A 539,966-nucleotide genomic window follows, 5' to 3' on the forward strand; every position below is an offset into this window, starting at 1 on the left:
AGTGAGAGCAAGTTTGACCAATTGCGTGGAAGAGTTTCTGAATGTCTCATGTGTCAGAGTAAATGAGACTCAGTTTCTCAAATTCCTGTTTTACTGTGCATGGTACCCTGGCACCTCAGGGTCTGATTCTGGGATTTATGACAAAACTCAATGGCAGGCTCATGCTTTCCTCTCTAGGAATCTATCTCTTGAGATTTGTCTGCCCCATTGAAGTCAGTATGACCTACTCCTTGATTAGTATGCATAGGCAGTTTGGTTTTTTGTATCCGGTAGCAAGCAAACCCAGTATGAAATTCTTTCACTGCTGTTTACTCCTACCAATGAGTGCCATATAGATTGCCTATAGATCCATCCTTGTTTCAGAAATCTATTAATGTTGGTTATTTCAATATATTTCCGGTACAGAAATGTAATAAATGAAATGAGCTTCGGCTTTTGGTCAGTATAGAAATGTAATAAATGAAATATTACTTAATGGATTTAATGCTGATCTCAGTGACCATGATGTCAATTAGATCTCTTTCTCCCAGTTTTTTTAATCACACTCTGGGGCTGATTATAACGCTGCAAGTCATTTGTATTGTCCTCCTGGGCTGTTTTTCCAGTCTGATAGAGGCAAGGTATGAGGCTTAATGGCAAAAATTTGCATAAATGCCAGGTTAATTGTCATTAACTATCATATCCTTCTGCTCTTAGATTTATCAGAAAATGTTAGCCAAAGAATTCTAAGAGTTTATGCTTTTTGTAGCTCCTAATTACAAATTCAGTGCTTGAAGAGGATTATCCTTAATATCCAACAGCAGTATTGTTATTGCACTATGTGCATGTGTGTATGGAGTGAGAGAGAGAAAGAGAGAGAGATTTGGTCACTGTTTCATAAAGACTAACTATATGATGGGTGGAATCTGGTGGATCCATCATATTTATTGCACAAGATGATACCAATCCCTTTCTGGCTGTTTTTTAAAAAATGCTTTTCTCTGGGGTGCTTAATTTTGACTGCCTAATTGACAGCTGGGAAAAATACTACCCTATCAAACGATGGAGCAGTAGGTCATTTTCTTCTCTCTGAATGATAAACTGTTGTCAACATGCATCTTCTCAATAAAGACTAAGTGGACTGTGTATTGGCTTGTCTTCCAGTTTCTATCGCAAGGCTGATCCTGCACGAGTCTGTTCTGCAAAGTGTTTGACCTTAAGAATCAGTTGAGAGGCAAACACTTGGCAGCCTTTGGGGAGGGAATGACATTGACAAGTCATAAGAGGACATTTGATCATCATTTGCTTTGACATAAAGAGCACGAATGAATGAATGATTGATTAATCAATGGACTTACTGAAGAGTCCATTTCCAACCTTACCTTCAACCTGAAGACATATTTTTTTTAATGTAAGTATTTATTTCGTAGTAATTATTAAAAGCTTTCCTGTTCAAACCAGAGTTGATAAATTGATTCTTATTTCTAATGTATTTCCTAATGTAGTCAATATGGCATCACCTGGTGACAAAAAGGGAGTTTTATCAGCAGACTCCAGGGAACCCCAAGATTTGCTGAAGTACAAAGAATCTTTGGAAAAGTATCCCCAACCTGCCCCCAAAGGGGTGAGCATGTTCAGTGGGGGGCATGGAATGCTGACTGGTTGTTGAGGGGGCAGGGTGGGGATGAGAGGGGAATGTAATGTCATCCTGATCAGCAGTACTTCATTTAGTTGCAGGTCTGACTTGTAGTATAAAAATTGTAAAGGGGTGAATTAAATACAAGAAAAGAATGCCAGCTATTGGAGTGCAACAGATTTAAGAAGTAATGACATTGCAGCACTGTGAAGTCATGAGCAGAGAAGTAAAGTCATGGCACAGGGTTATTTTTAAATTGTTCTAAATTGTCAGGGATTGAAATGGATTCCATTTCAGTGAATAATTTCCAATTATCATGACTAACCTAAGTCTCACTCATTTTAATGGGTCTACTCTATGTAGGACTAACATTGGATACTACCATTAGTTTAAACCCAAACCTATGGCCAAAGACATATCTTTCTTAAAGGCCTCCAGAATTCAAGACCACACTTGGTGGCTTCTATTGAATAAGAAACTCTGAAGTATACAAGAGTGTTTTTTTTCCTGGTGTGGTAGTTTATTTGCAAAACATATTCCCATTTCTGCTTCTTTGGACAATACCAGGAACAGGCTATGTAGTAGAAGGTGTAAGGAGAGGTAGGGCGCTTGTGGCCCTCCAGATGTTTTGGCCTACAGTTCCCATAATCAGAGCTGATGGGAGTCAAAGGCCAAAACATCTGGAAGGCCCCAAATTGTACAACCCTAGAGGATTGAGGATTGTGAAGGGAGATCTGAGTTCCATTTCCCTTCATCATGGAACTCACTGGATTGCTTTGGCCCTCAAACCAAATTTGAATGTAGAAAGCAAAACTGATAGATTGTATTTTGTATATTGTATTTGTGTTTTTAAATTGTTGGTTGTTTTATTATGCTCTTCATGGTTTTAATTTTTGTGAACCGCCCAGAGAGCTTCGGCTATTGGGCAGTATAGAAATGAAATGAAATAAATAAATAAATTGGTCCAACCAGGCAAAGGGATTTGAGTGATTATCCCTCAGAAGTCTAGCTTTCAATTCCTATGTATTCAACCATGTTGCCAACTCTTCTTTTCTTATAGGCTCTTCCTCCTTTAACAGCTGCCTGGCCCGCAGGTTCAACATGGTCTTCTCCGTGTTGGGAATAGACATTCCTATTGAATTTGGCCAGTGCAGATGGGTAGACATTTCTTTTGATTTGTTTTTTATGAGAACATGTCAAAATTCTCTAATTTCTTCATAAATAGAACAGAAAGAACTTAAGACTTTAAATTTTTTAATGTAACAAGAAAGCGAAACGGAGAGATTTCTTTCATCCCTACCTGCCACCACTTTTCATATACCTACTATAACTAATGTGAAATCCAGAGCTCTTTGAAGAAAGCAATGAGATCAACAAAGTAAGTAATGATGGAAAACATTTTAAATAGGTAGCATTGACCCTTTTTTTCTAACAGAATTCTTGGTCTTTTCACAACAGGATGACAGGAGGCAGAAATTCAACAGAAAGTGTTTTCTGACACTATGTTTCATTTCCATGTGGAGTAGCATCCTGTTGAATTTCTCTACGCAACAGTTAAAGATACAGGAGCCACAAAGGTGGCAACCCTATAAGCAGGGGGCTGTCTAAATGCTCGGAAAGCCCCAAGGTGGGTGTGGTGGCGCTGCGTTGATTACACAACAAAACACACTACACGCTAAAGCTGCGGAGAATAAAAGCCGGGGATTTACCCCAACTTTTTTCTCCAAAGTGAGGAGAGTATGATGTATCCGCCATCTACATCAACCTGGACTCACGGCAGAGGAGGTGCTGGGTGGATGGCGACCCCTGATTGGTCACTGTCCGCCCAGACAGAGGGAATGGGGTGGGCCTAGCAAACCTAATGGCCACTGGAAAGCCTGCATTGCCTCCCCCAGTGGGGATTACTCATCACCACCACCCATCAGCAAAGTTTGGCTGCAGAGTGTCCAAATAGCTATGCTGATTATGAACCATGGTTTAAACACTTTAGCCAACCAAGACACAGAGCAGTACATAGAGTTTATCTCAGAGAAAAAGTAGATTGAAAAGGGCTTTCCCACCTATTTTCATGTATATTTATCCACCTTTCCTTGCATTCTAACCCATCATATCCTGTACTGTCATGAAGAGAGTTCATTCCTTGCTGACAAAGGCAGCATGAGTCAGTGGCGGGGGGGGGGGGGGCTGAATAGGGAGGCAAGCATTCATTTTTTGCAACCTCAGGTCTTCTTGCTTGTCCCCATCTGTCCCATGACTATAATGAGGCCTGATTAAATTTTCCCTTGAAATCTTGCTGCTTGAAAGAGCAGGCTGAAGAATGCTTGCCAGGGAACAGATCTTCTTGTGAACAAGTACCTCAGCCTCTGTTCCTAAATCACTGTTTTCTCTCTCTCTCTCTCTCTCTCTCTCTCTCTCTCTCTCTCTCTCTCTCTCTCTCTCTCTCTGTGTGTGTGTGTTTTGAAGAGGGACAAAGAGAGATGAGGGAGGCTATAAAGGGAAAAAGCAAAACAAAAAGCATTTTAAAATATGACAGTGATGGTACAGGCTCAGCAGAGAGGACTCTGTAGTTCAAAGCTTGGCAATAAGAGAACAAGAATTGCACCTCTTCTTACTAGTCTGCTTCTGTAGCCATTTGCTTCTCTTCCTAATTTATAATTAAATGCTTTGCCCTAGAAACAATTCCTCGGACAGCTGGGCTTCTAGGTGCTCCTCCAGGAGCCCAGGCTAGCTAGATTAAGAGTTTGTTCTCCTGAGAGGAAAGGATTGGCTTTAACTGCCCTAGAGAGAACCCTCTCTTGCGCCGTTTTCACAATGGAGTGGCTGCACGGGTTGCTTCCCAACAGCCTCTTATCTGTTCCTCTTTTTTTGAGTTTACACATAAAAGCCCTGTGAGCAGCCAGGCTCTATTGATTCAGTACCTCCCCGGGGATGCATAATTTCTTGCATTTTAATATCTATTAACACTGAGATGAAACCAGTTCTGGAAGGAGCTGGCTGCTGAGATTGTGTGGGGCTGACACTGGATTCTTAAAAAGACAGAATATATAAAGGAGGTGGGGTGCCATGGCAGGATTGTGAATCTACGGCTTCTGAGGCCTCCAAAGTGTTCAGAAGACACCTTAAACTATGGCTTTAACAGGAATTAGCTGTTGTTGCTTTCAGCTTCTATTTATTTATTTGTTTGCTATTTTTAATAACTTATTACATTTATATCCCATTTTTCCCTCTTGCAAGGAGCCCAAGGTAGCTTACACGATCCTCCTCTACTCCATTTTATATTCACAGCAACCCTGTGAGGTAGGGTAGGCTGAGAGTCAGTGACTAGCCCAAAGTCATCCAGTGAGTTTCATGGCTGAGGGGGACTAGAACCAAGATCTTCCGAGTTACTCTAGCTGCTACACCACACTGGCTTTTATCACAGGTTCATCTGCGTACAGCCATCAGCAGGTGTCATTTTCCATGACCTTGAGATAAATATGATTGCTTGCTAATGTTTGCAATCAAGCTCCTTAAAAGCTGGTAAAAAAATGACGGCCCTATTAAAATGTTAAAAATAAGACCTGCTGGATTACTGTATTTCTTCGATTCTAAGATGCCATCGATTGTAAGACGCACACTAATTTCAGTACCACCAACAGAAAAAAAGCTTTGATTCTAAGAAATAATAAACACACCCGCGATTCTAAGACGCACCCCGTTTTTAGAGATGTTTATATGGGGGTGGGGTGGGGGTGGAAGTGCGTCTTAGAATCAAAGAAATGCGGTAGATACCCTTCCTCAAAATAGTCACAGCAAGATGGATTGAAGGTAGACTGGTTAACAGGCTAGAGTAATTGGCCATGTTCAGAAGACACCTTAAACCATGGCTTTAACCATGGTGAATAAGGCTTTTTGACATTCACTGTGGTTAAAGCCATGGTTTAATGTGTCTTCTGAACACAGCCATTGTGTTGGATAGAGTGTGGTACTACAAGTGATGATGACCTGCTTTCAAATCATCCCCACTCAGCCATGATGCTAGCTGGGTGGCATTTGTGTACTTCTGGTTGAAGTTGAAGTACACAGGCTCTTAGGGAAGCCGTATGGTTCTGCGTCATGCTGTCTTTCAAAAAATCTTTAAAGATAGTATGTCAGTGATACTTTGTAGGTCAGAATTGTATCATACACTTTCAAGTTAATTTGTTGTCCAGCTCTTCACGTTTGAATTCATGTGTCTGTCCTGCCTTGGCCTAGGAAATTCAATCCCTGATCTGAACACAAGATCTTCCCTCCTCCGTCGCGGACTATAAGGTAGGTCTAACTAAGGCCTATAATGCATAAAACATAAATAAATGCCGTTTCAGTGCTACTAAACTGAAATGCCTTGTACATGACAAAATCCTTTCTATATCTGCTAGTTTCATACAATTCAGCAGCAAAACCATCATACTCGCTTTTGGATTGTGTGAGTGTATGTATGTCTAAATCAGTACTGATCAGTGTTTGGATTTTGTTTTTGATGGTATTGCTATAATTTTGTTTTTTCTGTCTCTAAGCTGCCCTTCAAAGTTTTTTTTTTGGGGGGGGAAGAGTAGTGTATAAATAATATTTTAAATAAATGAATAGACAAAGTAATTATTGGATCTGTCCATTTATTAAAAGTGTTACATTTTAAATCACTTTTACTTTTTGTTCAGACCATTGTCATCAGAGGGCACTTTTCAAGATGTTTGCCAAGGTGGCCAGAGGAAAGACATGAGCTAGGAGGGAACCTTGTTATGATACATTGGGAATCTGTAACAATATATCTATCTTACATGCTGTAGGTCTCAGTAAAAATATGGAGACCTTGTTGAGGGAGATCCCATTTCCACCCATGCAAAACACCCTGGGAGTAGGCATTCCTAAAATCTCCTCTTTGGAAAAAAAAAGTTTTCCCTCTGCCATCTTTTCCACTTGCCTGTCATGTTGCAGACGGCAACCAATCAGGGGTCACTGTGAGTAGGCAGTGCAGTGTTTCCATGGTAACCACCCGAGAGCAGCCAAATGGGTACTGGAGCACTACTGGAGGGGGGGGGGAAGGCTGGGGGCACCATTTCATAGGCTGGTATTTGGAATGGCCACGCTATGGCCCCTTTACAAAGATGTGGTTGAGCTTCTCCTTCTCTTCAACAATGTGGCAGCAACATCTTCCACCTCAGTCACTTCCACCTGAAAGGCAGCAGCCATTTCATCTCTTGCCAGTTTCAGAAAGGAATAGTCTGTAGCTAGGGAGCTGAGTCCCCCAGAGGTCAGAGCCTATACCAAAGGAAATGGAACATTAGTTGGGCGCCCGCCAAGCCCTTAGGGAAAGAAGCCTCCTCAGCAGTCTCCAGTACAGCTAGATGACTAGTTGCTCTGATTCAGGTCTCAAGGGCACCTAAACATCTGGCTCTCTATGCTGTGTCTGCCATTCTTCATGTTTAAGAGCTAAAGGCTAACGTACACACTGTGTTAAATATGTAGCATGTAGGTAACCCTAACTTTTTGTTTTATTTTAGTGTAAACATCCCAGGCCCTGATCTGGATTGGAAGTGCTGCACGCAGTCGGAGGGGGTTAAAACTTTCCATCCAGCTGCTTCCCTCAACTCCCCCCTCTGTGGGGGCTAAAAAGGGGGGAAAGCCCTCAATGGAGGGTTTTTCCCTTTCTTTAGCCCCCACACGGAAATGGCTGGGTAGGGAGGTTTGGCCCCATAACCCACATGTGAAGGGCCTGTTTTACAAAAGTTTTACTTTTGTTTTTACACAAAAGTAAAACAAAAAGATAGGATCACTTACATGCTATACATTTAGTGTAGCATGTAATTTAGCTCTGAGCCTTCTTCACCTTCTCAGACATGCTGTCTTCCTTTTTCAAGGCTGCTGGGGAAATAGGAGCAGAGCTCTAAGCAAAATATGTCCTCCAAAATGGAGGTTCTTTACCACAAGTCCTGCCTCAAGCCAACAAATGGCACCAGGAGATAAAAAGAGCCTCACAGGAGTGCATAGCATGAAGAAGGATGCCATAGCAAAAAAAAGGGGGGAAGGGGAGAAATGATTAAATTACAACACAAATGTTGGCAGCTCAATAAAGGGCCAATTTATATAATCAGGAGTATCAAGTGGTAAAAGTTTTCATGTACCACTTCATAATGAAAGAGAACGTCGTCCAAAAATGAGGAAGGGCACACACACACACTTTAGGTATTGAATAATAGCTTTCAGCAGCAAAGCCAGACTACAGTCCTCGTCTCTGACAAGCGTGTAAGAGAGAGCATGGTGAGCAGGTAAGCGTTTAAACATGCAGCCTCTACCCCCAAGTGGTAATATCCAGAAAAGGCTCTATTCTGCTGATTGTATAAATTCGCCCTAAGATGTGTCTGGAAAGGATCAGAGAGGAGTTCAAGTTTCCCTTGCACATTGAAATCCAGAGCACCAGAGTATTACGTGAGTAGGTCCCTTCACTGCTTCCCTCCTGTATCCCTGGTGACAACCCAATATCCGTAACTGGTTTCTGCTCTCACTCATGCTGATAAAATGCCTTTCATCTCATCACTGGCCTTGGCTCCCTCACCCGCCAGGCTGGCAGCATTCTAGATTCTATCAAAAATTCATGAAATTGACCAAGTAATTTGAAGAGAAATGGCTTTGTGAAGCGGCTCTCCCCACTTCAATTTCATTTTACTGTTTCATTTAACTGATTCTTAAGCATGTTTACTTGGGAGTAGGTGCCAGTGAACGCAATGGGGTTTACTTATGATTGCACATGTAGAGGATTGCATGGTTAACCTCTGATTCCGCACTCCCCGCCCCACAAAATATTTCCCTGCTTTCAAATAAAGCATCATTGCTGTTTTGCAAGGCAGTCTTATTGATTTTGCTATTTCAGCCAAAAAACAGTGAAATGAAACCGCCTGTTTCAAAGCTAGTGAAATGGCGTTGAAATTATCATTGCCATTTCGAGCCATACCTACAGCATTCATCATCTAGGGATGTCTAAGAATTTAGTTTCTTTTCTCAAAGCATCTAAACATGTTGCAAGCAAGAGCATTTGGGGTGAGGGGAGGGGACGTTTAAAAAAATCCTGAAATATTTGCTCATGTTTGAAATGCATATTTTCTTAAACAAATTACACATTTTTGCTCTTTCATCCATGGGGGAAGAGCACACTTTTGAAAAAATATGCTGAGAAACACATTTGAACAAACCAAAAAACAGGTCAAAAATGGGACTGGGGCCAAAATGAGCTTCAAAGAGAATTTCGGAGAATTTCAGTGAGATTGAAAAATGCTGGTTTCCCCATCCCTATCTCCATCCCAGTCTGCCCCTGGTCCTTGTCTTCCCTTTTCCCTTTCTCCAGCTGCAAACATTTCTAGTCAAATGTTTGCTGACAGCTGTACCTCCTGGATAAGCTGGACAGTGGCTGGGGTAGAGGCTTCCATGTTCCTTAGTGTGTTTCCTTTGTTACTGCTTGTAGACTGTGGAACGTCATCATTATCAGCCTCTTGTGAGGCAATGGCCTTCTTCTTGGGAAGCTTTATAGGAAGAAGAACAGATATATCTGAGTGGAGGCCCTTCGGCATCAGCGGCCAACATTTTTATTACCCAGAGTGCAACAGGCCCTGCCAATGGCAATATGTGCCCTTTATTCCCCACTGTGACCATATTTACAGGAAGACTGCTATCCCCATTAAACTTGTGGCACAATTTACAGATGAAGATACCTTCAGTGCCTACATTTTAAGAATTAATATAAAGTTCATATCATTTTACCATATGTATGTGTAAAATAATACTTGGATACTTTGACATGTCATAGAGTTCTTGCTTGTATTATGTTTTGTCTTCCATGCACTGATAAAATATCAGACTGCGGTGCAGAACATCTTTAAGCCTGAGAGCAGAATTCAATTTTGGAGATGCTCTCGGGGGGCTGTATTCCAGTCATGGGTGGGTCCAAAGGCAAAGGGTGCGGAACCGAAATACAAAAGAACACCAAAGCTCTTACTGCAAGTCACGGAGCTTGGGGAGAGGCATTCCAGCCTTTTAGAATGTGGGAAAAACTGCATGAAAGCCAGGAAACCACCACATGACTGGTGTGGGCCCAAGGGAAGGGTGTGTATCGTTCTGGGGCACCCCAGAGGGCTGCACTGGAACCCCAGGAGGGTTCCTGTCCTAATATATTAGAAGAGATAAGCCAAAAAGACGGCATTCCCTGCCTCTGGAGGTCAGGCAGGCACCAACTTTGTATTCCTTTCAGCGCCTCCTGAATACATCATTATTCCAGAAAGCCTTTCCTTAATGACCAGTCATGGTTCATTGTACATTTTGCTGCTTTTAAAATCTATTTTAAAGTGTTTTATTCTGTTTTTATTTTATTTTATCTTGTATGCTGCTCTGAAATTTTCAGTGGGGAGCGGTATATAAATATTGTAAATAAAATAAATAAAAAATAAATAAAACGCTTATCCTCTACGGGAGCTGGTCTGGTGCAACTGCAACATCAAATGTATGTTTGATGCAAGCCATCTGTGAGGATGTGGGAGAGGGCTCGTTCCCTTGCATAGAGAGCCCTACTATTGGGGTGGTGTTTGACTGACCACTCGTTCTGTTGGGACTTGGGACCTTTATTTTTCTCAGGCTGCTGCATGGACTGGATACAAATGATGAGGCAGAGCTCTAGGGTGGATGTCTTTGGTGGCAGACGTCACTTCCAATCTGTCCCTCTTCTTTGGAATTGCCGTTCTTTGTTCACTCACTTTTACGGAGAATCTGGGTGACATCATTGACACATTGCATTCCATCTTTCCTCAATGGCTTTTTCAGATCTGATTTGTGGCAATTTTTGAAATCTCAAATGCAAAGTCAGCCTGTTCAGTGTGAGTGGGCAAAGCACTATTGAAGGTTTTCGGGCCTCCTGTCACTTCAGTTGAGCATTTCTTGCTTCTGATCTTTTACTGCTCCATGTTGAGTATAGCTGATGAACAGCCTATTAATTGCCCATAGAATAGTCTCTCTTAACTACCCTTTATTGTCAGATCCTGTTCTCATGTGGGATTTTTCCCATTGTTTTTCTTTTAATTTTTATGTAGTGTAATAGTGCCATATTGCTATATAAAAATTAAAATATAATAGGAGAAAATCAGTCATTTAAGTCCTGCCCATAGGAACAGAAACTGAAATTAATGGGCAATTAACTATGCATACTTCCCCAGGAGTAGCCCCAATAAGCATAATAGAGTTTACTTCTGAGTAGATATACATAGGATTGCAGTGCAAAAGACTATTTAAGGAGCAAATAGCTTATTCATTACTCAACAGGAAGCAATAAAATACACTGAACATGTAAACTAGAAGCTTTTAATTAATGTTGGAAGAAATGTCTGCTGAAAAAAACTTGTAAATAAACTTGATAGAATGATCTTGGTCATGGGGAAGAATATTGGTGGATAATATGGCAATAAAGTGCTGCATAGAACTTCCATTTTAATTATTTTCCAGCTGACTGTGGAAAAATAATGCCTCTGCCATGGAAGCAACCCATACATACATTTTGGCCTTAGACATTTTGGCCTTAGAATTTAAAGGGGGGCACTGAAAGCACAACTTGGGCTGAGGTCTCCTTCTCAGACAGTCTAGTGTAGATAAACTAAAGCAATAGGGTTCAATTCACATTTACCTGCAGAATGGAAAATTGTTGTTCTGAACAGCTCTTGACACCTTGTGCTGACACCTCGCTCATTTTCTCGTGTTGCTTTTCAGGCTGAATAGAGCATTTGTAGGCTGGGGAGAAGGAAAGTGACATGATGAATCACTGAGATATTTATATTTTGCAGGTGCTTAAAGGCTGACACTGCTAGAGCTCTCACGAAACTACAAAATGGTTAAGAGAGCAATCCTGGCACCACGATCCAACTCAAGGCCACTCCCTCTTGCAGCTGGTGCAAAGGGAACTGTGCTGGCTGCCTCCCCAAGGTTGGAAACTCAAGTTCGAGGATGTTGACAAGGTGCTTGGACAGGTTTGCGCAACCACCTCGGTACTGGATCCTTGCCCCTCTTGGCTAATAAAAGCTAGCAGGGATGGAACAGCCGGCTGGGCCAAGTAAATGATTAATGCCTTTCTGAGAGAGGGAGTGGTCTCAGGCTATCTGAAAAAGGCGGTAGTGAGACCACTCCTGAAGAAAACTTCCTTGGACCCAGAAAATCTTAGTAACTACAGGCCAGTGGCAAATGTTCCATTCCTGGGCAAGGTCCTTGAGCGGGTGGTTGTGGGCTAGCTCCAGACACTCTTGGATGAGACTGATTATCTGGATCCATTTCAGTTGGGTTTCAGGCCTGGTTTTGGCACAGAAACAGCCTTGGTCGCCCTGTATGATGACCTATATCGGGAGAAAGACAGGGGGAGTGTGACTCTGTTGATTCTCCTTGTTCTCTCAGTGGCTTTTGATACCATCGATCATGGTATCCTTTTGGAACGTCTGGCTGAGTTGGGAGTGAGAGGCACTGCATTGCAGTGGTTCCGCTCCTACTTGGTGGGTCGGCTCCAGAAGGTGGTGCTTGGGGAACATTGCTCGGCTCCGTGGACTCTCCAGTATGGGGTTCCGCAGGGGTCAGTCTTGTCCCCCATGCTATTTAACATGTACATGAAACCATTGGGTGCAGTCATCCGGAGTTTTGGAGGGCATTGTCATCAGTATGCTGATGACACGCAGATCTACTTCTCCTTTTCATCTTCATCAGGTGGGGCTGTGGATGTGCTGAACCGGTGCCTGGCTGCGACAATGGACTAGATGAGGGCTAATAAACTGAAGCTCAATCCAGACAAGACTGAGATGCTGTTGGTGGGTGATTTTTCTGACTGGATGGGGGGTGTTCAACCAGTTCTGGATGGGGTTGCACTCCCCCTGAAGGAGCAGGTTCGTAGCTTGGGGGTTCTCCTAGAACCATCTTTGTCACTTGAGGCTCAGGTGACCTCGGTAGCACGGAGTGCTTTCTACCAACTCCGGTTGGTGGCCCAGCTATGCCCCTATCTGGACAGGGATAACCTAGCTGCAGTTTTCCATACTCTGGTAACCTCCAAATTAGATTTCTGCAATGCCCTCTAAATGGGGCAGCCTTTGAAGACGGTTCGGAAGCTGCAGCTTGTGCAAAATACAGCGGCCAGATTGATAACTGGAACAAATATAACACAAATTCTGGCCCACTTGCATTGACTGCCTATATGTTTCCGAGCCCAATTCAAGGTGCTGGTTTTAACCTATAAAGCCCTACATGGCTTGGGACCGCAATACCTGATGGAACGCCTCTCCCAACAGGAACCTACCCATACACTGCACTCAACATCTAAGGTCCTCCTCCGAGTGCCTACTCCAAGGGAAGCTCGGAGGATGGCAACAAGGGAGAGGGCCTTTTCAGTGGTGGCCACCCAACTGTGGAGTGATCTCCCTGATGAGGCTCGCCTGGCGCCAGGTCAAGACTTTCCTTTTCTCCCAGGCATTTAACACCATTTAACAATGCTAAGTTTGTTTTTTAAGGACCCACAGAACTGTTGTTTTTAAATGGATACTGTTGTTTTTATACTGTTCTTATGTTTAAAATTTTGTATACTTTTAATGTTTACTGTTTTTAACTTTTGTAAACCGCCCAGAGAGCTTCGGATATGGTGCGGTATATAAATGTAACAAATAAATAAATAAATAAATAAATAAAAGGGGGGTTTCATCGGGTGGGGATGGGAGGAGACCGGAGAGGCCAGGATATGAGTTATCCTGAGCCTCCAACCTCCTTCCCTCCCACTCCAAAGTGCCCTCACAAAGCAGACTGAAAAGCCTTTCCATCGAAAATAGAGGATGGGGAGCCAAAGATAACTTGTGCTGTTCCTTCTGCTCTGCTGGCTTCAGACTGGTAGGGGCATAGGAAACTTGGAAACCTTTGAGTGTGGGGACTTCCAAGTAGTGGGAGAGCAATTGGTAGGGTTGCACCATAAGGTAATGATTTTAATAAACTGAAGTCTGTTGATCAAGGAATATACAAACATTTGAGTAACAAAACCCTTTCATCAGGGCAGCAGTTAACCCCACCCCACTCCACCCCCAAACACATCAGCTTGATAGGTATGGTGAGATGAGAGTCTTGCATTGGAAATTCCTCTCTTGTTGCTAGCATTATGTCTTTCAGTGGCAGAGGCAGATTGGAACCTACCTAGGACAGATGACTGATGACTTGGCTGTAGCATCTTCTCTCCATCCAGTTCATTCTCATATGACATCCTAGGGAACAAAGCACTGGTGGTAAATCCCAAGAAAATATGCTATCTCAAATAACTATTTGTCCTCTAGACTCAAACTACGGTTTTCAGCAAATAGCAATCCTAGGTTATTGCCCAGAACATTGTTCTCCATCATTTTCTTTTCCATTTCCCCATCTGCTCTTCCCGAGTGTGTGTGTGTGTGCGTGTGCGTGTGTGTGCGTGCGCGTGCGTGCGTGCGTACGTACGTGCAGTAAAATAGATGTAATTATGCAGTCCTCACAAGGTTGATCCATGTGCGGCATTTATGCATTTCCTACAGCAATATCACTAGCACATAGGAAAAGTGCAAGACTGAGGTGACCTTCAGTTTCCTCTAGACGTAATTTGGACAAAACTGAAGTAATAATTGAAAAATCCTGTGACTTGAAGGTAATAGTGATGGACTCCCATTATCGTTGTGACTGTCTTCACCCTGATCATGCAGGCTAGAAGTTTTGAGTGGTTCACTTGCATCCTTTTCTGCACTTGAATGTTCAATGGCCAGAAGTGTTTTCTACCAGCTCTTCTTGAAAGAAAATCTGTTGTCTGTTCTTTCCCATTCAAAGATCCAGCAGCCATCATTTATCCATTTGTATTTTCAAAACTAGACTAGCATCATGTACCCATTCCATGGGCCTTCTCTTTATGGTGGTTTAGAAGTTTCAGCTGGTACTGTGTGTGACCTCCGGCCATGATGGGGTGAGGCACTGGGAACACGGCATTATGCTAATGCTTTGGTGCCTGCACTGGCTCCCTATCATTTGGGCCCTGCTCAAGCTGAGGGTTGATACCTACAAAATTCTAAAACGCTTGGGGCACAACGTATCTCCATCCATATGTCCCACTGCATTCCAAAAAGAGTATAAGGTTACCATCCATACGGCAAGCTAGGACATATGGGTGCCCAACACTTCTGGAATTCCCTTCCCAAAAAGCCGAAGTTCAGCACCTTTCAAAAGCGATTGAGACTTCATTCATTTTTTCTTTGGCAGGCTTTTAGTGAATAGCAGAGCAATGACTGGCGAGGAAAGTGGAGTTTTAATGAGTGGTGGGCAGATAATGCCCTCCCACATCCCCAGCCCCATCCACATGCTACAAGGAAAGTGTTTTCCGTAACATTCGCAGGGAGGTGAACAGGGTTTTAAATTTTTGGAGGTAGGCAAGGGGCTTCCCAGTAAAGGGGGGGGCACTAACATATATATTTTCAATACCTTTCTTCCCTTTGACAGAAATTTGCTTTCTCTCGCACTGTTTATAACAACCCTATTTCACGATGTAGTGTTGTTCTAGATGCATTTGGGGGGGAAATGGCAGTCACCACTACTGCCATTGCTCTTTCCCCAACATTGCATCCAGAAAGATGCTACATCATGACATAGCAAGGCACTGTAGGAGAACATGGTGGCCCAGCTCACTCTCTGCCACTGATCGTGGCCATTTCAAGCAGACAGGAAAATTTCTGTAAAGGAAATAAAGTGTTTGGTTTAAAAACAAAATGCTGCCATCCTTGCCTTTACTGGTAACCCCCCTTCCTCCAAAAAATGTTAAAACATTCACCTGCCTCCCTAAAGAATAATTAATTAGATCACTCCAACTCCCATCCCCAAAACAGCCCAAAGCTTCCACACAAAAGTTTTATAACAGCTCTTATTTTAATTAGCTCAGAATTCAGAAATTTTGCTCAGTCCATTCCCCAGCAGCACTCTCATCATCCATGCTGGAATCAGTCCTCTGAAAGGAATCCTGCCCTCCATTTTGTTGACAGTGATCGTTCTGTTCCCATTCCTGGATCCCGCCATGGACTTTACCGTGCTGTTGCGTTGTTGTTGGCATTGCTGTTGCTGTTGCTCACATTGGTGCCTCCTGTTGGTGGGAAGTCATCAAGGAATACAGGGGAATCTAGCTCTTCGCTTCCCATCTCGGTGAATTGCAGAGGCCTCTGGCTGGCCATATGGGGTGGTAGGGGGCTGCTGGGTTCCATGAAGGTGTCGACCTGTCCAAACAAACCCCCTGTCCTCTGAGTTCAAGGGGGAGAGAGAGGAGGCTGTTACATTGGATTATTATTATTATTATTATTATTATTATTATTATTATTATTATTATTGCTTGGGTGGAGGGAGAAGCTCTTGTTTAGCCTTCCCCAACCTGCAACTCCCAGAATCCTCCAGCCAGCCAGAAGCAAGAAGTTTCAGGGGGCAATTGTTGAAATGAGAACGGGACTGGCGGAGATGTCCCAAATGCCCCCCCCCTTCTGCAAATGCTTTTTCTAAAGGAAGAGATGTGGTTAGTTCTAAACACATTGGCTTAAGATGTTTTTAATGTAACATATGATTTGGCTGTTAAACACATTGATTTTTCATGTGAAGGTGGGAGGAGTCAGTCTCCACAGTATATAGTTAAAATATTTACAAGAAAGGTTGCCATTGTTGCCATGTTGATCCCAAAGACAAACTGTGACAAACTCCTACTTCAGGTATAGATTCACAGTGCCCTGAGCGCCTGGTCGGCAGGCACCCTGCTGGGAAACATGAATAGTTTTATCTAGCCTTATTTCACTTCTTTGTCCTCAAAAATGCAAACAAAACATTAATCCCTTTTTGTGAATATATTCAAACTACTTTGACTTTTGAGATGTAAGTTACAGTCATTAAGAAGGTGGGTCCAACCACTAGGTCATTTCCTAGCTAGACTACTGACAGCAGAAGTGAAGGCTATCACATTATTGGACAGACCAACTACCAGTCTCTGCTAAAGGACTAAGTTTTACTGAGCTGAGATCCCCATGAAAAGAAAGACTACCCAAATCTTGCTAGAGCATCCTATATACCAGTGGTTCCCAAACTTTTTCAGGTAACCGCCCCTTTGGTTCCAAAAACTCATGCCCAGCAGTGCCCCTGACTCTACCCTACAAAAATCATTATTCAGAATAGCAGTTTTCAACGACCCACTAAGGAAGATAATCACAATAAAATTCAAAACAGTAACAATTAATTGAATATTTATTCAAAATCCAATTACCTCTTTTTAGTTTATTCAATTAAACTTGATCCAGTGATATCATCTTTTCAAAGTTTGATAGTCATTTAGCAAGAATATTAAATATCACATTTAATAACTAAGGTAGAGTACCTCACTATTCTGTAAATTCTTAATGTGATGGATAGGCTTGATGAAGCGATACCAGTTTCCCAATGTCTGGTTTAAAGTCACTTAACCTGAATCTTAAATCACCACGTTTAGTAATCTGGAGTCGATTTCTTTGCTTGGAGAGAAGTAGGCAGACCACACTAAAACCACATTCCACCAAATATGATGTTAGAAATACAACCAGGAGCTTCTGAACCACTCTCCATAGTGCAGAATAGCAATTCACCGTTAAAAGGACTCTCTTTTGAAACAGTATTAATATGTGTGTGGATTCTTCCCCTATATGGCTTGGGACCAAACTACCTTCTTCCATAAAAATGTCCCTGGGTTTTAAGATCTTCTGGAGAGGTGCTTCTCGGAAAAGACTACCTCGAGTGCCCCCCTGCCGCTCCTTTGCCTCTTAACGCCCCCCTATGAAATCCCACCGCCCCGGTACCGGCCCCTTTGGGAACCACTGCTATCTACCATCTAACAGAAAGCCAGATGCTCTCTCTCTCTCTCTCTCTCTCCATTTCTATACCTGCCTTTTCCCCCAGGATCATCCCAAGATCATTCTTGTGCACCCAAATGCCGCACAGGGGATCCTGGGAGCAGGCAGAGACGATCCCTCCATTTCCCTGGGATAATCCTTAGGTGTAGAAAGGGCCTCTCTCTCTCTTACCATCCTCCCTGCAATAAGCTCATCATATGCTCTGGAACCCAAGGTTCTACTGAAGTAGGTAAAGTGACAGATAAGTTAGAGTGACATATCACTCTAACTTATCTGTCACTTTACACACACACACACACACACATATGTGTGTGTGTGTGTGTGTGTGTAAATATATATATATATTTGGAATTACGTGTATATGTGCGGTTGTTGCCTTCCCTATTTCCCCCCTTGTTTCTCTCCCCCACCCCCACAAATAAATTCCTTTTTACATTTGGACATTTGGCTGTGTTGTTTTGAAAGGGATTCCTCACTGAACTCCCCATGTGCATGACTGCACAATTACAAAACTACCACTTGTGTTTAAGGACTTTTAAAAGGTTTTTCTTAAATACACCATTTCTGGGCTTTGAGAAGGAAAGTCCAATGCACATTTATTTCTTTTTCGTTCCTAGCCTGAGGGTGAAGGAAGGGGTCCTTGACAATAGGGCTCAGAAACTTCACAAATATCTGGACAGACTGGGGTGTGTCAGGAGGTTAATCCTGACTGGTTACAGCCTTTCATTCTTTTCCTGGGGATCCCGTTTAAAGAAGGAGTCCACCAGGAAGAAAAGTTATCCCCCTTCCAAGTCTTGAAACACAAAAGATAAGAATATCCAATGGTATTCTTATCCAAACTAAGACAGGGGAGCAAGTTTCACAGAACTTGTGACTTGCAGTTATGCAGCACTCAAAGGCTTGCCATGATGGATGGATTAATATTTATTTATTTATTTATTTATTTATTTATTACATTTTTATACTGCCCAATAGCTGAAGCTCTCTGAGCAGTTCACAAAAATTAAAACCATAATAAAACTACCAACAGGTTAAAAACACGAACATAAAATACAGTATCAAAAGCACAACCAGGATAAAACCACACAGCAAAATTGATATAAGATTAAAGTACAGAGTTAGAACAGTAAAATTTAAATTTAATTTAAAATTAAGTGTTAAAATACTGGGAGAATAAAAAGGTCTTCAGCTGGCGACGAAAAGAGTACAGTGTAGGCACCAGGCGGACCTCTTTGGGGAGCTCATTCCACAGACGGGGTGCCACAGCGGAGAAAGCCCTCCTCCTAGTAGCCACCTGCCTCACTTCCTTTGGCAGGGGCTTTTATTAAAGAATACTTTAATAAAAGTATTCTTCAAGCCATTTCATATCCTATCAGTCTTTTTGATATCCAGTGTAGTATAATGACTAGAGCAGACATCCCCAATCTAGTGCCCTCCAGACTTCAATTCCTATCAGCCCCAGCCAGCATGGCCAATGGTCAGGAATGCTAGAAGATGTAATCCAAAACATCTGGAGGGCACTGTGATGGAACCACTCTGCTTAGCTCAGCGATTCCCTGGCCGGAGAAGGGGGGTCTGACTCAGCCAGCCCAAACGCACACCCCTTCACTGCCGATTGTTAACCCTTTAAAGTCTAGGTTCTCAAGGAAATGACACCACACTCCGGAGATAGGGACCAAACACTTTTATTCTTCACACTACACACTTCTGTAAGGGTCCACACATTAAGGTAAACATGTAAGAGGTTTGGGGGGGGGGGAAACACAGACAAAGGAATAACACACTCAGGACAACAGGGACTAATACCTCACCCTCACCCTTTACACGCTCAAGCCAATTGAATTCACACTTACTCCCCACTTAACCACCCACCAGCCGTAACTCCGGCAAGGTCTCTTGCCCACTTGTACCCAAACCTATTCTAAAACATAACAAACATTTAGCACTGCGACTCAACCTCTTCGTTGCTCACTCTGACTCAGCTTTAAGCCACTCAAACTAAGACTCTTTCCCTCAGCGGCCATGTGGAGCTTCCGCCATCCAGCCGTCCCAGCCTGGATGCTCTAACTCACCATGCACACACTGGACTCCTGACACCCACAGGAAAGAGACCGGACCCTTAAGTGCCCAAGCTTTTTATCCCTTTCTGGGACCCCCTTGTCACCAGACCCACCCGGAACAATAGAAACCCCATTGCAACCCTCACCTCTCCCAAAGGGAGGGGGGAATGCTCCCAGACATTGCACAGCTGCAGCTTGTTACTCTTCCCCTGGTACCAGCCCGGGGAGGCGTCATCAGATGCCGGGCGCTTCTCGCCCAGCGTGGCCTTGGCATTTCACTTGCTACTCCCTTTTCGGACACAAAGAAACCCCTATTCCTCTCCCTTGGACGAAGCAAAAATGTTCTCTTAAAGGAACCATGGGCTCAGCCCATGACAGGCACCAGATTGGCAAAAGCTGAACTAGAGTGTTGGTTGTTGACTAGGGAGAGCCAGGCTGAAATTCCCATACTGCCCTGAAACTCACTTGGTCAGTCACTCTCTCTCTCTCAGGCTAACTTACCTCACAGGGTTGTTGTGAGAATAAAAGAGAGGGGTATAAATAAATGAATAAAATAAATTAAAAAAATAGAAAATAATTCAAGCATGGGCATGAATAACAATGGTTAGCTTTGTGCTGAGATCCTTGAACACTTACAAGAAGACTGGGAAATTTCCACAAGTTAGTCTGGAAAACTGGACATGGCTAGCAGTTAGCCCAAGACAAAACAGCTGCTCTGTGCTGGACCTGGAAGCAGAGTCTTCCCCAACAACCCTAACACCCGTGCCAGCAGCCTCCCCTGCAGGGCTGTTAAAAGGCAACACAAGATTTCAGGCTAGATGTTGATGTTGTAATTTTAGATTTGCATCTATGTCATAGTTTAGATACAAGGTATACTACCTCAGGGTAAGAGGTTAGACTTATTTATTTATTTATTTATGGCATTTTCATAAGAACATAAGAGCCATGCTGGATCAGACCAAGGGTCCATCTAGTCCAGCATTCTGTTCATACAGTGGCCAACCAGCTGTTGACCGGGAACCCACAAGCAGGGCATGAATCATAGAATCATAGAATAGCAGAGTTGGAAGGGGCCTACAAGGCCATCGAGTTCAACCCCTTGCTCAATGCAGGAATCCACCCTAAAGCATCCCCGAAAGATGCTTGTCCAGCTGCCTCTTGAAGGCCTTTAGTGTGGGAGAGCCCACAACCTCCCTAGGTAACTGATTCCATTGTCGCACTGCTCTAACAGTCAGGAAGTTTTTCCTGATGTCCAGCTGGAATCTGGCTTCCTTTAACTTGAGCCCATTTTTCCGTGTCCTGCTCTCTGGGAGGATCGAGAAGAGATCTTGGCCCTCCTTTGTGTGACAACTTTTTAAGTATTTGAAGAGTGCTATCATGTCTCCCCTCAATCTTCTCTTCTCCAGGCTAAACATGCCCAGTTCTTTCAGTCTCTCCTCATAGGGCTTTGTTTCCAGACCCCTGATCATCCTGGTTGCCCTCCTCTGAACACGCTCCAGCTTGTCTGCGTCCTTCTTGAATTGTGGAGCCCAGAACTGGACGCAATACTCTAGATGAGGCCTAACCAGGGCCTAATAGAGAGGAACCAGTACCTCATGTGATTTGGAAGCTATACTTCTATTAATGCAGCCCAAAATAGCATTTGCCTTTCTTGCAGCCATATCGCACTGTTGGCTCATATTCAGCTTGCAATCTACAACAATTCCAAGATCCTTTTCGTTTGTAGTATTGCTGAGCCAAGTATCCCCTATCTTGTAACTGTGCCTTTGGTTTCTATTTCCTGAATGTAGAACTTGGCATTTATCCCTATTAAATTTCATCCTGTTGTTTTCAGCCCAGCACTCCAGCCTATCAAGATCACTTTGAAGTTTGAGTGCAACTTCACCCACCCACCCATGTTCCCCAGCAACTGGTGTATATAGGCTTAGTGCCTCTGATACTGGAGGTAGCACATAGCCATCAGGACTAGTAGCTACTGATAGCCTTCTTCTCCAGAAATTTGTTAAACCCCGTTTTAAAGCCATCCAAATTGGTGGCCATCACTACACCTTTATACTACCCATCAAGCAAGTTTTTCCATGGCTTACAAAACTTATAAATCAATAAAATACAAAATGAAATAAAATAACATCAAAAATAGATTTCAATCAACATTAATACAACCATCTCATTCTAAATGGGCTTATGAAGAGCTCATTCAGAAATCTTGTGAATCTTCTCCCAGACTGCAAATTCTGCATCTTATACAACAACAGCAGTTCAGAACAGTAATGATAGCACCTCTAGGTTGACTTTAAAACTGTTCTAGGATTTTTTCCTCTTCATCACATTTTAGTGTGACCAGAAATGAAACTCATGAAGGCTCAATACAGAGAAGATGTGTCTTTGTTCTCAGTGGGTCCCATTGACTTCTACAGGGCAAAGATAAAGCTCTGCAAAGAGAGACATGTGTATTTGTATGTGTGTGCGTGCACTTTGAGGGACGGATGCATAAGATGGCTTAATTATCGCCTGACCCACACTTAGAGGGATGCACTTGAATGTTGTGTGAAGATCACTTAGCTCAGAAAAGATCCTTATAATTTAGAAGCTTTTCTCCTCAATAATAATGAGTATTTTGCTCATAGGTATATAAAAGACAATGTTCAGGTACATAAAAGGGTGCCACAGGGAAGATGGTTAAGAACAATTTTCCATGGCCACAAAAATTAGGAACTGAAAGAATGGTTATAAGTGAGCTACTTAGATTATGATTAAATATAAGGAAAAAACTTCCTGACAGTAAGATCTGTACAACAGTGGAACAGTCTACCTACAGAGGTTGTGGGTTCTCCATCTCTGGAGGCTTTTAAGAAGAGGCTGGACAGTTACCTCTCACGGATGGTTTAACTGGTTTTCCTGTGCAATGCAGAGGGTTGGACTAGATGATCCTTGTGGTCCCTTCCAACTCCACAATTCTATGTTTCTATAACCACTAACACTAACTTAGAAATATTAAGCAGGAGAACTCAGAGCTCATTCTGCTCTTTAACATTTGGCCCATTGCTACCAAGAAAACAATATTGTGCTGTTAGTGATGAGGAAACATACTTCCATGTGAGGGAAGCATGCGGGGGGTGGAGGATGGTGTCATTTTGTGCAAGAGCAGTGCAAGTGAGGCACAGGCATGATACTGCTCAAGTTTGCTCCTGAGAGCCAGGGGACATTAAGTGTAGGTGATCTCATTGTTCATACTCACCCTGTAGATGCCTTCCTCCATTGCTGCCTCCACCATGGCTCTCTCAAGCTCTTCCTCTGCTGTCAGATCCCCAGAGATGGCTCTTTTGATCTCAGGAGCAGCTTCCTCTTCAATGGTCCTCAGGCCAGCCTGGAAGTAACATTGGTGGGGACCATTCACACCAGGTTGGGAAAGGAATGGAGTAGAAGAGAGGGAGCAAGGGGGTGAATCAACCCACCTGATCCCCTTTCACTGAAATAAACTTGGGGGGTTTAGGTTCATATTTTTAAACACTGCACAGACATCACCCTGCCAGCTTCCCACAAAAGATAAAGCAGTGCTTACACTGACCAGACTAAAAGCTCCATCACACCGGGGGTTAACACGCTCCCCACCTTCACTTCTCCGCCCCTGTTTTCCTTACTCTTTTCAAAAGAGGAAGTACCCAATGAGCACGAGGCCCATTGAGTCCACTGTTCTAATGGCGCTGCTTCTCCTGCACACAGCAGGAGAGAGCAGCAATTCCATGTTTAAAAATACATCAGACTTAACGAGGTTCTTTTTGTTGCACAAGGAAGGCCAGAAGGGGTGGAAGGCGCATGGGAGGCAGACAACATCTTGTGAGGGACCTGAGCAAGCTCCATGAGTGCCCAGTAATGAGCGTGCAATAAAATGCTCGTCGGATGGAGCTTTAATATAAAGCATCATCACACAGGGGAAAATCATGTTTGCTTACCATTGCTTCTCCGCCCGCACGTTTGTCCCTCATTACTTCCTCTTTTGAAAGAGGAAGTAAACAACCTGCACATGGCCCATTCAGGGGCTGTTTTGATCTTGCTGCTTCTCCTGCACACAGCAGGAGAAAGCGACAACTTCTGTCTTTATTTTAAGTTTAAAACAAAGGATTTTTTTGTGGCACGAAGAAGGCCAGAAGGGATGGAAGGCGCATGGTAGGCAGATAACGTTGTGTGAGGGACCTGAGCAAACTCCTTGAGTGCCCAGTAACGAGCATGCAATAATACACTTGTCTGATGGAGCTCATAGGAACAAGGAGCGTTTCTGGACTGTCAGCTTCTTGCTCTTCTGCTGTAAGCTACGTTCAGCATTGCAACAGACTTGCCATACTTCAGGGGGTATAGCCCTTTTTTGTGTTTATATATCCTACTATGTTTTATCCACATGAGTGTGACATAGCTGTATGGGTGGGGTGGACCCATCCTGTGAGCATGCTGCTTTAACAACATTTAATTTTTTTTCCAATCACTTTTTAAATTTGTGCTAAAACATTTTTTTAGGCAAGTAATTGCTATTGTGTGGTTACTTTAATCATTTTTTTAATGCAGGCTAAAAAAGTGTTTTAGCAAAAATTTAAAGAATGGAAGGGCCCAGGGAAATAAACATGCTGCCAAAATGGCAATGGCCAGAAAGGTAAATTCCTGACTTGCTATGAATGAGGAATTATAAGAACATAAGAAGAGCCCTGCTGGATCAGACTGAGGGCCCATCTAGACCAGCACTCTGTTCACACAGTGGCCAACCAGCTGTTGACCAAAAGACCACAAGCATGACAAGGTGTAATAGCACCCTCTCACCCATGTTCCCCAGCAGCTGGTGCACACAGGTTTACTGCCTTGGATAGTGGAGGTAGTACATAATCATCAGGGCTAGTAGCCATTGATAGCCTTCCCCTACCAGAATCATAGTTTTAGCACAAATTTAATCAATTGCTAAACATAAGAAATACTGGATTATTTTGTTGGCTTGCTTTCATCCCCTTTTGCTTCAATGTGGATAGGAAAAAAACACCTTCCGATTTCTTATGGTTGAGGGAAACATGAAGGATTCCTCAGCCCCATTTCCCTTTTACCTGGATTTCTATGGCATTCTTCTTAGGACGGTATCCATAATACTCTTCCTGACGCTTCATGAATTTTCTGAAGTGCTCCTGGATGAGGAAGGTAGCGTAGAACTTGCCGACAGTTACCTCATCATCTAGAGAAGGACACACAAGTGAGAGATTGGCCTGGTTCAGACAACACACTAAACTATGCTGTTTAACCACAAAATGGAACCATTCTGTGGTTAAGCAGCATAGTTTAGTGTGTTTTTCTGAACCAGGCCAGTATGTTTGCTCAAGAACAATACCTGGGCAGCCTGCACATCCCAGGCTGCTTGAGAACATGCAAAGCAAATTTGTGATAGGTGGCCTACACAAGCATTATAAAGGGGAATGATCAGAAATTTTCTCTCGGTTGCCAAATGGTGGACTTACCTCCAATTGGTGGAATGACTTGATCCAAGAGTTTCATGCTGGTTCTCTTCCAGATTTTTTTGATAATCATCCGCAGCTCTTCATTGGCTTGCTCAAAGTTACCTACAAAACCACAAACCAGTCATATGAAATTGTCTTATATGGGGTTGGATCATTGGTCCACCTTATCCAGTATTGTCTGCTCTGACTGGCAGCGGCTTTCTATAGCCTCAAGCAGACATATTTCCTAGCCTGCTACAAAACCAGGGATTGAACCTGAGGTCTTCTTCATGCAAACATCTGCTCCAGCACTGAGCTGTGGTCCCTCCCTTCCTGACTTATTATGTCAACAAATCACCCATGGTAATTTATCCCTGTCCTCCTTGTCTTCCATCAGCAACTAATCATGCCTGAATAATCAATGCTATATTAATTAATTTAAATTAAAATCTCATCTTACAATAAAATGTCATCATTTTCTTCATTTCCCCTTCTTTTCATATAGCATGGTGTGACATTGCTATTAACAGGGGTCATGTGTTACCCTCCAGTGGCACATTTAATGAGGGCATATTTAAACAGAGCAACAACCATATGAAGGCCACTGAAAAGGACTTGCCGATGTAGGTAGGCACTCCAGCTAGCTGGTGTCACATTTAAGAGGCTCTTGTCACCATTTACGGGCCATATGTAAGTGTAGCATTCACCACAGATGTCTGGTGTGCAAATACTGTGTGCCCATGAGCTGTCAGATGCAGGGGGAAGGGGATAAAAGTTAGGGTTTGTATGCATGGGCTGGTATGTGTGGTTGAAATGTAACACTGGTTTTGTTGTTGGTTAAGAACGTAAGAGCCATGCTGGATCAGATCATGGGTCCATCTAGTCCAGCACTCTGCTTACACAGTGGCCGACCAGGGACCCACAAGCAGGAAACAAGGGGGATCTACACTATTGCTTTTAAAGCACTTTAAAGCACTCTGAAAACGTTTTGAAACCTGTATATGCAGTGTGTCCTGGGCCCCAACAGTTGTCAAAACTGTTATAAAGCGCTTTAAAGCAGTAGTGTAGATCCCCCCGAGGTGTAACAACACTTTCAACCCATGTTCCCCAGCAATGGGTGCACATAGGCTTACTGCCTATATACACCAGTTCTCTAGATTTATTAAGTTCTCTAGATTTATTAAATTATTCATTGAATTTTGTTGGAATTATTGCTTCCTCTGTTGTTCTTCATTTGTTTCATTTAGTTGTTTTTATTAGGATTGTGGTTTTTTTCCTCTCATTCTTCGTGTTGACTGTTTTTAAATACTGTGTACTGTTGGCCACCCACAGTACAACAATATATCCATCCTTATCTTATTTATTTATTTATTTATTACATTTACATACCACCACACAGCCGAAGCTCTCTGGGCGGTTTGGAGACAGCTCAAGGTGACCAACATTGTCCAATATTTACACAATGGGCTGGTTCATCTATAACATCAAGCTGCTGAGGGTTAAATTACCCACAGGGCTTGTTGTTGCAGTGCTTGGCCACCATTTCAAAAATACAATCTGTTGCAGGGACGCACCATTGCTTGTTGTTATGTGCAAACCCAACCAGGGTAGGTTGTTGTTAAGAAACCACCCTCAACTCTAAAACAGACCATGAGTTCTTTTCTTAGCCACCCAACAACCTACCCTGGCCAGGTTTGCACATAATAACAAGCCACAGTGCTCCATTTACGTGAGAATCAGATCGACATTTACTACATCTCCTATCATTCCTAAGCAACATGGCCAATGGCTGAGGAAAGTGGCCTTTGTGGATACGTATTTTCACCTTTATCAGCCCTCAGGTAGATGACATCCTCAGCATTTGCCTTTTGCAAAGCTCAGGCTCTTTAAAGCACCAGCATGCCAGAAACTGCATCTTGGCATGGCTCCATGCTGAAGCTACTTACGCTAATAAACAACAGATGAGGACCTGACCTGTTGAGGTCTTGTGATTAAATGCACTGGAAAGACATTAGTTACTGTTGATTTATCGCATCTTCTGTTGGGCCTGTGTAATCGTGCAGTAATGGATTTTGAGGTCAGTAGAGCTTCTGCTGGCATATAAGGTGACTAATGCGCTTTAGGACTCAGAAGATGAATAATAGCAGCTATGAAGGAACACAATGGAGTTATTCAGGACGTAGCCATTGGTAGGTTTCATCTCTCACCTTCTGTCTTGATCTTGAGAGCAGTTCTCACCAGAGCAAAGAGTGTAGCATTGAAGGTGACAGTACCATCACTATTCAGGGGCATATTCATGCCCACCAGGCGCTGCAAAACAAACACAGTTACACATGACAAAGACAACACAATATATCTATATCTACCTATCTACCTATTTAGGGTGGACAACCTTTTTTCTGTCAAGGGCTGCATTCCCTGATGAGTAATAGATTGGGGTGGCGCATGTCAGTGGTGGATGGGGCCAAAGGCAAAAGTGGATGGGGCCAAAGGCACCCCCCTTTTCCTTTCTGCCACCCCCTTTTCTCTCCCTCCCTCTTCCTTCCCATGCAGCAGGCTGCCATAGAAGGGACAGAGTGCTCTTGCCAGATTGCATGCAGAGGACTTCTGAAATTGGGCCAAAGGTCCCATGCAGCCCTAGGCCCACCCCAATCTATACACACAGACACTTAGACACACTTCCAGAGCACGCCCAGGCACCCCACCCATGATAGCCATTACAACATCTTGCCCTTTATTTGACACCGGATATTCATTTGACCCCACTGAGCACCAGCCCTTAATTCCTACACCTTTTCAAAAATTAATGTTGTCCATTGCAATGGTGACTGTGGTGCCGTTTTGCCTAGGGGACAGGAATGAAGGTTCAAGAATTCAGCCCTAGTTAGGATCAATAAAGAAACATTTCCTGATGACTTTTACCTTGCAAGCCACACGGTGAGGACAAAACTTCCCGAAGCCCAAGGGAGGCTGGATTCGTCGCAACAGAGTCACCACATCTAGATGTTTGATGCGGCCCCTGAGGAACAGAAAGAGGCAGTCATGGTTTATCCATCCGGTGCAGACATAGAACTTCAGTCCCTAACTCTAACAGCTGGAGACCACAGTCCAGCAGTCTATTTGGCCCATTCTTTATCTCAATGAATGTATCCATAACACTTGCTCATGTCCTTGATGTGGTGGTGTAGTGTACAATAAGAATAGATAAATCTGCCAATTTGGGAAAAATGAGAAACTGAGAGAGAAAAATATCTTTAGTTGTTGTTGTTGTTGTTGTTGTTATTATTATTATTATTATTATTATTATTATTATTTATATAGCACCATCAATGTACATGGTGCTGTATAGAGTAAAACAGTAAATAGCAAGACCCTGCCGCATAGGCTTACATTCTAATAAAATCATAATAAAACAATAAGGAAGGGAAGAGAATGCAAACAGGCACAGGGTAGGGTAAACAGGCACTGGGTAGGGTAAAGTCAGAACAAAATCAAGTTTTAAAAGCTTTAGGAAAAAGAAATTTTTTTAGCTGAGCTTTAAAAGCTGCGGTTGAACTTGTAGTTCTAAAATGTTCTGGAAGAGCGTTCCAGGCATAAGGGGCAGCAGAAGAAAATGGACGAAGCCGAGCAAGGGAAGTAGAGACCCTTGGGCAGGCGAGAAACATGGCATCAGAGGAGCGGAAGAGCTCGAGCGGGGCAATAGTGTGAGATGAGAGAGGAGAGATAGGAAGGAGCTAGACAGTGAAAAGCTTTGAAGGTCAACAGGAGAAGTTTATATTGGATTCTGAAGTGAATTGGAAGCCAATGAAGAGATTTCAGAAGTTCAGTTCATCCTGAAGTTTGAGAATTCTTTTTTGAGTTTGCAAGAAAATGTGTGAGCATTTTGTGTGCATTTTCCCCAATACACACATTTTTGTAGAGAGTTTTGCCTAACATACACATTTCTGCAAGCAATTTGCCTTAATATAATTCATTTGAATGTTGTTTTCACTAGTATACATATCACTGTCTGGACTTTCCTCTAATATATGTTTTCTTTTTGAATCAGAGAAGTGCAAATTTAGAAAGATAGCAGAATTTCCGTTCACATATCGGTTCAAAAGTGCGAAAACTGAGCAAACTCCTCTCCCCCCACCCTCATCACTGGTGTAGAACTAAAAGTGAAGAAGCAAGTACTTTTTGCCTTCCAGCACACCAAAAATGGGAAGTTATCTACGCACAATGTGGAGGTCTTAACTCCCTCCAAGCCTTGTGGATAGGTGAGGACCCACATGGGCTGAAAACTTTGCAAATGTAGCCATGATACGTGCATGTGTGAAACTATGTAGGCAGAACTACATGAGTCAGTCTCCCTGCCTCATACATTGCACTGTGACAAAACACATGTTTGTTGCCATGGTCAATGTAGACACATGCATGATACACACATGCGAACACAGATATTTGCTTTTATGTTACACTGCATTATGTCAGCCCAAACTGTGAAGTGGGTCTCAGTTCCTTTTTTATATAAAAGTTCAGCCCTCACAAGGGACTATATTTAAAAAAGAAAGGAATATTGAACACATGATACAGCAAATGGCTGCTAGACATGTGCTCAGATAAACAGATCATGCTGAGTCTGTGGAAGTCTCTTCCCACACCGGAGAGAGCACCAAATTTAATCTTGGCTGTTGTGTCTTCAGAAGTGTTAGCCATTCTAAATGTATCTTGGGAGCAAAATATTAGATGTACCATAAGTGAGCATGTGGATCTCTGTCCCTTTTTTACAGGCAGCTCTTTACAATTATAGCTAGCAGCAACCACAGTAAGAGCAGGAAAAATAGCCCTCTGATATCCCTATTTTATACTTTCAAATACATCTATGGGAATTCCAAGTAAGCATCTTAGGGCAAAATCCAGCACCAGCCCTACTTAGAGTAGACCTATTGAAATTAATGGGACTTAAGTTGGTCATGGACTCGAAGTAGGACGGATGTTGGATTTTGCCCTTAGGATCATAGTTTTATATTCAGAATGAAACATCTGATAAAATTGGGGGGGAAGAAGAATTCCTCTTCTGTAGATCAGCCTTCACCATCCTCGTGCCCTCCATATCTTTTGGACTACAGCTCCCATCAGACCCAGTCAGTATGGCTAATGGTCAGGGATGATGGGAGATCATCCAAAACATCAGGAGGGCACCAGGTTGATGAAGGCTGCTGTATATATATAGATGTGATTTTATTCTCAAACCTCTTCCAAGCACTAACTCCACACAATATTTCTCGGAAGTAACACTGAGCTTGCTTTTCATTGTCAGTGGAGTCATTAATAAAAATTACAAGCTTCATAACAGATAGGTTCTCACTTGGCTTCAGGATCATATTCTGCCCAGATTCTTTTGAATTCATCCAGGTGATGTGGACCCAATATGGACCAATCCCGTGTGAGGTAGTCAAAGTTATCCATGATGACAGCGACAAAGAGATTGATAATCTAAGGAGAGATGTATTGACACAACGTCAGTGAAAGATGGCAGAGGACAGTGGCGCTGACGCTTCCACTGGAGCGAAGTCTGCTGATGGCCTGCACACAGGGCCAGCACTACCATTAGGCCAACTAGGCAGCCGCCTAGGGCGCAGACCTCAGAGGGGTGCAGCACTGCCCTTTAAGGGCCACAGTTTTATACAAATTAGCTGTTTTAAGAAAAAACATAATAAAAGGAAAATATAAGGGTTCAGAAACTCTTCTTGAACAGCTGAATCTAAGTTGGCAATTTTTGAGGTGGGGTGCAAGTGGCTCGCCTTGCCTAGGATGCAAAATCGTCTGGCACCAGCCCTGTCTGCACACAATCCATATGCAACTCAAGGAAGCATAATCAAAGGGTGGTTTATTTGGCATCAAGTTTTCATGGCAGCAAACTCTTCCCTGTGCTTTAAAAACCAGCTGTCTGATCTCGGACATTAAGGCAAACTGTTCAGCAATTCTACTATCCATATTTCTTTTTAAATGGTTTTAAAAGTGCAGGCAATAGTCAAAGTGGGAGGTGAAGCATGTCACAGGCATTCTACAAGGTTCTTCGGAATGGCCTCTGTTTGCCCTTCCAAAGACAATCTATTCATCTTGATGCCTATTGCCTAACTATCCATGGTTCAAAGGCCTGAACGAATTGCATGGGAAAGTTTGCATTTCAGGGAACTTGAGGGTCATGAACAGTGAACTTCCTAAACTCTGGAGACTGAAGATTAGCAGCTCCTAATATCAATTTATGGAATCCTCTTAACAACCTTTCATCAGTGAGAATGAAAAGACTTACATGAAGGGGCAAACCTAGGGCTGTAGAAAAGCAATAGCTTTAAACAAAAAAGAGAATTGGAAGTGGTTTGAGAAAGGCACATTTCTTCTGTCCCAGCCTGGATCTACACTATTGCTTTAAAATGGTTTATAACAGTAGTGACAACTGTTGGGGCCCAGGACACACACCATATATACATTTGAAAGACCATATTCTCCCTTATAAGCCTGCCCATACTTTAAGATCTTCTGGAGAAGCCCTTCTTTCAGTCCCACCATCTTCACAGGCGTGCTTAGTGGGAACATGGGAGAGGGCCTTCTCGGTGGCTGCTCCAGTACTTTAGAACTCTCTTCCTGGGGAAGCTAGGCTGGCTCCCTCCTTGATGGGCTTTCGGAAGCAGGCTAAAACGTGTTTGTTCCAGCAGGGCTTTGGAGAGTAATTTGGTCCTCCATCTATGTTAATGACTTATAATTTTGTTGTGTATTTTATTTTATTTTTTCATTTCTTTTCCTATGTTTTAAAATGTATGTTTTAAACTTTGTAATACCACCTTGAGGCCCAGTATTGGGCAAAAGGCGGGATACTACTACTACTATAGTTTTCAAACCGTTTTCAAAATGTCATATCCTGCTTGGGGTAGATCTTGCCATACTGCCACCTTTGGTCAAAGAGGTTTTTGAAACAGTACAAAATCCTGCAAAATCCATTTGACCAGAGATGATTGTGGGATGAAAGCACGCATCATAAGCATCAATTCCCTCTTTTGAACCAGCTTCAATGATTTCAAAAACAACAACACGGCCCTCTGTTTCTAGACCTTAGACTTGGTTTGGGACAGTAGTTTAAACTGCTCCATTCTGAAGTTCCAAGGATCAACAAATTCATCAAGTTCTTTGTGAAGGATAGAAATGAAGCCTTAGAACAAATGTAATTTACATTTCCTTCTCATGCTTCTAAAGATGTTTTTTTGTAGAGAGGTGCCTGGACCAACTGATATGGGGAGCCAAAGTGTGGAAGAGGATGAGCACCCTTATCCCATGCACTCATTTTATTGTGAATGAGGTGAAAAGCCAAACGAACTCCCCATCACCTATAGTTTGGCCCGTGAGGAAAATGCTGATGCTGCCACATTTATTAATATGCTGTTGATGTATATTCATTGTCCAGGAAATAAGCATAAGATAGCAGAGCAAAGAAGAACATACCAGGAATGCACAGAGCATGTAGAAGCTGATGAAGTAGAAATAAGCAAAGCCTGTGCCACAAGTGTATTCTTCCCCAGGAGCATAGTCAGATTTGGGGTCACATAACTTGCCATAGCTAGCTGCCAGCAAGATCTCCTGCCAGGCCTCACCTGTAGCACACCTAGAGAAAGGGGTAAAAGTGAAACAGGGCTGCATTTCCGGAATGCATTAAGTAGATGAGAGGACATATCATGATTTGGAAAGGGGATGGAGGCCAGCAGTCTTTGGAATCTAGTCCCGTATATTGTCAAATGACAATTATGCCCTGCCCTCGTCTGCAGTTTTGGAATTGCTTATATTAAAAAGAAAAACTACAAATGAGTATCTATTCTGGCATGTAGCAGAGTGAGTGAAATCTGAAGGGCCACAAAACACTAGATTTGTTCCAAAGCCTAATTAATCTCCAGGCAGATGGTGTGTTGGCAAATGTATTTATTTCTTTAATGTATTTCTAACCTGTTCTCTATCACTAGATCTTAGGGTGGGTACAATAATAAAAACTATTCATCATAAAACCCAGAATAATATAAAATCAGCATGAAAAACCCAAGCAACCAAACCAAAACTGAGCAACAGTCCATAAGGTCCAAGGCTTGGGTAAATAGCCAGGTCTTAAGTTGGCACAGAAATGAAGCCAGCATTGATGCCAGTTGGGCCTCCAAGGGAGGGCATTCCAAAACCGTGGGGTGCCACAGCTGAGAAGGCTCTCTCTTGCAGTACAGCTCCTAATGGTGGGGCACAGAGAAGAACTTCCTCGGCAGGTGTTAATACTCAGGCAAATGTATACAGGGAGATGTGCTACCTCAAACAGTGAAGTCCCAGACTGTTTAGGTCTTTAAGCACAGCCTGTGCCAATAGACGCAACCTCTGTGTCATCCTTAAGGGCAGCCCCAAGCAGAGCACATGGCAGTAAACTAAACAAGGGTCAGACAAGCTTGTGGTTTCCCACTTCTTTTTTTACACAGATCTTGACGGAAATCATGATGTCTGCAAAATTATTTTTTATGCAAATTGCTCTATTTATGGCCATGCTTTTGAGCAAATTGCGATTTCCATAAATATTCCCAGCCGTGAATTTGCACAAATCACAGCTAATGGACCAAAATGGGGGGCAGGGGAATGTGAGCTCTTGCTTGGCACCTGCAGACCGTCTGCTGGCTTGCCCAGCAGGCACACTGGGGTCGGGCATCTGGCGGGCCAAAGGTCAAACAGGGCTCAAGGGAATTCATCCATCCTAATCCAAGTCAGCACCTGAACAGCAGGCCGAGCCGGCTCACAAGCCCACCTGGTCACAGACTTCCCCCACTATGGTGAGATGCATGGCATTTCTATTTAAATGACAAGATTTCTACATTTACTTCTAAATATAAATATGAGCATATGTAAATTGTACAGAAGTTCATGTCGTCTTTTTTAGGATCCTTTCACTTTTTTGTGTGCTGTAGTCAGAATTTTGGAAAGGCCTGAAATGATGCCAACCTGAATAGCAGCAGCACTGCTTGCGGGAAGGTCTGAAAGTTGTTGTTCCGATTTATTTGGGTTCCATCCACCAGAGCAACTTTCCCAAACATCTGTAAATCAAAAAGGTTGTTCATCATTGGCTGGAATTCAACTTGGTTGGAGGCATCAATTCCTATTGCGTGTTTCTCTGATGAATCTGTGCTTTTTGGACCAATTTCCATCATCATCGTCATCGTCATCATCATCATCATTATTATTATCCCCTTTTTTCTTGTTAAGGAACCCAAGGTGGCGTACATAATCCTCCTCTCCATTTTATCCTCACAACAACAACCCTGTGAGGTAGATTGGGCTGAGAGTCTGTGATTGGCCCAAAGTCACCCAGTGGAATTCCATGGCTGAGTGGGGACTAGAACCTGGGGGGGAATCCGCACATCGTTCTCAGGGCGCTTGCATCCGCCCCCAGTGCACCCCGAAAACGATTGTGTAACTTGCCTGTAAAAGAGCCGAGGAAGAAGCGTCCTTGCCGCCGCCACCACCCAACTCCCTCCTCGCCGGCTGGGACGGAGAGCTCGGGGGAAGAAGGCGGGGTGGAGAGCTTCTTCCGCTCTCAACCCCGCCTTCTTCAGCCGAGCTCTCCTCGCCAGTCGGCGAGGAGGTCTGTGGGTGGCGGCGGTGGCAGCAAAGACGTCTCTTCCTTGGCTCTTCCAAAGGCAAGTTATACAATCACTTTCACGCCGCACTGGGGTCGCTTAGAAGAGGTCTCGGTATGACGTGCGGATTCCCCCTGGATCTCCCGACTCCCAGTCCAACACTTTAGCCACTACACCACACTGGCTGTTTGTTATAGTCTTCATTTTACAACAGCTGTTTAGTTTGGGTGCTTCCAGTCCAAACAGACAGCTCTTAGCACTACCAATCAAAAGGCATTGTGCAGCTACTCCTTCTGTCCTCCTAAACAGATTGTTTGTGGTAAGCAAAAAGACAGAAGAGGTGGGAAAACACAGGGACCTTGAAAATGGAAGATGATGAAGTCTGGACCCCTGTAAAATTCCATGTTTGAGGCAGGGCAATTGCACAATAAAAGCCTCATCAGGAAGCACCCATTATCTCTGATTCTTTGGGGTTCCCTCCCATCCCTGGAAAGGAAGTGAAATGAATGTGATTGCAATCCCTAATCTTACTAGAGAGAGATTAAGTCCCATTGATGTCACAAGAACAGCCCTGCTGAAGCAGGCACAGGAACCATCTGGATAGGGACCTTAGTGTGTAGGTGGGGGTGGGACTTTAACCCCTCCCCCCCCCACTGTGGTCCCAAGCCAGATTAGGGCACCCTCACCTGCAATTTACATTGCCAAAAAAGGATCACTTTTGAGCCAATATAAATAACAGATGTGGGTAGATGGAGGGGTGTGATCTAGATTGGGGTTGTAATGGAGGGGGGAGGATTATGCCACCTAACACAACACACACACACACACCCTTTGCTAGGATCTCAATCTGGATTGGATCACCTACACTTACTATGGAGTAAAAAAGAAGAAGAGAAGTTACATGATACACTGAAGTAATGTGTAGTTAGTGTCCAGGGGGGGATCTACACTACTGCTTTAAAGCGCTTTATTACAGTTTTGACAACTGTTGGAGCCCAGGACACACTGCATATACAGTTTTCAAAACGTTTTCAAAGTGCTTTAAAAGCAGTAGTGTAGATCCCCTCCCCCCAGTTGCTTGGAGTACTCTGCATTCTGTATGGGAGCACAGCATTCATCCTGTAATTGCCCCAGCCACTCACCCAGTGAGCCACCTGCAATTTACATTGCCAAAAGTAGCTTTAACCCTTTGCCCACCACTGTGGTCCTGAGCCAGATCGGGGAGGGGGAGGCATATTGCTAAGGGGATTGCGTTTTGGCAATATAAATTGCAGGTGCAGGACCCTGATCTAGATTGGGACTGTAGTGGGAGTAAAGGTATAAACCCCCCACTATTACCACCACTTCATTGTAGGGTCCTCATCTAGACTGGATCCCCTGTACTGTGCTTATTTCAGAGTTTTGTTTAAAAATAAGTGGTGGGGAGAGACATAGCATCTTGCTACATCTTTAAAGTCAAGTGCAGTTTGGTCCTGAGATGAGAAGGACAAGAAATCTAAGAGCAACCAAGCAAGCAGGGCTTCCAAGGAAGGGAATGACAGTACCACCTCTGACCCTTCTCCAAGGGTCTCCAAAGGCCCTTTTTAATATATAACTAGGATCTTGGTCGCACCTCCACTGAGGGAATACACTTGCATCCTTACCTGCATCCCAATCACGGCATAGATAAAAAATAACATCACAATCAGCAAGGCCACATGAGGAAGTGCCTATGGGGCAAAGCATAAAAGAATCCAAAGGTCATACATATTACACAACACCAGTAATGTAATGATACAGAAAGTGTTGATCACAATGTTTGTCTCCACTTCACCCAATCCCATCCTACTGCTAGGACCTTCCCTTTGCCCAGAGCCTGACTCATCTAGCCTTCCAGCCAAATGGGATGTATTTACCTGGAAGGACTTGATAAAGGTCCAGAGCAAATTCCTAATGCCTTCTCCTCGGCTCAACAGTTTTACCAGCCGTAGGACTCGGAAAAGCCGAAAGAAAGTGATAGAGATCCGACCAGTTTCATCAGGATCTATGGTAGGAAGCTGTGGAAAGAGCACATCTCTTAGGCAATGAGTGAGAATGAATCAGGTGAAGGAAGCAGATGTTATTTACCCATGAATCTGTTGAGTTAATCAAGCTTGTCTATATATAAGATGACAGCTACTATCCATGATTTAACTATAGATGAGGGGGCTGACCTGGTGTGCATTACTAAGACTTGGATAGATGGGGTGGAATGTGTTGACCTTCCTTAGTTCTGCCTACCTTGTGTCTACGTGCAGCACCAACGTAGACATGAGGGACAGAGATGGGCAAGATTGATCTATAAGGAGTCACTCTCCCTCTTCAGGATTTCTGTCCAGCAGAGCACCTGAATAGGGTGTTTGTACCTGATGTTAACCACAAAGGACAGATCTATAGTTTGGTTGATATACCAACCATCCCATTATCCAGCTCTGTCTGAGCTGATGGAGATGGTCTAGGACTTAGCTGGAGGAATACCTACTAATCTGCCCACATATTGAGGTCATCTAGGGGGCTCTCCTCCAGGTGTTCCCACCATCCAATGTAAGGCAGGTGGTGCCCCATTTATGGAATTCCCTCCTCAAAGAGCCCCACCTACTATGTACATTATTATTTTTTCCTTGCCAGGCAAATTCCTTTTATAATTCTCCAAGGCTTTTAAATGATCCCCCCCATTTTAAATATATTGTTACATTTTATTTGTGTTTTATCTTGTTTTTGGTAACACCCTGAAAGCTCTGCTGAAGGGCAGCATATACATATTGTAAATAAAAAAATAAAAAAATACCTGTGCTATGTCCTCTCCAGCACTGCTTGCTCCCTGGAGTGCCAGCGGCTTGGTCTGTAAATATATCCCATGGCAATAAGCACAGCAATGGTTCAACACAGGTAGACCTAGGGTCTTAGGGCCAACAGCATGCTAAACTAAGGGATTTGATAAAACTACATAGGTGATTACATGCTGAATAGAAGGTATGGAATACATGAAGAAGATTCATGCCACCACCATTATACTCAGGTTTCTAACAGAAAGATGAATCTCCTGGTTTTACACCTAGGAATTCCTCCCTGGACTAACACTATGTTACTTCTAGAACTGTTGGACTGCCAGCTTTATTGAAACAAAGCATGAGTCTGAACCATTGGGAGTCATTGGTTCAGCATGGCATGAAGGAAAGGAGAAGAAGGATCAAAGGATAGCACCTTTTGTACCTCTTAAATCAGGAATTGGGTGGCATTGGAGTATGTGGTGCCAACACAGATCTTATCTATACTAAAAGTGCAAACTGGATTGAAACAGCTATAGCTACAATGACCCCTCCTAAGGAATCTTAGGAGCTTTGTGTGGGTATGAAGAATAACTCTAAGAATAAGGGCTAGTTAGGAGAGTGCATTCATTGTGGGGAAGCCATGACAGTTAAACACTCATGTGGGTAAGTCATGGCTGTTCGTAGTGCCAATCCTAAGACTGTGCAGATGTTGGCACAGTGATTCAAGAAGCAACTACATCAGTGCATATTCAATGCACAATCAGTCCCACGACACATTAGTACAACAATCCTCATGGGCCAGTTGTGCAACAGCACACATCCAGTGCCGAACTGATCCATGGATCTTCAGTGTTCAGCTTTATATCTGGTGGCTGCAGGATCTTCAGCATTTGCTGTATCTTCTTCTAGAATAAAAGTTGCGTGAAATGGGTCTGCTGGCACAACCAGCAGTGGAAGTTAGACGCTCCATACCCTAGACTCAGGGTGATACAGCTTGCTGCACATCAGAAAGCAAAACTGACAATTGCACTGACATTGCTGTCCCTACCATCTGTTTTGTAGGATTGTTCTTTTGGTACAACCACAAAAGCGTCACCAAAGCAGTATTAGAAATTTCACATAGAAAGCTGAAAGCTAGAAGTTGTTAGCTCTATGCAACAGTGAAATTCGCAGGCCCTAAAGAATATATAAGAATGTGATGTATTCTTGCTAACCATCTACACATAATATTCCAACCTCTTTTATTTCCGGACTGCCTTCCATCTTTGTTGGACGTTGGGTGGGAAGACCGGTGAAGGATTGCTTCCAAATCTTTTCTTTTCTTTTAAGCATTGCAATGAACTCCTGGCCTTTTGTCAGGAGGACAATATCATTTTCATACCAGGTCTATCTGAAATCTAGTGTCAGAAGACTTGAGGGGCTAGATAATGCTACAATCACAGGCCACTCCTTGGCAAATGAACTGCAAATGCCCTTATCAAACTGCTGTGTGGGATAGTGAGAGAGAACTAAGAGCTTCTTTCTCATGGCTGATATCTTTGGGTGCTTCTTGTGTTCTGGTTCAGTACTCGCGCAATGAATCAGCACGGCAGAAGTACTACAAAGCAAGCGCCCTGAAAAAGCGGGCAACACCGTTGTGTGTGCTAACCCTACAATGTACACTGCACTCTACTGCTCCTGTAAATCAACCACACCCACCTCATGATGGGAATGGTGGTACAGCGCATGCAGACGAGACATTTGCCTAATATTGTCCATTGTTCTTAACAAAACGATCCTACAGACGTTGTTTCTGAGCCTGTGGTTGAGCTGGCACTGCCCTGGAACAAACCATCCCAAATTGGGACTTTCCTGTTAAAAAGGAATTATGTTGTGTAAAAGCTAATACTTTGGAGACCTTAGAGACCCGCACCACAATTGCAGGTCACAAGGGGAGGAAGTTGTGCCGACACAGGTATTAAGATCCTAATATGGACAAAGAACTTTTTCTTGCTCTTTAAGCTGTAGCTCTAGGATTCTGATGTAAAAACCAGTCTTTAAAAAAGTGAGCAATTGATTACATCTTGGCTGCCTTCCCCTGAAGCAAGGTATGTGTCTTTACTGAAAGTCTGCAATTGGACCACAACCACACAGGGGTTTTAAAAAGTGTTCAGGTGTAAATTCAATGCATTCCCTATAATCTACACACACACACACACACACACACACACACACACACAGAGGTGCTGGGATTGCACTAATTTCCAATCTGTTCCTGGCAGTTCACATCATGGGAAGTTATCAATGACTGTTTGAGTGAGGGGATATCTACATTACAGACAATGGATTAAAAGTGATTGCCTCTTCCCCCAAGGAACTATAATTCTGTGAGAGGGATCAGGGATCTCTAACAGAATTCTGAACACCCCCAAACTACAAATCCCAGAATTCTTTGAGGGAAGCCACGGCCATTAAATTTATTTGAAACCAATAGATGCATGCAGTGTAGATATGCCCTAGCTTTCCAATGTTAAGGTAGGAAGCAAGATACCGTATTTATTAGAGGACTCTTCCAATGGGATTTCTTTACTTCTGGGTAAATACTGCTAAAATAAGACTTCAAGAAGCCGCAGTATGGACATGCCTTTAGGCTTGCTCCTGCCCAGCACCAGCATTCTCTTCAGAGGCTCACACACCTTTCTCTCCCCCTGCTCCATGACAGTATCTCTGAAGACTCACTTTTGGCATCAGTCTCATGCAATCTACACTAACACTGCAGGACACGGCAATAAGGAATAGTCTAGGAAGGGAAAAAAGGGGGAAATGAAAGAAAAATGTGTCCACAACAAGCTCATGCAGCTGATATTTACAATGCCATTACAGCCACCGCTTAGGCAGTACAATCCACCTCTGGAAGCAAGAATGGTCTGTCAAGAGAATAAGAGAGTCAGCTAAGGAATCCCATAACTACAGTACAAAAGTAGAGACATGGGAGACAGAGAGAGTTGGAGAGAGACTATGGATGGACTGGAGGATTGGGAGGAGTCGTGTTTCACAGAAAGGGAGGTCATGGAAGATGCTATTAGAACTACGACGAGGAAGACAGGCAGAAAGGAGGAAGGGATAAAGGAGGAATAATGCACAAAATAATGGCAATTGGACAGAATATGGACCCATGTCCAGAAGACTGACTTAAAGCGAAGAGTACTGAACTAAGGACTACTATGACTTGAACAGAGCCTGGGGTTTTCCCATTAGAACTGGAATTTTACAAAGGAGCCCAGAGAAGTCAAGAGTTTGAGTTGACACTATCTTGCAATAATAAGCTCTGGGCACAGAAGCCTCCTTGACCATTTTTAAAAGACCCATATATTCCAAGATTAGATGCCTATATTGGATTTTGATGCATGGTCAACTATAGCTAGATGGTCAAGAGACAACTAGTGAGCCATGTTGTGTGTGTTTGTGTGTGTGTGTGTGTCTGTGGCACCTCCATAAGAGATTAGGATTATTCATATGTCCTTGCCCACTAAGAGCTCCTCCTATGACATTTTATGGTTACATAATCAGGAGGGCTTGGCTCTTGGAGTGCTTCCTATCTTGCTGAGTTCTGAAAAATTTAGCACTTTCTTTTGTATAAGGAAATAACCCAAAGATCAGACAGATCAACCTGGCGGGAGATAGTCTTTTACAGAATTTAACAAGGTGGCTCATGCCAAGAAAAAATGTTATTATCCATTAAGGTTTATTGCAATTAATTTTAAATGCATTCATAGAGAACATACTAATCTCCAAATGCAGACATTTTAAAATCCTGGGGCCCCATATTCAAATTTGTGTTTTATACCTGCTGGTCATACTGAATCCTGCCTCAAAGAAAAGAATGTGTGCATTTGCTGGATCACTGCTCTAATCTGTTCTTCCCCGTTTTTTTGGCTACAACCCCTGTTTGGACAATGTGTTTCCATTACACAAACATATGATTGATCCCTATGGAAGGCCCACACATAATGCTACTGTACTTATAATGCTTGGCGTTATTTGTTTTTGGACATGAGACCATCAGAAAGAACATCTGTTAGCTCATCTAAACAACTCACTGAGCAGGGAGTTTATTAAACATCAATATACAAATAATGAAACAAATGGACTAGGAGGAAGGAGAAAGGAAGAAAAGACAGGGAAAACAGAAAGGGGCATAATGACAAGGTTTGCAAATCAAAAATATAATGTCATAAGATGGAAGAACAGTGGCACTAAAATGGATTTTTAATGGAATCAAAACAGGGCTAAGTGATCCTGCCAGCACCACAGGATGATGAGAAAAGGGTATTTGATGAGAACCATGGTCCAAGCATTAGCCCTTTTGCAACCCACAGGTATTCAACAGGAAGCAGCTTTCCGGCGTGGCAGAAAAAGAGCCCTGTGAAAGAACTATTCCTGCCTCCGACAGTGAACAAAACAACTGGTTCCAAAGCAAGGGAAGCAGAATACTTACCAGGAAGTCCCCATGACCCCAGTTTACATTCTTGAATTTCATCTAACTTGATCCATAACCATTTTGCACCCAGTCTTTTAGCCATGTTTAAAGAGAGTATTACGGTCGAAGATTTAGTGTAAACTTAGTGTATAAAATCTTGGGAGGCCCCTAGTAGGTCAAGAAGGACACCATCTGTCCCCCTCCCCAAGAAGAGAAAAAACAAAGACAATCAGCTGTGTCTTGATGGCTAAATCTTTGGAATACCTCTGGGCCCTTAGCCTAGGAAACAATTCCTAAAACAGGTTAATCTTTTTGCTGGTGATTTCTAAGATTCTGGCAGGGGCTGATAAGGCATGTTAAGTCCATAAAGAAGCACACCAGGTGTTTCTAGTCAGACAATGCTCAATATGAGAGTGTGATGATTTTGGTAGAGCTTCTTAATAATATGGCGTTAGGCATGGACACTACAGATGAATACTAGATTTTGTATATCCCTGAGCTGTTTATACATATTTCTGAAGCTGTTTATAGAAATAGAAGCATTAGCAGCCCTCTGAGCATAAGAAGGCACATGAATTCAGTAATATCTGCTCATGTGATTTTTTTTAAATAAGCCCATACAATGCAAAGTATGCATGTGCTATGGTGTATATCATAGCATCCATGCCCACATATACGAAAGCACAGCTTGTAAATGCCAGTGTTGCCATAAAGACAGTCACATTAGAAGCACACATAGTAAACACATACTTGAAACACAGTTGCCATGGACAGCAAGGCAGAAATTTTGCAAGTACCATGAGGCAAACCAGCTCAAGGTTGATTTTATAGCAAAATTTGCCGCTATATATTAATTGCCAAGCGTGCATGTTTAGAGAGCACACAGAGATTATGGGACAGGTGAAATGTCTTGAGTATGATGCCATATCAGTCCATTAGTTATGATCAAGGACAGGTCACCTTATGGTGCTTCTTGGGATAGACGCCCAAGGGTGACAGAACATACTAAGCTCATCCAATTCTGTCTGTGGGATGGATGGCTACAATTCCCTCAGCTCAAGGATCACAGGCCTTCTTATCTTCTTCAGCAGGAAACTGAAGTTGAGCAATGGCTGCTGTGAATCAGACGTTCTGTCTGGACATGCAGGGATTCACATCTTCTGTGGAAACTTGGGAGGCTGATGCTGTAGTTGGGAGCCACTGTTTCCCCCACCCCCTGTCCTTCCATTTCATGGTTGTCCTGTCTGAAATACTCCCAGTCCCCAAACCTTCCTCCGATGCTGGTTGTCTTCATTACACTTACATCAATCTGACTCAGGATGACATCAATGATGCTGCCGATGACAATGAGGAAATCAAAGACATTCCAAGGGTCCCCAAAGTAGCCCTGGAAAAGAAATAAGAAATTGGACTCCAAAGAAATGCGATTAGGCAACAAAAGTTAGTGCCTTTCTGGCATCTACCCAACCCAAGAACTGATGCTGAAACCTTTGGCTTGTGTGCAACCCCCATCACCTCTATTCCCCATCTGTCTGTTTGGAGCATCGTGGCTGAAGAGTGTTACAGTAAGCAAAATGGCAGGCCAGCTTCCTAAAGGGGGGCTTATGTGTTCCCTCCCCACCCACTCACCTTAGCCTTGAAGGCTATAAGTTTAAGGATCATCTCCACTGTAAAGAGGATGGTGAAGACCACATTGAGGACATCTGACACCTGGTTCATTGTCTCCGATTGATTATAATGCTGTAGACATGGTTGAAAAATAGGTGATTTATTGGTTTCAGTTAAAAAGAAAACCCTTCATAAAGGGAGAAATGGCTGCATTTACAGAGCTCAATCAGGGAAGAAGACAGAGCTGCACATACAGAACACAGGTTCTTAACAATGGGCATCTTTACATTAAGGGGAAATCACGGTGCTTACCCAGGGCATTTGTTATGGGCTGCGTTACACAGACAGAGAGGGCTGACCACATGGTTTGAATTGAATACTTCTCTTCTAGGCATGCTCTGTTCATTTCCATTGAGAAAGTGCTAGTGGCAGAAAAATCCACTTTTTTCCAGCTATTACTACTTTAAAAGTGGTTCTTTTCATGACGGAATTTCCAACAGATGTCGCTGGAGATGTCCTGGTCATTCATGATGTCATTTAAAAGACTCGTGAACTTTTGCGAGTGGCCAATCACGAGTGTGCAATAAATCACTCGTTTAGAGGAGCCCAATGAGTGAGCTGAGTTAATACAAAGTTCCTCTTATCCAACATACCTCCTCTGGCAATGCCTCTTATTGGGCATTTGTATATCTATACTTGGGATCCCTGTAACAGTAGACACCAAGCCTGTTCAATTATATGAAATTGTAATGTACAACTGTGGAATGATATTTCTAAACACAAGATCAGCAACTGCTCACTAGAGGAACACTGCCTTGCTACTCTTCTTCCACAAGCAGGCTTGCCTCAGGATCCCATTACTACTATTACCAGCAACACCATGCCACAGCTGGGCAGGAGTTCTACTCATCCATACCTGCATGCCCAAGCAGATGGTGTTCAATGTGATCAGGAAGAACATGAGATACTCAAAGTAGGAGGAGGTCACCACGTACCATATCTGGTACTGGTAGGGGTTCTTGGGAATGTAGCATCTCAGAGGACGTGCTTTCAGTGCATACTGGACACATTGGCGCTGGAGCAAGAGGAAATACAAGGTTTGTGAATGGGGCTAAAAAAGATAGGCAATGCCATTCATACTCAGATGACGACTTATAGCAAAAATGATTAGGTTCTCCCATTAATGAGGTATTTGATCCTTCATCTCCAGGAGTTCACCAGCAATGCCAAATGTTTCATGTGGCCTGTTCTCTTCAGAAACAACAGTTCAAACAGATTGCTATCCAAGCTATAGGACTGTGGGTTTGTAAGGAATCATTGACCATCAGAATTTTCTTTGCAAGGCAGCTTTTCCTGGAATGGCAAAGTAAAGGAACTGGGCTGGAACAAGCAGTGACACCAAAGGCAGAGGGGTGGGTGTCACCAGGGGCGTTGCTAGGCATGAGGCCATGGGACCCCAGCTCCACATCTATTTCCTGGGACCCCAGATCTATTCCACAGAGCCCTGAGTATCCATTGGTGCCAATGGAAGGGTTTTTTCTCAGCTTAATTGCCATGCAGGGGGTCATTTCAAGAGGAATTACAGCTGGGGAGGGAAGGGTCAGCTCTCTGCTTCCTGCATGCTGAAACACACCTCACCCCATTCCCCTCCCTTCCCCTGCATAGCAATTAAGCATTGGTTTGGGATGATCCCGGTCAGGGTGCAAATTGATATTTTATTTGAGATGATTTGGATGAGAAACTCATTGACTGGCTTTGCTTCCTGTGAAATGTAAATATATCTTCATAATTATTTCTAAATGTGCACATACAGCTATAAATGAGCATGTGCAGATTTTAAACAGATTTGTGTCCTTTGATCCTGGGACCTGCATCTTTTAAGTGCTTAGCAACACCCCTGGGTATCACCCAGTCTTCCTTTCTATTCCAGTACAAAAAGTTGTAGATTACTCAATGCTACTAGATTCTATAATAATGTCTTGCCATCAGAGAGTTCCAAAGTCATTTCATAGTTCAACAGACTGCCAGATACAGAGTTGTTACCACTCCTGTATGAATATTCCAGCTCCACTATACTTAGAATGCAAACATCAGTGCCTGATTTTGATCCAGGCCCAATCCATGGCTTCCTGGCCTAGAATCCCAGAATGATCCCTTGTTTTTCTGATACAATTCATAGAACCTTGGCTTGCAATACCTAGAACTGGCTCAGCACATGCCATCCCTGCTCATTTGCCAGATGTACTATACCTGGTTCTTGTCCAGCTCACAGTTTTTGTACTCTGTTTCGCCCTGCTCCTGGAAGGTCACAATGATAAAACCTACGAAGATGTTCATCATGAAAAAGGCTATGAGGATGAGATAGATGATGAAGAAAATGGCGATGCCCATGCGATAATTGTATATGGGGCCCATGTCTTCAGTGTGGGTGTCAATTGCTTTGTACAACAGCCTAGAAGGGACAGCACAGCCGTCAGGATTAATGAGCAAAGGGGCTTTGAAAAACTGGGCTGGGAAGTACTTTGCACACTGCAGCCGTAGAAGGGCTTTCAGGTGAACCACTGTCCACCAGGACTCCTATGACAGGGGCTGCCCACTCTCAATGGCTTCTCAAAATTATCCATTTATAACTATCTAAATAAACTCATTTGCTGCATGAGTCCCAGGTATCTTTTTCTCAAAATAGCACTGTGGGAATTATCATCCTGCCCCCATATTTGTCAAACCACAATACGTGGCTGCAGAGGAAAAAAGTATATATATATATATATATATATATATATATATATCTCACCCTAAGAACCTCCTCACTTGTGATATCAACTGCAATGCTTTCACGAATGCTCTGTGCAATTGTGGTGTGCATATTGCCTATAAAGGGTACAGAACTGTTTTTCAACCTGAGGGCAGAATTCCATTTTGGAGAAACTCTCATGAGCCACACTTCCAGAGGTGGGTGGAGCTGATGGGAAACAGGGCTGGTCCAAACTACCAAAAAATACCAGCATACCTTAGCTTAAATCTCTTCCTGCCAATAAACTGGGAGGGTCTATAGCTAAGTGTGACAGAGCGCATGCTTTGCATATAGAAGGCCCCAAGTTTGATCCTCGGCTTCTCTGGGTAGGGCAAGGAAAGAATCTCACTTGCAATCCTTGAGAGCTGCTGCCAGTCAGTGCCGACAACATTGGGCTGGATGGGCCAATGGCCTGACTCAGTTTAAGGCAGCTTCCTACGTAACTAAGCCTCAGGAGAGGCATTTCAGCCTTTTAGAACGGGGCAAACCCTGCACAAAAACTGGGAAACCACCGAACAATAGGTGGTTGGGAGAAATGGGTTGGGGGCAGAAGGAAGGAGTATGGCCTTCTGGGAAACTACAGAGGGCCAGCTTTGGCCCCGGGACTAGGGTTCTACACCCTTAGCCTATAACATCGTTAGTGAAATGCATGAAAACAGCCCCTTCTGGGCCATTTTGCTTATGCAACATAGCTAAGCTAGTTAGTGAGAGTGGCGTACCAGCGAGTCCCTCTAAATATTCCTAGCAGCCCACCTTGCACCCTTCCCTCGTACTGGATTCTGCACTCACTTAGGCCATCCTTCAAAAGTGGATACAGTGAAGAGAGACATCATGGCCGAAAAGACATTGTCAAAGTGGAACTCATTGTGAAACCACATCCGTTCTTCGACCTCAACTTGCGTTGGATCAGCATCAATGTATGTGAAGAAGTGTCCCCTGGGGTGTTAGTTACAGACAAAGAGTAATGTTAGTTACAGACAAAGAGCCTACATCTTTCATGCATTTATACTACATTACAATGCAGTCCTATGTATGGCTACTTGGAAGCATGTTCCATTGAGTTCCATGGCTACTTAATGTCAAGGAAGTGTGTATAGGGTTACAGCCTTAATTTCATTCAGGCTGAGTCAGTCACTTGCTCCTGATTTCACTACAGTGAAAAAGAAATTTGCTCCAGATGAGTTACTTTTGACTGATAAAAAAACAAATGAAAGTTCATGGTTTTCTGTATATCTGGTACATTATTCCTGGAGATAATTTTTAACAAGCAACACAAAAATAGATTTTACTAGGTCAAAAATTACAAAAGATTTCATAAAATCACCCATTGGACAATGGAAACCAATTGCCTATGGAAGCTATTAAACTTCCTTCTTAGGCGTTTTTTAAGGAAAGTCTAAGGCCATAGCTAGATGGGGCTTTATTCCGGGGTGATCCCCGGGATCATCCCTGTGCATCCACATGATGCACAGGGGATCCTGGGATCAGGGAGGGGTGATCCCTCCCTTGCCCCAGGATCTTGCCCTCTCCTTTGGCCCCGGTTTTTCTGCGGTCCCAGGCTGAGCCTGAGGCCACGAAACATGTGGCTGGGTGCAGCAGGTTGACCCAGCTCCACGTGATTCCTCACGGGGCGCAGGGCTCCTCAGGAGCGCTGCGTCCATCAGGGTAGGGTGGGGGGAGTGGGGAAAGTAATTTAAATTTAAAAAATAACATACCTTTTGCGCACAAGAGTTCGTGCACTGAAGGCCCTTTAATAAAAAAAAATGGCGGGTGCGATGCCTCTTCTTCTGAAGTCGTCACGTATAAACAGAGGAGGGATCTCACATTAAACCCAACATGAGATCTTCCCCTTCCATCACGGGATAATAGGTAGGTCTAGCTAAGGCCTAAGTTAGCATTTGTTTAGGCTTAGGAAATAAAATTCCTGCCTGGGGTATATAGTATATTATCCTAGAACTTACCCTTATAGCTTTGTGATAAGAACCACCAAGGCTTTTGATTTATGGTTTATAATTAGTGTTGTTGTTATTAAAGATGGATGTCGGTTGAGCTGTCACCTAAGGGGGGAGCTGGAGGAATGTTTATCGCATCTTAAAATCCAAACCGCAAAGCAAAAGAAGACCCGAACCAGACTAGTAATCTCATCTCCTAAGAGCACATGCACAAATCAAACCGCCCTGGGTTTTGAAAGGAAGTGTTGTTGTGCACAGTGGCACCATCTTGAGTTTGAAGGGTTGCATATGAAATCTTCAGGACCCAGTTTTTAACCATCTTCTCCATGGCCAAACTAAAAGTTAAACAAAATGTGTAGCTCCAAAAGAAAATGGCAGGTGCCTCTTATGCTGTAGCATCTAGTAGAATTTACTTCATGTTATGTAGTCATTTTTGCCCCCACCAACATTGCCGATTGTGGAAACTAATGATGTGGAGGAATGAGGTAACACAGAATATAAAGACATCACACCATGAGATATGTTCAACTAGATGTTCTGGAGGAGATGGGCAGTGCCGACCCCAGATTTTCAAGGGTCTTTAGGCAAGACACCCTCAATGAGTCTCCCTATTCACTGCCATTATCACCAGCTGCTCTTTCTCTTTCTCTTCTTTCTCATCATTGCTACCACTTGCTTGCTTGACAGGCCGAGGGCCAGTGAGCAAGTAGGCAGGGGCATCTACTGCCCCTCCTTCTCACCACCACCATTACCTTGGCCAGAGCAAGAGGCAGGTGAACAAGGAGGTTGCAATAGCGAAGAGGAGGAGCAACTCCTGCATTGGAGATCCTTGGCAGGGGTCCAACCATCCCTACCCTTGATGGGGAAGCAAAATCTGTGGTTGCCGTTACCAGCCGGAGCCATACATTTATTGCAATAACTAGTCTGGCCCTCAGCTTTCCCTCTTCTGCAGTCCAGATTATACTGGTTTGAACTGAGAAGGATATGATCTAGGACCAAAGGGTGGCCTACCTGCATTCAGATTCGGTGATCTTGGTTGAATCTGTACAGCTGTAGAACTTCCCCTACATTTAAACAGAGATCAAAAGAATGATTGGTTTCATTGCTCAGGAACTGTGGGGGGGGGTTGTGTTGTTGTTGTTGTTGTTTGTTTGTTTGCTTTTTTCCTAACTGAGATCTCAGCTCTATGACAAGTGTGAAAAATGAGCCTCCAGTTACACAAAACCCAAGTACAGGGAGTACTCACAGTTGGACAAGGGGAAGCAGCAATTCCTGATGGAGAGTTTAGCATCCTTGCCCTTGTGGCTGACGTGCATGACCAGCAAACCATACAGAAGTAGTCTGGGGAGGGGCTAAGGCCTTGCCAGTTTGATTTATCCACTGACTGAAAGGAAAGCTCTCTACAATGACATTATTGTGTTAGCTCCCTCGATGCATGCATTTGCAGGCTATTATTAACTGCCCTTGAGTGCCTTCAACTTAATTTTTCCTATACAGATGGTTTATGCATTCCCTATATAGACCAGAACTATCCTGCCCAAACCAAAACTATCCTTCATACCCAAGTCCACCATCTAAATAGATAGCCTGGGGCCTTTCTTAACCATCAGCATCAGCAGAGGTGCCTAGAAAGCTGCCTTTAAGAATTTCTGTCCAGGGGATTCACAGCATATGTGGATCACTGGTCTAAGCAGAGATAAGGAAGATGAAGTAGCAGAATGGGAAGGGTCCAACCAGCTTCTACACAGCTGGAGATAAGGAGAGGCTTATTTTCAATTCAATTTTTGTTCATTCCAAATGCTAGGGGAAGTGGAGAAAACCTGCTCCCTTCTGTCTCCCCATCCTCTAGCAATCAAGGCTCCAAGCGCTAACCTTCATGCTACAACAGTTGGCATGTATGAAAAGGAAGCATGTTGCAAATCTCAGCCTAGTGAGTAAGTTTGGAAATCATGGCTATAGACCATCACCTGGGCAACATTACATAATTTATGATTGTCTGGACTTGCTTGTCAACTGATAGATTTGAGGGGAGGGAAAGATTCTGGACATCCTTCTCTTTAAGTACAAGGGAATCCTCTCTTGAGACACTGTGATGTTCTGTTACTTCTCTCTTAATGTAAGTGTTGATTACATGATGAAAGTATTAATCTAGATTGCTGGGGTGATTTCAAGGAGAAGGGAGAACCCCAGGGTAATTAGGAACTCTTGAGTTGTTTCTGTTTCATCTTAGGATGTATAACTTTGTATACATTAGCTTTGTAAAGGTCACACATTGCACAAATGCAATTTTAGATTACTCAGGAAACCCTGAACCACAGATCTCTAAAAACAAGCACAACTATCCTGGTTTATGCAAACAAGCTCTTAATTGCAAACTTTTGGAATACGACAGGATAGATTTTAATTGGATCTAGGAAAGATTTTTACCTTGAAGAGCTGCACCCCAATGCAGGCGAACATGAACTGCAGCAAGAAGGTGACCAGCACAATGTTGCCGATGGTCTTGATGGCCACAAAAACACACTGGACCACATGCTAAAGAGAGAGAAAGGGAGACAGATGGATGGATGGATTTCATCTGTCCATCATTCACTGTGATTTTCTAGATTTTCTAATATTCCAATGCCTAATAATCAGCAAAATATAAGAATAAGTAGAGACTGCTTTGCCTATTTCATTGATATGTTTCAAGGCATGCTACTGGCTTAGATCACCTTATTCCTGGGTGATCCAGTAGAGGAACATTCCCATGACCATGCTCACCTTCAGCCCCTTTGCTCTGTTAATGGCCCTCAGTGGTCGCAGTACTCTGAGCACCCTTAGGATTTTCACCACTGAGATGGCACTGGACCTGTTGCAAGAAAGAAGAAATGCACTTCAGTGTGACCTCAAACCTTTGTGCCTATGATACACAGCTTCAGTCCAGTCCACAAAGGCACTATGAGCTTTTCTACACAAAGCTGTTAATTGCTGTATTTACTTTTGGTTTTGTTGCAGAATTGAGATTTGAACTCTACACAAAGAGCTTTCCCACTACATAACCCTTGGCTGGTGCTGTGCTATAGTAGGATATTGTGATTCCACAAGGAAATACCTTTTCTTTCTCTTTCAGAAATAATACTCCATTTCCCCCACTCTAAAAAAAGACCCAGAAAAACGCAAGTTTTATTTCAGAGCATAGAATTTGCATCAAACACATGTAATAAGGCAGTAGCAAAATGAGAAGTAAGACTTGTATAGTCCAAATGACAATCCCTATGCTATCGGCCTAACCATACGTCAAGAGAAAATGAGGTTTGGAAGATACCAGGTATCCGAACTCTTATCCCTAATATTGACAGCAGCAGACACAACCAGACACAGTAAATATCAGAACCTAAACACCTTGGAAGGAGCTTTGTGCGAAAAGGCAGAACTGCACAGCTCCTGAAATCCAAGATTTCATTGTAGGAGCTGGTTGTACCTCCAATTTCCATCTTCATCTCTTTTTGGGGGGAGGGAAGGAGAATCGTTATCTGATTCTCAATATTTTGATTGACAATAATGTGGGCTATGACTCTTATCTGCTGGTTTGGAAGCTTCAGTCTTTCCCACCCTATACCTCATAGTCTATGGGTACAAGGTGCCATCAACTTCTCTGTAAAATAACTACCTCATATTTCATCAGAAATAAATATATCTTTCTTATATTCAGAGTACCCCTTACTCTATAGCAGGGATGTTGAACCTGCTCAGCTTGAGGGCTGAATTCAATTCTGGAGAAGCTCTCTGGGGCAGCATTCCAGTGGTGGGTAGGACCGAAGGGAGAGGGTAAAAAAGACCAGCATATTTTATCTTAAAGCTCTTACTGCCAGGAACTAAGCCTTAAGAGTTGCATTTCAACCTTTAGAATGGGGAAAACTGAACAAAAACCAGGAAACAATTGGTAGTTGGAGGGAAAGGGATGTGGGCTTTGGGGAATCCCAGAGGGTCATGTTGGGACTCCAGACACAGAGGATTGATATGCTGAAGTCCTACAGCTGCTGCCAATGGCGAATGACAAGTCCCATCTTGCTCCCTTCAGAGATGGCACTGTTGCAGACATCAGCTCATACTTTTCAAGAAAACCAGGAATAAGCCACTGGAAGGCCTTTCCCTCTGTTCCATGCTTACTCAATCCCCATGGAGATGAGGGAGACAGCAACCACAAGCAAGTCCAGGATGTTGAAATAGTTGCGGCAGAAGGACCCCTTATGAAGGAAAGCACCGTAAGTAGTCATCTGTGGGGAGCAGAAGACTTGATTAGTTTATGGCAGATCCAGTTCTGTATCCCCCTGTTTCTAGGAAGAGGGTGCTTCTTTCAGTGGGTCAAATTCTGAAGACCATTTGGACATGTTAGAAGCAGATGTCTGGGAAGCAGAAGTTCACCATAAGCATAGATAGTTGGCAAGCCTGAATTTGGGACTATTGACTATCTGTACTGGTGGTTAACTATTCAAGTGACTGAATCATCACAAGCAAAAAAAGAGGCACTATATGCACAATAATCCCCATTTTTACATCCCAAATGGTAGCGTGAATTGGTTCTGTCTCCGTCTGTGAGGTTGTCTATGTCAAGCCCTATATCTAGTCCCTTAAGTCTGCTTCTTTTTCCACGTGTCCCTCTGTAAGTTTCTATGTCTCTTTGCCTTTGATTACCACACAGGCAATTTGCAATCTGTGTCCTCAATGTGTCTGTATTTCTGATTCTGACTACCTCCCTTTGTGTACATATATGTCTGTATACTTGAAAACAAAAGTAAATAGAGAGCCATGACTATTTTCTTTATTTACTTACTTATGTATAGTCCACCCTATAATCAACTGTTAATCTGCTGTATGTACTTTCGGTTTCATCACACATTTCAAATCTGAGCACTACACGAGTGATTCCTTTCCTGCTTTCCCCTACATAACCTCTAGGTAGCACTGTGGTATAGCAGAATAGCACAATACACAAGAGGAAATTGTGCTGCGTTTTGCTTTTCCAATAAAATGCTGTATTTTCCCTGTTCTAAAAAAATACTAGCTGAAAGTGCTGGTTAGACACAGAAGCGAAATTAGATGGTCATGATGTCATCTAAAGAACCCCAAAAGCAACTGTGAGTAGGGAATGATGAGCATATGATAAATGCCTCATGTAGAAAAACCCTATAACAAAAAAGTTCTCAGGGAAGTTTGCAGTGTAAAAAAATAAAAATTCAAAATTTAATAACTTGAGATGCTATATAGAAACTTCATCCAAATGGGTTGTACTACAACTCCTACCATCCCCAGCCAGCATAGCCAATAGTGGTATTTGTAGTCCAACACATCTGGGCAACACCAAGTTGGAGAAGGCTGCTATACAGGGACTACTGTGGGCTTTCATGTTATTCATGGCCTCATGTGGAAGCACCTAAACCCCTTAATCTAATACCATTCCTGAAAGAGGCAGATAAATGAGCACGTCCAGTCCAATGAAGAGGCACTTCATGTGAGAAAGGGTGTAACTCACCTTTAGAACGATTTCCACTGTGAATACAGATGTGAAGCCAATGTCAAAATACCCTAGAATCTGAAGACAAAACCCACAAAGAAACAGGGTGTTATTATTATCAGTACAATTCAGTCGCGACTCTCCCAAGCACTCATTCCAAACTCAAGAAAGGAATGTGTGTACATATACATACACACACCCCTCTTTAAAACAATTTTGTTGAATTCTGGAATGAGAAATATAGGAGAAACCATTATCCCAATCAGAAAAGGAAAGGAAAGGAACCTCTCGTGCAAAGCACTTGAGTCATTACTGACTCCTAGAGGGACGCCTGCTTTCGCTGACATTTTCTTGGCAGACTTTGTAGCGGGATGGTTTGCCATTGCCTTCCCCAGTCGTGGTTACCTTTTCCCCAGCTAGCTGGGTACTCATTTTACCGACCTCGGAAGCATGGAAGGCTGAGTCAACCTGAGCTGGCTGCCTGAGAACCAGCTTCCGCTGGGATCGGACTCAGGGGAGAGTTTTGGCTGCAGTAACTGCCGCTTACCACTCTGCGCCACACGAGGCTCTTATTGCTTGAGGCTCTCAATCAAGGTTAATGGAAACTCCTAATTATTCACATTTATTTTGTGGTCTCCATGTAGCTCCTATCAAATCAGTATAATAAACCTATATGGATAGTACTCTGATTTCTATGAACAACTGATTACACAAGTGTTTTGCTTATCCATAGGACATTGAGATAGAGACATTGTATTGCAAAGGTTCGACTAAAGTAAGCCTTTGTGCTTTTCCTACATTATGCACATAATTTGTAATTATGTTTACAGTGCAAGCCTATTCATGCCTACTCAGAAATGACCCACTGATTTCAAAGGAACTCACTCCCAGGTGAAGTGATTATAATAAGACTGCAGTGTTAACCATACATTCATTATTACTGCACATATTCATATCTGTAATTCCAACTGTTCTGAGTGTCTTCTCTTTAAGAAATAAGAGACCTAATAGAGTGTGGGGCAGGGGTTTCTTAGTGGTAGCACCAATGACCTCCCTAAAGAAGCTTACCAGGCAACCTCCTTGTTGAGCTTTAGGCACACCCTCTAAACCTTTTTCTTTACTCAGGCATTTTACGCTCTTATCTGGACAGAGATAGCCTACCTACAGTTATCCATTCTCTGATAACCTCTCACCTGGATTGCTGCAATGCATCATACCTGGGGCTGCCTCTGAAAACATTCTAAAACAGGGCAGAGAGATGGTTAATGGCAACTGGCCAACATGATCATATTATGCCAGTACTTTTCCAGCTATACAAATCAAAAAGGGCAAAGTTGCCAATAACAGTATCGGTGCAAACACTCCATGTGGGAGAGACCTACGACTCAGCACTAAACCAGTTAGTTACAAAATGTATAACAATTAGAGGTACAATTCTGCCCATTGGTTCATAATTAGTCAGGATTTCAACCGTTGGACAGGATTTCAAAGCAACTATATCAGTTCTTCTGGTCTATTTCAAAACAACTAAATTAGTTATTATGGAACCCCGGTGTGTTTCCTTTTTGACTCAATGGCCCTGTTCAGATAACACACAATGCCATAGTGGCTCAGCATTTTGAACTAAAACATTATGGCTTAGTGTGTGGTGTGAACCATTCCTAACCATGTTGGCTACGAAACCAAAGTTTACACACACTCACTAACGATTTGCTGCAAAAGGGTTAGCTGCCTAACCATGGCTTAGTGTGTCCTCTGAACAGGGTCTATAAAGTCTTCAGAAGATACTCTTGTAGACCTAACATGTTCAGTAATAATTTACAATAATTGATGATGTTGCAAAATAATAATTACACTTCCTGAACAGACAATTTCTTACAGTGGTATACTGGTCAGATAAAAGCAGACTAGCATCCTTTATTAGTGGGTTAAGGGTGAGGTAATCCTCTGATTTTTTTGGCTCATCCTTCCAAAAAAGTGTAGATACTCTCAAGACTTAGGCCTTAGCTAGACCTAAGGTTTATCCCGGGATCGTCCCGGGGTCGTCTCTGTTCATGTAAATGACAGGGGATCTCGGGAGCAAGCAGGGACTAACAAGGATCACAATAGGTGCCATTCTGGCCTCCAAGCTTCCCCTGACTAGGAATCAAAGGCCTAAGTCACCGAACAAACAGCAGATGCTGCCACAGTTTACTGGGTTGTTGATTACGGTTATATTACACCTCAAGTGTCATTGTAGGCAGAAAGGTAATTACATATTATAACAAAAAATGAAATGTTCATTCTGTCAATGAAATATGCTTGTGGATAATTTTAAAATTAATGGGATTTATGTGTAATTTTTTTTTTAAAAAATAAAAACACTACAGGCTTTATGTATCTTTTCATGTTTAAGGTACAGCCATTGGCAGTATAAGAAGTAGCAGTAGCTTCTTATATGTTCAGGGACGGTTCACACTTGTAAACCAGTCACTTATTTTCATCTATTGCCTCTTAGCACTGCCTTTGGCAAGTTGCTCCAATTCATAGTGAGCAGCTTTTACCAAAAATAAGAGGCAACTACAGTGCATGCAGGCTTTTCATGGGTCAATCCGGATCATCCGCTGTTACAATGCTAATAGCACAACCACTACTCTCTAGTCACCTCATTCCTGAAGGATTCTGCCTGTATTGGATCCTCAGCTGCCAGTGAAATGCTGCTGAGCAGGATGAAGAGGAGGATGAAGTTGGTGAACCAGGTAGCATTGACAATTCGGTGGCATAGTACACGAATCCTGAAGAAGACAAGGGAGGGAGAGAAAGAGAGGCAGGCAAGCTCATATTTTGCTTAAGGAAAATAATTCACAGTCCAAAAGGTACCTGAATACAAGCTGGAATATGGGCTAGATAACACCAGGTAAGGTATGTATTCTAGGAAGGGAGAAAGAACGCATCTGTTTACTATGTGCTCCAGGTCGCTTATGCTATTTATTTATTACATTTGAACCTGCTCTTCCTCGAAGGGGTTCAGACTGGCAGACGTGGGACTCCCAGCTGGTTTCCCATTCATGTGTTGGCCAGGCCCAGGCCAGAGATGAGATCACAATAGGTGCCATTCTGGCCTCCAAGCTTCCCCTGACTAGGAATCAAAGTAGTGTTGTCGTAGTAAAAGTGCTTGGGCCAGATCTACACCAAGAGGGATATAACACTATGAAAGCGGTTTGAAAACGTTGTATGGAATGTGAAATGGGCCCCAACAGTTGTCAGTGCCCTTCAATACTGCTATAAAGCAGTAGAGTAGTTCCTGCCCTGATAAACTGTACTACTAATAGGGGGTTATTTGCCACTAATAGGAGGTTATTTACCGAGACTTCCATGTTATAAATTCTGCAGTTTCCCAACTTTTAGCTTTTACCATGCAAGCTGCCATTAGCATAAACACAATTAATTCCTTAGATATCACTTTTGCATTTTGTTGCAGCCATCAATACATTTTGACAAGTTTTGCAACAAAGACCTTTGTTGAGGTGTTTGAGGGCTTTGATCTTTGTTCATATCCAGTTAATTCAGTGCAGAATCAGTACTCTGAATACAGTAAATCCCATCTCCCATTTCCTCAATCCCACAGTGGGTCTTGAACTGGTGACATGAGGTATATCAGCTGGAAATTTAGTCAGTGTGCCACTATCTGGCAGTGGCCAGTGGGGAAGACTGCAAAGAGATCAGCACACCAGCAAGAAAACCTCTTCACACCCAAAGGTTGGAGCTGGTGAGGTGGTAATCCACGATCCAATAAAACTGGTCCAGGTCAGGCTTTGAGTCTGACATTACTTGGGTGCTGTATTCTAAGAGCTCCAAGTGGGTCAAGTACTGGTACACTTCTTTTCATCAACAGAGTACTGTGATGGGAGGTCACTCCAGTATCAGAGTCAGTAAGCCTATATACACCAGTTGGTGGGGAACATGGGTGGAAGGGCACTGTTGCACCTGTGTCCTGCTTGTGGGTTCTTGGTTAACAGCTGGTTGGCCACTGTGTGAACATCCAGCATGGCTCTTCTTATGTTCTTACATTCCTGTGACATTCCTGTCCCCCTCACAGCCCTTATTCCAGAGCCCATTTGGAATAAGGGTCGTCTACCAATTCTTGACACACATCAAAAGATCAAGATTCCAGCCCAAGACAAAAGGACAGGAATTGCTATCTTCTAGCACTTTCACTGCCACACACCTGCGCTTTAATGGAAACAGTGATGGTTTGATAATTATTCAGGCAAAGTATGAAGACCAAGAGGTTTGTCTGAAGATGGAATGTCTACTGATTCCATCTCTGAGGTTGGAAAGGCATGGTCAGATAGGAATCGATGTCTGGTGGCCACCATTCCCTGTTAGATCTCACAGTGGATCCTTGGTGTCTTTGGGCTTATAGTCAGTTCAGAACTCTATTCTGGTTCTGTCATGTGTGGCTAGGTAAAAGACAGAGAAGCTAGGCCTACTTGTTGGTTGGGCTAAAGATGAAGAATGAACTGGCTTCCGGCATGGGTACAGCCTTCTCCTTCAGCTGCAGCTCTGCTAGGGGACGTGGCCTAGGGCTCAGCGGGATTTCAGGCTCATCTTCCTCATCATCACCTGCAAGGAGCACAGTCAGTTACTGAAAACCTTCATATACACCCAGAAACCTCCCAATGGGTTTAAACTTTACTGGTAGCCACCATTGCCAGCCAGTGGTGATGTCTTCAGTGCTCCAACCACCTTGGTGCCATTCAAATTGAGACCACCTTGCTCCGGGAGAAGAGGATTAAAGTTTTTCCCCGCCACCAGTCCCCCCCCCCCAAATTACTCCACACAACCTACAAGGAATTTTTTAAAAAGTGGGTGGAGTCTTCATTGGTGTCAATGGAGCCTCCCCCCCTTTTTTAATCTCCTGCAAGGGGGGATTTTTGGAAGGAAAAAGTTATGTGGAGGGAAGGTTTAATCCTCTTCTCCCAGAGTGTGGTGTTCCAAATCCAAATTGGGGCTGTGGATGCTTACACTAGAATAAAACGATAAGCCTCAGTTACACACTACATAATTGGCTGTTAGTTTCAGGTCCCAGCAGGAGCCATGAAGACTTACCACTACATGAGCTTATATACTTAGGGAATGATACAAACACTATTATTTTCCTTTTTTCAATATTTGTTCCAGACCTTTGCTTTTTACTCTTACCAATGAGAGTAAGTATAAATTGTAATGTCTCCATTATTTTCCCCCACTTGGAGAGACTCTGAACTTGCATATGTAATGATTTCATCCCCAAATTATAGCTAATAAGGGACAAACTGAAAGCAATGGTAAATGGGTGTAAGCATTAAATGCACTCCAATTTGTTTCTTTAAACAAAAGTTTGGGCAGGGTTGAGGGGCAGTGGTATCATGGCTGAGATTGTGGCATGCATGGGCAGAGGCTCTTGCCTCCATGCCATGGTCCCAATGAAAATCACCCCACCACTGAGCTGCTATTCCAGCATGGGAGGAAAGTTTCCATTCCCTCCCCAGGTGAATTGCAGATAGGATATGCAGAGGGGGGTGTTAAAGCTGCTCTCCCTGCATTCTGCAATCCCAATCTTGATTCTACCCCTATTTAAAAATTATAATAATCAGGCGCATTAAATGTTTACATAAGTTTAACATGACATCTAGGTTGACCTTAAACCCTGTGTTTTTGGATACAGCCAGGTGGGTCAGAAGAAGAGGGCCGCATGTGGCTTGCAGGCCGTGTGTTGCTCACTCCTGCCGGAGAACATACACACACTTCCCTGTAGCTGTGCAATGCTATAAAAGAACCTTCACCAACCTGGCACAGCCAATAGCCATGCTGGTTGGGGATGATGGGAGTTGTAATATAACACATTTGGAAGGCGCCAGTTTGGGGGAAAGCTGGACCTTGTGGCTTCTTTCTTCTGTTCCTTACAGAAACTCCACCATAAAATACACCTTGAACAGATTCAATAGGAGAAGCCTATCGAAAGCAACAGTGCAGCATCAGACATCCCCGCATAGGCAATTATTCCTGGCTATGTTAGAGAGCCTGATGTCCGCTGCACATAGAGCAACACATATCTACTCGAAAATGACCCCCAAACATGAAGTGTCTCAAAGCTATGATGACACAGTGTGAGTCACTTCAGCCCAGAATTCAATTCTCTTTTTAGGAATGGAGGAGACAAACCGAGCTGAAACTTCCTTACCTGGGAAGTCAGCAGAGGGATAAGGATCCTTGATCTCATTGACATTTGATTCAAACTCATCCACTTTCAACTGAACAGAAGAAAGAAAAATGAAAGAAAGGTCAGTGTTGCAGACCTGACCTCTCACCTTCACCTCACTGCTGAGGAACTAAAGTACAGAGCAGGGAAGAAAAGGGAATGGCCGCTGAGTGGGAAAGAAAAATGCATACAATAGCAATGGCCTGTAGGGCTATTCCACACACTACACATTTCCTGCACAGAAAGCACTTACATGTGTGGGAAGCCATTGTTTAGGCACAGTTTAGGCACGAGCTTCCTTGACTCCAGTCAAGGAAGCTCGTAGTCTTGGCTTTATATTTGATTCCTCGCTCTTCTTTATTCCTCATATTGAGGCAGTAGCTAAATCCTGTCGTTTTTTCCTGTATAATATTGCCAGGATTCGATCGTTTTTGTCTATGTCTTCTGCCAAGACTCTTGTTCATGCATTGGTTATTTCTCGGTTGGACTACTGCAACCTTCTTCTCACTGGCCTTCCTTCTTCTCACATCAGTCCGTTGGTTTCTGTTCACCACTCTGCTGCTAAGATCATCTTCTTGGCTCGCCGCTCTGACCATGTTACTCCACTTCTGAAATCTCTTCATTGGCTTCCAATTCACTTCAGAATCCAATATAAACTTCTCCTGTTGACCTACAAAGCTTTTCACTGTCTAGCTCCTTCCTATCTCTCCTCTCTCATCTCACACTATTGCCCCGCTCGTGCTCTTCGCTCCTCTGATGCCATGTTTCTCGCCTGCCCAAGGGTCTCTACTTCCCTTGCTTGGCTTCGTCCATTTTCTTCTGCTGCCCCTTATGCCTGGAATGCTCTTCCAGAACATTTGAGAACTACAAGTTCAACCGCAGCTTTTAAAGCTCAGCGAAAAACTTTTCTTTTTCCTAAAGCTTTTAAAACTTGATTTTGTTCTGACTTTATACTGTTAGTTTTACCCTACGCTGTGCCTGTTTGCATTCTCTTCCCCTCCTTATTGTTTCATTATGATTTTATTAGAATGTAAGCCTATGCGGCAGGGTCTTGCTATTTACTGTTCTACTCTATACAGCACCATGTACATTGATGGTGCTATATAAATAAATAAATAATAATAATAATAACAGTTCATGTGTCACTACAAGCCAGGTTTTTTAAAAAACAAAACAACAAACCATAAATCTTCTCTGGAGCAAACTAGAACAGAATTCTATTGAAAGAAGACTTATGTTTTTGATCCAGTCCCTGTGCTACAATACATCTGGCCAGGTTCGATGCAGTATGGAAGGACATTTCACCAAGGAGATTGTCTCCTCACAAGGTCTTAGACAAGGATGTGTTCTTGCCCCCACCTTATTTAATCTATATCTGGCAGACCTCCCCTCTATGCTGGCATTGTTACCATCTCACCCACCTAAGACCGGTCCAACAAAAGTCTCTATTCTCTTTTATGATGATGATGCCATTCAGATTTCTCAGACTCGTTTGGATTAGTGAGCGGCTTTGCTGAACACTGTAAAAATAATCCGTTAACAATGAACTACTCAAAAACTAAAGTACTGGTCTTTTCTAGGAGGAAGGTAAGATTCCCTTGGTCTATGGGGAAAAACAGAATTGACCAAGTTGATTCATACAAATACCTGGGCGCATGGTCCCATGAAGCTCTCAGTTGGAGAGTGCATGAAAAATATGCCAAGGCCAAAGCCGAACAAAATGTGGGTGCACTAACCCGGTTCTTCTTCATGAAGGGTAGCAGCTACCGGAGTCTTTAAAGCCAAAATTGTGACTCAGGTTCTTTTGGGGGCTCCAATCTGGTTCCCCCATTCTAAGAGCTCTCTTGAAGGAATTCAATACCTTTTCCTCAGGTTAATAATTGCCAATGGTAGGACACACATTCCCAGGTGTGTCTCTAGAGCTGCCCTTAATCTGGAGGCTGGGCTAAACTTGCTAAAATGCGTAGTGTGGATATATTCGATACACTTTTGGCTCCGTTGCTGCCTTGTGCTTACTCCCAACTCTTTGGTCTCCAAGGTATTGTCAGATTCCTTTGAATCTCCTTGGACAAAAGCTGTGGTGCAAAAAGTCACCTTGGTAGACCTTTCTCCCTCCCACTTGCTATTCATGGACATAGAAAGTGCCAAATTGACTGTTAAACAGAGATTACTGTACATAGACTACCAGGAGCTCCAGGGAGCTGCATGGGGCCATGTTCCCATCAGTCACTGGGTCTACCAAGCCATTCCTGCAAAGACAGAATGCCATACTTGGGATGGCTAACTATCCCTAAATATAGGAAGGCATTCTCCTTAGCAAGGTTCAATGTTCTCCCCTCCAAGCTATAAGAGGGCAGATTCAAGAAAATCGCATTGAATAATAGATGCTGCCCCTGTAATAACGCTGAGGTGGAGTCCATCTTGCATGTTCTATTCTACTGAAGTTATTATCAAGAGGCCAGGAAAGACCTAATATGTCCTATTATACAATTTTTCCCTGGTTGTTCTCCCAAGTCTCTTATGATTATTTTACTCCAGGGTACCAATAAGCCTATTACTGAGCAAGTGGCCAAATTTCTGAATCTGACTATTCTCATAGCCAGGATGTTTGATCATTTTTAAAAATCTACTGAGTAGCATTTTTGAAGATTTTTGTATCCTTTCTTTTTACCGTCATGTATTTTTATTAACATGTGTGTACCTACATGCTATAATTAATAATGGTCTGTTGACTGCAAATAAAGGTTGATTGAAACAAACCTGAATTGTTGTGAACGAGCCAATGAGTGAGCATGCCAGTGCATACTAAACAACCCAGTGCATACTAAACAGCCCCCTTTATTCAGAAGTTCTATAGGTTTCATTTATACAGCCGTAAGATGGTGCTGTATTCTGTCTCTTTTTACAGCGCGTTTCCTCTTTTCATGGTGAAACAGGGGTCTTTTTGTTACTACTTTTTTCATTTTCAATTAAACCTCAGAAAGAATGAGAGAGGCACTGGAGGTTTGCAGTGTCATATAATTGATCAGGAAACTTCTGTGAGTGGCCAGTCATGAACGTGCTATAAATAGCTCGTTTAGAGGATCCCTAAGGCTCTTACTGTCAGTAAGAGATAGTAAGGAGAGACATTTCAACCTTTAAGTATGGGGAAAACTGCTCAAAAGCCAGGAAACCAATAAACCATTGGTTTTGTTGGAGAAAGGGTGTGTGGCCATCTGGGGAATCCTGGAGGGCCAGACTTTCGACACACACAGAGGGCTGAGTTGGCCTCTGCAAGAATCTTGTGTGTTGCTGGTGTAACCCCTATAGACTAGATGGTTTAATTCCTTGGGCGGAGTCTTCACTCAGAGGGCTAAGAGAAGAAACAATAAAGAGAGAACCTGTTCAGACAACATGCTAAGCCATGGTTAGGTTGCTAACCCTTTTGCAGCAAATGGTTACTGAATATTTTTAAACCATGGTTATGTATCTACCATGGTAAAGAATGGTTCATATGACTTGCTAAGCCATAATGTTTAGCTCAAAATGCTTAGCCACTGTGACTTAGTGTGTCATCTGAACAGGGTCAGAGTCAATTTGTTCTGTTGGGAAGCTGAATTATGGAGAAGTAATTTATGATTTATGCTTCTTATCACCTTGTATAAGGTAAAGTGAACTGATATTTGTATACAGCAGAATTGCAAGGGAATGAGGAATATTTTTTGTATCTTTGATATTTGTTATAATGATATTATTATTGTTGCAGGGTTAGTATTTTGAATTGTAATGTATAAGCTACAAATTGTGGAAAGCCCTGTGATCTAAAGTTAAGGACGCTACAGAAGAGACTACTGAAGTATCCAGCATCTTGTGAAACCAAAGACACTTTGAGACTGGCCTACTGCAAAGTATCAAGCAAGAATGCCATATTTTTGTTTGGACTCAGAGGGACTAATTGTTGCACTTATTTGTATTGGGAAATTGGTGCACATTTTCTATAATTTAACTCTTACTAAAGACATGTTTGTTCAGTTATATCTTTTCAAGTTTTATTCTGATTAAGCCCCATTGGACGCACACAAGTAGAGGTTATACTGGCTGCCTGAAGGAGCACTGAACTTTGAGACATCTGTCAAAGTGTCTAATGCTGTACCTTAATCTATGTGCAATATTTGTAAATAAGGGTGCAATGTGATGCACAATTTCCAGCATTCACCGGCCAGCCATACTGGGAGTTGTAGGCCTTTTTTCTATCTGAACATGCATAGGATTGTGCCTTAAATATTACAGAATGGCAGTAAGGTTCCAGTGACCTCATTCTAAATGAAAGCTGGGTACTTGGTTGCCCCTGGAAGTTCTCACCGCCCATAGAATTGGAGTGCATGTAAAGGTACTGATTGTTCTTATGGAATGTTTATTTTTACAATTTTAATTGTACTGTGAGCTGATTTTGTGAAGGTGTTTTGCCTTTGAAAAGTAGGGTATAAATATCTAAACAGTTCCCCCCCCCAAAAGCATGGCACTGGTTGCTGTCACCCTTGGCTGACCTTGGCGGTGGTGGGGATTCCTTCTCCCTTGGCTTTCTGTTCCAGCTTCTTAGCCAGCAACTGTTTTTCCTCTTCAGATTTCTCGGGATAACCTCTAGAGAGAAGAACCAAGAAAGCAAGAGGAGAGGGAAGTGAAGCGAAGGGGGAGGCATTTATTTATTTATTGCATTTCTATACCACCCAATAGCCGGAGCTCTCTGAATGCAGGGAAAATGCAGTGAGAGCAAGGCATCCGTTCTCAGCTCCCACAGAGAGGACCAGAGCCCAGAGGGAGCTTGGGTCATGGCCAGCAGAAAGCAGAACTGACCTTGCCATTTTCTTTCTCTTCCTCTCTTCAGCTTTGTCTTTCTGGGCAGAAGTCAATGTTTCAGCTTCAGCAAGGTTGTCCACAGCAATCGCCAAGAAGACATTGAGCAAGATATCTGTGATGATGGGACAAGGGCTAAGGAATCTTACAATGTGGATTTAGGTTAACATAGAGCTGATGGATTGAGCTCAGACCCTTCTTGAGAGGGCTCTCTCCTGATAATAGGTACACCCTAAGTGCAGCTTCTCACATCGGTTGATTGGTCAGATTAGAACAAAATCAGGGTTTGGATCCAGGATCTGCCTTCTGTGAGAAGAAAGAACCTTCTGCAAGAGAAAAGTCCCTCCGCCCAACTTTTGGGGATCCCCCCCACACTACAGCTCACCCCATTCAGCAAAGTCTTCTGACTCCCTTTCAGCAGGTTGTAGTGGGCTTCTGAGGGAAGGAGGGGCTTAGTCCAGCATAAATCTGGATCCAACCCAAGAAGTGTAGGAAATAGAGAGAACAACTGGGATTCCCCATGCCAAAAATTTAAATTCTGATGTGCAGATTGTACAGCTGGCTGGCACAGGTCCTCCTGGTCCTACCTTCCCACTCACATATCCAACTCATCGACAATGTGGACAGATAAGGGATTTGATTCGGATGTTGTCAGCAATACATGTGGCAGGATACCTCCAGATGAGGTTTTTGTCATGCAGTAGCCCAGCCTCATCCACAGAAATTTACAGAAAGTCCAGAAGATATGTCTTCAACCTGTAACCCCATCCCATGTTTCCTACCACTTGTTCCATCTTTTTTTTTCTACAAAAATAAATTAAGGAGGAAAAGATGGAATATCTGCTTCCTAATGAGGCTTTCATTGCACCATTGTCCTGCCCAGTTCACAGAATTTTAAGGCGCATGTGTGTGTCCAAATGATATCATCTTCTACTTGTAACCCTCCCATATTTTCCCACCATTTTTCCCATTGTTTGTCCTATAACATAAAATCTGTTACGGAAGGAAAGATGGAATAGCTGCACAATACTTTATAATTGGTAGCACTGGGAGCCTTTTGTCTGGAAGCATCCTTGGGCTATGGAGTAAGAAAAGCACCGGATGTTCATCTGATGGTCAAACTTGCCATGCAGAATGCAAGGGAATTATTAGGGTCCAGTGGAGAAGAGCTTTCCACCTAACAGAGCAGTGATACTTGAATGCTGGTTAAAGAAAGGATACAGTTCCCACAGACAAAGAGAATAATGAAATAAATGCAGACCAACATGCCAGGGTAGGTTGGCCCTCCATAAGCCATAATCCCATTGTACATAATAGAAGTCCAGTCTTCCCCAGTCAGGACCTAGAAGGAGGCAATAGATTTTGTAAGCACCAGGATACACTGAGCATGGACACTGCATTAGGCCTTCAAACTTATCAGAAAACCTAAGAGTCACAGTCTCTCAAATCTTATTGTGCCAAAAAGAAAGCCCTGTACATTCCCAGAGCTCAGAAATATCCCAGGAATCATGATTACTATTTCTCTGTGTCACCCATTTACTCCTAGAACATAGCCTTGAAGGCAAAAGTCTTTACCTACAGAATCCTGCCCACAACTGGGTAATGTACCCCAATGAGTTGTACCTGGAAGACGCTGATGAGAGCCTGGGGGAAATTATCAAAGGTGCTACGCCGTACCACGTCATCATCAAAGTCAAACTTCCCTCCAAAAAGCTGCATCCCTAACAGGCCAAAGATGACAATGAAGAGGAAGAGGAGGGTGAGGAGGGAGATAATGGAGCGCACTGAGTTCAGCAGAGATGCCACTAAGTTGTTTAGAGAGGTCCAGTACCTAGAAAGAGGGAGAGAAAGAAGATAATTTTCCTATTCTGTTCACAACTTAGTGAAGATGTCAAGATACATGCATACGTTGAAGCCAAGCTTTGAAGTATCACTTACTAGCTAAAAGAAGAGAATATGTATCATTTGAATGAGTAACTTGCTATTACTACAGCTGCCATTCTTGTTTTGTTAATACAAGAAGTAGAAACTAGTTCCAACATGATGGCTGCCATTGTGAATAGAGTGGAGAATGTGTAGCCACATCCAAGATGGCAACAGCCATAGGACATACCGCTGACTCTATCCAGTACAGCTGCTCAGTATGTTCAGTGGCATTCTGCAGGGTGAACACTATGCTATGTGGCTTCCTGGGTAGCCATATCATCTGTTCATCCATCCAGCCTATCTTCCAATCTACTTGCCTAGTACAGGCCTATGACTAGTTGTCAGGATGGGAGACTAGAAGAGCCATATTCAAACATCAGTTTAGCCAAGGAATAGTTGCACTGATTTTAACAAATCACCCAGCTACAGATGTGCTGATTTTATTTATTTATTTATTTATTTATTTATTTATTTATTTGACTTGCACCAAAATGGCCCTCAAGACAGCATACAATTACTAACAAAGCTTGATAAAAACTATAATGACAAATACATTAAACACAATAAAGACAATTAAAAACACAACTGGTAATGAGCAAAACGAGCCTCCAAACCAAAAGCCATGCTTACACATGAAAGGTCCTCTTGAATAAAGCAGTCTTTGCCTGCTGACAGAAGGACAGTGGAGAAGGAACAAACCTAGCCTCCTTTGGCAGGGAGTCCCACAGTCAGGGAGCTGCCACCAAGAAGGCCCACCAAGTTGTCATGCGTCTTCTAGTCGCCATCATTTGGAAGTAGCTACACCTACTGAACTTTAGACAAGTTACCAGACATTGTACCAAGACAAGTAAGGGATTTGTAAAAGTTCAGGATGATTTTAGAGGACTGGGTCAAAATGGACAGGTACCAAATCAAGTCACAATCTTCAGCATGCTTACCAGGAAGTAAAACTCAGAGGGCAATGTGTGCTTCTTTTAAATAGACATGGATAAGAACAAACTATAAGTTCCAAATCCTGAAAGAATGTTAGCTTTACTTACTCTCAGCCTCAGTAATGAGAGCCAAAATAGAAATTACCTTAAAACTGGGTCTAGCAGCTATATTCTTTTCCATGTTTATTCTAGAGCAGGTGCAGGGGCTTTGATCTGAATCTTAAAATCCTCCCTAACCCACTTGCTAGGGTCCCAATCCAGATTGAATTTGATTTCATTTGTTGATTCAACCATCGTGGTCATATCAACCACAAATGCATGCACCAAAAATACATAAATACTGGTATACATACACGAACTCTGCAATACAAAACAGTTAAAATGATTTTTAAAAGCCATTAACAAAGGTTTACATTAAAAGATTCCCATAGGCATAAAATAATAATTAAAAAACCTACAGTTAGATTAAAACTTTCAGGTTAAATTACATCATATTGGCCTCCACAAATCTTCTTCTCCACTTTTGATCAGCCATTGTGAACCTCGCAACTCTATTTGTCACAAATTTGTCAACATCAGAGAGCAGGGATATAACTTTAGTTTGATCATCTGCCTCTGATATATCCCTTAACAGCTTCGAAATAAATACAGGGAACGATCTAATGAGTAATGATAGAAATCCTCTGTTACGTGAGCACTACATATACAGAGCCTCTGTTCAACTGGGATTTTACAACAGCATCCCTCTAGATATTGTGAAGGCATCATTTGAAAACACAGTGCCAGGAATGTCTTTCTAAATGAGAGGACTGATAAGTCATGTAAATAATTCCCAAGCCCATGAGTTAATTTTAGGAGATTCAACTGTGGGGAAAACAATGATTTCTGAATTACCTTTAGGTCTTGTTGGGAAGAGACACACATACACACCCGCCCTTTATTCTTTATATGTCTCCAAATCTGATCTAGGGTCCATTTCTTCAGAACCTGGAGTATTAAATGAAAAGCTAACATTTGCTGTTCACAATTTGCTACTCAAATACTCTGCCTATAATCCAGATTGAGGGTCATGCATCTACTCTAGAATAAAAATGAAAAAAGGCACAGATGACTAGATATAGATTTAAAGCAATGTCTGTTTTGGCCCAGACCTACTTACATCATGAGAAATGATGACTGCAAAACAGGTCACATGCTTTGTAAATGGTTGGTGTTGTGTCTGTGCAACCTGAACTTGGAGTGAAATATGACTGATGGGAATAGCACAGAGACTTCAGAAACGCTACTATTGTGAGCAACCTTTTCAACAGTATCCTGTTTCTCTCCTAAGGAACACTCACTTAGTTATCTTGAAGAGCCTCAGCAGACGAATGCACCGCAAAACAGAGATGCCCAGGGGTGTCATGGAGGTAATCTCCACCAGTATGAGCTCTAGGATGCCGGTGCACACCACGAGGCAATCAAAGCGGTTGAAGAGGGACATGAAGTACTGACGGAGGCCCAGGGCATACATCTTCAGAATCATCTCAACTGTAAAAAGGGCCAGAAGCACCCGGTTGGCAATGTCTGTAAGCAGAAAAAACAGACCAGTGGTGAGTGGACCAGATCCCCTCTGAAACGGCTACCCAAGAGCCTAATTCCTCTTCAGACAGACAGAGGGGGGTGGAGAAGAGAGGGAGGCCAGTGGAAGAGTCCACCGGTATTTACTTCATAATACACAGCTCTCCTCTCTGCTAGGAAGCAGCCCTTCCAGCCCTCAGCTAACAATGATTTGGATGGGAAGAATGATGGAGATGTGAGCTGCTTAGTCCTTTCCCTTTCTATTTCCTGCCATTTGTCTGCTCAATGTTGTCCCCTCCCTCCCTCCAGCTGCTTTCTTGCTTCTCTTTCATTCCCGATAGTATATTTCAAGGCTGCTTTTCAATGAGAAAAAAAGACAAAGGTTCAAAAGCATGCAATGTACATGTAAGATAGTTTGGCCCTAAGCATAAGAGGTTGAACCTATGGAGTGAAAGGATTATTTTCAAGGAAAAAACAGCAGTGGGAGATGGGCAGGAAGTAAGTCAAACTTGGTATAGGGATAGGTTTGTCGGAGGAACCCAGTTGGGGGATGGGATGGAAGTGGGTTTTCATCAGCTTGGTCCCAACGACTCTCTTTCGTCTTCCGCCAGTTGGTCCAACTCAGTCCTCCTCCTCCTCCTCCTCCTCCTCCTCCTCATTATTATTATTATTATTATTATTATTATTATTATTATTATTAGAAACAGACATTTGCAAAAATTGTGGCCACAACTTGTATAATTTGTGCAAATTTCAGCCAAAATTTGCACAAATTACGCAAATTGCATCCACAAACTGCTCAATTGTTTATTTCCATCTTTTTAATATATATATATATATATATATATATATATGTAAAAAGTCCCAAGAATTTAAGGAAAATATGTGGCTCAGCTCACAAAAACCAAGGCAAGCTGGGCACACCATGGAATCCGGGCAGCCCCAAAAGGGCCGGATTTCCCAGCAACAAATGTCCCTATAAAGGGATACCATTGGGATGGGGCTTGTAGGTGTTCTACTTCATAGAGGACAATCCTCTATTTAGTAGAGCACGCAGAGGACAGTCCTCTGTTTGAAGGTGTCCTCTCTTTGCAGAGCTGATCAGTCCAAGTCTGGTTTAAAACTAAAGAATCGTAAGGAGGGAGAAGCAGCAGAGACCTTGAAGTTGCCCATCCATAGTTAGCACCCGGAGTGTTGTCTCCTTCATTGTGGTGGGGTATATTGCATTTCTTTTTAAATTCTATCAATTATTTCTAAATTTTCACCTATACACATAAATTTGCATATGTAAATCTTATGCAAATTGACACCCCCTTTTGTGGTGTTGCAATTCCTCTTTTGGGGTGTTGCGTAACTGACCACCCTAAGTGTAGGTGGGGCTAGGGCTCTGAAAAGAAAAGGGAAGATCATCATAACGTCAAGCAAGGAAGTTTAGGACGGGCAGCATCGGAGCCCCACACCTGACTCATCAGAAACTGGGAGGTTCCCAGAAATGGTGCGCCCCGCTCACCTTGGGCATGGGTCAGCCAGTCAGGTTGATGGTGATGCTCGGAAGCTATTGAGAAGGTGTTCAGGGCGACAATCAGGATCACTAACCAGTAGAAAAACTTGGACTTCACCACTTCACGGCATTTCCTGCGGAAAAGACGGTTCCACCGCCGCCAGTGCCGGCTAGAGATAAAGGAGGCAAGGGGAGTTAAAACAGGGACAGTGGCAGATCAATTCCCTAGGCCAGCCTTAGGGGACACAACTCTCCTTAGGGCTCCAACTTCTCTAGCAGAATTTCACAGCACTTTTGAAAAGCATCACTCTCACCAGTATGGCGAGGATTATGCACCAAAGCAGGCCTGCAAAACATAAAGCCATCGAGACGATCGCAACCCTTTCCAGAACTATTTGCAGCTCCAAAGAGGTTTCCAAATACTTATTGTTTGCATTTCTTTATTGACAATATCTAAGACAACCTTCTCCAACTGGGGGATGCTGGGTGTTGTAGTCCAATGCATCTCGTGGGCATCGGATTGGGGAAGGTTGATCTAAGGCCTGCCGAAGCTGCCAGGGGTGGGGATGGGAGGAAATTCCAGCAACCCCTCCCTCTGGATTTAGAGGGCGGGTGCCATTTTTTCCATCTTGTTGCAGCTGGCTAGCCATGTTGCACAGCCCACCTGTGTCTAGGATTTCCTCATGGCCAAACTACACGATACTTTAAAGACACAGCTAGAAATAACATCCCACCACTACCCTTTCACACTAAAGGAAGCACAGGGATGGTAGGAGGCTTTCACTCTTTGCCTCACCCTGCAGCCTGAATCCAGATCACGGGCCCCACACCTGCAATTTGCATTGGTAAAGAGTGATAGATTAAAACCAATGTGGAACAGTTGGGGGAATGTAAGTCTTGTGTGCTGTCGCCAGTGGACACAGCAAAGAGGAGTGGAGATGGAGAGAAGGGGTCAAAACCAGAGCATTTTTTAATGTCCTCCTCTCCATTTTCTCCTCAACAACAGGCCATGGGTTGTTTCCCCCTCCAATGAGCCATGTCACCTGGATTCGAAGGACCCAACAAGCCATCTCCAGGTGGGTAATTAGAAATCACGCCTTGCACATGCAAGCCGAGGATTAAACAAACCATTAGTGATTGTGTGAACCAGGTCAGTGACTAGCCCAAAGGCCAGGCCACACTCACCCATTGAGCTTCATGGCCAAGTGGGGACTAGAACCCAGATCTCCCGAGTCCCAGCCCAACACTCTAACCACTACACCATACTGGAAGGAAAGGGGGGAACTATGAGGTGGGGATACAGGGATACTTGTGATGGGGGACAGAGAACTTCTATGAGGTGCAGTAAGTTAAAAGAGAAGAACCTGAGGGGTGCAGAGAGACCTGTGGGCTGGGGCTAAGTGAGAAAAGGGGGCATTGAGAGATGGTGGTGCTGCGGGACCTGTGATGGCACAGAAAATAGGAAGTGGTAAAGAGAGTGGAGAGAAAAAGGGAACAGTAATGGAGAGGTGTGGTGCAGAGAGACTGAGGTCAGAGTGCGCTACAGGGCAGAGAGGGAAAAGGGTTTTCCATAGAGAGACCTGGGGTCGTTCAGAAATAGAAAAGAGAGCATGCACTTAAGTACAGAAAGAAGGGTGGGGATTTTAAAAATGGAAAAGTCCTCAAAATGTTTTTTTGAAAAAATTGAAAAACATTTCCAAAGATTCCCTTTTAATTTTTTTTTTGTAAAAGTGGCACTCAGAGGGCTTGGCTAGATGAGGGAGTTTGAGGAGGAGGATCTCGCGATTTTATGATAATGAGATCGTCCCCCTCGTCTACACGTAGCGCATGATGCCGCGGGAGGAAAAGGAGGTCGCGCCCGCCATTTTGGATTATTTTTAAAAAGGAAAATGAGTGCACGAGCGCTCGACAAATTGTAAGGCTTTTTTTTAAAAAAAAAAAAACACCTCACGCTCCCCCTTCCCCACCCCCGATGGGCACAAAGCTCCTGAGGAGCTCTGTGCCCTGTTCCTGGATCCTCACATTTACTCGTGAGGAGCCGGGACAAAACCGCGACGGCAGGCCACGTGTCCTGCAGTTTGGGATCATCCCAAGACCGTGGGAAAAATCGGAATGAAAGGGTAGGGCGATATACTGGGCCAAGGAAGGGTCATTCCTCCCTGCTCCCTGGATGCCCTGTGTATCATGTGGATGCACAGGGATGATCCCAGGATGATCCCCAAGATATCACCCCATCTAGACATGCCCAGAGTTATTTGATTTGTGCACTCCTGCACTGCAGGACCTGAGCATGTTGGATTGGCATGCATGCTACTTACAAGAACAGAATCCATTTATTCATGCCCTCTATCTCATACAGGCTCTCCGTCTCTGAACCGCCTTCATCTGACGGCATTAGCCCTGAGGAAGATGGGGAAAGGTAAGAAACATATTGTGTTAGGTAACAGAAGTTCCAACAAGTTTTATTTGTTGCCATCGGAGGATGGCAACAAGGGAGAGGGCCTTTTCAGTGGTGGCCCCCCGACTGTGGAATGATCTCCCCGATGAGGCTCGCCTGGCGCCAACATTGTTATCTTTTCGGCGCCAGGTCAAGACTTTTCTCTTCTCCCAGGCATTTTTAACAGCATTTTAACAGCATTTAACAACGTTAAGTTTGTTTTTAATGGACCCCACAATTGTTGTTTTTAAATGGATACTGTTGTTTTTATACTGTTTTTATGTGTGTGTGTGTGTGTGTGTGTGTGTGTGTGTGTGTGTGTGTGTGTGTTTTTAAATTGTATACTTTTAATGTTTACTATTTTTAAATGTTGTAAACCGCCCAAAGAGCTTCGGCTGTGGGGCGGTATATAAATGTAATTAAATAAATAAATAAATATTTACAAAACTAGAAATGTATGCAGTCACTGCTGCACAGCTCTGCAACGTTGTCTGGTCTAGGCTCAGACAGCTCTCCTTCCTTCCCACTTCCTGTTCTTGTCCTCTCAGATTACATCTCCCAGCAAGCAGTGCACTAAGCCCTGTTGATTCCAGGCAATATTGTATCCAAAACCACCACAAAAGCCCCCAAACAATAAAAAAAATCAACATATCTGGAAGGCAGATCTAGCAGTTTGCAGACATACCAATCTCAAGAAATCCCTTTTTAGAACATTCCCATTTGTGTTTCCCCCCCACAAATACACAGATGTTCCCCCAAACAAGAAGAGGTCTTATTGCATCTTAAATCTAACAAATCTATTATGGCCTAAGCTTTCATGGACTGAAGTCCACTTCATCAGGTGTTCCCACGAAACCAAACACAAATAAAACAAACAAACAAAAACCATACACAGAGAAAAGAAGAGATCACCATGCTAGCTGGTAGCAAGACAAGTGATAAATGATCGAGCCAATGGTCCAGATATCCAACACAAGACCCAGCCAAGGAAATACATAGAATCCAGTGAAGGCTAGGCAGGAGATTAAAAGATGGGTGGAAATGAATAAGCAGGATTTCCCCTCTGTTTTAGACCATCAATGGAGGTTGGTGGCTTCAATTTCAGTGAGGCTGTGAATCCGTTCTGTGTTTCAGTCAGAACTCTAAAGGGGATTGGGTTCAGCACCTTGGATAGCTCCTTTAGAGTTTTGACAGGAACCTATTATTATTATTATTATTATTATTATTATTATTATTATTATTATTTATATAGCACCATTAATGTACATGGTGCTGTACAGAGTAAAACAATAAATAGCAGGACCCTGCCGCATAGGCTTACATTCCAATAAAATCACAATAAAGCAATAAGGAGGGGAAGAGAATGCACCAAACAGGCAGTATAAAAGTCAGAACAATTCAAGTTTTAAAAGCTTTAGGAAAAAGAAAAGTTTTTAGCTGAGCTTTAAAAGCTGCGATTGAACTTGTAGTTCTCAAATGTTCTGGAAGAGCGTTCCAGGCGTAAGGGGCAGCCGAAGAAAATGGACGAAGCCGAGCAAGGGAAGTGGAGACCCTTGGGCAGGCGAGAAGCATGGCATCAGAGGAGCGAAGAGCACGAGCGGAGCAATAGTGTGAGATGAGAGAGGAGAGATAGGAAGGAGCTAGACAGTGAAAAGCTTTGTAGGTCAACAGGAGAAGTTTATATTGGATTCTGAAGTGAATTGGAAGCCAATGAAGAGATTTCAGAAGTGGAGTAACATGGTCAGAGCGGCGAACCAAGAAGATGATCTTAGCAGCAGAGTGGTGAACAGAAACCAACGGACTGATGTGAGAAGATTCACAGCCCCACTGAAATCGGAGCCACCAATCTCCACTGTAGAACATCTCATGTAAGCCATTAAGCTCCTGGAAAACATCAAAATGGTTGTGTTCGTCCTCAATGGACAAATATGATTATAGGCTTCTGGGAATGGGAAAATGCAGTCAAAGGGAAGAGAAGAGGTGACACCATTCATGCAATTAGCTTCATTTATTTGTTTTAAGTATTTCATCCTCAGCCAAAAAGGCTCCCAAAGCAGCTTACAGTAAAGCAAAGCAATCTCTACCTGCAGGCTTGTAATCTAAAAATACATGACACCCAAGGAAAAAGGAATGGGGAGGGAAGAGGAAAAAAATAAGAAGTCTTTCAGCAGGCCTGGTGGAATGGCCGTGCTCTCCCTCTCATTTCCCTCTGTCCAGCATGCTGGAATGGCGGCTGGTGGCAATAGTGAAGGGAGGAGGACAGTGAACTGCTGTTCAAAATTAAATTGCAGGTATGGGGTGGGGCAGATCTGGATTGGGCCCCTGCACCTGCTCTTTGTATTCCAGTGCATTTTCCCGATGCAAAGAGAAAGTGCAGGGCCCCCGGTCTGGATTGGGACCACAGTGAAGCAAAAGTTGAAGTCGACACCCCACCCCTAGGCTGGATTAAAAGCCATTTGCACAATTGCTAATTGCCTGGATGGTGTTACGTCTAATTTGGCCCTTAGTCAAAATGGCCTGTTCAGGAAACCGCCTCGGTTCAAACTTGCAGCAGGTTCTGTCCCATCACATCTTCCCTGTAACCACATTCCCTTCAATTCGCCAGGCAGCACTGCTTGATAAATGTAGTACCTTCCCCACGTCTCCTGTCACTGTCCATGACTTCAGCATGGGTGATCCAGTCCATGTAACCTTTCATGTCCTCCTCCAGTTGCTGCTTCTCCCTCAGTTTCTGGAAAGTACCCCGTGATTTGGCTTTCTCACGCTCTTTGCTGAACTCCCTGGGGGGAAAAAGTGAGACCTGGTATAACCTAGCAATTAAGCACATGAGCAAAGGCCAGGCAGTTCCCAGTTCAAGTCTCAGCTTGGCAGTGGCAAGCTACCAGCTCTTAGCTTCAAACATACACCCCTTCTTTAACCTAGACATAACAAAACTGTTTTATATTTCATGGTTGTTCACAGATTTACTGAGATAATACACATGAAAATGCTTGGGTACCAAGAGCCTTCTACGCAAGTCTTTGATTGTGTGCTCATGATTCCTCTCTCACGGAAGTTTGAGGGTCCTTTACACAATGTGTGTCATCCTCCAGAACCTCTCCCATGCTTTGCAACCATTATTGCAGGGTTTTTTTTTACTAATGAGGAAAGTCAAGGGTTTTCTCAATGGCATTACAGAAGCCTCATGTATTTGCACAATTCTGCTATACCACTGCGCCACCTAGTGGTTGTGTTTTCTTTCTCTGCCAACATACAGAATGGCAGAGAAAGAAAACACAGGAAAAATACTTGTGTAAAGGAGCCGACCTTAACCCCACTAAGAATCTCATTAAATGTGCTGGTTAAAAGCCTCATGAAGAAGACCCCCACATTAGAATGGATGCAACTGATTTTATCCACAATCTATTCCTTAAAATAGTTACTGGGTGCTCTAAGAGCCTTAGTGGGGTGAAGTAAGCTGACCTAATACCCTCACTATCCACAAAAGCTTGGTGTGATGAGAATGAGCAGACACAATACAGCCATTTCCACAGCTCCATAGTCCTGCCACTATTATGTGAGCAAATCTGGAATTCCCAATTTTCTTATCATCATGTTGTTGTTGTTGTTGTCCCAAGCCTTTGTATGGTGTGTGTGTATGTTTGTGCGTGCGCGCACACACACAGAGATTAATATTAATAGAGCTGTGGCCTCTAAAAAATTTCCACCCTATTTGTGGGAAGAGAAATTGGGGGGGGGGGGGACAAATTCATTGAATTTGAGGAGAAATTCTCCAACAATTTCTCACAGGTAGGCTTCACCATTGGCAAGGGTTGAAGAACAGCTCCATTCTTTCTTTCTTTTTGCACTGCCATTGCAAGTGGACACAGCATCAACTGTGTTGGCAGCCTGGCCCCTGTTTTACATCCTCCACAATGCCCCATATACCTAGCATCACTCCAGGGCACTGAGGGGAGAGAATGCAGCCACCACAAAAATAATGGTGGAGAAAATGTGGAGAAAAATCTGAAAAGTGTCCTTTTATTTCTAGGAGGTAAGAAAAGAAAAATCTCAGGAATTTCCTGAAAGTTTTCTTTCCCAATGAAAGGGCCTTCCATTTTTCTGCCTCATTCTCAGGGCAGTTTATAATTTATTTTGAATCTGTGTTTGTGGCTGAGGGTACTGTCTGTATTTTTCTTTCTATTACACATCTCGCCATTGCTCTACAGTCTTCCAGGCTGCCTGCATTTCCTGATCTGAAAAGGCCTTATGGGAGGAATAAATCCATGCTGCCTTTCCCTGGGCGGGAAGTGCAGGAAGCCAAGGAGGCTACAGGCCGTCAGAGAGGTGATTGTACAATGAAAGACAGGACACTCACACACATTCCTCAGTCATCTCGTAAGTAAGGTAAGCACAAGAACTCTGAATCAAACCCAGGAGAAATTCTCCTAAATTTCTTCTCCTTTGAATTTCTTTTAGAAAGTAATTTATTTTCTCTCAAATTGAATGAAAATGGTCAAAATTCTCGTAGGAGAATTTTGACCACTACATGGTCAAATTTCTCGTAGGAGACTGGCACAGCACTAAATATTAAGCCCTAAATTGTCTGCCTCCTCCAGAAGAATTGCTTGATCTGATTATCATATTAGTTATTGGCAGGCAACAAATAAATGGCTATGTGGAGATGGAGAAGAAACTAAGGTCTTCCATGCCAGTGCAACATCATCACTTGTGCTGCAGCTTTGCTAAATGTTCCCAGACATTCAGTGATGTTGCAATCAGAACAACAGGGCATTGCTTGAGTGGAAGCTGAAGAGGTGGTGCAACAAGAACAAAGTTGCACAAAATGTGTTCCCCTGTCTATGATATTCTTAAAGTCCTTCATCCCCAGGTATTCTATTGTACCATCAAGGCCAGCAACAGGAATCAGGAGCATCAGAACACGGGAGAAGGGAAGGAACTTTTCCTGTTTTATTTCAACACCATAAAGAAGCACCCAAGATCATCTCCTCTTTCAAGGACTTGATGATTCTGAAGTCCCATTCAGGACAGACTCCCATGCCATTGGTGCTGAGACAGTGGCTTAGTTCGGACAACTCATTAGTCAATGGTGGTTTTAGAACTCCACAGTGGAGTTATTCCACCACCACTGAAAAATGTGTTGTCTGGCAGGAAAATTCCATGCAACGGTGGAGTTTCCCTCCCCCCCGAAAACACTCCACATAGAATATCCATGCTGTGCAGAGGAGAGTTCCTGCACAACCATTGTGTTGCACGTTGTGTGGTGGGCTCTGTGGAGTTCACCATTGCATTGAGTTGGCTTTTTCCACTGGCAACAGAGTTCCCTAGCAAGAGTGGTGAAAGGAGCAACTGATGCTGTAGGAGAGCCACCAGGATTTTTTTTTTTGCCGCAATGGGTGATGGGATACCATAGGGAGGACCGGGGGAGAAGAGAGGGCAGAGGAACTGTCAATCAAACAACACAGTGGATTTTACTGAACTCCATGGCAGCCCACAGTTACACAACGGTGGCGTTAGAACATGTTGCGTGGGGAGTGCCCCCTAAAACCTCAACCATTGAGTGGAATTTTCACACTGAGCCAGTAGATAAGATCCCCCATGTTCAGAGTTGCTTACCCACTGAGCACACCCAGGATCAGGTTAAGGATAAAAAATGACCCAAGTAAGATGAGGCTGACAAAGTAGATCCAGGGCCATTCGTTCCCAATGGCATCGTTGACCTAAGGCAGAGCAGAAATGCAACAATAAGTTTTTACAAGCTGACCAGTAAACATGTTAGAACAATGTTCTTCACCCAGGGACGAGATCCAAACAGCCCCTAAGCACGACTCCACACATCCAGCGACAGAGGGTTCAAAAGCGCTTTATTGATTAGTAATCAAGGTCTGGTCTCTTCAAAGGTGAGCAATAAGATCGAGAATAGGAAATTCAGCACAGCATTTCAAGCATGAAAGGGGCAGGGCTCAGTAGCAGCAGGAGCCAATCAGAACGTAACACTGGGGCATAGCAATCCCTTTGCCCCACAGCAAGCTGGAGCCGAAGCTCTTGTTTATGTTAGATAAGACAGATGCAAGGATGCACTCAAGGAGATATTCTCGCGTACGTGACACTTCGCTTACTGTATAATGGCTACTTCACAGCTTCCTTTAGAAAATGGAGGCATCTATGCTAACATACATGGCACTCTGGGAAATCACCACTGTGGGAGTTCAGTTTTCTCTGGGGGAAGGGAGTAGACATAGCTGGGAGTACACCCTAGCTCATCCATCAGACCACCACCACCCCCTATAAAATTGGGAGACCTGGTGGGCAACTGACTAAAGGTGAGAACCTCCTGGACCCTTTCTAGATTTTCTGCAATATTTACTTTGTCATTTCTAGTTCGAGTCACTGCTGATTTCAAAAGGTAGGCATATTGTTGTTTATATAAAGTGAGAGTGTCCGAGGTTCAACTGATCTCATACCTTTTGGTGTTCTTAGAATTGGAACCCACACCTTAAGCATCTTCTGGGATGTGATGCGTACCCTGAGCTTTAGGCTCTCTGACTAGTGGAAGGTTCTTCCCATGGGATGACCTGTTCACTGGAACAACAGTCCCATTCTGTAGTGAGTGACACAGTGATTCAAGGGTACTTCATGACCACATGCCCATAGCTTCACATCCTTGCATTTGCCACATGGCCAATGAGCCCTACAGTACTTTCCCCTGCCACCCCATGCTCCACCTACCCAGTAGAGGACTTCCGTCCACCCTTCCATGGAGATACACTGATAGACAGTCAGCATCGCAAACCCAAAGTTATCAAAGTGGGTGATGCCGTTGTTGGGTCCTGGCCACTTGCCCTTGCATTCAGAGCCAGGGATAGTGCAGTGGCGCCCATGACCTGCGATCGTACATGGAGATGGCTTTTCATTTTCCACAGTGGCCAAGATGTCTGAGGAAGAAAACAAAGAGTCAAATGTGTAACTCTGCAAAAGATGGTGAGTGCCTATACTCTTATCTGTATATCTTAGCATGTACCCCGGTCTTACTGAAGCAGAGTTTCAGGGATCCAGACAGGCTTCACACCTGCATCCAGCCCCTGTTTCTGCCAGAGCACCAGAGGCACATAGTTTGCTCCATGGACATGCCTCAGAGTGACATCCCAAGTATCTCTGGAACCTCTTATTGACTATGAGCAAATCAACCACGTCCCCTACCTGTCCCATTGTAGTAGCAGGTCTTGTGCATCTTGCCTTTGAAGAGCTCCTGCCCTACAATGGCATAGATAATGAGCATGAAGACAACAAGCACAGCAATGTGGAGCAACGGCAACATGGCCTTCATGATAGAGTTCAGTACCACCTGCAGACCTGCAATAGGGTGGAAGGAAACAAGTTATCCACATTGTCTTTATCCTTTAAAAATACATTTTAATCACTATCATACACTATCATCTGATCTGATCTGATCTATGATTTAACCTTTTTAAAGCTCATGGGCATTGCTCTGCATTTCCCAGGAGAGAAGTGATGATGTCTAGTACAAGATCACACAAAAACACAAGTTGTGGGGCTATGGTCAGAGCAACAGACAAACAGAACTGGGGGAGGTCTCTTACTGCATCACCCTTTGTCTAGCATGGTTACTGGGTCACCAGATGGTGGCTGAATACAAGTCCCATCATCCCCAGCAAGTTTGGCCAATGGTTGGAGATGAAGGCGGTTGTAGTACAGCCACATCTGGAGACCAAAGGTTGGACAGCACTGCTCTAGCAACATGGCTGCTATTTTCTTCCAGGAAGTACTGCAGGGGCGGGCAACTTGTGGCCCTCTCAATGCTTTGGCCTGGAACACCCCATCAGCCCTAACCCATTGTGAGGGATGATGGAAGTTGAAGGACAAAACTCCTGAAGGGCCACAAGTTACCCACCCCTCTGCCAGAGGAAGACAAGAACAGCCTGATCTCACCTACAACATGTCCTGAACGCGTTGCGTTGGTCATGGGACTACTGCACCTGAAGTCGAGGAAGGAAAGAACAGAATGCTGCAACACCCACCGCCTCCCACTCACTTTTAATTGAAGTCAAATAAAACGGACAAAGTTGGTGTCATGGAAGTGAATTGAAACAGACATTCTTGAAGCCACCGTCAGTGTTCTCTGTGAGTTAACAAGTTCAAATGCTAGTGTTTGTCAACCCCCGCCCCCGCTTTTCCTCAAAGAGCTCCATGTAACAAAACCCTCCATTTTTACTTCTTATTTCTCTGATCATCTATGGATGTAGAGGCTGATGGGAATTGTGTCCCATCAGCTCAGCTCTAGCCTTTTACGTCCATCAATCCCTAAGAAAGTTGTACCCACTTGGTACTCCTGACACCAGGCGTAAGGGCCGCAGCACTCGGAAAGCTCTCAGGGCTTTGACGTCAAAGCCACCCTGACCGCTAAGAAGTGCTTTGTCCATTAAGCTGATTCTCTCCAGGATCACTGTGAAGACTCTGCAAAAGAAATGGCAAGCAAAAAGAGGCAGGTGAGAAGAGCAGAGTAGCAGAGGCAAAGACAGAGCTAAAGCAAAGGTTTGCCACCTTTCCTCTGCACCTTGCAGAAGAAATGGAGCTTGGCTCCTATGGCTCCTTTGGGGGCAGTGTACATCTTATGGCTGCTATGTGGGGGCTACTTTAAATTAGTTCACTCCGATTAAACAAATTGTCATCACATCCAACAAGAATGCTTTTGTGGTCAAATGGCTAAAATAGCCTGATTCGCCCAGTGAGATGCTGCACGACAACAGCTCACCACATGATAACCAAGCCCATGTGCAGGTGGAGTGATTTAATGTGTCCTCCATGTGACAATGACTATTAAGAGAAAGGATGACAGACAAGAGCAGCTTTCCACTATGGCTAACGCCACCATATTTCAGTGCAATGTTGACTGGCTGATGCAGAAAATGAACTGCTCCTCCCTTCTTAGCAGTACATGGATCTGGAATTTATTGGGGGGATGTACGCAGTAGGCAAAAGTTGGAGCAGTGATTCCCAACATTGGCCCACCAGATTACCACTCCCATCATCCCCAGCCCATGTGCCCAATGATCAGGAATGATAGGAGTTATAGCCCAACAATATTTGGGGACCCAAGGCTGAGAACTGCTGCATTGGAGTAAACAGATGTTTCCACGGCTCCTCACTGCTAACTCATAAGGTCAGTGAATTTCCAGTGATAACTTCCCTGGGTGTGAAAAGTCAGCGAATGACTCCACTCCATCTCATCCCAGGTAATTGGTTCCTTCTGAGATAGCTGATCGTTGGGACCAGATCCAAAGTAGAATGGGCCTTAAGACTGTCAGCAGCAGCACAGATCATTCTGTGCCAGACAATCATAGAATAGCAGAGTTGGAAGGGGCCTACAAGGCCATCGAGTCCAACCCCCTGCTCAATGCAGGAATCCACCCTAAAGCATCCCTGACAGATGGTTGTACAGCTGCCTCTTGAAGGCCTCTAGTGTGGGAGAGCCCACAACCTCACCAGGCAACTGATTCCATTGTTGTACTGCTCTAACAGTCAGGAAGTTTTTCCTGATGTCCAGCTGGAATCTGGCTTCCTTCAACTTGAGCCTGCTATTCCATGTCCTGCACTCTGGGAGGATCGAGAAGAGATCCTGGCCCTCCTCTGTGTGACAACCTTTTAAGTATTTGAAGAGTACTCTCGTGTCTCCACTCAGTCTTCTCTTCTCCAGGCTAAACATGCCCAGTTCTTTCAGTCTCTCTTCATAGGGCTTTGTTTCCAAACCCCTGATCATCCTGGTTGCCTTCCTCTGAACACGCTCCAGCTTGTCTGCATCCTTCTTGAATTGTGGAGCCCAGAACTGGACGCAATACTCTAGATGAGACCTAACCAGGGCCGAATAGAGAGGAACCAGTACCTCACGTGATTTGGAAGCTATACTTCTATTAATGCAGCCCAAAATAGCATTTGCCTTTCTTGCAGCCATATCTCACTGTTGGCTCATATTCAGCTTGCGATCTACAACAATTCCAAGATCCTTCTCGTTTGTAGTATTGCTGAGCCAAGTATCCCCCATCTTGTAACTGTGCCTTTGGTTTCTATTTCCTAAATGTAGAACTTGGCATTTATCCCTATTAAATTTCATTCTGTTGTTTTCAGCCCAGCACTCCAGCCTATCAAGGTCACTTTGAAGTTTGTTTCTGTCTTCCAGGGTATTAGCTATCCCACCCAATTTTGTGTCATCTGCAAATTTGATAAGCGTTCCCTGCACCTCCTCGTCCAAATCATTAATAAAAATGTTGAAGAGCACTGGGCCCAGGACTGAGCCCTGCGGTACCCCACTCGTTGCCTCTCCCCAGTTTGAGAAGGTTCCATTGATAAGTACTCTTTGAATCCGATTCTGTAGCCAACTGTGAATCCACCTAATAGTTGTTCCATCTAGCCCACTTTTAGTTAGTTTGTTAATCAGAATGTCATGTGGTACTTTGTCAAAAGCTTTGCTGAAGTCAAGATATATGACGTCCACAGCGTTCCCACGGTCCACAAGGGAGGTTACCCGATCAAAAAATGAGATCAAATTAGTCTGACAGGACTTGTTCTTGACAAATCCATGTTGGCTTCTAGTGATCACTGCATTGATTTCAAGATGTTTACAAATTGACTTCTTTATAATCTGCTCCAGAATTTTCCCAGGGATGGATGTCAGACTGACTGTTGTCTGTAGTTCCCAGGTTCCTCCTTTTTGCCCTTTTTGAAGATAGGGACAACGTTAGCCCTCCTCCAGTCGTCCAGCACCTCGTCCGGCAATCTTAAGGTGCACTCATGAACAGAAGCCCTACTTATTTTCTCCACACATGGAGAATAGAGAAATATTGGTGTGAACTAAGCATCAGATGACATTTCTGGGACGCCAGCTGCACCTTTTTCAGTTGCTATGAACACAAGAATAGCTCTAGCTGCCTCTATAGGGGTTCTCACTATTTTTTCTTCAGGAAGTTATATCCATGATCACATGGAGAAAATAGGGACTGATTTGCACTTCATGCAGCAAATGTGTATACTTTGGTGGCTGCTACAAACACTGTGTGAAATGGAGACATGTCTCTTCAAGCATTCAGGCCACAGCTCCCTGACACACATGTTTACAGGCACATGTCTTTCCTCCACACTTCATGATGTTTGTCACAGCAAACCCAGCATACATGCAGGAGACATAACTGCTACATAATGGGCTGGTTCACATGATCAAATAAGTTATGGTGCAGCCATTATGAATATTCAAGCTATGGGCACAGCTTGTTGTGTCCTCCCAACCTTGGTGGCAGGGGTTGTGCCCATGGCCTGTTCTAGGGTTATGAGAGGGTTGATTTATTGTAATGCACTTTGTACACTACTTTAAAAATTAAACGATAACTAAAAGCTGCAAACAAGCAAATGCTGCAAACAGGCAAGCTGCAATGCTGAGCATGTGCAGAGAGGCTGGTGCAGAGGGGCATCAGGGGAATAAAGTGCCTGTTCCCCCTATGTTGATCATACATTACAATCCTATACCTCTCTATTCAGAGTAAGCTCAGTTGAGTTTAATGCATCTTACTCCTAGGTAAGTGTGTAAAGGATGGCAGACTCCAGGTCCATTAGGAGTGCAATCGTATGCGTGTTTAGACAGAAAAAGTCCTACAACTCCCAGCATTCCCCAGCCAGCCATGATGGCTGGGGAATGCTGTGAGTTGTAGGACTTTTTCTATCTAAACATGCATGTGATTGCAACTTAACATTCATTCCAATGGAATGTAGACTATTTCTTGCCGAAACCCACCCACTCCATCACACACAAGGAAAAATAAAACAGTTCCTCTACCCCAAAAAGACTATTGTAAAATCCAGCACATTCCAGCCATTCCGGAGGTAGGCATCTGCATGGAATAGAAATCCATAGGCAATTATCTTTAGCATCGCCTCAATGGCAAATACTAGAAGAAAGAAGTACTCTAGCTTCTCCTGTAAGACATAGAAGAGAGAGGGGAAAGATATGCCAATGTTAGTGATAACGGTTTCAGTCATATCCCCAAGTTGCATAGAAATGTTGTTGAAAAATCCAAATTCATAGGAGATGTTCTTCTAAAGGTTAATGACCACCACCAGAAAGAATTTCTAGATTCTTTCCCTAAGGCTCAGTTCACATACGACTTTCTGTTGCTTTCTCCATGTCATGTAAGTATAGGCACACAGATTGTAGCCACAACTATGCACTATTAAGTACATTTCAGAAGCTTTCACTTCCACTTTCCCTTAATCACAGCATGTCATGTTGTCCAGATTGACAAACTGTGGTTATAGTTGAACAAACCAACTTGAAACCATGGATTTTGAATCTGGTTTGCTTAACAACCATAGTTAACATTAACCACAGTTTAGGGTTCAGATGATGTGCTAAACTGTGGTTAATGAAAAGCAGACGCAAAAGCTTCCAAACTCTTGCAGGGAGGGATGTGTGCATAAACCCAAGGCTCATTCACATCATGTTAAATTATGGTTTAGTGTGACCATATGATAAAGATGAACAGATTTATTGCAACATAAACTTTTGGGGACTAGATAAGATCATGAAGCTTATTCAACAACTTCCTTATTAATCTGCTTTGATTAATATGCAGTCAGATCATACAATGTCATTCCAGTTATATAGCCAATCATACAACAAGAGTACAGTTGCATATATGCATGGTAACCAATTATACACAACTACACACCTATAGTGTCATTAGCGTGTAAATCCAATTAGCAATGAAACTGTGATTATACATCAACCTTAAATTAAAATTGAGTAAGAGAGACTGACCTTACTGAACTGTGAAAGGTATTATATTTTACTGACCAAAATTAATTTCATAGAGCAGGGAATCTTGTTATGAAATATTGGAATAGCAAACATTCATACAAATCCACACTAATTAATCATGGTACTAGGCTTGGGCTGGCCTTTCCTTCATGCTACCTATATGCAGACTCTAGAACAACGGTCCTCAAACTGGTCTGCGAGATCCATTTAGAGGGTCTGCAGAAAGGTTGCAGAACAGTCAAGGGATATTTGTACTTGGCTTTGTACTTGAGTTATTTTTTTCTGACAATGGAGAGCAAGGCTCTTTCGACTAGGACTGGATTATCAAACAGGCTAAGAAGGTCCTGGCCTAAGGCCCGTGACTTCAATGATATAGTGTTGGTGAAGTCTGCTAATTTCCCCCAAAACATTTATCAGTTAAAGAGGCCCTTCTAAAAAGGCTCATGATTTTCATAATACATCACCGGTTTTGATTATGATACTGGTGCTGAAGGTTGTTATTATTATTATTATTATTATTATTATTATTATTATTATTATTATTATTATTATTATTTCCTTGTTGTTTGAATGACAAAGGTTTGTTTTAAAACACACATATGTTAATCACCTCATCATTGCAATTATGTCAGTGTTATCACCCAACAACATTTTGTGAATTGCAACTGTTAAAGTAATTAGCACTGACTGTACTATCTGTATTTCATTTCCCTCTAACAATAAAGTTTACATCTCTCCTCTTCCCCACCCCACGCATATAAATCTGCTAGTTTGAGATTCATGCATCTGAGGAGGTGGACAAAAGTTGATGGTGGAATAAATTTGTTTAAGGTACCACAAGACATTTTGTGTTTGTTTATGAATTTTGTAGAACAAAAAAATCTTATTAAGCGGTTGCCTAAGATCTCAGTAATTTTCAAGTGATCTGTGGAGGGTGGGGGTTTGAAAATTGCTGCTCTAGGACAGTAGAAATGTAAATATTCAGGTTAGGTTAGAAGCCATACTAGGGTAAGCAGAAAAACTTCTTGCAAAACTACTGGCTGAGGAGACAAGTTTATACATAACGATCAACTATGGGTTAATTAATCAATCAATCAATTAACCCATGATTGGTCAGGGCTCCTGCTTACTCACTGCTTCCACTTTGCATCCAGTTTAACAAACAACCCAGGAATACCAGGAATTCACTGCAACGTGTGAATGCAGAGCTCTGGGTTGCTGAGGAGGAAACAACCCAGAGTTTTAACCCTACAACAAACCATGGAATGAACTCTGGGTTTTTTTCTCCTTCAACAATGTAGAATGCCAGGATTTGGCATTTCAGCAAACAACCCAGAAATGCTCAGTTGTTGGTGAATGTGGATGCAAAGCAGAAGCAGTGGACTGGAGGCGGTGCACTCACTTAATCCGGTCTAGCCCCAACAATCTATGTGTTACCATTATGAATTCTCATTACCAAGGTGTTAGACCAAACACACTAGATCAGATGCTGGGCTAAAGTCTCCCAGGAGAGCACCACTGGGTGGCTACTAATGAAGCATTTGGTCACACACACCCTTCCAAGCTGGATGCTCATCTGTGAGGCTTTCCTTTGAGAATGAGAGCTATAGGGCCCCAGGCCTCGTAATGGTAACCAAATAGAACTGTGACATGCAAAATGTCCATGGAAAAGGGGATGGTCCTTGCCCACTTTGCTGATGTACCCAAGTGGGAGATTAATAACAGTATAAGAAAAGGTATTAATATCCTATAGAAGGCAGAAGTTATGCTTAAAGAAAAAGTGTCAGTTATAGAGATTTTTTTTTCATTTTCATTTCATATGTTACATTTCTTTACCACCCAATAGACAAAGTTCTCTGGGCAGTTTACAAAGATTAAAAGCCATTAAAATACATTATACATAGTATAAAAATCATTTATATACAAACATATAAACAGAGAGGACACACATATATATCTGAAACAATTTTAAACCATCAGCGCTAAGAAAAATCCAGAATCTGATGAAAACCTCATCATATGCTGCTAAATGCCTGAGAGAAGGGGAAGATCTTAACCTGGCACCAAAGAAATTAACAATGTTGGTGCCAGGTAGGCCTCATTGGGGAGGTCGTTCCATAATTGAGGGGCCACCACCAAAAAGACCCTCTCCGTTTTTGCCGCCTTTTGCATTTCCCTCGGAGGAGGGCCTTAGATGATGAACGTAGATAAATTTTATTTATTTATTTATTACATTTTTATACTGCCCAATAGCCAAAGCTCTCTGGGCGGTTCACAAAAATTAAAACCATAATAAAACAACCTACAAGTTAAAAACACAAATACAAAATACAGTATAAAAAGCACAACCAGGATAAAACCACGCAGCAAAATTGATGTAAGATGGAGATGAATACCAGAATGGTCTAGAATAGACAGGGTTTGTTTTTCAAAATGATTGTGGTTTATTTTAGTTACAGTATTTGCTTTTAGTGTGCAGGAAGATTGAAAAGAAACAGAGGAGGCAGAACTGCACTTGTTGATGGAACTCTTTCCATGCTTGGCATCACAGCTACTTTAGGATCTGCTTCCTTTACTACATTCTCTATGAGATGGATCTACACTGACAGGTTTTACTCATTGGGAATTCTTAGGTATGTGGGTACAGACTTTCCAGCTGTACATTCTATCTAGGATTGTCTAAAAACCATTCTCTTTCTTGCCTGCCTACCATTTTCTGGTTCTTTGCCCAAATGTTGAAGGGGGGCAAGCCAAGATTTCTCCCCTCATTTTTCCTCTTAGGCCTTAAAAGATAGAATATTTTAGAGGTAACACATCTTGGCTCCATCTCCAGGCATTTCTTGGGCTTTCAAATGAATAAATTCTGAGGAACTAATATGAATTCCGCTTCGTGTTTTTGTAGGGCAACCAATAGACTATTACTTTTGAGTGTACTGTCCCACCCCGCAATAAAACTAAGTTGAACCAGCTTGTATTCCTGCCAGTATTTTGTGGCCTGGGAAACATAATCTAACAAGGGCAAAGTGAGAAGGAAGCGCTTTAAGCACCCTTGAGGCAAAGAAGCCGCTGACTAGGTTTAAGCCTAGTCCTTTACCGGCTGCTTAGCGCTGCAGCTGAATCAACGGACAGCATGGCTGCCTTCGGCCGTCACACAGCTTAGAATAGTTACTGTGGCTGTATTTTTCTTCCCGCCTCCCCCATCTCTCCCCACACCAGTTCATATCAGAGGCTGCTGTTGCCTCCTTCTCTCTTACAGCTGCAACTGTCCGTCACCCTAATTTCCCTTCAGGATTGCCAGGGCCCCATCCCTGTCAGGCTTTGCATGTTTCAGAATGAAGCAGATGGAGTTTAGGTAGGGTGACCATATGAAAAGGAGGACAGGGCCCCTGTATCTTTAACAGTTGTATTGAAAAGGGAATTTCAGCAGGTGTCATTTGTATATATGGGGAACCTGGTGAAATTTCCTCTTCATCACAACAGTGAAAGCTGCAGGAGCCCTGCCCTCGTTTACATCTGGTCACTCTAGTATAGTTCCTGCAGCTTTAACTGTTTTGATGAAGAGGGAATTTCACCAGGTTCTCCATATATACAAATGACACCTGCTGAAATTCCCTTTTCTATGCAACTGTTAGAGATACAGGAGCCCTGTCCTCTTTTTCATATGGTCACCCTAGTTTAGAGGTGTTTGTCTTAATTTATATATTTTGCACTCATTCCCAGTCAAATGTACTTTAAGTGGCCTTAAGTTATAGGTGTGCATAGTTCCAGTACTTGTTAACCTTTGCTTAGGGTGACCATATGAAAAGGAGGACAGGGCTCCTGTATCTTTAACTGTGCATAGAAAAGGGAATTTCAGCAGGTGTCAATGTATATATGGAGAACCTGCTGAAATTCCCTCTACATCACAACAGTTAAAGCTGCAGGAGCTGTACTAGAGTGACCAGATTTAAAAGAAGGCAGGGCACCTGCAGCTTTAACTGTTGTGATGAAGAGGAAATTTCACCAGGTTCCCCATATATTCAAATGACACCTGCTGAAATTCCCTTTTCAATACAAAGAGACATGATTTGGCTGAAATTGACGACACTCAGGGATGGAACTTGTGGATTTCATTATGGGCTTCCTCCTATTTTTCTTGTCTTCTCCAGTTTGAAATGGCTTCCTAAATAATTAGAACTCCTAAATGCCATTCAGCACAAGAGTCATGTGTGTGTGTTTTTAAAGAGTTTTCTTGAGGCAACGCTCCTTGTAACTCAGCGGGTCTTAATTTGGCCCTCCTGGCTGATTTTCTGGGAAGATTGTCAACATGCATCTTGGATAGGTCTCCTGTGCCTTTAATAGCTTGCATAGCATGGGGTAGTTGGACAGATGCAGCATTGCTGGTCACTGGAGCATAGACTGCTCAACACTTCCCTGCTTCCGAACTTTTAAAGAAACAGTAGCCTTGTGCTGGATGGCTTATAGCAACTCCTGTTATACAGAAAGCCGTCCCACGCATGGGGGAAAAAGTGCTAGTCAGAATACCTGTGAAATTTGCCCAGAAGGGGCTGAATTTTCCATGTAATCAGGAGCAGCACTGAGGAAGGATCCAGGCCCACCCACCCAGAAGAAGCATTTCTGACACCAATGTTGTACTCTTCTCAGTGCCAGATTAAAATCTCTTTATTCACCCAGGCATTTTAAATTTCCGGTGGTCTTTTTTTAAATTGGTTGAACTAGTTTTTATGTTTCTCAAGCCCTGTCTTCACAGCACTGAGCTGGTGCCGCTTCCTCCAAAACCCCACAGTTTTACTCACTCAGGGTCGCGTCCAGTAATCCCAATGTCAAGGAGGGAGTGCAGGGTTTCCAGGGGGTCAGCTGGGTACCAGAGCCACCCCCACCCACCCTCTTCCTGATGGAAGGTGACCAATTGCTGGTCACCTTACACCACAACCACCTTCTGGATTTGCCCTGGGAACGAGGTCAGATGGTGGAAGAGCCATACTGACCTTGTTCCCAATGAAAAAGTCAGGGTAAGGACTTTTTCAGCTTTGCGAAGAAACCCTGCAGTGGCTGTAAAGCTGTGTCTGCATCACATAACTGACACAGTGTAGACTCACAACCACCGCAGGGATTTCCCCGCATATAGACAGCCCCTCATTTTTACTGTACTGATGTTTAGATTTTATGGCTTAGATCCAATTCTGTCAACTGGCTGATGGAATTGCTTCTGTCAGCAGAACCGGAAGGTGTGCAATTCCCCCTCCCTCGCGTAGACCTGGGCACCCTCAAAATCCTCTCCGGAGGGCTGGGAAGCTCTTCAAAGCAGATATCTGGGCAGCACAGAGGGTGCTGGGGGTGGGGAGAACCGAGGGAGAAGGCCTGTTGCCCTAGTGGACTTTTGGTAGCACGATGTTAGATTAAACCCCATATGGTTTCATTGTTATGAATTGTTGGATTTTACATACACCTCCCCCAAATCATCTTTAGGTTTAAGGTTCTGTCTATATTTTTTCTAAACAAATAAAATTGATCCAAATGCATCTGTGCCCACCAAGCCACTCAAATGTTTGAGATTTCATATGTTAAAGCACAGGGCCTGGGGCCAATCTTTCTAATGCTACTTTGACAGTGCTTCAGCAATTATTATAAAACTACTTTGGAGCATCCGTCTCTGTTAAGTAAGTGGTTGCATGAGACAGAGACAGGGCTGGGCAGAGGGGGAGGGGCAGTGGGGTCAGTTGGCATGGGCCTACGATTTTGAGGGGGCCTACTCCGAGTCCCCCTGGTAGAGGCAAAGGGGGACCCTTTGGTAAAGATTTGTTACAAAGTAGCTCTCCTGTAAGTGAGCAGTACTGACTCCATTTTGAGACAGCCAAAAAGCCAAGTTGTCTTCATCCCCAGCTCCAGCAGAGACGAGACAAAAGCACGTAAAGCATTTCTGAATATGAAGAAGCGATGTCTTACATACATCTTGAATAAAAGTGCTTGCCATTGCCTTTTCTATAAATCATTCTAATTCATATGTATTTAGAAATGATTACAAATACTTAATGAGCAGTTTGAAATGGGGCCTGCATTTCCCATCTGGCCCGGGCCTATTACCAGCTTTGCCCGGCCCTGAACAGGGATAGGGTCACTCTGTTAAACACTCCGACAGGACAGGAGCAAGAAAGGGGGGAGGTTTCTTACCAGTCTAGAATTCACTTTGTTGGTGTCATCTTCAGGCATGGGCAGGTAGATAGCCAGTGCCACACAATTGGCAAAGATGGTTAGCAGGATGACAGTTTCGAAGGGCCTGAGGATTCTTGTTAAAGAAAAGCTGATTATGCCTGGGTATTTGTGGCATGAACCAAAATATTTAAAAACTGTTTAAAAAACATGCATAATAACAAATACTACTTATTGAGGATTCTGGAACAGATGATCTCATACTAGAAGACAGAGGCAGAGGATGCTAAGAATGTGGTGCTTCCAGATGCCAACGTCCTGCCTCATTCACAGAATTTTACTGGGGGTCCAGAAGTCATTGTCTTCCACTCATAACCCTCCAATGGTTTCCCACCTCCTCTTCCATCTTTTTCCTTGATTCAGAAAATCCATGAAGAACAAAAAAGATGGAATAGCAGCACAATGCCTTCTAATCCGTAGTGACACAATCCCCCATCTGGAAGACCCTATAACTATCCTTATAATGCTGTTTAGGGTGCAGTCCCATCGAGATGGCTGTAAGCCTCTGAACTCAGAGGCTGATGGCCATCCAGTGCAGAGCAGGAGGAGTGGCAGAGGCAATCTCCGCCTCCGCACCCCTCCTGCTCTGCATTTTGGCTAGATTGCTTTTTTTGCCCATCTACCTGGGACTCCATGGAGTGGGAAGGAGGCTGAGGAGGCCTGAAGATAGGGCACAAGCCAACATCCCCAGCCCTCTCCCCACTTCACCCACCAACATGCCCCCTTTCCCTCCTCTCCAAGGTCGCTTTTGTGACCTCGGAGAGGCAGTCAGTGCAGTTTTCTCGGTGCCAGCTGCAAGGTGCAGGGGGGAGGGAGCTCAAATCCCTGGCTCCGAGGTTGGAGCACTCCCTCTAACCTCGGATCCAGGAATTCGAACTATCAAATGCCTCCCCCCACAGACTCTATCTAGGGGCCATAGGATAGCTTCTTCCATCATTACAATATTTTGGATTAAAAAATCTTCTCCTTTTGGTGCTTAAGCAATCTCTAAAATTACACATTATTCACCCTCACCATGGGCATGTATACATGAAGGGTTTGCCCCAGTGTGGCTTCGCAGTACATGATGCTGCCACCATTGTGAAACCATCCCGGGGCAAACCCTGGAAACTCCACTCTAAAAAAGTCGGATAGCTACCATGACTTTTTTTGGCAGCGGAGCCCATGGCACCCCCTGATTGGTCACCATGGGTGGCCCCACGCCTCTGGAGAAGTAAAAGATAAATAAAAGGGAGGAGGAGAGGAATGGGGCTGTTCCTCCCTCTTTTAATTTTTTATTATTATCTGTATCTCCACAACTGCGCAGATACAGAAAATAAAAAGAAATGGGGGGAGGGGAAGGAACGGGCAGCCAGAGGGAGGAAGGGAGAGGTGATTCACTTGGAGTTCCTGCCCTCGCGTCCTCCCTCTGGCTGCCCGTTCCTCCCCCTATTTCTTATTTTTATTATCTGTGTCTGCACAGCTACGGAGATACAGATAATAAATTAAAAAATGGGGGAGGAACAGCCCAGTTCCTCCCCTCCCCCCTGTTTTTTTTTAACTTTTAAAGACTGGAAAATTTTACACTTGCGTTCCTTCCTGTGCAGTTGTTGGGAAGGAACACTAGTGCAGGTGCAAGGTGCCTTGGGGCGCCAAAGCACCACCGTAAAGATGGGGGGCATATCCTGGTGAATTCTTCTTACTCCTGAGAACTCTGGTATGCAATTATCTACTGTGACACTGGGATCAGATGCATTAGTAGGGCAAAGCTCTGTATGGGTACTTTCTCAGCTCTGCCAAAAGCACCACTTGGACATGAGAACCTAATTTCTGGCTGCAACACAATTTACAAGGTGCTCAGAGAGTTGGGGGCATGTGAGGTTCTTTGAGATGTAACTTGATGCAAAGGGCTCTCTCACACACACACATACACATACACATATATACACACACCCTGTCCTGTTCCTTGTTTGTAATGGCATATCCCTTGACCTTCGCAATGATGAATGCCTTTTCTCCCCACCTCTCACCCCAAAGGCATAAGTACCCACTCAGTCCTCTCACACTCAGAAAGTTCTTAACTTGTCCCGCCCTGCTGTACGTTCTATCCATACAATAGGGCAAGCACAAAACAAAAGCTAATGAAATGAACCCAAACTTCAATGCCATTTTTGAGAGTGGAATGTGAGGTTTGGTGGTTGAAATGGAGCAACAAGGAATTCGTGGAGGGGACTGATCTGAGCATCTCTAAATTGTTATAACATAAGATAAACAGGACCACAGCCTTTATTGGACATTATTTATTCACCTTTTTCTGTAAAATGGTACATAAACTAGGGATGTGCAAAACTCCCAAGGGGAATTCTGCCCCCAAAATGTGTTTACCTTCTCTAGAGCCATGGAGTATTATCCAATGCTACTCCTACACAGAGTAGACCCATTGCTGTGAATGGGCCTAGGTCTACCATTGGCTATTCCCCATGGATTCTAAAGAAAGCCTGCCTCACGTGTCAACTTCTGTCTGCTCCCATTTGTGCTAATATTTCTTTCTTCTCTCTTTAAGAGAGACATGGGTCCAAGAAGTTCTTGTGCATTTGCATTTTGAGTGCACAGCCTTATTATTTGTAGATCTTTATAAAACTAGCCCTCTGGGCATTTTACCATAATTATACATCATTGCATTATGGGTTCTGTAATCCACTTTGTGCTGACCTTTGGTTTTAAGTAATAAGGGTGCAATCTTATGCATGTTTAGACAGAAATAGGTCTTTTTTCGGGACAATTTATAGGAACTCCCAGCATTCCCCGGCTAGCGTACCAAAATCCCAACTTTTTTAAAATGAAAAGCAGCTTTGGGAAATTGTAATGTTGAGTGAAGGAGCAGTGGGGGAGGCAAAAACACCCCCTCCATGCTGCTCTCACCTCTTGGTATTCTAGATATGTATTTACTGCCAACATGAATCTGAAAGCTTCACAGGAGGAAGTAACTTACGGAGTGGTTTTGAACTGGCCAGAGGGGAGATGGTTGACAAGGGAAAGGTTAAACAGCCCCTTCCCCTCACAACTCTTCCATTCAAAATGATAACCTCTTGAGGTTGCTTTTCAAATAAATGGTTACATTCTCTGTGTATTGTGTTTTGGGAGGTGGGGTGGTTGGTCCTCTGAAGTACGTACACATGAGAAATTCTGAGGGTACTATGATATTCTGTGGACAGCTGAAATCCAGTAATAATGTGTCAGTCAACTGACATCCAGGAACCTAGTACAATTTAGAAGCATTGTGGGTAATCTATGGGTATGGTCAGGTGGCAGGGCTGGATAAGGGTATAAAAAAGGAGGCATACCTGTGCGATAACTGACTTAAGCCAGAAGAGAGTGCCAACATCTGCCTCATAAGTAAAGAGGTGAAGGTTTGTTAGAAGAAGTTCTCTGAAGCAACTGGCACACCTGCGATGGGTTTGGTTCAGTCAATGGCAGGTGTTGTTTGCTTTCAGCCATTAACTCTGTGAGGAATGGCACAGTTGTGCAGTGAAGGCCAGCCATCTCCTCCTCCTCCTCCTCCTCCAAGCCCCCGTCTATACAACAACGGGATTGCTCCTCATTGAATATAAACCCGAATTTTCGTTGATTCAAATCTAGGCAAAAGAGCGTCACACTGCAGCAGCAACAGCGAGGTTTGAAATTAATGCATGCAGAGGGGTTTTGAAATTCGATTGAGGGCTGCAGGTTGCTCACACCTGCATTAAGAGCATTTTCAGACAGGGGTGGGGAATCACATTTTTTAACTGTCGCTTTGCTTCCTGCTTCTCTTCCACAATAGGGTCGGGCAGAATCACACAGGGAAGAAAGAGGAAGCAAACAGCGACATGTGGCCCACTCAGTGGGCGTTTTTATAGCGCATCTTCTCCTGCACAGGGAAGGAAATAGCAGCAATTATTATTATAGCCAAGAAGAATCAGATTTTCCGGGTCATATTTTCTAGCGGGGGAAAACAGAAGGAGCAGGACACACACAGGAGGATTGCTATGTCGTCAAAATGACCCGTGAAGATTCGGTAGTGGCCAGTCACGAGCGTGCTATAAAATGCTCATCTAAAGATGTTCTAAGTGAACAAATGGTTCATATGAAGGAACCAGCCGAAAGAGGGAGCCAGTTCTATGTCTCATCAGAGCAATGATTAACACTTAACAACAAAAACAGAGATTTCCATGCAACCCAAAATAAGAGCCAGTGTGGTGAAGTAGTTATACCTGGGTTCTAGTCCCTATTTGATCCTGAATCTCAGGATCTACACCAAGCAGGATATAACACTATGAAAGCAGTTGGAAAGCAGTATGTGGAATGTGTCATGCACTCCAATAGTTGTCAGTGCACTTCAATACCATTATAAAGCAGTAGCGTAGATCCTGCCTAGGTGACTTTGGGCCAGTCACTGACTCTCAGCCTAACCTACTTCGCAGGTTATTGTGAAGATGAAATGGAGAAGAGGAGGACCATGTTAGCCCCCTTGAGTTCCCCTTAAGTGGAAAAAAGGTGGGATATAAATGTAATAATAAATAAATATTTTTACAATTTAAAAGTCTTCAGTTTATATAATTGAGTCCAACACACCCCACTCCCAAAATACTGAAATGTTCAGAATTTCAGTAAACAACAGCATCAGGAGATGCTGTACCCACCAATTATGTAGAGATAACAAGTAAATTCTAATATTAGGTAGCAAATTCAGTACAAAATCAGAGACTGCAGACTGTCCTACACAGGGCAGCTGGAGCACGGGGGGGATCCTTTCCTCTGTGCTCCAGCAGCCCTGTATTTCTGCCTGGATGGGTGAGTTCACCCATCTAGGGGCATCATCAGACGGCATTTTATTGCATGCTCGTTGCTGGGCACTCATGGATTTTCATGGGCCCCTCTCACAACTTTGTCTGCATCCCTTGCGCCTCCTGCCCCTTCTAGCCTTCTTCACTCGACAAAAAAACACCCCAGTACGATTTATTTTTTTAGATGGAACTTGCTGCTATCTCCTGCTGTATGCAGGAGAAGCAGTGTGATCAAAATGGCCCACTGAATGGGCCACGTGCACATTGTTTACTTCCTCTTCTGAAAGAGGAAGTAATGAGGGACAAACACATGGGTGGAGAAGCAATGGTAAGGAAACGTGATTTTCCCCTGGTGATGATACTCTAGGTGTGGCATTGGGGTTAGGGAGCAGGAGAAAGGGACGTCCACGTCCCTGGGAACATGTGAGGCACCATGATTGCAGTGCCGCACCCAGGCACATCATGTGCCCATCCCGGGAAGCACATGGGGAGCCACAGATCACGGCTCTCCACCAAGGGACGGCACAATCGGTGGCTCCCCAAGCACTTCCCAGGACAGGATTATTTCCCCTGTCTATAGAGTCCCGCTGGGCAAGAGCGACAGGGAGTTCTGCCGCTCTTGCCTCATGACTCTGTAGGCAGGGAAAATAATCAACAGAGCCTGCCACACGATACAATAAGCAACAGTTGTGCAGATAATCAACTCTGCAGAGTATTGATTATTTTCATTGGCTATTTCTAGAAAATAACCAACCGTGGTGTCGTTCCCCCCCTCCCCCCGACAGACAACATAATAGTTAATGGTGGACTATTTCGTCTACCATGGACTATTTAATCAACCATTGACTACTGTGTCGTTTGAACCCATGCTGTTCACCCCATTGTAAAAGTCTCAAATCAGTGTCCCCTTGACTACTACAGCATACTTCATGCTTTAAAAATGACTTAGTTATTTCTACAGCACTTGCAAAATGTTCAAAGTACTTCAAATTCATTATTTCAGGAATCCTTATCACAACCTTGCTTTTGATAGATCAGTGTTATTATCCCAGTGCTAGAGACGATAGCTGAGACAGTGAGTTTATGACACAGATGAGATATGAACCTGAAATGTCCTAGTTAACACATCCGTCTCTTACTTCTTGCACTCTAAGTGCTACAGTTTAATTTCTCTCCCCTGCAGATTCTTCTTCTGCTGTACGCTAAGTGGTCAAATTCCTTGCTCCTGGGTAGTTATTGGGCCCCAAGATTAACATATTCTTCCAAGGGAAGAACTGAAACAATTCCCCAGTCACCTCCAGCACACCATGCCTGAGAGACTGTTCCCTGGAGTTCAAATTACAAGGGAACTTAAAGACACACGCCTTGGAGGCACCCGCACCATCCTTTTATCCAAAAGTAGTTAGGAAAAGGATACAGCTCTATTCTCCTTCCTATGTCCATCCTTTAACCAATATCAGTAGTTTTGCCCCATTGCCATTTGCTCCATCCTAAACTACTGTGACCCACACTAGCATGTCACTGAGCTACATCACACCTACATTTTTGTCCTGGTTTGCCCCCACATTATCCGCCTTGGATTCATTAGTGCATCAAATGCTAGTCACTTTCACATGTGCATCTTTCCACCTGGGTTGTCTTGCGCTTCCTCATATAGCTACTATTCTGGCGAAATCTCCTCTCACTTGTTTGCTCTCCCACTATTGCGCCCGCCCCGCCCCCTCCCTTCTCCTTTCCCCTGCAGTTCATTGGTTGTTGTGGCTGTGAAAAACATTGTGATGGACTTGGGCGCATTCTCCGCCCCCTCATTCTGGTTTTTTGTCCAACATTTAAGGGATTTGGTGTTTCATCGCCCGTCTCTGGCATTTGAGCTGCGTGGGGTGCAGCATCTTTCTTTACACCAGCTGCTCGCAAACTGGCTCCTTGTGGGCAGAACCCATTTTTTTGATTTCTGCACAAATTCAACTATGCAATCACAGCAGCCTGAAACTGGACAATTACAGGAAAACAACACACAACTCTTTCCCCTAGGATCGTATTAATCAGTATAAGTGAAGGGGGGTGTTGATAGCAATCGGCGGTCAGTGATGGCTGACTCTGGGGAACCACACAATAAATGGAAAGGAGTTTTTTTAATGGGAGACAGCACGGGCGATTTGGGGCTTTATTGGTGGTGCCTGATTGTGCCATCTGAGCTGCATGGGACGTTCGTGCTCCCGTGCTCCCTCCCCTTTCCCATTTGTGCAATTCCACCTGAGCACCCATACAGCGGGAAGAAAAAAGAGGGAAGCCAAAAGACAGCGGGAGTTGGAGCAGTGAAAGTACGGTTGACCATTCCGCCGACTCAGCACGTGTCCCCAAGCAGAATGAGGAAAGGAATTCAAATGGTGTGCTGGAGGAGAACTGACCCACCCTCCTCTTTCATCAGTGAGACCGCCTTTCAACACACACACACACACCCAACAAAAAAATCTGGATGTGCCGATAGTGCGAGGACAGCTTTACTCAGGGACGGAGGAGCGGTTTTATCGCCCATGGAGGAAAAATATGGACTTTCCCCACTCCAAAATAAGATGGAAAATGGGGGGGGGGAAGAGGCAAGATGAGTGCAAGACAGGGACAACATCATGTGAGTACCACACTGCAAAACCACATACCAGGCATGGCGAGAGTGCGATAAATTGCTGGTGTGATGGAGCTCACTTTCTCTGACTCCAATGATCATCTGTTTTATACTGTTAACTTTAGCATGGACTCATAAAGCTTAAAGCAGGAGGTGCTGAACCACAGAGCTGGGGGCCAAATCTGGGCTTCCTGGTATCCCAATTTTCTGGGATTCCCATGGTGTCCAGGCACCCATTACACCAACCACCGATCGTTTGGTGGTGTTCCAGTTGTAGTGCATTTTTTTCCTCATTCCAAAAGGTTGAGATGCCTCTTCTAAGGCTTAGTGACTGGCAGGAAGACTAAAATATGCTGGAATTTTTTTAGCTCTTCCCCTTTGCCTTTGGCCCCAACCACTATGCGGCCCCTGAGAACTTTTCCAAACTGGAATTTGGCCCTCAAGCTGAAAGAGGCTCTGCACCCCTGACTTCAAGTGACCAAAAGACAATCATCCCAGTCTCCAACCTAAGGCAAGATCCTCCAGCATCAGCCCAGACACATTTCCAGCTTCCTGATACTAATCCACACCCTGCAGGTTATCATGTGCTACAAGCAGAGAGCAGGAGAGAATAAGAAACCCTATTGCAGAGATGCCTATATGCCATGCAAGAAATTGGTTGAACAATTCAGATGAATCAAACAAGTGAGCTAAGTTGCACACGATCAGCGAAGTCTTTTTGTTTTTAAAGAAATCCTCATAGGGTTGATAGCCAACCTGACATCAAATGGGAAAATTATTTCCTGACATCAAACATGGTAATCAATGAGATCCTGTTCTGAAGCAAAACTAATCTGACCAGCAACCTCAGAGAAAGAGGAAAATCATTGATCTTTTAGCAGGGGGTCATCCTGTTTAACACTAACTGACTCCGTTTATTACAGCCTCAAAGACACAAGGGCTGCTGCTGTTCCTGAACATGATATACTTCAACTCAGGAGCCAGCTGAGTGGTATAAAAATGTAATAAATAAATAAATAAATAAATAAATAAGCTGAAATAATCATCTTGATTGTACCCAGCTCTCTTTTGCAATCCATACAGTTCTTTGCATCCGTAACTGTTCTAAAATTGATATAATGCTTCCAATAGTCATCCTTAAATCTATGAATGAACAGTTTGCATAAAAACTCCTGTTCTTCACTCAGAGATACACATCCGCCTGCCAATTCAATCCGGGGTCAACGCAGTGCTTTGCTCTCGAGGTCTCCCCTGCCGCCCACCCCCACCCCGTGCCTCTCTTTTCAGCGACAGAGATAAATGCCGAGATCAGTTGCTTTCCAGCGCCTCTGGGGAATAGAAAAGCATCTGCTAGGTAGAGCTTAGACTTTCACTGTTTCATTGTTAGAACGTTATCTTTCCCCACCCTTCCTCTTTGCCTTTGCTTCCTCCAGGTATCAGCTGTCTACGCACAGCTGCTGGGCTCTCCAGACCATGCACAGGTCAGCCTAGAGGCCGCCCAAGGTCCCCCCTCCAAAGGATACTTCCATTCCACAATAGCGATGCAAGCTTTGCGCACTGGGTTCTGGAGGGTGAGGCAGAGGAGAGACCGGGGAGGCCTGGGGGGAAGCTCCAATGCAGCTTTCTTTGCCTTTTCCTTCTGTTGCTTCTTCTTCTGGCTGTCATCCTGGGCAGAAGCAGGCTCCATGATCATTCTCCTTCCTCCTCTGGGTACCTACTTCAGCTGAGTTTGCCTCACCCCTCTTCCTCCTCCTCTTCGCCCCGCAGCCAAGCCCCCTTCCCCAGCACAAGGGTGGCTGAAGCCCCCTCTGGACCTCCTTTCCGCTGAGCCAATCTTCTGAGTCCAGTGTGGGCTGCGGGGCTGGAAACTGCACTCCCACAGACACAAATACACTGAGCCCAGGTTTATAATTAGCCACCAGCCGGGCTCCCAGGGCTGTCAGATTTCCTGAGACAGCAAAAGGGCCCCAGCAGCTGTTCCTTCTTCATACTCCACTCATGGCCATTTTTGAGCTACCAATCCAGGTCAGGGGAGAGGATGTGGGTGGGGTAGGTGGGCTTCACACACATCAACACCAGAGAAGTTTCAGTTCACTTCGATTCACGTCCCTGTCCACCCTGATGCTCGTGTTCTCTCCGGACGCACAAAGCAAGCTACAAAGGTTGTCTGAAATGCTGCGTGGGTATAATAAGGGCTGCTTCACACAAAAAGCTGTTTGTGCGCAGTGGCTTGCAAAACAAATTCATCGTAGCACAGTTTTCTCCACGCGGCCATAGGCTATTCCTGCTGGGGTTGTGTCACGGCATGGAAACCATGTGTTGGTTTCCAACTCATGTGGCAAGCTGCTGCACAAGAACGGTGCGCTGTTTGGAGAGCCACCACATTGATTCAATTTTAAGTGGCCTTTAAAACTTTATATGGGGGAGTTATAATGTGCTAATTGGGAGCTTGAGTCTAGCATTTCTTCAAAACAGAGTCCTTCTCTGAATCCCATCATCTTCACCACTGTAATTGTGGCTCCCTGGAGCATGTACCTATATGATACAGCAGCTGTCACTAGTGATGAGTGATCTGACCCTGGGCTTGTCTTGATGAAAGGTTTGCCTCGGGGCAGATTCGGAGTAGTGGCAGGTCATCTACAGCACGCAGCTGCCATCCCGAAGCCATCCAGGGGCAAACCCCCTAAACTCTGCTTTAAGAAAGTCAGGCACTTACCCCGACTTTTTTTAAGCGGAGGCGTGCCACAGGCCATGGCACTGGATGGTTGCCATCACCTGGAGGAGGGATGGTTCAGGGGCCACATGTCCCTTTCTTCCTCCCCCTCCGGCTGCCCCATTGCTTTCTGTCATGATCCATGGCATGGGCAGCAGGGTCCTTAGGCAGGAACACTGGGGCCGGGATAGACGGAGATGGAACCTGCTTGGGTGGTTGGAATACTGGTGGAGCAAGCTGGGCGTGAGGCACGGGTCTTGGGTGGCAGAGTCCAACAGAGGGCCAGAGGCAGGAGGCAGATCCAGGAAACAGGCACAAGGTCAGACACAGGTTCAGAATCCAAGCAGGGGCCAGAGGCAGAAGAGAAGTCTAGTCAACAAGCAGGCAAGGTCCAGGCAAGAGGCAGGGTCCAGGAGGAACAGAGTCCAAACAAGGGCCAGAGACAAAGCAAGGTTCAAGGACATACCAGGTAGCAAAGGGGCCAGAGGCAGAGGCGTGGTCGAGACGAGCAAGAGGTCCAGCAAGGCGAGATCTGTTGTAGCAAATGGTCAGGAACCGGCTACAGCTAGCATGAGAGACTGTGTTGCTGTGGCAAAGGCTGAAGGGGACATGCAGTTCTTATATAGGCCTTTCCTGGCCGCTCCCAGATGTTCTGTATGAGCCCACCTAGGAGTGCCTGATGGTCTGGGCCTGAACCCTGCAAGGCTTTAGCAGCCATGGCTCGCATCCTGCGAAGCCCTGCAGCTGGTTATACGGAAAGCTGCCACCAGATGGTGCTGCAGGACAGGACAGATCCTGACATTTTCCCACAATTTTTAAAAAATCTGTAGATGTGTAGCTTCGCATCTACAGACTAAAAAAACCCAGGGGTGGTGGGAAAGGAATGGGGCAGCCAGAGGGGGAGGAAGAGAGGAACATGTTTTGCCCGAACTGGCTCTCCTCCCTCTGACTGCCCTGTTCCCCGCCCCTTTTTTAAATCTGTAGATGCGAAGGACCGCATTTACAGATTATAATTTTTTAAAAAATGGGGGGGAGAGGAACAGGACAGCCAGAGGGAGGGTATCCTAAGCCCTGCTAGCAAAAGCCCAGCAAAGCAGGAGGAACAGCGGAGACTTTTTCAGCCTCTCCACCCTCCAAAAATGCATTTTGAATTAGATGGGCCTCCAAGCCCACCTAACTCATCTTGATGAAGGTGGGGGTGGCCTGAAAGACCTTTGGACGTGATGCATCCGTGGACTCTCCACTCCTTGCCTACTGGCACACCAAGGTCCCTCCCTCTTCCCAAGGTTGGAGCTCAGGAGAGGGAGCCTCTCAGTGGCAGCTGGGTGGGGCTTTTGGTGGATATCCATACTTGGATCTCCCGCTCCAAAGTTGTAGTTCTGTCTATGTCCCTGGGAAGGGGCCATCCTCAGCATGCTGTGGTGCTTCATGCTTTGTCGAGGGGCTTGTAGGATTGCTGTCTTATATGATGGATAACCTTACAACTGTTATGTCGTGAAACTGTCCTGAGACTGACCTCTTGGTGGCTTCCCCCACCCATCAACACCAAACAACAAGGTCATGTACAGGAACATACATTTCCCACCACTGGAATCCCTCTTCTCCTGCAGTTTCACAAAGCTGAAGCCTTTTTGTGGCTTGGGTATGAGTCAAGGCGGGCTTTTTTCAGTGACTTCGTTGTTGTTTTAAAAAAATTGTCACACATTTTGATTGCTCGTTTCTAGAAGCTGTTAACTGCACTGAGCTGGCCTTATCTTGCTCAGCCTTGCTGCTCGTGCACAAGATATCCTTATGTGAGATGCTAAGATTTAAGATAACTTTACAAAGAATAATTTATCAGATGACATTATTTAATTAAGCGCAATGTATCATTCTTAAGTCTTGCCTCAGCTCAGCTGCTAAGTGCAAGACTGTATTTCTTGACTGCAAGAAAGAGGAAATGACATACCATGGTACAAATGTGAGTCTCCAAAACAAATGGTTAAGGACCACCACAATCAGTTTGATTATAGCTCAATTCAGCACTTAGATGATATGCAAGATGAGGAGCAGATCCTGCATTTCTACATCACTGCTGTCACAACAAGTCAAACATCCATAAAACGTAATGCCTTGCCACTGAATTGGATCCAGACTTAGTCATTTCTTAAAGCAGACCCATTGAAACCAATGGGATTTACACAAGTAATGACTAAATTAAGTTCCATTGATTTCAATGGGTCTGCTTTACATAGGACTATGTCTGGATCCAACCCACTGTTTGCAATGGTTAGTTTTGGAATCCCGGTCTACATGATATTTTTCATATAGATGAGAAATGTTAATTCAGTTGGGACCCTTTTGCAATGGCAAGTGTGCCTTTTGGCTAACCTTTTTCCTGGCAAATAAATAAATCTGAACTAATGAATAAACAAACGGACAGAAGGCAATCATGAAGTACCCAGATGCCGGGCCTTCTCTGTAGCAGCCCCCACCATTTGGAAAACCCTCCCTTGTGCAGTTCGTGAGGCAGAAAATGTAGCTCCATTCAAATGCCTCCTGAAGACACACTTGTTCACCCAGGCTTTTCCTGAGCCTTAAATAAATTAACTACCCCACTCCATTTTACTGCTCTTTTATTGTTGTTGGAAGTATTTTTATACTGTGTTTTAATATTGTGGCGCAGAGCGGCGCAGAGCGGTAAAGCAGCAGTTTCTGCAGCTGAAACTCTCCCCATGGCCTGAGTTCGATCCCAGCAGAAGCTGGTTTCAGGCAGCCGGCTAGGGTTGACTCAGCCTTCCATCCTCCCACAGGTCGGTAAAATGAGTACCCAGTTAGCTGGGGAAAAGGTAATAACGGCCGGGGAAGGCAACGGCAAACCACCCCACTATAAGACCTGCCAAGAAAATGTCAGCGAAAGCTGGCATCCCTCCAAGAGTCAGTAATGACTCAGTGCTTGCACGAGAGGTTCCTTTCTTTTCCTCTTAATATTGTATTTTAATGCTGTGAACCACTGAGAGATTCTATTGTATTCAGCAATATATAAATGTTACAAATTAAATAAATAAATAAACTAAATACAAGTTGCCTTTGATCAAAAAGACAAATATTCTTTGGCTTTTAGGAAAGACAAAATTTAGTCCTAGCCTGCAACCTCTCATTCATGTCTAATCAAAGGTTCTGTTGTTTTCACTGAAGTCCTGAGTGAGAGCCATGAAGTGCTTGGCAAAGCTCTCAATGCTTGTAATGCACTATGGATCACAGTTTATTTAAAAATAGCATCGGGGTAATCGCTTCAGGCAAATATTAATTTTGAAACCAATAGGAGAGCTCTGATATACATGACCAAAGAATAATACTTATTGTAATGACAGTGTTATAGGGGGTCGCGTTTACACATTGATCATCATTAGGAAAGATAAAGAAACAAACGGTTTTCTGTGCTCACATGAGTGCAAAACTGGAAGGCAGGTAACCTCCACCTCTGAGTTGTGGTCACCCTCTCAAGTGTTCTGCAGGGTTTCACTGGAATAATGGAGGCTGAAGGAGCAGATGATCTTGCACGCTGCCCTCTTCAGCGTCACTTGCAGACATACTCCCAAGAGTATCAATCATGGCTAAGAATGAATGCACTCATGCACGTTCCAGGTTTGGTCACTGTAACACCTAATGGTGACTCACATGAGCCATGCAGCCACCACAGATCAAACCCCACAGAGAGAATCACACGTCATCTCAAATACTTTACAGTGGAGGCCATTCATACCAGGACAAATTGACGTGATAAGATACTGAGTGATGAATGTGTAAATAGGTGTGTAGCCGTCAGTGAGTAAGATGGGGCAGCTGCCTGCAATATTAAGGATTAGGCCAATCATTGTCCTCTATTGACACTCCCCTTGTTGTTATGTCTGAAATTTGGCATATAAACCAATCCCCTTCTTTCTAAGGAGATCTAGGTTATGCTGTCTTCTGCTTTAACTGATGTGCTGACGTTGATGATGTTCATGATACAGGTATTTATATAGAGCCCATTAGGGGTGTTCAAAGCATTTGCTCATTCATCCTTATAACAACCCTACAAAATGGGTTGGTATTATAATGCCCACATTGTAGGTGGGTGAAGGGATTAAAAGAATACCGGCTTGCCAAAGGCCCTATTAAAGCTCCATCCAATGAGCATTTTTCTGCACGCTTGTTACTGCGCACTCACGGATTGCTCACATGACGTTGTTAGCCTCTTGCACGTCTTCTGCCCCTTCTGGCCTTCCTTGCGGCGCAAACCCCCCCAGAATAAGTCCAGTTGCTGCTCTCTTCTGCTGTTTTCAGGAAGTGATGTCGGAGTGAAGACAGAGAAGCAACAGGAGCCGCACGTTTCTACCTAGATGTGATGGGGCTTTTAGTAAGCCTGTTGTGATTGAGGTGAGATTCAAAGGGGTGGGGGGAGAGATGCTCCAGTGAAATGATCATTCTCTCTGATCTCAGGGATCATTTCAATGCAGGAAATCAATTCAGGTTAATTTGGGCAGGATCTACCCTACTGCTTTATAATGGTTTATAATGGTTTTGACAACTGTCCGGGCCCAGGACACATTACATATACCATTTCTCAAAGCGTTTTCAAAGTGTTATATCCTGCTTGGTGTAGATCCGGCCCTGCTTTTGTCCAGGACTGGTTCTTGCCTGTTGCTTTTTCTTCCCTGTGATTTCTCAAATCTTAAGGTCCCTTTCTCTGGTTTTTGGCTTTCTGTCTTCCAAGTCGAAGGGGAAGTGACCAACTGGGTCTCTCTGCCAGGGGAAGTTCTAGGAACAGAACCAAGAAGCCCTCCTTTCTCCCATAAGAGTGCCTTCATCGCACTGTACTGCACAGTGGTATGTGCTGTTGGACATACCTCAGTGAGATCATTTCAACATCGCTAAGCTGACCATGTGGGCAGCTTCCCAGCCAAAGAGCCGCCCTCCCTGTGCCACACAGTCCTGCGGGGAAGGGCTGCAGGCATGTTGATTTGCAGCTAGCCTCATGACAGCTAGGATGGAAGAACCTGCAGCTGTTCAAGTCTATCATTGATTAATGCTATGGAAGGCTATTGTAAAGGCGTAAAATTAATGTTAAAAGCTCCAGCCTTAACCTAAATGTGCAAAGCAGAATTCACATTGCCGTTCTGAAATACTCCAGAAATACTGAACATGAGCTGGAGTTATGACATTGGACTCTACCCTTTGAACAGCTTGGGCTCCATAAAAGCAGTTGGCATAGATCTCACTAAAACCATCCCCTCGTTTTTATCCATTGTGGGCTGGGGCTGATTTGACATGCATATCATGGCCACCTGACCTGCATTGTAATACCAGAGAACACATGATTCGAAAAAGAATGACCCCCCTTCACAATGGCCACATTTGCACATCACCTAAAGCCATGGATTATGGCTTAATAAACCAGAATGTTAATGAGCAGGGTGCTTGTGCATGCAGCTCGTTTGCTCACGTTTTGCCGCTCCATGCAAGGGGGTAAACAAACCAGGAAAGGGAGAACTTTGTGTGATGTTAGAACCAGGGATTATGGCTTGTTTTGCTTCAACAAACTAGGATTCATAAAACCAACATTTTCCCACTACCACTACTTTGGGTTATGTTTTAGTAATGTTGTATGTTTATTTTTATGGTTTTATTGCTCTGAACTGCCTGGATATATTTACATGCTAGGCAATATAGAAATATTTATTTTTAGATGAATAAACAAACAAACAACCATGCTTTAAAGCTGGCATATGGCTTCTTTGGGTGCAATAAATCAGGTTTGGATGCCATGCTTAAAGCTTTCCCTTTCCTGGTTTGTTTAGCCACTTACTTGAAGGGAGGGAGAAAGCAGCAGAACACTGCTCATTTACATTGTAGTTTATTAAGTCATAATTCATGGCTTAAAGAGACATGTAAATGTGGCTATGGATCATAAGGCTTCTCAGTTTCTTCCACAAGACTGGACTTCCCACCTGAAAGCCTACAGATAAAGCCATCCAATCCAGGCCCCAATGTCCCACAAAAACAGAGCAAATGTACCACCGACTGCAGGGTCTTGCTATTTACTGTTTTACTCTGTACAGCACCATGTACACTGATGGTGCTATATAAATAAATAATAATAAATAATAATAATAACATGAATCAATCTTCGGGAGGAGGAGTTGTGCTGTCCCATTCTTTTTCTTTTCTTTCACTAGGTGGCGTTGATAGCTTTGTTGCAAATCCATTAGAAGATCCTCCATTCTTTTATTGGTGAGAAGTAATACAGAAGATACAAAACATGTTTTACTTGAAAGCCTGTGTAATAGTGCTGTGGCACAATTCTATGGCACAATTCTCTTAGAGGTTTAACAAAATGGGTCAGGGAAGAGAGTTAAAAAGCCACACCTTCATGGCCCCATAGACAACCTAGTTGTCTAAGAATAACACATGGACACCTGAGCAGTCAAACACCTGCTGTGGAAAGGTTAATTTGGGTGGGGAAAAGAACATTTTAACCATAGTCTCTGGAGACCTCTAGTGGAATACTGGAACATAGCAATTGTCAAGACAAATATGTTATGGGGGTGGGGGGAGATTGGAAGAACCATGTACACTGGTCTATGCTCCTTCAAGGAAGAACAAGATGTTTAAAAAATCTAAAAAATTAAAATGTAGCCCTATGCTATGTCCCTACTCTTTACTTACTAAGCTTATTATAACATTACTGACATTTTGAATGACTGAAAAACAGGATTCTGGTAATCTCACTGGTCTTTAGTTGCCAGTATATGATCCAGCAAGATGCCAGAGGAACAGAATTAAATTTCACACAGGGTAGAAAAATAGCTTGAGCAGGCCCTGCTGGTGCTCAATTTGTATAAGGCCACATAAATGCGTAGGCAGAGGTGCTTATACCAAGTCTCCCATGTAAATGCACCTTGAACTTTCAATTCCCTCCCCAACCCCACATCCAGATGGGCTTCAAAGCTATAAGTTGAGCCTGGCATTGTGTTGGGATTGAGGCCTTGGGACACGACAAGAGTTTGGGCAGGACAAACAGCAGGGTGCCTTATTATTATTATTATTATTATTAGTAGTAGTAGTAGTAGTAGTAGTAGTAGTAATTTTATTGTCTCTGGGTAGTTTACAACAATTCAACAGGCTAAAAAAGACAGGAAGGAAAGGAAAGGAACCTCTTGTGTAAGCACTAAGTCATTACTGACTCTTGGGGGGTGGTTTGCCATTGCCTTCCCCCTCGAGAGGGTGGAAGGCCGAGTTGACCCAAGCCGGCTGCCTGAGGATGTAAGGCCGAGTCGACCCGAGCCGGCTGCCTGAAACCAGCTTCTGCTGGGATCGAACTCAGGCTGTGGGGAGAATTTCAGCTGCAGAAACTGCTGCTTTACCGCTCTGCGCCACACAAGGCTCTTTAAAAAGACAGGAGATGGACCATATAAGCCACCTTGGGTTCCTTGGAGAGTGAGAAAAGGTTAGATATAAATGTAATAATACATAAATAAAAATTAGGCCTTTACAAGTAGTAGTGCTCCCTCCATGGAATTGACATATTTATTTATTTATCACATTTATATCCTGCTGTTTTTGCTCTTGCAAGGAACCCAAGGCAGCTTACATAGGCCCTGTTCAGACAACACGCTAAACCATGCTGCTTAACCACAAAATGGTTAATGGGATGTATTCTGTTAACCATTTTGTGGTTAAGCAGCATGGTTTAGTGTGTTGTCTGAATGGGGCCATAGTTCTCTTCTTCTCCATTTTATCCTCTCAACAACCCTGCCAGGTAGGTCAGGCTGAGAGACAGTGACTGGCCCAAAGTCACCCACTAAGCTTCCATGGCTGAGAGGCAACTAGAAGTCAGGTCTTCCCAGTCCCAGTTCAACATTCTAACTACGACACCACTTTGGTTCATTACATAAAAGTAACAAAGTGCTTGATACAAATACCTGGATTTATCATTCTCAATCACAACAGGATTTTACTCTATGAGAGTCAAGCCAGGGAAGACTTATTGTGTCATATCTAGGGATGATGGACAGGCATCTATGAGGTTAAAAAAAACATACACACATCAGCTTGAGTGCAGTGCAGACTTCTAAGCCTGTTGCTCATTATTGCCTCTGGGAGACAGAGAAAGAGTACCCTTTCTCAATATTACATGCACAAACAAATGATCGGTGGTGCAGTTGGCAAAATATGAAAAAACACTGGAGAATTACCATGTTTTGAAATGATCTGTTTATTTTCACTGGTTGAGCAGGTATAATGGGATGTAGCAGTGCTAACACCAAAACCTCAGTCCATCCCTCTTCCCCATATCCAAGCCAGTTCTAAGCACAACAGTCTACAAAGAGAATACCAAACATTGCATATTTGATCTTGACTGTGTTGGTTCTTTGAGCTTTAGCATATGGTTGAAGGTCTCCCATACTGTAAGCTTCATCCCACGTACCTGCTTCCCTCGGATTATGGCCGTAGTGCTAAGCTTTCGCGGTTGTTTTTGCTACCAGGCGACAGTGATCCTTTGCATACCAGGAAGTGAGTTTAAGGGGGGAAATGTAAAAAATCATTTAAAAAATCAATGGATGACTCAATTCAATTCAAATTTGGTATGCTTAAACCTCTCCCTAATATCTATTACTGTGCCAATTTTGGTGTCTTTATCTTTAAAGCTTATGCAGATGTAAGCATTTCTTTAAAATCCTGCTCCTGCGTCCCAGCAGCGGCTCGAAAGATATGCTCAAAAGTAGGGGCTAAATACGGCAAATCTTTTTGCTTTATTGCACAATTAAGGCAGGATGCATGGGAGTACTTCACAATCAAAGCAGATTATAAGGTGGAAAACTTCTGAGTCCTTTGCATGTAATTCGCAGTGATTGCACAATATAACGTTGGTGTGATAAAGCTCTAAATGTTGAATCCCATAGCCCACCCACCCACCCCAATGGCAACACAGCTGCCATGAGCAGAATGCCATTTTCACACTCAAAGATTGATCCTGAAAGTCAAATATCAATTGTGTTCAGGTTCAGGGGTGGAAACATTGGGGTGGATCCAGAATTGGAGTGCTTCCAGACAAGCTTTATTGTGGAATCCCTCTGCCTCATTCACATAATTTTACAGGGGGTGTGGGGAGGTGATGCTGTCTTCCACTTGTAATACTCCAGTGGTTTCGCACTGTTTCTTCTGTCTTTTTTTCTTTCAACTAGGGTGACCATATTTTGGAAACCAAAACGGAGGACAACATGGTCGCCCCCAAGGGGGGGTGTCCAGTACCAAGGGGGCGTGCCCACCCGAACATAGCCTTGGTCACATGTCTGATTTTACAGCACACATTTAGGACAAATCTGTTCTACATAACATCTTAACGTTAAAATCACTGAAATAAAGAACAAGTGAGAGATTCAATGTATCTGAAATTAACTTCACTCACTCCTACTTTTGTAGGTTTTGCTGTACTTTGAAGCTTTTGCTATACTCTGTGTGTTACATTCTCCCCTTCCCTCAAATATCTTTTCTGACTGTATCTTCACTCATTGCAAGCTGCTGTTGTTGTTAACAGGGTTTGTTACTGGCCCCAGATCTGTTTCAAATTTGGTATAGCTAAAGCTCTACCTAAAAGCTATCATGGTGCCAACTTTCAGCTCTTTATCTTTAAAAATGACAGTTTAAAAAATAATAATTTTAAAACCTCATTTTTAAAAAAAATCCTAAAAAATCAATGGATGAACGGATCTGTTTCAAATTTGGTGTGGCTAAAACTCTACCTAAATCCTATCATGGTACAAAGTTTCATCTATTTATCTTTAAAAATGATGATTTTAAAAATAATAATTTTAAAACCTCAATTTTTAAAAAATTCCTAAAAAAATCAATGGATGAACGGATCTGTTTCAAATTTGGTGTGGCTAAAGCTCTATCTAAATCCTATCATGGTACAAAGTTTCATCTCTTTAACTTTAAAAATGACGATTTTAAAAATAATAATTTTAAAACCTCAATTTAAAAAAAAATCCTAAAAAATCAATGGATGAACGGATCTGTTTCAAATTTGGTATGACTAAAGCCCTTCCTAAGAGCTACCATTGTGCCAAGTTTCATCTCTTTATCTTTAAAAATGACGCTTTTAAAAATAATAATTTTAAAACCTCAATTTTTCAAAAATTCCTAAAAAATCAATGAATGAACAGATCTGATTCAAATTTGGTATGACTAAAGCCCTTCCTAAGAGCTACCATTGTGCCAAGTTTCATGTCTATCTTAAAAAATGACGGAGTTATAAGCATTTTTGTTAATTCCCATTAGAGCTGCTCTTTGAAAAAAATCCGGATTTCCCCTCCCCCTCCCAGATTTGCCATCAAAACCCCAGACAAATCTGGGCAAATCCGGTCATATGGTCACCCTATTTCAGCCAAAAATCTAATAAGGAGGGAACGACGGAATAGCTGCACAATGCCATAAAAATGGCTTAGGGGTGTTTTCCGATGAGGTTTTGCAACTGCCTTGCCTCATTCATGGAATGTTACCATGTTCAGTAGGGAAAGATGGAATAGTTGCACAATGCCTTCTGAGTGAGAGTGCTAGGAATCTTCCACCTGGAAACACCCTGTGGTATTGTAGTAGGTGAATTGCATGTTGGGAGTTGAAGGAGAGGCATGGAGGGGAGCTGGGAGGAAGAGGAAGTGAAGGGTGGAGTCAGGAAGATTGGAGTGTGTTTGTTAGAGTTTCAGTTTCAGTCTAGGCCAAGAATAAAGTAGTGTTTAAGAAGATGTCTCTGGTGTCTTAAGATTCTTGCAATACAACACACCCTAACAAATAAACAGGACACTGTGGATCTATTCCTTGGAAATGAATTGTCCAACCATGACAACAGTGACTTCAAACAAACATTTGGTCTGCAGAGCATCATCCTAGGTGTTATATTCCAGTATGTGAGAGTTCCTAGCAGAGGTGCTCAGAGAGTGTTATTTATTTATTACATTTCTATACCGCCCAATAGCCGGAGCTCTCTGGGCGGTTCACAAAACCGTGTTAGTGGAGAAGGAGCTGCACCAGTTGGATCCTCAGCTTGTTTGTTCATTCCTGCCCCTGTCCACCGTCAGGTACGGCTGCCAAGAACTGCTGGGGAAGGTGCTCAGAGAGTGTTTGTGGAGAAGGAGCTAAGTCGTACAGGAGGCTACACACGTCCGGTATCTTCTTCAGTACAAGTGGTCCCTACCTCATATCGTCATACACTGTGGTAGGAAGACTCATCTCAAGGGGTAAAGAATTTCTTCGTAGGAGATCATTGTGTATAGAGCTCTACAACCTATTTTTGATGTTTCAATTTATTTACATTTCCTTAACTGGATTTTAACTGTTCTTACCACTCCAAACATTTTCACATTGTTTTAGTACATTGCTGTTTTAATGTCAAACCTATTTTAATTTATTAATTGTAAGTTTAACTTTTATATTAGCTATTGTTTTTTATGGTTAAGAATTGTTAATTGCAGGGTGTTAATTATTGTTAGATAGTTTTGGATCTCAAACAATGAAATGGTGTTTACCAGGCAAGGATACAAAACCCTGGTGATTCTAGTGGAAGTCTTAACTGAGAGCAAGAAACAGAAACCTAAATCCCAGACTGAAATGACACTATTATTATTATTATTATTATTATTTATTTATATAGCACCATCAATGTACATGGTGCTGTACAGAGTAAAACAGTAAATAGCAAGACTCTGCCGCATAGGCTTACAATCTAATAAAATCATAGTAAAACAATAAGGAGGGGAAGAGAATGCCAACAGGTACAGGGAAGGGTAAGCAGGCACAGGGTAGGGAAAAACTAACAGTAGAAAGTAACAGTAGAAGTCTGCACAACATCAAGTTTTAAAAGCTTTAGGAAAAGCTTCTTCTCAAAGAGAAGAAGTAGTAGGAAATGATTCTACAACCAATTCTGTATTAGATTGGTCTGTAGACCCCAGGTGTACTTTGCAGGGACACATTTCAGATGATGATGTCAGAGCCCTGGCATGTGAGTTAGCCCTTGCTGACAGTATCACCCAGAGAAGAGCACAAGATCAGCAAATCTCCTTAGATGATTAGCAAATCTCCTTAGATGTGCTAAAAGAAAAGCAGATAACTGAATTAGCAAGGTGTTCTCCACTATCAGTTCAAAAGGGGAATTTCCCCAGCTATGAAGTGAGTAACGTAGAAATTAAGGGTGGCCAATCAATAACTGAACAATGTGGACAACTAATAATTGAACAGTTATTCGAAATCGAGAAACGGGTGATTGACACCTCCAAGGATCTAGGTATAATTATTTTTTTCTTTATCGCATTGTCTCAAATATGAATGATTTAGAGCTGACACAATGAGAGGGCAAAAAGTGGCTGTCAGTCTCTTGTCTCATTGCCAAGTTATTAAGATGGACTATTTATGAACTTTGTAATAATTTGGGGAGAGGCAGTGGAAAACTGTCACCAATCGAATTTTGATAAGCTGGACACATTTCATGCCTGAAGACAGAAGGGCTGGGTGCTCTTCCTAGGAGTTTGAGATCCTTCCTTTTTGGGACAATTCTTCTTTTGGGTTTTAGACAGGAGCAATGTGATATATTTTTTAACAGTTTGCCCTGGCTGCATTCAACAAAACATCTCTTCTGGGGCCTTTTGAACTGTCTTCCAAACCAGCTGATCTCTTCCAGAAGTGCCACAGCTGTTCTAGCCTTCAGAAGAAAAGATACAGGGGGGAAAAATCAAACACACTGTACGCAAGGGGAAATTGGGAAATACGATACATTTAAATCTTCTCAGACAGGAGTCACACACATATTTGAAAACAGCATTCTTAAAAGTTCACATTTGTATCTATAACATTTAAGACAAATTAGGTTTTCCTAAAGCTCGAAAAGTTCTATATGCACAAAGGATTTCTGTTACGTTGATCCCACTTATATATATAATTTAGGGTCCTCAAACTACGTTTTACATGCAAATGACTGTAGCTCCATGTTGAAAGCTCATGCTTTATATGCAGATGGTACCAATATAATCCTTCACATCTCCAATTTTAAAAGAAAGGATCATATGGTATGAGATCATAGAATCATAGAATCATAGAATAGCAGAGTTGGAAGGGGCCTACAAGGCCATTGAGTCCAACCCCCTGCTCAATGAAGGAATACACCCTAAAGCATCCCCGACAGATGCTTGTCCAGCTGCCTCGTGAAGGCCTCTAGTGTGGGAGAGCCCACAACCTCCCTAGGTAACTGATTCCATTGTCGCACTGCTCTAACAGTCAGGAAGTTTTTCCTGATGTCCAGCTGGAATCTGGCTTCCTTTAACTTGAGTCCATTATTCCGTGTCCTGCACTCTGGGAGGATCAAGAAGAGATCCTGGCCCTCCTCTGTGTGACAACCTTTTAAGTATTTGAAGAGTGCTATCATGTGTCCCCTCAATCTTCTCTTCTCCAGGCTAAATATGCCCAGTTCTTTCAGTCTCTCTTCATAGGGCTCCTCTCTTCCTTCTGTCTTTTCGGCTGTCTCCTTGGACTCAGCTGTCTCCTTCTTTAATTCCTCCTTATCTTCAACTCTTGATAATCTTGCTCCATCTACAACTCGGATAGTTCGCCCTTCTCAACCCCAACCGTGGCTCACCTCTTTCATCCGCTGCCTTCGCTCTTGTTCCCGGGCTGCTGAACGCCTTTGGCGTAGGACCAGGGACTGGGCGGACTTTGTCCATTACAAATTTGTTCTCTCCTCTTTCTCTTCTGCTATTTCATTGGCCAAACAGCAGTATTACTCAATGTTGATCCAGTCAAATGCTATGCATCCTCAGCGGCTCTTTGCGTCCTTCAATTCTCTTCTGAAGCCTAATCCACCATCTCTCCCCGCCTCTCTGTCTGCTAATAACTTTGCCTCTTTTTTCAATGCTAAAATCCAAACTATTCGCTCTGATCTGGCCAGCTCTGCTCCTCTTCCAGTTCCTGTTCCTCATCTGTCAGTTCCTCCTACAAACTTCTCTGCATTTCCTTCGGTCTCAGCTGATGAACTGTCTACAATACTGCGCTCTTCGAAGTCTTCCACTTGTTCTCGTGATCCGATTCCTTCTCGCGTCTTTATTAATCTTATCCCTGCTATCCTCCCTTCCTTGCTTCATATTATTAATTTTTCTTTGTCCTCTGGTTCATTTCCTTCTGCTTTTAAACATGCTACAGTCTCTCCTATTCTCAAGAAACCTACTCTTGATAGGCTATCTCTGTCTAACTACCGACCTGTCTCTTTGTTGCCTTTTGTATCAAAGATCCTGGAGCGTGTAGTCTACTCTCGTTGTCTTGATTTTCTTTCTAGTAACTCTGCTCTGGATCCTTTTCAATCTGGATTCCGTCCTTTGCATTCCACTGAAACAGCCCTTACTAAGATTACCGATGATCTTCTTATTGCCAAGTCTAAAGGCCTTTATTCCGTTCTTATTCTCCTTGATCTAACTGCAGCCTTTGACACGGTTGATCACGATCTTCTTTTAGTTCCCTTCATGACCTCGGATTTTGTGGCTCTGTCGGATTTTGTGGCTCTGTCTATAACTAGTTTGCCTCCTATTTAGCGGGTCGCTCTTTCAGCGTGTTGGCTAATGGCAGCTCGTCTTCTTTTCCCCTTTCAGTAGGGGTTCCGCAAGGCTCGGTGCTTGGCCCGTTGTTGTTTTCTTTATACATGTTGCCCTTGGGTAATCTTATTCAATCTCATGGCCTCCAATACCATCTGTATGCCGATGATACACAATTATATCTTTCATCTCCGGATCTTTCTCCTGATGTTCACGATCGTATCTCGGCATGTCTCTCAGATATCTCAGCTTGGTTGCTTCATCGTCGTTTGAAACTTAATATGGCAAAGACTGAATTGCTTGTTTTTCCTCCTAAACCTTCTCCTCATCTCTCATTCTCTCTTACTGTCAATGATGTTACACTTACTCCAGTCAAGGAAGCTCGTAGTCTTGGCTTTATATTTGATTCCTTGCTCTCCTTTATTCCTCATATTGAGGCAGTAGCTAAATCCTGTCGTTTTTTCCTGTATAATATTGCCAGGATTCGATCGTTTTTGTCTGTCTCTTCTGCCAAGACTCTTGTTCATGCATTGGTTATTTCTCGGTTGGACTACTGCAACCTTCTTCTCACTGGCCTTCTATCTTCTCACATCAGTCCGTTGGTTTCTGTTCACCACTCTGCTGCTAAGATCATCTTCTTGGCTCGCCGCTCTGACCATGTTACTCCACTTCTGAAATCTCTTCGTTGGCTTCCAATTCACTTCAGAATCCAATATAAACTTCTCCTGTTGACCTACAAAGCTTTTCACTGTCTAGCTCCTTCCTATCTCTCCTCTCTCATCTCACACTATTGCCCCGCTCGTGCTCTTCGCTCCTCTGATGCCATGTTTCTCACCTGCCCAAAGGTCTCTACTTCCCTTGCTCGGCTTCGTCCATTTTCTTCGGCTGCCCCTTACTCCTGGAACGCTCTTTCAGAACATTTGAGAACTACAAGTTCAATCGCAGCTTTTAAAGCTCAGCTAAAAACTTTTCTTTTTCCTAAAGCTTTTAAAACTTGATTTTGCTCTGACTTTTATACTGCCTGTTTGGTGCATTCTCTTCCCCTCCTTATTGTTTTATTATGATTTTATTAGAATGTAAGCCTATACGGCAGGGTCTTGCTATTTATTGTTTTACTCTGTACAGCACCATGTACATTGATGGTGCTATATAAAATAATAATAATAATAATAATAATAATAATAATAATAATAATAATAATAATAATAATAATAATAATAATAGGGCTTTGTTTCCAGACCCCTTATCATCCTGGTTGCCCTCCTCTGAACACGCTCCAGCTTGTCTGGGTCCTTCTTGAATTGTGGAGCCCAGAACTGGACGCAATACTCTAGATGAGGCCTAACCAGGGCCAAATAGAGAGGAACCAGTACCTCATGTGAAAGATCTCTGCCTGACAGCCTGAAGAACTGTTGCCAGTCAAAGTAGGGGAACTAATTGTAGCTGTTGTTATTTATTACATTTATTAGACACCTTTCTGAACAGCAACAAAAAGATATAAGGTAACAGGGAGAGCAATCCTGTCGTCCCTAGACAGCAACGGGGGTGGGGTGGAGGACATAGGATAGTTTGGTTTCCTGGGGCTCATCCACACAGGCGCTTTGCCCCTGGATTGCTTCGAAGTGGTGGCAGGTGATCTACATGGCGCAGCAGCCACTCCAAAGCAATCCAGGGGCAAAGCCCCAAAGCTCCACACTAAGAAAAGTCGGGTACTTATCCCGACTTTTTTAGCTTGAAGCAAGGCTCCAATCTGCGGAGCGTTGTTAAGGAAAAATAAGTAAAATTGAAAGGGGGGGATGAAAATCCCTCCAGGGAGGGAGCAATCTATGTAAATCTTCGCATTTACAGCTAAACAAAACGAAAAACACAACAGCCCCATTTTCCCATTAAAACCCCCATTTACCAGAGAAGAGAGGGAGCGGATGCTCCCAGGCACCCCTGGACCAGTCTTGTGAGTGCTCAGGTAGGCGGGCACGGCAGCAACGCCTGGAAACCCTCAACTGCACTCCTTTCCATATAGACACTAGAAAGGACTGTCAATGCGGCTGTGCCCCGGCTCACGCTGCTGGCCGCAGCATTACTGAAATCGTATAGACAAGGGCCTGGATCCAAGGTCGGAGACAGTGCTCTGACCTTGGACCTGGGAGTCCGAGCTCCCCTCCCCTGTACTCTCCCCCTCCCCCTTGCAGCTGGTGTGGAAAGAACCATGCTGGCTGCCTCGTTGAGGTTGCAAATGCAACTTCAGAGAGGAAGGAAAGCGGATGGTTCTGTGGGTGTGAGGAGGGGACTGGGGAAGCAGAGATATGAACTTCCGTCCCTCCCCCTTCTCGACACCTCAGCTAGATGGGCGAAAACGCTTGTCCAGCTAAAATGCAGAGTGGGGAGATGGAAAGATTGCCTCTGCCTCACCTTCTGCTCTGCATTGGATATCTGTCCGTCTTTGAGTTCGGAGGCTGATGAGCATCCAAGTAGGATTGGGCCCTTACAATATCAAGCTAGATGGACAAATCGGCTGACCTTGTATGATATAAGAAGCTACCAAGTCAGACTATTTCTACAACTCGTTCAGTATCAGGCTGCTTCCTAAGTAGGCCTATTATATATATGACAGTTATTTTAATTCTAAGCTAGGCAAAGAAATAGCTAGCTATATTTCTGATCTGGTCCACACAAAATACTACCTTCTTATGTCGCAGTTGAAACTACGAGATCAGAAACTCATCACATCAAAGAATTAGGAATGATAGTCTTACCTTTTACAGAAAGACCATGCCATTCTTGTAGAGGTTTTCATGGATATGATTTGCTGCAACATGAATCCAGTTATTGAACTTAGCAATCCGGACCTTCTCTGTGTGTGCAAGACAGCTGAAGCCACAAGCAAAATCCAATGCGTGGTAGGGGAAATAATATTAAAATGAATGATTTCTTAAAGAGAAAAGATGCACCTCTCTCTCTCTCACACACACACACACACAAATCTCCCCCAATTACTCCCACAGCAACAGCCTTCAAAGGGCTAAGAAGTCTAGATGCCAAATTCTCAGGCTCCCACTTATGCTCAGTAGCTCTAAAACAACAACAACAACCCCAGTTAACTTCAGAGCTGGGCTGACAGCTATATCTTATAATTAATCCCCTGAACATCAAAAGGCTCTGTCCTGGCTCAACCAATCCATTTTTGCCACTGGCCCAGCATATTTCAATTTCTTTTCTAAAGGAGACCAAAAATGGTACCTAAAGTAAAGCCAATGGCTGTTAAAACAGATGCTTGGCCTAACAAAATGAAAAATGCATCCTTTCCTTATCAATCAGAGCATTCCTTTTGCTCTTTCGAGAAACTTAGCTGATTAGTTTCCAGAGAGCTTCTGGAACCGCCCAGAGAGCTTCGGCTGGGGGGCGGTATATAAATGTAATAAAATGTCTAAATGCTTGGAAAGCCCTGGGGTGGGTGTGTTGTGGCACAGAGACGATTATACAACACAGCAGGAACCGCATACGCAAACTGGGGCTTTTCCACCGAAGCTGCAGAGAAAATAAGTTGGAGACTTACTCCAACGTTTTTCTCCGGAGTGAGGCAAGGACATGCAAGGTGATGTCAAGACAGCCCCTAAGCCTCGCTCTGGAGTGCAGCAGAGGTGTGGCCAAACAGATGACAACACCTGGTTTGTCACCATCCGCCTGGACAGACAACAGGGGACATGACTGGTGCTGGAAACCCCACACTTTCCCTGCACTTTCAAGATTAGCTGATGATGCCCCAGAGCAGTGAAATAGCGGGGTTTGGGAACATCACATAAAGACAGCCACCAAGTCTGCTTCCAACTCATCACTTAGCATTTTTGTCTTCTTTTTAGGGTTCATACATAATTCCAATTATCCTTACAAGGTAGGTCAATATTATCATACGGTAATAAGAAAGATAGGTCAATATTATCACACCGCAGTTGTGGGGTGGGGGGTGGCTGAGGACAATAAGCTTGCCAAAGGCCACCTAGTGAATTCATGGGAGGGGTGAAATTTGAACCTATCCTCACGGAAACCATAAAAAGCTATTTAAACTAATAACATTTACTAAACACTGGTTGGGGCCTTTTTAACTGAGAAAAAAATTAAGTAAGCAGGGACATAACAGGTTTATAAAATTATGCCTGGTATGGAGAAAGGCAAGAGGGAGAAGAACACCTCTTTCTCTCTCTCCTTTCTCCACATCATGCATAAAATGTCTCCCTCTTGCATAATACTAGATCCCAGGGCCTTCCAAATGAAGCTGAGTGATGGGAGATTCAGGACCAATAAGAGGAAGCCTTAAACTATGGAAAACCACAAAATGTAGGGATGGCCACCAATTTGGACATCTTTAAAAGGGGATTGGACAAATTCATGGAAGATAACTCTCTCAGTGGTTATATGATGGTGTGATGGCTATAAGCCTGGTGAAGTTCCCACCTGTGGTCATACAGAATAAAAGCAGCCAGCGAACGTTTCACCAAAGAATGAAATCTAAAATTCCTTTCCGTGTCTTCATGGCCTTGTTTCTGGAAGGTTTGGTCACTGTGCACAGAGCATTGCATAAGTGGTTAGTGAAAACTAAACAGAAAACGTAACACTTGGGCTCCCTACCTTTTGAACAATGCGAGGGCAGTCGCTGCAATATTCTGTTGCCTGCTTCGCGTGTTATCCTCGTCACAGAATTAGGATGCTTGGAGAAGCCTTCGGAAGCTGTCCTGTTCGAAATGCTGAGGACCCCCATTCCTGGTGCTTGGCAGGAAGCCTGTTCACCGGCATGGAACAAACTTTTTTTACTGAACACACCGACAAACTCAAATGTCACTGTCTTGGCAAGGTAACTGATTTCAAGAATATCTGACAAGAAAGAATCAAACAAACAGTGGCATAAAAAGCCTCTTTTTTAAAGAACAGGAAAAGGTCTTAAGGTTGGGGTTTATGAGCTTTAGTAGGCATGTTCAACCCACAGATCAAGTATTATATATTGAGGGCACTGAGTGAAATCCAATGACAAGCAAGTCGATTTTTGTTTGCACAACAGGACTTGCTTCTCCTCTTCCCTACAGTCCTTTACACACACACTATGTTCTGGAGGGTGCCCCAACACTCTGAAGCAGATTTTGTGGGTGCAAAGGGGTGATTCAACCCCCTTTCTGTTTCACTGCCTGGTCACTGAGGTCATCCGAGGGTCTGCTCCTGGTGGTCCTACCCGAATGATAAGAACAGAGTGTGTAGCACCCAACGCAAGTTTTGGCTGCAAAGTCCTTGCACTTTACCTTGAGAGACTCGTTGAGGGGTATAAATAATACTCACAGTCCTTATTCATCAGTAAAGTTCTTTTACTGAGGCTTTCTTATCAGTTTAGTATAAACTTTCATTTACACGCATGGTCATCATAATCGTCATCAACACGGATCTCCAAACACCTAACACCTAATCACCTAAACATAAACCTAACAAGATGCCATTAAACACTGTGCATCTTAAATACATTTCACCACTAGTATTGCAACATACTTAATTGTCCAATTACCCAATTCTCCTCTGTCCACGTCTGACACGTAGGCCATGTCCTCCACGCTCCGGCTGCAATCTTGCCAAGTCCAGAAACACTATTACAAAGCTTTTAACCCTTTACAATCATTTAATCCTCTGTGGGTAAAATTCTACTCAACACATAGATCCATCCTCCGATTGGAGTCCATCAGGGGAAGAGCCTTCAGCGTGGTGGCTCTCCTGTGGAATTCCCTGCCTCTGGAGGTCAGGCAGGCGCCGACTTTGTACTCCTTTCGGTGCCTCCTGAAAACATCATTATTCCAGGAAGCCTTTCCTTAATGTCTAGCCATGTGTCATTGTATTTGCTTCTTTTAAAATCTGTTTTAAGTGTTTTAGTCTGTTTTTATTTTCATTTTATCTGGTACACCACTCTAAAATTTTCAATGGGGAGCGGTATATAAATATTGTAAATAAATAATAAATAAATAAAAGCTTGCACAATTTTTGTGTGATCATTATACTAATATGGATTCTGGGATTTCTTTTTACACTTTCTTTTTATCTCAACTTTATTCTAAATCCTACACCATTTTTGGTGCGAATGGTACAGTGTCCTTTCCTTGGTTGATCTGCCCACGGCGCAGATTATGGTTGACTTCCTAGCAGGAAGCAGAACCAATTCTGACATAAATAATTCTGTTTATTAATGTCAATAAACATGTTTCTTTTGGGACAGAAGGGAAGGGAAGCAGTGTTATATATGTGTTGGCTGTTGATCCTTGCTTAATAAATTAAGGTTTCATGCCGGTTTTCGTAACTTAACTGATTTATTAGATGAGATTTACACAGTTCTCTGGCAAGACTCTTATAATGCAAACCTGAAGCAGGGTTTCTCCAAGGGATGGGAGGCTGTAAGCTTGTTGTAACTACTTTGTGTAAGGAAGGGGTTAAGTGTACAAAGAATTGCTGTTTTTAAGAATTTTACTCATTGTCTATTGTCTGTTATAGAATTGCAGAAGTACCGCTTATCTCTCCACCTGGCCGTGGGCGTGAGGCCATCTCCTGGCTCCATCAAGGCGAGAGAAGTGGCCTTGGGGCAATTTGCATCTGTGAAGGGAAAAAAATGGCCCATCCGGAGGGAGGGGGGAGTAGAATAGCTGAGTGGCCATAAAAGTCTACCAAACGTGGGGCCTGGCGCCTGAGCTGAAGGACACCTGGCTGGGGAAGTATATTCTGTAACAATGTATTAATATTGTTGGTATTTGGGTTCAGGGTGTTATTTCTGTATTAATTTTAGTAGCTAATCTGATGTGTTGCTTGCCTCTTACCCTTCCAATTTCAATAAAGGATTGGGCCTAACCCTTTCAATTTGAGAGCTGTGTGCTTTATTCCAAGATCTGTGCAAAATCCAGTGGACAGCTGGTTTGGCTGAGTGTGGTTTCCTTTACATGGTGGGCAGCGCTGGGATTCGACACAGATCTGGAGGAATAAATGCTGGCAAGACAAGGAGAGCAGGAGATGGAACTGAACCCTAAACCAGCAAAAGGTAGTCCAGCCAGGATGTTGCAGGGGATGCCTCTGGGAGAAAAAGAATTAGCTCAGATTCAGGGAGCAGAAGCTCCAGGAGTAGAGGATGGAGAAAACCCTCGGGGAGAAGCAGGGGGGGAGTCCAGTGCAGCCACCTTAGGGTGAGGATTGCAGGAGACACCCGGCTTCGAGGGGACAGTTTGGAGACGTTCGGCAGCGCGGTGGTGGATGCCACAGGCGGCGGACAAGGCGTGGTACGAATGCGAATTGGGAACGTCCATGCCGGCGGAGTTGTTGGCCGAGGAAGTCCAGGAAGGGTCCAGTTCACGGCAGGCCACGGCGTCGTAGGAGCCCGAAGGACCGGAGGAGAAGGGTCAGAAAATGTGGGTCCCACAGCGGCAGGAAGGATGAACGGGAACGGCGGGGAAACCGAGGAGCAGAGGATGCGGAGAATGTATGCGGATTGCATGGAAATGATGGCTCAGCAACTGCAGCTGATGGAGAGGGGAGTAAACCCCGGCCCACGGATCGATAGAAGGGCATTCCCCGTGTTCCAGGAGGGGGACAATGTGGGAGCGTTTCTGGCCCTGTTCGAAGGCACGTGTGATGAGATGGGGGTGCCAGTAGCCCAGAGAATGAGCTTGCTGAGGCCGCAGATTACGGGAACTTTGCGAGAAATGGTGGCTACCATCCCGTGGGAGCTGCGTAATAGCTATCCGTATTTCAAAAGCTTGGCCAAATAACAGTTCGCTTTAACAGCAGAGCACTGCCAGCAAAAGTTTCGCTGGCTGACCAAGAGTCCGAAAGAAACTTTTTCGGCCTTTGCCACTAGGATGGTGACAGCCATGGATGCCTGGATGGAAGCGGAAGGGGTGTGAGACTTGAGAGGAGCAAAAAATTTGGTGGCTAAAGAACAACTGTATCGGCAGTTCCCGGAGAAGTTCGATGCATGGGTCGGAGAGAAGAATCCGAGAACCGTGATGGAGGCGGCCAAGATGGCGGACCGGCTGCAGGCGTTTGAGCGGAAGGGAGCTGGTGGGGCGCCGAGGCTGCCGGAGGGGCGGGCTGGCGTGGGCCCTGCGGAGAAGAAGCCTGTGTGGCCAGCCAAGGAGCGGCGAGAGAAGGGCGGAGCAGCAGCGGCAGGTGGAAACCCCAGCGGCGGGTGTTTCTACTGTAAGGAGCAGGAGCATATGAAGAGGGAATGCCCCAAGCTAGCCGCTAAGTCACCAGCCGTAGGGGCAAAACCATCACCCGGGGTGCGAGCGGCTGCGGCACCGACGGCGCCACCCTCATCTGGGTCCAACTGGAGCGATGATAGTGGTGGCGAGGCGACCAACTTGGAGTGGGAGCATATGCGAGCGGAATCAGCAGGAATGGCCCAGGCCGCCGCGGCATCTGGGAGTCCCGAGCCAGCAAATGCGATTTCCATGCGGCTGGTGACTCCGGCGCAGCTCCAGTGGAGTCGTCGCACATTCTGTGAGTGCGTGGTGGTCAATGGGAAGACAATTCGGGCTCAGAGAGATACCGGCGCAGATTTAAGTTCGGCCCATGTAGGACTGCTGAAACCTGGACAAAGTTTGGTGGGCTGAACCATAAAAGTGACCCCGTATGGAGCACCCCCCTTTGAGGCACCGCTGGCCCGAGTGAAATTGGAGTATCAGGGGTGGAAGGGGGAGCTAATTATCCTTACGCATCGGGAAGGGCCAGCTTTCCTTCTGGGCAACGACTTGTGTTTTAAAGTAACCCAGCTAGCGGTCATGACCCGGGGAAAAGCAGCCCGGGAGCGGAAGGATTCCCCAGGAAAGGAGGGAGTCCCTGCTACCCAGGGGGAACCGGCGCAGGAAGGCGGGGGGAAAGGGGAGGAGGTAACCCCAGAGTTCCTCAAAGAAGTGAGACAGGACCCCTCTCTGCAAGAGTGTCAGGATGCCGCAGAAGGTCCCGGGGGAGAGAGAGGAAAAATGGGAAAAGCCACGTTTGTGTGGGAACGGGGCAGGCTATACCGCAGGTTTTCGCCGAAAGGAGGAGGGGGAGCGGAACGAAAACAGCTGGTGGTGCCCAAGTCAGAGCGGGGGAAGGTGCTGGAAATGGCCCATGAGCGGTTGTGGGGGGGCCATTTGGGAATCTGCCGCACACTGGAGCGGGTGAGTCGGGACTTTTACTGGCCAGGGGTGGCTCAGGAGGTAAAAGATTTTTGTAACTCCTGTGAAGTTTGCCAACGGGTGGGCTTTCCTCGGGATCACCCTAAAGCCCCACTACACCCGTCCTTGATTATGGAAGTACCCTTCGAAAAGGTGGGGGTGGATATTTTAGGCCCCTTTAATCCAGCCACCCGAGGGGGAAAGAAATATATTTTAACCATGGTGGATTACGCCACGCGATATGCGGAGGCAGTGCCGCTCGCAGTTATTTCAGCCCCCCAGGTGGCCAAAGCCCTGATGTCTATATTTACCAGGGTGGGGGTCACTAAAACATTGGTGCATGACCAGGGAGGAAATTTTATGTCAGCCCTGCTAAAAGAGCTGTGGCGGTTGGCGGGGGTGCAACAGTGTGTGGCAGTGGCGTATCATCATGAAGGGAATGGGTTGGTGGAGCAGTTTAATCAGACCCTGGGGAAAATGTTAAAGGCCTACGCGGTGAAGCACGCAGCCGACTGGGATCAGGCACTGCCCTACCTTCTCTTTGCCGCCCGGGACTCGAAAAGCGATAGCCTGGGGTTCTCGGCGAATGAATTGGTGTTTGGGAGGGAGTTGTGAGGACCTTTGAAGCTGTTGCAGGAGAAGTGGGAGGATGGTGCCTCCCCGGCCCCAGTGTCGGTAGTGGAGTATATGCAAAAGCTGCAGAATTTATTGAAGGAGGTAGGGGAAGCCGCACAGGAGAATTTGGAGCAGGCCCAGCAGACTCAGAAACGGTGGTATGATCGGCAGGCCAGGCGGTGAGTGTTCCAAGTGGGAGAAAAGGTGTTGGTGTTGAAACCTGTAAAGCCCGAGAAATTGGCGGTGCGTTGGGAGGGGCCCTTAGTAGTGGAGAAGAAGTTGAACGAAGTGAACTATTTGTTGCGGGATGTAGATAAACAACGGCGGGTGAAAGTCTTTCATGTAAACATGATGAAGCTGTTTCGGGAGCGTGGGGTGCACGTTGGTCAGGTGGGCAGTGAAGAAGAAGGGGGAGATGGAGCCGGGCTGGACGTCTTGGCCCGTTGGCGGCGAATGGAGGGGGTAGAAGAAATTCAAGTTCCCGGGGAGCTGAGCGCCCTGCAAGGGAAGCAGTTGCGGCAGCGGCTTGGAGAGTTTAGGGAGTTGTTCTCGGGATTGCCCAGGCGAACATCATTGACTAGGCACTCCATTAATACTGGTAAACACCCCCCGATCCACATGCCACCTCACCGGTTAAACAGAAGACAGTTGGAGGTGGTGAATAAGGAAGTGGAGGAAATGTTAGCTATGGGAGTGATTGAGAAGAGTCAGAGCCCTTGGTCCTCTCCCCTCGTGCTCGTGGCAAAAAAGGACGGATCTGTCCGTTTTTGCGTGGATTTTAGAAAATTAAACAGCGTGACGACCATGGAGGCTTATCCTATGCGCCGCACGGATGATTTGATTGAAACTTTGGGGAAAGCGAAGTTTATCTCGACGTTAGACTTAACTAAGGGATATTGGCAAGTGCCGCTGGATGAGGATGCGGCCGCCAAGTCCGCCTTCTCTACTCCGCAGGGTCACTTCCAATTTAAGGTTCTCCCTTTCGGGCTCTCGTCTGCACCGGCTTGCTTCCAGAGGCTAATGGATCGGGTCCTAGATGGCTTGGGAGCGTTTGCGTGTGTTTATCTGGATGACGTGGCCGTATTCAGCGACACGTGGGAACAACATCTAGAAAATCTAGGGCAGGTGCTGGGACGGTTGCGAGAGGCGGGGTTGACCGTGAAGGCTTCCAAATACCAGTTTGGGCGAGGAGAGGTGACCTACCTAGGGCATAAGGTGGGGCGGGGGGCGCTGAAACCGATGGCTGCCAAAGTGGAGGCCATCAGGCAGTGGCCGCGTCCCCAGACTAAGAGGCAGGTACAGTCTTTCCTTGGGCTAGCTGGGTACTACCGGAGGTTTGTGCCAAATTTTAGCCAGCTGGCCGCTCCTTTGACGGAGCTGTGGCAAAAGAGGCAGCCGCTGCAAGTCCGCTGGACAGAGGCTTGCCAAAGGGCGTTTGAGAAGTTGAAGGATCGGTTGCAACGTGCCCCGGTCTTGAAAGCCCTGATTTTGACCAGCCGTTTGTGGTTCAGACGGACGCCTCAGAAGCGGGCCTGGGGGCGGTGTTGCTGCAGAAAGGAGACGGAGGGCTGCAGCAACCGGTGGCGTTTGTCAGTAAAAAGCTGTTGCCGAGAGAAAGGGCTTTGGCGACCATTGAAAAGGAATGTTTGGCCATCGTTTGGGCGTTAGGCAAGCTGAGGCCGTATTTGTGGGGAAGACCATTCACGATCCAAACCGATCATTCCCCCTTGTGCTGGTTAGCCAGGGTGAAGAATACCAATCAAAAACTGCTGCGATGGAGCCTGGCCTTACAGGACTTTGAATTTACAATCTCCCACATCAAAGGCAGAGAGAATGTGGTGGCTGATGGGCTGTCCCAGAGCTTAAACCAAGGGGAAAGGGAGGGAGTGAATAAAAATTAAAGATTTTTACTGAGAAGATGGCTTTTTCTAGAAAAGCCATCTTGAGGGGGAAAGTGTAAGGAAGGGGTTAAGTGTACAAAGAATTGCTGTTTTTAAGAATTTTACTCATTGTCTATTGTCTGTTATAGAATTGCAGAAGTACCGCTTATCTCTCCACCTGGCCGTGGGCGAGGCCATCTCCTGGCTCCGTCAAGGTGAGAGAAGTGGCCTTGGGGCAATTTGCATCTGTGAAGGGAAAAAAATGGCCCATCCGGAGGGAGGGGGGAGTAGAATAGCTGAGTGGCCATAAAAGTCTACCAAACGTGGGGCCTGGCGCCTGAGCTGAAGGACACCTGGCTGGGGAAGTATATTCTGTAACAATGTATTAATATTGCTGGTATTTGGGTTCAGGGTGTTATTTCTGTATTAATTTTAGTAGCTAATCTGATGTGTTGCTTGCCTCTTACCCTTCCAATTTCAATAAAGGATTGGGCCTAACCCTTTCAATTTGAGAGCTGTGTGCTTTATTCCAAGATCTGTGCAAAATCCAGTGGACAGCTGGTTTGGCTGAGTGTGGTTTCCTTTACACTTTGCTTTTAACTAGCACCCCAAACAGAGCCAGTTGTAAAGTTTAGAATGAACAGAATTCTGAGCCTAGGAGGCATTTCTACATGAGGCTTTTGTCCCGCACCTTTTCCAGGGCATCTGCTTCCAGATTCTTTGTGGGATCAATATTGGCTTATTTACATGTCCTTTTTCCCAAGGGGTTTACTTTCTCTACCTTTCTATATGTTTCATTATACAATTACCAGATGGCCCTGTGGTTTAGCAGAACTGCGTGAATACACAGGGTTTTATAACGTGTTTTCTAAATAATAGCAGACTTTCCTCTGGAAAAATGGTTGCAAAGAGTGGGAGAGGACCTAGAGGATGATGACATCTTATAAAGGACCCACAAACTACTGTGAGTAAGCAATCACAAATGCATACTAAAAGTCTTGCATAGAAATGTTCTAGAAATTTGTTCTTGGTATCAGAATTGAGCTGAGCTTCAAGTCCTTTCACACAAAAGACAGTTCCTGGTTACCCCAGTTTTTTTAATATTATTTCATCATCCCCATTTATATGGGAAAAAGTTGTTTTGTTGCTGCTACTGTTAAACAATTGGGAGTCAGAACACCTTGCCAATCCCCTACCAGTAGATCCTAATCTACCTTTGCCCCACCCTGCCCTAGGCCAAGGGGAGATAGGAGGATGAGTTGCACATAAGTGCACAGTTAATTCACTGAGTTTGGATACAGAACAATGTGATCCTCTTACTTAAATCTGTGTGAACAGTACAGAAATCTCTCCAAAAATACATAATGCTGTTCACTTGCGTTCCTGTGAACCCAGCCACACAACAGGTCTTCCAGAAGTAAAACAGCCAATGATAAATATATGTTCCTTGAAGAAATACAAAACCCAATCACATTGTCAGCACAACCACCTCTGTCTTCAAACAGCATTTCTGGGACTCTTGGGGAGATTTAGAACTGGTTACAGCAGATGGGTTCAAATCCAAGCTTTCAATTTCAATAGGGTTTCAGATGGGAGGATCGTAGGAACCAATTATCATGGCACTTTGGCAGTTCTGCTCCTGGAATTTAATATTCTTCATCATACTACTGGTAATACTAGGTTTCTCGGGAAATAATCCAACAGCATGGGCCCTCCTCCCCACCCCAGCCATCAATATATACTCATCATAACCAAATGTTTCTACAAGTAACGGTCCATTTGGCTCCAAATTAAGGATATTAGTGAAGTGGAGCTCATTCACAGAACTGTTACATCAAAAGTCAAGTAGTTTAACAAGGGCTATTTGTAGTAAATAAATATGCCTTCGTGGGGCACATGTCTTCTCCAACAAACACCTCAGTGTGAAACTGTAACAAACCATTTCCAAAATGCATGTCTGTTCTATGAGAAACAGAACAATAAATCTGGGTCTTTCCAGTTTCCTTCCGACAAATTGTACATATTTTTGAAGCCAAGAAGCTTCATCATTGTTCTTGTGTGGAGAAAGTGTGTGGTGTAAAGAACTACGTTTGCCTACAGGGTAACACTTACTGTTTCTGTGTAAGAAGAGAATGGCATCCTGATATCCTTGTGAATAAAATTCATTCAAAACCTGTGGAAAGACAGACCACATAACAAGGAACCAGCACATTTGTGCATTGCAAAGGCTGAGCAACTCAACTCAAATGGAAGGATCTTGACAAGGATTGCAAGCATGCCTAATTAGGACTAAGAAGAACTAAGGGCGCAATCTGATGCATATTTAGACAGATTCCTCACCTTTGACTACAGAGGCTTGCACAGGCTGGGTTTGGATGACTGATTGCACAGGAGGCTCCCTGCCCCCAATAACTGCCATTTGCACAGTCCCCATGATGCAAGGTAGGTTGGCATTAAGTCCGAACCTGGTGCAGGGCACAGCGTGGGTGGCTTCATACCCACCCTACAACCTACAACATACAGTAGAGGTTGCAGGGTGGGTACGAAGCCACCCCTTTCACTTTGCACGCTGAGTTCAGATGACATGCCAACTGCGCGCTGCATCGTGGGGAAATATGCAAATAGCGGTTGCGCACAGCATGTGCTGGGTGGGGGATGAGCCACAATGGCTTCTTCGCCCTACATGATTGCCTGAACACACCCATACACAAAACAAACGGAACATTTCCAGTACAGTCATCCTCGCTTAAACCTGCCGCCATCCTGAAGCAAGATCTTGAAGTAGTGTGGACTGACTTGTCCTTCTAGTTCAACCAAGGTACTGTGGATCTCCATTCTGTTGGTTCTGAATGTTATGTTTTGCAAAATACCACGAAAGGAGTTTCTCAGCTTGCAGGCTACACCTTGCAAAGGTTAAGCAAACTAAGGCCCAAACTAGGATATAATGATGGTTGTTGGATTTGAGCAGCAATTGTCACTTGGCAAAGACACAAAAGATGTAAGCATCTCACTACATTTCTATTTGCTGTTTAGGGAACAACTTACAGAGATATGCCCAAATATGTGGCGTTAGGAATTAGATCAGAGTCTGGCAATGTTAACATAAACTTTTCAGATTGTATAAAATAAACACTCTACTCCACAGAGCCCTGCCTGGCATTCTCTCTCCCTTTTGGTGCTCTTCCCTACCCTCATTTCTAAACCTTTTATTAACCCCACTCCCTTAATTTTATGCAATAAAAAAGAAAGAAGAGAGGGAGAAGAGAGCAGGTGGTGACTCAAACTCTACTGGCTTCATCTTTTTTGACAAAAAGCTTTTCTATGTGAAGCTTTTAACCCGCAGCTTTACCAAGGCTTCTGATTCCAGATTCTTTGCGGGATTAAGATCATCTCCTTTACATGTAATTTTGTCCAGGCTGGTGGTGGTCTTTCTCTGCCTTTCTATATATTCCATTATACAACCACTAGGTGGTGCTGTCATATAGTGGAATTGTACAATAACACGACATTTGTATGGCGTTATAGAGGGGACTGAGAAAAAATACCACACATTTTCCTTGTTAGGAAAAAAAAACCCTGCAATAATGGTTGCAAAATATGAGAGAGGCCCCGGAGGATGACGATGTCATGTAAAAGACCCACAGACTGCTGTGACTGATAATGAGAAGCACACAATAAAAGCTTCATGTAGAAAGATTCAAACTAATGGGCAGATAAACAGGTGACTGAGACAACTTACCAGGCAACTGGGTGGGAACAGGGCATAGCCAATCCTGTGCAAGTTCTCTATGGAGACCTGAATGCTGCCATGTATGACGTGCAAGCAGTAGAAGATGGCTGGACAGTCCCGAGGACAGATGTCAATCTCTCCTGTAAAAGGAGACACCGTGATAGCAGTTTCCACATCAGAACAAGGCTGCAAGTTAGAGAAGCCTCCATCAATGTACCGCTGCAGGAAAGCAACAGGAATATTCTGAGATGATAATAGATAAGTTAGGTGAAATACAGATGAAGCAGAACTAGTAAAAGGGCAAGCATTTTTAAGACAACTATATATTAGGGCTGGCATATAATTTCGTTCCAAAGGTATCTTCTATACCTTCCTTCCTTCCTTCCTTTCTTTCTTTCTTTCTTTCTTTCTTTCTTTCTTTCTTTCCTCCTTTTTATTGCCAGTGAAGTCTCAGGGCTGTAGGTAGGTAAGGGATGTGTATTTCTGTCTCAGAAGTGCTACCTGAAAAAAGCTGCATTCTAATACTGCACTGATCCTTGATTAAATTGCTTGTGTCTTTATTGAGGAAGGAGAAAATTGATGACAGGCAATAGGAAAGCACAGAATAATATAACGGTGATGAACCTGAAGGTCATCTATTCCTGCCAACTAGCCTAATATAAGGCAGGGTCCAGTTCTCAGCTAATGTAGCTTCTCAGTACTTGGATCTTCTGTAATGGGCCACTGCCTGTGAGCATCTGAGTCCGCTCTTAAAACATGGAATAACCAACCTCCACTTGATAATTTGCTAAAGTAAACTTACCACACCTCGGAAGGAGGGAGGGATGAATCCAGCATAGATTGGAACAAAGCAACTGCAGATCAATGCCTGTGGGAAGAGAGAAGATGTATTGCACTGATATATCAAAGAGCATTTCTACTTGAGGCTAAAATCCTGCACCTTAATAGGGGCTTCTGCTTCTGGGTTCCTTACAGGATTGAAGTTGGCTCTTTTTCACATTTTATATAAGAATCAAAACAATCCTAACTTTTACTTTTTCTCATTGTCCTAACTACTTTCCTTGAAGTTTATCCCTTAATTTACATACTCCTTTTATTCTAAATTATATCCCATAGAAGAGGGATGTGTTGTTTTAGTTCAAACTCTAGATGAGATTTATTTGGGTTGGGGTTTTTTTTAACCAACAAAGAGCTTTAAAAAAGGGAAAGGGGGAAAAAGTGGGCAGGGATTTTTATCACCTGAATTAGCTCCTCCTTGGAATTGTACTCTGAAACCACAACATTTTGGCCATCTACCAAGCGAGTGAGAGAAACATAAAGTCTTCCTGTGGCCATCTGGTGGGAGTTCTCTGGCAGAATTTGGTGCAGTCTGCTCTGTATGGTCCGAACCACACTGCAACCGGGGGCAAAGGGACCAAGAATGGTTCTCCTGACATCTCTTGCAGCTCCATAAAAAAAACTTTTTAAGTCATCTGTCAGAGGAAAATAATAATTGCAAGCATTTATTAGGTTGGACATGTTAGTCAGGACTGTTAGAGTTGCCTAATATGGAAAGATAGCCAATTTGTTTAGAGGAGGAGGACGAGGAGAAGTGGTGGTGGTGGTGTGAAAATACCCTGCGTATAGGTGAACTCCCCCACATCCTGTTCGCACTCTGATCATCAGACTCCCACCAGTTGCCTGACCCTCTGCGTGCGTGTGGGGAGAGCTGCCAGATGGTCCGCCGTCAGTGGACACCCAGTGAGAACTTGTGTCTTTTTTCTCTCTGTGAATATTTAGGGAAATTGCAATTGTCCATGAATATTTACAGAAATTGTGATAATTGTGCCTGCGTTTTAAAGCAATTTAAATGCAGGCATAAAGGACCATTTATGACTGCAATTTTGCACAAATTGTACTATTCACCACTGCAATTTTGTGCAAATTGCAATTTCCATCAATGATCTCAGCTGCAAATTTGTGTAAATCAGGATTTGGACTAAAAAAATAAATAGCAGGAAACTACAAGTTTGCCCAACTTGGCGTGAGCCAAGTCAAGTCAGTTCAGGGATCTGCAAGTTGTCATCTGGGGGGCCAAGCTAGCAAAACCTCAGTGAGCTTCACCCCCAAAATGGATTCCTCCAACATCCCTAACTCTGCTCTTGTACAAGAGAAAATAAAATGATCAACCATGGGAGAAAAGCTTCACTGAAAGAGCACTTACAATATATGACAGCCTTCCCCAACCTGGTGCCCACCATCTCTTTCAGACTTCAGCTCCAGGAGCCTTGGGAGTTGCACACCAAAACATCTGGAGGGCATAGAATCATAGAATAGTAGAGTTGGAAGGGACCTTTAAGGCCATCAAGTCCAACCCCCTGCTCAATGCAGGAATCCACCCTAAAGCATACCTGACAGATGGTTGTCCAGCTGCCTCTTAAATTCCTAGATTTCTTGATTGCCTTTATTCATATCTAGACGCTCCCAACACTGTGTTTTCCCCATAATGCTAATGAAGGGAGACATTTGCAAGGAAGAAATGAAGGATGGGAGTGCTTAATTATTCCCCATCTGCTGATTCTTCTCTACCCATTTAACTTCACTAATTAAAACATCCCCATCCCCTTCAGCTGCAGTCACAACCAGAACTAAGCCAGGCAGGAGAAGGGGTAATTTCATAGCCAGGCATTTGTAAGGGAGGTGCTGGACGGGGGTCAGAAACCCCCTCCCACATTTCGATAATCATCACAAATGCAGGCCTGGGACCAGTTATTTGCAAATCCAATGTCTAGTTCTGCTTAGACTGCATGCTGAATTTAACACCACATCAGGGAAGATGAGTCACAATTTGAAACTGCTAACTGTAGCCAACATATAAAAATCCACATTATTTAAAGCATACTACAACAATTAATTTGCAATAGGGAAACATGTAATGGATTGTATTCATCTATCTACAGGTATTACACTTATTAGATTGTAAGCCTATGCGGCAGGGTCTTGTTATTTACTGTGTTATCTGTACAGCACCATGTACATTGATGGTGCTATATAAATAAATAATAATAAATAATAATAATAATATTTGGAAAAGGCGCAGGAATTAATTTGTGTTCCGTAAATGGTTAGAAATGGTCACAACTTCTACACTGTTCCCAATCAATGGTCCTTTTATAGATTAGCAACTGTAAACAATTAGCTAAACCATTATCGCATCTCCACATGATGGAATACCTCCTTTTGATAAATATCTGCCCAACTTGCAACTTGCCTCTGTGGGGGGAGAAGCTTTACACATGTGATTAACGTTGTTGCTCTCAATGAACTTTGTACATGTGATTAATGTTGTTGTGCTCAATGAGCTTTGCACATGTGATTAATATTGTTGCTATCTATGAGCATAATTTAAGCATTCATCTGCTGGAATGGGGCTAGGGTAACCAAGTATGCTCAGTTCATATGCTCAAGGGTCATGCAGTGACCCTAGAGGTTGCTCTAGAAAGAAGGGGCAGGCAGGCAGGCAGGCAGATTAGATGGATCAAAAATATCCGCGTGTCCTGAAGATCTCTGGGAATTAGAGCAGTTATAAATGTTTTAGTTAGATATTAAGGGAGGATACATAACAAGTCCGAGTAAGGTCATTATTTGGCCGTGCTTGAGTCTGTGCTCCCTCCTGCCATCTAGATGTAGCATTCCCACCCCGCAGCAATGATGCTTCAGGGTTTTGGGGGGGAAGCAACTGCAAAGTGTCATCATAAAGACACCGCCTTAACAACTGTAACTAAGGAGACCTTGAACGTCTTGTGGTCTGGAGCCCAAATTAAAGACAGGTTGCTTACCTGTAACAGTAGTTCTTCGAGTGGTCATCTATGCAGTCACACATATGGGCTCTGCGCCTGCGCGGAGCCAGCTTCGGAAACTTCTCTAGCTGAAAGTCTTTTAGGCGGGAACCCCTCCCCCACCGTCCACTGAACATGCTCAGGGGTTCCCGCCCAATCCCCTCAGTTCTTGAAACCGCCTAAACAGTCTCACTGAGGAGAACCACCAGGTGATCAAAACTTAATGACACCATAGTGGGGACGGTGGGAGGGTTGTGTGACTGCACAGATGACCACTCGAAGAACTACAGTTACAGGTAAGCAACCTGTCTTTCTTCTTCATGGTCTCTGTGCATCACACATATGGGTGAATAACAAGCTGACTACCCGGAGGTGGGTGGTGTCAGGTGATGGATGAAAATTCAACGGATTGCCGATAAGACGGCACGCCCAAAGGCACAGTCTCTACGCGCTCTGATGTCCAGACGGTAGTGACTGGCAAAAGTCAGAGGTGTCGACCAGGTATCCGCTTTGCAGAGGTCCGGTATGGCAATACCTCTTTCAAAAGCTGTAGCAGTGGCCCCTCCTCTGGTGGAGTGAGAGTGCACTTTCCCCTTCAGCGGGGGGCCAGCAAGTTCATAGGCTAATTTAATAGTCTGAAAAACCCAAGCAGATATTCTCTGCGGAGATGCTTGGAGTCCCTTTTGTTTGACCCATAACAAACAAAAAATCTTAGGGATCTCCGGAGAGTCACAGTTCTGTCCAGCATATGTAGTGTCGACTCAAGAAGAGTTGTCGGCGCAAGGAAAAAGCTTGGCAGAGTAAAATCCTGCCCAAGGTGAAAGGAGAAACAACCTTTGGAAGAAAGCTGGGTCCGGTCTAAGGACCACTTTGTCGGCATGAAAACCCGTATAAGGTGAGTCCATACGGAGTGCCGCTAACTCTGATGCACATCTAGCAGATGTTATGGCAACAAGGAATACCACCTTAAAGTCGGTAAACGCAAATCTGTCTTTGCCAACGATTCGAAAGGCTTGGCAGACAGTGCTTTAAGCACCACGGAAAGGATCCATTGCGGAACAAAGGGACAAAGGGGTGGAACTGTATTTTTCATCCCTTTCATAAAGCGCTTAACCAGTGGATGAGTGAAGACCGAACAGCCCTAAATCCATAAATGTGAGGCAGAATCGCTGCCTGATAAACTCTAAGTGAGGAAACTTAAGGCCTCTTTTAACAAGGAAAAAGGGAAAGTGAGGATGGTGGAAATAGGCTCTGAAAGGGGTTTCTCATTCCTGCTTAGTGCAAAGGAGGAGTGAGCTTCCCATTTGGTAGCATATGACTTTCTAGTCGCTTGTTTCTTAGCTGCTAGAATTATGTCCCATATATCAGGGGGTAAGGATTGACAGTCTAACATTGTGGTTTCTACTATGAGGTCCAGAGAGCTCAATAAATTGAGGATTACTCCCACTGCCTTCGATAGCATCCTCTTCTAAGATGCCACTAGAAGCCAGTTGTCTAAATATAGGTAGACTTTCACCCTGTGTAGGCAATGAACTGCCATATATTTTGCAAACATTCAGTGGGCTGTGCTTAGGTCCATAGACGCACCCAAACTGGGACATATCGGTACCTATGATAAACCCAAGGTACCTCTGGCGAGTGTTCTGAATGGCTATATGGAAGTATGCATACTTATGTGTATGGGGCAAAACCTACTCCCTTCTTGAGGAGCAGCATTAAGAAGGACAGTGTGTCATCTGTAATTTGCTGGTTCTGATGCAGGACACGAGATAAGCAATGAGACTGAACAATCCTTCACCATCGGATGGGAGGTCCTCAATCTAGTTCACAGAGTGAGACCTGCTAATCATAGGTATGCATGCGAAGCGCCAGAGCGCGCACCATCGCTCTCAACTCACAGTGAAGTGACGGGTCATGTAAAGTTGCTGACAAGAGGAAAAGTTGGATCTGGACATCATAACTAGATAGTGTATGACTCTGGGGCCCAAAGCAGATGAATATGTTCTGAAAACTCCCCTTGGGGCTAAATGAACTAACATAGAATTGGAACACGGGTGCATAAAGAAAAAAACCCATGTCCATTACTGCACTTTAAAGATTCTGCACTTTCTAATGTCAGGGCCATCAAAGAAGGGCCCTTCCAGGAATTTTTAACTGTCAGAAGCAGTGTTGGGAGGAAAAATATCAACACTGGAGTTGGCTTCTCAGTACGTACAGCATGAGATACAAAATCCTGCACTTATTTTCCTAGTTATGTGTCTCAATACCAAGCCTGGTCATCCTCAATGACCGGGAAGTGGTATAAGTCCTCCAAAGGAGGTTCTGCCCTGTGTACGTGATGCAGAAGAGAGCAATGTTGAGACCGACTGATAGTCCTCAAAGGATTGAAGGGAATCAGGTCTATTCTTATGCTCTAACTCATCTTCCCCAAGTTGATCTCCTAATGTCCCATGGAATGGGGGTGGAATGGGGAAGAGCTAAGTAATTGTGCTGACGCATTGTGGCTGTAACAGCTGAGCCCTGTGAATCGGTCGCAATGACAATGATCACGGTTGTACGTATCCCCATCACGGTACTAAAGCCAGTATCCATGCTTGTATGGTATTCTCAGGAGACGTGGCCCATTTAACATTGTATGCCCTCCTCTTCCAAGGGGGGGGGAGAGCCCCAAGAATGATGACATCAGACATCATGGTAATAAAACGTTCTCCATTGAAAGCAAAGCACTCAGAGCGTAGAGACTCTGGAATGGGGACCTTGAAATAGGTGGTTAGCTTGCAAGGTATACACTGCCTGATGTGGTGGACAGATGTCCATTGGCTTTGGAGGGGAGAGATATTACATCTCACCCTCTGACATTGAAGCTGCATGCGAGATGCCCTCTTGGTATCAAGAGTCTCAGCGTTTGTACCAAAGAGCTATTAACATTATTGTTATGTTATTGTCATTTTCAGTACCAAAAATTTCAACCTTGGTACCAAAAAAGCCAGTTATGTTCATTGCCAGTGTCAGCATAGAGAATTCCAGCGTCTGCATTGTAGATGCTAGTTATGTAATTGCCACTGTTGGTATCGAGGGCTCCAGTCTGTACCGAAGAAGCTACATTGTTGCCGGTCTCGGCATTGAGGGATTCATTCTCGGTACTGAAGAAACTAGTTATATTGTTGCCAGACTCGGTATTGAGAGGCTTCAGGCTCCGTACTGAAGAAGCTAGTTATATTGTTTCTCGGTATTGAGAGCAGTCTAGGTACCGAGAGGTCACAGGCTAGGCACTGAAGAAGCTAGTTATATTGTTTCTCGGTATTGAGAGCAGTCTAGGTACCGAGAGGTCACAGGCTAGGCACTGAAGAAGCTAGTTATATTGTTGCAAGTCACGGTACTGAGAGGCTTCAATCTAGGTACCGAGAGGTCACAGGCTAGGCACTGAAGAAGCTAGTTATATTGTTGCAAGTCTCGGTATCGAGAGGCTTCAGTGTACTGAAGAACCTAGTTATTATTGCTACTGAGGAGGCCAGCCATGGGGACTCTAACAGTAGTGGTTAGATCTGGCTTCCATCGAACGGCAGATCCTCTATGCGGGTGCGTGCCTGCTGGGACAGCCCTGCGGACCTCAGCTACACATGCCTTCGTAGCGCAATAGAAACTACCATGGCTTTGAGGCGCAGTCCATAGCGTGGCGTGCTGTATTAAGCTATTGTCGAGAAAGTCTCATAACCTCAATACAAAAACATCTGCCAGTTCCCTTTGGTCATCTGGCAAGAATCCGGAGAGAGATGTAATATTCCCCCATAAAAAGAACTTACGTTTTTCCATTGTGGCTTGGTAATTATGCACACGAAGGGATAAAGCTGTAGAAGAGTATACTCTTCTCCCCAGGCCGTGCACCTACGGCCTTCTTTGTCCACTGGTGCATTATTTGTATGTAAATAGGAACGGGACAATTTAGTCCTGCATCTTATAAATATATGTTGTCTAGCCTCCTCGACATTGTGGCATAGAGGAGGGCAGCTTCCATGATTGTTGTGCTGTGCGCAGCAGTACAGGCAAATATGGAATAGCCACTGGGGTTGATGACCCACAGTATACATCATCGTAAACTGGGTCATTAGATTTCTCTATAGGTTGGGATATTTGAATGACCTTGCTATTCTTTGTACCTTATCAGTAAAGTGTGCTAAGTCCTCTGAAGGGGACACCACGTCTGCAGTGACCACAAGGTCATCTGGTGGTGATGTATCTTGTGAGGAGTCCGATTGGTAATCCTCCTCCAATGGAACATCCAGTCCCATGTCTGATGTAGGCAACTTTTGCAATGCTTCCGATGGTACCGAAGCGGTTGGTACTGCGGTCTGCGTTGGTTGTGGAGCGTGCCTCGGTACAGATGGTAGAGGCGGTGGTGGCATGGCCAAGACATCCTCTGGGAGGGATGGAGGGAAGATCGCTTTGGAGGGTAGTTGGCGGAAACGCGGGTACGGTTCGTGTTGCCGTTCCTACGGATACTGATAATAGTAATCTTGGTGCCTTCTGTGTCTCCAATCCTCGTAATAATACGGAGGATACTAGGGAGGTTGCCAATCAACGTAATAGTCCCACATTCTTGGAGGGGACAGATGTCACTCGTCATAGGTCATATATTGAGGACCTGAATGAGCTAAAGCCGGTGAACGACCCCGGTCGTATCTGTAAGTAGGCGTATGTCAGTATCGATAGCCTTTGGTATCGACCGGCGTTAGCTGGGGCACTTGTTGGTAACGACGTCCGTCGGTATCGATGGGCTGTGGTTACTCTCAGTACCGAGGGGAACTGGGACCCCGATCAGGTACGGTATTATCCAGGGAGGAACCTCTAATTTTGCCTTCTGAAATCGATGCTCTTGCGCTGGGATCATCTGTTGGTACTGTGATGATCTGCAGCGGAGAAAGTATCGGTGAGCCGATACCGTGCCCTGCCTGGGGCAGAGAATTCGATACCGGTGGTGCGGATGGTGTCGCCCATCTTGGTATCAAAAATGGTCTCGGTAGCGATAGCCTTGGTATCGGGCTTATCGGTTCCGGAGGAGACCTTTGCAATGAAAGGCTCGACATCGGGGTCCTGTGCCCTGTCGGATGCCTCGGTACCGAAGTGCTTGGTACCGGGCTCCTCAGTACCGACAAAGTCGGTTTCAATGGTTTTTTTCTTCCCATTTTCCGTCTTAAGTTTGCTCTTTTCTTTCTGGGGTTGTCAGCCCCAGAATGCTCTCTCACTCTCTTAGAAATCTTCTTTACCGCCTTTGTTGATGCGGCTGAGAGGAGGAAGGGGGAACCGATAAGGCTTCACTCCGCGCGGGAGGAGGTTGGGGCATAGACTCCATTATAATAGGAGATTTGGAGCGTCGAGATCCTCTCGGTACCTCCACTGCCTCCAACGCCTTTTTTTCAGAACAACGCCCAAAGGCGGTCCGATCGGTTTTTTCTCGCTTGCCTCGAGAATTTTAGACAAAACACACAAGATTCCACAATGTGTGTCCCCCAAGCAAAGCAAACAAAGGGAATGTCCGTCGGTTAGCGTGATCTTCAGCCCGCAAACGGGGCACTTCTTGAAGAGGCCTTGATGTGCCATAAGCCACAAGGCTAACTAACAACAAACGAATTCTATATATATATATATATATATATATATATATGTATAATAACTAAATAGAAAAGATTAGAAAACTGGAGAGAAAAGACAAGAAGGAAAATAGAATATTTTCAGCTGAGGTAAAGTATACCACACACGTCTCCACAAGCTATTGACCCTACAGGCGGTTGAAGAGAACTGAGGGAATTGGGCGGGAACCCCTGAGCATGCTCAGTGGACGGTGGGGGAGGGGTTCCCGCCTAAAAGACTTTCAGCTAGAGAAGTTTCCGAAGCTGGCCCTGTGCAGGCGCAGAGCCCATATGTGTGATGCACAGAGACCACGAAGAAGAACAACAGGTTCCTAAACTCCTGAATCGAAGCCAATGTTTTAGAGTGGGAGAGCTAACTGAGAAGACGTCCAGTTAGAAGTCCATCCAGGCTGAAATGAAGTTAACACACACATTTATTCGGGGTAAATCCCATGAATTCAACAGGGTTTTTTAGGAAGTAAATGTGTTCAGGATTATAGCCAAAGAAACATTAAATGAAAACTACCCATGTGGAGTCAGTAGCCAGTGAGTTCAATTAGACCATGGCTTTCCTGCAATGAGGGGTCAACAGAACATGGAACCCCTTGAAATAACTCTCTCTTAGGACAACAGGAATAGCTTTCCCCTCTTTCTTTGCTCTCGTTACACAACTATGTGCAATTTTCTAAAAATATATTTATCACTCTTTAAGGAACGGCTTGTTCATTCTGTTCCTGCTCAAACCTTAACCAATTTTGTGGTTGTTTTCAATGGGATTAGGCTCCTTGCTAAGCAACTCACCACCTAAAGATTTCACGGTTGCAAACAGTTCCAACAGTAAAGACTGGCAGTGCAATTTCAGCTCCCCCTGTTTCCACAGACCTCTAGGATAAGGGTAGTTGGAAAGTAGAGCAGGTTCTTCCGGTAGTTTTCTGAGTGATTTGCCATAGACAGACAAGGATTTCTGATTGCCAGTTGTTTAACTACAAAATGACTTTTACTACCCAAATTAGGCTGTTGAAATGAAGAGAGTTTGGGGAAGCACAGAGTGCTTCTAGGCAAGGCTTTTACTGTGCAATCACCCTGCCTCAAACTCAGATTTGTACAGGTGGTCTTTTTACTTTGCCCCAAAAAACACATTAAGGATGGAAAGGTATAATGAGCCAGTTCACATGTCACGACTACCTGTGGTATATTTAAATGAGCAAAAGCAAGGAAGTGTGCTGGTTTCCAACCAGCTGGCTACTCCCATTGTGATAAATAACCCAAAGGTAGTCCAACCTGGGTTGTTTGACATAATATCTGAACTCGGATTTCTGGTTGTTTCTCCCCCACTAACCGAGAGTTCTGGATTTGGATGTCATGATAAAGAACTCAGGAATGTCTCTCACTTGTTTATTGCGGTGGGGGCAGGCAGGTAGCTGAGAACCAGCATACTTGCTCACTCCTGCATCATTTTCAACAATCCACAGTTAAGAAACTGGGTCATTTATGACATCCAAACTGAGTTAATAGCTGCACAATGCCTTTGGATTGGTAGAACTAGGAGCTATCCATCCGGAAGCACCTCAGATATGGCTTTTTGTGCAAAAGAATTGTAAGCAGAATTCAGTTTTGGTACTAAAAACAAACTCTTAGGCTCAGGGGGTGCTCAGAGGTACCCTGTTCTTTAAGTCTGTCTTCTGCAGCTGGCTGTGGTAGATGGATCTTGAAATTCTAAGAACCATGGTTTATCCCAGGCTTGTTTGCACTGCTGTCTGCCCTGAAACAGAAGCACCCAGCAAGAACAGCTGAAAACAAAACTGCTCTGAAGGCTGGCAAAATGGGTGGGAGAGAAACAAACCAGAAATAGGAAAAACAACCCATAGTTTATTTGCTCATCTGAAGGACAATTCTTGGTTTAAGCAACAAACCAAATACATTGTAGTTTAGCATTACCTGTGAATGCATCCAGTAACTGTGATAATCAGATATTCTGGCACAAGGACATCAATATGCAGTAATGGAACTAGGGCCCGTTTTGGCTGAAGAGTGGGGTAAAATGCTTTAAATAAAACAAATGGATAACTGATGACAGTCTGGATCACTGTGTAGCTAAATGTAGCTGGTGTATCAAAGCAGCTTCATTGCCATTGATGCAACTATGCTGAAACACATCCATGTCTGCAATTATATCTGAGCACTCACAATTGCATTCTAGCTATATTTTCTTCCAAATATATTCAGATATATGAATGTCCCAGAGTAAAAGACGAACACTGTATCAACAAAAGATCAGACTGAGTCCAATGTGTGTCCAACAATGTATTAGGCAGATACTGTGGTGCATATTGATTACAAGACCTTCTTCAGAGCTATCCTTTGAGTAGTGCTCAGAACACTCCACAGCTTTTTTAAAAGATATAATTTAAAAGATATAACTAGGTTCCCCTCCCCTCCCCACTCACCCCTGCAAAGAAGATTTTGTGATTGAAACACATTGGAATATCTGTTTGTTAATGTTTCACTGGACAATATCAGAATCAGATCTTGGAATAGCGATGAATTGGCATTTTGATGACAATGGGAATCTAAGCTATTATTACTATTGTAAGGGAAATGAACTAAAGTGACTCTATCTTGTATGATTCTGTATGTCTGAATTAACTATGCCTGTGATGATACTGTCCGCTGTTTGAACTGCATGTCTGTATCAAATATGCTGACCATTACTTGAACTTTAGGCCTATGTAATCATTTGGTCAAAGAACAATGAAAATAGCAACAGGAACATATAAATTATGTGTAGCTCGTAAGCTGCTAGATCTCAATATCCGGGAACATGCATCCTGGAAGGAGCCAGCTTCAAGACGAGAAATAACAGCAAAGTTTAGGCGTTTCAGTCAAGTTACTGTATTTCATAAAGTATAAAAAGACTGTGTTAGAATTGCTTTTTCATCAGTAGTGATTTGAGCTCTTAAGCCCCCTGCTGATCTATTCCACAGAATAAATCTGTTTAAAACTCCTCTGTGTGGTCTAGTTCCGTTCCTGAAGGAAGATTGGGTTACCCTCTAGGAGAACACCTCAGATCATCTCAGTTTACGCAACACTATCTCCATATAACAGTGAGATTTTAGTATTACCTCTTTATGCTACACTGACAGGGGAATGAAAGTCTGAAGGCTGGTTCTGAGAAACAATCCTCCCTATCACAGTCATCCCCAACCCATCCATGAAAACCCAGTTTTCTAAGCAACATCTAAAATAATCCAAACCTATACACTGCTTACCAAGACTAAGTCCACACACCACAGCTGCTGCCATGATTGATCCAGATGATGCTCCATAGACCTTTGATGCAGATCTCAAGATTTCGGGTGCTTGTTCCAATAAGCCCTGAATTACACCTATTTCATAAACTGCAAGAAAACCACCACCTGAAAAAGAAAGAGAAAATGGGGTACCCGGCATCCTTAAATCCACTTCAGCCATCCTCAGTAAAACAAATGAAGGGTTGTCGATCTCTTCGTAGGTGTTTTCATTTTATTTAAATGTCAGCAACAGGTCTCACTACTACTTCTTCTACTATTTCCACTATCACTTACAAAAATGGATTCCCCCCCCCACTCTTTTTGCTCCTTTGATTTGTATCCAGAGCTACATTTTAACTTTTTCTCTGGCTAAAAAATAAAATAAAATAATGTTCTTCACTCATCAAAGAGTTTCTCATTGTAGTTAAGGCCAAGTCCATCTTGTTCCTTGCTTCAGGGTGAGACACTGCTTGTAAAATAAATCCTTTAGTCATTTCCACATACTACTTGAAATATGAGCCTTGCTTCATGGAGATAAAGCTTGTCTTGAATTTGGATTTCCTTTGCAATTTTTTGCCCTTTGCTTTTGCCTCACGGGTCTTCTTCAAGAGTGTGTTTCTCAATTGGATTTTCTCACAATCTCTTCTTAGAAACAGCTCAGCACGGAATGAGTGGAGAGGTTTATGCAAGGAACTCCGAAGCAAACGCTGTTATCCAACAGATTACATGGAAGGCAGGGCTATGTTATTATATTTGAAAACCTGATGAATTAGAACTGACTTGTGGCTGCTTCTAATGCTCATGATCATTGCTCTTTCACTGGCAGCTACTAGCTGAATTGCAATTGATTTTTTGATGTGATTGGGAATATGGCAGTTTTCCATAGGTTTTTTTCTCAATATATCTCTTCCTTTCCCCACCTCCTCAAATTATGAGCATTCTCCCACTCCCATAAGCGGGGGGGGGGGGCGGGGCAAACCTTCCACAATAACATTTAATAAAAAAAATTCTCCAACAACAGATATGATCATTCCCTGAGCACAAACATTTCTTATAACTTTTCAGTCAAAGCCACGTGTCACACTTTACATGGAAAGTCCTCCATTTCAGGGATGGAGAATGGGGGTGGGTAGGGGTGGAGCCCCCTCCTCCTCATCCATCCCACAAGCTTGTTTTGTGTTATCTCCTAACACTGATTGGAGGTAAAAGGCTATTTAAAGGCATTTAGCCTTTAAATACCCTGCAAAGAATTGAGCTGTAGCCAAGAATTTGAGCTGCACGTTTTGCAAGCGGAAGAGCTGTTGCATAGCACTGAGACGTGCGTTTTGGAAGCAGGAAAGCTGCTGTGCAGAACTGAAGTGTGTGTATTTTGCAGGCAGGAGAGCTGCTTACTTGTGAGAAGACATTCAGAGGTTTGGTAACTGGGATACTATTTGAAAGTGCTGCTGAGGGATTCAACCCTGCTTTCTTCTGAGTAGACATGCGGAAGCCTCACCCTGCTTACTTCTGAGCAGGCTTTAAATGGTAATAATTACATTTGGCCCACTCCACTCTGCCCACATATGGACCATGCCCAAAATTTCCATCTTTCAAAATTTGGCCTTTGAGATAAAAAAAGGTTCCTCAGCCCTGCTGTATTTGAAGAGCAGTTCAGTTCACCTCTAAGGACACAATCTTCAGCATATTTAGATAGGAAAAAGCCCTACAACTTCCAGCATTCCCCAGCCAACATGGCTGGCTGGGGCATGCTGAGAGTTGTAGGACTCTTTCTGCTGAAACATGCATAGGAAAGTGCCTTTAGTCACTAGGTGGCACTGGACTTAGCTGTATCTGTGTGGAGGCAGGAGTTTCTTGTGGCTGTTTTTGTTTGAGAGATATAATAAAGTCATTGTCTAGCTTCTTGACCATTGTGTCCACTACCAGTGGTTCCCAATTAGCTAAGTACTGCAGACCCCTTGTTTTTCAAATGCCAAGCCATGGACCACCTACTTTTGAAAATTTTGTTATCTCTATGGTAGTTACCTGTGCAAAGCATTTTTTATTTTTTTTTAGAAAATAAGGGGCAGCCCCTAATAAGCAAAGGATTTTAGGTATACTAAAAAATAGACCATAAAATTTGTGGTATTTGAGATATTACCATGCAAAAATGACAATGATTTAGTTAGGAATATAAAGGCGAATTTAATTTTACTAACGTCTAGTTTACAACTGAACAAATTATGACATGTCTAGCTGCTACTGAACCTAGATGTGATGGGAGAAATCATGCCTCTTTTTGTCCCGAACAATCCCTTCCACATCCGGTTCAATATTTCCTACTTTTAATCTCAAATCTGGATCAACATCGAGCCGATTTCTATGCTTGTTCTTCATATAAAATGTCAAAAATGTTTGTTCACAAAGATACGTGGAACAAAAAGAAACTAGATGTTTCAAAGCTTTTTCACCTAACTTCTTATAATCAGGAAAAACTTTCACCCAGAATTGGTCCAGTCTATATTCTTTGAAAAATGATTTCAATGAACCATCACAAGTCACGTCAACAAGTGCATCTCGCTCTTCCGCAGATACAGTTGTTAGTTGTACATCACCACATTTAAAAGGATTCCTTCTCCATGAGTTTTCAGGATTAGGTGCAGGGAAGTAATCTCTGAAGTTAGTCGCTAAATCACGGAGGTGCTTTCACGCATGACGTCACGGTCGAAGCAAACGGAGATGGCGTATTTTCTTTTATTAAAATGCGGACCTTGCAGAGCTAATATGTGAATGGTGTCACGGACCCCCTGGGTGGGTTAGTGGACCCCCAATTGGGAACCACTGCACTAAGCCTTCCATGTCATGGTGTCAGAAGTCACACTTTAACCCCCCCCCCCCGATTCCTAACAAACTAAGAAAATGGCATTGTTTCCTGCACAGAGGCCTTCACCTTTAACTATCCTGCAACGTGACCTGAATAGAAAGATGTCTTTGGTTTTGTCTGTCCACAAAAGTCTACAAGGAGGAAGAAATAGTGCAGTTAAGTCCAACTCTTTATGCTATGGGAAAAGAAACCAGCAATGTTTATAAATCCTTTACCTTTGCTGATAAGGGCCATAAGCACAACTATGAGGGCCATAAGCTACAACTATTTTATCCTCATGACAAATGTGTTTATGAGAGAAGCTGCTTCATCAGAGAGCTCAAAAGCTTGGAGATACAATATGTAGAGCAACCCCAGCCATACCATTAAACAAAGTGAGACAACTGCCTCAGGCAGCTGATGCTGGAAGGTGGCATCAACTGAGAGCGCTGTGTGCCACATTGCAGCCTGTCCTGTGCCCCCTACCTAGACTGCTACCTTCAAGTGTGGTGGAGGATGCTGCCCTATTATCAGTGTTGAAGAGTCAACTGCCAGTCCAGTCAGCTTTTATACATGGAATGGGGGAGGGGTAGCATCTTATTCTTTGGCTCAGGCAGCAAAATCTTCAATTTGTGAAGTCCTTGTATGCAGTTGTGCAGCTGGGTAATTTTAGATCTTGGACTTAATTATCTTATGGGGTCCCTCTTTAATGGTGTGTTACTTCATACGTGTGAAGCACAGAATTAACCTCTCTCTTCTCTTCCCCCGCCCACCCCACCATTCCACACTTTACAACCTCTTCTACATACCTGATGTTAGAACAAAACAAAGCAAAAAAAATGCTTGCCATCCTTGATTTAAAAACAACAACCTGAGCATGTGTGCAGGTTTGCATTTTAGACTCATTTTAATCACAGCACCATTGTGATTATAGGAACAAAATGAAGTTTACTTCTGCTACCCTGATGCACATGTCACCTGCTACTCCCTGGCTCGTCATTCAAGTGGGAGCTGGATTTCAGCTCCAAGTTCTAGCTCTAGCTGCTCTACTTCTTGTATGAACAGAATGAATACTGGGAGCTTGATAAAAACCGAGTAAAAAGAACATGTTAGAGTTTGGTGCTTGGAATTCTAGACATTTTCTGAAAAAATGAAGCCAATAGAGGACTTAGACTTCACCAAACTTAATTGTAATACTTTTTGCTGGTTCCTTAATTTTTTTGTAAGCCACCTTATGCAGTTTTAAAACAGATACATGGGGATATAAATACTTGGGGCAGCAATCCTATGGCCCCTAAACAGAGTCTGAGGGGGCCATAGGATACTTTGGATTTCTAGATCTGAGGTCAGAGACAGTGCTCTGACCTCAGATCCAGGAGTCCAAGCTCCCCTATCCCACCCCCTTGCAGCCGGCATGGAGAACTGTGTTGGCTGTCTCTCTGAGGTCACAAAGGCAACCTTGAAGAGGATAAAAAGGAGGCATGCCGGTAGGCAGAGAGGGGATTAGGGAAGTGGGGATATGAGCTATCTCCAGCTTCCTTCCATCCCCCTCCCCGATACCTCAGCTAGATGGGCAAAAATACCTGTCTAGCTAAAATGTATAGTGGTGGGAGCATGGAGGTGGACATCACCTCCATACTTTTTCCAGTCTACATAGGATCCCCTTCAGCCTCTGAGTTTGGATGCTAATGGGAATCCCAATAGGTTTGTGCCCTAAATATATAGATATGTCTAAGTTTAAAAACCAACAACATCGTTGACCAAAACTTTATCTAAACTCAACAAACTACTTTAAAAAATGCCAGACTATTTGGATAAAGCTCCTTTTGTTTCAATTTTGACTGGTTTCATTTACTCTTTGCTTCAAATAAGCATATCAAATTAGGGTTGCTCTTTTATCTGTTTCCAGACTAAGTTAAACAACACTGTATGTTTGTCAATGTTGTTTTGTAACTTGAAGAAAGTGCACATTACATTCCAAATGTTAATTTAGTAATGATTTCCCCAGTTCTCTATAACTGCTTAGCTAAATCAGAGTGGACAGACTTCGGCCTTGCAGGATCTATTTTGCTTAGATCCAGAGATTCACCAACCTGAACCATATACAAAAGACAAACACTTTGAGTGAAATAATTCTGAATCCAGTAATTTGTTTTGAGTGCTAGAACTGAACCAAGCTCCCAGTCCTTCCACCCAAAAACTTGATTCTGGTTATCTCAAGCTTCCTTCAATAGTACCATTTAAGGTAGTAGGGCAAAGTGCTATTGTTAAAATAACTGGAAGTCAGGCATCATTGCCAATCTACTGCAAATCACCGTACTAGTCGATTTAGATCTACCTTCTGCCTATCCTAGAACTAGAGCATGAAGACTTAGTTCTATTGGACTGAGACTTCAAAGCTAAATACACCTAGGGTGCAATCTTATTACTGGGATGGCTGTAGCTTCCAATTTACAACTCTCACTAGGGGGCATAGGAGTGCTCTTGCTAAAACAGTCTTGTGGCACTTTAAAGACCTACTAAAGAGTAAGTTCCACTAAACATAATACTTTGAATTACATTGTAATGTTGGCAGAACTTTCCCCAAAATTAATAGTTCATGTAAAAAACAAACAAGATGTTTTTTACACGTGTTGTCTTAATAGGAGGGGGAAATTAGGATATTATAATAGAGCCAGTGTTGTATACTCAGTCAGTCCATCTATTCTAGGCTAACAACAGCAAGATTGAATTAATTTAAACCCCATGTCTTTATCATAAACACACAGAGCAACTTAAATAAAATCAACATTGTGCAAAAATGAGACAAAAGTATAACCTAAAAACCGTACAAGTTAATATCTCTTCTTAATGGCAGCGGCTCCCTTTGACTGAGAAAAGGGCTAATTCACTGATGGGCAGAATACAAAAGTTCAAATAAATAGAGGGACACAAGCAGCAGCCTTTCCTAATCATGGAATTTGAGATGCCTTCAGATGCCTGAGACCAAACAATGGAGACTTTCTATGCACAAGCTGATGCTCTGCCAGAGTTACATCCACTTCCATAGGATAGTAACCATCTCTAAAATCATAAAATAACAAAGTGTCCTATGACGCCTTACAAGACTAACACATTTATTAGACAGAAAAAAAGGCCTACAACTCCCAGCGTTCCCCAGACAGTATGACTGGCTGAAGCATGCTAGAAGTTGGAGAACTTTTTTCTTTCTAAATATACACAGGATTTGCGCCTTAACTGTGTTATTTTTTAGGGCGCCACTAGACTCTTGGTCATTTTTGCTGCAAAAGACTAACCCAGGTACCATGCTGAAAACATTAATAAGAAACAGCTAAAAGAATATCTTAACGATAATTCGATAATTAACGACAATCTGCAGTGCTTTCTTTAATACCCTAAATTCCTTTCCTAATACAAGGAGCACACAACGCCCCCCCCCCTTTCAATACGGAGCTTCGGCTGTTGGGCGGAATAAAAATGCAATAAATAAATAAATAAATAAATAGCCGACCGCTCCCCAAACAGCACTACGACGTACTGCCCCCGCCCCTTCCGACACTCTCTCTCTCAAAATGGCAATGTCATGTGACGTCACGTGACTAAACCAGACCTTACATCTCGCGAGAACAGCTAGTCTAGTTCTGCCGGAAGCCGGAAGTGGCGTGTCTTTTCCCTTCAAGTAAGGCAGCAAGATGAGGTTCGTGTTGGTTTTGTCTCCGGGCCTCGGGGGGAATCCGTGTCCATCCGTGCTTCCGCAGCTCGGCTGGACTGTGTTCAGCGGGCCCCGTCGAGGGGGAAACGAGAGGGTGTTTTGGAGGGGCAAATCTTTGGAAGGGCGAGCGCAAGAACGGTGCCCGCGGCGGGGTTACTGGCATCCCTGCTGCGTTTAAAGGGTTGTATCTAATAGCGATCTTACTTAGAGTAGACCCATTGAGATAGATAGGCTTTAAGTTAGACTAAACGCGTAACGTTCTTTCTTTAGCTTATTTCCCTAATATCACTTAACGGGGACTAGTTGCCCCGCAGCGTGCTCTCGGCCCCAAGATATAAACCTCTTAGCCCGCAAACCGGATCTGCTTATTTGGGACTAAGGGTGCAATCATATGTTCAGATAGAAGAAAAGTTTTAATAGTTCCCAAACCACCCACCCCCAGCCAGCATGGCTGGTTGGGTCATGCTGGGAGTTCTAGGACTTTTTCTGTCCAAACATGCAAAGGATTGTGTCCTGAGTTCCATTGAACTCGGGGAGACTAATTTGCGAGTAAACCTGGGGTGGTGCCGGGGTGCCAATTGTGGACAATTCAGTAGGGAAGCAAAGGGAGTGAGTGTGTTTGTATGTAAGGCAGTTTTGCTGCTGGCAAATGCCTGATTAGACCCAGTATAGAATTAGCATAGCTGGCCCTGGAAGACTTGTCTATTCTTCCTGGTTTATATATCCAGTTTAAGGCAGTCATTTCCAATTTCTGGAAGAGGCAAGAGGCTGAAGGTTTAAGCGATAATGGGTAAGAGTCTAGCTTGGGTTTGCCACTAAATGGTCACTAAGGGTGCAATCCTAGGCATGTTTAGCCAGAAGAAGAAGAAATGTGCAATGTACAACATTGCCCAGTCATCATCACTGGCTGAGGTATACTGGGAATTAATAGGATTTTTTTCAGCGGTACACATCCAATTTATTTTTCCTCCGTGAAGGGGAGGACAGGAAAAAAAACCCATGGATGTATATGTGTGCTGCCTCAGTCACATGTTATCTTGTACATGGGATGAGAGGTATCTGTACCCATTCCTGTATTACACATACAGGCTCCCAGGATAGAAAATATGCGAGCTGGTCCCAAGTGTTACAACATTAGACCTGAATTGTTAAATACAATTATGCTTGGGTGAAGCAAAAGTTACATTAACACTGCATATTGGTTTATGCTTTTTTCATCAACTTGCTTTCAATTCTGGGTAGAATACTCTGTATTGTAGCAGGCTTCCTTAACTTTTTTAAAAAACCTTTTGCAGCCTCTCCTTGGAAAACCTAGGAATGTATGTGGAATAAAGGTTGCCTTTTTATTTTGTGAGGAACAGTTTAAAGAAATCCTAAGGATTTATATGAAGCCTGAACCAAATGGTTGAGAAAATCATAGTTTCATATATCTTCTCTCTGTCCTATTGCTGTCCTTATGGCAGCCAGGAAAAAACACACAATTAATGCTTCAAGTCAAAATGGTGAGGGTACATGGAGAGGTGTTCTTGATGGCTACTCCTCTTCTTGACAAGAGCTTTGGCAAAACCCAAGGCTCAAATGTTTCTGGAAGTGATGCAAGGCTTTCTTGTTTGTGTATTCATGTCCTCTTCCAAAGTCAAATAAATGTGCCTGTGTTTTTCAATATTAGCAAAGTCTCCCGTGACACGCTGTACGAAGCCGTGAAGGAAGTCCTTCAAGGGAGCCAGACGAAGACACGCAAGTAAGACGTTTCCTGTACCACCTGATTCTTATGAAAAATACTTCTGTCCATGAGAACTCAAGCCATAATAACAGGCTAATCCAGGAGTAGGCAACCTGGGAGGTTTTTGGATGACAACTCCCATTAGCCCCAGCCAACATGGCCAATGGCAAGGGATTGTGGGAACTATAGATCAAAACATCCGGAGGGCAACAGGTTGCCTATTTCTAGGCTCCAGTGCTATGAAGGGTGTTAAATGAAGCTATGTTGTTGAAACTGCATGCTAGGGTTTGCTTTTCCTTCCAGCCTTAAAGCTACAACTCCTAAGGCTGGAAAGCATTGTGACTGCCTTGCAGAGGGGAACATGGAGGCTAACTGCTGCCAGAGGACCCCACCATGTTCCCCCAGATTGCACAAGTTGAAAAGTATCCAAAGCAACAGGATGAGACAGTAGCTTAGCTACATCCATCTGTGACTGTCAAAAATGTGGCGTCCAAGTTGGCACAGATGTGAGTGCTAACTTGGACGCAAAGTGCAGATATAAATTCTGAGAGTAGTGGCTCACCGGGTATTCCATAATTGTGCTCCTGAGTAAGATATAAAAAGTGTAGAAGCTCTGTCCCTGCTTTCCCCCCGGAAGGGAAACTTAACTAAAACATATCTTAATGCTCTCTGCACTTCTGGGTGAATACAGAAGCAAGAATAACCAAGGCTGGTTAATCAAATATTGACCAAAGTTATATAGACTCACCTATTCGATACCTGTGATCCTTCGTATTCCATCATGTGCTCATTGCACTGCAGAAGTGAGGGGAATATAAGCATCTTGCCCAAACCCACATTAGCGGTTGTATTGCTTAATTTGGCCCAAACCGATTTATGTTGATTTTGTAGGTTACTGGTTTCTGCTTGATTTTAAGTCCAGTGTGTGATTATTAATTTTCTATTTCTTTAGGTTCCTGGAGACTGTGGAGTTGCAAATCAGTCTGAAAAACTATGACCCACAAAAGGACAAGCGTTTTTCTGGCACTGTCAGGTTTGGCACCGTTCCTGTTCCACCCAGCCTTCAGCCTGCACCCCTCTCCCTGTGACAAGGCCCTGAATTCAGGCTCTCAGTTATGCAGCATGTTGACTGCTAGAGCACATGGCAGCTGGGTGTAGTGCTGAATTGCCCGGGTAGTTCAGATCCCCCCACTGCGGAGTGGGTGTGGCTGGACGGACCCCCACCCTGGGTCTTAAAACATGAGGGGAGGTGTGGTGAGGCTCTTCTGCTGATCCCACCGATCACTTTTAAGAGGCCAGATGTAGACGCTGGTGGGTGAAGACTCGCTGGCCGGCTGCGGTAAGGCTTTTCAGCCACGGTTCTGAATGTTCGTTTCTCATTTGCTGTTGCTGTTGTCCGTTGTGGGCTGTGTTTTCGATGATGAGCCTGTTTCTCCTCTCTCAGGCTCAAGTCTGCCCCACGGCCCAAATTCTCAATCTGTGTGCTGGGAGACCAGCAGCACTGTGATGAGGCCAAAGCAGTTGACATGCCTCACATGGACATCGAGGCTCTGAAGAAGCTCAATAAGAACAAGAAGCTTGTGAAGAAGCTGGGTGAGCAAAACTGCTGGGGTTTATTTTGGTTTTACTTTTCTACTGTAGTTTTAAACTTCTAAATTTAATATTTTCTATGCTGTATTTTGCAGTTTTAATTGTTGTGAACCGTCCTGAGAGCTTTGGCTACTGGGTGGTATAGAAATGTAATATGTATTGGGGACAACTTTTGGATCTGCTGTGTCTTGGGAGCAGCTTACCTAAGAGTGGTGAGAGTGATCATGGATCCCAAGTTCTACATACAGAACTCACTACCCAGTCCTTTGAATTCATGGTCTGAAAGCTAAACTTAGAAGCTAACTGAAGATGTTTAGATCTAAACTGCTGTCCTAATAGAGGCGGCCATCACATATGGATTGGTTAGCTCCCATTTTCCTTGAGTACAGGTTTTGATCACAGATTTACATTTCCCTAAGAATCCTGGGTGTGTACGAATTCGTGACTTTTGAAGATATCTGCATTGCACATTTTTAAGGTACGTTGCAAATGGTCTCAGTGCCATATATTAAAATCTGTCTCTTTCACAGCTAAGAAGTATGATGCTTTCCTGGCTTCCGAGTCCCTGATCAAGCAGATTCCTCGAATCCTGGGCCCAGGCCTGAACAAGGCTGGCAAGTTTCCTTCTCTCCTTACTCACAATGAGAACATGGTGGCCAAGGTTGATGAGGTCAAATCCACAATCAAGTTTCAGATGAAAAAGGTAACTTTTCAAAGGCTACAGCAGTTGGTAGTAGTTTTACTTGAAGAAATGTTCTCTTAAGTAAAGGCCTGTCTACAGATAACAAAGCTGGCTTGTTGAGGGGTGAACTCTAGGAGAGGGTCTTTATTTGTGTTAGATGAGTTGGGTCCTTTGGTTGGGAGAATTTGGCTAGCTTTCTCGATTACAAAATAAATCAGTTGAGCTTAGTGTTGCAGGCAGAGGGCAAAAGAAGGTAATCCAAAATCCATTCACCTCTTAATTTTGTACAGCTTTGTCATATTTCTGCAGCGAATTAGTCTTATGTATTCAGCTCTGAATTAAAAGAACAGTTGCTGCCTAGGTTCCCACAAACCAGGATATTGATACAAATGGTTGCAGGTAGACAGCTGGGATCCTTCTCCCAGGTATTTCAAATATTTGTCCCTTCCCAATTCAGTGGAAATTTCTATGACCTGGCCCTACCAGATTGGCCTGACTTATGTTTTGAGTCCCAGTGGTTTAAGCATTTGCTCAAGAACCCTGCTAAATCAGGGCCAAAATTAACTGGAATAGAAATAATCCAGTCTAACAATAGCGTTCAAAGATAAAATGCCTGCGTATTTAGATTACATTAAATGGACTAACTGCAGTCATGGTAAATAAGGAATAACTTTCTTCAGCAAATAACTTCTCACAACTAAAACATAACTGTCGGTGCAAACCTGTGCATGTTTACCCAGATGTAAGTCACACTGTGTTCAATAGTGCTTATTCCCCAGTAATTGTTTTAGCATTTAAACCCAAGAGAGCTACTGTAATTTGCAGTTTAATAAAACAGGGAACTAAAAACTGTTCTTTAGCCTGGGAAAACCTGTCTGGTAAATACCAGGCTACCCTTTTATTTAAGGTCCTGCTCATTTAGGAGTTGATATCCATGTGCATCACTAGCCAGTTTTCCAGAACCTGTACCTCTAAGACAGTTGGCATTTGGAATAACAAATGTCATGGTTTCCTGTTGACATGTTTTCTCCCCTGTTTCTCTCGAAACTTGTCCATGCTACTGAATGGTTTATTATTTTCCTGTGTCCTCCCAGGTGCTCTGTCTAGCTGTGGCTGTTGGCCATGTGAAGATGACTGAGGACGAGTTGGTCTACAACATTCATCTGGCCATCAACTTCCTGGTATCTTTGCTGAAGAAAAACTGGCAAAATGTGCGGGCGTTGTACATCAAGAGCACCATGGGGAAACCCCAGCGCCTGTACTAATGGCAATATAATTTGTTTTTGAGTCATTTACTCAGTGTGTGGCTTTTGGTATTATAAGTCCTAGTACCTGAAATAGTTGTCTCTTTCTTTTAAGCCGAGATCCCTCTACATTTCTCTTAAGCTGAGATCCCTCTGCATGCCAGCGTGGATGCATTCTGACTCAGCGAGTTTGTTTTTAAAGGGAAGGGAAGGAAAGGAACCTCTCGTGCAAGCACTTGAGTCATTGCTGACTCCTAGAGGGACACCTGCTTTTGCTGACGTTTTCTTGGCGGACTTTGTAGGGGGGTGGTTTGCCATTGCCTTCCCCAGTCACAGTTACCTTTCCCCCAGCTAGCCGGGTACTCATTTTACCAACCTTGGAAGGATGGAAGGCTTAGTCGACCTGAGCCAGCTGCCTGAGAACCAACTTCTGCTGGGATCGAACTCAGGCCGTGGGGAGAGTTTTGGCTGCAGTAACTGCCGCTTACCACTCTGCGCCACACGAAGCTCTTTTTAAAACACACCTCAAAATTGTATGCAAATTTAATTACTGGGAAGTAAATTGAGGCAAAATTTGTGCAAATGCAAGGGCTGTTAAGTAAATAGAGGGGAAATGTGCACACCTGCATGAACTGTTCCATTACTGCTGGTACATAAATTTCCCTCCATTTACTTTCTAGCCCTTAAATGTGAACAAATTTTGCCTCCATTAACTTCCCAGCCGTTAAATTTGTGTGCATTTCTCTTCCATTTACTTACCAGTCACTCCAAATGTGCAAGTTTCCCTGACTTTTTTTTTTAAAAAAAAACCTCAAAGGATGGTGGGATTGAACTGAGCTAATGGGGCACCAGCAGTACTTACACCCCTACCCACTTTGTCCCATGCAGCTGCCTTCTCAAGGTTTTTTTTTTTAAGAACTTTTGGAACCACAGCAGTAAGTGTTCCAAAAAGGAGGATCACGTCACCAAGGGGGAGATCTTGTTCCCCCACAGAAATTTTTCATTCACTTACTCCTTTGGCTATCCCCCCACATTTTCAGTGCTGCTGAACTGCGCTTCTGTGTCCCTCCTTCCCCTCATTATTTTCCCAGCAGTTCTTCTCAGCTGTACACAAATTAGCCAATATGCAACCTCATCTTGTCAATTTCCTTGTATGTTACCTACTCCACTTCACCATTCCCTTTGGCAGCTGAAATTGACCAGGTAAGACTCCATATATGGAGAGCTGTAAGCGCACTTGTGAAAGGGAGACTAAATAAATATGACCCCAATTGTGCTTTTTTGAGGCACTGAAGGAAAAAAATGTTGGGAAATGAGTGATGTCCTTCCAAAGTGCACTTTGGAAGAATAGTCACTGCTGAGATCATGAAAAGTAAGCAGCATGGGCTATTTTGCCACTCCTGCTGAGCGGCTCTAGCCAGTTGTTGCAGGCCATGATGAAGTCAATCTCCCAGGATCAAACAACACAACTCATTGTGGGTGAAAATTACCCTACAGTAAGCCATGGGGTCTTGGCATGGCTTGTACCCAAAAAATAAGCCAGCCTGTGGATGAAGTGCTCCGAGTTCAGACTACACAACAACCAACCATGGCTGGATCCCCATGATGGGTTGTCACGTTGTGCAAATCCAGCCAATATAAGGCAGCTTCTTCTGTTACTATGATGGAACTTAGGGTAATTCAAGTAGGAAAAAACTGGGATATGTACCTACAAACATGCAGAGAATTCTGGTTCAATTGAGGAAGGGCTCAAGTGAGATGGGGCAGGGCAGGGCAACTTTCAAGAAGTGGGATGTGCTACTGGAGATTGCCACCTACCAGTGTCCAAACTCACAAAGCTTGCTGAGATTTTGAGAGTGACTAGTTTTTCTTAGCTATGGTAACCTTTTTCTAGTATTCTGGTGAAGGTCTCCTGCATTGTATAAGTACTTAGACATATATAGATTTCTATTTAGCCATATCAGTACCTTGATTGTTTTACTGTACTCACTTCTTCACAAGCAAAGAGGGTTGCACAAGCCTGGATCTAGTTTCTGGGCCTCCAGTAGCTAGCTATCACTTACCTAGCTCAAGAGTTTCCTTTCATAAATGTGCTTACTGTTGTAAGGGCTATGAATTTGTGGTGCTGACTCAAGACTACATTGGGGAAATGACATCTGTAGTTCTGATGAGAAGGTGAAGCTAACTGGAAGCCTCAGCTGTTGAGTGTAATCCAGTTCCACAGACCTCTATATCAACATTATCTCAAACACTAGTACTTCTTAATGCTGGTTGCTCATCAAACCCTATGCACTGCTGGTAGGCAAAAAGAGCCTACATAAGCAGCTACCAGCTGAGAAAGGTATAAAAACAATGCTTTACCCCAGGTAAAACGTTTACTCCAGCGAGAGCTGGACCATAAGGAAAGCTGAGTGAAGGAAGATAGATGCTTTTGAACTGTGGTGTTGGAGGAAAATTCTGAGAGTGCCTTGGACTGCAAGAAGATCAAACCAGTCCATACTCCAGGAAATAAAGCCAGACTGCTCACTTGAGGGAATGGCATTAAAGGCAAAACTGAAGTACTTTGGCCACATAATGAGAAGACAGGATACTCTGGAGAAGAGGCTGATGCTAGGGAAAGTGGAAGGCAAAAGGAAGAGGGGCCGACCAAAGGCAAGATGGATGATATTCTGGAGGTGACAGACTTGACCTTGGGGGAGCTGGGGGTGGCAACGGCCGACAGAAAGCTCTGGCGTGGGCTGGTCCATGAAGTCACGAAGAGCCGGAAATGACTGAACGAATAAACAACAAAAACCCCAGGTTGGCAAAGGCTGTTCTGCCCTGTTGAGCCATACTCCAGTACATGGATGGGGCTTTGCTGTTTCTTTAGTAGCAGCTAGTGTTTGTAACGCAAATAATCTTTGTATGCAAGCATCTGGCAAAGCCAGATCTATCTTCAGCCTTCCTCTGCCATAGAGTGGCTGCTATGAAACTTTGGTTTATTTAGTAAAGCAAAAAAAACCCAAAGCTTCAATGGCATCGATGATAAAACTTACAGTGCAATCATCATACAGTGTTTACTCAGAAGTACGTCCCATTGTGTTCAGTGGGGCTTACTCTCAAGTGTGCATAGGATTGCTGCCTAAGATGCAAAGACTACACAACATGTGTCCGTATTCCCATGCTATGAGAAAGGTAAACAACAAGTGTCCATATTCCCATGCTATGGGAAAAGTGAAGTATCAGTGCTTGGGAGTATTATCTTCTAGATCCTTTTTTTTCTTTTTTAATTCCATAGCTCTGCAAAATTTAAGTTGAGTAGACCTCAGCTGTGGTTCTATATGTTGCGTGGTTATGGCACAAGGGATCTTAACTTTCCAGCATAAAATATTGTGAACAAGATTAAGTAACTCAAAATGTACATCTTCAGCTTTCTGTAGAATGGAAACTGAGATTTCGAGATAGAAATGTGAACCCAATTGTAATTCTTAGTGTCTATATATCAAAAGGAAAATTACTCAAACTCTGTCCGTCCCAGAAAATGCAATCTAATATGGACAAATTTGATCCTTGGCATGGAAGAACAGCTCAGTTGAATCGTTGATACTTGCTCTCAATAAATTATTTCTATGGAGCCAAGAAGTCTATTGCCAAATTAGATTTCAAGAGCCAAAGGAAATCGTAGCACTGCCATTTATCATCTATGGCTTCCATTAGGATTACTGCTGGGTACAACATGATTTAAATATCAACAATATAGCATTATTGGATCTCCTTAAACATGTAACTTCGGAGGAAAGCTTATATCTGGACAACTTGTGGTCCTCCAGATAACTTGGGACACAATCCTATGGTCCCTCAGACAGGTGCTGCTACAATTTTAGGACGGGGACATCAAGATCCAATCCTTCCCATATTCCTCTTTGCAGCCACCATGGAAAGAGCTGCAAGGTCACAAAAGGGGCCACATATGACCTCTGGGGTAAAAAAAGGGGGCATTCCGGAGGCAGGTATCTACAAAATCGTATGGCCTCTCGGGGCCCACCCTGGCAGCCTGTCTAGAGGGAAAAGGACAGAGAGGTAAAAATTGCCTCCATTGCTTCGCCCGAAACATTTCTTGATATACATTTATATACTCATATTTTTAAACTGCCCAATAACTGAATTTCTCTGGGCATGTACAATGCATTAAAATAAATATAAGCAGTGCTGAAACCACTGTTATTGTTTCCCAGCATTTCCCCAATACTGGACTCCAGGCTCAATTTTTTTTACAGTGTTTGGTTATTTTTTTAAAAAATACATCAAGAGGACTGTTCTCAATAGTGATTGTAAGGTCTCAAAATAATGTCTGTAACTGAAGTGCATTTTTAAGCTGAACTGTTCAGACCGATGTACATATTAGTTGCTCTTCTGCCACCTGGGCGTTGGAAGTGGGAGCATTGCTTGCTGGGATCCATATGTAATATGTCTAGTATGGGGCAATGTATAAATGTGTCACGTTTCATCCTTTTGCCCAAAACACACAATTTTAGACTTCAAACATTATACTACAAATGAGACTGAAATGGTTTCAGTGCACTAGAAAAGGTAGCCCACCATTGCCATTTGCTGAATTGGCTGCAGGATCCCTCTTCCCCAGAGCCAAAAATGCTTCCAGAGAGTTCCTACTCTGATTAATCAAAAGGCATTGAGCAACCATTTTATCTTTTCCTACTTCATGGTTTGTTTGTTTGATAAGAAAAATGATAGAAGCCGTGGGAAAACATGGGCTGGTTACAAATGGAAGATAATGACGTCTGGACCTCCAGTAAGATTCTGTGCCTAAGGCAGAGCAATTGCAAGAGAAATGCTTCATCTGGAAACACCTGAAGAGACGTTTTGAAGCGCTGCGCCTTTGCATCTTGATTTGACATTGCCTTGAACATGTGACATCAAGGAGCCCGTGAAGCACCTTTCCAGCCAGGGGCAACCATTTATCTTTAGGCACAGATGGACATCACTAAAGCTTAAGTCTGATCGAAAGGAACAAAGCTGCTTTGAGGAAGGATTGAAGGTGGTAGTGGGGGGAGAATTTTGTTGAAGAGAGTAGTTATATTATGGCTGAGAAAAATAGGTCAGAAATCAGGGCTGCCCTTTGGCATTTGGTTGCCTGAGAAAACAGAGAAATGCCACCAGGGGTTAAACTAGCCCGAATGCTACAGAAGTTGTGTGGGAGCTGCAGTGCATGAAAGCTTATGCCACAATAAAATTGTTAGTCTCTAAGATAACACCCAGGCTCTTTGTTGTTTTTGCTGCCATAGACTAAGACAGGTGCCTTCTGGAAATTGTTACACATGTTCTATTTGGGGTTACTGCTTCTGTTTAAATGTCTCGAATTAAGCTGATGTGGTTTCTGAAACCATCTGTTTTCTGGAGGCAGCAGTAGCCTGCCTTCCGTCTGGGCCCTCTTAGTTAGCCCAGTATTCCCAGCCTGTGCAGAGTAATCTCTTACTCTCCTGTCTGTAGTATGGCACAAGATGAGAGGATGGAATCAAGAAAAGTCTTCTTGTCCGGCTTTAAGCTTCACTAACATATGGCTTGAAAGAGCTGAAACCATGACAAGCGTGCAGTGTTTACAAGACGGCAGGCATCCGGCTTATAAACAAGGGGCTTCTCCGGCAGCAGCAAAAGTGCATTCCAAAGATAGCAGGCTTGGTGAGAGGAAAGTCTGCTTTCAAGGCGGCAGCAGGAGGAGCGGCACTACAGCCTGGTCTTCATGTGTTGGCGGCTGTGGTTGGGGCCATAGAACTAGCCTGTGTCCTCGTCTCTGTCCAGCGTGGCCTCTTCTGCTGCCTTCATCAAAACAGGGAAAGGAGAACCTTCGCAAAGGGGTTTTCTTCTGTGCTCATGCGTAGACTTTGGCATCTCACCACTTGATCACCTTCACATCCTTTCCAGGTAGGTTGTTTAGCCTTATATGTGATACACCAGTGGGGAAAGTGAAGCACAAAGGGTCAGTGAGCACTGCCATCTTGTGACAGGGCTGGGCTCTCTCTCCATCCTCTAGCGCCTCAAATCCCTCTGTTTCAACCCTAGACCATGTACCGAAGTGAGCTTTGAAATGAGATTCAGGGGAGTAGAAAACAAATATCTATTTCTTCAAGGGCCTGATGTAGCATCAAAGAAAAATGAAGACAACCAGCAGCCCTAAAGATTATCTAAGTGGCCAGATGAGCAAGTCTCTGATGAAACATGTGGGAGAAGGGGGGATTTCTAAACAAGAAGAATGATGGAGGAATGATGGACATGTCCAAGGATAATGTCCAAGGATAAGTCCAAGGATAAAATGTCCAAGGATAAGTTTTGTGTAACGCAAAAGACTAAATGTCAGATATATGTATACAGTGCTTATAATTTGCTTTCTTCCAGCTTTTTCTTTGCTGTTTAATGATGTGTGTGTGCATACATGCATGCGGATGTATGTATGTAGTGGTTATCCTATGTACTATGGCTTTGTATGATGAGTTGTACATCATTTTGGGAACCATGCAACACACACTAATAAACCTTTCAATAAAAAACCTTTCCTGACTCTTCTGAAGTTACATGACTTTGCAAGAGTGGAACCATGTGTCCAAATCCAGTAGTTGGCACAAAATGTCCCCCACCCCACCCCAGTTAACCCATGGGGAATAAGCACATGAATGCAGCCTATGTTCAGTAGTCTAAAAGGAAAGGAAAGCCAACTCTTCCAAACCTGAACATGTGTTCAACAGGTGTACTCGGGTAGAGGAAGATATTTCCTATGAGAATAATCTATAAAGAATAATTTGCCAGTGGAAGACATAAGTGCCTGACTTCATCCTTATCCTTCCCTTCTCTGGATTTTGAAGCTTAACATTTGAGGGCCTAAAATGACTAAGAGTCCTTAGGTGGGAAAGGGATGACCAATCCTTTCCTGCTTGCTGCTGCTATCTTAGTTCTATGCCCTTGGCCTGGATTATAGTTGCTTTCCGTGGGATAGCCTTAGGAGAGGGAGCTTCCAATAGAGCCTGTGTATTACAGTGACGATAAACGGGGTGTGAGAAAAAAGAAGTCATAAACAGGTGCTCTCAGAAGAGAAGAATGTCCCACAGCGCATGGCGGTGGGGGTGATCCAGTTCTGAAATCTCCATAGCCGCCTCCCTCTCTTGCTTTTTGGACAGCTACTTCATTAAAGCTGTCTTGGGACCCTCAAAAGAAAGCCTGGCCCGAAGGTGAGATGAGTCAGTAGCCGGTCATGGTGGTTTGAGCTCTCCTCGCTATGCTGACAGGATTGCTTGTAGTATGACAGTGCCTCGTAAAGAGTAAATGCTATCTGAAGTGACCCTGGAGACTGTTTGAATCAAACAAGTGAAAACATTTCACGAAACACGGAGGTATGTATTTCGTGAGTTATGTTTATACTATTGGCAGTGCATAATTGCTCATATATGGCTGCTCTTTCAGTGAATAGATACATGGCTAAGAGAAGATTTTATTTAACCCAGCCAGCTCCACCTTCACTTCCACCATAGGCACTGGGTCTCACTGGTTTTCTGGACACATGAATAGATGTTCAGGGAAAGTCTGTGTTTGAATGTACATATTGCTGAGTCCATATAAGAAATCTGGACGTACATTCACTCCATTATCTCTATTGTTTGGGAAGGGGGGGAAGGAGAGAATTAAGATGCTGTGTATGCCTCTATTGTGCCTTGTATTTTACAAAGTATGAAACCATACAGCATAAGGGAAACGTGCAATGAGAATATCCTTCTTTTAAGAAATAAATCTCCGCTTACAAGCCAGTTTTGCTGATTTGCACGGCAAGCTGCTACATTGTAATAATTTGCTGCGTACAGGCAGTTATCCTGGGGAGCAATTTAAAACAGCCCCTATGTTGATGGTAGTTTTGTGTGTGAAGGCCTTGAATACTTCTCTACACTTCCTGAGTCAGTGCTGAATTGAGTTTGATTAGCCAGAAGCTAGTTTCTAGTGTTTACACTGAGTACATCTGGACATTTGTGTAGGTAATCTATTCATTTTTCACCGCTTGGTCCCAAATTAACTTATTTCAGAGCTCCCTTGGCTTTTCAGAAAGGGATTAAGACACATCTCTTTAATTTGGCCTTTAAATTGAGATGTTCTTTTAATGCAGTTTTGTTATTTCCATGTTTTACTGTTTGGGGTAGTTGTTTTTGGTTGGCTGGGACTTGCGTAACTGCAGTGCTGCTGGTCTATGAGATCAGAAAATAAAACAACTTTTAAGAGAACAATTTCTGAGGTAGCAGACTGTCAAACCCACTGCTAGTGAGATGAGGGAAGAAAATCATCTTACAAAATCTGGTGGTAGATAACTGGGCCTGGAGTATATGACAGCTCTCTTCCCACAAGTATAAGCTGCGGCACAATCAGAAGAGCTGGGATGAGGGACCTTTCACAAGACCACTTCACACAGAACAAATTTCCAGAAGTGATATCACTTCGGTTTAGGAAACTGCATATGCTCCATGTGTATGCCATCATAGGAAATACACGTCTACTTTTCCACATATACTCCCACAATGGTAGATCTATACTAGACTACTGTAATGAGTTGCATGTGTGGCTGCCCTTGGGCACTGCTCAGAAAATTCAATTCGTGCAGAAACTGATGCCTAGGTTATTGACTGGTACTGGCTACAGCGAACACATCTCACCAGTATTGGAAGAGCTCAACTGCCTTACTATGTTTTTGGACACAATTCAAAGTGCTGATTTTAACCTTTAAATCTTTCTAGGGCTTGAGGCTAGGGTACCTATAGGACTCGCATATGAGCCTACCTAGATCTTCACCTGAAGTCCTTCTACAGGTGCTCCCATCTTCAGAGGTGAGATGACCAAATAAAGGGTGGTAGCTTCATTGATAGGTGTGTGCAGCACATTTCATTAGCGTGTGAACCCAGGGATTTTTTTTTAAAAGGCGAACATTTATTGAATACTCAATCATAGTAAGGAAAGTGATATAGAACAACTGTGCAGACAAATTTCTAACCTTCAACAGGTTCTTTGGTGTGGTGCTGGAGGACCATTCCGCTGCATCTGGATCCCTAATCAATGGCCCCCTCAGTTCATGCTTATTGCTTGAGACATTAGGGTGTGCCTAGGCACACCTGGCACACCCCTTGCGCACGCCTATGGCTTCATTTATTGAATGCCCGCCCTAGAGAGGTCTATGTGAAAACCACAATGTTAAGGGTTAGGCACCAGCAAGTGAAGACTTTTTATTTTATTTGCCTAAACCTTTCCATGAATTGTAAATTTGTGCTATTCTTCACTTGCCATCTTATATTGTTCTATTTTATGGTGTTTTATTTGTTGATGAATTGCCTGGGTGTGGGGTTTTTTTAAATCTGTGGTTGTATAATATTATGCTGCTTTCCTTTTTGTTTTATTGTTTATCATTGTTGTAATTTGATTGTTTTATAATATTGACCCGATGATCACACAACCCATGGTTTCCACCCACTTCCACTTTCCTAAGCAACCCAGGAATGCCCTTTCCTGAATTGTTAGTGTTATGTGCAAACCTGGAAAATTTGGGTTGTTTAAACAACCTAGAGTTAACCCAAAGTTTGTTGTTGGATTAACTCAGGTTTAGCCCCTAATCAATCCGGAGTTTCCAGGTTTTCTCAGCAGTAATGCTACAATTTTGGAAAGTGGAAATGAGGAGTGTGCAAGAGGAAGCACACTCAATTGCTGCCACACGACCACAGCTAACTATGCATTAAACAACCTATAGTTAGATGTTACCTGCAAACCAGATCAGACTGAGGTGCTTTAAAAGCAAATTGACTAAATGTTGGAAATAATTAATGAAATAAATAAATAAATAAATAAATACACAGCTGATGCATGAAATTTTCAATGGAAAAGTGACATGTCTGCCCGAAAATAGATGTGTATGATGTGGCCTGCAGGGACAGGTTAAGAGTTATTGCATCACTCTGTCCATAATTTGGGGCAATAGCTGGAGGAACCTGGATTCAAGTAATCTCTGCTTTGCCAGACAGTTAATGACAGGCAGAGCAATCTTAACCCCCACAAACAGCTGACTGAGGGCCAAACGAAATGTTCCCCTGAGCATGCGTTGCAGCGCTATGTGTGCTATTTCTCTTGACCTCTGTGTAAGTGCACAGGGACTCAGTTTGGATGGAATCTGATGGAGATGTTTCTTCTTTTGTTTACTCCCCCTTTGGGCGTGGAATCCTGAGTGCTGCAGTCTCAATCTGAACTGGGGCCATGTGTGCTTACATGGAGATAAAGAGCTCCACAATGCAAGTTAGAGAGAATGTTTAGTTTGCTATGAGGAGGGTTAGGATGCAGCAGAGGCAACCCTCCGCCAGCAAAGAGAACTTCCACCAGTGTGGGGGAAGAGTCCACTCCAGAGACCTCCATAATGCCCAGAGTAGATTTATGGTCTGCTACTATTGGGGGTTCAAAGCTTTTTCATTACGCTGAGAGAGCCTGGATTGGGCCTGGAGCTGAAGTAGCTAATCCCCCTTATTGGTTTTGATGGGGGCAGGAGGTTCCAAAGACATAAAGACACCAGGCTAAAAAGTCTGGTAAAGCCACCCCACGCCAACTCTTGCCCTGGCTGGCATGAACTGTCTGGGCCCTAGAATAGGGTGACCATATGAAAAGGAGGACAGAGCTCCTGTATCTTTAACAGTTGCATAGAAAAGGGAATTTCAGCAGGTGTCCTTTGTATGCATGCAGCACCTGGTGGAATTCCCTTTCCATCACAATAGTTAAAGCTGCAGGAGCTCTACTAGAGTGACCAGATACAAAAGAGGACAGGGCTCCTGCAGCTTTTAACTGTTGTGTTGAAGAGGGAATTTCACCAGGTGCTGCATGCATACAAAGGACACCTGCTGAAATTCCTTTTTCTATACAACTGTTAAAGATACCGGAGCCCTGCCCTCCTTTCCATATGGTCACCCTTCCCTAGAAATAGTGGCAATCTGTCGCTTCACTCCTCATTCCCAAGCCTGTTAATATTGCTTTTTCGGGCAAGTTTTCTTCAGCCTCCATTTTCTATTTGTGCAATGAGGCTCGTTTCATTAAAGAATGCAATTGTTCAGGTTCCACTGTGTTGCAAAGGAGGAAAAATTAAGCTGAATAGGGGTGACTAGTGAGGATCCTGGCTAAAAAGGGGGAATAAATTCTGCACAAAAACATCTCTTGATTGACAACCAACATCACATTTGTCCTTTAAAAAAAAAAAAATGAAACGGGGAGATAAGCATCAACACCCCATATCAAAGAACTAAGGAGATTTCACTGCTTATCTGAAGATGCCATTTCCGAGTGAGTGAGAAAGAGAGCTTTAAGAACCAGAACAGTTGTTCTCTGAATGTAGTCATTCATGATGAGGCTTCTTAGGTAGTTGAGTGGCAGAACCAGGTGCTTCTGATTTCCAGAGTTATCCTGTTGAACTGCAGGTCTGTATTCTGAGCACTGAGCATGCAAGAGTAGCACTTTTTATTCTAATTGCCAAGTTTCAGCATTGCTAGGGGTGGGGTGGGGTGGGGTGGGGTGGGGGGCAGGCCTCCATTTACTCCCACAGCTTTTTCTGTCAATTAAATTTTTTTGCTTCTCTGTTCCACTGTTCTGAAATACTAAAGCCTTCCCAGTAGATGGCCCCCTTTCTCTATCTTTTGCTCATTTTCATTTCTCCTGGGTCAGAAGAAGATACTTACTTAACACAGTAGCAGCTTGGGAGACTGCAAGGCCCAGTTTGCCAATGTAGTTGAAATGTGATGAATGTAAACGTTGTTGTGGGTTTGTGACTCATAGCTTTTTGGGTGGGGTGCGGGGGAAATGCCTTCCTAGGAGCAGCTCTGTCCACTTGACCGGGGAGGGAAAAGGTCACAACAAGGACTCCGCAGCGTTGGCTGCCGGCCGCCTGGTCCAGCATGGAGAATGGTGTGGTGCTGCAGAGGTAAGGTTGCTGTGTTCTTGCCAGCCAGGCATCCGTGGAGTGGGCGAGGCTTGGGAGGGAGGGAGGGTGATGTCTGCCTGCAGCGTCCCATGGGACCAGATCAGGCTGCAGATCCAGCATGAAGCTACTTCTCTATTGATACCCATGCTGGCAGAGGTCCCAAGAGTCTCTCCTGGAATGGCAAATCCCGCCCGGCTTTAACCTGTGTGAGGAGGGCAGCCAGAGAGAAGAGTATTTCCCTGCTGCGGTAGGGTGTTCTTCCCCATGCTGGAGGAGCCCGGTGTTAATTAAACTGGCCCGTTTATCCTTTCAGCAAAGAGATGCCCGTACAGCATCCGACAGAGCTGGGTGGACTTGCGCTGTCTTTGGATACAGGTAAGGTAGCACAGCAGCCTGGGGGTGGAATAGGGTGGCCATATAGGCATTGCTCCCCCTCCAAAAAAAAAAAGATAACTCAGATTTGCATAAAAGTTTAATGCACTGATTTATATGTGTCGATACAAGTTTAGAAATAATTATTATAATTTAAATAGAATTACATCTCACCATAGGTTGTGACCATGTGACCTGTGTGTCTGCTCTCCAGGTCCTAACTGTTGATGGGCAGCTTCAAGCCCCCCACCTCACCTAGGGTACTCCATTTTTACTGTTCTGTATCATTAAACAAGACTCAAATTGGGCAGCCCTTTAAATAGAGGCCTGTACTCTGACAGCCTTTCAAATAGAGGATCGTCCTCTGTAAAATAGGACATGCAGCTATCTGAGGATGGAAGAGAGAATCTATAGGATGGGGTTATTCCTCACTTTCACAGAGCACTTTCTTGGGCCGGATCTACACTATTGCTTTAAAGCGCTTTATAACAGTTTTATAGCGCTTTAAAGCAATAGTGTAGATCCAGTCCTGATGTGGTTTGTTAGGATTGCCAAAATCCTGCTAGTGGCTGGCCTGGTCTTTATCACTGACCAGCTGTCTAGGGTTCAAACCCCTAACCCCACCGCAGGTCAGCTGCCCTTCCGAGAGGCAGCCCTCCAACAGATGAATCCTTGTAGCTGTTGCGCAAATAGAATGTGTTCTTCTTGCATGGCTTTGTTACAGACTGTGAGCAGCATCTCTTTGATCAGTTATTGGTCCAGTGCTCCATGATTTTCTCAGGCTCCTACTGGCCAGGGCAGAACACAGCACAGACACACTCCCCAATTTTCTAGTGACCTTTGGCTCTTGTCCCTCTATTTCTCTCTCGGCCTGTCATAGAATCATAGAATAGCAGAGTTGGAAGGGACCTACAAGGCCATCGAGTCCAACTCCCTGCTCAATGCAGGAATCTACCCTAAAGCATCCCTGACAGATGGCTGTCCAGCTGCCTCTTGAATGCCTCTAGTGTGGGAGAGCCCACAACCTCCCTAGGTAACTGGTTCCATTGTTGTAGCATTTCCCAGCATCATAGCACTTCCCAGCTACAATGGAACCAATACCCACCTGGCTGATCTGCACATATTGATGTTGCATGCAGTAGTGGCTTGAAACAGGCCCTGCACAGTTATTTACTCTTGCTAAATAACATTCTTGCGGCTTTTTCCTGCACTTGATTCTCCAGGAACAATGGCCAGTTTGGAGGGCGACTCAGAAAGGATGGTGGATGAGAGACGGCAGCGCTTTGGTGGCACAAACAAAGTGAGTGAAGCTAGCGCTATGTCACCTTTATTTACAGATATCCCAACACACGTGTGGAAGGATCTACTTCCTTCCTGCCTTTACTGCTCATTACAGCCCATAGTATGGAGTTGTATCGTGGTGGTTTCTACTTGTATCACTCCTTTTCCTAAGGAGAATCTCAGCCACGCTAACATTTGAGGGGTGGGTGGGTGCCTTTGCATTTGCATTGCCTGTAGCTCCTGCTTCCCCTTCACAGCCTTGTCCTATGAGACCCCAAGAGCCAGCAAAGAAGGATAGTGCTGAGAGGAGAGAACTTGCTGTGCGCTTTGAAGAAAGTGGTGAGAGCGATGAAGGTTGGTGAGTGAGTCTTCACTGTTGCTTTGGCGTTTGCTCTCCTCCCCTTGGAGTGACCTCCTCCTCCTTTGCTTTCCACCTGTTCCTTACCTTTCCTGCCTGTTGTTATTTAAATATCCTTTACACCTTCCAGAGACTGCAGTTCATTCTCCTTCATCTTGCTTCTCTCTCTTCAGCTTTCCCCTTTGACTTCCTTTTCTTCCCAGTTCCAACTCTTTCCTTTGTCGAAGGATCAGCATGTACCTTTCTCAGCCCCAAGGAAGGTGGTTCCTTCCATTGTAGCTTACCAGGCCCTCATCTGGGTAGCGTTGGGTCAGCAGCGCGGGGGTGGTGCGAGGCAGCACCCCTTCCCGCATTGGCACTCCTTCCGACCATCTATAGCAGAAGGAGTGCAATTGCGGGCTTTCCTGAAGGTGCTGCTGACGCACCCGCCCACCTGAGCACACGTGCAGCAGTTCAGGGGCGCCTGGGAGCATCTGCAACCCCCCGTCCAAGGTTAGGGTTTGTTTTTTTATATTGGCCTGCATCTTGTATATTTTGTTCTTTTTCTTCTTTTTTTTAAGCTGTAAATGCGAAGGGTTGCATTTGCAGCTAAATGGGAGGGGGAAAACAAGGGGAGGAAAGGGTGCTCCCTCCCTCTCAGAATGTCCACACACACCCTTTAAAAAAAATTTCAATTTTTTTTTTTTTAACAAGGGTCTGCAGAGGCGCGGAAGTAGTACAGCAACCTTTCGGCTTGCTGGTCCAGCCCCTTCCCTGCCCAGCCGATGGCGACCAATCAGTGGTCGCCATAGGCTGTGGCACGCCTCGCAGCAGCTCTATAGCAAGAGCGACAGACAGCAGATGCCATCATCGCCTCGCTCCAAGCTAAGAAAGTCAGGGGAAGTGCCCAATGTTTTCAGAGCGGAGCTTCAGGGCTTTGCCCCTGGATCGCTTCGGAATGGCGGCTGCATCATGCAGATCCCCTGCCGCCACTCCAAAGCGATCCAGGGGGAAAGCGCCCATCTGGAGGTACCCCCCGGGAGCTCTCCTTAGTGTGCTCTGCACAGTTCTTGTCTTACCGTCCCCAGCACCCATCTGCTGTTGGTGGAAACTGTTCCTATTCACATCTTTCTTCCCCCTTGTTGCTCTCTTTTGAATGCTTCTACCTTCTTGACTTTCTTGTTCAGCCTTTCCAACCGAAAGCCACAGACTTTAGGCAGCTAAAACCACCCTCCGCTTTGAGCTGTATCCAGTGTTTTGTGAGGCGCACTGCGCCGTTGTGCAAAGGTCTGCCAATTTCACACGACTTCCAGTTTCAGGCCTTTCTCCCCATCCTCCTAATACTTTTCTTTACTCTTTCTTTAATTGTACTGTTTTTCAGTATGCAATAAGAATCTGTATTTTGCAATTGCCCCATTAAAAACAAACCAGCGTACATTGTGAGAATTGTGCTTCCCAGGACAACTGTTGCCTCTTTGCAGGAAGTACTACACACTACGGCAATTCCATGTCGGCATCTGCAGTTCAGATGACATTATGCTGATGTATGTTAGAGAGTCGGTGGTGGAGGTCAAGCGTGCATCAATATCACCACTGATCTGAGATAAGCATAGAGTACAGACATGACTGTAGCCGATTTGGCATAGCTTAACTAGTCAAGGAAAAATGCAACCAGACCAGGTCCTATAGCAGGAGCGATGAACCTCTTTCAGCCTGAGGGCTAAATTCCATTTCGGAGAAGCTCTCGGGAGCTGCATTCCAGTGGCGGGCAGGGCCGGAGGCAAACAGGGCAGGTCCAAAATGCAAAAACCACTAGCATATTTTAACTCAATGCTTTTAGTCTCAGTAACAAAGCCTTAGGAGAAGCATCACAACCTTTTAGAATGGGGGAAAACACACATGCAAAAGCTAGGAAATGACCATATAATTGGTGGTTGGAGGGGAGTGCTAGAGCAGGAGGAAAGGGGTCTGGGCATCTGGGGTCACAATCCTGGTGTGAGATGGATTTGGCCTGTAGTCCTGACGTTCTGCATCCCTGTCTTATAAATAGACCCCTGTTCTAGTCTGTAGAGAAGAGTCTAACCAGGGCCATGTGTGTCCCATGAGTCCATGAAAGCACAGAGAATCTGCACAGTGAGGTACTAGGTGCAGACTTCAGTTTCCTGAGTCCTTTGATGTTGTTTTAAAGCAAATTTCTAAGCCTTCAGTTTGTGAAGATGTGCTTGAAAGTGTATGAGCAATGTTTGTTAAACTCTTCAAAGCTTGTAGTTTAGTCCAGCGATTGAAGATGGGGACTGAGTCCCCCTGTCCCTTCCCATCATGAGCACATTACACCAGTTCTTTTCACTTTCACTTTCACCACCTGTTTTTGGGCCCATTCAAGGTGCAGATTTTGACCTAAAAAGCCCTGCATGGCTTGGGAGCTCCGTACCTAAAGGATTGCCTCCTCCCAAATATACCTACCTGTACTTTAAGATAATCAGTGTTGGCTCTTTTCCAAGTACCCCTTCCATTGCAAGCTCAGAGTGCAGCTACAAAAGAAACAGGGGCTCCTTTGTTGTGGCCCCCCAGTTATGGAATGCTCCCTTTTGTGAGGCCTGCCTCACACCCACATTTGGTGCCAGGGAAAGACTTTTAATCACCCAGGCTTTTAACATGTTTGTTAATGTTTGTAATATTTTATTTCAATTGATATTACTGAAGTATTGTGGGGGGGAAATAGTCTCACCTTACATTTTAGTCATATGTGATTGCTCTTGGGTTTGTTGTGCTGTCTGAACTGATATGAGTAACATTGTTTGTATTACTTTTTACTTGTTGATTTTAGTATTTAATTTGTTTTATAGATAGATATGTTTTAGTTTTGAATTCTTCTCTCTGAGAATATTTTTTGGTTTAGAGCAGCTTGTAAATAGAATGAATAAACAATGAGGCAAAAATGGGTAAATTTGGCATGGTTTATATTTGCTGCCAAATCAATTTTTTTAGGAACCGAATTTGGCTCCTTTGGTATGGCATTTCAATGTCTATAGTGCACATTATACACAGGAAGGGAGAACTCCAAGTGATTTGTAAAAGACCATGGTCTCCTTTATCCTCTTGTCTTCCTTGAACCTTCATTTCTGCTTAGTCTGAGTTTCCCTTTTGCTTTCATTCTGCTGTCTTCCTTCCCATAGTGGGCCTCCTACTTTCTAGCATTTCTATATTCAGGAACTCCATTGGAACCCAGGAAGGGAAGCAAACATCTGGAAATGCTGTTACTCTTTTGTTATATGTTGGCTGCCTTACTCTGCTTGCTGGCTGAAGTGAAGAACAATGGATGCTTTAGTGCCTTCTTCACCAGGGACTAGGCAAAAGGCTAGATTCAAGCTAGCCTTGTCTATCTCCATTTGATGCTGGATCTATAAAGCCCTGGTAGCTGTTAGCAGTAGCTGGTATCCTGTAAATCAAGTGTATGATACACAGTAACCTAGAAATAAAACACTTTTGACCAATCTCCAGCTACTAGTCTACCATGCCTTGGTTTTTTCCAGTTAAAATAGAATCATCTCACAAGGACAACCAAGAGTCTTTGATTTTTTCTCTCTGGCTCTGGTTTATGCTGTGTTCCCAGACTATTTTTTTTTTTTTACCTTTCCTTGTCTAGACACAGATCCCTCTGAAGACCTGTTGAGTACCTCTGTGACGGAGCTTTCTGTGCTGCAAAGGTTGGGCCTGCATAGGTAGGAGCCTTCCATTTGGCTGCCCATTTTAGTGAGTAGGAAGGGCTCTATAAAATGTGCCACCAATTTCATGAAGGTGGCGTTAAAATTATCTTAACGTCCCTGTGGAAGCAAATAGCTGTATTTGGAGTTATTTTGACCCTAGCAATAGGACCACAAAGAATACCACAAAGCCTTCCACAACCTGATGCCCTCCAGATGTTCTGCACTTCAACTTTCATCAGTCCCAGCCAGACTGAATGCTGGGAGTTGTAGCCCAAACCATCTGGAGGGCACCAGATTGGGAAGGCTGGTTGTAAGGCCATAGGAAACCTTACCATATTATTGCTAAAGCTGTTCTCTTGTCCAGCTTGGACTGATTCTGGCACTGAAATCCGTCTGAATTATTCCCATCTAGATCTTCCAAACTATTACCACCAGAGATTCTGAATGCAACAGGGCTGCCCCTACGGATGTGGATTCCCCCACCCTGCATCTGGTGACTGGCTCTCTAGCTTCTCTGCAACAGCCTTCCCCAACTTGGTACCCTCCAAATATATTGAACAACAGCTCCTAGCATTCCTGATCATTGGCCTCGCTGAGTGGAGCTGATGGGAGTTGAAGGCCAAAACATCTGGAGAGCAATAGGTTGGGAAAGGCTGCTCTACAGATTCAGCCTTTGGGTGAATTTATCCAGGTCGGAAGCCAGAGTCCCTTCCCCTCTGTTGAACGGTCTGTGCTTTGTCAACTCTAGAGTCTCGTTCCTCATAGTGTTGTATGTTTTTCCTCTGCAGGGTGTCTTTGACGGAGCAGGATGTGGAGGTGAGTTCTGATGTCCCCAGGTGGCTGGATGTCAAGCATCACCTTTTGTGCATCCTTTTTGTGTTTTTCCACAAAATGTTCTAGGGTTCTTTTCAGCAATAGATCAGCAGCTGATCTCACAGCTACTTTGGAGGCCTGGCTGGCACTTAGCCACTCACTCAGGACTTTATGATGCTCTAGCTGACTGCCTCTGGGTCCTGCTGATCTTGATGGGGAACACCCCTCTTCAGCAAGAGGTGCTTATATACCTGGGGCCATGTTAGGTGCCCGAGCTGTTGCTCAGCCTCTATTGACACAGTTGGCTTTCATTCCTGGCATGCTCCAAGAGACCTTACCAGGGAAAACCACACAGTGGATGTGTATTTGTTTGTGTAGAATCCAGGCACCTTCCTTCAATAAAAGACTTGTGTTTCGGGGGATAACACATTTCCCTAGAAGTTAAATCGTAATATATTGTTGATAGGGAAATGCATTCTTTCCTCAACAAGCGGGGCCATTGCTGATAGCTGTCTGGAATTATAATTATGATTTTGAGACCGGTCTGGAATGTGGCATCACAAGTGTCCACAGGCACCTATAAGGCAGCCATGACATCCCTGGTGATGCATGACACACGTCTTCCCCATTCCCACTCTGTCCCCATGACTTTTTTGATCCTAACCTAACGTGAATGTTCAGCCTGAGTAGTCAGCAGGCTGGAAACGCTTTATGTTTAAAAGGCACACACACACACATGCGCACACGCATTGCACACACCGCAGCCTGATTTTCCCTTGAAACTTTTTTCAGATTGATTCCTGAGGTGAAACTGTTAAGGGCCAGAAACCCTTAGTACTATGCAATCTTTTTCTCCCCTCCAGACAATTAAAACATTTCAGCAAAAGGCACCTATGCTGAGCTGGTTTTCCTTCTCTCCCAGTCCAGTCCATAAACATTTTTTTTGGTTTTGAAATGGGGCTGGTGAGTTTTTCCCATTGAAGTCTATGGCTGTATTTAGACTCTCGGTTGAGTTTCCTCAGTAGGATGCTTCGTTTGACCTGCCTCCTTTCCTCGGCAGGCAGCTTTTACACATTTAGCTCTGGCCTTCCGTTGCGACATGTTTACTCTGAGGCGGAGGGTGCAGATAGAAGAGCGGACACGGAACACGTCCGAGGAGAATATCCAGCAGGAGCTGGCACAATGCCAGTCAATGTTGCAGGTCAGTAAAGCCATTTTCTGGCCTCTCTCGACCATTTCTTGTCGCATTCCTAAGGGTGGGAAATTTGGGCTTATCATAAGCAGTGCATTTCCACAAAGAACTAAAAAAGGGGAGGGAGCAGCGGAGAATGGGCTGGATCCAGACACTGTTCATTGCATGTGCACCCCAATGAGACTTAGCCCATTCCATGGCTAACTTGCTCCATTGACTTCAATAGGACCTAAGTTCAACTTAGGATCCAATGGTGTCTACAGTGCCATTGACCAGGTAAGGTTTAAACCTGGGGTGCTGAACCTCTTTCAGCCCAAGCGCCAATTTCAATTTTGGAGAAGCTCTCCTGGGCCACATTCCATTGGTGGATGGGGCTGAAAGCAAAAGGGTCAGGGGCAGAATCCCAGCATATTGTAGCTTAAAGCTCTTCCTGCCCAGTAACTATGCCTAGGAGATTTCAACCTTTTAGAATGGGGAGAAAGCCAGGAAGCCACCAGACAATCAGGGCAGGGGAAGGAAGAACCACATGGTGATGTGGGAAAAGGGGGATGGCCATCTGAGGAACCTCAGAGGGCCAGATTTGGCCCTCAGGCCTGAGGTTCAACACTCCTGGTTTAAACATTTCTGCAAGCCACTTGGTTCATGGGTAATGTATAGATCTAATCTTCAGGATTGCCTTTTTGGTTAGGTCAGGTCAAGAAGCCCAAGGAGGGCTTTAGATGACATCCAGTTAACTCAAGAATGGCTGTTGTTGTTTTTTATCTTGCCAGAAGTTGGACCAGGCCTGTCTGGACACCAGGCACAAGGAACTGGTAGAACACTTGCAGAGCAGTCTAACAGTCCTAGCAGCAGCAATTGAACGGGCAACCACCGCAGCAGAGAAACTAGGAGCCGTCCATCAGGTCAATTTCTCTTGCTAGGCTCACGGATGTAAGGCAAAGACACTAAAAATGAATGTGACTTTCAGCTCCTCAATCTGTGTCATGTGTCCCTGTAGTTGCAGGACAGGACACAAAAGAGAAGTCAAACATACATTTTTAATACCAGTGTAGATCTTGCATTCCAATCAATGGCCATGGTAGCTGGGGATGATGGGAGTTGTAGTCCAACACACCTGGAAGGCACCAGGTTGGGGAAAGTTGTCCTACAAGGTGGTCTCCACCTGAGGGATTATAACATTGCCTCTGGATAGATTTACATGACGGGCCACATTCAAAACTTAAGGAATAGAGGCAGCAGTACTGCACTGAGGCTTTCAAGCGCTTTAAAAAGTGTCCTGTACTTCTCTTTTGGGAGCTAATTTAGCACAATGACTAAGGGAGCAGCATGTTTAGACAGAAGGAAGCCCTACAACTGCCTAAGCACACATAGGATTGCACCTAAGACAGCCTTCCTCAACCTGGGGCACTCCAGATGTGTTGGACTACAACTCCCAGAATGCCCCAGCCAGCTGGCTGGGGCATTCTGGGAGGTGCAGTCCAACACATCTGGAGCGCCCCAGGTTGAGGAAGGCTGACCTAAGAGAATGAGCCACTGACCAGGAAGTCCCCGTACAAATCTTGCCTCTGCTTTTAACTTGCTAGGTGGCTTTTCGGCAATCCACTCTCTCTTAGCCTCAGTTTCCCCACCCCCAATAGAGGATAGTAATACTATTTTGAAGGAATATATGTATTTGGAACACTCTAAAAATGCAGACTATTTATAGTAATAATAATAGTTAATAGTTGTTAGTTTTGATAGATACTTCACTGCAGTGTCCCTGTTTCCAGCCTTCCTCAGTCTGGTGCCCTCCATGTGTTGGATTGCAACTCCCATCATTCCTAGCCAACATGGCCATATCTGGAGGGCCCCAGATGTGGGAAGGCTGCATTAGTCAACGCAAATTTGAACAGCCAGGAAAAGTCCCTTGTGAGCTCTGTTGCCAGAGCTCACAATGAAGTGTGAGAAACTTCTTTTCGGGTAGGGTGGCCACTCATGCATCCCCACAAAAGAGGACACACATTTGCATAAATGTGTATAGGCCCATTTATAAAGAGAAATGCACATTTAGAAATAATTACTGCAATGTGAATAGAAAAACAATATATCTCATAGTAAGAGAAACTGGCCATATGACCTGTGTGCCTACTCAGTCTGCTGTTGAGGCACTGTAGATGAGTAACTCTAAGGCTCCTGCTCTTCTTTCTTAGAGTTCTTTAACTTTAAACTAGACTTGGGCTGGACAGTTCTTCAAATGGAGGCGATGAAGGCTGATGGCTCCGACATCAGTGGGGCGGTGAATCTGTTCTGGGTTTCAGTCAGAACTCTGTCCAAGGTGCTTCCCACCTTGGATAGCTCCTTTAGAATTCTGGCCGGTTCTGACTGAAACCCGGAACAGATTCAATGCCTCACTGACATTGGGGCCACCAGCCTCCATGGAATAGAGGACACCTTCATATATTTATTTTATTTTATTTATTTACAATATTTATATATTGCTCCCCATTCAGAATTTCAGAGCAGTGTACAAGATAAAATACAATAAAAACAGAATAAAACACCTTAAAATAGATTTTTAAAAGAAGCAAATTGAAAAAGTGAACCGTGAACCATGGCTGGTCATTTAGGAAAGGCTTCCTGGAACAATGACGTTTTCAGGAGGCACTGAAAGGAATACAAAGTTGGTGCCTGCCTGACCTCCAGAGGCAGGGAATTCCATAGGAGGGGGGCCACCACACTGAAGGCTCTTCCCCTGGTGGACTCCAATCCTCTATAAAGTAGGTCTCATTGTGGCTCACTCTATGTTAGGCCTTCTCCATGAGGCTTGTGCTGGCTTTTCATTTCTGCCCTCACTTACCCCACTGCTTTGGTCTAATCATCCCTTCCTGTCGTTCCCACAGGAGGCGCGCATGAGCCGGGCCACAGAGGTGATGGTGCAGCATGTGGAGAACCTGAAAAGGCACCACCTGAGGGAGCACACGGAGCTGGAGGAAATGAAGAGGCTGATCCAGCAGAATTCCCGTAACCGACAGCTGGCAGAAAACCGGGGTGAGGTGGGCCTAGCTTTGGTGCGCAGGGGCACGTACGCAGCTTTGTGCTCCTTTGGAAGGAAGGCTGATGTGCAGGCAGAGGGCGACATGGGAACAAGAAGGCACCTGACACTGGAGTGATTTCCCAGGGGCCATTCATTTTTGTCCCACTGGCGCTCCCCACCCCAGGGACCTGCATGTGTCCAAATGGATTGTGAAAGTACTTATTTTGATAATGGGTCTCCAGATACCACAGCAGTGAGAAGCAAGCATTTGTGGTTCATTGATCCAGTTTAACATCAGAGGTAAGGGCAGTGGAGGCTGGTGGCTCCGGTTTCAGTCAGAACTTAGTCAAAACTCTAAAAGAGCTATTCAAGGTGTTGAAACCCCCACCCATCCCAAAACGCACTCAGCACCTTGGAAAGCTCTTTTAGAGCAACTGGTCCAGACCCAAGACCCACCTCAGACTCCCAAGCTGCAACATGGGGCCCATTTTCACAATTGACACATCTGGACCGATCTCACAACTCACTTTTGGGTCGTGAACCACTGGTTGAAAACCACTGCTTTAGAGTTCTGACTGAAACCCAGAGTGGATTCACATCCCATTGAAATCTGACCCACCATCCTCCACTGGGTGAGGGTTCTTTCTGCTTCCAGAGGCAGAAAGACAGCTCTTCTCTGCTGTTACCTCATAACCCCCGACAGTCCTCTGTTTGAAGGTGCCCTCTGTTTGAAGGGCAGTCCAGTCCAAAGCCTGTTTAAAGGTCAACAGCCAAAAGAAAAGAGAGCAGCAGCAACCTTGAAGTTGCCCAGTAACAGTTAGCACCTGGACTACTGCTGACTGAGCAGGAACACAGGTCCATCTGGTCAAAGTCCCCGTTCCCCCACCCCAAACTATGGTCAGATGTATTTCTATTTAAATTATAGGAATTATTTCTAAATTTGCATCTATGCCTGTCCTCTTTTTTGGTGATGCCTATATGCCCCTGCTACCCATCAGTGTCCTTGACAAGGTTTGCATGACTTGTGCCAGGTAAGCTGTTTGTGAACTGACTTGAAGCTTCATTCAGCATGAAGACCTGCCCTATAGGAAAAGGTTATTGCAGTGTTTCTTTTTAGATGGAGCCTCTTCTCCCTATTTAAATTGACAAGCAAAGTTATTAAAGTAGGGTGACCATATGAAAAGGAGGACAGAGCTCCTGTATCTTTAACAGTTGTTTTGAAAAGGAAATTTCAGCAGGTGCCATTTGTATATATGGGGAACCTGGTGAAATTTCCTCTTCATCACAGCAGTTAAAGCTGCAGGTGATGCACCCTCTTTTAAATCTGGTCACTCTAGTATAGCTCCTGCACCTTTAACTGTTGTGATAAAGAGGGAATTTCACCAGGTGCTGCATGCATACAAATGACACCTGCTGAAATTCCCTTTTCTATGCAACTGTTAAAGATACAGGAGCCCTGTCCTCCTTTTCCATATGGTCACCCTAATTAAAGGGACATCTGAAGCTTGGAGCAATCAGCCGTATAGTTAGTGCTTACAAGATCATCAGTGCAGGATGACCAGAACTTAAGGCTCAAGAACTGGCTGTGATGGAATAACAAGATGGCCTATCAGCTACATCCAGACTACCAAAATTCACTGGTCTATGTTTGAGGGCAGCTAAACTACACCTGATGTTAAATGGCCTTTACCATGCAGGATTTTCCAAAACGCATACTGCATCAGCTGGGGGAGTGGATAATTAATGGGATTGGAGTAGGCATGGTGGGGTAAATGAGCCATTTCCTCTCTTACCACAGACCCAAGGAAAATCCCTCTTTTGAAGCTGGTGTTTTCTTTGGAGGTGAAATCTTCACTTTGGGATTTCCCCTAAAGTTAACACTAGTTTCAGAAGAGGGATTTTTTTCCAGGTCCACAGGAGGAGGAAAGGGTTGATCTCACTCCACTGCCAGCTCTGTTCCCGTTAATTACCTTACTACCCCAGCTGATGCAATATCCTTTTTTAAAAAACAAACAAACCCACAAACCCCTGCATTTAATGATGCAAAGGCATTGCATTTACACTCAACTGTAGTTTGGTCCTTAGTCAGAATTGCTTTGTCATTGCTCAGTTTCACTAAGGTGCGTGGAAAAGGCAAGGAAAATTCCGCTTTGGCTGGTTTCCAAACTCTCATTATATTCGGGTTTCCCTTTTAATGTATTATCGTGTGAAACATTTCATCACTTAACTTTTAAATCCTTTTATTGAGATTTAAGTGCAAGGCAGTGCCAGGGAGGAGATGTCCAAAATGCAAATCTTCTTTTAGGGGTGGGAGGCAGCATTCACTTAAACAACTGCGCTAAGATTCACATCATTGCTGTGTGTGAGAGAGAGCATTCACACTTTGATGCAACAGTTTTGTCTGTCATCTAAGCCCTCTTCAGGGGTTGGGAAGGTGTAGCCCTTGGAGGTGAGACTGGGGCCACAGCTAGACCTAAGGTTTATCCTGGGATCATCCAGGGTTCGCCCCTGCCTGAGCACTGGATCCCCTGTGTGTCACCTAGATGAACAGGTTTGACCCCTGGATGATCCAGGGATAAACCTTAGGTCTAGCTATGGCCTAGGATGCATGCACTGGCCCCGCCCACTCCTCCGTGGACCTTCTTGCATTGGGCAGGATGGTCTGATTGGAGATTGTAACTAGTGATGGGCAAGCTTATTCCCAGTGAGTTTTCCTCAGGGCAGTTTCCAACTCTGGTGCTCTGGTTTTGCATTTGACATACCACTAACATAAGTGACCTCTAGTGGAACGCCAATAGCTTATGATGGAGTGACGGGTTTTCCAGGGAAACCTATCCCTCCCATATATGCACTTTTAGCCTTGCGCTAGAGGTCACTTACACTAACACTATGTCAATTGCATAAGCGGAACAGCAGTGTTGGATACTGCCCGCAGAAAATAAACACAACCATGTAGGCTTGGACAAGAGTTCTCCCTCAAAGCAAACTCCCATGCCTTGTAAATGAGCTTTTTGCACATGCACACTATGGAAGTGCATCTTGGGAGCTGTAGTTTAGAATTGTGTAGTTCCTCCTCAGAGCCAGAGCTGTGATGGCAGTGACCGTGATGGGGGAAGCTGCTAAGGAGACTGTAAGACTACTAAAAAATTACTGTGGAGTGGGGCACTGCCAAGTCCTCCACTTTCTTGGGGAGCCAGAGCAGAGGCTGTGAGGAGGGAACCAGCACTTTAGGTGCTGCTTAGGCGAGGAAAAGGTTAATCCAACTAATGCAGGACATGCACAGAAATGCCAGATTCGGCAAGGGAAGGGTTAATCCAACCAATTTAGTGCATATGTGAAAATGTTTTGTCTAAATAGAGACTGCACAGGCTCAGAAGCTCACAATCAATTCCAAACTTAATAACGAATTTGTAAATCGCCAGTCCAGATAAGCATTACAAACAGGTGAGATTTGATCTGCGAGCTGACTAATTATGAAATTCAGTGTACCTAGGTCCTGCTGATTGCAATTACAAGACCAAGAACTCTAATTGCGTGGGTTTCCTGACTGCAGTGAAAACTATAATTGCAACAGTGGGAGTTACATAAAGTTCGCAGTTTCATCTGTACAAGGAAACTATGGTTGCTAGCTTCAGCACAAGGCAGGATCTTAAAGTCGGTTAACTATCAATACCTGGTTCTAATGAAATAGCAAACTATGGTTAATTAGGGCATAATCCTATGGATGTTTAAACAGAAATAAGTCCTACACCTCCCAGCATTCCCTAGCTGGAGAATGTTGGGAGTTGTAGGACATATTTCTTAGAGGCTTAAGCCATCTGAACTGGGACACTGTTACTTGACACTGTATTTATTTCACTGACAATAGCATAAAGTGCATTCTAAGTACACACAAATGTTCACAAGAAAATGAGACAGTATAATTAATTAAATATTATTTATTTTATTTATACCTCACCCTTCCTTGCAATGAGCCCAGGGTAATTTCAATCCATACAAAAGCTTACAACATAAACACCATTAAAATAAAGTACAATTTAAATATGACCCCAAAAGTGGAAACACAAACAAACATTTGGTTACAAAGTTAAAAACAAAATAAGACTGAACAAAGATTAAGAAGAGACAATGAAGTCTAAGTGCCTGTATTGATTCAGAATAGTCACTGAACCATTATGCCTAGAGTTTCTCCCAGAGTTCTCACAGTCTAAAATCTGGGAGCCAGTGTTAATTTAATCCCCAGTTGAATAGTATGTTTACTCATAGTACATTCTGCCTGGGTTTTAATCGTAAGTGGTGTTTGTTTAGAAAATAATGGCAACTGACAGTCTTTTGGAATAATGGATATCAAGTTTACGGGAAGCTCCATCAATCTGAGGGACCAGGATACACTTCCTGTATGACCAAACCAGGGCATAAAACCGCCTAAGATGATGTAGTGATTGTCTTTAGGAACATAGAAAGCTGCCTGATATTGAATCATACCATTGATCCATCTAGCTCAGCATTGTCTACAGCAGCCTTTGCCAACCTGGCGCCCTCCAGAAGTTTTGGATGATGACTCCCAGTATTCCTGGCCATTGGCCATGCTGGCTTGGGCTGATGAAGTCCATAACATCTGGAGGACACCAAAGGCTGCTCCACGCTGACTGGCAATGGCTCTCCAGGATGGCTTTCCAGGTTTATAGGCAGTGGCATTCCCTGGCCCTACCTGGAGAAGCCAGGGAAAGAAGCTGGGACATTTTGCATGCAAAGCATGTGCGTTACTGTGAGCTATGACCATTAAGGGCCTGTTTTTGTCTCCATAGATGATGGTGAGCAGAAACTGAAGCATCCTACAATGCGAATGTTCCAGCAGGTAAGAAGGTGGTATGGGGAGACTGCTGCTTATTCCAGTTCCTTTGCACTCATTAGCCAAACATGGGAAAGCAGGAATGGGCTTCCTCCGCCCTGAGCAACTGGGGAGAACACCACCTGCACACTTTTCCTTATATCCCCACAAGCAAATGGGACTCTTTGAATGAAAACTGAAAATTTAGGGAAGGGGCCTAGAATATCCCTGAGCGGGCCATTCCACCATCACCACCATAGAGCTCCATTCCTGCTTTCCCATGTGGCTACAGATCTCCTAATCAGGATTCTTTCTCTGCATCCCAGGGATCAGCTCGTAGGCGAGTCAGCATTGCAGTTATTCCCAAACACTTGATGGTAAGGAATCCCTTCTTCTACGTTGTTTATTGTAGGAAGAAACATGTCTGACCTTGTTGCTTACTTGTTTACATTACACTAAAACACATTGACATTCCACTTGCCAAATCTGCTGTTTCTTTTTTATTATTATTATTTACTTGATTTGCACCCCTTCTTTCTACCAAGAAATATGGCACTGAAGGAGCCCATCATGCATTGCGCACATGCTTTTAATGATGCACTGGTTTTAAACGATTGAATTAGATGTATGTATTTTATGGTGATTTTATTTGTGTTGTACCCCGCCTCGATCCAGAGGGAGAGCGGGGTAACAAATAATTTATTTTTATTATTATTATTATTATTATTATTATTATTATTATTATTATTTATGCTTCTTGCTCTGTTCAGGACAATGTTTCAAATCCATTCATGAGTTTATTCAAACCTAAAATGAGATCATTTGTTTCATCCCTGCAGTTAAAGAAGTCAGTGTTTATTAAGCTGCATTTATAAAGGCTTATCAATACCAAAGGCTGTGTCATTCCGAAGCGCCATTGGAAGGCATGCTGGAATATTGGTTTGTCCATCTCCAGCATGTTTCAGCCCCCAGCATGCACCTTTGGCCCTGCGGCTGATGACAAGAGGCAATGTAGCTGGTGATGCTTCAGTATTTGTTGATCTTATTCATTCCTTGGCCATGGTTTCCCATTAGACAGCACCACAGTCAAGAACAGCCTCAGTTAAGGCTCCCAATGGTTGCTCCAGATGAAGTGCCAGCTGTTTTAAGACGCTGTACAGGAATGGGATCTCCTGCCCTGTTCGATACCCCAGCAAATGGACAAAAGATTCTCTTCACTGTAAAGCTGAACTGGGAGGCCATTCTCATCATATCCTCTTCAGGATTTAAAAGAAAATAGTCACCCACAAAGCCTCAAATGTCAACAAAAGGGACCCAAATTCAAGTCTCTTTTTAGTTAAACGAGAGACAGATTAAAACCACACAGCAAAAATTCATATAGGTTAAAATATAGAATTAAAACAGCAAAGTTTAAATTTAAGTTAAATTTAGTGTTAAAATGCTGAGAAAATAAAAAGGTCTTTAGCTCATAGTCTCTATCTTCTTCAGTGTAAAGCTTTTTCCCTTCCATGTGCCCCACCTTTATCTGGCTCTTTGCTTTGTGCAGCCTTTTGCTTTCATTAGTGAACAATCGCTGGCAGAAGTGCTCTGTGCCAGCCTCCATGACATCCCGCTAGCTGTAGTGACCAACATTGCTAATAGTCCTGCTATCCCTAGAGCTGAAGTGGGCAACCTTTGGCCTGAAGGCCGCATTCCTGAGCATCATGTCCTTAGCGTCATCTGGCTCTCTGGATGCTGCAGGCCCTTTTCCAGTTTGTGTGTATGAGCGTGTGAGTGCAAGTGATCAAGCAAGTATGAGGAAGAAGAGCCATGCAGTGCTGCAACCCCCACTCAATTTTAACTCTGGCTTCACCTACTGTACCTTTGACTCTGGTTCCATCCACCATCAGATATGGTTCCCATCCACCATTGGCTGCAGCCCCTGACTAGCTGTTCCTGTGGGTCAACAACCCTTCTTAAGAAAAAAATACACGTTCCTGCAGCCATGAGTCACCCGCCTTCCTCTTCCTCAGATCTTAGGAGTTTGGGATGTTACATCTGGAGTTTTCTTTAGTTGTGCAAGTTTTTAAGCTCTAATGCATGGGGGCCAGAAACTTTCTAAATTAAGGCTGTAGTTCTCAGGACTGTATCAATTTCTTACAAAAGCTACTAATACAGTCGAAATAATGTTGAAACGCAGAGGCTTCTTTGCCACAATCTTCCCTGGTTCTTTCTGCAGCATTTTCACAGCCCTGAAAATGGCCACGGCTCTGAGGGAGAAGTAGTTAAACCAACAGCAGTCAAGGAAGAAAGCCCAGAAAGGTAGGGAGAGGCAAGCAGAGAGAGACTCATACATATCTGGAAAATTGTCTTGCTTTGTCCCTGTCATGACGGGTTACGTGTGTTTCCTCCCTACAGACAACCCCACTGCCCCCAGGAAGACTCTGCTGATAATTCCTTTCTCCTGCACGCGGGATCTTCCAGCTTCTCACACCAGAGCCTGCAGAGGTCAAGCAGCACCGAGGGCGACATAGACAGAAGCCACTGTACAGAAGGGTAAGGAGGAAGATCCTGCTGGATTTGGCCTTGGAAAAAGCAACATGACACCCATTGCCTCCTGAAGGGCCAGCCTGTCCTCTTACATGAGAGCAGACATCTGAGTGATGAGGGCATTACCCTGTGATTTGAAAGGCTGGCTTACCAGCCGTGGGCTTCAGCTTCATGCTGTGCAGCAATTATTTTTGCCACGACTGCACTGGAGTTCACTGATGGCAAACATGTATTGTGTGAATGTCTTTAAAAGCCTGGGTGTGTGCATCCAGGAGCTCCAATAGGACCACAGCTCCCAGCCCACGTACACAGGTAGAAACATAGGGTGCTGCCTTAGACTGAGTCAGACCATTGGTCTATCTAGCCTAGGAGTGACCCTCCAGATGTATGGGCTGTCATCCCTCACTAGTGGCTATGCTGGCTAAGGCTGATGTGAGTTGTAGGCCCATACATCTGGAGGGCCACACATTCCCCGCTCCTGATCTAGCCCAATATTGTCGACCCCTCCAGGGTTTCAGGCAGGATTCTTTCGTAGACCTACCTGCAGATGCCAGGGATTGAAGCTGGAGCCTTCTGTGTGCAAAGCAGGTGTTCTACTACTGAGCTACGGCCCCTCTCTGTGTGGGGAAACTAGGTATCTGAGTGCCATTGGTGTTTGAGTGCCACTCGGCTTAACTGATGTGGGAAACACCAAGCTACTTTCAGTAAAGATGACTGACGTGTAAAATGAAGCAGGCCTCCTATGGCATGGCCACTCTCAGTTCCTCTCCAAAATAGGGGTCCCAAAGAAGCTGCTTGGGTGGGGAGGCTCCCTGTGGTTGCTCTGAAGTTTCGTCTGATATTACTCCTTTCCTGGCTGCACCGTGAGCTTCTTTTTCTGGGGTTGGCTGAGCAATAAGGGGAATCCCTGCTTTCTTCCCAGGAGGGAATCAGAGCTGAGGAACAGAAGCAGCATCGGCAAGACTGTAGAAGAAGAGCCCCATGAAGAATCAGGCAGCGAAGAGGTGAACGGAGAGTGTGAGGAACTAGAGGACAATGCCTGCCTGTGAGTAATGTTTTCTGTCATCCACAGGACCCTCTCCAGTGACATGTAGCCTAGCAAGGGTTTTCAAATGATGGCATGAACATCGGCAACCTCCTCTTGGAAGCCATTTGTAAGAGAAGGGCGGTAGAAACCAAGAGGTTCACTCACCTTTTAGCATGATTGTATTTGTGAGGGCAAGACTGGGTTATTCTGGCCTTTCTCCACCACATGGGAAGTTTTCTTCACCGTTATGTCATCCACAGTCTTGGTCATCACATCTCAAAAAAGAAAAGAAAAGAGACCATAGAGCTGCAGAAATGAACAACTCATATGATCAGGGGGTTGGAGCACCTTCTCTTTGAGGGAAGGCTACAGCCATTGGGCTTCTTAGTTTAGAAAAAAGATGATAAATCAGCCTTCCCCAATCTAGTGTTCTCCAGATGTATTGGACTAAAATTTTCATAATCTCCAGCATGGAGGGCCATGCTGGGAGTTGTAGTTGAACACATCTGGAAGGCACCAGGTTGGGGAAAGTTGTGATAAGAGGTTTATATGATGATGATGGGGAAAAACTGGATTTTGAGAAGTTTTTCTTTCTTCTTCATAATACTAGAACTTGAAGGGTCCTGAGTGGCAGGACATTTGGTACAAGGCAAAAGGATGCCCTTCTTCTCACACCGCATCATAAGTTTATGGGATTTGCTGCCATATGATGTGGTGGCTACTAGCTTGGATGGCTTGAAAAGGGGATTTGACAAATCAATGGCTACTAGTCACAATGGCAAAAGGCATCCTCTGGGTTCAGAGGCAGAATGCCATTGAAAACCAGCTGCTGGGTGCAACAACAGCAGTGAGGGTGAATGTCTGTGGGAAACCACATGCTGGACTGTATGAACCATTAGTCCAATCCAACAGGACTCTCTTTATGTTTATTTTTCCGTTTTATACAAAAAATAATTTGGGATCAGGTGCCGAATACAGCTAGTCCCTAGCCTTCTTCTTTCTCCCTTTCCTAGCCTCTAGCTTTGCTCTTTCTCTTCTCTTTCCTTGCTGTTTCTCTTCAACCTCAGCCTGTAACCTTGCCATTTCCCCTACACACCTGTTCATCTCACTGTTCCTCCCCCTCCCAGGCTCTTGCTCTCCCCTGCCCTTCTTTAGCTCACTTTTGACCAGCCAGCCCTCCACAGCAGCAGCCATGATGTAAGTAGCTGCATCCTCCATGGGAGCCATTTTGTGGTGATGTCCACAGGAGTTTCTCAAATTCCCAACCCTGCCCACAAGTCCAAAAAGGTGGAGACCCCTGCCTTATGGCTAAAGAGAGAATACGTTACAGGGAAACATGTGTAAATTTGCACAATCAGCTTGCAGAGTTTAGATCTTCTTCTTTTTTTGATGTCGGGGGGTGTACTAAAAAGTAGTTACCTTAGCATAAACTTTATTTTTCTTTAGGGTGGAGTACATTTTGAGAGAGTACATCAGATTGAGAGCTGTTTTCACTGGATGACTGTTGTTGTTTTTATTATTCTTAGCAGGTTCAAAGGATCTAAAATGGAGCTCTGCAGAGCCTGGTTCTCTATGCCCACCTACTACTGGGTTTTGTTGTGGCTGTTTTTCCTTGGGATTGCTTGCCTCGTTCTGATCCGGATCCTAGAGTTGCAGAAACAATATCCATTTACAACATCTGACTCCTAAGCACAGAAGAAACAGAGAAACTGTGCCAGGACTTTGCACCACCAACATCACAGACAATTTGCTTATGAAAAATAAAAATAGTAAAAATATGCTGTTGAGTGTGTGTGGCCAGGCCAGCATTGCCTTGGAAGTGGGGATAACAGGTTGACTGGTGTGAAAAGATCTGGAGCGAAGGACATCTTCTGAATTTGAGATGCTTTTAGCGGTCACTCTGCTTGTGGGCTCGGTATAAGTGCGGTGAGTACCTTTGCTGAGAGATGTTGAGTTGGGCTAATGCGCATAATTCCACAGAGAGGTGCGATCAAGATCTTCTCCCATCTTTTGAGGTTAAATATCCTTCAACCTCCCTGTAAAATGTCAGGTATATTAGGACAATCATCAGGTTTGTGTGTGTTGGTGAATGTAGCATGTGTTGGTGAATGTAGGGTTTGTCTACACTGAGCTTTACTGCAATGCACTCTTGGGCTGTAGAGCTCAGACTTCCTTTGTTTCGGGTCACTCCTTTTCACTGCTGCTCAATTAGAAGAGAATCCAATATTTATGCAGTATTTAGAGGTTACCCTGACCTTTGTCAAGAAGGGGGCTCTCAGGTTTTATTAATGCCATTTTGTTTGTGTTGCAACAATATGGTTGAAATGTATAATTGCACACATTGCTCCGTGAGACTAAAAAACATCTTTAAAGGGTCTGCTGTATGGAGCTGGCAATGATTGCACCAAATCATACTGCAGGTGGGATGATGTGCCCTGCAATCCTCCTCTCCCCCAGCAGGTGTTGCTGATGTTCACCCAGAGCAGTTGAAGGGTACTGCAATAAGGTTGGAGAGTGAATTTATGTAACTACGCTTAAGTGCTCACTTTTTGTGACCTCCCAAAGGTTGAGAATCAAAATGGGGGCAGGGATTATTATTTAGCTACACAGAATATGACAGAGGTGGGATGAGAGAAGGATGCATCTCCGTGAAGCCATTCTGTGTGACAAATGGCAAGGTTCCACACCCACTGTTGTTTGAACCTGGAGGCTATGTGTTATTTACTTCAGGAAGGGATGTGTGCAGAGGATGGTAAGAAACCACTGAGAGAGTCAACATGGCCTTTCAGAAGCACTGACATTTCTCCTGCAAACACAACACACCTTCCTCCAACTGGAGCCTTGTGAAGTAGGGAGCTCCTTGCCTCTAACTGTGTTCAGATATATCACAATGTTAATATTACACAGCCACATCACTGATGTTATTACAAACAGCTCTGCACCCAGATCAATCTAGTCATCCCAGTTTGACAAAAGTCATGTGCTTGTTTGGGAAATAAAGTTAACACATGCAAAATATTTTGCAGAAATGGGGGAAGGGGCTAAAACAGATAGCTACGTAGAAAAGAGATAAGAATTTAACAAGAACCTTGCTGGATCAGACCAAAGGCCCAGCTAGCCCAGCATTCTGTTCACATAGTGGCCAACCAGATGCCTGTGAGAAGCCCATAAGCAGCACATGAGTGCACAGCACCTTCCTGTTCATGTTCCCTTGCAACTGGTATACATAGGTATGTTGCCTCCGATATGGGTGGTAATATATAGCCATTAAGAGGATTTTCCTCTAGGAACTCGTCTAATCACTTTTTTAAAACCTTTCATGTTGGTGGCAATCAATATATCTTTTGGTATTGAAGTCCACAGTCTATATGAAGAAGTACATTATCTGCCCTGAATCTCCCACAGTTCCTCTTCATGGGATGATCCTGGCATTATGAGATATTCATTTTTTCCTCACCATGCATAATTTTGTACACATGTATCACAACTCCCCTAATTCCCCTTTTTCAAAAGGCTACACAGTCCCAGAGGCTGTAACTTTTCCTCATAGAGGGGTTGCTCCAGGCCTTTGATCATTTTGGGTGCCCTTTTCTGCAACCAACATTTATTTATTTATTTATTTAAAGATTTTTATGCCGCCATTCAGCCAAAAAAGGCTCTCACGGCGGCTTACAAAAGTATTTCTTGACAGTCCCTGCCCACAGGCTTACAATCTAAACATGATCCAGTTGCAGTAGCTAGTCTTCAGCGTTTTCAGGTGAAGTCTGGAGATTAGGCCGATACTTTGTGCTCTTTGCTGCTAGTCTGAATGGCAGACTGGCAGCTACCACAGTTATTATTTCAGGTGATGACACAACTCAATGAAAGAGGAACAGGAACTTACAACCCTCAAGCTAGTGGGAACCTCTAACTCAACAGCCCTTTCAATACTTCCTGTCTACTGCCAGTTTGGCACTGCATTGCTAAATAAGATTCCTCCCCCTCCCCCGTTCTGGCAAACAGCCTCCCCAGTGGATTAGGCTACAGATCGTGACATTTGCAGTGGCTGCTACACTGCTCTTTTGCCTATGTGAATCAGGCCTCGGCAAAGGGCAAAATTAAAACTAAGGACACAATCCTATGCATATTTAGACAGAAAAAAAGTCCTACAAGTCCCAATATTTCCCAGGCCAGGTTGCACCCCCAAAGAACTTTTCTCTCCCTGCTACACACCGTGGTCACAACGACATTGAATTCCGTGTTACAAACCATTGGTGCCAGATATGGTGCCAATAGAAGCACACAAACTTGACACAGCATCCTTGCTCTGGTCAGCGGCTGGAGGCTTTTGGGGAAATTCTCTAGTTCAAGGAAGAAAGGTAGGCCCGTACGTTCCAGCTCCGTCCCGTCCATGTTTTATTTTAGCATTATAAACGGATCCCATGTTTAGCATTCGAACGCTCTCATCAGAATTGTCTTGCTGCAATATCCTTTAAAAGTACTATCCTATGCATGTTTAGACTGGGGGTAGGGGGAGAGGGAGTCCTACAACTCCCAGCATGGCTGGCTGGGGAATGCTGGGAGTTGTAGGACTCCCTCTCCTCCCCCCCCCCACCGTCTAAACATGCATAGGATTGCGCCCTAAATCGCTTAGGGAGCTTTTGAAGTAGCCGGCCACGAAGCCCCGCCTCCAGCCGATGTGGCTCTTCTTGTAATCTCCCAGCCAGAGCCCGCGACGCTCTCGTCGCCGCTTCTCCTCCGCCCGCCCCGCTGAGCCCGGGGGTAGGACTATGGAACAGCCTCGGCGTTTCCCCATCCAGAAGTGCAGCGGAGTCATCTCGGCTGGGGGGGTTCCCTGAGGAGCCGGCACGAACGACTCACACCCAACGAGGAGAGCGGCAGCAGCAGAGCGCTGAAGAGAAGGAGGCGAGCCCGCGGTGCAGGGCGCAGCTAGCTCGCCTGCCGTTGCCAGCGTGAGTTCAGGAGCCGCAGAGACCGACGCCCGCTCGGCGACCTCCTTCCCTCTTGGCTAAGCCGCCGCGCAAGGCAGAAAGTAAGTGCCGCGTCCTCCTCGTGCGCCACGACGGCCAAGTGCTCGTGCGCGCGGTAACCTGGCAAACAGCCGTGGCTCAGCTCCGGAGCGCGCGTGACCCAATAATAAAGCAGCGGGTGCCAATGAGCATGTGCAAAGTGCAGAGCACACAGTTTATCTCTTCTCTCTCTCTCTCCCCCTTGCCGGAAGAGGGTTTAAACTCAAGTGTTCGTGGGTGGGTATGTGGTGATGGCGGCGGCCCAGCAAACAGCTCCGGTTTGGTGGGTGTAAAGTTGCCCCTGGCGGCCCAAGAAAGCCGCAGTCAACATCTTGCCCGCCCCAAGCCAGGCGGGAGGAGGTCGGCAAAGCGCTTGGAGCAGCGACCTTATTCTTGGGAGAGCGAGCCGCCTCTGCGGACGACGCTTTGGAGAGGCGCTTGCAGTTGCAACTAGCAGAGCCTGAGAAAGATTCTTCTTACGCGATCTATTGATAGGAGGGGAGGGGCGCAATTAAAGTGTCTGAGACTCTTCCGGCTCAGGAGACACCCACCCTTACTTACGCCGCGTGTGAACCCAGAACTTCGCGCTCTAGCTTTCCCCCGCGACCTTCCCAATGCTTTTGGATCCCGCAGTGCCGCCGGCCCGGTTGACGCACGTAAAATGTTTTGGACCAGCTCAGTCTGTTTGATGTCCAGATTTGGCTTTCTGGCCCATGAGCCCAGGGGATGAAGACAGGTTCTTTGGGATCTCCAGCTCGTTTATTTCTTAAATCTCACTTTCTATTCCCTAAATTACGAAGGGTCAGTATATGTTTAGACAGAACAAAAACCCCACAACACTGGGAATTATAACACTTTTTAATGCCTAAACATGCAGAGGTTTGTGCATTTCTGGAGTTAGTGCATCTGAGCATGTGCAAAGTGCTCTTTCTAAACAATTGCCTATAAAGTATTGGGGGAAATGCTTAGGTTGTAGTATGGACTTCAGTCTTGGTTTGTTCATTCTGTAAATGAGTGCTTGGCTTCAACTGATAGAATTGCTCATGTATATTCCACCCCTCAAAATTGTTTCCTTAATTGCTGGCAGAAACACTTTGCCATTACTGCATCTCCATGCCCATGGGAAAAGTTACGTCAGTTGAATTGATCTTACTATGGGCCTCTTTGTGTCTAAGGCTTGCTCAGTCTCGATCAGGGCCTGTCATTTTTAATGTTCCCAAACAGGGAAAGAAGATGTAGCAGCTGCCACCTTAATTCCTCCATTGGTCCTATTGCCCACCCTCAAGCAAGATGCTCCTTTTGCACCACAGCAGGCCTCTTATCTTTAAGAATATCAGGGCCCACGTGAGCTTGTGCAGACAGTGAGCCTACTACAAGATCTGCCCTTTAGCAGCAGAGGCTGTGTTGGGCTTGGTTTTGCAGTCTTAATAACGTTGTACCTGGGCTAAGGGAGTTGGCACTTCCTGTTCTCATGCTTGCTTCTTCCTGGGCTCAGGCAGTTTTAATAGCTGAACTGTGGTGAAACCCATCTGTCATATACTGCTTTTTTGCCTCTTATGAATAAAAGCCCAGGAGACGAGGCCCCTGCTGAAAACAGGAAATGCTGCCCAGTGCCTTGTTCTCTTAGACCGGAGGTAGGTAACTTGTAGACCTCCAGATGTTTTGGCCTACGACTCCCATAAACCCCAGTGAGCATGCCCAATAGTCAGGGATTATCAGCTGCCTACTTCTAACACGCAATAGGTTGGGTGTTAGAAGACAACAACTTGTGGCCACCCAGATATGTTGGCCTACAACTGCTATCACCATTGGCTCTGCTGGCTAGGATTGATGGGAATTGGAGGCCAAGCCATCTTGGAGAGCCACAGGCTACCCACCCTTGGAGTAGGACATGACGTGGAGAAGGGATATGAACTGCTAAAGGGCTATGTCTGAGCTGAATGGGGTTTCCATTGGGAGATGAAGCCTGGGGGTTCTGAGTTGTTTACATACTCTTAGCTGCATTGGGGAGCTGGGATAAATGCGTCAAGCTTCCGGTCCGGCTCAGAAGGAGCAGAGAGAACACTTCTTGGAGGCGCCAATTATAGTACGAAGCTGAAATATTTTATGCAAACGGAGGGTGCCTCTGGCTCCCACATAAGAATCCACATGGGTCCCTTTCTTTTTAGCAGTCAGGTGGCATGCCTTTTTGATACAACAGATATAGATGAAAAGGCATGGCTGTAGGGCTCCCTTTAGGCCTTGCTCTATCATCTGCACCTCCTTAATTGGTATTCATTTGACTTTCCTGGGAACCTAAACTTTCATCCAAGCAAACAATAAAGTGCTTAATCTGGGAAAGGAGTGTGTCTGCTTGCTGTGTCAGTTGTAACACAGACTAAAAGCCTGTAGCCCACTTCCCTTGGAACTTTCATCACACAAGGTCCTAGCGTTTTCATGAGGGACAAAGTGAGCATTGGAGTGATCTCTCTCTGTCTCATTCTTTCTCTTGTACATTTGGTCTTGTGGGTCCATAGCAGGAGTAAATGCCATGGGAAGGATGTGGGGATGTATACACTCCCGTCTTCTGACTTGAGTGGAGAGCAGAAATCAAAAAGTTTGGCTCTACATGTAAACGTCTCTGGTATTCTTTTGTATCCAGGGTTTGAGTATTCTGCTTTGTCTAGCTGAGTTACAGGCTGTTCTTAAACGGAATTTTTTCTCTAAATAACTAAGCAGAACTAGAGCCACTGGCGGAACTGTTTTCTCTGGATGTGGCTATTGCTTGCTCTTGCATTGAAAGGCAATGGGGAGGGGAAGAATGAGTGAGCATCCATCTGTCCCTTTGTTACTAGATCAGCTCTTTCAAGAACTGAGAAAGAAGCCGGGCGAAAGCTCAACACTTCAGTCATGCTATTGAGGAGGAAGGAGAATTGTCTGTGGAAAATACAAGGAAAATGTTAACATTCACTAAGCTAGATTCCCTTTCTCCTCACCCCCCACCCCAAACACACTCAACTAGTACTCTTTTGACTGTTGCAAGTGCCATGCAAAATGTGAGTGCATCAGTTTGGGAACATCTTGTTCTCAGAAACAAATATTATACATCAAACAATGTATCTTACACCAGCTCTGCTTACAATTTGGGAAGAACAAAATGCAAAAGTGACATCTAAGGAATTTATTTTATTCATGCTGATGGAAAACTAGAACTTCTAACACTGAAGTCTTGGTACATGGAGCTGTGGCAAATAGCTGTGGCAGAAAAGAATTGATGAAAGTAAGGAAATAAGCTGAAGTCCAAGTCATCATATCTGTTTTTTATCCGATATGGCCTGCTTTTATTGTGTGTACAAAACAGGGACATACACAGCAATATTTATTAAACACTGTCCTCAGATTTTGGGAAAGGGATGGAGCAATCCTATGCCCCTAGGCATTGTCTGAGGGGGCACAGGATACTGGGGAATCCCCCCTTCAAGGACTGCGACAGTGCTCTGACCTCGGTAGGGGGAGTTGGAGATCTGAGTCTCCGCTCCCTCGCAGCCATCGTGGAAAGAACTGTGGTAGATTCACTGCCTGCACATGCTCAGATGAGCCCTCATGTTCCTAAAAATAAGATGCAAAAGGAGGCTCTTGCTTGAGGGTGGGCAAAAGGACCAATGGAGGAATTAAGGTGGCAGGCACAGCTGTTACATCCTCTTTCAGTTTGGGACAGTTAAAACTAATAGGTCCTGCCACCAGATTGACACTGAGCAAACTTAGCCACAGGAAAGGGATTTCGAGAAGACTCCAGCCTCATAATAAAACCAATTCAACTGATGCAACTTTTCCAGCAGGCATACAGATGCAGCAATGGCAAAGTGTTTCTGCCAGCAATTAAGGAAACGATTAAGGGGGTGGTGGTGGAATATATATGAGCAATTCTATCCGTTGAAGGCAAGCATTCATTTACAGATTGAAGAAACCAGGACTGAAGTCCATACTATGTCCTAAGAGCTTTCCCCCCAGCACTATATAGGCAATTGTGAAGAAAGAGCACTTTGCACATGCCCAGATACAATCACTTTACTAGTGTGCAATCCTCTACATGTTTAGACAGAAAAAAGTCCTACAGTTCTCAGCATTCCCCAGCCAGGATGTTCGACCTCAGAGTGGGCGGAAAGGGGGTGTTTTGGTGGGCTTGGAGGGGAGGGGTGAGCTATCCTGAGCCTCTTCCAGCCTCCTCAGGAGTGAAAAAGGCAGGGCGGGATCATGGGGAGGTGAAGAGCACCTCTGCCACTCCTCTTACCCTACACTGGCTGATTGGAAGCCTCTGAGACTATGGCTAGATTAGGCCTATATCCCGGGATCATCCCTGGGCATCCAAATGACACACAGGGGATCCCGAGAACAGGCAGGGATGACCCCTCCATTTGCCTGGGATAATCCTTATGTCTAGCTAAGGCCTGAGTTTGCGGGCTTCTGATTATTGAGGGCACAATCGACAGGGCTGTGCCCTAAATATAATTTGTTATGAAGAATCATAAAGAAAACCGCCAAGCAGCTAAAGGATTCTAGCATTTCCTCTTTGTGTTTAAAGAAGAAAAATGTTAGATCTATTTACTACCCTCCGTCAACAACTAGATTTGAATTTATTGTGTTTGTCATTGTATGTATATGTGTATATATATATATATAAACAAAATGTGATTGTATAACTATCCTTAGCGTCTACTGCAGCCTTCCCCAATCTGGTGCCTTCCCCAGTTGTGTTGAACTCCAACTCCCATCAGTCCTAGCCAGCGATGGCCATTGCTGGCCAGGGGTGATGGGAGTTGTATCGAACACATCTGGATGGCACCAAGTGGGGGGCGGCTGCTCAATTGGATAGGACCTGTGACCTAGAGACCCTGCTCCTCGAACCACTTCTGCCTTTCATTTTGTGACTTTATCATTCCTAACGACTCTCTGCTCCAGCAGTATACAAATCCAGGCTTTTCTTTCTTTCTTTTTTAAGAGGCACGTGACTTGCAGTAAAGCCCTGTCTTTTTATCAACTGCAATTTACCACTATCCGCTATTTCCTGCAGCATCAACACATTTTCCTCCACTGTTCTTCAACCCCCGCCCCCAATAAATGCATACCCTTCTATTAAGTGGGGACAGAATATAACCCTAAAAGCCATTACAGGATTTCACTTTAAAGCTAAATTAAGTTGGTGAGATATTTTCACAGATTGCATGGGAAAGCCTTAATATTTAAACCTGGCTTTCATCTGAGATTTGCTTATTTCATCTGCATTAAGTTGTCATATTAGCCAGCAAATCAATTTCCATTGAAATGCCTCAGATAAAATAAACACTTTTAATTAATTTGCAACCCGACCCAGATCATCTGAAATGAGTAGTTTCTCTTCAGTTACAATTAATTTGCAATTTCTTATTATCTCTTGCCCTATTTTGCTCTCTTTTCCTCCTGTAGGAAAATTGCTCCTAATTTGTGAAATTAAGTGTGTAGAAGAACAGCTTCTAGTGACACCTATGATGGGTGTTTTTTTCTAAATTTAAGTGCGGGGGAGGTGGGGAGATTGGAGGAGACACAGATTGCTGGGAGGGGAGGCTTAACCTTTTCCAATTGGGATCCCCCCCCACCCCAGCCACATGCCAGCTAAAGTCAGAAAAAGAATCCTCTTGTTCAGTACCAAAGGAAACATTTTAATAATCTTAATTGCCATACAGGGCAGGGATTTTGGGGGGGGAAGGGGGGGGAACAGGCATGCTTGGGAGAATGGTGTTGCTGGTTATGGTATAGAAATATCTAATGAACACCTTGTTAATCTGGTGCTAAAAGGGTTAAATTATGCTGCATGAAAAAGTCTGTTTCAGACTAAATATGTCTAATATGATCTGGATTGGTGGAATGACCTGCGTGAGGGTTTTGGGGAGACTTACAAGAAGACCCCAGACTGTGTTGCATGTGTGCAGTCACATTCCATTTCACATGGCACATTAATTGATATTGTGATAAACTGGGAAAGAATGGCATTTTTCTGAGAACAAATTGATATGATTATTGGTTGAATACTGGGGGGGACAATATCTCCTTACCACAGTTGCAGTCTTGAGTGTGGGATGTCTATGATAAATGAGAAGTAGTTGCATTTACTGTGCAATAAACTATTTATGTGGACACTCCCTAAAAGAATGGGTGCCCTTCTGTGTCACCTCTTCTTTTTACTGTTCTTGCCTGCCCAGAAATTAATAATTACTTATGCCTTTTAGTACTCTTTTAAATGTCTTCCTGGGTCAGTCCAGTAGGCTACTTTGCATTCAAATTGCCCCTGGTGCCTAAGGGCTTTGTTCCAATAAGGAAATAGCTTTGTACCCATTCCCCTTAACCCCACTGCAGTGATGGTGTTTTGACTTCTCGTATGATTAGATCTGGTGAAATTGTCCCAGGAAAGACTGACAATACGAGTGATTAATGGTGATGTTTTGGTTTAAATTTTGGTTTAGGTCCCAAAATTTAAGGCCAGTGCTAAGTCTTCTGCCATTTTCCCTTGCTCACCAGAGAAGCTTATTGTCATGTTTTGTTACAAAAACCAACCAAGTAAACCACAAGGTCTATAGATAAGTGCTGCACAACCTTGATAGTTGCTTTTTCTTCTGGTAAATCAGAACATTTGGGATTGGGGGGAGGAGTGGAAAATGTTTCCTTCATGGTAATCGTGCCTGGTTTCCATAGGAGTGAGAATCTGATGTTTAACAACCAAGAGCCAAGCTGCTTCATAACAAATCTATTTAAATACTTCGCAATACAGTCCTGGAACAAGTTTGTAATCTGTAGCTGGGACTCGTGGGAAATGAAACTTGGACAGCTTGGAAAACAAGTTTGGATAGTGAATTTCTAAGTCAGAATAAGGGAAAGGATTTTGGTGTCTGTTTTGCAAAAGTGTGTAACTGACAAAAATCTAGATAAGAGGTTTCTGGCTCAATCCTATGCAATGTTTAGTCATGAAAAAAGGCCTACAACTCCCAGCATTCCCCAGCCAGCCTTTTCCTGTTTAAACATGCATAGGATTGCCCCCTTAGTGATGAAATTGTAGCTTGGGATGTGGAAGACCTGGGTTCAGTTTATTGCTCTGCTACCAACTTCTTATGTAATCTTAGCAAAGGCCTTTAGATTTTCCTGCTCATTTTTGTTTCTAGGTGAGAGAGAGAAAATGTGTATAAACATGTAGCAGTTATGTTCAAGAAGGCAATGAGTCCAGTGTTGGATAGGGATCTAGAAGCTATTCCTCTTATTTGCTGCCCTGTGCTAACCCTTTCTGTATGATCACCACCTGCTTTCTTGTGAATTATGTACCTCCTTAGTGGATAGGATTGCCAGCTCATGAGTTTCAAAGGTATGATAACCCAGTCAGTTAATATGAAACCTTCTGGTGTAAGAACCTTTGTCCTTTTGCCAATCCCGCCCAGTTAGAGTAGTTGAACTGTTAAAATCTATTCATGCAAATACCTTCGACCTGTGAAACCAGCAGTTAACATTTGAAATTGATTATTGCATTTGAAAATGTCTTTTGATATTCTGTTTCTGTAACAGTTGGAGGAAGTGTGTTCCTTGTCTATTTGAAAAGTTGGCTCTGTGTGTGTGTGTGTGTGTGTGTAGACGTTATTTGTAAAATTAAAAAGTTCCCAGCAGCAATTCTGATTTTCGAAAGAAACTTCATGTCTACATGATTTATGAAGAATTAGGGATGTATAGATTTTATTAGTTCTTTTTAATGTATGTTTCGCGGGTTATATCTTTTGTTCCATCATTCCATCATTGGCAGAATCAATTTGTTTTAACCAGAATTTAATTCTGCTTGTCCAAGTTCAGATTAGTGCAAATTCCCCCCCCCCCAAAGTAAAAAAAAGTCTGAAAGTCTGTGGAATCTGCACAACTTGGAAAAAGTTGGTCTGCTGCAGAATCCACAGGTCAGATTTTTAAAAAATCTGTACTCATCTGTATTTGTTGTGGATTTCTCCAACATCCCTACAAAGGATGTGGTGTGGTTTAAGGAAGGGATGGACAACTTATGGCTCTCCAGAAGTTTTGGCCTACAACTCCCATGATCTTTCTTCATTGGCTGTATTGGGTAGGGCTGTTTTGTTTTTTTGTTTTTACCAGCTTAAGTTGCTATGCTACAAACATCCCTGGATAGCAATAACTGTATTTCATTCATTCATGTCCTTTTCTGGGAACCTCCTGTTTGTGTTACTGCAATGCTTTGTATGTGAGTCACCCTTTCAAAATGGTCTTGAAAGTTCAGTTAGTTCAGAATATGGTTGGTTACAAGACCAGGCAATATGAGCACATCATGCTTGTGCTTTGTCATCTTCACTGTCTGCTTCTAGGCCTGGTTGAAGATTTTAACTTTAAAGGCTCTTCACATCTTGGAACCAGCGTACTTAAAGGACCACCACAAACTTTGAGATCTTCTTTGGAGGCGTTTCTCCAACTGACCCTCGTGAGTGAGTTGCTGTGGATAGCTGCAGGAGAGAGGGCCTTTTCAGTGGTGGCACCCCGGATGTGGAATGCCTTTCCCAAAGAGGCTCATCTTTATAGGGCTGTCTGTAAATACTGTAAATACATATATATGCTCCTGCTCAAGCCCAGACCCAAGTGTGGGACAAGCCTGTGTTGTGAGATCAGAGATGCAGGCTAAAGACTGATCTGCTCATCACTTTATCCCCATCAAAGGCTGCTTCTGCTTGGCAGCTTTCTTTGCAGCAGCTGCAACAGAAGGGACAGCTTGTCATATGGACATACCCACTTGTGTGACAAGTCTGCAGTGCCAGCATTAGGCACAAAAGAGGAAAACCAAATAAGCCATTCAGCTCTAGAACCCTGGATTTCTACTGTTATGAAAATAAACCAGAGGCTGTTTAATTTAGGTAAATTATCCCTGAATTTAGGTAAATTAGGTAAATGAAGATAAATTCTCCTTGAGTTATGCCTGCTGAATGAGTACAGGATTGTTATTTGCACTGCCCTTACATTGGCAGAACATGGAAATCTGCTGTTACACCAGCATTGTGCCGCTCAAGGGGGGGGGGGCAACTTTTATAGGCCAAAACATCTGGAGGGCCACACCACCCATCAGTTCTAGCTACATAGCCAGTGGTGAGGGATCATGGGAGTTGTAGGCCAAACCCACCCCTGCGAGTGAGCCACAGATTGTAAACTTTTTTTTTACTGTGTTCCATCCACTTTCTGGGTTATCCAAAATAAAATCAAAACTTACTTTAGGTCCAGTTGAGCTTCATGTCAACTCCACTGTAAACAAGGCTTGATGACGTTGTATCCATTTCCCGCTGATTTGTTGACATCTATCACGTTGATAAACATGGGATTAAGTCACTTCCTGGAACTGAGAAGGTATTGTTGCACAGTTCTTGTCCCCCCCCCCCCCCAATATCCTGCGCTAAGGTCTTCTAAATGGAAGGTCACATGATCCACATGGTGTTCATTTTTGTGTCTATTGTAAACTGAATTTGAGAAAAGCAAAGGGACCTATTATAGAAAATGTGAGTTGTAGCGACCACTTGTGCAATTGTGCTGACCGTGTAATCACGGATTTCAGCCTTGTCAGGGGCAGTTCTCTGAAAAGAGAGGCAATATCAGAGATGCACTGTTTATCTCAGTGTAGCCACATTGGATTGCGAGCTCCTTCGGAGCAAGGATTTCTTGTGCAGAATGATGCTACAGTATGTGCTTCTGAAAAAGACATTTGAGTTCTTTGGTCAAGGCACTGGGTTCGAACTTGGAAGGGCATCAGTTCAGTCTCCTATTTTCCCTGCCTAGGAGCCCTTAGTCAAGAACACCTAACATGGATTACTTACCCCTTTAATCGTCTCATTGTGCTCACACTTAGGGAGGTTAAGGAGCGCAGTGCCATGGCTTCTGCCCCACCTGTGCAAAGTATGCTTATATGTGAAGCATATGTGTGGCTGTGAGTATGCAACTCTTCAAGCATGGTTAAAGCAGAATGCAAGGAAGGGTGTGTTCTTATGCATGTGGCATGGGAGTGTCATGAAGTTTCTTCATATTTGGAAGGATCTAATACTAGGCGTGTGACTTTCATAAGTGTTGAATACTCATGAATCTAAAACAAAAGCCAGGGTTTGGTACCTCTGCAAATCAAGCCACACACAGGTTGCCTGGGGGTTTAGGTAGCTTTGTTTAATAGTGGTTGGAAGTAGAAGGCATAAGGAGGAAAGTATCGACAGCACTCTCTGCCTAGCAGATTATGCATGCAGTCATTGATGAATGGCAGTTCTGAGATCAAGTTGCTTCCTGCAGTCTGCTGCTTCAGATGAGTCCCTGCCCTGTCTATATGACAACGGGATGGCTCCTCATTAAATAAAAACCCGATTTTTCATTGATTCGAATGTAGGTAAAGAGTGTCATATTGCATCAGCAACAGCGATTTATTTCCTGAATTTTTTTTATATAGTGAGTTATAAATGCATATAATGAATATGGTGAATAGGCAGAACATGACAGAGACAACTGGGATTGATGCACCTTCCCTTACAATCACTTAATGTAGTCAGTGCTACAGAGCTTTTAACGAGCTATTGCCAAGCCTGTCTATCTAACAGAGCAAGTATTTCTTCACTGGTTAAAGGAAGTGGCTGGTTGCTTAGCATATTGCACAAATAATTCCTGGTTAATTGGTTAATGTACTTGAGTGGCTTTCCTAATCTGTGCTTTTAGCTGTAGAACCAGGTTTCTCTGTATCACTGGGGTGTGTGTGTGTGCATAGGGAGGGGGAATGAGATCTACCTGGCACTTGCTGAAGGACTTTGCTTCAGGTCCAAGTTACCTGCCAAGATGAACAAATGGCTGCTGTCACCCCATGTGTCCCTAGTAAATTTCAGAATATTAAGCATCAAAAGAAAAGAAAAACAAGAAAGAGCATAACATTTAGAGATAGATAGACAGAATGGGAAACTGGTAAAGGAAATGAAGATATACAACATTAATACATTCAGATTCCCCCTACCACTGCTTTATTAGCTGGCATTTGAGTGGGTGAGAAAATGCTGAGCAGAAATGGGTTGTCTGTGGTCACAAAAACATGAAAGGGCTGTTCAGGACATGATATATACATGGAGAGAGGGGGGGAGTGAGACCACCCTGACATTCAAGTGTTTAGTGTACTATCAGAAAGAAGAGCCTATATTTGTACAGCCATAGACACACAGGTCTGCTTCGCATGTAATGTATGGATTGTTGTTGAACCATGAGTTGTTATGTGTGAACCCTGCACTACGTTTTAACTATGGGTTGTTAACCTTGAAAAATGCTCAAAGAGAACCCATGGTTTGTTGTTGGTTTATGAATTCTGGGTTGTTTGTAGTTAACAACCCATAGTTAAACTGTAGTGCAAGGTTCACACATAATGGGGACCCATGATTCAGCAACAATCCAAGATTCAACAACAGCCCATACTCAAGGTTGTTGTTACGTGTGAACAAGGTTATAGGCTGCCTACTTGACCAGGAATCCATTCCCTGGTCATACTGGCTGATGATGGGAGTTGTAGTGCAACACATCTGGAGGTCACCAGGTTGGGGGCAGCTGGCTTATGCACAAACAGCTATATGTGCATAGGCTTTCTTTTGTGTGTGCGTGGCTACTGCCTGAACTGCTCTGTAGCGGAGGTGCAGAACCTCTTTCAGCCTGAGGGCGAAATTCCATTTCAGAGAAGTTTTGGGTGCTGCATTTCAGCAGTGGGCAGGGCTAAAGCAAAATGTGTGGACCCCAAAAAACCAACACGCTTTAGCTTAAAGCACTTACAGCCAGTAAGTAAGCCTTTGGAGAGGCATTTCAACCTTTTACAATGGGGTGGGGGGACTGCTCAAAAGTTGGGAAACCATCGATCAGGGCAGGGGGCATTGACCATCTGGGGAAGCCTAGAGGGCTGGATTTGGCCCCTTTGCCTGAGGTTCTGCACCCCTGGTCTATAGTGTGGGCCTCTGAGATTCACCTTGTGATAACCATTTTATTAGGCATGAAGTCCCTTTGTCAATATGTTGTGCTTTCTAAGGTCTTTATATCTACCACGAAATATGATATTTTTCTGTGCAAGTTTCTATTGCGTACCTGAAATCTTTTCTAGACTTGAAACCTTGAAATGAGGTCTCTGTGGAGGGGCTCTGTACTCTGTTCAAACAGCCGCTGTGTTCCACTACAGAGGTAGCTAAGTATGTGGGTAACAGACAGTCATTCATCAGGACTGAGCAGCATATAGCACAACGTGATCCAAAGTACATGTGGAACGTCAGCATTCCTGACATGGTGACAAAAGTGTATGCCATAGTGAATTCGTTAGTCTTTAAGGCGCCACAAAACTCTTTGTTGTTTCTGCTGCAAGACTGTTACTCCTCTTGAAATGGTGTTTTTTTCCGCAGTCAGGGAAAAGTGTAGCAAGTGGGATAGGGCCTAATGTTCAAAATGGAGGATGCGTGTTTTTAAATGGTAGTTTTGTGAGTGGATACTTCCTCTTTAAACGTCAAGGAGTGAAAGAGGAGGGAGGGCAGTGGGGGAGCCCTCATAAAACACCTTGAATATGGAGTCTCCTGGCTTGTATCCTGTTTGCCAGTCCTTGCTTGTACTGTTGTTCCTTCCATCCCACTGTTTCTTGTTTTTTTAAACATAATTTACAAGTCAAATGTACCCAGACAGCTTTCTGCCTTGTATAACATGCTGGGTAAAGGTCTTGAGAGTGAGTAGGACTTAATCATACATGGAGGGATTACAGTGTCGCTTGCTATTGTCTGGTGTATGTGAAGAAAAATTTCCAAGTCTGGGAGATGTCAGCACAGTCTGGCTTATCCCAACAAATGTCTGAAACATCATGGTTAGCATTTTAAAATAATATACATCTTTTTACTAGTCTGCGTTTAGGTTTAGATTCCGAGGGCGCAATCCTATGCATGTTCGCACAGAAAAAGTCCTATGGTTCCCAGTATCCCCCAGCCAGCATGGTCAGCCAGCATGGTTAGCTTTCCACTCGTTTTATACTGTTTTTATGTTTTTTTTAATGGTTTTTTTTTTTAAAAAAAAATGTATACTTTTAATGTTTGCTATTTTTAATGTTGTAAACCGCCCAGAGAGCTTCGGCTGTGGGGCGGTATATAAATGTAATAAAATAAATAAATAAATTAGCTGGGAAATGCTGGGAATTGTAGTTTTTCCTCCTGTCTGAACATGCATAGGATTATGCCCTAAATAACTCTTCAATGTTGTATATTCAAGTTGTCTCCCCCATCCCCTGATCCACAAGTACAAACAACCAAAATGTAAGTCGTGTCAGAAGAGAACAGCTGAAATGGAGGGATGGGGTTGCCAGACCACTGTGTGGTACACATGCTTTGTATTTCATGCCTTTTTACCTCAGGGTGTCTGGGAAGCTGAAGCTCAAGAGGAAGTGGGAAGGGAGGCAGGAAGGAGGCAATGTCCCTTTCCACTCATTAAAGGGCTAACCAAATGGTGTTCTTGGACTTGTATGAACAGTTCCCATGATAAGCAGCAAGTATGACAAGCTGTACAAATCACCACAGGTTTTGCATGTTATCAGGTAATACGGAAAGAGGAAGCACAAGTGAAATGCATTTCCGTGGTGTGTTTCTAGACCAATGTGGGGGCTGGCACAACTTCTTTGTGTGGAACAGCCGGTGTATCAGATAGGGGGACAGCTGGTGAATCTTGTCTGGAAGACTTAACCAAAGTTTTCCAATAACAACAACAACAACTATTACTACTTCTACTTCTTTATTTATTTGTTACCCGCCTCTACCTCTGGATCAAGGCGGGGTAAAACACAAATGCAGACACCATAAAATACATATAATTGATTAAAACATTTAAACAAATACATTATTAAAAGCAGCACAATATTAAGAAGCATCTTGACAGGATATACCCCAAAAATGAAGAAAGAGAAAAATATGAGAAATGTGTTCTTTGCCATAACACCAGAAGTCAATTTGCTACAACCCTACCTCTCTTTTTTGTACACCTGGGCAACTCTGGATACCTGCCAAAAGTAAAGGAAATTAAAATTCCAAAATCCAAAGAAAGATTATGTATGTATAAAAGAAATTGATTTAAAGAACTGGTAGAGTTTTATCCCATATCTTCTATGTGTAACGAGCTAACAGATTTTGAAACTAGATATTCCAGGAAACTTTGTGTGTTATGCCACCACCATTCTGAGTATGCAACTTCCAATGAGAGTGTTTGGGAGTTTGCTCCATGTTGTATGAACCAGGGTTAATTCTGTGTTAAACAACCCCAAATTAACCTACAATTAATTATATTATGTGCCAAACTCCTTCCTATTCTCCCACTTTATGCTAGACAGCTGACCTGCGGAAGATTGGCTTTCCTAGCCAATATGAATTATTATGGAATAGAAGATTCCCAGACAGGAATCTTGGATTATTTATTTATTTATTGCATTTATATCCCTCCCAAGGACCCAAGGTGGCGTACATAATCCTACTCCTCTCCATTTTATCCTCACAACAACAACCCTGTGAGGTAGGTTGGGCTGAGAGTCCCCACATGAATGGAAAAGACTCTAAGAACCAGGAGAACAAATTAAGCGTTTAACCTGTAGATGTAGCTTCAATTTCAAGAGGAGAGCCTGTATATTTGTAACAATATCATTGCATGCAGTTCATACATTTGTCATTTACTGCTTATTTAAATTTTGGAAGAGGAGCAATGTGTTTACCTGCCTTCTGTGATACAACTGAATGGAGCATTTAAAAGTACTACAAAGAAGCTGTCTAATTTTTCTAATTGCAGCCATTGGTTTCCTGAGCAACACAATGACTATTTCTGCATGCTGTACTAATTTTTCTCTGCTTCATGGTTAGAAACTTCCTTCCTGCCCACCCACATTTTCGTCTCTTAAAAAACCTTGATCGATGCTGGGAACTTCTTTTACAGTGCAACATTGTGTATGTCTACTCAGAAGTAAGCCCCATTCAGTTTAACAGTCTAGCGTTTTACTCCTTTCTGGTTTGCAGAAGACAATGTGTGCACACAAATATTACTTTAATAGTTCAGTACCCTAAGCGCTTGAGCTATTTCCTGCTTAAACTCTGCAGGGATGTGGCAAAGGGTTTGTTGTATTCCTGAGAAACTTTCTTAACTTTTCAAACAGAAGGATGACAAAAGAGTTGACTGAGGTTATAATTTTGGGCAATGAAGTTCCTTTCAAGAGCTTTGTGTGTCCTCAGCATGCATTGCATAGAGCAGCCTTCCCTAAGCTGATACCCTCCAAATATATTAGACTACTACTGACCATTAGCTATGCTGGCTGGCACTGATGAAAGTCCAAAGCTCTCCCACACTAGAGGCCTTCAAGAGGCAGCTGGACAGCCATCTGTCAGGGATGCTTTAAGGTGGATTCCTGCATTGAGCAGGGGGTTGGACTCAATGGCCTTATAGGCCCCTTCCAACTCTACTATTCTACGATTCTATGACATCTGGACAGCAACAGGCTGGGGAAGGCTGACGCAGAGGTTTTCACTGGCATCCATCAGCCTTTCTTACCAAGAGTGTGGAATTGTTAGGGCTTAGGTTCAAACTGCATATTGTGCCTTATCATCATCGCCATAATCCCAATTGAGCTGTGAGGCAAGGAGCTGCAAAGTTGATCAGGGAAGCATGTGGTGGTTTAGGAGTTCCACTTGCATCGTGCCTGTATTTTTCTCCCCATGGAGTAAATAGCAACTGTGGGGGGGACACACACAATTTGGATCAGGGAAACAGTGCAGGAAGAAAATATGAAATACTTTGACCTCCATGCCACTTCCCCAATAAAATTAGCAACCCCACCTCCTCGTGGCTGCATTTAAAAACAAAACATTGAGAGATTCAGGTCTGGCCCTCCCCTTTTGCAAAGTGGGGTGGTCACCTCAGGCGGCAGTTGCTGGGAAGCAGCAGCAAAGTGTTGGAGGAGAGAGCTATAGGCCAAGCAGCCAGCCCTGTGCCCCCTAAACCAGCCTGCTGCCTTCAAGTGCAGTGGAGGTGCTGTCCTATATTGCCAGTGTTGAAGAAAGATTCAGCTGTCAGTCCAGTTGGCTTTTGTACATGGCGTGAGAGATGGCACCATTTTGTTCTTTGTCTCAGCAGCAAAATGTCTTGGGCTGACTCTGGAGAGATCAATCATTGATCTCTAGGCATAAAAGGTAATGTGGCCCTTGTTGCTTAATCAAAGTGGTTAATTTCTCATTTTGCTACCTGCTTTTTCATGTTTGACCCTCTATATCTCCCAGTGGGCTTGTTTGGATCCAGCAGCACAATATGGTCAGGAAGTTCCAAGTTTATATCTTGCCTCTATCATGAACCCACTAGAAAGCCTTAGGCAAGCTGCTATGTCTCACCCTCAGCTCCCCCCCCCCCCCGACTGCAATATACAAATAATAGAACTGAGCTACCTGTCTTACAGGGTTGTTGTGAGGGGTCTAGAGACATGGAGCAATTTGAACTTTTAAAAAATATTTTTTATATATATATAAGATTTTTTCCTTTTCTTTCTTGTCTCTTTTCTTTTTAATTTTTCTTTTTTCTACTTCAATTAAGCTTCCTTCCCCTAGAAGTTGTATCAACTCCCCCCCCTTTTTTCTGTATCATACATATATACATAACTGTTGGTTTGATATCAATTGTTAGGGGATTGTTGTACTCATTCCTTTTTTGTAACACTTTATATCTATTTGAACATTCTAAAATGCTTTTTGTTGTTTATTCGTTCAGTCACTTCCGACTCTTCGTGACTTCATGGACCAGCCCACGCCAGAGCTTTCTGTCGGCTGTCGCCACCCCCAGCTCCCCCAAGGTCAAGTCTGTCACCTCCAGAATATTATCCATCCATCTTGCCCTTGGTCGGCCCCTCTGCCTTTTGCCTTCCTCTTTCCCTAGCATCAGCCTCTTCTCCAGGGTATCTTGTCTTCTCATTATGGGGCCAAAGTACTTCAGTTTTGTAAAAAGTACTTCCCTCAAGTGAGCAGTCTGGCTTTATTTCCTGGAGTATGGACTGGTTTGATCTTCTTGCAGTCCACGGCAAATGCTACATAAATGCTATGTATTATTACCACTGTTTTTAGTACAGTATTGAAGCTCTACTGAAGTCAACCTTTATTGAGTGAAGGCCAAACTACTTGGCACTTTTGGGAGCAAAAAGCATCCAGAAGCAATTTTCAGCAGAAAACCACTGCAGGGACCAGCCTAGTTTGGCAGCTTCTTGCAGATTTTGGGCCTGCTGCTGCTTTTTCTCCAAAAACAAAAGCAGTCCAGTTAAGCACCCATTGAAATACATGACGGACATCATCATAGCGTACGGATATGAACCTGATCATCTGAGACTCTCCTCCAATGTCTAATGGCAGTAATCTGCTAGTACAGAATAGTAGGAAAAATAATTTCTTCTTTCATGCTGGCCAGAGAATAGTAGGGAGCCCCGGCAGAAGGAGGCATGTAATGAACGACGCTCAGGATTGTTAGGTCTCAAGTCCTGATCTGTGTAGTGAAGCATTTGTGTGCTCCTGTCCATTCAACGACGGAAGGCCAGCTGTTTCTCCCTAATGGTTATTCTGCATAAAGTGATGATACAAGACTAATACATTGCTCTTCCATGGCTTCATCAGGGGGTTTCTGAAATATCGTCATGGTGACTGTGATTCATGGCTTGGTCTGTTAGCCACTAAACTACACCAGATCAAGGGAAAACCTGACTGAGCCACCTATTGCGTAACAGAAACAAGGTCACAAGATGGACATTTTGCCTTAGAAAAGTTCTCTTATGCTCAGCCCTAAGGAAATGGAGTAACACGGGGAGCAAAAGGCAGAGAAGCTCTTTTAAAAGGTCTTGGGAAGCAAATGCACTTAAGCGAAAAGCATGAAAATTGTAGGTGTTCATCTGGTTGCTAGCACTGACTGTTCGCACAGGACGGAATGCATAGTCTCCTGTATTGTAAAAGTGCAAGAGACGGCTCAATCATGTGTCTGTTTACACCAATGGACACATGGTACACCCCTCTTGGGACTGTTTCAATTTAGAATGCAAGTGAAGTTTGCATGTTTGAAAGCTTCACTATTGTAAAAACAAAACAAAACCTTCCTTTTCTGTAAAACTAGCACATCAGGGAAAACTCTTCTCTTTTATTTGTTCCTTTTAAAAAAAATGTCGATAGTTCATTTTTTTTAGGTTGAGGGGGCATTCACACATGCAATTCTGTCACCTGTATTCTGAAGTGGTATAGTCTGATGAGGGCTGTATCATGTTCCCTTTCTGTACATGTAGATCAGCTTAGAAGAGTCAGGGAGGATTTTGGACCACTCTTGGCAACTGACCATGGATATCTAAGGAAGGCCCCCTCTTATATTGAAAATTCTTCTAATGTCTAAGCTTGAGTATGTCTTGAGTTAAAATGCAACTGTTTTCTTGTCTTGGGACACAAGTAGGCATAAACAAAGGAGTGATGGATTTGTCATGTTTCTTTCCTTTTCTCAAGTCCCAGCCAAAACTGGAGGCAAGGGGCTACGTCTTGTTGTCGGGCCTTGCCGTGCAGAACCATGCCTCTGATCTTCCAAAGATGCAGGGGTTCATCTGTTATCTCCTTTCTTTTCCAGGCTTCTTTCTTGCTCAGGAGGATGAGCCAACAGGATGGGGAGCAACCCAATCTGTCCCATTCCCTCTTCGACACCTTTCTCCATGCCAAGCAGTGCAAAGAGGTGCTGGACAGTTTCGAAGCACTGTGCAGACATCTGGACCTGGAGCATACTGGCCAACTCCAGTTCTATCACAAACTCAAATCTTGTCTCAACTACTGGAGTGCCAAGGCTTTGTGGACCAAGCTGGACAAGAAGGCTGGACATAAAGACTATGATCAGGGGAGAGCATGCGCCAGCACCAAGGTAAGGAGCCAGAGCATGGCTGTTATGCTACAACCAGAGAGCGGCTGCTTGATAGGACACTACATAAGATAATGATCATTGTGGGCTTCTCACAGCTGACTGTGGCTGGTTTTGTGGTGTTTTGTAGTTGCCATTGCTCCACCCCTAATTACTGACTTGCTATGGAGTGAAGGTATTAGTTCTTCCTATCTCAGTATTGTGGTAGTGTTCTATCACTACTTCCTGGTTCTTTGTTTACAGAAGAGACAAGGATACAAACCCTGTAAAATGGGGGAAAATATGTGAGCATTCCCCCCACCCCCAATTTTACTCCTGCAGCTTAAGATTAAGATATTTGCTTGTACATGATTTTTAGTTACACGCTCATACACACACACATACTCCCTCACCATCCAACCTATTTTCACCTAACACATGGACAAACATGAATTCAGCAATATCTCAATACAGTTTTTCAGTAATATCTCATGAAAATTGCAAACATTGTGTAATTTTTCAAAATATGTAAGCAACACCTAGAATTGTGAAATCTGAAAAAGCAGGGAAAACAAGCCTTTCCTTAAAAGAAGGCTTTAGGCATGAAACCCTCTATCTCAGGGGACTATCTCTTCCCCACTCACCATCACCAGCTATAGAATACAAATAGAAGTGACCATCCAATCATGTGGAGAACCCTTACCAGCTGTTAAAGCCCTCAACCTTTATAACACACGTGTGGCGGGGGGAAATCTTATCAAATTTGTGGCAGTACAGATGGCTAAATATTCGTGTGGCAGAAAGTTTACCACATGGCAAGCTGGTTATCTGCATGGACTCCTAGATAACTTCCCTTGAGAGTTAGCTGATATTTCAAGAAGACTGCATTTTCCTAGCACTTAAGCTACACTATGTTGTTGCTGGGAAAACACAATTCTTTGTCCAGCTTGTGGAGCTGTTGAAATGTTGAAGTGCTGTCTGGATTGTGCTGCTGTGAGCACCATCACTGATGATGAGTGACATCTGTCTCTGTTTCATCTTGTGACCCTAAACCTCAGCTGAGGAACGGATCCAGTTTTGAGGGGACCCATGGCAAAGTGTACAATGGCTGGCCCTCTCCTCCCTCAGTGGGCCTTAGCAGCCTTGCCTGGTAGCACAGGGCAGCGGCAGCACTGCTCGAAGCATTGCTAGGTATCTGGGTCTAGTCACTATTTTAATTTCCTGTAGTGTTCTAGAACAATGCTACTGTAGATCAGAGGGAAATAAAATGGTGGCTAGACACAATTAGGAGAATGGGGGCATGGATCTCTTTTTCTAAAAGGGGAAGACATTAGTATTGGGCTTTGCCAGGACCCCGAGGCCCTGGCAGTGTTCAAGCATGCCCACTGCTGCCTTCTTTGTGGCTTCAGCCGGCAAAAAAGGCAACTCACATCTGGGAGCTGAAATTAAGTAGGCTGAAGGCCAAGTGTGGAGAAAAGCTCCTTGTTAGTTTCTTCCTCAAGAATCAGTCTTCAGACACTACCTGGAGTGGCCTTCCCCAACCTGGAGCTGTCCAGATGTGTCAGACTACAGTCCCATCAATCACAGCCAACATGGCCAGTGGCACATGAGGCAGGGGCTGGGGAGGGGGAGACACACTTGAGGCTGGGATAGAAAGGAGGGAGAAGTGCTACACAAATATCTCCACCTACCCTCCAACACGGCTCTATCCCCTGGAGCCAGTTTCAAAGGTTATCTCCCTCCATCCATCATGTGTGGAGAAAGTATAATGCCTTTGACCTCTGACCAGCAGGAGTTTAAGATGACACAGAGGCTAGAATGCATGTGGCCGTGCTTTGAACTGATGGGTGAGATAAGCCTTAAATGGATGCATGTGGCCCCTGGGAGCAGGATCCAGAAGCATGTAGCAAATTTTGGAATGTCCTGTAAAAACATCTGTCTGGATCTGCAGCAACTTGTTCAGAGCAATGTCATGATGGGCAACAGCAGGGCTTTGGGTGCTCAACCACCTGAAGTTCTGAAATGTCAACATCTGCTGCAAAAAATCTTAGTGGGTGTTTAAGAGCTTCCTGTATGGCTGGATCTCTAACAATGCTTTATTCAAGCTCTAACTCTCCACTCATGTGAGTGAAGGGCGGCTTTGCCAGGAGAGAATACTGAAGCAGACAAGTCATTCTGCTTGGGCCAGCTGTACTTGTGTTCCTAACTCTGATAGTTGTTTTTTTAAAACAACAACAACAACAACACACACACAGAGGAGAAGATGTATGAATTGCAATGGTGGAGAGGGCAAGCCCACAGCCTTCAAAAACTATATTTAGGGGGGGGGAGATTGGGGAGTACATCTTGTTAAATGGTTTTTTAAAGCATACAGAAGAGGAGAAGCAGGATGGAGAGGAACTGTGTCAATCATCAGTGATGATGTCACACGCCCTATTGAGTAGAAACCAGTGGCGTTCATTCTGCCACATTAAAGAGGGCACTTGCAGAGCTGGTTCACACGTACTGCCAATTCATGGGTTGTTTTATTCGTGACTTGGTGGGCCCCTGAGCAAGGGAGTGAGTACACTGCCTCCTGCATGCTCATCAGTTCCACTTTCAATCAGCTTTAATTAACAAGGAATGCCCCATTTCTGGGTTGTTTGACGTGATGTTCAAATCTGGAACTCTGGGTTATTCTAGAGTTAAACAACTCACAGTTTAAACACAACAGCAAATTATGGATGATTGTTAGGTTAAACTTTCAGTTGATTAACCCTAAGCAGCCCAGAGTTTCGGGTTCGAATGTCACATCAAACAACCTAGGAATGGGGCAATCCTGAGTTGTTAATTAAAGCTGATTCAAAACGAAAGTGACAAGTGTGGGGGAGTCAGTGTGTTCATGCCCTCACTCGTGGCCCTAACAACCCATGATTTACACAACCCTAGGGTTGTCGTTACATCCAAACTGGGCTGCAGCCTTAACAGGCATGGTTAACTAGCAGGGGAATTGCATTCTCCACCCCAAGTAAAATAATTGCCATTTTGAAAATTAGATTTCCCCATAATAAAAGTGCTACCTTAAAGAAATGTACCTAGATCCCCTACAACAGAGGTGGGCAACTTGTAGCCCTCCAGATATTTTGGACTACAACTCCCATCAGCTGTAGCCAGCATAGCCAATGGTGAGCGATGATGTGAGTTGCATGCCATAACATCTGAAGGTCCACAAGTTGCTCACCCCTGCCCCAGAGCAATTGATTAATTACAACAGCGATCACAAATTCAACAAATTATCTGGAAAGGCCCATTATCATTACTGCACTACCAGCAAAGAGAAAAAAGTGTTCGAGTGCAGAGAGTCCCCTGAGTCTTCTTTTGTCCCCGAAAAGCCATTTTATAGCCACTGTTTTGATGTGATGCCACTCAGTCCTGCTTAGGCTGACAGCTGGCTCCAGTGGTATGGTCTGTGTGTTTGCCTGCCTACACTAGATCTACAGTCACGGCAGCTCCTCAGGGTGGTGATGCAGTGACAACTTTATTTCAGTGCCTAATAATTGGGGCAGGCCCCTGCGGACTCCGCATCGCAATTGAGCTGGCCTTCCTCGGAGCCCAGGTGGTGGTGATGGAGAAGAGAGATGTCTTCTCCCGGAACAATGTGCTGCACCTTTGGCCTTTTACCATCCAGGATTTGCGGGCACTGGGAGCCAAGAAATTCTACGGCCGCTTCTGCACAGGCTCCTTGGATCACATCAGTAAGTATGAGATTGACGAGGGTGAGAATGGTGCCAGCAATACCATAGATACACGCAAGACCAGCTCAAGAGCATTAGTAGTACTGGTGGTGGTGGTAAGGATACTTTTAAGGACAAGGAATTCTTCATCTGGGGATCATTTACTGCAAAATGTAACATCACTGTTGTCCGAAAGGGAGTTCACAAGACTGTGCATGTCTCACAAGAAGAGATGGGCAGCATCTAAGGTACCACACGTGTGCCAGAACTATAGGGAAACTGCCCATCATTGTGGGCACTGATTCAGGAATAATGACATCCAATAAATGTTACCAATTTATAAAATAATTAGAAGTACATAAATAGAATAATCAGCATGTCAAGGGGGATGGGCCAGACGAATTAGTGGCTTGTCAAACCAGCTTTGCTCTGACTTGAATCCTACTGGCTTATTGGGATTTAGTCTGTTGCTCATTATTGCTTTTAGCCTTCCTATGTTTTCTTGCCAGATTATGCTCCATGGGGCGGTATCCGGAGAATCTTTGGGGCTCAGTATCCTCCTTGCTAAACCTGGTGGAGCCCATAAGTCTCCATCACAATGACTTTTACAGGGAGATCAAGAAACAGGCTCCTTGAAAGAGGAAAGGAGGTGTCTGGGGTGGCATTTAAGGGCAAAAATGGCTTGAGAAGCTCTGAAACTGGTTCTCCCTTCCCTCTCTGTCTGCAGGTATCCGTCAGCTGCAGCTCATCCTGCTGAAAGTTGCTTTGCTCCTGGGTGTTCAGGTTCACACCAATGTGCAGTTTAAGGGACTCATTCCACCAGCAGCAAATTCCAGAGAACGGGGTGAGAATGTCAAGAGTCCAGCCTCCTTGAGTTCATAAAGGCAATGCTTCCTACCCAGGCCCCTCCCTCACCACCTGTACATGCAGCCATGAGTTGTTGATGGGGTTCCCTTTCAAAAAAGAATTAAGGGGTGAAATGCACTGCTTTCTAGGGCACAGGGACGCCTGTTACCTGTGCTGTAACGTGAACTGGCTTTGCTCAATAAGTTAGAGGCTTCCCTGCTGTCATAATGGGAGGTGGTTTATTTTGCTGCAGTCTAAAGTACAGTTGAAACATTGATGATCGGAAAGATAGTATCATTTGGGCCCCAAAACAATACATTAAAAATATCATTTGGCAAAATAATCTCAGATTTACAAATGTATACTTGGGAAGATCCCTCCAGACATCATTATAAGAAAGTCTTTCATGGAAGAATTAATTTTCTTGCCTGTTGACTATGTCATAGAAACCAAACCAGAAAGAAACCCTCTAAAGTTTCTTGTCTCTCTTCTCAGGCAGGTTTGTCAGACTGCTATATTTGTATGAGTTTTCTGTTTTGATTGATGGTTGCGGGTCCCTCTGTGAGCAAAATCCCATGTCCAAAGTTCTTTAGACAAGTGAGAAATTCCATTCTTGGATTTCTGATCAGTCCCCTGTGGTGTCTTCAGCAAGTGCCAAGATAGTGTTGGGCTGATGCTTGCCTTTTAGCCAGTGAGCCCTAGCTACCAAAACTGGTCTCTGCTTCCTTTATAAATATGCAGAAATATGAAGAAAGAGGTGGTTTTCATGGCAAGGATCTTGATTCCATCCTATTATTGCAGGTGGTGGCTGGAGAGCTGCACTGCATCCGGGCTCCTCTCCCTTGAACCAGTATGAATTCGATGTCCTCATCTCTGCAGGTGGTGGAAGGTTTGTGCCAGAAGGTAAGCAATCACTTAAGGACTGGTTTCAGATGACACAACAACCAACAGTAGATTAAATAGTCAATGGTGGGTTAAATAGTTAATAGTTATTGTGTTGTCTGTCAGGACTTTTCACACCATGGTTGTTTAGTCGGCCAAAATAACCAATGCAAAATAACCAGCATTGTTGATTATTTGAACAACTGTTGGTTATCATGTTGTGTGTCTGGCACCATTAACTATTTCGTCACGGTTGGTTATTTTCAGCGACTGCAGAGTTCCCTGGCAAGAGTGGCCAAAGTGGTGGCTGCCCCTCTAGTCCAGCTAGCAGAACTCACAATGGCTGATGGGATACCAGCGGGAGGACTGAGTGGAGGAGAGATTGTGGGGGATGTGTCAGTCAAACACACAGTCAACTCAACGCTGGCCTTAATCCACACCATGGTTTATTCTAATCATGGCGTGTGGGGCGTACCCCCTTGATTATCAACCGTGGAGTCAACTATTAACCCACCATTGACTATTGTGTTGTCCGAACACAGCCAAGGACTGCATCCTCCTTCCAAGATGCTTGAGGATTGTAGGAGAATTTTCTTAGTAAGGAGGTGCAACCAGGTTTTACTCATGTTTTTTCAGTACAATGTAAGACAGCTCCAGGCTCCTTCCCAACAGCTTCTTAGGGCTACAATAACTTCTCTCCTTAACTTTGGCATTAGAGAAGCAAGTGCTACAGCTGAGAGGGAGAACTTGCATCTCTGGCTTGTGATGGATAGGTTTTTCTGGGCTTTGCGCTTCTAGAAGCCGGAGGGCGAATCTAACTCGCTTCCTGGGATTTGATGTGGCAGCTCAGTGTAGTTGAAGTCTGGTTTAGGGATTTGGTGCCTAATCAAGAATTGTTCACAAAGGGAAAATGGGTTTGTAGCGTTGCAGATCCTTGTGATTGCAGACATGTCCTTAAAACCTCAAGGAAACACTGCCTCCTACTCATTCTGGTTGTGGGGGAAAGGATTGAATTAATGTGTTCACTGGAAACTAAAAGCTGACTAAGTGTAGATAATTGGTTGAAGTTGCCTATGTGTGTAACTAAGTGTCCTGTTTTGTTTTTAAAATGTAGGAAGCTTACAGTGTTGTAAACCAAAAAGGAACTAATAACTGTAGTACCTCCTCCTCCTCCTATAATTTTAGGAGGGAGGACCATAGATTTCGACAGAGAAGACTTTAGGTTTGCTTCTCAGTGTGCCATCTTTGTTTCTCCTAATAACCCCCAACACCAAATTAAGGAGGCCCTGTTCATTCTTAAAAGGGCTGGAAGTAGGATGGCAAGAGAGCTTGGCCAGCTTGGGTTTGCTCTTGCTTTATAGCCTACTCCAGTAACACCAGCCATTGATATCCATAGCTTGGGTCATAAAAAAAATCTGAAAGGCATCTCTCCTGCCTTGGGGCAGGAGAGGAGATGAAAAGCAAGGGGGAGAGGAAACATTCTCCGTAGACACTGAGGCACCTCCAAACTGGCTCTAGTTACATCACTTACTGATGCTTGTCCAGGCCATTTTCAAAGCAGGCTGGCGGATGCAGCAGTTCCCTATCCATCTCCTTTCATTCCATTTCCCACATCCTGGTAGGATTGTTGCAGTATTTCCCCCACTCCACCCCCAGGTCTTCCCTACGATTCCTCAAATATGAGACATGGTTCAACCTTTTTGTATTGCCACCAACCCCAATCTGTTGAAGAGAAACCATATGAAGTAAGGATGACTGGTTTCCTATTGTGGTGCTAAGCTTTCTCCCAAAGTTCCATCATAATTGCCCACACTACGTCCTGTTGACGACTGGTAACTACCATCTTCTTCTTCTTTAAAAGATTTTACTCCACCTTTCAGGGCTTATCCTCCTGCAAGGCAGCTCACATATAATAACAAAATAAAATAGCTTTTCAGATTACTAGAATAGCCTAAAATATCAGCATTAACATTAAAAATAATAGCAGCAGATATTATTTGCTAAAACAGAGCTCTATTGGATTATCCAGATACAGACTGGAATAAGAATATCTTTAAGGATCTCCTAAAAATCAAGAAAGAAGGGGGGCATACATGTCTTCCTGGGGAGGGTATTCCAGAGGTGCAGGACCATCACAGAAAAGTCCCTGTCCCTCCACAGAAAGTGTCCTCTTTGAAAGATGCTGAAAGTTATAGGAGCTGGGGCTTAGGGTTGACTCCTGCATTGCTGAAGATACAGTGACTCTTCTGGGATGATGGCACTGGCCCCATTTTGGCTGTACCCTGACCAAAATCGTTTCCACATGTTCTTCTCCTATCCCTCACCCTGGCCCTTTCCTGAACTGTCAGCCCTCCCCTTTCCTTCAAGACTGACAGGAAATTTTCTGATTTGTTTGTCATTAGGTTTTAAGCGAAAGGAGACCCGTGGGAAATTGGCCATTGGCATCACCACCAACTTCATTAATCACCACAGCAGGGCCGAGGTGGAGGTGGCCGAGATCAGTGGAGTGGCTCGCATCTACAACCAGAAATTCTTCCAAAACCTCTGTAACAAAACAGGTCTGGGCCAAATACTTTCCCTCCTACAATTAATGATGATCTTTCCTTGTGCCGTCAAGTCTGTGTAATTGCATGGCTTGTAAGGAGAGAACACAGGGAAACACAGGCAACAGATGATGCTGGATCCCTATAAGACAGAGACCCTATGGGATGGCAGTTCCCAGGTCCGAGAATTGGGCTGTTTGCCTGTTGTGGATGGGTTGCATTCTCTCTGAAGGAGCAGGTATGTAATTTGTGGAGGCTGCTAGATCCATGTCTGACATTGGAAGCCCAGTTGACCTCAGTGGTCCAGAGTGCCCATTACTGACTTCAGTTGGTATGCCAACTCCTAGATATGGATAGCCTAGCCATGGTGATCCATGCACTGGTCACCTCACGATTAGACTACTATAATGCAGCCTGTGTGGGACTGCCCTCGGACATGATTCAGAAGCTGCAGCTAGTGTAAAAAGCAGCAGATAGGGTGCTCACGGGGACACCCCACTATGCTCACACATCTGTGCTAAAGAACTGCACTGGGGTCCCACACTAGAGGCATTCAAGAGGCAGCTAGACAACCATCTGTCAGGGATGCTTTAGGGTGGATTCCTGCATTGAGCAGGGGGTTGGACTCGATGGCCTTGTAGGCCCCTTCCAACTCTGCAATTCTATGATTCTATGATTCTATTAGCTACTGAGCCACATTCAAGGTTATGTTGCTTTCATACAAAGCCCTAAACAAGTTGGGATTACGATATGTAACAGACTGCATATATATCCAGCCAACCTTTAAAATCATCACAGGAGGCCTTGCCAGTGACTCTGAAATTAACAGCATCTGGGCATTCTCAGTAGCAGCAGCCACCATTTGGAAAAACCCTCCCCTGTGCTGGGACACAGAAAATGTGGCATGTTTCAAATGCCTCCTAAAAACGGCACTTGTTCACCTAGGCCTTCCCTGGCTTGTAATTAAATTAATCCCGCTCCATCTTATTGCTCCTTGTATTGCTCTGTACTATTATTGTAATTGGAATTGTTTTTAATATTGCATTTTAAATGTGATTTTAATACATATGTGATAACCACTTAGGGATTTTATTATATTTAGCAGCATATCAGTATCACAAATAAATATAAACAAACAAGAAACAAACAGAAAGGGTCAGCTGGACTCAATTACTCTTTTGACCACTCTCTGTATCATCTTGGGTCATAGAATCATAGAATCATAGAATAGCAGAGTTGGAAGGGGCCTACAAGGCCATCGAGTCCAACCCCCTGCTCAATGCAGGAATCCGCCCTAAAGCATCCCCGACAGATGCTTGCCATTTTTGCCACCAGATGCTTGCCGACAGGGTCCTTGCCATTTTTATGAATTCTTACAGAAGCAGAATAAATTATGCAAAATATATGCAGGCCGTATTCAGATGACACTTTGGTGGGAGTACTCCACACCACGGACTGAGTAATGTGGACTTGTAGCATGTCGCTTTAAAGTGTCACAGTAAAAGTTGTCCATGGGGTGGAGTGCATGGGGTAGTCTTCTCTTACCCTCCTGCTGCCCTCCCCACCAAATGGTGGCGCTGGTTCCTGCTTACTGTATTGGGGTGCCGCCATTCCTTGGGGAGGGGAGAGAGGCAAAAGATGCAACGCGCCTGTCACCCTAGCAACAGGCGGCAGAGGCGCACTTCCCCGGAGAATGGATCCATCTGCTAAAGGAAGAAGGCGATAGCCTCAGCGGATGGATCCATTTTGCAGTGAGGCACCACAGCTTGTTGCTAGGACAGCAGCATGTTGCGTTTGTCGCCACCACAGCCATCACCGTAGGGAGAAAGGTGGGGTGCCTGGATTGCTCCTCGGAGGGAAAGTGATCTATCCGCCCCTTCCTCCTTTCAGTGCGGCTAAAGCAATCTGCAGTGGGACAGACTCAGTAAGGACACCCCACTGCAGGTTGCTGTAGCCGCACTGAAAGGAAGGCAGGATGTTCCTCTCGGCTTGGTGATAAACATCACACTGCAGGAAACCTCTCCCCCCTCCCCCTTCATGCTGCGATCTGCTTGGAGATCGGATTGAGGGGATGGATGCTCTCCCCTTGACCTGATCTCCAAATAGATCATGGCCCGGTTGTATGTGAAGACTGTCTCCCGCTGCTTGATGTTTATCGTCAAGCCAGGAGAAACATCCTGCCTTCCTTTGTGGATCTCAGGATGCAAAAGGAGACGACCTTCTCGCCCTGTCACATACAGGGGAGAAGAGCATATTCATGTACCACGCCCCGAGATCCACAAGTGGAGGAAGGATATTTCTCGCGGTTTGATGATACATGTTGAGCTGCAGGAGACAGTCTTCACCCTCCCTCCCCCGGCCCTGTGAAGCATTTGGAGATCGGTGCAAGGGGATAGAAGGAGCTCGGGCTCTCCCCTGAGAGTATCAGATAAGCTCTTTCTGTCCCCTTGAGCCGATCTCCACATGGATTGCGGGGCAGGGGGCAAAGGGGTGTGAACATCCCTGGGAACATGTGGGGAGCACCTGATCACTCTGCCCCACCAAGGGACGGGATTATTGGCTGCTGCCAAAGCACTTCCCGGAGGGGGATTATTTCCCATGCCGATAGAAGTGCGCTGGGCAAGAGCGCCCGGGTTTTCTGCCACTCTTGCCTGGCGACTCTGTAGACATGGGGGAAACTCCACAGAGCCCACCGCGTGATACCCAACATGACGTTTGTGCAGGAACTCTCCTCTGCACAGCATTGATATTCTGTGTGGAGTGTTTTCCAGAAACACTCCCCCGTTGTGTGAAGTTTTCCCTCCAGACAACGCATTTCTCAATGATGGTGTAAAAACTTCACTGTGGAGTTCTAAAACCACTGTTGAGAAACATGTTGTCTGAACTGAGCCCAAACCTTGTAAGAACATAAGAAGAGTCCTCCTGGATCAGACCAAGGCCTATCTAATTGAACATCCTGCTTCCCAGAGTGGCCATCCAGATGCCTCTGGGAAGTCCACCAACCAGACATGAGGACAATAGCCATCATCCCCTGCTGTTGTTTCCCAGTAATGGGTATTCAGAGATATGCTGCCTCTGATCCTGGAGACAGTATATAGCCATCATGATTTATAGCCATTGATACTCTAATCCTCCATGAATTTATCTAATCCCCTTTTCAAGCCATCTTTTTTTTAATGTTCTACTTGTGTTTCAACAATACTAGGTATTGACTTGGAAAACATCGTCTACTATAAAGATGACACTCACTACTTCGTCATGACAGCCAAGAAGCAAAGCCTACTGCAGAAAGGAGTCATCTTAAATGTAAGCAAAAAGATGGAAACTTTAGCAAGTACCACATGGAAGGGGATTGAGACCCCAAAACATCTTTTGAATTCATGTGCTTTTGAAGTGGAAGATCCTGCTAGGCTTAGAGCTGGTTTATGCAACATCTTGATTTGGTCCTTGCAATTTTTTGAGAATAGACTGCTTGTTAAAGGCACATCAGTGATTTGTGCTTGTGTCCGACTGCATGGCCTGCAACATGCATTTCACTTCATGCAGGAAAAAGTCTTCATGAGTTCAAAAAGTGTGGTTGTGTGAATTGTCCTTTAGTAAGGGGCAGCTTGTGCAATCAACAGAATCAAAGGGTAACTCATTTGCTGGATTGTATCCCTTCAGACTGGATGTTGTGTGTTTTGAATGTTCTCCTATGGAAAAACCCTACTCCCTTTACAGAAAAATAGCATGTAATGGAGGAGGCACAACTAAATTGTTTTCTCCAACATGTTAACAATTGATGTGCAGAAAGTATTTGAGTGCATGCGCGCACACACACACACACACACACACACACCAGCTTAAAATACTACAGTCCAAGAAAAACATTACCACCTGATCCTATTGTATAATTTGTCCCTAAGCAATGCATTTAGGTTATCAATTGGTATAATAGCTAAAATTCCCCAAAGGCCTAGTTGTTAAGGAGACACTTGGTAGCTTGTATATTACTCATCATAGTCCTGTGCTGTCTTCCGGCTGAAGCTTGGATGCTAAATAGAATCAAACTGTGGATGATGCTTGGAATGAGAAACTGTTTGGGGAAAGATAGGATTGGAGGTACAACAGATCAGGTGAGATGCACCAGTACTCTATAACGAACTTGAACGAGGGTCAGTAAGCCTTACTGTGGTTATCTGGGTAGTTAAACATAAGAACTCCTCCTCTTAACAAAGTTTTGATGCCTTTTCGCTAGCAAACATTTTTACGACCCATTGCTTTATGACTCTGAACCATCCGTATCCCAAAAGACTGCAGGGGAGTTGCACTTAAGACACCCACTCTACAGATATAATCCATACCTCTGATAACATCCCAGCAAAATTAAAACATGGTTACTATGGAATGTACTATGGAATTGTCCTTCTTCACTAGGACAAACCAGACATAGAGAGCCTGCTGTCTTCAGAGAATGTGAACCAGGAAGCTCTTCTTGCTTACGCCAAGGAAGCTGCCAATTTCTCCACCAACTACCAGCTGCCCAATTTGCAGTTTGCACTGAACCACCGAAGCCGCCCCGATGTCGACATGTTTGACTTCACCTGCATGAACCGCTCGGACAGCGCGGCTCTGGTGCGGGACTGCAATGGCGTGAAGCTGCTCATCGGGTTGGTGGGGGACTGCCTCGTGGAGGTAAGTGCCTCCTTAATGAGACCAGAATCAACCTGTGGTCTTCTCCCAGTGGAAGGGAGGTGCATCTCCAACAAGCTTGACAGAAAATTCTCGCTCAGTTATGTTTCCATTGGAGCCAATCTGCATGTTCAGAAAAATCGTATGGTACAGTGTCCCCAGACTGTACCACTTCGGAATACAGGTGGGGAAAGTTGCATTATTGAATGCTCACCCTTAAAAAAATTCCCTGGTAGCAAAGCCTACTCAAAAACAATTCCCCCTGTGCGAGGGTTGTTGTGTTGTTGTTTTTAAACAGGAGAGCATTCAAATATGTCATCTCCTCTCCGCAGTGGTACAGTCCCAGGAAGGCTACACCATGGGATTTTTCTGAGCCTGTGATTCAGCTCTCATTGCCATTGATTTCCATGAGACTTACATAAAGGTAATTGCATGCAAGTTTGCACTCGCTGTAAATAAGGCTGCGCTGATTGGAAAACTCACTTCCCTCCTTCTACTGGGTGTCGCCCATACTAGCTGAGAATTATGGGAGTTGCAGTCCCACAGATCTGGAAGGTGCCAGGTTGGGGAAGGCAGCCTAAGGGTATCCTTTGATTGGGGACTGTGCACACTGTTCTTTAACCCTGCACTTTTGTTTGTCCGACTAGCTGGGAGCCTCATCCAACAGCTAGGAAATCTGTCACAATGTCCTTTTCACTGACACACTCTGCTAGGCTGCCTTTTTATCTGGCAAAGTTCAGCTTGCCAGCTGACACCTGGAGCAGGCCGGGAGAGTGGTGAGGGTGGCCTCCCCTTAGAGCAATTGTATCTCCAAAACATGCCGTGCACGGCACGATGGCTGTGAAATAACCATGACTGCCTGATGCATCCCAGAATTCCAGTTTCCTGCTGCATTTGTCCAGTGTCAATGTCTGTTGAGCTGCAGGCCAACATCCGACCAGCCCGTCTTGCTAACAAGCCACAAAGCTTCCCTCATTCTTTTCTCTCCTTTGCTCTCCAGCCGTTCTGGCCCTTGGGCACTGGTGTGGGCAGAGGCTTCCTGGCAGCTTTTGATGCTGCCTGGATGGTAAAAAGATGGGCCTCAGGAAGTCCCCCTCTGAACGTGCTGGCTGAGAGGTGAGTGCTCTGAGAAGGGACATTCTCTGTCCACGGTGATGATGGGGCGGGGGGCGGGGATTATTATCTTTTGCAGAGTTTTCATGTTACTTGTTCCATGTAAGGAAGAGGGCTTTAGATATATGGAGTGAGCACGGCTTATTCTGTCTGGCAACAGCTCCAGTGTCTCTGGCAGTTTTTTCCCCTTTGAAATGCAAAGTAGATGCTCTCCCATTGCACTATGGGTAGACAGTCCAGACTGAGCAGTTCTGCTTTAAACTTACTTGTGCTTGGCCACCAGAGATGGCCTAGATTAGGAATGAGGGGGCGGTAGCCCTCCAGATGTTATTAGACTCCAACTCCCATCAGTCCCAGCCATCACAGGCAGTTGGGGATGATGGGAGTTATAATCCAACAAAATTTGGAGAGCCACAGCTCCCTATCCCTAGCCTAGAGTCTCTTAGCTTCTGCTAAGAAGCTGAAATTGGTTATCCCCCACTCCAAAAGGCATCTATAGAGCTACAGAGCACCAAAAGGGTCACAATTACCTTGCAAACAAGCTAATAATCACACGTCTATTCCTTGCGCTGGTGAGCTAAGGATGGTGTACATTTTATCCTTGCAATAGCCCTGTGAGGTAATTTAAGCTGAGAAGTAGTGATTTCCCAAGACTACCCAGTGAATTTAATAGCTGGCTGGAGATCTGAAGCCAGGTTTCCCTGATCTAAATCCAGCATGTCGTCCAGTACACCACACCACTTTTCAAAAGAAGCCAAAAGCATGTAGACCTTTCCTGGCCAGGTTTTGCATAGCAGGGTACCTCTCCTCTGAGGCTTTGGGTGCTTCCAGACGGGTGGCTGCTAAAAGCACTGTCAGCCAAATACATTGTGCAGCCCTTCCATCTTTCCCTTCTTAATGGATTTTCCAACAAGGAAAAGACAGAAGAACAAGTTGGAAAACATGGGGGAGTTAGGGATGGAACATGACGGCTTGTGGACCTCCTGTAAAATTTCATGAAATAGGCAGGGTGATGGCACGATAAAAGTCCAAACTGGAAGCACCCCTTGGCTTTCAAATACTGTGACAAGCTTATTGCTGTGTGAGGAATGAATAAATGAAGAGGTTTTAACAGAAAAGAATTTTTTGTTCTGTAATTATGGGCATTGGATGGCCAGAGATGTGCACTACAATTAGGCCTCGAGCTGTTTCCTGCTGCTCAGTGTCTAAATGGTGGGCATTAATTGGTGTTCAGAGAGCCAAAGTACACATTACAGACATCCATGTGTATCTTTTCGCCAAAGTTTTTTTTAATTTTAAGTAGCCTCTGGAGGCTGCAAGTTTCAGCAGAGGGAATGATGGGGGAAAGGAAAAGGGCTTTTTACCTCTTAACCCTTCTAGCCATTTATCTACTCAGAATAATATCCCTCCTAGCTGCTTTTTGCCTGGTTTGGTGAAAAGCCTCATATTCCACCCACCCCACCCTGCCACAAAGTATGAAAAACTACTGAGGGCGGATGGTTCTGAGTGGACAAATGGCCAGTACGGAGGGAAATTGTTAAGCAGCCCCTTCTGGTTCCTTTGTCAAGACTCACAGTTTCAGCAGAGTTCCCAGTGCCATCCAGGAGAGATCCCAGGGCTGTGTGTGTAACAGTAGGCCAGAGGCCTGGGGCACAAAATGAAGAATAGGTAGAGTTGTCTAATGAAGTTGTGGGAATGCACAAGAGCGCAGGATGTTCCTCATGTCACAGAGCCAGGCAAGTTGGGAGAGGAGGGAGTTCAGTGAAGAGGAGAAGGAAGGGGGGTGGCGATCTTACTGTTTTGCCTGAAGGCACCTAAACGCTGAAGGCTCACTGTGTGAAGCCCAAGTGCATGTTGCTGAGGGACTAAGAGGGGGACTTTGCTACTTAATCTCCACCCAGAGAGAGCATATATCAGTGGCTGTCGCAGACTTCGCCCGACAACACCAACAAGAACATCAATCAGTACAGCATTGACCCTGCCACACGATACTCAAACATCAACCTTCAAGCCATCAAAGCCTCACAGGTACTTGGCCTACCACTGGTGGGAGCTTGGGCAGGGCAGGATGAAGAAAGGGAGAAGGAGAGGAATCCTCCTGAAAAGCTTTTAAGAGATTTCCCCTTGATAAAGAATCACATCGAAACGCATTGGGAACACAACAAGTACAGCTGTCTCTTGTTGGTTTTTAGCTTCCAGCTTTACAGATCTTTTTTCTGATTCCTATTGCTATTGTTGCGGGGGAGGAGGGTGCAGCAGCTCCAGCCCCATGACAGTTTCCCCCCCTTTGTGTTGTTTGCCTCCACTAAGTCTCAGCCTTCTCATTTGCAACTTTTTAAAGTTCTCCACCTCTCTGAGCCATGTTTCAACAAGTAACGGAAACGTATCAGGACGCCGGTGCACACTGTGATAGGTCTGGGGGAACAGTCTGCTCTGCAAGATGCTCTTGTATGCTGTTCCGGCACTGATGCTGTTCTCAGCTGAGGAACACAGTGTGGTTCATTTTCCAAGCTGAGAAGAAGAGGGTCACCTGACTTGACCAGGGTGGCATTAGGAGTTTGGAGATCAGCTGGGTTCCATTCTGGTTCTGAGCCATGGTTAGAGATACCAACTAACTGGGAGCATCTACTTTCAGGTTCGCAATCTGTATATCACAGGAGAAATTCAAACGGATCAGAAGAAGAGGAGAAGCCGTGGCAGCACAGAGATGGTCTCTACAGGCAAGTCTGGCAGGCTTCCTCCCTGGCTATTGGATGTATGGATCCACTTAAGTAGGGTGAGCATCTGAAAAGGCGGATAGGGCTCCTGTATCTTTAACAGTTGTATAGAAAAGGGAATTTCAGCAGGTGCCATTTGTATGCACGCAGTGCCTGGTGAAATTTCCTTTTCATCACAACACTTTAAGCTGCAGGAGCCCTGCCCTCTTAACAAGATACAAAAGACGGCAGGGCTTCTGCAGTTTTAACTGTTGTGATGAAGAGGGAATTTCACGAGGTTCTGTATGCATACAAATGACACCTGCTGAAATTCCCTTTTCTATACAGCTGTTAAAGATACAGGAGCCCTGTCCTCCTTTCCATACGGTCACCCTAACTTAAGGACAAGCCCCCTGCCTGCTTGCGCTCACTGTTCTCCTCTCCTTTAGATGCAGTGGCTTCTGGGTTTCTCTGTGGCCATGGCCCACACAGTCTCTTTACTGCACACCGGTCACAGAATTATAAAGTTGGTAGTGTCCTTGGAAGTCGTCACCTGGGGGGGAAGGTGGTGCCAACTCGGCGCCGGGAAGACAGGGCTCTGACTGTGGGGAAGCACCCCAAGGAGTCACTCTTATGTACCGTGCCTAATTTTCTGTATACAATAAAAACAAACCATGATTCTTTGATGAGGGGAGCTGAATTCTGTGGTCTGGATGCATTAAGAAATTGAAGCAATTTGCTTTTATTGGTTTGTTTTGCCCCCTCTACTTTTGCTAGTAATGGGCAAGGACAAGGGGCACCCTTGGAAGGGATTCAGTGGGCCTGGAGCTGGATGTCCCACTGCCTACCCCATGCCGGGCAGATGCTTGTTTGGCCTCGCGCCTGCTCTGTCTTTTGCAGTATAGACTCAGTAGCCAGATTTTCTTTAAGAAGAAAAAGAAAAAAGGAAGAGGAGGAGGAAAGAGAAAAGAATCTGTGATAACATTAGCTACTTTCAACTTCTCTGCATTAGTGCAGAGAGGCTAAGGATACATACCAGTGTAAGCACATTAACCTTTTTATAAATGATCCTTTTTTCTTTTTGCATGTTTGGGTGAATGCTAACTGAACTCAACAACTTGTTCAGCATTCTCACTCCCCACATAAAACATTTTCTTAATTCTAGTGCAAACCAGGATTAAAAAGCTTCTGCTTCCCCACACAGTCAGACTAAGAAAGCAGAAATGTATCTGCCTCTTGCATAAGCACCCTCTGTTCAACCCCCCGCCCCTGGGTATAAAGACACATTTATCACAAGCCTCCAAACTATTACCTCTATGGGAAGGAATCCCTGCTGCACACAGCACGTCTGTCTGTCTTATCTGTCTAACTGTCTGTTCATCCATCCATCCGTCTAGTTTAATATTTATTTGTTACATTTATATCCCATAGCCGAAGCTCTCTGGGCGGTTTACAAAAGTTAAAAACAGTAAACATTAAAAGTATACAAAATTTTAAAACATAAAAACAACAGTATAAAAATGACAGTTTAACAGTGACATTCTGCTCCAGTTGTAGCATTTTGTTATCCAGGCTTCTGCAATCTAAACTAAATATGCCACAGATGTTGCTGTGTTTCTTTAACTGTTTTTTTTCTTCTGCCTTCTGGCTTTACAAGCATGTGTATCTATAAGTCTCCATCCCTTTCGTTCTTCCTGCCTCTTTAAGTTACACGTCTCTCTTGTTTCTTCTCTGTGTTTACTCACATTTCCTCCTGCGCTGTCATTGTTTTCTACTTCCCAGTGGTTGTCTACTGACTGGCCTTGTCTTGCTTGCGGGCCTTATAGTGGGTAGGAACAAAGTGTGTGGGAAAGAGAGAAAGGAAGAGATAACGTGACCGCCTCTTCACTGTAGCCCTGGTTAGAACTGGAGTCTGTGGATCTCTCCCTGCTGTGAAGCCACAGCTGTTTCACTTCCTCTGAGCTATTAGGATGTACATTCAGGGGTGCAGATCTAAGGCTCAATGATATGTTTGTTGCATGCTAATATGCAACTAAGCATGGGATCTGCGCTGCAAATTGCAACGATAGGTAATGTGCTTGTTGGGCTGGTTCCTGCATGGCATTTGGGGCAAGGTCAGTTGTACCAGGCTAGACTTGCATCGCACAGTTCTTGATTCAAGTAGTACATGTTACATCTCAGTTCCCCCAACTGTGTCAGAGCTGTAGTTTTGGGCAATGCAGTCTAGCAAGCCAGCTGGAGCTCCTAACTTAGCTGCATCTGAAGTGCAACAGGCTGTCTAACAATTATTACTAAAGTTGTGCAAACACTTATCTTGTCTCCCGGTAGCAGTGTGATTTCTTTTTCCTGAGATCCCCTGGAGGGAAAATAAAGCTGGCCACATGATAAAATCCTAGTATGCTAAGACGTCACCTGCTGTATAATGTAGAAATTCTGTAACTAGAGAGAACTTGGGAATTAGTGCCAGGCTCCGCGTCCCACCATGCTCTTAGCTCTTTCTGTGTTCTTTCTCTCTCCATCATTGCCCCACCTTCCTCCAGACACCAACAGAGCCTATGAGGAACTCCTTAGCTGGTGTCAAGCTAACACAGCAAGCTACGATGGCATCAAGGTGGAGGACTTCACACACTCCTGGAAAAGCGGCCTGGCCCTGTGCGCTCTTATACATCACTTCCGACCAGATCTTCTGTGAGTGTCCCCTGTGGGGAAGCTGAAGGGAGGGAATAGTTGCTGAGAAAGGAAAACTATAAAAACGTGGGAGATGGCTATGTAATGCTCATTTCCCTGCTTGAAACAGCTAGAAGTCAAATCAGGTTGTTGCGGTTGGGTCACCTTTTGAGCACAAGGCTGCATGTCCTGAGAAATTTGGGTCTTACAACTGTTGACGTTTTTGTTCAACATTGGTTTTGTCTTTTATAACTGCTGGACTTTACTGTATCTCATGGCAGGCTTCTTCTTAGTAAACATTTCGCTGTGCATTTGTAGAAGAAATATTTTAAATTTCTTGAGCAGATCTATTTATTTTCCTGTTAAATGCATTTTCTAAATTTTGGAAAATTTATGCGTGCACACGCACACACATCTCAGTCTGTCTTGGCCAACATAAAGGACTGGATCTCTTTTGGCAAACACTGTGCATTCCAAAGGGCTAAAGCAAGCACTAGTTCATACATGCCTGTACGTTACTTGATTTCCCAAGATTTGATAACTCACAGCTGAATATTTGAACGGGCTGCACTGAAAAGCAATTATGTATTAGGTGGTATGCAGTGTTCTGCAAATTCTATCAGTGGAGTTTGTTCTGCGGTTGCTCATTCACACATGGAAATCACCATTTGATGCAACAGTCATCAAGTGATGAACATGCATGTTGAATCAGTCCTAAGAAGCTCTGGGTAGGTGCTGCGGACCTAGTAGACTGAGAAGATCTGCAGACTTGGCTTGATGATTTGCTCCAGATCTTAAGAAGCTCAGTAGCTATCAGCATCTACTCTTTTAAAAAAAGAAATCACAATATGGTGCTACAAGTATGGTGGTCAAGGTGGAACATTTTCTACTGTATATAATTCCACTTCAGGAAGTTCTCACAGAGTTGAATGCCCACCCAGGTCTTTCTTTTGGGTGGAGATTCAGAACCATGGCTTCTGTGTCTCAGATGTTGGGTCAAAATGAGGCTGAGGGTGGAGAAACTTTGCCCTATGGCTAGCTTTTGCCCTGCTAACATAGTGACACATTAAGCTACTATCCTATCTCAAGCTTCTTCCCCAGAGCGTACAGCGTATGATATTGGCTGCCCCCGTTCACCCTAATGGTCCTAAAAGTAAAGTGTGGGCACAGGCTTCAAAACATGCAACTTCTCATGCCTATGTTGCCCCTGTGCCTTCTCTTCTGAACGTCTCTCAATTCCTGGGGTGGGGTGTATGTTGGGTGTTCTGTGGTGAATGGCCACCAAGTCAGGAAGCTCCATCACACTTGGGTGGATGGGGGGAATAACACACTCCCTACCTTTGCTTCTCCACCTGAGTTTTTGTTCCTCAGTTACTTCCTCTTTTCAAAAGAGGAAGTACAGAACGAGCATGAGGCCCATTGAGTCTGCTGTTCTAATGGCGCTGCTTCTCCTGCACACAGCAGGAGAGAGCAGTGATTCCGAGTTTAAAAATCATCGGACTTAATGAGGTGGTTTTTTGTTGCACAAAGGCCAGAAGGGGCGGGAGGCAGATGAAGTCATGTGAGGGACCTGAGCAAACTCCGTGAACACCCAGTAACGAGCGTGCAATAAAACGCTCGTCTGATGGAGCTCTAGGACTCCACAAATGAAGGATCGTTGCTTTGCAGTCTTGACTGCCAGATCTTGATAGACTTGCTGCAGCATTTCATTTGCTCATATTTGGTGACCAAGTGAGGCAGAGCAAATATTCCCTCTCCTCTACCCTGTGCCTGCTTACCCTACCCTGTGCCTGTTGGCATTCTCTTCCCCTCCTTATTGTTTTACTATGATTTTATTAGATTGTAAGCCTATGCGGCAGGGCCTTGCTATTTACTGTTTTACTCTGTACAGCACCATGTACATTGATGGTGCTATATAAATAAATAAATAAATAAATAATAATAATAGCAAAATGGAACAGGAGCCAGGTTTTCTCAGGGGAAGGAGGGCTGTGTGGTGCCCTGTTACTGGAGACAGTGCAGTGTTTCCAAAAAATAAAGGGGGAAATGGTAGAATGCAATTTATGTGATTGCCATCACACCATTCACTTTCGGTCTCAGTTCTGTGGATAAATTATTTCTTTATTTTTTTAAAAAAAAGACTTCCAGAATGGCTTATATGTCAAGAAAAAATGAATAAAATCCCTACCGTCAGGCTTACAGTATAAAAGGAAAAAGGGGTTGGGAAGGGGGAGAGGAGAAAAACACAAATCCAATTCTTAATGTTCTAAAGTTCTTAGAATGCCCATCTGCAATGAAAAACAGTTCAAGGAGAAGAGGAGCCAAATGTTGCAGTTCTGCCAGCAAAGCTGGAGCACACGCTGCTTCTTGATCTTCCTCCCTCCCTGCCTCCCTCCCTCACTGCAGCCTGATGGAATGGCTGCTGCCAGGTGGCAGTTGATGGTGGGATGAGGCTGAGTTTTTTCTTTTTTCTTTTTTAAAAAAACAGTTTCTCTATACCTGAGCTAAGTCCTGTCTGTCACCTTAACTTTCAAATTCCACCTCTAGAGACTTCAATGCACTGGACCAGAATGACCCCATCGGGAACAACCAGCTGGCCCTTGATGTAGCTGAGCAGGAGCTAGGGATCCCTCCAGTCCTCTCCAGCACTGAAATGGCTTCTATGTCTGAGCTTGAACAGCTTGGCTTGATCACCTACTTGAGCCAGTTTTATGATGCCTTCAAGACGTCTCCGGGTAGGAAAAGACTCCTAAGAGAACCAGTTCTGCCAGTTGAAACCTAAATTCTGTACAGGGTGACAGGCCATGTAATCCAAGGGGATTACCGACCACACTAGACCAGGGGTGGGGGACCTCTTTTGCCCCTAGGACCAAATTCAGTTTTGGAGGCTGGGCTCAGATCCAGGAAATGCTGTGTTCTCTCTTGCAGAACCAGAGGAGAAAACGGCAAAACCTCTGACACCACGTGGCACCAAGGGAGCTATTCTCTTCCTCAGCAAGCTTCAGAAAAGTCTCTCTCTGTCACGTAAACGGAACCTGGTGAGTCTGTCTGCCCAGCAGCCATTGCTAGTCCATGACCAGAAATTCCGACCAGTGACTTCCTTTGTTTCTTATAAACTAGCTAGTGGCTCTTTGGCACCTGGTTTAATATCTTCTCAGGTTATTCTAGCTCCTTTCCCACATTAGATATCCCCAGTTAGTAAGGAGCAGTGGGGTTGAATTTATCCCGGGAACGAAGGACTCTTGGCCATGTGCCTTCACTGCTGCTTCAAATACATACCATTTGGTTGTAGGAGAACTCCACAACAGATGCAGAAACCAAGAAGATGAAGCACGGGGCTGGGGTAAGCTCTCCTGTCATTGCGCTTAGTATTCATTTTGTATTATATCAGTTTTGGAGAGGGCCCCATCCTCTCTTTCTGTTGGGTGTTGAATTTCTAGAGCAGGGCTGAGGAATCTGTGGGCCCCGCAAATGGTTTGGGCTCTGTGTCATTCCTGCCCAGGTTCCCCCCTTCTCCAGTTCCTACCTCAGAAACCAAGAAGCAAAGCCCTCAGGCTTTCACCTGGATCTGTTGTCCCCACTGACACCCAAGCCCTTTCTCTCTCTCTGGGTTCCAGAGACATCCAGTATGCCTTATTAGTTCCCACAACCCACTGCAGAAGAAGTAACAAGGAAATAATGATAGCATGTTAAGTCAGTCAACACATTGGAGGTAGTATTTTAAAACAAAGACACATAAGGATTATACAAAGAGATTATTAATATTAATGCTTGGTCCTAATTCCCTACCTACTCTACTCCTTCTAAAATCCTATACAAAAACCACACTAGCTTGATGTTGCTTCTTCAATCCCTAAGCCCTGTCTAGCCAACTAACTGTCAGATCTCCCTTTATATAACCTTAGAATCCTCACACACACACAAGCCCCTCCCACCTTTCACTCACTCTCTAGCGTACTATTAACCCTATCTTACCCAGGTTACTCTTCACAACATAAGCATATACATTGCAATAACAGACATATGTTACAATCTCCAACACCCATCATCCCTTAACATTGCCCATGCTGGCTGGGGTTGTTGTGAGTTAAGAGTCCAGCAACATCTGGAGAACCACAGGTTCTCAACATCCCTTTTGATTGACTTAAGGCCGCTTCATATGTGACGATTCCCACATGCGAGGTACTGCGTTGCAAAAAATAACATGAAGCCTACATGAAGATCATAGCATGTTAAACAACTACATGCAGTTTGTCTTGGCATGCTGGAAAAGAATGACCAACTGCAGCTTTCCAGTGCATATATGCAACAGAGTGTAGTATCATATCACACAATGGCTTGGTTCACATGCAACAGATGGCTCATCATGGATTATTTAACCTTCGCTTAACCTGCGATTTGCGTTAGAGGTTAAGTGAGGGTTATTTAACCCTCAAATAACCCATGATGACCTGGTTCAGACAATACAGTGCGATCAGGGGTTGCACAGTCAAAGTGGCTGCCACACATACCTGGCATGCACTGCAACTTGGCATGAGTTAAATAGCTGGCTGTGTCATGTGAACTAGCCCTGTGATTAAATGGGGGTTTCTTGTGAATTCTGACATGGAAATGTCTTTGATGTAGGAATCTGTGTGTGGGCGCTCTGAGAATGGATCTTTATTGCCACTGAAAGTCAGAACAATAAGTGAAAACTTCCATTTGCGTCCCAGTGTTGGAACAAATAGTTTATGAGAAATTCCTAAACCTTATTATTTGAGTCTTTACTATCAACTGTATAAAGGGTTAAAGGGTTTTTCTGACCCTTTAACACAGGGTCAGAAAGGGTTTAAAGGGTTAAAGGGTTTTTCTGACCCTTTAACACAACACTGGAAATCCAGTGCATACAGTTTCTTAACTGCAGCTGCCATATGACCAATAACTTTAAACTTGCAGTTCAAACACTAATCAAATCGCACCTGTGAAAATTGGAATTCAATTGTCACTTGGGAAATCCTCCCCACCCACCCTGCCCCCTCAGTTCCAATTTTAACTTTGCTAGGCCGATAAGGAGCTGGATCGCAAATGCTCAAATCTACGGAGGCCTGTTCATTGCCTTTCCGTCTACAAAGCCATTGTACTGGAATTCTGACTAGAGGAGAGCACTGGTGACTGAAACAGGCAGATGTGCAGAGAACAGCTGTCAAGAGGTTGGATGCTGCCCATGAAGCCTGACCACTTGCGTGCTGTCAGGGGGGTTGCTGTCACTCCTCCAGAGCTCAGTGTGCAAGACTGCTCGTTCTCCTGCCTATCATAAGCCTAGATGAACCAACTGTTGGGCCATGAGGAAGCCGACGGTTGTAACTGGACAGTGGATTAAGATTTTATTGCACTCCACTGATGCAATTACATACTGACAGGGAGCCTGGCAGCTCTCTCCTCTTGAGGCTCAAACACTCCCTTCCCCTTGTCTGATGGAAAGGATCAACTTGCTGGAAGTTTCAGCTAATGTCTAGCTGGGGCTGTCCTCCCTAAGGGCTTCACTGCCATGCTTTGGAGCAGGGGTGCAGAATCTTGGTCCCAATACAGAGGGTCCCACTGCCTTTCCACTGACAACTGATTATTTGGTGGCTTCCCCCCCCCAAAAAAAATCTAAATGGCTGATCAGTTGGTCTGTGCCATCCCTTCTCTGGATAACAAAGCAAGGATAGGTGGGTGCAGAGGCTAAAGACCAGTGCTTGGCATCACTAGCATCCCATTTTACTACCTGTTGCAGCTTTCCCTTAGCTGGTGCCCTCCGGATGTGTTGAACTACAACCCCCCAACATGCTTCAGCCATCACATCTGAGGAAGGCTGACTTACATTACAAGGACACCCTCTCTCTTACCCTTGTGTGTATTGCAACGGCTCCTGCCTTCACCTGTACCAAACACACTGCTAGACCTGAGTCTCTGACCTGGTTAACGCTTGATAACACAGATCAACAGACGAGATTTGCCCTGGGTTGGGAGCCTGCAGGCAGCATAAGATTGCTCTGGGCCCTAAGACAACCATTTGTCTTCTGGCAGAACTCCCCCATCTCCCCTGTGAGGAGCAGTGATGCCTGCTATTTCTGCGGAGAGCATGTGTACATCCTAGAGCGAGTCAGTGCTGAGGGGCACTTCTTCCATCGAGGCTGTTTCAAGTGTCACCACTGTAAGACGACGCTGCGGCTGGGGGACTTTGCTTTCAATGAAGATGACGGTGAGTGGAGAGAGGTGGTTGGAACTGAGAATGTGCAGGAGGGAAGCCAGAATGGCACACACCCCTGGTTACAGACAGGGCAGTGTTTGGGTTCTCTGAAATCTAATTCGCTCCCTTTTGGGGGGGTTCTGTGTTTCCTCTTCCTGTAAGCACAGTTCTAGATAGCTCCCAGCCTATTCTTCTTTGTTTCCTTTGAGCAGCCTGGATCTGCTCTGGCAATGGCATTTATTGGTGGGACAAATGAATGCGAGCAACGTATCTTGACCTGATTGCAGCCATCTTCTTGCACACTTAGGCCATTTCTACTGCATGCTGCACTGTTCAGCCACCGCAAATACAACTGCATCCAGCAACAGAGCCTCTTTCAAAGCAGGCCATAAGGTAAGGGGGATTGTTGCCTTTTTAAAATTAGAGATGTCTAGTGCTTCCTAGCTGATACTCAGCCCAGTATCAGTCATTCTACAATGTCACATTCATGTGGATAGGGGTGATCTGGTAGGCTAACCTTCTCCAACTTAGTGCCCTCCAGATGTTTTAGGTGGCAGCTCCGAGCATACCTGATCATTGGTCATGCTGGCTGGGGCTGACGACTGTGTCTAAAACATCTGGAGGGAACAAGGTTGTGGTAGACACTGACCTGGTTTGCATGATCACCACAGTCCACCATGCGTTATTTTAAACCATGGTGGGTTGCTGCACGTGCTGGTGCATGCTGGGTGGCTTTTGAATATTCAAGCCACAACTGTGGCTTGTGTTGTCTGAACCTGGTGGGGGTGGGTTATACAAAAGTTGAACAACCCTCACATAACCCTAAATCAAACTATGGGTTATGCAAGGGTTGTTTAACCGCCAAGTTCAGATGACATGACAAGCCATGGTCACAGCTTGAATATTCAAAATGGCAGCCCACCGTGGGCTGTTTAGCTAAGATGGCTGAGCAAACCAAGCAGTCATGGGACAAATGCTCTTATGGATCAGTAGCTGGTTACAGAGCAGAGAGTAGTAATAAATTGATGTTTCTCACAATAGGAGGTGGGGATGTAAACAGTGGAGGCTGCCAAGGATCTGTATTGGGAATGATGCTTTTCAACTTGTTCATAAACGTTCTGGAGTTAGAAGTGAGCAGTGAGGTGGCCAAACTTGCTGATGACACCAAATTATTTAGGGTGGTTAACACAAAAAAAAAGATTGAGAACAGCTCCCAAACTGTGGGATGGGCATTAAAGTAGCAAATGCAGTTCAATGTAAGCAAGCGTCATGTGATGCACACTGGCACACTTCACATATACACTGCTGGATCTGAGCTGGCAGTGACTGACCAGGAAAGGAATCTTCGGTTGTGGTGGAGAGCTTGATGAAAATGTCGACCCAGTGCTCAGCTGCTGTAAGACAGGCAAATTCTTTGTTGGGGATCGTTAAGAAAGGAATCCAAAATTAAACCACCAGTATCATGATACCTTTATACAAATGGAATACATTGTATATTTCTGGTCACTGCACCTCAAAAAGGATAATGTAGAGTGGAAAACTTTGTAGAAAAGGGCGACCAAACTGATCAAGAGGCTGAAACAACTCCCGTATGACAGCGTTGGGGCTTTTACCTTAGAACAATAATGAGTAAGGGGGAACATGATCTAGCGTGGCTCCTCTTATGGGCTTGCAGTTTTCTAGCTTGGAAAAACTGACGGTTTTGTGTTTGGTTACCCTAGGATTCCTTCCTCTACAGGCCTTCCGACAAAGGCAGTCTGGACGGGGCTGCTGAGGCGGATTGGATGGAAACGGATTCAGATCAACAAAGGCCAGATGAGAATCTGTCGTCCCACATGGATCAGCTGCCAGCAGGCGAAGCTGAGGAACATCCAAAACTAGACACTGAAGAATCCAGCCTATTCCCATCCAGAGAAATTGGAGGTGCTGTCACAATTAACTCATCTCAGCGACTGCATCAGCAGCCCCCTCTTGTGGGGGATGAAAATTTGGGGAACTCTGTTCCTGAGACTGACTTGGCTTCACACGTTCTGGACCAAAGTGTAGATGGAGACCGGGCCCATCCTAAAAAAAATACATTTGACTTAAGAAATTTGACTGGCAGCCAGCCCCAGGAAGCAGCACAAGGGATCCTGCGTACGGGAGTGCATAGAGGTGGCGTAAATCCTGCTGTTTCCACAAAGAGGTCAACTACTGCAATCTCTAAACCAGAACAGGAGGAGTGTGAAAACATCCAGAGGAGAAAGATTTGCCTGTCGACCCTGGAGAAGCGTGAATTATCTAGACTGAGTCCAATTTCAACCTCATTTCATTTTCCAGAGATGTGGCTGCAACAATCCAGTGTCAACGAAGAATTAGAAGGTAATTCTATTTATTTATTTATTTATTTATTTATTTATTTATTTATTTATTTATAGTTTTCCCCATCTGAAGGTTCCTGGCAGATAATAAAAGCAATTGCAGGGTCAACTTAGCAAAACAGAATAAAATGACATGAGATCTGGGGGCTGCCTGGACGGTCTGAAAACCCTGCAGTGGCTTCGAGGTGGCGCTGCGTTGATTATATGACACAGCAACCACTTCAGAACCATTAAAGGGCTTTCCGGCAAACCTGGGACTTAAAAATGTCGGGGACTTACCCTGACTTTTTTCCATAGAGTGAGGCGGGTATAGCAGTTCTGCCATCTGTCCTCACAGCAGATGCATTCCCAGGCGGATGGTGACTCCTGATTGGTCGGCGTCCACCCAGGCAGACCCAGCGGCCTCCCTCTGTGTTAGGATTAGCCGCCGCCAGCCTGCACGGGGAAAGCACGGGGTTTTGCTTAAAATTGTTAAACCTGTTAAAATTGGTTTACTCTTTCCCTGATTTGACCCTCAGCACCAAAGTCCAAGAGCAATTGTTGCCATGTGCACTTCATTGCATAGTTACATATTCAGAGCCTGGCTTCAGATCATATCCAGCTGGGAGGTAACCTGTGGTGAAGTAGGAAGGTTTAGCCTTTGCAGGCAAAGTGAGGAAATGCAATATGCTGCTTCATTGCCCACTTTTACCAGCTCATGTGGGATTTCTCTATTATACAGGCCCAGATTGTTATATCGTTCTTTGTGGTATTGAACATTTAGCCCAGTTATGGGAAATGTGTGACGTTCCGGATGTCGTTGGGACTGCAATTCCCATCTGTTTTAGCCAGGATAGCCAGTGGTGCAGGCCCACAACCCTGGAGGGATACCCGTTCCCCACACCTGATTTCACTTTTGTCTGTTCCTGCTTTAATGGAAACATTTAGAACTTTGAACTCCTCCTTCAAAACAAACATGTCCCCATCATGGCCCAGAGAGCGAAGGTGCCCCCTCTCTGGTCCTCTTCCATGGTAGAGTTCTCCAGTGAACTCCCAGCCTTTAAAGCAGAGGTGGGCAACTTGTTTTGGCCTACAGCTCCCATCAGCCCTAGCCAGCGTAGCCAAAGGTGAGGGATGATGGGAGTTGTAAGCCAAAACATCTCAAAGGGCAGAAGTTGCCCAGCCTTGTTATATTTGTTTGTTGTATTTAGTAGTCTAATAAAAATTTAATAATAATAAAAAAAAGAAGTTGCCCAGCCCTGCTGTAAAGTAAGAAAGTGGTGCTGGATCAGTCTCAAGCCAACACAGGTAGTTTACCAAACCCTTTTCTGCTTTTTGTCAATAGTTAACTCTCCCGTGTCCCGTTCTGCACTGTCTTCTCCCTTAACCATCATCTCATCTTGTCTTAGGGCCAAGTTACACATTATTGATTTTTTAAAAAACGAATTACAAGCAGGCGCAGGGAGGGGGGATGTGATTCTTATTTTGAATACATTACAAGATGAGGGAAGATTTGTCTCTTTACCCCTCAGTTGTGTTCTGACTGAAATTGGCTTCCCTCAGCTACCCATGCAGCCTGGAGCTCTAGGAAAGACGTTCCCAAGTTACATGGTGGGTGTGGTGGTGGGAATTTTCATTCAGGACACAACTGGGAAGTAGAGATAAGTTTTCCTTCACCGTGCAATGCATTCAAAGTAAGGATCACCGCACAGAACCCCTATTTATAATTGATTAATCAAAATATCAGGACATTTTATGGGGAAAGTGTAGCATGTAGTTTGGCTCATAGACCCACTGAATAGGAACCACATGGTTTGGTCCACACACTACAACAACCTTCCCCAACCGGCTGCCCTCCAGATGTGTTGGACTGCAACTCCCAGCATGCCCCAGCAAACACACCTGGAGGGCACCAGGTTGGAGAAGCCTGGCTTGTATTACAAAGACACCTTCTCTCTTACTCTTGTGAGTATTGCACTATAGTAATAGGCCCAAATCTTGTATGGCGTAGAGTAGACTCTGCCTTCACTGTCCATAGACAGGAAATTAATGCAGCGGATCCTTGTGCCTGCCTGCCGGCCTCCCCAATTAATTATATCAAAAGAGGTCTCCTCTCAGATATTTATAGCTATAAAAGATGCATGTCCTCCCACAAGCAGACCCGTCCTTTAGCCTAGAGAGCCCCCTTTGGCACCATCTGTGTACAGGTGAATGTAAAGATAAATAAGATAGTTTGCTCTGAAAAACTTTCAGTCCCTATAGCTGCTCTTCTTTGGATAGATTCCCTCGAGATTGACAGTGACAGCGAGGAGGAGGAGGAAGAAGAAGAAGAAGAAGACGCAGACAGCCAAGAACTCGGAGCAGATTTTGTGAGTCTAAAGTCCTACACTTGATTTCCTTCAGAGTAGGGCTGGGCTCAACTCACAGTACTCTTTGCCACTTCTGCATGTTTCTCTCAAGAAACATGCAGTATCACTACACTAACAGCAGCAAAGGACTTTTCTTTCAGTGACATGGTTCACTCATAAGCCACCGTGGTTTAATTCACCTGCAGGGCTCCAATATGTGTACTAGCTGCCATTTTGAACATGTAAGCTGTGGCAAGGGCATGCCACAGCTTGAATTGTCATATGAACCCAGGTGTTGTGGGTTATTTTAAGGTTTAACAACCCTTGGATAACCCTAGAACAACTCATGGCGATGCATTGCAGCTTGCATATTCTTTACGCTGCTCTGAGATCTTAATGATATAGGGCGGGATACAAATATTTTAAATAAATAAATAAATAATAAAATGGCGGCCAGCATACATCTTGGATTCTTGTGTGAACCAGCTCAAGGTTTTAAATTTAGCGTGAATTATCCTGATTCATGCTGAAATCTAGCGTGATTTTTTCCTGAATGATCTTCCATTAAGCACCCCACAGTGTGCTCTCTCTCCTCCACCACAGGTCTCTCTACACTTATCTCCTTTTCTTCCTCTGCAAGCACACGTTTTCTTCTTTTTCTCTGCTTTTTCTATCCACAGATTCATATGTAGCCTTGCTTTTCTCTCCCAGTTGCTGGGGAACTTAGGTGGAAGGGTGTTGTTGGTCCCTGGCCGACAGCTGGTTGGCCACTGTGGGAACAGAGTGCTGGACTAGATGGACCCTTGGTCTGATCCAGCAGGGCTCTTATGTGTCTCCCTTTAAAAAAAACAACCCTGCCCACCACAGATTTCTCCGCACTAGTTTACCCACTTTTTCCTCTTCCTACAGGTTTCTCTGCACCCCTATCTGAATATAACTCATCTCTTTCTGTGCCCCATCTTCTCCTCACTGCCGTATTTCTGCCACAGGACACAAAGCTTACACTCTCTCAGTAGTTCACATCAATGAAGGAGCCTCCCAGGCAGGTTGGCCATGCTAGCTGAAAGCTTAGACCAATCCCAGCACAGAGAGCAGGAGCAATGTGGGCAACTGCAAGCTTTTGCCCTTCTCTTTTCATTGGCATTCTTAGGCCTCAGATTTCCCACAAAGCCCTGGAAGGGAGCCACAAACAATGAAGTATTTAGCATTAACCCCGGGGGCTGCAAATAGGCAAAGAAGGGGGGTGCAGTTGGCCTGTAGGTTCATAGGAACAGTGGTAAGCCTTTGTGTGCTGAAAGGATGACTAGCGAGTCCCTCACAAAGCCTGACAGACAACCTCCTCATTGTGAATGCTGGGAATGCCCCCTCCCATCTACCCTACAAATCGTGACTGGAAAGTGAGTCAGTTCCCCAAGTCTTTTTGCAGCTGTAGGGTAGGCCAAGCTCCACCATTACTCACTCTTGATTCTATGACAACTCCTTCCTCGTCCTTTTCCCCAAAGCCCCAATGTTGTTGTGCCAGGCTCCATTTTGTGTGTGTGTGTGTGTGTGTGTTTAATATCTGCTGTAAAGGGAGTGGGGAGATATTGTGTTGATTATGGCTAGAAGGTAAGCAGTGATGCCCTAGCCTGAACCAGCCACTGAATTGGTTTAGAATAGATGGTGGATAACGACTTTTTTTTAAAAAAAAATATCCTGCTTTTGTTTCTTGTCTGTGCACTGTGGTCGCAGCATTCCTTGGGCTTGACCGAAGACCCTCAATACCCAACCTGGAAAAAGACGCTGGTGAGACGAGCCAAAGAAGCCCAAATGAAGAGGTTCTGCAAAGCTCAGGTATACTTGTGCTCCACCGGCCGAGGGGTGTTCAAACTTCTACTGCAGCCTTCCCCAACCAGGTACCCACCAGATGTTTTTCACTACAAGTCCCATCGGCCATGTTGGCTGGGGAAGATGGGAGTTGAAGACTAACACATCTGGAGAGCCCCAAGTTGAGGAAGGCAGCTTTATTTGCTACCTTAAATATAACCTCTCACTTAGCCTCCCCACATTCCTCTTGTACCTTGCTTGCTCCTAGATTCTGCCAATTCTTAATGACCCTTGCTATATATGTAGCTAACTACATCTGCCTGTCTAATAGCTGCATATAATTGCCTTATATCTGCAAGATCATTGGGTTACGTAACCTCATGATTAGACTACTGTATTGTGCTCTATGTGGGGCAACCCATGTGTGTGGTTTGAAAGTTTTATTTATTTATTTATTACAATTTTATACCGCCCAATAGCCGAAGCTCTCTGGGCGGTTCACAAAAATTAAAACCATAATAAAACAATCAACAGTCTAAAAACACAAATACAAAATACAGTATAAAAAGCACAACCAGGATAAAACCGTGCAGCAAAATTGATATAAGATTAAAATACAGAGTTAGAACAGTAAAATTTAAATTTAAGTTAAAATTAAGTGTTAAAATACTGAGAGAATAAAAAGGTCTTCAGCTGGCAATGAAAAGAGTACAGTGTAGGCGCCAGGCGGACCTCTCTGGGGAGCTCATTCCACAACCGGGGTGCCACAGCAGAGAAAGCCCTCCTCCTAGTAGCCACCTGCCTCACTTCCTTTGGCAGGGGCTCACAGAGACGGGCCCCTGTAGATGATCTTAAGGGAGGAGGCGTTCCTTCAAATAACCTGGCCGCAAACCGTTTAGGGCTTTAAATGTTAATACCAGCACTTTGAATCGGGCCCAGACCTGGACTGGCAGCCAATGAAGTTGTAAAAGGACTGGCATAATGTGAACTCGCCGGCCAGCCCGTTAGTAAACGGGCTGCCCTGTTTTGTACCAGCTGAAGCTTCCGGACCGTTTTCAAAGGCAGCCCCACGTATAACACATTGCAGTAATCCAAACGAGAGGTTATCAGAGCATGGATAACTGTAGCTAGGCTATCTCTGTCCAGATAAGGGCGTAGTTGGTGTATCAACCTAAGCTGATAAAAGGTGCTCTTTGCCACTGAGTTCACCTGTGCCTCAAGTGACAGTTCTGGATCCAAGAGCACCCCCAAACTACAGACCCGATCCTTTAGGGAGAGTGCAACCCCGTCCAGGACAGGGCAAACATCACCTCGCCAAACAGATGAACCACCCGCTAACAGTACCTCCGTCTTGTCTGGATTGAGTCTCAGTTTGTTAGCCCTCATCCAGTCCATTAACGTGCCCAGTCACTGCTTCACCTGGGTTTGATGAAAAAGAAAGGTAGAGCTGGGTATCATCCGCATATTGATGACACCTCAGTCCACATCTCCGGATAACCTCCCCAGCGGCTTCATGTATATGTTAAATAGCATAGGGGTTAAGATAGAGCCCTGTGGAACCCCATGGCTTAGGAGCCACGGCACAGAGCAATAATCTCCCAGCACCACCTTCTGGAATTGGCCATCCAAGTAGGAGCGGAACCACTGCAACACAGTACCTCCCACTCCCAACTCAGACAACCTATCCAGAAGGATACCATGGTCGGTGGTATCGAAGGCCGTTGAGAGGTCCAGGAGAACCAACAGGGTCGCACTCCCCCTGTCTCTCTCCCAGCAGAGGTCATCCCACAGGGCGACCAAGGCAGTTTCCATTCCAAAACCAGGCCTGAAACCCGATTGAAATGGATCTAGATAATCCGTTTCATTCAAGAGTGTCTAGAGTTGTCCTGAACCACCCACTCAAGCACCTTGCCCAGGAAAGGGATATTAGCCACCGGCCTGTAGTTGTTAATGTCCTCTGTGTCCAGATTAGGCTTCTTCAGGAGTGGTCTAATTGCCGCCTCTTTTAAAGAGGCCGGCACCACTCCCTCTCTCAAGGAGGCATTTACAACCTCCTGGACCCAGCCAGCGATCCCTTCCTTATTTGATGTAATGAGCCGTGAAGGGCAAGGGTCAAGCACACAGGTGGTCGACCGGACTTGGCCAAGCACCTTGTCCACATCCTCGGGCCTCACCAACTGAAACTCATCCAATAAAACTGAACCGGACGGCGCTCTGAACGCCTCTACTAGTGGAGCTGCATTAAGTGTGGTGTCCAATTCATGACGAATCTGAGCGACTTTATCTTCAAACTGCCGTGCAAACTCGTCACTGCGTACTAGTTGCAGCTAGTGCAGAACGCAGCAGCTAGGGTGCTCACAGGGGCACCTAGCTCTGCTCATATAAAAGCTGTGTTAAAAGAACTGCACTGGCTGCATGTTAGCTACTGAGCCACATACAAGGTTATGCTGTTATCCTACAAAGCCCTAAACAACTTGGGACCAGCATAACTAGCAGACCGCCTTCCCTTATATACACCTGGACGACAACTCCGATCCTCAGAGGAGGTCCTACTGGCCATTCTGAAATGAACAGAATGCCGCCATGAAGAACCTTGGCGGCAGGCCTTTCTCTGTAGCGGCACCCACCCTCTGGAGGACCCTTCCTCGTGCGGTTTGGGAGGCGGAAAACGTAACATCTTTTAAACACCTCCTGAAAACATGCCTTTTCACACAGGCTTTCCCTGGTTTGTTTTTTTAACTTACCTGGTTTTTATATTGGCTTTTTATCTTTTAATGTTTCAAATTTATCTATGCTTGTTATATTTTACAGTTTTTAGTTGTTGAAATGCTTTCAATGTAAGAGAATGCTTTCTGCGTAGGTTGAGCCATTCAAAAACAACAACAACACACACATTACCATGATTTGATCAGTCAATTGATTAAGTATTTAAAGATTTAATTGATAGAATTGTAAAGCTAGAGAGGGGCTGATGCTAATGATCAGAACCTAAGTTAGGCTGCAATGCCCAGCATGAGCTAAGCAGGGCATAGGAATTTGCAGTTACTCTACCACAGCGTCTCTCCTCCACCATAGGATAGCTTTGTTGGTTATTTCATAACCACTTGTAACTGCTTATAGCTAACAATGTTATGGAAATGTAAAATTCATGGCAGCAACATTTTAGATTTCTTGGCTTTTGTTTGCAACCATATTGCTCAGTGAAAACGTTTATTTAAAATACGCTGAGTAGCCTGCACATTCACAGTTGTGCGTGCAGGAGGGAATGTGGTCAGCCTTCCCCATGGCCATGCTGTTAGAGGATAATGGAAGCTGTAGTCCAGCACATCAGGAGGGTGCCAGCCTTATGTCTTAAAGGACGCCATGATTCAACACGAGGGCCTTTTTCAATTTCATGGACAGTGAACCAGTCAAACTTTGTCAAATAAATGGTCAGTTAACTGCTAATCCCTTCCAGCTATTCCAGGAAGCTGCTTCCCAGTTGCAGCCTGGGTGTGGGTCCTCTTTTCTGACACTTCATAATCCTCCCTTGCTCTGACTAACGCTGTATCTATTGGCCATTCTGGCCATTCCAGTCAATCCAGCGGCGTCTAGAAGAAATCGAAGTGACTTTCCGAGAGCTTGAGAAAAAGGGAATAAAGCTGGAACGCGCTCTGCGGGATGAGGCAGGTAAGAGTCTGGGCTTCCTACAACAAGGATGGGGATGGGACTACAGCAGATGGATGTCAGCAGATGGTCAGCTGACGTGTGAAGGTAACTTCTCACCTCCTTTGTCCTACAGGGTCTGAACTAAAGGCACGCTGGATCAACCAGTTGCTTTCACTGGTCCAAAAGAAGAACAGCCTGATGTGCGAGGAGTCTGACCTCATGATCGCGTAAGAGGCCCTGGATGCCTTGCCAGATTAGGCCTGGTGCTCATGACACTAGGGGATGGGGCTGGCACAAGATATTTTGCTGCCTGAGGCGTAGGACAAGAGGGAATCCTACTTCAATATTGGCTGCCTCTACTGCACCTGAGGGCAGCCAGGCAGGTTAGGGGGTGCAGAGCAGGCTCTGTGATACACATATAATGGTGTCCTCAAACACCTTGCCCTGCCCTCCTAGAAAACCATTGCCTCACTCTGCCTAATGGGAGGGCCAGCCCTTATAGGGGAGTTGGCACAGCACTGCTGCTTTCTCTGGCACAGGGGCGATATGAGAAACCCCAGACTGTACGGGGGTAGGCCATGCTGTGGCTTCTCACATCAGCATTATTATTCCTCAGAGAACTGGATTAATACTGGTTGGGGAGGAACTTCAGTGTGGCCTCCTCCTGCATAGCCCTCAGCTTCTCATATTACTGGAGTGGTGCTGTTGAAGATTCTTTCCTATGCCTGATAAGATGATCTGTTGGACATGGAGCACGAATGAAGCTGCTCTGCCAGAGATGGAGAAAGAAGCCCTATTAAGGTGTTACAAAAAGGAGTGGGTTTCTGAATCGTGTGGGCCGCTGTACATGCAACGGTCTGCAGTAGGATTGCAAAGCCACAGGACTGTTCTATCATATTGACGTTACGTTGTATTGTAGTTCTGCAGTATAGGCAGAGCTATGATATGATGTAACGTCCATATGACGTAACAGTCCTACGCTTATAATGAAAAGGGTTAGAGAAAGGTTTGCATGAACAGCAGTTCATGGCCCCAAATCAATTTCAATGTCATTTCTGTCCCCCTCTTCTTTACTCAGTTTTATACAGCTCATTCAAAACCAAACACCCCACTGCTATAATTAGCTGTTGGTGTTAGTATTCGAAAAGGAACACCTGCAACTGACAGTACATGGCCTAAACAAACTTCAGGAGTGGCCCCACGGCAGTGGATGCATAATTGGCACTGGCCCCAGCCCTTATGTTAGATGTAGATTCCTGGAAATGAGCAGGGAGGTGGACTTGATGGCCTTGTAGACCCCTTCTGACTCTACTATTCTAGGATTCTATGTCTACGGTACAGATGAAGAAGAAATACTCCACTGGTAAAGTCCTGTCATTAGTAAAGCCCCAGGCAATTGCACAAGAATCTGTTCTCCCAAGGAACACAGGCAGCCTCCCTGGGAAACGACCGTTAGACATGTCTAATTCATTATTACTGTCACCCGTGCTCACTAGTTCTTTCTCATTTAGTCTTAAACGTATATGGTTATTTGAGCTGACAGTATAATGTGCATTAGAGGGCAGCTAGCAACAAAGGGGGAATGAATGGCGAGGCTTCTTGTGGGGTGGAGGGAAGAGCTCTCTCATGTTTCCGTGAGCTTTTCCTCAGTTGTGGGCTACAAAGGTTCACGGTTCTTTTACCCCTTAGGGTGCAAGAGCTGAAGCTAGAGGAGCAGCAGTGCCAACTGGATCAGGAGCTGCGGCAGTACTATAACATGGATGGTAAGAGGGAGTAGATTGGGGGAGTATAAAGCTCATGCTAGGACTGCAGGTGTCAACAAAACCTGTACGTGGGGGAGAGGGAAGTGACTGGCACGTTCCAACTAGAACACAGTGAGCAAAGGAGGAGACATGAAGATGTGCAGGACCACAGCCATGCCAAGCCATTTCTGCAACTCTTTAGACTTCCTTCTCTTCCCACAAATAACTTAATGTGGATTAATTACCCTAACGTCCAACGAGTTTATTTGTTAACAAGGTAGATTTTCTCATTCTCCCATGTGTGTGTGGGAATGCTGTTTCTAAGCCCACACTGATAACAGACTAGGCTGTTTGGATTCGTTCAGAATGGAAGTGTGTAATTCTGGCAAGGCCATCTTAGAGACAAACTGACCTTGGTCGATCTCACTTAATGTTTCCGAGCCCAATTCAAGGTGCTGGTTTTAACCTATAACGCCTTACACGGCTTGAAAGCACCATACCTGATGGAACGTCTCTCCCGACATGAACCAACCCGTACACTGCACTCAACTTCTAAGGTCCTCCTCCTAGTGCCTACTCCAAGAGAAGCTCAGAGGATAGCAACAAGGGAGAGGGCCTTCTCAGTGGTGGCCCCCCAATTGTCCCCAACGAGACCTGCCTGGCGCCAACATTGTTATCTTGTCACCACCAGGTCAAGATCTTTCTCTTTTCCCAGGCATTTAACAGCATATGCTGATTTTATAACTAACCTGAGAATAGTTGTTTTAAATGGATATTGTTGTTTTTATACTTTTAGTGGTTTTAAATTTTGTATATCTATTTTAAGGTTCATTGTTTTTAACTTTTGTAAACCGCCCAGAGGGCTTCGGCTATGGGGCAGTATATAAATATAATTAAATAAATAAATACATTCTAGAGGAGTAATAGAAGATATTCAAACATGTACATTAAACTGAGAACTTGCTTCCATTACAATAGTGGCTCTCCAGATGTTGTGGGATTCCAACTCTCATCTGGAGGGCTACAGGGTCCACAGCCCTGCTTCACTAAGTAGCCCAAGACCATGACAGTGACTTTCCCTGAGCTCTGTGTTTGTGTTTTTAACAGAGCCTTCAAAAACCCTTGAGCACCAGCTGGCAGAGAAGAAGATCCTGTCGCAGCTACTGGAGGTTGTGAATCAGCGCAGTGCCCTGATTGAGATGCAAGAGAAGAAGCGTCTCAGTGAACTCACTGAGCATGCTCCGATGATGGAGGAACCTCTGGAAAAGCTCAGTTGGCTGGACTGAAGCCTGCTGAGTTTAGAGGCTGTGATCTTTGTCCAGAGGTTCTGTTTCAGCACAGACCAGCGCAGGAAAGGAAGTTGCTCTTTGACAAAGCTCTGTCTAAGACACTCAGCGACACCTTACCTGCCGCATCGGGGAAGACCATACGGATGCTGCTCAAACTGACGTTGAGCTCCAGGACGTTGCAGCGACAACTGTGCACTGTGAGCAGCATCAGACACTTCTGCCAATTTACCCGCCCAGGTCACCTTGGCAAGGCCCATGCCCCAGAGTTGGGGCTTATGCAGTTTCCCTGGAGGAGAAGCCCAGCCTCCAAGCTGCTCCAGCTACAGAGCTGTGAGTGCGTTAAAGAGTAAGGTAGGAAATAGAATACATTGTTGTTGTTGTTTTTGCCAAGAAGAAATGTTATTACGATGTGTCTTAAGATTGTAACCAGTGTGATGAGGCATTTGGAGGACAAATAACCATGGAAAAATGCCAGTATTTGGAGAGACATTGTACGTACTGTAGCCATAGCATGTAGAAGTGGAGCTGCCTGCGTGCCCTACTATGGCACAGGGCCGTGCTGAGCAGGGCAGCTTCTCTTTCACGCCACTGCAGGAGCCTACTGTGGTTGCTACTCCTGCTTGTGAAGGAGTGCTGTAATCCCATACCTGTGGAGAAGGTAGTAGGGGCTGCATGGTGTAAGTGGGCAAAACATTTTTCAGTAGCCTCTTTGTCTTTGTCCAAGCCCCTTTCCCGGCAACCACAACGCAATATTCCTTCTGCTCAGGGCAGGTCTCAGGGAGCCTTGCAGTGGAAGTAGTGCAGCTTGCCTCCCACCTTCAAACTCACCAGACACAGGGGAAAGGGTAGAAACCTGCAGAAGTATGTAAACTTAAACACAAAAGTTTTTTGAAATAACAGGGTATTGCTGGGGCAGAGGGAGACTTGCTGGCTGGATGAGCAAGGCTGGTGATAGACTCCCCAAAATTAAAAATGGCGCAGGCATGGGAGGAGGAGTTCCCATCATAACAGATAGTCAAGCAGGTGTCGATGCTCTCCTTCAAATAAGTAACAATTCTAAGACCCTGTTCAGACGACACGCTAAGCCATGGCGGTTAAGCAGTTTGAGTGAAACATTATGGCTTAGCGTGTCGTGTGAACCATTCCTAGCCATGGTGGCTACATAACCACGGTTTAAACTTGTTCACTAACCATTTACTGCAAAAGGGTTAGGGGCTGAACCACGACTTCATATGTTGTCTGAACAGGCCCCATGAGATACTATGTGCTTCCCAACTATAAAGCCACATAGGTGTGGTTTGAATGTGATGATACCCCTGCGACAGATGAACCACCTTAAGAGATACACAACGACAAGAGAGCATTTACTTCACAGTAAAACCGCTGCTGCGGAAAGGCCTTAAAAGAACTGATGTCAGTGTTACATAACTAACCAATCAAGCTTCTCTTTGGGTGAGAAGAGAGGGCTTTCTGTTCTAATGAGAAGGTAGCTATGTTTGGATTGGAGTAAAGCCACTGTTATTTTTAGAGGCTGTTTCCCCCCCATTTCAATAAAGATGCATGGACTGAACAGGAAGTGCCAGCCCGTCTTTTCTCATCCAAGATCATTTCACAACAGAGTGTTTTCTGAGGTTTTGTGTGTCTTTGTCGGCTTCTCAAAATTTTGGCTGTCTGTGGTGGCTACCTTTTTGTAACGAATTGAAAATGGCCTTATTAAAGGGACATGATGGAGTTATTTTGCCAAAGAACTCCATTACAAGTCTTGCCATGTAAGGTGCCTGGACGGGAGACAGCCCAGGAACCATATTTAAGCTGCTAGGAAGGGCAGGATACGCTTGCTAGATAAAGACATGCCAACCTACATCAAATATGCTGTTCCAGTCAGGGCATGATTGCCTAAATGTTTTCAGAGGCCTAGGTACGACTTTTTGTATCCTGCTTCTCACAGTGCTCTTATGGTCAAGAGCTAGTTCTCAGGTACCATAACTATCCACTTCAAAACACCACATTCTGGCACACTAGCGAACAACTACTTTTGCTAGTGGGGCACCTTGAAGGGGGGAAGCAGAGGAAGGCAGGCTACAGTCCATCAGAGAAATAGGCCAAGTATCACATTCCTCCTCTCATTCATATACATACACAGGTATCCATCTCTCCCTCCAGCATGTTTTAGGAGAAGGGCAATAGCACAGTGGTAGGACACTTGCTTTGCACGTAGAGGGTCCCAGGCTCAGGCCCCAGCATCTCCAGGTAAGGCTAGAAAAAGATCCTGCCTGAAACCCTGGAGAGCCATTGCTGCCAGTCAGTATCGACCGTACTGGGCTAGATGGACCATGGGTATGACGCAGTGTGTTTCACAGTAAGGAGCAAAAAGGGTGAAACTAAGCCCCAAAGGCTGCCAACCCCAGCTGTAGAGGCAGCTAAGGTTTGGTGCAGCAGGGGACTTTCTCTCTACAAGAAGACTTATCCACAATACTATATAAGAAGATTCACAACTGCACAGCAGGCTATCAAGAGCGGTTCACTGAAGGCGAGTTGTGTAGCATGCAGTGCCAAGAGTCAGCAATGCACGAATATGTGAAGGCTCAGTGGCACAGTACATACTTTGCATGGGGGGGGGGGGGGGCAGGCTCAATCACTGGCATCTTTCGTCAAAGGGTCTCGACCAACAGGGTTGGGAAAGATCCCTCTGCCTGAGTCCTTGGAGAACTGTGGCCCCTCTGCATAGGCAGTATTCAAAAGACACTTCAGCTTTAGACTCATTGGCTGGCCTGGGCCAAGTGCTTCAGCTTCAGTTCCCTCCCATGCTGAAAAGGGAACCACTTTGCAAGGCAGCTGCAAGGAAAAGTATGATGTTGATGGAAGAGTTTTGTACATTAAAGGGCTACATACCTGTTCAACGTGTCAAGAACAGGATTCTCTCCACGAATGCTAGTTTCTGCTTTGCTAAAGCTGACGGCAAATTTATTCTAGCTGCACTAAACCCAAAAAACTAGCTGTGTGTAACTAGCGATGCTGTATATTTTAACTCATCTGCTTGATACATTAACTGAGTCGGTCTGCATTTTACACTATTAGAGCAGCATAGCTGTTTTATATATATTTTAAAAAGCTGGTTTCCAATTGAGCAACATATAATTCAGCTAGTTCCAAAATTCCCTTCTGCACAATTGTCCTAATTCCATAATTTGGGTAGCACCATCCATAAAAAGATGAATTGCCTTAAAATCCAGCTAAAAGAAGAAAATCTAAAATCCAGCTTTACAGTACCAAATTCTAATTATTATCATGCGCTTAAAACTACTAACCCCTAGAAGCTAGCAGCATAGAGGGGCTTGCTGTTCACAGTTTTCAGCCAAAGTCTCTTGGTCCCTAACATGGCTCCAGCACCGAAAACACTTCATCTGGAGCTGAGTTTGTCCTGGAGCGTCTGGAGCCCCACCCGCATTTGCTCCTCCGTCCCCTTCAGCACCTTCACTTCAATGGAGTGGAATAGGCAGAGTATGGCCGAGACGAACAACACCAACACAGCCAGCAGGCTAAGCAGAGAGAAGGAGACCTTGGGGAAGGGCGGCTGCAGGGCTCCGCCGAACATAGAGCTCAGGCCCATGGCTCCTTGCAGGAGCAGCAGGAGCACAGCCAGGACGGCCATGCGGCCGCAGGAGTACTGCTGGCGCTCCGCTGTGTGCAGCCCCACCCGCACCTCCATCCGGGCTTCGTTCAAGATGTCCACCAGCACTGGCTCTAAAGGGGGGGAAAAATAGGGTGAGAAGATGATGGAGCTCAACCACAGATGTGTAGCGATACTGACAGGCAAATCTGAAGATACCCCCAAAAGCTTCTGTCTGATGTGGAAAAAGTACACAAGCATCCCAGAATCAGAATCACTGGCTCGTAGACCCTCCCAGCACTTGTTACTTTCTCCTGAAATTCATGTCTGAAAAGCCTTGTATTTCTAAGGTCAACTGCATATTAACCAGACAAGAAGAACCCTGATTAGGGCATTTTGGAAGGGTCAGAGCATACTTGGGACTTCCCATTCGCCCTTGGGGGCTAATCAGGAACAGAATGCAACATTTGTACCGGTCATAGGCTGCCAAAATATGGCATTGTTTATGTAAGAATGGTTTCGTTTATGGAACATGTATGGGACTTGTGATCAGTCATGGGAGAGAGGAGGGAAAAGCATGATTTCATCAGAGCAACTTTGAAAGTATAAAAGTATGCTGTATGTGGATGATGGGCAGAGAGTTCAGCCTTCGGCTTGCTGGAGGTGGACTTTCTCTTACACGTGTAGTTCTGAATAAAAGCCTTTGAATCTGGTCCTGCCTGGACTCTGTTCCCTTCCCTACTGGATCAGAGAATTCCCCTAACAATATCAGCCAAGCTACTAATTACACTCATTTGGGTCTGGCCAACTCAGGGTTTAGGGAAAGGGTATCAAACCTCTGACCCAAAGGGCAAATGTGGTCTTCTAAAGGCCCCATTCTCTTTCCCCAACCATTGATCACTGGGTGTTTTCCAAGCTACTGTGTGGTTCCCTCCCATTCTAAAAAGTTGAAATGTAGTAAGACCCTTAAGCTAAAAACATGTATTTTTGGCCACCCTTTTTGCTTTCAACCCTGCTCATCACTGGAATGCAGCCCCTGAGAATGCTCCTAAAATGGAATTTGGGCTGAAAGGTTCTGCACCCCTGGACCAGGAAGACAGGCTGCTGTTTTATTTAAAAAGATCTCTGTGTCCTTGACTCTGGCAGCAGGAAGGAGCCACATAATGACCCAAATGGCCATTCTCCTCTCTCTGAGGAAGCGGAGTGAAAAACAGGATTGAAAGGTGCTCTCAGGTTAAGAATCATGGATGGACCCAAAAAATAAAATAATGACACCGGCATTGAGTCTAGATACTCACACCAACTCATCTTGTTCCAGATCAATGAGACTTGAGCACTCACCAACTGTGGGATGGTTTAGATTTTTGTCTGGTCGTCTTTTATCCACAGACAGTGTGGCTATGACAGCTTCATGGTCAGAGTAAGGAAGGTCCTTGTTGGGAATGGTTCCAGTGGTAGTCTCATGACGGCTGCATCTGACTTCACACTGAGACAAACTCTACAAGAACGGAAAAACAGGCAGAATGGCAAGTTGCTCATTAGTTGTGTGTGTGAGTGAGTGAATAAATCAAAATGCTCCCTGAAATTCTAGAGTTAGGTTGTGAACTGCAAGTGAAAAGGAGAAGAGTGGAATTCCCTCCTTACTGGAGTCCCCTTTGAAGAACAGAAGTATTTATTTATTTAATTTATTTAAGGATTTTTATGCCGCCATTCAGCCAAAAAAGGCTCTCACGGCGGCTTACAAAAGTATTTCTTGACAAGTAGCTAGAAGGATCGTAAATGGTCAACTGAACTAACCTTCTATACCAACCTTCTGAACCTGGAGCTCTCCAGGCCAGTGGTCATGCTAGCTGGGGATTATGGGAGCTGTAGTCCCAACATAGCCACCTTGGGTGCCATTTTTGGTGGAAAGGCAGGGTACAGAGCAAATAAATAAACAAAAACAAACATATCTCAAGGGCACCAGGTTGAGGAAGGCTGCTCTGTACTAAGAAAAGCCTCACTATCGCCAGATCTGTTCTATCCTATGCTTATCTGACTATGTAAATATGTATTTCCAAGGAAAGCGATTCTACAACTGGCTCATTCCTTTATTAAATTAATCTTAAACTTCAACTCTTGCAAATTAAAATCCATTCCACCATGCCTGCAAGACTTGAATGCATACTGAGGATAATTTTCAAGCTCTCCTTTAAGCTTATTTTCTTGAGGCTAAACACATGTGCCCAGTTCCCCCCGTACTTTTCTCAATGACCTGAGAAAAGTAGAAAACAATGGCCATCTTTACTACCCTCTTCTGAATTCTCCCCAATGATGCTAGCCACACACGTCCAAAGTCAAACTAAGACATTAGTCACAATTGTAGCTTTCCTCCCACAGGAAAGGCAAGATGAGACAGTCGACATCCTGTTCTCCCTTGACCGCAGCAGTAGACAGAGACCAGCAACATTAGTTGCTCTCTCAGTGAGAGGGGCCATAATCTCCCCGCCACCCTCCCAGATTGTCTCTACCTGATGGCAGTAACAACGTTCTTGCAGCGCTCCTTGGCTCTGTGTGGTTTGTTTGTTCATTTGTTTTTTAAAAAAATAACAGTTAATTGAGCTTAAGATGTGAGAAGGATTTCTGACAGTTTTTTTCCTCTTTATTCCAGCCATCAACTCCTAGTCAGGGAGTTTTAGTCACTGGGCCCTCCCTTCCTTGGGATAGGCTTGGGATTTTGGTGCAACAGCTGTAGACTAAGAGCTGTCCCCACACGCAGAGTTCAGGAAGATAGGAAGGGATCCAGTAATCCAAGCTAATCTAGCTCAAAAAGGCATCAAGCTCTTGTAAAAAAAAAAAAAAAAGAGCTTATTGCTTTGCACATTTCAGCACTAAAGTCTTAAGTCTCCTTCATACCTTGAAAACCGCTCCCTCAAGAGCAGCTGCAGGAGAGAACATGCCCAAATCAAGCAAATGGTGGCCGATAGATGATTTGCTTGGGAACATAGCCAACCAGATAGGACATCGTTTTGCAGACAAACATATATAAAGAAGTCACCAACTGCGATAGAAAACTATTCCGCCTGTATTTTATGCTGAGAATATTGAGAGAGGCAAACGAGTTCAAGGGTTAATGTCTGACTTAGATCAGAGAGCCATTGTTGTTAAACTATTTCCACACCTTGTGCCAAATCATTAGGATCCCATCACGGTAACGCTTTATCCCTCTTGCGCATTTATACCTCGTTGGACACACAGACGCTGGTGTGGTATTTTGGATAATGTGGAATAAAATGCACTATGAAATATCACTATGAAAGCGGTATTATGGAATGTGGAGTGTGCCCCAACAGTTCTCAGTGCACTTCAATACCGCTATAAAGCCCTGATCTCTGTACGCTACTTAGCCCAGCCTGTTTCCTATGCCTCGAACTTGCACATACCTTATAAAGAATGTAGTCAATACGAATCCCCTGGGGATAACACTGCAGTTCCTTCTTGCTCGTGAAGCGGTTGGCTGGCACCAGAGTCGAGCCATCCTCACAGCCCTGAGAAGAAGACCAGAGTCTGAATTCTCTTCAGTTCTAACCAAAGATTCAGAGCACCTACAGCAGGCTGCCTTGGGGGAAACCGCCAGCAGCTGGGCCTTGCTGAGGCAGCAGGCAATCACAATTTTCAGGAAGGTCAAGGAAAGGTGACAGTTTCTAGGTCCCAAGCGCAACCTCTTTATGTGGAGGTATTCCGGAATCTCCAGCAGGCTGAGCCGAGGGAGAGCAGAGCCATTCCACCAGCCTTGCCGAAAGGCCTCCTCCTGAAGGCTCTTCCTCCCTCAGCTGTCACCACCAACAGCCATTCCAGCAGCCTGAGATGAGGGAAATGAGAGGGAGAGGAAGGGCCATTCCACCAGCCCTGCTGAAGGCCTCCCTCATGGAGGCTCCTCCTCAACGGTTATCACCAGCAGCCTTTCCAGCAGGCTGAGCTGAGGGAAATGAAACAAAGAGCATGGCCATTCCACCAGCTCCGCCAAAAGAATTAATTCCCTCCCGCCATTCCGTTTCCTTGTGTGCCCTGTCTTTTTAGATCGTAAGCCTGTGGGCAGGGGCTGTCTTGTTTAACTGCTTGTAAGTAAGCTGTTTTCGGAGCCTTTTTAGGCTGAGCAGCGGGATACAAAAACTTCAAATAAACAAATAACTTTGTTAACTTAGTTTTATTGAAGGGCAAAGAGGCACCCGGACACAGACAACACAACCCTCCTTTCTTGACCATCTCAGAAGATGGCACCCAGGCGCTCACCTCAACCTTCTCCGCAGCAATGAAGGAGTCCTGGAGCCCTGCCCAGCCTCGCAAAAGCTGAATGCCCACATCCTCCGGGTGCATGTTCAGATCCCCACCAAGCAGCACCACATCAGCCCCTTTTGACGTATGCCTGGGAAGATGGGACAAGGTCACAGAACGGGAGGGAACAAACAGAGCCCAGCATTATTAGGATATGGGGTTTTTTTCCTGGTGAAAGAGAAATCCTTCCACACATCAGTGGCAACACCTGCATCCCTTTCCCCCTCTTCCTCCCTCCCGCTCTTTACCACTGCCAAGGCGGGATCTAGCTATGGAGCAGAAGACAAGGGACCTAGCACATATCACTGTATTCCACAGAGGGTCCACTGTAGCACAAACCCAATCATAATTAGCACTTGGAGTCTCCCACTGTTACTTACTGTATAAACTGGCCAAGTTCCCAGGCCTGGACTACTCGATGGGCCAGGTAAGCATCCTTCTCCCGACAATACTCTGCATGGAGCTGGGGAGGAAAGAGAAGACACGCATGGAATTCACACAAGTCTAATGTGCATGAAATCATGAGGCAACAGCCTCTGTGCTCGCCTCAGTTGTTGCTGTTTTTAAAAAAAACTGATCTGGGGGCCTTTTCAAGTTCAAACCAAGGAAAACAAGGCAGAAAGAGCAAAGAGCTCTTGAGTGGCTTCCCCCAGAGCAACCTAAGATAAATAGAAACAGTACAATACTTCTTTGGTAGGTGGGTAGGCGTTCACAGCTCCAGGCACACATGGGGCCCTAAAAATTAGGGCTGTGCTCCGCTTCGGTTCTTAGAACCGATAGCGGAGCAGCCTGATTCGCCTCCGACAAAGACGGATCGGGTCAGGGGAGCTGCGGATTGAGACCAAGCGGATCCTTCACCTCGATCCGGAGCTCTGAAAAAAAGGTAAGTGTGGCAGGAGGGGGGCTTACCTGGTGCCACCGCAGTCCGTGTGGTGACGGCGGCAGAGCCGGGGAGGGGGGGGCTTACCTGCCTCCGTCACGGTCCAGCAGCGGCTTCAACTGAGGCCCAGGCCTCAGTTGAAGCCGCTGCTGGACTGCGACGGACGCAGGTAAGTGGTGAGGGGGGGCCTTACCTGGCACCGGTGCTGCAGTCCGTGCGGCGACGGAGCCAGGTAAGGGGGCAGGGGGGCTTACCTGCCTCCGTTGCTTTCCGGCAGCGGCTTCAACGGAGGCAGGTAAGTGGTGAGGGGAGAGGGGGGCATTATAGGCATTTGAATTTCAATGAAAGCCTAGGGCGGGGGAGGAAACACGGAGCTTCGTCCAAACCTGGAACTGCAGTTCACCTTCACAACGGTTTAGGGAAACAAGCCAGGATTGTAAAGCACCGTTTGAAGTTGGCTTGCTTCCCTAAACCATAGTTAAGGAGATCAGAAAAGCTTCTGATCTCCTCCTTGCAGTCACAATGGAGGACAGGGGAGTGCCAGTGAGGTTTGTTCACGTAACATTAAGCCCTAGTTTAACCTTACTTCCAAATGCAGCTAGGCTGCATGGCAGAAACATCCTCAAGTTCCTTGTTCACGGAATGAGGGTTTGTTATCACCCAACAAGCACCCTGGGATAATAATACCCTCTGATTGTGTCATTAAACCCCAAAAATATTTCCACATGCTGCAGCTTTTGGGCTAAAATAAACCAGATGTGTCCGAACGTCCTATTTACTACCAAGCCTGTGAAATTATACTGGTTATTATTAAGGCAATGTACCATAGTTGTTTTCCCGATGCATTTCATTTTGCTGGCTGTCTATTCCTCATCAAAGCTAACAATTCCCACAAACAAAAAGGAGTGAATTAACCGTTGGGACTGAATTCACAGCCTCTGGAGATGGCCACTTGAGACACTAGGCCTGAATGGCTACTGCTTTGCCAGCAGCTTCTGTTCAGCTACCCAGCCTGGCCTGCATTTATGGTAACCAGCCAGGACAGTCGTATCCATACTAGTCAGGGTGAGAACAAACAGCAGCTACCAATGGGGTGTGGGTGTGACAGTGACACACACACACACACAGAGAGAGAGAGAGAGAGAGAGAATATAAAAAGATTTCCTTTTTCTCTTGAGAAGGTATCACCAAAGCACCTAAAAAGCTTTGGCTCTCATGTACACCCCCTGCTGGCAAATCGGTTGTAAAAACAGCCAGCACCACTTATGCAGTCTAATAGGAAATGCCTAGCATTCAGCAATCACTTAATTCGTTCAGCAGTCTCACACCGTGGAAAGAGTTGTCTTGCATTCCCCATCGAACAACCCTCATTTCTAGGCTCCCTGCTCCACAGTCTGTCTTTGTACCTTCCTCTGAACACCAAATGTTTTTGGGGCAGGGGCTGAAGAAGTCCCCCCAAAAGTTTTAAACAAGCCAAAAAAACTCCCCTAATAAATAAATATACTCACATGCGTCACATAGACATTGAAAACAATCCCCTGGATCTTTAGCACCACGAGCCCCACGGATTTGCCAGCAAACCAGTCTCCGTGCTGGAACTGTGAAGGGGAGAGAGGGGGAGGAGACAATGTGAGAGGCACGAAGGCAAAGCTGGTCCCCATCGTGGCAAAAGGGCGCCTCTCCTTGCTCCCTTCCCTAAGCAAGACGCTACCCACTCACCATGTACGGATAGCCATTCACAGAGTATTGGTACAGGAAAGTGTCCAGGATTTGGTGTCTGGAGAAGACGCAGAGCCCGCTGCCAAACACCCCACTACAAAACAGACACAATCACCACAGTCATCACGGAGAGTCACCAGGCACTTCCCCCACCCCATCACCTTCACTCCCCTTGCTACGTATGTCACCAGCCCACTCCCACCCACCGACCCTTTGAGGTCACTGGCTGAGCTTCCTAGAGGATACCCCCAGAAATGGACTAGCAGTCATAGAATCATAGAATAGTAGAGTTGGAAGGGACCTATAAGGCCATCGAGCCCAACCCCCCCACTCAATGCAGGAATCCACCCTAAAACATACTTGACAGTCAGGACCCTCTGGAATGATTCCTGGCTCTAGGAAGGTCTTGGGACACCACTAGAGATTCAAGGGTGGAATGAGCTGCTGCCTCACCAGTTACCTGTGCAACTGCACGCTGAAGTCAAAGAATAGGAGTCCACCAAAATGTGTCCATCCAATATGGTGGCCTCCAGATGTTTTGGACTACAACTCCCATCAGTCCTAACCAACATAACCAATTATCAAGGACAAAAGGGGCTGTAGTCCAAAACACCAGGTTGGGAAAGACTGGTTTATGAAGTAGTGCCAAAAGGCTGTCGAAGGTGTGAAGCAGAATGTTTGGTAACCATCTGTGATCCGGTGGCCTGTGCAAGATGCATCTGAACAACACGGAGAGGTATAGAACTAGAAGACTCCACCACCCATTAACCAGGGGGTTGCAACTTGGTGCCCTCCAGATGTTTTGGACTACAGTTCCCATAATCCCTGACCACTGGCCATATTGGCTGAATCATGGGAACTGTAGTCCAAAACATCTGAAGGGCACCAGGTTGCCCACCCCCTGTATTTACTACTCACTAACCTCACAAAATGTTCTTGGAATTCCATATGCCCCAAGCCATGTTCCCCACAGACAAACTGCTGCAGGCTGGTTATACACCAGGTATGTGTTGATGTGCATCAAACCCAGACATCCTCAGATGTACGTGTTGAAACCACTGTGTGCAACTGAATCTTGAGATCTGTTCTACAGGCCAATAGGATCACTTCCATGATCCATATGCCAGAATTTGCATGGTGTTAGGAGTTGCTCTGTGCTGGACCATTCCTCCTTTAAGGGATACAGGGTGTCAGCTTGACCATTCTGCTTGTTATGTGCTGTATCAGAACTGGGGATGCAGTTAGTGAAAGGAGAGGAGGACTCAAAGTGTCCCTTCTCAACTGTCCCCTCTCGGTCTAATGCAATCGTGTCTGAGCACCCTGCTGCATCTGCTCATAAGTGATACCTACACTCTCAGTCACTAGTTGTACCTCTGAGCTCATTTGCCCTGCCCACAGGACCAGGAGCATAATGGATCCCAGCAGAAGTGTGTAGGGACACACCCTCAAAAAGCCTGTTTGCAGGCTGTTAAGTCAAACTGCCATACCTGGTAGGCAAAGATGACTAAGGGAACAGAGGTAGTTAAAGAGCAGTGGAAAATTACCAAGCAGGTAAGGCTCCTGCACAAGTGGCACAGTTTGAGTGATTTAACAGAGGCACAGACTGCTACGAAAGCATCTTCTGATCAAGACTTAACACCTTCCATGCTCAAGGGGTCCTTTACCTTAATCTACCTGTCTGTTTACAAGCTCACAACAAACAAAACAAAAATGACAGTGGTTTTCCCAACAGCCCACAGTTGAGAGGCTACCTAAGCCCCTTCTTACCTTTTGAAATAGTACGATGAAGGGTAGTGGGCACAAAGTTTCTTTTTCAGTTCCAAATAATCTTTCTCGCTCCACACCTGGAAAAACAGAGAAGCTATGACCACAGTTACCACGAACCAAAGAGGCAAGCAGAACTGGGGACCAAGGGCCCCACGCCTAGCTACAACTAACCCCCCAATAAGTCTCCCTTATTAATCGTGCTTATAGATAGAAATGTAATTGTGTATAGCATTTTACAACCTCACAACAGCCCTGTGAGGCAGGCCACTGTTGCCCTGTTTTATAATGAGGCTATTAGTTTGCCCATAGCCTTGCAATATGTCCATGGCTGAGCTGGGATCTGAACTTTCAGTTTCAAACCTAACAAGATCTACTGAAGTAGAGTCAAGTCCTCACCTCCTGTAAGAGCGCCAGGTCAAATTGCTCCTTGCTGAGGACATCACCAATCAGTTCAATGCGCTCCTGCCGTAATTTACTCAGGTATTGAATGGCCCTGGAAGGGGTGGAAAGGGAAAGGGACTGGGTGAAACTGCAACTTCCATACAGGATCACTGCAGTTCTAACCCTGCATTATTTGAATCTTGGCACCCATAGATATGTCCCATGCAATGCAAAACAGCATCTTCAGAGGAGCAGTTTTAGTCTGGACCACAGAAGGGGAGGAAGGGTTAAACTCCCCGTCTGCTACAGTCCCAATCAGTATTAGCCTACGCGCCCACCCCCAGCTGCTACTTGCATTTTTAAAAACCTACACATGGGAATGCATGGACATATTTAACATCAGGTCCAATTTGCCTTTGTGAGCCATCAATGTGGCTGGAGGCATTCTGCGAACACAGCCCAAGTTGGCCTTGCTTGAAGGCTGAGCAAAACCATCAAATGTGGGATACAGAGAGAGAAAATTATTTGGCCTGTTTCAGAGACGGTGGGGATGGGTGAGTGGGTTCAGGGTGGATCAAAAACATTTGAGCAGCCAAAGCCAAAAATATGAACGTTCTTATCAGATGGATATTTCATAATTGGTATCAGATGTATTTCATAACTGGTTCTCTTAACAAATTTTTTTTTGGGGGGGGGGGGTTGCTCAGGGCTCAGAATGCCTACAAATGTACTTAAAAACAGGAACAGGTTTGCTGTGGAGATGCACTCACAGCGTTCTGTTCAGATGTACCATTTTCTCTCCAGGATCAATCACAAAGAAACATGGGCCTACTAGTTCATTGTACACAGCAGTGGCTGGTCTGTGTCCATGATGTTACTAAGAAGCCTCCCCCATCCCTCGACCAACTTTAGAATTAATGATTTATTTATGATCTGCATTAAAAAAAAAGAAAGGCACCAAATGAACTTTTAAACACACAGATGTACAAGCAACACTTGAAAAAGATTTTTTTAAAAAATGGCAGACAGACCGAAGCATGGAGTGGAAGGATGAAACTGAAGACTAAGGCCTGGCCTACACATGCAGCAGAATAAGGTGGTAATGAGGCGGAAGAGCCCTGGAGTGGTAGATGGAACTGTATACTTCTGGATGGCAGGTGGGGAAGTGGCTCTTGCTTAAATGCTCTCCAACGTTAAAAAAAAATGCTCTGCAATCCAAAAACTAGCCTAGAAGGGAATTGGCTGGAATAGAATCCTTGATGTACTAGGTTTCTTTATTTGCAGGAAGCTTAGTACATAGGAGAGAAACAAAAATAGAATCCCCCATCTCACAGCATGAGGTGATCCGGTTCACTCACCACCCCATTCTGCTGCAGATGTATACAAGGTCTAAATCACCACTGGAATCAGAAGCAGGTGTGTATCATCTGCAGTGAGAGGGTGGGGGAAAGCTAGGCTCATCTCACACAAGGGGGGGGGAGATACACTAACTCCTGTTTTGACGTTCATCTGAACACATGTTCATGGCTTTGCGTACAACAAACAGGTACATGGGAATCAGAGGTTGCATGTGTACACACAGCATCCCTCAACTGACCAATCTCCTCTCTCTTACCACCTTAAATCATCAACATTCCCCCCACTCCCGACAAAGTGACTTGTCATTGCAATGTAGCACTGCACTACATGAGGTGTGCCGGTAAAGGGGAGAAGGGCTGGGGAGGCAGTTTGCAGCGCTTGATCTATATTTGAAGTGGGGAGTTCAATGGAATTCAGAAAGACCCAAGAGCTGATTATGCTATGCAGATAAGATATGTGGGTCACATCCTAGAGCAGCATTCCCTAACGTGGTGCTCTCCAGATGTTTTAGACGACACCTCCTAGAATGTGGTGTGGTAGCCCAATGCATCCAATGGGCATCAGGCTGGGGAAGATTCTCCTAGAGGACTAGCATCCCAAAATGAACCATCATATTATTTCATATTTATGATATTTATTACTCCCTTTTCATTAAATAACCCTTCCTTAATTGACCAGCCACATTTTTTTATTGATATTCTGGTTGTTGTTGTTTTAAATGTTTTATCCTTTGTATCTTTTCTTGTTCACTGCTCTGGAGTCTGTTTAGATGTGGAGTGGTATATAAATGTTGTCAATAAAAATAAAATAAAAATAACCCCAAAGCAGGGTACAACTAAGAAAAAACAATAAAATCATAACACTGACCAAATCCACAATTGAACAGGGGAGATCAATAAGACAGGTCAATCACAGGTAAAAATGCAGCAAAACAAATTCACTCAAAAACTTGGGCAAAGAGGTGCATTGTCAGCACAGAAAGCTTGTAAGATTCAGTGCTGACATGAAACAGCTCCAAAGGTGGGGTGCCTATATAAAAACGGCCTCTTTCAGGTTCCCACGTATCCAATTCCAGGCAAATGTGGCATTGTCCAGAGGGCATCCCCATTTGATGCCTTCTTATGTACCAAAGCAGGTACGTAAGGGAGAAGGCGCTCTATTAGGTACCCAGGCCCTAAACCATGTAGGGCTTTATATGTCAGCACAAGCACGTTGAATGTGGTTCAGGAGCTTATTGGTAGCTAGTACAACTCCTTCAGAACTGCTTTACTATGTTCCTGGTAGGCTGTTAATGACGCCTCCCACAAAAGATCAGGAAAGCTGGATGTGAAGATTCCTTTGCACGTATAGTACTGTGGCATAATGTTAATCAACACCTCCACCTCCGTCCCATGATTTGAGCAAAAAAAATTGCACATTTCGCCAAATCTCTCCAGGGTCTAAACCAAAACAGGAACAAGAGAGAATTTTACAGCACTGACCGCATAGCATAAAAATAGCAGCACCAGAATCTGAAAATATCAAGAAATAGCAGCTTCACAGGCCTACTGGGCTCTGAATGCCACCATCATAGTTTCCACCTTGGAGGGGAACTGACAGAGGAAGAACTGTCTGAGCAGAAATCAGAAGTCTCAGCAACGTCTCGGCAAGAAGACACGAGCAAACCTTCGCTCACAGAGAATACTGGCCCCTCCTCACCCACCATGTTCTCATCCAGATCAATATTAAGCCTCTCTTCACCTTCCCCAAACCAAAGCAAAGGGGCCAACTCACCAGCAATTGAGGTCAAAGATCCGCAGCTGCAGTCCAGGGTCCTTCTCCATCACTGTAGGGACAAGGTGGTATAGCAGCAGGTTCAAGCTGGGATCCACTGGACTCAAAAAATCGTCGGTTTCTGCCTCTAGCTCTCCACAGTGAAGGAGGCGACAGGCTTTCCTCCTCTCCCTGTGCCAGGAAAACAGAGATTATGACTGCATAATTGTAAATAACACCTGTAGTGCCAGTAGGGAAGAATGAAGCAGGTGGGGCAGCGGATGGCACTGACTCAACGAGGCGCGTGTGTTCCTGTGTGCCAGGGCAGGCGTTGCCTCTCTCAGCTAAACCCCTCTGCCAGCCACATATGGAAGCCCTTGATGAGAGGAGGGAGAGGTGCAAAGCTAAGACCTTCAGCTTAGTGGGGTTATGCGGCATTAAAGGGACATTCTCAGGTCAAATGTGGCACATCTTTTGCCTTTTTCAATACAGCAAGTGCCTCTCTCCACAGAAGTGATAAAGCTGCGGCCGTCACTGCCACCTGAACGCTTCAGACTCATCAGCCCGTAATAAGCATAAACACTTATACACCCTTAAAAGACAATTAACGTTCATGATGAAGGCCTACATTGTTGTAATCATCACTGTGTTTTTTTTTTAAAGGTCTTTTAGAATGGTTCCAACCAGAGGCCTACCCGCTAATTTTTAACACGTTTCATGAGGACTTCGTACACAGGCATAACAATTCACACAGGGCGTATCACGATACTGTCTTTGGCTCAGCACCACAAAAGCGAGCCTGCTGAGCAATCCCTTCAAGGGAAGTGCCATGGACAAGCAGCAAAGTGCTCTCAGGTCAATCACACCCAACCCAGAAAGTCAACTCTGAATTCTGGAATTTCCTTTAAACATGTGATTTCAAACATACAGCGACTGAACCTAGCTGTCCCAACATAGCACAATGCTATACAACCATTAATGGTTTTCACTACCCTTAACAGGATTTGGTATTTTATTGGATAGGGATCAAAATATACTCAGTACAAGTTGCCCAAAAATTCAGGAGGAGCCTATGGCAAGGCAGAAGACTGCTCTCCAAACTCTTAAGAACATGGATCAGATCAAAAGCTGAACTAGTCTGTTAGCAGAACCACCTCCATTTTTAACAGGAAACTGTAAAATCTCCATTGCACTCCAAGCAAAATGTCATAATGCCCTGTATGAGAATGTCTCCTTGTGTGCGTCCTTGCATCCTTGATTACTAATATAAACAAGAGTCCTGGCTCCAGCTGTCTGTGTCGAAGTTAACTCTCTGTAACTTACTGTCAGGCCAAAGCTATTGTTTACAGGACTGTTTAGCATAATTAGCTATGCCTCAGTGTTATGTTCTGATTGGTTAATGCTGCTACTGGGCCCTGCCCCTTGAAAGCTTTAATACTGTACCATATTCCCTATGTCTTTTGTCTGATTGCTCCCTTTGAAGAGACCAGGCCTTGATTACTAATCAATAAAGCGCTTTTGAACCCTCTGTCGTTGGAATGGTGGAGTCGTGCTTAAGGGCTGTTTGGATCTCGTCCTTGGGTGAAAAGAACATTGATCTAACAAGTCCAGCATTCTGTTCACACAGTAACCAACTCCAGACGAGCATGGGAAGCTCACAAGCTAGTGCAATAGGATCCTCCTGCTCATGTTTCACAGCAACTGGTACTGAGAAGCACACTGCCTCCGATCCTAGAGGTAATATATAGCCATCATGATTAGTAACTATTGATAGCCTTAACCTCCATGACTTGGTCTAATCCCATTTTTAAAGCCTTCCAAGATGGCAGCCATCAATACATCTTGTGATAGCGAGTTCCATAGTTTGACTATGCACTATGTGAAGAAGCACTTCCTTCTATCTATCCCGAATTTCCCAGCATTCAGCTTGGTTGAATGACCCTGGTGTCTAGTATTCTGAGAGAGGGAGAAAACCGTCTCCCTATTAATGTTCTCCACACCATGCAGAATTTTATATACCTCTGTCATGGCACTGTCAACAAACCTGGTCACTCCTAACTCCAGATCATTTATAGACAAGATAGAAAGCTTCAATTCCAATACAGATCCTTGGGCGACCCCATTGTTTACATCCCTCCATTCTGAGGACTGACCATTTATCCCTACCCTCTGCCTCTTGTTCTTTAATTGGTTACTTTCCCATAACTCACTCCCTAGTGCTTTCAAGTCTGCTCCTCCCCCCCCCTCTGTCTATGACTTCCTTTTGTGAAGTTTCCTCCATCAAGTGGAACCAGTAATAGAAGGAAGTCAATCACGTGTGGTTGTTGCTAGATTTACATGCCGCAAGAGCAGTGAACACTGTATAAGTTTGAAAACAATACACAGACTCAGTAAAAAAATGGCAACCACATGTTGAAAAATGTGTACACATTCATTTTGGCATACTCTGTCACCAAAAACACCTCATCCATTTCCTGCCACAAAACCTGTCATTGATTGGCTCTTACACCTTCTGGCTTCTTCATGTGAAAAACCCTCACTGAACTCATCTTCTTACAATGGCTCTTTCCAGTGTTTACACAAGTCTTGCATCGTCTCTCATTTCTCAGTATTGAGTCAGCCAGCCAGCCACCTAACCCAATTTTCTCAGAAACTTCACACAGTGAAGTTGTGTATGCACACAGGCCAATTTGAGTGACCAATGTTTCAAATTAGGCGTTCCTGTGCTAATAACCAGACCTGTTCTTACGATGAACCATTTACACACCTCAATACTTCCTTGTGTAAGAAACAAGCAGTTTAAGGGGAACACACAGCCTGTACACAAGGTTAAATACTCTTACATGATAGAATCATAGAATTGTTGAGTTGGAAAGGGACTATAATGTATTTATTTATTTATTGAATTTTTATACTGCCCAATAGCCGAAGCTCCCTGGGCAGTTCACAAAAACTACAACCATTCAAAGTATAAAACAAAAAGTATAAAAACATGATATAAAATACAATATAAAAGCACAGCCAGAATAAAATCAGCGGTGCAGAATTACAAATTTAAAATACAAATTTAAAACAGCAAAGTTAAAATTAAATTTATAGACTGTTAAAATGCTGAGAGAAAAGGTCTTCACCTGCCATCTGAAAGAATACAGTGTAGATGCCAGGCGAACCTCCTTAGGGAGCTCAATCCACAGCTGGGGTGTAACAGCAGAGAATGCCCTCCTCCTGGTAGCAACCTGCCTTACTTCCTTTGGCAGGGGCTCATGGAGAAGGACCCTTGAGGATGACCTTAGGGTCCGGGCAGATACATATGGGAAGAGGTGTTCCTTCAGATAGCCTGGCCCCAAGCTGTTTAGGGCTTTAAATGTTAATACCAGCACTTTGAATCAGGCCCGTACCTGGACTGGCAGCCAGTGAAGTTGGAAAAGGACTGGCATGATGTAGTCTCGTTGGCCAGTCCCTATTAATAAATGTGCTATAAGGCCATTGAATCCAACTCCCTGCTCAATGGAAGAATTCACCATAAAGCATAATTTACAAGATGGCTGTTAAAACACCATAGTTTGAGAATTCCCTTTAAGCAAGTATCTAACAGATTCTAAACACATCTTCAAGCATTGTGGTTCAAGTTACATGTAAAGGTCTTCAATGTGCTTATACCGAGACTGCTCCTATCCCCAAGAGCTTACAAAGCCATGGTCATGTAGGACTGTACAGATTAACATATTTATTAAGGCATAAGCTTTTCTGGGCTGTAGTCTATTTCATCAAGTGCATGAAATGTTATGTGAAGTTACAAGTGTATGGCAACACTATTATAGGGCCAAATAAAGTCCAGAGCTTGGAGTTGATACATGTCAACATTTACCAGCAATGCCCTTCTGCATTCTACATAGGACAAATAGCCTGGTTTCTACACATACGGACACAACACATGGACACAAACCTGCCATCAGAAATAGCAATATTTAAAAACAAGTGGCAGGAGACTTCAACCTCCCAAGGTACTGCGTCACTTAAAATGGCCATTCTGGAGCAAAGGGATTTCAAGGCGAGATTGAAATGTGAAACAGCTGAACTTAATCAAGAGGATCAAAAATCATACTGTAAATCAGCTCACCAATGTAAGGATGTCCCTGTTATCACCCAGCAACTACTTTGTGAATGGCCGCTGTTAATAAGGTAATTATTACTGTCATTATTATTTCATTTTCCTCTGACTTTACTCTTTACAATCTCCTCCCTCAGCCAGTTTTAGCATTTTAAAAATGTATATTTTATTTTATAATTACAATTATATGCCACCTTTCTTCCTCTTGCAAGGAACCCAAGGCAGCGTACACGCTCCTCCTCCTCTCCATTTTATCCACACAACAACCCTGTGAAGTAGGTCAGACTGAGAGTCCGTGACTGGCCCAAAGTGAGCCTCGTGGCTGAGTGGGGACTGAAAACTGGACCTCCCAGGTCCCAGCCCAATACTCTCCATTACACCACACTGGATCCCACTTCTTCTGAAAAATAATCCCCAAACAGCTAAGTAATAGTAAAGGATTAAAACAAATTAAGGAAAACGGAAGTTATAATGAGTTATACTAATAAAACGTGACATCTTAAAATCGATTCCCTTTCATCAGAGATTTCAAAAGACCTATCATGTAGTATTAAATGGGTTCAGGATCGTGTCCCATGGGACCATAATTCAACTTGCCTTCTGGGCTTCGATCCTAGAAGACTCTGCGGCACGCCAAGCACTCCACTGTAACAAGTATCTATCGATCCACCATTTCAAATCACTGATGATTGAATCAAAGGCAAACTCTCACTCAAGGTGGCTGGAACAGAAAAAAACGGAAGCAAGGGATTTTTCGATGCGTCCCAGAAAGTGATCTCTAGAGAGCCACCGTATACCTGGTAGGAGGCGGTAGAACACGCGGTCCAGCCCAACGCTCACTCTCTTCCTTTCATGATTCACCCTCACCGGCAAGTCCAGAGGCAGCAGCGCCTAACCTCAAGGCGCGCGCGCTGCATCCCTGCGTTTGTAGGCCTTCGCCCCCGCAATAATCCGAGTTTAAGCCCTTTCCCCTTCCGCTGTAGAACTACAACTACCAGAAAGTGGCGCTGTTGGCTTAGCCAAAAAAAAAAAAAAAAAAAAGCGTTGAAGCTTGGAAAAGAGACGCTATCATAAACTACAAGTACCGAAGTGCTTTGCGACAGGCAATGGCACCACGTCTATGATTCCCCCTCCTTTTTTGGTACAGTAATGTTTTGAGCGCTTAAACAACAAACGCAGTCCTGTGGCACCTTAAAGACTTACACATTTTTCTGGCATACATTTTCGTAGACACAGTCCACTTACCTGATGTTTGAACTGTTAATCTCATGTGATAGATGGGAGGGGCGGTGTAAGGGGGAGGCGGGAGGAGAGAGAGAGGTAATCTGCTGTCAGACGTAATTGGAATGCAAACATTATAGACAGAAGATCGCCCTTCACAAAATATTGTTGGGTGTAGGGTGACCATATGAAAAGGAGAACAGGGCTCCTATATCTTTAACAGTTGCATAGAAAAAGAAATTTCAGCAGGTGTTATTTGTATATATGGAAAACCTAGTGAAATTCCCTCTTCATCACAACAGTTAAAGCTGCAGGAGCTATACTAGACTGACCAGATTTAACAGAGGGCAGGGCATCTGCAACTTTAACTGTTGTGATGAAGAGGAAATTTCACCAGGTTCCCCATATATACAAATAACACCTGCTGAAATTCCCTTTTCAATACAACTGTTAAAGATACAGTAAAGTTCCTTTTCATATGGTCACCCTCGTTGGATGATGACACAGTTATTGTAAGGATGAGCCGATTAACATACATAGTGTGATAAAAAAAAAAGTGACTCCCCACCTTTGTCTTTATTCAAACCACAGGAAATAGCATTGAACTTCTTGGTGAACTGTACTTAAGCAATTTCAAACTGATAACTTGTCTTTGAAATTCCTTTGTTCAAGAATGCCCACCTTAAGGTCATTCACAGGGGGCAAGTTCACATGAGTATGGAGGGAAAATAAGCCATGGTGGTTTATTTTACCTCCCCACCGCATGCCGGTCACAAGCTATGGGTGGCAACAAGATTTGAGAGTTGTAATAAATGTATTTATTTCCAGAGGTAGCTATGTTAGTGTATTGCAGTAAAATATTAAAGACTCATGGCATGTTAAGGACTAACATATTTATGAGCCTCTATAAAGGTGTAGTAAAATAGTAGTCACAGTCCCCCAAAATCCTGCTATTAAGGCCTGTGCCTCTGAGCACACTTGTGTTTCCACCTCTCATCAATAACTTACCAAGCTCTGTTTTGGAGCTTACCAAAATGAAACACACCATTTGGTGTGGTAACAAAGATATTGCAAATAATAGTTTTCACTCACTGTGTTGTAAATACTGAAAACAGCAAATCAATTAAAGTTTACACAATTCATTGGCACACCTAACATTTTACACAAAGGCTTATTTGTTCATGGCACTTTCTATTCAAACTATTGACCAGAGTACTGTGGAAGGAATATGGTGCATATTAAGTGCTGTTTGGAAACAGAAACTGCCTTAAAGAAGAAATTACGGTGCCATGGGTACCGTGAAACATATTCCTTGTGTGATCTGGCCTTGACAGAACCTAATAACAACACCATGAGTTTGTTTACCTGCTCAGCATCCATCACATTGGAAGATATGATCTACCAGCAATGTCCTTCTTCATTCTACATGGAGCAAGCAAACTAGCCCCTACACACAAAAATTTTTGCATTCATTTATTCTTATTCATTTAAAGTATTTCTATACTGACTTTCTGAAACCTACCCCCAGGTCATGTAAAAAAAAAAAGACAACAACACCACAGGACAAAACCCTTCCCCGTGTACCCAACAAGTAAGCCTCTACAATTGAGGGTGTTTTCAAAATGACCTCTTCTGCTGATCTTAATCACCAAGAGGCAGTCCTTCAGATAGCCAGCTCCTAAGCTATTTAGAGCTTTAAAGGTTCAAAACACCTTGAATTAAGTCCAGTAAACAACTGGCAACCACTCTTTCAGTGCTGGAGTGATGTGATTGTGATACTGTACACCAGTTAGCAGCCTAGTTGCCAAGTGAAGCTTTCAGACATACTTCAAGGATAGCCCCACATAGAGTGCATTGCAGTCTAACCGTGATGTAACCAAGGAATGGATAACTCTTGTCAGATCAGAATGACTCAGGAATTGTTACAGCTGGCACACTAGATGTAGCTGTGCAAATATATTCCTCATCATTACTACCTGAAGATCCAGGGACAGCTTCAGACCCAGGAGCACTCCCAACCTACAAACCTGATCTTTCAGGGAAAATACAATCAATCTTGTTTCTGGGCACAATTCAAAGTGCTGTTTATGACCTATGAAGCCCTATATGATGGGACCAGGCTTTCGGAAAGAACAAATTCTCTCATACCAGCCTGATCTTCTGGGAAGACCCTTCTCTCAATCCTACCACCTTTGGAGGCACATTTGGTAGGGATATGAGAAGGGACCTTCTTGGTGGCTGCTTCCAGGCTCTGGAACTCCCTGCTGCAGGAGGTTAGTTGGGCTCCCTGCCTGCTACCCTTTTGTTGGCTAAGACTTTTTAAATTCAGGCAGGCCTTTGCCATATAAGTTGGCCTGCTACTGAAGGGGGGTTCTGTTGGGTGCTGTTTCTATGTATTTATTTTGTTTTTACTTATGCTTTTAATGTATTTGCTTTTTATGATTGTTTTAATTGAGTATTTGATCTAATCTTGGTCTTAGTATCATTAGCTGCCTTGAGTGCTATTTTTGGGTGGAAAGGCAGGATATAAATAAAATAAAATAAACCTCATCCAGAACCCCCAAGCTAGGCTTTCTACTGTCCAACAGCACCTCCATGGTTTTGGGGTTTAATCTCAGCCCGTTATTGAACTCAGGCAACGATCAAATCATTGCAATTTAAAATCTTCTCATATCCTTTTATGCTGCAATTACCAGTGACTTACTTGGAGGCCTACTTACCCCTTGAGGTGACTCTTAGTCTTTCCTCTGTAGATTCTTTCCTTTCAACTCGTGAACAACCTGCCAGTTGCTGGAAGGATATGAATGAGGCCTAGTGTGTACCTGAAAATACCAGATCCCACTAAACAAGTGAAACTGGCCGGCAGCATGTTTGTTTGTTTATTTATTTATTTTATTACATTTCTATACCGCCCAATACCGCTCTCTGGGCGGTTCAAAAAAATTAAAAACATTCAAAGTATAAAACAACAGTATAAAACCATAATATAAAATACAATATAAAAGCTCAACCAGATAAAAACAGCAGCAATGCAAAATTACAAATTTAAAACACCAAGTTAATTTTTTTTATAGACTGTTAAAATGCTGGGAGAATAAAAAGGTCTTCACCTGGCGTCTAAAAGCATATAATGTAGGTGCCAAGCGAACCTCCTTAGGGAGGTCATTCCACAGCCGGGGTGCCACAGCAGAGAAGGCCCTCCTCCTGGTAGCCACCTGCCTCACTTCATTTGTCAGGGGCTCATGGAGAAGGACCCCTGAAGATGACCTTAGGGTCTGGGTAGGTACATATGGGAGGAGGCGTTCCTTCAGATAGCCTGGCCCCAAGCCGTTTAGGGCTTTAAATGTTAATACCAGCACTTTGAATCGAGCCCGGACCTGGACTGGCAGCCAGTGAAGTTGGAAAAGGATTGGCGTGATGTGGTCTCGTCGGCCAGTCCCTGCTAGTAACTGGGCTGCCCTGTTTTGTTCACAAGATCATGTGAATAAAGTAAAGAATCCTTTAAGGCGCAATCCTATGCATGCTTAGACAGAAAAAAGGCCTACAACTCCCAGCATGCCATAGGATTGCACCCTTAACTACCTTTTCATTCTAACTGAAAAGGCAGTCGGTTGTACGCATCATGTGATGGGAAAGGCAAAACCATATAGGCTTTGTTCGCTAAATTTTTGTACTTTGTTTGTGAAGTTTTTGCCATCAGCAAAGGAAGCTCATCCACAATTAAATAGTTAATAGTGGAGACATCAACTGTCTCCAGAAATTGTGCTCATGCTTGACAGTGGGGCTGAAGGCCAAGAATGAGCAAGGTTGAATACCACTTCCTCATGTAGTAGGGCTTATCTTTATACTCCTGCATAAGGACTTATTAGACTTACCCCTAAGCAACATGTGCATCTTGACTATCTTTGTCAGCTCTCTGGCAAAGTTTTTATGCCTACTTGCTTCTCTAGACCTTAGACAAGGGGTGAGCAACCCTTTGGGATTGGAGGCCACACCGGCCACTATGGAACCTTCCACAGGCTGCACAATTGCTTGGGGTTGATGGGTGAGGCCACAACACTTTCCTACATCTATACATACACATACACACTGCAGATTCTGCTGGGAAACCAGGGGTGTGAGTTGACTCCCCTCATACACCCTGTGTGGTGCTGGCTGCAGTGGCGGGGGGGGGGGGGCAGGGCACTGGTGGTGAGCAACGCAGGTGGCCTCTGAGGGCTGTAGGTTGCCCATTCCTGTCTTAAGACACAGAATGGATTTAGGACAAACAAGCTGAGGTAGTGAAACCATCACATGGTGATTTTGGGTGTTGTGATTTTCGTTTGAATGTTCCAATTAGAGATGCAGTGTCTAGTTGGTTAATCTATTATACTAATTGATTAAAATACTTTGATCAATTAAAACGAGCCCCTGATTAACAGTGGCAGATTTTAAAGAACTTTTATATTTTAAATACATGTTCTTACAAAAATATGGGTGTCAGACACCATCCTAGAAGAGGTATCCCCCTTCTCGCTCACTCAGGAAGGAAAGACTCTTCAGATGTTGCCTCCTGTCATATATACACATCTCGGGAGAACAAACTACTGCTTATTCATATGCAAATTGCAATCAAACACACACGACTGCCTAAAATTTCTTTAAATCAGAAAACAGTCCTAGTTTTGACATACCACTAATGTGTGGCACATTTGTGAGAGAAAGCATGAAATCTGTGTTGAGCTGCTCCTGCCATAGATGGCAGTGATGCATCACAGCATTCAAGCAAATAGTCACATGCACAAAAAACACATGGTTCAACTTCACAGTGACTGCTCTTCATTTGTAGCCACCAACTGCAGTCTTTCTAGAAACATGTACCATGTGACAGAGCTAGTAACTTCTATTATGCATTCCTAAATACCATAACTCTACACAGAAACACAGAGCATACAAAATAATCATTCTGGGGTGTAGTTCAACACAATCGTTTTTTCTCCATTGAAAAACAAAAATGAAGCAAATTTATGTGGGCTTGAACATTTCACCAACACGGGAAAGGGTTTTATGTGGATACTGATGTACTTGTGTAGAGGTCTTTTGTGCGAAGGGGGATCTGGTCCAATTAGGGTCCTTCCTTGAGCGGAGCTGATGTATATGCGCAGAACCTGTTCCCATATTGTCCGAAGGGTAAGCATTTCCAAAGCGGGTGGTGGATGGCATGGCTACCTTGCACACAAGTAGCGAGACCACACAATCCCCCTCCCATTTTTTCCCTGGGGGAAAGAAACCTAGAAAAATTCAGGAAAAAATGGGAATTTGAGGCAACATTCGGGGGGAAAAAACACCTATGAAATATTTTCTCTTTTGGAATAAGTGAAATGCTCTTTAAGACAATGTTTTATTCAGAATACATAGTATGAAGGGTTGTTCATGTAAGGCAATCTACAGCATTAGAGAATAATTCCTATGTATGTTGTGTATCTGTGTTCCTGTGTATGTTCAATGTCTTCAATGCTGTTATAAAGTTTAACATGGTATCCAAATACGCTACTTGTCCTTAATATTGGGACTGTAGAAGAGAGTTTCTGTCTAAAATAATATTCTTTCTTTTGTTTACTTCAACATTTGTGGTTTCTATGGTCAACTTTTATTGTTTCGTACTTTTAAGAGGGCAAAAATTAAGATACATATGCCTAGGCAATAGGGGTGTGTGCTCCGCTCTGCAAAACTGAGGGTCTGTCGGAGGTCCAATCTCGTGGAGCAGATATTTCAAAACTGTCGGATCCCTGCAGTGTGGAACGAATGTCATTCGGAGCTCCAAAGGTATCTGAAGCATCCAAAGGTTTTTTAGGCTTCGTGAGGGGTTGTTTTAACTGATGGACTAACTGAACATTTTTCCATATTAGGAAGATGCTGACGGGGACGAGAGGGGTAGTTTTGAGATTGACATCTGTGGCTGAACAATAGCCACAGTCTCCTCCCTGTCCCCCCTCAATCACAGTGCTTGGGGAGGGGATTGCAAATAATATAACCATTTCCCCCCGCCCTGGAACTCATTTGTTTCCTAGTTCATGGAGCGAGAAAGAGTCCAAGTTCCACTCCCTATTACACTTCATCTTCTCTCAAGAGAGCTTGCAGAACTTTCAGAAACTAACCTACAAAAATTGAAGTCCCCCATGTGTGTTGACTTGGTACCATATACCATATGTCTAAATTATGGGAGCTGTGTCTGAACTAGACTGAAACTTCAACCAATTTTCTTCACTTCTTGAAAAATTGATGCTGGCTGAAAGGAAGGATTTAGGAAAAATGGCTCACATTATGAAAATAATGAAAACCATTCCATGTAAATGAGTTGTCCCAGGAAGTGATGATGACTGGCAGACAGTGTAGATCCATACAGTCTCACAAGCCAATATTAGGATACGGGAAAGAATCTTGTGCCAAAGTCTTATCTGGGTACCACAAGTATGGATGCAACTTGGTCAAGAGAAGAAGGGGCAGTGAGAGAAAGATTTGCTATTGCTAGTACTAGTATCTCCTGTTTTGAAGAAAGGGCTCAAGTTTATATGCTTTGAAAACTAAAATTAAAAAGGTGTTATATTTATGTTTGTTCTTGTGTAACCTCTCTTAGGGAGAGCTCCCCCCACCCCTGATTTCACCCCATTAGAGCAAACGGTCAGGGGACACAGCAGATCACTATTTTTATAAACTGAAGATGCACAACTATGCATCAGCAAAGTAAAGGATAAAAGGTCCTGTGCAGTTTCGTGTGTGTGTGAGTGTGTGTGTAGGGAGTGGGGATTGAGGGAGATTTTTTAAAAAAAAAATCGTAAAAATCAAGGGATGAAGGGATCCGTTCCCAACTTGGCATGGCTAAATCCCTACTTAAGAGCTCACACGGTGCCAAGTTTCATCTCTTTACCTTTAAAAATGACAGAGCAATAAGCATTTTGGGTTCCCATAGGCTATAATAGGGTGGTTCTCCAAAAACCAACGGTCCTCCAACAGGTAATCCAATGTGGTGGAAAACAGAGTTGCTCTGGAAACCAGAGTGGTGAATAACCTCATCGGAGTGCCACTCCGATTTTAGGAGCGGAGCAGACCCACTCCACACACCCCTACTAGATAACATAGGTTACAGAAGTTGCAGTCTGCTCGCTCTAATTGGGATTATGTTTCAAATTTGGATTGTCCATAAACTAAGGCTGTAGTCCTATCCATACTTACCTGGGAGTAAGTCCCATTGAATTTCTGAATAGGCTATTAGGGTTAGGTTTTCACCAAAATCTCAGTTTTCCCCCCTGGGAAAATCCCCCCACCCCAGCTACAAAATTTCCAGAATTTTTTCATCTCTATCATCCAATATTCTTTCAATGTAGACATGGGGCAGAGGAGACTGTTAAACACATGCACAATGTCTAAAATTCCTTACTGAGGTTTGCAGTCAGGGTTTGGATGGTTTGCCCAACTCATAATCTGGCAATTCAGATTTAGGACCTATTCAGACAACACGCTAACCCATGGTTAGGCCGCTAAACCTTTTTCAGCAAATGGTTAGTGAGCGTGTTTAAACCATGGTTATGTAGCCACTAGGATTAGGAATGGTTCACACAATACACTAAGCCATAATGTTCAGCTCAAAATGCTTAACCACTCTGGCTTAGCGTGTCGTCTGAACTGGTTAAATATGTGTTACACTGTACATGTGAAGGCAGGAGGCCTGCTTCAGGCTGCTGTTTTTAAAATAGAGTGTTTATTTATTCGTGGCAAGCACACACACACATACTGAAACTTTTAACAGTGTAAACTGTTTTAGGGACTGGGGATGTTTCCTGATGATATTATGGGGGTGCCAGCCACCAGCACTGTGCTGGTTTCTGCTGCAAACATGCAGAACTGGTTTTGTCAGAGGTCAATTCTGGAAAGGTACAGTTGGACTGAAGTCACTGAAGCAGTTTCCAAACTAGGCTCACAATCTTCAAGAGGGACTTTCATACTCTAAAGGAGAGATGCAATCCTATATCTTCAGTCACAAGTATTAGACACATGTTTTGCTTTTCTTTAAATCAGAGATTTTCAGGAAGTGAATGCAATGCAAAATGCTCCACTTGCACACTCATATTGCAGACATGTGGAATACACACATACATTATGGACACAGGGTTGGATTCAGACTTTGTCATACTTGGGGGTAGACCCCATTGAAGTAAGTGGGGCATAAGTTAGTAATTACTAATTTAAGACCAACTGCAGCTTTCTTATTGCTGATGAACAAACAAGAGAAAATAAAAGTATGATCACGAAAAGGTGTTTCAGCCAACCCATGAACAAATAAGTTTAATAGTTTTCAGCAGACCATAGCTTTCTAGAAGCTCCATTGTCTCATCTATTTGAAGATGGACATACAGTAAACACAACAATATATGATACAACCCATCACAGCTGGATTAAAAAAATACACAAAATATAATACATAAAAATGGTTTTACACTGTGGACTGACAGAGCTCTAAAAAAGGTGACCATAACCCTGGTAAGCTTTACAAAGTCTTTAAAAAAATAAAACAGTACTTCATGTGAAATTCATAAATACATGGGATGTGGGGGGAGTTGGTTATTGAGTTTTAGGGTACCTGTGTTATGACCAACTAAGAGAAATTCACGAAGCCAGTATTTCCTTAGCCTTGCAGCCATTTACCGAGGGACACCAAACGGGCAGTGGTTTGTGTTTATAGTTGTGCCCGCAAATTTGAGGGCAGTGGGTACAGGGGATTCTGCAACAGGAAGGCTAGGGATGTGATCTAACTACACAATGCACAGAAATTAAGAATAGTGTGGTATTGTAGGATTGAAAAAAAGGATAAGAAATGTAACATAATCCAGTTTAAGAGGAAGTTTATTCCAAAGGCTCTAGCTGGGTTAAAGATTGTGGATAAAATACAAGAAACAGTTTTTATATAAAGAAATTCGGGGTTAGGCAAGACTAAGGCCCTGTTCCACTTTCCCCATGTGTATACTGAAGTCTGCCCCAGGGGTGTGTAAATATATGTGTATATATAGATATAGATATATGCCCTCTCTTAAAAAGGCTTTTTTTAAAAGCAGAAAAGGGATATTTTATTCTATATGGGCTAAGGAGAACAGGGAAAGTTTTAACCTTAATTCCCAGAGTTTTTGATCTAGGAATGAAAATAAACATGCTACATATAAATTCGCCAGCACTCCTGTCCTTACAGATGCAGAGATTCTGGCTGTAATCATAAGGAACTCAACATCCCATCCCCTTTTAATTATACCTCCTCCCACTCTAGTTACGACAGCTGATAATTGATTCCAAGGATGCTGTACCTCTTCCCCAAATGCTCAGGGGTCTCAAAACGTACCTGAATGTCAAAGCTGGCTTTTACTGGGCAGCCAGTTCTTCCTAAGCGTAACACTCAGGAGAAAAGCTTGTGGCACTTCAGAGACCAGTTTGCCCAAAACATCACGCACTGCCATGCATGGGACATCAGCTTTGCCAAGAAGGACGGTGCAATAGTATTAACAGGTTGGGAGGCAGAGAGCAGAGGAGATGCCCACCTGAATTCAGCTTACCCTTATTTTCTGGAATTTCCAGCACTTGTTGCTCATTCCCCAAGAGCGCAACACCACGTTGCAAAATAAGGCACTGATCCTGAACAACTTGTGATTTGGTGCTCTAACAATCCAGTCTTCACGTACCGTTCCCATCAGCATTACCACCTCTGGGGTCTCACATAACACAGAGGAGTGTGTATTTCAACATTCTAATGGAGTTTTCAACAAGTCCTTGGGTGGCATCAATTAAAATCACTTCACAGGAAAAAAATTCTTACATTAATTAAAAATGTCCTTCAAAAAAAGTTGGGAAACTACTCTGTCAGTTGTTCTCATGGTGTCACCTCATAGCTGCAAGTTGCACTCAAACGACAGTCCAAAGGCTCCTAGGACATTCTTAGTCTGCTGATCAAAGTCTGAGTTAGCCAATGCCTTTGTACCTGGTCCTTCAGGCAAAAGGTGACCATCCAGGTAGTCGAAACATGGGTGCTAAGTCAACAATGCAGTGGTGATACAGGCCAAAACTGAAGATGAGGCCCAAGTCAGTTATGAAAAAGAGAGAATCAAGACTTTATGAAAAGTCTCCATGACATCACCTCCTACCTTCTAAGACAGACAATGGCAGAAAAGACAAGGGAGGAAAAAAGCAACCCTCGAAAAACAAGTGAGGAATAAAACATGTGAAGGGAGGATCTCTAGGTTTTGTTCTAGGACATGAACCAAACTCTCTGCTTCATCATGATGGTAACAATCCATCTGTGTGTTTTTTTAACAGACTTTCCTTTTCAACCCAATTCTAAATTCCAGCTCCCTCACTATCTCTTTGGGGGCTCAATTCCACATATCTTGATAGTACCATTATGAAAATGATCCTGGTGATGACACCTCTACTTACAGCACCTTAGAACAGGCTCTATTTAAAACCAGACAAATAGACAGGAATGAGAATTGGTAGCAGCCGACCTTGGCCTGTGCACTCCCAATTCCTCCTAGAAATGGCATCTTCACATTTTGCCCTCCCCTGGCAATGGGTTCTTTGCACTGTATTGCACCTTTATCCCAAGCACATGTTCTGAGACTCTTCCATATAATTTGTACTGGGTCTGTGAGAAAGCATTGCGTGAGGATTAGTCTGAGTGGGTTGATTAAGAGTATATCAGACTAAAGAAAGGATGGAGGCAAGGAGATTTTTTTTAAAAAAAATGACAACCAATCAACTAAAAAAAATTACCATGTAGCAAAGGAAAAAGTTGAAGGACAAGATAGGAAAAGCTCAATGGTAGAAAAAGGCACAACCTTTACATTCTGTTAGTTCCTCTATTATTAAAACTACAAGCTAGCATTTAGACGAAGCATAGCTGAAACCTATGGGCCTGAGGCCTGGAGGTGCCGCGTGTATCGAGGGTACTGAGATCTTGACATTATTCATGTAACAGGATTCCTAAAAGCACCAATCTAAATGATAAACCCACTATGATAGACTCCAGGTTTAAGGTAGAGGGGCTCAGGTACACTTAAACCCTACCCAGAAACTTTCCTCAGCATTTCCAACAGCAAACAGTATCGCTTTCAAATGCAAGGGATTCTTAATGACAAGTTGCACTGTGTTTCATCTTTCAGCACCTCCCTGTGTTTTGGGATGCCAGATTACTCAATTTTCACTTTGGTCCTAGCAACCTCCACAAGGATATGCTAGGTGGGAAGAACACAATACAGGGGGAAAGACTTGCATTCTGATATTTAGATCCTGCCCTTTCTAGGGTGACGACCACAGATGAACAGAGAAGCACAAGGGAAATTAATACCTTAACAGAACAATGCCCAGGCAGCAAGAACTTTGGTCTAAGCCTTTCCCATATTGTTTATGACATTGCAAATGTTAAAAATAAAAAGCTCCTTTCTGAGCTGGTTAAAATCCCACGGACGTTTAAAAAATCTTCCAAGTTACACAGCCTTAGCCAGACCAAATATTTCAACAGTCATCTCATAGCCCACCTAGAGCAAGCCTGCATCATTCATTTCCTCCAGCTGAGCCTCTCACCCCTTCCTCCTAAAACATACTCTTACCTTTTAATATCCCATGAACAGATACCTTTAAGACCCTTCTTTTCTCATTGGGGTTTTTACACACACACACACACACACACACACACACACACACACACACGGAATCCTGTAGCCATATTCCCGCCTGTTATCCAAACGCCTGGGACATGGATGCAACACTGCCACACTTCTGCCACAAACATCACCTGGTGCCCCTCCACCAACACTATAGTTTAGGGGAACGTAGTAGATCCTGCAACAGAAAATGCCCAGGATATTGTGGGAACTAAATCACTTCCTTGTAATTAACCAATGGGTTATATGCCACAACATGTTGCAATCTGCCTATTCCCTGTGTTGGCTCTGCACGCACACTGTGGCAAGAGACTGAAGAAAACTCTTCATCTTCTTTGTCAGTGTCTAAAACAGAGTGGGATCATTTACAAGGCAGCATATGACTTTCCATCTTCAGCAGCCCTCACGTAACTGTTCTTTTCTGCAGATGAAAGCAAGGAGGGAAAGCTGTATTCGAGGACAAAATCCGGATCTCGGCATGAAAAACATAGGCACGTTCAGATATTATGAAGAGGTTGGCAGTCTCAATTCACCAGATGCTGTTCTAGTACTGTGTGCTGGGAAAGGCATCAAGAGGTACCAGGCCTCGGAACCAATATCTCCTGAAATACTCAAGACCTAGCCCACAGGAACAGTCCTTCCTGCTGCCTCCAGATACAATTCTCCTTCCACTTTATGCTTTCCTGTAATGCTTTTTTCTGTTTGTTTTTGTACAAAAATTGTCCCTAAGTAGAAAACATCTGTGATTGTGAAACAGTCTTTTTTGGCATCGCTTTTTTTTTTGTTCGTTTTCAAAAGACTTGTATCAAGGCATCCTATACAGGTGGCTTCTCTGACAAGACTTTTCTCCTCCCTCTTCCTTAAATTTCTCAGTCACCCTGGAGGGGCTTCTAGTCTTTGACCAACTTGTACACGTGATGCTGGGCCCCATGCTCACTGGTGGATACCTCAAAAACAAAGGCTATGCAGAGCAAGGTTTCCTGGGTATCTCTATTCGTAACAACCTAAGATAAAAAGAAAAACACACTCAGTGAAATCATGGGAAACAAAATGGAAAAGTCAGATTCTAAGTTCAAAGAAATGGTACGAACATTTAGTCTTATTTAGTCTAACAGTTCACAGAAATTTATTCAGCTACTCATACATCAAACCCACCCATTTTAGACCAAGTTACAGAAAGCATCTCCTTTCTGTAACTACCAATTAAGAAGTTGTTATGCAGCTCTTCCGCATTTTCCTCCTTAACTGATTTTTGTGGAAAGAAAAAATTGGAAGAAGCAGTAGGAAAACATAGGCATGGAAGATGATGTCTGGATGCTCATAATATTCAGTGATGAGGCAAGGGCAATTGTACAATAAAAATCTCATCTGGAAGCATCCAAAGGCCTTAGCTAGACCTACCTGTTATTGCGCGACGGAGGGGTGAAGATCTCGTGATGTTTTTATCGCAAGACCCCCCCTGTTTACACACGGCGCGCGACGGAATGAGAGGACATCACGCCTGCCATTTTGTTTTGTTTTTTAAAGAAACAGAAGATGCGCACGAGCGCTCGTGTGCAAAAGGTAAGTTTTGGGTGTTTGTTTTTTTAAAAAAATTCTCTGCTCCCCCCCCCCCCCCCAGCTCCAGAGGAGATCTGCGCCCTGTGAGCGGGTCCTGGTTCCTCATGAAGAACCGGGACAAACCACAACGCCCGCATACATGTTCCATGAGACTGCAGAAATAGTGGGCCTAAAATGTAGGGCGAGATCCAGGGGCAAGGGAGGGATCATCCCTCCGTGATCCTGGGGCATCCCCTGCGTGTCATGTGGACGCACAGGGACGATCCCAGGGATTGCCCCGGGATTTTGCCCCGTCTAGCTAAGGCCTTAGTCTGAAGTTAAAGGCTACAAGTGGGGGGGGGGGGAAGATCCACCAAGGCATAAGGGAGTTGATCTTTTTAGTGTCCTTTCATGCTACATTTTGTACTCGGGTACAGAAACTGGAGTATAATATACATGCATACTACACCAATTGTACAGGGTGTACACGATGTATAAATCACCACTTCCCCTTTTAAAATACAGGGAAGTGGAACTCCTTTCTATGGTGCTACTTCTATGTATATTTTAAAGGGAAAAGTGGAAATTCACATATACACATCACAATCAACCAACATAAAATACTTATAGGCATCTACACCTAAAACATAGCATGAGAATCTGCTTTCACTTTCAGTGTTCATGTATATTTATTATTTCTATTCCAGATCTTTTTTTAGTTTCATAATCTATTGACTAAATTTCATTATGATTTGTTTGGTTGATTAAAACCCTCCAAAATGCAGGACACAATTTTAAATAGAGGGGTAATTTACAGGTGAACATTTGTCATGTGGTAACTCACCAGAACAAATTATAAGATGCCCAGAATAAACTACAAGACCTTGTCCTTGTCAGGGAACCTCACAAGTTGCACTGAACAAAATTCTTCTCATGTGAAACACCTACATAACTTGACAATCACTAAGCTATCACCTTCTTGGAAAAAAGAAAAGAATGATGACCACAGCAGTGAAAGAAAGAAGAAGAAATTGGCAGGAAAGGGTTAACAGTTACTGGTTTTAAGACAGAGCTCTTTCCTAACACCAATCACACAATTGCCTGATTTGCACAATCACTGTGGCTTCAACAAGTCACAGTGGCACGTATTTACCTAATTGTTAATCCATGGGTTATTTGAGGGTTGTTTCACCCTCCAACAAGCCATGCCACCCAAGTTTGGACAACACGACAAGCCATGCTTAGGTAGATAATTAGGGCAATGATGCCTGGCTTGTGCCACGGCTTAAACAAGCCATACGAACCAGGTCAATGTAACTTGTTGAAAAGCACTACTGGAAAGCCCATGTGGTGGAGTGGTTAGAGAGCTTTGGACTAGGACTTGGGAGACCTATATTCTAGTCCCTACTCGTTCATGAAAGTCACTGGATGACTTTGGGCCAGTCACTGACTCTCAGGTTAACCTACCTCACAGAGTTGTTGTGAGGATAAAATGGAGAGGGAAGGAGGATCAGGTATGCTTCCTTGGACTCCTTGGAGGAAAGGTGGGATATAATTGTAACTAACTAACTAACTAACTAAATACTAAGCATAAATGAGTGCCAAAGGATCTAAAGAGGTGGATGAGGATTCAGGACAAAAGAAAAAGGAAGCAGTTCTTTACCTGCAAGATGGTGAAATTCTCCAGGACACTGTTCATCATGTATTTTTCTGGGAGGTGTTTCAGTTTATGGATGAAATTGATCATATACTCGCACATGGGGGACCTATGGATTCGGTACACACACCTTCCATTTTCCATCCGGGCAAATTCAGTCTGCAGAAAGACACACAGAGATCAGGCCTTAAGAAGCCCATATAGAGCTGTCAATGAGATCTGTGGGACAATGAGGATGTAAGAGCATGAAAGCAGAGATTTAATGATTTCTTGCATTTAGGATGGCATGTGCAATTCTCAGAGATAATTGGGGGAGATGAAGCATTCAAAGGGGGGAAAAGAACCAGTCTGTTATTCAGGTTACACACTTCCACTTATTCCAGAGGACATTCACTTCTAGCAATTAAAAGTCTCAAAGATGGAGGGGAAAGAGGAAGTAGGGCCATTCCACAAACCCTGCAAAAAGACCACCTCTATCAGGTTCCTCCTCTCTTATCTGTCATCACCAGCAGCCATTCCAGCAGGCTGTACAGAGGGAGATGAGAGAAGGAGCAGGGCCATCCCACCAGGCCTGCTGAAAGACTACTTATTTTTTCTTCTTCCCTTCTGGTTCCTTTTTCTTTGCATGTTGTGACTTTTCAGATTATAAACCTGCAGGCAGGGACTATCTTTTGAATGCATGTAAGTTGCTCCGGGAGCCTTTTTGGCTAAGAAGCAGGATAAAAATACTTCAAAGTTATTACATAAAGCACCTTCCCCCTGTTCTCTGGATTTGTATAAGAACTGTAACCTTCAATCCCACATTAACCACCATGCCGTTCACCCTCTGTGTAACATCTTCCTCCTGCAGGCCCCCCACACACGGCAGGCGCACGACTCACCTCCACCTTCTCGACTACTTGCTTCCCAAAAGAGCACACCTTGGTGGAGACTGTGATGGTCATGTTTTCTGCACTGCTATACTGACTGCTTACGCCATAAAAAGCACCAGGACCATCCTGAATGGTGCTATTCAGATCCGCCTAGAGTAAGGGCAGGAAGAAGATGTTATAAGTCAAATAAGGAAAAGAAGGAATTATTGGTTTCTGCTTGAGGCATGCAAGTCTCTGGCAGAGTTCTGGGATGCATTCATGGAGGGGCAAAGATGCCAACATGAAAAGTATATCCATGGTAATATGAATTTTCAATTATATAAGCAGTTAACAATAATAAGCTGTTTTATCATCATTTATCCTCACTACCACACAGTGAGGCAAGGTGTTATTATGACCATTTTGAAGATGAAGAATGGTGGGTCAGAGATGTGACTGGCCCAAGCCACATCTCTCAAGTCCATGGCTGAGCTAGAATTTGAAGTGAAGGCTTAGGAGCAATCCCAGCACTATGGACTAGACCACACCAGCCCATGTATTTTTAGTCAACAGCTGAAAAGATGAGCTGCTTAATGTGCATTCCAAGTGGAAACAGAATTTCTCTTAAACTTAATAGGGGAAAAGCAACAACTAATTGGCATGTTAAGCTACGATACCAAACAGGTTCAAACGAGGCCCAATACTACACAGTGACACAAAAACTGAAGAAAGTTGTGCAAAACTAATATAAACCTATGCAAACTACTAGTCTCATGGATGGTCAGGTCCCCATAATAACTATGGGAACCTGAAGATCATGGTTTTGCTTAGCCCTGAAAGTATGCTGCTGAATTTTGCTCCTATTCTAAGGGATGGACATCCCTCACCTTCAGAATAAGCAAAACAAACTTTTATTATTTCTAAACATTTTCCATCTAGATACCTAAGAAAATAAGAACGTAACAGGAACCATGCTTTTTTGGACCAAAGGTCCATCTAGTCTCGCACTCTGTCCACATAGTGGCCAACCAGCTGCTGACCAGGGACCCACAAGCAGAACACAGTGCAACAGCACCCTCCCACTCATGTTCCCCAGGAACTGGTGCACACAGGCTTACTGCCTCTGACATTGGAGGTAGCACATAAACATCATGACTCATAGCCACTGATAGCCTTCTCCTCCAGGAATTTATCCACCCCTCATTTAAAGCCATCCAAATTGGCGGCCACATCGCGTGGCAGTGAATTCCATAGTTTAACTATGTGCTGTGTAAAGAAGTACTTCCTTTTATTTGTCCTGGATCTCCCACCAATCAGCTTCACGGGATGACCCCAGGTTCTAGTATTTTGAGACAGGGAGAAAAATGTCTCCCTATCCACATTCTCCACACAATGCATAATTTTGCACACCTCTATCAGGTCTCCCTTTAGCCTCCTTTTTTCCAAGCTAAACAATCCCAGTTGTTGTAACCTTCCCTCATAGTGAAGATGCTCCAGTCCCTTGATCAATTTAGTTTCCCTTTTCCGCCCCTGGTGTAAGCTTGCTTAGTACACGAAATGAGTGAAAGCACACCCACTATAAGGTATTGTGTTAGGTGGCTTATGCCAGGTAGCATCCCTCCAACATCCACCTTTAGATGAAAGGATAATGGTAACAAAAGGACAGTAAAATCCTCTTCCCTAATTGCCTGCCCCATCGTCTGGAGAAAAAGTGCTCAAGAATGTTTTTTTCAGAGACACGGCTTGGCTCCAGGTCTTACCCAGAACTTGACAAGGAAAAAGGAGTTCTGCGGTCCTCTCTCATAGAGCTCCTTCAAACCACCTTTCTTCTCAGGGAACTTGTCATAAATCTGGCGTATATCCACTGCCTCCAGCAGTGGGTCACTGTACGAGGGATTCGTCTGTCCAATATGCACAAAGAGGTGCTTGCTATACTGTAGGGAGGGAAAAACATGATATGCAAACATGTGGGAGCAGATGGCATCATTCTCCAATGCAAAAATTAAGCCATGGCAAAGGGAATCAAGCACTCCTATTGATTCTGCACTGGAAAACCCAAGGCTAAGCTCCCTAAGCTTGAGAATCACTGCCATTTGGACAAAAGCACTCCAAAAAAGACCCACAGTAACCACTCTATTGCACAAAGCAGCAGGGGGAGGGCAGGGCTCAAATCTTAGGCCGCATTTATTGCAGAGAGCTGATAAGTGGAAGGCCAGGCTTTATGCAAGCACCAAGATAGGATACTAATCTGCAGAACCTATTCTTTAGTAACAGCAGGAAAAGTCCATCACCTCTCCCCCACATCCCAGCCCAGCGGGGGGAGGAGCAGTGCTAAACATTCTTCCTTAAGAGTTACCGTTTCAGGGTCACGCTGCACTTCCATGAACGCTGAATACTCAAGGAGCCGCAGCTTGGTAGAGGCGATGGTGCGGTCCTGCCAGACTGGCACAGCCGAGGCAGCAGGTGGGAGAGGAGCCAGGGGCTCGTAGCCTAGAAGAAGAAAGTGTTGTATCATTCCTGAGGACTGTAGGGGGAGGTTTCAGCTGCAGAGGCGAGGAGAAACCTGTTAGGCTTCGATACAGCTCAGTTGCCCATCGTTTCAAGTGGTCAAGGACTATTTCCTTCATTATTGCCTAGATGTCAATTACAAAGTAACCATGCTCTCAAATTACAAGAATTCAGAGTCTGAACCTGCATATTTCATTTCTGCAAAAGGTTCTGGACTTTATGCAATTGGGAGACAGCAGTAGTAAAATGGAGATTATCCTGTACGTTAAACCAAGGGTGCCTGTAAACAAAAAGGTAGAATTGACTAGCAGTCTCAAACTCCAGATCAACTAAAGGGTAAGATGAAATGGACTATCTTTTCTAGGTAAAGCTTGGTTTAAATTCCTAGATACTACAGCAATCCAAGAAGTCACCCTCCTGTTCCCCGACAGATAAGCTTCCTGAAGAAATACATCATTTCCTGCTATCAGCAAGGTGTTCCACCCACACAATCCATCTCACTGATGAGGAGCTGGGGGATAAAATAAAGAGATCAAAGGACAGCCTAGAAGACTAATACAGTAGGCAGGTTCTGCTCAAACTAGGCAAAGATCCTCCTACCGGGTCAAATTTAAAAGATTGAGAGCAATTATGGTGTGAATTCTCTATCATCTGGTTAAATAGTTTTGCCAAATTTCCATTTTAGTGCTGATCTCTCCATTGCCTTCCATGCAAGCTTCATGTGAGCTTGGTTGTGAAGACAATGCAGCTCATGCTGACTCTGGTTTCAGAGTGTCCGCTGTGACGATGGACTAGGGACAAGCACTGACCCAACTCAAAGAGCACATAGCTTATAAGAATTTGTTGCACTCACACGGTGCATCAGAAACCTGCAAAATTCCACCTCAGGCAACGTGAAGGTGAAAACCTTTCAGTCAAATACAGCAAAGTGATGGGAGACCCATGATTAGATGTCCTTTTTTCTTTTTTGTAAGACTAAAAAATGGTTGTGGCAACATTGGGGGGGGGAGGGGTTAATCCTCCCGCTGCATCATTTTTCCAATCTAGATTGCACCCCACCCAGATTCTCCTTGCTCTGCAAGGAGAAAATTCACAGGTTCTATCATCGTTTGGGGCAAAGTGAGAAAACATAACCCTTTGCCATGCAGCAAGAACATATTCAGTCTCTCTGAATGAAGCAGGAGAGGTCCACCATCCTGGCTGGACCAAGACTCAGAGAGAGGTCCTCCGTAATGACAGAAGACAGCTAGAGCTAAGTGTATAAATAAGTAGAAGCTGATATTGGAAATGGCAGGGAAGCCAACAAAAATGTTATTTTAGGAAGCAGAGCATCAGTTTGTTGGAGAAACCAGGTGAGCCAAACTACTTACTGGCTAGTGATGGAGGCATAGGTGGCTGGATGGGGTAGGCTGGTTGTGCAAAAGGTTTAATGCTGAAAAACAAAATAGCATTGAATAAGTTAGTCAGGGTCTTATTTAATAAACTTGCCTCTAATCCATTCATACCTGTAATCAGTCAGAGGAGGAGGTCTCCTAGAGATCAGTAAGACTGCAATCCTATGGCATCCCAAGGGCCATAGGGGAGATCAGATCTTCCCCACCAAGGTCAGAAGCAGAGCTCTGGCCTTTAGGGAGATCTGATCACGATCCTCCTGCCTGTCCCCTGGGTATAATTCCATGTCTCTTCCCTCTCTGACATCAGAGGGGGGAGAATTGGTGGCATGTTTTTATATTGTATTTTACATTATGCTGTTATACTGTTTGTTTTGTATTTTGAATGGTTTCTATGGTTTTAATTTTTGTAAACTGCCCAGAGAGCTTCGGCTATTGGGCAGTATAAAAATGCAATAAATAAATAAAATAAAATAAAGTGATGTGGCTGCAGCAGGAGAGGCTCCAAATCCAAATGAGTGTGCTGGCCTCTCACTCAGTCCCTCTCCATGCTCTCAACATGGAGAAAGTTATAGACCATTCCCTAAATTATTTTTCTCCCATTGCTTGGAAGGGGAGGGAAATAGTAACAAAAACAACAAAATCCAGAGGTGGGTTTTTTTTTGACACTCAAACCCCGTTTCTGCCTTGCTGGTTAGAGCCTGGCAGCTCCTCCTGAGCTGACCCAGTAATAGGATTGCCCTGCCTGATAAATCTTGGGTAGCTTCTCTTATACTTAGAGCCATAAAACCCCAGAGTGTTCCTTCCTCTCCTCATCTGCCTTGCCTACCATTTCAGAATCTGAACCAGTTGCTGGGGAACACAAGCAGGTGGGTGCTATTATATTCATGCCCTGCTTCTAGACTTGCCACCGGCATCTGGTTGGCCACTGCGGGAACAGAATACTGGACTAGATAGGCCTGTGGTCTGATCTAACATGGCTCTTCTGATATTCTTAGGTAGAACAGTACACAGCTGAGGAGTTGTTTGAAAGCACCACCCCACCAAATGAATACTGTGTGCCATGTCAAAAGCTTATCACATAAGAAAAGGATGGGGCAGGGATATGTGTGTGGCCTTCCGGGGAACCCCAGAGGGCCGAACAGGCACAGAAGAATATAAGAGGAGCCACCCTGGATCAGACCACGGGTCCATCTAGTCCAGCACCCTGTTTACACAGTGGCCAACCAGCCATCGGCCAGGGACCCACAAGCAGGACACTGCCTCTGATACTGCAGGGGTTGATGCCTCAGTCCTGAGGTCCTGCATCCCTGGTTTACATGGAAGAGTTTTCAAATAAATGGGTTCCCCTATATGAGACTTGAGTTGGGAGTAAATCCCACTATGATTCCATTTGAATCGGTCTTATTTTGGAAAAAATGTGAGCATAGCATTTTAGAAACCCAGGCAGAAATGAGCAACTTGCTCAATTTGGCTCTGGCTTCTGTGGAATGATTCAGAAATTCACCACTAGGGCCTTTCGCTAACTAGTATGCCATGCAAGTATGCAATCCAAGTGCTTGCTCTTCAAAAGTCATGTCGAAAGCTCACAGATGCCTTTACTTACTCCTGAGAAGGTCCAGACTGTCCTGGGATAGGCCCACTCCAAAACTGTGGAAACAAAAAGAATGTAGGAAATAGCGTCAGGGATATTCCCGACAGCTGCATGGCTTCTGCTGCTCCGATCCAAGCAGTTTAAGGGTTTGTAATGTTATGTAATGGTAGTAACAGCCAGCCTACATGACACTTTTTCTGTCGCATAGTTTGGAAATACTGCCACTAGAAGGGAGGGCTGGATCAACTGGGAGATCCACACGAAGTCTGTGCCCTTCTCCATCCTCCGGTAAACCACTAAGGGGAAAGGCTGGGTCAGATAAGCCACAACAATGTGGTGTTGGTGTGTGTAAATAAGAAAGATTAGATGAGGGGATTGGAGGAACTCCCATATGCGAAGGGAACGGAGCAGAAGTTGGAGAAGAATATGTGTTAGGTTTGTCAAAAATGTGTAAACGCATTTAAGAAGAATAAGGGTGATGTGTGCTGGGGATGGAACACACAATGAAAAGGTGTGTTTAGAACAGGTATGGGCCATCAATGGCCCATGAAACACCTGCCCAGCCCATCAACTATCAACCAGAGAACATCAGCAATCCTGATGCAGATATTGTTGTTTCCTCACTGCTAATAGCACCCTGCCTCCGAATTGCAAGTGGTGGGGAGGGAAGCTTTAACCTCCCACACACCCAGCTCCAATCCCAACTCCCACTGATCCCATCCCTTGAACTCTGCGGGCAGGGAAGGAAGGATTAAGCCTCTCCATGCCTGTACACTAAGATGTGTGGGAGGGTGGGAAAGTGTGCAGGTGAGCACTCATATGTGGCCCTGATCTACCACCTGGCACTGCATGCAGCCATCAGGGCCAAAGAAGTGGCCCACCCCTGGTCTAAAAAGTTCCAAACAAAGCCTATTGGTTAGAATTACGCCATCAAATATGGAAATAAGCCTCCTCTTTGTGCCACGCCCACCACTACTCTCCATAACACAGTGGTAGCATTTACTGCCAGGTCGCCCCTTTGAGCCTGACTGTCCTGAACCGTCAGGAGCATCTCTTACCCTGGGAGCAGCAGAGAAGACAGCCTGAGGGAGTGGAGGAGGGGGGCTGAGCTTGTTCTGCAGGACACTGGCAGATACGATCTGTGCCGATGACATGGAAGCCATACTCTGCAGAGCCTTGTCTTTCGAAACCTGATCCTTCAAAAGGGAACAGAAGAGAAAGAGGAAGAGGAGTTACGAATCCAAATCTTGAAAACCCACAAATATAACCATCTTCTGGAATTAAGAATCAATTTACACAACATTTGTTAGTTGCATTAAGACTGCTTGTTTTCAGCCTGGGTTCAAAATATGCTGGCAGTAAACCATTCATGCAAACTGGTTCTTAAAACAGCTTAGAATGTTGTCACTATTTCCCCCTTACCCGCCCCTCAAAGCTCACTTTTCAGGGATCCTGCTAGTCATGGAGAATAAATCCTTTAGTGCTGTACAACAAACCTGGAGCTCAAAAGGGCAGAGCACAAACATCCATGCTGGTGTGCTATGCAGGTTCGCATTCAAGCTCCCCAAAAGGTATTAAAGTTTGCACCTCTAGCAGCCCTGCACCTCATTTTAGTCTTTAAGGAGCATAAGGATTTGTGCCCTCTAGATCTTTTCCTCAGCAGTACCTATCCATAGGGAATTGATGGGACAGAGACAAAACTGAGCTGCACTTACCAAGTTCATAGCCTGTGTGAAGGCGGGGAAAAGAAAGAAAGAAACATGGTTAGTACCTTGGTTATCATACTGGACACTGAGATATGGAGTGGGGAGCCTACATAAATCATAACAGCTATCCATATAATGGAACCCATAGCTCAGTGGCCAAAGCACCTGTTTTGCATGCAGAAGGTCCCAGGTTCAATCCCCGGTATCTCCAGGTAGGGCTGGAAAAACTCCTGCCTGGAACCCTGGGGAGCTGCTGCCAGTCAGTGTTAACAATACTGGGCTAGATGGAGCAATGGTCTGACTCAGTATAAGGCAGCTTTCTATGTTCCTATGTCAAGCTTCATTTTGTAAACAGACTACACCTGATTCAGGGTGATTTCTAGTGTAATCTCTTTCATTGAATCCACATGATGACCTGGGACCCATGGTTCAAGGAGAATGAGAAAGGCATGGATGAAACGAGGCTTATCTCAACAGGTAACTTTTTTTTCATATTTACCAATCAAGGGGAATGCGGTTGAAGCCTGAAAAAGACTGGAACAGACTATTCTGTTTTGCGCGTCTACAAATCTGGCCCAAGCTATGGATGATAACATTTTTTTTTCACAGATTGCATAGATACTCGTGCAAACAATGCACCAGGTCTGCTCACTGCACTCTTCCGCCATGTACCAGTAAATATATACAGAACAGATAAAAAACATATTAGGGAATATGAAGAAGTTTAGGTTCTTTGGGCTGTGTGCATATATTTCTCAGAGCAGTCATAGTGCTAGAGAAGGAGTTAGTTAACTACTCATGTAATTAAATTATTCTTTGGTACTTGTGATGGGCTAACCTGCAGAGCCCTAAGCTTGCATACAGGTAGCCAATAGATCTTTTGCATTTTTTTTCATTGTAACTTTGACTCTTCCTTTAAAGACTATGGTGGCAAACTGGGTTATGGATACCATTTCTCCGTTTGGCCCTCCATTTGGAGACATTGAAACCATGTTGGGCTGATGCGGAGTGGGGTTCTGCAATACCGGACTGGAGTGCTGGAAAGAACAGAGCAGAACTTATGGACATATAAAAAGGTCCTCTCAGGTAGGCTTGCAACAACATAGTGAGGTCAGAGTTGGGGAGCCTATTTTCTGAGCACTCCTTCCAATGCAGCTATAAAAATCTCTTTCTCTCATATATGTATATGTATTTTTCCACCCTGGCTTTTCTTGATTTTTTTGCCAACTCTTTCCTTTCTACTATTAGCTTATAAGCCTGCTGACAGGGCCCATTTTAATCTTTCAGCATATAGTGGCTTTAGGTGGTGGTTTTAATAATTTCTAGAAATGTAGTAGAATGGACAAGGGTGTCACGGGAGAGGCTATAAAGCCACTATTTCAGCATAAGAATACACAATGCCCCAGAAACACAAGCAGGAACAAAATGGCTTAGTTAATGTGACTCCATTAAACGTAACAGCTACACACTCAAGGTACCCTTTTTGCACCCAAGGATAAGCTTCAACAAGATTAATTTTGGCGTCTGCGTAGGGTTGGGCATTTGACTGGTTAAATAATGGTGAAGTATCTTTAAAGCATTAATGTTACAAAACAAAGTTTTGGGTTTCTTAAAAAAAATTGTTTAAGTATCGAACCTATCGCTACAAAATAAGTACCAACAGGTTGGATACTTATGCTAATTACAAGAAACTAATTGGATAGCTATGGAACAGTAAGATTAACTTTAAAAGAATGGTCATACATTATGTATTTGATTGCAGTTTTATTCCACCCTTTCTGCAATGGGTTCTTGGTGGCACCAACCGTTCCCCCACTATATCTTTACAACAACCCTGTGAGGTAGGTTTGGCTGAATGTTTGTGAATGGCCCAACATCACCTAATGTGTGACAGTGCAAAGTATATATGCCTATTTATTGAGTTTAGTTGGGCTTAATCCTGTGTAAATGGGTATAAGATTTCAACAGGAGTGAAGACCAGAACCGGGATCACTCCACCCATTAGGTGGTGTTTTTGCCTCTGATGAATACTTCTGTCCCTCTTTGGGCATGTCTGATGTTACAGTAGGTAGCCAGTAACAGAAGGTTTCTTATGCTGCTAGGTTTTGCTCCTGAGTGCTTCAGGGCAGCCTTCACTTCTGCCTTTGCTAACACTTGACAGCATAATGAAATAAAAAAGTTAGCTGCCCTCTACACACTGGCATTCTTGAAATATTTGACCAAAAAATTTACCATAGTCAATTAATAGGTGTCAATTGATAGGCATGCCAACCCTAACTCTGAGGCAATGTATTTACTATCATTTGTGAAAGATGAGCTACAAATCAGGTTAAAGAAGAACTCAAAACTGTTCTACAGTTACATTCCATCATCATATAAAATTTGCTAGTGGCTGCAAGGCTAGATCCTCTGAAAGGCCTTTTTCACTGTTCTGTGCTGCTCTTCAACTGCAAGAGATTCTATTATTAGGTCATACTGAACGTTGAGCTTTAGCCTATACATGTAGAGCAATTTAATACACTTGTGGACTAGCCAAGATCTTCTTTATTTGGGGAGGATGGGGAGACATGCTATCCTTGGGCTTCTTCAACCTGTTTACTGCAACTGCTGCCTTTGTGGACTCTAGAAAGGGAAGGGAGGATATTTTGGATCAAGCAGTTTGCATAATTCCCAGGGCTGGAATCTCTAGGTACTTTCCAATGCATATATCAAACAACAAGCATGAACAGAGAACCAATATCAGTATGAAATACCCCTCCCTCCCTCCCTTAATACATCCGCTCCCCATATATGCCCTCTACAGGCACCTTACTTGACAAAACACAATACACAGAACACACAGAGGAAAGGGTTATAAGAAAGGTTAGCCAATCTCCAGTTACAGAAGAAAGAAGAAAAGGAAAGCCAACCACAGAAGAAAAGGAAAGGCAATCACAGGATAAAAGCTCTCCAGTTTTACCCTTGCTCGACTTCCTTGGCTCCTGGTCCCATGATCTTGCTCCAAGCATCCTGAATCAGGACAAGCAAGCCTATGACAGAAGATGCTCATCTCTGGCTCTATGCATCTCCATCCTAATCAGGTCATCCTATTATATGGGCCTTCTTGGCAAAATATTCTTATACTATCATATTTCCTATCTGGATGACAGATAGAGACTCTGATCTCACATGTTCCTATATCTGCTAAGACAGTTAAACCACCCTAGGTGGACCACTGCACACACTGACAGTTTTTTTAAAAAATATATGAAAATATTACTTATTCACAAAACACAGTCTAGCAATCAGAATGTGTATATCCACAACTTGTATGAACAAATTTTCTATAGAAAAAGCTTTCAAAAGTGCTGGGGGGATGGGGTAGATGCTTTTTTTTTTTGGTATAGCTGCTGTTTTAATCTGTTGCTTCAATGGTCAACCCTGCTTAGGAACTATGGTTCTGACCTTTTGACTAACCCAGTAGTGAGCTTTTCTAAATGTGGCTGTTAATTCGCTGCATTTACTTTTGGTTTTGTTGCAGAACTGAGATCTGACCTCTACACAAAGAGCTTTTCCTTACCTGCTTTTCTGCTACATAATCTCTAGGTGGCACCATGGTATAACAGAATAGCACAAGTGAGGAAATGCATTTTTTTCACTTCCCCATTTCCCCCACTCTATCCATCCTTCCAGGAAAAATGCTCTTAAATAACAGAAGCAAAACTGAAGGGTCATGACATCTTCTAAAGCACCCATCAACAATCGTGAGGGAGGAATAATGAGTGCAGAATAAATGCCTCATGTAGAAAACTTCAGTGAGCTGGAACTGAACAAGAAGGGTGCCCCATGGTCCTATTGTCACTACTCAGCAGCGGTGGCAATTGACTCATGTCAGCCCACAATATGGGCCCACCGCCAATCTTACATGGCTTCCCTGACTAAGGCAAGGTCCAAATTGTTATGGCTACAATGGAGCACTTGCACAGAGGGATAGACCAAAGTCAAACACACTAGATGGGAAATAGCAGCAGATGCCCATGGATAAATCCAGAGCTGTCACTTGCCATACCACCAACCTGAGGACTTCATATATTATTGGAAATGCACCACTCCCGTCCTCCTGAGTGCAATTAGCTCCTGACATGGGAAGGCTTCACTACTTTGGGAGAAAATGGACTAGACCTTTTGAGGCAGTCCTAGCCAGATTTTGCCAAATGGAGGTACTCTATCGCATCTGCCTTCCTGCTCTCTCTTCCCTCAGCAGAACTCTGAACATGTCTGGTCCCAGGAACAAAGGGAGGGGAGCAAAGACATAAAAGGAAAAGAGCAGTAACCACAGAGCGCAGCAGGTTAGTTGCCAGCATGGCCATGGCTCAAAGGTGGGAAAGCCGGGGAAGCGCGTACCTTCAGCTTGGACTGAATCTCACGAGATTTCCGTCTGGCTAGAACCTGCAAGTGGCTAGAGACCTGCAGAGAGAAAAGCAGAAGGAGAGGGGGAAAACAGCAGAGCCGTCAACCAGAGGAAAGGAGAGGAAGGAGAGGGGGCTGCCCATGCTCAAACACCACGGCGCATGGGCAGGGTCTCCAACGTACCTTAATGCCAACCTGGTACTCTCGCACCTTCTTCCGAGCTAGAACCTGTATATGGCTGGACACCTAGTCCCCGCCAAGCCATTCAAAAAGGAAAACACAAACAGAATGAAGATATGATCCCACATTGTTTTGCGTGACAACAGTGCTTCAAGCACCCAGGTGACACAAACTGGCCTCCCAAGCCAGTTGAGGTTCCAGAGGAGGAATATCAGCTCTCAGAGTGAATGGCAGTTAGCGCTGATCGAAAGGATCAACTGCAAGAAACTGCTACAGACCCACAGAATGCAATGGTATGTAACATTTGGGGTATTATCCCTGGAAAACTGCATTTCAGAATGTAGCTTCATCTCCAACACACTAGTATTATCAACTTCTTACTTATTATCATTCAGAGACTTCTACACACTACTGATTGTCTTGGCTTCAGGGACTACTTCCAACTTAACATTTTGCGGCTTCATGTCTTTACCACATGACCACTCTCCAAGCTACACAAACCCAGGTGTACTAATTTAACCAAACAATAGAATCAATGGCTTTCATACAGCCCAAAATATCCAATGCTGAATACTGTTTCTATTCAGGCAGTCAAAAATCTTAATGGTTCTTAAAACATGAATATTAGTACCTAGAAAGATGAAATCTTTTCCAGCTCTTTGCAAAACTGCCTTCAAAGAAGAATATAGAAGTAGGGTTATAACTACCATCTCACAGGTTAATCACATCTACTCCAGCCATAGAAGTTGTTAAAAAATTAAAGAACCAAATTTTAGACAAACAAGCTTGAAAGTATCCTCAGAGAGAACTCTGAGTCTCCTTCCATGACCCTTTTAGAGCCAAGCACCACCATACATACACAGCGGCTTTTTACCATTAAGCACTAAGAACTAATAGATGGCAGTCTTTGTATGACCAAGGCCCTAAGCCACTTCTGCAAAACAGTTCACATAATCAAACAGCCCACCAAGGTTAATTAAAACCAAGGTGGGTTTAAGCCTCACATAACCCATGTTCTGTGGGTTCAGGTAACATGACAAGCTTTGGCTTGAATACTGAGAATGGTGTCTGCTTGTTATGGTTTAAATAAGCCGCAATGAGTCATGGCAATAGTGCAAACCCAGTCACTGCAGCTGGAGAGCCATCTGTCAGGTATGCTTTAAGGTGGATTCCTGCATTCAGCAGGGGGTTGGACTCGATGGCTGTATAGGCCCCTTCCAACTCTACTATTCCATGATTCTAAGATAATTATATGACTTTGAGGGATGAGTATTTTGGATAGAAAGGCAGTTTATATTTGGCTTAAACCTACCTCCAGAAACAATCTTTGTGGAAATTACAATGCATATTCCTGCATTATAAAAACATAATCAGGATATTGCAAATGATCCACAGAAAGAAGAAATGGCTCTTTTACAAATTTGAGAACACAGATGAGAAGACCACAGACTACACCAACTTGTATGGTTTTCCCCTCTACTCCTAATTTATCCCTTTTTCCTCTGTATGGATTTTATTCTATACCAATGATTTATTTATTTATTATATTTATATACCACCCCATAGCCGAAGCTCTCGACTATGATTAGCATTGCTGGTGAGGTGCAGTAAGGCAGGCAATAGCAAAAGACAAGTTAAGTCTGCTCTTTTTCACAATGGAGGCTATACATGCCTTGCCAGCCATAAGGACTCCTCCTACATGCTTCAGGTTGGAATCCAATTAAATGTATATAGGACAGTGTTATTAGCCTGTTCCAATTACTCACAACCTAAAGCTTCACCAGAAAGTTACAGGGGTAGCAAATATTGGACATGAGTGGGGGTGAGAAGAATGGCTGCAGATACATGTAATGTAAAGCTCCTCAAATCTAGATTCACTTTCAGTAGCTACAAATGTCTAGAGAGAGACCAGCACATACTTTACATTTCCAACTGTATTATACTAAGGAAGGAAACAATACAAGGACATAGAAGGGGAAGCTGGTGAGATTTTTTGCAAATGAATGTTTAGAATGTATTACCCCTTCCACTATACAACAACTTTTATCAATATGTCATTCAATATGAGCAATGTAGCTATTGAGAGCTGGGAATTCCACATGGAAACCTACTATTGCCCACCATTGAAGCCTAAACATCCTGTGTTTCTCTTGCATGTTTGGAGGGTGCAAGGAGGAATTCTCTCGCCATACCCTTGGTTGCAGGTACATTTGACCATCCAAGAATTCTGGATATATCTGCAATTTTACTTCCCAAGTCATCACAGCATAGAAGTTACATACCAACTAAATACGAAGACCTGGAGCTGTTTTCCATATCCTTTTGAGAGATGTTCCAAATTAGGTTGTGGACTGACCTACTGTCAACTGCTCCATGAATTCTAAACACAATCTAAACTGATTAGATTGTAGAGCACAAATGTGTATTGACTAGTGCAAGAGGAACACACACCATTGCCACCAAAAGCCCTGCCTGTATGAGGAGTTTTTCAGGTGAACTCAATCTGTAGACCCAATCCCACAACTCAGCATGGCATTTCTGCTGACCCTGCACCAATGTCTCCCCAGGGCAGAGCAAGAGACACACACAGTAGATGCATGCAGTAGCTTACCTTCTCTGCCCCTATTCTGTTTTCTACTCTTTCAGTTGCAGACTAAGGATGAACCAGAAGCACGGGAGAGTGCTATACAAACTTACTCAAAGAGCCCCAAAGATGATCTAAAAACCCAATGGTTGCCTCCAGCCTGATTTTTGTGCAATCTGCTGCCATTATTTACACAAGGAGGGAGTAAAGCCTGAACCACAGGCCATGGTTTGTTACTGGTTTGCATTCCACTTTTTCCTGACATAAAATCCCGTATCTCATTAAAACTCAAGTCTCTCTTCCTGGCCATTTCCCCAACTCTTTCACTATTGCAGCCTTTTTCTTTTTATTTATGCTTGTGAATTTGACTTAATAGACCCATGCACCAATTCACCTGGACACAGCTTTAATCTAATTTGTTGACAAGAACTAAAAATTTAGCTGCTTCATAATCTAGGACCATTCAGATTCCTTCCCTTTTGTTTTGGATACACTAAATCCAAGTTAGTCAGTAAAGAAGATTATATTGTTTGAATTTAATATTTATTAAGAAAAAAAGATCCAGCCTGACATTCAAGAAGGAAGAACTTGTGTAGTATGGGCAATACACACATACAAAAACTCCATGGCAGCGAATGACAAAACTAAAATGAAATTAGCTTGACACAAGTACCCATGCCGTATATATGTCCTCAGCCTCTATAGATTCCAGATTTCCTCTACAGCCAAGAGGAAAGCTGGAAGCAACAATTGCTGGGTGAATAATTTTCCTTATTGGTCACTCGTGATTTGAAATAAAAACCTTTCGCTCTGGCAATCTACCACTTTCATCGCTATGTGGCATCTTTTATTGTGCTGTGCCTATGCTTCTGCTTCAGGATTCTTCTTAGTCTAGTGGTGCAGTCAAAATAGTACTGGGACTAGCCCCCTGCAGGGATTCTGGATGGGAGCTCAGGCAGTTTGAATTAATGGATATGGGCAAATAATGCAAACTTGTAGGACTCCTCCAATTCCATCTAATTCTGTAAAGAGGATTCTTAAAAGCCTGTGCCAATTTTGTGTGCTTCCAATGCTGCAAGAGATTTGGGAGTTGCAGTTGTCAATATAGATTTCATATACTGGCTTCCAACCAAAGGTCCAAAAATAATAAAATAAGCAGATGATAATTCTCATAAATTTTATGTGAGACAGACAACTGTCATGTATGTTTCGAAAAACTACATCAAGGAAGGTTAAGGGGAGATCTCACAGTACCCTAGTGACTGAGTCAGAAATACAACCTTAAAGTTAAAGATCTCCCTTGCATAATTTCTGCTAGCTCAGGTGCTCATGATCTATCTCAATGGTACATCAAATTATGGCAGTGGAACACATATGTACATGGAAACTTGCATGCACACATGTCTGGTTTCAGCAGGCTCTTACAGGGCCTCTTCCTCATTCCTCTCTCTATCACTTTTTTAAGGGGGAAAGGGAAGCACCAAGTGCATTTTTACCTGTTTTCTTGTCCTTGTTTTCCCTGTCCGTAGCTTGATGTACCTTGCTATCAATTCATTGCGACCTAAAGCAAAGAAAGGAAACAGAAAACATAATGAAAGCTAGAGCCTTCCCCCACACTTCCTAGTGTACAGAAGGCCGCCCTCTGAGAAGTCAAAACCACCTCCCTTTCATCCCGAGTCTGAAGAAGAGCCAAAAGGCAATTCCTAGCTTAATGAGATTTTACCAGAAGGTGGTGCTAACACAACAGTTGGCCAAATGAACACAGCAGCCAGTCAGAAGAGGCTGTGCCTGAGGCCCTGACTGTTTATGTACTGAACAAGACACCTACAGCACTCCACAGGGGACGGCAAAGGAACATGAAACTGGTGAGTGTTGTGCCCTCAGGCACAAACATGGGACACCCAGAAAATTAACAGGGGAGCCTCAGCTCTCATGGTGTCTGTTATTAGATCTGCTCCTACTATACTGGGAGAGGCCCAAGGCTCAATGGCCATTGCTGAGGACCACGCAGAGAACCTCAAATGCTTCTTGCCCAATTCCACCGTCAAGCTCTCGCATGAGCATTGTGAGCTCTGTGCCAGAATCTGTAAGGAAAGTTTGCCCGCCATCCCAAAACGATTTCAAGAAAATGTTTTATCATATCAAGGGGTCAAAGAGCTATAAAAGTCAAGGACATGGAGCTTCCTCAGAGCTTGGAATTTGATTTTTGCGACATTGGACAGGGCACGTAACCCCATGGGGTATTTTAAGTGGCACTGGCTTTTTAAAACAGCACTTCCCAACCTCCGCATCCTAATTTGAAGCAGAAGAGCTTTTGCTCCACATTTTACAGGCCAGCTGTGGCCAATCTAAATTCAAACGTCAGAGCAGCTGGGAGCTCTCTTTTTCCTCATCCCCTCCCATCCGAACGGGGTGGGGGTGGGGGAGAATGGGGCGGGGGAAGCACGGCAGATTTATTTTAATGGACCAGATGGTGGTGGCTGGAGCTAGCTGAAATGCCCTTGCCGCTAACTTAGAAGATCTCTCGAAAAGAAAAGAAAGAAGCAAAACGTTAGAAAGTTGAAGCAACTGTGATTGCTTGGGCAGGGCAGGCTCTGGATGTCAGCTTAGAAAACAGGCCTCTCTCTGTAAATGAAGAAGTACCACAACCCCTCACCCTTGTCTCTCTCCCTCCCTCCTGCCTTCACCACCACACCCCACACAGAATCCCAGTCTTCAACAGACAAGACCAGGTGCTCTGCACTGTAGGGCTACAGGGTCAAACAGCACCATGCGAGAAGGAAAAGGAATGATGATATATACTGCATTAACAATGCCCTCATCATAAAAGCCAGCTGGCTCACTGCACAGCCCTTGATATGCATAGTTCCTGACATGGGTGAAAAAAAGCAGGCCCCAGAGGACTTGCTCTCTCTGAATGGGATTGGAGCAGAGTAGTTCCACAAATCTCTTAAGAGTTGGTGTTCTCTTTACAACCCTATCAGCGACAGCATGGTCCTGTTGGCTTAGTGGAACCTTCTATCCTGGAAGGAAAGGCAGTAGTATCTCACTGTTCCTATGTTCTAGGCCAAGGATAGGCAACCTGGTATTTTGCATTACATCTCCCATCAGCCCCAGCCAACATGGGCAATGATCAGGGATTATGGGAGTTGTAGTCTAAAACATCTGCCGAGTGCCAGGTTGCCGACCCCTGTTGTAGGCCTTACACTACTATAGCATTATATGCAATTCACAGATATTTTATTTAAATTTTCTGTATTCACTCTTTCCCACAAACATAGACACTAATTCACAGTTAAGGAAAAGGAGGTACAGAGCTCAAAGAATCACCATAAAAGCTTGAAGAACCACCCCTGGAATCTTGATTGACAATATAGTACCCCATATTCCTCTTTTTCAGTCACTTATGCATTTTGGACTAAGAAAGATTCATTTGGGGAAAGGGAGTTCTGGAGGGCCCCGGTCTTAAATTAGTGCTTTATATTAGTGCCTCTCTTGGTAAAGTTGTGACAAAGATACAGAATGTGGCTATGCAACACAGCAATTTTGTATTAAAAGTACCCATGTTTAGCCTGGCAACTATTTATTGGTTTAAAACTGTTAAAAATTTCCAGATTAGATGATCCATTGTATATTGAATTAACCACACTGAATGCAGGGGGTGGGGGTTAAAGCAAATTTCCCAACTTCACAAATGTCCTGTGAGACATTCACCCATCCACCCCACAAAGCACGAAACACACAGTGTGCTTTGCTCCTTGCTTACACCCTATATCTGTAGCGGTTTCTTCATAGGAGTCAGTATAGTTCTTATCTACTGCATAGCAATAACTCGTTTATGAATCTGCCTTAGTTCAATAACAGAGTTATCTATCAATTTCTGCTGCCTTATCAAACTTGTGCTACCAAAATTGGTACCTCTCAAACATTGTTTTTTTCATAGTGTGGTAATTATAAGGAAGCATTTTATTCTTCCCTATAATAGCTTCACAATAATTCATAGTGTGGCCATGTGTTCTACTTTAAAGAGGAGAGTCCTCTATTTGATGGTCTGTCTAGTTAACAACAGCAATAAAACACACACACATGGGAGAAGGAGGTGTGCACACCAACAATTGGCACTAGATAGCAAACTATTTCTATTTAAATTATAGTAATTTCAAAATGTGCATCAATACATCTTTAAATATTACACAAATCTATGTCCTTTTTGCCCCTTTTTAATGATGCATGTTCTTTTTTTATGATGTGAAAGTGGCTTCTAAGATTCTGCAGTGTTTTTGCATGCTCATGGTATAAATTTCCATGCAAATGCAATGAAAGCATAAGAACAATTATAAAACTTCAGGATGAGTGATTGTTTTGGTGAGTGTTAAGACAGTTGAATCTTCTGCTCCCACCTTCTCCAGTTTTCACCAAGAATGCCTGTTAAGCACAATTCAGCTGGTGGCATCAAGGGAGGAATAGTTGGGCACTACCAAAGGCCCATACCCCAACAGGGGCCTACTAACAAAAGCCCCCTTAGGTTGCTCCTCTTTATTATTGCAGCCTGCTTCTTCATCTGACTCTCACTCTGGCCCAGATGACAGAGGTGGTAAAAGGAGGAGGAGGAGTTGCCAAGGCCTACTTGCACACCGGCACTCTGCCTGTCAAGCAAGCAAGTGGTAGCAATGATGAAAAAGAGAATGAGAAACCATAAAAATTGGTGATAGTAGCAGTGAGAAGGCGTCACTGAAGAGGGCGTCTTGCCCAAGAGCACTTAAAACCAAGAGCCAACATTGGTTGGCATAACTAGTCCATTTTACACTGCAGTCAATATGGCCTGCAGTCTATCAGTGTGCTGCTGTTAACTTATAGAGTAAACAGGACAACTCTACACCATATTATTATTATTATTATTATTATTATTATTATTTATTATTATTATTATTTATTTATATAGCACCATCAATGTACATGGTGCTGTACAGATAACACAGTAAATAGCAAGACCCTGCCGCATAGGCTTACAATCTAATAAGTTGTAGTAAACAATAAAGAGGGAAGGAGAATGCAAACAGGCACAGGGAAGTGTAAACAGGCACAGGGTAGGGCAAAACCAACAGTTATGATATTCTTGTTTGGGTGTTTGTGGGCTCAGGGGTGAAAGGCATACATATGGGTTAAAAGAAAGCAGGACAACCACTCCCCTGCCTAAAAGCATCCCTGTATAGAAAAAGATGCAGACCATGACTTGTGTTTGACCTAGCCAACAAGGAACTCCAAAAACTGTCTACAGCAACTACCATTCTCTTCAGCCTTTGAGTGACTTCTCCTCACTCAAACCTTCAGCAGAACCTAGCCATTGTTGCAGTTACTTCTTTTCTTAAAGCAAGCAGTTTAGAAAGAAAATATCACAGGACAGACACCGAACTCTTTCTAGTTCTTTGTGCAGGGCCTGCAGGTTCTTCATCCTTTCTTCTTGAACCTTTTAATCTTCTCTCAGTTTATAGCAGCTGCAGTATGAGCTCAGACTAACTCCCACACTGAGTTTGAGACAAGGCCTCAACTACTAGGCCCAACAGAGTTCAAGGCTTTCTTTATTGAAAATATTTCTTGGCTGCCTTTTAGGGCAGGAGTCCTCTCAAGATGGCATACAACAGTAAAATTCACATAATAAAAACCGATGCACTAATAAAAACAGCAACAGCTGACTGAACTAGGTAGGCCAATAGGAACAATGCTTCTAGACAAACTTAAGAACAGTCAGATATATTGATATTAGTACATTTGTGCTCTGGATATTATTCCAGACAGTATTGTAAAAAACACCACAAGTTTCTTATTACCAGCAACAACTATGCAGTATTTGAGCAGCTATTTTAAGAAGAGCCCATCTTCACATTAACCCCTAGTATACCTTAACTGTAATTATAAACAGAACCTTCAGCATATTTTACAGTGATGATAATCATTTTATCACAGAGAGCAAGTCATAGTTATGAGAAATATAATTAGTGTGTATGTATCAACCAATCAGTTATGCTTTCTGTGAAGAGAGGGGTATAGGTTAGGGAAGGGTGTATTGAGAGTGTGTGCCGTGGCTTTGAGGAACAAAGTCACATTCTTCGCAGGGTCGGCAAATTAAAGAACTTTGCTATGATCTTTGCCTGGGTACTAACTACCGAAGCACCAACACTAAGAAGCTCATTAAGTGCAAAAGAAAAGCAGGACCTAACTCTGCAGAAACAGAAAACTTATATCTACATCCATTATAATATGCCACCACTGGCTAGCTGAGACCCCAGACTAACTGTTTCCACAGGTTGCAAAAGAAGGAGCATAGGGTGCAAGACAGGCCTAAGGTTTTAGAACAGGAGTACTTTAAGTGTATTTACAAGGACGCAATGAAGATGCAAGTGAAGAAGAGGTTTGGCCAAATCGAAAAAATATTTTTAATACAGTTTGGGCAATTTGCTTTAAGTATGGAAACTTGAGTGCATTCTACCCTTATATAGGTTGTGTTACATGCTATCCCTGACACTGTCATTTAAGTTCTTAATAAACACATATACATAACATAAGTATAATTTTCCTCATTTTTCCAACTACACATTTATTAGCTTTCCAACTGCACAATTCTTTTTAACTGTACATTTTGTATCTAACTGTATGCTAAAAAACAAAACAAAACCTTGAGTTATTGTAAAAGGCAAAGGTGGCCCAAGTCAATTCCAGAGTATGAGATTGTGCTACTCGAGCATGTACAGCCCATGAGCCCACATGTATTTGTGCCTCTAATCCAAGCGGGCTCAATCCCTTTGGGTTGGTGCACACATTCACAATGTTGACTCTTGTGGACACTCTCATAAAATGGCCACCATAAAATGGCCACCATGGCCCATTCATAAAATGGCTGTCATGGTGGGCATGGTCAGTCACAAAATACCCATTTCCCAAAAACAAAATGTTGAGACTAAAAGAAACGTAACTTGCCCAAGAGCCAAGTACAAGACAGAGGTAGGGTTTGAGCACCAAAACAAAATCACTATTTTGAACACAGTTTTCTGCTCCAACATCCATTTCTCAGAAGGCAAATTGATGAGGCTCAGAGACAAGTAACTCGCCCAAGAAGCTGAGTACAAGACAGAGGTCGGGTCTGAGTCTGAAATGCCAGTTCACCTATTTGCCCTCACAACGAGCAACAGAATATCATTTTCACAGAAGGCAAACTGGCGCTGCTCAAAGAAATACACACACACCACACCCCAAAACAAGCAAACCACACGCACACGCACACACACAGAGCCTAGGCCAAATGCACCACACATTCCAGGCCAAGAAAGCCCTCCATGCTTGCCACCTCCCCTCTTGCCCTCCAGGATGATCCCTGTCACCACCACCACCACCACCTCAGCTTGCTTTTTTCTTCTTTGTGGGTGGCTGGGCATGCTTCAAAACGAAGCAGTAGCCACCCACAATTTTTATTTTCTAAGACTGCCTCTTGGGCCCATAACCATTCGTGGAAATAAAGATGGCGCTGGAGGGCGACACTTGGCTTTGCAGCATGTCAGCCTCCCAGTTACTTTCTTTAATTAAATACAATCTTTAAAAAGAATCTTTAAAATAAAAATAAAAATCAGGGGCAGGGAACGTGGTGGATGCCAATAGAGGTGTCCACGGGCATATTGGTTCCCACAGTCACCACATTGGAAACTCCGTCTCTAGTCTATTGAGACAGAGCAGGCAATAATCCAACATGGAAAAATTAAGCAGACAGTTTAGGCCTCATTCTATGCCACCATCATGTCCACAGGCCTTCCTGTAGCACAAGTCCAGGTGTGCTACAATGCATCAACAGAGGTTGGCCTGTCATGAACCGAAGCCATCCTGACAAATCACTATATAAAAAATGTGGAGGTGCAGCTAATTTTGATAAGCAGTTTCAATTAACTTCTTTCCCCCCTCCTGCTTACCTTCCTGATTGCATATGCATATTTATTGGCTGATCCTTAACTAGAAAACTTCGAACAATTGCTTGTGACTGGCTCTCCCCCACATGGGATCTGACATCACTCTAGATCAAAGAAACACTTTTCAGAGGGGGAAGTGCTTTAATTGACTCAGGCTGTCCAGGTCCTGTGCTGACTAAATCATTGTTTCCATGCATGCAAACTGCATGCCCATCACTTGGGAGAGAAGAACTTAAGCTTTCTAAAACACTCTTCCTAACTTCAATAAACTTTGCATTTTGCCTATGGAAATTTTTCCTCCTGTCTTAGAGCATTCAACATTTTAAAAAGCCAAATCAGAATTCTAGATAAAATCATATTTTTGTTTCTTTCAATTTTCTTTTTACATATGATTTAATGTTCATCCTGTTTTCCTCTATGAATCTTATTTTGATATAACACAGAGGAGAGGGAAATAGCATGGCTAGTAAGCCATTTCACTTTTAAAAATATGTATGCAAGAAACTGAGTTCGCCTTGGCTCTTTACTGGCTATTTGCTTGTTCTCCCCACAGACCTGATTTGCTGCATCACAGGGCTATTCATTCCCTTTTCCCTCTTTGGGAGGGGTGACAAGGAGGCAGCTTTCCTTTCTGTAGAATTCATCCAGGTCTGTTGTGGGCTGAACACGTCCTGGCTCAGAACTAATTTCACTCTTGCAACTGCTCAAAGCAGGATGGCCAGCATAGGCTGCCCCATGCATACTTTAAGGTAACATATAATAGATGTCCCTTTGGTATATGACTCTCCCATGTAACAACAACCAATTGCTAAACAACCCAGAGGTCCAGGTTCAGACATCCTGCACTACCTCTTATGAGGGAGCTGATCATGGGTTGTGGAATAAAAGAAGGCAGAGCGCCTGCTCTTGTATAACAACCCATCAGTTCTTTAACTGATGGCTTGTTGTAAGGAAGATGAGATCAGGCCAAGATTGAGAGCTTGATTGGGAACTGGGGAGATATGTAAATAGCAGGCTGCACTTCTCTGCTGGTGTAATTGGTTTTTGAGATTGGCAAATCTGAGAGATTTAGGAACACTTAGCTCTGCACTGACAGATTTTTAAAGTTTATTTTACTAACAATAATTGACTTTTCAGCTAATTAATATGAGTTTATGGATTAACGATCTTACAGTACTTGTCTTGGCTGATGTTCTACAACTTTTAAATCTTCTAAATCTTCATCTAACAGAACAATCCTATTCATGTCTACTCAGACATAAATTCTACCAATGGATTTTACTCCCAGATAAGTGGGTACAGAATTGTAGCCTTAGACTATTCTTGATTCTCACACTCGTTGGATAGATTACAGTTAACTATTTATTGCATATCATAGGTGTGACATCTGTTTGTAATGTGTGCTGGTGGAGGGTAGGATGGAAAGAAGAAGGGAGACTTATTTTACTGTGATAGCAGTAGCAAGTAGCAATCTTCTATCATACATCCATTCTGCTAATGTCTAAACACTTCCCCAAACTTCTAACTAATGGGTTGGTGGGGAAGGGAAGGGAACAGTGGGACTATAGGCAAGATGGGAGAACTCCCTGGCTGCTACTGTGCTCTGTTTGCCACCCTGACGCTAAGGCTCCAAATTCTATAGGTCAGTTTGCAAGTCACAGTGACAAAGTGTGGGAACGCCATGCATGAGACACTTCCATTTTTTGCAAACAAACTCCAATTGCGGCTAAACCACCCAGTGGTTAAAAGGGGAAGTGGCTCATACACAGTGAGTGTCCCTGCAAATCGTGGGTTAAGTAACCCTCCATTTGCTGCCATGATGTGCGAACTGGCCGTGAGCTTTTCATTATGGCTGCTAAGCTTGCAAGAGCAGCAGCAGAGCAAGCAGCTAAATTGAGGTTTGCAAAAGTGGTCAGAATCAGAGGCTTCAATTTTTCCAGCCAACTCATATTCTGACATGTACTTTGAATATAGGCAACATAAGACCCATGTCTCCCAAAACAAAATATTTAAATATTAGTTTGGACCCAACCTAGGGTAGTCAAGCTATTGTGTCTATTCTAAATCAAACATGCTGAATCAGACCCAAATAGCTTTAGAGCACTGGAACACTCAATTTCCCAGGCTTTTAAATGTTTCCATTGGAAAACTTCCAGAAAACCCATATCACTATGGGCAGTAGAAGAGCAGTTCAGTCTGTACCAGAGCAATGAGCTGTTCAGACTGAGGAATGAGGCTAGGGTCAGATAGAGTCCGTTGTCCCCTGTGTGTCCCCTGGTTCCTACTGAGAAGCTAGTTGCAATACCACCCTCTGGCCATCTGCAGTGGTGGTGCTAAAGCACAGCAAAAAATAGTCCAATAAGCTCCTTCTTTCTCCCAACAATAAATTCAACTGTGGTAGAACAAATAATTGATAAATAAGTTTTATCCTGGTTGTGCTTTTTATACTGTATTTTGTATTTGTGTTTTTAACCTGTTGGTTGTTTTATTATGGTTTTAATTTTTGTGAACTGCCCAGAGAGCTTCGGCTATTGGGCAGTATAAAAATGTAATAAATAAATAAATAAATAAAATGATGCAGATGAGCTGATAAGACCATTGGTGTCTATTAGGCAACAAAGAATGCAATTTCTTATTCAGGTTGACTCTAACTTACAAGCTACCAAATGATGCCACAGAGCTTTGTTTCTTGTATTTATTTAAGGGATGTTTCTCCTACCTTATCACCATAGCCTTAAGGTGGCTATGAGACACCTATAACCTCTCTAGAACAGCCACATGGCCACTGCTGGTGTGAGGAAGCCAGACTAGACGGATTATTGTTCTGAACCAGTTTAGCCATTATGTACTTTCCAGTGTAAAATTAGAAGTTTCTAATCCATGTAAATATATATGGTTGGGTGGGTAGAACTAAATGGTGCCAGTCTCTCTTCAGAGCATACAGGTATATATTACATTCAAACAGTACTTCAATAAGACAAATAATTGCAATTACAGAGAGCTTCGGCTATTGGGCGGTATAAAAATGTAATAAATAAATAAATAAATAAATTACTACCCAAGCAACAGTGCCATGTTGTAAAATTCCCCCTCCCCAAGGCCTGCCTAGCAGCATCAAAGACATTTTTTTAAATTTTCCAGGCTTTTAAATGTATTTAACATATTAATTATTTTACTAATAAATAATTCGTTATTTCTATTTTACCTTGTTTTGCCCTAAAAATTCTATCAATCGATTGGGCACAGGCCTTTTGGAAACTGTTAAGATCAAGCATAACCTACCCAAAGAATGAGCACCATTTGGTCGGAAGGCAGGATAAAAAAATTGACAGATAGATAAGAATGAACATCTGTCAGGGGTGTGAGCCTGCAACTACCATGTCGTTTTCTCTTGCCAGGAAAGCAGACTTGTGCTCAGTTTTCAATAAGAAAAGTTGCTCATGGATGTGCTTACAGTTGTACATTTACTCCTGTGTAAAAACCGGCTGCTATAATCTCTGTAGTGAAGTGGACAGACAGCAGAATTTGAATAGGGGAAGTCCTGCTTTTGTAAAGGATTCATTGTATTTGCTTAGGCAGGTCAAGCCTTAGTTCATCCAGGAGGCAAACCAGATGTTACATGCGACATGTGTGCAGCAATCTGACTTAAGTAGTGCTCATGTCCTGCCTGGGGGCTTCCCAAATGCATCTGGTTGGCCACAATGGGAACAATACTGGACTAGACCGGTCTTTGGTCTGTTCCAGCGTGGCTCTTCTTATGTTTTTAAGAGTTTGAAACTGAGAGCAGAGAAATATTGGGAGGGGGCTGTTAAAGATCCACGTTCCTATAATGTTCTCCCCCATGGGTAGAAGCAGCTGGATGGCATGATTTGAAATGGGGGTGGTGGTGGAATGGCTGGAGGGGAAAGGGTTAAGCAAACTGCCAGCCTCCCATGGCTACTTTTCATAGAAACAGCAGCAGCAGCAGCTTCTGCCACTCTCAAGAGAATATTATATCTCTCTCCTGCATAACATCTAGTTTGGCCCTAAATGGGAATTTCAACAACCCTGTGAGGTGGGATAGTGAATGACTGTAAAGAACTTTGCAAATTAGAAGCAATGCACAAGTATGATTTTTTCCCTATTATCATCATCAATCATCATCATCATTATTATTATTATTATTATTATTATTATTATTATTATTATTATTATTATTTGTAGCAGCAGTGGCAGGAAAACCTTTTGCAAATCCCCTCTCTCTCTTTTCATGCACTTATTACTGATTGTGCTCGTGAATGGAGAACAGATTGAGAAGCTCTCTCCCCCATGGGCTCTTCCCCTCTAGGGCACCTGCCCTGGCTAACGGTCTCTCTCTCTCTCTCTCTCTCTCTGGTACCGGCAGGCACTGCAGACCTGACTCTGTTCAGCTGTTCTGGTCCCGTGATTCACCAGAGGCTGTGCCATTCCCTCTCGGAGGGCACGTCCTCCTCCAAATTACTACATTCCCCAAATTCCTCTTCCCTGACACCACCACGTGAACCAGTTGGACAGCTCTGTTAAAAATAACCTAGTGGGGCAACCTTCCAGCCAATCAGCACGCGGCAGCATACCAGCCCTGGCGGTGCGCAACTCAAGTTACACCTGCTGTCTGGGGCAAGTGCGCAGCCTCCCATGTGCCTAGCTAAGCTCCCTCGCCCAGCGGAGGAGAAAGAAGTGCCCCTTTGCCATACACGGACCAGACCGTCTGCTGTCTCTCTCCCCTCTTGCACACTGGCCACTGTTCAAGTGCTATAGGTTACCACAGGTCACAGCTCTCCCCTTCCTTCCCCTCAGTCACTCTTTACAGCAGCTGGGAGATCAGTGCCTGTGTCAGTAACCAGCTCACTCGTTAGCCAAGTATGACCCATTTATCGTAGGCGTTCGGCTCGCCTCGTCAATGTTCTGGGATTCCTGAGGCATTCTACTTCTAGCACCTGCCTTGAAATGAAGCTGTCTTTGACCTTCCAGAAGCCCCTCTGCTCCTATTCGCCCACTGACCCACCCAAGCATTGAAAACTTCAGGAGGAATGTTTCACCAAGTTCAAGTACGCTTTAGCAGTCCATTTCTAGGGCTTTCAGTACAGAGCACGGTGTATTCATAACAGGCACTGGGACCTGGTTGGATTTTGTAGAAAGCCTGTAAAACACTAGCAGCCAACATGCTCTACAAAACTAGGGGCATGGCTAGATGAGGGGGGAGGAGGTGGATGATCTCATGATTTTATGGTTGCAAAATTGCCCTGCTCAGTCCACACACGGTGCATGACGTCCCAGGAGGAAGAGGACGTCGCGCCCGCCATTTTTTTTAAAAAAAAGAAAGAGGAGCTGGAGCTGGAGCGCACAAGTTAGTGGGGTGCTGTTGTTGTTTTTAAAAAAGCCCTGACACTGCTCCCCCCCACCCCCAATGAGCATGGAGTGCTTGCAGAGCTCCATGCGCTGTGCCCGGTTCCTCATGTTTACTTGCGAGGAGCCGGGACTATACCTGGACAGCTGCCCACACGTCCCGCGGTCTTGGGATCATCCCAGGACTGTGGGAAAAACCACAAAAAATGTGTAGGGCCATATCCTGGGGAAATGCAGGAATCATCCCTCCCTGCTCCTGGGATCCCCCGTGCATCATGTGGACGCACAGGGATGATCCCCGGGATATTGCCCCATGTAGTCATGCCCTTGGCTGCATTTGCAGAACACTAAACAATCTTAGGTATTGTTTTTATTGTTTAAATGTTTTCATTTCAGTTTTTTTTTTATATCACAAGGTAAAGCTGCCTCTAGGTGGTTTATAAGGTATATATTTTAAAATAATAAAATATAAAGTAACTAAAACAGAAGCATAAATCTTTTTTCAAAAAACAGCGACAGTAAATATCTATAATATAAAAATGGACATCCATTAATTTAAAAGCAGACTGGAACATCCAGGTCTTTAATGCCCATTTAAATACAGTCAGGGTGGGTGGGGGGAGATTATTATTGTTATTATTGTTCTGGATTGTGCACCTAGTGTCTGTATTGTTTGCACATCCTTTTATGTACCAACATACATTCCTCTTCCCAGAAAGAAATTATCTCAGTGAAGTCAAGGAGAGCCAGTGTGGTGTAGTGGTTAAGGTGATGGACTGGGAGTCGGGAGATTCGGCTTCAAGTCCCCACTCGGCCATGGAAACCCACTGGGTGACTTTGGGCCAGTCACAGACTCTCAGCCCAAACTACCTCACAGGGTTATTGTTGTGAGGATAACATCGGAGAGGAGGAGGATTATGTACGCTGCTTTGGGTTCCATGCAGGAAAAAAGGTGAGATATAAATGTAATAAATAAATAAATAATATACCAGGGTCATCTCTGTTATTTAGACAGTATACCCTGGAAAGAGTACTCCTCGACATGTTTGCACACGTAGAAATACAGTTCCTGTGTGGATTATCCTCATGGGACGATGGGAGTTGAAGTTTTGAGGTTGTCAGATTGGGGAAGGCTAAGATGGCAAAACGTAACATGTCAAACTGGGAGTTCTCTGGTAAGGCCGGCAGCAATTCCCATGACTGAGGCAGCACTTTCCCCCACATCTGCGATCTTCAGTACATGTGCTACAGTTCTCCATGTTTGCAGGCCGAAAGAAGATTGGGAATAAGGAAGGGGAAACATTCTGTGTGAATAGGCCCTCTCGCATGAACAGAACAGAAATTAAAATACTTTAAGGAGCTGTGATACTGAAGCTGCTGCTTACGAGAGCAGGATCACATAAAATTACAGCAGATAAATTATTTGTGCATTGACTACTGCTTCCTCAATTATTTATCTTTAATTACATACCTATAACATGCTGAAGCAACAGGTAAAAGATGGCCAAGAATGCACATCTTGATAGCATATGGCCCAGTGAGCACATGTCTACAACATGCATATAGCAAACTGCTCCAAAACTGCGTGCTTATATTTTCTTTGTAATTTACATGTGAATCAGAGATTGGCCACAATGCTGTGCACAAAGTTTCTGTCACAAGACTAAGGATGAAGACTTTACAACCAGAAGGTGTTTTCTTTTTAAAAACCCAGAACATTTTAAATTCAATTATCTAAAGTATTGTTACATTGGGATGGGGCAAGAGACTAAGACCACAAGAATATACAACTGTATTTTCATTTCTTTACCCAAAATGATATGTAAAGGTTAGATGTTGGTTTATGGTGCTGCTGATGATAATAATTTGTTTATTACCTGCCTCTCCCTCTGGATCGAGGCAGGGAACACCACCAAACACAATATAATACATAAAATTAGTTAAAAGAGCATATAAAACCAATACAATATTAAAATAACAATCACAGAATCTTAAAATTCTTAGGTTTAAAATTCATCTGGGTAGGCCTGGTGGAAGAGACTAGTCTTTACGGCTGTCTTAAACTCAGAGAGAGCTTTAAGCTGAAGAATGTCCTCCGGCAGGCCATTCCACAGTCTGGGGGTGGCAGAAGAAAAGGTCCTCTGGGTAACAGTTGTCAGCCTAGTTGTGGATGACCGGAATAAATTCTCCCCAGAGGACCTGAGTGTGCAGGGCGGATTGTATGGGAGAAGGCGATCCCACAGGTAACCTGGACCCAAACCATGCTGGGCTTTGGTTATTCACCCGGAAACTAATTGGCAGCCAGTGAAGTGATTTTAAAGTTGGTGTAATATGGTCACCCCTAGGTGTACCGGTGACCAACCTGGCTGCCATATTTTGAACTACTTGAAGTTTCTGGACTAGGCACAAAGGTAGAGCGCATTGCAGAAGTTGAGCCTCAAAGTTACCAGCATGTGATAGCGTTTGACATTCAGAGATCATCATAGACACCAACTGCTGCAGATATAAAACGGAACAGAGAACAAAGCCCCTTGGGGATGGAAACTCACAAGACCCTCTTCAGCCAGCGCCTGGAACAAATGGTGCTGCCACTGTTACTACTTTACAGCCCACCTGAGTTTACTGCAAACAGTTACTGCAATGTCTACTTGGAAAAAGAGAAAAGTCTTATATCCAAGGCTGTAACTGAGATCTGTGGCAGACCACTGGGTTGCGGCAAGCTTTCTTGTATACCCAAGACACTGGGGATGAGGACAGGTAAGCTTCCGTAATCCAGTGGTTCCTTTCCAAGTGAGCATCCCGATCAAGACAGGTCTTGAAGCAAATGGACTGCTTACAGCTAATTAATCTAGGCTTCCCTCTTTCCAGACTCACTTAAAAAGATAGGTAGAAGCTGCCTGCCCTGTCCCCTTCCTTCCAACCATACTCTGGGATGGAGGCCAACTAGAAAACCACTCCGCTCCACTCTTATTGCAGAGAAGAGATTGCTTGAGAGTGAAGAAAAGCAAAGGTGGTGCAAAATGTAAAACCAGGTAAAAATGATCTTCTAAACTGAAAAGTGGCCGAATTGAAAAAGACAGAACAGGGCTGCTGTTTCTTTAAGCAATTGCCAGATGTCTCCCAAGTGGCTGGAAAAACCAGTTTGTACACTTGGGCTTGATGAACAAAGGCCAAGCTCCCCAGCGGCACTCCAGCTATTCCTGGAGAAATCTAAAAAATGTGCCTCTTCAGAAACCTTCCATCACTGCTTCTGTCACAGAGACCCTGGGCCATAGGGACCCCTACTAAATGCCTACATCTGGGGATATATAATGGGAGATAAGGTGCAATATGCCAGCTTGCCCTTTGTTAGTTCCTGCTCAGTAGGATGAGGGGCAAATGTTGCTGTGTTGCATTACAGAATGACAGGAAGAATAAGTACTCCAGCTGGATCAGAAATATAAGTAAAGTGTTTACAAGATCCACTTGCACCAACGTTCAGTCTCAGGACCCAGTTTCAGTGGCAGAACTCCGCCCTGGAACAAGTTTGTAGCAACAAAGACTGCTTCTGAACGTAAGCAATTTCCTTGCCCCACAGCCCATTTACCTACATCTAGAATTAGGAATAGGGTTTCCACGGTAGAGAATATGGATTCGTCCAGGACTCCTACCACTGAAAAAACTACCGCCTACAATATAATTTGGTTCATGCCAAGGACAAGTGAATAGAACACTCCTAACTCCAGCCAATTGTTTTCAGCATCAATACACAGTGCTTGCTATGTATAGCCATTATCCAAGCCACACAGAAGCTGCTTATCACTGATCGGCTCCTATGCATCTGGGGCCATAGCTAGATGGGGTGATCCCTGGGATCATCCCTGTGCGTCCACATGACACACAGGGGATCCCGGGATCAGGGAGGGATGATCCCTCCCTTGCCCTGGGATATCGCCCTACCCTTTCAGCCCACTTTTTCCACGGTCTCAGGATGATCCTGAGACCGCAGAACATGTGGGTAGGCATCTCAGTTTGTCCTGGCTCATGGTTACTTGTGAGGAGCTGGAAAATGCGCACAGGGCACAGAGCTCCTCAGTAGCTCTGCGCCCATCGGAGGGTGGGGGTGGGGGAGCGGGAAAAATGGTTAAAAATGCGGGGGGGGGGAACCCTCACCTTTTGCACACAAGCTCACGTCACATTTAAGAAAAAAACAATGGTGGGCACAACGTCCTGTTCTTCCGAGGCCATCGCGCGCCGCGTGTAAACAGAGGGGGAGATCTTGCGATAAAAATATCATGAGATCCTTACCCCTCCGTCGCACTAGACCAATAGGTCTATCTGAGGCCTGGGAGAACATTTATGTGACCCCATCCATAGGTGTCTTTCCCATAGAACCGGCAATCACCCCTCCTGCTATGGTGCCAATACTGTGGGAAAGAAAGACTTATGCGTTTGTGCTCCAGCTACATGGTAAGGGTCATTTAAATGTTCTCCCATCCTCAAAGGATACGCACAGAGATAAAGCACCTACCACACAGCTGGGGGATCTTAATTTGGGGGACAGGGCGGCCCTTTGTCCACCCCATCCCCCAAAATTAAACTGAAGGCACTGGGTGAACAGAAAAGCACTGTTATGCTTGGGGAGTCTCAAACTTTGGCATAAGCAGGCTTTCGAAATCTGACGAAAACAATGTTGCACCTAAAGCAACAGGCAGTGTTACCTCCCCATCCCTGACTCATTTGGCATGGTAATTAATGCAGTGTTTGTTAATAAGACAGTCCATTCCCATGGAGATAGTACTTTGAGGTCACAAACATAGGATTATGACATCACAAAGGGAACTCTAGCAGGAGCAGATGAGTAGGAAGCAGCAGTAGGATGTTTGTTTACACATTTCACTCTGCAGGAACTGGATATAATTGAGATGACAGATGAACCAGGGCCTAATTCCTACAACAGATAACAAAACCTGGGGCACTGGTACAAAAGAAGACTAGCTTATTTAGAATCCATTCAGATAAACTACTTGTGGTGGCATGCTGGTTTTTTTCACATTCAAGCCAAACTGGAGTGGGGGATCTTCAAACCCTCACTCCACTTTTTAAAGCTTTCTGAAGGCACATGTGATATGATGGGTTGACAACTTTGGAAAATATAATATCGTGCAACAGAGATCACATCAATAAAATCAATGTCAATAAAAGTTGCACGCTAAAACTGCCATTTGTTCACCATTTCACCTTGAAGAAATGTATTCTGAACAGTTCAGGTTCTATAGCTCATTCCTTTCATGACTTCTTTTGCATGCTGTTACGGGATTTTTTGGGTTACCTTTCACATTAGAAATATGCCCAATGCCACCGTTTCACAACAGCAACTGATAAAACATTGCCTCCTCTCCTCGTTTTCTCCCAAAGCTGGAGGTGAACCAAAATACACTGAGTGTTGGTTCCAACAATATACCAGGGATGGGGTTGAGCTAATTCCTATCCGTACGAGACCTTCTTATCCGAGGGGTTGAAGCTGTGATTCCATGTGAGTTAGTGGCTCCTATGTATGCTTTCACAAGTGGAGCACTTATATAAGTAGGGTTTGGATTGTGGTATGGGAAATTCAAGATGGCCACTGGCATATTATTGGAACTGACACAGACAAGATGCTTGTTATCCCAAGGCTTGGCATCAAACCGTAACAAAATGTTCATAAACCCAGAGGCAGTAAAGAGGGTTTTCAGTGAATCGATAACAAGGTGTCTTATTCAATTACCTATGAGAATATCCTGATCTACAGGATAAGGCAACTTGTGTAATTTCTGATGTCACTGACTTAATTAGGGCACATTTAATATACAAATAGTAAGATTCAAAGATGGGAGAGACTACCCCACTGTAAAAAGATTTATAGTACAATCCTACATATGTCTTCTCAGAACTCAGCCCCATTAAGTTCAATGGGGCTTACTCCCAGGTAAGTGGGGTATAGGATTGCAGTCTTCGCCGTTCACCAGTCATAGTTCTATAGTGAGAAGTAGGCTTTATTTAATGCCATGCTGTGGCATTAAATAAAACCCATATACAAGGAAGGGGGTAATGAGCAAACTTTGAAAAGGGAATGAAGTGTTTTGTTTGTAACCAGCATGAGAGGCCAAACACACCACCTTTCACGCCCAAAGGCACGCATGTGGGATCCTCAAGCAGACAAAAATCAATCTCTTTTCGACAGGAATGAACTTACCAAACCAGTCTGTCAAGCCAGGCAGAGAGAAGAGTGGGAGGGAAGGGAGAGGTGAGGCATAAGGGAGTGGGAGGGATATATAGACTGAGGGAAGTACAAAGGAAATATGAATCACCAATCTAGTGAAGGAGAGTTCAACATTACCCGAGAGTTCTTTATTTGCTTCAAGATGGCCACCCCCATAAACACTGTGTTTTCCCTCAGTTTGGCTTTCACATAGTCCATCTCCTTCACTGCCACCCCCATGATCAGAAAGATAAAATACAAGAGCCAAGCCAGTAATGCAGACTGGAAAACAACAGGCTGAGGTGCCAGGAGCAAAATTTGCTTTTAGCCTCTGAGGTCTGTGTGTCAGAGGTACATATTTTAAACTTCAGAATGTTTATGAGAAGCAAATTCCTACTCCTCCACCTGGATCTCGCTAGCCAACAGTTGGAGGGATTTAGTACATTCAACCGTACAAACATGGTAATTGAATAGCTATTCAACACTGACAAGATGATGATAATGATGACAACAGACACACTAGATCAAATCATCATATATAGGAAGGGCATCATCATATATTTATCCTCACAATAATTTTGCAAAAGAGATTATGCCACCAAAACTTGGCCATGGCCAACTAGCAAGATTTATTACAAAACAAAAATTTTGTACCTTTTCTTCCATTTTTACAAATAAATATCCAAACAAATAAATATCTAGCATTCTATTTACTGCATCACATGGCTATCATACCAGACACTGTCTCGTTCAACTACACTAATGTATATTGCCCAACTGTTCCAGATCTAGCCAGATCAAAACACCTTCCCTGCCCTCCCACTACACCTTAATAGATGCTGATCAGTGTGGTGTAGTGGTTAGAGTATTGGTCTAGGAGTAGGGAAATCCAGGTTCAAATCCTCAAGGGGTGACCTTGGGCCGATTACTCTCTCTCTCTCTCTCTCTCTCTCTCTCCCTCCCTCTCTTTCAGCCTAACTTACCTCTTACAGGATTGTTGCAAGGATTAAAAATGAGGGTGGGGGGGGAGAACATTGCCTTGATCTCCTTGGAGGAAAGATGGGATAGAAGTGTGTGTATATAAATAATAAATAAATTCCAACCTATGGGCCATTTGAATATTCAAGGCATTGTCCTTGGGTCTTGTCTGGAACCTAGTTTCAGCCACATGACCTAGTTTCACTCACCATACATTTTGCCCTCGTCCGAGAGGATAATCTTCCGCCGGCCACAAGGCGGGTATATCGCCAGCGCCTCTTGGAAACTCTGTTCAATGTCTGGACTCCACACTCCTTCGGCATCATTGTCCAGACTCTTGTCCATCCCCTCCTGTCCATCTTCTCGCCCCTCCCCGGGGCTGCCGCTGGCGTTCCAGCTGTTGGACGCTATTGTGATGGCTGCTCTGGGCTCTGACCCTGAGCCCCAAATGGCAACTCGTCAACCTGAAGGGCAAGCAAAGATGATGGATTAAGCAAGCTGCCATCGACAGCATCATGACGCCCATAACTCTGGTCTACACTATCTCATTCTTTAAGTCAAAAGTAAATGGAAAACCATGAGAAGGGGGCCTAGTTATGGAGAGCAATGAAAGAGGCAGAACTGAAGAGTAGTTTGCATGCAATATGGAAAGGACAAAAAGGCAGGATGAAGAACAGGCTTCCTGAAGTCCAGTATCTACCATGCCCATGTACATTTAACCCAAATGCAGCAGGTGTACAGATACAATTTCACAGACATAACTATAGTTAAGAAACTACTCTATTTTCCTATATATGCCAGGGATGGGCAATTTGTGCCCCTTCAAATGTTTTGGCCGGCATCTCCCATCAGCCCTAACTAGCATAGCCAATCAGATTCAGATAGAATGATGTGTCAAAAAGTTACAAGTGACCTATCCACAACTGGATTTTTTTTTCTTTTTTTGCTGGGGACTCAAAGTTGGAGCATCTTTCAGAAGCATTTTTTAACATACATTTTAAAAAATCCAACAGATTGGCATTTAGTGGCTGGAAAGCAATGCGGCCAAGGAAAGGATTCTTAGCATTTGTCACATAGCAGTCCTTTTTAACATACATATTTTATGTCTCTGTGTGTTTTAAAGCCGATGATCTCCTAGCCACAGAACACAGGTTTGAATTCAGCTTAAGCTCTCCAGCCCACTCAAGGCTAGTCTGATTACAGCCATACTGTGATGCCATTGCAACCCACCCACCCAGCCCTTTAACATTTGTTTAAGGAAACACAATGACATATTCTTAACATACAATAAGAAGTAGTATTTGAAAAACTGCATCCTTCAAAAGTTATATGAGCAGCAGAGGGCATTAAATTGCCTAACGTAGCATCAGAGATGGCTAAGTTAGGCTGCAAGTATACTAAGCAGCATGATATGGGTCTTTAATATAAAATCTGAAAATTGCTAAGGAACTGTGAGAATACAAGCTCTGAAGGTTGTTGTTTTTCCTAAAGTAATTTCCCCCTTATGTCTGAACCAGGAAACTTAATGTTAGTTATCAGTCCAGGGGGAAAAACAAGAGAAATAAAGACATCTGTGAGAAGGGATACAAGGAAAAGTGCTTGGCTTGGACACTCGTTCATGGCTTCAGAAACCATGCTCAATACATTTAGGTTCTGAGAGACCATTTAGATGAATCACAGGAACTAGAATTTTGTCTGTTGTATATCATCACCATGTGCAAGCTTCTGACCACTTAAGAGACTCATTCTTACAATTGATGCAGATAGGAAGATAAAGTGCCATTGCCCTCAATATACAGATTGGCATAAGGAAGCCCAGAAACATGGGGCTAGTTCACATATGCCTATCCACCCTTTGATGACTGGAGCATCAAGTGATTTCTTGCATGTGTGAATGTCACCACAGATCAACCACACCACAGACAGAATTGTTAAATGATCTCAAACATTACACTTTCAAAATAGAGTCAATTCATACATTCTTATGAAAGTTATCAAGCGTCAAGTAATCAAGTAAGGAGAAATCAAATGATACGTGAACTTCCTCATGGAGAAACTAGGACAGATGTCCCCAACCTGGCGCCCTCTAGATATTTTGGACTACAACTCGCAGCATTGACCATTGACCATGTTGGCTGGGGATGATGGAAACTGAAGTTCAAAACATCTGAGGCTGCACTATGGGGGTCACCATTTTCTGGTGTTACTCTGATATTCCCAATAGAATGTGATGCAGTGAACCATCCCATGTCCCAGACTGTACAAGATGGAAATAGTTATTTTCACTCCTGAGATAGAAAAGCACTACTCCTTTTCACTGAAGATTGACACACAAAAAGCAGGAGTTTGACAGGAGGGGATCTGGGTCATAAATCAGCAAATGGTAGCATACACGTTAGTCCATAGCGGAGCTCCGCCATAAAATTTGGGCAGTCCAGTACTTATTCATTTAAGGCAAGAATTCAACTATCTAATCCCTTTGACAGAAATCATGGTAGATACTAATCAATTATTCCCAGTTAAAAAAAATTGCACTTTGTTGTTTTTAAATTTCAGTCATATATTTTATTTTGAAAATAGATATGGTTGGTTATGTGCCTTCAAGTCAGCTTCGACTTATGGCAACCATATGAATCAACGACCTCCAGTAGCATCTGTTGTGAACCACCCTATTCAGATCTTGTAACTTCATGTCTGTATCTTCCTTTATGAAATCAACCCATCTCTTGTTTGGTCATCTTCTTTTCCTACTACCTTCTGTTTTTTCCAGCATTATTGTCTTTTCTAATGAATCATTTCTTCTCTTTATACGTCCAAAGTATGAAATTAAATCTGAATTTATTATAAACATATTCAAAGATACACCTATAATCTCTTGAAAATGTATCATAAACACCTATCAGACACAATGGCTTGGATAACAAGAAGCACACACACACACACACACACACACACACACACACTTGGCAAAAGGGGGCTTTCCTGCCCCCTCCTCTGTGGACCCCTTGAAATGCCTCTCCTGAGAATCAGGAGAACCTCCAGAATGGCAAAAAGGGGGAATTGCCCCAAATCCAGAGCTCTGCTCACAGAATGTGCCTGTGTCCAATTTGGGGCAATTTCTTCTTCACCCCCCACCCTCCTGTACCATTCTGGAGGGTCCAGCAACCTAAGCGAGAAGGGGAACAGGTCATTTGTCTGTAAGTGCTTCTATTGTGTTAAAGCTATTGAGTTAAAGGCTACTTCTGCACAGAAAGAAAAAAACTATGGAGAAAACAACCACCGACTTCTGAACTTGAACATTATAAATGACAGTGTCAGGTACTGGATTTATTATTTTGGACAAGGGACAAGAAAATCATCATAGGCACTAGAATCTGCCATCTTTTCCCCACCAGGATAGGTGATCTTGTATTACTATTTTATTCCCTGTAGTTACACAAGTTTTCCAAATGTGTTTAGTTCTCAAATGATCAATTTTGACAACACTACCAGCCAAACAAGGACATTTATTTTCCAACTTATGGAGAAACAATATTTTGCCCAGTTACCAGCTCATGTTTCTGGTAAGTTTCAAACAGTTACGCCTGATGCTATGCAAGTTTACTTAGAAGTAAATCCCATTTTCTTTAATGGGACTTACTTCCAAATAAATGTGTCTTCAAGTAAGTGATCTTGCTCAGTCTCATACTGAAATAAAAAGAAATCCATCTCTTGCTCCTAACCAGATAGAATTCTTCAGTGCATGTAGTTTATATGACTGGGGATTTTGGATCATACTCCTAGGTTGCAGAAATGTTCATTTTAGTTGCAAAACAATATGTTTTAATTGTTTCGAGCCCACCCTGAGTATGCAGGAACAGGTGGATATCAAAACTGAGACTTGACTCAAATCAGTGGTTTTAAAAACGGTGTTTTTCTTGGTGATTTTAAATCAGGATATGAAGTCAATGATTTGACATGACAGAAAGGGAACACACGCACAACACTCTTCTTATGGGACTCATGAATCAGAGGCATTCTTCTGGTTGGCCCAAGTCTTCCCTAGACCCTTCAGTGATGTGCGCAAGGCACAGATTCCCATCTACAGCTAAGTTGCAGGCCTTGAAATAGCGCCTGCCAGTTCAACTCCCTCTCCCCTTTGCTCCCCCAAAGCAGCTGAATGTTTTGCAATAACATGTCCTGCAGCAGCGGCAGCAGCTGCTCATGGGGAGCTGAGAACAGAGAGGTGTCTCCTTCAGCGAGAGGCTTCCCGGATAGAGCACAACAAAGGTCTCTAGTACAGACATCTCCTTTTAAAGAAACTGCCGACAACAAGCTGGCTCAAGTGCTTCACCGATTTTTTTTCAAGTAACTTCTTTTCGTCTGCTCTCCGAGCTCTGTGATGTCACCCAGTCTCTCTCTTGCTCCCCCTCCCCCTTCACCCACCCCACCCCTTCTTTGGGAACAGTGTAGCCAAATAAGGAGATCAGAACTACAGCAGCTAGCCAAAGAGAAGGGGAGGGTTGAAGGGGAGACTGCTGTCCACACATGGCTCCCAACACACTCTTATTCATAGGCTCTCTCTCCCCCGCTCCCTCCCTCCCCCCTCCCCCCTCCCTCTCTCTCTCACACACACAGAGCTGTGAGAAGTGCCCAGGGATCAGGCTGTCAGGGAACTTTCAGAAGGCCCAGCATATGCCAGGAAGTTCAAGAGCAGGCAAACATGTGTAAAGCTGTGTTCACAGAATAACTGTAGAAGACACTATGAACACATTAAGGGAGGGTGGCTCTGGCTCAAGTAATCTCGGGCACAAGCTTCAGTGGCAAGTTTGTTTTTGCTGAACATCAACCAGAGAGAGAGAGACAGATATGTTTGTTCTCCTTCCACCATTTCTCTCTCTCTCTCTCTCACTCACACACACACACTCTACACAAGACACAAACACAATGAAGTCTCAACATCCTATTGCTACTCAGAAGAGAAACTCACACACAGCACAAGTTCCAGGTTTTGGACCCTCTGCGGGCAAGACATCCTCGGCATACCTGTATCACCTTTGCCCACTTCCCCTCTCTCTTTCAGCACAATCCTCACCATTGCCCAGTGATGGTGAGGACAATAGTGGCAGCAGTTACTCGTTTGCTTTGTTCCTGTTCTTGCATGTTGACTCACCTGCTCTCAAAGGAGGAGAGGGGATGAATGAGAGGACAAGAAATGCTGAGGAAAAGTAGCATGGTCAGGAGGTTCATTACTGGGTTGGGGGCTTAAGAGGTCCCTGAAAGTGCCAACCTAGAGCACTGGGTCTGAATCTTCCAAGATTCCTCTCAAGCATATACAACAGGAACTGCTGAACATAAATTTTCATTAAACAGTCACATCTAAAAAAGGGACGCTTGACACATTTCTCCACATCTCACTCTCGGGGGGAAAAAAGTATTATTTCGATGCCGTCTCTTTTCAAATACCAGCACAAAATTCATTCTAGCATCAGAGAAATGTTTATAAAAAGCATTTCTGCATTGGAAAAAGTCATGTGTGATTTGGTCCTCAACTGCCCCCCCACTTCCAGTTTTCTAGCATTTCAGGAATGTCAATAGGAGTCAGTAAAGGCCAGCAATAATAGGGAACGAAAGAAGCACTCAAGAGTGTGATGGTCCATATTTACAAAGCTCCTACAGCAATTGCATTTCATTCCCAACAGATCTCTACTGGCACTTGCTGAATTGCCCTAAATACACACACTCCCTGGTTCAGTTTGCACAGCACAGCTGGCTTACTCTGGATTATTTTGAATATGCAACACCAAGAGTGGGTTGCCGTGTCATGCAAACCCAGTCGTTGAGAGTTATTTGAGAGCTACACAACCCTCACATAACCATTGGTTTACTATAGTGTTGTCTTTACATGATATGACAACCCTTGAGCAGTGGTTGCATATTCAAAATGTCACCAAGATGCATCCAGCATGCACTGCGGCTCACTGTGTTTTAAACGACCTCTCATGAGTCCATCATGTTGTGTAAACCAGGTCTCTGTCAGTTATCTGCAACTGCACACCTGAATCAATTCCTTTCCCATACTGTACAGGTCAATGCACCCAGAAGACCACATCCACCATGTTTTGTGTGGAATTTAAAGGGAATTCTGCACAGATTAGTCCTTCTTTCCATACAAACTCCCCAATAACTATACCAGCTTGGTTTGGACCTGACTTAGAATAGTAAAATGGGTGTTGAAGCTTGTGGATGTGCTTGAAACCAAAAAGTGGGGTGGGGGTAGGGTAATAGATGGTCTCTAATGAAGACAAAGAACCCTACTGTTGCAGAAAAATATTGCCCAATTCTCTGTCCACCTCCCAGAGATCCTATAAGCTATTGGAGGTTAAGCACTCCTTCATTGCTTAATGGAATTTGAGGGTAGAGTAGAAACTGGCCTCAAAACACACTTCCTGAGAAGTGTGTAACCCCCCTCCCCAAAAGTGGGTCCCCATACAGAATATTTAATATTTCCCTGTTGAGGGAAAGGGTTAGCTGGAAGGTGTTTCTAGAAAACATCACAGACAATATAGATGGCTGGGTGGGCCATGTTTATCAACCATCCTATACCCAATTCTCAGGAAATGAGCACAAGATAACTCTTTTGTTCAAGCCTCCTTCAAGTCATAATATGGGAGTAAAACCTGTCTATAATATGGAGGCAATCAGTTCCTAAGGTAGGATTACCTCAGGAGGACTGCCAGCCACATCACTTTTATCCCATAGGAGAATTGTTCAACACACAAAAGCTGTTGCTTTCTTTCTTCTTACAGGAGATCCGTGCGTGTCTGTCTGTATGCACTTCCTAGGCCGTGATGTGGGTTTTCTGGAAAAGAACTGGAAAACTTTCTGCCCCATATCACTGTTCCTAAGGCATATCACTCCAGAAGCCCATCATGACCGAGGGATGCCAATAAATGTATCCATTTCCAGAAGGGTAGCTATGGCAACAAAAAACAACAAGGGGTGTTGTGGTATCTTGAAGACTAACAAATTTTTTACAGCATAAGTCTTGTAGTGGACTATATTCCATGAAAACTTATGCCATAATACATTTGCTAGTCTTTAAGGTGCCACTATGCTCCTTGGTTTCCGCCACTCCAATAAAGTATGTTTGTATGTGGTTAACTAGCAAACTCCCTCCTGTTGTGAGGGGAAGGCAGGAAAGAGGACTTGTATGCTGGAAAGACTTGGGGAGTGGGAGAACAACATGGTGTTTTGTAGACACAAACACTCTGCACTACACCACCAATCAATCATGACTGTGATGGTTCTCTTAGTGGAGGTGAGAGTGCCTACTGGAAGAGAGAGGCAGGTTTTGCACCCATGACAAAGCTGTTCAGTTGCACTGCTGTACGTCTGCGTCACCAAAGTGACCACCAGACACTCTTACATGGAGAAAGTAAAGAGGTGAACTCAGGAACACAACTGAGGGGGGAGTGAACTTGCCTCCTGCCCCTAGCAATTCCTGGAGGGTTGGGTAGTTTTGAAGGGGGCATTGTCTCTTCCTGCATTTTTACTGATTGCAGCCTGTTAACTGAGATGCATTAAGACCAAATCTACTCCTATCTGGATAGCTCTACCTTCAAATTATTATTTTAAGTGTGTAGAGTATGTACTTTTTCTCTACATAAATGAAGGGTGGGTAACCTGTGGCTCTCCAGATCTCGGTGTCCTGCGACTCCTATCATCTCACCCCCCTGGCTCTGCTGACTAGGGTTAACGAAAGCTGCAGTTCAACAACTTCTGGAGGACCACAAGTTGCTCACTCCTGTTCAATACATTTACAAAAGCAATACCACTAAATCACAAAAGCAATCCAGTCCTTCATCTGCAAAGACCCTCCCTACACTTCTTGCTCACACAAGGGTATGAAAAATATGAAGCCCGTTCATATATTTTAGATATAGAAACCTTGCCATCAAGAGAACTCTGAAGAGGTAATCTTAGAGCTTTGGCTGTTGGGCACTATAGAAATGAAATAAATAAATGAAATAAATAAATATGAAACTTTCCCCAAGTGAAGGGAGGGCCTTTTTCAGGTTTTCTGCCTGATTTATGAGATCTGGGCATTCAAACCAGCTGGACAAACTTGTGGGCAATTAAGTGTGAGAGGCAGGTTGGTGAGGTAGACAGATGAGCTGAAGCAGCACCAGTTCTTTGGGAATGCCTTCCAAATAATTGTTATTAACATGAAGCAATCTCCTCACTCTTCAGTTTCTCATTCTACCTATACAACATTATGTGCAATACCACAACAGCAGCTACAAACACATCGACATGGGGCCTAATTAACTTACCTTCAAAGCAATTCCAATTAAGAGTTTCTCTAAGAGCTTTGAAGTTTAAGCGCATATGGTTATGGGCTAATCAGCCTCAAATCATCATTATGACACAGTATGCACCACTATATATCTACCTTTTCATCAGGTTAAAAAAAAACCCACCCTCAAAGTTCAGAGGAAGGAGCATGAAACAAGTATTTGGGGTGGGGGGAATCATATGCTACATGAGATTGTTTTCACTGAAGAAACCAGGGATTGCGACTGGGACCTTCTGTATGCAAAGCATGTGCTCTATCACTAACCCATTTGAGGTAGGGACTGCACCCTCCTTCTTGTGCAAACATCTGGTGTAATGGCTAAAGTGTCAGACTAGGAGTCAGGAGATCCAAGTTCTGGTCCCCACTCGGCCATGGAAACCCAATGGGTGACTTTGGGCCAGTCACACATTCTCAGCCCAACCCACCTCACAGGGTTGTTGTTGTGAGGATAAAATGGAGAGGAGGAGGACCATGTAAGACACCTTGGGTTCCTTGCAAGAGGAAAAAAGGCAGGATATAAATGCAATAATAAAAATATGATTAACTGCCAGTTTCTAATAGGATTCCTACTTCCATTCCACATTTCATATCCGCTTTTCTCTCTAAGCTTCAGAAAACTTCACAAGCTTTTCTGTAAGTGCTGTCCCTCCAACAGTCTCCAATAATTACAAAGCGCAGCCTCTCTCTGTTAGCATACCACCCTTTCAAGCCTTAATGGAGAGATCAGATAGTAGGGTGAACTTTGCCTGAAGTACTTAAGGGAGAGAAGTAATAGCATGAAGCCAGAAGAGTGTTCCTTCCTATCCAGTAAACTCCTTTGATTTAGTTTAAGGCATCATGGAACTCTAAACACTGGCTTGTGCACTTTCCAAGAAAAACCTTTCCCAAGGATGACAAGGATCATGAAAAAATATACTTACCAGTAGGGCAGCGTGTGTTGAAACTTAGGCTGGGGGTGAAATCCAGCCCTCGTGGGGGGCAAAAACTAGAAGTCCCAGGGTTCCCCAGATGGTCACTTCCCCCTTTTCCCCAACCACCAATCTTTGGGTGGTTTCCTGGCTTTTGTGCATTTTTCCCCATTTTAAAAAGTTGACATGCGTCTTCTAAGGCTTAGTTACTGGCAATAAGTGCTTTAAGCTGAAATACACTGCTATTTATTTATTTATTTTGGTAGCTTAGCCCCACCTCCTTTGCCTTCGGCCCAACCCACCACTGGACTGTGGGGCGCCTTCCCCCCCCCACTCCCCTGCCCCGAGAGCTTCTCTGAAATGGAATTCAGCCCTTGGGTTTCCCACCACCCCTGCAGTAGGATTATTAGTATCAGTTTGCATCCACTCAAGTGGCAACAGCCGCATCTAGGAGGGCTTTCTCCGCTGTGGCAGCCCAGCTGTGGAATGAGCTCCCCAGAGAGCTCCACCACTGTACTCTTTTCGTCGCCAGCTGAAGACCTTTTTATTTTCTCAGTATTTTAACACTTAATTTTAACTTAAATTTAAATTTTACTGTTCTAACTCTGTATTTTAATCTTATATCAATTTTGCTGCGTGGTTTTATCCTGGTTGTGCTTTTTATACTGTATTTTGTGTTTGTGTTTTTAACCTGTTGGTTGTTTTATTATGGTTTTAATTTCTGTGAACCGCCCAGAGAGCTTCGGCTATTGGGCGGTATAACAATGTAATAAATAAATAAATAAATCTTTTGAATGAATTAAGCAATTTCCCTTCACAACTTCTAAATACAGATGAGACTAATAGTTCATAACCGATATAAAAACAAAACAGTAAGAATAAAATATTACCTTGAATTATAGTAGTAGCAGTAGTAGTAGTAATTCATAACGGCTATAAAAACATAGCGATAAGAATAAACTATTGGCTTAAAATCATAACACTAAGATATTAAACAGTCCAGTTTAAGTTTACTGAGCACCAAAAACAACCAAGGTCATCAGCAGTCCTATCAAATGCTTTAATAATTTATACTGGATCTGTCTCATTTATATTGGATCTTCCATGAATGGCAAGTTACACAAAATATGGACAATTTATCCATATAGTCTTAATGAAGGTTCTCTGAGTTAGAAAATGTTCATGCGCAGAGGGACATGTGAAGTATCTAAATCCTTTTTCTTCTGGTTGTACTTTAGACTCATCAAGTTTTTCTTGGAAGGAGGGGGAAACCAAAGAATTGTTGCTACAGTATCCAAGTTTGGTCCAGCACAGTGTATTTCAGGAAATCTGCATTCAACACTCAGGTTATGCAATTGTTATATTGCACTTACCGGTTGTTGGGTTTGTTTGTTTTTAAAAAAGGTACAAAACTTCTTGTGATTCAACTGGACGGGAATCTCACAATGTTCCAATTACTTTGCGCGCGCACACACACACACACATTTCTGCCCATGCACAACACCCCACATGCTTCATTTATCCCATTTCAAATTTTCATTGCTTTTTCTTGGTGATCCGATTAATTACGTAACCTGAAAGCACTGTCCCTTAATTTCATGTTCCAAAGGCATGGACATCGATAGCTCAATGGCAAAAGAATGGTGCCCTGCACACAAAGAAACACACTTGTCCATTATTACATTTTTTTTTAAAAAAAGCTACACTACATTACAAGGGTTTAATCAGAAAAGGAATATCAGAAAGAATGATCATATTTGCCACTTTCTACTACAAGAAACTGCAGCTAAACCTGCCCTCAATTGATATAAAGGAACCAAATGACTGGCTAATCAAGTGAGGTCTCCCCTTAGACACAAAACCCAGTCTTGTGGAACAGAGATTCTTTTCAATATGCCATCAAGCAGAATTGGCTCTGGAAGGAAGGGAGGCAGAGAGACATTTTTCTATTTCTCATATGAACTAGAAAGCTGCCTTATACCAAGTTGGACCATCGGTCCATCTAGTTTAGTACTGTCTACAATGACTGGAAGCCAGCTGTCCAGGATTTCAGACAGTGGTCTTTTGCAGCTCTACATGGAAATGTCAGGGTTTGAACCTGGAACTTTTTGCACATGAAGCATGTGCTCTACCATTAAACTATGACCCACATGAGCAACACAGAAGAACAAATGTTTGAAGGTTGTGTGAGTTGAAGTTCATAGCTCAGTCATAATGCTTACAACACTATGGGGTGTAACTCATTGTTACAATACGGTTGAGAGAATCCACTGATTTTTTAATATGAAACTCCTGTGGGAAGATGCTTAAAAACGACAGAGTGGAATCTGAACCACAAATTGACGTGTGAACTGAATAACTGGAGTGCTGTCCGGTGCAGTTTTATTGGATGAGTTTCAGTTAGTGAGGCCCAAGGATGTGGACAAGGCGCTTGGCCAAGTCCGGTTGACCACCTGTGTGCTTGCCCCTTGCCCCTCATGGCTCATTACATCAAATAAGGAGGGGATCGCCAGCTGGGTCCAGAAGGTTGTAAATGCCTCCTTGAGAGAGGGAGTGGTGCCGGCCTCTTTAAAAGAGGCGGTAATTAGACCACTCCTGAAGAAGCCTAACCTGGACCTAGAGGACGTTAACAACTACAGGCCGGTGGCTAATATCCCCTTCCTGGGCAAGATGCTTGAGCGGGTGGTTGCAGGACAACTCCAGGCACTCTTGAATGAAACGGATTATCTAGATCCATTTCAATCGGGTTTCAGGCCTGGTTTTGGAATGGAAACTGCCTTGGTCGCCCTGTGGGATGACTTCTGTCAGGAGAGAAACAGGGGAGTGCAACCCTGTTGGTTCTCCTGGACCTCTCACTGGATTTCGATACCATCGACCATGGTATCCTTCTGGATAGGTTGTCTGAGCTGGGAGTTGGAGGTGCTGCGTTGCAGTGGTTCCGCTCCTACTTGGATGGCCGATTCCAGAAGGTGGTGCTGGGGGATTATTGCTCTGTGCCATGGCTCCTAAGCCATGGGGTTCCACAGGGCTCTATCTTATCCCCTATGCTGTTTAACATATACATGAGGCCGCTGGGAGAGGTTATCTGAAGATGTGGACTGAGGTGTCATCAATATGCGGATGATACCCAGCTCTACCTTTCCTTTTTATCAAACTCAGGTGAGGTAGTGGCTGTTCTGAACCAGTGCCTGGGCATGGTAATGGACTGGATGAGGGCTAATAAACTGAGACTCAATCCAGACAAGATGGAGGTACTGTTAGCGGGTGGTTCATCTGTCCAGCAAGGTGATGTTTGCCCTGTCCTGGACAGGGTTGCACTCTCCCTAAAGGATCGGGTCCATAGTTTGGGGGTGCTCATGGATCCAGAACTGTCACTTGAGGCACAGGTGAACTCTGTGGCAAAGAGCACCTTTTATCAGCTTAGGCTGATATACCGACTGCGCCCTTATCTGGCCAGAGATAGCCTAGCTACAGTTATCCATGCTCTGATAACCTCTCGTTTGGATTACTGCAATGTGTTATACGTGGGGCTGCCTTTGAAAATGGTCCAGAAACTTCAACTGGTACAAAACAGGGCAGCACGGTTACTAACAGGAACTGGCTGACGAGACCACATCATGCCAGTCCTTTTCTAGCTTCATTGGCTGCCAGTCCAGGTCCGGGCTTGATTCAAAGTGCTGGTATTAACATTTAAAGCCCTAAACGGCTTGGGGCCAGGCTATCTGAAGGAACGCCTCCTCCCGTATGTACCTGCCCGGATCCTAAGGTCATCCTCAGGGGTCCTTCTCTGTGAGCCCCTGCCAAAGGAAGTGAGGCAGGTGGCTACCAGGAGGAGGGCCTTCTCTGCTGTGGCACCCCGGCTGTGGAATGACCTCCCTAAGGAGGTTCACTTGGCACTTACATTATATGCTTTTAGACGCCAGGTGAAGACCTTTTTATTCTCCCAGCATTTTAACAGTCTATAAATAAATTTTAACTTGGTGTTTTAAATTTGTAATTTTGCATTGCTGCTGTTTTTATCTGGTTGAGCTTTTATATTGTATTTTATATTATGGTTTTATACTGTTGTTTCATACTTTGAATGTTTTTAATTTTTGTGAACCGCCCAGAGAGCTCCGGCTACTGGGCGGTATAGAAATGTAATTAATAAATAATAAATAAATAAATAAATAACTTCAGTCACTTTTGAAGGAGATACTTCAAAATGTCCTGAAGGAGTTTCAAAGGGGATGTTATCCTACTGAGCAACAGTGCAATGTGAAAAAGGCCTTAAGTCAATCTTCAGGGACAACAACAAATTACAGCAGCAAGATTAACAGCACTCATAGGGCCATTTTGCAGGACTGGCCTGGTTTACCATGGTTATGTAACCCATGATCAGCTATGGTCATGCTGGGTGCAAGCAGCCACCATTATAAATATGCATCCCCCAATTGGGTTGCAGTGTATTGTCCAAACCCAGCCACCGTTACTTGTGTGACTACACACTGAGGGTTATGCAAGCATTGTTTAACCTAGGAATAACTCCATCACAAGTTGCATATTCATAATGCCAGCTGCACAGTGAGCCCAACATGTCATGTGAACCAGGTCATAATGGGACAACAATGTAAAATAATAATCTTTGGAAATTCAAGTTAGTTTTTTCCACAATCAGGGCTTCACAAGTTTTGCTCGGCCTTAGAAACCAACCAAAATTGATGCTTGCAAAAGTCCCTGTCCTTCCCTGTGTTGGTCAGATAGGATCTTGTCTGACATTGTTTTGAACATTTGGAGGTGCTTGGAGTGATTCTGATCAGAACAACTGTAGGAGGCCCTGCCTTGCTTCCCAAGTCTGTGCTAATAAGGGAGACAGGGACCTCATCCTTGCCGCTCTGGCTTTGGAGATGCTCTGAAAGCAGAAAGATGTCTCATGCTACTGAGTTTCTCCAAGACCATGTACAAGGTCAAGAAGTGCTCCTGCCTTTTACCAGGCTCCAGAGAAGGGCAAGATTCTCACCAGATTAAAAGATGCACTTGCCACTGGCAGGCACAATTGTGGACTCCTGCCTATAATGTAAAAGCAAAAGAATTGCTTTACCCTCACTGTTTGGAAATTCTCAATCACCCACAAAAAATGCACACACAACCCCCTCTCCTCTCTCCACATTCTTGTGATTTTACTCATCCCATGCTTACACAATCTTGTATCTGCAACAGTTAACAATAACCAGGTGTAGCATAGCTGTTATGTGTTCAAGGGAATATGGGTAAATTTTACCAAGACAGTGGAGGAGGACAAGTCCACTGTTAGTGGATAGCTTCTCTAAATCTTTTGTACACAGGGAAAGGAGCACCAAACTGCAGACTGAAGGGAGAGTCCCCAAGAATGTGGTAGCCAGAGTCTTCCTTCAACAACAGAGGAGATGGTACAAATTTAAAATAAGATTAGAAGAAAACCATAGGAGGCAGAGAGAATACACTGATGACAGTATATAAAATTAATTCCCTGTCTCCTTTACACCAGGCAAGTCAGTTTCATTTGTTGTGCCTGATACATAGCTCAGAGAGGTTCTGCAGATCAACAAGAGTTTCTGCAGATCAACCTTGACAAGGCTGAAAGGAGGAGGCACCCAATGCTAGAACAGTGACCATGATGTAGAGCTGAGATCCCAGCGATCACACTCTGTTTCTGTCAGCAGTAACAAATAAGAGCAGTTTCACAGAAAAGCCTGTTTATCATCAGGCCTCCCCATCCCTTAGAAAAGATGACACTGTGTCGGGGGAAAGCAAGCAAATGAACTTTGGGAAAACAAATGCAAGGAATGTGCATATTAGGCCCAATTTTGCACAGCAATGGGGAAGTGAAAGGTTCTCCGTCAGTTCTATTTCCATAGAACTTACTTGCCCAAGTAAAATCTGTCCAAAATGTATGCACATGCTGAGTTAGGGAAATGGCACATACCAGGCTATGTGACATCTAAATGTTTTAAAATGACAAATGCAGCATTAACACATATACTGCATTTCAAAAATAGCTCTCATGCTTCTTGTGACGAACATTCCAAAGCGACACATTCCAGACCAAAAAACATGCTTTAGCATCACTTGTGAAAATGCCCGTTGTTATTTGATCAGGGTTCATGGAAACCTTCAAAGCCTGAACATCTGTAACAATGTTTCCCACTCACCTCACCTTCCCTTCTATGTGTGGTTGGGTGAGTAGGAAGATCTGAAAATGGGTGTGAGATTGGCTCCTCCAGATGTTGTTGAGCTGCAACTTCCATCAGCCCCAGCCACCATGGTGAGGGCTGATGGGAGTTGCAGTCCATCATCATCTGGAGGGCCATACATTCCCCATCCTTGCATTAAAAGATATACACATATTAAAATACCTAGCTAAAAATCCAATTAAAAATGTTGATAGCATTCCCTTCCTTCCTTTTTGAACACTATTCTTGTTCCATGGATTTAGAAAAATTAGCTCAAGAGAAAAGCAGGAAGGTAAGAGCTACTTCCTTTGAAATGTGGGCAGGTTAACTTCCAATCTACTCTTCTTGCTAGAGCCAGGGAAAGGCCAGAATGGGTCAAGTTGACCACATTCCGCTTGCAAGTTTGGGATAAATTCCTACTCCTCAAAAGACTAAAATTCCTATAATTCCTCTATAATTGCCAAAGTCACTTTGTCCTGAAAAAAATATTCTACAGCAATGCTTATCATAGGCAGAAAGTACTCTTAACATTTTGCCATAGTTCATTCCTTTTGTTATGATTCCTTGAAAACACAGTAAGCAACTAGGCGCATGCTTTCCTAGAGCAGCAAAGGAGGACAATGCCTGCATAGAACATGCATAGTAAATCATCTGAAAGGCTGCAGCATGTCGCTCCTAGACAAAGCTTAGGCAATGGTAGTGGCTGGGGCTGTCATGGTGGCTGTTCCAGCCTCACACCATGCAAGGAAGAAAAAACCCAAAACAACCAATAGCAAAATGCTCTAGGGAGGCAAAGTGCCGTTTTCAAATCTTTCTGCCATTGTCAGACTTTGGATGGACAGCCTCACCAGACATCACGAACCCATCTTCACCCTCTCAGGGGTCAAACAGGCTAGAAAAAAACACTGTGTGTTCTATCCATCTTTGCTTGGGTGCGAGCAGAGGGAGAAACCTGTCGTTAAGCTGCTACTATGACATACACAGAAGTAGCTGCAAGCAGGGCAGGACAAAGCTGGTAATAGGCCCGGGCCAGATAGGAAATGTAGGCCCCATTTTAAACTGCTCATTAACGGACTAGAACAATTTATTAAAAAAGGTAATGGAAAGCACTTTTATTCAAGATGTATATAAGACATCACTTCTTCGCATTCAGAAATGCTTTACGTGCTTTTCTTTGGGCAAATTCATCATCAACAACAGAAAAATCAAGCAACTTTGCTCAGGGGACTCGGAGTAGGCCCCCTCAAAATCAGAGGCCCATGCCAACTGGTCCCACTGCCCCCCCCCTCTGCCCAGCTCTGGATGCGGGCCTCTTGCCATCCACAAGTGAAGATGAAAAGATGTACTTAAAGGAATCAATTCAAACCTTGTCTACCCCTGATTTCTAATATTTTAATAATGTGATTGTATCACTTGTCCACACATTGGCAGATAGCCATTGATGGGACTTATTCTTTCCAGTCATCAAGATCTTTTCTACTCTTCAATTTCTCTATTTATTTTTAAACCCATTACTTGCCTTTTGAAGTTTAACTAGTAGCAGGCCGCTTATACATACAACCAACCCAACCTCCCTTTTAATCCCCTCTTCTAATCAGTTTCAACTTGAACAAGCTTGGGTAAATCAAATAGATGCTAAATCTGCAACATTGCGGAAAGACATCTTCTGAATTAAGACAGTATGGTGGTGCTTTACATTTGGGGGTTAACTACCAAAAAGGGAATTAGCAACAGTTGCTTCCTTCCTAAGAACTAGCCCCTAGGCTCAATCAATAGACAAGGCAGTTGCTATGGTTGGAGTCGTCTTCTAGCTCACATCCCATCCATAGAAAAAGTTTCCAATCAAATACTTACATCTGCTGCAGAAAGGTGACAAGGAAGAAGTGAAGGAGACAGAGGCAATTCAGCTATCATCAAATGGAATCTCTGAGTGATATTTTGTATGATGGGCAGCAGTCACAATTCCGTTCTTCAGTGCCTTAGCCCATAAGACTGGCTGGAGCTGGGTCAATTCTTATGAGCCGCACATAGGAACTGGTCTTTCCCCTCCCACCTCTATCCCCTAAGCCTTTATTTGAAAAAGGATAAAAGTTCACCAACAAGCCTGGACAGGAAGCTGCTGCCTTGGAGCTAAAAGCAACAAGCTGTGCTTCTCACCTGCAAAGCCAAAAAGTTTCAGCTTACAGCTTGGGTGTGATCTCCCCCAGCACAGAATTTCCTTTTCTAGACACCTCTCTCTCTCTCTCTCTCCCTTACACACACACACACACACACACTTGGGGTGGGGAAGAGAAGAGAAAGCAAGACTCCAAGTCCTTGTTTGCAAAAGAGTTTCAATACAGTGATATTTGAACTTTCCCAAGCATTCCCAACAAATATAGCCATCCTCTTCAGCTTTGCAATAGTAGGGGAGCACCCTAAGCATTTTCGTAGTTATAGCTCTGAGACTCAACATTTCAGAATGACAATCTGGAGGTGAGAGAGATTAGCAGGCTTGTGTAAACTATATATTCTGTTAGCCTTTAACACATCTCACAATAAGTCAGAATTCTTTAAAATGCATTTAGAATTCTAGCTGTGTGTGTTTCTCCATTACTGCTGCTTGGATCCTTCTGCAAACATGAGGGGATAAACAAACCATGGACCTTCTGCCCATGGTTTGTTTATTGTGACATGCGAACTGGGAATCCTGGATTGTCTCTCTTCCCTGACAAGCTAGAATCATAAGCCAAGAACAAACCATGACTTATGAGATTGGCTTGTCTGGAGAGAAAAGCCACATTCCTGGTTCACATGTTATGATAAACAAACCAGAGATAGATGGTCCGTGGTTTAGTTTAGCTGCTCCCGATTGCAGTGAAAGTGATGGTGTACTGTGATGGATTTAGGGCACCTTGTTCCAGAAGCCCAGCATAACCAAAGGATGCCAATAAATGTATAAATTTCCAGAAGGGTAGCCAAGTTGATTAATTGCAGCAGAAACAACAAACAGTCTTGTGGCACCTTAAAAACTAACAAATTCATTACGACATAAGCGTTGAAGTGGACATCACTGTGTGTGACCGCAGCCAGCTTAAACTCAGAGTAACCCTGACAATACGAGTGAACAACTCCTCCTTAGCATCACAGGTCCAAATCCACTCCTACCTTTCCTCTTTTCTGCAGTCATTGCTGAAGCTTAATGTCTGAGGATTTACAGGAAAACTAGCTTACAAAAGAACCATTTGTGAAAAGGAAATAATCACTAAGGCTCAACACTATGCAGTGTTTAGCTTACCAACAGGTCCCCTTGTATTCCATGACTCAAAATGAAAATGAGAACATGCCTCAGCTGAAATGGAGTAACAGGCAGGGTTCAAGATAGAAACTTTGTAACTATGAAGCACACAAACATGATTCAAATATATTTTCTCTTTTTAATATTCCACCATGATTTCTACATTATTTTTAGGATTTTTGTACGCTGCCTTGGTGGTACTACAAGACAAAAATGCCTTGAAATAAATAAAATAAGCAAAGTCAAAGTTATGAAGGAAAGCCAAAGTACTGGAAGGAAAACCATAGGCTTGGAAGCCTACCTGCAGGTAAATTTACATGGAGGTAAATTTGGGCATTCTTTTAAGTATGAGATTAAACACATCTCATAGCTAGTGGAATCATTAAACTGAGAACTTGACCTGAGAGCATTAAATGTTGAGAGTTGTTCAAAGGGCTCAGGAAGGTAATTATGACCGGGTTGCATTACTTGCTAGCAGCCATTTTGAATATTCATTCCCCAGCAGGGGGTTGCTATGGTTTGTCGTGTCATCTGAACCCAGGCAGCGGGAGTTGTCTGAGGGTTAAACAACCCTCAAATAAGTCATGATCTGTTGTAGGGTTGAGTACTGTTTGACCCTCAAACAACCCCTGCTGCCTGGGTTTGGACATAGGGTTGAATATTCAAAATGGCCACTGGCATGCACCACAACCCACCATGGGCTGCAGTGATCATGGAAAACAGCTGAGGTTCTTTTCCTAGCTTGATTTAACCTTCTTTCTGAAAGAAAGATGTTGAAGTAGAATTGCTCATAGCATCTATTCTGAAAGAAGGACAGAGATCCCAATAATGCCTCCAGTTTCACCATTCTCAAAGAGCCGACAAGGGGCGGGAGACGTAAACCTCGAGGCAACAACGGATGACAGCCAAGGCACCACAGTACAGAGAACAGCTCCAATAGAGCCCCAAAATAGTGTCCGCAACAATGTAGGAACAAAGCCAGACTATAAGACACATGGTCTTTGATGTCTATATACTAATGCCCAGAGCATGGGAAACAAACAGAACAAACTTGAACTCTTATTACATGAAGGCAAATACGACTTGATAGGTATAACTGAAACTTGGTGGGATGACTCCCATGACTGGAATATAGCAATTGAAGGATATAACTTGTTAAAAAAGAACAAAAGAAATAGAAAGGGAGGTGGAGTTGAACTATATGTTAAAAATACCTATCCCTGCACAGAAATACAGGTGGATCAGACTGGGAGCCCCATCGAGAGCATCTGGATTAAAATAAATGGGGCAAGGAATAAAAAGAACATGATAATCGGAGTCTACTACCGACCACCCAATCAAGGAGAAGACGAGGATGAAACTTTTGAGAAACAAATTGCCAGTGTTTCAAGGAAGTGTGATGTAGTAGTGATGGGGGACTTCAATTACCCTGATATCTGTTGGGAGACCAATACTGCCAAACGTGGCCCTTCCAAGAAATTCCTGACATGTGTGGGTGATAACTTTCTCCTACAGAAAGTGGAGGAAGGAACTAGAGGATCGGCAATCCTTGACTTGATATTGACCAATAGGGATGACTTAGTGGATAAAGTGGCAGTTACGGGAACTCTGGGGGAAAGTGACCACATCATACTTGAATTCTTGATTATGAAGGAGACAAACGTTGAGTTTGCCACACACGTACTCTGGATTTTAGGAAAGCTGATTTTAATAAACTCAGAACTATGATAAGTAAGGTCCCATGGCAAATGAGCCTAATGAGAAAAGGAGTGCAGGATGGGTGGGAGTATTTAAAAAAGGAAATTTTAAAGGCACAGTTACAAACAATTCCAACAAGGAGAAAAGATAGAAGGCAACAGAGGAAACCAATGTGGCTCCACTAGAGATGACCTGAAAACAAAAAGGGATACATATAGGAAGTGGAAGGAAGGCCAGGCTACAAAAGAAGAGTACAGACAAGTGGTGCAGAAGTGCCGAAATGGCGTCAGGAAGGCTAAAGCTCAGAATGAGCTGAGATTAGCGGGGGATGCTAAAAGCAATAAAAAGGCTTTCTTCAGCTATGTGAGTAGTAAAAGACAGAGGAAAGAAATGGTGGTTCAACTGCTTAATGAGGATGGCAAATTGATAACAGATGACAAAGAAAAGGCTGAAGTGCTCAATTCCTACTTTGCCTCAGTCTTCTCCCAAAAGCGGGTCTATGACCCCCCTGGAAAAAGTGAAGCAGAAGTTGAGGGGGCAGGATTACAGTTTGAGATTAATAAACAAATGGTCAAAGAACATCTAATTTCCTTGAATGAGTTCAAATCTCCAGGGCCCGATGAACTGCATCCTAGAGTAATGAAGGAGCTAGCGGAAGAACTCTCAGAACCTTTGTCTATTATCTTTGCAAAATCATGGAAGACGGGTGAGGTGCCGGACGACTGGAGGAGGGCTAACGTTGTCCCTATCTTCAAAAAGGAGGAACCTGGGAACTACAGACCAGTCAGTCTGACATCTATCCCTGGGAAAATTCTGGAGCAGATTATAAAGAAGTCAGTCTGTAAACACCTTGAAATCAATGCGGTGATCACTAGAAGCCAACATGGATTTTTCAAGAACAAGTCCTGTCAGACAAATTTGATCTCATTTTTTGATAAGGTAACCTCCCTTGTGGACTGTGGGAACGCTGTGGACATCATATATCTTGACTTCAGCAAAGCTTTTGACAAAGTACCACATGACATTCTGATTAACAAACTAGCTAAAAGTGGGCTAGATGGAACAACTATTAGGTGGATTCACAGTTGGCTACAGAATCGGACTCAAAGAGTACTTCTCAATGGAACCTTCTCAAACTGGGGAGAGGCAACGAGTGGGGTACCGCAGGGCTCAGTCCTGGGCCCAGTGCTCTTCAACATTTTTATTAATGATTTGGACGAGGAGGTGCAGGGAACGCTTATCAAATTTGCAGATGACACAAAATTGGGTGGGATAGCTAATACCCTGGAAGACAGAAACAAACTTCAAAGTGATCTTGATAGGCTGGAGTGCTGGGCTGAAAACAACAGGATGAAATTTAATAGGGTTAAATGCCAAGTTCTACATTTAGGAAATAGAAACCAAAGGCACAGTTATAAGATGGGGGATACTTGGCTCAGCAATACTACAAACGAGAAGGATCTTGGAATTGTTGTAGATTGCAAGCTGAATATGAGCCAACAGTGCGATATGGCTGCAAGAAAGGCAAATGCTATTTTGGGTTGCATTAATAGAAGTATAGCTTCCAAATCACATGAGGTACTGGTTCCTCTCTATTTGGCCCTGGTTAGGCCTCATCTAGAGTACTGCGTCCAGTTCTGAGCTCCACAATTCAAGAAGGATGCAGACAAGCTGGAGTGTGTTCAGAGGAGGGCAACCAGGATGATCAGGGGTCTGGAAACAAAGCCCTATGAAGAGAGACTGAAAGAACTGGGCATGTTTAGCCTGGAGAAGAGAAGATTGAGGGGAGACATGATAGCACTCTTCAAATACTTAAAATGTTGTCACACAGAGGAGGGCCAGGATCTCTTCTCGATCCTCCCAGAGTGCAGGACACAGAATAACGGGCTCAAGTTAAAGGAAGCCAGATTCCAGCTGGACATCAGGAAAAACTTATTGACTGTTAGAGCAGTACAACAATGGAATCAGTTACCTAGGGAGGTTGTGGGCTCTCCCACACTAGAGGCCTTCAAGAGGCAGCTGGACAAGCATCTGTCGGGGATGCTTTAGGGTGGATTCCTGCATTGAGCAGGGGGTTGGACTCGATGGCCTTATAGGCCCCTTCCAACTCTGCTATTCTATGATTCTACATTGCAGGTATTTTTAGCACAAATGGGCTGATGAAAATCCATTGCCAAGTTAAGATTTCTAGTGCAACTGCAGCAGCTAGAAGCCTGGCAGTGCTCACAGTCACCCAGAAGAGATAGTGAAAGGTTGTCTACAAGCAAGAAGTGGTCCATCCTGGAGTGGAGTCAAAGGAGCACAGGATATAACCTTGGCAAAAATTCCTTTGCCCCTAAGAGATAATAAGAAAGAGGCCACTGTTACAACATTGAACTGAAGTGCAGTTTGAACTATTCACAGCCAAAAAGGTAGAAGCAGAGGTTTATAAAGGTACTGCTTTTCTGAGACAAAGAGTTAATGAGGGCTAGAAGGTTTCACGGTTTCACAGACCCCTTGATGTGCAAGAACTCAAAAAGAGAATGTTTCCACGTGTGGAACAACTAACTGTCCGTCAACTCCAGAAACTACAAATTAGCTGAAAATATTCTACTTCCAGGGTCTCACCAATCCTATCTATGCAGACTTGAACAGTCTGCTGGGCACTAGCATTGCTGTGGAAGTGAAGACCACCAATGGGAGAGGTTCAAAAATAGCACAAGGAAAGATGAGCTGGGTAAGCCAGCCCATTTATCAACCCTGCATTAGATTAAAGCACACAGGAGCTTTTGAAAATGCCATGAAAATTGCCCACCCCTCCACCCCAGCAGCAAATGTAGCACCCAAATGGTACAATAGAAATCTTTGCAGTCAATGCAACGTCTGAAGGAGCCAGATACAAGAGTTATACTATCTTGTGATCTGTTCCACCAACCCTAAAAGTAAGAGGAATCTTTCATAGCATACAGTTCTCACTAACCCAGATTGGCATGCCATAAACTCACGTTGTAATTTAATCTGAATTTTCTACCAGCCACACCCAGAGGTTCATCACAAGCATTTAAACAAAGAGCACATGTGCCAATATAGATATTTGCACAATATGTTTTACAAGTATTATTTTTATTTATTTATTTATTTATTTATTTATTTATTTATTTATTTTATTTTATTACATTTATATACCGCCCCCCCAGTCGAAGCTCTCTGGGTGGTTTACAACAATTAAAAATAGTAGACATTAAAAGTATACAAAAAATTTAAAAAACATAAAAACAGTATAAAAACAACAACAGTATTCATTTAAAACAACAATTCTGGGGTCCATTAAAACAAACTTAACGTTATTAAATGCTGTTAAAATGCTGTTAAAATGCCTGGGAGAAGATCTCACAATCTCACAATCATCTTATGGCTCCCTCCCATTTATTATCATCCCCATGGTCAGTTGAGACAAGTAACACTATAGACAAGAACCCATAGCTGAAGTAAGATTTGAAAACTGAACCCTTTAAGTCGAACTCTCGGTCCAACAGATACACTGAACGATACCAGATTTTCGTCTTCACCCACCAGGCTCATCTCAACTCCAACATGCCCAAATGAACTGCACCCAGTTAAAACCTGAAGCCAACACACAGGGTTTTGTGCCTCTCTTCCCCTCTGCAAGCATCTGCATTGACAACTGACAACCACATTTCACATCCAGAAAAGCTGCTTCTCAGCAACCAGAATCATGGGAGTTCTTTATAGTGTGGTATGTGTGAATTTGTGTGTGTGTGGGAAATCCATTCCTCCCCCTCCAAGAGAACCCGTGGCATAACGGCTCTAAGGATTTTCAGAAAGCAGCTCTCTTGCACACCCTGCTTTTTGGTTAGGAAAGAAAAAAAGCACAGTCTTGAAAGCAGGTTGTGGACTTCAACAGGAGGAAACAATTTGCAGGCACGCAGAGGCCTTCACAAATGTGCTTCTAATTTTGGGAAAGAGAGTGTTTGCCGGGGGCATTCTCCATGATGCTGCATCCGACAGAGCACGACTCCTCTATGCTCACCCGCCCTTGCTCTCAGCTCCTGCATACTTGTTTTGTCTATGTGCTAATGTGTTTTTTCCATACATGTACATGGAGGAAGTCACACCAATCCTATTGGTGGACAGAAGGTGAAAAAGGAAATGGTTGGGGGAACACCTGGAAAAGATAGCCAGATTCTTATGTCCTTGGCCTTGTAGCCATTTCTTTCTCCAGGGATCGCAAAGACCAAGATCAGCCTGTCCAGTAGACCAGTATCAGGACATACAATTCCTAGAGGAAGACACTGGCCAGAAAGGCTTTAGAAGCAGTGAACCAAGTGTTTTGCTTTCTTTTCACTCTGAAAACCATGAGTGAATGAGATTTGGTAGCTTAACTGTGCCTGAAGTTTCACATAGTCAACATAACAGATATTAAGCATGAGAAGCTGTCAACAGCATGAGGTTGTAGATGGAACAGCTGCTCTGTTAGGAAGTCAGCCGATCTTTTGATGCAGAATACAGCTGGGGAAGGACCCACATAATGGCACCCTTTGGTCATGCAAAGTTTCAGTGCAGATCCCATTTCACCAGCACTGCTCCAAGCACTGGTAGAAAATGTAATTCAAAAGCAACACTGGGTACCAGTTGTGTCTAAGATCCAAAGATGATAACCTTGCCTAAGGCATTTAAGCCACCACCTACATCGACAACTTCTCAGCTATTGTAGCTTCACCATACCACAGATTGGGACAACACAGATTGGGACAACTGAAACTGAAGGCAGCAGGCTAGCATAGGGAGTGTAGGGCAGGCTGTGTGGTTCACAGCTCTCTTCTCCAACACTTTGCTGCCACCTCCTAGCTTCTGCTGCCTGAAGTGACCGTCTCCCTCTGCATAATGGCAGGACCATCCAGCTGCCACCCAAGTATAGGCCAGGCCCTCTATGACAGGATGGGCAACACTTTCTCCCTTGAGGGCACCATTTCTTCAGAAGGAATTTGTCAGGGCTCCATGCCATTGGGAGTGGGGTCAAAGCCACCCTATACTCACTCACTCTCAGGATCACACAGTTTCTCTCTCTTAAGATCACCACCACTTCAGATATACACCTATTCATTTGTGTGCATGCACACACACATGCTCTACCCACACACAAGGATGCCTTAGGAACATAGGAAGCTGTCTTATACGGAGTTAGACCACTGATTGATCTAGCATAGTATTGTCAGCACTGACTGGTAGCAGCTCCCTGGGTTTTCAGGCAGGAGTTCTTCCTGCTCTACCTAGAGATGCCAGGGATCAAACCTGGGACTTTCTGCATGCAAAGCAGATACTCTACCATTGAGCCACAGCCTTTTGAAAGGACATCTGCACTTTCAAATTACTGTTCCTCTCCCTGCTTGGGTGGGGTGGGGGCCACACCCTCCCTGCCCAGGCAGGGAAGTTTCTTTCTGAAACCGGGCAGCCTGCCGGAGATGCCATGGGACTGCCCACCTCTGATCTATCATCCAGTTGCGAGATTAAGCTCTTATCTGACCTCTATACAGATCCCCAGAAGAGATATACATTCTACAAGCCCTTACAACTTCTTGAATGCTTCAGTTGGCATAAGCAACCACAGCACATTCTAAAAGAGTCAGGTGGTTAGAGCTGGACTGTGATTCAAAGAGCCATGTACGACTGCATTGACACGAACATGTTCCAGGGCCATCCTACAAAGCTGCAGTGAATACACTTCCTCCATGGATGTCCTCAGACAAATGACTCTGTCCTTATCATTAAATACTGTTTGCCCTCCACAAAAATGTTTAACCTGGTTCTATACTCCTTCACCTCTTATCTCACCCATCTCACAGAGGCATGGAGAACAACTCTGCTCCACCCATGTAGGCAACATTATTTCCTTTCCTATGATGAAAATACCTGTTCTCTTAACCTTTCTTTATATCCTATGAATACTTCTAATTTACATACAACTTCCTTACTATGTGGCAATATTTTTGCAGGTGCCTAGCCATGGTTACTTGTTTATACATTGCCTAGTATCTTATATAGGATGAATCTGATAAATTAATGTTACCTGACTTAAACATCACCCGATGGGATAAATTTTCTGTCAAACAATAACCAGGGGATTTCTGAATCTGAATAGCTGCAATCTTAATACACAATGAAGAATTTAGCTGTCTTTGCACAAAACGTTGGTAGCTTATAAGAATAACATAATTATAAATTTGGAAGAGGACCTGGAGATCATCTAGTGCAACCACCTTCTCAATGCAGGATGCAACAACAGCATCCCTGAGAGATGGCCATCTAGCCTCTGCTTAACTACCTCCAGCAAAGGAGAACCCACCACATCTCCAGGCAGTCTGTTCTGCTGTCAAACTGCTCTTATTGTTAGGAAGTTTCTCCTAATTTTAAGCCAAAATCTGCTTTCTGCAATTTCTACCCATTGGTTCTAGTCTAGCCCCCAGTAGCAATAGTTTCTGTGTGACAGCCATTCAGATATTTGAAGATCTGTATCATGGCTCCCCTTCATCCTCTCTTCTCCAGATTAAACATACCAAGTACGGTTTCCAGACTCCTCACCATCTTGGTCATCCTCCTCATTGCACGTTCCAGTTTGTCAATGTCCTTCTTAAAGTGTAGCACCCAAAACTTGACACAGTAGTCTCCAAATCCTGTGAGTCTCAGTTTTCCTGACTCTACAGATATATTCAATGTTTATAAAGTCTGTTCCTGCCACCCAAACTAAAAAGCAAGATGTAGCAAAATATTGTCTATATTGTATTGTCCTTGTTAGTTGTCTATTATTGTTTCTAGCTCATTTCCTCAGCTTATCAAGATCACTTAAATGATCTATCCCCAGCTAGCTTGTGCCATCTCTCCAAATTGGCAAGTACACTCATGCCCTAGTAATTAATACCTAAAGATTGAATGAAGAGCACCATGCTAAGGGCAGACATTTACAGAGCTCCGACTGATACCTCCCTTTCAGTGGAGGACCTTCAAATAATTAGGAGCTATCTGCACAGGTTGAATATTATCCCAGATCAGGGGTAGGCAATCCGGTGCTCTTCAGATGTTTTGGACTATGACCCCCATAAGCTCCACCCAGCATGGTCAGAGAATATGGAACTTTTAGTCCAAGACTTCTGGAGGGCACTAGGTTGCTTACCCCTGCTCCAGATCAATATGCAACCCTAGAGGATCAAATGCAATTCATGGATTCTTGGCACTTGAAATTAAGAGTTGCAGAGATATGCTTGAACACTGCGGTGGCCATATGTTGAGGCAAGAATCAGAAAACACATAACCAAACACAACTTTTAAGTATTCAGCTCTGGTGGCCTTCCAAGTCATTTCAGGATTATGCAGCAAGTCTCCCTACTTCACGTGAGTGTAGGTTGATTACAACCATATCTAAAATTGATGGTCTGGCATCGACCATATTCTTGCGGACTTTCTTCTAGGTGTTTCATTATGGGTTTGGCACTTCAGCTCTTTATCGGTTAGAAACAATGGTTTTCAGTGTTGAACAAGTTGCTCATCCTATTGCACAGGACTGCCCCTTGTTAAACCCACATCTTGCTTGCTTAAGAGAATCTTGTATCTTGTGTTCACCAAAGGCTCTTTGGTGCAATCAAAGTATGCGCCAACAACTTCTTCCCTTTACGCAATAGTCTAACTATAGTGCCATATGTTGTACGCGTAGAATGGGGGAAAGAGGTGATGTAGCTAAGGGACAGCCTTAATTCAAGAGCAGGCTTGCCGTGAGGGGTCTGCAATGGTTCCCCCCCCCATTTTTAATTGTAGGGTTTGCAAACCAGTCAGTTGACCAGTCTAATATTCCATGAAGTCAGGATGCTTGGAGAATTGGCCCTGCTGCCTACTTAGCACAAGCACCTTTAAAAACTATCATTTGTGTGTTTGTTTTTTAAATAGCTGCTGTTACTCTGCTTTACTTGTTTTAATTTCTTTTATGTTTGTTTTGTTTAAATTGTAACCGTAGGCTGACCTTGGCGTTCCAGGATAAAAGCCAAAGAAAAGAACTATTAAGTGAATCATTCACATTTAGAGAAACCTTACCTCCAAGGAATTCTGGGGTACATGTCTCTGACTGTTTGCTTTATTTACATACTGAAAAATAGTGTCACTTCAAACAACCCTCTCAATTGCTTGTATGCTAGGGCTGGTCCTACAAAGAGCGAATGTATCCTACCAGGAGTAGCAGTCTATTTGATGCTGTACAGACCAGAGCTTCCTGGTGAAGCTTACTATGTTGGGGTAGATCCTCAACAAACCATGGGTTAGCCCCTAACAATCCAGTAATCCGGGTTCACACATCATGCTCCACAACCAACAAAGGAGCCAATCGTGGGCTATGAGGTAAAAGTAGAAGAGGTAGGCACACTACAAGCATGACAACCCATAGGTTATTTAAACAATGGGTTGTCATTATATGCAAATCAGTTCTATGTTGAGTTAGATCCTAAGTTTAATGACTTGTAGCAATTTAGGAACCAGCAATGCTCTGCAAAAAGTGATTTGACTCCTCTTTTTGCCTCTTCTTGTAGATTTCAGGAAAGGAGTTGCTGTCAACTTCTCCCCAGCCAGTTTCCCTTTGTCCTATGGGAAACAGTCAGCATCTACTCCAACGAGGCTTGTATTTTCATGAGGAGATTTAGCAACTCTGCACTGAAGCTTCAAGTGAATTGGCATACATGTACTCAAAAGAAAAGCAGCAAAGGCCACTACACAGTATTCCTACACCAACATTTCCCCTTCTAAAAGATGATAGGTCCAAGCTGAGCACAAGGAATGCAGCATTTTACAGCAGAGATGGGGGACATGTGGTCCTCCAGATGTTTTTGGACAGCAACTCTCATCTCTCACCATTGGCTATGCTGGCTGATGGGAGTTGCAGTCCAACAACATCTGGGGGCCACACTTTCCCCAACACTGGATCTTCAGGGTCACCCCAATAACTAGGTAATCTGGAAATCAGTAAAATTAAACAGACATCCTTTTTTTTTTACTATAGATTTTTTTAAAAAAGTTGCAAGGGAAAAAATGTTGTTCATAAACTGTTTATCAAGAATTACTTGTAGCTCATTGGATCCAGTATCTATTCTCAGTTTCCACCATGCTATCCTCATCTGAGATGGAAGAGAGCCTGTTGGGAAGGAAAGGTGAAATCTGCAGCATCCTTCAGTTTGTCCAGCCCATTGCTCCCCTGTGAGAAGCCCTAATTTAATTTCTCTTTCCTCTATCACTTCCTGTTCTTTCCGGCCTGGCACAAAGCTCAGGAAGCAATCCGAATAAGAAACCGCAAGAGGCCACGTGGCTAGGAGGCCACAAGGGACACCACAACACCAGATGGTAGCCTTAGAAGGATTGTGAAGCTGCATCAACCTAAAGGAAGACATCTAGATTAAAAAGGGCTCTCAACCCCACCTGCTTCTACTTTGACCACTAGAAAGCTGAATTATTTCCACCTATTGGCTACAGATCAAGGTAGAATAGGTCATTTAGGGAAGTGACCTGCAACTAGTTTACTTGAGAAAGGGGATCACCATTTATGGTAGGGCTAAGATACTCTTGTTCCAGAAAGAAGTCCAGAATAAAATCTTAAATGAAAACAAAATTGGTGCTGTCCATTTCCCTATCTCAAATGTAGTGGCCATGTTTTCCATTCCGCTACCCTGTAGTGACTACAAGGAGAGAGGGAGAATAGCAGCCAACACTACCTTCCTTCAAGTTCCGTCAGCCCTCCCCAACCTGGTGTCCTTCAGTTGTTTTGGACTTCAATGCCCATCAGCCCCAGCCAGCATGACCAATGATCAGGGATGATAGGATTTATGATCTAAAACATCTGGACGACTCCAGGTTGGAGAAAGCTGCTATTAGCAACTTTAAGTGTTGGCTTTCTGTCCTTTGTTTTTACTTCTGTCCAGAGCAGCTGACCAGGTGTTACTCAATGGTGGGTGGTACATGAGCACATTCAAATGACTGGCACCCAACCAAGTGTTCCGCCCAAAGTCTCAAACATATTTCTTCCCACTGTACCCATTCAGGAGCAGATCGATAGGGAAGGACAAATTCTTGCTCCTGAAGTGGGTTGATTAAAGGATCCACAATAACATCTCCTGGTATATTCAGGGCATATCTAAATGTTTAATGGAGGGAGGGGTGTATTCATAAAGCTTGTCTAATCTGCACAATTGTAAAGGCCTGAGGAAAAATGGAGAAGGGGGAAATACTCTCCCTGTTCCAATGTAGGAAGTCAGAAATCTGGAGCCAAATTTTTAGAACACTCTTATGAAATATTCTTTTGCTTTAGAATGATCTGTAAAATTACATTACAAGCATGCTTGTAATGCAATTTTCTGTTCTGTCTACCTTGAATTCTCCTATTTCTGCAAGATTATATTGAAGTCTACAGACCATTGCTAAGGCCCAAATAATGTAAGTTTCCTTTTTGTTTATCACAACACTGATGTCTTTTTTCCAATTTTATTTTTTCTGAAATTCCAACTGGCGAAAAGATATCCACAAGTTCTTTATGAGTCAAGCACCCTAATGCTGAGTATATATCTATAATTCTTGGAATGAAAACAAAAGAAAATACATTGGTTTCCTTGATAAACATGCCAAATAGTAGTATTTTATGTTTCAATATAATGCATCTCATACTCTTAAAGCGATAGAGTTCAGTTTTGATAATTACTGCATACATATTAACTTTTCCCAAGCTTTCTTCTCTCCTTTTTAAATGAAAAGAGTGTGTTTAATCTATACCATTCATTCCTGCTCACTTCTATGCAAACATGTGAGGCATGTCCTGCTTACATGTGAGTAGACATGCTGTTCATGCTTATTTCTGAGTCAACGTGCAGAGTCTTGGTTTTGGGGATGCTAGTTGAAGTACTGCTAAATGATTCTGCCCTGCTTACTTCTGAGTAGATATGCAGAGGCTTGGTATTTGGGATGCTATTTGAAAGTGCTACTGAGTGATTCAGACCTACTTACTTATGAGCAGAAAAAGGTCTCCTCCCAGTGGCAACAGAGAAACTACATACCCCGCTAGTAGTGGTGTGTGTGCACATGTGCATGTGCCTAAAACACACATGTTCAGCCCCTGGCCGCCCAGCAGACACTGAATGTGGACCTTGGGGCCAAAATGATTGTGAACCCCTATCTATGGCTTCAAAATGTCCAGAAATGTTGCAACTCCACACAATTGATTCAAACTTGGACCTTCGCCCTGCAACAGCCCCTTCTGACAATAGGGAAAATTGCAGGACTTGTTGCACTGTGCGCGGAGGGCATCCCTGATGACAAGGCACCTCTCATTATCAGGAACAGTTCCTAAGCTTCTAGTTGTGTGTTAGCAGTGCCGCTCTGGACATGCCACAACACACCATGACCATATTCACATTAAACAAGGAGTGCATGGGGGTGAAGTCAAGCTAGCTTCAACCACATTGCATATCGCAAAGCGCTTATAAAAGGAGGTTTCTTCTAATTCTGTTAATACAAGAACTAATGCAAAGGAAAAAGAAGAACACACAGGTCTTTTCTGCTAAGGATTTTTTTGTGAACTGCCCAGGGAACTTCGGCTACTGGGCGGTATAAAAATGCAATAAAATAAATAAATAAATAAATAAATATTGCAAATAAGCAAGCAAGAAAATGTAAGGGAAAAGAGGAGCAAACATCACATGGTAGGACTTGCACTTCTCATTGCATTTAGTATACCTGTAAAAATCAAATTTCTAGCCCTTAAGGCTGCAAAGATCATTTTGAAAGTATGCTGGTAAAGTCTTTGAAGCCAGAGACGTGTCTAAAGAGGATTTCTAGTGGTCAGGAGGCGGAGCTTCCATGCCTAGCTTAGCTCCCTGCCCCTCCCCTTTATTAGTAGAAGCAGAAGAACACAAAATAAGGAATATAAACCATCTTACATAATGTGTACAGTTTGCATAAATGTATAACTAGCAGGCAGGTCCACTTTTCTTGGGGCAGAATTTGGATATATTTTAAGTGTAGCATACACATAGCTCTGCCTAAGCTTTTCTCACTCACTCCTTCCCATTTAAATTGGATGGCAACTGCCCTCACATAGATGTGCCTCTCACCAAGATGCTGAATTATAACATCTAAGACTTCTATTAGATAGCTTTGAATTTTTGTAATAGTATCTCAATGATTAGAGTAATAGGTGAAGCCACCAGTCAACATAAATCTAAATTCCCTTTGATTTATGTGTCTACTCTTTTACATTAATTTCACTGGCTGCTGGTCCATTCTTGAGTGCAATTCAAAGTGCTGGTCACTACTTTTAAACCCCTAAACCAGAAGTGGGGAAGCTTTTTTCTGTCATGGGGAGCCACCACATGCACTATTTATTTATTTATTTATTACATTTATAGCTCCGCCTTTTTTCCTCCAAGGAACCCAAGGCAGTGTATACAATCCTCCTCCTCTCCATTTTATCCTCACAACAACAACGTAGGTTGGGCTGAGAGTCTGTGACTGGCCCAAAGTCACCCAGTGAGCTTCCTTGGCCAAGTGGGGACTGGAACCCGGATCTCCTGGCTCCCCAGTCCAACACTCTAGCCACAACACCACACTGGCTCTCAATTACACAACTTCACTTTTTTCATGGAAAAGTGAAGATTTAACCACAGACAGTTGAAACAAACCATTTGCTTCCTTTCCCGCTCTTATCCCTCTTCCCCAGTCCTTATTCCTTACCCACCACCCCAATTTCTGAGTCTCTGATGGCTCCCCACTTACCAGCACCAAACCAACAACACAGAATAAAAAAGAGCAATTTCATTGGCATACAAAGTGGCTTATTGGCTTTACTTGGGCCTCAGCTAGACCTACGGGTCTAGTGCGACAGAGGGGTGTGAATCTCGCGATATTGTTATTGCGAGATCTCCCCCTCTGTTTACACGTGGCACGCAACAGCCTCGGAGGAACAGGATGTCGCACCCGCCATTTCGTTTTTTTATTTTCTTAAAGGAAATAAAAGGTTAGGTTTTTTTTTAATTTAAAACATTTTTCCCTGCTCCCTCCACCATTCCCCCAATGGGTGCAGAGCTCCTGAGCAGTTCCCGGCTCTTCACGAGTAACCACGAGGAGCTGGGACAAACCACGACACCCGCCCACATGTTTCGTGGTCTCAGGACCAGCCCGAGACTGCGGAAAGCGTGGGCTACAACTCTAGGGCGATATCCCGGGGAAAGGGAGGGATCATCCCTCCCTGCTCCCGGGATCCCCTGTGCGTCATGTGGACACACAGGGACGATCCCGGGGCAATCCCCGGGATATTGCCCCATCTAGCTATGCCCTTAATATTGGGTTTGTTTTGAATCTACTAAGGCACTATTTGGCATCCATTCTGGTTGTGGGAGGGGTGTTGGATGACTACTTTGTGGGCTGACTGTAACAGTTCAAACTTGGGGGAGCAGGTTCAGCCTCATGGGTTGTATGGAGGGGAAGAAGCATCTGTTGAGTTGGAAAGGGGTGGCCTAGCTGGAAAGGAGGAACACTTACATGGTGGAAACGTTGTGCCAAAAGTCGTGGGGGTCTCCAACTCCTTGAAAGTTTGCAGAAAATGGACAGAATTTAATATACAGATTTCCTTATGGGGAAGTACAAGATGCACTACTGGATAATTGTGCAACTCTTATTTTTCAAGGAAAAGTGAGGATTTAACCTCACGTGAGATCTTGGGAACAGAGACTGCTTGAGAGGAGCAGAGCAGCAGTGTTTTTGGCCACTCTTGCTGAGCAGCTCTGTAGGCAATCTCTGTAACCCATGCTGGTGTGACAGACAACACCCTAACCCACCATAGGTAAAACAACCCCTACTGCAGGCAATGGGATCTGAGGGTGGGTTGTATGGGGAAAGCAAGCCACCGTGGGTGGGAAAAACAGCTCACAGATGGCACGCTAACCCATCAAGGGTTGTTCCAGAAAACAACCCATCCTGGGTAGCATGTTGTGAGAACTCACTCATTCTCTGCTATTGTGGCAGTGGTGTTTTGTAGTTTTATCTGCTATTCTCCTTGCTGATTCTTCTTAGGTTTCATGGTTGTGTTTTACATTTACTTTGTAAGCTGCCTTTGGTGGTCTGAACCAGATAGGTAGGATAAGTCCTTTTAATTTGCAGTAAATGACTGCATGGATAAATACGCAGCATTTATATAGTGCTTTTTGAGTGGTTAAAGTGCCTCACATGGATTATCACACAGTGCAATCCTCAGAAGTAAAGCTCGTTGAATTCAATGAAGTTTACTCCTAGGAAAGTTTATTTATTTACTTACTTATTAAAACATTTGTATCCCGCCCTATCTCACTAGGATCTCAGGGTGGCATACAGATAAAATTATACAACAATATAAACCAATAAATATACACAACTAAAAACAAATTAAACCATTAAGTTAAAACCTTAGAATAGAATTTAAAAGCAGCAAAAGCAAATAAAACAGTTAAAACAATGTGCAAGCTTGCTGAATTTAGCAATCAAAGGCTTTGTCAGAAAGCCATGTCTTTACTTGGCACCAGAATAAAGTCAGAGTTGGCACCAGTTGGGCCTCCAAGGAGAGGGCATTAAACAACAGAGAAAGCCCTCTACCATGTCCCATCACAGCATATGTGTTGTGTTGGTGGGATGTGGAGGAGGCCTCCTCCTACAGATCTCAAATCTCAGGCAGGCATATATAGGGAGAAGTGCTCTCTGAAGTATCGAGGTCCCAAGCCATATAGGGCTTTAAATGTCATTGAATTCTGACTGGAAGCGTATAGGCAGCCAGTGCAATTCTTTTAAAACCGGTGTTATATGGTCTTTGTGGGATGTACCAGTCAGCAGTCTAGCTGCTGCATTTTGCACTAGCTGCAACTTCCAAGTCATCTTCAAGGGCAGCCCCACGTAGAGTGCATTGCAGTAGTCTAATCGGGAAGTTACCAGTGCATGCATTACTGTGGCTAGGTTGGCCCTTTCCAGGAAAGGCCGTAGCTGGCGGATCAGCTGAAGCTGGCCCCAAGTACTCCAGGCCACAGTTGTCATGTGGGCCTCCAGTGACAAGGTTGGATCTAGGAGTACTCCCAAACTACGCACCTGCTCCTTCAGAGAGAGTGCAACCCCATCCAGAACAGGTCACTTACCCAATTCCCGGACCTGGGAACCACCATTCCACAGAGCTTCTGTCTTATCAAGATTCAGATTCAGTTTATTGGCCCTCATCCAGCCCATTACAGCCTCCAGGCATTGGTCCCAGCACCTTCACCGCCCCAGCTGACTCAGATGACAAGGAGAAGTAGAGCTGAGTATCATCAGCATACTGATGACACCCAACCCCAAAATCCCTAATGACTTCACCCAGCGGCTTCATATAAATGTTGAACAGCATGGGGGATAGAATAGAACCCTGTGGCACCCCACAGCTTAATAGCCATGGGGTGGAACAGGAATCCCCCAACACCACTCTCTGGAATCGGCCCTGCAAGTAGGAACAGAACCACTGTAACAGTGCATCCTACTCCCATCTCGCAGAGTTGATCCAGTAAGATATCCTGATCAATGGTATCAAAAGCCACTAAGAGATTTAGGAAGATCAATAAGATAGTATTCCACCTGTCTTTCTCCCAGAGTAGGTCATCAGTCAGAGCAGCCAAGGCTGTTTCAGTGCTGTGCCATGCCCTGGCCTGAAACCAGACTGAATTGGGTCCAGATAATCAGTTTCCTCCAAGGACGTCTGAAGCTGCCCAGCTACCACACCCTCAAGCACCTTGCCCACAAAGGGGTTATTAGCAATGGGGCGGTAGTTCTCACATACCACTAGGTCTAGTGAGGTCCTCTTCAGGAGAGGGTGCATTACAGCTCTTTCAAGGCAGCAGGCACCACCCCCTGACAAAGTGAAGCATTTATCACCCTCTGGACCCACCCAATCAGACTACCTCTGCTGGATCGTATTAGCCAAGGTGGTCAAGCTTACATGTGGTGGGATGGACTGATTGAAGTGACTTGTCCACATCATCAGGTTGCCACAACTGGAACTGATCCTAGAAAACCTGACCAGATGGGGCACTGGACACCTCCCCAGGCTCTGCGATAACTGTGGCATCAAGTTCTGAGCGAATATGAGCAACTTTCTCCTCAAAGTGCCTAGTGAATTTATTACAGCAGTTGTTAAGGGTTTCAGCTTCAGTTATCCTTACACAATCCTGTTAGGTGAGTCGATACCACTATTCACATACTGCAGAAATGGTGGCAGCTGCTGGTGGCTCATCCTCAGGCTGAGACAGTTTTGGCCTGGCTAAGGTTGAGAGTTCATTGCAGAAGGCAAATTTGTTTTAGAGACTTCCCAGCCTGCACTGTTATCCACTACACTTACACTGGTTCTTCACTGCACTACACTTACACTAGTTCTTCTTTACGTCAGGAAGGACCAGTTTATGTGAAGAATGAACCAGAAAAGTGGATTGGCCCAGTTGTATCTATGCTAGATATTGGGAGACCTAACATGGCAGTGGTTCAGACTTCCATTCTAATGAATCATATTTACCATTTAAAGTTCAAAAAGTTAGCCTTGCTAAGTTATTTCTAGCACTGACATCTGACTGAGGAGGTGACTGTATGAGGTTCCAATGACAGGATGCCATCATATACATTGAAAATCAGTGGTATTTCAGAGCATTGCAATCCTGCGCCCAGTTACGTGTGCTTATGCCCACTGACTTCAATGGACCTTAGCATGCATAACTCCATACAGGATTGCTGCTGCTCTTTGACAGTCTCCTCAAAAATGCTATATGGATGTCTTCTCTGTAGGCACAGCAGCAGCCTCCAAGGATAGGGTTCTACTCACATTGCACTTCTGAACTTAAGCCGAGCCTATTTTATAGAAGCATGCTATAACGATGAGAGCATAGTATCAAGCCCTTTAAGACAGAACCATGTTTGCCATCCTGGGCTCCTTGAGAGGAAGGGCATGATATAAATCAAATCAAAATAAATAATTAAATAATGATAGTGAATATAATGTTATTATCTTTTCCAAGCCCTCAGTTTGCACAATCCTATTCCAATGAATATTCACACTTTTTTTAAAAGCTGGAATAAAAGCAGATCCAAAAGGAATCATATCCTTAATACTATTTGTCAGTCTTCCCCTCTAATCCTAGAATACAGACATGCCTATTCGCACCAAACCACTCACTGAGCTGAGTTTCATGCAACTTTTCTCCTGTTTTTTTGTGTTTTTTTAAACCCCCAAAATAGCTACCTTCCCCAAATTGCTGCCCTCCAGATGTGTTGGATTGCAATTCTCATCATTTTTGCTATCTGGTGGGCACCAGACTTTGCGGGGTGGGTGGGAAGAGAGACTGTACTTGAGCTTGCAATCATAGCAAGGGCAAGTGCAGGAGGGAGTATTTCCCTATCTCCCTCCTGGCCGCTTGACCTCTCAAAATAACAACAAGGTCCTTGTATCTCTCCCCCCATGAAGATAAAAGCAGCTTGAAGAGGCTATTGTTGACTGACAAGTTATTTTGACATGTAAAATGGCACTATGGGTATTTCAAAAGAGTTAATTTCCTTATAGCCAATTTGTACATGCCAGTAGATTTCGTCCCACTGGGCAAACACCATTAACAAACAATATAAAACATTTAGCCTGTTTTCCCCTTCACTCTCAGCAATTTATGCAATCATAAAATGGTATAAGTCCACCATATTCCCCAGGATAAACCATTTACTTCACCAAATGCATACTTAAAACCCTTACAGTGCAATACTAGGTATGTTTTTTGGAGGGGGGGGGGAAGTCCTACAATTCTGGCTGGAGGATTCTGGGAGTTGTAGGACGTTTCCCCCCTGTCTAAACTGCATAAGATTGCACCCGAAACTGGAAGCCTGGCCAGGAGAACCTTGCCCATGTCTTAAATGGGAGCCAGTGTGGTGTAGTGGCTAAAGTGTTGGACTGGGAGTTCGGAGATTTGGGTTCTAGTCCCCGCTCAGCCATGGAAACCAACTGGGTGACTTTGGGCCAGTCACAGACTCTCAGCCCAACTTACCTCACAGGGTTGTTGTTGTGAGGATAAAATGGAGAGGAGGAGGATTATGTACACCACCCTTGGAGGAAAAAAGGCGGCATATAAATGCAATAATAAATAAATAAATAAATAAATAAATAAAATATATTTGGAAGTCTCTTCAATTGTTGGCAATAGAACATACTTGAGAACAAACCTCATTCAGCATAGCAAGCCTTACTTCTGAGTAAACCTACAAAGGACCGAGCTATATGTCAAGTTTGCTGTGTATCTGCAAAGCTAAAGATCTGCCATGGTGGAAAGAACGTAGATTTCTAGACTCAACTCCCAGAAACCTCTGCTAGCATGGCCAATGGTCAGGAATGCTGGGAGTTGATGTCCAAAACATCTGGAGATCTACTTTCTGCCTATAGTGGAGCCTAATAGTGGAGCCTATTGTTGCTGGGCACATGGATAGTTCCAGGGATGTACTAATTCCTAAGTGGGGTTACGTGGCTTTATTAATTTATATCCCGCCATTTAGGATAAAACCCTCATAAGGAGCCTGATAACACCATACAAAAAAATAAAACTCAAAAGGTGCCTGATAGAATGCACGCACACACAAAAACAATTAAAACAAAAACAATGAACTAACCAGTAAAGTAACAATTAAAACAGAAGCAAAGCATGAAACTAAAAGGCATCAATAAAAAGCTGACCAGAATAAAAAGGTTTTAAAAATCAATTTAAAAGCAACCTATGAGATGACCATACACACCTCCCCAGGGAGGGAATTACAAAGACACAGAGCAACCCACAAAGTGGTGAAAGAAATATAGTCACAATTTCTCTGTAAGCTTCTTTTGCTTGTTTTCATGTTTTGGATGTATTGGATTCCCCCTGAAAGTGGAGCCTACTATTTTGAAACATATTGGACTGCAATAAATTTTCATTGTTGGAACTTTAGAGAACTTATTTCTCCTTTTGCATTCTTTCCACCACCAAAATAGACCTTGCCTGGCCATTCTTCTATCCAGTGAGAACAAAATGTAGTAGGGGTGGGTGCCTGTTGACTCTAACTCCCATCAGCCCCAGACAGCATGCCCAATGGTCAGGGGTGGTGGTAGCCCAACAAAGACATCTGGAAGGCCACAGATAAACTATAGCACTTGCCAGGGAACAAAGTCCACTTTTCTGGAAGAGGTGGCAACACTACTCTTTAGAGCTATTACCCTTAACTCTGAAAACACTCTACAGACAGCTCACGTATGCAATCACATTATCTATGCTTCTGTGAAAATGGGTGGATGAATTCAGGATAAATGCCAAGATTCTATTTTGGTTCAGCAATCATAAAAATGATTAGAACTGCTACTCCAATTTTTAAGTTTTTCGTCCATACCTCATTCTGTATGTGGTTACAGAAAAATGCTCAAAACTGGATTGTGTAATTTTTTAAACTGAGTAAAATAAGCTAAACCTGCCTTGGTCATGCTCATTAGGAATGATGGGAGTTGTAGTCCAACACAATGAAAAGTGCTGGGGAAGACTGATATAAATAATCTTCACAATCACCAGCTTAGATTAGAATCACCATCATCTTTTGGAAAAGGGGGAACGTCCAGTTTTTAACAAGCCTATCTAAATAAAGGGGTGGTTAAAGTGTGTCCGGAAGGGTTGAGGGTCTGTTACAGCTACCTTTACTGACTCTATACTGTTAGCTTCACCCTTCCCGGTGCCTGTTTACACTTCCCTGTGCCTGTTTGCATTCTCTTTCCCTTCTTATTGTTTACTACAACTTTATTAGATTGTAAGCCTATGCGGCAGGGTCTTGCTATTTACTGTGTTATCTGTACAGCACCATGTACATCGATGGTGCTATATAAATAAATAATAATAATAATAATAATAATAACTTTAAGGCTACCCATAATGCACTACACTTGCACCCATAATGCACCTACACTACAATGTACACTACTAGGCCAGAAGTAAACTGCGTAAGATGTTTGTGCAAAACCTGGTAGTGTTTGTCCCCTTAATCAGTTTAGGGTTCAAGCTCAAGATCAGTTCATTAAGTTATGTCTTAACACCCTTTACCCTTTACAATTAGGATAATTAAAAATAGGAGTAAAGTTGTGGAACTTCTCTTCAATTCCAATGGATGCTTATAGGTGAAATCGGGATCCTCCTCTGAATTTTGATTATACATATGAAACCAGTACTAGTTATTATGGGTAAATTGACATGGTATAGAAAAAGGTGTAATCGTGTATATGCAGTAGAGTTAAGAGAAGTCATAGGCTTGTTAACATTAGAACTCACACCACAGTCAGGAGGGAAGGCTCTTGCCAGGTTCCAGTCCTACCTAGATGAAAGGGCTCAGTTGGTTTCCATGGGCACTTGTGCATCAGCCCCCACAGCCCTTCCCTGTGGAATTCCACAGGGTTCTATCCTCTCACCTTTCATGTTCAATGTGTATGTGAGGCCACTGGCAGTTAATCAGAGCCCACGGGCTGAGGTACCATATGTACGCCGATGATACCCAGCTTTATATCTCGGTAGGCTCAGACCTCAGTAGGGCAGTTGCTGTTCTGTCTTGGTGCCTGGCTGAGATCTGTAATTGGATGTCTGGAAGCAAGTTGAAGTTTAATCCAGAGAAGACTGAGTTGATGGTGGTTGGTCGCTGTCAGCGACTGCCAGATTCGATGCAGGAGCTTGCAGATGTTTCATTTTCAGAAATCCGACTGAGGATTGTGACTGAGGCACGAGACCTGGGTGTCATTCTTGACCAACCTCTAACTATGTCATCATAGGTGGGGGCTGTTCACCCCTTTTTGCCAGAGGCCGATCTTACCTCCACTGTTCATGCCCTGGTCATCTCCAGGCTTGATTATTGCAACTTGTTGTATACATGGCTTCCCTTGAAGCAAAGCCAGCGCCTACAGGCTGTTTAAATATCAGCACCCAGGTTGGCCAACGGGCTTCCGAAGTGGTCTTCCATCACTTCAGTGCTTCAAGAGCTTCACTGGCTGCCGGTGGCTGCTAGGGTGCGCTACAAGGTTTTTTTAACTATGTATAACGCCCTAAACTGCCTGGGCCCTGGTTACTTGAGTGCCCGCCTCACTCCTGTGTCCTACCATTGGCAGACTCACTCTCAGGAGCAGGGTGCCCTGATGGTCCCCCGCTACAATTTGGAATGTGCGAAGGGCCAGGGCTTTTCCAGTGGTTGGTCCCCAGCTGTGGAACAACTTGCCACCGGAGATTAGACAGGCTCCTACTGTCAATTGTTTTAAACACCTCTGTAAGGCGTTTTTACTTTCACAAGAGTTTGGGGGAGGGGTGGTTTAAATTTTAATGTGGGTTGAGGGTTTTTAATGGAAATTGTTTTATGTGTTATTGTAAAGCGCCATGATGCCAGAAATGGCGAGGTGGTACTATAAAAATGTTTTTAAATAAATAAAAATAATAATAAATATAAAAATTAACTCACTGCTTCATTACTTCCTTGCTACTTCTCAAGGAAGATGGAAACAAGAACTTAATGTCTGAAGCTGCATCCTTCATGCCCAATTTTGCTTCAGAATAAGGTATATTCACTTTAACTTAAAATTTACCTCAGGACAGATAGATGTAGAGTACAAACGACCTATTCATGAGCATAGATAACACAGAGGTGGTTAAGCACTCAGCTTAAGAGGCAATCCTCGAGGTATCTCTTCCACACAAAGGTGAAGGCCCTTTTCTTTGGGTTGCCTGCCCCTCCACCCCTCTTAAAAACAACAACAGCTAGAAGATAACTATGTTCCAGAGGCAGGTTTTTGCAAGCCCTGTCCTTGCTTTATGACCAGGGCCTGGGGAAATCCAAATCAACCAGAGCACTAAGCACACAAATCTTCAAAAGCCCATCCTGGATGAAGTATAAACAAACTGGGCACAAACTAGTAAAACCTATCAAAGAGGAAAGCTAATGGCACCCCCCACCAAATGAAAAGGTATCTTTTCCCAAACAGAAAGTTCAGCAAAAACCAGAGCATTTATCCATCCAGACTGCATGGAACGCCCTCTGCCACATATTTTGCAACAGAGCACCCCTTTTGCAGGCCTTTAGCTATGTTAGAATTTCCTGAGATATGTGGGTGCATTTAACGTACAGCACTACACACATGGCTTATGCAGAAAATAATCCTTGTGTGGATAATCAGTGTACTGGGTAATTACATTAAGTTATATGCAGCTCCATTCATGCACAATTCATATCAAATACTTCTCAGAATAACTAAATGGTCATGTGTATGGTCTGGTATGGTCTGGTATGTCCACCTGGAGAAAGCTAACATGGGAGGAATATCTCAAAAAGGGTCACATCTTTTTTCACAGTCTGAAGTGAGTTCAAGTATTAACAGAAGAACTGATGCAGTTAGCTGTATATTTCCACAGTGCTATATTTATTATTATTATTATTTATTTATATAGCGCCATCAATGTACATGGTGCTGTACAGAGTAAAACAATAAAATAGCAAGACCCTGCCGCATAGGCTTACATTCTAATAAAATCATAATAAAACAATGAGGGGAAGAGAATGCACCAAACATTTCACTTCCAAAAGGGGTGTGTGTGTTTTGAATATTGGTCTTTATAACAAAAATCCTAAACCCAATGGGACCAACATAGCTTTCTCAAATGGTCCACAGATGACCAATACCATATCCTGCACAATATGTATGAATCTCACCACTGGGAGAGATTATGAGGAAACATGGAGTTAGATGCCATCAAGTGGACAGCAATGGTCTCAATCTCCTCTTCATCTTCTGACCCGCATCCTGCCATCTAAGAGCTTACCCAGAGTCTGGGAATGGTGCGGGTGAGACAACTGAGTGAATCCAAACAGAACTAATGGAATGATAGGTGAAAGGGCTAGTGGCCTAGCGAAAATAGCCACACATGTTTAAAGATGCTCCTGAATCCACTGCTGTACAACAGGATTGAAGTGGTGACCAGGATGGCTTTTTGTCACTTTAATGCAGCCTTTCCCAACCTGGTATTCTCCAGGTTAGACCACAACTTCCAGCATTCCTCACCACTGGGGCTGCTGGCTGGGGCTGCTGGAAGCTGAAGTCCAAAATATCTGGAGGGCACCAGATTGAGGAAAACTGTTTTAATCTTGGAAAAGGCTGCAAACAGATTCAGAACTGGCAGACTTTGAACTCTCAATGTAAGATTGTTGCAAAGTGTTCTGCATTGGGGTGCCCCAAGGATTTTCTAGAAATTTCAGCTAGAGCAGAACAGCAACCTAATTAACCTATCATTTGCTACTGTGCATGCCAGTCACATTCCACTGCCATTTAAAATATTCAACCCCCAATCGGCAGTTCCTACGTGATGTCCGAAACTACAATTAGTAGTTACATTATCTGTGGGTTGCTTAACCCATAACTAACCTATAGTGTCCAGGTTCAGATGTCACCTAGCAACCCTTGGTTGAATATTCACAAAGGCAGCAGAAAATGCCCAGCATGCATCAGCACATGCTTCCACCATATGCAAACAGCTCCTCTTTGATCATAACTGTACACAGAATTCCAAGTGTTGTTGCACAACAGATGAATAAAGGCATTACAATATTGGCAGTTCCATTTTTAAACCCTTTCATAATGATCGCTAGCAAGATATCCATTCTTCTCATAACTGCCACACACTTGGCCAATATTTTCATTGAGAAAATTCCCAAAGGGATAGCTATGTTAGACTGCTGAACCAAAACCTGGAAAGAATCTTGCACCACTTTAAAACTAAGAAATGTATTAAGGCATTAGCTTTCATGGACTATAGCCCACTTCATCAGTATGGTTATAGTCCAAAAAAGCTTATGCTATAATAAATTTGTTAGTCTTTAGGGTACCACAAGATTCTTTATTGTTTATGTGACGTTCAGATAGATAGATTTACCCCAATATACATCACTTTGCACCTACTTACATTGAACCATATTTACCATTTTATTGCCCATTTGAGAGATCCTTTTCTAGTTTTTTGCAATCCCTTTTGTTTTTACCATCTTGAATAATTTGGTGTCACTGCTCATCCCTAACCGGTCATTTATGAACAAGCACTGATCCCAATACAAATCCTTGGGGGATTCCATTGTTATCTCTCTATTGCAAAAACTGCCCATTTATTCCTACTCTCTGCTTCCTGTTCTTTAACCAGTTACCAATCCATACAAGGACCTGCCAGTGATGGCTATATGCTACCTCCAGTATCAGATCCAGAATGTCTATGGATACCAGTTGCTAGGGGAAATGAGCAGGATGGTAATGCTGCACTCATCTCCTACTTGTGGTTTTCCCACAGGCAGCTGATTGCTCACTGTTTGAACAGGATGCTGGAATAGACAGACCCTTGGTCTGATCCAGCATGGCTCTTCATATGTTCTTATCTTCTTATCCCATGACTGCTAAGTTCGCTCAAGAGCCTTTAGTGAGAGACTGTCAAAAGCTTTTTGAAAGTCCAAGTATACATCTACTGGATTATCCCTATCCACGTGCTTATTAACCCAATCAAAGAACTCTAATAATGTTAGAGATTTACTTTTCAAAAACCACACTGATTTTTCTTCATCGAGATTTGTTGTTCTAAATGCTGGATAATCTTGTCTTTAATAATATTTTCCACTAATTTCATGGATTAATTTTTTAAAAATCACATTAAATTGGCTATTTTCTTGTCCTCTGGCAATGAGGTTGATCTTAGGGACATTATATATTATTGCTAGAAGATTAGCAATTTCACAGTTGAGTTCTTTAAGAACTTTTGGGTGGATACCATCCGAACCCAATGATTTGTTCATTTTTAATTTGTCAAGAAGGTTGAGAATTTCATCTGTTGTCACCAGCATTTGTCTCAGTTCTTCAGACTCCCTTCCTGAAAAAATGTCAGCTTTCCCTAGTTATTCAGCAGTCAAACTGCTTTCCTAGCTGCTTTTCAGCTGATATGTTTAAAGAATATATTGGTTTTACCAAGATACTGATCAAATGTTTCTTCTTCTTTGTTTCCCTTGCCATCCGCTTGCATTTTTCATGTGTGCACATTTGTGTTGCTCTTTGTTCTCGTTTGGGCAGGACTTCCATTTTCTGAAGGAAGTCTTTTTGCCTCCAATAGCTTCCTTGACTCCGCTTGTTAACCACGCTGGTATCCTCTTAGTAACTTTCCTGATTCGTGGTATACATTGTAGCTGAACTTCTGTTATTGTGGCTTTTAATAACCTTCAAGCAGTTTTTGACTTCCCCTTTCAACTTCCTTTTTACCAGGCCCTTCATTTTTTTTAGAAGCTTCTTCTTTTGAAATCAAATGTGACTGTTCTGGACAGTTTTCCATTTACATCTATGTTAAATTTGATAACACTACAGTAGTTTCCAACAGGTTCAACAACACTTTGTCCCACCCCAGATCTGGAGACTACTGAGGATTAAGTCAAGGGTCACCTCCCCTCAGGTCGATTCCATGAACAACTGTTCTAGAGTACAATTGTTTGGGGTATCTAGAAGTTAATTCTTTGTCATAAGAACATAAGAAGAGCCATGTTGGATCAGACCAAAGATCCATCTAGTCCAGCACTCTGTTCACACAGTGGCCAACTAGCTGTTGACCAGGGACCTACAAGCAGACACAAGTGCAACAGCACCCTCCCCTCCCCCATGTTCCCCAGCAACTGGTGTACATAGGCTTACTGCCTCTGATACTGGAGGTAGCACATAGCCATCAGGATTAGCAACCATTGATGCGCTTCTCCTACAATAATTTATCTAACCCCCTTTTAAAACCATCCAAATTTGTGGCCATCACTACATCTTGTGGCAGTGAAGTGCACAGTTTAACTATGCACTGTGTGAAGTACTTCCTTTCTATCTGTCCTGAATTGCCCACTAAACAGCTTCGTGAGATGCTGTTTAGTGGATAGTATTAAGAGAGAGGGAGAAAAATGTCTCCCTATCCACATCTTCCACACTATGCATAATTTTGTGCACCTCTATTATAGCTCCCATTAGCCTCCTTTTTCCCAAGCTAAAAATCCCAGATACTCCAACCCCTTGATCATTTTAGTTGTCTTTTTCTACAGTCTATGTGAGGGTAATTGAAGTCACCCATTACTACAACACTATATCCTTTGGATGCCTCCCTTAGTTCATTATCTATCACCCAGGTTAGGGGGGCAATAACAGGTTCCCAATAATATGTTCTTAAGTTACTTTAAGGGCCTGGTGTTGCCTCCAACTCAGAGCAATTCTGTGGAGGAGTCTGCACCATTTAAGATTTTTAGTTTGTTTGACTCTATGCTTTTCCTACTTCTGGGAGGTGGGGAGAAGTGGTTAGATGAGCTGGCACCCAAATAAGAGCCCATCCTCCACTAACTGGAAGTCATTCTAAGCCTGTGAACTCCAAGCATCTTCTCTGGAAGTCAGAGAGCATTGTGAACAGCTGGATCTAATTTAGAAGGAGATGGGAGGAGACAGTCATCAAGCAACAATAACATATCTCAAAGCTCTTTACAAACTTTCAGGATTCACAACACTTCCCAAAAAGAGTGTTATTGGGGCTTTTTAACCCTCAGAAAGAAAGTGGGCAAAGAAGCTGTATTTATAATACAGATTAAAGCATTTTGGTTCATTGAAAACTAAAACTAAAATAAGCTTGTTACTCTTCCTTTTAAATCTCCCAATCAGATTTAATTTATCTGTTTGTTTGTTTATTACATTTCTATACTGCCCAAATGGTCAAAGCTCTCTGAGCAGTTCAAAACAATTAAAAGACAAAGTGCATCATAAAATATTAAGATGACAATATAAAAGTAGTACAAACCACAATAAAAGCTAGTAGCAATGCAGAGATTTAAAACAATCATATAAACTGGAATGAAATGCCCAATATGAAGCAGGAGCTAAATGAATGTTAAAATGCGCTAGTGAACATTCGGACGATCTTTTAATAACAATAATTTTGTCACATCAACTTAACTTGAGACTATAACAGAACAAGGTAGAACACTAGAGTATTGGGTTCAATCCCCTGCCTTAGCACCTATGAGGAGCCCATCTCTGAGAAGTACCAACAAATAGTAGGACTAACACCCTAATGTGGAAATAAAGCTAAAGAAATGGATCTTCAGCTTGGGCATCTGCCCTAGGTCTTTAGCAACTTAAGTTGTTCATGAAAGATGCTGACCCTTCATTGTTTTGGCACTGAAGCTTTATATACAGTAGTAAATTCTGAAGTACAGGCACTCATCACAACAGCCCCTATCCTCACTGAAACCAGTAAGATTCCATAAATTCAAAGCAGTTCTGGCAATTTCATTTCCACCAGGAGCAGTGGTGGAGATAAAGCTAATAGTCTTTACTGCCCATTCATGACCAAGTTACCCAAAATAATTAGCATTACAACAGGGAACAATATATTGCTGCTGGGAAAATTCATTCCCCCACCCCACCCACTGTAAGAATTGCAGCTCAGCTCAGAGGGAACAGGAACTTCTGAGGGGGTTGGCTGACGATACCAGCATCCCTGAGTGCCGGTGTCCCATCTCTGTGAGCCCTGATTCCATTGCATTGCTGCTTATATATTAATTAAGTCCAGCTATTCCAGATCTCTCAGAGACAGATAAAGTTTAATCAGAAATCTTCCGCATTCAGGAAAACATTTATGTCTTGTATTATATATGCAGCTCTCATTGTTTTTAATAACACTCACCCCCATCCCAATAAACTAACTTGTGGCCTAATAAAGAAATCAGAGATGAAACAAAATGCAGACCTTAAAAATACGACTACAAATTCTTTTAAACATAGACCGCCAATTCACTTAAGAGTAAATCGGTCCATCAGAAGCCTAGAATACATGATCAAATACCATTGATGCCAGATGGTCATGCATACACATGAACACATAAATGACTTCTGTACGCAACAAAAGTTATTTACTGCATGAAATTGGCTGTTTCTTCATTGACAAGATTACAGAGCAGGAGTAGACAACCTGGTCCCTGCACATGTTTTAGACTACAAGTCCCATAATTCCTGACCATTGACCACGCTGGCTGGGGTGGCACTAGGCTGCCTGCATGTGATATATAGTATGCCTTTAACTCCTGAGAGCATGCTCCAATACATGCACATCTCAGCACCCAGAAATGGATTGCATACCTCTTTCTGCTTGCTACTCCACTGCATATACAGTAGATGGAAAATTCTGATGAACCTTTATACTGAAAAGTGCAATGACTTGTGTTCATAGGAGGCTGAAAACTCCAGAAAGGTAGATTACTCCAATCTCTGCACTATGATCAGTAATGATGTTAAGATGACCATGTTCCAGTCAGTTGAGACACAGCTACACTAAAGTAGTTCTGTTTAGGCAATGCATCTGAACAACCACAAATTTATCAAGAAGTGATGTATTAGAACGAAGTGACCAAAAAAAAATGGTAACAAGTCACAAATCAGTCACCAAAGAGATCAGCAAAAGTTCTGACACTACTCTTTACAAAATTGACATGCGTGCTCTTTCATTAAACTTCAAACCACAGTACTCAGATACTGGACCAAAGACAGATCTGGAAGGTTTATTATAATAAATAATAATACCATCTGTTCTATGATTACTGCTTAATAGGTTACATTATTCCTATGTGACTCAAGGATAGATCAAGCAAGGGGCAGTGGGCATGTTTTTTTTATGGCACAGATACAAGAAAGCACTACACTATCAGTTCTGGTCATCAAACCAGGTTTCCTGATTACATTTGACCCCATGTTGACACTTCTTACTAGAGCTGGTAAAAATGACTACAGTTCATAAGAGGAAAAGGAACTGCACCAGGAAAGGGAAATAAACTGCCTAATATTGGTGTCTCCATATTGTAAATTGGAGAGATGTTGAGTCAAAGGAAGGGTGACCGCATGGAAAGAAGGACAGGGCTCCTGTATCTTTAACAGTTGTATAGAAAAGGGAATTTCAGCAGGTGCCACTTGTATGCATGCAGCACCTGGTGAAATTCTCTCATCATTACAATAGTTAAAGCTGCAGGAGCCCTGCCCTCCTTTGTATCTGGTCACTCTGGCTATACTAGAATTTCACCAGGTGCTGCATGCATACAAATGACACCTGCTGAAATATATATAATGCTTATTAGATGTTCTGAAGTCCCTTTAGGTATGGGATGGAAGAAGCAAAACAAGAATAGGTTCTTCCCTCTATTTCAATGCAATCCATTCAATTCTAAGTATCAGAATAAAAAGCTCAAGCCAAATCCATTTCACACCTCTGCCCCTGCTTCTCCTGGATAATAAAACATGGATCACCTCTGCAACGAGGCAGCAAGCCCCAAAAGCCATCTGGGATTTCACTTTGACCAACATGGATGTCTCACTTCCTGTGTTAAAAAGAAAGTGCGAGTCACTCCTTAAAGAGATACCATGCCGGGTTCTGAAAATTAAAACTTTTTCAAAAGGCAGACAAATCTCAGTCGCTCAGTAGTTAGCATATATACCCAACTCAGTACTACTATATTCTCATATTGCAGTGCATTCAGGTTTATGGCATAGGCTTTAAGAGATGCTCCAATCCTCTGACATGCATGCACGAGTGAAGTCATGGGGGATGTAAAAAGTGACTGATCGCTGGTGCATAATCTCTCAAACAGATAGAAATTACAGATTCTTATTCTACAGGTAATAATGTATGAGTGGAAAGTGCAGTTACATTAGGAAGTCACACTTCATGAAATCTATGGGAATTATTTGCAAGGATGTAAATAAATTCATGCTATAAGATGTGGGAGGAGGAATTCGGGAAGAGCAAAAGTCTTCATAAGCTTGAATTGTTGAAAGGTAGAACACAAGAAAAATTTTCACAACTTAGAAAGGGTAGACATTAATTTACTCCCCCTCTATCAGCACTCCCCCGAATTCCAACTACTCCAAAAATGGTTTGAAAAAAGAGGGTGAAAATGAAGTGATGACATATACTGACAACACCCATTTTTAGGAGACATTAATGCTTTGCAGCCATCTCAGAAGCTGTACTGAAACACCTCTCAACACTAGTACTTGAATTAGGAAGGAATATAGGAAGTATTCTTATACTGTGTTAGCCCAGTGATCCATCTAGCTCACCATCTATGCTACACTGACTGCCAGCAGCTCTGCAGAATCAGACAGGAGTCCTTCCCAGCCCTGCCTGGAAACGCCAGGCATTGAACCTGGGACATTCTACACACAAAGCATATGATCTACTATTGCGCTACAGCCCTTCTCTAAATTAAATGGTAAACAACTTGCAATGCTAAGAAGGCATCCCCCCACCACAGCATATCAATGCTTGCTATTGTACAGCACTAAATGAGTCTTTTCCCATTAGATTTATACTAGGGTGATGGACCTTCAGTCCATGGGAAAGTATAGCTGGTTGAGATGGTGTGGTATGTGTGTCAGATGATTTGGTTTTACACAGGAGTTTGGAGGTCAGTGGCACTTGGGAAAAGCCTTAGACAGTCATAGAATCATAGAATAGTAGAGTCGGAAGGGGCCTATAAAGCCATTGAATCCAACCCCCTGCTGAATGCAGGAATCCACCTTAAAGCATACCTGACAGATGGTTGTCCAACTGCTTCTTGAAGGCCTCTAGTGTGGAGTTACAATCTGGAGGTGAAGGCCCAAGTGGGGGCGGGGGAAGCTGGCAATTGGGCCAGAGCTGGTGCAGATGAAGGGATCTGGACAGGCAAGTTGTAAAAGGGTACCATGTTGGGGATGGAAAGCAAGGGGTAGTTTTTAAATGTATAAATTACTCACTAGTCCTACAACCATCTTCCTTTCCCATCAAAACTTGTGGGGTTTGCAGGGCAAAATTACAGAAATAGCAAGTGAGTGAAGAGTTTCACCAACCAACACATTTGTATTTAATACCCTTGAATGTGAGGATATATCTTCAACCTCAGAGGAGATCTTACAATCGCCAAAGAAATGCTAGAGATCTACAAAGGGGATGGATTTCATAATCATATTTTTAAAATTATATGGCAAGTCACTTAGTATAAAGAAACAAATCAGTTGGACTCATATTAAGCTTACAATTATACTAAGCTTTCTTAAAATTGATGTTCCCTCATTCTACCAAGCATTACGTGGGGACCAGGCCATATTGCCTAAGGCTAATCAAACCTAAATATTACCTAAAATGTCTCCCTACCCCCATTAATAATTATAGTTGCCACCCAACTAAAGAAACCTTCATTAATTAATTGATTACATCTATATAACTTTGTCTACAAACACTATAACTTTGGAGAGGAAAAGAAACATTTGTTTTTAGTTTGTGTGCACACGTGTTGCAACAAGCAGAATTTCAGAATTCCCTCCTCTGTGAGAGACAAGGAAGAATGTTTCTTCTAAGATTGTGTCTGCCTCTTTTGAGTTTAGTAGGCATTATATATAATTACATTTTTTTAAACAAACAAACAAACTGCTTCCCAACTTATTTATGGCATAATTTGAATCAATGAAAATATTGTAATTGATTAATCTAAATCAGCATTCTCCAATATGGTGTCTTCCAGATGTATTGGACTGCAACTTTCATCATTCCCAGAATGATAGGAGTTGCAGAACAACACATCTGGAGGGCACCAGGTTGAGGGAGGCTAATCTCATCAGTCTAACAGCTTTCATTTTTATTGGTAGATATTTTTAATAAATAAAAAAATAAATAAAATACACGTTTGTAACTGCTACAATAACTTTCTGGTGAAGACTTGGTGACATACAAGTGATATTTGCGGTTTAATGATTAATGCACAGGACATGGATTCTGGAGATCTGGATTACAATCGGGCTCCTAGTACAGTCTCCTTCATGTCGCCCAAAGAGCGGAATTAAATATCTCAGCACTGACCTCACCTTGCTCTAGCTGAACTTCACCACTGACTTGTGTGGGGGTGGATTTAGATTACTACCAGGTGTTTGTGAAAATCCTAGCTTTAGTTCAATGTTAGTTTTTCTAGAGAGGAATCAAAAATCACCTTCTAAGAATTTGCCTTAACTATTTCCATTAGGATGTACTATAAATTCTGGCTCAAGTGGCTTGGAACTCCAGGTAGCAAAAATAGCAATTTCCTTTCCTTCATCCTCCATTTCAACTCAAGATGCCCTAGAACATCCTTCCCCAACCTGGTGCCCTCCAGATATCTTGGACTACAACTCCAAGGATTCCTGACCATTAAATATGTTGGCTGGGGCTGATGGGAACTGAAGTCTAAAACATCTTGAGGGCCCCAGTTTGAGGAAGGCTGTCTTAGAAACTTTGAATGATTGAGAGTCTTCCTTGTTTACCTTTTTTATTTAACATGTATTCTGCTTTCTAGTTTTACATCATTAGGCTGTAATACTGTTCGCACTTGCTTGGGAGTAAGCTCCACTGAACTCTGTAGGACTTATGTCTGGGTAAACATGCACAGATCAGACTGCTAGTTATCAGACCATTTATCTGATTCCTCTCATCCTTCAATGGCTCCTCATATAATCATGCAGCATTGTGTTACACTGTATAACCATACAGCATCACATAAAGTTCAGAGCAGTGGTCAGCCCATCTGAAAACTAAAATGCCACATGAACACATGCACATCAGATGTGCAAACTCTTCATCACCTTCCTTATTACAGGACAAACAAGGTACATAATGCAATTGGTAACAAAAATGATCAGGAGACTGCACGGCAAGGAGCATTCATAATAGAACCGTAATAGGCACCAAAAGGTAAATACCTGGCTTAATTGTTTATAAAAGACACTGGAAGGACCTATACTGAGGAACTTCATAATATTAAATGACTGCTCTCAAAGGATAAGAGAAGATTAATACAGAGCCCATGTTGACATATTCTGCAAATATTCATACCCATGATCTGAGAACAGCTCCCATCGTAAGAGACAGGCACAATCTTGTCAAGGAGATTGAGAGTAAAATTTTGTGAATTTCCTTTCTTTGTTTCTTAGAATAAGCAATCTTTCCTATGTCTTTGTCTTTGTGGTGTTCAGATTGTTTCATTGTTTTTATTAGTGTTTTACTTTATTTTTCTGTAAAATGCTTTGAGACTTATTTTTGGTGAAAGTGATATATATTCTATTACTGCTGTTGTTATGATGATGATAACATTTCACATCACAAGATCACCAGATATAGTCCATTATTTAAAATCAAAATTTTATATTTATTACAAAATATGTTGGGTTTTCTAGTCCAAAATTTAATTAAAATCCCACAAGAGAAAGATACAATGGGAGTTGTGATATAATGGGTCAGGATGCTGCCATGTCAATGATACAAAGCCCCATGAAAAGCTACAAACAGGAATGCTTTTTAGCCACAACACACATGCACACACACATATGCGCAACCAGTGGTTCAGACCACACATGCTCCTGAAAGACTGCTTTTTCAGAATTTAACACAGCATTATACATCATGTTTCAGTACTTATCCACACAACATTGCTCCTTCTCTCCCTGTGAAAACGGAAGCTGCAAGCAAGGCTCTCTTCTTTCTCCCTTTTGGCCTTAGATTTACTTGGATTTTTAACTATAAAGGAGAATGCAATAGCCACATGCAGCTCTCATCATGCTGTCCTCTTGAACACAGGGACAGAACTGACCTCATGCATGTACATTCACATACAGGACAGGCCTGTGCATATTGGAAAGGCAGTGGACATGTCCTCGGCCACCTGAAGGTTTGGGCTGCCTCCTTCTGTACAAACACTCATGTAGAGAAATACCATTTTTAGAGGCTCTCCTCCAGGTGCCCCCCATCATCTAAGCCTGTCTTCCCCAGCCTAGTGCCCTCCAGATGTTTTGGGGCTACAACTCTTAGTGTTCTGGGCCACTGGCCATGCTGCAGGGAGTTCAAGTCCACAAACATCTAGGGGCAATGCCTTCTCAGCTGTGGCCTCCCACCTTCGGAATGCCTGTCCCAAGAAGGTTTACCTGGCACCAACTCTTTGTGCCTTTTCAACATTAGGGGACCTTTTTATGCTGAGGGCTGCATTTCCTCAGAGATAATCTGTTAGGGGATGCATGCAGGCAGTAAATGAGGCCCAAACCAGCAGTGGGTGTGGCCAGAACCTAAAGTAGTCAGGGCCACATCTTCTCCCTCTCTATATCCTTTTCCCCCCCTGCAACCCTCAGCCTAACTTCAAAAGCTTTGTCTGCTCCTCTTTCCCCCTCTCTACTCGCAGCAGGCTACTGGTGAGGAAGGTATCATTTTGCCAGGGGTCTGATCTAATGCCTCCAGATAACTTTTGAAATTAGGCTGAAGGTCGCAGGTTGCCCACCCATGTGCTAATGTGCCTTATACTGAGTCAGATCCTTGGTCCATCTAGCTCATTATTGTTCACACCGACTGGCAGCAGTTCTCCATAATTTCAGGCAGGACTCTTTCCAAGTCCTACCTGGAGTTGCCAGGAGTTAAACCTGGACCCTTTTCATGCAAAGCATGAGCTCTAGCACTGAACTTCAGCCCTTCCCATGTCAGGAATAGAGCCAAATTGCTTGAGCTGATGTAGCTGTAGTCTCAAGTAGTGCTGTGACAAATTTTTCGATCTATTTATTTCTGACCATTTGTTGTAAGAGGGAAGAGCAGCAAAAAGAAACCACATCCAAAAATTGAAGGGGTGAGAATTTCAGAGAAATTCCTTAGTGTGCTTAAGGGCTTATCTTACTGTAATGAGGTGGCTAAGGTGTGTGTTCTGAAGGATGCTGGGAGTCTTAGGACTTATTTCTGTCTAAACATGCATAGGATTGCACCCTTAATTACTGTTCTCCTGTGCTTCGCAGCCTCCCATGCTACTTGAGCTTTCTGAAAATCACCCTAGGACTTAGCCGGGTCTTCCTCCCTTGGCACTTTCCAGTACTGTTGCTGAGTACCTGAAAGCCAAATGAGGTGGTGGTGATGGTGGTAGTACCAGTTGTGTCCTTTTAACAACCAAAAGTGCCTCACTCAGCTTATGGTTTGAAGCAGGTTTATTTGAAACTAACCATAGTTACTGGCCTTGTTCAGACAATACACAAAACTATGATGGTTAAGCGTTTTGATCTAAACATTATGGCTTAGTGTGAACCATTCCTAACCATGGTGTCTACATAACCATGGTTTAAACATGCTCACTAACCACTTGCTGCAAAAGGGTCAGTGGCCTAACCATGGCTTAGCGTGTTCTCTGAACAGGCCCAATGTTAAACCGTTTGTTGGTCTGGATGCCAAGCAAACTGCTGTTAAGTGCAAGTGAACACTCCCGAAATCTTCTTTCCAGGCATGCATGAGGAGGAGGGTTAAAGCCAGAGGCTTACTGTGGCTTGTTTCTGCTAATTCATGTTGTTCCTAAGTTTGTGACAGAACCTACGAACTGGCACTCTATAAGTTACATCCAGGCAGGATCAATTTATTATGCATCCCACTCATAGACTGCTCACGAAGCAGACATTTTTCTATGCTCTAAGCCAGTAAAATTAGGGAGGTGATTCCAAATCCACAGTATGTCTAATCTCTGCTCTCTACTGAAACTGCAAACAAGGAGGGCCAGTTATTCTCAATAGGGCTGGTGGTTTCTGCAAGACAAGCACAGGTCCCACAAGGAAACTGGACCAAGAGCTGTCAAACTTGTTCTACAAAAGGTATCAGGTTGTGGCAATTGTCATTACTTCTAGTTCAGTTTGAAGTCAGTTCAGGCTCCTATGCAAAAACTGAAATCACACCCTCTATCACCTTAAAATAGTTGTGTATAAATTATTGTTCTTATATTTGGGGAGCTAAGACCACAGCCCTATGTACACTTTCCTAGAAAGAAGCCCAATGGAACATAGTAAGATTTATTTCTAATTAAATAAGACTGGCTTGTACAGAAGGAGTGCAGAATTTTGCTTTTATTGGAAACACTGACATTAGTCCCTGAAGCATTGTTTTCATGATCATAATTCCCACTGGTAGCATGTTTCAGTTTAAGAGAGGCTTGGCTTGCAGGAGAGAATGTTTTCAGTGCAGCAGTGGCAGCAATATCAACTATACAAAACCAGATTTCTTCAGATATGTTGGGGAACATGCTTCCATTGGAGCATTCATCAAACCCCTAGACAGGTATGGTTCTACATCCTAATTTTAAAGGGTGGTTTCATGCGCAAGAACCACATTTGCATGCTTAATTTCTACAAACCTGAACTATTGCCCCTTTGGAAAGCCCTGCAAACTGGATAGAAACTAAAAACACACACAGTAATTTCAAAAGTTGTGCTGTTGGGTATAGTCTTTACTAGGATCAATAAAACAGTCATAAAGTAATGAGCAAGCTTTCTAATTCCCTATAACTCTTCTTCAGGCTAGATATTAGGCAAAAGTGGGGAGAGGGATGAGAAAGATGGGGGTATTCTGCATATTTACAGCACAATCCTATGTATGGTTACTAAGAAATAAATGCTACTGTGTTCAATGGGAACTACTCCCATGTACATTTGCAGCCTTAAATAATCCCTTACTATTGGCCGTGCTGGCTGGGACTTATGGGAGTTGTAGTCCAAGTCATCTGGAAGGCACCAGGTTGCCTAGCACAGGGCTAGACCAAGTGGAGAGCAAAACAAATTTTAATATTACACCAAAGGCTACTGACACTAAAATATTTAATTAACTAATCACATTTATATCCCGCCTTTCCTCCAACAAGATCAAAGCCTCCATTTTATCCCCACAACAACCCTGTGAGATAGGTTAGCTGAGAGATAGTGACTGGGCCATAGTCACCTAGTGAGTTTCATGGTTGAGCAGGGATTTGGGCCTGGGTCTCCCAAGTCCTAGTCCAGCACTGTAACCACTCCTTCACACTAGAGATAAAACAATGGACTAGTAGTTATTTGGCTCTCTTTCAGTAGCATTAAATGGAATATTAGCAAAGTGGAGATCAGTTTTAGATGGTGTACAATGTATATAAACTGAATACTTTCTGTTACCAATTATCAAAATATGTATTAGCCTATCTGTAGGAACATCTTAATATGTTTTGGCTATCAAGTATAAGTATAACTTTTTACCATGTGTTAAGTAAAGTTAATGTAAGAACTTTCTAATTGAAACTACATGTCTTATAACAAGAAAGCTGATATGCATGTTCTATGCCTGAAAATTAAACTTGTGTGGTGAAAGCAGTGTTTCATATCCAGCAGTTTCACAACTTCAAAAGCTGTTTTGTTCCCAGAAGTGAGAAGGTTTTCACCTATTGTTCCATGAAGTTCGCAATCATTTCTACATGTCTAAAACTGGTTTTGAAGCTTATTAATATGGGAAATTATTTTTATTTAAACTGCTTATCTATACTACTTGATATCATAAGATCTCTACCACGACTTCAAAACCCCTTGAAAAGTAGTGTTAACCCTCCATTTGGGGAATCTTTTTGGAGATACAGAGGCCCGGAGGCATACATATCATTAGGAAGCCTCCAGCTGACCTACTCTGACTAGATCTTCAACCTTTTAAAAATAAGGTCTGGTGAAGCTACAAATGACCCAATAATCACCATCTTGTCTTATGTGATTATATACAGATACTCTTAAAGCTTAAGAGAGGTGTTACAGAGACAGCACACTGGAGTTGTTTGGCATTAAATATAAGTTATTACTTGGATATAAAAAAACATAGGAAGTAGACTACTTGCTCTTCCACAGTGAGGAGGTTTGGGTGGATAGTATCCAGCCAAAACTAAGTTCTTTTGTGCATCTATAATACAAATGCATAATACAAGACATTCCTATCTCTTTTTCCCTTAAGCCATAACAGTTTTAGAATAGTATCAACAAGCTTAACAATTCTCTAGATGGGAAAATTCATCACTATATGATGGTATTTTATTAGTAGAAATCTGCAGCAGATCCTCTAGAACTATTATTAGCACTCATTCACTTCTATATATTACAGTGCAATCCTAAATATGTTTACTCAAAAGTAAGTCATATTGAGCTCAATAGGGCTTACTCCCTAGTTACAGTACAATTTTATACATGGCTACTCAGAATGTCAGTCAGTGGGGTTTACTACCACTTAAGTGTGCATAGGATTAAAACTTTAGTAAACTTGCACTGATTCATGGGAAAGTTAAGGTACATAACATTATACTCAGCTCCTTATTTTCAGCTCTTCTGTATGCCTTGCTGGATTACCATTAGCAATTTGAAACCTTGCCCACAGCCCCCTGCCTCAATGCAGATAAAAGAAATTAAGCCTATCACTTACCTGAAAGCAAGTCAGAGCCCTTCTATTATTATTATTTTACATTTGGCCAAAACACACTTAAACAGCTCCTGAAGACAATTGAGGAGTAGTCTCTGTAAAGAAGCAGGTCTTCATTTGGGAAGTTAGATTTCGTTTGCCCAGCAACCTAAAGCTCAGTCCAGGTGCTGTTTTCTAGACAGCTATTCCCCTGAATGGTGCAAGCTCTCACATGCCTGGGCCTGTGTGATCAACCATACATCCAGCCCCGCAGAGCCCTGACCAAACAGCAACCTGCCTGCGAGGCGTCACTACAAGCAAGTGGTCTTCAGTACAAAGGATCTTCCCCTGAAAAGTCCCAAATGTCAGGCCTCTCAATAATACTGTATCCTTACTCATTCAGATATTACTTCACATGGAGCAAATGCTTGCCTCAAAAACATTCTACCTTGGGAAACTAATCAACTTACTTGGAAGGGAGAAGCAGCACACGGCCAACTTGCTCTGGTGCAACTACCAATATACCATGGCTCTTATTTGTGACAAGACATGAAGCCCTCTCTTTTTAGCTTTTGCCCTCTGGTCTCATGGCTTCCCTATTTCTTTGTTAATCCATTAACACTGTAAGTCAACTGCCCATAACTAATCAGTCAGAACTGGATTTTCCCTCCCCTCCTTATGACCAAATCCAATGCTTTGTTTTATCCAACACCCCCCTTGTGTTTTTAATATAACTTGTGCCATCTTCTCCCAACACCAGCCAGTATTGCTTGTTCTTCTCACACATGCCAGAACTATGTCATTTCAAATGTAACTTTCCTAAATACAGCTTACATTTATACATGCAATGAACCTACAAAAGCATTTGTTTTTATGCATGTGACCAAGGAGTGAGAAATACAGCATTACGCAAATATCACACACACAAAGGTAATTAATTGAGGAAATGTGTTTGTGAAACCCATGAGTTGTCAACACTTTGCACGGGTGGCCTATGTACAAACTGCCAGTACGTACACACACAACGAGAACAAATGCTGTTTTAAAAGGCTTCCTCTCAGATATGAATAATAATACAAATAAACCATGAGAAGACATCCCAAAGTTTATAGAGCAAGGTCTTAATGCTTGAGAGACAAGAAAGATTGTATAACCTACTTTTATACACAGAGAGATATGTTCTATTCTTATTATCAATATACAGTCTGGGTCATACACCAAAGCCGACTTGGAAGAAGTGTAGACTAGTTACTGGGATGGACAAAGTATAAGTGAGAGGAATTAATCCAGATCTGTTACAGGCCTCCGACTTTAAAACTTAAAACTGAGAAAGATGGGCCTGGGGTAGAAACCAAGATTTCTTAACGTATCCCTGGATGTATTCCAAGTGGAAACTGTAGGGTCTTACTTTTCGTTTTTAAGTCTTTGGGGTTCCCCCAATGTCTGCTGAGCAAAGGAAAAGTTGTCCCTAAAGAAGAAGTTACCCCAAGAGGCACCATGGATACAGAATGGATACAGTGTCCTTCTCCAGAAGGAAACCGCAACAAGGCACGGCCAAGGACTGAAACGGGGAGGGGGGCGAGAAAGAGGGGGGTAAAAAGAGAATAGGCTTCCCCCTCAACTCTTCTCTCTCTCTAGCATTACCAGCAATATGGGCGGGAGAGCGTTTGCGGTTTTGGTCTGGGGGAGGCAAACTATGTGAAGGGACAGGGGGCGGGGAAACGGCGTCGTGTACCCCCCCCCGCACCGCCCCAGACAACTGTATGGAGAGGGGGGCGCAATAGAGACAAATCTTCTCCTTCCTCTTCCTAAGAAAAGAGTTTCCAGGGCCGGGGTGGGAGCGCTCTGCTAGCTTACTTACTCCGTGCCCCGTCCGGGGAAGGGTGGGTGGTGGTTCCGCCGGTGCAGCCGGTTGAGGCTCTGCCTCGATTCGGGAAAGAAGGTGACAGGGCAGCAGAAAGAGGGGGGGGGGGGCGCGGTAGGCTGGCTGGCCGAGGAATCCGTCGCGCACCGAGAGAAGCCAGCCGGGAAACGACCAAGAGCGACGGGAAAGTTTGTGCGAAGGAGGGAGGAGCAGAAACTTGGAAAGAGAGAGAAAGAAGGAAGGAGGGAGGGAAGGAAGGAGAGCAGGAGCCAACCCCCGCCCTTCTCGCGGACGGACAGCCTCCTCCTCCTCCACCACCGCCGCCGCCGCCGCCGCCGGGGGAGGAGACCTCCTCCTCTACTCGAGGAGCGGGTCCCTCGCCCTCTCAGAGGGGGAGTTCTTTCTGCTGCAGGCCGGCCGGAAGGGGGGGCAGGGAGGAAACTGGATGCATTTACTGGAAAAGGCTGGGTCATTATGGCCAACCAAGTTCTTCTAACCAAAGGGAGAGGACGAGGTGTTTTTTTGGTGTGTGTGTGGGGGCTGTTTGCAGGAGGGGGCATGCCTGCCTGCATGGGGTGCGCTTCTTAGTGAAATGTTACGGGGTCCAGAGGCGGATCCCTCTTCCCTGAGGGAACGTGTGTGCGGGTAGACTTAGAACGGGGAAGACCGGCTTCAAATCCGCCTTAACCACCAAATTCACGGTGTAACCTCAGGCCAGTCACTTAACCCACCTCAAAGGGCAGTTAAGATATAATGAAGGAAGAGAGAGGCCATGCACGCGGGTATATAAACTGCACGGCATAAACATGGGATCTGAAGGCATGCTACTACTTGTGAGGCTGCAATCATCCTATGCACTTCGCTATATGCACTTCGCTGCTGAACTCAGCCGGGGTGGCTTCCCTGTAAACGTGCGTAGGATCTGGTGGTTAAGGAAGGGAGGCGAAACGAGCGCTCTTTTATTCATGGGCGGAGGAAATCAGTGAGATAAATCGGTTTGAACAATAAAAAAGAAACAGCCTTTTCAAAAAGGGATGGGCTTAAGATGTGGGGGCTGCCCTGCTCGGAGCAGCTGCAGTCGAGAAGTCCTCCTGGACAGGCATAACCTGCCTGGAACAGGTTGGGCGGGTGGCGATTGTCTTGCCTCCAGCCCCGGGGGAGAAGTGCAACGCAGGGGGATAAAGACCCGCCTGTCTGCGTTGGGAGGCAGGGGACAGGACCGGCTGGCTTGGGAGCTGCTCAAAGAACTGCGGCAGGAGCTCCAGAACAGCCCGTGCCCTGAATCTCAGCCTCTGCACTCGCCGGTGATGTCACAGTCGAAGGAGCAACTCCGCTCGGTTCCAGCTTGGCCACCAAGCAGGCGCTCCGCTCCGACATTCCAGCCCTTGCGCTGAGCCTCCCGCTGCAGCGCCTCCTAGAGGTTGCGGCCGCCGCGCGCAGCCTCCTCAGAGCCACTTAATAGTAATCGGCCAAGCCACACTCAACAATAGAGGAAGTCGGTCAGACGTTTGAAATCTTATTTTCTTCCACCCTTCGCCAAAGGGCGGGCAGCAGGAAATGGATCCGACAACAGCGAGAAATCACCTCGCTCGCTCTCGCCACCGGCTCCCGACGACAGCTAGACCCGCTTTCAAACTAAGCTCAACTCCGCCTCCAGCTGAAAACAACAATACTGCCCGTCTAAGGGTAAAAATCCAACATAAATCCTACTTAGAGTAGATCCTCTGAAATGAAGGGGATTCAGTCCCCTTCATTTCAGCGGGTCTACTTTAAGTATGTTGGATTTTACCCTGATTCTCCACTGCCTGGCATCAGTTTGCCTTCAACAGCACACTCCTGTTGTAAAACAGATTTGAAAAATAAAGGAGAATTTACTCTACACACGGTTAAGCTAATCTGCTAAAAAACCAAGCCAAACTGGGAAGTGTTGCTTCTTTGTTATGTTCATATCCTGCCTTTCCTCCAGTGGCCAACCAGATGCCCACAGAAAACTCATAAGCAGATCATGAGTGCAACAGCACCCTCCCGCCCATGATCCCAGCTACTGGTGTACATAGACGCACTATCTCTGATACTGAAGGTAGAATATAGCCGCTAGGACTGGTTGCCATTGATAGCTTTCACCTCCGTGAATTTGTCTAACCCCCTTTTTAAAGCCATCCAACTTGGTGTCCATCACTACATCTTGTGGTTGCAAATTCCATAGCTTAACTATGTGCTGTGCAAAGAAGTCCTTCCTTTTATCTGTCCTGAATCTCCCACCAATCAGCTTCATGGGATGACCCGGTGTTCTAGTATTATGAGAGAAGGAGTGAAATGTCTTCCTATCCACATTCTCTACACCATGCATCATTTTGTGCACCTCTGTCATGTAAATAATACTGCCCTGGCTTTCTAGCCTTCTGTCTGGTGAATAGAAAGGCACTAGGATTACTGTCACACCCAAGGCACATGTTTAATTTTATAAATAGAAATGTGTTGTTAACTAACTTAAAATATATTACACTAGATATAAACTTTAAATATATTAGCTGGTGTTTTGATTCGTATGAACTTTAAATATATCAGACTCTGTTTTGATTCTGCCTGTTCTACATTGTTCCTTCCTATCTTATCCCATCCCTGTATATGCTTCAACCCTCTCATCACAACATTTCTGGCAACAGGCCTGTGTGCACCAGTTGCTGGGGAACATGGGTGGGAGGCTGCTGTTGCACCATGTTCTTCTTGTTCATCCCTGGCCAATGGCTGGTTGGCCACTGTGTGAACAGAGTGCTGGACTAGATGGACCCTTGGTCTGATCCTGCGTGGCTCTTCTTATGTTCTTAACAGGCCTGACTTGATGGCTTTTGCTCTTTGTCCTTCTCCTGATTTGAAAAGCAGCCTATGGGTGCTTCCAGAGGAAATTTTTATTGTACCATTGCCCTTACCTCATTTAGGGAATTTCATAGGGGTCCAGATTACAATGTCTTCCACTCAAAATCCTCCCATGTTTATTGCTTCTTCCATGTTTTCTTCTTATCACAGAAAACCCCTGAAGGAGAACAAGATAGAATAAGATGTGGTTTATTTATTTATTTATTACATTTATATACCGCCCCATAGCTGAAGCTCTCGGGGTGGTTTACAACAGTTAAAAACAGTGAGCACTAAAAAGTTTACAAAAATTTTAAACCATGAAAAACATAAAAACAACAGCATAAAAACAACGGTATCCATTTTAAAACAACAGTTCTGAGGTATGTTAAAAAACAAACAAACTTAGCATTGTTAAATGTTGTTAAATGCCTGGGAGAAGGGAAATGCTCATAGTGATTGCTTGTTGCCTTGGCATCTCCCACCATTCCCCTCTCCATTGTTTCCTCATTATTTCAGTCTCCTTAGACAGGGTCCTGTTCTGCTTATGTTACTTAATAAAGCACCCTATACATAGATTGCACTATATAAAGGCACATAAGTATAACCCTAGAACAATTTTTTGCATTGTATCTCCACCTGCTAAGGGAACTGCTCCTCTTCATAGACAGCATGCTACAGGAGCCTTGTAGCGTCTCTGAGCAAAGGGGGAGTTGATAGGGATAAAGGGCACATTTTTTTCTTTACCACCCCCTGAAGCCTTCCCCTATTGTATTCTGCAGCACAGATGATTTCGTAAGGGGTTCCATGGTTCTCAAGACTGAAAAAGAGGGTCCTTTCCCCTTTCTCTCCTCCTGAGACATCCATATATAGCATTGGGGAAGCCGGGGAGTTTCTTATCTCATGGCATGAACAGTACCACCCTTATCCATAGGATTTGCCACCTTATCCATAGGCTTGCTAGCTTGGTCTGGTCAGGACAGAAGGTGGAAGTGGAGTCTCCCCACCCCCCTCTTTTTCCCTTGTTGGAGTAGGATCATTTCTATTTTCCCTTCTTTGGATATTAGAAGGGAATTTTCCTACACAGCTCTAGGCTGGCAAAGGTGACAGGTCTGGATTGAACCACCTTCAGGGGAATTAAGCAGCTTTGGGCCCGGCATATCCAATACTGTCTCTCTGCCCTATCCCTGGAACATCCTGGTTGATGTGAAAAATGCCGGTGGAAGCTTTTTGCCCACAGAGCTCTCTGTTGGAAGTCACCCCACCAGTTGAGCTCCTTTCTGTTGGTGGAGACCAACAGAGGGGAAACTCCATCAGATCTTAACTGCCTCCAGCAATCACTCCAGGATGTAATCCTAAACTGGCCCCAGGGCCCTGGGTCCACGTTTCAGGGGCAGGTTTTCATGTTGCTTGATAGAGCTCTGCCTTTTCAGAGATCCAATTTACTTATGACTGTTGCTCTTTTTCTTGCACTGGCAGAATCCACAGTTGCTGTTTACGAATTATAATATAAAAGAGCTGCATTTAATAAAGCTATAAATACTATTTCCTTATAGCTAGTTTATCCAAGCCTAAGCAAAAAAATAGCTTCAGCTCTATAAAACCAAGTACTCTCCCCAGAATAGTTCAAAAGAATTTCTTCAGAAAATGTTTATGGGATGTGAAAATAAAAGGCCCTCTAAATTCACCATTGCGAAATTTGTGTTCAGAGGCCAGAAATTAAAATAAATAAATAAATAATGTTGATGTATTTTGAAGTCTGTTACAGGAAGCTGTTTTCCAAAGCACAACACTTGAGTGTGTTTTGTATAAATGATATGGTCAGTGGAATATAATTTAAATCACTTTCCTCCAATGGGCCAGAGCTCCACTTACTGCTATACATTGATTAGAGGCATCTGTTCAGTTTGACACTAATCAAGATTCAGACTCAGGACCTGCAAGAATCCTTGGGCATTTTCCACACTGGAAGCACAATTACCTTTCTGGCTAATATTTGCATTAGATTGAACAAAGCCAGGTTCCCCAGGCTTTTTGAACTGGTGAGCACATTTGGAATTTTGAGAGTTTGTCATGGGTGCTGTCACAAAATGGCTGCTATTGAGGGGGGCTTGCCCATTCATAAATTGACTGTCATGGTGGGCATGTCAAGTCACAAAACACTCATTTCCCAAAAGGCGAGCTGCTGAGGCTAAAAGAAAAATAACTTGCCCAAGAACCTAGTACATGGCAGAGGTGGAGTCTGAGCTGTAAAACATAAACATCTCTCTTTTAAACTCAAATAAAGATGCTGCTGAAGGCAGCACTTCATTTTGCAGCCTGCCAGCCTCCCAGTTTTTTTTTAAAGTTTTTAATTTTAAAAGAACTTTAAGAAATAAAATTAAAATCAGGAGGGGCATGGAGAGGTTCCATGGCTATGTTGGCATCCGTGGGCACCACATTGGAGACTTGGGAATGATGACTCTATTCTGCTTATTATCCTGTATTAACAACATTCACACATATACAGAAATAGTACAAGGAAGGTTCTAACAGTGCAAGCCTATACATGTCTATTCAGAAGTAAACCACACTGTGTTTAATGGGACATACAAAACATCCAATTCCACCAATCGGTGGATGCTGGAATGAAAGATGCCTGACAATCCATGAAACACAGATGGGCTCCATCATACCCGTGTTTTATTGCACTCTCGTCATGCCTGGTTTGCGGTTTTGCAGCCCGGCACTGGGATGACGTCGTGCCTGTCCTGCAGACATGCAGCCTCTTCTTCTCCCTTTTTCGTGTTTTCCTAGAGCGGGCAAAGTCTGGATTATTTCCCCCAAATGGAATTAAAGCACCCTTCTGCCCCCATGTAGTGCCGTCCTCTTGCTATTTCCTTTGTTGGGGGCATGTGCATTGAAGAGAGAGTGTCGAACCAATGGACTTGTGCTGAGTCAGTTGAATGAACGTTTACTGCTCCAATCCCACCCTTATTGCCTGCAGAAATGGAGCCCAGCCGATGAAACATTAAGTCAGTAAATTGCTAGACAACAAAGCCAGTGGTGGGTGGGTGTGGAGCCCCCACCCATCACAATGTTACAACTAATGAACTGGAGGTGGAAGGAGAAGGGACAGGGTGAGACGGGGTGAAAGAGCAAACAAATGAAAGGGAGGTTTCATCAGTATAGCACAATGCCACAAACCCACGTGAAAAGGGCCATTAGCTTGACGCGCTAATGAAATGGAGCTAGAAATCACAGAGACAAACCAGGGGGGAAAGGGAGGTGTGATGGAGACCAAAATCCTTACATCCTTACTCGGAAGGGGTGGCAGGACACAGCTTTAAAGAAACTATCTAAATATGAAGGCGGTCATGGAACAGCAGAGCACTGCTGTGGTGGGAGGAGGAAGGTTGTATTCCATAGTTGTTGTTTTTAAAGGCTAGATTAATGTTCCTGGAATGGTTCATCAGGGGAGCACTCAGCTTCTCAAGCAATAAATAAAATGACCCCAAATGGCATAGGCCAGAGTGGAGTGGCGTGGAGGTTATGTCACTCATCATTCACATAACTGGAACTATGCAGTAGGTGCTCAATTGCAATTACATTCCAAATGGCACTCACAATCTTATAGAACCACTGCTCTGTTTTGGAAAGGATCCTGTTTTCCAAGCAGAAACAGTTGAGATGGAGGTACTGTTGGTTGGCACTTTACACATCCAGAGAAGTAGTGTACAGTCTGTGCTGGAAGGGTTTGCACTCCCACAAGAAGTTCATAATTTAGGGTTGCCTATTGATCCATCTTTGCCTTTAGAAACAGAAGTGTCCTCTGTGGCATAGAACCCCTTTTCCCATTCTAAGCTGGTATGTCAGCTATGCCTCTATCTGGATGGTAGTAGCTTGGCTTCTATGATCAATGCCTTGGTAACTGCCTGTTCAATTATTGCATTATATGTGGTGTTGGCTTGAAGACTATCTGGAAACATCAGTGGGGGCAAGAGAACTGCCTGGAACCAGGTGTTACAATCATATCATACCAGTGTTGTATATTTTTTGTTGACTCCAGATTAATTTCTGGGCTCAATTCAAAGTGTTGTCCCCACCCGCCAACAAAGCCCTTTCATGGTTTGGGGGCCACAATATTTGAAGGACTGCCTCCTCCCATACGTGCCTACCTGTGCCCGGAGGAAATTATCAGAAGCCCTGCTCCAACTGGCCCCACATACTGAAATTTGGGGGTAGGGGTTGGATACTTATGAGGGGCCTTTTCTGTGATGGCCCCTCAATTGTAGAATGCCCTCCCTAAATAAGTCTGCCTGGTGTCTTTCTCATTGATCTCATTGGCGCCAGGCAAAACATTTTTTATTCTCTGGGGCATTTAACTCATCATATGGCTTTATCACTCGGTTATATTTTCTAAGTTATCTTTTGTGCTATATTTCTATGTGACTATATAATATCTTTTGTATTTACTGCCTTGTTATTTTAATTGGTTTTTAAATGTTTGTTTTTTTCCATGCATTTTATTGTGATTGTATCTTTGGAGTTACTGCTTTTATTGTTTTGATTTTATTGTGTACATCATCCTGAGAGTTTAGGCTATAGAAGAAACAATAAGTTTAAATAATTGATGATGATGATGATGATGATGATGACAATGCCCTATATCAGAATGATGTACATGTATGGAATTCAATTTGAGTAAAGAAACCCAAAGTTGAAATCACAAGTTGTGATTAATGAAAGCGCTGTTTGCTCCCCAGTTTAATAAATGTATTAAGGTTCTGGAGGTGATGAAAAGTGCAAGAGCTTGAGATGTTGTTGGTTGAGCTGAAAGAATTACTCACTTCATTTAGTCAATGCCTAGTCACTACCCTTTCACATTTAAGAAGGTGATGCTGCATGGTAGCAACCTTAAAGACTTTGTGATGCTGAGATGATACTCTGGAGACTCTGGTATAATTTTGTTAGATTACAGCAGCCATATTGTCTGGGAATGATGAGAGTTGTAGTCCAATACATCTCAAAAGCACCAGTTTGGGTCAAGGCTGGATTACAGTGTTAGGAAATTAAATATGCAATTAAATTACAGCACTGGGAAACAGTACTGTCTTAGATGACCGAACAGACAGTACTGAGGGAGACCAGGGGGCAATTGTCCTAGAATCTAAGATTTAGATAACAGAATGAATACTATCGATAACATCTTTCTTTTTCTTGTACAGATACCTGTGCAGACAAAGAGTGAGTGAACATTTGCGAAATTGGTCCTAACTGTTCACATTCACTTACATCTCTTTTTAATAAGAAGACAGAGGAATCATAATGTCATTGCACAGAATGAAATGTTAGTAAGCATGGTAAATACCAGAGGAGCCAGATTTAATTTTTATTTTCTAATCTGTTCTTACTGCTCAGTATATGATTCTATACATTTCACTTTTCTTCTTCCATAAGAATTATCAGAATATAATAGCTTTGTTTTACTGTTTTACTTATTAAGAACATAAGAGCCTTGCTGGATCAAACCCTGGGTCCATCTAGTACAGCACTCTGTTCACACAGTGGCTAACCAGCTGCTCCTGAGAATGAATACAAACAATCCCCTAAGAAGTACTATAAAACCAACATTTATGTGAATATGTATAATATACAAAAAGGGGGGGAATAAAAGTTGATTGATAAAACTTCTAGGGGAAGGAAGTTTAATCAAAGCAGAGAGGAAAAAATATAGAGGAAGAAAGGAGACCAAAAGAAAAAAGGAAAAGAAAGAAAGAAAGAAAGAAAGAAAGAAAGAAAGAAAGAAAGAAAGAAAGACCCAAATCATAAATGTGCTGTATTCCTTCATTTGTTGTTACAATGTCCATATATTCAGAGCTGAAGCAGGCATACATTGTTGTACATTCGGATGTGATGCATATTGAACGAATCTCCCCGATATGACATTGAACGATGTTGATTCTGATTTCCCTTGAATTTGAAGCAAGTCATAAGTTATTTTTTCTAATATTGCCACAGACCATATATTTCGATACCATGCAGATAAATTCAAATTGTTCTATTTTTTCCACTGCTGCGTGATTGTTTGACAAGCAGCTGTCAACAGGAATATTATTAAGTCTTTACATTTCAATTCAGTATTAAGTCCTTTATATATTGAAAATAAAAATAATTCTGGATCATATACAATTGTTTCTCTAGTAATAACCATTAATTCTCTATGTACTGATCTCCAGAATCCCTGTATGTATGAGCAAGACCACCATGAATGAAAGTACTTGCCTTTTATCCTTAGGGCTATGTTGAAATGTGTTTGGCAGTCTTTTCTGGCCCCTTTCAGTTAATGATACCTTACAAATGGCCAAAAAGGAAGAAAAGGATCAAAGGATCAAAGATGACACAGATTTGCATAAAATGTGCATTTGCTAATCTATATGTGTAGATGTATGGATTTTGTTAAATCCATTCTGTCTGTGATTTGTGGATTGTCAGGTGTCTTTCATTCCATCATCTGCTCATTGACGGAAATTGATGTTTTTTTAGGGATGTACAGGAATTTCATTCTATTTACAAAGCTGCAGGAGCCCTGTTCTGTTTTGTATCTGGTCACTCTAGTATAGCTCCTGCAGCTTTAACAGTTGTGATGAAGAGGGAATTTCACCAGGTTCTCCATATATACAAATGACACCTGCTGAAATTCCCTTTTCTATGCAACTGTTAAAGATACAGGAGCCCTGTCCTCCTTTCCATATGGTCATCCTAACACCTGTAAAGTAGGACACATGGCCATGCTACAAGTGAGCTGCAGATGGACTCAGGAGGTGGCTGATGGTAAAGATGCCAGTTCAGAGAAGCATCCTTTACATTGGTTTGGAAACTCTTTGGACCCCTTCATAGGATTTGGAACTCAGGAAGTCACACCCACCCACTCTAAGCAGTGCCTTTGATGATGGTTCTTCAACATTTGAGAGACTGAAGAGGATACAAAAATAAGGTGGTTTCAGAAGTGTGTGCATGTATACACAAAACCTTCAAGGCTATGGTACTACTCAGTTCTAATGATTCATCATATGCTGTGACAGAACTTTAGGCTGTAATGTTTATTTCTAATACATGCACCAAAGATTGCCTTTGATTTTCCAGCAGGAAAGGTGCTAGATCCTGGACTGGTGTAGACACTGTAAATTATTACATCAGTGGTTCCATATTTTAAAAAAATGAGGGATGGGGAGAGGCGGGGAAGGAGGGGAAGAAGTCAGAAACCTTCATGATTCTGTCTGCTAGGTGTCTTCCCTTTGACAATTAATAAGAATAAGAATAACAATTAATTACAGCTTATATGTACAAAACATCTCCCAGCCTTCCTTCCACACCTACATGCATGATTCATCATGACTTGGAAGACATCTAACATCCTACAGCAACAACACATAAAGGTGTTAGGACAGGAAGAGAAGGCTCTCGCTCTGTCCAACAGAAACCGAAGCAAAAGAGTTGTTACTTGAAAGCACTCCGATGCCCTAACCAAATTTAAGCACACCCATTCCTAGATAAAACACCCATTCCCCATGGGGACAAGTGCCCTCTCAATGGCTTTGGAGGGGGGAAGAGTATCCTACCCCTCACCGATACTTGAAAATTGTCTCACCGTGACTCACAAAGAGCACCACACCTTTTGAGTCATTGTCACCAAGCACTTCCTGCAACAGCTTGGCCTTCCCATTGCGGCTTTCTTCCCTTGATGGCCTCCTTCTTCAACCAAGAAAGGGCTCAGCCTAATCCTGCTTATCTTGGAGGATTCCAGCCATGCTACTGTTTTCTACACCAGGAAAACAGATATGTGACAGGGGCGGGGGCGACCAGGTTGCCCCTGTAACCCAGCAATGTGGACAAAGTTATTTCCTTCCACTGAGGTACTAATCATTCTTTAACATCACCCTGGCATAATCTGATGGTGTAAAGCCGGTAAAGAGTGAAGTATCTTAGGGGGTGCATAATTGGCTGCATAGCACCCACAGCTCTGCCCTCCAATGCCCCAATGCCTCTTCGCATCACTAAGACAGATTTTTATGAGGTTAGAAAAATACCCCACAAGGCCAAAAACAGTTCTTAGTAATATAGTTTTGCCTTGGCAGTTTATGATGCTTTTCTAATATTTCTAGTATTCTGTCCAGACCCCAACTCTAAATTCATTAGACTCCGAAAAAGCAACCTATGCATTTACAGCCAACCAGATTAGTCCTGGAGGCTGGCTGGGCAGGCCATGGTTTTTAAAAGGACAACAAACTGGAGCATGTTTCACCAGTTGATCTTTTATTGATCATTATCAGTACAGAAAAAAACAACTTCCTTTTCTCATGTCAATTATAAATTACCAAACAGAACCACCCACCCTGCAAATAATCTAAAAAAAGGAAAGAAAGTCAGATAAGCCTGGGATTCAAACAACAGCTACTCCTGATTGTTAAGAAGTTTGTATATACAGGAAGTGACAATATGATAGCCTGAGATGGTTAGCTGGTTCCAAATCCCTTGAGAATGAGTAAATTAACAAAGACAGAGAGAGAGAGAGAGAGAGAGAGAGAGAGAGAGAGAGAGAGAGAGAGAGAGAGAGAGAGAGAGGAGTTCCCTACAGCCATGGTCCAAAACACTACAGCTTAAAGCAGCTGTTCGCTGGGCTTGAATATTGTTTCTTTCACGAGGCATATGCCAAGAACATGTGTGTGCATATGCTGTTACCAGCTAAAGCTACTTCGTAAATATGCACCCATGGTTTTTTTGCTGCTGCAAGACTTTCTCCAGTTGTGTATTGGCAACATTGAGTAATGCCAGGTGAGCTGTTATTCCTTTTCACACTATCTTGGTTGTTTTATATCATCTGGCAAATTTCTGCCTGCAGTAGCCGGTCCAGAGAGCAGGAATTTGGCCAGACTCAGTGCAACCTAGGCATGGTGAATGTCAGCTGTGCTATTCGCAGGCCAGCTTCCCATCAAAGCTGGACAGGGCAATGGCAAAGGCCTGCACAGCACAAAGCGGGTAGTTGTAGTCCATGGTAAAAGCATCATCAGCCACACGGCCAAACTGCAAGACGATGTAGTCAGCTGCAGGAAAGGAGACAAGACACCGTCAGTTCAGCAGATGGACCAAGATGTCAAATAAATGTAAATGGTAAAGCAGCTTTTGGTCCCCTACGCCTTTCAGGGCAGGATTCACCAAAGGTGGATGGAGGAGGAGCACAAACTATTGATGATGGCGCCAAAGGGGACCTCTGCGCAGAAGCTTTGCCAGGCGCTTGACTTAAGCCAGATCTACACCAAGCAGGATATTGCACTATGAAAGTGGTATGAAAGCGGTATATGGAGGCAGGATCTACACTATTGCTTTATAGCAGTACTGAAGTGCACTGACAACTGTTGGGGCCCATTGACACATTCCATATACCGCTTTCATAGTGTTATATCCTGCTTGGTGTAGATGTGTCATAGGCCCCAACAGTTGCCAGTGCACTTCAGTACCACTATAAAGCAGAAGTGTAGATGCTGCCTTAATGTTTTAGCACTATTCATTGTGGAAGAGACCTCTCCCTCCTGCCAGGTATGCTGACATGGATACAGGCTCTAGGCCTCCACAACCTAAGTAGGCTTTTCAGTCTCCCCGATCGACTACAGCAAAGCCCAGTGGTGGACCATTGTCAGCCAGAATACTGGAACTCCATAGCTTGCTTAGCAATCAGCTGCAATGACAGAGCCTTTCCGGTTTTCCACAATGAATATGGGAACATGCCCCTTAAATTGATGCTGTCCTCCTGCTACAATGACAGGAGGGGGTTGCAGCAAAAAGAGCAATTGCAAAGCAGTTGAGATAAACGATTCTTACCACCCTCCACCCCGGTGCACTTCTGTCTCGGCCACAAAGCTAAATTTAAAAAGTACACTATTATTGTGACATATCGTCATCAGCTATGCGGACATTCTACACGTGTGAACAGATCCTGGATGTTGCTAAGAGGTCACCACCAGAGGTGGCCTTCCAGGCAAAGTCTGGTGGGAATAGGTTTACTGCATGGGTTCTATCTCTTCTTCCAGTGCTGAAGCAGTCTGGTTTATACCCCACTGAACAAAACTGTTTTAATCAGGACACTCCTAGCCAAATGCTAAGGAGAAGGGAGCATGATGGGACAGAGACGAGCACAGCAGAGTTCAGGAGTTGACCAGCCAGCTGCTGGGCAACGGATGGCTGTTTCTTCAACAGAGCTACCAAGTAAGTACATTTCTTTTCCCAGCTGGGTGAACAGAGCACAGGAACCAATACATTCTGCCTCCCCCAGAAGACCTGCCCCCTCACCAGAATTCCTCACCAAGGTATTTGTGGCATTCTAGAGGTCTCTCTGACTCACTGCTTTGGTCGTGGCTCCCTTTGTTACCAGTGAGGGTAACAAGAAATCTGTAAAAATAACTGGGGCCCCGAGCAGGTTCTTTCTGTCCTGTAATCCTACACCCCAGACAGTAACATCCCCTGATTGCGCTGGACAGGTGACAAGCAGACAAGTCACACACTCTGTGGAACGGCTTGGCTGCTTCTGTGTGCTGCGGCTCTGATGTGGATTCCACAGAGGGCCCACAGCCCCGGCCGTCACTCTCAAGAGGGAAGGAACTGCCCTCCTTGTAATATCTTGTCTCCGTTTTGTATCAGAATTGTGGCTTTGAACATCAACAAGGACATGCCCAAAGCACCTCCAGGAGGCTTACGCCCAGACACTCACAGTCACTCAGTGCACACAATCAGATTCTGAAAGAAGATGGATCCCCTTGCACAAACTCCCAAATTTGCAGATGAACTCAGCATGTTGCATACATCCTGGGGGCTTGGAAGACATCGCCTGAGACCTATGATCAATGTGGTCCAAATGTTTGCTTTCACTAGGAGGGTGTAAAGTGGACTAAACTATATGAAATATCATTCACACAGTTAGCAAGTGCCTGAACAGCTTTTAAAAATTGAATAGCAAGTACAATGGCCTTAACCTGGTGGGAGTAGGGTTTTTTGACCCATTGCCTCCACCCCTGCTGTGGTCCCAACCTGGATTAGGCCATGGTGCCATCTATTTTCATGGAAAGAAGTGGTTCCACTGGTGCAAATAGCAGGTGTGGGTGGCCTGAACTGGACTGGGACCTTAGTGGAGGGGAAAGTGTTAAAAAGCCCCCCCCCCCCCCGCTGTTCTCTGCCAGTCTGGACTGCACCCCCTGCCCCGCTAATTACTCTTTAAAAGCCACACAAATAAGTGCTAATTTCATGAATGACAAATCTTCTAGTTTGGCCCTGGGACTTCATTTTACTTTACATTTTTGTGTGGTTAGTAAGAGTGCCCATTCTCTTCCACAATCCATTTTTCTGGCATAAAAAGCCCTAAGGGAGCTTCCGCTCTGATCTGTGCATTCAATGAAAGGATCAGAGGTTGAAACAAGTCATCAACGCTTGGCAGGATCAGGGACTCTTTGTCACCCGGGATTAGTGAATATGTAAACCAGCCTTCCCCAGCATGGTGCCCTCCACATGTGTTAGACTACAATTCCCTTCATTCCCTACAAGCATGGCCAATGACTTTGGTAAGGCTGCAGGTTGGGGAAGGCTGATGAAAACAATAGCAGGGTTATCATTTTTGGAGGGTCTTCATTGTTCTACAGAGAAAACTTTGAGTTGTGTGAAAGACCCATGTGAATCAGCAATGGTATGTGCATTAAACATCCTGGAATTCCTTGTCTGTGTAATCAGGCAGGATGCAAACTCAGAATAACAACACTGCGGTAAAAGCCTTTAAATCTTGATTGCGTAATCAAATGTAACTCTCATCTGTCTCTTGACTGACATCCGCGCACCCCAATGGTGCTTCTTAGTGAATGAGAAATTCAGAGCATTTCTCTTGAGTTGAGGGAACCTAAAGACAGATGAACAAGTCCCCAAGCTGTACCCATCACTGGCCATTTTGAATGTAGCCTGATCTAATGCTGGATTACTATCTCGAGTAATCAGAAACATGTCGTGCATTCTTCAGAGTTTAGGAGTGCCTTGTAACTATGCCTAAAATTGTAAAGCATACCCAGGAGGGATTCCAATCTCAAAAAAACAAGCAAACAAAACCTAGTTTGCCTTTTGGGGTTGGGGGGGTGGGATCCAGTCTAGCAAATAACCCAAACTTTTATTCCAGTCTGCCTGCTGCTGTGCTCCCTCTAGTGGATCATTGAGGTATGCCTTGTTGCCTGGTGGTAAAATTCAGCGCATTCCCCTACAGCGATGTCCGGTTACAGATTTCAGGAAGATTCTCCTACCTGGAAATAAGTCAAGTAGCCCGGTTGTCTGGAAACTGGGCATTCTAACCCAATATGAAACCTCTGTTTCAGAAGCAGCATCCCAAATAGCTTCCAGCTTCCTTGATGTAATTTTGTGTGCTTTAAAAAAACCGTCGTCAGAAGGGTGGGCCTGTTTTTATTCAGAGGTACACAGGTCTGAACCATGTCGTACACTACTTGGGGAGCTTATTTCCAAACTCTGCTGCCTTTGTTGATGTCAGACTAGATTATGCCTAGTCCACGCATGCACTTTGTGGCATGGTTGCCGTTTGGAAACACAACTTCACAGAGGCAGCTCCATTTGGCAAGGCATTCATGCAAAAGTGCTGCCTATACAATTGTGGGGATGGTCACTATTCTATCGCAAAACCCATTTTTCATCTGACTCTCCTGGAAGCTGCTTTCACATAGTTGCAGTTCCAAGTGGCGCCCATGCTATAGACCACTGGTAGCTAGAAAGCCTAGGTACACTAGTGGAGGCAGTAAGCCTATATTCTCCCGTTGCTGGGGAACATGGGTGGGAGAGTGCTGTTCCGCTGTGTCCTGCTTGTGGGTCCTGGTTGACAGATGGTTGGCCACTGTGTGAACAGAGTGCTGGACTAGATGGACCTTTGGTCTGATCCAGCATGGCTGTTCTTATGTGGTTCCAATGTCAACGGGGCGGTGAATCCATTCCGAGTTTCAGTCAGAACCAGTGAAAACTCTAAAGGAGCTTTACATGCAGAAGGTCCCAGGTTAGATCTCCAGTATCTCCAGGCAGGGCAGGAAAAAATCCTTCCTGAAACCCTGGGGAGCCACTGCCAGTCAGTGTTGACAATACTGGGCTAAATGGACCAATGTATAAGGCAGCTTCCTATGTTCCTATCCAAGATGCTTTGCACTTTGGGTAGCTCCTTTAGATTTCTCACCAGGCCCCCGTCTTGACGGTAGCGGCTCTACGCTGTGAGGCCTTGGGCTCCCAAATTGGCGCTCCTTCCAGGCATCTGCATGTGAAGGAGCGCCAATGGGGAGTTGCTGCTGCCACTGCCGCCGATCCAAGCACCAAGGAGTGGGAAGGAACAGGGCAGCCGGCTCTCCTCCCTCTGACTTCACTCTGGCTACCCCATTTCTCTCTCCCCATTTTTTTTAAATCTGTAGATGGGCAGCCAAAGTGAAGTCAGCAGGAGGAGAGCCGGCTGCCCCGTGCCTCTCCACTCCCCAGTGCTCGGGGCCCGTTCCTCCCCCTTCTCCTGTGCTCGACCTGGTAGCGGCAGCATCCTCCTGCCTGCCCCTTTCCTCTCTCCCTTCCTCCATTTTTTTAAATCTGTAGATGCGAACCTTTGCATCTACAGATTAAAATATATTTTAAACAATTAAAAAACAGGGGGAGGGGAAAAGAGGAACGGGGCAGCCAGAGTGAAGAGAGCCGGCTGCCCTGTTCCTCCCCACTCTCCTGTGCTCGACCTGGCAGTGGCAGCGTCCTCCTGCCTGCCCCTTTCCTCTCTCCCTTCCTCCATTTTTTTAAATCTGTAGATGCGAACCTTTGCATCTACAGATTAAAATATATTTTAAAAAATTAAAAAACAGGGGGAGGGGAAAAGAGGAACGGAGCAGCCAGAGTGAAGAGAGCCGGCTGCCCCGTTCCTCCCCACTCTCCTGTGCTCGGCCTGGCAGCAGCAGTGGCCTGGCAGCTGCTCCGTTCCTCCCCTCCCCTCGTTATTTATTGTTGTTGTTGTTGTTTATTTACAGTGAGGAGCCCGACGTGGAGCTCCCTGTCCACCCCTTCTCTCTCCAGCCCAGCCGATGGCGACCAATCAGGGGGTGCCATCGGCTCCGCAGCCAAAAAAGTTGGGGTATATCCCCGACTTTTTTCAGATGGGGTTTCTGGGGTTTTCCCCCAGATGGGTTCGCAATGGCGGTTACGTCATGTAGATGACCTGCCACCACTTTGAATCCAAACTCTTCGTCAAGACAAGCCCCAGTTCTGACTGAAACCTGGAGTGGATTCACCACCTCAGTGACATCAGAGCCATCAGCCTCCAGTGCCATAGGCCATAGGCCATACGTCTGATCAGACTTGCAGTGGTCATCTGAGCATGCCAGCATGTATGCAGACCTGCACTTATTAGGCTGTGCAGCACAAAAATGAAAGCCTTTCTAAAATCTGCCATACACCTGCTTTTTTGTGGTCTGTAGGTATATTCCTTAGCTGGGGATTGGTCTAAAATAGAACGTTTGACCCTCCTGGGTCAGCTCAATCATACAGGCAGACTAGGCTGCCACAAGGAGCAACACAATTCAAGGGGCGCCCAGGAACCACATGCAAGTCCAGCATCTCATACTGCTTGAACAGAGAGTACAAGTCACAAATCATAGAATCATAGAACAGCAGAGTTGGAAGGGGCCTACAAGGCCATCGAGTCCAACCCCCTGCTCAATGCAGGAATCCACCCTAAAGCATCCCTGACAGATGGTTGTCCAGCTGCCTCTTGAAGGCCTCTAGTATGGGAGAGACCACGACCTCCCTAGGTAACTGGTTCCATTGTCGTACTGCTCTAACAGTCAGGACGTTTTTCCTGATGTCCCACCGGAATCTGGCTTCCTTTAACTTGAGCCCATTATTCCGTGTCCTGCACTCTGGGAGGATCGAGAAGAGATCCTGGCCCTCCTCTGTGTGACAACCTTTTAGGTATTTGAGGAGTGCTCTCATGTCTCCCCTCAATCTTCTCTTCTCCAGGCTAAACATGCCCAGTTCTTTCAGTCTCTCCTCATAGGGCTTTGTTTCCAGACCCCTGATCATCCTGGTTGCCCTAAATTTCATCCTGTTGTTTTCAGCCCAGCACTCCAGCCTATCAAGATCACTTTGAAGTTTGTTTCTGTCTTCCAGAGTATTAGCTATCCCACCCAATTTGGTGTCATCTGCAAATTTGATCAGCGTTCCCTGCACCTCCTCGTCCAAATCATTAATAAAGATGTTGAAGAGCACTGGGCCCAGGACTGAGCCCTGTGGTACCCCACTCATTGCCTCGCCCCAGTTTGAGGCAACGAGTGGCTCTCTGTGGCTCTCTGTTTGTACAGGGATGCCCTTCCCTGCTCCTGCATTTAACTGTTCTGCCCAGGGCAGCGATAACTCTTCAGCCAGCCCTGTATGACCTCCGAAATTAGAGCCATGTGGGGGCATCCAAAGAGGGCTTCCCTCACCCAGGCTAAAAGGTTCTGTGAGACTTACGGTCATTGCCGTGCACAATCTGGAAGTTCTTCACAGAGGCATGAGTCACTCTGCCGTGGAAGTTCAGCACGTAGGACTGGGTCTCATCATTCCACACTGGGGATTTGTTATGCAGTTCGATTAAGTTGTCCATGAATTTATTCTGCCACCTCATGAGCAGCCCATCATTATCCTGGGAAGAAATGAGAAAAGCACTAGAGCAAGACATTCAAAAAGCTTATGTTGCTGTGCTTGCTAACATTCCCCTACATATGTCTGGGAAGTGGGTACACCAAAAAAGCACGCACACATGCACACACACACACAACACACACACACACACCGTAACTGGTGGAACCTAGAATAAGGCCTTCAGTCTATCTGGAAGTTATCCCCCCATCTACGTTAAGCATGGATTGCATCTTAGCCTTGCCTCTCTTAATGGTACCTGCCCAGCAAAACATTGTGAGGTATTCAAGGGCCTGTGAAAGACAATACTCGTTATATGTCAGTGTCTGCAGTCCTTAGTCCACATCCCCAGACTCCCCTTTGATTCCTTCTGCTATGAAATGTTAGGGAAGAAGTCTAGGAACATAGGAAGCTGCCTTATACTGAGTCAGAACATTGGTCCATCTAGCACTGTATTGTCAACACTGACTGGCAGCAGCTCTCCGGGGATTTCATGCAGGATTCCTTCCTAGCCCTAACTGGAGTTGCCAGGGATTGAACCTGGGATCTTTTGCGTGCAAATTGTGTGCTTTACCACTGAGCCACGACCCCTCTGGCAATGTATTGCTAAATTCCATCCTTTCTCTAAGGAGTTCAGGATAAGAGTGTCATTTTAACTTCAAAAAACCCCTGGCACATGTTGAGTAGGTTGTTGAATCTACATCTTCATGTTCAAACCCACCGCCCCGCACTGGCTCTGTGGCCCACTCAGTCTCGTTTTGCCAAAGGAACTGCTCTCCCATTCCTATTCCGCATGACTGAGATTCTTATTCTTATACAGTAGCCTTCTCCAACCTGGCACCCTCCAGATGTGTTGCACTACAACTCCCATAATCCCCAGCCAGCACAGGTGTTGGTCATACTGGGTGGGGATGGTGGGAGTTTCAGTCCAATCCATCTGGAGGGCGCCAGGCTGGGGAAGGCTGTTAGTGGCAAGGCCTTGGAAACTTCCCCAACTCTCCTGCCCTTTCATAGGCTTTGTGTATGATCTTCCCAATGACAGTAGAAGTTCATGAAGAAGAGCTGCTGAAGTGTAGGACTATGTGTCCCCTGTGAAACTGGGCCATCCACATTTGGCTGAGAGCCATCACAGTAATTGCAATGTGGAGCTTCAGACACATTGGCATTGTTCTGAAGTGCCTGTGTCTTCTGTGAGGTTCTGTTGGTGACTTACATTTCGGGGTCGAATTGGCACCCTCTCATTGTCAGAATTCATTCCGGGAATGACCACTGTCATTTTTCGAGGTCCTTTGAACCCTAATACATTTGTCTCCTGAAACAGAAACCCAGAAGTCTCATAAATGAGTCACCATCATATATTATCCTCAAAACATGAGCAGTTCATTTATATTCCCAAAGCAACCAGATTCTTAACAGCTTAAGGATGGAAAAACTACTTTAAAATGCAATCTGAAAAAAGTCCTACAACTTCCAGTATTCCCCAGCCAGCCAGTGGCTCAGGAGGATGGACAAAACTTAGAATCACATGCTCAGCTCAGCCCAGGAATTTGTTTTCAAGGCCAGAATTTTGCTCATGGTCCATTTCCACAAAAATCTACTTCAAGTTTCTCCCAACCTTTTTTTTTCTTTTAAGCCTTCTAATGGGGGTGGGGGGGGGGAAAGAATGCTTTTATTATTGCTGTTAAATTATTAGGAATCGGAAACTCTGTACAATCTACTGCAAATCACTCAGAGATTTACCAGTAGATCCTGAGCTGTGTCCAGCTTAGAGCAGAAACGGAGGCCTGGGGTCTAAATCTAGCTCTCTCCAGATGCCCATGACCCTTGACCTGCCCCCATCCCTTTCTCCAGACCACCAGCTGGGTGGTTTCCCTGCTTTTGTGCAGTTTTCCCCCTTCCATTCTCAAAGGCTGAGATGCCATTACTAAGGCTTCATTATTACTGGCAAGAGCTTTAAGGTGAAATAGGCTAATATTTTTGGTATTTGGACCATGCCCCTTTCACCTTTGGTCCCACCTACCACTGGAATGTAGCCCCCCCCCCCGAGGGTTTCTCCATGATGGAATGTGGCCTTCAGTCTGAAAATGTATGTATTATGTATGTATTATTGCATTTATATCCTGCCTTTTTTCCTCCAAGGAACCCAAGGCAGCATACATGCGTGGTTTTTATCCTGGTTGTGCTTTTTATACTGTATTTTGTATTTGTGCTTTTAACCTGTTGGTTGTTTTATTATGGTTTTAATTTTTGTGAACCGCCCAGAGAGCTTCGGCTATTGGGCGGTATAAAAATGTAATAAATAAATAAATAAATAAATAAATAAATAAATAAATAAATACATAATCCTCCTCCTCTCTATTTTATCCTCACAACAACAACCCTGTGAGATGGGCTGGGCTGAGAGTCTGTGACTGGCCCAAAGTCACTCATTGGGCTTCCATGGCCGAGTGGGGACTAGAACCCAGATCTCCCGACTCCCAGTCCGACACTTTAGCCAGTACACCACACTGGCTCTCCAACTTCTCCATCTTGGTCCCCTCCAGATGTGTTGGAATCCAATGCCTATCAGCCCCAGCCGGCATGGCCAATGGTCAGGAATGCTGAGAGCGGTAGTCCAAACTTCTGTAGGGCACCAGGTCAGGGATGTCTGGCTTAACGAATTGAGCAGATCTTGAACTGGACATGGTGATAAAGTGGTGGAATCTCACATCTGCATGATCTTTCTTTGCTGATGTCTAGTAGGGAGTGGTTCCTCGCGTAAAGCACTGAAGTATCCGTGTATGTGACAAGGGGATAAAGTGGAGGCCTGCACCACCTCTAAGCTTTGCTTTATCTATCTGCCAATATAGCAGTATTCCCCAACTTGGTGTCCTTCAGATGTTTTGGACTACAACTCCCATCTGCCCAGCCAGCAGAGGTGGAAAGTTCTCAAAATTCCCTCGGTGTAGATGCCCATAAGCACAAAAGACTGACATATTCTAGCTACTGCAAGCAGCTGCCCGGAAGATAAGGGGCTGGAGAGGAAGGAGTTCACAAGCTGGTCGCTTACATAAATAACAGCTGCAAGTTCCTGGCGCACGTTTGACCAATCAGCATTTGCTCTGTCAGGATTTACACCGTTGTCAAACACCGAAAACCGAGTGCCCATCAAATTGGACCTGAACGAAAAGGCAGACATCAGGCTGGTGGGATGAGGGATGGGGGGAGAGAGGCTTTTTGCACAATCACCACTTTCCCGTCTTAGTAGCCACCATTCTGTTACACTCGATATTGAAGGGTGTTGTATCTAATTTGTGTGTGACACAGTGGGAATGGAAAGTTCATGCAATCAGTGCATCGGCAGTATTTCCAAGCGCCCAGGCCTATGAAATGGTGACACCCTTCTCCTCTCCCAGCCGTCACTTTGTTCCTTTCTGCTCCCCAGGGATAATCTGGATACCAGATCTGATAACAGGATGTGTCTGGTTTGTTGGTCACACACAACCTTCCCCAACCTTTCCCATCCAGATTCCTTGGGCTACAACTCCCACCACTCAATGACAATGGCCATGCTGGCTGGGGATATTGGGATTTGTAGTCCAACCCATCTGGAGGGCACCAGATCGGGGAAGACATGACTCTCACATTGGGTGCAAGAAATCCTGGGTTCCTATCCAGACAAATGCCTTTACCAGGGGGAAAGGGAGGGGCTACGATTCAGCAGTAGAGCACATGCTTTGCTTATGAAGCATCATCCTATGTTCAATCCCCAGCATCTCCAGGTAGGGCTGGCAATGACTGGAACCCTGGAAAGCTGCTGCCAGTCAGTGTAGAGATGTTACAAATTGCAGTCTCTCTCTCTCTCTCTCTCTCTGCTTCATCTGATGAGCGTTTTATTGTCCACTCATTACTGGGCACTCACGGAGTTTGCTCAGGTCCCTCACATGACGTCATATGCCTCCAGCACGCCTTCCACCCCTTCTGGCCTTCCTTGCGCAACAAAACCCCCCCGATATTTTTTAAAACTCAGAATTGCTGCTCTCTCCTGCTGTGTGCCGGAGCAGCAGTGCCATTAGAACAGCGGACTCAATGGGCCTCGTGCTCGTTGTGTACTTCCACGGAGAAGCGACAGTAGGGAGCGTGTCCGCCCCCGGCCTGGTCTGATGGAGCTTTCTGTGTGTGTGTGTGTGTGCGCGCACGTGCGCGTAATCCAGATCAGGACCCTGTTGTGTGTGGTAGATGTGCTTTAATTCTTTGCCCTCACTGTAGTCTCAGTCTGGAACAGGATGGGATCTTCTGCTATTTTCATTGCCAAAAAGGGATCCATTCAGTTCAATAGCTCCTCTTTATGGCAATGCAAATTGCAAGTGTGGGGCCCAGATCTGGATCAGGACCATAATGAGATGCAAAATGGTTAAAGCCCTCCTACCCTCTCACTCTAGGGTCCAGGTTGGGGGCTCCAGCACCTGCAATTTGCTGCTTTTCCATGCTGTCTGGAACGGAAGAGAGAGAGAGAAGCCCCTCCCTCTGCAGCCAGCATGGAAGGTAAGGAAGAAAGGGGCAGAGTTGGGGCAGAGAGTGGGGCCAAATAGGAAGCCTCCAAGGGCCACACCCATTCAGCTGGCTGGAGGTTCCCTATGCCTAGTGTGTGGTTAATACCATGAGCTTGATGGACCAGTGGTCTGACTCAGTATAACGCAGCTACCTCCACCTTGATTCCACCCCTCTGAAAGTCATCCTTATATAGGGGGATGGTCGTGTTACAATGAAAGGGAAGGACACGCACATCTGATTTCAATTTGTGAATCCAGCTACTGACTCTGGGTGCTTCCAGACAAAGCTTTTTTTGTGTGCAAACAGCAGCCTATGTGCCAACACAGAATTTTATGGGGGCTGGATGGGTCAAAATACCAAATCCTTTGGTAACCTTCTTCTATTTTCCCATGGGTTCTTCCATATTTTTTCTTACTGAAGAAAACCCATTAAGGAGAAAAAGATGAAATAGCTGCACAAGGCCCTTCTGATTGGTAATGCTAGGAACAGTCCGCTTGGAAGCAGCCTCTGTCCCAGCCTTCCCCAACCTGGTACCATCCAGATCTGTTGGACTACAACTCTCATAATTCCCCGCCAGCATGTCCCACATTGTAGCATGGTGCTGCTCCCATCAAGTCCTAACCTCAGCTTTCCAATGAAGTTATCTCCAACTCGAGACAGGTCAGTGGGATCAACAGAAACGAGGTAATTAGAGGTCTTGCTTTTCTTGCGCTTCCGACCAGCCAGCAGGAAGACCTACGAGAGAACACAAGAACATAAGAAGAGCCCTGCTGGATCAGACCAAGGGTCCATCTAGTCCAGTATTCTGTTCACATAGTGGCCAACCAGCTGTCGACCAGGGACTCACAAGCAGGACACGCTGCAACAGCACCCTCCCACCCCATGTTCCCCAGCAACTGGTGCATATAGGCTTACTTCCTCAGATACTGGAGATAGCACATAGTCATCAGGACTGGAAGCCATTGAGAGAGCGTAAGAAGAGCCATGTAGAATCAGAATCAGACCAAGGCCCATGTAGTCCAGTGTTCTATCCACACAGTGGTGAAACAACCACCTGTGGGACGCCCATAAGTAGGACATGAGTGCACAGAAAGACAGAGAGGAAGAAAGGGCTTCCAGTACTGGAGATCACAGCTCTCTCTCTCTCTCTCTCTCTCTCTCTCTCTCCATATATATATATATACAATTTGTAGATCACGTGTTTAAAAAGGTATTTCACAGTGGTTAACAATTCAAAAATTAAAATACAAAACAATTAAAAGATTCATCTGGAATGAAATGGTACATAATATAGCACTGTATTATCTGGTAACGTCAATTCCCATGGACAAGATCCTTCTATAATGTTTACTTAGAAGCCCCCTGCAATGTTAATTACAGGGCAATTTTGTACAAGTCAACTTGGAAGTAAGCTCCATTCAGTTCACTGGACTTACTCCCAGGAAAGTGTGTATAAGACTGTAGCCTTAGAAGCTTACTTTTTTCAGCTTCTATCTCTAATTTCTTCCAGTTCAGCATGAGTGAGAGGTTCTGCTTCTAGTGTCATGTGTATGCTGTGGTTCCACAAAAGTCCAGTACTACTTGGCAGGGAAATAAGCTTTCATTTTTTATTCAAGCAGGGGCAAGATCCACTTCCTCCCATATGTGCAAATGCTCACATCAGAGGAGATCTCTGTGCACATCTCTGGTTGTTCTGCTCCTCACCAGGGCCACAGCCTTTGCAAAGAACTGGCCCAACAACAGAACCCCCCACCAGCTCCCCAATCCTAAATAGAACAATTTACTCACGAGTAAGTCTCAATATTTTTATTTAGGATGACAGTCTATATGGAGATGCTACATAGGTAGCTAATCCTGCAAAGTACCAATATACTTGCACACTGCCCCATCTCCAGAACAATTCTCATTTTGGCACTATTGGCCTGGAGGCCCTATTCCTTTGCCTCTCTCCCAGGTTAGGGGGCGGGTCTGCAAATTGGTGAGGAAAAAGCACCATAAGGGAAGCCTGGGGCTTCCTTTGGAAATTGTTCCAAGATGGGATTTTTGTTGGAACCATGGTAGGGAGGAAATTAAAAGTATGGATCTGAGGCTGCTCAGGCTCCCCAATACACTCCCCTATTTCACTAACAAAAACATGCATGTCAATTCCATTCATGCAATTAACCTTCAGGTCTAGTTCAGCCAATAGAAACCAGCAGTGTTATGATGTCTCCCATAGATGATACATTTACAGCACAATCCTATGCATGTCTGCTCATGTGTAAGATCCATTGGGTTCAATGGGACCTACTCCCAATGATGTATATATAGAATTGCAGTCTGAGCAATGCTTTCAATGCACAGCCCTCTTTATTTCCCATAAAAAGCAAGGGCTCACCTTTAGCCACTCACCTTTTTGTCATTATCGAGGTGAAGGTAGTAAGTAGGATAGAGGCCCCGATCCATCCCCTTCTTATCTCGAGTGACCCGGCACTTGACGGTCACCCCCTGAGGAGCTGGCTGCAGCACAAAATCCTCCAGATTGTCCACTTCAATGACTGGGGAAGGTGGTCTTTCTTCCTTCTACAGTCCAGCACCAAGAAGAGAAGGGAGATTTGTTTCATGAACCTGCAGCCCCAGGGATTTTAGCATGGCCACCGCAAGACAAGCATACACCATTTTCGGAGCCTCCTTGATTTGTGCTTCTCTTGCATGACATGTATGACCATTGACCTCATCCTCAACCACCTCTGTCTTGGTTTCCTTGGCTGCCTTCTTCTTCCTGTCTTGTACTGTAGCCACTCTCTCGCTCTCCAAATGCTGGTTGCCTATAAACCCATTGTATAGCCCCCCTTGGAATCTCTGATGTGCAGAGGCTCCAGGGAGAACATGAGGATATTACAAGGATATTGTTGTTTTTATGCTTTTTATGTTTTTAAACTTTGTATATTTGTTTTTAATGTTTACTGTTTTTAACTTTTGCACACCGCCCAGAGAGCTTCAGCTATGGGGCGGTATATAAATGCAATAAATAAATAAATGAGGACAAAGTACCATGTTACATAGGATGGGGTGGGGGGCTGGTCTCCATGTGACACGGGCTGGTTTTCATGTGGTGGGAGTCCAGCAAATCCTCAAATCACATGACTTCCCCATTAGGGAAGATTGTAGAGAAAAGCCAAATGGCAGTAATGGTAAACAGAAACGCTATTTAGCTGGAAGCTTGCTGGCTTGGCTTTACTTTCATTGTCTATTCTGGAAACTGGTCCTATATAAAGAAAAGTGAGAAAAAACAATGTGGGGAAACAGGCGTAAATGTGCCGTGATGCCTTTCCTTCTCTGCCTTCTGTTATAGTACACAGAGGTGCTCTAACCATTAACACGCTGAAGTCTTTTTCCTGCCTAAGGTAAAGATTTGTAGTTGTATGGTTGAGGAATGGGTTTGCGTGAGAAGAGGCTCTTAATTCTTCTGACTTTCACATACCACCACAGTTCCTTTGGAATACCCTCACTGCCCTCAGAGCATTCCCAGCTGCTTACCTTCTTGGACTTCTTCGCCTTTCCTTTCCTGTTGGTGTTCTTCTGAGCCGTTTCTGGGGCTTCTTCCTCACTTTCATTTTCAGTGGCTTTGTGGGGAGCTGCAGGCAAATGAACTCAGTGACAAGAGTACTAGACCTATAAGAGCATCCAGACTGGACTCCGTCAAGCAAGGAAGGGCAGTCCACATAGCTTCTGGTGACCTCCTTCCTTCCCACTATCTCTTTATCCACGCTCCTGGAAAAGCTGGGATCTTAGTACAAATATTTGCATCCCTGATCTGGATGGCAGCATTTATTTTATTTTATTTTATTTTATAGATTTTTAGCCCACTTTTAAGGGTAAAAACCTTCCAACAGTAGATAACAATACCCTTTAAAATAATCAGCCAGCCATCTTGTCTGGATTAAGCTTCAATTTATTTATCCTCATCTACCTCAAATGTGCCCCCAGATACCTGTTCATGGTTTCCACCTCCTCCTTGGGATTAGAAGATGAAAACAAAAGGAAGAGATGCAAGCTGCATACTGATGACATTTTAGCCAAACCTCTGGATGACTTCATCCAACAGATTCGTGTAGATATTAAAAAGCTTGGGGGACAAGATAGAATCCTGAGGCACCCCAATGGACATGAAGCACAATAGATGTTCCTTAGCACCACCCTCTAGAACCTTTCCCTCCAGATAGGATCAATACCATCATAACACCATGCCCCCAAGTCCCAGCTCAGAGCAGGGGAGTAGACTTCTCAATTTTGGGGCGGGGGCATGGGGCTAAACTTGGGAAAGGGGAGCTAGGCTTATTTGTTTATGTTTATGTATATATTTCTATTTCTGGAAACTGTCCTTCATCAGTAATAGATCCCAGAGTATTTAAAGCCACATATTAAAAAAAAACAAGTACTCAACAAAAATATTACATTTTAATTATATTATTCTGATAGTTTACACACTATCCCACCATCCACAGCCCTATACAATACACCAGTGTTCTTCAAACTTTCCCCCCATGACCCAGTGCAATAATAGCACATACCCTCAAGACCCTCTTCCTGTGCTTAGTCTGAAAATGACTGACATGTAATATGCTTTTGACTCATTGGTCAAGTCGTACTGTATTAATTTAAGGAGGTTCTTTATAATTAAGTAAGTCCCAGTGAGCTCTCTGGAAATTACTTCTAAGTAAACGTGCATAAGTTTAGGTAGTTAAACGTGTTTAAAGTAAATGTGTATCACTCAATATGTATCAATCTGAACCTTATGATTTCTTTAGAGGCCCTCTTCTCAGTGCCCCCACTGAATTAACTTAGGTTGGTAATGACCAGAAAGAGGGCTTCTTCTTTTTTTTAATAGTAGTGGCACCCCATTTATGAGCAGTCCTTCTAGAAAGGTTCACCTGACATCATCCCTATAGTCTTTTCAATGCCAGGTGAAGACCTTACTGTTCACCCAGGCCTTTTAAATGAATAGCATAATCAGGTGGGGAAAATCACAGTTCCCTACTGTCACTTCTCTGCCCCCGCTGCTGTCCCACAATACTTCCTCTTCCTTCCTGGAGAAGAAAAAGGAAGTAAACAAAAACCACATGGCCCATCCAGGGGTGATTTTTATTGCACCACTTTTCCTGCGCACAGCAGAAAATGGCACATTCTGTTTTCCAAAAAAAGTCAGATTTTGGGGGGATCAATTTTGTGACGGAAAGAAGGCAAGCAGGAGCGGGAGGCGTGCAGGAGGTGGATGGCATTGTCTAAAGGACACGCAAAAAACCTGTGAGTGGGCAGTAGCGAGCATGAGATAAAATGCTCATCTGATGAACCCCGTAGTCTGGCCTCTCAGTTTTAAAATCTGATTTTTTAAAATATGAATTTGATGTGAGTTTGCTTCTTGTTCTATTTTATGTTGCTTTAGATTTTATGTTCTATTTTCTTGAAATTGTTTATATGTTTCTGCAAATAAAGATAGATAGATAGATAGATAGATAGATAGATAGATAGATGTAAAGAGGCACAACACCAAATCAACAAGGAGGTTCTGGATCCACTTAAGGTAAAATATGTAAGAAAGATAGACTAACAACAGAGTCTATGTATGATGGAAGGAACTTTTAGAAGGGCTTCATTAGTGGATCTTAAATTATTGTGAAGTTTATATGGGAAGTGACATTCCCTGAAGTGATCAGGACCCTGCCAATTTAGAGCTGTCAAATTAAAACTAGCACCATGAATTGGGCTCAAACGTGAAGTGACAGCCAGTGTAGATGTCTCAAAAAGCTTAAATGCATGGTGATTCAAATCAGTCAACAGTGAGACAGCAACTTTCTGCATTATGTGATGTTTCTTGACTGGCTACACCTAACTGTACCTTCATGCTCCATCTCTTTGAAGTGGTAGCAAGGGCTGATAACAATGCCTACCTTTCTTTTTAGTTTTCTTCTCCTTGGCGCCTTCTCCTCCAGCATGAAACATTGAACCTGTGCTCTTCTTTTTCTCAGTTTTTGTTGGCTTGGTGCTGGAATCGGAATCTTCGTCTCCCTCACTATTTTTGACATCTGCAGTTGTATGTAGAAGGGAATCAGGTTGCATTCTTCGTAATATCTATCAATATTCCCCTAAACCCTCTGCAAGTGCTGATTAGCTGAAGAGTTTGACCAGTGCAAGATCAAAACATTGGAAGTGTGGGATAACACCATGCCTTAATACCTGGAAACAGAGAAGTGAGGATGGGGCACAACCATTTCCCCACTCCAAATTTTATTCCTGGCTTTCCCCAATGGATACTGAACATGAGCACATGTCTACTTCAGTCCTGAGTGGTCCAAATTATCAGAGGTGCATTCCATGAACTCCATTAGAATAAAACCGACGGGCAATGCGATCCCCTCCTTTCCTGTAGAGAATGGGGCTGTGGGAAAGATGGGGCTCTCACCTTTCTTTTTTACTTTTTTGTCTTTCTTGTCCCCATTCACTTGGAACACAGAGGGTGGCTCCTTCTTCAATGTCTTTGTAGCTTTGGCTTTGGCATCAGGTTCAGCTTTGTCTCCTGTCCAAATGAAAGAATTTGAGTTTTACCAGGAGTGGGCTGTCTTTGGACGAGACAGTGACTAAAAAGAGAGTGAAGAACAACAGCCCAGAAGGGTGAAAGATAAGGTAAGGATAAATGTGATTATTCAATCTCAAGAACAGAAAAAAAGGAGAAAACCTGCTGGAGATGGACAGGTTGTTAAGGGATTTTCAAGTGACATAATGGGTCTATCACTGCCTGCAATGTACACACAGTCATTGCCTTTGTCTTGCTAGCATCTCTGGTCAAGGAAGATTCAGAGGTTTTTGAAGAACCACAAATCCTGGCAGACCCTGAGGGAAGGTGATAGTTTGATAGAGAGAGGACGGGAATTGTTTGCTCAGCACAGGCAATGATGCTGGTTCAACTCTATGAACTCAATGGTTCAACCACCAACTCTATGAAAAACTATGGCAGGCTTCAGTCTAGGTGAATGAGCGATGAGAAGAAAGCAGGGGAAGGAGAAAAAATGGAGGCCAGAGGAAGGGATGTGGTGGTGACATGGCAAAATGCATGGCAAAGTGTATTTTTTTGAGTGATGAGAAGAAAGCAGGGGAAGGAGAAAAATGGAGGCCAGAGGAAGGGATGGGGTGGTGACATGGCAAAATGCATGGCAAACACTGTAGCCTGTGTTTTTCTTTATATGCCTTTCCTGTAGAACACAAGAGACTTCATACAACAGCCACCCCTTCTGCTAGAGTCCTTTTTGGCTCAGCCCAGCTCCATGACTCTCCTATTTTTAGGTTGTTGTTTTTAAAGGGTTTGGCCCTAAATATTTATTTATTTGTTTATTTAATTACATTTATATACCGCCCCACAGCCAAAGCTCTCTGGGCGGTTTACAAAAATTAAAACCATAATAAAACAACCAAAAGGTTAAAAGCACAAATTTCTGAAGGAGAGATATGGGACTCGTCACCACCAAGAGAAGAGCCAGCCCCCTGATTTCAGGGGCTCCTCCAAGGAACCCATCTCCTAGACCAGGCCGCTCACCTGTGGGTGCTGGTGATGACTTTTGGAGACATTCTTCCAGAAAGAGGTCTCCCACTCAGAAATTGGGTAGTATACTCTGACTGGTCTGCTCCCTCTTACCACTTTTGATCGGTGGACGATTGGCAGTAGATGGAATGGGGCAGCCAGAGCAAGCTCAGAGGGCAGGGAGCCGGCTGCCCTGTTCCTCCCTCCTTCCCGGTGCTCCCGGCAGCGGTGGCTGACTCCATGCTGCCCCATTCCTCTCCCCGGCCCCCTAGTTCTTTAAAATGTATTACTGTGGAGCCTGGAGCTCCCTGTCCAGCCCCTTCCCCCTTTGATTTTTTTTCTTAAAAAGGCTCTGCTGAGGCACGGAGCCTGGCTCTGAGCTAAAAAAGTCGGGGTAAGTACCCCACTTTATTAGAGCGGAGCTTTGGGGCTTTGCCCTTGGATCCCTTCGGAGTGGCGGCTGCATCATGTAGATCACCTGCTGCCACTCTGAAGATATCCCAGGGTAAAGTGCCTGTGCAGACGAGCCCCATAATATATGCCAATAGGCTTTTCATTGTAAGGTATGCATGCTACAAATGCCAGATTTCCTGACATGATTTCCCTCAAAATATTTATGTAAATTGTAGTTTGTTGAGGGTGGTGAGAGTTCTGCGTTAGAGATTCCCAGCACACCCCTCCCCGCACCTGAATGACACTTCCCAGTGGTCCTGGGGAGAGGAATTGAGTGTTAAACCAATATATATGAGAAACAGTCTCTAAAATTCAAGTCATGGTACCTTTACTTTTGGGCTTCCTTTCCTTAATTTCACCAGATTGAGTGTCTTTCTGGATCTTCTTTTTTGGCTTTTTTGGTGGATCTTCACTTTCTACCTCTTCCTCCTCCTCCTCTTCATCATCATCTTCTTCAGAGTTTTCTAGAAGTTTGAGTGTTTTGAACAAATAAGAGTTGAGGAAAGGAAAGGAGAGGAAACAAAATAAAACCCCAGAGGCAAACCATCACACCCTGGTGTATTCCATTAGTTTTGGAGCGAAGGACTTCCCTGAAGAATAGCCAATAATTGTTATGAAAATATTGATGAAGGAATTATTCACAGTATCTGCAAAAACATAATTCTTGGGGGGATCTACACTACTGCTTTTAAAGCGCTTTGAAAATGTTTTGAAACCTGTATATGCAGTGTGTCCTGGGCCCCAACAGTTGTCAAAACTGTTATAAAGCGCTTTAAAGCAGTAGTGTAGATCCTGCCTTTTGTCTGCATGAGTCCCCCACAATTCCTTCACAGACAGAACAAGGCAAGTTGGAGTAATGACTTGCTTTCAGGCTTTGACAATTTCATCAAGGTGGGAGAAACTGACAAGGCTTTTTAAAAAGAGGAGATTCAAAGGAGATATTTCTTGGACATTTGAAAAGGTGCACGGTCTTCAAGTTAGGTCTTTGATTGCTATGTGTGTGGCAGGCAGAGAAAATAAAAGCAGGTGTTAATATAATATTTTGGCTGCCTAGGACTAGCAAACTATAGATACAAAACTATGTCTTTAAGACGCCTTTATGTGAACAAATTTCAACAAGCTATGGTCCTGTATAGCAACTAGTTCATAAACAGAATAAAGAGGTAAACAGAAACGTGAGTTGAGGGAATGCAACTCAGTTCAAAAGCACAGCAGTGGGATTGTTTCACCATGCACTGATGTCTTCACTAATGTTTTACTCTAGGCTGACAGGGAAGAAATGCATTGGCATGGTAAACAGCTGTGTTCAAGTAGGGGGATTATTTCATTTTTAATTATTCCCCCCCCCCCAAAGTTTCATTCGTTTGGATTTCCATTCATTTGCATCGCATTTGTCCATTTGTAAATTCATTTTCCTATTAATTTCTATGGAAGACCACAGAAAAAGCAGACCTAAAATGTAGGGCGAGATCCCGGGGCAAGGGAGGGAATCACCCCTCCCTGATCCTGGGATCTCCTGTGCATCATGTGGACACACAGGGAGAATCCCAGGGATCGCCCCGGGATTTCGCCCCATCTAGCTAAGGCCTCTGTCTTTGTGATTGGGTTTGGACAATCATAGTGGGGGAAGAAGCCATTCTGGCTTCTCCCACAGCTTCCCACACATGCTGCAAGCATGACCACTATTTGCATTATTCCCTGCACTGTGGCAGAGGTTGGCGTATTATCCAAATCCACAACAGGGGGTGGGGTATAGTACCCACTCTACAACCCACGAGATGCAATATGGATTGTAGGGTGGATATGAATCACATACAGCCCTGATGTGCTGCACACCGGGTTTGGACAACATGCCAACACACACTGCAACATAGAGAATAATGCAACTGAGTAATGCAAATGACGGACACGTGTGTGGAGGCAGGGGAGAAGCCAAGGTGGTTTCTTCCCCGCTATGATTGTCTGAATGCCCCCCCTCTCTTTCATTCTCTCTCTCTCCTGACCTTTCCCTGGACTGTACATTGAGTCTGAGCCTATTTCTTCAATGCAAAACAATGGCTTCAGTGCAAAGCAGTGAAAGCAAGTAAACCAAAACATTCACTTTTATTTTCTCATTTGACAAATTCTCATTCATTTTTACTATAAAAATGAATGAATGAATGGAAGCACATTTGGTTCATTTTCTCATTGGTTTTGAAAACAAGTACACATCCCTAATGATAAGTGCCAGGCTGCTTTAAAAAAACAGGGACCTTAGACATATGCCTCCTCTACCCTCTATCCACTCTTAGCTGGAGCACTTTTAAAAACAACGAACAGACAGACATGGAGACTGGAGGCAGGACAGCGGAACACCCTCTGGTCTCTGCTCCTGCTGGAAACGTTGCTTCATGGCACGGCCCGTCCTGGTTGATGCACGGGATGGGGAGCTGACATTCCCCTACCTGGTTTCTTCTTTGGTGTCTTGGCCACATTGAAATGCGAAGAGGGGTTTTCCTTCTTTTTTCTGGGCTCTTTAATGAATTTGGCATATGGATCCTTCTCGCTCTCTTCTTCAGGCTTCCCCTCTTTCTTCTTCCTCACTTTTTTGACAGCAGCTTATGGCAAGAGACGCCAGAGTTAGGATGGATAAGGGAGAAAGCTGGGGTATTCATAGAATGACAGACAATGGCAGGTGACGTGGCTAGGAGGAAATGGCCGGCTCACGAGAGCCATCCTAGCATTTGTGAGCCTGCACATTTGATGAGGTTCAAAGGAAGCGCAAGATGATTTGGCGAGAAGGGGTCTAAGTGCTGGATCTTTGGGAAAGGGGCAAGCACCTTGCCTTTGCGAGGACAGAAAGGGTTGTCTTGCGATTCTCTTGGGAGATGAATGAGCATCAGGAAGCATTGGCTATGTGTCATAAAAGGAAGGCGATAACACAGCAGCCAGTGGGAGTGAAGGGCTGTGTGCTGCAAGTCCTTTGGGTTTGGCTGCCGAATGTGTTTCTCTGGCCTCTTTGGGACGGACCTGACTAGGCTACCACCACTGCAGCACGGGCACGGGTAGGAGCTCAGTGTAAGCGACAAACTAGATGTGGCAGCAGCAGGGCCTAACTTGGCTCTGACTAAATTCCTATACAATGGGGAGCATTTAAAGTACCATAGAAGTGAGTCAGAGGGCACTGAACCCATCTCAGCTCTCCTCCATGAAACTGCTTCTCCCAAACTGTTGGTGGGGCTTATTTCTGGTTGCAGAGTCTCAGCAGAATAACAAAACACCTCGGGATAATGGCAAATGCAATGGCAGGGAAACAGTTTAGCTCCTCCTTCTCACTCATTGTTCCTGCATTTGTAAATGCCTCCTTGAGAGAGGGAGTGGTGCCAGACTCTTTAAAAGAGGCGGTAATCAGACCACTCCTGAAAAAGCCAAACCTGGACCGGGAAGATGCTAAAAACTATAGGTCGGTGGCTAACATCCCCTTCCTGGGCAAGGTGCTTGAGCAGGTGGTTGCAGGACAACCCCAGGCACTCTTGAATGAAATGGATTAGTTAGATCCACTTTAATTGGGCTTCAGGCCTGGTTTTGGAATGGAAACTGCCTTGGTCGCCCTGTGGGATGACTTCTGTCGGGAGAGAGACAGGGGAAGTGCGACCCTGTTGATTCTCTTGGACCTCTAAGTGGCTTTCGATACCATCGACCATGGTATCCTTCTGGATAGGTTGTCCTGGATAGGCTGGGAGTTGGAGGCACTGTGTTGCAGTGGTTCCACTCCTACTTGGATGGCTGATTCCAGAAGGTGGTGCTGGGGGATTATTGCTCTGTGCCATGGCACCTAGGCCATGGGGTTCCACAGGGCTCTATGTTATCCCCTGTGCTGTTCAACATTTACATGAAACCACTGGGAGAGGTTATCCAGAGATGTGGGTTGAAGTGTCATCACTATGTGGATGACACCCAGCTCTACCTCTCCTTTTCATCAAACCCAGGTGAGGCAGTGACTGTTCTGAATCAGTGCCTGAGCATGGTAATGGACTTGATGGGGGCCAACATCAGACTCAATCCTGACAAGATGGAGGTATTGTTAGGGTGTGGTTCGCCTGTCCAGCTAGGTGATGTTCACCCTGTTCTGGATGGGATTGCACCCCCCCTAAAGGATCAGGTCCATAGTTTGGGGGTGCTCTTGGATCCAGAACTGTCACTTGAGGCACAGGTGAACTCAGTGGCAAAGAGCACCTTTTATTAGCTTAGGCTGATATACCAACTGCGCCCTTAACTGGCAGAGATAGCCTAGCTACAGTTATCCATGTTCTAATAACCTCTCATCTGGATTACTGCAATGCGTTATACATGGGGCTGCCTTTGAAAATGGTCTGGAAACTTCAGCTGGTACAAAACAGGGCAGCACATTTGCTAACAAGGACTGGCCAACGAGACCACATCACCCGTCCTCTGTATCTTCATTCCTGGAGCACTGTGTCCTTTACCTTGAGGGGGCACACTGGGCTCCTCTGCAGGGCTTGAATCTTCTGGCTTTTTCACTCTGGTTTTTTTGGGCCTGGCTTCCAGTGTTGCCTCCTGCCGTTTCTTCTTTGGTTTCTGCTCCAGTGGGTGTGGCTGCATAAGGGAACATGGGTCGTGAGAACTGACAATAATGCAACAGCCCATGAGATTACACTCCCAATGAAATGGGCTACCCGGAAATAGTCCCCCAGTGCAATGATGATGAACCGAGAGATCAAAGTCTGTACAGGGAATGCAGTCCATGCTCCCCTATGAACAGGGCACTCCGTATTAATGGGCAGTATCCAACGATGTAATTCCGTTAATGCAAATGACATAGTGCTAGCGGAAACTAGGTTTTGAACTACGCACAAGAGAAGAAACCAACTAAAGTGACGTTTGCGCAATGTCTTATGCACAACCATCACGGGCAGCCGGTTGTGCAGCAGAACGATTCAGCAGAGCTCCACTTGCACTATTTGCGGTTGTGGAATGGATACTGCCCAATAACTTTATGGCCCCCTTTAGTTGGGAAGGGACCCAATATTGACAGCAGGAAGCAAGTCCTGAGGACAGGTGCAAGTGTCTCATGGGATCTTTTTCATCCCACTGGTCACAGCATGCTCAAGAGGAGCATTTGTGTGAGGGGGTGTTCCTACTCCAATATCAGAATTGGGAGGGGCCTCTGTAGTGGAGCTCCTGCTTTGCATGCAGAAGGTCCTTGGCTCAGTCCCTGGCATCTCTAGTTAAAAGGTCCAGGTATCAGGTGATGTGAAAGGCCCTGGGGGCCTGCTGCCAGTCAGAACAGGCAATACTAGACTAGATGGACAAATCGGAAAGTGCCTGACAGCAGACCAGGCCAGGTTCCAGTCAAACGGGGAGAGCATTGGAGTGCAGGGATGGTAGGCAAACACTCCAATACTTTCTGCATCTCAGTCCATTTTATCCTGGCTGTGCTTTTATATTGTATTTTATATCTTGTTTTTATACTGTTTGTTTTATACTTTGAATGGTTTTAATTTTTGTGAACCGCCCAGAGAGCTTTGTCTATTGGGTGGTATAAGAATGCAACAAACAAACAAACAAACAAACAAAACCTCTTATAGCAAAACACAAATACGTTTGAAAACATAAATGAGGCGGCAGAGGGGAGAGCACTGCCCTTCCTTCCCAGTCCCACTTTTCTTCTTTGCCCTGCCATCAGGGCATTGCTCGAGGATCTGCTGCAGCAGAAAGGAAATGGCCCGGCAAAGGAAATTGAGGTCAAGGTGTTGGGTAGAGCAAGGCTGGGAAACTCTTAGCATTCGAGTGGTCCAAATGAGCAACTCCCATTTACAAGCTGATCAGAAATCAGTGGAAGGTTAAGCTGTGCATGTCTTCCAGTGGCTATAAGGTCAGTCCACTGCACATCTCCTTCTGCTGCAGCTACAATGCCTTCCCCCTCCAATTTTCATGCCTCCCCTCTCCTCATTTTATTAATTTACTTCCTATACAAAAAAATCCAACTTTTTTTGAAAACACTAACCAAACGGCAAAATAACCCAAACCGTTTAATTGCTTAATTTATTCTGTGTGCAAAATGTTCAGGTTTTGAGGTTTGTTTGTTTTTGCGTTTTTGACATCTGTTTATGAGAACTTGCATCATGGGGTGTGTATGTGTGTGTGTGTGCACGTTGTGTGTGTGCTCATGCGTGTGTGCATGTTCATATGCAACTCACTCTGAATGCCTCTAAAAAGCAAAAGAGTGAGATCTGAGAAATGGCCCTGAAACAAAACCTAGAAAAAAAACGAGCCACTGTCTTGCGTTTGCAAAATGTGAAAAGATGTAGCAACTCAGGCCTCCTCAGAATCAAACAATACAGGGAGGAGCAGATGAGACACACAACAGCTCTTAGTTTAGGAGGGCCTTGTAGCCATCAGGATAGCAACTGGGTGTGTTTCAAAATAAACAAACAAGCCCCACGTTGTCAATTTGCAAAATCAACCCACTACTGCTAATCCCACCTGCTTAAAACACATGAATCATGCCTTCCTAAAAAGTTGAGATGAGATTTGCAATGAACGAAATGAGATCTGGGGGTCTTTTTCTGGGGCTTGTGGTTTCTAAAATAATTAGGGAATAAACTATAACCAAGACATCATGCTTTCCTTTATAGCCACCGTGACCAGAAATTAAAATTAGAAAGAAAAAAAGTGAGGTTGGGGGTGGGACGAAAATGAAAATTGGTTTTGCTTTAATCTCAAGCCCATGTGCTATTAAATAACAGGAATTTAAAAACGTGCTTCTGGCACCCTAATATTACTGGGCATTGATTTCCACAACAAACAAGGCCAAAGAAAATGTGATGAAACCACATTGTTACTAAACAATGATGAATAGGGCAGAGCCGGCTACACCCGTCTTGCATGATCTTTGGATTATTTTAGGCTGTACCACAATTAGCACCGCTAGATGGCTCAGCGATACCTAAGGAGAAACTAGATTATCCAATTTACATAGTGGTATAGTGAATAAGGAAGGATGCTGTTCATCCCCATTGAATCAGCTTGATTTTTGCCACAGACTGATAGATATGTATGGCTCCCTACATTTATTTATTTATTTATTTAAAACATTTATATCCCGCCCTATATCAATAAGATCTCAAGGAGGCATACAGATAAAAGCATATAGTATAAAACAGTAAATATACACAACTAAAAACAAATTAAACCATTAATTAAATATATTGCATAAAATACACATAATTATGTCGGGATGGTTGTGTGGGAATTTCCCAAGTACTTCGGTGGAAAAGTCACTGGCTGGGACATACTGGGAGTTGTAGGCCTTTTCTCTGGGCATGACTAAATGGGGCGATATTCCGGGGATCGCCCCAGGATCATCCCTGTGTGTTCACATGACGCACAGGGGATCCCGGGAGCAGGGAGGGATGACCCCTCTCTTGGTCCGGGATATTGCCCTACCCTTTTAGCCTGCTTTTTCCATGGTCTCGGGATGATCCCGAGACCGTGGAATGTGTGGCTGGGCATTGCGGGTTGTCCCAGCTCCTCACGAGTAACCGTGAGGAGCCAGGATCCTCAGGAGCTCTGTGCCCATCGGGGGGGGGGAGTGGGTTTTTTTTTTTTTAAAAAAAACACCACTTCCGTTTTGCGTCCGAGCGCTCATTCGCTCCTTCTCCTTTAAAAAACAAAAACAAAATGGAGGGTGCAACGTCCCCTTCCTCCTGGGACGTCATGCACCGCGTGTAGACAGAGGAGGAGATCTCGCGATAACCATATCGCGAGATCCTCCCCTCTCCGTGGTGCTAGACCCGGTAGGTCTAGCCATGGCCTCTGTCTAAGCATGCATAGGATTGTGTCCTATTGCAATATGCTCTAGTTGTGAATTTGGTATACTTCGTATCTCTGCCAGTGCAACTCTGTGGTTCGACGGAGAATTAGCTAACCACTGATGGAAAACCAAATCATGAGATCCAGAAGTAGAAAGGGCTGCAGTGTCTGCAAAGAGGTATCTGAGCCAGGTCAGCCTGTGCCATGTCATTGTTAGTTGAAGGGACACAAAGTACCTTGTGAGCCTGGAATGGCAGCACCGCAAGATTGGGAGAGCCGCAACAATGTCAAAGGGGGTGGGGGGATAACCCCAGCCACGGTGTAGAAAAGTAGAAATGGCTTATAGCAGAAATGGTGAAAAGCCACTTGGCTCAAAACTACTTGGTGGCTAATTTTCATTAAGGATTTTTAAATCAGCGCCATTTGCACTGACATGGCAGCATTTCGTGACATCTATCTATGATCATGCCCTGTCCTTCGGCGCTGAGTTTCACTGCAGAGAACTCAGCACTTCTGTGGTTACAAATATTAACCCCAAAACACCTTTCTGAGATCATGATTATTACAGCTTTAACCTGAGTAACACAACTAAATCCTCTGCCATGAATTCTGAAGTTCAATTTCCACTGAATAATATCCAATATTCAGTGACAAATATCTGACATCCAATATTTGATATCTGACATATTGTGAAGTCCATGTGATGAAAAGACACAGTAAATTCTACCTCGGGGGGGAGGGGTCTTCACGGCGCTGGGTTGGTGCTGCATCCCTTGAAAACCTCGTGCTAAGGAGGGAGAACAAGGTTTCTGGGCAGCCCAGAGCCGTCCCCACCCTCTTCCTGGTGGAAGGTGATCAATCCCAGGTCACCTTCCACTGGGCACCACCCAGCCATGCCTCCGCTGTGACTCTGGAGCTAGGCTTTGGGGCTGTCTTGACATCGGTTTGCACGTCCTAGCCTTGCTTTCTCCGCAGCTCCAGTGGAAAGCCCTGGGGTGGGTGCGCGATTGCAACTTTGTTGTATAATCAACACCACGCCACTGTGCACCCACTCTGGAGCTTTTTGAGCATTTAGACAGCCCCTCAGTTTCTCACAGTTTCTCAACATTAAAAAGGGCATGGTGATATTACTGATTAGAGATAGAAGTTGCTCTCTAATGTATATCACAGGGGTAACCTGTATAGTGTCTCCTCAGCTACACAAAAGTAATATCTCAAGACTGCTAATATAATATGGCAGTGTGGGAGTTTGACCTTCTTGTTAGTGTAGAAATGGGCTTGTATTACTATCAAATATTCCTTCTTGAACTTAACTAGTAGTATTCCCACAGCCATAATCTCATTATTAGGGTTACTGCTGGTTTAAAAAACACAATTTAAGATCGTTCAGGACAGAAGATTCCAGTCTGTACTATCCACAGCTCGTCAACCTTGAGGGCACCAGTTAAATCTTATCCACATTTGATTAAATAAAAAGAATAACCTAAATAACTTACCAGTCAGAACCCCAATTGATAGCAAACAGGGAAACAAGTGACAAGACATTTATTAACAAGATCAGGTCAGGTACAAAATAACCAAGTAGCCAGCAGGGAGACATACCATTGCAGCCCACCCTTCATTTTTCATGAGAGACTAATGGCCTTGTATTTACTATTTTTGTTTTAAATAATAACGGAGGGAGTTAATTCTCTTCAAATGCGATGCTCAAGAATGGAACCTGGCCATTAGGCCAGCACAGATCTGGCCTAACTCCGTGTTGGTTTGTGGCCACCATGTTTTAACTGTACAGACATGAGGGGGGATAAAGCTTGCTACCTAGGAAATGTCTATTTGTCCCATTTCCGGGTCTAAACCTGGGTGCCATAGAGTGCACTTATTAGAAGCATTATATGAGAGTTTTCTATTGCACCCACTCATGTACATCATGCAGGAGGCCAGGACAAATGTGGTTGTGAACCTATGGAATACCTGATGATAGGTAAATAGATTTAAGGAACATTGTGAGACTAGAAAAGGCTCAGAAATAGCTTGCAAGATTGAGGTCACTCAGAGCTACTGCGCTGAGGAAACAGATGGATCAAGATTAGGTGCCTTGCATCTAATCCCATTCTTCAAAGGCTATAAATAATAATGCTTGACTAAATACAAGTCATTGGCTTGGGCAAGAAAGGTTTAGAAAATAGGTACTAGTGCAGAGCCTGCAACTCATGACATGGAGATGAAAGTGCCACTGTAGTTGTCTCATGCTTGGTTACTGGTAAATAGGTTAATTGGGACAGACTAGCACACTAAGCCAAGAGACAGGCCATAGTCCATGATCTAATCTGGCCCATGGTTGCTACAGTGGAGTCAGTGTGAGGGGAGCGGATAGAGACTAGTGCTGGAGAGTTCTGTCTTCAAATGCCCACTTAGCCATGAAGATCACTGGGTGCCCTTGAGAATGGGTGCTTCTAGATGTGGCTTTTTCATGCGACCACCTTGCCTCATTCATGGAATTCTACAGGGGGTCCAGACAACATCATCTTCAACTTGTAGCCCAACTTTTCCCCACACTTCTTCCATCTCCCCTTCCCCCCCTCCCCACAAACTCCATTGGGGAAGAAAAGATTGCCCTAGAAGAAGGGTGCGATTCAGAAGGAACAAATGTTGGGCCTTGGTCATTCTGAGCTCACTATGGGCCAAAATCCTCAAACAATGAAATTCAAAATGGTGTGTAATAAACCAGACTTTTGGAGGGTACAATTTGAAGATTTTCTCATATGTTTTGAAATATGATACTGAGCCTTTGTTCAACTTCTTTACGGAAGTTACTGACTAGGCACAAGGACCTCATCTTTGTTATTTACATGGGAGTCACCTTCCTCCATCCCGTGGCTATAAACAGTGCAGCATCAGCCTCCTACTTGCAGTGGTGCAAGGACAGAGCGCCAGGGATGTAATCAGGGCCTGCTCCAAAGACAGCAGGTAAGTCAAAGATAGGGAGCTCCTAATAAGCACCAGGCAGGCAGATGATACACAGACATGATGCCAGCACTCCAGGGGCTCATCTTGACGGCGGCGAATCGGTGCCATGAGCCCCCAACCTCCCACCATCACGCATCATCCACATGCGAAGGAGCACGAGTGTGGGGGTTCACAGGTGAGGAGGAGCGCCCATGCATGGGTCACCCACGCCTCCTCGCATCCCTGGTTTTAAAAACTTTTTTTTTGTGGCTTCTCCCTTTGCTGGAGAAGGGCAGTGGCCATTTGGCTAGCTGGCCCGCCCCTCCCCTCTGTCTGGGCAGATAACGACCAATCAGGGTTTGGCGTCTGCACAGACGCGCCTTGCAAGCAGCTCAGAAGCAAGGTGACGGATGGCAAATGCGTGCCTGAGCCTTACTGAAAGGAAAAAGTCAGGGTAAGTGACCGACTTTTTCAAAGTGGAGCTTCGGAGGTTTGCCCCTGGATGGCTTCGCAATGGCAGCTGCGTCATGTAGATGACCTGCTGCCACTCCGAATCCACCCCAGGGCAAACCCATCGAGTGTTATTTATCACACCGGTGTTATTTATTTATTTTATTATTTATTTATTTTAATAATAAATAAATAATAACACTGTGCTGTTAGGCGCCTGCACTCCGCGGGCTCAGGTGGTTGCTTGGCGTCTACCTCCAAGTCCGAGGGGGAGAGCTAGCTACATCCTGAGGGATTGGTTGGTGGCTGCCTCCTACAAGGGCCCAGGTTCCCCTTGATCCACCTCAAGATCCCTCAAGACAGGAAGCCCCTCTGCCATGTCCAGCTGTGTGTGACTGATGGGAATCCTCGGAGGCCAAGTTCATTGCTAGACATGGGCAGATCTCCCATATTCTCCCGAACAGCTAACATTAGACACTAGTGTAATAGAATCCCTACAGATTAGCTAGACATGAAACAGACACATTTATCAGAACACTTGGAGCTTAGGGTACAAATCAGGTAAAGGAGGTAGATGGGAAGGATTTTCCTACCTGCTTTTGAAGTCTCGGCTGCTGAGGGCTCCCAGGTTCTTCATTCACACTAATGAAAGGGGGAATAAAGAAAAGAACATGAGGTATGAGGCAGATGGACTTTTTGAAGCAATCCCTAGCTGTTACATCCTCCATTAATTAAAGAACACAAACGTGTGATTTATAGCACGCTCGTGATTGGCCATTCACAGAAGTTTGCAGGTTCATTTCATGATGTTGACAGCATCCAGGGCTTCTCCCCTGCTATCCCCTGAATATCTGGATTTTTTTTATGGGTTTAAAACACCCAGAAATAATGTGGGAATATCCAGGAAATTGCACCCATTCCCAGTGTATATTCTCAGCATTAGGCTATTACACCACCAGATGGCGCTGTCTCAGGATAGTCAGTTGAGCACATGAGCAGGAAGTATTCAATTTCAAACCCGTGTAATGCTGCCGTTCACATCCAAGAAAGAAAGCTAATGCAGACAGCCAAATTAAGGCAACCTTAATTTCTTTTAAAATGGAGAGAAGCTCATAGTCATGGTGCCCAGAAGCTGTGTGCGATCCTTTCTCATGCCAGTAGGTGGCAGACAATCACGTTCTGGATAATCCTCACCCATTTTGTCATATGCTAGTTTATTTGCACATCAGGGTCATCATCCCAGCAATAGTGATGATCATTCCTTGTCCACCAGTCACTCAGTTGCAACATGCTTGTTGTAAGGCAATTAGATTGGGCTTGATAAACAGCGACGCAAAAGAGGACAGGGCTCCTTTACCTTTGATTGTTGCACAGAAGAGAACTTTCGACAGGCACATCACCATGAAGCAAGAAAGCCATGCCTTAGTCATGGCCACTTAGATTACTGTAACATCCTTTATGTAAGGCTGCCCTTGAAAAATGTCAGGAAAACTTTAGCTAGTGGCCAGAATTGTGTCTGGTGTTCATGTTTTTAAACACACCGCCACAGTTTTGTTTAATCAGCACTGGCATCCCATTCAGTTCCAGTCCCAATTCAAATGCTGCTTATTATTTACAAAGCTGTAAATGGTTTGGGATCAGTATATTTCAAGGATCGCCTCCTCTCACATGAGCCTGCCTGCTCACAGTGTTTATCATCAAAGGCTTTGCTTGCCATCATCAGGTAGGATGCAGGACAGGGACTTATGGTTCATGGCACTGCAACCCAGGGATCTCCTTCCCAAATGATTTCCAGTTGGCCATCGCACAGGTTACTTTTAGCCATGTGGTTATACCCGTTTTATTCCATGACATTTTTAAATTCTTGACTGCTAAATGGATTGGTTGTGTGTGTATGTGTGTGTTTGCTGTAGTGCTAAACTTTTATATTATATTTAATTGTGTTGTATTTTATGGTTTTAATTGTTGTGAACTTCCCAGAGAGCTTTGGCTATTGAACAGTACAGAAATTTAAGAAATGAATTATTGAATGAATGATATACATCAGGGCAGCAGCAAGGCAGTGGGACCCCATCACTGTAATAATACTTAGTTTTTCTATAGTGCTTTTGAGTGCTCAAGCCACCTTCACAAAGGTAGGTGAATATTATTACCTCCACATTGCAAGTGCAAGGCTGAAGCTGAGAGACTGGTACCTGCTTAAGACTACTTGATGAGTTTAGGCAGAGGCCAACCAAGGACCTTCCCATTTTGTTCTCCTAGACATTACATCAGCTGTTTTCAATCTGATGCTCTTCAGCTGTGTTGGACTGTAACTACCCATCATTCCCAGTTAGAGCAGGGCCGTGAATTATGAGAGCTGCAGCCCAACACATCGCGTCATCAGGCGGGTGGATTTTCGCGTTTCCCTCCCGTCGCTACAGCCTCCTGCTGCTGTCCGGATGATCTCTTTACATGGGGAGAGAAAGAGGAAGCAGCAATGACCATGTGACCCATTCAGGGGCCGTTTATATCATGACATTTTTCCTGCACACAGCAGGAAATGGCGGCACATTCCGTTGGTGTTTTTTTTTAGAGATGGATTAAAAGGGGTCTATTTTGTGATGGAAAATGAGCAGAAGGAACGGGAAGCACATGGGAGGCAGATGTCGTTGTCTAAAGGACACACACACACACACACAACCGTAAGTGGGCAGTAGCATGCGTGCGAGAAAACACTCGTCTGAACACGCTCCTGGAGGGTGTTGAGTTTGGAAAGGCTACACTACACTACACTATCTTCAACACCAATCAAAAATTGTCCCCTTCACAATAGATCAGCTTTCTTGATTCTGCATTTTGGTCATAGTTATAGTAAAACATTAACCTTTAAAACAATTTACCAAGCCAAGTCATTCAATAAAAAAACAATCTTCCGTAATGTATCCCCATATGGAACTTAGCATAGAATCGTTCCAAGAAAATATTTTCTTAGGGCTTCATGAAGATGTAAGGACAGCATAACATGTGGTTAAATCTTCAATATATTGTACACCACAAATACCTAAACTTTGTGGGTAAGCAGTTTTTGTATAAAAGCCCTGCACTGCATTGCTTAATTACCCAACTTAGTAAATGCTCTCCAAGTATTACTGCGGCCTAAAATTATGTTAGGTATTTATTATCCCAGCAGCAGCATAGCTGCAAAGTTGATAATATTTATTTAAATAAAATAAAATAAAATAAAATAAAATAAAATGAAATGAGCCTCTCTGTACAGGTTACATGCGTACCTGGTTGGCCATCTCCAACTATAAAATGCCTTTAGAAATAACAGAAACAGGCTACTGTAGCAAGCAGCGACAGCCCCAGCGGACCGCTCCAGAGGCTGTTGCTGGCCCGGTTTGCCAGGGCACCCATCTCTGGCAGGCGATTTGGGCCCTGAGCTCGGGAGCCCTGGACCTTTGCCTCAAGGTCCAGCCCAAAGCTGAGCCACTGCCCATTGACAATGATCTATCCTTGCTGAAGGATGGGGGAATATTTGCACTTACGCATCTGATGTCCACACTTCACGGAGGATGTCTGACTGAAGGGGCATTGCAGGCAGCCGACTCTTGAATTCAAAGGGAAAGATGGGCTGGTCTTGGGGAGGTCAGGAAAGCCACCTTGCAGAGGTGTGAAAAGAATGCTCCTTCCTCCCTTCCTTCCTTCCTTCCTTCCTTCCTTCCTGGCACTGGCTTATAGAAAGAAATCTGCTCCACAAGCTGTATGACTCCAGCCCTGGGTCAGTCAGGTGGAAGACCTCGATGCATCTGCCCTGGGGGAGCTGCAGGGGCTCTTCTTTGGCTTTCTCATCACTCTGTCCTCGCAAGGCAGCTCTAGGACCTCATTTTGCTGATCTCCGCCAGAGTTTGAATGCAAGCCCTCGATTCAGCAGCAGCAGCACAGGCTTCTTCGGAGAAGTGGAGTTTGTGGTGGCTGTAGGAAGCAGGAGGAGAGGTAGGTAGGTGGAAAGCCAGGGTGATGATTAACTTTTTATTTCTTCAAACTAGGTAATAGGATTTCAGGGGCTGATGGACGGCCAGCCGGGCCTGCTGGGAGATTCTGAAGAATGGAACATCTGTCACTGTAATTCATTTAAACAGGGCCAAGAGAAGATTATTATAGCTATGCAACACCATGCCTGCCCTGCCTGTCAACGACCGGAACAAGTGTGTAAAAGCCACAGATCCTGGATGGGACATGGCGCATTGGTGTGCCAGCGCTCAGTTCCCTGGTGTTTATAGCTTAGGGCAATCTTTCACTAGCATCTCTCCACATCAAGATGCAAATGAGGCCAGCATCTGATGGGAGGGGGAAAGAAAGCCCAGAAGAGAGTTTCATAAAACCCAAAGTCATGAAAGCAACAATCCATTGGCTAAAAGTCCAAAATGAAAGCAGATAAAAATCCAGACGGGTAATTCTGTACACATGTCACAATGCAATTAAAGGCACAATCCTATGCATATTTAGACAGAAAAAAGGTCATACAAATCACAGCGTGCCCAAACCAGCGTGGCTGGCTGGGCAGTGCTGGGAATTGTAGAACTTATTTCGGTATAAACATGCATAGGATTGACCCTAAGATTAATTTATCTCCCCTGTGGCCAGTTTGAATTAGTTCAAATTTTACAGAGCTATCCTGGAATGAATAAAGCTACAGCTGGACTCACTGGCTCATAGTTTCCTTTCAGTTCATAGATTACATGCACAGCACAACATGTGACTGCGTTTGCCAAAACTCCCAGTATTATTTATTTATTTATTTATTTATTTATTTATTTATTAAATTTATTTATTAAATTTATATACCGCCTCATAGCCGAAGCTCTCTGGGCAGTTTATTGGTGTCAACAGATGAGCGTTTTATTGCACTTTCATTACTGGGCACTCACAAATTTTTGTGAGTCCTATTCACTATGTCGTCAGCCTCCCGTGCCAAAAAAAGACCCCAGTAAGTCCGATTTATTTTTAGAGATGGAACTTGCCGCTATCTCCTGCTGTGTGCAGGAGAACCGGCACGATAAAAATGGCCCACTGAATTGGCCATATGGACATTGTTTATTTCTTCTTTCTTCTTAAGAGAAAGAGGAAGTATTGTGCAACAGAAGCGGGGGTGGAGAACTGACGATGGGGAACCTTGATTTCACCCTGTCTGATGGAGTTCTGTATTGGTCTTACGAGTAAGGCCATTTTTTTGGTCAGGTAACCATATATGGAGTCTAAAAAGCTGGTAAAGTCCAGACTGCCCAGCTGCACTAGTGAGCCGCCAGATCCTGTATTAGCTCTAAGAATAACCCACTTGGCTCCATGCTTGACCCACTAGATTCTCCTGTCCTTCCTGCACCTTTCTGATTGGCCATCCTAACTTCACAACTTGATTTAATCATTTTGGTCCTGGCTTCATCTTCCCAACACTATCCAGAGTATTTTTGAAATAAAGGTTGGCTAGTGTGCCTTTTCTCTAGTGAGGAAGTAGCAGTGGTGCAGTTAGACAATTTTAAACACTGGACAAAATGGACTTAACAGGAAGGGTCTTTATATGGTAATGTGTGTTTACTTTGCTTGCTTCAAAATGTGATAAGCCAGCCAGGCTACATTTTGGGGTCCTCCTGTTCATTCTTTTGAGTAGGGCCCCAGACTTTTGCCCTGAAGTTCAACCCTGACTAGGAAAGTGTACATCTTTCAGGCCAAAACATGTAACTTAACCTGGTGCTGTGACCAGGAGCCTGTGAACTGAGCAGTATGGCTTAACATCTGGACTAAACAAATTGAGGAGTGCCCTCTTCTGCACTAACTAAGGGTCTGGGCATGTGGTAACTGACAATGGGGAGCACCCTGCTTATGAACAGAGGTGATGTGCATTGTGCAACTGCTGCAATAATAGTGATAATAAAAATAGTTTATAATTCTATTTCCAGCTGATTGTGCAAGAGCAATGCTTCAGCAAAGGACCTGAGTGTGGAAATGTCTTTTGTTTATATGAGCATTGCCAAAAGCAGAATGGTTTGGATTGTGTCACAACTGAGAAGGCCAGCTGCTGGCCAGACCATCTTCTCAATGCAGCTGCTGGAGCAGCCTTCCCCAACAGAGGGGTTGGACTACAACTCCATCATCCCCAGCCAGCAGAGCCAATGTCTGCCGATCAATCTCTCTGCACTGCTTCAGGCTCCTCAGTGCGGGTGAGAGTGTACTTAATTTGACTAAGGATATCCGCTGAACCCAGCTCCATCTGTAGCCACGTCAAGGAGATTAGGGGAGCTATTTTGAGACCTTTGGAGAAGCTGTGCTCAGCCACTCCAGGGAGAGATTTCAGCCCTGATCACCTTAGGAGAGATGCACCCTGACCACCAAGGGCTACAATGCCATGACACTTCCTTGGCATATTAACACTGTCCTGACCTGCTATACTAGAACAGCGCTAGGCAATATGGTACAACAGACTACATACATACTTAGCAATCTCTTATCCCAGTTTTGAGGGTAATGGTTAGAGCTGAAATAAATATTCACAGATGCTACCTTTCACTAAATGTGTCATTTCCACACAGTCCTACTGCCCAAATTCTGAACCTGGAACCAAAATGCAATGTTCATATTTTGCAAGTGCAATCTGTGCCATCCAATTCAAGTGCTTTAGACTTGCCATCCCTTTATTCTGATTTTGGCAAGGTCTATGTATGAAATCTCATAAACTGCCAGCAAGCCAATGCAAAACAATTTCATTTCATTTATTACCTCTTTAGACCGCCCCTGGGCGGTTCACAAAAATTTTAAACCATTAAAACACAACATAAAATCTACAAAAAGAAAGGCATTTACATAAAAACATATAAACAGAGACAACATATATCTAAAAACAATTCGTTAAACCATCAGTCGAAGATGATCCAAGACCTAATTTATAACTCATTCTCTGCTTCCAAATGTCTGAGAGAAGAGGGCAATTTTAACCAGGTGCTGAAAAGATAACAATGTTGGCGCTAGGAACGCCTCGTTAAGGAGATCATTCCATAACTAGGGGGCCACACTGAGAAGGCCCTCCCTCTTGTTGTCACCCTCTGAGCTTTGTGTGACCACTGTGGGTTATTTATCAAATGCTGTCATGCTGTTTTGTAAGGGCATTTCTGCTCCAGGGGAAAATCCAGCAACTTTACTGCAGCTTCCTGGCTTCCATTTTTGTCCTATAATCACAATGTACTCCCTTTACACACACTTCTCTTCCCCTCCTCTTTCCCAGCTTTAACTAGGAGTTGTATATTTATACAGCCACAAGTCAGCACTGTTTTCTGTCTCTCTCTTTTTTTATATAGCATGATTTTGTCTTTTCATGATGAAACGGAAGGGGCGTCTTTTTGTTACTACTTTTGTCTGTTTTCAATGAAACCACAGAAAGAACAGAGGCACTGGAGGGCTGCAGGGTCATGCAATTGATGAGGAAACTTCCATGAGTGGCCAGTCATGAGCCTGCTTGTTTAGAGGAGCCCTAAACCACTTCAATTCACAGTCTATAGACAGTTGCAAAGCCAACTTGTCCAAACTGTACCACCAAGGCAGAGTCCTACATTCATTACCTGCCAGCCTTCATGCAATAAAATGTGTGTGGCAAGGTCTATGTGGCATCCCTGCTACGTGAGAGGGCTGCTCAGGTAGCTGATCTTGACTGGGCAGTAAAGGCAGTGAGCTGTTAGTTAATTTATTATTACGGTAGTTTTACTCCCAGGGAGAGGCCCTTGTGGGATTTTCTGCCTTGGATACATACGTACATCTTGACTTGGGGAGCATGGCGGAGGGTAGCCATTTGCTATTTTGCCTCAGGTAGCAAAATATCTTGGGCTGGCTTTGGGAGGGGATGTAACTGTTTCAAAGGGAGAAGCATTTTGTCAAAATTGGAGTTACAAGAAATAGGGATTTTTAAAACGTTTGTTTCATTTATGTAAATAAAAGATAACGTAGACCAACACATATGCTTATGATGAAAATCCCTTTGCATTTCCCATATGTGGGAGAGTTTCAAGTGCTTGTTACAAAGTGTTTGTTCCATTCCAATTAGATAATGTATCTATATCACAGATTTAAAGTGATTTAGGCACAATCTTATGCACGTTTTAGACAGAAAAAAGACCTACAGCTCCCAGCATTCCCCAGCCAGCATGTTCCCCGTGCCTCCAATTCATATTGCAAATGTGTGCCGCTTTGGCAATGCAAATAGGAGGCATGGGTAGGGATGTATGAATTTTCTTAAATATGCTCCATTTGTGTTTCACGGATTGTCAGGCGTCCTTTCCACTCATTGATGAAATTGGATCTTTTCTGCAAGAATTTCATCCATTTACAAATGCACATTAGTTCTGTTGTGTGCATGCAGATATGTGTAAGTGCACTTTTGCACAAATCTCCCACAAAAGTTAATAATAATAATAATAATAATAATGGAAGTCTGGGGTCGAACCTACATTACTGTAGCTATAATGTTATAGATAGCTCTGGATGATGTCAGTGATCATGTGATGTGTTCCTTATAACGTTATACAGAAAGGTTTTGTACCGTTTTACCTTTCGTTGTAACACTTCTGCGTCATTAGACTTCTGTCAATGTGCTCCGTTGTTACGATGTCTTCTGTGTCGCATTGCGAAACTAATGTCACATGATCCCTCACTGGGCTTCCTGTCTGATGTAACTTCCTCTACGCGCCTTCAGTAACCATTGTTAGAACTGGTGAACGGAATGTGTTAAATCTTTCTCATTTTTTAAACATTTCCGTGGCATTACATGCAACCTACTGCAGGCAAAAACTTTTTTTAATTTTTTTTTATTAAAGGATGCGCATATGCGCATCCTTAATTTTTTTAAAAAATAAATTAAATTATGCGCATATAATTAAAAAAAATTAAAAAGTTTTTACCCGAGGTAGGTCGCATGTAATGCCACGGAAATAATGTTCTAAAAATGAGAAAGATTTAACATATTCCGTTCACCAGGCATCCCTACACTTTCCTCAAGAGACAGACAACTCCGACAATCCACAAACCACTCTCTCTGAAGAACTCCCGCCACAAAGATTTGAAATTAAGAGCATGCACATAAAAGAATGTTAGCTAGAGAGGCGCGGAAAATACAAAAACAAGGAAGTGGGAGGCGCAGAGAAAGGACAGTCTGGGAATTGCAAGGATCACAGAAACGAGAAGAAGAAACAACGCAGACAATGGGGCAATGAACAGTGTGCTCCGCAACAACGTTACAAGAAAAGGTAAGTAACACTACTGAGCAACGGTATACAAGGTAGCGATACAAGTTACAACATTACAAAGGCTCAAAAAATCGATATAAGCAGAAGTGTAGATCCACACTGGATATTGGAACATTGTTCTTTTGGTGGTTTTGTGGCTCATTGCATCACTCCCATGCGGTTACATGTGAAAAGTGAATTTGGGTGATTTTGCTTATTTTGAAGTTGCTGTTCTTGGCCATTTTCCCGAATATGGACTATTGCCTGGAATGGATACTGGAGCATGGTTTTTGTGGAAGACTTGTGGCTTACTGCCTTCATCCCACATAGCTATGTGTGACAGGAGATTTTGGTTGATTTGTCTCACTTGGAAGTTCCTATATTGGGCCATATTATAAAATACTGACTGTTGCCTGGAACAGGCACAAGAGCATGGCTTTGTGGAGGTTTTATAGCTTATTGCATCACCCCCATATAATCATCCATGACTGGTGAATTTGGTTGGGTTGACTCACTTGGAAGTTGGTGCACCAGACCATTTTTCAGAATATGGACTATTGCCCAGAAAAAGCTATCCTAAAGAAGTTTCTGTGGACATTTTGTGGCTTATTGCATTCCTCCCATGTAGTTATGTGTGACTGGCGAATTTGGTTGATTGACTCACTTGGAAGTTGCCATTCTGGACCATTCCCCAGAATATGGACTATTGCCTGGAACAGGTATCCGAACATGGTTTTTGTGACATTTTGTGGGTTCTTGCATGCCTTCCATGTGTGACTGGTGAATTTGGCTGATTTGGCTCATTTGGAAGTGACTGTTCCAGGCCAGTCTGTTGTATTCTGGACGTGTTCAGAATTATCATCATCATCATCATCATCATCATCACAATAATAATAATTAATTTTTCAAGGGTGCTGCCCTAAAATATTGTTCTCAGGTGTCTCTAACACATGCCATAATGTTTGGCATATTATTTTAAATAAATAAATAAATGGGCCATTTTGGCTTTTACACTGTCCCTTCCATACAAGCCACTGGGGGTGGGTAGGTGAGCTGGTGTCTTTCTTTCTTTTCTTTTCTTTTTCTTTTCTTTTTTTATGTCACCTTGCTACAGCTTTAAAAGGAAGGGGGCATGGCTAACATTAGAGGGTGGGGCTCATAGATTCTGTTAGGGCTCATCTTGGGTAGGGTGACCATATCTTGGAAACCAAAAAGGAGGACAATATGGCTGTCCTAAGGAGGCGTGGCCACCCCAACATGTTCGGCCCCCAAGGGGGCATGGCCTCAGCCAGCATGCATTATAAGTATCCATTATCAGCATCTCCATCATCCATTATCGTTATCAGCATCAGCATCCATTAGCAGCATCAGCATCATTATCAATATCAGCATCAGCATCCATTATCATTATCAGCATCCATTAGCAGCATCAGCAGCATTATCAATATCAGCATCCATTATCATTATCAGCATCATTATTAGCATCAGCATCCATTATCATTATCATCATCACCATCATTAGCTGTCCTCCCAGTACCTCCACCGCTAACACTGTCCTCTTTAACCAGGTGGTCTGGTCGGCCACCGCTGTCCTGGTACCTCCGCTGCTGTGTTCGCTCTCCGTCATGTGTTCGCTCTCCATTGACAAGCATGAGGGTGATGTGAGGGGCTCTGTCTTCACTCCCTGTCACTTGCGGCAGGGAGCAAACTGAGCCCCTCCCCTTGCCTTGCATCGCCCTCATGCCGACAAACATGAGGGCAACGGGAGGCAACGGGCAGGGCTTCATCTTCGCTCCCCATCACAGGCAGCTGGGCCAGGCCCAGCCGCCTGCAATGAGCAAAAACTGAGCTGCCTAGATCAGCACTGGGGGGCGGGAGCTGGGAGACACATTCCCAGATGTCCGGAACACCGCATCTTCCAGCTCCTCCCCCCAGCGCTGACCTAGGTTTCTCCTAAGCACTGGTGCCATCGCGCAGAAGAAGGCCTGCATCAGCGCTGGGGGAGGAGCTGGAAGACACATTCTGGACTTCTGGGAACATGTCTCCCAGCCCCCAGCGCCAACCTAGGGCAGCTGCCGCACGCATTCCCACGAGCCCGGGAACACGTACTACAGCAGCCCCAGCCCCCGCGTTTTGCCCGGACATAATGGGGGAAATGGGGATTTCCCCCTGAATTGGGTTTGCCCCCCCCCAATTCCAGACATGTCTGGGCAAAACTGGACATATGGTCACCCTAATCTTGGGGTGGTGGTGGTGCCACCCATTAGGGGCCCATCCTGCACTTACTCAAGCAGTGGAGGTTTTTTTATGGTAAAAGGTCAGAAAGATTTTTTTTGTTAAAGTGGACTGTTAGCCCGTGCTAGATAACGCCCGCAGCAAAATAAAGGAGTGCTAGCAGACTTGAGGCCCAGTATTGGTCAAAAGGCAGGATAATACTACTACTACTACTACTACTACTACTAATAATAATAATAATAATAATAATAATAATAATAGCCATCGTAAGGCACTTGGATAACGGTTGACTCTCAGAAGACGGGGTGACTGTAGCTCAAAAGAGACAAGAAAGGAAATAGAGTGATTCCCCTCAGGCTGCTATAAGCTTCTAAAATACCTGCTGCTCTAGTAGAACTAGGCTGTAGTAGGGCTTGAATGCAAGCACTGAAGAAAAGAAAAGAAAAGAAAAGAAAAGAAAAGAAAAGAAAAGAAAAGAAAAGGAAAAGGCTCTGATTCACACTTTTTTTCTTGTAATCTCCAACTGGATCTTAATGAAAATGTCCAGATTTTGTCCATTTGTTCCTTCACGTCTTTTTACAATTGTTTTGAAGCAATTAATTTGTTTTTGTTTCATAACTAGATGCATCTTTCCCCACTAGGTGGCATACTATTACCATGTATTATCCATGTAGAGTCCAAGAAATAGCTGTTTGTAGGAGAGGAAATTGGTGTTCTGTGGGCCGAGATGTTGGGGGAAGAGGAAGGAACTCAACTCCCTGGGGCTGTCTTGATGGCATGTTTAGGGAAACCCTGTGCTTTCTCTGCAGATGTTTGATATATTTTGGAGGCATGCTCTAAATTAGGAATATACTGGACCACTATTATTTAGGAAATAGAAAATATAACAGGTTATGCATTACGAGTTAATTGTAGGGTGTTATCAACAGATGTTGAAATGATGGTACATTTATTAACAGCAGTTTGCTTGGCTATTCATTTCAAATTCAAAAGATTAATTCTCCCCCATTGACTGAATGTTATCTGAGGGTTTTGGGATATAGAATCATAGAACAGTAGAGTTGGAAGGGGCCTATAAGGCCATCAAGTTAGTTTGACCATGGTTTATATGGTCAAACTAACTAATATGATCAGAACAAGAAAAAATAGACCAAAGGATGATACTGAGCTCCATCACACCAGTGATTTATCACACACTCACCATGCCTGGTATGCAGTTTTGCAGCCCGGTACTCACATGCCTTTACTCATTTCACCTCTTCCCCTCCATTTTTCGTTTCTTTTTGGAGTGGGAGAAGTCTGTTTTTTTTCCTTCCATGCAAAATAAATGCGCTCCTCCCTCCAGTGTACTGCTGTCCTTGCGTTCTATCCACCCATCCCATTCTTCGTTGGGCGAGTGTGTGTCTAAGGGCAGTCTTGCTAACAAAAGAAGAGGGTGGCTCGATTCTCTACTCAGCCATGGGGGGGGGAGAGAAAGGTCCTATTTAACTCTATGTTCTTACTCCTGAGTAGGCATGACGAGGGGTACATTTTCACCTTAAAAGAAATGCGGAAAATCCACTGTGACAGGGGTGGTGGTGGTTCACCCCCGTGCCTCCCCAGAACTGTGAAGCTTCGCAGTTAAAGACTTTTTTTTAATATAGAAATGGAGCGAGGCACTGGCTCTCCCGGTACTCGAGCCGCAATGCACGTTCACTCCCCCCCCCCCCCCGGTAAACCTTTCCCAAGCCAAGTGGCAGCAAGAGTTGGCCCATGCTCCCTCCTGCTTCCTAAAAGTGGCCTCCTTTCCGTCTCTCCCTGAAGTTTGTTTAATATGATCTTAGGGGAAAGTATAGCGTGTTGTAATTGCGCAGTTTCAGGCTGCCGTACTATTGTATTTACGCAGAAATAAAATATTTTTTTTAAAATAAAAAATAAAAAAATAACTGCAGGGGAAAGGAGACTGTAGGGGGCAGGGCGGGAAATTTCGCTGGCATAGTAGCGCTCCAGGTGAAAAGATACATGAGCTGAAAGAGTGCAACAGCACACAGACATTGAAGTGCCCAGTGCTTGACTTGCTAAGGAAACAGAGTGGGAAACCATGGATGAAAACTGGATAAAAAAAGTAGGTGTGATGGAGGTCATTGTATTGAGGGATGGAGTTTATTTATTATGTTTTGGAATAATAATGTACACAATACAACACAATCATTTTATGAATGTTACAAAATTTAAGATGCTTAAGTGAATAATTGTATATGTTTCTTATTAATGATGAATTGTAATGGCAACAGATTTTATATGTGAGGTATTATTCTCTCTCTCTCTCCAATGTAGACAAGAAAAGTATGATCACATTTCATGTTGTTTAAAAAGAGGAAATGGTGTATGTATGTGAGTGGGTGGAATCAGGGGTGGGATCATGACTGTGGGAAGGGGGTTAACTTTTCCCCATTTGTAGTCCCTTTGAAAATCACCTCCCCTACCCCAAATTTGGTATTTACCCTGGGAGGGAAACAGCCATTGGTACTAATGGTAGCTTCCCTGTGTGTGTGTGTGTGTGTGTGTGTGTGTGTAGGGTTAAAATCTTTTCCCTAGATGCTGTATCTTGCTTCTTCCCTACACAGCTGCTATATCTTTTTTTTAAGTGAGATATGCACTCATGCATTGCTTCTATTGCCTGGTGTGTTGTTCCTGCCCCAACACACACACACACACACACACACACACACACACACACACACACACACACACACTTGCCCCCTCCATTTAGATTGAGGGGATGGGGTGTATCACTTTCTCCAAGCTTGGATGGCTTTCTCATTCAAATACAGAAATACTACTATCTCCAAATCATTTGCTCTGTTGAGAAAATGTCAACAGACATTCTGGACCATTAACAATGTACTTCGTAAAGAATCCTGGGATGTAACAAGGTATCCCCCACCCTTCCTTGTCAGATTTGCCATCCTAGGACCATTCTCCAATACCTATTTACCCTTTCTACAGATAAAACCTGGCAATTCACCTAGTTTACCAGGTAGACATGTGTATCATGGTAAGTTAGATTTTATAAAAATGGAAGGTGATCTCAGACTCAGGCTTGTCTATATGCTCTATACACCCAGTCATGGCTGCGGAGTTGCACCCGGTTGTTTATGATGCAGCTGCCATCTTGCATTCACATTGTGCTATATCCTGCGAAACTACACTTTTTCATAGTGTCGTTTTACTGTGACTTTTTACATTGTTCTGATATCACCACTGTTGTTTGTTCATCTGTTAGTGGTGGCTTCTGTTCAGATTAAGAGAGTGGGCATAGTTAGGGATGGATCCCAGTGCAGGGTAGGTGTGAGAATGCAGGGCAGGAGGGAGGGGGATTGACAAGCCTAGTAATGGCTGCCACGGTGATATTAAAGTCTGGGGAATGAAAGTAAGGGCAGTTATGATGTATAATGCATCAATTCAATGAACTGTAGCAGTGCAGATGCATTGCTAAAGGCTTTCAAAGTTGTGCAGAGTTGCCCAAAAACAACAACAAAAGGTTTGCGGTCCCTCGATATTTGCTGCCCATTCCTGCCATCTGACAATGGCAGTGTGATTTTTCCTGGCTCATTTTTCCTGGCTATGTTACCCTATCGATGCTGCTTTGCAGCAGCAATGCCTCGGGGTTTGGGGGGAATCAGTAGGCAAAGTAGTGTTGAATAGATGGGGCCTGAGACAGAAACATTTGTTGCACTCTTGTGGTTACTGCAACTGGAGTGAAAAGAAACCTCATTCTTCATTTCTGTGATAGTTGTGATTCTTGGTGGCTACACTTTAGTGTCTTCTCAATCTTCAGATCTTAGTAGGATCTTCTAATGGAGGAAAAAGCAGGATTCTGTTTGCGAAATAATCATCAAGGGCTCCAGCAATGTATTCAGAATCTCCATTCTGCTTGCAATGTCAAGTGGAGTCTCCTGTCATTTTTTATTATGCAAAGCTGGCCTGCACTGATAATGCAGAGTAACTTTTACCTGTCTCCAATGAGTCCTCTCATGTTCACTGTTTGCTCCCCCTCTTTTTGTCCACTGCCATGTGCTGTTGTAAATCAAAAATAGGTCTAAGAGCACAGTCTTAAGGCATACCTACCTCAGAGTTCTAGGTAAACATACATAGGGTCATGCTGTACATTACTACATTATAGTCACTTCTTGTTAGAAAAACTAGCAAGGAAAATATTGAAAAAAGACAAACCGTGACATAGTGGAGGGGGGGGAAGTCAGATTTTATTTTTGTTTCATGTTTTGACACAAGCAGGGGTTAGAATAGTTTCCCCAACACTAAGTGCTTTAAGTCATTGTAACAGGTGTTTTGAGAAGGTTCCGCCCCTCAAGGATATTGAGATCATTAGAACACCTTGGAGTAATCCACTACAGCACCACATCAGCAATGTGCTATCTTAAGCAGCATTGAGTGAGCGAGCCTCTCTACACAGTGACGTTTTCAATTCATTAAAAACTGCTCTCCTTTCTTTAAGAACTTTACTTTCCGTTCAGTAGAGTCGTGCCAGACTAGAATTGTATCATTCTGTTGTGCTATGTTTTAATGAGAGGAGTAGGTTAATGCTACCGGACTGCTCTTTGCAACTTAAATTTTTATGGGAGACATTTCCTTTACACAGCACTGGACAGAAAATAATAGAATTGGCAAAGCAGATTTAAAAGAGTCATGACAGCTTCTGCTGTACACGCACTACATCAGAACACATTCATTTTGGGTGGTGGTGCTCAATCAGAAATAAAAGCTTGTTTTCAGGAGTGGGGGCTTGTTTTCAACACTTTTTGGCTTTGCAAAATAGAAATGTACATAGGCGGGTGAAAGTGGGAACCAGATGGATTTTATTTTTTTTACTGCATGAATGACTTCCAATTTCCAGCTATTCTGTGACGTAATTACAGCCAGACATGCAAAATTACCAGATTCCAAAGATCCCTTCAAGTATGTATATGGAAAAGAGCCTCACAGAGTGAAGGCAGATACAGTATTCAAAGAGCAGTTGTAACAGGTCAGCAGCGTGAGCCCAGTTTTGTAATTTATGTAAGAGACATACATGAGGTCCTGGCTCAATCCTTTAGTCTTGCCCGAGTCTTAAGTTTCAGACAGACTGCCCCCCCTTTTTTAAAAAAAGTGGCATTTATACATTTTATCATTCCTTCTCACCTTTTTTAAAATACAAACATTTAAAGATAGATGCAAAATTGTTCTCTGGAATGGTGTGTGTCTGTGAACGCACATGTGCAGTATCACTGCCACAAGGCTTCTCCTTGCTTCAAATCAAACAACACTGCAGACTTGTAGAAAGGTTTTTTAGAGTCTGCCCCAGAAGAAGAAAAATTAAGTTTGTACTGAATGTGATGAGGGTATTACTTCTGCACTGCCTTCCTGCACTAAAAATGTTAAGTGCCTTGGCTCTCCAGATGCACGACAAATGCACCTTTCCACAGTTTAAGGCTCCAGCTGTGTTTCTTTCATTCTATTACTGAAAGGAGGAAAAGAATATCACCTCTAGCAGCATGGAAGAGAGAGGATTCAGATGTCTGCCTGAGTAGCAATACACCAGAGCCTATCAGGCTAAAAGCAGCTCCTAAGAAGTTCCGTGGTAGCACTGCCCTTGGGTCACTGGAACAAGGCATCATGGCCTCCACCCCACCCTGCCAAAGAAGCATGGTGCAGGCTGTCTGGCCCTGAGGTAGATGGCCTGTTCTGCTTTTTCTCTGTAAATGATCATAGAAAGTCTCAGGCCTTAGCTAGACCTAAGATTTATCCCGGGATCGTCCCGGGGTCATCCCTGTTCATGTAAATGACACACAGGATATCCCGGGAGCAGGCAGGGATGACCCCCAGATAAACCTTAGGTCTAGCTAAGGCCCCAGACCCTTCTCCTTTTCAAGGCCACTTCACATTGTTTTTTCCTGACAAGGAGACAAATATTGAGGCTACAAATAGTGCATGAAAAGGTGGGACATTAAGGGCCACATTTCTGTTTCATTCTGTAGTTGAGAACTAGTGTGGCCTAATGAAGAGAAGCTGGATTAGGGATGCAGAGATGTCCACCGAGTCACTGCGTGGCCTTAGCAAATTTAAAGTGAGGTAAATGATTAGTAGTACAAAAACAACACACCAGGACACTACCACAAGTACAGAGATCCTGGCTTCCCACTACATATACTGGGAGCAATAAAAAGCATTCACACATCCACTCACACATATTTTAAATACCAGCCTTGCAATTTGCTATTTGCCTGTTGACATGGGACAAGTAACAATTGTCCCTGGGCATGTATTGAGAGGTGGACTCTCCCTGCAATAGTGCTATGCACTAACTGCAATAGTGCTGTGCTATGCTTAGCACAGAGGGCTATGTGGGCTGGTTATACAGTTCTCTATCTTTAATGTGAAGAGCTCACAGTCCTGTACATCTAAGTAGAAAGAGTGTACAAGACTTGCAAGTTCACTATCACAGCTCTTTGCACAATGAGAGAGCTAAATTTTAGAGGTTGTGCATGAGTGATTGAGGCCTTTGCTAGACCAGGGGTTATCCCGGGCTGATACCCGGGATCGCCCCTGTGCGTCTAGATGACGCACAGTGGATCCCTACACTTTGGGCCTGCTTTTTCTCGCAGTCTCAGGCTGGGCCTGAGACCGCGAGCATGTGGCCTGTTTCCGTGGCTTTTCCCAGCTTCACGCAATTACTTGCACGGAGCCAGGAGTACTGCGCCCATTGGGGCTAGGGTGGGGGGAACGGGGAAAGTTGGTAAAATAAAAAAAACCCACTTACGTTTGCGCAGGATTGATGGACCGCTCCTGCCTCTTTAATAAAAAAAAATGGTGGGCACAACGGCTCTCTTCTTGAGCTCATCGCGCCTCGCATGTGAACAAGGGCGAGCTCTCGTGTTATTCATAACGCGAGGTCTCCCCTCCTCTCCACCTCTCTATCCCCACACCCAGTAGTCATTCAGCTCCTGCTGCTGTCTCTGTGGCTTCTTCTGCCATTAAAACATCAGTTCCAAGGTAAGCACAGAAAAGGATATGCACCTGCCCCGATTTTAACGACAGCTTTATACACTTGCTCCAACATTTGTATTTAAACTTGTATTAGAAAAATGTGTGCAGTGGCCTTACACTTATACACTCTGAATCCTTCAGTAATTATCAAAGCATTGATGTACTTACTACCTGTATTCTCTTATCTTTCAGAGTGCTGTTTCTGTCTGAGCACTAATGCCTCAGTCTAGCAATTACTTGCTGGTGAAAGTGCTCCAATAAGCATATGTAATGCTCCTAGGAATGGGCTTCTCAATTCTCAACAGAGCAGACTCCACGCATGGACAAGAGAAGCTCCATGTGCACATTACGGAAGATACAGAGTCTTGGAATGAGGAGTGCATCGTCCTATATATATTGCAAAGCTAAACTTTGGATACCCTTCAGTTCATAAGAATATGAACATTGTCTTGAGGGATTAAATGAAGATTAATTTATTCCAGCATTCTGTTTCTGAACAGGTGACCAGGTATGCTTCTAGGAGGGTAACTCATATGCAGGGCATGATGGTGATATCTTTTCTCTGTTGTTTTCACCAGTGCCTGTTACTCAGAGGTACCTTATCTATGGACGTGGGAAAAGTCCATTTAGTTACCCTAACTAGCCATTTATAGACTTGTCTTCCAGGAATCCATCTAATCCCCTTTTAAAGCCCTCTAAACTTTGACCTGGCTCTCACCATTCCAAAGAATTCAGGATATGCTGCGGACTAGAAAGTAGACAGAAAGCAATAGCTTGTCCCCTTGCAACTGTCCTTGTGTCATGGGATCTCTCATAATAGCCTACTACTGTGCTACACATTCCAATTACTAACAAAGAGTAAGAGGAGTGGCTGCCATTTCTAGGCAGCTGTCTTATTTAATGTTTCTATGGAGAAAAACTTTCAAGCAATTAATCTGCAAGACTCCTTTAATCAGTTGAGAGGGCAGCCTTTCTGCTCTTTCAGGTACTGGGTTCTTAACAACCCTAGCAGGCATTGTTGGGCTATTCTAGCCAAGAAACAGATCCCTTACGGAATGCAAAACTTGGCTGTCTGAGAGATCATACTGTGAACTACAATCTTGCATTTTAGGGTACTTCCAGACAGAGGGCTCTTAGTGCTAATAATCAAAAGCATTGTGTAGCTGTTCTGTCTTGTCCTCCTTAAAAAAGATGGAAAAAGCAATGGGAAACACAGGAAGGCTACAAACTGAAGACAATGTTGGGATCCCTGTAAAATTCCATGCATGAGACAATTGTACCATACAAGCCTCACCTGGAAGCACCCTTAGTTTTTAGGCCACCAGAAAGTGAATGATATGGTCAGGGGTCTACAAGTGCACTTGTCAGTGGCAAGTATATATCTTTTAACCTAGCTTCGTGGCACTTACAAATGAGAGATTTACAGTGCTTATCTCTGAGGTTGTGCTGGGATTCAGAGGCCCTTCTGAGTGCCTCTGAAAGCCCATCACAACGGCAGGCACAAGCCTCTGCCCTTTTCCCAAGCTGGTCAACAGGCAGGATTTGTGGTGATCACACATTTTGGCTAACTAGCAATGCCAGACAAAATTTGTGGATCCCTGGACATGGGCATCACAACACCAAAACAAAGTGGGAAGTGGGGATAGTGAGTCAGGCTAAATTAGTTACTAATTCTGTTGTTGCATTAAGGCTTTGAGGAGACACGTGAAGAAAATTTTTACAAAACCCCTAGGTTTCAATGGTTCCAGGACAGATAACTCCTGACCAAAAATTTTTTAAAGGAGGCATCACAGGAATCTGAGTAGTTAGCATTCTCTGGACATCAGATGTATCAAATGGACACTGCACTCTCAGCAGGACAGGATGTTGTTTGTGGCAAGTGTGAAATTTTGAAATTGTCTTGATAAGGGACTATGGCTGGATTTTCAATCTATTGTTACAATACAGATAGCATGAATATGTTCTTCTGAATATATATTTCTATGCTGACTTAGGAAAAGTAAAAAGGCCATCTCAATCAGTAGGCAGCAAAATGGGAAATAAAGCAGCACTAATTAGGGAATACAGCACACAATAAAATGGGTAATAATATATTACAAAATGGGGAATAAGGCGACACTAATCTCTCTCCTATCCCATAACCTAAGCACATCAAATAAGATGCTAATCAATAGGTTGATGGGGTAGTGATGTGTGCTAATCTCCTTCTGGAGAAGGCCCCATAGATCTGTATTTCTAACACCATGGACAGTAGGAAAGTAGACAAGGAAGTGTTGGGTCAGCAAATTTTGGCACATTGAGAAGACAGTTCAGCAAGTGGTCTGCTACTGATTCTGCTCCTCTCTTCTACTACTTCACTGTTTGAGTAACATTGCAAGGAGGACTCAAGAGGTTGAGCTATGATGTTTCATTCTAATCTTACAAGAGTATTCTTAGCAAAGCCTAATCCGGGTACCATTTAGTTTACAGCAGGGCTGGGTAATACGTGGCCTGGGGGCAAGATGTGCCAAAACTGCTGCCATGCCATTGAAATTTGCAGTGGTGGTAAATGTAGCTTGAAAACAAGCTACATTTGTCTGTTTTAGCCTTCTGTAGCTGTTTGCCACTGAAATTCAGCACCAAACCACTGGGTTTTTATTTTTTTCCTTTACACTGCTGAATTTGGCAGTGCAGCAGGAATGTGGCGCATAAGGGTGCGTGCCAAAAGCCATCCCCCCCCTCTGGTTTATTGTATGGAATTGGACATCAAATGGCTGTATTCAATAATAAAATGAGAGCCAGTTATTACTGAGGTAGATGCAGTTATCTTGATATTCCAACAGACATAAAACCAAAACTAGACTAAGAACTACAGGATTTCAAAACAGGAAGTTGCTGGAACAGCCACCTGTAGAGGTAAATTTCAAAAATCACAGCAACCACATGACACTAAAGTGTCAGACAGGTTCTATGGATGTTCTATGATTAGTTGGCAATTTGATGGGAAATGAAAGTAACTGAGCAAAGATAAGGGCAGAAGGGGAAGGATTAGTTGAGCCAGGACAAGGATCGCTTGATGAAACTATGGAATGCTCATCGCATGACATAGACACACGATGTCATATTAAATTGAGAGAATACTGGCACAGATGGACAGGCTAAATGGCTTTGTCCCAGACACAAGTTTTAGATGAGTAGAAAGCAATTTAAAAATGCATGGAACTAGTTTCCTATAAGACTTGGAATATGTTTTAGATACTACATGACCTCTGAAGGACAGCAACAGAATAGCATACACTGCTCCTTCCCCACAAGGGAAAGTCTTTTCTGCAGCTAAAAACTGGTGTATGGACATAGTGAAACCCTAGCTAGCATTACAATAATCATCAGGGAAAAAACTACTGAGAGTCTTCTGAAAATCCTCTGTCTAAGCAAGACAGACATAAACTCACATCCATTTACAAGGTACAGGATGAGAATGTTCACATTCCTTCAAACAAATCAGAAGGCTGAATAAAAATACACATGAAATAGGAAATGTTAGTGCTTATACCGAATTCTATTTTCAATTGCTGTCAGGGTTGTAATATTGCAATATGAGGTACGTCATCCTTCTTTTGTGATCTGTGAAAGATATAAATCAAGGACAGATGTTACCTTCTCTATATTTTATTATGGGTGAGTTTAAGATTAACAGCACATGCTGTTAATAATTCAGAGAGCAAAAATGAAAATGATGACTTGTAAAAGGAATCTGAATGTCTTGCTCCCTGTTGTGACAATTTGGCTTATGAAAGTAATATTTAAGCTATGATTTTGTATAAAAGTGCAATACAGTTGGCTATGTAGCAAAATGAGCATTCTGCCACATGATCAAATTGCTGTTCAGTGCTTGTGTAGCATAATTTTATCACTTTACACAGATCCCTGAACAGCATTCTAATATATGAAAAGTGCTCAACTGTTTCTCCGTGTAGGCAGGTGTACAACAATTTGAGGGCCAGAATTTATTTATTTTTATTTATTTTTATTTAAGGATTTTTATGCTGCCATTCAGCCAAAAAAGGCTCTCACGGCGGCTTACAAAAGTATTTCTTGACAGAATTGAACTTTAGTCTCCCTTAAAGTGAACAGAATAACCAGCAAGGAACTACAACTCAAGTTTTAATTGTAGAACCCCCATCATCCGAATATCTGCCTACACCTGTTGGTTTTGACTGTTTTGGGATATCCCCATATCATTAGGACAACTGGAGCAATATTGTACCTGAGTTTTGGTTTGAATACATTACCAATAAGGTTTTAGCTCTTCTCTGCTTGTTGTGATCAAACACAACCAAACAGGGGAGTGGAAAGGGGTGGGGAGGGAGAGAGGGGAGTGGTGGTGGGGAGAACTTTGCTGGAAGAAACAGCCAAAAAAATAAAGATTACCAGAGAAGAAAATCAACAGGAAAAGAGGTTAAGTATTTGTTAATTCGCCTTTGAAAATTAGAGGTGTTTTTTTTAAAAAGCTTGTTTAGTGCTCATCTGACATAAAGGAAAGCAAAATGCCCTAGATTCTAATGGAACTATAGCTGTAGCAATGTGTTTGCGTTCCATCGCAGGTCAATAAACATACTGACCCAAACCCAGAGAAAATTAGTCACATAAGTTCCACTAAAATCAGTGGGACACATCTGTTGTAATTACAATGAGACATAAGTAGAATTACTTTTCCCTGGTATACAATGTATTTTAATGATGTTATGGGTTTTGAGATATAATGCAGATTGGCATGACACAACTACAGTGAGAGCCCACTTCTTTGACCTGAAAGCATCTTTACAAAACATTTGCAAGATTCAGAATGGACCGTTTTTGCTTTATAAAGCAAAAACAAATCAAGATGGCAGCACAGCTTCTGGAGAGTTGGGGGCAAGCCCCAAACAAGAATTTGAGCTGGGAAACCTAGAATGAGCTAGGTATCCTAAAACTAAGTTACAAACATAGGCCTTAGCTAGATGGGTCTTTATCCCAGGACGAACCCCGGGATTGTCCCTGTGTGTCCACATGACGTACAGGGGATCCTGGGATCAGGAAGGGATCATCCCTCTCTTGCCCCAGGATCTTGCCTTCCACTTTGGCCCTGGTTTTTCAACGGTCTTGCGCTGAGCCCGAGACCGCGGAACATGTGGCCCGTTGCTGCGGGTTGACCCGGCAGGAGCGCTGCACCCATCGGGGGTAGGGTGGGAGGAGCGGGAATTTAAATTATTTTTTTAAAAAAAACCTTACCTTTAGTGCATGAGCGTTTGTGCGCTCCTTCCTCTTTTTAAAAAAATGGTGGACGCGACGGTTCTCCTTGTGAGGTCGTCACACGTAAACTGAGGCGGGATCTCACATTAAACACAATGCGAGATCTTCCTCCTCTGTTGTGGGATAAAAGGTAGGTCTAGCTAAGGCCATAGTTTCTTAAAGTGTTTTGATTTTGGTGGGAAAACACATAATTGCATTGCTTATAGGACTAATTGCAGTAATTTCCAGGAAAGATATCCATAAAGCACTTGAAAGGACTAATTGCATAGTCCAAGTCCGTCACTGCCTACATGTGCCTCAATTTAGTAAAAAAAAAAAAAATGAAACAAAGGAGAGAAGGAGAAGAGGTATCCAACTCAGTCCTGGTGCCCTTTCCCTTTTCCTGCAATCAGTGCTTTTTGGTGGCAATAATCTTTTGTGTCATTGGGGGTGGGAGAGAGAAAAGATGCTCATGCACAGAAGCTGGCATACACTTCTGCTGTGCTCAATCATCAGTGGGTGAGAGGCCTTCCCAGCAAGCAATCATATATGAATAATAATGTGATTTGGATGACTCAGCTCCCTGAGAAACCAGTTTGTGCTACAGAAACCCATCAGAAACACAAGACAAATAGAACAAGACCCCAGGAGTCTGGCTTTAAAGTCCATGGAACTGCTTTCCACTTGGTTCTGGTAGTGCTAGAGCGATGCCTTGAGTTTGTAGCACTTGGGTCTTTTTTTTCTTTTCTTTTTCTAAAGACAGACAACATACACCGATGTGGTGTTACTACAGTACAACCAAATGCAATGCCAAAATTATACAGCTGACAGCTCCTACAAGCTAATTCATTTTATAGAACCCTGGTCACTGCCCTTACAGTGGATGCAAACTGAAATGAGTTCTATTTGAACCATCTGAGTAAAAATCTTCTGTAGTCAAGAACCATTGTGTGTGTGTGTGTGTGTGTTTGTGTGTTTAAACCATTTGATCCACTTGGAGTGGTCCCTTACTGCCCCTCTGTTCATGTTCCACTGCTGAGCAGGCTCATAGCAGTGGCAATTATTTTATAGTTTCTTGTGAAGCTGCTGGATAGGCTTTTTGCTTCCACAATAATGCCTAGTGTAACAAGCTTTACAATAAACATTGTTGAATTCTGAGTCCTTCAGAAACCTGTTTGAGAGCAGGCTGAATTCGGAAGGATTGTCTTTCTGCTGCACAGTCATACATGGCCCTCTAATTCTTTGCCTTCAGTCTTCTTAAGACCAATTTCAGAAGATGACTTTTCTTCCTTCTCTCCTGTGGTTTTACTGGCCTCCTCCTATAAGCAATAGCAAATACGCCACGTGGGGATTAGTGGAGAGTACAAGCAGAAGTATATAAAGCATATATTCAAAGATTCTCAGATCTTTAGCCCCAAAAGGATAATGCAAAGGAAATTACTTGCTAGGAATATTTTAGAAATTCCATTCCATAGTTGCTGGAAGCAAAGTTGGGTACATGAGACTCAAAATGGGAAATGAAAGTTACCTGTTACTGTAATTCACACAAGCTTTGAACTTTCTACATGAAAGTATATGAGGAATTGTGAAATGATAAAAGGATCAAGTGTATCCACAATGCTCATTACTCATATTTACAAAACATTTTATATTTTATTTGAAGCCAATTCTTAAGTAGATACACGAAGAGGTCCTCCAAAAGAACCACCTCCACTGCCAGAGGTAAGAAAAGTAATATGCTGTTTGTATTCCTTTGATTACTACTCTTTGATAACAGTTGCAAGGGCTTAAATAACACTATCAGATTAAGAAATAGTTTAAGGGTGCTTCCAGATGAGGCTGTTACTGTGCTATTGCCCTGCCTCATTTATGTAGCTTTACTAAGGTTCCAGATGTAATAGCTTTCAGTTTGTAACCCTCCTGTGTTTCCTCCTGCTTCTTCCATTTTTTTCCTATCAGAAAAAAAAGTGGTTAAAGAGGAAGAGTAAAATCGCTGCACAGCGTCTTTGGATTGGTAGAACTAGGACAGGAGTATTGAAGCTCTTTCAGCCTGAGGGCTGAATTCCTCCTCCCCTTGCTCATAGCCCTGAGTGGGACAGCACCCTGTAGTGGGTGCTATGTAGTGCTTCCCCTGCACATGGTAGGAAATCCTGAGATATTTCAGCAAATTGGGATATCCAGGCTTTTTAAAACAACAACAACAACAGAATTACTGGGGAAGGTGCAGGAGATGTGGCAGGAGGTTGACGCCATCATCAAAAGGAATCATGAACTCTGCGAGTGGCCAGTCACAAGCATGCCTTATTTTGCTCGTGTGAAGAAGCCCTATGAGAAAGCCCCATCTGTACGCCTAGCCCAGCTATACAGTTTTTGAAGTGCCCATTAGCACCAGTGAAATCAGTGGAAAAATCATTTAACTATGTGATCAAGGCCCACAGATTTCTATAATTTTATACAAAAACCCTCGGTACTATGATATACATGGAGTTTGACAATGGTTGGAAGGAGGCCACATTGGCATGGTGCAAACCTTTGCATCTCTCTCTGCAAATTTCTTGAACATGTTGGCATATATCTTTCGGTCACGCTCGTTGTGCTCCTTTGTTTTCTTCTGACACACAGTGATTTGTGACTTCGCTGCCTTGTTTTGTGGATTAACTTCTAGCACTCTCTGAAAGTCACATTTTGCCAGTTCAAATTCATTCATGAGTAGCCGTGCTTCACCTCTTCTGTACAAGCCCTTTTCATTGTCCTGGTCCAGCGCTAATGCCTGCAAACATACATTCCTACATTTAACATTATTTAAATGACTCCACATAGTGGGAGAACAAGAATGTGTGTGGGGGGGAACCTGACTCATGAAGGGAGTGTGGAGTAGAAAGATTGTTTTTCAGGTGTGGTGGGATAGATTCTTGACATTGAAGACATCTGTTGAGATGTAGCATGTTTTTTGTTTAAATGAAGGGTACAAATCATAGAATAAATGAAATCATAAAGAATTATCAGCTATGGGTAGGACTGTCCTTCAGAGGGCAGAATGTGGAATGTAGAATTCAGCAGCTCACAGGATATCTGAAGCTTGAACGTTCAAGTTTAGGAAATTAAAAGAGGCCCAGATTTTTAGCTATATGGTTCCTGAAGAACCCTGCTTCTGTCAAATGCATACTGACAAAAAGGGAGGAGGCTTTTAAATGTTCATCAGGTGATATGTGCATCATTCAGCACAGCAGTAGAAAACAACCATCTCAATTCCTCCATTAAAGACACATTCAGTATACTTTTATTTTAACTTCTATCTACCAGGAGGAGGGTCTTCTCTGCTGTGGCACCCCGGCTGTGGAAAGAGCTCCCTAAGGAGGTTCACTTGGCACCTACATTATATGCTTTTAGATGCCAGGTGAAGACCTTTTTATTCTCCCAGTATTTTAACAGTCTATACATTAATTTTAACTTTACTGTTTTAAATTTGTATTTTTGCATTGCTGCTGTTTTTATCTTGGCTGTGCTTTTATATTGTATTTTATATTATGGTTTTATGCTGTTGTTTTATACTTTGAATTGTCTTAATTTTGTAAACTGCCCAGTGTGCTTTGGCTATTGGGTGGTATAGAAATGCACTAAATAAATAAATAAATAAATAAATAAAATTATTTCAACAATTGGTTGGATGTAAAATTATTCTGCAAGAGTGGAAGACATTTCTGTACACACATTGGTGGTGATGGTGGTAGCCCACAGTTTGTCATCGCCTATGAAAGGTTTCCTCAGAAAGTTGGCAGACCCTTTAATGTCGCATGCAATGCAGTGGGCCACAGAGAAGTACTTGCACATAGGGCTCTTCGTATCTAAATCAAATATGTCCAAATGACAAAAGCTGTTTTAAAAAACACACAAAAAACCCACTGCATATTTATTAAAAATCTGTAGCAAAGCTCTAGTTTTCAGCTATTTTTTTAAATAGGAACATAAGATTTAAACTTCACACACTATACGTCTGCTGCAATCCCGTGTCTATTCAGAAGTCCCAGAGTTCAAAGGTGCTTACTCCTAGGTAAATGGGTATATGACTGCAGCCTAAAATAAGAGCTTCAATAATATTGAATCAAAGTATCTTAAAACTAATAATATAAATATGTATCTTTTTCAGCTTTCCCTGGCACTAGTCTACATAAGGGATTTGGGCTTTAAAACTAGTTGGAATTTTTTATGTTGTAGAGGACAAGCCATATACAGCTACAAACAGAACATTCCAGAAAGAGTAATAGGATACAGTGACTAAATGCAAGCGGATATTATGTTTAAAGCTTCCAAACAGAGGCCCAAAAGAAAATTTACGGGCAATGTTTAGATTATGACTCACGAACCTCAGATATTTATAGCTTTATCCATAAGCCCATGCCTTACTTTTTGCATATTTATCTCGCTAAAGTAAATCTACAGTCTCATTTTTAACACTTAATTCTTGCTGGAGTTCATTCAAAGATCTGTATCTTGAACACATGGCAGAAGCCACATTCTGCATTTTTCTATTCAAACCTAGAATGCAGCCTGTTCTATAATAATACAGTTATACATAATGAATTGATGGAAAACAGTGGACAATGCAGATAAAACAGTGCTGTAACAGCATGACATCATGATTAAAGAATAAAATCATGGAGACCATTGCTATTACATGACTGACATGAAAACTGAAGAGATGCCCACTTCATGGCGCCCAGAAAATTTTGTCTTGAGATGTTAAATCACAATACATCAATTTCATATACATTTAAAGGCATTGCCTGTGAAAGCAATTGCAACAAGAGATTGTCGATATGAATATAAGCAAATTGTATTTCTGTAATGATTCTGTAGTGTTTGCACATGTTTCTAAAAAAAGGAAAGCATGACGTTCCTGCCCACAGAGGATCTTATGCAGTGGAATGATGTGAAGATATTCCAGTGATATTTCCAGCTCAATTTTCTATCATGCATGTAGCCATAGTTTCTGTAGTTGAGTTGGACATCCTGGGAAGTGCTGCCCTATTAATATACTGTAATGTTCACATGAACAAACAGTATAGGAGTAAGGATGTTTAAAAACGAATCCTGATACTCACTTTCATTCCTCTGTGTAAACAGCTCAGCTAAACTGCAATAAAGACATCTAATGGATTTGTTGAACTTATAACTGTTGTAACTTATAATTTATAACTGTTTGCCCTTGGCTTCCAAGATGCCACAGAACTGTTTGTTTTTTGTGGGTAATTATAGCCACAATTCATCAGCACAAAAGTGTCAGTAGCTTAATATTTATTTCTAAATGTATCAGATAGAAGTTTAAGGCCTTTTGAGTCTTTTCTGTGGTATTTTGGTACCTTTTGCTAATATGTTAAAGAATTGGGGTCAAAACATTGATTGAAAGGGAAGGAAGTGGAATAGGATCGGACCACCACCCACCACCAAAGGCATCCCCAATGCCACATGGCCAGATGTGACTTTACCTTATTGCAATACTCAATAACTTTAACATACTCCAGCAATTTCAAGTAGCACATGGCGAGGTTGAGGAAAGCTGCCAGCAACAAGGAATCTGAAGCTTTAGATTCTCTTTCTGATAAGCCATATTCCATTTCTAACCAGGATACGATTTTCCCATACTGAATCACTGCCTGCAGGTATTTCCCTTCCTAGGAATGGGATAAACAAGGTCAGACTATGAATGGTATTTTGCAAAGTGGAACACATTGGTTCCTGAAACGTTATAATTTAACAGCATCAGAAGAATGAGCAGGAGGAAAAGTTTCAAAAGGGTTAGTCTGTAACATCAACGGGCACTGCAAGTATGGAAGTCAGGATGTGAAGAAAGTATAGTACCAGAAAGCAGTAGTGTCAGATAGCTTTGGTGTTGCCATATTCTGTCAGACCACCACCTGCTTGGAAAGAGCCATTCAGAAACTACAAACCAAACACCTCAACTCCAAGTTTGAAGGGCCAAATTAAACAGGAAGGCAAGGCCGAAAGGGGGAAGCATTAGGGTTGCTTGAGAACAGTGAAGTGCAACACTGGGGATTATGTTCCGTTTAAGCCCAATGCGATTCCATTCTGATAAGCAGCGGCATGTTTTTTTTAGTATTATTTTTACGGCCTTTAAATTTGTGCAAATGGGGTCAAGCGTTCTTTAAAATATTTTTTATTAGTGGTCTTTTGCAAGTTGTGTTTGATATAAACACAAATTGTGTTTGATATAAATATCCTTGTCAGTTTTATCCTGTCCACACCCTATTTCCTTTAGCCCAGCAGAGCCATATTTGGTACTTGTCAATGAACTTGTCAATTTCATCCTCTGCTTTGGAGCTCCACCTGCCCTTTACTTGGGAAGTGCTAGTGGAGAATGAAATTGACAAGTAGTGTATGGAGAGGAGGGAATACACAGTGGACAGGCGGACTTGCAATGTTACGACCACATTTGTGCAAATTTAAAGACAACAACAACACCATAACCCCATTTGTGCAAATGTAAAGACCGTAAAGATCATCATCATCATCTCACAATCCCTTTTACACAGGTTGCCACTGCCATAATCCTCCACCTCCCAATTCACATATGGGATTGACTTGCTACTGATCAAGTCGATGCCAGTGGGCGGAAATGGAATGAAATCTTCCAGGACCAAACCAGTAAAATCTGTCGAGATTTCAGATCCAAAATGGAATTTTCTAAATTTGTAATTGAGAAACATATGCCCCTGAAAAGGTCACCACCAGTAATTAAAACACAGACCACTTAAAATATCTTATTTTGTTATGTTTCCATTTCTAGATATGTTGACACAGACCTTGAAGTATATAGTCCCTTTCTCTTTGACAATGGCTGCCTGTTCGAGTTTCTCTTTGGTGTCCATCTCCCAGGACTCTTTGGCCTAAAAGCAAATATTGATAGCAACAATTAGTTAGTAATAAAGAAAACAACTAACAATCATGGCAGCTTTTCTATAAACTCTACCCCCAAACATAGTAAGCTTTACATAATCTCACTATTTTTGAGGTAGGCATTTTTGAATGTATTCTCTCTCATGTCAACGCACAGTGCTTTTTTCACTGTAGCAGTAGGTTGAGTGGTTAGCATTATTTTACACTAGGAAATGGACTTGGTTTTGCACAGGCTGAAATAGCCCTTCATTTGATACAGCAAAACCTTTGGGCAAACTTATGCAGCTGTCAGACTTGGACACATTGTGCCTGGCCTGTCTGAGTGAAGCCATGCCTGTTGGCACCTGTAGGCACGTCCCCTGCCATGGTGCACCCATATAGCCCCCTAAGGGAAGGACCTATCCACTCCATTGCCCTGAAGGTAGCTGCCCCACAGCAGGGGGCAAGGGAAAGGTATACAACTCTGTCCCTTGACTTACTAATCTCCCCTGGCTTCAAAGTGTATGGACTGCAAGGCTATATGCTGGTTAATTAAGTCTGCCCCTAGTGGATGAAGGTATTACTGCAGGCATCAACTGCATGGACATATTAAATTTAATTAAAATTTATTAATGCATTTTAAAAACAAATTAAGTCTGAAGTGCACACTCCTAGGCTCCCCTTAATAAACATGCCAAGTTTCAGGGGTCGCTATGATACCAATGGACAAACACAAATAATCTTTTATTATTAAAGATAAAAGCTATTCCAGCTACATGTGGCTGTAACTAAAGTTCTAAGGCATTGGAATTATATTTTAGTATCCCACCCCACCAAACTGGTTACAGCTCTATTTAAAATCTTTTAAAACAGTCCTAGAGAAGTATTAAAAGGTGAGAAAGAGTCACGAAAGGAAGCCTTTACAAATCTCTCTGAGGGGTAGAAAGGCTGAAGAAGAAACCAATTACCCAAGCCTTCTTCATGCAAACATTCCCCATTATCAACTAGCAGTACAGCTCCACCTTATGTACATCTTGTTCCTTCACTTTATTGTATGGAGATGGGCACATTCTCCAGCGCCCCAAAGAGTGCACAGCCTGTTCAGCAATTCTGCCCTGCCCTCCTTTGAGTACTGTTTGGCAGGACATGAGTTTTTTTGTCTGCAGCCCAGAAAAAAAATATACAAAAGGAACAAGTCTAGAACAAGTCTTGGACCACACCCAAAACAATAAAGCAAACCCACACACAAGAACACTGTGATCTTAGTTGACGTATCTGCTTTACTAAGCTTTGTCAAAAAATATCAGGGGAAGATGGGAAGGAATGGCACAGGCACATCCTAAATGTTTTCATTGCAGAAGAGATCCTGTGGGTAAATGCCAGATAGGTGTGTGTCTGTTTACTATTTGAAGAAATTCCATTCTCACCTTTTCAAAACTTTTCAGTGTAACTTCATATACAAGTTCAGCGTTTGGCCCTATGCCAAATGTAAGTTTCCCTGCTTTACCAAACCCATATCTGAAACAAAGCATGGAAACAAAATGGTAACAGAAATGGCATAGAATGAGACACTTATCCCCCCACCCCCAGTTCTGAATATTTACACTCATGTGGAGCTAACAATGGCTAGCTACACGTCGGGGGCCTAGAGACAAAACAGATATCACCTAGGAAACCAGTGGCTCAGTAACTCATTTGTGGTAAGACATAGATTTTACAGACTAGATTGGGCTTATCATCATTCCCTTTGTATTCAGATTGGATGTGGTTATACATTGTGTACACTATTCATTTTAACACTCCCTTTGATGATCATGCATTTATTTTTTCATTTGGATTCTCTGATATTTATACTAAACACTAGATGTGTAAATAGAGAATAATGATACTTGAAATAGTTCCCTGAACTCTTTTTATCTCCCCTCCCCAAATGTGCCTTTTTAAAAAGTTAAAAAAGGAAAATAGTTTATATGAGAATACACACATACAAATCCTACTGCCAGCTAGCCATAAAGTGTAGCTTTGGCACTACTGATTGTGAGAGCTGTATAAGGCAAAAAATAATTTAACAAACACATTTCATGTGCATGATCAAGCTTCCTTTGACAGATACTAACTGCCACAATTGAAATGAAACTGGGACAAAAATGCTTAAACACATCTTTGCTTAGAGTTGGATGTTGTAGAATAGGATGTTGTAGTGTATGTGTGTGACTGAGAGAGAGACAGACAGACAGACAGACAGACTCCTAAGTTTCTTACTGTGCTCCAATATGTAGGATACAATGCTCTCCCCTTTGCATCTTCTCCAAAGCTTTGTCAATTCCAATGGGAATATCATGGTCTTCTCCTTCTCCAACAGTGAATGCTACATCTCTGCAATCAAACATTCTGCCATCACAAAATCCTTTCAGATGGACTGTATGGGAGAGAGAGAGAAATATAGGCTGCAAAGCACTACTTGCTGAAAACATTTTGACACATTAAATAACTGCATGACCAAAATGCATTTTTGCTAGCATTCTTACACCGTAATGGCTGGAACATCATGATGGCTGGGCGCCAAAATAAACCATAAAACCACGTTACCTTAGACTCTCTGCATTTCTAAAACGATTCTATTAGGGTGCAATCCTATGCATGTTTAGACAGAGAAAAGTCCTGCAACTCCCAGCATTCCCTAGCCATCCATGCTGGGAATGCTGGGGGGTTGTAGGACTTTCATTTGTCTAAACTAGCATAGAATTGTGCCCTTAATGAGTTAAGAGTGCAGAAGCCAATTGATTTCAGTAGCCCTATAAATTTTCAGAGCCTAGAAAAGAAATATATCAACAGAGCTGAAGAAACTAGTTTAACCATGTTGTAGCCTAGTTCTCTGAGTCACTGCATGGATACGGCAGCTCTGGGAAGTAGGATCCTCATGCAGGAGTGATAATTTTCTACAACTGATGATTTTGCACCAAAACTAGGATCCAGTGTTGCAACATTCACTGGCATCCTGCCTAAGAATACATTACTATTCAGGGGCACCTGCATGTCACTGGCAGGGGAAAGATTCTCTCTGCGCCCCTGTGTGGAATCAAGGGGTGCTTGAGTAAGGGACTGAATGAATGATTTGCTCAAATAGGAAAAGCCAGATAGTTTTGCCTTCCTTGCCACACACAGCATTACACCATAACTGTTGCAGAACAAGTTCCAACTTGCAGCACTATCACCACTGTAGATTAACACTATCAATTTGTAAATCTTAACTGTTCCCATTTGTAACTGGACCAGATTATATTGGGAATGCAAACAGGAAGAGTACAGTAATGCTCCTAAATAATAGGAATATTATTCAGATTAACAAAGCTATGTGGAAATTTTGACTGAACATCTGCCTGCAACATCGGTGCTTCATGGAAAGAGAGAAAATGCATGCAAAAACAAGTGCAGTATAAACAACACTGTGTCTCCACAACAGGTAATCTTGTCTTTCTGAGGGAAGGACAAGATGAAACATAATAGTTAAGTTTGCTTCTCTTCTTCTAAGCAGTTCTGATGAATCTGGACATTGTGTCTTGACATACCGACTTGTAAATTTGACACTAATTATTGTAAAGTGCCCACATATTGCTAAAACTACACCTGCTAGCAACATGCAAGAACAGCTACGGGTGTTTTCTTTAAAGACAGACAATGTGATACTTCGTGGTAGAACACCAAAAGAACACAACCCACCATGAATACAATCTCACATATGTTTTCATGGACTAGAGTCCATCAGTTGCATGAAGTGTTATTTTAAGTTGACAGGTATATAATATATGAAAAAAAAATTACAAGAAGTGAGATCGGGGAGAGGGGCTACAAATTATGATGTCTAAATATACCTGCCAACCTAGTATAATATTCCATTCATCTGATGAAGTGGATCTAGGCCTCAAACATTTATGCCATAAGAAATTTATCAATTTTTAAGGTGCCACAGGTCTCTGCTTTTATGGCTGCAACAGACTAACACAGCTACCTTTCTGGAAATTGTTAAAAGACATATCACAGACTAAGCAAGATCCCACTGGAATTCTTTCCAAGTTGCTGCTGGCCTTGTGCCCTGGTTTCTTAAGGTAAAAAATAGTTTCAACACCAGCCTGCTTCTCCTCCCAAAAGTCAAACCAAGAAAATACTCAGTTGTGATTCAACAGGAAACTGTCTCTGAAATTGTATTTTCCTGAACATGATTGCTTCTTACAGAGCTGTTCCACTGAAATTCTGTCCGATGAAGCTATTTTGAAAGACAGAGGCTAAAGTTCTTTTACAGTGCAATCCTATACTTGTCTACTCAGAAGCAAGTCCAACTGAGTTCAGTTGGATTTACTCACAAGTAAGCATGTATAGGATTGCAGCCTTAGAAGCCATTGACACCTTTGTCTGTATATAGGCTGTAGACCAGGACTTTCATCACAGCATTCCTTCCTGGAGTTATTGATGCAGAATCACCCACAAAGACATGCAATAACCTATAAAGTAAAATACATGGCCACTAAATAAATGGCCACTAAGGCCTCTTAGTGGCCTTGTGACAAAGGTAAATGATAAAAGACTTCTCAACTCACATTCTTATATTTTAAGATACATTAACTATTTTTCTCTAATCTTATTTGCCCCAGGACTTTGACAAGGATAGGAAAAGGTGGGGAAAGGTACAGGAGTGATGCATTCCAGTGGTAAAGGAACACAACCTGCTGCAGAAGTACTGGCACCTGCTGTTGTCTGCCCTGGTAAATAGATCTAACTCCAAAAAAGGTCCACAGCCAGTGACAATGCTAGTGTCTACTTGTGGGATGGTAAAATACTCCAGCTTAAAGGTTGTCTCAGGGTGCCCATATTGGATGGCTGCTGCCAGGGTTTATAAGGCAGGTGTGGTGGGAAGGGAAAGTGAAAGATGATGGAAGAGAGGGGCAATGAGGCCTGATGGGATGCTACCCAGCAGGGCTGGCCTATCAGGCAACATTGAGTGGGGGGAGTGATACTGGTCACATGGGTTACCAGGGGGAAGGAGTGGGCCAAAAGGACTGATTGGCCAATGCTGGAGCCAGAACATTGGTCCATGGAGTGCTCCTCCTGACTGGCTTGGGTGTGGATGAGTGTGGGGCTTACACAGTAAGGTTTTGAGTCCCAGGTGTGTTTATGGGCATTTCTCCCCTTTCTCTTATCACATGCTTCCCAACCCCTTGTTCTATGTAGTGAGCTTCTGGAGGCTATTGGTGGTAATCTGTCTGTGCCCCTTTATCATGTGTCCTGGCCCTTCTCTTTGGTTACTTAGCAAAAAAAATATTTTCCTGTGTGGGTCTTCAATCCCATTTAGTGTAACTGTGATGGGGCAACATCATGTGTCACCCCGCCCCCCAAAGTAGCAGCAAAAGACAGGAATCCCTGTCTTTGGCATTCACTGTGAGCCTTGAAGTTCCTTCTCCAGACAAAGGGATGAGTTACTGTAATATTTTCTTATCTATATACCTCCAGTTCTGGAATGTCCTTATCAGGTTATTTTGGAAGGTTAAAAACCCTTCCTCTTTTAATTTACTAACTTTTATATTTTTGCATGCCTAGGGAGTTGGGTATGCATTTGGCAATGTGACAGGGGCAAACCACCAATTGGGGGGGGGTTCAGGGTGAGTGTAGCCCCCAGACCTGCCCTCCCCCCATTCTAAACAAATTATGTAAATGCAGCATAGGGGGGAAAACCTTCCACAACTTGATTATCAAAGTTTACTTAAGTACTATCTAAAAGAGATTGTTTGGATAGAATTACACTTGGATTACAGAGTAAGAAACCCCAGCCAGACTAAGGAACATCACTTCAGCTGCTGAGCTGACTTATTGTTCTCTCAGTGCCTAGAGCGATTTTGTTTTGAAGAGCACAGAACACTGTGTTCTGAATGTGGCTGGCACATGAACTCTGTGCACTGACAGCAATTTGTATTCTGATTAAAACAGCAGAGGGGCTGTAACACAACTTGGAATGCAAATAGTCAACTGCAGTCTGTGTTTCAGGAAGCAGAGATGTGAATTATGCCCTATCACTCAAGCTAATAACACTGGCTACAAAAATCCATCCCAGAGACTTTAGTTCTGCTACATGTATATTTTCTCCCATTCTAATTATAGCACTCATGGCAGGAATCTCTGTATTAGCTCCCAAGGTAATACTGGGTTGTATTAGAACTCAGCAGAAACACTATCAGTTAAATCATGGTTGCTGGGGTTTTACCACCTGCCTGGCTTCAAAATAGTCATAACTACTCTTCTGCTTTTCTGCCAACCTGCTCCATTCATGTTAAATCATCTGCACATTTCTGCTTCACTTTAGCTGACAAGGAACTACGCTGTACAGTACAGTTGACACTGTAGCTGACATGGGGCTCTCAATCCAAAGGCTTTTATCTGCTGGAACAAGGGACAATGGTAGCATCCACATGTTTAATTTCTGCAGAGCATCCTATTTCCCTGCCACTCACATGTGATTTCAGGAATGTTATTTCATTGACTGATAATATGGGAACAAACTGAGGGCAGGAAAATGCACATTGACATTGGTACCAATTTCACTTAAAATACCCAATTTCCCTTTGGTTGCAGCTTATATGTTCTATAAAAGGCTACAGATTACTTTACTTCTATATTTCTCACTAAACAGCTGTTCTATGGAAGGCTATCAAACAATTAAATTCACATTTTTCTTTGGTTTAGGAGTTATTTCTGTGATAGAGTTTATAGACACTGAAAACATTTCTGAAATCAATGAAGGGGTGGACAGCCTGCAACCCCTAGGCCTTGGCCTAAATTCATGTGGACATCAGGCAAATTTCAAAACCCCTCTGCAAACAATCAATTTAGACCCCTGAGAAGAATGATCTGTCCCTCTCCCAGCAGCCAACTGGGGCCAGATCAACACCAAGCAGGATATAGCACTATGAAAGTGGGTATATGGTATGTGTCATGGGCCCCAACAGTTGTCAGTGCTCTTCAATACTGCTATAAAGCAATAGTGTGGCTCCTGCCTCTTATATACTGCTTTCATAGTGCAATATCCTGCTTGGTGTAGATCTGTCCTGGATGGTGAAGAAAAGGAGATGGCAGGGAGAGGGAGGGAGGGGGAGAGAGGGAGGGAGAAGGGGTGGCTATCAGCCAAGCAAATGTGGCACTGGACAGAAAAAAGATTCCCCATCCATGAACTAATCCAAAAGGTTACAGTTGCAATAATATGCATACTTACTTGTAAGGAAGTTCCATCAAACTCAATGGAACTTGAATAAACAACTCATAGAATCATAAAGATTTTCCCCATATCAGCAGATAATTTATGCATTTCCAAACTACATTATTTGTTACATAATATGCCACAAATACTTCATTAGCATACAAAGAGCAACCTCTTTTGTTGGTTTGTTTTTCTTATGTGGGAGTTGTGGGCTGGCACATACCAAACAAAAGGGAAGGGAGAACCCTTGTGAACCTCCAGCTTGGTAGAAAGAAATGTCTCTCAGAAGATTCCACCAAGCTACCCTACTGTGCCTGGGGCTTCCTTTCTGGACATATTTTTACAATTGAAACAAACCCATTGATTTCTGCAGCTATTTCCTGTAAACCTCTGCCATTCAAACAATGGAAATAATGTGATATAGTGATGAGGTAGTCATATTCCCAAAAGGTAGAGAAGACTGAGAGCATATCTACACAAGGCATTTATTGTTCACTCATGGAAACTCGCAGGTCCTTTTCATGATGTAATCAACCTCCAGTGCCTCTCATGTTGTTTTCAAGGGATAATCTGCCAATTTAAAACTCTGAAATGCTGTAATCAATCTAAATTGTGTGATAAAATGGTGCCATCTGCTGGCGGTATCAGTGAAACATATGGGAGGGAACTGGCCAAAAGAAGTGTGGGGAAGCACATGTATTTTGCCAATCGTTAAATTGTGAAGACTCTAGAAGACTGTGTAATCCCCAGTAAGGCTGTGGGATTTTTGCTAAATGTAGAGAAGCCCTGAGAGGCATCATAAAACTGATGATATGCTACATCAGGGGTCCTCAACGTTTTTGGACCCATGGCCACATTTGGGAATTTGAGAAACTGCTGTGGGCACCACCTAATCAGTGAATCGCAGGTTTGGCATCTACCTATTGCTATGGATTTTAGATTGTATCTTATTCAGCCAAAAATGTTGATTCATGATTCTTCCAGCAATGGCCATTGGGGTACTTGGTTCAGCATGAGAGTCGATGTGAGGGCTGGGAAGGAGGATTTGCTGTGGTCTATAGAAATTCCACCTCCCTCTGAAGGCTCCCTGTCCATCTGACTTCTGGTCTGGAGTGTTTGCATCTTGTGCTGGGTCAGCATGACAGATTAGGGATTCTGTTGGTGTTCCACCCACCCCGCTGCTCAACAGACTCCATAGCTGAGCTGACAAAGATGGTCTTGGGTGTACTGCTGAGATCCCCCAGACTGTTGGTTTGGGGGGATGTCAACATTCATGCTGACAGCACCTTGTCTGGGGCAACTCAGGATTTCAGGTCTCCATAACAACCATGGAACTGTCCCAACATGTCATCGGCCCAATGCATGTAGCAGGGCATACTCTAGATTTGGTTTTCTCTATCGGTCATGGAAATAGTGATCTGAAGGTATGGAATTTTGTATCAGTCCCCTTTGTGGTGGTCAGATCATCGCCTGCTGAGGTTTAGACTTACAGCAGCTTTTCCCCTCTGCAAGGGTGGGAGATTTATTTATTTATTTACAATATTTATATACCACTCTATAGCTAATAGATTCCAGAGCGGTGAATATAAGAAACACAATAGTAAAAAGATAACAAAATTAAAACATATTAAAATTATTAAAAAAATGAATGCCCCCCCCAACTGTGGCCGATCATTTAAAGAATGCTTCCTGGAACACAACTATTAAAATGCCCACCAACCCCGCCCGGAAGCTAATGGATCCGGATAGTTTCCAGTGGGCTTTGGGAACATTTTTCACTTGATATGGTTGGCTCTCCTGTCAAAACCCTGGTTGATCTTGGAATGCAGAAATGACCCACGAGGTTGACATGATTGCTCCTGATCACCCTCTCCTGAGTAGAGCTTGCACTGCTCTGTGGTATATTCAGGGACAACAACTTGCTGCATTTTAAAAATCTTTTATTTGCTGCTCAGAGGAGCTTTTAAGAGTCATCTGGGGGCTATTGTAACCCAGCCCTAAGGACACTGAGGACCAATTTGAGGCCCGCTGTAAGACATTTGCTAGGGACTTCCAGATTAAAATCTTTGGCATCTGCCAGGATTTAGACTCCAGTGTTACAGCAGGTGAATCAGGTGAAATATCCAGAGTACAGCATTCCCTAGTTTTCTTGGATGAGTTTCAGTTGGTACAGCTCGAGGATGTTGATGAGGTGCTTGGACAGGTTTGTGCAACCATTTCCATATTGGAACCTTGCCACTCTTGGCTAATAAAAACTACCAGGGAGAGAGCAGCTGGCTGGGCCAGGGAAGTGATTAATGCCTCTCTGTGAGAGGGAGTGGTCCTGGGCCACTTGAAAGAAGTGGTAGTCAGACCTCTCCTGAAGAAATCCTCCCTAGACCCGGAAAATCTGAATAATTATAGGCTGGTGGCAAATATTCCATTCTTGGGCAAAGTCCTTGAGTGGGTGGTTGCAAACCAGCTCAAGACACTGTTGGATGAGACTGATTATATGGATCCATTTCAGTCAGGGTTCAGGTTGGGTTTTGGCATGGAAATAGCCTTGGGTGCCTTATATGATAACCTATGTTGGGAGAAAGACGGGGAATGTGACCTTGTTGATTCTTTTTGATCTTTCAGTGGCTTTGAATACCGTTGACCATGGTATTCTTTTGGGATGACTATCAGAGTTGGAAGTAGGGTTCCCACAAATGCTTGAACTCCCACCCGCTTGCATGGTCCGCTCCAATGGCAAATGCCCGCCCTTTTCACCCCATCACGCTAGCGATGGCAACTGTCCGCCATTAGCATGCAGGGGGGAAATGTGCAATTTCCAGACATTTCAGAAATTGCCCATTTCTCTCACCCCTGCACTAATGGGGGCCTTAAAGGCCCCCTTAACACAACTGTGCCCTTGTGTTAAGAGAACCATTAAGGCCCCCATTGGCCCAGAGGGGGGGGACACGCATGCTTTCTGGAGGCTCCAGAAAGTGTGCATTTTCCCTGGCCATGCTAACGGTGGCTGCTGTTAGCGTGGCCGGGGGAAATGCACACTTTTCAGAGCCTCCAGAAAGCACATTTTCCTACCCCCCACTGCACCAACGGGGGCCTTAAAAACTTTCTTAATGTAAGGTAGTCTTGCGTTAAGAGAGCCTTTAAGGCCCCCATTGGAGCAGTGGGGGGAAAGCGAGAAGGGGAAAGTGCACTTTCCAGAGGCTCTAGAAAGCAAGTTTTCCCTGGGTGCACCCATGCTCAAGTGCTTGCAGTGTTTGTGAGTGCTTGGATGTGGGTTTGCCCTCATACCGAGCATGTCCAGCTGGGTCCATGAGGGCTGGATTCAAGGGGATCCATCACCCTCGCAGACCCTTGCAGCTGGATGTTGGAAGTGGGAGGTACTGCATTGCAGAGGATTTTCTCCTACTTGGAGGGTCAGCGCCAGAAGTTGGTGATCGGGGAACATTGCTTGGCTCCATGGATTCTCCAATATGGGATTCCGCAGAGGTCAGTTTTGTTCCCCAAGCTGTTCAACATCTACATGAAACCACTGAATGGGGTCAACCAGAGTTTTGGAGTGTGTTGTTATCAGTATGCTGATGACATGCAGCTCTACTTCTTTTCATCTTCATGAAGTGAGGTTGCTGATGTGCTGGATTGGTGCCGGACTGCGACAATGGACTGGATGAGAGCTAATAAACGGAAACGCAATCCAGGCAAGACTGAGATGCTGTTAGTGGGTAGTTCTTCTGACCAGATGGAGCGCGCTCAACCTGTTCTGGATGGGATTGCAGATTTGTAGCTTGGGGCCTAGAGCCATTTTTGTCACTTGAGGCTCTGGTAAACTAAGGTTAGATTACTGCAATGCACTCTACGTGGGACTGCCTTTGAGGATGGTTCATAAGCTGCAATTTATATCATATTGATAATGAGGACTAGAAGGTCTGAATAATTCAGTCTGACTTTGGCCTTTGAACAGATAAGACTGACTGGCTGCCTGTATGGGGGTACTCTTAGACCCATTTCTGTCACTGGAAGCTCAAGTAGCTGCCATGGCTCGGAGTGCCTTTTACCAGCTTCGGTTGGTTCGCCAACTACGGCCTCTCCTGGACAGGGATAGCTTGGCCATGGTGGTACAGGCATTGGTAACCTCAAGATTGGATTACTGCAACGTGCTCTATGTGGGGCTGCCCTTGAAGCTGCTCCGGAAGCTGGAGCTAGTGCAGAATGCTGCAGCTCGGCTGTTGTCTGGAGCTGCCCCTTTCCAGCATGTACTGGAACTCCTCTGCTGAGGGAACTGCACTGGCTGGTCAAGATCTTTCTCTTTTCTCAGGCAATAGGCAGTATATGATGAATTTTAATTGATCCTAGATTTGCCTTATGGTTATGTTGATTGCTCGAAGTTGTTTTTAGATATATGCTGTCTCTGTGTATACTGTTTGTGTGTTTTTATGAAAATGGTTTTTAAATTTTGTGCACTTTTTTTAATGAATTGAATCTTTGCAAATCACCCAGAGAGCTTCAGCTATGGGCTGATATAGAAATGTAATGAATAAATAAATAAAAATGGACACTGCAACATCTCTTTAATAAGGGATTGTCTGATTCATTTAATTGCTGGCAGTGCAATACAGCTAATGCTTCTTTTAAAATATAAGAACATAAGAAGTGCCCTGATGCTGGATCAGACCGAGGATCCATCTAGTCCAGCACTCAGTTCACACAGTGGCCAACCAGCTGTTGGCCAGGGACCAATAAAGCAGGACATGGTGCAGCAGCACCCTCCCACCCATGTACCCCAGCAACTGGTGCATATAGGCTTACTGCCTCGGATACTGGAGGTAGTATATAGCCATCAGGACTACTAGCCAGTAGTTGTTTCTTTTGGCACAGAGGTTATTACACAGATAAATTTTGTACTGGAACAGCCTTTAATATTCACTGATGTACATGCTCTTTTAAATCATTTACCTGTCTCATGGAAATTAACAAATAGTTAGCAAAAAAGAATTCTTGACACTCATTTGGCAGCTAAAAAACAGACATTACAACACTGAAAGGATAAACAGTGACCTCTGAGAAAACAAGGCCAGAAGCCTTGATATACCTGCTCTGTATGTAGTTTGGTTCTTGCAAGTGAACTGCATGATGGGATTGGACTAATGTATGTGCCTGAATAATGCTTAACTGGAATTTCTAACTGTCAAGACCTCTTGATATAATAGAAAACAAATAAGCTATCTTAAAAAGGAGGACTGACCATCCAGGTCAATCTGACATTGCCAGAAGAGTTATGGGCCATCTCTTGATAAGGTATAATGAAGAAGTTTTCTTTGATCTGTCTTTGTTTTGCTTTAAAACTTTGCTAACTGCTAATTAGTTAAGATGCTACTATGTATAAATATGCCTGCTTTTCACACTGCCCGTTGAAAAGTTCTTTGTCTATAGGACTTTCTCCATGCAGCTGTATTACGCTCAATAAAACAGAGTTGCCTTACAACCAAAGTAGATTTTTATCTTTGACACCTCGTATAATGGAATAGTTTGAGGACCCTACAATGCTTTCAATATTTGAACGAGTGGAATATAGACGTTCAAATACCTATTTGGATAATTGGTTCACTTTTGTTGAAGCCTATGTATAGTTGCTAGAACCCAGTATGTATTTCATACAAATCCATGTAAGCAATTTTTTAAAAACACAGAAAAAAATAAAATATTTTTTTCGGGTGCCTAGGGGAACCACATTGTGGACTCCTGTGCTACCAGGTTTAAGTTATCTATAAACATGTCTCCCAGTGCAAGCCTTTTATAATTCGTTAAGGAGGAAAACCTAAGATTCCAACCATGGTGTTAGGATTTATAAAGGACATTGGATGGTGTTGACCGCAGCCAATATTATACATATCACACTTTAAGACAGATAAGAGGTAATAAGATATAATTGCAAGGCATTATTTGCTTGCTCCCTAGTGCTCTGTAGACTGTCGTAGAATTTAGGGCTAGTAAACATTGTAATCAAAACCACAGGGGGCCTTACAATCGAACATAGGGTTATTATGATTCAGAACTCAATTGAGCAGACATACCAGCAAACATCTGCCTCAATAGCCAACTGCTCTCACTTTATAATATTTCCCATTAAACCCCAGTAGTCCTAATGCTTATGAGTGTATCCAGAACTGAAGGTAGGAATCAAATAGCTGAAGTGAAAGGGTCTTGCTACAAACTCTCAAACAAACCAGAACTTCCTTAAAGTCCTCTGAAAGTTGATACCTTAATAAGAACAGTTCTCACACACACACTCATTGCTTTTGTAAACCAAGTGAAATGAAGCTTCACATGTAATACGTATTTGGTAGAGCATATGTTAATCTAGTTTTGCAAGAAAATGGGCTATGGAAAACTATGGAGTGGGTTAAATAAACCACCCAAAGCCCAGTTCCATGACAGATATGGGCAACTGAAAATGTTGAAAGTATTAGGGGGAACTTCGTAAAACATATCAAAGATTTTTTAAAAGTCTATGTGGACATAGGCAGCATGTCCATATCCAAATCAAGCATTTTCTGCACTCAGTCTTGGCTGTGATAAGGGGGCCTTATCACAGCCAAGGTCAATAGATAGAGGCTTTCAGGGACTCAAATAAAGAGCTATCACCTTTGCTGGTGACATACAAAACCAAAGATATAGGTCTCCGCTGTAATATTACAAAGTACACACACTGGATAAAATCCACCCTAAGTCCTACTTAGAACAGACCCTATTTAGAATATACATGGGGAAAGCCCTGCAGTGGCTGTGGATCTGTGCTGCATTGGTTAAACAACACAAGCGCAGCTTTGCAGCCACCACGGGGCTTCCTGCAATGCTGCGATTTGAAAGTCAGGGATTTACCCAGACTTTTTCAAACAGAGTGACGTCAATACAGCGCTTCTGCTGTCTTATGCCACTCCAGGGCCAATCAGAGGTCAACCTGGGGGGGGGGGGTGCCTGATGGAGGGCAACCAGTGATTGGTCGCCTTCCAATAGGAAGTGGGCGGCAGAAAGGAAGGCTGCTGTGAGAGCCCTTGAAAGGGTGGCGGCAGAATAAAAAGCCTGCCTGCCTCCCTCTTCACTTTCTTTCTCTTTTCCAGATGGTGGAGGAACTCTGGTGGCAACAGTGGCGTCCTTTGTGTCCTTGTGCTCTGCGCCTTCATAAATCATCCCTTCTTCCTCTCTCTGGGGTTGGGCGGGTAGTGAGTAAGGGTGGGGGACACCACTCTGTGGTGGCTCTCATCTCCCTTTCTTACATGACATATTTGGCCAGTTGGGGAAAGTACAGGAAGACGGTAGAGGTGGCTGCTGTCCAGAAACCCTGCGCTCCCTCCTCGGCCTCAGGATTACCCAACGCCAACCCAGGAGAGGGAAAGCGCAGGGTTTGAGAGAGAGGCAGCACCAACTCAGCGCCGTGAAGACAGCCTCCAAGTTAGTCATGACTAATTTAACTTCCATTCACTTCAATGGGTCTACTGTAAGTAGGATTTACATTGGATTTTACCCATAATCAAGATACAGCCCCCATCTTTACGAGCATGGGAAGAAAGTGTATTGCTGTTATTCTCCGCAGTATGAAGAAGTTGGCTCTGCTCCATCAGTGTTACACGGGAGAGCCAGCCATCCCTAAAACCTGGCTTTCAGTGCAGGAAAAAACAAAATTCTGGGTGGGGGAGGTTGGAATAGAACCAATGTCATCAATGAGAGAGACATATTACCCTCCCCCCATCCAGAGTCTCCCTGCCACTACAGGTTTCTGAATGGGAATGGGAAGTAAGTAATCTACAATACTGGCTCCCCATGAGAGTACCCCTACCAGCACAAATAAGGCCCACTCCCAATAGTAGTGTGTGTGTGGGGGGGCGGCTGCTCAATTTTCCTTGAGAAAGTATAAATACCCAATGATCCTGTACAGGCTCTGAAGGCCCCCTATGAGAGCACCTCACTCACAATTTCGCCCCTTTCCAGCAAACTGTCAGGGAGTAATAGCTCCCACCCCTTTCCCCCCATTATGCCCACTTTTCCATGAAGAGGAAAGATCCCAAATTATTGTGGGTAGGATCTGAAGACTCACACCACCCCAATGTTGTGCTATTCCAGCAAATTGTCACTGAGTTATAGCTTCATACCCATTTTTACTTCAAACATCAGAGAAGCTCAATAACACAACATCAGAGCAGATAAATAACACATCATCAGAGAAGAGAAGTTGGGCAGCAATAAGGAAGCACATAATTATGGCTCTCAATGGAATGGCTTGGAAAAGGGGTGATGGGGGAGGGGCAGTCCCACCCCTTGACCATGTCACAGATCACAGAGGCATGCTCAGGATTTAATGTGGAGGAATGGGGGCACATTGCAAAGGAAGTGCCCAGGAGCCACTTAAACTAAAAGGAACAGAGTAAAATGACTCTCAGATACTGTAGCTTTTTGAGATGGCAGTGGCTGGTTGGAAGCATGCTGGCCGCAATGTTATTTGCAGCAAAGAACCTCACAATGCACCCTAACTGAAGGAAATCCCCTGGGAAGACAGTCCCACAGACAGCAGAACAATTATATACCAGGATATTATACAGGTATTTACAAATGCAAGTATATGCATTTTGCAGATAGGTTAGTGTGTTTAAATAATCTGAAACCATCATACATACACATCCTGGGAAAGCAGACAGTACAGTACACACACACCCTCTATTCCCCACAAACACAGAGAAAATACCTCAGGATACAGCATAAGTCAATCTAGGGGCTCTCCTGATGTCGTCTTTGCATCATTAGCTAGATGATGCAGCTGCAGATTCGAAGCCACCCCAGGGCAAAGAGGCGAAGATGCGCAGCTGAAAAGTTGGGGACTTACCCTGACTTTTCCAGACAAAGCAAGGTCAGCCGGGCACTTCTGCCAGTCTGTCTTCACTTGGAGCCAGTCCTGGGTGGAAGGCAACCTCCTATTGGTCACCAGAAGCTGTGGAAGGGGGTGGGCGCAGCAAGCATAATGGCTGCAGCAAAGCCTGTGCTGCCTCCCCTTGTTAGGACAACCCAGCGCCATGAAGACAGACCCCTAGTTAAATTGCCCCCTTAAACACCTCTAACCCCAAAGCCAGTGCTCAGCTGAATGTAGATATATTTTACTTTCGTCACTCTTAACAGTGTAAAATAAAGATCCCAAATAAAACCAAAAGCAAGGGTGTGAGCTGGTAGTGAAGAGAGATAGCAAGAATCACCTAGAATTCAAATGCTCCAAACCTTATCCATCAGCAGTCAGCTATTGAGCTGTAGTCCCACATCCAAACAAGCACTCACTTTGTACAGCTGCTCCTTCATTGGGATTGGAGTATCCTTCACCTTTCTGTTTGATTCTGCGGATGATGCCTCCATTCTCAAATAAATCCTCCCCTTTGAAATCAAGCAGTTCAATCTGAATGAATGAATAAATAAACCAAACTTCAAAAGGAGTGATATGTAACCAGGCTGGAACAATTGAATTGCCATATTTTGAACAAAAGGAGTACTGGCAAATGATACAAGCAGCAGATCCAAGGGCTGATTCACATGACCACTCTTCTAAGCTGCTTTCCCCCACCTACTCATGACAAAAGCACTATATGAATTATTTACTCCAACAGTGGCATCTTCTCATAGAGAATAATTTTGACAGATTCGCCACAAGCAATGAAATAATTGTCAGTTGCAAGCAGAGTGCTTAAGGGAATCAATCCTATACCAGAGAGCTCTGGCTATTGGGCGGTATAGAAATGTAATAAATAAATAAATAAATATACAAATCCTATAACTTTTTTCTCGCTCCAAGAGAAAAAAATCAGGGTAAGTCCCCGACTCTTTTAATCCGGAGCTTCAGGAGAAAGCCCTGGGATAGCTCTGCAATGGCTGCTGCGTCATATAAATAACCGAGTGCCACTGTGGATCCACCCGGGGTCCAGACTGCTTGTAGTTGTGCACAACTGGATAATGCTCATGATATTATTTATGAACAAGATACAGCTTCTCCCACCCCAACAAAAAGTCCACATATTTTTGAAGAATTTTTAAATGTTCAAAGTGAATAGCCCTGCAAAACTGCATTTTCTGCCTGCAAACCCACCTGTTTTATCTTTTAACTCTGTAAACTGATTACTCTCCAATAGGAACATCCCACTTTTAGAATGTATAAGTAAGAGTTTCCACCTTAGCAAGGTCTCTGCTCCACTGAATTTGTACAATAACACTATTGCTGCAAGATTGGGGATAGTTCAAGGGTGGCACAGTGACATATTGCAATGTGCCTTTAAAAATGTCTATATAAACTCATACTTCTGATGCTAACTACACATTATACGCAAAAGTTAGTAAAGCCACTATACTGGTTTGAAAAATAAATGAAAAGCATGTGAAGGGGGTGATTTTGAAAGGGGGGAGGGTACTTACTTCCATGCTCACTATATCTTTCATCAAATTCCCCCCCCCCCAACAGCTTTCCTAACCATGAGGTCTAAAATGCATGTCTGCCCCAAGTAGAGAAATAGCAGGAACTAAAAAGGTTAAGTACACCTTCCCTTTGCTTCTCCACTCAATTCTGTCCTCTGGATGCTTTTCTTAAAAAAGAAAGATAGGCTGGTGCTGAGACTCCATTATACAATGTTGAGGCTTCATTGCACACAATATGTGTTATGTACTTCGCCCCTTTGCTTGCACTCCTGCCAAATATTCCAATTCTGATGTAACAAGAAGAGGGAAAAGGAAAAACTATACAGTACTTATTGCCTGCCTTATAGATGATCAGCTGTGTCAACTATGATAATATAGTTCACTTCTTGGGAGGGGAGGGGATCCCTAAATGTAATTCTACCCTCAACTGACTGATTAGTGCTATCAGAATGGACAATGTTCTCCCTTTTTAAAACCCAGTAATAGCATCAAAAATGTCTTTCAGAGCAGACGTTTCAGTGGGCCATCAGTCAAAAAGTGTGCCTTATCTGCATTTTAGCCTTAACCGCGACACCCGCCCACATGTTCCGCGGTCTCGGGATCATAGAATCATAGAATAACAGAGTTGGAAGGGGCCTACAAGGCCATCAAGTCCAACCCCCTGCTCATTCCTGAGACCGTGGAAAAAGCAGGCTAGAACTGTAGGGCCATATCCCGGGGAAAAGGAGGGATCATCCCTCCCTGCTCCCGGGATCTCCTGTGCGTCATGTGGATGCACAGGGATGATCCCAATGTGATCCCCGGGATATCGCCCCGTCTAGCTATGGCCCTCCTTACCTAATGCATACACTGGGCTGCTTCAGACTCTGGAATTCCTTTGCCAAGGGAGGCCCATCCATTCCCTTCTCCAATAACATTCCATTGTCAGTCAAATATGTTTTTACTAAGAGAGGCCTTTGGCCTCATAAGCTGACTTATTATGGCCACTGTAAATATGTTGCAATTTGTTCAACTTACTGTTTTTATTGATGTCTTAGCTTCCTGCTTTTACATTTTTATTATTACAATGTATTTCACTGCTGTAGGCCACCTGTAGCACCTTTTGGCGGAAAGATGGGATATAAATTTAACAAATAAAATAAGTAAATAAAAATACACTTACCTCAAAAAAAAGTGTTGCATTTGAGGGGATCTTTGGGACACTGCCAGCAGAACCATATGCATATTCTGGTTTACATAGCAAGTGACAGATCTCCCCTCTTTTCATGGTGGCAACTCCAATATCCCATGCTTTGATGACCTGGCCTAAGAAACAGAAATTTCAATTAAACAGATTTGGTCAGTAAGCTTACCAAAGCAAGACACAGGTACAGCTTCATTTAACTTTTTAAAACCATAAATTCACACCGCATGATGATTTAGACACATATACTGCAGTGCTAAAATAACCAAACAGTTATGCAAAATCCATCATTCAAAGTTGAAAAATACTTGGATTAGTCAAGTAAACTGTGGATTATTTTTGTTGTTTCTGCTATATGAAAGGTTTACCTGAAAGGACTACACCAGGGTTAGGCAACCAGATGATTTGGACTTCAACCCCAGCCAGCATAGCCAGTGGTTAGGGACTAAGGGAGTTGTAGTCCAATATATATGGAGGTTATCGAGTTGCCTACCCCAGTCTACATAAGGGCCTGATTATGTGCACAAGCTACAGTGAATTTTGGCCTTGCATGCTCCCACTTTATACATGAAGAGAGGAGATAGCTTTTGATCATGGTTTAGAACAAACCACTTTTTTGTTTTACCCAAATACAGGAAACTGTATTTGGGTAAATGTCCAACTAGAAACCACCGCTAGTGCAACAGGGACCTAGAAATCTTAAAGCAACTGGAAATGAATGGAAAGGGACAGCTGACCTGTCGTAATCTGGAAACAAGCATTTCTATTTGTTTCCAGGGCTGCTTAAGGAAGTGCTAACTCCCCATTGTTCTACCACTGGATTCCGCTTGTACAACAGAGTGAGCAGGAGCACAGTGGTAGTAAAGGATACTGCCCTGTGTTTTATACAAGCAATCATTACTTAACAAATCAGGGGTGCTTTCAAACAGAAGGCTTCTAGCAGTTCTAATCAAAAGGCATTGTGCAACTACTTCATCTTTTCCTTCTTAATGAATTTTTTTGTGGAAAGAAAAAAGACAGAAGAAGTATTGGGAAAATATGAAAGGGTTACATGTTGAAGATTATGTCATATGGAGACTCTGTAAAATTGTGGGAATAAGCCAGGGTGATTGGATGATAAGAGCTTTGTCTGGGAATACCCTCAGATATCAAAGTTCATGCATGGAATTCTAAACCATGGTTTAGCATTATGTCAGAATCAGGTCAATTTGTTTATCATTTAAGAACTGCAGCAAGCATATAGAAAGGATAAAGTCAAAGTATCCAAAAGCAACAAGGATGGCACGCATATTAATTCCACACAGCCATCCAAAGAAGGACCATAAGAACAGCTAGATGAACTGCCCAGAGAGCTTCAGCTATTGGGCAGTATAGAAATGCAATAAATAAATAAATAAATAAATAATATATTAAATACAATAAATAAACAAACAACATTAAATACAACAATACAATATAAATCAAATACATAAACCTGATACAATATTAAAATAACTATCACGACATCTTAAAATTTAAAATTCATCTGGGTAAGCCTGCCAGAAGAGATTAGTCTTTATGGCTGTCTTAAACTCGGAGAGAGTATTAAATTGACAAGTCTCTTTCAGCAGGCCATTCCACAGTCTGGGGGAGGCAAAAGAAAAGTTCCTCTGGGTAACAGTTGTTTGCCTAGTTTTGGCTGGCTGGAGTAAATTCTCCCCAGAGGACCTGAGTGTGCAGGGTGGATTGTATGGGGAAAGGCAATCTCGCAGGTAACCTGGACCCAAACCACGCAGGGCTTTAAAGGTAATAACCAACACTTTGTACTTTGCCCAGAAACTAATTGGCAGCCAGTGGAGTGATTTTAATGTTGGTGTAATATGATCACCCCTAGGTGTGTTGGTGACCAACCTGGCTGCCATATTTTGAACTAGTTGAAGTTTCCAAGCTAGGTACAAAGGTAGCCCTACATACAGAGCATTGAAGAAGTCAAGCCTCAAAGTTACCAGCGTGTGCACTACTGTCTTTAGGTCTTCCAACTCTAGGAAGGGTGGCAGCTGGCGTATCAGCTGAAGCTGCTAATAGGCACTCCTGGCTGTCTCATCTATCTTGGCTGTCATTTGGAGCAATGGATCCAGAAGCACCCCCATGCTGTGAATGCAGTCTTTCAGGGGGAATGCAACCCCATCCAGAACTGGTTGACACACCTCCAAACCCAGGTTAGGGCCCTTAACAGTAAGCACCTCCATCTTGTCTGGATTCACTTCAGTTTGTTTTTGTTCATCCAGCTCATTACTGCCTCCAAGCATTCATTCAGAGGAGACACACTATCCTTAGCTGACGTTGTCAACGAAGGCATAGAGAAATGTATTTGGGTGTCATCAGCATACTGATAGCACCCCACCCCATGCCTTTGCATGCTCTCTCCCAGTGGTTTCATGTAGATGTTGCACAGCACTGGGGATAGGATGGCACCTTATGGTTCACCATACAACAGTTCCATCACCATCTGTAACCTACCCGAGAGGTAGGATCAGAACCACTGGAGCATGGTGACCCCGATTCCCAATCCCCTCAGGTGTTGCAGAAGGATACCATGGTCGATAGAATCAAAAGCCACTGAGAGGTCCAAAAGTACCAGCAGGGACACACTCCCCCTTTCAATACTCACGTGAAGAAGGCCACCATAGTGGTCTCAACTCCATATCCTGCACTGAAGCCAGTTTGAAATGGGTCTAGAAATTCTGTATCATCCAAGACTGCTTGGAGTTGGAAGGCAATGTCCTCTCGATTACCTTGCCCAAAAATGGAAGATTTGATACTTGTCTGTAATTATTAAGGTCCAGCAGGTCCAGGGAGGGCTTTTTTAGAAGCGGCCATGCAGACGCTTTTAACATGGTGGGAAACTCCCTTCCCTGAGAGATGTGTTAATAATATGCTGTAGTTGTAGTCTAATTTCATCTCCTTCCTGGGCGACCAGCCAAGAAGGGCAGGGTTCGAGAGGGCAAGTTGTCTTCCTCACTCGTCCGAGCAGCTTGTCCATGTCTTCGGTACTCACCAACTGAAACTGATCCAGTGTAATCCTACTCACACAGTTGCTGGACACTCCACTGTCAGTTTCTGCTATAACAATGGCATCTAAATCGGCATCTAAATTATCTGAGAAATTTTATCTGTGAAATTACTGTTAAAGGCATCACAGCGAACTACTGAAGGCTCTAGAATCGGATTCAGGGGGGAGGTGTCTGAGTTCACCACCCTTCACCACCCTGAACAGTTCTGCTGAATGCGAATTTGCCGACGCAATGTTTGCAGAGAAGAAAGCTTTCTTCACTGCATGTATTGCCACCCCATAAGAACAAAGATGTTCTCTATGTCATGCCTTGTCAGATATAAGTCAAGTTTTCCACCATTGGTGCTCTAGTTGTTGTCCTTCCCGCTTCAACTCCCTGAGATCTTCTGTGTACTAAGGTGCCTGATAGGAAGCATGTCGGAGAGGACATTTAGGGCGATCATGTCAATAGCCCTAGTTAGGTCTTGATTCCTTCTATTGACTAGGACTTCAACAGGATCACTGACGATACAAGCCATAGAACCCTCTAATGTTATCTGGAATCCAAGAGGATCCATCAGCCTTCGAGGGTGGACCATCTTAATAGGTCTGCCACCCCTGCAGAAGCAGATAGTAGCCATGATACCAAACCTAACAAGAAAATGATCTGTCCATGAGAAAGTAGATGTATTTATCACCTCCACCCACAGATCCATCTGTTCAGAACTGAAAACAGTAGCCAGGGTGTAACCTGCTGAATGAATGTGTCCAGAGACCAGTTGGGATAGGCCCATGTTTCTCATGGATTCCATGAACTCCCAAGCTGCACCTGACAAACTGGTCTCGAATGGGATGTTGAAGTTGCTCAGGACCAAAAGCCTGGTCGACTTCAACACCAACTCCAAGACCAGTTCAGTGAGCTTGGCCAGGAAGTCTGATAGGTAGCAGGATGGCTAGTACACTAACAGAATCCCCAGTCTATCCCTGGTCTTCAGACTCAGGTACACACACTTGATGTGATTCAATTCCCAGATAGGAAGTCTGGTCAGGTTAAGATTGTCTTTGTAGACCACAGCTACTCCACCACCACACCACCCACTTTCCCTCACCTGCTTGCTAACACAGTACCCAGCTGGGAGGGCCTGGGCCCACTGTCATCTTCCAGCCAGGTGTCTGTGAAGCGTGCCAGGTTGGCCTGCAGCAATTTATTTAGAATAATCCATCCATTCACAAGGGCTCACAAGGCATAACAAAATGCATAAAATCTATTTATTTATTTATTACTTTTTTATACTGCCCAATAGCTGAAGCTCTCTGGGCGGTTCACAAAAATTAAAATCATGAAGAGCATAAAAACAACCAACAGTCTAAAAACACAAATACAAAATACAATATAAAAAGCACAACCAGGATAAAACCACACAGCAACAATTGATATAAGTTAAAATATAGAATTAAAACAGCAAAGTTTAAATTTAAGTTAATAGGTGTTAAAATACTGAGAAATTAAAAAGGCCTTCAGCTGGTGACGGAAGGAATACAGTGTAGGCACCAGCCGAATCTCTCTGGGGAGCTCGTTCCACAGCCAGGGTGCCACAACAGAGAAAGCCCTCCTCCTAGTAGCCACCAGCCTCACTTCCTTTGGCAGGGGCTCACGGAGAAGCACTGAGAGATCAGTAAAGCAAACCTATACTTTTTCCAAGCCATCATATGCTTGCCAAAGATCTCATTGCTGTTGGAAGATACCTTGGTTCAATTTTTTGCATACCTCTTGAGGAAGAGTTCTCCATAGCTGGGACACAGCTATAGAAATGCCTCTTGATTTCACCCTTTGCAATTGAGGAGTAGGACACTATCATGATGCTACTCTAAAGATGGCATCCTCAGTGACTGGGTAGGTTGAATGCCATTACTGATAGATATTTGAATTCCTTCCAGTTGTCAGGAACTGCCAGTCACTATTCCCATTCTTGACAGAATTCAAGTACAGAATATGAACAGAAAACCTCTAGATTCTATGGGCCAAGTTGTGCAAATCATCAATGATAGTCCATGTCAGTTTATGCCATAATAAAACTCTTAGTGTTTAAGGTGCCACAAGCCTCTTTGTTGCTTTTGCTGCTACAGACTAAAACAACCATCACTCCGGAAATTATCACCAGTGAAAATGAATTCAAAAAGGCTTTTACTCTTGTATCTTTTGACAGCAGTTACTTTGTTTTACTACACTCTGACACTTCAGAAGGAGAAACAGAAGGATTTCAATTCTGCTTGGCAACTATTCTAGAATTCTTATCTCAAAAGAAAACTGATAACTCACTCTCAGGGTATAAAATTGGTAATTTCTCTATAAGGTCTCTATAAGTGAAAACAAAACAGCTAATACCAAAAGGCTTTTGCAGAGAAGCAGAACATATGATAAGAAACTTTATATGATGCATCTATTCCTTGATAGTACTAATTCAGATTGCTGGTTTGAAGGATGCAAAAGAAAGGAGATACATACATCTGTGTTCTCCAATAATGAAAGAGCATATATAGAACTAGCATGTCAGGAAGGAAGATCAAACAGTTGATCCTCCCACCTGCAAGCACCAACAGGTACAACACATGAGGCTACTGCTCATGTAAGCTTTGTTCAAAGCTCAAATCAATTCCGGGCTAACTTAACAAAGAACTCTAAACATGGAAGAAGATGGCAACCAGACAATGGGTGGATGAAGCCAGCTTCTCCCATCTGATTGCCACCTTCCTCAGTGTTTACAAAGCAAACTGAACAAAGCCAGTCTGTGGCCTTAGCTAGACCGGGTGAAATCCTAGGGTGATCCCCAGGATTGTCCCTGTGCATCCACATGACACACAGGGAATCCCGGGATCTGGGAGGGATGATCCCTCCCTTGCCCCGGGGATCTCGCCCTCCCCTTTGGCCCCAGTTTTTCACGGTCTCAGGCTCAACGTGTGGCCGGGTGCCGTGGCTGACCCAGCTCCACGCAATTCCTCGTGAGGAACCAGGAGCCGCGCACAGGGCACAGTGCTCCTCAGGAGTGCTGCACCCATCGGAGGTAGGGTGGGGGGTAGCGGGGAAAATAACTTAAATTTTAAAAAAACAACTTACCTTTAGCGCACGACTGTTAGTGCGCTGCTTCCCCTTTAAGAAATTTTTTAAAATGGCAGGCGCGACGCCTCTCCTTCTGAGGTTGTCGCGCCTCGCATGTAAACAAAGGAGGGATCTCGCATTAAACACAACACGAGATCTTCCCTCCTCCGTCGTGGGCTATCAGGTAGGTTTAGCTAAGGCCTGTGTCAGCCTTTGTAGTCAACTGGAAGTCTAGTCTATGCCTGGAAAAAGAAGGGAGTGAACATGCACATTTAGACAGACATGATGGTTTTGTGGTGTAATTGACATTAGCCAGGTATGGAATTTTCTGGGTGTTTTACAGGATGCCGTCATTGCACAGTATCTTTCTCACTATTTACCTTTGCCTAACTTGTGTTATCTCAGACAAGGGGAAATGCAGTATTTTTTCCTGCTCACGCCATTGGACCAACATTGCCATGCATTGTTTCCATGTTGCTTCATGTGTATGGTGACCATATGAAAAGGAGGACAGGGCTCCTGTATCTTTAACAGTTGCATAGAAAAAGGGATTTCAGCAAGTGTCATTTGTATGCATGTCGCACCTGGTGAAATTTCCTCTTCATCACAACAGTTAAAGCTGCAAGAACTTTACTGTAGCTATACTGTGACCAGATTTAAAAGAGGGTAGGGCACCTGCAGCTTTAACTGTTGTGATGGAGAGGAAATTTCACCAGGTTCTCCATGTATACAAATGACACCTGCTGAAATTCCCTTTTCAATACAACTGTTAAAGATACAGGAGCCCTGTCCTCCTTTTCATATGGTCACCTTATTCATGTGGGTGGGACTGAGGGGTGCGGTTATGCTGAGTCGGCTGTGACTGGGGCAGTGTGTCTGCCTCCCTGTTCTGAGCACTTCTGCCACTGCCAGTTGTGTAGGCAGGTTGGCAAGTCAGCAGGTCGGCCACTGCTGAACAAGGGCTTCTCCATAACAGATTGCAGGTCGGCTGATGGTTGAGAATGTTAAACACATTGTTTCTCCTGCTGCTGCTGCTCCAGCTGCCTGCTAGGTTTGTGGGGTTTCTTGGCACCACCAATAAACCCTTGATCTGCTGGATATTTCAGGGGACAGCGTTGTTTCCTTGCAGTCCCAAGGAAAGTTGAGACTTACTTGGGAGTAAGCCCCATTGAACACAATGGGACTTACTTCTCAGTAGACATAAAATCGTACTGCAAGTCTGTTACCCTCAGCAGACTTACTTGGGTGTAAGCCCCATTGAACTTAAAAGGCTGCTCTTGGTGGAGTGGGGTATCAGATTCACCTTCCTTTGTTGCAGGGAGGCTTTTTACCCTCTTCTCCCTCAGAATTCGCCACTTTCCTTCCACTTGCTTTACCTCTAGGAGCATGAGATTTCCTTCCACCTGGGTAGGGTTTTTTTTACAGTGAGGCTGGGCTGCTGGCTGTGTCAATCACAACAGGGTGACCAATAACCAGCTAGGGGAAATGGGTGTGAACCACAGAGGTAAATACAAAAGCCAAATGTTCCTAAAAAGGACTGATTCGCAAGAATGACGCTGCTTAGGAGAGGTGCTACCTCTCTGTGTAAAGAAAAGAAACAGAATGTTCTGGGATAAAACCAGCCAGTGCAAAGGACCTGTGACTGAAAGAGGGAGCAGAAACAGCAGTACAGTTCCAGGAAGAAAAGGTCATGTGGAGAAGCCCAGAAAGAACGAACATACCCCCTTTTTAGATTGCCCAGCCTTGTATACAAACTTTAGAGGGCATATTTTCTAGGAATATATTTCATTTACATCCCGAATTATTGAAGTGCTAATGTAGCAATACATACCATTCTAACAGAAAATCTACACTAGAAATCAAAACTGTTATTAAACTGGTCTAACAGTTAATCTAACTGGCTTCCTTCAAAAAACAATGGGACTTGTAACTTTGTGAGGTTACTTCGAATCTGCTCTTTAAAGATTTCTAGCCTTCTGACAGAAGTATAATTTCCAGGGTTCCCATATTATGGTGGGAAGGTTTAAGAGTTAAGCCAATTTCAGTTTGCAATATTTGAAGATCAGTGTCTTTCACACAGTTAGCAACAACATGTCAAGCTAGGACTCAACATTTCACAACAGTAGTAGTATGAGACAAGGAAACTTGCTTAGCAGTGGCAAAACCAGACATCTGCCAATTCCCAGCCCTTCCTCTGTTTGCTCTTACTCACAGTCTTTCTGAAAACAGGAATATATATAAATAAACTGTCATTTAATTGGCAAGAACCCACTTTATATCCCTAAGGCTCTCTTTACCTTTCTCCACCTTTTCCACTCTTTACCTTTGCCCAGGCTGAAGATAAACGGTTCATTCCTGTCACGGCTGGAATCAAACTTTTTCCCATTGGCCAGCTTTCCTTTGTAGTGGACATAAACCTTGTCTCCAATCATAGGAGATTCATCTTTATTCCCTGTCCTCTTCACAATCTAAAATGAGGATATGAAAAGTGAAGTTCATAGGAGCTCCTCTGTATCACCTGACCAATTCCAAAGGAACTTTCACATTAGTCAATTACATGGATTTATAAACTGAGGTTTTGCAGTCACATAAGAGAATGAGGAAGAGCTGAAAAATGATTACCAGATTACAAGAGAGGAATTGCAATGGACTACACCCCATAAAATCATGTTACTTCTAATCCATTCATAGTTACACTGGAGGCTGAATTCTGTTGTTGTTGTTATTTTAAATTCAGCAGTAAAAGGTTGGTTCACTCAAACAAAAAATGGTCCAAAGGGAGTCGCCAATCAGCCACGATGAAGGATGATTATGAAGTGCAAATCTTTCTTTGCTCCAATAATTCATTCCTTAATTTTGGTGTGCTCCTAAATGTATTGTTGTGCTTGGCTGTCCAAACTGGTGAGAAGGCTATAAACTTGCATTTACATTCGTGGTGGGGAACATGTTTTATGTGGGAGGCCGAATTGCCCCTCACCAGGATGAATGACATCAGCAGGTGTAGTCATCATCTACTGACGTCATCCCCCCCCCATCTCTTTTTACATTTCTCTGTGCTAAGAGAAGCATGGAGAAAGGGCCTCGGCTGGCACTGGGAGGAGCAACTGCTCTTCCCAATGCCAACCAAGTCCCTGACTTTTGTGAGCTGTATGCAAATTAATACAGCTGGCACTGTGAAGAGCGGCTGTTGCTCCTAGTACTAATCAAGCCCCTGGCTTTGCACACTGGCCCCATGGGGGCAGCGCACAAACGAACCTGGCCACCAATGCTGGGAAGAGCAGCTCCTCCCAGTGCTGGCCAAGTCTCCAGCTTTCGGAGCCACACATCATCCCCAGGGTGGGTAGCACACAGCACTTGAACAGACTTGACACTGGGAAAAGTGGATGTTCCCCTCAGGACCATACAAGTCTCTCACCACCCACATCCCTGCTTTTATGTCTGATTGGAGATAACATTACGGATTCCTCCAGGTGACTTGGCTTGGAAACAAAGCTCTGCCCCCTGTAGGAATACAAGGATGCTCTGTGGGCCAAATGGGGAACATTCAGAGAACGGATTAGGCCCATGGGCCAGAGGTTCCCCATACCTGATCTAGAGTGTTCAAGCCTTTGTAATCTTGAGGATGGATTGCTGTAATGCACACTGTGTGGTGCTGTCCTTGATGACATCTTGGAAGCTTGAGCTCCTATCATACAGAACGCTGCAAATTACATCCTGCTGTGGGTTGGCCACTAGGAGAAAATTGCACCAGTGCTCCAGCATCTACACTGGCTCATTTTTTTTTTTGGTGATATATTCAATGTGCTACTTATGATCTGAAAATAGAGTCATCTGCAGTTCTTAGTGCCATTATGGACTTAAAAAAAACTCAAGTGGCTTTTGGTAGCCAAGGATAAGGTGGGATGGAGGTGTTGAAACAGAACCTGACAAATATCATTTTAATTAGTATGCGTGTATGTGTGTGTGTGTGTGTGTGTGTGCAGGGGGGCGGGTATATGACACCTCTCAATGGGACTGTTTCCTAATTTGTCCAAGGCCTTTGAAGGGAAGAGGGTTGCTTTTATCTTTGCTCCTCCACTTTGATACTACCTTCCTTTGGTTCTGACAGAAGCCTCAAAGTTCCTTCACTATCTGGCATCTCCCTTCTCCTGCTTCTTCTAGGTGACTCTTACATGTTCTTAACATCTAATTATTCTACTACCACCTCCACTGCAAGCCTTTGGAATGTGTCAAGCTACAAATCCAATAAAATGAAATGATGAGCAGTAATTTCAGTAACTGATGGAGCACCCATATGCCTTCCCCCTTATATGGGAAATGGACATTAGCACAGCAGATTGGGAATCTCTGCCTTACTATAATGTGAATAGTTAAAAATATAAGGAGATGCTGTTTGACCAGGTATGTTTCAGATTTGTAGAGCTGGTGAAGGAACATTTAGATTTAGCTTCTCCCATGGCCTCACCTTCAGAACTCCTCGGTCTTTGTTTGGTGTGATATCTTCACCATGTTCAGCAAGAGTTGCTGGGTGGACCTCTCCTTCCTTCTTTGTAGCCTCATCAGTTGTCATGGTCTCATTTCACAGGCACAGCCTTTGCAAACAAACATACAGACACAAAGAATGCATGAAGAATGCTAACCTGTCCTACAAAGTTCAAAACACCCCGAAAGACTGTTATCTTTTATGTCAGCATGATGTCTCAACATGGTAATGACTGAGCCAATAGAAAGGAATAATAACCCTATTGCAGGGATGGGAAAGCTTTTTTTTCTGTCAAGGTCCCATTCTCTCAAGAGTTATATAAGGGACTGCATGCTGGTGGTGGGCAGGGCCCCTTTCTCTTTACTCTCCCCAGCATCCAGTCAGGAATTCACTCTGAAAGCATAGATCTGGCTTATGTGCATGTTCAAAGCACTCTGGTCTCCCTGTTGAGGTGGGAAGAGGGCTGGGACATTGCAGGCCACGTGAGATTTGGCCAAGGACTATGAGTCACGGGTCCCCCCTTCAGGTTTATTGGAATACCCGGGCATCTAACAGAATAATTCAGAAGCAAATGGAAACACAGAGAAAGACAAGATTACAAAACAGTATCAAGTAATTCAGTACTTTAATTCTGTTTTTAAAACGTTCTCCATTGTAATGGAAGTCAAGAAAAGATGTTTAAACAATCCCAATCGTTGTGAAGGGAAAAAAATGGCAAATCTAGAATTTTGCTCCACAGAGGTCTTTTTAATATTAACCATTTATATATCATTAGCAAATAACTTCTATGATGTGTCTTCAAATATGGGGAATATACTATCTAACAATTTAAAGCTAATTTTCTTAAACATAAACAAAATGCTACACACAAAATAAATTACCATCTATGTTAATAGCGGTTATATCTTTGGAACCAGGGTTACCGATTAGCTGGAATTCTCCCAATCCAGACAGTTTTTATGCTTCAGTCACCCTCACCACTACCCTGCCATCTTTAGTATACATACTTAAAATACAGCATTTGCACTCTCCAACACATATGTGCAGTAGTACATGCCTCAGGGAACCCCTGATTGGCTGCAGCTCCCTACTGGATTGGAGGTGGGGACACATAGAAGGAGATTGGGATCTACTGGTAGTTCTATAGGTGATTTATACCAGGGATGAGGAATCTGTGGTCATTCAGATGTTGTTGGGCTCCAGTTCCCATCAGCCCTACTTAGCATGACCAATGGTCAGGAAAGATGGGAGTTGTACCCATTCAACATCTAGAGGGCTACTTCTGTTTTATACACAAGATGGAAAGGGTCAGATGTGTTGTAAACCCATAAACCTTAAGCAAATGTAAGTGTTACAAGCTTCATGTTAAGACTGCAAAAACATGTTTCCCCCATGGTGGAACACCAAGCAGCAGGTATCATATTTTAAAGCTTCTTTCCATATGTAGCATTGATATACATCTCTATATTAGAGGCATAGTGCTGGTGTGTGGACACTACATACACTTTGACTGACACATGGGAAAGAGGCTTTTAAGTGTTATGCTTGCTGTATGTAGTGCCACTATGGGAAGTGCAACATTTAGATTGACTTTTCTTGATGGGGCTTGACATCTCTGAATTGAAAGGGTAAGGCAAGATCCCACGTGCCAATAAATGTGGTACAGTGCTATTCATTATTACTGTCTCAATGCAGTATAGGGAGGTGCACCAAAGAGTCTTAATGGGGGGGGGGGAAGTCCCCTCCTAAACTACTGCCTGAATACACCCCACCTCTTTTTTCCTCACTATTCAATGCTGTATTTCTTATCATCTTTCAACTATTTCTGCCTCGATGTTTCAACACTCCCTGAAGCTTAATGGGAGAAAAATATATACTGTTTCCCCTCCAGAACAGGGATTATGTGTTTGGCACTTCTGATATTGCTGGGCTTTGACCATATCAAAACTTCTCCTGCCTTGTTCCTTCACCAGTTCCGTCTTTCCATTCCTGCCTGTAATACAGTTGTCCTGCATGTTCCAGCAAATGGAGGGGTGTGTGATACAACCAGAGATGGAAAAGTGACTGCTGCATCTTTCTCAGCTTCAGGACTGTTAAAATGTAACAGGAACATTCTAAGAGTTGCAGGCTAGCAATCCTAGTGGTAGTACCACGTTACATGAACAGAAATCCTCAGCTCTGACAATGACAATGATTGCCTGGCATGGCCTGTTTTATTTCAGGTCAATCTGTTATATCCCTAATATCTAGATTCTACTAATGGGTTTTGGCCTCTTGTTCTCCCTACCCTCATCAGTTTGTTGAGAAAATCACTTCCTTCTGTTTATGTACAAACAAAGCTGTTAGAATTAGCTTCACGCAGCCAGAGAACTTCATATTTATAGAGCTGTTACTCACAGAGAAAGGAAGGGGATTGGTTACTCATTTGTTTTACTATTTGCCATTGCTATAGATGATCTGAAAACTTAACATGTCTGCATATTACATAAAACAATTTTGAAAAAACCTATGAAATCTTTGACCTAAACATCTGGAGGCTATTCCACATTTAAAGCACAGCTATAGATAAACAACATTAACTGAAAATATTATTACTACTACTACTACTACTACTACTACTACTACTACTACTTCTTACTCGCCTCTTCCATTGGATCGAGGCAGGGAACAACATTAGTACAAAAATAAGACTCCCGTTACTGAGCTGTACTAAAAGGAAGTGTGGAAAAATCAAATGTTGACCCACTCTAGAAAGAAACATTTGCCAGTGTTTGAACAAAGTATTATGTCTGATCATTAACCAGAAAGAAACACAAATGCCTAGGCACAATGTGTACTAGCTACCATTCTTACTTTAAATCCTGCTAAGGAAAATGCATTCAGAAATTGCTCAAGAACAGAGTTCTAACATTTTTATTCTTGCATATCTGTTGTTTCACAAACATAACCCAGCACATTAATACAAGTAGCTGAAAATGTTGGCTCTTGTTCAACATTTTTATCTCCCCAGATTGAGAAGGCTGGTAATCAATGCACTCTAGCAAAACAAAGAAACCATCTGTGCTAATGCGATCACAATCCAGAATATGCATGTACAACTAAACAGAATTTTGAAAAACAAATGATTAGGACTTCCTCTTTTTCCATAATAAGCCCACCTACAAGGAATCTTCTTTTACTCAGTATTATAGGATTTACTTCAATGTCCAGCACTAAAAACATAAGTATGCTTAAGATCAGCATGTAAAGCTTTCCAAATAATAATATGGCTCCATAACCCACCTACCAATCTGCCCCAGAATATAAGAAGAGCCATGTTGGATCAGACCAACGGACCGTCTAGTCCAGCATTCTGTTCACACAGTGGCCATCCAGCTGTTGACCAGGAACCCACAAGCAGGACACAGGTGCAATAGCACCCTCCCACCTATGTTTCCCAGCAACTGGGGTACATAGGTTAACAGCTATCAGGACTAGTAACCATTGATAGCCTTCTCCTCCAGGAATTTATCTAACCCCCTTTTAAAGTCATCCAAATTGGTGGCCATCATTACATCTTGTGATAGCGAATTCCATTGTTTAACTATGCACTGTGTGAAGAAGTACTTCCTTTTCTCTGTCCTGAATCTTCCACTCATCAGCTTCATGGGATGATCCCGGGTTCTAATATTTTGAGAGAGAGAAATGTCTCCCTATCCACATTCTCCGCACCATAGATAATTTTCTACAACTCTATCATGTCTCCTCTTAGCCTCCTTTTTTCCAAGTTAATCAGTCCCAGCTGTTGTAACCTTCCCTCATAGGGGAGATGCTCCAGCCACTTGATAATTTTAGGCCATGGCTAGACGAGGGGGTTGGAGGGCGACGATCTCGCGATTTTATGATCACGAGATCGTCGCTCTCGTCTACATATGGTGCGTGACATCGCAGCTGCCATTTTGCTTTTTGTTTTTAAAGGAGGAGCATACGGGCGCACGAACAGAAATTGTAAGGTTTTTTTTAAAAAAACAACAACACCTCCCGCTCCCCCTACCCCACCCCTGATGTGCACAGAGCTCCTCAGGAGCTCTGTGCCTTGTCCCCGGCTCTTGCGGTTACTTGCGAAGAGCTGAGACAACCTGTGACGCCTGGTCACATGTTCTGCAGTCTCGGGATCATCCCAAAACCATGGAAAAAGCGAACTTAAAGGGTAGGGCGATATCCCGGGTCAAGGGAGGGATCAACTCTCCCTGCTCCTGGGATGCCCTGTGTGTCCTGTGCACACACAGGGATGATCCCGGGGCTATCACCGGGATATCGCCTAGTCTAGCCATGGCCTTAGTTGCTCTCTTCTGCATCTTTTCCAGCTCTAGAATATTTTTATTTATTTTTTTAAAAAATATGGTTAACAGAACTGAACACAATGTGGTTGCACTACAGATTTGAATAAAGGCAGTATGATATTGGGAGTTTTATTCCCAATTCCTTTTCTAATTATGCCTAACATGGAGTTTGCCTTTTTAACAGGAGCTGCACACTGGGTTGACACTTTCATCAAGCTGTCCACCATAACCCCAAGATCTCTTTCTTGGTTGGTCACTGTTAGCTCCAGTCTTACCCGGTTACACTTGAAGTTGGGATTTTTTGCCCCAATGTGCATCACTTTGCACTTGCTTACAATGAACCACATTTGCCATGTAGATGCCCATTCTCCCAGTTTGGAGAGATCTTTTTGGAGCTCTTCGCAATCCCATTTCGTTTTAACTAGGGTGACCATATGAAAAGGAGGACAGGGCTCCTGTATCTTTGTTGCATAGAAAAGGGAATTTCAGCAGGTGTCATTTGTATATATGGGGAACCTGGTGAAATTCCCTCTTCATCACAACAGTTAAAGTTGCGGGAGCTATACTAGAGTGACCAGATTTAAAAGAGGGAAGGGCACCTGCAGCTTTAACTGGTGTGATGAAGAGGGAATTTCACCAGGTTCCCCATATATACAAATGACCCCTGCTGAAATTCCCTTTTCAATACAACTGTTAAAGGTACAGGAACCCTGTCCTCCTTTCCATATGGTCACCCTATTTTAACCACCCTAAATAATTTGTTGTCATTGGCAAACTTGGCCACTTCACCGCTCATTCCTGATTCTAGATCATTTATGTACAGGCTGAAAAGCATTGGTCCTAGTACAGATCTCTGTGGGATCCCACTATACTTCCCTCCATTGGGAGAATTTACTGTTTATTCCTACTCTCTGCTTTCTGCTCTTTAACCAGTTACTGAACCAGCATCATTTAAGAATTTTCTAGGAAGCACTTTGATGAGTGCATAATCCATAAGATCCATAAGATCCATAAGCCATAAGATCCTTGAGCATTTTTGGAGGTGTTAAACCATTATGCAAATCCCTTGCCAGGGCCAGATTTGAAAAAAAAAATCAAAGCACATTTGTATCAAGCTTGGTTTTAAGCTGAAGTTTATGCCCATGGTGTGTTGTCATGTTGTGTGAACCTAGTCACTTATTTCACACGTTCCTACATGGTAATAATCTTACATGGAGCAAAAGTAATCCATATATAAAAAAGGTTTCCTGCCACACTTGTAAAATGGTGCTACACAGTGGGGAAATACATCTAGTTATCCTGCTTTTAAATTATATATATATATATATATATATATATATATATATATAAACTCGGTTTATGGTTTAATTTGTTTTTAGCTGTGTATATTTACTGTTTTTATACTGTATGCTTTTATCTGTACGCTGCCTTGAGAACTTATTGATATAGGGCGGGATATAAATGTTTTAAATAAATAAATAAAATAAATCTACTATTCAGGAATGTGGGCACTAACAGAGTTGCAAATTACTGGGGAGGAATGCTGCAGATACTCTTGCCCCCTCCCAAAAGGGTTATCAGCACAGACAATGGCAAGGGAGATAATCAGGTACAGTAGAGTGTGCATAGAGTTTATGATGTGTGGGATTCCCTGCCTCTGAATTCACAAAAATCGAATGGGTCTTAATCCATTGGCATACTGAAATTCACATCTATTAATAACATAACTAACGCTCATTTGATCTAACACTGATCCTGTTAGTTCAAATGAGGGAAGGTTATATCAACTGGGATTGTTTAGCTTGGAAAAAAGGAGGCTAAGGGGAGAAATGATAGAGGTGTACAAAACTATGCATGGTATGGAGAATATGGATAGGGAGACATTTTCCTCTCTCAAAATACAAGAACCCAGGGTCATCCCATGAAGCTGATTGGTGGGAGATCCAAGACAAATAAAAGGAAGTACTTCTTCACACAGCACATAGTTAAATTATGGAACTCACTACCACAAGATTAGTGATGGCCACCAATTTGGATGGCTTTAAAAGGGGGTTGGATAAATTCCTGGAGGCAAAGGCTATCAATGGCTGCTAGCCCTGACTGTTGTGTGCTATCTCCAGTATTCGAGGCAGTAAGCCTGTGTGCGCCAGTTGCTGGGGAACATGAGTGGGAGGGTGCTGTTGCACCATGCCCTGTTTGTTCATCCCTGGCCGATGGCTGGTTGGCCTCTGTGTGAACAGAGTGCTGGACTAGATGGACCCTTGGTCTCATCCAGCATGGCTGTTCTTATGTTCTTGGTACTACATAGTATATACCTTAAGCTTATCACATATTGGAACATGAACTACATGTACCCTACATGGCTGCCATTAAATAAGGAGATTTCTCTGCTAGCCTAGCTGTACTGTTTGGAAAAGAAAAGAAAATTTAGTATATTACCACATTAGCTAGTTATTTTGATACCTGACTCACTACCAAAAAAGGCACATTGCGTTCTTCCTGGAACGCCTTCAAAATTAGAAATACACTAAAACAGCTCCAAACTTCAGCCCTAGGAATGTATTGCCCCAACTATTACTCTTTTGGCCTTAAATGTTTAACATTTTAAATTCCTTAACTCAACATCAGTTAAAAACATTACTGGTTGTAATTCAATAAAAAGTTAGAAATATTATTTATGTTTAAATGTATTGTTCAAAACTACTATAATCTTTCCTAGGTTTAGATTTGCATTGTTTTATGATCAACATTTTTATAAATGTTTATAAATTCTTATTAAATTGTTATAAAATGTTGTTTATAACATTTGTTATTATAAAATTGTTATGATAATTTTTATAAAATAATTTTTATAAAATAATTTTTATAAAATTATTATTATTAATATTGATATTATTATTATTAATAATAATAATAATAATACCTTAACAGTTCTATAAAAAAATGATCCTATTGATCAGGTGTTTTTCAAAATTTCAAGAAACAGGAATTACACTGAAAAGAGTCACAATGAAATAGAGCTTTTTTCAAAGGAAAGATTTATATCCCCATTGCTGAAACCTAGCCGGTAATCCAAAACAAGGTTATGGTTTGTTTGTTTCTAAATTAAAAGTAATGGAGACACACACACACACCAATGCAGCCCAATGAGGAACAAAATGCTCAGTGGTCTCCAAGAGTCACCAAAACATGTACATTGGAAAGGAAAAACACAAAAGCGAGGAGGAGTAAGTGAAAGAAATGAATTCCCTGTTTTAGCTTTTCTTACAGCTTATAGGCTGCCATTGTATGCAACATAAATCTATGATGAGGCAGAGCACCCATGTTTGGTAAAAATGGCAGCAGAAATGGAGGAACAGGCAGATATTGGGTGCGAGAAGATGAGTCTGGTAAATCCCAGGTGTGAGCATGGCCAGGAAGGAGTAGCAGGTTGCAGGAAGGAGTAGCAGGGCAGATGTAACCTCCCTTAGTTTTGCAACTGGCTGATTCAGGCCAGGCCTGATTAAAGCTGAGGCATTTCAGGGCTGATCCACCAGCCCCAAATCGGCATCCGATGTGAGTTGGGGGGGGGGGTCTATGCATAGCCCTGCTTTTTTAAACCCTCCCCATGAGAGGTGTATGTGTGTGTGGAATTTGGTATGAAAACAGTTTAAATCCCCCTTCCCGAATCACCATGATCCCAAATTGGGGCCACACACACTTATACAGAGGTAAGGCAATTATGCATGCACATATAGCTGTGCTAGGAATGCACTGCTCATCCCTGGCTGTGAGAAACAGCCTAAGAGGCTCTTTTGAAAATGTTAAAGAAAATTAATAAAACTCTCAGCTACCTCATCCTAAAAAGTAAGGTAAGCCCCCCAGCTGCTCCTCCACTCCAAAGGTTAATACCACAGACCTATCAACGCAAGTGCTTCATAAGGCATCACAGAAGTATATAATCATGTTGTGACAGAAAGGCCCCTAGGATATGTGCTCGAAGCAGTGGGGAGGGCAAAGCAGGAAACAAACCATGGCAAACCCCTGATCATCTGTCAGCAGCAGTGTGGCTTAGGGAATGATTAACCAATGGCTTGTTTTCATTGTGGCTTATCATGACATATGAACATGATGCATTATTGTGGCTGGCATTACAGATCTGTAACAGAATGGCTGTTGGGACACCTCCTGCTTTCTATTTCACCCATCAGAGTGGCTTATGCCACTCAAGTAAGGCAGGGAAATGTTTTTAACCTCTACTTGAAGAAGTACTGATGCCATACTGCTTAATACGTTTAAGGAATGGTCACTTTATGGAGTGTTGTACTTTTATCATACTCTTATATATTTTAGGTGTATAATTTTAATTTTATAGAATTCTGCTGAAAACAACAACTTTCCTCCCCATGTTTGGCATGGCAAATTCCATGTTTCTATTTGGTTTTAATTCTCTAGAACAGTCAATCCCAACTTTTTTAGGCCAGTGAGCAATTTGGAATTTTGAGAGAGTGCTGTGGATGCTCTCACAAAATAGCTGCCACGGGGAAGGAGGGTTGCCCATTCACAAAATGGTTGTCATAGTGGGAATGGCCCACTAAAAGCAACATAACCAAGAACCAAAGTACAAGGCAGAGGTGAAATCTGAACTCTAAAACCACTCTCCAGAATCCACCGTTTCCCCCTCCAAAACCCATTTCACAAAAGGCAAAGAGATGCTCAGAGACAAGTAACTTGGCCAAGAAACTGGAGTAAAACTGGAGTCTGAGCCCCAAATACAAAATATCATTGTTTGCCCATGCAAAATACCCATTTCACAGAAGGCAAATTGGTGATGCTTTCTCACACACCCAGGGCATAAACCCACCATACCAAAACAAACAAAAAAGTCAACACACCCAACTCTCCAACCATGCAAAATGTACACCCGGTACAGTCAAAATTCCCCCTCCCTGCCATGCCCATGATACCCCAAGATACAGCACCATATTCAGGGGCCCTGCTGTAGAAGCCCATTCACAAACTCTTAGCATTAGCAGTAGCTGTAGAGATGCATCATAATACATTGTTCATTCAATTTACCTATATCTTCCTCCTTCGCAATATTTTCTGTCCATAAAAAACACATTAGCTCTTCATTACTGCATATTTAATAAATGGAGTGTGTGTGTATATATATATTAATAGCTGAAGCAGTCTGGGTCAACTCAAAAGCCCATTGTCTAGTAGTGGAATTTCCCTTTCTGCAGTTTCTGTTTCAAGATATATTAATGTCTGTTGTAGCAAGGCACAAAAATGTCATCTTAGCATCATACTGATTGTACCTGCCAATTGTGTAACTATTTGCAGATGTATTCCGTATCAAAGATACAATGTGCTTTTACTTTAGTTGGCTTTAGATATAAGCTAAGTCACTAGCAGTTTTTGAACATACTAATAAGAGAACTGACCTCTAGGCTAAAAAAAAATTGTAAGGGTGGGGGATAGTAAGGCTACAATCACTTTACAGATGTGAGAAATTAATATATGATCAGCTCATGAATGCAGTTTGTTCCCTACTAATAAAAGCAGCATCTAAAAATTTCAAAAGTATTTTGAAATTTCCCTGCACAAATGAAACAAGACCCTTCACCTATACAATGGTTTTGCACTCAGCACTCTAGTATTATAGAATCCTTAGACACAAGGCAGAAATCATTTTCAGACTTTTTACCAGATGCCCTGAAGTCAGTAATATATAAACATACATACTCCATTACTGAGTTACAGAATACAGCAATAAATACTTAAGGTGTGTTTGCATCACCCAAAGATCCTTTCACTGAGAAGGATGGGCAAGCTATCCCTCATGCAGTTCCTTCTCCTGGAGCATTCTTCTGATGCTATTTGTACTTGTGACAATAGCACTAGCAATCAGTAGATCCACTGACAGAAAGCACTTCTGTCCACTGTCCAAAGCAAAAAGGTGAAGTCAATTCCCATCCAGCAGATCTGCTCCAAGCAATTAAGCAAAGTTTGCAACCTATTACGGGAACCACTTGTAGGATGAAAAACTATTGGTTGGGAAGTGCTCCACCATCCTGCTAGTTAAGCAGCAGGCTGTATTTATCCACCTACCAGCAGATTTGATAAGCTGAATTTAGACTTTCCAGCCAATGGATATACTCCTAAGGAAGTGGGTCATGTCCCTTCAGTCAGATATCGCATGGAACAAGGCAGGGAAAGAAGTCCCTTATTAAAGAACTTAACATTTCTTGCAATAAAACCCAGCAGTGGAGCACTAATCATCAACTCCCTCTGGACAGTGTGTGAACTGCACCAGCTTTGGAAGCAGCTGGTGTTTCCAGCTGCCAAGGTAACAAGGAAAAACCACTACAGATTGGGTCTTGTAAAAATCGGGAGTTGATTTGAACTACTGTAGCAACGTTTGTGACTATAGAAGGGTTTCAGAGCTTCGAACACTACCAGAATAGACATGAGTCATAGAAAGCACCTCAGCAATGTTAAAGAGAGGGAGATCTATCACATGATGTATTAAATAAGAATTCAATTATCACACACATAATTTATTGTCTCAGCATCAACAGCATATAAAAACATATTTATCCAAGTAGCTACTCTAGGGCTAGTAAGAAAAATGAAAGCAGCACACAAAAACAGAATTGATTCATCCAAAGAACACACTGCAACACTTTTAAAGGTTAGTCTTCTGTAGGTCTAGAAATTTTAAGAGATACATAGATAAGAAATAGTTCTAGCCAGAAATATAATCAAAGTACAAGAAATACAAGTGCTCACAAGTATTTCCTCACAACCAAGAGGAAAGATTTGGTATTTTTGTTGTTGATGATCTATGTGTTCTGGAAGGACTGCTTACGTAAGGTAAGATAGGAATCAAAAGGAGGCCAACACCTTCCTCTCTAAGTAGTCTTTAGCATCACTCTTGAACGATCTCACAAGAATGACCAGGTATTATTTATTAGGAAGTGGCATAGGCATAGCAAACCAAATTTCACCAGAGAAATCTTTCCTCCATGTTACTACGAAGTCTTCTGCAAATCTTATATATCAGTATATACATTTTTAGGGCAAGTCTCCCCTAAGAAAATACCTTTATTTGATCTAAAACTTACTAGTCAAAACTGCATTACATAGGGTGACCATATGGAAAGAAGGACAGGGCTCCTGTATCTTTAACATTTATGATGAAGAGGAAATTTCACCAGATGCTGCATGTATACAAATGACACATGCTGAAATTCCCTTTTCTATACAACTGTTAAAGATACAGTAGCCTGTCCTCCTTTCCATATGGTCACCCTAGCATTACAAGAAATTCTATTAAAACCAACTATTTATGTCTTCCTGCTCACCTACAGCCTACATGAAAGGTGATAAAGCTGAAGACAATTTGGCTCTTTTTTGTTGTGCAAAGAACGAATTATAACGTGAAATTCTTTTGTTTTGAAAGTAATGTTTGAAGTATATGCCCTTCCTTTCTTTTCAAAGTATGATATTTCCTAAGGACAGAACACGAAAATAATGCATTAGCTAACACTTTTCAACAAACATGAAATAAGAAAACAAATATACTCCGCTTATGTTAAATGGCCTATTACAATATACTAAACAGAAATTTGTTGTGATAACATTGCTGAGTTCCCCCCTTTCTGCATGTTCTCCTAACTCTGCAAAAGACTAGACTTTTACAGAAACTGGGCTTATTGTTCATAAAATAAAACTTCACCAAGAGCAAACTGTACTTTGAGATGTCTACAAACTCCAGGCATTGTCTTTAGCACTGTAACCTGCTAGAAAGGTTAAGTAACTCATGATTTTCTTCCCACTAGTTTTCCCCATCAAGCTTAAGATTCAGCAACAATTTGGAATTTGAACTATCCTTGCTCCCCCAAGTGGCAGTACCAGTTGTTCAAAACTTCTGCAGTATGAGAACAATGCTATCTGATGCTTTAAACAGACCAAGCTGGTTCTTACATCTGAACCAGCATTTCTTAACATTTCAATAGCAGTTTATTGCCTAAACAATCAAATTTAGAGGTTATATACCCTATTTCTTCAATTCTAAGATGCATTTTTCCCCATATAAACATCTCTAAAAATGGGGTGCTCCTTAGAATCGCGGGTGTGTCTTAGGGTTTTGGGGTTTTTTCTGTTGGTGGTACTGAAATTAGTGTGCGTCTTACAATCTGATGCTTTAAACAGACCAAGCTGGTTCTTACATCTGAACCAGCATTTCTCATCGTTAATGAAACATAGTATCAGTTATTCCTAGAAGTAATGTGGTAGTAGGGTAGAGGTCATGATAGGGATTTATAGGATGAATGAATTTATAGGAAATTCATTGGGCAGCAGTATCCAATGCTGCCTGTGTGCCAGTGGAATTCACTACCAGTGCAACAGGAAGCCAGTGCTTCCTAAAGCACCCAGAAACAAGCCAAAACACTAGTTTCTGGAATAGAACAGGTCAGTGAAGTTTGCAGAAGGCAGCTCTGTTGACCAGTCCAGTTCTGGCAGAACACAATCAGGGTAGGGGCAGTATTGGATACTGTCATGAATCTCACAACATTCGTTGGTCTTATTATGAGACAAATTTATTTGACCTTGAACTAAAAGTCTTTTTTTGCTAAAACTCCATTTTAAACCAACATCAGATTGATCTTGTTCAAGCAGAAATCAAATCATTATCTTCCTTTCCTCCCCATAACCACCAGCACACAATCCTCTTATGCAATTGCACTCCTTACAGCACTATGCTATGCATGTTTGGTCAGCAGAAACTCTTACTGTGTTCAATGATGGTTACTTCCAGGTAAGGTGCATAGGATTACTACCACACCAAGGAAAGAAAAAAGAATAAAATCATTGAGAATCTTTGCTTTCTTTCAATGTGAAGTTGAAATCATTGGATATATTCATTTGTTGATCAAGTCAATTAATGTAATATACAAAACTGCCAAACTTTTCTTAAGTCTCTCACTTCTGGGACCAACAACACATCAAGGCAGTGGACAGAAACCTGGATGTGTAAGGTCATTTACTTGCTCAACAAATGACAAGAAGTTTCTATCAATAAAATTGGTAGTTACTTGGTATTTCCATGAAATGGTTAATACATATTTTTATATCGTTGATAAGAAGTTATAAATATGCATAATCTGAGATCTAAGCAAGTTGCAGAGTTGAGTTTAGTTAGAGGGCATGAAATAGGAATACAGCATCACTAGTGAAGTAGGTTTTCTGGAAAATTTTCTGGAATTTTTCCTATGCAAATTAGACTACTTGCATAGGTAATTTTCATCAGAAAAAAAACCATTTTCGCTAGTGAGTAAACCAACTTAGCATGTTCACTTTGTTTGTATTTGATAAAGAAAGCAACAAAAGAAAAGAAAAGAACCCTATGTTATACATAATATTATGTAGAACGATTTATTAAAATACCTTGGAATTGTAAAGACAAAAGCATGTACCCCTCCTACATTGCTTACATTTAAGAAATAAAAAAACCCAAACTACTGAAAACTATTGATACTTATAAAATTTAGCAACCCAAAGAACTGTGCATGATGTACTGACAGCAACTTATTTATTTCAAGTTTATCTCTCTTCCACTGGAGTTGTTGGAGCACTTACAGTTTTATTGTCACTACTTATTAGTTTCATTTTACGCTGGGACATATATGTATTTCAATGACATAGACATATTCTCTCACATTCTTGCTAGGGATAATCACCTTAAAAACATTAATTACAACTTTAAAGCTGCCAAGCAACCCTGATATTGTATTTGCAATTGGCATCCCTGCATTGTTGTTAACGAACTTACGAAAAGGGTTATTTTCCATGGAAAAATTAAGTACTGGAAAACTCGTTTTTGAAAAAATTTCTGCCCCACATCACTGGAGATCACCCAGGAAGACTGGCAGTGCATGTTTACTCAGAAGTAAGTCCCAACATTATCAGTGGAAATAAAAATAAAATGAATGGGCAGGATCTAAAAGGTCGGACAATCTCTACAACACAGACATAGTGAGCAGCACATGGAGCAGATGGTGGAAAAAAGTAGGCAACCCACCCTCCACACATGTCAAATGTTTCTGTGGGTGATTTTTTCCATATTTTCTTCCACAGGATTTCTGCCTACATGTTGTATATGCACACACATTATATATAATAAGCTTTTAGCTACCGCACTTGTGCAGATTGACAAATTATAAGCAAAAGGTTATTTATTTAGCTAGCAATTTAACACATACCATTTTCGAATTTAAAAAGTATTGCTATATAATTAAATATATATAGTTAAAATGGACCCCGCTGGGCAGTAGGTTTTAAAACAACATGTGTTAGTGACTGTATCAAACAATTTGTGTGCACTTTTCTTTAGGAAATATCAAATGTGAAACCTGATTTGAATGTCTTTTCTCTTGATGATTTAAATTAATATATCCTGGGAATAATATATGAAGAGTTTTAACCTGGTGCTTTAACATTGTGGTCACTATACTGTTGTAAATCCCAATCCCAATAATGTCCCAGGTTGTTTACCTGTTTACTTTCTCTCAGAAAATAAATAAATGATGGCCTTTCACACCTATGGGAAAAAGTAAAGTCCTGCACTTGGGAACACCACAGAGGTGGAGGGTTAACTTATCTCTTATCCTTCACATTGGATGACCCCCATTCTACCCTTTGCCTGCCATAATGACCAACATTTTGCTACTAATTAGTCAATAAGTAACTTTCAAGTTATTATTATTTATTATTGTTTAAACATTTATATCCCACTCTACATCACAAGGATCTCAGGGTGGCATACAGATAAAATAGAATAAATATACAATTCTAAAACAAATTAAACCATTAATATGTTAAAACCAATATGAAATTTTAAAAAGTAAAATCCAGTTAAAACAAGACAGTGTGCAGACTGGTGGATTTAGCTATCAGAGGCTCTGTTAAAAAGCCATGTCTTAACCAGGCACTGAAATGAAGCCAGTGCTGGTGCCAGTCGGGCCTCCAGTGGGAGGGCATTCCACAGCCGGGATGCCACAACATAGAAAGCCCTCTCCCATGTCCCACCATAGTGTGTATCTTGCGTTGGCAGGACACAAACAGATCCAACAGATCTCAGGTCTCAGGCAGGCAGATATAAGGAGAGGCGCTCCCTCAAGTATCGAGGTCCCAAGCCGTTTAGGGTTTAAATGTCATTGCCAACACCTTGAATTCCAACCGGAAACATATTGGCAGCCAGTGCAATTCTGTTATATGATCTCTATGAGATGTTCCAGTCAGCAGTCTAGCTGCTGCATTTTGCACTAGCTGCAACTTCCAAGTCATCTTCAAGGGCAGCCCCATGTAGAGTGCATTACAGTAGTCTAATCGAGAAGTTACCACTGCATGTATTACTATGGCTAGGTTATCCCTGTCCAGGAAAGGCCGTAGCTGGTAGATCAGCTGAAGCTGGCCCCAAGTACTCCAGGCCACAGTTGTCACGTGGGCCTCCAGTGACAAGGTTGGATCTAGGAGTATTCCCAAACTACACAACTGCTCCTTCAGAGGGAGTGCAACCCCATCCAGAACAGGTCGCTTACTCAATTCCCAGACTCGGGAACCACCAACCATCAGAGCTTCGATCTTATCAGGATTCAGTTTCAGTTTATTAGCTCTCATCCAGCCCATTATAGCCTCCAGGCATTGGTCCAGCACTGTCCAGCACTCCAAAAACAAGGAGAAATAGAGTTGAGTATCATCAGCATACTGATGGCACCCAACCCCTCAAACTCTAATGATCTCTACCAGCAGCTTCATATAGATGTTGAATAGCATGGGGGATAGAATAGAGCCCTGTGGCACCCCACAGCTTAATAGCCATGGGGTGGAACAGGAATCCCCCAATACCACTCTGGAATAGGCCCTGCAAGTAGGAGCGGAACCACTGTAACACAGTACCTCCTACTCCCATCTCGCAGAGCCGATCCTGTAAGATATCATGATCAATGGTATCAAAAGCCACCAAGACATCCAGGAAGATCAACAGAGTAGCACTCCCCCTGTCTTTCACCCAGAGTAGGTCATCGGTCAGAGCAACCAAGGGCCTTGCTAGATGAAGCCTTAGCGCGCTGTGAGGCCCGTTTTCCCTGCTGTGTGTCCAGATGATGCACAGGGGAATCCGGGGTCAGGCCGCGCTGAAACCTCCCTTAACGCACCATAAGCAAATTCGCTTATGGCGCGCCTTTTCCGCAGCCCCGGCCTGAGGCCGGGGCTGCGGAACGTCTAGCAAGGTCCGTGGCTTTTTGCAGCTACTCGCTTACTCGCGAGTAGCCGGGAAAAGCCACGGACTGGGCACAGCACTCATACGAGCGCTGTGCCCATCGAGCCGGGGGGGGAAGGCTGGACCCGGCAGGAGAGGGGGGGTAGAAGGCCGGGCACCGGGATGGCATCAGGGAGAGGGAGGGCGGGCACCGGGATGGCATCGGGGACAGGGAGGGCGGGCACCAGGATGGCATCGGGGACAGGAAGGGCGGGCGGCATCGGGGAGAGGGAGGGCGGGCGGGGAAAGAGTGGGCAGGGAGGCATCGGGGATGGCAGGGAGGGATAAGGAGCGGGGGGGCCTTAATTTTTTAAAAAAAGGCACTTACCTTGTCCGGCGGCTTCGGGGCGCACATGGCCCCTTTAACAAACAAACAAACAAAAATGGCCGACGCTACAGGGCTTCCGGAGTCCCTGCGCGTCGTGCGTATAGGAGGCGGGGCGGCGCGCGCTAAAGTTAGCGCGCCGTCGCCCCGCCTCCCTGCCGGCTTATCCGGCATGGTCTAGCAAGGCCCCAAGGCTGTTTCAGTGCCATGCCCTGGCCTGAAACCAGACTGAAATGGGTCTAAATAATCCATTTCTTCCAAGAATGTCTGAAGCTGCCCAGCCACCACATACTCAAGTACCTTGCCCATACTGGTGATGGGGCGGTAGTTCTCACATACCTCTGGGTCCAGGGAGGTCCTCTTCAGGAGAGGGTGCACTGCCTCTTTCAAGGCAGCAGGCACCACTCCCTGACAGAGCGGGGTATTTACCACCCACTGGACCCACCCAATCAATCCACCTCTCCTGGATTGTATTAGCCAAGATGAGCAGAAAAGAACCATCATTTATAGATCTATAGATTAAGCAACAATTCAGTGAAACCATTATTATTCAACATAGTATGCACACTGAACTATGCAATATTAACAAAAAGCAACCACTCACTCTAATACAAGGTGGTAGAATAGACCGGGAGGATCTCTATCAATACTAACAGTAAATATACGAATCAGCCTCTAAGCTTTTGCCTCACTTAGTGACTCACATAAGACTTATGCAACCCTGTCATTAAAACCCACTTTGTTACATAGAATAAGGCTGATATTCATCAGCAGTACCATTTGATTTATGACTGTTCTTCTATTAACCTCATTTTCAGGGATTTATTATTGAGACATCAGAGCTGAAACCTTGAAGAGCTGCTGCTTAGGAGCTTAATTGTATGCTTTCCTTCACCTCCATAAGTTGAAAATATTTTTTAAACACCAGGCTATGAATAAGAACAGTTTGCCTGCCATTAGTGATATCCAAAAGATTAATAAAGGTAAGATTTTCAGAATTTTACAGAGGGAACATCTGAGATAAAACTGATCACTTCCAAAGTCGATGAATCAGTGGCAGAGGGTTTTCTTCTTTGCATGTTCACTGTTGTCATTTCATGTATTCTAGCTTTAAATATTTATTTATTCAAAACAATACTAAAATACCAACCTTCTACTGGCAAAATCCCTGCCACCAAATGTCAACTCAAGTACAAAGACCAGCAAAAAATGAGTTGCAGGCCTTTATAAATTTCCAAAGGGAAGAAGCTACAGAAGTATGTAGCAGCATTAATAACGCCTTTCTACATGATGAATGTCTCTCAAAACAGCACATAAATGATATTGTTGAAACAGTAGTCCTAATTAGTCTAAAGGAACAGAGGAAGTAAATTCACTCACAGAGCAATTCTAAACAGACTATTCAGAAGTAAGTCCCTCTGTGTTCAACAGAACTTATTTCAGCCTTCACTAACCTGTGGCCCTCCAGATGTTCTGGATTCCATTAACTTTTGTTAAAATGGGCACTATAGAAATTAAATAAATAAGATAGTAACTGTACATTTTCTGCATATTGATAAATATTATATAAATTGTAAATAATAATAACAATAATAAGCCCATTAACACCACAGCATATGCCTGCCTGAACTCTATCTTCCTTTCACAAAATGTGTTGCCTTCACTTATTATTTATGCCCAAGATATTAATGTTTAAGTAATTAGAAGTAATAAATTCCATAGAGGCAGCTATGTTTGTTTATGCTGCAGTCAACTGAGTCCTATGGCATCTTAAAAACTGACAAATGTATTGTGGTATAAGCCTTCATGTACAAGATCAATCAAGTGGGACCACAATGCATGAAGCAGGCTCTGGTCCATGAAAGGATATACTACAATATATTTAAGGGTTAAATATACACTAACTGTTTTAGTTCAGATATTTTAATAAATTAGCATGAGCTTCCATTGGTCATGACCCATTTCATCAGATGCTATAAGTGGAACTGGAAGCTTTGAGTCAGAAAAGACAGTTAAAATGTAGATCTCTATCAATCATTCCATTATCTTAAAGCAAAGCTACAAACCATAAAGGGCACTAAGAATCTTTATAATGAACATAGAAACCACAGTATATTTGTTATTCTGTAAGGTGGCACAGGACTCTTGATAAAAGTATTGTTCCTTGGCTCACATTGATTAAATTATTGATATCTCAGCTCTATTTTATTTATTTATTTATTTATTTATTACATTTTTATACCGCCCAATAGCCGAAGCTCTCTGGGCGGTTCACAAAAAGACACATTTATGTCTCTAGACATAAATACAAATGATTTCAATTGAATATATTTGTGCATAACTGGATTGTCAGGGCAAGATTCTCTAAGAAGCGGGGACAACACAGTGCACAGAGGTGGGGAAAAGAACCAGAGGAAGATGGTGATTAGAGAGGGATGCTGAAAGCAGTTTTAGGCTGAACTGATGGGCTTACAGGAAGGAGGTGAGGCTAGACCACTGTGGAGAGTGAGGGTGGCCACTGAGGGAGAACGCTTATAAAGATGTTGGCACTTGCTGTGAGACAGCTCCTAGGCAAACAAGGCATCCAAACAAGGGATCAGATAGTTGCATAGATGACTATGAGAGAGACACATCTCACACCCCTCATAAGGGATGTTTCATAGCAGCATAGCACAGAGGGCACCATATTTACAATTCAAAATAAGTCCACTTAAAGTGCTGCCAGTTAGCATAAAACAATGAGCCTCCTTTATCTACACCACAATCAATAATCTGGTAATTGCCTCTGAGCACTTACAACCTGGGAACAACAGCACTGAGTTGCATTGGTTTTTCTTTCAATCCAGCTGAGAAGACAGACTGGGCTCCTAGCTAGTGGTGCTGCACTCCTGGGCTCCTAGCAAGTGGTGCTGTATCAGGGACAGCATGGTTGGCTGTCATGATACTCAGAGTGGGACAAAATCAACTGTTGTAGCCTTGACTATCTTAGAGCTCCAACAGACAAGTGTTTTATTGCACGCTTGTTGCTCGGCACTCACGGAGTTTCACAGGTCCCTCTCACAACGATGTCTGCTTCACGCATGCTTCCTGTCCCTCCTAGCCTTCTTCCCGGGACAAAAAAAACCCACCTCAGGCCATGGCTAGACCAGGCCTATATCCCGGGATCGTCCCTGTGCATCCAAATGACACACAGGGGATCCCGAGAGCAGGCAGGGATGACCCCTCCATTTGCCTGGGATAATCCTTAGGTCTAGCTAAGGCCTCAGTAAGTTTAACTTATCTTTAAAGACATAAGTTGCTGCTATCTCCTGCTGTGTGCAGGAGAAGCAGCGTAATCAAAACAGCCCACTAAATGGGCCACGTGCACGTTGTTTACTTCCTCTTTCAAAGGAGGAAGTAACAAGGGACAAACGCACAGGCAGAGAAGCAACGGTACGCAATCATGATTTTCCCATTTGAAGACAGTCTTAAGCATAATCAATCCTATGATCTGCTGTGTCCACAGAGACTCAAATTCAGCCATCAAAGGGTATATGACTGAGACAAAATCATAAGTGTGTTACTAAACAATACAAATAAGTTGTTCAAATTCTCATGTAATTCTAGAACCAGAAAGCAACACCTAATGAAAGCAGCACAAAAAAAGTTTAAAAGCCAATTACAAGAAGAGTTTTTTCCATTACTAACCAAGATACTGTAATTGATTTTTGGAAGTCTCTGCTGCTCAAAATTGCAATGCCTATTGTTTAAAAGACAGCAACACGTTTTAGTGGTAGATATAGTACCCATCCTTGCAAGCTAAGTTTCCCCTCATATTTTAGGACCAAACTATACATTACCACACAAACATATAGAACACTAGTTCTTCTACAGCTCCTTTTGCATTGTAAGGCACCCTCAGAAAGGGTCTCTTTGCAACATAGAACTACAGGGAGGAGTGAGTGAGTGAGTGCTTAACCATTCCCTCACAAATTAATTTTCACTCCAAATGCTTTACCACTGATCTTTTACCCTTCTCCTGCTTCTAGACACATGGTTACTTTGAGCTCCATCTCACCAATGTTTTATCACACTTTTGTCCTTCCTTGTATACTGTTTTGCCCTACAACCCTCACAGAACATCGTCTCTGTCCTGCAGTCATCTTCTCTCTTCCCCACCATTTTCTTTGTTTTTCTAGGGCAGGGAAAGTGCGGTATTTTTTCACCACACAGGATAAAACCACTCTTCCATCCCATGTATTGCTGTTTTCATGCTATGTCAGAATGTCCCGCTTTTGTATGTGTGTGGAAGGGTGGTTTCGCTGATGAAAGAGGAGGGCAGGGGCGGTTCTCCTCTAGTGCACCATTTGAATTCCTTCTTATTTTGCTTGGGGACATGTGCTGAGTCACTTGAATGAAGGGACTTGTGCTGAGTCGCTCAAACGGACTTCCACTACTCTAATCCCATGCTCATTGCTCTATACCACACACAAAAGGGAGCATTATCACACCTCGAATGGCAGAAACAGCACCCAGCCGATAAAACCCTAAATCACTAAAATGCTAGACTACAAAACCAGAGCAAGTGGGAGGGCACCCACGTCCATCACAACCACGACTACCAATGAACTTCAGGGGGAAGGAGAAGGGACTGGGTGCAATAGTGGGAGAACGAACAAGTGAAAAGAGATTTTGCTGGGACAGTGGCGATACAAGGAAGTGCGAGCCAGCACAGGTAAGAAGATAAACAGTGGTGAAATAGCGCAACAATGAAAGCGTGTGAAAAGGACTAGTGGTTGTTGCACTAATGAACTGGAGGTGGAAAGTGCAGATTGTACCTGAGGGAAAAAGTAGGTGTGATGGAGCTCTATGTCTAGAGATTACTGAAAAGTAATCTCACATAAAACAGTATTCTTTGAGGACAGCTCACATCTCTGTGAAGTTTGTAGCAAAACTCCTAGCAATTTAAATAAATCTGAAAATTATCTTTATTATCATGCATTTAGTACTACTTCCTGAAGGATGCACATTTGATCACTATCAGAAAAAGGTTACTGAACAAGATTTTTAAAGACCTCAATATCTCTCTCTTATTTTAAAGTTTTACATTTAATTCCATCGTTCTAAAAAAAGAGAGAATGGACATAAGGCAGATGCACTCAAAGGACATAAAATGACAAACCAGACAGAAAGATCTATTCAGTGACATGCTAAGGATCTATGATGCTTATTAGAGTACTTTTTGATTAAAATAGTTAATTTTGCCCTTTGGAAAGCTTTCTAAAAAGATGCTTCAAAGAAAGATTCATATAGAAGTGTTCTGGCTTAAATTAAAATATTATACATTACATAGATTTTTCTTCAGTATTACCTTTCATGGCATTTACATTCCCTTGGGTAAATAATATGTCAAGACATGTGCTGGTTTTATACTACTCCATCAAATGAAAGGTGGTGGTGGGGAGTAAGAACCTAGTTGTTGAAGCTCACTTTTGGCATTGTGCTATTTGTAACCAATATAATCCACAGGTTTGTTTGCACATTTCTGACACAATTCAGTGGGAATTTCTAAAGTGTAGGACCTACTAAAATAATAGTAGTTGCACAAGAAGACTGATTGCTCTCATCCCATCTCCTCATCACTACTATGTTTTCTTGCTAGTAATTCCAATGGTGCTTGTGCGGGAAAACTTTCCATCAAGTTAAGAGTTTCCTCTTTTTAGGCATTAGGACATCTCTAGGGAAGGTTCCAATAATTGTTTTGGCAAAGGATATGTTGGGAAAGTGCTGCTTTTTCCCTCTCTTTTGGAGATAGGAAACACCTCCACTGTATAGTTTCTGAAGACCAAGGGGCTAGTTCTGTGAGGAGGATCACATGCGCTGCCTTGAGCTCTTTGGAGGAAAAGACGGGGTATAAATATAACAAATAATAAATAAAAAAATAAAATCTGTCCTATTTTGGAGCAGAATTTATGTGAATGTGCAAAAGGCAAAATGACACCAAATTTAAATGGGCATTCCTTTGTAAATGCCTGTGGGAAATGCCCTTATATTATATCAGTGTTGGGCACACATTGCTAACTGTTTGGACGAACGATGATAACTCTGCATAAATATTTGCCAACTTTTCATTCTCAGCCTCCGAAACAAAGAGAGATCAGTGTTCATTTAATCCAAGTTACAACTAAAAAAAGAGGCAAAGTCAGAAGTGTTATAGTGACTAGAGACTCAGGAACTTGAAAATATGTTGAGATAGAGTTATGTCTGAGAACTCTCAAACACATCACTTTAGCAGAGGGTGGGGTTTTGCATGAAAAGTGAAATGTTCTCTCACTTTCTCCATAAAGTCTTGCCTCAAATATTTATTCAGGTCTGGAGGTTTAGCTCCACATCAGCCATCTTCCAAGTTTCTGATAGTAAGAAAAAAGGAAGTAACGTGAGAGTTTCAACCCACCCACCCCCCATCTATCTCCACCTCCTCCTTACATAATGAAGATGGAGACACTAACGGGGGGTGGGGGAGGAAGACCAATAACAACATCGCTACTTTCTCTCTTAGTTCTGTGCAGTTACAGTTACTGAGACAGCCGCTTTTATAAAACAGTAAACATACACACGACACCCAGGCTGGAATCACAAGGTGTGTCGATATCCTGAGAAACCGTGATTGATCAGTGCTGGAAGAGGGCAGGTTCTTCATTCTCGCCTTCTTTCCAATTCTTCCATTATTTCCATCACTCACAGTCCACCACCCACCTTCATATTATCCGTGCACAGCATCTGCAATAACTCCTATGCTGCCTGCCTAGCATGTCAAAATGACCGTGGCGAGCGTGTGGGTTCAACGCCCTCCCTTTCCCTAAGAATTAGATAGATGTTCCATTCAGAAGTCTCTAAAAGACAACGCCGTGCGCTGGGAACTGAGGGTGGTCGGGTGGGGATGGGGTGGGGGAGAAGCAGGGGCTGCATTCTGAAGGGGAAGGAGCGGCTGCGGTCACGGGGGTGAGAAGCCAGGCACGCAACGGTTATAAGTCAGTGACTGAGCTGTCCAGAAAATTTCCCCTCAGGAAGGAGGACGAAAGGGGCCTCTCTCCTAAGGGGAGGAGGCGATAAAGGGGCCGTGAGGGAGGCTGAAGAAAGCAGAGTAAGGCGAGGTTGGAGGTCTCCCTCCTCCGAGGAGGCGAAAAAGCGCGCCTTTTTCTCTCTCTCTCTCTCCCTCTCGCTCGCTCTCCACAAAGCCAGGAAGCCCCCAACCCGCGAGCCAATGCCGGGTACCTGCCCTTGCTGCCGCCTGCTTCTGATTCTGTTGTTGCCGCCGCGTTACCCGACCGGGAATGACACGAGCTACCGGCGTTGGCCGCGAGTCCCCTCGGTGAAGCCCCTCCTCCTCATGCCTACTGGCCCTGGAGCTTGCCCGTCTGTAACAACGGGACCATGGCGCCTTCTGATTGGCCACTTGTCCCCTCCCGTATGAAAATAACTCCTCCCTCGCATCAACGATCGACTGCCTGAGGAGAGTCCGAAGTCTCGAGTTCCCTCCCTCGCGCTCTGCGCGGAAATAAATAAGGGGCTGATAGGTCGAGTAACGAAGAACAAAACCTCACGAGTCCGTTTCCCTCCTGGTGGGTCCCGGGTTTTCTCAGCTCCACTGGCGATGGCCCACGCTGAAGAGTCAAAGCGACCCTTAGGGATGCCCCGGGCGGGCGGCATCTGTGATTCAACGCTGTGCCATCCCGTGTAGTCGCAGGGAAGGGGACTCTCTCGCCCCACGTAACAACCACGTTTTCTTTTTCAGAATATTTTTTGTTGCTTAACTCTACCCCCTCCCCCAAAACGGGGAGGGAGATGCAGACCAATTAAGCAACCTCACCTAATCAATCCCATTTAAGCTATCTTCAGTGATTTTTATTTATTTTTTAAAGGCAGGCAGAGAGCAGAATTAAATGCAACAGCCTTTGTTAACGAATAAAACTCCTACCCAAGATAATTGCTGGCTGTTTTAATCTGCCTATTAACCAACTCCAAATGAACAGCTACGATGAGAACTTTGTCAGACAAAGTTCTACTTGTCAACACCTTCAGAATGATAACAGGAGAGAGAGAGGGGGCGGGCAGGTTTCCACGCTTCCTCTCTGGAAGATAACAGGAGCTTTAAAAAATAATACTGCAAAAGAAACAGAATGTTTCTTTTTTACATACTTTTGAATAATGCATCATTCATATATATATATATATATATATATATATATATATATATATATTACATGTAATTCAACAGTTTGATAGTTGCTCTTTCTCCTACGCAAATTCTTCTTGACTGATAATCAGAGATAAGCAAGATCAGTCTTAATGCACCTGGACAAATACAGCAAATGTTGTGGTCAGAAATCCAACCGCGAACCAATGGCTCCGGGACTCAAGCTGGCTAATTTGAATATTTAATGAATGCTGGGTGTGTGTTTTAAAAAAGCAAGTGTGTGCGGGCAGCGCCAGGTTTCCCTCTCCGACCAGCCCACTTTGCGCTGCGACCCTCTCGTGGAGGGGTTTGTCTTTCAGACCGGTTGCCGAAAGGGAGTGTGAGCGGGTACATGTTTTTGTTTTTCCGAGAACTTCCTCCATAATGTTACGAAACCTCGGCCCCTTTCCCAGGGCCAAAATTCTTTCGCAGGGACACCACTTCAATCGCTCAGCCTCTCGAGCCTATACGAATATTTACGACCAGCCTCTAAAAAAACAAGAGAGGTCACCGAGAGTGGCTCGTTTCTCTCTCCTGAAAAGCAGGCTCTGGTGCCGCGGACAGCGCTGCGATCAAGGAGGGAGAAGGAAGGCGAGGTCTTTCGACTGCAGCAACAGAGTGAGGCGTGATGGTCCGTGGAAACCGAGGGGGGTGCAGATCCATCGGGAAATCTGGCTTTTGAAGACACCCCCGACCCCGCAGTTTAACTCACGTGTGTATCATATCTAGGGTATTAAAGATGAAAAATCCCCCCAAAGGTATGGCGTAATGTCCGTGTGTCTCTGGCCCTTTCTGCACCTAAGGATTATCCCAGGAAAATGGAGGGATCGTCCCTGCCTGCTCCCGGGATCTCCTGTGTGTCTTTTGGATGCACAGGGATGATCCCAGGTCGATCCCAGGAAAAAAGGCAGGTGTAGAAACGGCCTTTATCTCCATCGTCCCCTGATCATCCAACCCCCCCCCCCTCAAACCCCTGTCCTTAGCTCACCCGTATATAACTGCGTGTTTGGTTAATTGCATTTCCGCATCTGGTATGTCACTTAGAAGAAAATAACAAGGGGTGAGGATGGAGTTAATACTAACTGGACGCTTATTTTCCTCGGTTTTGTGGGCTTAATATTAGACTGGCAGAATTATCTGAACACATAATTCTTTCCTAGTTTGTCTCCTTAGCTTGTGTGTGATATGTATGGGCTAAGGAAACATGCTAGGAAAGGATGATGACGCCTTCAGAGACAACGTACAAGTAGAAAAATAACCTCTCAACAGTCACAATGTAGAAACCAATGAGACCAGTGGGATTTGATTCAAATGAGAAGTGGTATAATGAAGAATAAATTATTATTATTATTATTATTATTATTATTATTATTATTATTATTTTATTATTTTATTACATTTGTATACTGCCCCATAGCTGAAGCTCTCTAGGAGGTTTACATAGGATAAAAACATTTAAAAACAATAATAAATTATACTTGAGATGATGGGAAACATTTCCTTGATTTACTCTCCATAAGGGAGGCATCAGCTGATTAAAGAAACCTTAGTGGATTAATTGTTTGAGGGTTTTGACAATTTATTAAATCAGCATACATTTGGATATCATTCAGTGCTACATGCACAAGTTACAGTCAACCATCCTGAACTTGGTTCCTCCAGATGTTTGGACTAGAACCACCATCATCCCTGACCACTGGTCATGCTGCCTATGGCTGATGGGTATTGCAATTGAATGCATACATAGGTTATAACAAGCACCATCTTAGAAGAGGTATTCCATCCTGAAAGGGAATGGGGAATGCCTCTTCTTAGAAAGCCAGGAAAAGAGGAATGGGTAGCTCAGAAACCTTCAACACCATCAACACTGAGAATTCTCTTGCCACCTGCATTTTTATCAGATCTTTAATAATAGTCTTTACAAAAATGCTGCTGGCATTTTTAATAACATGTTTTTACAAATCTGCTGCCCAATGAATCAGTACTGCTCAGTATATTAATTAATGAAAAAGTCTTGTAACTGATTAATCTAACTGCTTAGGCACCTAACCATGCAGCCTTCTTTCAAATAATATATTCCATTGGATATTAATGGAACACTGGATTGGATCCAGACTTGGTCATGCTTAGAGCAGATGCAGTGAGATCAATGGGACTTAAGTTAGTTGTGACTAACTTAAGTCCCATTGATCTCAATGGGTCTACTCTAAATATGACTACGTCTGGATAGAACCCACTCTCTATATTGTTCAACCCCCTCTTGCTTAGCTTAGACAATGAAACTGGGTTTTCAGTATGGGTTGAGTGGATCAGCACTGAAAGGTGTTTTACACATGAGGCTTAAACTGGTGTTGGCAATGCACTTCCTGCATCAATAATATAAATGTAAACCTACATTGGCCACACTGAAAATGGGTGCCTTCAATTTCGTATCCCAGATGAATATTGATATGTTGGTGCCAGAAAGGTTCACAAGGCATGTGTCTGAAAAGCTAAACATTTGGTATGTGGTGGAATGATTGTGGACTTCCTTTTGCTACCATCCAACTTGCAACTTAATTCACATGTTTGCATCATTACAGCTGCATTACAATGCAGCTGAAAGTCAACTTGCAATTCTGCATGGATCTGCTCGAACCACATTCCTAGCACATCAGTCTGGATGCGAGTGAGTGCTCTCTTCCCCGCCCCAGTATCACTGGATTCATGCAACTGTTTTCTCTTGCAACCAAGTGCCTAAGTAGAAGGGGGGAAACAAGCTATGTCCAGGACTGTGTGGCTGCCATGTGATGCCACAATCATACCACACAAACATAGGATTTGGTACATCATATAGCACCCCAAGAATCTCAGCTTTCTCTTTCCAAAAGCCACATTTCTAGTCCTGAAACCATAGTTCTGAATTCTAAAAGGATGTAGGCAATGCCCAGTGAACATTCAAAACTTGAGTGGGCAGTGGAGCTGAGGTGAGGAAGGGTGCTCAGCAGGATTTGCAGAGGGCAGGGCAAGGCAAGGCTCCAGTTCTGTGCACAGCTCTTTGCCCTTCCATGATGACTAACAGAAACACAATAAATCAACCTTCCCGAACCTGGTGGCCTCCAGATATGTTGGACTACATCTCCCAGCATCCCCTGGCTAACACATCTGGAGGCCACCAAGTTGGGAAAGGCTGGAATAAATTATATAAAATAAACAGGCCTATGTAAAGCTGTTGAATTTGCCTAATTAATGTTGCAAAAAATCCGTTCTTGGTGTAGAATGTAGCCTTACTTTAAAACAGGTCTCTGGGGTGAAAAGGGGGTCTATCCAAAGCAACAAAGTAGGTAGGAGCTGTGAATCAGTGAGCAGCCCTTCCAACCTCTATTTCCACCACTTTGTTAGTCCACCTTTGCCCTCCTAGGACAAGTGTACCCTGACACCTTAAAGCTCCATCAGACAAGTGTATTATTGCACGCTCGTTACTGGGCACTCACAGAGTTTGCTCAGGTCCCTCACATGACGTTGTCTGCCTCCCGTGCGCCTTCCGCCCTTTCTGGCCTTCCTATCATCGTGTGTAGAAAGTAGATGGGGAGAAAACTGCTCCCTCTCTCATAATACTAGAACCTGGGATCATCCAATGAAACTAAATGGTGGGAGATTCAAGACAGATAAAAGTATTTCTTCACACAGTACATACTTAATCTTTGAAATATGCCACCACAAGGCACCAATGTGAATGGCTGTAAAAGGGGATTAAGCAGAACCATGGAAGATAAGGCTATCAATGGCTACTAGTTATGATGGACACACATTATTTCTGATATCAGAAGCAGTATGCCTCTTAATACCAGTTGCTGAGGAACGTAAGCAGGAGGGTGCTATTTTTGCCTTGCTTTCAGGCTCCCTCCCCCATGGCATCTCTCTGACCACAATGTGAACTGAACGCTGGAATACGTAGGCCTTTGGTCTGATCCAACATGATTCTTCTTATGTTCTTATGTCAGGAAAGCAAAATGTTATCGCCAATTCCTTTTGAAAACAACAATAACATTTAAAAGCTACTTGCACAAGTATCCCACCGCTGATTTTTCTGACATTTGGCAGGCGTTAGATTCTCTGAAGGGGATACTACTCTCACAAAGGTCATCCAATTCTGTCAAAAAGTGAAAATGCTATAGCCATTTGTTGATGTCTGAATGATAGCCTACTGGGAGTCACAAAGCTTCAAAGTTCCCAAAATGTGAATTGGATTTGGAACCAAGTTGAATCAGGTGGCCTCTGAAGCGTCCTAAGCCTGCGGAATCAGGTCCCAAATCAAATTTTGTGGTCAGTGCACACTTCTAGTCCACGAACAAAAAGAGGCCCACATTTTCAAGTGAGACTTCCTATAAGAGGAAAATAGCATTTTTCCAGAGCAAAAAGAACTGCTTCAAAAACTCAGCTCCTTCAGCCCACTAATACTAATCAAACATAAATCAGATCTCTGATTTGACTGACAAACTTTTGAGTAGTGCTGAGGATGCACAGATCTAGCAGCAACTACATGATAATCATCAGCAACCTTTCCTTGGGCATTTGCTGGTAGGGCAACATCAAAGTGTAGAATGAACTGAATTCAGTTCAAAAGTCTTTCAAATGAGCAACCCCGAATAGGGAGCTCCATCACACCAGCGATTTATCACACACTCACCATGCCTGGTATGCAGTTTTGCAGCGCAGTACTCACATGATGTCGTCCCTGTCCTGCACTCATTTCGCCTCTTCCCCTCCATTTTTCATTTCATTTTGGAGCGGGGAAAGTCTGTTTTTTCCCTCCATGCAAAATAAATGCTCTCCTCCCTCCTGTATATTGCTATATAGAGTGTCCTTGCACTCTATCAGACCATCTCATTCTTTGTTGGGTGTGTGTGTGACTAAGGGCGGTCTCATTGATAAAAGAGGAGAGCGGGACAGTTCTCCGCTCAACCATGAAGGGGGGGGGAGAGAGGTCCCGTTTAACTCTGTGTTCTTACTCCTGAGTAGGCATGAGCAGGGGTACATTTTCACCTTAAAAGACATATGGAAAATGCACTGGGACAGGGGTGGTGGTGTGCCTCCCTAGAACTGAGAAGCTTCACAGTTAAAGACTTGCTGTTTTAAAGAAATGGAGCGAGGCATCACATTTGTTTAATATGATCTTAAGGGAAAGTATAGTGAGTTGTTTTACCATAATTGCACAGTTTCAGACTGCTGTACTATTTTATTTGCACAGAAATAAAAAAAATATTTTTTAAAAAATTAACTGCAGGGGAAAGGAGAAAGTAGGGGGCGGGTGGGAGATTTCTCCGGCATAGTAGCGCTCCAGGTGAAAAGATACATGAGCTGAAATAGCGCAACAATGCACAGACGTGAAAGTGCCCAGCGCTCAACGCACTAAGGAAACGGAGGGGGAAACCGCGGACTCAAAGCGGAGGGAAAAAGTAGTTGTGAGGAATGTGGTGGTCTGCTAAGAGCCCACAAACCAGAATAGTGATTTGTAGTACAACAAAGATTACAAATCATTGATCCAATCCAACCCCTTGCAGAAAACCTTTGTGGATTTTTCTGAGGGAACAACCAGGAAATCTACTTCATTCCAATGGAACAATGGCTTCTAAAACTTGGATGAATAATAAGTATCTATCATAACCACATCAATCTCCCACCTTCCACCTCACCCAGGGCTCTATATATGTTCAAGAAGAGTATCCCAGTTCCCATGGCAATCCATAGAAACAGGAAACAATTACAGGAAACATAGAAAAGGCCAGTCAGTTAGTGAGGGGGATACCATAGGTCATGCATCCGGTACAGCAAGAACGCCCCTGGCTAGGGCCTCCTTCCCTTGTCTTCTTTCAACTGTGAATGTACAGAACTTTCTAGCTTGTTTCCCTAGTGAATAATTACTGCAGGGATGCAGGCTTTATATAGTGCCAATTGTCTCACAGAACTGGAATAGCAGTTTTGTGGCGTCCCCAACATACAGTAGATATCTTAATAATTATACTTTTGCTTTCTTTGAACTGTCATCGTTATTTGAAGTTATTACCTGTCTTTTTTTATTAAGTAGTGTTAAAATGATAAGGAAGAATAAGTTTCAAATTACACCATATTAGTTCATTGCGACTAAATATGTATTAATACGGGCAGTTTTGTGTTTTTTTAATTGCCCTGTTCGAATAGTCTCTTGTCTTCAGCTCACAGAATCTAAATTAGAGGTGAACATCCTGTGTGCAACATATAAACTTATTTCATATGCTATCTGCCCAGCATCTGCTGTTCCTTTCCATTCCTTCCTCCATCAGCCACTGTCACTGCTGTAAAGAGAGGAAGAGAAAGAGAGAGAGAGAGAGAAAATGGCAGTCAGGAGCACGTATGAGCTCAAAGGTCCAACCACAGAGCACAGTGGCTAGAGTAGTGTAGCATCTTTCGGAAAAATGCTCTGCTACCCTGTTCTGTGGTTGGGACTCCAAGTTTGTGTGTGAGCAGATGAGGGATCCCATACCAACCACTGCCAAAAGGAGAATGAGAGAGACACTGGGCATGGTTAGACCAGGGGGGTGGAGGGGAAGGTTCTTGCGATATGGTGATCGCGAGATCTTCCCCCTCAGTCTACACGTGATGTGCAATGTCCCAGAGGATGCTGCGCTCGCCATAGTTTTTCAGAAATGGAGCGCAGGAGTGCTCCAATGACAAAGGTATTTTAAACAAAAAACAAAAAAATCCAGTTCCCCCCACTGCACCCCCCATGCCTGGTTCCCGGCTCCTTGCGAGGAGCTGGGACAAACCAGGATGGCCGCCCACACATCCTGTGGTCTCAGGACGATCCCGGGACTGTGGGAAAACCCAGAATTAAAGCCGTCCCAGCTATTCAGGGGCAAGGGAGGGATCATCCCTCTCTGCCCCCAGGATCCCCTGTGTATCATGTGGACACACAGGGATGATCCTGGGGCGATCCCCAGGATATTGCCCCATCTAGCCAGGCCCACTGTCAGGCAGGTGCATGCACAAGCTCAAAGATCCACCTGTTGGAATGATGCTGCAGCCACTACACTCTGTGGACAGGCTTCCAAGCCCATGCATGCACCTGCTTGTCTCCCGATCTCTCTTTAGATATCCTTACAGCAGAGGTGGTGGCTGAATTCCTGCAGGATGGAGGTACCTTGTAAGGGAGTAAGTTAAGAGAGGATCTGTAGCTTGATGACAGATCTCCTGCATTGCATGTAGAAGGTGGCAGGTTCAATCCCTGGCTTCTCCAGGTAAGGTTAGAGACTCTGCCTGAAAACCTGGAGAACTGCTGCCAATCAGTGTCAACAATACTGGGCTTGATGGACCAAGGATCTGATTCACTATAAGGCAAATTCCTATGTTCCTATGTCATTAGTGTGTGGGATGGGGGAGAGATGAGAGAGAGAGAGAGAGATGAATATACATGTGTGTGAGTTCATTATTTTTGTTTGGAGATACTGAAGTGGGGGTGGGGGTCATTCTGGTTTTTAATGATTTCAAGCTTCTGTAACTGGTCTAAAAGGAATTATACACTTCTTGATTTTTCTCATGATGTATTCTAGTAGATACTCTGCTAGTAGCTCATGCAGTCCACACAATACCACACCCTGTACTCTGCTATTGAGTTCTTTACCACTAAAATTAGTACCTCTCAAAATGGACGCTAATCTTCCCATGATGTTTCATACCGTTAATAAAAGTTGTTTGGTGAAACATTTCATCTTGTTGGGGTGGGAATGGTAAAGCGTGAGGTCAGAGGACGAAATGCAGAAAGTACAATGATAATTACCTTATTAACATTGGCCATTCACAAACACTTGTTGGATGATTCAAAATCATCCTTGCGTTTTGTAATCTGATTTCTTCACCCACCCATCATGAGGGGTGGGCAACTTGTGGCCCTTGAGATTTTTTTGGTCTACAATTTCCATCAGCCTTAGCCAGCATAGCCAATGGTGAGGGATTATGGGAGTTGTAGGCCAAAACATCTGGAGGGCCACAAGTTGCTCATCCCTGGTATATACTTGTAATTCCGGATAACACTTCATGCATCTGATGAAGTGAGCTGTAGTCCACAAAAGCTTATGCTAGCCTTCCTCAATCTGGTGCCCTCCAGATGTTTTAGACTACAACTCCCAGCATTCCTGACCATTGGCCATGCTGGCTGGGACTGATAGGAGTTGAACTCCAATACACCTAGAGGACAGTAAGCTGGGGAAGGCCGTTATGCCATGATACATTTATTTATTATTATTTATGATGATGATTTGTTCATCTTTAAGGTGCCAGAAGAGTGTTTGTTTCTTTTGCTTCAACAGACTAACACAGCTGCTCCTCTGGAAATTCTTTTTTTTAATGACACTTACCCCTACCTAATAAAATTCACACCCCAGTAAACACGTGTGTAGGAAGTGCATATCTAGTAGTGGTTGTAATATTTGTAGTATGAACCAGCATAGAGCCATTTGATCTGTGAAATGATGCTTCCCTCCTCATCTCCCAACTCTGTTTCCAATCCTTAAGTCTTTCTTCTCTCATTCCAGTCTTGTCCGTCTAGCACAGATTGTACAATGTACATCCTCTGAGCAGGAATTGTTTTATTTCTGTGTTTTGTTCAGTGCCTAAGCTACCATTGGCACTAAATAACTGTTTCTTAGTAGGAGTATGTACTGTAAACAGGATACAGTGTGCAAAGCTCATGAAGCATGCTGCACAGAGACAACAAAGAGCATTGCATAAGAAATGCAATATTAAGAGTGCCAGTGGAAGGGCGCAGGTGCCCAAGGGTTGAGGGTTAAAGAGGATTTGGGGTGGGTGGGGAGAGGATGGGGACCGGTATTAATTTTAAAAGGCTTTTAGCATGTGTGTGTGTAAAGCCAGATGCTTTCATTACCCACACAAACAGTCAGCAGGCAGAGCACCCACACTAGTATGAAATGAGCTGCAAAAAATGGTGTTTGGTTTTTCTCTCTGAAAGGCCTCCTGGAGTTGTGGAATTCGATTTAAACTGGCTTTGGCAACTCAGGCTGCCTAGCCTGTCTTTAAAAAGACCAACTGCATGTACGTTTCATTCTTCTCACCTAGTCCCAAACTCCTGTTCAATGGTGCTGGTTTAAAGGGAAATAAAATGACCAAAAAAAACCCAAAAACAAACCCCACAACAACAACCCCCAAGTTAAAATAACAGTGGGATTGACGCAATTTGACCGAAGCCAGGAAATTCTCCATTAAGGCAGCCACGCTATCCTCCGCTCGCCCTATTGTGCCTGGATATTGCAGTAGCACGTAGGTTATATAAGATCACCCTGTTCTGACATCTCGGTAATGCTTTTGCTAAAGCAGTCGTTGAGTGCTGATCAAAATGCATGCCTCAGAACTGTTGTCATACCCCCCAACCCCACCCCACTCCACATCCAGCCAAACAGGGAGCGGATGAAAAAGGGAAGCAGCCATGGCTCAAACTCTTTAACTAGGTGTACTGTGGGCTGGCTTTCCTAGACTCTCTGCCAGCACAGTTGATCCCCCTCTGCCCTCCCATTTCTGGTTTTGGGTGTGCCTTAATCCAGACTGCATGACTATCCTTCAGCACTTCAAGCTGGGCTTCCCACATCTTCTGTGAGTGAAGAGTCCAGTCAGGGCATTGCAGAGCCTTTCTGGCTGATCAAGAATTGAGTACTTACGGGTGCAATCCTATGCATGTTTAGACAGAAAAAAGTCCTACAACTGCCATCATGGCTGGCTGGGGCATGCTGGTAGTTGTAGGACTTGTTTTCTGTCTAAACATGCATAGGATTGTGGCTTTCATCACCCCCATCTCTGAGTCAATGTTAGTAGCATGACACCGTAGTCAATATGGCTATAGGGGGATGAGATAGCCCTGGGATAGGAGTGATTTGTCGTCGTCGTCATCATCATCATCATCATCATCATCATCATCATCATCATCATCAAATAAAATAGAAATCAGGAGCATAGTTGCTTTCCAGCACTAGAACAGGGAGGCACACAGTTTTCAAACTTCTAAATGCAATGAATAGTAAGTTCTGCAAAAACAAAATGGTGAAACATGCTAAGGGGAAGCATTGCTTTAGGGGAGAAGAGCTGCCTCTGGGTTTTTGCCACTTTTCACATTGCTGTTTCACCGTCTATATCTCCAGACCAATGTAGAGGAGAAAAGGGTCGCCACAGTGAGCAATAGCGTAGTGGAGCCAGGGCTATTAAGGTCAATGTATTGGGACCTTTGCCACCCCCATCAGATTTCCTCACAGTAGCTGTGGAAGGGAAGGGATTTTCCCAGCAACAATATATTGTTGTGAGCTATCTCATGCGCAATGCAGAATATACACACATACCTAGATAGATATGAATCAATACAGCTACCTGCATTGGGGGGCTGTTCTTTGGGAAGTGTGGCTATGGGGATAGCCAGGATAGGCACCTGCACTAGTAACAGTTACCACTACGCCACTATTAGTGAGCAATTTCTCCCCTCTGCCTTTCCTGTCAGCCCTCTCAGCCAGCCACAAGTTGTGACTGCAACATGCCCAACCTTTACTGTGAATCAGAGGCCCATCTGCAGATCCTATTTTATTGGTAGAATCAATGAAAAGGTCAGAAAAATGAGCTTGCCTCCAAGCGGGTAAACCAAATCTAGCATGACACACAGACAGGTTAGGAAGCTTAGGAAGTCAACTGTAGCATCCAGAGGTTGACTCCTATGCAATGTTGGCTCCAGGTTTTTGAGGGCCTTTGGGAAAGACACCCTCAGGGCCCTCCCCTCAGTAATTCTATTTTCTCATCATCATCATCATCATCATCATCACCATCTGCTCTTGCTCCTCATCCTCTTTCTCATCGTTGCTGCCCCTTGCTTGCATGACAGGCAGATGGCCAATGAGCAAGTAGGCAGTGGCATCTACTGCTCCTCCTTCTTTCGAATCACCGCCATTGACTGGGCCAAAGTGAGAGGCAGGTGAAGAGGAGGATCAAGTCCAGGGGCTGGGGTGTGGGTCCTTGATAGGTGCCTGATGATGCCTTCCCCCATGAGTCTGGCCGTCTTCCCGTGTACAAAGCAAATTTGGGCTTGGTTAGGGAAATATATGGGGAGATATACAAAGTGACAGCTGTTTTGTCTGGCAGATGGCAGAAATGAATGGGTGGTACTTAATGGTCAATGGGTAATCATAACCAACTGACTTAGGAAGGAAACGTATTAGAGTTGGTAGGTGCACTGCTCAAAGGGAAGCCAGAGAGCGTCATCAGACGGATGGATTTTCACATTTCCATACTGTTGATATGGCCTCCTGCGACCATCTCTTTACACAGGGAGAGAAATAGGAAGCAGCAACAACCACATGGCCCATCAGGGGAAGTTTTTATCGCGCTGCTTTTCCTGAACACAGCAGTAAATGGTGGCACATTCTGTTTTGCTTTTTTTAAAAAAAGATGGATTAAAAGGAATCTATTTTGTGATGGAAAAACAAACAAAAGGCACAGAAAGTGCATGGGAAGTGGACGTCATTGTCTAAAGGATGCGTGAACATCCATAAGTGGGCAGTAGCAAGCGTGGGATAAAACTCTTATCTGATGAATTGGGGTTGTCAGTTTGCCCTTTTCCAGCAAATGTATCCTATGTCTAAAATGGAGGTTACACCTTTACATGGCTATGCAGTTCTTTAAGATCCGTATACATTTTGATAACAGCATTAGGCGATTTTAGTCAACAAAGCTCTTTCAGAATTGACTGTGAAGATCTTTGTTAAAAACTGGTGTTATATTATCTACCTTTCAGTATTCAGGTACCACAACTGAATCGAGCGCTAGTGTTACCATGGTTATTTCACGACTGTGTTTCTCCAGAACACTTAGAGCTGATTCAAATGCACGTAATACAGTTCTCCTGGGGTTGTACCATCCCGGAATGCACATAGAGATTGCATCTTTGCAATCAAGATTGTGTTCCCCCCACCCCATTAGAAGTCTCCCTAAAAATGCAAAGCCAGTGCGCTCGTCTTTCTCAAGAGATGCCAGCTTTGTCTTTTCAGGGAGATTTTGACATTAGAGTTTATAGAAACTATTCAAATACACTCTTAGAGCACATCTGTATTGCAGTTTTGAAAGGGTAAGATGAGCATTCAGTGTACATTACTTTACTGTAGTCAATGGATGCAACGTGACTTCAGTCCAATGTGGTCCTTCAGCTGTCTCAAGGCTGAGTGTTTTGAGATATTTTGCATGAATTTGAAAAACACATCCCTGTCTAGAGTAATTCCATTCAAAGTAATCAATGAGCTTCTTTAGGGGTTCTCTATCGGGCTGTGCTCTGCTTCGCTTTGGTTCATAGAAGCGATAGCGGAGCGGCCTGATTCGCTTCTGCCAAAGGCAGAACCGGATCGGGTTGGGGAGAAGCAAAGTGTTGTGAAGCGGGTCACCCATTTGCTGAGTGATCCGCTTAGTCATGAGACTCTGCCCACCATTTTGGAACATTTTCCGCATAGGATTGCATTGGGTGAAAGAATGCGTATAACTTCTTTGTTTTTAAAGTTACATCTCTGAAACTTACTGTTCTTAGAGAGTGATGATTGGGAGTCATTTGTGTCAATTTTCAGATTTTTTCATGCAATTTGCGTGCTATTAATTTTTATAGAATGGGTAAAGCGGGAGGGGAAACCTTTTTTTAAAAAATGTTGATTGACAGGTTCATCTCCCAATCATGATAAGTGATCAGCCTATGTGAAGCATCCTCCAATCCCAATGTTGGAGGGGGGGGGGGGAATAAGCAAAATGGGATACTTGGTATTAATAACTTTTATTTCTTTGCCTTTGGCTCGGACTTTTTCCAGTTTGTAGTGGATTGGTGAAACAGTAGCCCCAGAAAACTCTCACACACAAACTTAAATAATATACAAAGTAAAATAACAGATAGGCAACACAGTACCGCAAGGTACCCAACATAACCTTGGTGAACAACTGAATAGACGTGGTGCAAGAGGATGATGTGCTGTACGGCATGCGGACATGCCCAGTGCCCACTGCCCTTGAGGGTCATCAGAACCTTCCGAAGGGTAATAGTGGAAAGAAGCCAATGAGTTACACGAGTTGATGTGGTTTCTCAAAGGCAGGTACCTAGACAGGACCGGCCAAATGACTGGTGGCACAGTTCCCACTGTCCCACTGGGCACGTCCACTTTCCCCTTACTGGTAATAAAGACAGTGGTTTTGTCCTAATTCTTCTTGTTGTTGTGATTATTAGTATTTTTATTGTTATATTGCAGTTATTGGCTGGGCATACCCTGGAATGTGTGGACTGTGATAGAGGTGTGTGTGTAGGGGTGCATCTTGAAAAACCAACACGAGTGCAAGGCATGAAAGAAATTATGTTTTTTTAGAAGTATTGGAACCCAAGCGTGGCAACGCAAGGTCTGTAAGCTCACCCCGTTTAAAAAATTTCTATCTTGAAGTTCCCTGTGTTCATTTTTGACGTGGTTACCTGAGAGGAAGATTCTGATTTAGGTTTAATTTTAAATATTTCCCCAAAATTCAGGGCATGCTCAGATTTCCTTCAAAATGGGCATGAATCTGGATACATTTAGAAGCTCTCATGGTGTCCATTTTGATGTTTCTAATTTGAAAACTAAAAAAGTTATAGGCGTTTAACATGTTCAATGCAAGTCTATGGGGGGAAAACACGGAGCACCGATCCGGATCCGGAGCACCGCCGTGGAGTGGAGTGGATTGTAGCGGATCATCCGAAAGCAGAGCGGACCCAATCCAAAAGTTGTGGATCGGGGGGTCCGTGCACAGCCGTAGTTCTCTAGGATTGTTAAAGTTTGTAGTCTTATATTGCTTTGGGAAAAAGAACAATGGATGTGAGAAGACTCTTCCATAACTCATGCACATGCCCCCTCCCCCACTTGTAAGGTCTGTGACTTGTAGTTTCGGGTGGAAAGTAACGTGAGGAAGTTATCCAAAATCCACAGTTGGGCAATACTTTTAGTAGGTCCAACCAAAACTCCACAAAAGATTGTACAAGCTTTCACTTCCTGTAGAAAAGTTGTGGAAAACTCAGAAGCAGACACAATCTTTTGTGGCATTTTGGTGGATCTTAATAAAGTTATTTTCCAACTGTGGATTTTGGATTTCCCCCCAGAACAGCTACCTTTGTTTTATTTGGTTTATATACTGGTTGTTTTATATTTTGAATGGTTTTTGTGGTTTTAATTTTTGTAAACCGCCCAGAGAACTTCAGCTATTGGGTGGTATAAAAATGCAATAAATAAATAAATTTGTTTTTATAAAGATGTTTTCTGCTGTAAATTAGAGCACAGTGTTTTTTCTCTTTTGTTTCAATTACTTTCTTGGCTTGGTTGACTTTGTGCAGAATGATATAAAATTGCCAGTGTTATTTAAAAGGAAAATTACACACATGGTTATTTACCCAGTGTTGCTTGGATAAATTCAATCCCCTTGTTTTACATTCCCAAGGTTATCAGCTTTCACAGCAACAACCGGGTTACCTTGTATTCTTGAGGGTACAGGCTAGTGGAAAATAATTCAAGTGGTGGATTGGTAATTCTAGCAACAGAACTCTCACCCCTACAGGGTGAGGTGTCACAGAGAAGCTCTTTACACACATGGTGTTCTGCCTTCTCTGAAAATTTTGCATCCTGATGCATAATTCACAGGCAGGGTGGGTGGGATCCAAACTCTTCTATTGCGGAAATTGCTGATCCAGAAGATCAGCACCTAGCACTTGAACCTATGACATAGCATGGGAGCAATAATAATGGTTGGGGGAGAACTAGAGTTGGTGGAGTTTATTTTTTGGAACAATTCCAGAGAAACAGCAACATCCGCCCAACGCCAACTCTAGTTTTTATACCCTACCCAGCATTCTACCACCTTGTGCCAGCTAGATGTTTTGAACTACATCTCCTATTGGCTATGCTGGATGGGAGTGATGGATGTTGTAGTTCAACATATCTGGAGGGTGCCATGTTGGGCAAAGCTGAATTTCCTCTTATTGAACTGTAGGTCATTCTCTGGCTGAGATCTCACCCTGAATACCTGTATCCTGAGGGGAGGAAGGGGAAGAAAGGGGAGATTTCCCCTTATGCATATCTCTAAAGAAAGAGAGACAAGGAAACACAGTCAGATGAATTCTTTCCTACCAAAGTCCTCTCTAGAAGCTTCCTCCAACACCAACAACACCCTCCCCAAATATTTATTTATTTATTAAATTTATATACCGCCCCATAGCTGAAGCTCTCTGGGAAGTTTACAAAAGTTTAAAACAATGAACATTAAAAAGTATACAAAATTTAAAACCATCAAAAATATAAAAACAACCGTATAAAACAACACTATCCAGTCAGGGGTTACGTTTCATGGCTAGTGCACCAGTGCTTCCTCCACAAGTACATGATATACTGTAGTTCTATAGCTAGGAATGGGAAATACCAGTTAAACCAGTTATAGGTGGAAAAGCAGGTCTGGACACGCAAATTCTGAACATGCTAATAATGATCTGGATAGTGCTTTATAAAGGGGCATGTTTCTATTTCAAATTCAAATAATGCCAAGCCTGTTTCATTGTCAAAGCTCCCTACCTTGAAATGAATATGTAAAAAGGCTATGGCTCTTGAAAACTACAGATCCCATGGTTCTTTTGGGGGGAAAGCCATGACCAGAGATGATATTCAGAGAGTTTGAGGGGGCATTGTAAAGTTGTTGTTGCCGGGATAAACACGCTAATCCCACCCCTCACTTCTGCCCTGCAGTGGTCTCTGGTCAAGCTGGTTTTGCAGGTTTCTAAAGTACTTCAAACTGTTCCTAGGAAGAACCAGAAGCAGTTTCCAGCAACGCGACTGCTACTGTTGCAACAGACTTGTGTACATTTTCGTGTGACTGTCGGTGTCCCAAAGTGAAGTTTAAGTCCCAGAGTTGCCCCCAAATTGTTAGTCATGTTATTCAGCTGAACTAGATACCATGGGGGCAGGTCCCTCCAAAATGTGGGACCCACTGTCCCAAGTCACACCAACTTAGCTGCACCCACCTCAGTCTCCACCCACCTTTTCCATTCCAACTCTACTGAAAGAAGTCCAGTGGTGTAGTGGAGCCAGGGTTCACAGAGAGGCAGTGCTGACATCATCATTACCATCATCAGCAGGAATGCTGATGTCATCTGCCACCCCATTTAGAATCTCTGTTCTCTCTGAGCTTAGCTGTAATCCTCCCAGAAGCTAGTCTGTCTGTGGGGAGAATGAATTTTCTAGCCACAAGATACTGTTTCCTGTTGCAATGCAAAGTATTGTGGGGTGGCTCAGTCTTGAATGGGCAAGACCCAATAGTTTTATATTAGACCCACCGGGTAGAGATGAAAGCTGCTAAAAGTAATGTGTTGATATGGATCCACACAGCTGCCTGCTTTTCGGGCCTTTCCTTGGGAGCAGCATGGCTATGAGGACCGTCATGATGATGTGTGCACTTCAAAATTTACCACCACTACAGAAGCCCCCCCATCAGACATAACTGAATGCAACTTCCATAAGGGTAGCCATGTGTCCTACTTACAGTGAAGAGTGCTCTGTTTGAAGCTCTGTCAGAGGATAGTTGTCTGTTTGAAGGCCTCCTTTGTTTGAAGGGCGGCCCATTCCAAGCTGGAGTGTGTTCAGAGGAGGGCAATGAGGATGATCAGGGGTCTGGAAACAAAGCCCTATGAGGAGAGACTGAAAGAACTGGGCATGTTTAGCCTGGAGAAGAGAAGACTGAGGGGAGACAGGTGAAAGGTTGTCACACAGAGGAGGGCCAGGATCTCTTCTTGATCAGCACAGAGTGCAAGAAACAGAATAATGGGCTCAAGTTACTGGAAGCCAGATTCTGGCTGGACATTAGGAAAAACTTCCTGACTGTTAGAGCTGTATGGCAATGGAACCAATTACCTAGGGAGGTTGTGGGCTCTCCCACACTAGAGGCCTTCAAGAGGCAGCTGGACAGCCATCTGCCAGGTATGCTTTAAGGTGGATTCCTGCATTGAGCAGGGGGTTGGACTCGATGGCCTTGTAGGCCCCTTTCAACTCTGCTATGATTCTGGTTTAAATTTAATCATGAGCCATCAGAAGGGAGAGCAGGGAGGGGCCTCAAAGTTGCCTATCAACAGTCAGCACCTGGACAGCAGACTGAGCAGGTATACAACTCACCAGGTTATAGTTTCCCCACAATGATGAAATATAAGACGTTTCTACTTAAATTATAGTACTTATTTCTACATTTGCACCTATACACATTGTAATGTGCACCATCTCCACATGGCTATGGCGTCTCTCCAGTATGAATAAAACAATGATAATATCCAAAGTCTGCTCAAGTAGTTTACTATATTTTTTTGGTGGGCCAAGAGAAATGGGATCTTTCTAAATCTGAATACAGTAACCAGCATCAAGAATAAGGCATCACGGGGCAGATCAGTAAGGAAGAAATCTCTAAAATCATGCCATGGGATCCACTGAATATTAACAAGGGGGTTATTTATTCATAGACAGAAAAACAAGGCTCACAGATGGAAACCATGGATGAACATACAAAAGAAACAAAGTTACTACAATCCCTACATACACTAAGGACCGATTTGCACAATCGCAGGGAGGTTAATAAGCTACAGTGGTTTTTTAAACCACTTTGCTTGTGCTGGTCATGTGAGAGACAATTTCCTTAATTATTCTCACTGGGTGTGAGTTGTTGTGGTATAGGAACATGGTGAGAGTGTCTGGCTGGGGTGCTTAACAAACCACTCAGAAAAAACATGCTCTGTTGTAGGGTTTCTGGGGGTAGGTGTTGTTAGCCATCCCAGCCATCTACTCTTGCTGGGTTTGGACATCACAACAAGCTGTGCCCAGTGAGGATAATTAGGTAAATGCACCAGCACATGTCCGGCATGTGGAGGAGTGGCTAGGAAGCCATCACAGCTTATTAACCACCCTCATGTTGTGCGAACCAGGTCGAACTGTAACTATGGTTACTTAGAGCAGGGATGGGGAACATCTTCCACCCCAAGTGCCGAATTCAATTTTGGAGTGGTGGATTAGCCCAAAGGCAAAAGCAAAACTCAGCAAATATATCACCCCCACCCACCCCACCCCCAGCATATTTTAGTTTAAAACTCTTACTGCCAGGAGTTAAGTCTTGAGAGAGGCACATTTCAACATTTTAGAATGGGAGAAAACTGCACAACAGCTGAGAAGTCAGCAAATATTTGCCTTTATAGTGGCTAGAGTGTGGAAATGGGAGTTGGGAGATCCGGGTTCTAGTCCCCACTCGGCCATGGAAACCCACTGGGTGACTTTGGGCCAGTCATAGACTCTCAGCCCAACCCCACCTCACAGGGTTGTTGTTGTGAGGATAAAGTGAAGAGGAGGAGGATTATGCACGCTGCACTGGGTTCCTTGCAGGAAAAAAGGTGGTATATAAATGCAGTAATAAATAAAATAAAATAAACTGGTTCTGATTGAAACCTGGGGAGGATTCACCATCCCATTGCATCAGAGCCACCAGACTCCACTGGCCAAGTGAAAGGGGCATGATGCACCATGGAGGCCATATTTGGCCCACAGGCCTGAGGTTCCCCACCACTGATTTAGAGGGTAATACAACTATATATGTGCGTGACTGATGTAGACTAAACCCACCAACTTCTCTCTCTCAGGTTAATGTGCTACTCCCACCTGCCAAGTTCCAACTGCCACTGAGGCTCTCATGGAGGGGCGGCCTCCCTCTTGACTGACAGCTCCTCAGGCCCAGCTGCCAAGCCTGCCAGATCTTTTTTTACAAGAACAAATTAGCATGTGCAAATTTTATGCAAATTGGCCTCGCTCTGTTTTCAGGTGATATCTTTCTCCTCTCTTTGCGTATGGCAATGGGTAAGGGGCCATTCAGAGGTGATATGCTTCTGAATAGAAGATGGCAGAGGACAAGCAACAAGGAAATGCTACTGCCCCCCTCACTGCCCCATCATGCCTGGTTGGGAAGCTTCCCAGAGGCATTTGGCTGGTCACGGCTGGAAACAGAGCAATGGAGACAAGTTACTTTCCTAAGATCACAAACCGTACAAATCAGAGCTGTGGCCAGAAGCCCAAATATTAACTCCCTCTCACTTACTTCCCCTTCTGAAAATTACAAGTCATAGCTGAATATTTGTTGCAATGCCATGGTATGCCATGCTCTAAATCTCCCCCCCCCTCCACATGCCCTGTTGACTTCCCATGTTTGCAGAGACGGAAGAGAAAAGAAATTCAGGCAGCCTTACAAAGGAATGTTGCTCACATGACTTCATCACACAATACAATAATTAACTTATGGATTCCCTGCCAGAAGGTGTGGGGATGGCCACCAGCTTAGGTGGGTTTAAAAAAAGGATTACACATACATGGAGGAGGAGGAGAAGCAGCAGGAGAAGAATTCTAGCAACAGCTGTGCTCCGTGATAGCTAAGTTGATGCTGTGTGTTTGGAGGCAGAGCAGATGCTAGAGGCAAACACCCAGGCCTGGCACCAGCCTGCAGTACGGTCCAGCAACTGCTGCGACGCCTGTCAGCCCAATGCAGCTGATGCTGGCTGCACTTTAAAACATACACGTACACCTCTTTTAAAGATCCTCACTAAGTGGGGAAGCCTCTGGCAAGCACCTTCTCTTTTCCTCCAAATGCATCTGGGGCCAATCCCCAACTCAGCTCCATCACACCGGGGGTTAACACGCTCCCTACTTTCGAGTCTCCACCCCCGTTTTACTTCCTCTTTCAAAAGAGGAAGTACACAACGAGCATGAAGCCCATTGAGTCCGCTGTTCTAACGACGCTGCTTCTCCTGCACATAGCAGGAGAGAGCTGCAATTCCAAGTTTAAAAATACATCGGACTTAACAAGGGTTTTTTTTTGTCGCGCAAGGAAGGCCAGAAGGGGCGGAAGGCAGGCGGGAGGCAGACGACGTCATGTGAGGGACCTGAGCAAACTCTGTGAGTGCCCACAAGCATGCAATAAAATGCTCATGGGATGGAGCTTTAGTGTCCCTTTGCAATGCTATGTCAGGGCTGAGTTTCATTTGTCGCACGGCTTCCGCCCCAAATTCATTTGCCCCACAGTTCCCCTTCAAAACCCACCTCCTTCCACATTAATCTGCCCATGCATTATTAAGATCCGCATCTGAGGCCGTTTTCTAGATGCCTTTTTCAACCCACAAAAATGGGTGGTGAGTGGGCAACAGGACTTTTCAGTGGGGACTCTGGCTCCTGAGGTCTCTCAGCTGATGCTTACTTTGACAAGTGTTACTTTCCTGGCTGAAACGTTATGCCAGCCTTCACCTGAAGTTGGAGCTGCTGTTTTATAGGGACTGTAGTGTGTTTTTCTGTTCGTTCCATTTGAATTTGTAATGTTTTTTTTAATCTCTCTTGCAATGTTTTTATTTTTGTTGTAAACCACTCTGGAAATTTCTGGATATCTTTTAATTAATAAATAGATACATATATGAGCTTTATCACACCAGCATTATATTGTGCAATCACTGTGAATTGCATGCAAAGGACTCAGAAGTCCGTCCCCCCTTATAATCTGCTTTGATTGTGAAGTACTCCCATGCATCCTGCCTTAATTGTGCAATAAAGCAAAAAGATTCGCGGTATTTAGCCCCTACTTTTTGAGCGTACCTTCCGAGCCGCCGCTGGGGTGCAAGAGCAGGATTTTAAAGAAATGCTTATATCTGCGTAAGCTTTAAAGATAAAGACACCAAAATTGGCACAGTAATAGATATTAGGGAGAGCTTTAAGCATACCAAATTTGAATTGAATTGGGTTATCCATTGATTTTTTATGATTTTTTAAATTTCCCCCCTTAAACTCACTACCGGGTATGCAAAGGATTGCTGACGCCCGGTAGCAAAAATAACAACAATGGGGATAATCCGAGGGAAGCAGGTACGTGGGATAAAGCTTTATAACTATTCCTCCTCTCTAAATGAATTTCCCCTACATTTAATCCCTTTGTAGACATCACAACAAAGCAAGAGAATACCCCCTTTCTTCTCACTTCAATCAGTCATGCAAGCTCTCTTTCAGTCATGCATGGGACCGCAAACACGTTTGGCAGCTAGGGAAACCATCCCCGTGGAGAGCCCCATACGCTGGGGCCAATGCTGCAAAAGACATGGATCCACTCCTCTATTCCACAAAAATGACTACCCACCTCCCTGCGAAAGAGGCTGGCTGGACTCAAATGAGGCTGGCAGGCAGAGATTGCCTAATCAGTACCCATCCAGATCGATGAGCCAGTCTGCTTCTGTCCCTAACACTTCCTCTGTAAAGGACAGCACAATCACCTTTGCAGTGTTCCTTCCTGCATTGTCTGTGAGACAAGAAGAGTGTGAACTCCATGAATCCCATTTATGTCCCCTGTCCCAGCATGCTGGCATGGTGCAGAGCCTTTAATAGGTCCTGGGACTCTTGATTTCAATGACAAAAACAAAACAAAAAACTGTAAAAGTCAGTGGGCATTTGTGTTCATTTTTGGCCCTTTTAAGATGGAATTTGGATGTTAGGGGAATGCACTTTCCTTCCCACTGATACACCATGCTCCAGTTAAGGATGCGCACATAGGGTTTCTGAGCATGTAGAATTTGCAGGATCAGGAACCATGGGCGTAAACTGGATGCAAATTCAGATATGCATGGGAGTGTCCATTCAAATGCAGATATTGTCTGCCCATTGATTTTTCATGGAATGTGTTCAAGTGAGGACCTGAATGCACCTCCTCTTCCATATCCTGACACAACTAACCTCATCTAAATGCACCTTCTACTGAAGTCTTCAGCTGTGTTGGGGCTTGAGTAACTGAGTCACTTCTGGGCACAAGTCCTCTATGGTTGGGTCCAGGGTATCTTAAGGATTGTCCTTTACCCATGCCTGTCATTTAATGAGGCTTCACTTCTTGTCCCATCTCCACTGGGAAAGTAGCCAGCAGTGACTCCAGACAGGGCTTTTCCGTGCTGGTGCCCAAGCTATGGAACCTCCTTCCCCAAGGGGGAAGTGTTTGTTGAACCATTAACATTATTTTAATCTGTCAGGCTTTGTAGCATAAGTAATTTGCTCTCTTGGGTCCGTGTTTTTATCTGAGTGGCTTTACTGTTTCTCATGTTTTATTCACATTTGGAGTGGGGGGGGGGGTAGTGGTATTTTATTGTTGGTTTTGGATTTGACTCCTTTTTATTCTGTTAACTTCTTTGAAATCCTAGAGTGCAAAAAGCAGACTGTAAACAAATAAACAACCCTCCACATGTCTGAGGTTAAGGCTGTAGTCCTCTACCTACTTTCCTAGGAGGAAGTCCCACTGAGTTCAATGGGACTTGCTTTTGAGTTCACAAGTATAGGATTGCACAATCGAGGAGGAGGAAATAAGCCATGGTGCGCGCATGCCGATTGTGTGCTGGTGAGATATGCATAATTATCCTTCAGCAGCGCAGCATGTCATGTTGTGCGAACCTGGCCAGGGTGGCTTGTTGCCATGGATAACAAGCCACCCAGAACTCTACTACAGTTTATGGGTTGCTGCTGAGGGTAATTATGCAAATCTTCCTGGCATATGTGTGTGTGTGTGTGAGGAGGGGGGAATAAGCCATGGTGGCTTAATTCCTCTCTGTGATCATGCAAACCGGGCCACTGACTTTCACATAGGCATGAGCCTTGGACCCTCTCATTTTAGAAGCAAAGCATGCCACTACATATGCTTCGGTATTCGGTCCAAATGTGGTGATTCACAACTGCAGCTGCTAAACATAGTTAAAACAACAGCAGCAATAGGTACAGCACCCATTCCATCAAATGTACCTATTACACGGATACTGCAAAGGCTGGAATCAAGGGATAGGCATGGCTGGGCACCTGCTGACAGCCTACACAGCAGAGGCCCCTGGCCAGACCTCCTCGGACCGGCTCCTCCTCTTCACCATTGCAACCTCTGTGTTCACCTGCTTCTCGCTCTGGCCCAGACATAAGAAGGGCCCTGCTGGATCAGACCACGGGTCCATCTAGTCCAGCATTCTGTTCACACAATGGCCAACCAGCTAGCCAAGGGAAACCCACAAGCAGGACACAAGTGCAACGCTTGTTATCCACAGGAGAGCCAGTGTGGTGTTGTGGCTAAGGTGTTGGACTGGGAGTCGGGAGATCCTGGGTTCTAGTCCCCACTCGGCCATGGAAACCTACTGGGTGACTTTGGACCAGTCACAGACTCTCAGCCCAGCCTACCTCACAGGGTGGTTGTTGTGAGGATAAAATGGAGAGGAGGAGGATTATGTACGCTGCCTTGGGTTCCTTGGAGGAAAAAAGCCGGGATATAAACGCAATAAATAAATAAATAAACAGCACCAGTAACTGATGGTAAGAAGGAGCAGCAACAGATGCCCCTGCCTACTTGCTCTGTGCCTGTCAACCAGAGTAGTGGTAGCAGCAGTTATAATAAAGATGAGGGGCAAGAGCAGCCAGGAGCAACAATGGGCGTGAGAAGGTCGACTCAGTGAGGGAGAGGAGAACGCCTTGCCCAAGGGCCTTAAAAAACCTGGACCCAGCCCTGGATGTAGCTGGCAGGCACGAGCCACATTCAGTGACACAGCAGGGAACAGAAACGCCATCTTTTCCCAAATGACTGGGGAATTGGTAGGTGGTTCGTACAGATCTACGCATGGACATTTGAAATACTGCACATCATCCTACATGTATCGATATGTGGCTGCAGTGCAAATGGGCTGGCATTCTTATATTTCCTCCATGGAAGAACGTCCAGTGATTGTTTTTTGAACTGCAAGTGATAACCCCACCCTCAAATTAAGATCAAATTGCTGCTTTTAAGCAGGCAGAGTGGATGCCTCTTGCATAGTCTGGAGAAACTATTGCCTCATTCAGGCGCACCAATGTTGTTGTTTTTCTCTCCTTGTACATTTTTCTAAAAATATTTGTTCTGAGGCTGGTATCTCAGTGTGCCAAGTTTTAACCCAAAAGCAGGGAGGGGCGGTGGGGGGGGTGGAGAGAGAAGAGCATATGTTCTAGTTTGCGCAAGAATCCTTTATGTTTTGGAAGTTTACAATGGGGAGTGGCTTATGCACACTGAATTGTGCAGCAGTGCTGCCCTCCGCTGCTAAATGGAACCTAGGCCTACATACGTCAGTGGGTATAGGCAGTTTACTGCTAGATGGGGCCTCTGGGTTACACAATAGCCTGCCTAGCTCTTAGCACATTCTGTACCAGTTGCAAGCATTGGGTGCAGCTGCTCCAGATGACAATTTTAAGTGCTACAATAGAAAGGCCTAATCCCACCCACCCCCGCCCCAATTCCCATTCTTGCATTAGGGGATCTTCACAGTCTTAACTATGATGTCGCGCCATCTCCAGCGCTTAGATTATACCACTGTCAATAAACACAGGGACAGGATGTACTAACGCAGAGGATTAACGGAACAAACTCGAGTAAACTGCAGCCGCCTGAGCTTTGCATTCTTTCTCCCCGTTTCAGTCTGCTTTTAAAGGAGTGAGGAGAACTTGCAGCATTTCATTTCCCCACTGAGTGGGCTGCATTTATAACGAGAGACGGTTTTAGCTGTGTGGCATAAGCTTTCAGAAGGAAACGTGTGTGATGACTGTGTTCCTGCTTCCCGTCCCAAATATTTACTGCTGATGACAATGTAAAGAGTACTTTATGTGCCGCTGCCTGAAGTGAATCGGTAAGGGCAATCTGTGAGCTCCATCACACCAGCGTTTTATCGCACTTTCATCATGCCTGATTTGTGATTTTGTAGCTTGGTACTCACATGACGTTATGCCTGTCCTGCAGTTACCCGCCTCTTCTCCTACATTTTTCATGTTTTCTAAGAGTGGGGAAAGTCTGGTTTATTTCCTCCATGCCAGGATTAAAGTGCCCTTCCGCCCCCGTGTATTGGCGTCCTCGCGCTATGTCCTTTGTTGGGGGCACGTGCTTTGAACATGTGCTTGCTAACAAAAGGGGAGGGCAGGGTGGTTCTCCTCCTTCAGCACACTTTGTCAAACAAATGGGCTTGTGCTGAGCTGGTTGAATGGGCTTTTGCTACTACTCCATCCCCACCTTCCTTGCCTGCAGAAATGGCGCCCAGCCAATTAAGCGTTGAATCAGTAAAATGCTAGACAACAAAGCCAGAGTGAAGTGGGGCGGGGAGGCGCCCACAACCATCACCCAACAAGAACCAATGAACTCGAGGGGGAAGGAGAAGGGGCAGGGTGGGGTGGGCGCAATAGCGGTAGCGCAAACAAGTGAAAAAATAGTTCCCCAGTATTGCGACGATTGTGAAAGGAACCAGTGCTTGCCGTGCTAATGAAATGGAGGTTAAACTCACGGGAGCATACCAGGAAAAAAAAGTAGGTGTGATAAAGCTCTGTGTCATCGCAGGCCTGGTGCTCCTAATGAACAATTCACAGTTTACGCTCCTGTCTTTTGCATTGACTGGATTGAGGGAGAAACAGCAATTGTTACAAAACCACAGAACTGATAACATGTCCTTGTTTTTGCGTTACTGATCCAGTTATTCTAGTGGTAACATTCCAAATATTAAAAAGATAACAGATACAGATATATATGGAGGGAGAAATGCAATTAAACTCTGTTATACAAATGTTGTAGGGACTCCTTATCACAGCCTTGAATGTCTCCTGATAAATTCCAGTTGTTGTTCAGAACTATACATGCTGTTCTCCAGTTCCAAGCCCACCCCTCCCACACACACGCACACGAACAAACACAAAGGAAATCTAGATACTGCATTGTTAATTCTTTATTGCATACATCAGCGATGCTTGTGTAATTTCACACAATTTTGTTGGGTTTATGTCACTGTAACCTTTTCAGTTTTTCACTTTGTCCAGGCACTGTGGTTTGGAATCATCATGTAAATTGTGATTTACACATTTTACATTATGCTTGTTATGCTTTCTTTGATGGGAAATAATGATTGACCAGCATTTAAACCAGTAATCCAGCTTTCCCCAAACATGGGTACCCAAATATTGTTGGCCTATATCTTCCGTCACCCTCAGCCAGCATGGTCAATGGTCAGGGATGATGGGTGTTGTAGTCCAACAACATTTGGGAACCCAAAGTTGGAAAGGATGTGCAACTAACCCATTTTCCTGGTAAACAATGACCCTCACTCCAGCAAGTACAACTATTGAAGCTGCTTTTCTTTGGGTATTTGTCTTGCAATATACTGTGGCCTCTTGGGATGGAGCCCATGACTGCTTGCCACTCATCCCACTAGTCCTTGCCTTCCTGTGGAATTTTGAACCACCTGTTAGAGCTTTTCTACACAAGGGTGTTAATCCGCTGTATCTACTTTTGGTTCTGTTGCAGAATTCAGATTCAAGCAGAACACAGAAAGCCTTTCCTTTCCTGCTTTCCAACTACATAACCTCTAGGTGGCATTGTAGTAGAGGAGAATAGTGCAATCACACAGGTGAAAAAGTGTTTTCTTTTGCTTTCACAAATAATATCACATTTCCCCTGATCTAAAAAAATCTCACCAAAAGTGCTGTTTAAAAACAGAAGCAACCTCATCTAAAAAAACTCATAATCATGATGAGTGTACAATAAATGCCTTGTGTAGAAAAGCTCACAGTTTCAAGTGACTTCTCCCTGGTTGTTTTTTTAGGAGGCTGTGTTCTCACCTGCTCCATCATTTAAGCACAGGCCTTTTAAAAAAAGGCTCCCTACTGTTTTTTTTTATTTATTTGATATATTTAAATTGATGTGACAAGCACACACATTTTTTATGTGTGATCAAAATGTTGTTCTCCCAGGTAGCACATCAGTTTCAAGCAAATTGGCAAATCATTCGTTCTCAGTATTTAGATCACAGTACTAGGTTTCTTGAGAAAATACAGGTGTGATTGTTTTGTGCTTTGGAGACCAAGGCCTTAGCTAGACCTGAGGTTTATCCTGGGATCATCCTGGGGTCGTCCCTGCCTGCTCCCGGAATCCCCTGTGTGTCATTTACATGAACAGGGATGACCCCGGGATGATCTCAGGATAAGCCTTAGGTCTAGCTAAGGCCCAAGTGTAGCTCAGTGCTAGAGAGAGGGTTTGCATGCAGAAAGGCCTAGGTTCAGTCCCCAGACTCTGCCATCTCCAGGCGGGGCCTGGAAAGACTCTTGTTGGAAAAGCTGGAGATCTGCTCCCCGTCCATTGGGAGTCTTGGGGCCAGCCCAAGACACAACACTGCTTGAGGTGAAGGACATGATGGTGCCCACCCTTCACAGGATTGGCACTTGAGGATCTCATTTCAGAACAGCATCCTCCACATGCCTGAGGGCAACAATCTAGCTTCAAGGGTGAAGGGCAGGTCGCATGGCATGCACAGCTCTACCTCCAGCACCTTGCTGCCATGGTGTGCCCCTCTGCATCTGCCACCTGGTGATGCAGCCCCTTCACTGCCCAATGGTAGGGACAGCCCTGTCTTAGGCACCTATTAATCATTGCACGTATCGCTAGTAGTGACCACCAATGCAAGAGCCGGTGGGGTGTAGTGGTTAGAGGGGGACTAGGGGGACCTGGGCTCTCATCCCCACTCCGCCATGAAGCTCCCTGGGTGACTTTGGGTCAGTCATTCACTCTCAGCCTAACCTACCTCACAGGGTGTTATAAGGCTAAAATGGAGAGGAGGAGGACCGTGTAAGCTCCCTTTGGTTTATGTCCAAGAGGGAAAAAAGTAAAATACAAATGCAATAATAAATAATTTTAAAAGCCATCACCTCCCCGAAAACCACCTTTTACAGGCAAAGTGCCCCAACAGACATAGCAATGCTCTGCCATTTCATTTCATTTATTTAAAGCGTTTTTACCCTCCCAAACAGGCTCTCAGAGTAACTTACAAAGTTCAGTTGTGTGACAGCCCCTGCCCACAAGCTTACCATGATATACATGCCAGAGGAGGGGAAAGGGGAGGAAAAAAGCAAACCCAGACACCTATTCCTGAAGTTAAATAGTAATCTTTACAATTACCAACTGGTGTTGAAGCGTTATGAACCTTTCCTTATTTCACATGGTAATATGCGCTTCTCAGCCTCCTGCACTTGAGCACACATCTTTATAGATTTTTCCCCTAAAGGAAAACCTGGCAAGAGGAACAGCAGGGCTACCTCCATTCATTATGTTGGGATGTCCCATCATGTTGTTGGGACTGGACTGGAGCTACTGATCAGGGCCCCTGAAGAGTAAATTGTAGGGTCTGAAATAGCCTGGAAAGGCCCCAAGTTTCAGCTGGTTGCAGGCAGAACAGAAAAAGGCTACAAGAGATACATCCACTCAATCAATGCACAAGTATCACAAATGCTGAGTAAGGGCCAAATTTTAACTAGACGTGATGATGGAGATGCATGAATAGCTCTGTGGTCTCTTTAAACATTTGCACTTAGCAGCTGCTGTGGCTAGGGAGTAGCGGGTGTGGTGCGGGGCTGATTTGGTCAGGACTGCAGTGCGGGAAGAATGGGGTTTTTTAACCCTTCCCTCCCCCATGCAGTTTTTCTGATGAAAATTGCCCCAAACATAGTTTTTTTCCTGTTAGATAACATGCATGTGAATATAAGTTTTTCCTAATACAACAGATAGCAGCTTTGGAGGAGGGGGGTTTTCATTCAGAAAAAAGCATGGGGGTGGGTGGGAAAGTTTAACTCTCTTCACCCATGAAGCTCGGTCTCAATCACCCCCACCTCAAACTACCATTTGCAAAAGTTTAAAAAGTGTTGTGATGACTTCACACACCTGCAGCAACTTGTCTGGTTTAGCACTAAGAAGTTCATTTCTTTTTCCATCAATTAAGCATTCATGTGCCTCTCTCTAAAGCGCTGAAGTCTGAACTACACAAGCCCAACAAAGGGCATTGCCTGTACTGAACCCCCGATGTTTTCCATGTACGTACTGAAGGTTAGCTGTTGGTTCAAATACATTCATCTCAGCACTGCTCATGAGAAACCAAGGACACACATGATTCCTAACTGGGAGCAATATGAGTTGGGAAGATCTATGCCTCTGAAAATCACAAACCTGCACACTGCATGACTACTAGGTTTTTAACCCTTCTAATGGTCAGGGATTATGGAACTTGTAGTTCAAAACATCTGGAGGGCACTGGGTTGTCTACGCCTGGGTAAACCATACATTGTTTGCTTGTTTTCTTTTTTCCTTCCCCGATGTGGTACTTTCCCGATATTTTGAAGGGTACCATGCTGGGGAAGGAGACAGCTCTCTAGTTGTGACTGTTGCTTCTGCTTCTTGCTCAGAAGTAGAGTGTTCAAAGCAAAACTGAGCGCAATGCTCTGAGAATTGCTTATTGAAACAGGAAGTACATGAGGAGGTGATGGACTTCAAGCATGAACTTTACTTCCCCTCAGCACATTGGCATTAAGGGCACATCTACGCCACAGACTCATTCTAGGTCCTTCCAGACAAAGGGCTCTTAGCGGGCGCATTGTACAGCTGTTCCATCTCGTATCGATTTTTTGCAGTAAGGAAAAAGATGGAGCATAGGAAGCTGCCTTATTCTGAGTCAGGCCCAGGGGTCCATCTA

The 539,966-nt window shown here is 43.8% G+C and overlaps 9 protein-coding genes across 14 annotated transcripts; 3 read left to right on the forward strand and 6 right to left on the reverse strand.

Annotated features, from left to right (window-relative positions):
• Positions 1-6,229: 6,229 nt before the first annotated feature.
• On the reverse strand, positions 6,230-101,405 carry CACNA1S (calcium voltage-gated channel subunit alpha1 S). Its single transcript, XM_063140772.1, has 45 exons — positions 101,194-101,405; positions 92,207-92,312; positions 85,055-85,194; positions 81,554-81,687; positions 80,413-80,565; positions 79,942-80,147; positions 78,829-78,932; positions 75,844-75,992; positions 73,094-73,175; positions 70,785-70,945; positions 69,055-69,280; positions 66,480-66,687; positions 66,078-66,198; positions 64,857-64,971; positions 64,550-64,643; positions 60,006-60,075; positions 58,273-58,405; positions 56,445-56,574; positions 53,819-53,878; positions 52,456-52,562; positions 51,067-51,154; positions 50,731-50,838; positions 49,315-49,367; positions 47,141-47,287; positions 45,808-46,009; positions 44,474-44,632; positions 43,579-43,689; positions 43,253-43,336; positions 40,340-40,396; positions 37,508-37,561; positions 36,597-36,737; positions 36,345-36,410; positions 34,067-34,158; positions 32,549-32,708; positions 30,417-30,544; positions 27,989-28,085; positions 27,274-27,376; positions 25,088-25,189; positions 24,683-24,807; positions 22,837-22,965; positions 15,710-15,918; positions 13,814-13,881; positions 11,292-11,395; positions 9,013-9,147; positions 6,230-6,892 (listed from the first exon to the last, which is right to left on the reverse strand). Exons 1-45 carry the CDS (start codon positions 101,361-101,363, stop codon positions 6,731-6,733), a joined length of 5,553 nt encoding a protein of 1,850 aa, XP_062996842.1. The 5' UTR covers positions 101,364-101,405; the 3' UTR covers positions 6,230-6,730.
• Positions 101,406-119,733: 18,328 nt separating this feature from the next.
• LOC134406419 (omega-hydroxyceramide transacylase-like) lies at positions 119,734-145,288 on the reverse strand. Its single transcript, XM_063137880.1, has 7 exons — positions 145,087-145,288; positions 133,612-133,844; positions 133,175-133,240; positions 132,382-132,591; positions 130,755-130,815; positions 121,601-121,843; positions 119,734-119,828 (listed from the first exon to the last, which is right to left on the reverse strand). The coding sequence occupies exons 1-7, from the start codon at positions 145,286-145,288 to the stop codon at positions 119,734-119,736; spliced, it is 1,110 nt and encodes a 369-aa protein (XP_062993950.1).
• A 7,889-nt stretch (positions 145,289-153,177) lies between these two features.
• Positions 153,178-156,948, forward strand: LOC134408653 (large ribosomal subunit protein uL1-like). Its single transcript, XM_063141016.1, has 5 exons — positions 153,178-153,399; positions 154,334-154,414; positions 154,826-154,974; positions 155,502-155,674; positions 156,748-156,948. Exons 1-5 carry the CDS (start codon positions 153,188-153,190, stop codon positions 156,916-156,918), a joined length of 786 nt encoding a protein of 261 aa, XP_062997086.1. The 5' UTR covers positions 153,178-153,187; the 3' UTR covers positions 156,919-156,948.
• A 19,498-nt stretch (positions 156,949-176,446) lies between these two features.
• Positions 176,447-189,702, forward strand: LOC134393763 (inositol 1,4,5-triphosphate receptor associated 2-like). The gene is made up of 9 exons (XM_063118857.1): positions 176,447-176,573; positions 177,335-177,466; positions 179,444-179,591; positions 184,386-184,435; positions 184,735-184,785; positions 186,627-186,709; positions 186,806-186,943; positions 187,860-187,982; positions 189,491-189,702. Exons 1-9 carry the CDS (start codon positions 176,472-176,474, stop codon positions 189,651-189,653), a joined length of 990 nt encoding a protein of 329 aa, XP_062974927.1. The 5' UTR covers positions 176,447-176,471; the 3' UTR covers positions 189,654-189,702.
• A 3,218-nt stretch (positions 189,703-192,920) lies between these two features.
• Positions 192,921-251,983, forward strand: MICAL1 (microtubule associated monooxygenase, calponin and LIM domain containing 1). The gene is made up of 24 exons (XM_063141062.1): positions 192,921-192,996; positions 211,637-211,921; positions 215,424-215,631; positions 216,338-216,454; positions 217,258-217,359; positions 219,741-219,896; positions 223,087-223,187; positions 224,298-224,555; positions 225,553-225,668; positions 227,567-227,693; positions 228,301-228,385; positions 230,902-231,049; positions 233,576-233,763; positions 233,957-234,066; positions 234,321-234,371; positions 237,077-237,251; positions 237,547-237,632; positions 238,961-239,600; positions 241,859-241,947; positions 243,658-243,759; positions 247,308-247,401; positions 247,514-247,607; positions 249,070-249,143; positions 250,230-251,983. The coding sequence occupies exons 2-24, from the start codon at positions 211,658-211,660 to the stop codon at positions 250,406-250,408; spliced, it is 3,564 nt and encodes a 1,187-aa protein (XP_062997132.1). The 5' UTR covers positions 192,921-192,996; positions 211,637-211,657; the 3' UTR covers positions 250,409-251,983.
• Positions 251,984-253,475: 1,492 nt separating this feature from the next.
• Positions 253,476-271,240, reverse strand: SMPD2 (sphingomyelin phosphodiesterase 2). 2 transcript variants are annotated; one of them, XM_063118869.1, is made up of 11 exons: positions 271,102-271,240; positions 266,215-266,385; positions 263,098-263,194; positions 262,702-262,778; positions 260,935-261,028; positions 260,724-260,813; positions 258,716-258,798; positions 258,294-258,426; positions 257,444-257,548; positions 255,363-255,519; positions 253,476-254,155 (listed from the first exon to the last, which is right to left on the reverse strand). In XM_063118869.1, exons 2-11 carry the CDS (start codon positions 266,262-266,264, stop codon positions 253,812-253,814), a joined length of 1,230 nt encoding a protein of 409 aa, XP_062974939.1. In that variant the 5' UTR covers positions 266,265-266,385; positions 271,102-271,240; the 3' UTR covers positions 253,476-253,811. The 2 variants fall into 2 exon arrangements, with proteins under 2 accessions (XP_062974939.1, XP_062974947.1); XM_063118877.1 differs by lacking the exon at positions 271,102-271,240 and adding an exon at positions 270,898-270,926 and having other exon boundaries at positions 266,215-266,381.
• A 9,352-nt stretch (positions 271,241-280,592) lies between these two features.
• On the reverse strand, positions 280,593-382,923 carry TEAD3 (TEA domain transcription factor 3). 3 transcript variants are annotated; one of them, XM_063140988.1, is made up of 14 exons: positions 382,738-382,923; positions 322,329-322,583; positions 303,102-303,166; positions 299,025-299,087; positions 298,836-298,898; positions 294,462-294,473; positions 293,805-293,942; positions 292,759-292,802; positions 291,132-291,193; positions 289,610-289,743; positions 289,014-289,187; positions 287,284-287,424; positions 286,409-286,561; positions 280,593-284,210 (listed from the first exon to the last, which is right to left on the reverse strand). In XM_063140988.1, exons 2-14 carry the CDS (start codon positions 322,462-322,464, stop codon positions 284,097-284,099), a joined length of 1,299 nt encoding a protein of 432 aa, XP_062997058.1. In that variant the 5' UTR covers positions 322,465-322,583; positions 382,738-382,923; the 3' UTR covers positions 280,593-284,096. The 3 variants fall into 3 exon arrangements, with proteins under 3 accessions (XP_062997058.1, XP_062997066.1, XP_062997075.1); XM_063140996.1 differs by lacking the exon at positions 299,025-299,087 and having other exon boundaries at positions 382,738-382,922; XM_063141005.1 differs by lacking the exon at positions 298,836-298,898 and having other exon boundaries at positions 382,738-382,922.
• Positions 382,924-394,545: 11,622 nt separating this feature from the next.
• Positions 394,546-426,472, reverse strand: TULP1 (TUB like protein 1). Its single transcript, XM_063138121.1, has 14 exons — positions 426,411-426,472; positions 425,647-425,695; positions 418,309-418,438; positions 416,287-416,439; positions 414,169-414,306; positions 412,277-412,390; positions 411,765-411,899; positions 409,354-409,451; positions 408,226-408,396; positions 406,457-406,569; positions 404,351-404,459; positions 402,515-402,613; positions 401,134-401,305; positions 394,546-394,679 (listed from the first exon to the last, which is right to left on the reverse strand). The coding sequence occupies exons 1-14, from the start codon at positions 426,470-426,472 to the stop codon at positions 394,546-394,548; spliced, it is 1,677 nt and encodes a 558-aa protein (XP_062994191.1).
• Positions 426,473-441,375: 14,903 nt separating this feature from the next.
• Positions 441,376-509,446, reverse strand: FKBP5 (FKBP prolyl isomerase 5). 3 transcript variants are annotated; one of them, XR_010026120.1, is made up of 12 exons: positions 509,383-509,446; positions 485,157-485,283; positions 483,015-483,159; positions 474,543-474,685; positions 472,259-472,373; positions 457,969-458,125; positions 457,134-457,224; positions 455,634-455,717; positions 454,299-454,484; positions 451,343-451,582; positions 442,433-450,131; positions 441,376-442,299 (listed from the first exon to the last, which is right to left on the reverse strand). XR_010026120.1 is itself a non-coding variant. In XM_063140976.1 (12 exons), the coding sequence occupies exons 2-11, from the start codon at positions 485,259-485,261 to the stop codon at positions 450,033-450,035; spliced, it is 1,365 nt and encodes a 454-aa protein (XP_062997046.1). In that variant the 5' UTR covers positions 485,262-485,283; positions 509,383-509,446; the 3' UTR covers positions 441,376-447,165; positions 449,984-450,032. The 3 variants fall into 3 exon arrangements, 2 of the variants coding, with proteins under 2 accessions (XP_062997046.1, XP_062997034.1); XM_063140976.1 differs by having other exon boundaries at positions 441,376-447,165; positions 449,984-450,131; XM_063140964.1 differs by having other exon boundaries at positions 441,376-450,131.
• Positions 509,447-539,966: the final 30,520 nt, after the last annotated feature.

The sequence above is a fragment of the Elgaria multicarinata genome, chromosome 1 (assembly GCF_023053635.1).
Source record: "Elgaria multicarinata webbii isolate HBS135686 ecotype San Diego chromosome 1, rElgMul1.1.pri, whole genome shotgun sequence".
NCBI classification, from domain to species: domain Eukaryota; kingdom Metazoa; phylum Chordata; class Lepidosauria; order Squamata; family Anguidae; genus Elgaria; species Elgaria multicarinata.

Excerpts from the sequence above, each read along its gene's own strand:
- CACNA1S (XM_063140772.1), bottom strand. The coding sequence starts at position 101,363 with ATGATCATGGAGCCTGCTTCTGCCCAGGATGACAGCCAGAAGAAGAAG. Across the intron at positions 85,195-92,206 it reads ACAAAGTGAATTCTAGACTG|GAGAAGCTAGAGTACTTCTT; the intron begins GTAAGAAACCTC and ends TATGTCTTACAG. Across the intron at positions 44,633-45,807 it reads GTGAGCTGGACAAGAACCAG|CGCCAATGTGTCCAGTATGC; the intron begins GTATAGTACATC and ends CTCTTGCTCCAG.
- LOC134406419 (XM_063137880.1), bottom strand. The coding sequence starts at position 145,288 with ATGGCTGAAGTGGATTTAAGGATGCCGGGTACCCCATTTTCTCTTTCT. Across the intron at positions 132,592-133,174 it reads CTCCCTCCTTCCGAGGTGTG|CGGTACATTGATGGAGGCTT; the intron begins GTAAGTTTACTT and ends GCTTTCCTGCAG. Across the intron at positions 121,844-130,754 it reads TCTCTTCTTACACAGAAACA|ATATTCTTGAAATCAGTTAC; the intron begins GTAAGTGTTACC and ends CTTTCTTGTCAG.
- LOC134408653 (XM_063141016.1), top strand. The coding sequence starts at position 153,188 with ATGGCTACTCCTCTTCTTGACAAGAGCTTTGGCAAAACCCAAGGCTCA. Across the intron at positions 153,400-154,333 it reads AGCCAGACGAAGACACGCAA|GTTCCTGGAGACTGTGGAGT; the intron begins GTAAGACGTTTC and ends CTATTTCTTTAG. Across the intron at positions 154,975-155,501 it reads GAAGCTTGTGAAGAAGCTGG|CTAAGAAGTATGATGCTTTC; the intron begins GTGAGCAAAACT and ends TCTCTTTCACAG.
- LOC134393763 (XM_063118857.1), top strand. The coding sequence starts at position 176,472 with ATGTTTACTCTGAGGCGGAGGGTGCAGATAGAAGAGCGGACACGGAAC. Across the intron at positions 186,944-187,859 it reads AGAAGCCACTGTACAGAAGG|GAGGGAATCAGAGCTGAGGA; the intron begins GTAAGGAGGAAG and ends CTTTCTTCCCAG. Across the intron at positions 187,983-189,490 it reads CTAGAGGACAATGCCTGCCT|CAGGTTCAAAGGATCTAAAA; the intron begins GTGAGTAATGTT and ends TATTATTCTTAG.
- MICAL1 (XM_063141062.1), top strand. The coding sequence starts at position 211,658 with ATGAGCCAACAGGATGGGGAGCAACCCAATCTGTCCCATTCCCTCTTC. Across the intron at positions 237,633-238,960 it reads CTTTCAAAGCAGGCCATAAG|GATTCCTTCCTCTACAGGCC; the intron begins GTAAGGGGGATT and ends TGGTTACCCTAG. Across the intron at positions 239,601-241,858 it reads TGTCAACGAAGAATTAGAAG|ATTCCCTCGAGATTGACAGT; the intron begins GTAATTCTATTT and ends TTCTTTGGATAG.
- SMPD2 (XM_063118869.1), bottom strand. The coding sequence starts at position 266,264 with ATGGAGAAGGACCCTGGACTGCAGCTGCGGATCTTTGACCTCAATTGC. Across the intron at positions 258,799-260,723 it reads TCAATGTCTATGTGACGCAT|CTCCATGCAGAGTATTGTCG; the intron begins GTGAGTATATTT and ends TTTCCTCCCCAG. Across the intron at positions 257,549-258,293 it reads TTGCTGCGGAGAAGGTTGAG|GGCTGTGAGGATGGCTCGAC; the intron begins GTGAGCGCCTGG and ends TCTTCTTCTCAG.
- TEAD3 (XM_063140988.1), bottom strand. The coding sequence starts at position 322,464 with ATGGACAAGAGTCTGGACAATGATGCCGAAGGAGTGTGGAGTCCAGAC. Across the intron at positions 289,744-291,131 it reads TATGCCTCCATCACTAGCCA|GCTACGAGCCCCTGGCTCCT; the intron begins GTAAGTAGTTTG and ends TTCTTCTTCTAG. Across the intron at positions 284,211-286,408 it reads AGAATTTCACCATCTTGCAG|GTTGTTACGAATAGAGATAC; the intron begins GTAAAGAACTGC and ends TTTTTATCTTAG.
- TULP1 (XM_063138121.1), bottom strand. The coding sequence starts at position 426,472 with ATGGCTTTCTTGCTTCATGGTGATGTGCCTGTCGAAAGTTCTCTTCTG. Across the intron at positions 412,391-414,168 it reads AAGGAAGCCCAAAAGTAAAG|GAGACAAAGCTGAACCTGAT; the intron begins GTACCATGACTT and ends TCATTTGGACAG. Across the intron at positions 394,680-401,133 it reads GATTGTGCACGGCAATGACC|CTGACTACATCGTCTTGCAG; the intron begins GTAAGTCTCACA and ends CCTTTCCTGCAG.
- FKBP5 (XM_063140976.1), bottom strand. The coding sequence starts at position 485,261 with ATGACAACTGATGAGGCTACAAAGAAGGAAGGAGAGGTCCACCCAGCA. Across the intron at positions 474,686-483,014 it reads TATCTTCAGCCTGGGCAAAG|GCCAGGTCATCAAAGCATGG; the intron begins GTAAAGAGTGGA and ends TCTGTTTCTTAG. Across the intron at positions 457,225-457,968 it reads ATCCTACATATTGGAGCACA|ATATGGGTTTGGTAAAGCAG; the intron begins GTAAGAAACTTA and ends GCTTTGTTTCAG.